The sequence below is a fragment of the Vanellus vanellus genome (genome assembly GCF_965231255.1).
Source record: "Vanellus vanellus genome assembly, chromosome: 2".
NCBI classification, from domain to species: Eukaryota; Metazoa; Chordata; class Aves; order Charadriiformes; family Charadriidae; genus Vanellus; species Vanellus vanellus.
Window position 1 is genome coordinate 26,338,124 of NC_138906.1, and position 512,408 is coordinate 26,850,531.

Sequence of the window (512,408 nt, forward strand, 5' to 3'; positions counted from 1 at the left end):
AAGTTTGTTCTCCTGTGCTTGTGGAAGGCATCTGAGTTCTGGGGCTTTTCATGGCATGTCTCCTGCTGCTATAAAATGAAAAACATGATATCCTGCTTTTTGCTTCATGAAGCAATATCAGAATCTTCAAACCATTCTGGAGTTAGCTCTTTACTGGAAAGATGAACTATTCCTTGAGAGGTGGCAACTGCATTCTCCACTGTCTGCAAGGAGTGTCTTGGTTGAACGAACGACTCTTCTTCCCCATAAAATGCCTTTAATATGCTGCATAGCCCACTACTTAAATGGCATGTATCACCAATTAGCAGGAACCATGCAACATCAGCGTGGCTACTTACCTTGCCCATCTTGCCCGGGAATGCATATCTCAGGAAATCTGAGTATCTCTGTATCCTTGCTGGGAAGAGAGGCCAGGTGTTCCCAGCATGGCCTTCAGACCGTTTGCTTGTTGTTGTTTTGCTTCCACATGCATCCCTTTTCCTCCTCATTCAGGCACTACAGCCGTTTTGAACTGCAGCCACCGTGGGCTCCAGCCAGATTTCCTCAGCGGAATACCGTCTATGGGGTACAAAGCCGGGGAATGAAGCAGCAGCAAATGGAGCAGCTTTGCCATGTTCTCCCCCACCACTCCCACCTGCACCCAAGCCCATCACTTTAGCTGCTACCAAAGCCTGCCAGCTCTGGATGCAGGGGACCCAGCATTTGGACTGTAGTACAGGTCTCCCATATAAAATGCCACTGCCAAGCTTCTGGGCCAGCTTTAGGAATGTGTTTTTAATATTCATTGTTCACTCTGTCTGTTACAGATGTGCACAGTCCAATTATTATAATGCTTTGCACATGTGGTGTTATGAAATGTGTGCCTTTAAAGTCATGCCAATTTTTTTTCCTGTAACCCAAATATATTATTTCTACCTATGTTCCAGTTACTTAGTTTGCCACACATTTAAAAAAAACAAAAAAAAACAAAAAAAAAACTTTATTATAAAGATTAAACTAACAACTATGTAAGCAATGCAACCAAAAGAGAACAGACCCATTTTCTTCATAAAAGAACAGGTTTTTTTCATTTGCATGCTTGGATTTTTTTTCTTGTGCTCCAACTCCTCAACACAGACACAGGCGCTCACAGAAACATCTATCCACATAAAAAATACATGCACATAAGTACAATTTGTATTGTATGAAAGGAAATCATGCCCTAGGTGGGAAGCCATGCCCTATCCCAACATCCTCAGCTCCAGCAAAGGATGCCCTTACATTAATCACCTTCAAGCTTAACCATTTCAGCTCATTATACCCAATAACCTGCTCTGAAAATTCAGCTCTCACAGAACATGGCAGACAGTCATCAGAGAGACACCGTATTTATTGTGCCTTAGCAGTCCATTTTGGTTCCTCACTTACCATGGGGTTCAGTTAAAGTAGAAGGTATCCAGATCCCATTTGTGACCTTAGTGGCTCTCAGGACTCCCGTATGGGATCTTCTGGGATAACAACACCTTCCTGAAGAAATTAAGTGGTGGATACATGGGAGAAAGCATGGGAAGCATGAGAGCAGGACACAGATCTTACATTAGAGTGAAGCAAAGCCCCACTGAAGCAGAAACTGATTGCTGCAGGTCTCATTGGATTCAGAACCACGAACAAAACTCATCTTTTTAATCTATCTCTTCTGCAATTTGTTTTCTACTTGACCACCCAACAACCACTCTCCCTTTGCCTCCATTTCCATTCAAACACCACAGCCAGCCAGAAAGCAAAGCCAGTTATTTCTTCAGCAAACTGAGAATAACGTGCATGTGAGTATTACTGGGTAACAATTTGGGAATTAATCAGACACTAGAATAGTACGATCTTCATAAAGTGGTGGACAGAAAACTGACACAAATGTGGGTTTGATTTTCCAACTTATTTTGTAGTCTCCTGAAGATGGATCAAGTTATTTAAAATCTACTAGATATAATACTAATAATATAGGCAAAGATTTCATTTTAGGTATGTAAATTCACCTAATAAAGTTCCTTAAACATTATTTAATATCTCAATCTAAAATCCAGACAAACTGAATGATATTTCTAATAACGTTTTGAAGAGCTGTCAAAACAAGAGACAGTACTGAGGTTTTATCCACTTTTCAAGATTATAATGTGCCATGGTTGTCCCTCTCTTTAAATATGAGCACAATATCTGACAGTTTTTGGTCATGCCTGCTAGCCTATTCCCCAGCAAGTCCTCGACATGGCTCATGGGTGGATGCGGGCCAAGGACCATTCCCCATAGGCAGTTTGAATGCAGCCACCAGGGTTTGGAGGACAGGAGAGTTCAGTCCTATGGGCATGAGCCATGCCCTTTCAGTTGACCAAAGGAGAGCCGGGATGCACTTTATCTCCTGGTACACATGTAACCACTGATGTCTTTGGCATGGGAACCAGTGAACACCGCAGGTCTTTGCTTACAAACAGGAAAATGCCATATATCTAAAATATATAAAATTATATTTGGGTTAAACGGCAAGACATGGTGAACCTCAATTTGTTTGAAGTTGTGGTTTCATTCAGTCAATTGTCTGAAACTTCAACTATTTTTCTGAATCACATCCAGGCTTCTTTGCTCTGGAAATCTCAGAGGATCAATATCCCTGAGGAGATTTTCAGTACGCCCTCATTCAGGCTGGGCAGGCTTGTCTTTCATGCTGTGTTTTGATATTTCCACATCTTCTTCTGGCTGAACACAAGAAGTAGGAAAGCTGCTTAGAACTTAATTTAAAAGGTAAACTGAGCTCTTTTGAATTTCAAAAAGTCTCAGGATGGATCTTCTTTTATCAGAACTGGCTTATCCATCCCTAATTCGGAGAGAAAGGTAGGGGTCCAGATCAAAACTTTTTGATCTGGCTTCAGATGTTCCAAAGTTCAGGGGTATGTAGATCTCAGGTTTTGGTGTGGGCCCATCTGTGACCTCCAATGCCCTTGTCTCACCTCTTAGCTGCCTATTCTCTGACACGTACATTTCTTCTTTCCAGCTTCCCTGCCCCTCCATTGCTCTTCCAAGATTAAAGCTTTCTTATTATTATTATAAACATAATTCCTATAAGAGATAAGAAGCTCCCCAGTGTATCTTTATTAATCCTAGTTAAGATAACATTTTGAAAGCAGACAGGGGAAGAGATTTATAAAGAGCAAGAGAAGACAGTTGCAGATCAGCACAGCAGGGCCAGAATTTCCTACACTCTCTGAATCTGTTTACAAAGAAGCATGAGTTAAAAATTGCCCTGCATGTGAAGTCCCACACTAGTGTACATGGAACCACTTTGCTGAGTCTGAGACAAGATTATATCTTCTGCTATGGCCAATATTATAATCTTGCTGAGCCTAGGAATGGCCACCATTGTATTTTGTCTTGTGTGCAGACCCTTGTCCAGACAAAGCTATTTGTGGCATATAGGTCCTGTTATTAAAGCATGAGTGTCACTGGTGAAGAGCTGAAGTGTAGCTGAAGAGAGGTTTTACTTCAGGATGGGAAACTCATGCACATCCATCAGTAAGACAGAATGTGTGCCGCTGTTTGCTGGTTTTTGGGTAGCACCAATATTAATTTCTAAACTCTACAGTGCTATCACAACACTCTGAGGTTAGAAAAACAGGTTGTTATGGGCAGAAGGAATACACCATATACGCAAAGTCAGTAATTTATTATCTAATTTCAGTCTTAACAGCCCTATCAAGGAGCCATTGTGACTGCAGTTACAGTGATTCTACACAGTTCAAATTGCATATCACAGTTAAAATGATGTATGCACAAAGTTAAAAGTACTTTCTCTCTTCTCTGGTCTTACGCTCACCTTCCCACTGCCCCTCGGTGTCCTAAGGCTGATGGTGTCCATTCATGCAAGGCACAGGGAGGATTACCATGAGTCTCCAGTATCCCAAGCCCTTTGTTAGTAGGAGCATGATGTTGGTGTTGAGGGTGTCTTCCTCCTCCTCTGGGATTTGCTAGGGGGCAATTTTATGTTGCTGACATGCTGTGCACTTTGCTGTTTCATCATCAGTCTGCAGGTCCATGTCGTATCTCCACGTACTCTATGTACACTGCGTTTTACATACATTGGGTACTTCTTGGTTCTCATTGGTACCCCGGAGACTGGTTTACACAGTGCCCAGGGTTGGATTTGTTTGCTGACCAGTAACTGACTCTGATTTGTAGCCCTTGGGTCTCCTGTATCTGCCTTTGCTTGTACTTCCAAGGCCTCTGCCCTCCTCCTATGCCCTCTCTGCTGCATTTTAGTCTAGGGTCTAGGGTCTATTTCTTCTTTTCACTATTGCTCGGTGAGAAAACTCTCTCTAATAACAGGTGTTACACCTCAGAGTTGTTCCAAGCTAAGCAAAAGCTAAAACCAAGTAGGTAATGACCCCCCCAGTCAATATGTAACTGCTGTTACAAGCTGAAGTGAATCTCCAGGTGGGCCAAGACACAAGGCCTGTACTGGTAGCCTAGTGCAAAGCCGTGCCTGTCACAAGCAATAGAAACACCACATTTACTGAGAAAAAAGCTACAGAGATTTTCTTCTCTCTGCCTGGGCTCTAGCACTTGGGACTTTGGCTTCCCATGGTATCCTGGACAGGTTTCTTTGTCCTTCTGAAACCGTAAAATGGAAATAAAATATACTGTCACCTTAATACAGTAGAATGAGAGGAAAGTGATGGAAATTAATTAATCATTGTTACTTGTTGAAATGAGAATCTCTGGTTTGGTAAAACCAAACAAGTCAAATCTGAGGAATGACATTTTTCTGGGAAAGATCCTAAGAGACTTAGGAAAACCTGATCTGAAATCCTTTTGAAAATCAAGTAAAGGAAATATTTGTTCTCTATCCAGAGAGAAGCACCGGCATGGTGGAATATCTTAAGTGATTCATCCTATTCTATATTCAATTTTTCTTAAAACATAATAATCTACTCAAAATGGGAGGATCACCTTTTAGATACATAAACAGATAAAAAAACTAATTTCATTATTAAAATACTGAGAAAATTAAGTCATTCTCAGAGGCTAGATGAACACTGATAAAGCCTACTTATTCTGGACTAATCTTGTGGGGCAAAATACTCTCTAATGTGCACCAGAAGCAAAGATTATGGAGAGCATAACGTATTGAAATCTAAATTAATCCTGCTTATTGACTGATAATATGCCCCGATCCTGCGGGAATATGCCTAATTTATTACTTTTTAATTTATTTGGATTCCTTTAGGATGAGTAACTCCCCTTTCTTTTTTTTCATTGGCTAACTGCATTGGGAAAGAAGTCATTAAATATGAATGGGGATTATTTTGTTTTGAAAAAGTATTACAAAAAATTCACATGCAGCCAGTGCTGTTTAGATTGTATGCTTTTTCACACTGCAAGGAAGACAGAATATTTGCAGCACAGACTCTAAAAAGTAAGAAATTAAAATAAGATGCATTGTGTATTTTCATTGTCCTCTGCGTTTTCCTCTGTTTCTGAAGCCACTGTCCCCAGAACACATGCAGTACAGACCAGAAGAGTGGTGCTGGTACAAGGAGGGGGAATCTGTCCCCAACTCCTGTTATATTCACAACAATGAGGAAAAATAGAAAATATTTTACTATTAAGTCTTGAAGGGCAACTCAGCCAAGGGGTATTATGTGATATAACCCTTGAGAGGCTGATGTACTTTTTAGCAAGGACTCTTGGCCCTGACTGTAGATTGGCCATGTTTACATTGTGCTCGTAATGCAGTCTAAGAAAGACAGTTAGTTACCTAAAAAAAAAAAAAAAAACAAACCAACCCCCCAAAAAAACTTTAATAAAAGAATAATACAATAAATGAAGAAAATGCAGTCCCTGACCTAGACAATCTTTATGCAAAGGTGTTGTTTCTATCTGAACTCACCTTTTCTGCTATTCCCTTTGTGCGTTTCACTTTCACAGAATCTGGAAGCCCCTACTGAGTCCATCTGCCACAAGGTACCATCTCCCTGCTTAACTGATGTGTTCATCATATTTGTGTTGAACTGGATTCTATTGGGTCTTTAAAGGGATGAGCATGCAAAAGGTGCAAACAGTTTGTGCTGTGCATAAAAGAGCAGTCTGCATTATGGTTTGCACTTCATTCTTGTTTCTTCTCCAATCAGTAAAGCTGTGCTCTCAGACCTATATGAGGGATTAAAGTGTCCAGCAGCCTCTTGTTTTCTACTAAGTCCAATTTTTTATTTACCTAATAGAATTATGATCTTCTACCTTTGTTACAAACCATTACTTAAATGAACAGTAAGGCGGCATTAGACAACTGCTTTGTATCTTTATTTGGTCTTTGATAAAACTTTTATGGAAATCCTGTGAAATTTAATGATCTTTTATATCACCTGCCTTGAGACTGCCCTAGGAAGGAACAAAGGCTTCTCTCTGGACATGCTTATTGTTCCCTACTACTGTTTGCAAAAAATGTTATTAACTATTCGAGTCATCATGAACCTAGGGATGATAAGGGAAAAGCTTTGGCTGAATTTAGCCTGATGGCCCACTCCAAAACAAAATTCATTGCCTTTCGCAGAGTCTTTGCACAATGCACAAGGTGCTCGTCCATGGGGTGTATTTATGCTTGGAATGAACCAACACTTTGTCTCCATTAAAAAGAAGAAAACAGACCTGGTCATACAACCTTTTCTCCTCGTACTCTGTCCACAAGTGGAACAAGCTATGGGGTCCAAACTAACCTACGTGTGGCAGGTGAACCTTTAGATAAGGACGAGGTCTGGTTAGTTTGATTTTTTGAAGCCGTTGGAGTTTCTTGCCTGGGGAGATGTGATCACTGTCCGGGTGATAACATTAGCTCCAGAGCTTGTGGCTGCTCTGGCAGACAGTTCTGTACCAGGGCTTAACTGCTTCCCTGACAAATGATGGCCAGCTCAGGGCACAGATCTGGGAGCACTGCATGAAGAAGGAGCAACTTGCATCCTGAAGATTAACAGATCACTGTTGTCTTTAGTTCCAAGCCAGGATTCACTTCTGCATCTTTTTGGGACGGAAGACCAGAGGTTTGAAAGTGCTTAGGTACCTACCACCTAAACCCTAGAAGAGTGCTGATGCGATGAAAGGATATTCTACATATCTTTTTTCTGCAAGAAGCTCTACGATGCCTGTTAGTTAATTGAGAAGTACTTAAATTACATCACTTGCAAGGGAAATATGAAGAAAGGTGAATGCAGTGGCAAAGAACTCAATGCATCCTGTGCCTTACTGGCAGATCCATGGCCTATATAGAATCATAGAATTGTTTGGGCTGGAAGGGACCTTTAAAGGCCGTCTAGTCCGACCCCCCTTCAATGAGCAGGGACATCTTCAACTAGATCAGATTGCTCAGAGCCACATCCAACCTGACCTTAAATGTTTCTGGGGATGGGGCATTGACCACCTCTCTGGGCATATCTGCTACGTCTCTGCACATCTCTGACTATAGTCAAAGATGCAGATGCTATCTGCATTTTCTACTACTAGAGTAGAAAAATGGGCCCAGCATACAGGAATCCTTCTCTAAGTGTGTCCTTCCAGCTTCTGGCAATGTGCAGTTCAGGGAATTTCTCAGCCAGAGTTCATATCCACATGTTCCTGGTGATGGATTTTTTTCCTTCCATTAATTTGACTCCTTACTTTCCTGAACACATCAATGCCCTGGCACCCTGCAGTAATGAGTTCCATGGGTTAATTATAGATTGGGTACAATGATAAGGGCATGAAAATTTCTGGAATCAAAGGCCATGGCTATGGCAGAGGTAAAGAAAGATCTGTTTTTTGCTTGACAGTTTGTCATATTATGTATTAATGTAATTGATTACATTTTATTCACACAGGCCTTTATTGCCTAATACAAAAGATAACAAAAAATACTGTTGTAAAGGCAACAGAAATTGCAAATGTTTCAGAAAGACTTGTGCTTTCTTGTTTTATTTAGCAAAGTTGCATAAAGATCATTTTCTTTCTTCCAAAAAATGCATTTTCTTTTGAAGCACAAAAGTTTGGGAGGTCTTGATACTGAATAACCAGCTTCTGTTTATGTTAAACTTTCTGCAAGACAAGGAAATACGCATTGGGTTTGCAATTGTTCATCAATTTGATTTTGATTTTGTAAAATCCAAACTGGCTATTTCAAATTCTGCCTTTATATTTCCTGCACAGAGTGTTTTTGTCTTTGACCTATTTAAAATAAAAAACTCCCATATAAGCTTTCAAGCTGCTGTTGACTACCTCCAAACTTTACACAAAATCTAGCCACACTATATTAAAGACTCACTGCTAAGATGTTCAGGCATCGTAAAGTGATTATAATAAAAGCTGTTGAGGTTTGGGGTCAAGGTTCCCCAGTGTTCTTGTTTTGACAAATGATCTTTGCTGCACTTACATATCATAAACTATGTTTAAAATTAAATACTCCAATTAAATCAGCAACTTGAATTTGCCCTCTGGGGTCATAAACAGCCAAAAAGAGATTATTTTTTTCTCTGTCCACAGCAAGAGGGTTAGAAAGAGAGAGGGACCAACAATAAAGACTGTTGAAAGGCCTTTCTGATAAAAGCCCTAGTTTCAGTTTTATTCTGATTTGCAGCTTTGTGGTCTTTCTTACCAATTATTGGAAGCATTGCCAACAAAACAGAGGTTGCACAAGAACTCTTCCCACACTCATTTCTACCATTCTGGTTCAGAGAACCTCATTCTTAATTTCCTAGCTCGGTTGTGTCATGGAGCTGTGTTTTTACCACCCTCAAGGCAATTTCAAGATTTTCCCAGAGATTAAAGCATTTAGAAGCTTATTGTTTACTGAAGACCCACACTACAGAGCGCAGCAGAAAGGAGGATAACCCTAGCAGAAGGAATATAGTCTGCTTCCAGAACAGCCTGACTGGTCCACCTACTGTCCTCACTGATTATTATAGCGCAAAGATACTTTTATTAAACATAATGATATTAAATGGACCTGATGCGATTTAACACATTTATGAGAGTCTTTCATGTCTCGCTGTAGGAGGTTGATATTTAAACCCTAGTCCTCACTGAACCTGAAAGCATTAATAATCCCCTTCTCTTTGGCCCATATGCAGGCTCATTACAGTTGCTCTTTATAGTTATCTATTTTCTCTTAGGCCCTTATGCAGAAAAGAATCCCTATAGAGGAAAAAGCTTAAGCACTTGATTAACTTTAAACACACTGAAGTCAGTGCTCAAAGTTAAGCAGGTGCTTAATGCTTTCCTGGATCAGGGCCTCACAGCGTAGTGTTTCTGTCTCCGTATTGGTGCGGAAAATAATGATCTAGGATTTGATTCTGCTCTCAACTTCCTTGATACAAATCAGGAGAACTCCATTTAGATTAAAGAGCTGTGTTCATCTTTGCCTCGTATCTTATATAGCCATCTAGAAAAATGGGTGTCAAACATTACCAGTGGGGAACAGCAGAGTTTAAATAAACTTTGCATTCGCTTTTACCACAGTAATAGAAGACACCCGGTGCAAGGAAACTGCAACTCTGAGCTGGTTGTGGAGCACCGGCATAAAATGAGAGAGCAGGATCAGGCTGAAGAGACTCCTCTTGGTCTGACTGCATGAATTGATTCCAGACCATCGTAATGAGGTGGGTAGAAGGGAGCTGAGTAAGGGCAGCAGAATGTGTAGGCAGTGACAAGTGCCATGAGCAGGACATGGATGTACTCCATGGATATCTCGATAGTTACATCTCACTGCTGGCCAGTGTGCATATGAAAGGAGGCATGTGAAGACCACCTTCCCTATCCTCCTCCCCTCTGGTTACTGTGCTCCTCTCCCTCAAGAACGAGGAGGGCCTTTATGCTTCAGGGACACGATACATAAAATCCTGCCTAGGTCTGGTTCCTTTCCCCATGTATGTGATCTATAAACCCCAGGTAGAACTCATCTCAACAGCTTCTTAAATCTGCTTTCATGAGGGACAACAAATGTTCTTGCATATCCTAACTTGTCTGGATTTTCCCAGTTTCTGAAAAAAAATAAAATAAAATTCAAGTGCCCTTGCTTTTTGCTCATAGAATTATGATGTCAGCCTGGTCTCCATGACACTCTGGGATAAAAGGTCAATTGGGAGTCATCTGTGTTTCCTCAGACACTACATTTAATCTGCAACTCCAGTAACAGCTGTTCTATCAGTGATCTACGGCCATTGATAAACTGGAGACTTCTCAGGTTCTCTAGATCAAGCCTACATCCATGAAATGGTATCTGACCTTGCTGGGCAAGACCTGAACTCCTGGACCATAATCATGTACCTGTTAACAGTGATGTTTGCTTCATCCATGATTTTGGATACGTACTCCAGAGTTTCAGGTGCCCTTATACCGTCAACCTTCATAGCTGAATTTTAGTGTACGATGTGAAAAGGTTTTCAGGCACATTTCATGTGTTTAATGGGTAGCTGCGTAGTAGCAAGGGCAAATTCACAGCCTCAGCTCTTAATCTTCAGGAATGCCTCTGGGTTTTGATTCAGGACAAATCAGCTGAATATTCACCAAGTGCACATTAATCCACAGTATGGATGGACTGAACTCATGGGGCCAGCTCCTTAACCACCATCAAACACTATTTCACAGCATCAGCCAGGGGCCCCAATTAGAAGCTGGCATCAGGATTTATGAGCATTGACTTGTAGACTAAATACAAAGGCAATGAGAGCAGACTGGAGTGAGGTTTTGGGGATTATCCTAAGAGTCAGATTATTCCCAGGACCACAGGACCAGCCGGGTACAGCATAGGTACTGCCTGTAGAGTCACGGGTTCCATGTAGATGTAGTCCCTGGGAGCAGAGAATATGTCATAGAAAATGCAGAGCTACCATTATCACTGCCTATGCACAGCACATGCATCTCTTACAGCTAGAAATAGTTAACAGACATAGAATGAGCACATGCAGAGCTGGTAGATATGCCCAATTGAATGAATCAGTTTATATATTTTAATCCTTCTTAAACAGGTTTATCCTCCAAAGAGTTTCTCATTTCTTCTTCTTTTCCATGATTTAGCAGCCAGGAATCTTACAGCCCTACTGTGCTTAGAAGGGGGCTCCAATTTTTTATTTCTAACAAGGTTTCCAGCAGATTTTGAATGTCATACAAGTATTCTATTTGCACATTAACTTCTTTCAGACTGAATACATCCAGAGCTAAATTATTATTCTTGAGAGCCATAAAGGCAAAAGAGCCATCCCTCCCTGTTCTGTGGAACACAGCATCGTTCCTGGGCAGGGTTTAACAGACAATTTTCTGCTGAACACCTGCATTTGAGAAATATTTAAATATTTAATTCTCTTATTCCCTGCCAAGAAGACTTCCAGACACTTGCCATTGGGTGGAAGACCTATAGCCACATGTACGGGAATAATCCAAAACTTTAAGCGTGCGTGGTTTAGGCAGCTAAACTGAAAGCAGATGAGCTTGGACTCTCAAGTCTATAAATTTGGCTACTTTGAAAACCTAGGACTCTATAAGAACAAAGCTGATCTGAGAATGGCTGTGAAATTCAAACGCTCTGCCAGGCAACAAGGTTTGTTGTCGAGCATTTTGAACTGAAAAGGAACAGTATCACAGCTGTCAGAAATATCAGGACTAGATACCTTAATAATTCTCAATAACTCATGGAAGACATGAGACTACTGCAATCCTGAGAAATAAATTAAATAATTATCCTTTGACCATGGTTCGTGCGAAACCACTGTTAATGTGAAATTCTGTATCTGGTAAAGTTCTATATGCAAGCTGATTCAGTTTTCTGCATAGACATACAGCATGCTACTGAAGAAGCAGCAAATGCCAACAAAGATTATTTTAATCTGCAACTGGAAGCAAGGGTGTAATCTGCCCCACTGCATGATGAGCTTATCATACTGAGGGAAATGGACACCATACAACGCTGCCTTGTAAAAGCTTTTGATGGCACTTTCATCCAAGAATAACAGAAAAAATTTGGCATGATTTCTATCATACATAACATCATCATCAGTCATTTAGCTCAAACATCAAGATAACCATTAGATAACTGCATATCCAATGACAGACATACACAGAAAGATACAAACCATATGCTGATTGGAAATTATTATATACTAAAATCTGATACTTATTTATACTGACCTTTGCCATTTTCTTGCAAAAACAGCAGTTATCCTTCCAACAGAGAGATATGTCTGGTGTGATATGTGTCCATGAGAACTCAGTACATTTCATGAAATAATCTTGTAATAATATTAAACAAGTTTCATGTACTTGGCAATATGTTGGATGATATAAATCAGCCAAGACAATCATCAGCACAAGTTTTGAGGCACCACAGGGATCATCCTGGTACCAAAATATTACAACTGACATCCTCAGCCATCTGATGAGACACACAAAATTCTATAATACAAGTGACCCCACAGTGATACTTATTGCAAACCTCCAACAAAGTCTTTTTGGGAAAAAAAAAAAAGCAACAACAAAATCCAAAACACAACAAACCCAAAATAAAAGCACTCACTTCGAGAACCGAGGGGAAAAAAAAAAGAAAAGAAGAAAGAGTTAGAACTTAATTCGAAAGTTATCTAAGTATTATAAAAAAATTGAAAATCACTGTAGTAACACTGATGGTAAAACAATCTCAGCTGGAAAAAATAATTCTGAGAGGACAAAAAGAAGATAGGGAATAAGAATACTTTCAGCTCCCTTGAATCAAAATTCTGGTCAGATCTGTGTTTGTTAGCAGTAGCTGTAATAGCCAATCCCATGGCACAGGGGATGTATATGAACTAGAAGACATTTGATGAACCAAAAAGCAATTATGAAACAGCTGTGTTGCAAGATGCAGCTGTGTAATTCCTGAGCTTCTCATCTTCATCATCATGTCCATACAGCTCTCCGTTCTCTCAATTTGGATTTGATCTGTTAAGTGCCAGTGGCCTGCAGAGAAGAGAAATCCTCATAGAACACTTATAGAACTTACAGATCCACAACTCTTCTGTAGAGTTTTCCAGTTTAATCATTCAAGTCTCTAACTAAATGAAATTTAGGTATCTGATGAGTCATTCTGCATAGTTTAATTACTTGACTCCCCAAAGACGTGACAGGAATGATAAATTTCTCTGAGGACATGAAGGTGAAAACCCTGTTAGATTAGGTTAGGCACTTCCCTCTTTCCATTGACTGCATGAGAACCAGGGAGCCTCCAGACATTGATCCAGTCCCATTAATTTAGAATTTTACTTAGTATAGGAAATAGAAAAGATTGAATACCTCTCTCTGCTCCGTTCACACACACAGTTTCAGATTTCATTAGACCTGAAGAGGAAAAAAACTCTACTTCATTAGGGTCTGCCTTTCACCGAGTAATTAGTTAGAACACTTACACAGCAAATGTCAGCTAAACTGTTCTCAGCCTCACTAAGTCCACATTTCTTTGTCCCAGAAGATTTCTCTCCTTGCCAGGCCATGGGAATTTAGATGCTCCATACTGCCTCCTAAAGCAGAGCCACCAGCAGATAGGATTGCGATAGTTGCAAGACCAGAAGCAGAGGTGCTACCATGTACCCTGGCTGATGCTGTTGAGACTTCAGCACAGTGAAGACGTTAATCCCTTTTCATGGAACAGTTTTTATTTTTGTAACCAAAGACTGCGACAAAATACAGAATAGAAATACTCTATATGGAGTATCTCTATATATGCTATATGGAGTAGAATAATTCTCCCTTTTCAGACTACAGCTGAAATAAATCTGAATTCAGTTAATTCCCTATTCTTTGCTGGAAAGTCCAAGAATACATCTTTGAAATTATCCCACCATCATCACTCTGACCTTGACATGGTGGATGGTGTTGCCCTTCTCTTCAAAATGCAAAAAATCTCAAACAAGGGATTGTGAAGCTTTAAGCATGAGACAGCTACTTTGTACCAAGATTCAGGTGTGTTGCAAACAGGAAATTGAAGTCAATGATGTTCTTTTGTGTTGATGGAAAATGGAAACTTCACTGAGAAAGAGGAGACTTTTTAATGTAAATCTTTTTTTCCAAAGGAAAAAAACACTTTGACAAAAATAATTTGCTTCTCCTATATCAGATATTTCACTTTATACTCTGTATGTGTTATAAAAGCAACAGAAAAGAGGGAGATCGCTTAGTTTTCACCTATTCCAGGGAAATCTGGACAATTTAATGAGAACATTTACTACCAAGGGTACAGAAGGAATTTATCAAAACTTTTGAACTGTCAGAACTTTGGGTTCCCATATTTCGGGTTCTTCCAGAATTAACTGTGAAAGTTGCATCCCATGCTAAAAGTAAAAATTATCCGTTTCCTGCCCACTCTTGTTGTGAAAAAACAGAAGTTACACCTATAACACTTGTAGGTATTGAAAAGGTGACTCTCTTATGTTTTTTGCTTTTACCAGCCATGTTTTAGGATGACAGTGGAATTGTATATTTGGCAAGGGTAAGGAATGCAACAGGGTATTTTTTAATTAGGGCTCAAACTGCTTTAGTGTTAGAAATTTTGGAATAAATTCTTGCAACTTGGATATTGTATTCAGATAAGCTTTTGGTTTTACTCTTATTTTATTTCTATCTTTGTATAGGTGAGATAGTCCAGGAAGGTCTTGAGGACATACTTGAAAAGTCATAAATTAATATTACTATTTGACATTTGTCTAAAACAGTGACTCCGTAACAGCAGATTTGGAAGTGTGTTAGCACGATGCTGGTTTCCACGCCAACGGAAAGGTCTGTGTCTGAGACCAGGCAAGGTCACAGAGGTTAGAGGAAGCATCGCCTGCGATGGCCACAAAGCATTCAGCTACTAAGGATGAAGAGCAGCTCCCTGTCCAGATTTATAACATCCCCTGCTGTTTCAACAGTTCAACACTGGCATATGCTGCAAAGGGAAATGGTCTCCACATCTCTGGCTGAAGGAGGAAAAAAGTGATGTAACGGGAAAAAAGCAGCAAGAAAGAGCCTGACACTGAGCACAAGAAAATGTTTTCACAAAGTGAACATGTTTGAACACAAAGGTTAGCTATACATGTTGATACAGTGTAGTCACAGTTGGATGAATTAACAAAATGTCGGCAGTGGTTTAGCTGTGTAGAAAAGGGGAAATGCTAGTGGAAGCAGCATGCTCCACGTCCATCATTTGAAACCTTGGCTACAAGGTTTCCTTAAGAGGCACTGGTATTTTTGTAACACTGATAACATCACGCATTGTATATGGCTACTGGTACAGATTTATTTTTTTTTCCCCTCTGTGCCATTGTAAACTGGCGAGCTGGCAAGCAAAACAAATACACAGGCCTGAATCACAGTCACTGGGTGGACAAAACTTCGGGAAAACAGGATTCCAGTTCTCCTTAAAGTTTGGTGAGCATGGGACATCCTCTCCTCCAATGTCTGACTGCAATTTTTTGCATACTCTCAGTTTCAAAAGAAGAGATACCAGCTTCGGTTCCCTCTGCTTTTAACCGAGGATCCAGCTGGAGTCATCCATCATTCAAATGGGCCAAAAGCACCAGACTACTAGGAGCTCTGTGCTACAGGAGTGAAGAAATAATTCTGACATGGTCATCCTTTTCTTTCCTAGGAGCTGATGTATTGGGGAAATTTTCATATTGTGTAAATTCTGCCCCAGAAAGGCAAAAGTTATTGGCACGCATAAGAATTAAGTTCTGAAATGTACAGTTTTCAGTCTTATTTCATGAGAGCTGGAGAAATAACTTGCATTCCCTCTGTATTTCCTTTCTTTCCTCTGTAGTACTCAAGTTCTTTATAAGCAGAGGAATCATTTAAATGTAGCACAGGAACTGTTCTAATCCTCATGTATTAGTAAAGTTAACACAGCTCACTCCATACTGCTGTTTGCACAGCTGGATGTGTCAGATGGAATAAGTTCATCCTTTCTAAGATGAGCTTAAATCCACCGGCTACCAGCGTCTTTCTTATTTACACCAACCACTGTTTCACATTGTTCCCGTAAGGAAGGTTAGTTTTAGTGAAGTCATGTTCTTCGTACAACTCTACGGGTGCATAAATATTGATAAATTGCCTCAGCACGCTCTCAGATCTGAGTGTTCATCTTCAAGCCACAGAATGTGTCTAATTGTAAGTAAAAAGTCAATGGGATTTGTATTATGAGACCTACAGCTAATGAGTCATTGATGGTACCTTACACTCCCCTGGTCAGAATGAGTGCCACCTTCCATGACAAAAGATATCAATTTACAGGAATAGTCATAGAAGTGTGGAATTAGGAACACAGGCATTGCTTGCGCAAAAGAGACAAAGTTGCCTCCAGAAGGTTCCTAAAGGTTTGTTCTTTGAAACAAAAATAAAAGCCAAGGAAAGTCACATTCACTGTCATTGAGACTGCCCACTCAATCATTCTTCCTAGCCCAGGGCGAGATGGGATGGATGCTGAAGAAGAGAACGCTGCTATGCTTTACAGAGCACCATGCAGATACCATGGGTGGGACTTAGGTCACACTTTAAGACAAAAAAAAAAAAAATGTCTGCAGGTAGCTGTCTATATGTCAGCTGGTGTCCAAGCTCTCACTGCATTCAGTGGACATCTGGTCAGGACAGTCAACTGCACCTCAAGAGCGCCTCAGCTGACGAGCCACTGCAGCAGGAATCTGTACCAGAACACAGGTACATGGTACCGGCTGGGATGCCTGGGGTTTTCCAGGACCCCTGTGTGGGGGTAGCATACATTACACACCACATGATGATGCTGCATTGGAAGCTGAGGCCCAGCTATCTTTATTTTGGGACACCTTTTACAACATTAAACACCTCTATCTAAGTGAATTCCTCATTCTTCAGGTGGTGTCTATTTTAGGATGAATTGAATCATTCTTTAGGCTGCACTGACTGTCTTGACTTGATCTCCGTCAGCTCTCATGAGAGTTTAGAAACACAGTGCACATATTGAATCCCATCTACAGACGTTAAACGTTGATGTCACAGTCAGCAAGCTGAATCGTGTCCTAAGGCGCTATGCTGCAGGCATGCCATAACTGTGTATTTTTACGTTTCCATTATTCATGGGCAGATCATCTGGTTTGTCAATGAGTTGCTTTACAGGTGAAGACATACACAAGCAGCCTCTGTTTGGAGAAAGCTGTGGTCCATCAGTGTATTACTTTGATTTCAACCCCACAGAAGGTGGGACTGTATTTCTCTAGGATCTGAGCTGCACGTTTGTTCACTGCTGTACCCAAGAAAATAAAGCCCCTGCAGAACCAAAGAAGATGGGGAACATGGTTCAGAGACAGCAAAGGTGGGTCTCATCTCACTTAAACTAGTTATTGGAGAGAAACAGAATCCTAAATGTACCACCAACGTCAGATATTAGCTGCACTGAGCTCTCCATCATCATTTAGTCATTATGAAATGACCGACCATTTAGTCATTATGCAAGTCCTTATGTCCTAAGAATTTCCTTCAAAATTGAAATTCTCTTCCCAGCTCAAGCAAAAAGCCTGTTTTCTCTGTTTTCTTCCCCTGGCTTGATCCTCAACTCCGCAGCTTCCTCTGCTTTCTTCTGTAGTTTTCACATTAGTCCTCTCAACACTTCTACTACTATATGCATCTCTTCCCTGTTCTGATGTCACTTTTACTCTGGCCTTTTAGGTCTGAGGTTCCCAAAATGGCCACACAAACTTCCAAAAGGACTGTGGCTACGCTGCAGGACATTGGGCTGCATGGCATTAGGTAATCAACTTTGACTCCTAACTCTACCTTGGTAGAATTTTTTCACTTAAGTTGGTTTGACATAGATTTTTATCTCAGCGATTGTCCACAACCATTTCAAAATCAGTTTCAGACAAGGAATGTTTTTAAATTAGCTATATTATTCAATATAAAGTAAATCTTAAAAAACTGAGCTTGGACACAAAAGTTCCCCAGGACAAAGGAAAAATAAGAGTTTGGTGGCAGTCTCTGTCTCAGAGCCATATAAGGTTTTTCATATTTAATTTAGAAAGAGTCATTCTTTTAACTTCAATCTACAGTATTTGCATAGCCAGGATGAATGCAGTAGATGATAAGTGGATAAGTAGACTTTTTTAGAGCAGGAGAAAAAAAAATCTCTTGGAGTGACCTTTTGAAGTATTTCATGTTCAGATTTGATTCATAATCAGGGATAAACATGAAGTACTCTCATATTCTTTATCACATCATTTAACAGGAAACATATCAAATGCCAACTAATTGCATGCGTGCCAAAAGGTAATTTTATATTCCTTGTTGAGTGAGAAAGAATAATAATTTGTCTGTTCTCTCCAAAAGAAATTTGATGACAGAGCAGGAATCAACGAACAAATCAATATACGACCATCTTCACTAACAGTTTAAGAGGAACTTCTGGCAGTCCTTACACAAACAACAGTACACTTTACCTGGCAAAAAAGTTAAAAAGCAAACTTACTTGTGAATCATCAATTTGAAAAAGTCTCTGGGTGTCTCAAAGGAAACTTGAGGAAGTCCAATAGTGTATGATCAGCAGAGACGGGTAACTGAGAGGGGAGAGAAAACGGAGCTTCCACCACAATGGAAATAAATTGTTAGCCACCTACTGTGGCCTGTGAAGCTGGCAAAAGCTAAGAGAGATTATCAAAAACGTGATCAAGTGAGACGCTTCTCTGCCCGCATATATAGAGCGATGCCCACTGCAATATCACTTTATGATTTTAAAGAGAGAAAAGAGTATAAACAAAATGTAGCAGAGATACTGAGTATTTGGCTGTGATGTACAGTACTTTGCACAGCCTTACCTCAAACACAAAATCAAACCGGCCGGGGTAGGAGCATTGCTTAGTGCGGGTGAAGTGTCTGAATGCTGAATAGTGATGGCTAGTGACATTACAGCTTGGTACTTACTTGGGCGATGGCACAAGATGTGTCGTATCAATAAATTCACAGTCAGCAGTGAAGGAGGAGGATAAGGACAAAAAATAATATAGCTTCAGGGATTCAAATGTGGGTAGAAAATAATAAATTAATGCTCAACTGAAACTATTTCTAAAAGAATGTATGAGGACGCTGAAAGGTCACTTTAACAGATAATCTGCCCTGTACAGAGACCTTGTTTTCTTAGGTGTTTGTATTAAGTGGAGAAAAATGCAATCTTAATCCTGAACTGAAGTTAACTGTGACAGCAAAAATATTATTAATGACAGCAACCTTGATTCAGGAGGAGAAATAAAGTTGAAGGATAGTAAAAATCCCCAACTGGTCATGTCATGAGTAGCAAATCCATAAATATGTGATCTGAATAGTGTTCATCTGAAGGAAGGGAATTGGGAAACTTGGGCAAACATAATTAAAGAATAATTAAACCCTACCTATAAGATAGGTAGATAAAACCATTGTAATAAAAAAAAAAAAACCCTCACTGTTTTACATTTCCTCTCTTAGAGGAATTATGTCAATCTATTATACCAATTTTAATGCTTTTACTTCACCGGTGGTTAAAAAATGCTCAAGCAGCCAGGTGAAAATTACCGCCAGGTGAAAATTACCGCCAGGTGAAAAAAGTTACCGCCAGGTGAAAGACTGGGGAGCTGGCAGAGAGCTCCCCCCATCCCGGGGGGCATTGCCGGGGCGGCAGGAGGGAGGCAGTGCGGAGGAGAAGTATCACCAGCCTCTGCTTTCTTGTGAGCCATGCAGGAGGGTGCAGGTCAGAGCAAGTCTCGCTTTCGGCCTTGCATACCTCAAATCCTGCATGCCAGGAATCTCAGTCAGGCAACAGAGTGTAAGTCAGGGGCCGAATGCCAGAGCAGACTGTTTGTGACAGATCCTTCTAGTTTATCATTTTGGCGTTATTTTAAACACAGCTGGCAAGGGAATGCTGCAGAACCCTCGTTGTGCTAATTTTTCTACTAGGGCGATCCCCATTTATAAAATATGGTTTCCATAATAACCCAGTGAATACCCTCTGGAAAAAAAAAAAAAATGAAAGCACATCCCTCTCATGCATGAGAATAACCCATCAAAGCAGGAGGTGAAGTTTGATGAAGTCAACCTGCAAAGCATAATGAGTCTAACACTGCATCAGCAAGGTTTCCTCGAGGAGATAACTATGGTTAGAAAATCATTATACCAGCCGCTGTTAATGAGAGGGAGGAAGAATGATTCACAAACAAATTGTGTAACTTGCCTACAAGAGCACCGCGGGGAGGAGTCCTGTTACTCATTACGCTGTGTGTCAACCCCAACGAGGCCAGAAGCATAGCAGAACAATGCCCGTGACGTCTTGGGTGGCCAAAGGTTTCTTACATTGTTTTCACATTCATTGCGCACTTGAAATTTTCTCAGGAAAGAAAGGAAGCCTTTGGGCCTGCCTGTAAGAGGCTTACTCCACGTATAAATTATATGACATGCACTTCAATTACACACAAAAGTATATATACACCTTGACCACCCCACAGAACACAGGAGAAAGCATCCGTTTTCAGCAGTCTTCCGGCTTATCGTTCAGAAGAGGGGTGGGAAGATGCTTAGGCTTATGCCACGGTTGTCCCCTATTCCTCTTATTTGTATTTAATTTTGCAGGGACAAGGTTCATTTTGTGCACAGTCCCAAAAAGGAAAATTCTTTTATTCGGCAGTTTATTATTATAAATGCATGTGGAGTATGTCGTATGGTTTTTCAGGCTGCATGGAATGAAGTGAAAAGGAGTTTTCAATCTTTTAATACTCCATGCTTGTGGAAGAGGCATAAGAAAATGGTCCATGGGGATCCTATATTATTATTTGAGGGATTTTTATTTTTCAGGTCTGGTCAGGTTTTATGACTGGCACGTTTCTGAGAATGCACCTCTCAAGCACTGTGGTTTATAATGATTTCTCCTTACGCTATTTATCTCACTTTTCCAGTTGCAGTGCATTTATCCTTGCACAGACCGAAGCATGACAGGAGAGGAGACGTCAAAGAGATTCTGCCAGAGGAATATGGATTTCCCACTCCCCTCCCCGAAGGATATTTTCAAGAAGATGCAAGGTTTTGCAATGCACAAATATATTAGCAGTGCAAAGCAAACAGGAAAGGCTGTGACATTTGCTGAAGTTCTACTAAACTAGCTCAGGTGGTCTATAGAAGGAGGGAAGGATTTGGGGCCTGGCAGTTTGCCCTAAAATGCACACATTTTACAGGCTGTCCTCTGTGCTTCCCCAGTAACTTCTCTTCCATCTACTGCAGCCCAGAAAATAATTTGCTCTCAATCAAAAAGTGAAAACACAACACAGTCAATGCTCATCCGATTTTTGCAAAATCTAAACTTGCTGGATGATTTGCTCCCTCCATTTTTCTTTAGCTACATACCACAACAGTTATTTTCGGCATCTCTCTGCTGTAACACTGGCTGGGTAAATGATAGAAATATTTATCAGCAATCCCAACTCCTTGCTTAAATATTCATACAGCAGATTTTTGAACACAGCATTTGGGGAGGCAACACTGTTGTTTATGCGAGAACGTATTCATTCTGAAACAAGATATAGGACTTAACAAAAGTTATTACACAATGTGATGGCAGCAAAAGGCAGTTAAACAGAGTCTGCTGAATAGACAAGTATTGGGTTTTACTTGCTTGTTTCCAAGTCAGAAAAAAACACAGATATTTTTAAATTTTAGATGCACCTTTATGAACAGGTATGATCCTCAATGGGGAATAAGGAAGACAGTATTTTCTACAAAAAAAAAAAAAAAAGTTAAGAAAATATTTCCAAATGGATTTTCAAAAGTACCGAAGCAGTTAGGTGCTCAGATCTTATGGATTGGCATAAGTAGATCCTGTAAGCCTCTTCCCAAATCACAGGTGTAATGTCCGTAAAAGAAGGACTGTTTTGCAGCCAAAGCACTTAACTGGGACTCGGTAGATCCGAGATTCATGCCTGGCTCTGACTTTGCAAGCCCTCTCTCTGCCTCAGTTTCTCGTTCTGTGAAACAGTACTGAGGTGTTCCTCAGCTGCACAGAGCAGGGCTAAGGATGCAGTCATCGTAACACTGGGGGGACGCACGAGTCATTTTCCACAACTAGAAGTAAGAAGCGGGATTGTACCTAAGACTTAGTATGTGTGCACAGAAGAAAATTCATAATGTTAATTACTCAGGAGAAAAAGAAATCAAGCAGGACTTACTGCTTCCCTGGTAAAAATATGACATAGAAGATACTTCCTCAGAATTTTAAATAAGGCAAATATCTCCTCCTAAACAGGAAAAACTTAGTAACTATTATGTTGTAATAGCTTCACTCTGTGAAGTAACATCTAACCTCATTAAAAAGAGGCCAGAACACAGACAAAATGGGAACGTGCATGATGTCAAACAGTATTACCACAGTGTGAGACTGGTCACAGAAGCAACACCTGGCTGCATGCTATCACCGTCAGCAGCGCTGAGCAAGCTCACCACGCCAATAAAGTCACTGAAATTGGAGACAGACTCATCTGTAGACTAAGCTAAACATCAACTGGGACTTCAGGTCTCTTAATTTTGCTGTCATGCCAAGCTTTTGGCTTCAAAAGCCTAAAAGATGCAGATCTGCCTGACAGTGGGTGCTTCAGGTGGAAGTGAGGATGACAGCTCAGCTGCCTCCTGGGTCTCCCAGTGAACACATGCTGAGGAGCCAGCGTTCGGGCCCTCTGCACAAGATTGCACTCACCCTACCAATGGCCAACCCAACTCATGTACTCACCGAGACTGTCATGTCTGTCCCTCTCCCTCCATCCCTACAGGGAGACTAGTGCTGGGGCTGACATGCAGTGAGGAATACTTTCTAAACCTACACACTATTCATGAAGGAAAGCAAAGAGGCTTCCTTTTGCCCTCGTTAGTCCTGGCTGCTAACGCACTTTGGTGCTCTAGTTTTCTTCAGGCAGACCCTGGGCTCTGCTTTCAAGGCTGCTCGGTAGCAGGACTGAGAAGGCAGTGCAGAAGCGCCTCTGCTTTCCCTGCTAGTCACAAAAGGGTCATTACTTGCTACAGTGCCACTGAGGCTACAGATTTCCTGGTACCTTCAATAGATATTTCCCTGGATTCTTCAGAGGAAAATGCGTAGAGAGCCATTTAAGAGAAATGCTGCAGAAAAGTAGCCCACAGGAGCAATCCCCTGGGAAAGCAAAGGCAAAACCAGTGCAGAAAAATTTTTAAAACACTCGAGGTTTCCTCATGCCTCTGCTGCTCCATTAGTCTCCTTTACTTGAGTCGGTTACATCCCAACACAATGGAAAGTTCTCCTAAAATTTCTCTTGACATACCCGTCACACAGCTCATAGACTCTTCATTTTTTCAGTCTTCTGGACTACATTAAAATAACTCGGTTCCACTAGGGACATCTCTGATTACTCACTTTAACTTTAGTTCCTAATTTGTCTTCAGAGAGGAAAGGGGTTCCAACTCGAAATCTGAATCTTAGGGGAGTATTCAGACGTGGGACTTCAATTGCCTGCTTAAGTAAACGGTCCTGTAACCCCAGCCCTTTCTCCAGAGGAGAAACGGGGCTCACCATGGTTATGGCTTACTGTCAGCGATCTGCCCTGGTGCCCAGCTCTGACTCAACACCATGGCCCTGAAATTACATCTGAGCCGAAACATAAACAAAAGGGAAATCATGCCAGTTTGTGCTGTCTCCATATTAACCTTGATTTTAAATATCTTTGTTTCTGCAAGGGATATAAGTCATTCCTCCAGATCCCTCTTTAAGTGCAGTGTGTTATATTTCAAAGGCACGTTAGGCTTTCTTCCTGTCTCTGGTGTCCAAATGGGATGAATCTGCATAAAAGGATGTCCACAAATGAGAAAATAGGACCAGGTTCACTGATACCTTCAGACTGTGCACAAGGAAGCTGAGGGAGCAGTTCACTTGCAGTTTCCTTGTATTTGGGCCAACTGTAAATGTTGGCAGTAGTCCCAGCATAGATGAAAACAGTTTGGGTATTAGCAAGGTATAGCTGGAGCCGAAAGCACAAGAACTGCAAAAGACACCCTATATTCCCTGGATGTTTTTCCATCTCAGCTGGAGAAATCAGATCCAAGTCTCACCCCTTTACTCCACTGAAGTGGTTCAAACTGGAATGGAGCATGCAAAAAAAAAGCAAAGCAAAACAAACAAAAAAATCCCATAAGACCATAGCCTGTAAAGATAAACAGTTATCAGGATTACCAAAACAAAGCACTGAAAGGTAGTGGGTAACTTTGGATCAGATCAATTCACTGGAAGCTCTAAATGTTTTTTTGGACATGCTCAGGAATGGGAACCAGTGGGCCTGAGTATCCTGAAAAAACAGTATAACCATTACAGACTCCACTGACTGGGCTGCAGTTCCTTCACCGCCGCCATTCATTCATCCGGCCACAGGAGCGCTGTCAGACCGTAACTCGCAGAAGACACCTGGCTGGAGCTCCTGTGAAGGTCCATTTGCACACTCACCTCATTCACGTGGACAGCTCTGATGTGTGTGTGGACCTATGCATTATTCAGGGTATTAATTGGGTGAATGCCCAGCTGGTCATCTGTACCTACAAACACCTCATATGTGTACATGGTGCTGGATATCAGTAAAAATTTCTTCACCAAAAGATTTACCAAACATTGGAGCAGGCTGCCCAGGGCGGTGGTTGAGTCACCATCCCTGGAGGTATTTAAAAGACAGGTAGATGTGATGCTGAGGGACGTGGTTTAGTGGTGGTTTTGGCAGTGTGACATTGGTGGTTGGACCTGTTGATCTTAAAGGTCCCTTCCAACCTAAATGATTCTATGATTCTATGATTTTATGTGACATATAAGGTCATAACTCTCTGTCTTTGATATGTGGGCTTCCATTTTGAAATACTGTTCCCAAATAATTCATAAATGACTGGCAGAAATAGATTACTATAAAACACGTGGATAAAATAAATGATGCGAAGTTAATCACAACGCAGAAGTACCCATGCCATCCTCCAGGCCTGGTAGAAGGGTGATGGAGCTGGTGAGCCCGTGAGACAGAGGGTTGCTTTGTGTGTACATTTGGAGGTCTCCACCTTGGGGTGTCCTGGTAGACTCCAGTGAGGCACTCCTGCAGCAGGAATACCTTTTTACCTCTCCTGCCCCCTTTAGAAAAAGACAGGTTGATCTCCGTGTATTTACAGCAGCCTTTACTAGCTGCATTGAAACAGATCACCTTGAGATTTGGTTCAAACACAGCAAGTCCCCTGAGTTTTTTCCCCAGCTGTTAGGGAAGAAAAAAATTGTTTAAACACTCACTTCAGGGAAGCTGCAGACAAAGGCATTACCTCTTCCCAGATGTGGATTCTGCCTGACTTTGAAGTGAATCTTTTGAGCCATCCTTGAGACTGTTCTGCATGTTCTGCTGTTATGTTAAACCGTTAATTGTCCTAGTTTCCAACATAACGTGCATTGCAGTCATTAAGATCCACGGCTGTGGCAGGTTTTCTGTCTATTTATTCAGTCTACTTTAAAAAAACAATGTATTATTTGAGTCTCTGACATCTTGAGTATTTTCACCTGTCCCGTGGAAATTTGTCATTGAGTCTAATGGAAGCAAGAATCAGACTTAAAAGGTTCCCCTGGCATGAAGAAGGATTCACAGATGAAAAGCCTGAAATGATGAGGTATACATAAATATTTTAATCTCTTAGATTTAAGTGAACATGCTTGCTTTTCTGGGAAGTTGCAGTTTAAGTTTACTGTCTATGCTTTAAAATGTTACAGTGTGCTTTAGGTGGCCAAGTCCATACTGACAGGCCGATTAATGTCTGGGGTAAACAGAAGCGTTCATTCAAAGGTTGAAGGCTGTAGATCACCATTGGGTTTACTTTGTTTCCTCTGGAGTAGTAGCCCTTTTCCAAAACACTCTTGGTTTGTTCAAACCCTCCCAGTTTTAATACAGCACGGGCCACTAGTAGGGATACTGAACACCACTGACAGGGATTTCAGAGATGCTGAAATAAATCTCCAGCACCTTCCGCAACTGAGATTGGAATCTACACCTAAATTTACAGCTCAATATTCCAGTTTTGTTTTCTCTTTTTTAACCAGAAGGTCTGTTATGTCCCCACAATTCTCCTGGCTGGTTCACAACTGGAGAAATACATAAGAGGTCAGAAAATTTATTTCACTGCTCCAACAAGAAATTAATAGAATTGATTAGCCACAGTATCTCAAGGCTTAGATCCATGCTTTGCAGAAGAAATTCATAATATCCTGAAAGTTGAAATCCTGAAATGTCATTTTACTGCTGTGAATAAGACCAAATCAGCTATTCGCTGCACTCAGTAAAGATAGAGTATAGTGAACAGAATGATAAGCCTAGCTCACTGTTAGCACTGTAGCGAAAGGAGCAAACCATGACAAGGTTAATCCCTGCCATTAAGAGTGTCTATAACACACCTTATTGATATTAATAAGGTCTTTGAGCTTTATTTTATAAAAGGCTTAATAAGTCATAGTGTGAAGTTGACCCAAATGCTGCTGATGCTTTTCTGTCGTCGTATGATATGCCTACTTTGCAACTGGTAGAGTAGGATGCTCTGTAGACCCCGTTTCTTAATCAGAGATTAAAGCAGCTATCATGGTTGTAGATATGGAAAACTCTAAGAAACACTGTGCCTCTTACAGAGTTTTATAGCGTCATTCAAGACCTATTCTGAGACCCACAGCAGAGTCTATGGGACTCACAATCCTGATTCTAGCCCCCGTGCCCCTTCTTTCCTGCGTTTCATTTCTCTGCTACAAAAATGAAATACTGTCAGCATTACACTTTTACTTAATCCATCTCTTCATTGCTAATAAGCAGGCAGGATCTTTAATGGCTACTCCATTGAAATCCAGTAAGATTAAAACCTCTAACAGAGAAAAATACGTGCTTGAGCAGTCACCCAAGAAGTGTGCACGATCACAGCTCTTACCAAACTGCAACTGTGGAAATTTTTAAGCATAAAATTTAAAGATAAAATGCAAACATTTCCTAGAAAATTGTGCTTTCAGTGCTTTTAGGGTTTAGGGTTGGTTTTGACTACTCCCTGAAGTCTTATTAGGTGTCCTGTCTGTCCAAAACTGTTCCACAAGCAATTCATGCAAATAGTCTGCAGATTGCACAGAAGCCATCTACTGGATGTGTCAACAAACCGGTAGCTGAGCTCTGTTGACTAGTTTTAATGGGATGCATTAGACACGTTATATTCTATTGGTTTTTTCCTACGGTTAAATCACTGGTATAGATATTCATATCTATCAGTTTTAAGGTACAGAGCAAAGATATTACTGATTTGCAAAGCAGCCCTGTAAGAGAGAGCTTCCAGCAAAAAACTGTGAAGCCAAGATGTCATCCTTAATCAGACTTCTCCAAAAAGTCATCACTTCAGGACAATACTCTAAGTAATAAAGTAAAATGTAGTTATGTGTAGGTACTGAGAAGTACAGCAGCAAGAAATTGGTGCTATGCTACCCAACTCCTTGCTGCACTCTTATCCTGGCTTACTTGGATCTCATGAACTTGTTTTTTCCTTACCTATTCAACTGTGAGATCTCTGGAGCTACGTTGTGTTTGACATACTGCTTCATGCAATAGGGCTCAACTTGGAAGCGTGCAAATGTTAAATTTATTGCCAGGTTAAATGCCCACCAACACTCACGAGTATTTGCTGTGAAGATGAACACAAAAAGGAGGATGCCAAGAGTTGAGAAGAAATCTTGTTTATTTGTTTGTTTTTAGGCAAGCAACTTTCTTGGCAGCAGAAAGCAGAAAAGTTTAAACTTCTTGGTTGACAAATTAGAAGCAAAGCTAGGACACAAGGGTAACTAGATGACCTCAGGCATGATAACATTTTCTCACCTACTGCTATTGTACATTTGCATGCTCTTGCCATTGGTGCATCGCTCTTGCTTTCTCCTCTCCCCAGCCAAATGTGAAAAGCTCCTTTCTGATTTTTTTTTGGCTACTATCTCATCAATCCTGCTCTTAGGTAAGTAGGTCATAATTATGTTGTAGAATAGACAAGAGAAATAGCTGCGAAGTGTATTTTTAAGAAGTTTCTGATGGTTATGTGGTAAATCTTTGTCTCCAGGACAGCCCACTTCAGCCCCACCTCACAGTGCCATTAACATATAAGCCAAACAGCCCATTTCTTGGGATACACAGGGAATACAAAATCAAGGAATACATATAGCAGATGGGTAATGGCAGCTTCACTGTCCTTTGCTTCACTGGTTTGTTGCTAGCAGTCTTTGATTCTGCATATGCGAAAAACTGAGTGCAAAATGCCACAGATTATTGCTGAAATATTTATGAACACAAAAATGTAATGATAAGGTTTCGGATGCTGTTATCATCATGAGTAACGCTATGTACGCGACCTTCTCAGCGCAGCTCACTAAGTGCCACTGGAATTTCTGTTCAAAAATTATTCATCCCAGCAGAAGGTCATGCCATCTCGCTGGGTTAAGTCACAAATTTCCCAGACAGTGTGTCAGCACGTGTTTGGATTTAAGGAAACAACCCCCTCCCAAAAGTTAATGATGGAGGTTGTTACAAGGTCTAAGCAAAGCAATTATTTTAAACTAGAAGCCAACAAAACATTCCCTTTGTTTGTTTTTTCTCCGGGTTGTCCTTGACTTTCAGAGCTGGAAGACAGCTGCAGGCAGGAGGGCAGCCAAGCTAGCCAAGGAGGAGTTGCAATTAGTTTCAAAAACCCCTCTGAGCAGTACAGGGAGGCGCACGAACAGCCCTCCTGAGGCTTCGGTGGGGAATGAGGCACCCGTATATATTTTTTAAACATGATCTGCCCCTAAGTTCACCTGCTAAATCAAAGGCAAGTCCTGGTGGAAAACAAGCAGGAAATGAAGCAATGCCAAAGATAAGGTTATAAAGGAAACTTTGGAGGGAACAACATGAGCAGCCAATAACTGGGGACCACATCTGCCTGACGGAAATCCAGCAAGCAAGATTTACCTTTCCCAGGCAGAGCCCAAGAACAAAGGGAAAACTGAAATGCTTAGAGATATGCAGGAACTGGGAACATGGGTTTTCAGCACGTGCACAGAGGCACCCAGCGAAAAAGAGAAGGCTGCTTCCCGTAACCAGAAGTGGGAGCAGGGGGAGAGAAACGTGCTATTGTGTGAACCCTTTGCTGTGCATAGCAGTAATACTTTGTTGGAAATAAACTGTTTATTCATAGATGCTTTACACGGATGTCAAACACTGGGTTCGTCATGCTAACCCAGGCAACAAAAAAGCAGAAATTACCCCAAAAATCCACCCTGAGAAGGTTCAAACTAATCAGAGTCGCTCTGGGTGAAATACAGACTGCTTCACCACCCTGACAGATTCATCAGGTGAGCTCCTGGTCTTGCTACTGGTCCTGCACCAGCCTTCCCATCGGGTGAAATGGGTACAGAGGTGTTCAAGGGCAGCTTGAGAGCTCTTTGTCCCCGTCCGTGGGTTCTGACTGTTTCTCAGAGGAATCGTTGGTTCAGCGTATGAAATGGATGTACTTTGTTTGCTTCTCCTGCCGCTCCTAGTACTGGATTTCCCCCCACTCCCAGCGCTGCTAGAGCAAGGAGGCTGGCACACTGAGGAAGACCCCATGGCTGCTCGTGGCAGCACATCTCCTCAAGTCCAATGTCAGGCTTGTGGCAGTGAGACAGAAATACAGAAAAGAGAGGACAACTGGTGGAAAAGGAAATCCAGGAAGAAATAAACAACATTGGTGGAAAACAAAGGAGGAGAGGGGAGAGCAGAGAAAGCTGTGTGAAAGGGGACAAAGAATAAAAAAGAGAGCATTCCACTTTACATTTTAACCTTCCTCTTTATATCCTGCCTGGTTCTTCACAAATGTTGCACAGTTTCTGTGACAGAATACCCAATATAATACCCTTATTCCTTTACACCCTTAGACATAACACCTGAGACCCGTATGGTTTGTTTATCCTCAAAGAACAACTGAAAATATGAACGGTATGACAAAAGAAGTAGGATGGGATTGGTATTTTGGTGCAATAGTCTTGGAAAATGCCTAAGGCTTCCAGATTGTCTTGCCGAAACCTGGAGTGTCCCATTGGCTCTTCTGGCATTTCACACTGACTAAATGCTATATAGCCCTTCTCCTGGCCAGAAAACATTTTGTAATAACTCATAATCCTTTTTCTTTTTTTTTTCTTCTCCAAGGTTTCTGATATGCATAGAGAGAAAATGGTCTAATTCAGAAGAAATAAATGTATGCTGCATTGGGGACACCGAGGTACCATACAAGGTAGTACATACACACGCATGCAGAACACAATGTTGATATTGGGTCACTCTGCCTCAGTGTCACAGTCAAATGCTTCTCAGTGCCCCGTTTCAAATTAGATGACTAAGCAGTCAAAAGTCTGATTTTATTTATTTTGATGTAAATCTAGCAAATTTTGCTGTGGTGCATATAGTTACTCCAAATATGAATGTAGACAACAGGTAGGAATTTCCTCAAGATTTCACGCAGAAATATTTCCAGCCTAGATGAACAAAATGCAGTCTAAAAAGTTGACTGCAATGTTGTGATGCCCATAAAAATAATTTTTAATTAATTTCTCTGATCTTCAAAGTCAATTTGTCATTGGAGTATCTCAGGTTTTGTGTTCTCTTCCCAGTATGGATTACATAATTAACTTCCAATAGATTAAAAGGTTTATTCTTGCTAATCTATTTTCTGCAGGTTTAATGGATTTGGGCATAACAAATTCAAAGATGGCCTTTATTCTCAGACTCCAAAATATGTACTTAGAAGTATATAAAGCATTTTAATCACACTGCTTCAAAATTCCTATTTAAAAATCTATTTTTCCATGATGTGAAAACGGAACAGTTTCATATCACCATTGATATAAAATTAATCTTACCCCTGCAAACTTAGCAGAGATCTAAATAATGAGATATGTAAATTGATCAGAAAACTGATGAAAAGTGGTAAAGTTGAGCACTTTATTATAATTTGGCAATATTGGCCATGCAAATCCAAGTCATTCGTTAAAGGTGAAGTCAGAGAAAAGCTCCTGATGATAAAAACTGCTGCTATATAAACTGATGTAAAGCAAGCATAGTAAAGTTGTTGCTATGTGTTCCTTAAACAAAGCAGGTCATATCTCAGAAGCAGAGATTTACTATAATCTTACTGAAAGATTTGTAGCTGTAAACTGATAGGACGTGTAGCCTTCAATTCTCTAAGCATTGTATGCCTGAGGGAGGTTTTGTTGACTTGAATAGATTTACTCCCAACTGGTACCAGCCTAAGTGAAAGAATCAATCTCTGTATGTAGACATTCTGCTGGTTAACTAAAAACCTGAGGGAAAATTGGATGATGGCATTCCTCATATTTTCTCCACCCCTAAGATGTTGCAAGATATGATCAAATGCAATGCAAGATGCTTAATCTTATTTGCATATTTTTCCATCATTTTATGCAAGAGGCTGGAAAAAAGTTGCATAAAGCAAGTATCGCTTTGCCTGGATAATAAATGTAAACTATTTTAAGGTGTGTTCAAGGACAGTTCTGCTCATTTCAGACTTCCTTTGGTGGTTCAGGTTTTGCAGTTTATTCAACCACAGTTGTTACGCAGGAGACTGAATGTTATTGAAAATTCCATAACATTTGTACTTGAAAAACACAAGAGGGTAGCAGTACAAGTTTGATTACTTTGGTTTAAAGTATATTAATGCTACAGATATTTTTTTTTAAATGTAATTCATTTCTGGCTTACTTGTGGTGACTTGCAGAGTGGTTAATTACTGCTTGGAGGCAAAAATTGTGGCTCAGAGGTCATTAAAAAAAGAAAGATTTAGGGAGTGCAAAAAAAGCCAGCTTTTTTAGAACTGGTTAATTTGTCCAGAAGGGGATACATTTTTATAGCATGCATAAAGCAGAAATATTTATCTTGAAGCAAAACCACAGTATTTTCCTTTCTGTTTTTAGAACCAACCATTTGGTTGTTCTATAATGTTGTTAGACAGATCTTTCATTGTTACTAGTTTCTATTACAATACTTTCCCTGCCATTGAATTTGGAAATTTTCAGGTTATTTGGCATAATAATATAAATACTTCCTGGCTCTCCCTCAAATTGTGTTGATCATACGTGAAGAAAATATCCCAAAGAAAATGTGGTGAATCTGTCAGAAAAAGAAAAAAAAAATCCTAAATATTTTTTAGGTTTTAATTACATTAACTTCATGCTGTATGCAAATAATCTTCAATTTGACACCTGCCATTGTCATTCAGGACATTTCTCCTCGTCAACATCATGCCCAAAGTTGACCGCCTCCTGTTTCCCATAGGTTTTATCGAAAGCTGGTAGAAACACGAGACCCTTGCAAAAAATGATCCAACAAAGTGAGTCAGGTTCTTAGGTGAGCACCTCAGCCTAACCACAAACCAAGCAAACAAATGGCCTATCTCAGAGAACTGATTAGAAATAGGAATTGCTTTTGCTGTTGGAAGGTGAGAGACTGCTTCTCTGAAAGCTGGTAAAACACAGGGGCAGAGAACAGGAGTCTGTTACATCAACTGACTTAATGGAAACCAAGGAAAAAGCATTGTCTCAAATGTATGGGAGCCCAAACAGCTTATTTTTTAATGGGAAACATAAATACTTGTGTTTCTGGGAGTAAAATAGAGGTGTTGAATTTTGAGAATTTAACAAGAAAAATGTGTGTTCCTGGTTTAAATGCTCAGACTCCTACCCAGAAAAAGAAACTTGTAGTGGATATATATCACTCCAGCTGGATTGCATGCAATTAACAGTCTACTTTTTTTTTTTCTTCCCTGCACACAAAAAGGCACTTTTCTCCATCTTTTTCTACTTAATCCAAAGCTTAAATCAAGATGGTTGGTAATGGCAGAGAGCCCTGCCCTCATCCCAGAGCACCTATTTGTTTGCCAGGATTCCACCAATAAGTCACTTTTCAGTGTGCTAGGCCGTAGTCTGTCCTCAGAAAATTGAAGCAAAAATTAAGCCATTGGAGATTTACCACAGTACCTGGCTTCTTGATATCTCGGAGTAATATTTTTTTAATTAATTTGACTAATTCAAGGCTCAGACCTTTATGAAGAACTGGGTTCTAACAGGCTCTGAAATAGATTGTGCTTTAATTAGGTACTTACCTCTCCCTTGAAAACAGATATGCATTCACAGGTGCACACACACACACTTTCTACGTTGCTGGGATCTTTACCACTACCGGCACAGGTTCCTCAGTTGCAAGTCTGGTTTGTGTGTGTGCTGGACGAGCTGTATATATTATGATTTCTTATTTTGGTTTGAGGTCTTTTCTCTGGGTATATTTTATATATATCTTAATATAACCCAGGAATAGCCATACCAGGTCATATCAAAGCTCCAGTAGTGCATTCTCCTCCGTGACTGTAGCCAAAAGCAGATGTAAGGAGAGCATGGAGCGTTACTTCCCCATTATATGCTCTCAGTTTCCAATGTTCTGTGACTCGGAGAAGTCAGCATAACTTAGGAAATACAGATACACGTGCATAGAGGACTTTCAGTCATCAAATTTGGTTTACTCTCCATATATTTTGGAGTTTGATGACTTGCAAGGATAAAAAGAAAAATAGCTCTCTGCTGCCTCTATGGGAGAAAGGGGAAAAGCTAATCTGGGGTTTATTTATTCAAACTAAATTCAGCCCGATGTGATTTTGAAAAGGATATTAAATGGTACGTGAGAATGTATTTCTTAAAGGGAGACTGAAACTCTAAAGCATGGTCAGTGTGCACTCTGTCCCCCTGTAGCGCCCCAAAGCTGTGCTCCTGTGTACCCAAGCAGTCGTAGGCAAGTGGGAAAAATACTGCTAATATGTTCCGTAAGATTTTCTCTGTTAAGTTTCTACTGCCTTGAAGTTAAAAAGATCAGGGTGAAAAACTGATTTCCACAATCTTCATCTTTATCCCAATCTAGTTCTTTGCCCATGTTGGCAAAAGTATTAGACCCAGGTTGCTTTGTAGATTAAACTGAATTTCCTTGAATTGACTTATGTGTTCTGGCCTTGTTCGTGGACTCTGACTCCCCCATATTTTGATTTCTGCCTCCAGAGCTCCTCATTCAAACATGTAATTTTAATCAAATTGTTTTTCTCTTTTTAGCGTCAATACCTCCCGTTGGCTGCCAAGAACATCCATTACCAAATATAGTTCATACCAAACATAGTTCAGAATCTCAGAAGTACGTGAGTTATCGCGTTACCCACACGCATACATCTTTCCCTCCCTTTCCCATCTTTCCACATACCTTTCTTTTCTCTCCTTCTCTCTTTCTCCTCCATGCAACTCTGAGGGGACCAACTCCATCATTAACACATCAGGCAGGTCGCACATGGAGGCAAGAGAGTGCAGAGCACTAGTATAATGTATAGTATAATGTATAATGTCGAAGCGTGTGTGCAGCCCCAAGAAGCCCGTACTCAGCTGAGCAGATGGCTTCACACCAGGGCTATCAGCCAGGAACTAAAGACTTATGTTTGACAGAAAATAAAAAGTAAAAAAATGTGGAACTATGCTTTCTGCATTTAATTCAGTATATCTGGGTTAAGCCAAGGGCTTTAAACAGCTGTCCAGATGCCGAGAACATTAATGTATATACTGATGTAGAATTTTGAAAAACAAACCCAACAACAAATGAAAGGTTTCATTTCAGGACGTTTGCTGGACTTCCTCAAGTTTTCCTTTTCCTCTTCTTGCTTTGGCCGAGAAGCACAGGTCTGGAATTCAGAGCCTGCAGCCCCAGCCCCCACCCCTGGGTAAGACAGCTGGGTGCCATTCAATTCTGGTGTGTCCTGGTTTAACCCCAGCTGGCAACTAAGACCATGCAGCGCCTGCTCCCTCCCCCAACCCCCCCTCCAGTAGGGTAGGGAGAAGAGGGAGAAAAGGAGGGGAAAGGAAAAAAAACCTCTTGGGTTAAGATAAAGAAAGTTTAATAGAACAGTAACGGAAGAGGACAATAATAATAATAACAACAACAACAACAATAAAAGTAAAAAGAATATACAAAATAAAGTTATACAACACAAGTTGGTCTCACCACCCCATGATCAGTTGCCCAGCCTGTCCCGAGCAGCAATCATGGATTCCTGCCCCCTGGCCAACCCCCATTTATATACTAAGCATGACCCCTATGGTATGGAATATCCCTTTGGACAGCCTGTCCTGTCTATGCTCCCTCTCAGCTTCTATGGGAAGCTGAAAAAGTCCTTGACTAACATAAACATTACTTAGCAACCACTAAAACAAAATGTGCTATCAACACTCTTCAACATTCTTCTCATATTAAATCCAAAACACAGCAGCTACTAGGAAGAAAATTAACTCTATCTCAGATGAAACCAGGGCACCTTTTAAAAGACGAAGACCCATTAACGTTGGTCACCCTTGAGAAACAAGGCCAAGCTTATTTTGTAGAAACAAGGCCAAGCTTATTTTGTTTCCTTGGCGTGGAATTTACATCTATGAGTAAATGATAATTTTTGTTTATCATACGTGGAAAGACTACAGATACTCTAAAGCAGAATATGTATGCCTGTAAATTCTTTAGGGATTACAGGGCCTAACGCAGGGGGTCTGGCAGGAGCCTTTAAACTCTGTTATTATTAAAATAATTTCATAGGCCCGGGTATCCAGCTGCCCACTCTCATGATTTTATCAAGAATCTCCCTGTAGCGGACAAGACGGTCTCTTCTGGCATCTGGAGATTACATGACAATTTCCACTTTCATTTATAATGAGAACAGCTCCTAAGTTCACAAAGAAGATCTTGAAACCAGGAACAAAATATAAGCAGCAAATAAAAAGGCCACATTTTTTTAAAACTGATTCTGAAGTCCGCCTCACCAGAGTCTGAAGGCCTCCCTTATGATTTCCAGCTGGTGATTACTGCAAGCAGTTAAGGCTTAGCTCTGAGGCTGGCTCTGACCCCTGCAAATTTGTACAGAGCTGGGATTTAGGATCTTGGCTCCTGCTCTGACTAATCTATAAGCTACCAAGGCAATAAAAGACGTGTAATAGGGAAGAAAGTACTCCTTGGGAAGCAAGATGTCTAGCACCCAATGAGAGGCAGAGCCAAAAAGAATAATCTGGGTCTGACGGACGAGCCCCCAGCAGAGACAGAAACGGTATCAGTATCTTGGTTCCGGTACACCTGGCTGTGGTCCTCACCAGCCATAAATCGCTTTGGGATTCTTCAAGATAAAAAGAGTGTCCTGAGTACCAGTTATCATTACTGTGCCATGCAGATCTGTTTTCACAGCTGGATGCCCCGATGCCCATAGCTAGTGCTGCTTGAAGCAGTGCTCATTCAAACCACCTGCCAATGCAACTCCATAGAACAGCCAAATGCCAGGATTGCGAACATTTCTATACCTTAAAATTAGTTTCTTTGCAATTTAAATTGGACACATCAGCTTGGTTTTTGATGTCCTTAGTGACAGTTTGAAGGCCATCTCAAAAATAGCAAACCCTGGCCAGACAACCCTGGCACTGACAATAAATCTCCCCACCTTTTATTTTGTAATATGAGAAAAAAATATCAGAACTTTAGCAAAGGTAATTAATTTCTACACTGATAAGAATCTCTTTTGTAGAACAGGAAAACAGCATTCACTCTTCCCAGACTTACACTGTTATCTACTGTTCTGAAAGAGCTTATCTCAAAACCCCTCTCCCCATTTCATTAAGTGCCAAGATTTAATCAGGCTGAGTCAGGTGGAGACCAAGGGGCAGCAAGGCCCTTTACAAAGGAGACAGGTAAAAATTCATCCTTCCCATTAGCTACTTTGAAGTAGAGGGGAGCTGGCTGGCTTCTACCCTTCCTTTGGTAATTTAAGCATTTGCATTGGAGTGTTTAGGACTTACCTCTTTCCTCCTTTATGGGTAGCTCTGGAGGATGCTGCTTTGGGGGATCAGGAAGGAATTTTTCCAGCTGGGCCTATATAGACCCTCAGTTTATCCCATCTTCCTCTTAGCCCCACAAAGGCACAGTTAGGGCAACAGATTTCGAAGTGTGACACTCCCGTTGCAGCACTTCGCAGAGACATTCAGCTCAGCACAGCTTGCCGTCGCTGTCTGAGGAGAGTCAACAGTGAAAGCCGAGGAGTTCAGTGCCCACACCACTACGAGGTTTGGAGACGCAGAGGGGTCCTGCACGTAGTCCTGTCTGTGCTACCACACTGGTGGGAACTCAGTGAACTCAGGGCCTGGAACAACTTGGAAAATAGCTGGTGCATCAAGTTAATAAACTCGCAGCTTATGTTGTCCTCTGTTGTCTACGTGTCTGGATCAATGGCTTACTGTTCAATCCATTTCTAACGTGTTACTGGAAACTGCGCTTACACTCTTCCTGGTTTGGAAACGCAGCTACGTACATACTGCTTACCACTCAGCACTTTTTCTCTATAGATTTCAAAGCACTTTAAAAAGCAGAGACATTTACGGAAAGCAGAAAGTGAATACCAGGTAGAGTTACCCACATGTGTGCAGCCGATCACGGGCAGAGCAACCCAGAGCCCCTGAATCCTCATCCATTTCCAAGGCACTGGAGTACCATTTGCCCTTGTCCAGTTTGAAAAGTAACAGAGCTTTTATTCAGTGAGTGGCAGACTCGTTGGCTGTCGGTCACCAAATGGACATGATAAACTTCTTTTTAACAAAAAAAAGTTCTGAAAAGAGAATTTAAATGAATGGAGTACCTTGGTTTTGGACACTGAAACTGTCAGCTGGGACTGGACCAGTAGCTGAGTTTTTATATAGTGCCTCAAATGGCTCTTTGAGGGGAGAATCCCATTTCTAGTGATTACTGTAGGAACGAGACACCATCTATCCACAGTGTCTGGGGATGTGGGGGAAGCTGTGCCTGCTAGGACAAGGCTGATCCCTTCCAGCCGAGGCACACACATCCCTTCAAGAAGGCAGGTGATATTTTTGCCATAGTCTGTCCGACAAGGGAAGCTTTAGTTTCCAGGATAGTCTCTACTGGTCTGCCTTCACTAGTTTGGCCTCTGTGGCCAGGTTAACTTGCTTTTGATCCATTGCTTTTACTCACCTCAGGAAAAAATCTCCTTTATAGGTCATGTTCCAGGGAATACTGGGTGAGCATTCAACAGCAGAGTCCTGTCACTCCCCATCACAGTGCACGGGCAGAGAGCGTGGCCAGGACACAAGTCCCAAGCAAGATCATCTAATTATCTCATGGTCATTCAGAAGTGGCGCTAGAGCCAAACACAGGAGCTACTCCTGCAACCACTGCCACAGATACTTTGCTCAATCTTATAAAGGATCCGGTTTCATTCCCAAAGGCTTCCAGGACTCAGCTTCTCAGCCTGCCTATCACCCGCTATGCATATGTTGACAACTGTTTTTTCCTCATCCATATATTCAAAGCAGAAACTAAGAATGCAAAGGTTATTCACTTCCAAAACCCTCTCTCCATGGACAGGTCTACGATGTCTCTGATGATGAATAGCACCATGCTGGCATGCAAATTTGCTAAATGTAACCAAGGAAACAGGGGCCTTACTAATACCATACACTTCTCAGAGCATTTGCTGGAGGCAGAATAGCATCTCTGGTATCTGTATGCTGTCACTCACCTCTGGGAATGCAATGTAAAAATAATTACATATGTATAATGAGGAATAGGAAAAAAACATGTTGCATATAAATATAGCCAGACAATCCTCTCAATGAATGGACTGATTTGATCAGGAAAGCTGATGGAGCAGAATAGTAGTACTGATTTGGTTTTGATTCCCAGTGGAAAACAGAGTAGATATACAGCAAAAATATGCTCAAGCCATCTTGGCACAAATCTGTTATTAACATAAATCTGGCCATGTGAGTGGGTTTAACATGCTGTGGGCTGGATCATGGAGGTATAACCGTAGCACAGCAGAAAATTTAGAGCAAGTTTGTGCCACGTGTGGGCATCGGCACTATCTTAAAAAAAACAAGCAAGCAAACAAAAAACGTCAAACCCAAACAAACAAACAGCACAAAAACTTGAAGCCTTGAGGCAGTCTGAATAGCAGAGGGGTTCATTAGAAGAATTGTGAGTTAACCAGGAGAAGGCTTGAGGATGCCCTGGTGTGCCAGTCATCCCTAATATACCCAGACCAGTGCTTGCTGAAGGTGATTGTCTGGGACACAAACCAAAGAAGACAACCTGTGGAGGAACTCAAAAAGGAATGAAACTTAAACGTGGGTTTGGGTGATGCTCATGGGCTCTGTGGACGCAGCATACCTCTCACAGGTTGCTCTTCCTTGTGTCTTCCACCATGCCCATCCCGTCACCAGGCCTCATGCAGCAGTCCTCTTCCAGCATAACTACTTCTAGCAAAGCCATACAAGGAGAGAAGGGCAAAGGGTGCATACCAACCTGTGAGAAGAGCAGAATTCATTCCTTTTCGGGAAATCTGTACCGCAGACATGATGTCAGTGTGAGCTGAGCTAACAAATGAACCTCTGAGAGCAGTCGGAGTGGCACAAGGCAGAGGTGGGAAACCACTTGGCAGGAGAGCTGTGAAGATACAGGGTAATGTCCATATCAATGCACAGGTCTGGGGTGGAAATGGGACAGGGTGAGGGGACCATGACAGAGCCAGATAACCTAGAGAAGGGGAGAAGGGGACCTGATTTTTCTGATTGTGTGTTGTAGACTCCTGGGAGATAGCCAGGCCTTTCCAGGATGAGTAATTTTTTAATTAGAAAAACTGATCAGTTAAACTAATAGCCAGGATCTCCTTCTCTTCTCTCAATCCCTGACATTTTTCTCCTGTCTCTCTGGCTTCTTCATTAGGTTCTTTAGGCTCAGAGCCCAGGACTCCACTGTGCTAAGCCTACACCCAATTGATCAAAAATCTTTTAGACAGCAGAAAACTTATAGCTTCCTACCACTTACTCAATAGAACATAATATCATAGAATACCAAGTTGGAAAAGACCTCAAGGCTCGTCTTATCCAAATAGAAATAATCTGAATCTATATCTATGAACAGGACATGAGTAAGCGAAGGAACAAAGATGTCACAGTATCGTTGACAGTGAATGGAAGGAAACATTTTAGCTGCTGCAAGTGAACTGCAAAAAAGTTTGGCAATTCAGTACATTTTGAAGGAGAACTGCAAAACCTGGACATCCACCCAAAGCTGCTGGAAATTTATCAAAAGCATCCCAGAATGCTAATGGTAGGAAATGTCAAGAAAAAAATGTCTTTCTATGGTTTCCAGTATTTCCTGACATCCTTTAGACCAGCAGTACCCAAAAAATTCCTGTGGTATTTTGGTAATTCCACTTCTGCTCCCACAGATTCCAAGAAGTGCCAACATGTGAGAAAATGTAAAATTAAACACTGTTCCTAACCTCAAAAAATTTTCATATTTGTCTTATTTGTGCTTCAGGGAAGGGCTCAAGTGAAATGGCATTTTCCATGAAGTGTCTTGTTCATCTTTGTTTATGACTCTTTAACAACTTTTGCAACTATTCCAATGCTCTTTGTACCAACTGAACTTCTAGCATTGGTATTTTTCACTGTTTGGATAAACACGTTATGTTTTCTCAATTCATTTTCTAAAAAGGATGGTATACGGAACAAAGCTACCTTTCTTATGTAGGTGGTGACTTAAACTTGGTGATGCCCATCAGGTCCCTATCCATGTCTCAAGCCTAACAACTGCAAAGATCTAGATGACTCAAAGGTCTAGTAATAGACATTAAATAATTTTTATTATAGAGGATACTGAGTGAAACCCAGCACAGCCCAAAAACTAGTTATGTGTAAGTAAGTGCCATGTGTTTATTAGGAGGCTTGTGAAATCAATTTGGGCTCCAAGTTCTGCACATTCATGACAAAAAAGCCTCATATGGCATCCTGATGTCATCAAATACCACCAAGACTGGGTAAAGACTTGCTGAATGTGGAGCAATAGGAAAATCTCTTCCATGAGGTAGCATTGATGCCAGGATAGGTGGCACATTAGCCATTAGTGATCTATGGGTTTAGGTTATTCTGTGACAGTATAAGAAGTACAGTAGTGAACCATTTGACAGACACTGACACAAAAAAAATCAATAGTTTTATATTAAATTATAACCCAAACATCATTGTCACTAAAAAAAATCTTTGAAATACTAGGCAGGTAGACACTTTAGAAGCTTAAAGAGACAAGGAGTATTTACTTAAGAAAAGTAAGACAAACATATATAACATATTGAATGACAGCAGCAATGCCAAATGGGCTCTCTTATTTACTCTTCTTTCTCATTTACCTTGGGCCATAGTGCAAGAACAAAAAAGTAACCAAGAAAATGTTAAAAGGTAAAAAAATGAACACAGATAAAAGCAAATACTTTTTATAAAAAAGTTTGCGTACCTCTAGCACCTTCCCTTGAGTGATTTCAAATCACTTTAGTTAAGTTAGGCCTCAGATTTACATTTGAGAAGACTAAAACACAAGTAGGTGATCTGTGAAGATCATACAGCAAGTTTGTATGGCAGCTGAGAGAACCTATTTTCTTTTGTTTTCACTGACTCCAGATAATTTACAGTGGAACTACAAAGCTGCTACAGGACGTTGTTGAAATAAGTGACATAGAAGTTTTCTGTATCTATTAAGAACTTTATATGAATAGTAATTCAGAAGATAAGACTCAATATATGTCCTTGTGCTAACATGTACATGATTTTAATCACAGGAACACCATAGAAAGAGAGGTAGGAAATCCCCTAAGGAAAGAAATCTAAAGGGACCAGTCCTACAGGATTAAGTACTTCACAATAGTGGCCATAAATAAAAGCTGTGTGATTCATTCACAAAAAAAAACCATGCACTAGGCATTTCTGGAACTGTCAATAAATACAATATGCACAGACTAGAACACTGTGGCTGAGTGAGGCTGAAAAAAATCCATCAGGAATCCTCTGAGTTGAAGGCAAAAGAACTCACTTGCTTCTTTTTTCCCAAATGCTAAAAAAAAAAAAAAAAAAAAAAAAAAGATTGTTATCTTGTGGAAGCAAAAAAACAATTCAGTCTGGAAATAATTTAAGCTTTGGTGACACAACATGTGTTTCAAACCCAATTTAGAACTGGTGCTGTTCTTACTGGTACAGAAGCTACTAAGGAAGAAATTAAAGTGTGTAATTAATGTTACAACATTACATTAACACATAAATAATTTCTTTGGCAGGTCATACAATTCACATGCATATTTTATTTAACTGTAAGAAATAATTTTCTGGGTGACCCTGATCTTCCTGCATGCTTTGAAGTTTGAAAGCCAGCAGTATAGCCTATAAGTTTAAAGAAATTTAGAAAGAATTGTGAAGTTAAAAGGTACTTTTGATGTTTGTTCTTTCTCTTCTATCACAAGGGCATTCAATACAGAAGAAGTAGAAAACATTAATGCCTAAGAAATTTCCATGGCAATCGTGCTCATTTAACTCTTTCTAATCACTTAATATAAAAGGCTGGAGAGAGCTATTCGTTTAGAAGGAGTGTAAAGATGGCGCTGGGAATTTGCTACTCTATTGCCCCCAGTGTCTTCTCTTGCAGTCCTTGCGCACAGGGCTGCGAGTTACCCCTTGCCCTGAGAATAGGTACCTACAGCTGTCAAATAACACAGCAATTTTTCACGTCTCTCGAGGCTGGAACTAGAGAACACCCTTTTGCCCTGAAAGCATTACTGGTATCTCTGATCACGCACAAAAAAAAAGCATCAGGTTGCCAGATAACCTCCACTTCTTTGCCCTAACCACTTCCTTACCCTCATCATCCAAACGACTGCATCCACAAACGTGTGGGCTGCAATGGGACACGTCTGCGTGGCTAACGGTGACATGTGGTGGCCAGTCAGATTTTTAGTTTCTTTCTCCCAAAGTAACTTGAAAGTTGAAATATGGCTGATAAACGGGGCCAGGCTGGCTGTGCTATGAATACCTTCCCTTTGTCTCACACATTCCCATCATTCCTCAAGTCTCACTGGAGCCGAGTCCATTTTCTGGCACATAACTGAGGAAAAATTGTAATTAAGCAGTGCTGCTGAGGTTCAGGGGAATTTCCCAAAGGACAGACATTCATTTTACAACTAGTAAATCCGTATCCATTCAGAACATTTCTGACCAGCAGCACCAGCAGGTGAAAAGATACCATGGAGCAAACACCGTGGTGGAAATATTTCATCTTCAAGTGTGGCAATGCCAAAGCGTCGTAGCTAACTATACACTTGATGGTCTTGGTGGCTATTCTTGGAAGCATCCTAAATTTTGAGCTGAGAAGGCAAATGCAGCTAGTGAAGAAAAAATGTTTCAAGGCGGGATTTCAGAGAACAAAAAGTTGGAAAAGGAAATCAAAAATGCCTCAGCAAAGGTTATAAACCCAGCTCTACCCTGTCTCCTCAGCACAAATGTTTCAGGCAGTCCCACCCACCTTGGATAATTAAGTGCAATTGCCCATTAAAATCGCAGAATCAGAACTTAAAGGGGTCGTGAGTTAGTCCTCTCTACCCGGAACTCTAGATAGAACTTAACGACAGCAAGAAACACACCCACAGGCAGGCGAAATAATCCCTACGTGTACGCCATGTGAAATACCACGAGATTGTGAAAAGCACATTTAAATCAATTACTCATAATAATAATTTCATAAAGCAGATTTCTCAGAAGTATTGACTTAAATTCCTTCTAAACTGTTAAATAAAATTACCTGGCCACCAAAGATGAGGCTTTAAATCTCCCAGTTGGTGCAACAGTCTCTGTTTGCCAGCTGTATTGTAATAACCGAAAAGTTAACATCTCTGACTTTATAATTATTTGAATTTTAATGAAGAAGATGAATTAAATCTTTCAGCTTAGCTGCTTACGCTGTGAACCAGCCTGAGTTCCTGAAAGATAAGGAATAGATTGTGCTTATTCAACAGCTTTTCTGTGTGGAGACGGAGGGAGGAAAAGAAGCCAGGTTTCTGTGGAATTTAAACTCATTATTAAAAAAAAGATGATAATGGTAATTACGAATATGAGTTGTAGAATTAATTAGTGAGTTTGAGAACAGCTCGGAAATGAGAACACGGGTCTTTTACCACGTCCAGGGACAGTGTGCTTTGTTAAAGGGTGGCCTGCCCAGATGTCCCAGCACATGCATATATATATATGCATCAGAATATAATTCCCTTGTAATCACACTGGCCCAAAAATACAGTTGAAAGAGCATGAAAGAACGCATAATTTCTGCCAGCTTTCATTATTCTCTCCTTGTTGCTGAAGCTTTTATCGCCCTCGCTGGTATCTACATTTCACACAAAAAATATTGAACGTCTTTTAAGTTTTTTCCATTTCCCTCGGAATGAAAGGGATGGCGGTATGTTGCTGCAATTTGCCAATAACACTAACAAACTAAATAGGAGAGAGGTAGATGGTGAAGTTGGCTCATTTCCAGGCTGTAAATTCATTGCCAGCATGGCAGATCTCTTAGCCAAATGTATCAGATCTTCTGCAAACAACAAAATAGAGAAGGAGATGAATATTTCTATGAATCCATTTTCATTTTTAAAGTTTGCGTTCTGCAATTAAAGCAGACACAGGTGTATCATATACATATATACATACATACATGCAAAAACATGTGCAAAGACTGACTGTCTTCATCCACATGAATACTGGAAATTTACAGCTCTAAGAGGGGGATTAGCAACTGCTTAGGGATTTAACCTCATTTCTATGCAAAAATTCCAATCAGAGCTTAACTAAGCAGTTATTGATGAGCTGGATACACTTGCAGATGTTTTTATCCAATACTGCTCTTCTCTTCCTGCATCTTGCTTTTTCATGTCAAACAACAGGAGCAATGTTTTAAACAATAGGAAGTGTAAGTCTCTACAATTATGTTTCTTTAGACAAAGCGCACTGAAATCTTTTGAGGGAGGTTTACTACCTTTTTACGTGGCCTTTTTTCCTATCGCATATTTTTTCTCCCGGTGAGATTTTTTGCGTGCTAAACACTGCAAAATGCCCTCATTCTCTAGAATTAGAAAATAGTCTTGGAAGGGTAAAAAAGCCTCTCTGTCACATACCTTTAAGTTCGAATATTTTGATTTCCTGTGTAATTTCAATTTCTCTGTGAATCAGAACCATCTACAGTAAACAGAAAGCGGAACTGGAGTTTGCTGATATTACAGTCTGCCAGGAACGGGAGCTGTTATTGCAAGTCTGAAGAATTTTATACCTCTCTGATAGCTTGTATACCATCTGAATCTTATTAAACTCCTTGTGCCTGACCTGGAGCCTGGAGCTTAAGTCTTTATATGCGGGGAACCTTAATGCTAATAACAAAATATGCTTTAATGAACCACAGCTTCAAAAAGAAATAATATCTAACTTGAATGACTGCTTGGAAAGGATTTTGCTATCAGCATTGATTAACAAAATAAATAATATGCCAGCAAACCAACTGCGGTCTGCTACATTTGTTTGTTTCAGCCTCTATTTTGGCTGCCTGACCAGTCTTTGAGCTTCTTTATCCCAAAATGTGTGCCACAGCCTGATGCCAAGAGTAACATCCCCGTTCAGCTCACTGTGTGAAATACAGTAGGAGGTCGGCACTGGTGCTACCTGGCAGAACTGATTTCTTACATACAGTAAAATTATCAAAAATATGCAGGTCAATATACGAGAGAAAACCGAGCTGTGAAACACGGTGTTACGTGGCAGAACTACAGATAAAGAATTGTTCCTTCCCCTACTGTAGAAAAGGTTCAGCCACTCCTTTGTTAAGGTGACACTAAAACTGTAATTTGCACTCTGATTAATGTCAGTGTAGAATTCTGATCTTTCCCAAAAGACACGGAATTATATAAACAGCAAAAAGAGAAGGCTCAGGAGACTTCCTAGCCCATAACTCTTTTTCAAAACTGGATCTACTATCCCTAATATATTTCAGGTAGAACGGTTGTCAAATATTTTAAAGAGTTAATGCGAGAAAGAATATATTTGTAAAGCTAAAGAAGATCAATCAAACAGCTTCTGACTAGCAGACCATTAAATAATCAACTTGATTTAAAATCTTGACATTTATCTGTCATGGTTTTACCTTCTTTTGTTCACAAACTACTTGCTATTTACTCCCTGGAGGTTTCCATAATTCATACTCCCGTAGTACTTAAAGAAGACAGGCAACAATTTTTCAGAGTCATTATTAATGATGATAGACAACACAGAAGTTCTGATTTTTCAGGCTGGTCGGGGTTCTAGACATTGATATCAATGAAATCATAAACCAGCTTGGGTGATCTTTTGCTGAGATCGAAAGGGGAATGGTCACTGATGTTATGGGAGGCTGCAGCAGACTCTGTGCGTGTGTGTGCATGTGCACAAACGCACGGATACATCCTGCATACAGGCACACGTACGCGGGTTACTGTTGGTGCGCTGATATCGAGAAAGAACATAATGAATTTCACAGCTGCCATGTAAGTGTGATACCCCTTAGCCTCAAGAACTACTCACCAGATTATTTAAAACCGGCAAGGGAACTGGACAGGAGGGGCATCGTTTTGGGGCTCTGCAGTTCCACCTGCCATGGTGCCCTGAGTCTTAGACACCGGGGGGACATGACGGCAGCAGGAACCAGCAGAGGACTTCAGGCAGTGTCTGTGCAATCTCCCATCCGCATCTTCAGACAGTCTCTCTCTGCTCTATGTATAGAAAGAACAAGGAGAAAAGACTATGCATAAAAGCTAGCAGGGCTGAAATAATTTTGACCTGAGAGCAGTAGGCTCCCAGCATGCCAGTGTTACAAATGGTCAGCTACAATGTTTTTAGACTTTCAAATTGAAAAAAAAAAAAAAAAATCTTTTCTGTCTGACAGTTTCCATGCCCTTGAGCACTTTATTTTTTAATGATTGTAAGTGTTTGAAAATAAAGACTTTGAATGTGTTCTCACCTGTAGTTTATATTGCTGCTATTATGATGCTATAGCAAAATAATAACACAGACTTGATTTTTAATCATTTCTCAGTTTTGCCTTTGTGTGAAGTGCAGATATAAATTATTTTGTAGTCCTGACATTTTGTGGGGATATGATACATCCCTTCCGCACCTTCTAAATAGAATCTGTTCCCTTTACGAGCCCAAATATTATTGTTACCGTTCCTCCTGCTGTAACAACACCCACCCCACATCCCCCCCCACACCCCCCGGCATCAGAAAAGCAAGCTGTGCTTCTGCCTCCCGCACCCCCAGCATCAGCGGGGGGGGGGATTAAGCCGCCCTCCCGGGGCCGGGATCTGCGGGCAGCAGCCGCCGCAGCAGCCGAGGCGCAGGCGGGAGCGGCGGCGGCGGGGGCGGGCGGGGGGGGGGGGGGGGGGCAGAGGCGCCGGGAGGTGGGGAAGGGGGAAAGGGGGGGACACCAGCCGGGGTCCCGGGGCTCAGCTGCCTCCCTTGGCTGAGGCATCAAGGGCTCAGGAGCTGGGGAAGACGAGATGGCATCCCGCGGGGAGAGGGGGGAGGGAGGGATGCACTGGGCAGACTGGGTGGGGAGGGGCAGGAAAGGAGCGTTTTGGAGCACCCGGTAATTTCGGTAAAACCGGGCACCGGTTTGAGCCTTAATCCGTTCCTGATCATAAGCAGTGAAAACAGAGACGTGCTGGTGACAGGGATGAGAGGAAAACAAAACCCCGACACGGGCAGCTTTCTGTTAGATAATAAACATCCTGTAATCACGACTTAATTGACAGTCCGACCAGCAACACTGGAGTCAGAATTCAGCTACCGCGCTACAACTTTGGAGCTTTTGCTTTGCTTTCCACACCAAACCCATATTTTTGTCAGTGAAGCAAGCAGATCGGACTCAGATGCGTGACAGGATTATGTTATTGAGAAAGAAGGTACAATTTTTACATAGTTATTTCCAGCCACAGTTCATTTTCTCCATGCATTGCTGCAATTTGATTATCGAAATGTCTCAGGAGGCAACATAGAAGCCATTGGATACTCAAAGTTTTTGATAAAGAACATTTCATTTTCAATGTGAATTTTCAGTTTAAAGAGATAGGAATAAACTGTGTGGCCCAGAAAATGGCTAGCAGGGACTCGGTGAGTCTTGATAGGCAGACTTAGTCCCATTTTCAAAGTGGCTTATGGAGAACTTCTGACTATTCCTTCCCAGACACTTACACACAATTACAAAAATCCTAAACCATCGTCTTCTGTCAGAGGCTTTCATGACTCTCTACTTTTGTACTTCATTGAGGAAGTGAGGATTAAAACCCCCGCCTGGTAAGAGCAGTATAATCCTGATTTACATGCTATTTGTTCTCTTTAATATTTTTTTTTCCAAATGTGATCCTTTTTGAAATGTTGTTTCCAGTGCCAGTTATACCTTCTAGCAAAGACGAAATGCCCTGGAGTGTTTAGGTGAAGTGTGCCACGACGCTGCACACCAGCGCTGGGCTGCACGGAGCCGGCTGATACAACCTTCTGCCATTTGTGGGCGTTTGCTGAATTATGCGACCACCCACAGAATCGCAAGATGCTTTTGAACAAGAAAAAGCACCTCTCCCTGCTACATACCTTTAGATTTGGATTTCCTGTGTAATTACGATTTAGCTGTGAATCAAAACCATCATCAGAAAACAGAAAGCAGACCTGGAGTTTCTGATCTGTTATGTCGTGCCAGGACTGAGAGCTCTTCTTGCATGTCTGAAGAGCGCTGCAGCCCTGCAACTTCACATATGCATCTTGTTAAGTTGCTTGTGACCAAGTGGAGAACCAAAGCTGATTTTCATGCAAAGCCTCCGACACGAACCGTAAGACAGTGTCTTCGGCAGCAAGCGTAGGGGCTCTGTTGTGGTACCCAGTGCTGGGGCTCTCACTAAGGCCTTCAAAGTACCTTCTTTACATTACCCGGTAACTAAACAATTCCTGAGAAAATTCACCTTAGCTATAGCTCAGCAGGGAAGCACTTAGCCGGGAGCCTTCATTTTTCACTATTGGCCAAAAAGCACCCAGTGACAGTTTGTGTCAGCCATTTAGTGTGTTAGAACGTTGTATTTGAGACACCCTGCCCTCATCCCAGAGCTTCATTATTTATTAAACCAGCAGAGGAACGAAGCTCCCCTTGGCTTGCTTCCCTGCTTCCCACCTTAGCTGGGGGGCAACTTACCTTCCTGCTTCAACTGCTCCACAAACATGGTAAAAAGGTCCCTTAGACCCTACGGCTCCGATCTGACTCGTGCCTGTAGCACTCTCCCCTTGGGGAGCAAGGTATTTGCTACCTTTAGTTTTTGCAGATGCAGCAAGGTGATGTCCCAGTGCTGCGGACCCCAACAACCTATGTGAGAAAGCTGGAAAACAAGTATACTTCTTTCTTCTTCTATGATACATGCTGCTTTTCAGATTCCTCTTTTCTTCCAGAAGCACAATTCAGCTAGAACCCAGTTTTCCACAACACTTCCCAATGCCAGGGGACTGATGCCAATTCACCGATTCCTAGTAAATAACTTCCTCCTGACAGCTTGCCAGACATGTTTCCCTCTGAAAACCTCCAGCCGCCCAGATGTACAAATTTCACACGGGGAGGTCTCGATAAGCTCAGAAGGAGGAGATAAAGATGAAAGGTTCCCTATTCTGTAGGTATCTGGCCCTTTCCTTCATGAAAAAAAGGTGCGTCTGCAGGGAATCCAGCGGGAGACCTTACATCCAAAACATGCCATCACCTTTCTTCCATTCCATTCTGGGCAAGTCACTCCATATCTCTGTCTTAAGAAGGTTATTACACTTTCTTGCCCCAGCTTCACAGTAGTGTTGCGTTACGGCACTGATTCTGCAATACCAGAGCAACTTTTCAGTGAAACTCCACGAGAAGAAAAGCCAAATAAGCGTGACAATATTAATCGGGGCATCTTTTGCCTAGGAATACTGAAAGAGTTAATAACCAACAAGGAACCCTACACTAAGCTTCATATATAGTCCCTTTTCTCTGGTGTTCTGGAACGCACCTAGGATTGATATGAAATCCGGATGAATCAGTTTCTCTTCTTGCTGCAAGGTGGGTGGATGTTGATGAACAGTTAACCTGGGCCTCTTTGCACAAAGGTTTGCCAACAAATCGTGTTACAATATAGACTGAGTGACACCAATTTATTTTTTTTTTCCCTGGCAATCATTTCTGAACCCATCTGGCCACAATGAAGTACCATGAAGGAACAGAAATTTCTCTTTTCATTTTTTTTTTTTAATAATTATTTCTGCATCAATCTGAGTAGATTATAACATCTGAAGATGTATTGCTAGCATAACATGCACTTTCACAGCGGCATTTCTTTGTTCTGTGTTACACAGTTGGAAATAAATTATAAGTCTCTTGTATGGATTACCAAAACCAACTATTTTATCAGCTTCACAGATCTTATAACACACAAGGCACACTTAACACCTCTGCAGAATGCCACCTTATAAATGTTTTTCACTTAAAAAGTTGTGCCAACCCTTTTCTGCCATTGGGATACATCAAAGATATTTCTTTCCTCCCTTTTGTTTAGAATCAGAAATGATACTACGACATCCAAACGTAAAGGTGCAGAGGCTGAGGATGCCCAGCACAGAAGCCGGGAATGTGACTCGCCGTATAAGATGTGTCAATGTTTCTGGGGTCCCTCTCGCTTTTCAGAAGAGATGGCTGTATCCTATATACAGGTGATATCTGTCGCTTATTGACTGTCAGTTCGGTGAGAGTCCCAGTATATGTGAGACATGATTTAGGCAAACCAAAATGGTCTTGCAGACTAGTTATCGCTGAATTATTAGCATAGATTATGAGGTTGTACAAAGTACGTGTGACAAAGACCATACTCTTGGAAACATACGCTTGATCTTTGCAATACCAGCAAATGTACTGTATAGGACAGTAACATTTGCATGTTTGCTCCGGTGCTGAAAGCCGGTTTACCTCTAGGTCTGGGTGGACCCGTGACGATGAAGAAATAGAGACACTTTTACTTTGGCATGAATTAAAAAAATACATCCGCCAATCTGGATTAAAATGGAAAATTTGGTCTTGAAAATTAAATACAAATATGGAAATGAGTGTTTCTTTGGCCCAAGACTTGTTTTCAGACATAACTCACAATATTGAGATAGCGGTCACCTGTAAGAAATGGAACGTCCAAAATTAATTTTCACTGCAAATGTTCACCTGGAATTCTGACAATTGTGTTTTATTAAATTTTTATTTATGTTTTATTTAATTTTTTTTCTAATATCTACTCGTATATGTGTCCGTGCTTCAAAAAAACATACATTTCTTGAAAAAAATTGTGTGGTTATAGGTGTCCCACGAATCAGACCCACCAGAATTGCTATACATCAGGTGAGCACTCCTCTTTTCTGTACTATATCGTAATTCTCATTCACAACAATTCTTACTGGATAGGAAATATCACGTTTTCCAAACTTTGCCTAGCAGTTCCTGTTAACTGACCAAACTACTGTTGTTGTTAACTTCAGGGTTGCATATTAGATCATAATGAGTCTTGTGAAAGGTCGCAGATTCCTTTTAAAACATGCAAATGCTGTAGATAATGGACTGCCTCTGCTAAACTGGTTTTTAACCTGCTCTGAAAGTGAATCAACTTCCAAATGCTTTTATGTGTAAAAGGTTTCTTCTTTTTATTTTATTTGAAATTTCCTTTTTTTATTGATTATTTGGAAAAAAAAAAAAACAAACTGTAGGGGACGGAGCCATAAAAATGCATGCAAAAAATGTGGGAGTCCAAATTGAATCTACAGTGAAAGCTGACAGCATGTGCCTAGCTCAGCCTGCGGTGCCTCTGCACTGCAGAGATCTCTCAGCAAATAATGTCTGCAGCAATGCCAAGACACAGAAGGCGAGGTACGGATGGTTATCGCAGCTTCCTCTGTGAACTCACTTCCATTATCACCAAAATTAAAATGAAAAAAATCTCTTTGGTCAGCCTGTCTGTCCTCCCATTGCAGGACTATCACCCAGTTCTTCTTTTGTCCTTCACGTTAGGACAAGGAGAATCAGAGAATCCCAGCTTATGATTTCTTAAATTCATGTTATGAAGATGCTGGAGACATTTCTATCTGGTGTTTATATAAACTAACCATCAGCAGGCTTTATTCCTCCTTTGGGATATTCTTAGCCTTAAATTAGCACACTTCCATTCAGACGCTGCCTCAAGGGCACAGGAGTCCCTACATCAAGTCTTCAACCCCTTCTCTTGGCAATTGCATGAGGAACATAAATGGTACTGGATCAGACCTAGGACTACCTAACCCAAAGTCCCACTTCTGATGCTGCCAATACCAAAAGCTTCTAATAAAGATTCAGAAACAGGAAATTTGCAAAGCAGCCTATCTCTCATTTAAAGTTCATAGAAAACAGCTGGCCTAAATCTTTGGACACAAGACATATGACCTCCCAGGCTCAGCTGAGTTCAGTGGTTGATGAACACATTTAAATGTGACGTTCATAAGATTCATAGTTTCAGTCCTCTACAGTTGTGATTTTTCTTTTTTTTCCTGTAAATATTTTCTTTTTTAGTACTTTTCTATTTTCTTAGCATCAGCTACACCCAGCAACACATATTTCTATAGGTCATTTGCTTCTTAGTGCAAAGTATTTCTTTTAAAGCTTTTATGCATCCTATATTTCTACTTTATTCAGTATCTTTGCTCCTGTACTTTCAGCCCTTAATATAAATTCTGTATGTCATCTGTTTTAGAGTATCTTTATATATAATTATTCTATTTGCTACAGTCAGTCTAATTATTTCTTACTAAATAATTTTTTTTCCTTAGTTATTTCTACTGGACTGCTCTTATTTAAGTGGGACCTTCTGTGTTTCTAATAGCTCTTTTTCTCTACACATAAAATGTTTCCATCTTCTGTCTACCTATGTCCCTTCTGATTTCTTTTCTAATGAGAAATGAATACAACTTGCTACAGGAGGACCTTTTTCAACACACAGAAACTTTTAGTGATCTCTTAGTGCAGACTCCAAGAGTTCTTTTAAAAGATGAGGCTACAATGAAGAGCCCAGCCATATGCACAAGAACTCACAAATATTCTTTTCAGTCTGTGCGATCTTGCTGTTTGCCATATGGTACTGTCTGCTATAGTACTGCCAATTTAGTTATGTTCTGAGTTTTTCAAAGTCTTCCATAATCCTGCCAAATTAAGCAATTTTGTGCCATATAAAAAGTTTCCCAGGTTTCCATTTACTTTTCCAAATGATTGAAAAATGGTTTTAATGAAGACAATCCCATTACAGGCAAAATGCATGGGTTCATATCCTTGAAAATGGACCGTGTTTCCCAACTATTTTTCTCATTTTAGCCAGGATCTAAGATATCACAAAACTATGTTTCTCATTTTATGATTAATTTTATTTTCCTAGCAATTTATGAGTGATACTATCAAAAAACTGTGAAAGTCCACATAAAATTCATTCACCGGTTTTCTTTTATCCTACTCAAGGAGTTGTAGCACATAATTGCACACAGCAAACAGTGTTGAGCTTGCCATACTTATGCTGGAAATTTACATATTTTGATATCTTCTTAGTGATTTATAACTATGCCCTCTAATTTATTTGGTAACTATTTGGGCCTCCTGCAATAAATTTTATGATCTCACCAACCATGGTTGGTGAAACCAATACAAGTGCAAACTTCTGCATGCACCTGGAGAAGAAAAACCCCATGTGCCGGTACAGACTCGGGGCTAGAAAGCAGCTTTGCAGAAAAGGACCTAGATGTCCTGGTAGACACCAGGTTAAACATGAGCCACCAAGCACCGTTGCAGCAAAGAAGACGAAACCACATAATGGGCTGTTATTAGAAGGATTTGAGCCAGCAGGTCAAGGGGAGTGATTATTGCCCAGTGGTAAGCACTGATAAGACCACATCTGGAATACTGTTTCCAGTTTTGGGGTCCCCAGTACAAGAAAGACATTGACAAACTGGAGTGAGCCTAGTGGGTGGCCGCCCAGATAACCGGAGACCTGGAGTTCAAGGCCCGAGAAGAGAGCCTGAGAGTGCAGGGTTTGGTTCTTCATTAAAAAGAGATGTTTAAAGGAGATTTTATTGCTGTCTTCAGCTACGTAGTGGGAGGGCATAGAAGGCATAGAGTACATAGCGAAGACAGGGTCATGCTTTTCCCAGTGAAAGGATAAGGTGCAAGGGACGAAATTTGCAGCAAAGGAAATTCTCATTAAATATGAGATGTCACCTGATGTTACCTGATGCTACGGGGACAGGCAAGTTCTTTTAACGATCCTCGGTAGAATGAGAACTGACCACAGCGTTGTATTATACTTAGAGCTTTATCACTATAGACAGATTTTAGCAATCAGCGTAGCTTATCATTACACAAAATTTCTAGCAATTAACGTAGCATTCCTACTACCTAAAATTTCAGTTATCTAGCATTTTCAGTCACCTGAACCATCTGAAGACCAGGTCAAATTCTTAATAATTAGCGTGCGACACAAGCATCACAATCTAGACTTCACCTTTAAAAAGTATATGAGTCACTCCGTTCTTGGAGGAAGAAGAATGGACCTCGTGTCACCAGTACTCTAGCAGTACTCTAGCCAATGGTAATGGTGCTCCCCCTTCCCCCTCCATCATGATTTGGGCATCCCTTGTATCACAACAGGAAGCACCAAGGCCTTAGCAGTCTGACTGCGGGGGGGTCCACTTCAAAAACTTTTTGGATAAGCTGATGTATTTATGCCTCTCAGTTTGGGAGTTTGGTCTTTACCATTTCCATGAGTTAGTGGATTCTGAAGAGGCGGCCAGACAATCAATATGCAAGAATTTCAGCTGCAGGGGACAGCAAGCTGCAGGTGGTAATGGCTGCTTAATGATCTTTATCTCTTCCCCTCCATTGTCTCCTGACTACTTGTTCCTCTCACTTTGACCTAATGGTGCTGCTCCCGGCATACATCAGGCCTTAGCATGAGCTGCATGTTAGCCAAAATCTGAGCAAGAGCTGAGTGAACAGTGACAGGAGGCATGCCTGACCACTGAGCGATCACAGATTTTGCCATTCAGAATATCTCACATGATGTCACACTTCTCTGGTCCGTGCTGCATCAGATGTCAGGAGCAGGGGATACCACGAGGGGAAGAAAACCACTGTGAGCAGCAAGTTGTCTGGAGATGCTGTGCCATCTCCCTTCTTGGAAGACACATGGACATGGTCCTTAGCAACCCAGTCTAATTTCAGAATTGCCCTTTTAACTGAAAGGTTGGACGAGAAGTCCCTCCCTACTGAGGTTATTCCATTATTTTCCAGTTCCATTTCAATTTTTATTTAATTGTAATGAATTTCTAACTTCAGTGCTATGGCAGCTATAGCTTTATGGAATCAACGTGTCTTAAATGCCTGAGAAGATGGTGGCTCCCACATTGTTTTTGCTGATAAGGAAGGCAGCAAGAGTGATTTGGCTGCTTTGATAAAAGTTCACAGACTTCCTGCCTTTGATAAAAAAATTATTTCCTGTTACTTGTTTTCTCCTGTCAAACTTGTTTGCATCTTTCTTGTTTTCCAGAACACGCTGTTCTCTCTCACCAGTCATGCCCCCTCCTATGGACTGCTATTCCACCTTCTGAAGCTACCTGAATAATCAGCACTGCTATTTGGTCATGGAAGGGGTCAGGTTTTTTTCCTCTTGCTTTCTTCTTTGTTTACGGACAAATATTTCTTCTGCTATTCCAACATATTCTACTTAGAGCATCTAAGGCCTGTTCTGGAAACTTAGATTTACCCACTATTCATTGTAGAAAATTTATAATAATTTATTATTTTTCCCTTATTCCCCCATGCTACTTTTCAACGTCGATCTAACACATACATAGCATACGTTTGCATTCTTTAATTCGGTTTTGGTTTTGCGCAGGATTATGCACATCCTACAGCAAGACCCTATTCCCAATACAATGCTGCAAAATGTCACAAAATTCCATTCCAATTTTGGGGTGTTTTTTTTTTTTTTCCTTTGACATTACTGCTCCTTCTGTCTCTAGGACTGAGCTTTTAAGAGTATAACCACTCTCCTTGAACAGATGTACCTTAAATACAGACTCTTTGCCTCTCTCTCTCATACCACATCGATTCTTTGTATGATCCATGACAGTCGTTCCTATCATTTATATCCATTTGTTGTCCAGTGTCAGAAGTAAAGCATGTCACCTTGACCCAGGTGCAATCATTCCCCTCGCCACTCTAGCCCAAAATGGTTCTTTACATTGCATTTTCCTGCTACACCTCCAACAGCAACGGGAAAAGAAGCCTTGTCCCAGGAAAGGGATGACTCTCTGCTACCAATTGCCAGGGTACTACGGTGGTAAGACAAAAGCAAGAACACACAGTTGCACCGTCTCCTTTGCATTAGATTATGTCTGTCCTCGAATCACTTCTCCCTCCATTTTTCTTCATTCTGGAAGCTGAATCATTAGTCTAATTTTCTCAGAGTTCCCAGGAGATGAAGGCTGTAGTGCTTGCCAGGGTCCCCAGTGTTGGGGGGTATGTGTCATGTATGAGTTGTTATAACACGTTTACTGTGGACTGAACCTTCAAATGAAAGGCAAAGAATCTCTGTGCAGCAGAAAGAGCTACTGCTTTTGGTCTCTGGTAACCTACAGAACAGACATAAATAAATCCATTTCTTAAAACTCTTTTGAAGACTTTCATCATTTTTCTTTTGCCTTCCTCTTGATTCATTTAAAGATTTCTCCTTTTTCAAATCTGAATAGTGGTATCAGTTGGTTTAGTGAAAGACACTGGCTCTGTCTATGAAACCTACATAGGTATAACAATACAACTCTACTCATGTAGCAGAAAAACATAACATATATAAACAGCTGGAGACGGCCCAAGATTACAAAATTCACATCCAGAATGGAATTTGTCCTGAATTTGGGGGGTTTCATACAGGATTTTTTGTCTAGTATTTGGGGCAAAGGGTTTCTCACCCGGAGGGCTTATCAAATTCAGCAGTTGTGTAAGATATTTTTTTTTTTCTTCAGACTAATGTCTGTCAGCAAACAATCCATCATAATCAATTTGTTTGGAAAAATTACCCTTTCATTTTCCTCCACAGAGAGGTTATTTAGATTGTCTTAGACAGGAATATGTTTGCTAAATGCAACTGCTCAACAAATAGGATTGCAAGTACTTTAACAGAAGACCTAACTTAATATTAAAATTGTTTCTAAACGTGTTTCAGATAACTTTGTTCCGTCCCAAACTAGCAGCATTTTGTTAATGATTTTCAATTATGAACCTCAAATTGCATTCCTTAAACACTTTTTCTCCCATTCTCTTTATATGTAATCCTTGGCTTTCAAGAAAATGTACAACACTTAAGAAACAAAGTCCCGTTTAAATAGATGGAATGGTCAAAAATTAATGTTCGCTTCATTCACTTAGCTTTACTGCATAGCAGAAGAACCCTGAGGAGTTTTGCAATAAGACAAATACTTTCATTTCTTCTTTAGACTTCATCTCACATTTGGCATCACATCAGTGCTTTTTAAAAGAACGACTATTACGGTCAAAATGTCTTCTCACTGGAGAAAAATGTTTTCTCAGAAAAATCCCAAAGAGGATAAGAAAGGTCATTTACTGGGTGTAAATATCGGTAAGAGATAAAAATATCTTTTCTTTTTTTTTTTTTTAAAGCTGGAGCATTTCAGAAAAAAACATGCATTTTCCACAAAGTGTGTGCTTTAATTCACCAAGTGTGGTGTGGAAATGCTGAAACCCCATGTTAGTCCTGACTGATGATGTCTGAACAGAGGAAAAGACATCATCTGTCAAAGTCGAATCTATCATGCCTTTTACTATATTTTATAGCTGGCTCTTATTCAACAAATAATCCAAAACATGCACAAAGAAAAGCTGGGAGCCAGCATCATGAAATGTGATCTATTTTCAAGAAATGTTTTAGAATACCATTTTCAGTTATCCCGTGTCAATGATTGATTGCTTGTTATTGCCTATGTGTCTAATGATAAGCATGATGAGTTGACACAAAATTTCACACTACTTACAGCTTGCATTGCTTGTTTTGTCACTCAGAAATATCCCTGCTTATTGTACCACTCACACAATAATTTATTTGCAGCACATAATAGTAGACTTAAAAGCAGACATTCCAGACAATCATTCTTTTTAGTGATAAGTCAAGGTTATTTCACTTGATCCAAAATAAAGAGTTTCCTTGCTCAGAAATGATATATATTTGACCTGACCTAGAGCATACCAAGTCAGACAGCTGAATGATGCAAAGCAGACAATGGAGCCTACACAGGCATTTGTATAGAAAAAACTATACTAAGACGAAAATAATGAAAGCCAAATATGTTTAAGATGTAGGTTCCCATTTCTTAAATTGCTGCACTGCTTTACATGATTAATGTAACAGAAAGTGTCCTTCACGGAGTTTTCCAAGTGAGCAAATGGCATAAAATGCACTTGACTCCAATATATATCTATATACTTATATATTACCTCAAAAAAGCTCATACTTAAAGCAATTGATACTTAAATGCTGTATAAGTATTAATAAAAGTGTCACATGCAAGATGTAGGTGGTAATTATTTCAGCTGGAGCTGGTAAAACCACAACTACAGTATAGGATCCTACTGAGGAACTGTACTTTAAGAAAAAATTAGACAAATAAGACACATCCAGGGGAAGAATAAAAATAAGGTATTTAGAAAGTATGACTTTTGTGGGATGATTAAACAAAATTGCCTTATTAGTCTGAGAAACAGAGGACTACAAGAGGCACAAGAACAGTCTTCCAAGAAGATAACTGCTCTCTGAGGGCAGAAGGGGCAGGACCAGGACAAAACAGTTTATTTTGCTGTAAGGAAGATAAAAGTCAAATAAGATAGAAAACTTTCTAAATGACAAAAGCAGGCAATCACTGCAAGAGAAAAACCAGGAAGGTGAGACTGTCTGCTTTCTGGAGGTTCTTTGAGGGAAAATAATAAAAAAAAATGCAGGTTATTCAGGGATAAACCATAAATATCTTGACTCTGCAGAGCAGGTTGGAGTAGATCATCTCAGTCAGCGGTGTTAAAGCTAACATGGTATGTTTCAGTATGGCCAGGGAGCGGAAAAAAGTTGCAAGCACAAGCACTTAAACTGCCAGTGCACTCATTGGAGATGTCCAGAAGGAGCATCAGTGTCAGCCCAGCTCAAGTCAGTAAGACCGGAGTGGCTGTGCCTGGCCAGACCTGAAACCTACCCTCCAATACGTCCTCCCACCAGATGCAGTCAACCGCGACACCTGGACAGACATACAAGAGCCAGATGAACTGCCTGTGTCCTCAGGGCAGCAACAGGCCTGAATTTCCCTGCCCAGATCCCAGGGTCTCCCTCACCCTGCCCATGGCCCAGGACCCCGTGTCAGTCTCTGCCCCAGTGATGCTGCAGGAAGGTGGTCTCCAGCTCCACACAGCCTTGCCCTGACCAGCCATGGGAGCCACTGAGTTCCCCACCTGTGGGACCCCCTGGTCCACACAGACGGTGCCCTGACACAAGCATGCAACGGTGGCACTTCCCCAGATCAGTTCTTCAGCTTCCAAGTATTTTGTGTTTCAAAGACTTTTTCTGAGCAGTCGTGGAGTCATAGAGCTGGGAACAAAGAACAGAGGTTGTACTTGGAGGGCATGAGACCTTTGGGAGGCGGCGGCTTAATACTTGTAAGTTATGATTGATTACAGGCTAAACATGAGGCCTCTGTACAATGCCGCATCCAAAGGGCTCTTTGAGCTCTGGATAAAGAAAAAAGAAGAAAGCTGGGAGTGAGGAAATCATTCTGTCTTTATGGGCAGCTCTGGCAAGATCAGTTCTGGAATATCAAGTTCATTTCTGGTATCTACATTAGAAAAAGGGTGTTGGAACTTGGAGATGTTACAAAGAGAAGCCACAAAAATAACTTGAGACTTTAAACAAGTACCTTACTGAGAATGGTTTTAAAAAGTCCATCTCTCCGGCTTGTCAAAAGGAAGATGCAGGAGTTACCTGACATTATTCTGTAAGTACTTCCCAGATGTTAATAATGTGCTCCTTAGCCTACCGAAGAAAAATGGATCAAAGACCATCGGTAGAAACAGAACTAGGAAGAGGAAACCTATTTTAATAGCTATGGGTTTTTTCCTGGAAAAAGCTGCATAGAAAAATGAAGGTTTCTCCATTTCTTGGTGTCTGAAAATCAGAAAGGAAAGCCTTTCTATAAGACAAACTCAGGTAGACACAGATACTTGCTGAAGGTCTAAATGGGTGGAATTGTCTTTTAATTATACAGTCTTTCAAAATATGAATTTATTTTACCTTAATTGTGCATTTCTCAATAGGAAGCAGTACACAAAGAATAATGTTCAATTCCTTTATTTATATTTCAACTGCAAAAACCCTCTTGATCAGATTTAAAGACATGATAGAAACAGCTATTAAAGGAACAAAAAACCCCTTAAATCTACCCATTAAACACATGTTTCTATACCAGGATTGCCACTAGTTATCAAATGCAAATTTCCTGTATTTTTGGCTCACATCAAATGACCAAGTTTTCAGCTTAGCAAAAAGTGATAACAATTTGTCCCATACATAATTTGTAATTCTGAACCCCCCTAATTGACATCTGTGTAGAAAAAAAGTCTCTACAGATATATCAGGGAGACATAACAGATAATCTCCGCCTCTCTGGCTGTGTTTCCCCTAAGGCAGCTAAAGCCAGTCCGGATGGAGGGCTGGAGGCTCTTCACTTTTTTGATTGAGCAACCTTTCTATCCCTTTGATATAGCTTGTCATATCGTGATGAATGCAATGGCAGCCTTCTCTGAAGTAAGTCACTAGCAGACACCCAGGGTCAGCAGAAAAAGCTCAGCCACACATTTCATTCACTAGATGTAAGAATTTCACCATTTCTACAGGCAGCTGGGAAAAACTGGTAGTTCCTGAATTTAGTTTACCTTCTCATGGTCATTTGACTACTAAGTGTACGTTATTAGCAAAGTGAATAAATAGCTGGGTGATACTGGGCAGGGTCAGGCAGTCTGTAACAGACCCCTCCACAGCATCAGCAGTGTTATCCACCCCTCTGATCTTGACCCAAAGAATGTGCGCAGACACTTCTCTGCTCTCACACTGGAGCTCTGTGCAGGAAAAGAGCTCCTTTATATGGAGCAAAAATTTCCCTCCTCTTCCCTGCCTAGCCTTTACAAACATCCAGCACTCATCCATGACAGTGACACCTTGCTACACACACCCCAGCCGTAGGACTTTGAACTTTCCAAAATGTCCAATGGAACGGAGGTGTGATAATAAACATTGGCATCATTTACCATTTAATTTTTTCCTAAGTAGAAGAGAAGACACTCTCCGGAACCATAAAGGCTTTTTGTTTATCTTGAAAGCACATGTAAACAAAAATAGAATAACAGTACAGTTACACTGAAGTGCAAACTGTGTATCTATTTTTCTGCAGCCTCCTTATGAGCTGAACGTAAAATAGCAGTGATCCCAAGCAGCAAAGTGTGTTAATTCAGTGCACATAAAGCTCTGTTATATGATTAATCAGGCTGAGAAAATAATGCAATATCCTTATTAAATTATAACATTTATTTTATATTTAATTCTAAGGAAAACGTCAAATTTCATTTACATTAATATTATTAATTATAATCTAATCCGTATATGTCCAACAAGTGAATTCATTTTCTGGCTCTACAGTGTGTAGGCAGCAAAGGTTAAATACCTTTGAAGATACAGTAGAGAAGTAGCAATATATAAAGTGACTGCATTTCCAAGATATTGATAAAGTGCGCGCACACACACGCACTGCTAATCTCAAACGTTTTCGCAAAAGAAATGGAGTTGTTAATGAAAAACTTTACCCAGATTCTTTGTTGTCTTCTTTCCCCATGTTAATCTCATCCTGAATATTTATTGTTCATTGAATGAAAGAAGAGAGAAGGGACAAAGAAAATTAAAGTATTTGCAATGTAAAAGTTAAAGTTTTATTTTTGGTAGGGATTCCTCCAAAATTTAAAACAGGTTATAAATACCTGAGGACCATGAAAAGTCTGGTGATGTCATTAATCTTTCAAAAATGTTCAGAACAGTGGTGCAATTCTAAAAAAATTTGTCTGTTTGGTGTATGAATGAAGACCACTTCCGAGGATCCAAATACAGCTAGTAATTTCTGATTTTTCCCATTATTGTTTCAATCTTCAGGAGTCCCTGACAGTCATTCTCCTGTTATGTTTAACCTTAGTAAGCGCTAATCATGCAGTTATTTTTGCTCCCTGTTGGGTTCATTCTTACCAACATTTTTATGTGACATTTTGTAGTCCAACATGACTTTTTCACTCCCCCAATTCCTTCTTTCCTTAAGGGGATTTCACTGAAAAAGCGCATAAAGCACCAGAACTGTAGCTTTGCACACCACAGCCCACCTTCCATCCATCCCCTCCCTCCCACCCACAAAGAGTGGTATAGACAGAGGTTGAAATTATGCAAACAAAAAGCTAGTGGATTCTGTGTGCTATGAAGAGTCTTAAAAACACTGGTTTACCCTCTAGTCCCAGAAACCCCATGAGCATGCTTCAGATGTGGGTCCTCATGTCTTAAAACTAAGAGATCACCGATGGAGTGAGTGGCAATGGGAATAAACTAAGCAGTTCGCATTTCTAGCCAAGGGTTAAATTCTTTACTGGTGTAACTCCATTAGTTGTTCCTTTACAAAAATCAAGACAGCTAAATGAATTGCAGATTTCGTAAAAGTGATGTTCATTGTGAGTTGATAAATAAGTTAAATTTTTAATTACAGAAATGGTTTGCTGTGAGAGTTGTTCTTGCTCAGCTGTACAATTCCCAGTCAGTACCTCACACGTATATTAAAATCCTTAGCAATTTTAGAATTCAAAATGATTTACGTCAATTTTATTTTGGGTGGCAACAAATTATGACTTCACTCAGCGAGAAAGCATTTCCTGCTGCTATCTCTTAAAGACTGCCTGCAGTGTTTAACTATCAACTGCTAGCATCACACAGGCTGGAAGGTGACCAATGGAATGTGCAAGGAGAGATTAGAATGAAATTTTGACGTGTGTTCTCATTTCATAAACTCTAGTCTCTGCAGCCGCAAGTTTGTCATTTGTTATGTGTTTTCTTTCAAAGGCAGTTTTGCCTTATCTGATGTTGAAACTCTTCCACGAAGCTTTGAACGCTGAGGCATAAGAAAGAGAAATCAGTTGGAAATTTGTTCATATCTACCTCTGTGCTTGACATTTCTCCACTGATAAGGTACAGCTAAATATTGACTTTCTAGTTAAGTTCAGATTAGCTGTCTGGTCCGTGAGTATTGATTGTAAACCATTATCTTTTCTCCATTTGCGGGCTTTAACACAAAAAAGACACAAAGAGGAAAAAAGAAAGACAGGAAACAGAAAATGGAATGGAAGGGAAAATGTGTAATTGGCTGTAAAGCTGTCGTTAAATTTTGCTGGGAAAAAAATGTAATGCTATTGATGTTTACCTTGAAAAAGCTGTCCTTTTCTCGTTCTAACAGTCATCCTGTTCAACTCATTCTTCACCCATTCAAGGAAAATGTCAAGCCAAGATTGTCACCAGGACACAAAGCTGGGAAAGATATAAAAGATTCTTCTATCACTAATTAAGTAAATACAAAACCTGGCATTAAACAAGCACTGTTAAAGGTATTGCTCTATAGGGGCTCAGGGGTACGGCCATTTCCAATTCATTATGCCAGCCCCGCATCCCAGCCCAGGAGAATCGTTTGTGTATGTCAAAATAAGAGCAGATAAGAGAGTAAGATGATGGAACTATTTTAATTTTTGAACAGCCTTTGACAAAGTCCCTCCCAAGAGGCTGTAGAGGAAACTAACAGATCATGCAGTAAAAGGCAAAGTATGCTTATAGATAAGAAATTGGCTAGGAGAAAGAAAACAAATGGGAGGAATGGGTAGGAAAATTTCATCTTGGCTAAACTTGACCAGTGGGGAGCCCTGCGATTCAGCTCTGGAGAGGTGGCACAGAGGGGACATGGCAAGAGAGCTTAATTCAGCTGCCTAGGGATGACCCTTTGGATGTCGCAGCCAGCTGGAAGAGATTAGGGGAGCCCACAGGGTTCATGCTCACATGGATTTATTCTGAAGCAGCTATTGCACACTCACTTCACACCATTCAGTTAATCCCATCTAATTTCCAAGAGTAGACAAATATTTAACTTCACTAGGGCCGAAACTGGTACAGCATTGGTACCCTGGCTGCCCTGAGCAGGTGAGATTCCTGCTACCCTCAGGTGCCAGGAGGAGGGGAGGGAAAGGGTGAGAGCAAGAGATATGGGTCAGGGAGGCAGTTAGCATTAATGTTGACAAAAGCTGCGTCTGTTCCTCCAAGACTATAACCAGGTCTGACCTAAGCTCATAGTGTCAACTAGTTAAAGCATACACACATAAAGGAGACTATCACCGTAGAGGAAAAGAAGCTGCCTTCAGAGGGCAGAACTGGCTGATGGCTGGACCAAATGTAAAGGGAAAAGAGCTCCTCTGACGCTCAGCAGACACCATGGATTTAATAGTAAATTTCAGGATCCTTTCTGCTGTGAACTACGCCAGCAGTGCCCGGTCTTGAATCAGCAGCTCTGGGTATTATCCTGTGTTCCTCTTCTTCTCTGTGCCTGGGTACACAGCTCACGTTTCAAATCCTATGCCTGTGGATACATTGAAACAATGATAGTTTAGTTATACGAATTCAACTAAATTAAATATTTTAACTCTATGTGGCTTATTTGTAATTTCAAATACTAGCGCCTGCTAAATACTCATCCAGAGGCATTATTTTCTCTTGCGAGTTTTGATTCAGAGCAGTAAAGGCAAGGGAACCTCAGAATTACATCATTATAGGCTTCATCAGGTCATTTGGTAGAGTAAAGAATAGTGGAGCCACTAGTACTTGAACCTTAAGCATAATGAAAATGCGTCATGGGAATATACAGCTTGGATATGGTGCAGCAAGTGTTGTTAAAAATACCTGGTGCGACTTAACATGCAAACATGATGAAAATATGAAAACCAGGTGTATGTCTTTGCATTTTATTTAAGGACTCTGTTATTTAGATTTTCTTAATTGACAACACACCACATCTTCCACAGAAAGAGCTTGCAATATTTCTGTTTTAATGACTGCCTTTTCTATTATTATAGCATGAATGTCAGCAAAAATTCCCAAAACTTGAAAAATAACTGATTTCCTTAACTCCTTTCTCCCCTTTAAAACCAAATGTTGCACCTATGCCAAGCTTCCGATTGATGCATATTTAAAAACTAAATTATAAATCCTCAGAAGGATATTCACAACAGCAATGCTGATAGGCCCTGAACTTGCACCTACAGTCACAGTAATGAATGGTGTGATCTCATCACATACCACTGGTCCAGCTGGGTTTGAGCTAAGTCAATCTGTGGGTGGGAAACCTCAGCGGAGTTTTAGGAAGTAGTATTAATAATTTAGAGTCTATTTACCCTGCAAATTTTGCTAAAGGTTGCAGTACAGTTCATTACTTTCAGAAAGCAGGAATAAGATTTTAACATCGCTCCTGAAAAACGATGCAGGAGAACTGTCAGCCTCTAAATACAATTCTTCTGTGCAATTAGAAATAAGTAGCATAATTAGAACAACCTAGAGACTTCTTATCGCAATCGGAACCTGTAAAAAGATGTGTTGACGCTGAAAGACAGTCTTCGTTTTGCTCTGACGACCAACATTATGCTAAGCCTTTTTGAAGTAGCTGGTCCTCCCTGGTACTCAGTTCATGCTCACATATGGCTGGGAATTGAGCCACAGCAAGTGACTTTACACTCCAGAAAGCCTCTACAAGTTCGCCCCAAATGATGGATTGTGATGGGACTTGTCAAGTCTTCTGAGCATAAAGAGGGAGATTTGTGGAAAAGGATGGCAGAATTAATAGTATGCAAGTGACTCAGCCAGCGTCCTGCTTGGAAGACAATGAACTGAATGAATGTTCATCCTCTTATCGCTGTCCCTGGCTGGGTCAGTAATCCTGAAATTACAGCATCACCAAAGTCAGGTGAGCAAACGTTGTGCGTAGATAAGATTTAAAATCAAAGTGGAGTTCAAATTAACTCCACAGAGATGATCTGTGGAAGTCAAAAAGCATAGATTCTTCTGTGCATGAAAATTAAGTAACAGTGTGAAGAGGATGTACACAAAAAAGCTGCAAAATACACTTTCTCTTTAATAAAATTGGTGTCTAATATTTTTACAGTGCCAGTTAGAAAAAGACGATTGGTTCCTCACTGGAATCATTTTAAAAACCACCATTGTGATGCACAGTCCCTCTTTCCCACCTGCTGAACCTGCTTTAGAGGGAAATTGATGGGTCTTCTGATATCTCAGATGAAAGTGCACATGACCATATTCAGCTTGGCTGTCATTCACTTAGCTAACATTAACCGTCTTCAAAAGACAAGTGTTTGGTGTAAGCTGGTTAGCTAGACTCCCTCTGTACACAGAGAGAAAGAACATTCTGAGAGCAACTCAATTCTTCGTAGGACAGATATCAACATAAATTAGAACAATTTTCCTTTGAAAGCATTTAAATCCATACCTTATTTATAAAAGGAGCCTATATGATTACCTTGACTAGAAATCTAAACTTTATGTATCTAAAATTAGATGAAACAAATCCCATGCTGGGTGGTTGTTCTGGACATTGTAATTGCTCTTCTATGTTGACTGTATAGGATGCCAAATTGTCTCGGAAAGTGCTCTAATTGCAAACTCTGTGCCTATAGCAGTAAAGCTGCTAAAGATTTTCCTTTAAAACTTTATTTTTCTTAAACTTATTCCTTTAGGAAGGAAAGAAGAAGGGATGGAAAGAGGGAGAGAAGAAAGAAAAAGAAAAGAAGGAGAGAAGTAAGGAAGAAAGAGTCTGATGGAATAATTTAATGTCAAATATTTCCCCTTTTTCAGGGTGAATAGAAGTCTTGACTGTTCTAGGTCTCTCCTTCTTCCCCTTCTCCTTTTATTTTCCTTTTGGTCCAGAAAGAAAAGGCCAGAAAATGTGGCCTGAACCTGGAATGAAATAAAATTATATTACTTAACTTCATATTTTAAATAGCTGTATTCTTGCACAAATCTGAATGCAACAAACTTTTAGCTGTATTTTTAAAAATCCATGAAAAAATTACCATTTTTCAAGCACCTTATTAGTTGACTGATGTTCTCAATTACCTTTCCTCTATGACCACTAAAAGCTCAGTCAAGGGCTTGCCGATGCTAACAGACATCTTTCAGGTTGTCACAAAAAGGCTTTTCAACCAAACCCTAAAGGCATTATTTTTATCAGTATTTGCCAAGTTCAGCTCAAAATATTAAAATTAAATGAGAGAACTCCAGGTCTTCAAGGCACTAACTTGAATAAATACCAGAAAATTAAACCAAATTCAGTCATGTCTCCAGCAATTCCACTCAAGCCAGTGGCATTTCAAAGGTTTCAGATAAAGAGAGAATTTGTCCCAGTCACTGTTTTGCAGTCAATTTACGCTCAGAGTTCATTGACTTCAGTGGAAATTCCACCACGATAACCATGACAGAGCTGGGAATGATTATGTACAGTTAAGATATAAAGAGCTAATGAAGCATGCATGAATCAGTTCAATATGTTGAATATTCTCTCAGGACTGCTGGTTAGATAATAGCTTAAGTAGATTAAGAGTTATAAAAAGGATTCTTCTTTGTCTCTATCTTCTAATTAAATAATGACTAACCTACACTAGGAACGTAGTGATCTACAAAGTTAATCAAAAGACAATTTAAAGAATAAATAAAATTCTAGAGATGTTTTCCCACCAAAAGCTCTTGCCCTTTTGTCCTGCATTTTTTCAGTCTTAACTATAGCAATCTTGTTCAGAAATATGTGGAGCAGCCAACCATATATTTACTGTCACTTCTCATTTATTGATGGACAATATACTGATGTAGGCATTTCAGATTTGTCAGCAATTACCAGAGATAATTCACATTACATATATACACACAAAATGAATACGGTATTGAGCAAACTTTATTTTTTTCCCCCCACTCCTTTGAAGACAAAAAATCACTGTCTGATTTTTGAAGCACAAGAAACAGCATGGAAAATATTGTAAGGGACTGCTACGCAGTGTCTCAGCACGAGGCTCCAGACAGTTCTTTGGCAGCTGGGGAATTATTCTTAATTAAGTCCTGGCCACTTCACCCCATTCTGCCACGTAATAGCCCTTGACTTACATAAGAACCCGGAGCATCATATCTAACCGGGTTATTATCAGTTACATTAATGGAAATGAATCACCTCTGGTAGAGCTGCATCAGTGCAAACTGATGCAGAATGTTATTCAGGATTTAAGATATTGTCTTATACGCCCAGAAGGACAAGGTGCTGGACAACATTCAGGAGATGGATGGTAGATGTTTTCCTGTTTCCAGGCAGTCACAAAGAGCCTAGCAGCTCTTTCATGTGCTAATCTCGCAGGCAGTCCTAACACAGAATTTCCGAAGACTTGCCATCACAGTGAGATGTGGAATGATTATGCAGTTATCTAAATGGAGTGCCATCAAATGCAGGGACATTCAGAGAATTGGAAAACAGCCACTGTAAGGAGCAAAACAAAATTATTGAAACAGAAAAAGCCACCGAATGCAGAAATAACTCAGTTGTAATAATATGTTATCTAATAATATTGAGGCTGATGGTAGTAAATGCAGTCATAAGAACTGGGGTGACATTCAGCCCATCACAGGATTTCAAACAAATTGCCAGGAAGAAGCAAGAATCATGACAGAAAAGGAACAGAACAAACAGAACAAAGTATTGCTAATCCTTGTTAGCGTTAAAAAAAAAACAAACCAGCCTTTTATGATCCCACTGCCAGACACTGCTTTCAAGGAAAATTACATGTTTTATACCTGATTTTTTTCCATATTTTGTGGGACCAGTATTACAACCTTTCAATCTCTGCCTTCTCCACTACCTGCCTTCTGTTTATGTGACAAATAAGGATGATCTAAGGAGCAAAGACTTCCAGTGTGGCAGTCCCAGATCACGAACTGGAAGATTTTAACACCAGTCATCCAAAAAGTAAAATTGCTCTCGTGCTTGTTCAGTATGCTGCAGGCTGTAGACGGCCCACGGCAGAACTCGGTGCATAACCTGTGTTGAGAAGAGAGTGTAGACTGGAGTCAGAGCTTAAACTTACCTGGAAATTTCAACCAAGTTGCATACAATGAAAGGAAAAGAAAGGGGAGGCATGCATGGCGTCACCAGTCGAACCTTCTGTGTTTGTGGCCCTTTACCACATTATCACCGTTTTCCATTCCCACATCATTTCATGTAATTGCTCAAGACTGTGAATTGTAATCACCATGACCACATTTTACCCTCCCTCAGGACAGATGGGCTGCTGAGTCCCGCAGCACTCTAACGACTGCTATAACCTGGGAAATACTTAGAGACCTAAGTTGTGCTTGCAGAGAAAAAAATCCCCATTGTGTAGAAGTGTTCTACAGCTTGAATGAGCTGCAGGCAGAAAGCTCAGCATCAATGTGAGCCATTTGAAAGGCCATTTGAAGAACTACATAGATCTAGAGGTTTTACCTCTGCTGGTTTTGGGAACAGCTCTGAAAGATGCCCTAATCTGCTTTCAGCTCTACTGCTCCAAAGAACTGCAATGACAGATAGGAATAGCAAGAGAAGAGGTGGTGTAGCAGGGATGACTGAAATCTCTCATCCATAGTGTCAGCTTCAATCAGATTTTTTTTAAAAAATAAAGAAAGCAAGTTGCATTTTGCAACAATCCCGTGAACTCTCAGAAGACAATCGGTTGGTGAATTTCTTACTAAACCCACATATTTTTGAAAAGTAAAAGAAAATGTGTAGGTTCATGAAAGTACAAGTGTTGTGTGTACCTTGCTTTCACACTTGCTCAGCAGTATCTTCTTCCTGTCTTTCCAAAGACCTCTCAATGTGTACCCATCCCAATTTGTGTATAAACATTTGCTGTATCAAAAATTGCTAGTTAAATTGAAAATAAGTTTATGTTACCAAGTAGGGATTTCTGGTTACAACTTCTTGTTTTGTACCAGTGGCTACTTTAAAGAAAACCTGGCATGTTTCTGAGCTTAAAAATCCTTACTTTCTTTCCTGGAATGAAACCAAAGGTAAAGCTCTAATCCTTGTTATTTAACTGACTATCATTTTGGACAAATACAAATAACTTTTTTTGAAAAGCCGGTCCCTCACATAGGCATGTCAACTGTTCATGCAAAGCCCCTTTATCTCCTGCAGTTTGTGTTTCGTGGCAGCCTCCCATCTCTCAAAACCAAAAACATGTTGTATTTGGCATTATTCAAAACTTTCAAGGCTGAACATTTCCCTTTCTTTTTTCACTTGCAATTAACCAGCTAAGCAGTTGTTTTGTAATTGTCACATGAAAGTAAAGCTATTTTACTGCAGCCTTTTCACTATTAATTAGGATTTTAAATATTTTAATAACTGGGTTTTACATGAAAAAATTCTGAAGAGGCCACTTGTGAGAGAATCATGGGTGTTTGCTGGTCTTTATCTGGGACAAATTCACTTTCAGAGTAAGTTCACAGAACAGTGATAGTGGCACTGCACCCAGTGACACACTTTGTCCTCTAAGTTCAGTTCCTTGTTCTCCATGTATTTCTTTAGAGATTTGCCCTTGAAAATTAAAAAAAAAAAAGAACTGTCACTGCAAAACTTTGTTGAAAGAATTAGTTAAACATTGGGCAATTAAGTATTAACAATAAATGTTAACTAAAAGAACCCTTTTTTCCAGTTGTATGGTGCCATGGAACAGTTACAGCAGGATATTTCTGCCTTGTTCTCTGTTCCTCCCAAATGACTTCAGAGTTGATTTTTCCATGGTTATGCTTTTTCTATTCTTCATTACTAGTTTTCAAATGAGGGTCTTATCCCTTTCTCTGTTTTACGAATGCAAAAGGGAAAAATATGTATTTTCCTTTAAAAACATTTGTCTCATTTTTAATGCAAATTATAGCAAAAAGACCTTTATTAACACTCCATTATCTGAACTGAATGAGGTCCAGGATACCATGGGTAATGGAAAAACCTAGGAAACGTAAGCGCTGCTTAACCACAGATCCAGCATAAGTGTAACTTGGCCAGTGCTGACACAGAGCTCATAAGCTTGTCCTGAACAAGTTGAGAGCTCATAAACCCAGGTAAAAAATGCCCCTGCATCGTGTCTTGCTGGGACTAGGTCCATAAAGTATCTGTAGGTTTGCATGGAGAAATAGTTGTCAGAAAACATCACACCAACAATAGGAAAAGCATGCACTGAGAAGGTAAAGCATGGAAACCTACTGAGAACTGGAAGTCTGAGAGTCCTGCTGAATACCCAATGTGGTCCCTGTTCCAAGAGGAGCTGAGGCACAGCACTTGGTCTACGCTGGCACAGTGTCCTCACTTAGTGCTGCGTAGGAAGCCACAATTCCCCCTCACGGTGTGAGGAGGTGTAAGGAGGTGTGGAAGCAGGTCGGTAATGGCCAGTGTGAGGTTCAGAAGGTCTGAAGGGAAAGTACCAAACGGCTACGTCTCTGCTTCATGTTTCCAGATCCTTGATTCTGCACAAAGCCACCCCAGATCTACTGGGAGGAAAAGTCCAGTCCGTGCTGGGTGCAGAAGCAAAAGTACTGTCCCAACACCTAATTTGGGCATGGGAGAGGTACATCCTTGTCCACATAGCTCTGTTCCTGAGCTAAATACCAAAATAAGATACTACTTTCAAAAGGCCTAGGCAGCGGGCAAAAGAAATTTGTTTTATAAGCTAGTAGGCATTTAAAGGATGTGTCAGTGCTACATGCTTTGCTAAGTGCATCAAAAGTCGCCATGTATTTTTATTAATTCATTATGGTTGATCTAGTTATATAAACAGAATATGGCAATAGATTAGCTCCTGGAGAGTGTTTCATACGGGATTACGTTTAATGCTGAAATTCCCATCAAACTCTTAACTTTTAAAATACCGATTACACAGTACATACTGTGCACTTTTTTGAACACTTGAGCAATGCATTCCCAGCAACACACTCAGAGCCCTAATAATCAAGATTGCATTCAGAGAAGCTTAATTTTCATGCTATTAATCTCTCCAGTGGTAAGAGTAATTATTCAGTATTCACCAAGAAGCAATCCCATAACATGCACAGGGTGCCAGTATGTTAGCATGGTTTGAATGACCACATAGTGAGAAGAAATATTTCTCTCTCACCAGCAAATTATTATGCAGGTCTTTAAAAAGACTGTGAATTGTATTTGCTGGATATAAAATTCCCTCTGCTATAAGGCTCATGTCATTTCTCTTTACCCCAAATGACCTCCAAAGCTTCCTGTCTTCTTTAGTATCATCTTTAAGGTCTCCCTTCCAAGACTACCTTTCCTTTCATGACTCTATTTCTTTTTTTCACCATGCACCTTTGTCCAGCACTACATTCTGCTAAGGACTTTTACCATTATAACTCTTCCTTATTTCCCTTATCTTATCTGTAGCCTTTTTAAACAACTCCTCCTGTGTGTTGTGCAGCTCTCTTTAGGTGGGTAAGGCAGAAAGGCAGTGTGTGGAGAAGGCAGGAACCACTAAATGGTAACTAATGACTTGTCTTTTTGTTGAAGCCAGTTCAATTTCCAGGCTGGGAAGATACCTTTTTTTACTCTCACTTTTCTTTGAAGATGTGTCTTCTAACCAATTAATACCTTCCATTGAAGAAGATGCAAAACAGTGAAACATTAAAATAGTCTTTTAGATGAAATGCCCTATGTAATGACTAAACCTACAACCTAAAGTTTGTACATGTCTACTTTATTGATCGTGTATCTCACTGTCTCTTGTGTTTGTTTCCTTCTGCAGTCTCTTGTCATATATTTTGACTCTCCTGAAGATAAAAAACATCTATTTTTACTCTATCCTGTACAACCTGAGTCATGATTGAGGCTTGTAGAAAACTCTGTAATACGTTTCATAAAATAATAATAAGCAAAATAAGTACTAGATTTGGAAAATACTGCAACATGAGAATGGTCTATGTTGTTTTTGAGAAATTGTCCTCTGCACCTGATAGACTAATGCCTGGATACTCTGACTTGGATGTTTGTTCAGCCACTGTAAATTTGAGAAGTCAGCTAACACATGAAGCTTAGATACCATAACTGCAGCTACTCAGTGCTTACTGCCACAGGGATCTTTTCTCTCCTTCTGCCACGTAACTTCAATAGGCAGCCATGGTGCCTGCCCTGACTGCAGAAGCTATCTGATTGCTGTTCCTTGCTCACTTGCTTAATCCTTCTAAATCTTCTTATTTCTAATTATTATTCCATCATTTATCTCAGTCTGTCCTCCAGCTGGTGCACCTCTCTCCATATAAAATTTGACTATTCCTAATTCTTCTTCCCCATGTACACTTTCAACTGCTTCTTCTCCAGCTCCTTCAATTCCAAGTTTATCAGAAAAGTCAAGTTCTATAGGCCAGGCAAACATATTTCCTCATCAAACAGGAATGAAGTCGTGTATGCAGTGTACCTGGACTCCTCTTGACTTTTTAAGGGGTACAACATAATGAATAAGCCTATGAATCACATTTGGGAGATGCCAAATTCCTGCTGTACGAGCATTCTTGAGGGCCTGAGGGTACTATTATATTTGCTTCAGGGTTTATGAAGATGGTGGGAAGCCAGGTTTCGAAAGAGGAATTATTAGCTGCAATAAGCCTGCCACCTCTGAGATGAATGTGAGTGATCCTGTAGGAGTCAGTACTGCATGCACATTTTCTGGCTTCCCGGCATCCTCCAAAGGGAGCCAGACTCAGTGTCTCCCTTGCCGAACAATGCAGTCTAGGATAATATAGTGTGAAAGGAAGGCTCATGGCATGCTCTGAGGAACCAAACCACCACAGCTGTAAATATTATCTTTGAGTCATGCAAGCACACATCATGCTCAGTGTAGGTGTGTTCTCTGGCTCTGAAGGCTGCACTGTCCTCAGAGAGTGCTCAGAGTGATGCTAATTCCTTGTACGACGGCTATTACTAAGAAATATTTGTCTGTTTAAAAAAGATATTGTATGAGCTGGAATTACTTATTTTGATCTCCAGGAAAGAAAATTGTTGCTGTTGTTGCATCTTTATGCTGTGAATTTCTCTCCACTGCTGATGGGAAACACAAGTCTCCTTGGACACATAGTGCCTCAGGCTGTGCGCCGACCAGAGGAGCTGTCGGAGAAGATGACTGCTGTCAGTAGTTCTCTCCATACTTCGCACCAGTTTACCATATGAGGACGATGGCTCCTGGTAATCTGTATCTCAGTGAAGTTATAGGAAAACCTCTTGACACAGTTTCCATTTGCAGAAGACAGTTGCCTCCTCTGTCCCCCAGGCTGGCCTGGCTACCATCCTGCTTTCTCTTGAAACCCCCCAAGATTAACCCTTTATTGTCCAGCATTCCGTCATTTCTCTCACTACATCCCTCATCAGCCTGCATCTTTCAGCTCTCTCCACATAAATTTTGACTCTTCCTTAGACCTCAGATTCATTAGGCTTTTGCAGAGTGTGTATGCAGCTGTGTTCATGGTCAGATCCAAGCTCTGCCCGACAGCCAGTAAGGCCTGGGTGAACGTTAATGTGTAAGCAATGAGGAAACCATTGAGTGTGACCTTGAATCCTAAGCTAACATGACAGTATAAACACAGTCCCAGTTATTGCTCATATGCTCTCTGCCTGTCTGAACAATCTCTCTCTTTTTCTCTCAGGCTCCCCCATTCCCCCTCACCAAACTTTCATTGCTTCCTCCACCATTCCTCACTCTCACTGTGTGATTGGAGACCTTTTAAGCAAGTTGAATAGAGGTATTCAAACAGTACAGAAAGGCCACTAAAAAGCACCTGGTCCTGAATGGCTTCACATACATCCATGCCATAATGAAGTTCAGAGCCTGTATTTGGATACCCAGAGGCCTCTGAAATTTTTAAATTAATCAGTCAGTGATTCCTTAAAATCATTTCAGTACAGTCCTCAGTACTCACCTGTGTAAGAGAATTGTGAATTCCTGTCTCCGGTGTCATGATACTGCCCAGGCGTTCTTCTATGTGAATAACCAACAGATTAATCAGCACCGGTTCCCAAAAATATCGGCACAGGTGACCTTTGCACCCTCACCCATGGCAGAGACAGAATTAGAACCCAGAAGATGCCTTAAATCCTGCTTCACTTACTCATGGGGAGTAGAAGAAAGCACTATTATACTAAATAGTTCTTAATTAAGTAGTAAGGCTTTTGTATCCTGCTTTGCCTTCATAAAGGGTTACCAAATTTCAGCATATTCCCCAACCATTGCCGTCACTCTTCATTCTGATAATTGTTTTACAGGCAGGAAATCCCATGATTTATTAAATTACTTTTTAATGAACATATAATAGCAACTAACAATAAATGAAACTAGAGAAGACAAGAAGGAACCATAATCACAGCCATCAACTCAGTCTAAAAGTGCCAATCCTGATGCTAATTTAATTTGAGATTTAAGAAGATTACAGAAACTGTATTATATTAATTTCCATTTCCACTGCCTCAGCAGTCAGTTAGCATTGGATAGATGGCATCATAACGAAAACATTTTTCTTGCCCCTTATGTGTACTTCCTCCGGTAATTTACTTTAGCATGCCATGGCACGTCTGAAGAAAACAAAAATCAAAATGTCTATTAGGATTATAGAAGACTGGTCTCAATTAGGCTGATATATAGCCATATAAATTTCTTTCCCTATGGTTTTTCAAAGAAATAACTTTTCAATATCTAGTTCTCAACAAAAACTTTAAGCCTTTCATCATTGTCCCCCAATAGCCCTCATAAGCCTAGTTTTCATGATGGACTACATGTCCTACTTGATGGATCAGCAAGAGATGGCATGCCACGGAATAAATAAACTGGGCAAGAGAAAATGACAGACAAAAAAGAAACCCAACTAGAAATTGTATCAAATGCCTAAATCCATATTTGAATTTGGATTTTCAGACCATTTTTGTGCTGAGAGTAAAAACTTCTGGTTTTCCCCTTTTACCCAAATGTTGGTATTTTCCAGTCAGCCCTAGTCACATCTTGATACTCTGACTCTTGTTACAAACGCCTTGTCTAGACTGCATGATTTCTTTCTATTTTCAACTTTCATTAATTATGTAAGAAATGTTGTAATGTTTCTAGACACTCAACCATTCTGTGACCAACATACAGGGATTATACTAGATGCTCTTTTTGAAGTGCAATAATTTTAATAGGCTTACAATTCTTTTTCCTCTCCTTTTACAAACCTGGCCACCTGTGAAAAGAGGACCAGCCATTCAAAATACAGTATGTTTTAGCATTTAGACTGGGGTAATGTGCCGCCCTTTTTATAAGCTACTGAATACAGCAAAAACATGTTCTAACTATACTGTGGTTTAGTGGGCACACAAAAGAACCAAAACTAATCCTAGTTCTGGTGAAGTCCAAGAATATCAGGGACAACAACCTAATGTAGTATTCGCCAAGGTAGGTGGCCCACTGGATCAACTGGTACAAGTGAATTCTTTATTGAGAAGGAAAAGGAAAGGCAAGAAAACATAATCAGCATTCAGGAATGTATCTGGAGAAGAAGCAAGACACTTGGCATTTTAGAGCATACAATGGAAGGAATAAAAAAGTGGGCAGGAAAGAAGACTAGGATGAGGAGACAGGCAGAGATTTATAAAATGGCAGATCGCTAAAGTTTATGCAAGTGATTCTCAGGTTTCATTTGCTAGAAAACCATGTCTGCAGCAAACGTTTCCCAAGAGTCTGCAAAGTCAAGCGGTATGGAAACAGGTACATAACTTCAGAACAGCACTGAGTCAGAGCAAAGACTCTGTCAGCACAGTATCCTGCATCTGACAGTAATTAATACCAGATCCTTAGAGAAAAAGCAGAAGAAAGACAACAGGTACAAAGTGACCTCTACCTACCACGTACTTCCTGCAAATAGCTGCTTGGGAGGAAAGCCTTCCTGAGACAGAGGAAAGTCAGCAGTCGTGAACAGACCTCTATCTCATTCCCTTGTTAAATAGACTGTATTTGCCTATCCATAACAACAATTTAATATTTTCATTCTGAGTTGCAAGGGAATACATACCGGTTTAAATTTTATAACCTTCTGTCTGAAAATTTCAGGGGGAGCAACCTCTGCGCTTCATGAATATCAACTTTTTAGTCCTTCTTACCATAAGGAGCAGATTTTCTAAAAATCACAGTTCAGATGGAGACTTCTAGAGCAATTCCACCGTATGAAGGGTCGAATATGGTACCCTTACTGTGCCTAATGACACAGAACTTCAAGTCTGGCCATGTTACCTTCTCCTACTCTGGATTTATGTCTGGCTCACTTCTCCACCTAAAGGAGCTCAAAATCTTCCGGAGCATGCTCACACTCGCCAACTCCCTCTTCTGTCCCTATGTGACAGATAAAATGGCCAAGTGACTGGAAGTTCATGCAGAGCTATGGAGAGGCAAGTGCTGCATCAAGGAAGGAAATGAACACATAGTTTTATCTCTTTAACAAGTCATCCCTGCTGTAGAAATAGCTAAAGTGAGTCCAGAATGGCAGCATGCAGAGAGATAACAATCTCTTATGATTATACTTTTCCTGGAGGAACTGTCAATTTAACTTGTGAATCTATATATGCACACTACAGTACACTATGGCATACCTGGAATAAGAATGTCCCAAACCCTTCAGTCTTTACTACCACCCTTACAAACAAAGGGCTTGGAAAGATATGGTGCCTGGATGACTTCAGCATCCCTCCACTGCCGCCAGCAGAGCACATGTTGTGCTCAGTACAACTCTAAAAAGTCAGCTTCGACTCCCAAACACTTGGCTGGGTGAAAAGCAAAGTGAAGAGTCAAGTAAAACTGAATCACAAGCACCAAGTTAATCACCGTTTCCTGCTAAGTCACCTCTACTGCCAGTCTGCTGCAGAACACCAGAGACCTGCGCATATTAGCTGGTCATTCAAAGACAATGATTGAAGAAACAGCAAAAATAGAAATAGCAATATAAAAATAATAGAAATCATCCTAAACCCATATTTTTTCTCCCAAATTAGGTGGTTTTTTCCATACTTTCAGCCATTGATTTTAAAGTGCCAGCAAGCCTGACTCTATGCGAGCAGGCTTAATCACCTCCTTCAATCAGTGCTTGTAAAACATCATCGCTCACCTCAGATTGTCTACTGCAATTTCTAGATAGGCTGATTTACAATAGCTTCAAAAAGGCAATCTAAGCAGCATGTTCCTCTCTTTAATTTTTTACCACTCCACTGAAAAATTTGTCCTTTTTTTTCCTGCACTGAGCTCGAGGCTGTTAGACCGCTGAATGCTACGCCAACCAGCATGACTTCCAACACCTCATAGTGAGTCATTTACCTCTGAGTGACTGTTTCAAAGCAAACAGTGCTGTGAGTGAGTGGTGCCCAGACTCCCCGCACCGGCAGGCCACAGGACGTAACTCACCGTTTCTGCAGGCACACACACAGCACACACAGCAAAGCCCACCTGTCTGAAAAGAGCCATATTAATGGCACATACCCCTATCAGCTATGTTGGACACACAAAATATGAGCCTTTTCCCTGCCATACGTGGAGCATTTCGCCTTGTCACGACTTGCTCCTGACTGATGTCATTGTGAAGGCACCTCCATATGAACAGGGAATCACTATGGACCCAATGAATAGCACTGGCACAGTGGTCCCCATCACTACACTTCTGAGGCCCCCAGCCTCTCCTGCTCCCCATTCATGTGGCTTAACACCCATCTGCAGACACCTTTTGCCATAACTACAATAAGTATCTCCACTCTCACCAGCATGAGAATTGGGATTACTGATAGAAAAAGAAAGATCATGTTCTTGTAGAATTAGCTTTTTGAGCACAGATGTACTCTCCCACTTTACTGAGATCTATCATATCCCAGTTAGCAAAAGACCTGCAAATCTGAAGCCTGCCTTCCCATCAAGAGCTAGGAATGCCTAGTCAATGCTAGTAGTCAACATTAACAGCAACCAGAGCAGACAGAGGTCTTGCACCTTGATCCCGACCACCTGCAAGCCCCATAGACTACAAATCTCATTTCTCATTTATCCTTAGAATTTTGACTTTACCATGTGTCTGTAGATAATTAAACACTCCTGATTTCAAATACCACAGTATAATAACGGTTAGCCCATGCTAGATTCCTTTTATAGCAACCACCCTCAGATTTGGATAGCATTCTGAGAAATTGTAAGCTAAACAGTTTCAGCTATCTTTACAAATATAGTGAGAGGAAAAATGAAATGCCATTTACAAGCAAGAGAGAATTTCCTTTTCAATAATTCCAGGAAAGGCTATTCTTATGGCAGGGATTATAATAGGAATAGGAAATGGTATAGACTTAACCCATTTTCATTACAGCCTTAAGACTGCAATTTTGTGGTTGTAATCTAATGTCATGCCTTTGCTATTAGTAGATTTTCTCCAGAGTCCAGACAGAAGTAGACGTGTTCAGAAAGACCTCAGGAATATCCTGTTTTTCTGGCACCAATTTAAAACATAATTCTCATTAGATTGGTGCCTCTTTTTTATTCGTGTGGGTTTTTTTTTTTTTTCTAGAATTGCTTTACCTTCAAAAGAAATGCCGTTACCTTTGTTTTAAATGACACAGAAGTCAAGATCCTGCTGCCAGAACCAACATTCTGTCATTCATATCTCAAAGTTTACTTTGCGATATGGTGATCATCTACCTACAAGTCTGATTTTCAAATTTAACAGAGAGGAAAGGATTGCTGCTCCTGGAGCACCTTCATATCCACCCTGTTCTTCATATCCAAAGTCAGCAGCCAGGAGCCCTGTGATTTCAGTGGGTCAAGACTGGGTCATCAGAACATCAGCAGTCAGGCACTGGGAACAGGTCTTTGTAGTCTGAATTATGCCAAACACAATAGTTGTGCCAAATAAACGCTGAACACTAACAGCAATGAGGAAATCACACACAACTGTTGTGGCTTTCATTTGGTATGTTGAATAAAACAATATCTTTCCACAGATTTAAGGCTGCTTCCAAAACAACTCAAAATGAGGAGGCAGCTCCATGTCAGAGGGAGCACTGGAAGATTATCCTGCTTTAAGAAAGCATGATGACTCTAAGACAGCCCCTGTATGTGGAGGAGTACACTGGCTTCTCCCAGTCATTACAGAGTGCCGACTGCTTTCCCTTCCATACCTATCCCTCTGTGGCATGGAACCAAAGGGATGTCCCCACTCTCTGACTCCTCACTTTGTCCCCAGCGGGGCAATGGAAAGGGAGCGAGACTGGAACAAAACCTGCACCTCATACATATACAGCCTGATATTCCTCAAACTCCCAAGCAGATTCTCAAATAAGGTGGGAGAGCAGCGTATCTGTTCAGTGCCAGGCAGAATTTTGCCCCTTGCTGATGTATTTCTGGGTAGGATCTTTTGTTGGGTTTGCTTTTTTCTTTTTAAGCCAGTAGCAGAAGGCTCACCAGTCTGATTTCATCTGGCAATTCCTCTGCTCCTGTATTGCCTTCACAGACCACTCCATAGCCACAGTATGGGGCAGTTTCTGAGCTTTCTGATGCATAATTGTCACAGCTATTCAGAATCATAAAGTGAGATACTGACAACAGCAAGTTATTTAAAGTTCTGGGCTTATTTCTATCCAAGGTTTTCTTCTACATTCAATTTCTTCCTAAGCTGCAAACCATTCAAACTTCACTTTTCATATAGCTGAAAGCAGATTTGATTAATATGATTTCTTTGTGAAAATCTGAGAAGATTAAGGAGCAGTGATGTAGAGAACATATGCCCTTTCTCAACATGACATTCTCTAACATTATACAGGGGTCTGCAGATCCTTCCAGTCATTATATTGTTCCCACTAGCAGTATCTAAATAGAGAAAAATCTATCATCAGGGAAGAATTTCATTTTTTTCATATTATAGTTTCAATCTCATGCGCAGGTCAACAAATCTGCAGCTGTGTATCGATTTCGTTCTGTAACTAGGCAGGAAAGGCCACATTTCAAGGGAGCATTTGCAGATTGTTTTTCCTTTGTGTTACAGGGTCTTTTTGTGATGGTCCCTTAGAAAAAAATTAAGATTGGCCAGATGACTTCTATGCTCACTGAAGCAAAATGCCAAATAAATATGTTTACAGGCACATCAGTTAACTGTTCTTTCTCTGTGTATCCCAGAGTGTTACTAACCATGGAAACACTTTCCAAAATCAGTGGGGGGAAAAAAATCAGTCCAATATTGATTGAATATGGTTTCTCATCTGTCTCATGACCTTTTCCATCATATGTAATTAGAAATTGAAAGGTCTTAGCTGCATGCTTGCAGTACTCTCCAGAATACAGATACAAGGTTTGATTCAATGCTGTGATAAAACAAAGGCACATGGTCCACAGATTCTAGGGTACAGCAGTGCCATTATTTGGTCCTCAAAATAGGAAATGCAGCCCATGCCAGCACTTTCAAGCTGATGCAATACAGTATCAGTAGGTCTCAACTGTTTCGGTGCAATATCTCGGCTTGGACTGTACATTGTAGAGGATGTGTATGGTTTACAACCACAAAGAGCAGAGGAACACATCAAACCTGTCAATTGTATGATACGATTTTTGTTACTTGCTGCTGCAAGGATGTTTCTGTGTCAACCAGTCAACATGATCTGCTAACCAGTGTTTAAGTATATGATTATTCTGCCTGTTTCTAAAAGCATTTATGTGAGTCCCTTGTGGTGAGTCAAGATGCTGTTTCTGAAAGCCTAAAACTTTGTGCAGCCATACTGACCACAGGCTCTGTGCAAGCTTAGTGTAATAGCATTTCTGATTTTGACACCTACACTTCCTTGCTTTTGGCTGGATTTAGAAGGTTTGCCTGAATGCCATTGTGAACTGATCCTGACCCCATATATAAATAAGAAATTATACCACAGAAGCACGCCTTTCCCAATGTGAAAAGAAGAGATGTTGGTTGTGGGAAAACCCTAGAAAAGTTAAATATATTTCACTTTCAGATGCAGCTCTATTTCCGCTTTGATGTGAAAATATTCTAGCGAGGCACCAGAAAAGTTGTTATTGAACATCAGTGCTTCAGGATGGGTACTTCTTTCCAGTATGGCATAGGCTTGTAGCTCCGCAGAATGTGTTTGTTTGCTCGTGATTTGTAGCTCCTGTGCAAAATTGCTTAAGAATCTGATTAAGGACAGGCAAAATAGATCTTCAGCATTTAGGATGCTGGATTAGTTCAGATGATAAGCAGCTGTCACCCTCTTATGGTTACTTGCTGGTGTCTGTGTGGTTTCCAGTGGACAGCTGCCCATACCGCATCAGACACAACTAAAATTGGCAGAGACCCAGATGAGAAGCTACTGCAGAGTCCACACGATAAGTGGCTGAAGAGACTGATCCAATCTTTGAGACTGTCATCCCCTTTAGAAATCTTTTCCCATAATCTGTGTGAGGCCATGGACCAGAGGAGCATGACATCTGATGGATAGCCCTGTGCCTCCCAAAAATCATACACACATTTTTTAAAACAGCTGACATTCCTTCCTGATTTCAGATACCTGCTCAAACCTCTGAGGACTCTGATGGGCTGGTTAAGTATCTTGCAACTTTCTCTAATCTTTCTTAAGAAGAAGAATAGTATATGCATTTCAGTAGTTTGTAAAATGTAAATCTCTCCCACTCATTCACAGACCATTTCAACTCCCTGCTTTGGTTTCTGGCTTTTAAGCAGGCCCTGTTTCTGTTCTAAGAGAACAGCTTTATTGAATCACCATAAATAAGAGATTTGTTCCTTTAATGGTATGCAATTGCCTTGGTTGTGAATCAATGCAGTATAATTTCTTTTGGCATCATTATAAATTATTTCAAACATAGTTGTGAACTGAAGTAACTTTTCACAACAGAGTATATATACAGGTAGTATTCTAGATAAAGTTCTTCAATTTTTTTTGACCTGAAATATATCTGGATAGTAAAACAGTAATATAAGTTATCAGTCTTGTGGCAAAGTTAGAGTACACAGAGAGAACGCTTTTTCAGTGTGGATGAAACATGTATGAATGATGATTCATTACATCCATAAAAACAAACACCCCTCCCCCCAAAAAAATCAACCCAACCCCCCAAAAAATCTGGGTTAGTGTTGTTTGTAAAGCCCCAGTCTTCTCATAAAGAAAAAGAAAAAGATGGTTTGCCTGCAAAAGACATGATACAATGCCACCTTCTGGTTAAACCGTGAAGACAAAGATACCAGCTTTGTATTGAACATTTTTATCTATTCTCACACACATTTTGTGCATGATTTCACAAAAACCATACAGTGGATTGCTTGGACTGGTTTCTTTGGCACCTCACAGTGTCTCCAGTACTGAACTTCCTGGAGCAGTCCAGCCCAGACCTAAGGCACAGTCTTTGCTACTCAACAGTTAAAGTTGTGTGCAGGTTTGCATCTTAAGATGAGAATCTCTCTACACTTCACATGCTAGCAATGTGTTTTGGCCTCCAGTTTTAACACACTCAGTTTTCATAGACTATCTGATTTTTTTTATAATGTTTCCTTGTTCAAAGATTTAATAACTTTGGCAGCAAAAATGTTTTAAAATTAGGCCTTATTGAATTTTCTCTTGAGACCCTCATGTGTTATCGGAGTCATATAGCTACAAACTCTTAACTCTGCAACATGCAGAGACATTTTCATAACAGCTTGGAGATAAGAAAGATTTAAATATTTTCCAGTTTAACCAAAATAAGAATCATTTGCCACTAGGGAAGCCAGCAGCTCTTTTAAGATACGTTCAGTACCTCACTCCTCCAGTCCTTTTGAACTGCCAAGCACTTTAAAATAGTGACAGGATCAAGGTAAAGATAGTACTACTGCTTATTAAAGTTAATAGTTGGAAGGGACCCTGGACACACATACACACACACACACATCCCCATATTAAATTCCTCCAATACTCTTCAAGCTAGGGGCAGAGTTTGGCCATTCCCTTCCACTTTTGAAGAAACTCTAGGCCTAACAGCAAGATATTGAAGTTCTCCCTAAAACCTTCAGCTATTCCAGGATCATTTATAAGGAGGGCACACCCCTTGTGTATCACTTTAGTGTTCCCATTCCCTCACTCCCAGGCTGCATGGTCCCATAGCACACCATGGTCTCCAGAAATCATAGAATCATAGAATCATAGAATGGTTTAGGTTGGAAAGGACCTTGGAGATCATCGAGTTCCAACACCCCTGCTATAGACAGGGACACCTCCCACTAGACCAGGTTGCCCAAGACCACATCCAGCCTGGCCTTGAACACCTCCAGCGATGGGGCCTCAACTGCCTCTCTGGGCAACCTGGTCAAGTGCCTTACCACCCTCAAAGTGAAAAATTTCTTCCTAATGTTCAATCTGAACCTGCCCTCTTCCAGTTTAAAGCCATTCGCCCTCATCCTATCACTACATGCCCTAGTAAAAAGTCCTTCCCCAGCTCTCCTGTAGGCCACCTTTAGGTACTGGAAGGCCGCAATAAGATCTCCCCTGAGCCTTCTCTTCTCCAGGCTGAACAGCCCCAACTCTTTCAGCCTCTCCTCATAGGAGAGGTGCTCCAGCCCTCGGATCATCCTCGTGGTTCTCCTCTGGACACGCTCCAGCAGGTCCATCTCCTTCTTATGTTGGGGATTCCAGAGCTGGATGCAATACTCCAGGTGGGGTCTCATGAGAGTGGAGTAGAGGGGCAGAATCACTTCCTTTGACCTGCTGGCCACACTTCTTTTGATGCAGCCCAGGATACTGTTGGCCTTCTGGGCTACGATCGCACATTGCTGGCTCATGTTGAGCTTCTCTATGGAGACAAGCAAAGGGAGAAGCCCAAAGGGGACTTGAACATGACAAGTAGGATTGGTGGCATTTCCCAATTCTGATTCACCAGCTCATTTCAGAATCCCATTTGCCTTATCCATGTTCTCTGTAGGCACCATGTGAAGGGGAGAGTGGGAGAGGTGTGCAGGGAGAAGCAACTGCCACTGCTCCAGAGGAGTAGCACAGGGAACTCCACGAATGCACCAGTGTGGCTCAGCCCACAGTTAAAGCAACATATTTCTATAGCTTTAGACTTACAGATACCAGAATTGCCCCTGACAGGCAGTAAATTCCTGAACAAGAATCTGAGCTCTTTATATGATATGAGAATAAAGCTGATCAATGGAGAGAATTATTGTATTGTAAAACTACAGCAATGAGGGCACTGTGACAATTACTGGATATTTATTAAACTGATTTTCCTCGAGGAATTTTAATGAGGATTTCACACTCCATAACCACATGCTTTAGATTCTGTCAGTAAAAATGTGAAATGCTTCTGTTAAAGAAATGTGACACTGCTTTTACTGTGCTACTCCTTGCAAGGGAATGATGTTTTAGTGAGATGAGAGCATGACCACCTTTTTCCAGACATTCTGGGAATGTTTTCAATTACTTTATCTTGTGGCTGAATCCCTCAGTACGCCACTAAACCCAGAGTAAAATGACAATGCCAGCCCTGTAGTGGAACAGTTGTGGAAACTCCTTCAGCCTTCCATGTATGTTTCCCTGTGCTCTCCATGTAGCTGGCAATAACAACCTGCGTAATGCAAAAGGAATGCTTATGGTGGGATTAAAAGTGGCAAAATCCACCAATTTTATACAGAAAGTTCCAAAGTTAAATTAATTTATTTGCAATTATGGCCACCACATGTTATTGATTGTTACTATTAGAGAAAAATGAGGCTTTTTGTTCCCAATGCTTAAATTTAACTTCATTACAATGGCAGTGGGATCCAAATAAGAAGAGATCACTTAAGAGTTTGGAAACTCAGTTTATGTTTTGGACTCAGCCACTGATCTACACTGTGATCTTCAAGGGCTTCATTTTTCTATGTCTCTCATCCACCCTTGTCTTGCAGATTTTGAGTAATGTTTTCAGAAAAGATTGTCTCTCATTATGTGCTTCTGCTATGCCTTGCTTAATGAGGTGCCAAATTCACTGAAGCCTCTAAGCTTAACTATACTATACATAATAACATAATAACCCATAATGCACAGAAATCATTCTTCACAAACTGAAAATTAGAGTTCGTTATGCCAGATTGCCATTACTTTCCTATCCTTCTGACATGGGCTGCTCTGCAGTTGTTCACGGACATGTCCCAGAACTTTCAGACAACATGGCAGTGTTTAAAATGCAAAATGTGAAAATATCCTTCAGGTAATCTGCACTAAATCATTCGTTGCTGTGGTCATTTAAGTATTTCCATGTATATGGCATGGTATGCTTTTTCTGCTTGGAAGTTTAAGGTAAATAATCACAAAAAAGTAAGTAGAGCTGTATGACCTCCTTGAACACAACAATATACATTTAGTTTTAAGCAATTAATGTTTCCATAGATGCTTATGCCAGACCACTGCAATTTATAGGTCTGTGAAGCAGAACTGAAATTTCAAGTTGGGGCTGTACATTCTTTCTTGGTGTAATTCTACTACATTTTATGAGATTACACCAAAAATTAATATAGCCCAGCAACAGAAAATTACTATACGTCACTTTGGGTTTGGAAATGTGTACTGAAAGGAAAATATCTTTCATATTGCAGACTTTAATGTCTCTCAGTCATACTAACTAAAGCCTTGCTCCCGCAGATATTTCATGTGGATGGCTTTTCCTTACTCAGTCAGTTCCACTGATACCAACTAGATAACTGGCTAAAGACAACTCAAGGGAATAAAACCTGCAAGATTTTTCCACTCCATCAATACCCTTTTAAAAAGGCTATCAGGGAAGCATCACAAATTCAAATAGGTGTGAGTGTTTGGTTGAAGAGAATCCTCACCCCTGAAAAGGGGAGGAAAAAAAAAGTGAAAATTCTGAACTTTAGGAAGGGCTGAAAGGGAAAACACAATGACCAACAGTGAAGCAATTAAAAATGCAAAGATTATAAAGAGCAAGAAGTGTCAAAGTAGATGATGACTAAATATGGCAATATGTATTGTATATGTAATATATATGTATAAGTCCAAAACTAAGAGTAAACTTCCTGGTGTAAACTATCATGGTGATTCAGAAGCCTTACATGAAACCCAGCTCTCCAAATCTCTCTCTAAAAGCTGTGCTGCCTTTACAGGGGCCCTCAGCACCCTGATGGAGGTTAATAAGCTCTAAAGCTAGATCTGAGTGAAGACGGAATGTAAATATAGACTACACACATCACAGAAAGCAGTATAGGATTGGGGCCTTTTAATTATAAACTGCTTAGGACAGATATAGATTGTGTCTGCTTTCCTTTCAGGAGGTAACTGGCACTCAGTTGGCACGATAAAATGGCAAATAGTAATAGAAGTGGGTTTAGGTATTGGTTTTCTCCTGCCTGGTTTTCTGTTGTGGCTTCTAACCTGCTGTCAGTCCGCGTTGGGTAGAAATGCAGATCTGGGCAAATACCTCCAGCATTTACGACAAGGAAAATAGGTGTTGCTGCATTCCTATGCATGGCATAGCAGAGGCCAAGGGACCAGCCTCCTCTGGGGCTCTAACCCCAGCCACTGCATCCGTGTGTGTAAATGAACAGGCCATGGGATGGAGCACTGCCCTGCCTGCAGAGGGTGCAAAACACCTTCCTGGCCTGGGCACAACCCGAGGGATAGTGGGCTGGAGACTGGATGGTAGGAGCGAAGCCCCCCTGTTTTGAGTGGGAAGACAGTGGGTTCAATGCATGCAATGCCATTTGGTCTTGAGGTGAAAAGATGGGGGTTGGCCCATTTTATGCACTCGCCAAGGGGGTTTCTGTGAGTGAATCTTTATTATCTTTAATTAGCAATTGCAACATACCAGTAGTAAAGCAGTGCAGTATCCAGCTTACAGCAGTGACTGACATCTGCTGCTCCAGAGGAAGGTGGAAAAGGGGACTCGGCTCATCCACAAGTGCCATGCACTGCACAGGGGAGAGAAAGTCCTTGCTAATAATGTCTGCAGGGACTGACGCACTCCTCGGGCTTACGCCACCTCACATACCTCCCAGGTGTCTAGCTAGGAGAAACAGGATGACAGCTTTGACTCATGAGGATTCACTCTCTCACAGGGGAGCTGCCTTCCCTCACAGCTCTCCCTCAAATCAACTTGCAAATAAGCATGTGGGGAGCTCACTCCTCTGCATGGCCAAGTGAGATTAGAGACAGCATTTCGTTTGTGCGGTGCTTTTGGCAAGCACCCACTGAAGTGAATGATTACACAGAAAGACAGTTATTCTTCTGTTAAAATAAACTGCCTTTTTTAAAAAGGAATCAACAAAGCAAATGTTCCATAAAAAAAGTCATTAAACAAATTTTAGTTTAAAAGCATTTATCAGCACTGAAAGACTCAAAGAAAGAGAAGAATTAGGGAAGCCATAGCCAGTCAAAAAAGAAGAAAAAGGATGGGGGAGGGCGGGGAAGAGAAACTGATTTCTTCTGAATGTTTTCCTTAAGCTGAGGAAGTCAAAACGATCATGAAGAAGAAAGGGAAAATGTGGCATCTGCATTAATCGGCATTAAGCACTTAAAACAAGAATCTTCAATAACTGTGCAAATTTAAATTTTTTAACTTCTCCTTTCTATCCTTCCTCATTGATATTCATGGGGCAGTTACCATTATTTACAAACAAAGATTAAAAACAGTGTTTACTCTTGCTGGAAAATGCAGCTATAATTTATTATGAATTACTTTAATTTAGTGTGAACCACTTTGTAAAACTTCCATAATATAACCCAAAACAGAACTAGACAAACAAGTAATTTTTTTTTGCTTTAGTCACTAGAGAAAAAGGAAAAGAAAATGTAATCAGTTGAGTTTTAATCAAAAGGGACATTTTATGGTTTTGAAAAAATAAGAGGGTTTTTTTAAGGATCAAGCTAATCTGTAGTCATTTTTGCTTTTATTTTAAAATCTTTTCTTTGGTCTTTATTAAACACTAAAAAAAATGTATTTTGCAAATGTCAAAAGTAAAAAGTAAATTTCTGGTTTTCTTCATAAATTCAGGAATTAAATGCTTCTTTTTTATATAATATCTGTTTTACTCTTTATTTAGCTGAATTTATCTGCAGATGATTTGTATTCGCTAATGATTTCTGTCCCTTAAAGAAATTCTGTTTTGTACTATTCACCCAAAACATTTAACACAATTTCAGTAAAAAACAGGAGCTACTTTCCATTTGTTTGGAGTTCTATTCTGCACCTGAAGACTCAGGACATATTTTGAAAACGACTGTTTATTTGCTTGGCTTGGCTTGACTTTACTCGGTTGAGTAAAACCAGGCCAAGTTCCAGTAGATCCTGGAGTGACTTATATGTTTGGCTGGAAACTCCTGAATGCCCTTCCGACAGGTTTCATGCTGAGTGCTAAAATCTCTCAGCAGGTGAGAACGACTCTACTGGTCAGGTCTACTGGCTCTAAAAGGCCCCAAACACAGGACAAGTTCATCCAGAGCTTCTCATACTACAGGCAAAACAGAAATGCACCTCCCCAAATTTCAGGATTCAGGGCTGGGCTACACCCATCAGAGGCAGCCTGATGAGAAGTCAGCCCTTATGGCTACTAGTAGAGTGGGAAAAACATGGGAAAGACTGCTGCTGGGAATGGACGTCCTCCCTCTGTCCCCAACACTAACAACTGCTCCAGACCCCTCCGCACAAGTAAACATGAGTTTCCAAGCTATGGCAGTGGGAGAGCAGGCATGGAGACATAAGGATGATCACAAGTCTCAGACCAAAGGACCATTTGGTTCAGCATTCTGCCTCTAGCAGTGGCCAGGAGAGGCTGGGGAAGCAGGCAAATCACGATAAACATGCAGTAATGCTCCCCTGGCTTCTGGCACTCTATGAGCTTCAAGATTTTCTGAGCCAGAAATGGCATCTTTGTGTTTTACTGCCTGTAATGGATTATACTTCTTTGGATTTATCTAAACCCTTTTAAAGTCGTGTAAACTTCTAGCTTCCTCAGAATCCTGTGCTAATGCCATCAACAATTTAACTACCCTTTCTGCGAAAAAAACCTGTTTTTGTTTGTCAAACCTGCTACTCCATGCCCCTGCTTGTGCTACCTCCCTTGTGCTACTCACTATTTCTAGATTTCTCTTCCCTCCTCCCTCAGGTGTCTCTCTTCCTACTCAGCATACCAAGTTCACGTAGTCAATCCTCATCTGGAAGCTATTTCATAACTTTGAGCATCCTGTCACCCTTTTCTACTTCTGCTTTATCCTTTTTGAGATGTAGGGGGCATGACTGCATACAGTCTTCAAGATATGACAGACCTATGCAGTGTTATATTGATTATTTCGGGTTTGTTTTCCATCTTTCTCTTAATAATTCCAACTGTCAATTCCATCGTCAACCCTAGGTGCATCAGTTTACATCTTTCAACACTGAATTATATCTGCCATTTTATTACCCCATCAGCACCTTAAGATCCCTCCAGAACTACCCAGAATTGCTAGTTCTGTTTAAAAAAAAAATGCACCATCTCATTTTGTTGACTACCTTAACCAGACCTATATATGTTTGAAAGCACAGAGGTCAGCAACAGTCTCTGTGGGTTTCTACTGGTGCATCAATCAGGAAAGCCAACCGGTTCCCCTTTTGGTTTCTTTTGTACCTCCAGACTTGCTATTTAAACATGCTAGGACCCTTCATTTTGTGCCACAGCACTTAATTGCCTTAAGAGTATTTGATGAATACCTCCCCAAAGTCCTTCTGGAAAACCCAGTAGAACGTATCAACAGATTTTTCCCATCCAATGCTGATTGATTCCTTCAAAGAAGTCCACATTGCTAAGAATAATTCCCTATGTAAACACAAAGCTTGTGTCCTGCTCATTAAAACATATATTAACTATGTTCATTGGTTCTATTCTTCATTATAACTGCTACCAATTTGCTAAATGCAGATGTCGGATTTACTAAGATTTATATATCTTCAACTCCTCCATTGAGTCTTTTTTTTCCAAATTGTGTCATCTTCTTTTCGCAAGCAAGGGGGAAATGTTAGATGACTGTACACCACAATTAATCGTTCACTCATTTCATAGCTAATTTCCTATATAACTCTTAAGTGAGCACCATATGCTCTGGCTGATACGTCATATTTCCACTAAAAAAAAAAAATCCAAAACAAACTATTACTAGCAATCATTATCCATTTTCTTCAAAAACCTCTTTTACCAACACTTCAGTTTATAACAGGTCTTCTGAGATGTCTGATTTAAAAATACTCTAGAGCGAGAATCCACCCAGCCTCCCACCGTGAATATAGCTTTAAACAACTAATTTATTTTTCCTGCTTTTATAGCTGGATCACCTATTAGTCCCGGCACACTGTCTCATGTGTTTGAAAAAGCATTTTTAAACTCTTTAGCAAAAAGTGCAAGGATGACCACCCCATTGACCAAATCAGCTTTGGTACTTTCCTGTCTTCATTACTGTCTTGTATTAAAACAGGAAAAAAAGGGATGTAATAAAATCTTACTCAAAAATAATTATTTATTTCTTAATGTCTAATGACAATTGTGATTACGGTAATTCACAGCATTTATTTCCATCACATCACAGCAATTTACATGCAGCCACCACAGAGAGTGTGAGGACAGGCCAACCTGCAGTGGAATATCCAGGGAGGATTTGTGGAGCACACACCCAGTGCACTCTCATCATTACCTTCTCCTCTTCCTCCTTTGGGGGGATTACTGACAACCGCTGTCTTTGCTACTCAGGCAAAACTCTTCTTTTTATCTTCTTCACCTTCCCCAAATCTGTGAACTCTGAACCACAATCTGGCCCCTTTCGTTTTATTTACAAAAAATGACAAGTCTGTATAAACATTCCCATCCCAAGCAAGCTCAGTTTATGATTTAAATGGGGTAGAAGTATAGATTAGATACTGCTGAACCTAACTTTGATGTTGCCGTGTTTAAGTTAAACATTAGTGAAATCAGAATCCTTTGTTTGAAGCAGGGATTGATAAATAAAGCAAAAAGCAGTAACAAAAAGCAGATTCAAATACGCGATGTCTACACATATTTGGTAAGACCAGAGTGCTTCCCGCCACTTAGAGTCAAAAGCATTTCCCTCCTCATTGAGGTTTTCACAGGAAAGAAACCTGGCTGTACAAGCTAGAATGATGCACTTCCTAATCTAAATTTTGGGGAGCGAGTCTAAGGTAGTCAGAGCCTACTTGCCATTTAGAGGCCAGACAGTGACAGGTACTGGCATTATGTCTGAGAGCAATAGGTTCTATGTAGCTTAGCCACAGAAATAACTAATCATGCCTTCCCTCAAAAGCAAAACTAATCTATACTGGTGTAGGAAAAACATAGTTGTCAACACGTGGCTGTGCGACTTACCTTCCACTCACACACAAATGAGTAGCTTCTCTGTAAGAGGATAACAGCTTAACGGTGGAGGAATGTGTTTTCCATTGTAGGTCAAAGGCAATTTCAATTCTGTCATTTATTTTAAGGTTTGAATTTTGGCTAAAAGAAAAGAGCAAGCAAAAATACTTCTAGCATAAAATCTTTCAATGGAAAATGTTGAACTATCTATAGAATTGTAAGTTGCAGTGATTTTCCTTTTTAAATAAAACCTTAGAAGAACATTTTGAAACTGTCAAAACACCTTTTGGCATTTTTTTCAATATATTTTTTCATTTCAAAATTGGAGTTCGTTTACAGTTAAAGTATTAAAAAAAACCAACCATAAAATCTGTAAGGTCAGATTTGAAAGAAAACATGGTGAATCTATCACAACATTTCAGCTAGTGCACTCTGACTACCTATTGAGCTATTGTTTCTGTTGGAAAAAATGCATTTTGATTTTCCACTCTGCTTTTAGACAGGAAGACTCTTTGGAATAGTGGACATTTTCACAGAACAGGCAAACTGATCCTCCTCCCAACTCCAGCTAAAACCTTAGTTCAGGATTGTCCATTGCCCTGTGATATCTTTCACCACAGATTAACGTATGTAAAGCAGAGCACATTTTTATATTTGCAGTATTTTGAGGGGTAGAAAACACAGACACCCTTAGAAAAGAATCTTGAAGCTGCATCATGAAGCTAAATTTTGAAGTGATATATACAGAAGTGCAGGATTTCCAGCAAACTGGTCTCTAACTTTGTATTTAGAGGCTGAAGTGGCTCCTAACTGAATGGAAATTTTGCTGGAAGGTTCAGTGGGACCTTGACTCGGCCTCAAATTTCTACATAGAAGTAGCATTGGTTTGAGGGCTTGCATCAGCTACACGTTTTCATCAAAGCATCCTGTCTCACCTTCATCCCACTGCTGCTGCCCCTGCTGTTACCATGGTGCCCCCTTATTCACGCCATGATATTGGTTTCCTCTGAAATTGAGATTTGAGTTCAGGATTTTACCGATAACTTTCAAGGTTCTTCAAGCCTTGACCCCTCTGTTCTTGCATAACCTGGTCCACATTTTTGTTCCCTTTCGTAACCTACTTTCTGTTTCTCATTTATCTCTGCTCCCTGTCACTTTTCAAGTTGACTGTGTCAAAATACGGTGCTTTTGCACAGCTGACCCCAGTGTGGTGGAACTCAGTTCCTCTTGATATCTACAGATTTGGGAGATAAATTCCCTCCCTCTACCTCTCCAAGATTTCGATGGCCTGTCTCATAGGGTACAAAGTGTGGTCAGGCCATGTGATACGGCTTTCATTCTCCCCAGACCTCTTCCCTCTCCAATTTTTTAAAGTTAAGGGCAGGCTGTGTAAAAGAATCAGAGCTCACAGCAGAATAATTGGAGTCATCTGAGACTCACACAAAGGTCATGTAGGTTAGTGCTTTTGAGGAATCTGTGACAAGGAAGTGGCTGAGAGGGATTTGTGATCCAAGGCAATATCGCTGCTTAGTGTAATTTATGGGAGAATTTTAAACTAATTCATATTAGGAGCAAACCCCCTTTATGTTGTGCTCCTTATCTCAAAGTTTATGAGTGCTGTGTGCAATATTGGACATGCAAAGTTCCTGTCCTCTTGTTTTCCTGAAAAGTATTTGTAGGTGTTGTTACAGCCTAACTCTGCCACTGAGAGCTTTCTTCCCACGTAAAATAACACTGAAGATACCTCAAGTATGTTTAGGAATTAATTCCTTCTTGAACACGCTGTCTTTTAAAAGAGCATGCTTTGATTTTGAAAGAAATATGAATTAACTGGGAAAATGTTAGCTTCAACACTGTATTAATTTAGCTTAGAAAAATAACTTTTTTTACTTATATAATTTTGTCCTTCAGAAAACCCTGGAAACAGTTGCACTGCTCACAGCTTTCTCAAACTACGAGAGGAAAAAATGTCCTTTCATATTTTTCTTATACACCATCATTTTTTCATTACTGTTCCAGGTTAGTTTCATCCTGATTATGAATTTTATGACCACAACACCTAACCACAGCAGCCAGTCATAAGAAGCACAATGCCCTTACAAAGCTGTTTCTTATTGTAAATCATTGTTCACATTACAGCAGATTCTTGACCCAGGACTCCAGTATGGTTAGCGCTGAAGAAGGATTGAACAAGGTGCCTTCTCTGGGATTCTTTTGTAACTAACTTCATTACTCACTTCTGTTAAGCCAAGACTTAAAAATTAATATGAGAACCAATTTCTAAGTATATCTTGAATGTGCTATTACTGCCCTTACCAAAGCACACAGTTTCCTGTATTTTTGACCGAACTCCATAGAGAGAAGCTTCTAATCTAGGTCAGGAATGAAACGTATACCTTGTGGGGCTAAATTTTCTCTGGGCAGGAAATGGAGACCCTGGTGTGGCTGAAGAACTTGACCAGACTGTCTTGGGGTTTTGTAAAAACAAACAAACAAAAAAAGAATATATTTGTGCTCTGAGCTTAACTTCCCTTAGAAATAACAGTGTGTTTCTCTTTCTGTCAGCGAACACTTCTCACCTGATGCCAGCTTGTCATCATATAAATCACCTTGAGAAGTCATGCAGTAGACAGAGAAAACTTTACCTCTTGCATTTAGATTTCTGGTAACTCTGAAATTAATATAAAGCAACCAATAGTAATCTCTATTTTGCAAAAACAGAATTCAAACCTCTGTTTCAGCAGTTTCTGGAACTCAAGCAAAGTAATGCTTTCAAGGGTATATTTGGAAAATCAGCACTCTTTCATTCTATTTACAGTTCACCTTTCCAGCTGTGCAGTGCCCTGACTTGTGTGCACCATTTCAGGGCAGTCAAACGTCCACAGTGATGCAACAAAGCCCAAACTTGCATTGAACCTTATCAACTTGTAAAGTTTCACAGGATCAGGTGATTTGGGCCTTTCAAGGAACAGTTCAGTGAAGCCCTGCCTTGGCAAGAACAAAGACTTCATAAATGTTTATCTCTTCATACCACACTTCCCTCCTAAATTGACTGCCATGTCATCAAAAATGAGAAGGAATCCAAATGGGTGGAATTCAGAATAGTGACTATATCTAAAACATGTGGGGTGTTTGCTAAAGAGAATGATTTTTCAGCAGTCCCTCACAGTAGGCCTTTACTTTATAGGCACAATTAAGCACTGCTTCCAAAATTTGCTTTCTGCATACTTTACAGACCTTTTCAGTGATGCAGGCTTGTTGGGTTTGCTAACCAGCAAATATATGAGTTGTAAACATTCCTCAGGAGCACAGCATCCCACAGCATGTAGAGCAGCTCCAGGAATTCTTTTTCCCCACTCTTTTCCAGATCTTCTGATGTGTAACAGATGGTCATTATTATTTCTCTTTTTGGTTTCTATTCCTTTTATCTTCACCCAAAGTATTTCACCACCGCATATTTGTACTGTCAAATTGCACCATGGTGGTATTATGTACACTTCTGGAATGTAGGATCATCTCTTCAGTTCTTCACCCTTCCTACCACTTCCAGATAAATCCTCACTTTTGCTGACATTCCACTTCTGAGAATCATCTTACAAATGCCATAATTTCTCATTCTCCCTAATTCACAATTTTCATGGTTTAGAATAATTTTCAGTTCTACTGTTATTTTTTCCTTACTTCTCATTTATAGTAGAACATCTGAATACAAAAATACTTATAATAAACTATGTCCTTTACCATAAATTTGGAACCAGAAAGCACCTCAATCTGGACAAAAGGTATGATCCCACAGGACTTCCAGTGCTCATGTCACCACTGGGTTTGTCATTGGTTTGGTACCTTGTTTTCTTCCTCCAGACATAATCCTGCAGCACTGAAAAGTTTTCAGACACATTGTTCAGATTTGCATTTCTCTTTTTATGGGATCATGACTTTCTCCAAGGGAAACTATCCCATCCTTCATTTTCATAAGGGCTCTTCAAACAATAGAAGATGCCTTTCAATTTTTATGATATAGTCGGATATAGATTTTAAAATTAATAGTACTATGGAAAAAATTAATGAAATCTGAGATCTATTCCTAACTCCTGTAACAAAAGCATCAACTGGCACTCAATTATTTAAATAATTGGTCTCCATTTACACTACTCCACTATAGTGACACACAATTTATTGTTGGACTCATTTGTTCGGTCTGGCTATGATTAATTTCACAAATTTCATCATTACTCAAACAGATCCTCCAGTGTAGACACATTTTATATTGTAGTCTTATCACAACTGTTAAATAATGTGCTAATTTCAGCACAAATGTTCTCTATCATTTGCAATTACACTACAAGTCCATTGATTCTGAGCAATAAAACAAGAAATATTTTATTCAGATCTTTCATTCTTCTGAAGATAAACATATTTATCAAAATTCTTGTTATGGTTTGTGTTTGTGGATGAGGTTAAAGAAGTGACAAATTCACTTTGGAAAATATATTTCTTCAGAATGTTTTACCTCACTTGCGGTCCCAAGAGCTATGCTTTCTATGTGCTTGAAAAGATTTCTATATTGGCAACAGGAGCGTGAGTTTTAATTTGAACAAAATAGGCATTATAGAAGAAGCTGCATATGAAAGCAGCAAGAAGCCTTTGAGGTTCAAGAGGCCTTTATTATCTTCCTAAGGGGCCTGTTTAGTTCTGGCACAAAAAGTGATTTATACACATCTAGTTGTCTTTATTTTCATAGGAATAATTATTTCTCCCTGTTACAGTTTTCCTTCTTTTCCCGCTTTCTCCCTAGTGCAGTTTAACCTCTTTGTAATATATAGTTACAAAACATTGCTTGCAACATTAATTTCAAAAAGGCATCTCAACCTTCTTTGAAGGTGGCTTTAGTTCAGTATATGCAGTATTTCTCCTGCATTAAGATTTTTTCCAATTTTTTTCCAAATTTATTAGCTATTTTTAGCAAAGATGAGCAGAATTGCTGACGGTATAAGAAGTGAAAAGACAGGGTCTCACAAATGTAAATAGGAACAGTTGACAGACGACAGTATGAGTCATGGATAAGTTGTATACACTCCTGTTAGAAGTTGTATCTCTATCTAATATGCATCGGGACATACTTACTACTCTATCTTTACTTATACAGTTCAAATGTCAATCAAACTAGCACAATAAGGGGCCAAGGTGGCAGGTAAAAAAAAACATTGAGAAAGGGTCTTATATCAAAGAATTGATGTGAAACTTAGATTAAAAAACCCTACACTTTTGTCAGAGATGGCTGGATCCATTTGTGTATGTGATTAATCTCTCAGTTGAAGCTGGGAAGCTGAGAGCGGAATGTAGTAAGTGGCAATTCTTACACTGAATGACCTCCTAACCAACTCATACAGGGCCATATAACTATAGGAAAGGAGAATATTAATTTTCCAAAGTTGTCAGCCTTCTTTTCTCAGCTCGGGTTTGCAAAAATAATCTAGGCATCTTCTCTGTCTTACACTTTCTTCAGTAACACACAATGCTTCTGTAATTTAAATTCTCTCATTACTTCAATACTGATTGAAGTAGAATACGATCTATTTTCCTTTTTCTCTAGAAAGCTGTTTTAGATCTGCTGCACAGAAAACAAACCATAAAAATGTGGTTTTGTCAGTTTTATGCAAGTAGACAGGACTTAAAAGACATGTGGGGTTAAAGGTTGAAACACTTTCAATTCATCGTCCAGCTCTACATCTCAAGTGTTTGACTGTTCAATTTTGCAATCACAAGGCAGCAATTATATGTGGAAATTGAGAAATTAGAACTCTTATAAAGCCCAAGTACTTGTATAAGGGCACAATTGCAAAAAAAAAAGACAAAAAAAAAATCCAGATTCAAGGTGTGTAAAGGGACATACAAGGACAGGAAAATGATTTGAAATTGTACCTGCCAAAGATAGAATCTGTTAAATGTTTGCTGACCAGAACCCCTATACGTGTATGTGGGAGGCAGTGGTTCTAAAAAGTGCCTTTAAAATAGATAAGAATTTTTCTATATCTTTATGGGTAACTGACTTTCTTTCTTTGAATATGCAGTACCTCTAAGAATTTCCAAGAATTATTATTATGCAGCTCTATAGTGCTATAAAGCGAGTGAAAAGCACCCAGTTGAACATTCCACAAACATATATAATGAGTATTTAAACTGTGAAAATTGTGTCCTCTGCCAACAAATGCTAAGTTTTACTAAATTTAAAATCATAATTTTGATATGGGGTTTGATTTTCAGAAGGACAATCACATTTTTGTACTTATAAGAAACTGCTGCAATTTTCCAAGGGAAAATATGCACAAGACTCTTATTCCAGGACTGATCCTCCTTCCAAAAACCAAAAGTGAAAGAAGGGCTCACCTGTTAATCAGGAGCTTGAAACTATTCTTTTTTATTTCCATTTCTTCTTTCAGAGTCATCTTTCTTAATCTCCCCTTGATCCATAGGTCAAACTAACTTGAGAAGGTTAGTTAGGTTAACTCCTCAGTTATTATGAGTGACCACCACCACAAATGAATGAGCCACAGGTTACAGCTCATGCAGGTTTAAAGCCAATAGACCTGCTAACCAGGGGCTCTCTGCATCCCCAGTTCACCAAAGACTCAATTCTGCTCAAAAAAAATGCAGTGAAATCAGGACAAGACCTTACAAATTCATCTAGCAATGTTTGTGGAAACCTGACAAGCCCTTTCTAAAGACAAATAGCCAGGTAGATATTTATAATCTAATTGGTTTTGTGCTAATCTTCAAAACACATGCCAAGGCCATGTGGAACACAAGACTATGGCAATCCTTTTAATAGGACCTGCAAAACCCCAGTCTTCTGATTCATTTTGCCCAACTGAAAGACTTCCCTTTGGATCAGAGAATTTTCTGTGGGTTGAGAATTTTAAGATCCGACTCTTAGCTCTCTGGAAGGTTACCTTATGCATGAAAAATCTGCTAAGTTTGCTTGCAGTGATAAGAAACCTGTGTCCATATTCTGTCTCATATACTGCCTGTGCAACCCAGAAATCATAGGTGTTGCCCTCTGCTTTCTTCTTCACTGCATATACCACTCTCTTGAAAAAGAAAGGATGAAAAACGTTGCTACAGTGATTTGAGGACAGGATAGTGAACTAAGTAGAAATAATTACATTAAATCTATTTACAAAGTGGCTGTGCACAGCTGGCTAGCAAGAGCTGGCATTGGCCATCAGAAAGAATTTAAAGTAAATTCCACAAAGAAGTCTTGTGCATGCCTTTGAGGTTTACAAAACTACATTATTCTTTATTTGAAATATGTTTATACATTAGAAATGGTATTCACTTAGGAGTGGGACTATGCCCCACTTCTGTATCAGCAGAAAGTCCCAATGCAGCAGTAGTCCTACAAGCAAAAAACCCTCTGTCTTCTTTCATTCAGGGCATCTGCCTAAGGAATACCATCAAAAGAAGACATCTGCCAATATTAACTGCAACTCCATTATACAAATTATTCCAGCAAAACCTTTTTCATTTCCTAGACTCCTGAAGAATGACAGAGGAAGGATTTCCCTAGAAAGGAAAACGAGCCAAGTATTTGTCAAGTATCCAACCATGCTGCAATGAAGAATGGGACAATTTTCTGCCTTCAGAGAAGGGGTGGATTAGGCTGCTTTTAGCCTCTTATCAAAAAGTTTCTACTGACCGTTCTGCTACAGAGCATGTCCCCAGCCACATGTACCCCAAAATGTACATTCAGGGGCAAACACAGAATTCTACAAAAGGAAATACAATTCCAGTGTGATTTTGAATTAAGCAAAATTCAAGTAGTGATACTACTCGATTAGAAGAGTAGTAACTGGAACATCAGTGAAAACTTAAGAGCAGTTTGGATACTCGTCCTCCTAGACTCCTTTGAAGTAACTTGCTGAGGAGATAGCATTTTGTTCTAAAAGCAATGAGTCTGGTAAAAAGAAGGGGGGAAAAAAGCCTTTTAGCTTCTTCCCATGTTTTCTCAGCTTCATATTTCATTATTGATAACCAAGGTACAGTGAAAGCAAAATCATAGACAAGGTGAAAAAAATTCAGGCACTAAAATAATATTTATTTTTATCATCTTGATTAGCCTTAGTTGTTATTATGTAAAGCAACTTTTATTCTATCTATGGAATATAACACCTCTATAGGCCAGCTTTGCAAAATGTCCCTCAACTCAGCGTATAGTTATGAGAAGCAAAATCTCTAGCACGTGCCCTTTTTCATGTTAGTGGTTGAGAGCAAAAGTGATGGAAATGGCATTAACATCATTCAGCCTATATAAAAAAAATAAAAAATAAAAGCGGGCACAACCAGAGCACAGGAGTTCTGGGTTTAACAGTTATTATTTGCTAACACAAAAGGCAGCTGAGAGAAGAGCATGTGCAAAGTGACTTAGGCATCTATGAATGGAGATCACACTAGGTCTCTGAAAATTTGACCTTCATTAAATTTTCGATACTTCTTTCTTATCTGAACAGTGTTATAATTGTTTCATTGCAACTAGCTTATATATTTTTATCTTTCAGAGCTCTATATTCAGGGCAAAGTCAATGCTGTGGATCCTTTAGCTGTACTGGAATTCTCCAGTGAATATTCTCCCCTCATTACACACAGTGAACTTTCATTAATATCAATACTGGTTTGGTGCATAGAATACACAATACAGATCTATACTGCAGCTCATGAAACACAATTTTGCTTCCTGTGTTAAACTTCAGCTCTTCTATTGATTCTTTTGCTACCCACTCTCCTCAAGGATAAGACTAAATTGCTTGCAGACTTCATTATAAAATTATAAATTGAGGACCAAACAAAAATCAATGTTGGAGACCTGTAGTGATTAGTATGTCACTAACAAGTAAACTTTCCCAATTTCCCCATGTGTTATTTGCTCTTTTTGTAAGAGAAACAGAAAATAGCTATAAAAATATAAAAGTGAAATATAGTCCTTTATTTCTGGGGAAGAGAATCTACAAATTTATATCATTAAACTATAATTATACTCTGAACATTGGAAGGATTTGCAGTAAAAATATCAGGTTGAGATTAAGTCAATAAAATTAATCACTCGTGCCCCTGAAGGAGCAAAAGGGTTGAAAAATGCTACAAAATTGAAAGCTACCATGAGCAAAGGGACTTGGGGAATTCATTTTAATTCACCACAGCCAAGTTCAAATACAAGCTGTTCTTTGTTATTCAACCTGAGGTATTATTTTTCATACAGACGCTCACATCTGACCAAGCCATAATCACATACTGTAGAGTTTTCTTTATCTGATTGTAGAAGTTTCCTGTTTTAGCTATATATTAACAATGAACTGCATATGGATGGGGTGGTGTCACAGAGTGGACTATATTCTGCTCACCTAACCACATCTATCACTGTATTAAGAGCCTCAAAGCTGGGACTTGAGCAATGGGTAGTAAAGTTGGCCTTAAGTCACTACTCTCTTCCTCACACGGGCCTGACAGACATTTTATATTGTGAATTCTTTGCTTTTCCAGCAGATCAGACAGCTCTCCTGCAGCTGCCTAAGAGAAGGTTATGAATTGCAATAACCCCTTCTCTCTCATCTGTGTTTAATGATTGACTGTGCTGTCTAAAATAGTACTTCTCAACCCCCAAGGTGCGTTCTACCCATGAGAAACTGCAAACAGCAAATGCAACCATCTCCCCTCCAAGGATCCACATACTATGATGATGGGCAGAGACTCGGTAGAAATTACCTAAGAAATGAGGTGTGAATTTAAAGGGTTGAGAAGGAAGTAGGAAAGGTTGTGTAAAGGACACATGATCAGCCACCTAAGAACTAATTCGTAATTCAAATAGAACACAGTGGTGCTTTTGGATCTGCTCTGAAAATCAAGTGGGACTGTGCACTATGGGTGAATTTTAATTTGGCTGCAGAGATTTAGGTTCTTCCTCTAGCCCTGAGAAAATTAAAACCAATTAATAAGGTGTCTTTTTGCTTCAGCATAGTATATTAGACATCTGATTTTACAGCTATGAAAGGGGGGACAGCTGTATTTGAAGACTTTGAAGTAATGGAGAGAATTGCTTAATACATGATGTAAAGTAACACTTCCAAGTGAAACCAACCAAAGTTCAAAGATTTTTTTCAAGGTGTGCTTTGAAAGAATACCAACTCAGGAACTATTTATGTTACCAGAAATAGTGAAGTAGGGGGTGCATGAAAAAGTATATGTGCCATTGCCCATTCATACGCAAAATCAAAGATCACATCCAGTACTTGCAGCCAAAAAGTTTCAGTGAGAACATAATCTATGATAGCACAGCTCCATGTTATTGGCCTGACATGGCTTTCTTTCCAGAATATTTGCAAGAATTAGCTGAAACCTTTGTTTATTTATAAGATTTCCACTGAAGCTAGTTTAAATAGACAGATTTTTAAAAAACATTTCCAGAAACCTATAGCAGCCATCTGCAGGCAAGTTTATTCCTTAAAAGACATTTATGAATTTACATCCAACATAAATAAAGAGCTGTTAGGCAATTAAGCTGGAAAACGTGCATTTTTCAGACAGAAAATAAACATTTGTTTCTTGCCAGTTGATGTACAAGTACCACGATTTAAAATTTGAAAACATAACTTTCTGTGCACAATGTTGAGACTGAATTTCTGCTTGAAAAATAGATTGAGTAAGTGTTCCTCACTATGGGATTCTTTTGCTTCTCCTCAACACAGAAGGTGCTAATCTTCCACATGATTTGAAAGGTAATCTTCACTCACATCTCCCTCTTATTCTTACCCTATACAAAAGACCTTCTTAATGAGCTGTACCCTGACATCCTTTTCCAGGCAAATGGCCATTTCAAGTCAAAGGGAATTTTGCTTGACAAGCCTTGAGGAAGGATTTCAGCAGTAAGCGTAATTCCTGGAACGAATTTCTTATCACCTAGGGATATAGGTGGAAATTGAACTTTATTTTAGCCTGCCAATTCTTAGGTGGAGAGCACTGAAGAGTACTATACCTTTGCTTCAGTCACTCTATGGAAAAGGCAGAGTTTTCTTTCCAAGCCCCTGTTTTAAGCACTTTCCTCAGCTATTACCTTTGGCCTGAAATATTTTGCCCTTGTTTCTATCCTCACTGACATTTCCCATCTTTTATACTCTTCATGTTTGAAGAACATCCAGCTATTCCTTTAGATATACAAGACCTAAAACAGTGTAAGCATATTTATTTAGCTGAAGATCTGTTAAGATATCCTTGGAAAAGGTTATGCGGAAACTATTTGGCTTTAAAATATCAGATGTAGCATCTGTGCAGCTCCCTGTGAGAAAAATGATAAATTTTTTTGATAGCAAAGTTGTGAAAGAAAAGAATGAGGTAGTTACAAGCCATACTGTTTTCTAAGGTCTTTGTCCAACATGTAGTTAGAAGATGACTTTCCACATCTATGTGAAACCCCACCAGCATTATTAATAGCAAAATGCATTGATGTTGATGTTATAATTATAATTACACAGGTTCGTGTACTCTTCTGGGAATATAAAATGAGTGACCAATGAGGAATGTGACACAAGGATGTTAATTCTGTAGTCTGTCTGAACTAAAACTGCATTTCTTATGCACAGGAAAAATGAGATGTGACATGTAGCCCTGCCGAGAAGGACTAGGGGGTACTGGTGGATGAAAAGCTGGACATGAGCCAGCAACGTGTGCCCACAGCCCAGAAGGCCAATCATATCCTGGGCTGCATCAAAAGAAGCTTGGCCAGCAGGTTGAGGGATGTGATTCTGCCCCTCTACTTTGTTCTCATGGGACCCCACCTGGAGTACTGCATCCAGCTCTGGAGCCCTCAGCACAGGAAAGACATGGACCTGTTGGAGCAGGTCCAGAGGAGGGCCACAAAAATGATCAGAGGGATGGAGCACCTCTACTACGAGCACAGGCTGAGACAGCGGGGGTTGTTCAGCCTGGAGAAGAGAAGGCTCCGGGGAGACCTTATTGCAGCCTTTCAGTACTTAAAGGGGGATTATAAGAAAGATGGGGACAAACTTTTTAGCAGGGCCTATTGCAACAGGACAAGGGGTAATAGTTTTAAACTAAAAGAGAGTAGATTTGGACTAGATATAAGAAGGAAATTTTTTACAGTGAGGGTGGTGAAACACTGGAACAGGCTGCCCAGAGAGGTGGTAGATGCTCCATCCCTGGAAACATTCCAGGTCAGGTTGGACAGGGCTCTGAGCAGCCTGTTCTAGTTGAAGATGTCCCTGCTCATTGCAGGGGGGTGTGCTAGATGACCTTTAAAGGTCCCTTGCAACCCAAAATATTCTATGATTCTATGATGCTGTGATTCTATGATTCTCTGAATGCTGGGCTTGCTAAAGCAAAGGAAAGATAATATAGTTCTTTTGAATATGATTTTATTTGAACTAATACCTATAGATTGCTGCTGTGCTCAAAGCCACAAAAGCTTAAAAGAATAAAACCATTATTTTTTTCCTTTTAACAGTAGAGTTTTGGTGTGGTTCCCCAACCTGCTCATGGAATAAAAATATGTTTTGAAGGAGTTAGCTAATGGTTTCTGAGCTGTGCTGTACCACTCCCTAAAATCTCTAACAGCACTAGCAGCTAGTCCACATTATTCCACTCTCTATAGTATTAACTTTCTCCCACACTAATATTTATATCATCTATGGTATTTACCTAGTTTTAATTTTCAGTTTGTTTTAGACAAAGAATTGGATGCAGGGGGGTAGGTCCATTAGTGTCTGTTACATACAATGATCTAGATGCATTCTGTGGCTATACAAGTCCCAACGCTGCTGAGCGCCAGAATCCAGGAAGGCAAATCAGAATAAACATCTTGCTACTCTTGCCCAGTATCTTACATATTTACCCTAAATAGTCAAAATTGTCCACCATCAGAAGGAGGAGTCTGCGCTAGCCAGGTCTGGTTTGATGTGGTACAGACATTTTCATATTCTTAATGTTATCTGCATTTTCATAGTACTCTTCACAGTCTCAGCTAAGGGTCAGGACCCCCTGTGCTAGATACTACACAAATACAGCATAGAGTACCTGTCCCAAAGGAGTTAGTAAGGCAAAAAATGGAACAGACACACTTTGTCAGAATGAGAGGGGCACAGAGATACCAAAACAGTAAGAGGCTATTTGTTCTCTAGATAGAGAATGAAATCAGCAAATCTATTTCAGCGTTGTCTAACTTCTGCTCCCCACCCCCTGCAACATATTCAGAGACATGCAAGTAACCCTCATGTTGCATTTGATATGCACTGTGGATTGAATCTGCACCCCTTGTCTCTGGTTAACAAGACACAGTTCTCTGCACCATGGAAACCATAAGCTATGTATGTCCATTTGGAAAAGAACGGTAACTGCTGTAATAATAGGTGGAATCCAAACTCCTGTCCTAAACCACATATGCTGTGACACAAATGCTTCCTGCTATAGAAACACACCCAGAGAGGCCCAAGAGTGTTCACACACAGTCCTACCGCCTGAGAGGTCTGCAAATAAAGATGATAGAGGCACCCAGAGGCCCAACCAGGAGGCTCAACCCAGAGTCTGAGGACTGTGTGCTACCTGTGAATTATAGTAGTACACCCCAACCTCCAGTCCTCACTTCATTCTCCTTAAAAAACAATTTTCTCCATCTCTGTGCAAGCATTAAACTCACACATACACATAGCTCTTCTTTCCCTTTAAATTATGTTCCTTATGACAGGCAGGGTGACTTTTAACCTGTGTGTCTAAAGACTTCTGTGGGAGCTCAGAAACACAATTATGTGCAGAAATGCCAGTTTCAAGGTGCAGCAAGTCCACGTAAGAACTTGAATATCCAGCCCTCAAGTATCTAAATCCTCACTGTAAACCATAGTAAAGTCAAGCTAAGAATAGTCCCCTGATGCTCCAGTGTTCCTCATAATTGATTCTCTATACAGATTGCAGAAAAAGGTTTCTCAGAGTCAGCTTGTGAAAAGGACTAGTCTCCATGGGTTATTTCCTCATTAAATAAGATTTGAAGTACTACTAGCTTCTGAATGTATACAAAATGAGACAAAACTTTCCACATATTGAAGAGTGATTTTTAAAAAATATCTGGAAAGTTGACTGTGAACAAATAAAAAATAAAAGAAAAAGGGAGAAAAAAAGGAAAAGGAAAAGCAACAGTAGAAAAAGTAGAAAAGAGGAAAAGGAAAAGGAAAAGGAAAAGGAAAAGGAAAAGGAAAAGGAAGAAAGAAAAAGGAAAAAGGAAGAAAGAAAAAAGGAAAAGGAAAAAGAAAAAGAAAAAAGAAAGTGGAAAAATAATAATAAAAAAAAGGAACTCCATATTTTAAGGCTTAAATTTTGTGTTCCTTAAGAATCCTGCTTATTTAAAGCAGACTTTGGAAACCTTGCTGTAGTTTCAGACTGTAAAGCAACAATTTGCAATGCTAAAGATATTTCCTTTTGGAGTACTAATCCAGAATCTCCTTTTTTTTTCTTGATTTAAGAATATTTTAATTGGAAAGATTATAATTTTTTTAGTTCACTTAAGCAAGCAGTTTTCTTCTAAGCCATCTAGCTTTCTGTTAGCACTGCTAACTACTTCATCTTCCTTCCTATGCACACACACGTCATGTCTGGAGCAGAGCGAAATAAGAACCACATGTTTCATATAAACAGTTAGACGCTTTGCATATAGATGGTGCTTAGCTGGAACAACTATAAAGGAATAAAACAGAAGGAAACAGTAGGTGGAAGACTCAGCATTTTAGTAAGAAAGCAGGAACAGAAGCAATTAATCATTAATATGGAAAAAAGTGGACAGCTAAAGGAGGAGGAAAGTAGTTACTACAAGAGAGGAAAAGATTTCGTTAAGCTTTCATTTGAGGTGAGCCTCACCCAACCACATTTTAAGTCTTGTTTAAAATGCACATCCAAGGCCACATTTTGCCTTGACAGAACTAGTGTCAAATCCTAAACATTAATTTTCCATAGATATAAGTAAGAAAAGAATTTGTCTTTTCATCATTCCATAAGTTTGCTGAATTCATGGTTTACATTTCAACTGTTCAAAATGAAAGACAACGCTACAACTCAAGACAGGATTTTGATCTTAATTACATCTGGTAAAATGCAGAGTAACTCGACTAAAATAAAATCTGATGCTTAATTTTGTTAAGTAAACTTCAGTAGAGTTAGATAGATTTATCATGGTGTAACTCAGATCAAAAGCTAATTCAGTCAAAGGCAGTATCGGAGTGCATAATGCCAGACTTGTCAAGCCTCATACTTCACACAAAAGACATTCATCTGGCTCCATCTCGTTCTCCTCAGTGTGGTGCTTCAGTCTCAGGCGACCACACAACAGCTCCTCAGCTCCCCTCCAGCTCCGGGATCCAACATCAGATACATGTGTTTAGACTGCCGACAAATTGTGTTTGGCAGATGGGGTCCTGGATGGGGAGGGAGGGTGGAGCACACTCTGCAGCCAGGAGCGGTTGCTTTCCAAGGAGATCCCACCCTCTGAGTCCTGCAGGTAGGCAGCAGCTCCCCAGCTGCAGCCTCACACCACTGCCTCTTCTCCACGTGGTCCCAAGCCCCATGTTCCCTCTAAAAGCAGAGCAGTCCTGTAAGAGCAAATCTGAGCTCTTAACTTCAATGATAAAAATATTCAAAGGAAATTACTTCAATGATTCTCATTATGATGAAACGTTTGTTAAACAGAACCACAGGTTGACAGGTAAGGTGTCACCACAGTAAGAAATTTTGCATTTTCTTAACATTTTGTAGAACATGATAGTTGATAACTGTTGAGTTTTCCATGGTGATCACCATGGCAATGCACTATAAATTCAGTGGATAGTCTCTGTAAAATCTGTTTTCCTCCAAAAAAGAAAAGAAAACTAAGCACTGGACACTGCTAAATGGTTAATGCATATTCTTTTTCATCTAGGCTAGCAGTTGCGCCCAGGCCAAAAAATGAGAAGCAAACGAAAACCAAAAGGTTCTGAGAAGAGCAATCTCAGTACGGTACATAAATGTATATAGCAACTCTTTCAGTACTTCTTATACTGATGCATAAAAAAAAAGATTGCTGCTTTCTGAAAAGTTTTTGCAATATCTATCTGATTAGTGAATTGTTGATTAAATTACTAAACAAAGTATTGCTTTATAGCTAAACCAAATTAGCTAATAATAGTAGTCTCTAGTTACAGTCATACTTTTCATTTTCATTTGCAGAGATAGACTTGCTGCTTTGAGATTATTGCCTACAAATGGAAAAAAAGACAAAGAGATTAAGGATTTGTCTTGCTCCGGGCTACAGAAAGGTTAAGAGCCAGATTCTGTCTCCACTTTGCCAGGCCTGGGAAGAGTGGGGGCTGGGAGACAGGGGAGGGGGTCAAAGCACAGTGAACTTTAGTTACTCTTTTATGTTCCTCTGCTTCATCCATTATCTTCATCACCACTAGTGAAATTGTCTTTTAAGGATAATTAGGAAGCAGTTAAGTTTAGAGCAGCCCTGTGGCTGTCCTAAAACAAATGGCTGGAAGAAGAATGATAGAAAATAGCCTAATTTTTTTCCTACATGGAAGCACATGGGATTTAATGAAAAATATACAGAATTAAAACCAGAGAAAGCTCAAGATTTCCTTGCTCCTAGTTCTGTCTGAAACCCCTTATTCCTCATACAGACATAGAGGTACTTCAGAGCTTCATTTAAACTAAAATCTCTAATGGGAATCTCGACCAGATAAGGGTATAGGTTCTGAGACTACAAATTAGGAGGTAAAAATCACTGAAAATCAGCAATGATCAACTTTCCAGTTCACTGTTAATAACGTAAAATAGACTGAAAAAATTGTTTGAAGCTAAATCACAATAAGCCTTTCTCAATTTTTCCTGTAAAAAAATAAATATAACTTTTTTTGGGAAAATACTTTGTTCAACTTTTTTTTCATTTCAGGGTTCTTCCCACTCTTAAAGAAAAAAAAAAAAGCTTAAAGATGATGAAAAGATACATATCATGCAGTCTGCATCTTACTGATGCTAACCTAATTCATCAACAGCCTGGGAAATATGTGCCTTGACAAAAGGAAGCAGATGTGCTCTTAATCCTCCTAAAGTGAACTATGGGATGGGTATCCTCAATCATCCAGGACGGTTTCTCTGGTGCCCTTATGTCTCTTGGTAAAGGCTGAACAGAGTATTTGTCATGGAATCAGACCTTCACTTGGGATTTGTGTACTTTTTAGTCCTTTGATCATATGTCTCATATTTTACCTTAACTGAACCTTCATGGACTTTTGAAGATAATCATTGCTTTCCATTTTTCATCAGAGAGAGCTACTGGCATGAGCAATCCTCCCTCTCTGCAAGCACTCCTCTTGAAATGTAGGAAGCCCCTTGCCCAGCCTACTTAGAGGCAAATAAGATGCAGTAGGTGCCAGATTTAGGCTTTTTTCAAATAACAGTTGTTAAATCTTTGCTATTTCTTGCTGATTGAAGGCTTGATTAATCTTTCACTGTTCAGATCCAAGAGAGGTGAGGAAAGACCTTTAATGCCAAAACCGGATACAAGTAGTGTTTATTATACCTTGTTTATGACCAAGATACCATGGCTTGTGTCACACAGAGGCTGTGCAGAGGGCAGTCACTGAGCTCTGCCTGTCCCTGTCTCCAGCACTGTGTATACGACAGGCTAGGGCGATATCAGCCCATTTTTGTGACAGGAAAGCTGCCTTTACCAGTTTTCAGTGAAATTAGTTTCCTGCTTCATCAGCATGTAGAGGAGAAAGAGCCGTTCTTTGTTAATGAATCTAGATGTCCCACCTGAATGTCTGAAGGTACCAGAAGAGAATACACCTTGTGGTTAAACCCAGACTGACATTTAACTACTGCTCTAAACTCCACCAAAGCCAGGACACAGTCAGTCAGAAATTCAGAGGTCTAGAAATGGTTCGTTTTCTTGGTACACTTAGTGCCCTTGGCAAAACAGTATGTGTCGCATTCAGTATAGCAACCCTCTTACCTTGCCTAAGCAGCAGGGTAGCATTTGTTTGAATATAACCTCCTTTGCAAGGTATTTAGAAGTGTGGTATACTGGATTGATCACAGGACAAAGCACTGTGCACCATCACACATAAGCCTTTTGCTCCCAGGAATAAAAAGACACAGGGCAAGAAATTACTCATTAACATCACAGAAGACAGACAGAGCTCTGACTGAAATACAGGTCTCTTGCCACCCGGATCCATGCATAAATCACTAGGCCACAGTTCCTACACTCAATTTACTTAACCTTTTCATGCCTCATTCTCCCCAAAAGTAAAACAATATGCTATAATACTCTTTCAGCCATTACATTGACATAACTGGAGTGCTGATATGGTGTATGAACATTCATAGCACACTTTGGAAATGTAAGGTACTATGTAAGAAAGCAGAAAAAATGTTAATGGTTTACTGCTTGGTTATATAGCAAGATCAAAAACATGGAGTAAACCTGCTACAGGCATCTTCCACAGAGTAGGTACCATAGGACTCTTCCAAAGCCCAGCCCAGCTCAATATAAACAACATGATAAACCAGTTCTGTGGCACTCTGCAACTCCACAACTTTTCTCAAGTGGACCCTAGTGAAGTAGTATAGATGTTTACCACGGTTTGACAATGTTATTTATGCAGCTAAAATGTTCACTGACAAAAGACAGTACTTTATTGTGCTAACTAGAGAAAATGGATGGTTTTGTACAAAATTGGCCTGTGATTCAGGAGATGTGGATTCAGCTGCCAGCTCTACCACAGATTCCCGCAGGACCTTGAGCTAGTCAAGTGCTCTTTCCATTCCTCAGCTCCTCATATGTAGCTAGTTCAGCAGCAAAATTTCTAGGATGGACAAAGGAATTACTTGATAAATTTCTACACTAAGTACTGTAGATTGTATACGATTATCAGGGCATAAGTGGTATAAAATCTATGGCTCTGTATCTTCTAGATATAAAGTCTATGCATTTGTTTAGTTTTGCAAAGTTAAAAATTACAGCTGGATCTATTTAACATTTTTTTAAGCATCCAACTTTTTCTTTCCCTTAGCTGCCAATTAGATTAGAAATATGATTAGAAAACATTTTATTCTCAAAGCCTTGCCATGCTTTCATTGCCATGTTTTTATAAACTAAGTGACAGAGGAGATAAAGGAGGGCTCAGCTGTCCATGGTTTAAGAAAAAATAAAAATGCAGTTAAAATCTTCTTAACAATTGGGTACAAAACCAGCAAGACACGTGATTTTCTAGTGGTTATTTTCATGAAGTGGTCTTGAAGGATAAATATTTAAGGAAAAAGAAAAAAAATGTTCTCTTTTCCTTCAACTGGTTCATTTGTTTTATGAAATAGCAATGCTCCCTTCTTCCCATCCCCTTCAAATTCCATATATAACCCTCCAAGTCAATTACGTAGGAACAGACAATACCTAGGAAACACAAGCTGACAGTTTAGGTATAAGACACGATGAATATGAAGACTGCAGAGAAGTCATAAAATCATTTAATAGTGACAAAAAAAAAAATGTTGCCTCATGTTTACTGAATTGCTAGGAATTACAGTATAACATGTTTTTGACTAAACAACATTTCTGTGTACCTATATATTAAATATACTGTTGGACTTTTAAATTAGCTACTCACTGTATTTTGTAATTCAGCACTGATGTTCAGACTGAATTTTAGTGTTGCACTCACCCCATCTAGCTGCAAACAGCAGAAAGGCCAGCTAGACAAAGATTAAGAACTATCATTATGAAAAGGAGTGCAAATTTGATTTAATCAAAAGATAGAAATTTATTTTTTACAGAATAACGTTTAAGGCAGTTTGAGTTGTGATCTTTCAGCATCAATTAATAACCCACAGAGAGTATATTCCATTGTATTTCACTCATACAGCTAAGGCACTTCTACACTTTACAGAAAAAGTTGTCAGAAAAGCATTCTTAAAGGTGCACAGTCAAACACTGAGAAGTTGAGAAATGTAGAAACTAAAATTCTTCGGGGAACCTAATTCAGCCCTTTAGTATGCAAGCACTGTGTTTCAAACCTTTATCAGTACAATCATATGCTATCTTCCCCTATGGAAAAACAAACCAAACACAGATCAACAACCCGTTCATCTCAATTCTCATCTGCTTACACAGCAGCACTCCCTATGTCCTGTGTCTATCTCAGTGTCCTTGAGAATCACATAGTCCTTGCCCCTAGCACACAGAGGAAGGTTCCTCTGCTCATTCTAGTAAGACATTTATTTCAAGAAAATGCTTCTTGCTAAGAAAGAATTCAACAGAGCTGCCCTTTCCTTTCCCTTCTCCCGTTTGTTCTCACTGCCGTGCAAAGGGAATGAATTAATACAGAGCAGGGGAGAAACGAACACAGAGCACACCAGAAGACTCGAGAATGCTCACGGTTAGGATGCCTGCAGGAATAGGTCTTGACATGTACAAGGGGCTCAGGAGTAATGGGCATGCTGGCAGTAAGTTGGGGTACAAAACAACTGTGCTTGTAAAAACTGGTTATATATTTATTTTTGCCTAGTAAAAGGTCATAAATAGCTTGCTGTGCTTTTGTAGCCCTTTATTGGTCATTTATAGATGATATAAAGAATAACTCATCCACAGTGAAACAAAATACTAAGGGGGAAAAAAAGACCTGTACAAGTGTGTTGACATTTCTCTAGCAGAGATGTTCTCTTGTTTATTTCGAAATTGTGAGGGGAACATGAGATGTCCCAGTAACACCAGACAGAATTAATAGTTTAGAAATTATCCCAGACAGTCATACAGGGCATGAACCAATCAATAATAATTTGACAATCTATTGAGCAAATTACAAAGTTTGCAACCAGCTTTGACCAAGTTCTTTCATAACTGTCTAATCCAATCATACATGGTACTTGTTACTGTCAAAGACAGGATGTGGGCTGGCTCTATTCTAGAAAAACCTACACTCTTAAATTAGAGGAAAATCCAAGTTTCATTGCACAGTTACATATTGGAACCAGAACCCAGAGCTTCACTAAGCTATTCACATCAAAATACAGAAATTAAAATATAGTAAAGGCAAAAAGGTTCCTTTTAATTCTTTCATCTTTTCAATCTATCTTGTGTCATGATGGTGGAAAGCTTCCTTAGAATCCACAAGGGAAGTCTAAGGAATCTGCTTCAATAACCTTCTAAATTACTACAGTTCTGAAGTCTCTCTTTCACTGTTTAGTCATCAGCCTAAGACAACTCAATAGTGCACCACCATCTTGTCACATCAGCATCATTCAAATATAGCAGAAGAAATTAGAAAGACCTGGTTTCTACAGGATTTCAGGTAAAAACCTGTAAATATATCATTTCAAATCAGAATTTATTAAATAACCAGTAATCCTAAAAGTTTGGGGGGTTTGGAATTAAAAGTTTCCCTTTGTGAAAGAATAGAGGTAACTTAATGGGCTGTTGCAATCAGAAACCACTGAAAACTTTTTAAAATTTTTTTCTTATAAAGAGAGGCCTAAATTTAAGATGGACCCAGAAGTTAATCAGGAGCTATCGTGACATCGTATTTTCTAGAACACAACCAATCAGGAAGGAAGCTGAGTTTAGGGAATCCATTCAGAAACTCATTGGCAGAAGAAAGAGGTTGCTGACAGTGAGAAAAAGCAGAGACAAACTGTAGAAACCACATCTCAAGAAATTCCCTTAAATGTGATAGTGGGTGTAGTCTGTTGTTCTGTACATGTGAGGGAGAGCAAAGAAGCAAGAAGTCAGGGAAAAAGATTAAAACTATAAACCCGTAACCTGCAATGAGTTCTATATAAAGTCTAGAGAGTAAATAAAACACCCACTGCTGTTCTCATAGCTTTGGGAAAGTTTCACCTATAAGGAGATTAAAGAGCTGATAATTTTTATTATTCATTATAATTAAAAAAAAAAAATAATCTGCAATTAGTTTCTTTGTTAATAATGGCAGCTGCAATACTGAGCCACATTGGCTTACTTATACATACTGTGCCATGAAAGTCTGCTGAGCTGCTCCAACCTGTATCAGGAGTGAATTTGTACTATTGCTAATGAGTCTGTAATTGCCTCATTTCCCCTCAGGTGTGAAAATCTCACAAGACACTACTCTCACAACACTGGTGACTTCTGTTTCCTTCTTCTACATGCCCTGTGCTAAACGAATCAATAGTGCACCCCGTATTTTCTCTTTTAAATGTGGATTTCAGGATTTTAGGATTCCTTAAGAGGAAAATGGAGCTCAACAGGAACCACATCTTTTATCACTAATAACGGTATTAGTTCCTCTTCCTATTGTTTGTTTCCATAACATACTGAGTCACACCAAGTCAACTCAGGTTGTAAATTCTTCGGGACAGGGGTCCCATTTTTATGAAATACCTGCCCTGTTTTAGGAAGCTATATTAAAAACTAGAATCAGCATGAGTCTATCTAACAAAGCGCATACCCAATCCTCTCAGCTAAAGGTGCCACCCCTCCCTGGGAAGTCATGCAGACCTACACAACTTGATTAAATTTGTCAGCAGTGAGCTCCAAGAAGGTAACATAATAGTTTGCAGCTTCTTGCACAGCTATAATGGAATTCCAGCTGGTGGCAATTCTCCTCCTGTTCCGGGTTTCTTCCAAGTGAAACAACATTTTTAAAACAAATAATTTTAAGGAAGCATATGGCATATACAAAAATAAATGTCTAGGGCATCAAAAGCCTAAAGCACTTTTTATTTTGACTGCCAAAGAAAGTTTTAAAATTTATTTTTGGCTTTGCATACAAAAGAACCATTGTGAGGCTTTTAGCAGCACCTTCTCTGTCCCCCTTCATCTCAGAAAACTAGCATTAATAATTAAAAGTCTTTAAAAAATACTATAAACACAGGATTTGCGTGCCAATGTTTCAGCTCTATTAACATGAAACTTTTGGAATTCCTTTTGCCCTCAGACTTTTAGTCATCCATGGCAGGAGACACTGAATAGAGCCTTTTGCTTCTTTTGCCCTGTCTGCCAGTATCTCAGCTAATCTAGAACCTTTTTAACCCATTCCTTTGGACAGCAATTTGCAGGCAGGCTCCTTAGGGGAAGTGAGATCTGGATCTCTCCTGCTGCTCTTTCAAGAACCTCTCTCAGATAAGGAAGTTCTATCTTATCTTAAACGAGGGTCTTACTCTTTTCTAAGACTTATTTACAAGTAATAAGTTTTCAGTTGGCACACTGTATTTGGATCTCTTCTTAAATTTTCTTTTTCTGATTTCAGACTGTGTCAGGGAGAAGCTGATTGTGCATTTATTTGACTGGAAATCCAGGACATATTGCTTTTTATAAGGATTCTACTCTGAACATCTTACAGCCATGGCTATCTGCTCAGCAAATCTATTATTTGGTGAAATGGAGGCGTATTGCCAAACTGACAAACCAACAAACTACCACATCGGGTTTTATTTATCTTATTATTACTCTGTCTAATGCAGGGAGAGGGAAGAAAAATTAAATGAAATTACCATTTCCCTTCTGAGGGAATCATTTAAACGTCACTTATGCCTCTCAACAGCAAAATGGATCCTTCTGAATGGCTAAACCTATGTCCAGGATCTTTTGGTAGCAGAGGGGATTTGTACTCCTGTAGCTCCTCTCTGCACGCTTCCTACATATGAATACCACACTGAAGGCCTGAATGGACACACGGACTGAATCACTCTGTTCATCACACCTCCTTGTTCGATTAGATGTTTCCTTCTGTCCTTCATCTGAAAACATTGGTACAGCATTGACTAGAATAGGGCCTGTTCAGTACTTTGTCTCTATGTTCATAAAGAGCAGACTTTCAACTAACAGGTTTCTCTGATCTTGGATAGTTTTACTAATCATATTCACCTGTGGACAGTGCCTCTAGCATAATTTACTGGCATCATCTACTAAGAAAACCACTTACTATGAAGAACATGCTCTCTACTGAGAGTATCTGCAGCTGGAAAACAATTGTATAGTACCTATTTGTGATCAGTTCAGACATGACCTCCCACTATGCAGTATAATGAAGCCAATTCATTGACATTGTCATCAGATAGATTGTCTTTTTAATTACCTCTGTTACTGGACTCCAGAGCACCAGGAATATAAGAGGCTTAGCAAATACTGAAACATCTACAAACAGGAATAAGTCCCAAGACAAGCCCAGGTCAATGTCTAAAGTATACCAAAAGTTAGGACATCCAGTTAACAGAAGCAACCAAACTATAACAAGTATTTCTGTCTTCAGCGGAGTTCCACAAAACACATAAAACTCTGGTAGGATATTGAGGTCACCCTCACCTCGAAATTTATCAACATGTTTATAATCTCTATATTCTATCACAGAGGAAAAAGCAGGATTTTTATTTGTGTTGAGATAAATTTATTTGTAAGGAAACTTCTAAAAATTCATCCAGACTACAAATTCTAACGCAATTACCACTTTGGGAGCTCTGTGCCAACTCTTGTCTTTCTCTCAATTCCAGCATCGAAAGTTTTTTTCAGTGAAAGACACAATGGCTGATCTAGACCAGATGGGTACCTTATAAGTTAGGTCTTTTTCCAAGAACGATGTGGTTCATCATATTTCAACATATTCATATTCTGTATATAATTCTTGAAAAACCCATCCACTAGGCCACTTATGTTCTATACGACTTGGGTAATTTTCTTTATCTCATCTTTTCTTTAAGATCTGGAGATATCTTTTCTGCAACACCATCTTTTACCAATAAATAACAACGGTTTTTTCTTTATTTAGAAGTTGCATATATCCACAAGGAGTATTAAGATGCATGAGAAAGTTGACAGAACCTCCTCAGGGGTATTCAGTCAAACACAGCTGCAAAAGAGCATCTCCTGTATTTTTTAGCTTTTGGCTCAACAGGCTGGGAAGAACTGTATTTTTATTGACAACTTCTATATAGACTTTATATAGAAGGACCCTCAAACTTCCAACATCTCTGCTAGTAAAGGTCTAGAACATGTCAAGCAGTTTGGCAACTGTTACATTCTAGTAAGAATTTCCATCTTGCAAGCCAATTATGCCACAGTTCTCCCTAGAGAGTATTTGGTTACTTATCTTTCACAGTAAGAAACACCTCTGTCAAATAGTACATGGAGCTGACAAAAGTTTGGCTGATGAACTTCCTTCACAACTCCAGAAAAAATCAGTGCTATACCCAACTCTTTTTCAAGCTGTTTTCTATAAGAAAGGAATTATTTTTAAAAGTATATAATGTGTAGATGAAACATAGCACTTTCCCATCATGTGTAGGCTTTTGCTTTGAATTATCTCAGAGTCCAGATGTTTTCTTCAAATCCCTTTGCTTCAGAAGCCATGATAGAAAATAATTTCCCTCCTGAAATTTATTCTTAGTAGGAAAAGGAACAATGCCACTTACTAGCTCTGCCTGGCTGGTTTTGGCCTTCCTGGCTGTAATATAGGCAAAGTATTATGCAAAAAAAGAAGAGGACTTTTACTGTATTTTAATCCTTCTCCACGATTCTGAGACAAAGTGAACTTAACAGTCTAGGCCTACATAGATCCTTCTCATGATGTATGTTGTGGTCTCTTTAACAACCATACAATTCTTACTCTGCCATCACTTTCTCCCATATCACAGCATTTTTTCTCAGCTGTGCCAGCGACATAATGGCAATCTTTGTTCCAGTCCTTAAAATAGCTGTCACCCTAGTCATACTGAAGAGTTTATATCTGTGCTGTCTATACTCACATAGGGTAGAGAAGAGAGTAGGAAAGATGCTTGCTTTTCAGAATTTTTTATTCTTCAGAGGAGGTGGATTTTTTCCACTGAGAAAGTTCTATAATCATAAAATATAGTAGAAGAGAAACCATCTGGGAGGTAGTATCCACCATTTACTACCCCTGAGGGATACTTAAGAAGACTTTACTAGAAAGAAGAACTGAAAAGCTTTACTAGTAAGATTCCTATCAATTTTGCAGGGAAAGATAAGAATCAAAAATAGGAACACTGAAAACATAATTCCACTTTTCTGAAGATTTACAGCACGCTAATTTCAAAGTGAGATCAAGTTGCACAGGGCGCTTCCTAGTCAGATACTGAAAATGTGCAAGGGTGGTAATATCACAGACCCTCTGGGCAGTCTGTTGCAGTGCTTAGCCATTCTTATTCATCATATCTAATCAGAAATTCTCCTGTTGGCTTCTGTCCTTTTGCTGTGTACCTCAGAGGAAGAGTCTGCCTCCATCTTCCTGTGTCCCCTGTTTAGGGAGTAGAAGACTGCTATTAGTTAGGTTCCCCACCATTCTGCCTTTCCTTCTCCAGGCTAAACGAATGCAATTCCCTCAGTGTGTCCTCACTTGTCTGGTGCTCCAGATCCTTGAACATCTCAGTGGTCCAACAATGAACTCTCCATTTTATCAGCATCTCGACTTCATTCACAGCCAGTCTCAAAACACAGTCATATTAACAGGATGGTTTGAACAGCATTCAGATGACAAAATGAGGCAGGATATCTGAGCATCCACAGAGAGATGTACTTTGACTTTATAATCAAAAGCATCTAATGGGTGATCTTTTCTTACCAAGAAAGGTCAAGAGTGCTTTGAAACATACTGTGAACTTCATATTTCATATGTACAGTAATTAGTTGGAATATAATATCACATTAGTTATTTCCCAAATGATTCCACACTCTAATCTGCTGCTAACCTTCAAATACAATGAGCTTTACCCTTTCTAGTAACCAATGGTCAGTCATTTTTTCCATTTCAGAGCTACTATTGTTGTATATTGCCTTCATAAAAGCTCTGCTTTCACACATGGACTAATAAAAAAGAAGTTAGGATTTTTTGGTTTTTCCTCTTTATTACTTAAATAGGAAGAAAATACATATTCCTTAATGGAAATTTTGGGGTGGGGTGAATTATAGACAAACTTGTAATTATTTGTAATTTATCATTTAATCAAATTATAACTTCTAATAACTAAGCCATCTTTCAAGCATACCTCCAATTATTGTCTTAATGATTTATTATATTAATTCTCTCCCATTGGTAAAAAGGGAGTAATTGCTGTTCTGCTTTGGCATGTTTCATTCCAATTTTTACTCCCTATAAATGTCTTACCGTTCTTCTGTTGGCAGTCAGAGAAACTCTGTATAAAAGCAGCATTTACTGCAGTTTCTCTCAGAGCCAAGGAATACATATGCAGCTTGACATTTTGGGGTATCTGTTTTCAAGCATTGATCACAGTAGTTATTAGAGCTATTGCTCTTACTATCTTACACTGTCTTAAAAGTGCATCTTATGCTAACTTTTCTTGGTAACTGTTACATGTTCACCATAAAGAAAAAAAAATGGCATTGCATAAAAGTAAATGTTGAAATGAACAAAAAGTCTTCACGCAGTCACTGTGGATCTCTAGGATCTCCACTTTTTTATTTACTGGAAAATAACACTAAGAGAAATAAAACCAGTCTCTTCAAACTACTGGAGGGCATTTATTAATTATGCACCAACTGCAAATATAGATTATCTTAGATTTTAAAAACAGGTAATTTCATTCATTATTGAGGGATGTGCATCCATTTTCTCTTCTATCACCTGATCCTTTAAATAGTGACATCTAGACAATAAAAAATCCTATTTTTGCACTCTGATTTCCTGCTGTAAAGAAGGGCCAACCTTCCAACCATAACAGCTTTTGAACTAAAGTTAAGATAAAAATGAAACTAAAGTTCTTGCTAAAAGACAAATACAACCTGCCTCAACATTTTGCCTTTAGAGCAGTAAGTATTAAGCCTTCCTGGCACCCCCCACCTCCCCCCAACCCAGGCATTCCTAACAAGAGGAAATAGTAAGAAAAACACAACTGTGGAAGAAAGCTAACAAAGAACAATGTCTTTCTTGTTAACTAGAAATTAAAATTACGTCTAGACAGACTAAATATTCAATAACAAAAGTAAATTGAAAAACCTGCATGCACACAAGTTACTGGAATAGATTTTGCCTAGATTTCTAACCAAAGATAGGTGGTCTTAGACTACACACTGTAGGCTAAAAAGGAGAAGGAAATAAAGGAATAGAAACTTACTTTTACCGAGACTAAGCAAAAAGATCAGTTGTGTGATCATATGTATTTGAAGATCTTGTAATTTAGCGGTAGGAAAAAATGAATCTGAAAAACACAATTAGCCTTTTTTTAATACTTTGGGGCACCCCGTTACATTTTTGTTTGTGACAGGCACCTTCTTAAAATATTTAATGAATTGGTCTTATCTCCCACGAAGACTCCTGCAGCATTTAATGAAACTGCCCCCAAGACACTGAGTCAACAGACCGACCTTTCTTATATCTCTTTCAGTCATTTGTTACAGTCTATGCCATCTCTGATTCCATTCAAATCCTCAAAAGAAGTGCACCAATACTTCTCTAGAGGTCTGCTACCTTCATATTTGACAGATCAAGCATCAGAACATTCTCATGGCCACTGCAGAGAATTCCAGTACTAACACCAGAACATTTGCTTACAGCTGTTTATTTAGGGAAAAAAATAATTTAAAACTTTTTCAAAGCCATATAGAAAAGCCCCTATTAATGATTTTTTTTTAATTGCAAAATCTGGTAATGGAATTCTAACACAATAGGTTCTCTACTCATGAGTAATAGCTGTATCTGATTGTCCTGGTTTCAGCTGGGATAGAGCTAATTTTCTTCCTAGTAGCTGCTGTGTTTTGGATTTAGTATGAGAATAATGTTGATAATACATATCATTTTAGTTGTTGCTAAGTAATGCTTATATTAAGTCAAGGACTTTTTCAGCTTCCCATAGAAGCTGAGAGGGACGATAGACAGGACAAGCTGGCCTAAGGGATATTCCATACCATAGACATCATGCTTAGTTGGCCAAGAGGCAGGAATCCATGATCGCTGCTTGGGATGGGATGGGCAACTGATCAGCAATTGTATTACATCACAACTTTGTACATTTGTCTACCTTTATTGTTATTATTATTTTATCTTCTGTTACTGTTCTATTTAACTGTCTTTATCTCAACCAATTAGGTGTTTTTTTCCTTCTTTCTCCCTCTTCTCCCTACCCTACTGGAGGGCGAGGGGGGAGTGAGCGAACGGCTGCGTGGTCCTAGACGCTGGCTAGGGTACCACAACACTGATTATTAACACGTTCTCAGTTTAGCTTCAAATATCCTTTTAATTAGAGAAAGATTGCAATTTCTATAAGTTTCAGTAATAATCAAGCTTTTCCACTTCTTTGCTCCAGCTACTTAATGCAATTGTACACAGAATAAGATCCTGTTATATGTTTAATGTAGTTTTCTGACTGTGCGATACGAAATATTTTATCATTGAAGTTTCTGAATGAAAGAAAAAGAACTTGCAAATAGTCGAGAATGTCTATTCACCTCTCTTTCAATACTATCAAAAGAAGGCTGCTTCTCCTTGCTACCTGTAAGATTTCTTTCAATGTGGTCATTAGACAAGTTTAAAATATCAGCCACACAACAAGGGAGAAGAGTCAACAGCTCTTAGTTGTTCTCTTGAAAAATATCTAGAGAAACTCAGTTCTAGCTGTCACTTACTTTCTGCTCCATAGGAGGACTAAGACATTTCTAGAAATTGTATTCTTTAAAAAGCTATTTGCTTTTCACTGTGTACAGGTGATATCATGAAGAAGGTATGTCATCTACCAGTTCTACTCTGCTTGAAAATAATTGTTGTGCTCCGTTCAACTTGTCACAAAGATTTTTAGACAGCAAAAACCAATAATCTTTTTTCTTCACATTGTTATTACTACCAGAATGAAGAAAGGATTCTAGGAAACTTTCCAGAGTCTTTTTAATTTTCATATCACCCATGATAACATCTTTCCCAATGTTTTTCAAGAAATTCATACAATGACCCATGGTTAATGTTAAATGATGACAGTAATAAGCAGATTGCCAGCTCCTTCGGTATTCAGGAATTGCTTCAGACTCTGCTTGTGATCAATCTCCTAAGGATACCTAATGGCTGTTGTCTTACCCTTTTGACACCCACTCTAACATGTCAGGTTGCTCTTCATGTGATTCTGTACCACCACTACTCCATTCTCTTCTTTCCGAAGCCAGAGAAGGCACCAGTCTGAATATAGCCCTCACTGAAAGTCTAATAGCTAGAAATATGACTTGAATATTGTGCTAAACTTTCCTGATTCTGGATGACCTTAGAGTTTCAGAACACTCAATTTCATGCAGACAGTCCAGAGAACCAGTATAAATTATGGCAACTAAAATGCCATCTAGCATTGCCCATAAATGTTTTCCCTCCAACAGTCCCCAGCTATGCCTTATATATGCTTTCTAAATAAGAGTTCAAGAAGGAGTCCTGGAAGGACAGTATCTAGCTGTTTTTCCACAGCAATCTCATTCCAAAGGAGTTTTTGTTAGTAAAAGAGGGATATCACACAACCTGATTCTGGTTCACAACACCTTTGCTTCATGGTTACAAAGAAATAGTATATTTTATTTTGTAAAGATTAACTATTCTACAAAATCTTATCACAGTAATAAGTTAAAAAAATCCTGAGCTGTAAAAAGCACACCTTTTCAGAGTTACTCTGCACTGGTTTTAAGTATTTTTTAATGTAGAATTTACTATTTGAGTTTCAGCATAATGTGTCATTTCTTGGGCTTTTAAAGAAAGTTGGTTGTTTAAAAATCCTAGTTTTCTGAATTTTCCAGCATGGTCACACAACTCAGGAAATGACGTCACTCTCCTAGTGCCAAAAAACAGGTTGGAAGTCCTAAATCTCAGCACACTCTCTCAGCCAGTGACGCAAGCAGCCTGCTGAAGTGAATGAAACCTTTGTCCTATTCACTGAAACTGGGATTTTTCACACTTTTTTAAGAACTCCACAAAACCCAGCTGCTGAATATGCTCACAAGGTAAGCTTCAAAAGATAAAAATCTCAAAAGCGACAGAATAGGTTTCAGAATAGGAGAATGGGATTCAGAGCTCTCAGAATTAACTGCTGGCAACACTCTTGCGTTTTAAAAAGCAACTTATTTTTACTTAAAAAAAAGCACAACTTTAAATCTGATCCTTTTTTTCCTTTTTTTTTTTTTAATAATTAACAGAAAACATGCAGATTCTGAGCAGCAATGTAGGCACTGCAGTAAGTGACACCAACAGAAACACTGAGGGGCCACTTCTTTCTTTCCACAAGTGTCATATCAGCAATTTAGGGAAAACTAACTCACGATCAACACACCACAGTACAGTAATCTACTTTAGAGTAAGCTGATTCACTCTCCAGTCTCTGTTAACTCTATTGAAAGTTACTCATGTAGCATGAGATGAGGAGAAGCCAGAAGCTATGCTCTCACTAAAGCAATACCCAAGACTGTAAAAAAACAACCAACCAAGACTTCTTTCGTTTCTCCCATAAGTCTTTTCTTTCCAAATGGCATCAAGCCAGGTTCAACTCAAACAGCTACAAATAATGCTCATGACACTGAATCTTCACATTGTTAAGCCAGATAAGTAAATTCAGACTAAAAAGCCTTAACAGCCCACTGATTACCCCTCAAGTGCATGGAAAAAACGTGTTAATTTTCTTCAAGTAACAGGCTCACACATACATCAGTCCTTGTCTATCCACTACTAAAGATAAAATCAATTAATTCACAACAGCCAGAGCATATTACATAGATCGCTGATGAAAGTCACCACAGTTTTTTAATCAATGAGTGCAATGCCAGGTCTACTCGTGTTTGTAAGTTCTCAGCATCTTTCAGTGAATTTCCCCAGCACTCCAATGTCAGTAACAGACCTAAATTTGGATGTTGCATGAACACAAAGTACCACACATCATCTCCACAACAAATGAAGAGACTGTGGGGACCACATCAGACCTTAGATGTTGTTGCCATTTCCTGAAACATACAACAAAGAACACAAGGTCCTCGATCAATATGATTGAGGCTACTCCTTCAGCAAATATAATTCAGGTTCTGGCACTGTTTTGTTCTCTCCCTTCACCCCTAAAGTCCTGCATGCACGTTTACTAGTTAACCAATATTGCTTAGTTCTCTATATCAGGAATCCTTCTTTCTATCTACACATCTGAGGTACAATCCCTGTTCGTGACAACCGTGCTAAACATCATCCTTCCTTCTACAGAATTGTTGCAGCTTATGCCTCCAAATGTCAAATATAATGAGCAGAAAAGCACTCACAAGCCTTTCATCGGCGCCAGTGAAAGAAGCAGTGCCCTGAGCAACTGGCTGCCTTTCTCTTTCCCTAAAGTAAGCTTCCCAGGCTGTGACTTTACCTGTGTCAGTGGTCTGGTAAGTGCTTTGCTTTGCTTACACTGAGCTATACCCCAAACACAGGGGAAAACGACACAGATTGGCCATTTCCAGCACTGCTCTGACACAGAGGGTCGCAGCAGCCGGATCGCAGTCCTCTTCACCTCTATCACAAAAATTCCCACCAACAGGCCCATGTCAACTAAGGAGAGAAGCTAGGACACAACATATAGAATTACAAGGATAAATATTTATTCACATGCATGAGGTGTCCTAGCCAAATTGGGGCACCCCAAATGTGGTTTTACACATTCTTATACTCTTCAAACATTCAGGTACAACACAATTTGACTAATCACTAACACCCACACTATTGATTACTAATCATAGTAAAACTTTGCAAAGCAACTGTATTCTTACAGCATTCTTGCTGCTTGTCTATCGGTCCAAATGTCCCTGGAGTCAGTCTTGCTATAATTACTTATCTCTGATGCCAGACAATGCTGGGAGGGTTTCAAATACATGTCAGAGGGGCCAGGATGCTGGCCTTATCTTGGTTGTCCAGGGGTAGCCTTTATCCCTCATGGACAGCTTCCAAGCTTCCAAGAGGCAAAGTCCTTATTTCTAGGGATGGGCTGTCCCTCAGTTTTACTTATGCACGAACAATACTAAAGTCTCCAGTAAAATTCCACTACCTCATCACGTTACAATGTGTAACACGAACTGATATATTAACAAAGTTAATACACTTTCATACTATAAAGACTGATGGATACAATAGTTAGGGAAGGGAATTTCCCTAACACCTCCCTGACGTGCTGCAGGCAGGCCGCAGGAAGGCAGGCGGGCTCGCTGCCGTCCTCACTACAGAGGCAACAACAAAGAATTCTCCAGTTTCTCTGTCTTCCTTGTGCCAGCACAGAAGACGGGCCCCGTTTGTAACCATTTTGCCAGCTTAAACTGTGCTGCAGAAACAGCCCACGCCTTTACACCAGCCTGCGTCGAAGCCCACACAGGACCTATTTTCAACTCACCGACTACAAGCCACATGCACTGACCAGCAATCACAGGGCTGGGGTTTCACCTTGCTCTTTACAGCCTCTAAATTTAGAGTAAAATGCGGGTGCCCGACACCCTCGGTGTGACGAGCCGGTTGGGGAAACCGGCCCTTCCCCTGGCGCCGCCCCGGGCAAGAGGCCGCCATGAGGCGCGGCCGGGTTTGTCGCCAGTGCTGCGGCCTTGCCCAGCCGTTCTCCTCAGCGTTTGGTTTGTAATTGAGCCACTTGCCAGGAGGTGGCAACATAAGATAAAATATCCCTGAATTTTGGTCCCAGCTGTTACCCAGCAAATCGGCGTCCCCCGCATGGCCAGCCGGGGAAGCCTTTTTAATTTCTCCATTTACAGAAGAAGTGGTGGGCTACAAACCTCCTTTTACTTAACTTAGTTTTTAATCTGCTGGTTTTATAGCAGCAGGTAGAACTTCCCAATTTCCTTTAAAGAGTGTGTTGAAGTCTGGTGACAACAAAAGGCGGAGTCACAGCCAGGGAGCACAAGCCAGGAACACCGGCCGGCCACCGCCAGCACTTGGTCCTCGGGCCGGGCACCAGCCCATCCTGCCTTCACAGAAGTGCAAACAAGAAAGTTCTGTGGGTAGAGTGGGAAGAACAAGTGGCCCAGGGGGAAGGCGGCCATGCTGCGTTCCCTCCACCTGGCGCACTGGCCTGGTGGATTTGCCCTGTCCCTGTTTGCAGTGCAAACTGTTTGCAGCGTGTTTTCGTAGCAGTTCAGTAATAAATCCTTTTGCCAGGGTGTTAGTGAGGAACACAGTCTTTGGAAGTCCTACATGCTTCTCCCAGCTCCACTGTGTCTGGGACAGTCTTTATTTAAGGGGGCAGAACAAGGCTTCCCTGTAAGTATTGAAGTTAGGCCTTAGGAAATTTGTTGTACTTACCAGTTCTTACGGGATTACCTGGCATGCCAGCTCTTTTTTCCCCATAAATAATACTAAAAAAGGGATGTGCCCCAGCATGATACAACGATTTAGGAGTAATTCTTATTATGAAAGTAATTACATTTTTAATATTTTTGAGACTTGCTAAAATACGAATAACACAAGTCGTCTCCCTTTCAGCACTCAAATATATTAAAATAGTTAGAATTTTAGGAAGCTATATCTTACTCAGATTTTGTAATCATGCTGCCAGTTCTGATGCCTGAAGCACTTCATCTCAGATACCATTGAAAATTCTGGAATATCTAAGTAACACTGGGCATGCTGATCTCTCAGGTGAACGGTCTGGATAAAATTGAAAAGAAACTGGTATTCCCACTAGTAAATTGGTATTGTGCTGAAACACGTGGACGTTCAGTTAAATTTGTAAATTCTTCCATGTTCTAAATGGAGCTTCATGTCTAACACTTGACTATATAAATACCAGAACAGTAGGAAAATAACTAGCTTTTATGCCTTCATAGGCAATAGCCATAAGGGAATCATATTCTCAACCTTTATGTAAACTTGTACAATTGTGACCACTTACAAACAAATGTATACTCTAATAGCTCTACTTATACCTGATATAAATAACTGATTTGTGGTAGAAATTAATCTTTTGTGTATACCTCAAATATCAAATACTAATTTGATGCTTCTGGGTCACTTACCTAATTAGTTGTATTAGCTGAAAGCTTACTTAAATTACCTTCCTTGGTATACTATGCCTGCAGAATAAATTATTTATCTCGCAAAACTTCTTAGCTAAAGAGCCTTGCCTCTTCCTAGCGACAGTATTTACATCAAAGCAGCAACCAAATACCACAGTATTTGTCTTAATTAATTAATTGCTAAGGAATAGACTTAAATATGCCTAAAAAAAGATACGTGGAGCTTACAATTTGTCAAACTATAAGTTGTACAACTCCGGGATTCAGAAAACAAAGACACACATCTCCAGGAGGTATGTGTTGTTGTAATATCACAGGAGGTCTGTGCTTTACAACTTTTGTATGAGTTATTTTACTGTCTTTTTAGCAGAAGAAAAATGTTTGGGTTTGGAAACAAGAAAAACACTTTTGTGTGTTGGACTTGATTGTGTGTGACTGAAGCATGTTAGCAAAGCCCACTTTTATTTGTATTAAGTGAATGCCTTTATCACATATGTGTGTGGAATGTTTTAGTGTCTGATTTCTTCTGTCACCTGTTATAACCAAACTCACTAAAACTTACTTTAATTCAGGAAAACAAATGCATGCTGAGTAGTGACAAAACGCAGATGTTTGGTGGGACACTGGTTGCAATGGTTAATATAAATTTGCCTAACTTCACAGCTGCAGATGTGGGTTAAAAATTGCATTTTTTGGGTAACTGTTTCTCCTTATGTTGGAACATATTTTCATCCTCAATGCCCGTGCTGTTTCATAGGCTTTGATACTGTTTTTCATTAAAAAATACATACAAGACAACAGAAATTTGAGAAGTTATATGGGACTTTGATTCTATATCTATTCATCAGCCGCCCCATTTAATAATTTTTCACACAACCATGCTTCTCCAGTGAACCTCAAAAGGAAAAAAAAAAAAAACACACCAAAGTTTTTAAGTGATGTTTTCCTTACATCTCTAGCTCACCTACTTGTTAAGCACCAAGCCTCACTGTTTATTCTGTAATGGCATTTGTTGTGCCTTGCTTTGAAGGAGAGAACACTTGCCTGTTTCTAAAACACAGTTCAAGGTAGTCCTAACATAAATAACATATCTCAAAAATCCCTAAGGTGAAAGTGACCAAGGTCTTAAAAAATGTTTTTATACCATGTAGTCAGACTACCTAAATACAGTAGGCCAAGTTCTACCTGAAACTTGAGTTGACTTGCACTTGCTAACAGCAAATTAAGATGATTTTGTAATCCTCCCTCAGCAGTACCTACAATGGTCTCTGAAATTGTGAACTTTACACATTTTCTCTAAATCACCTGCCTGCTGCAACCATGCCAACAAAGCAGCACTCTGCGAAACCACAGTGCAAGGCGATGCTCAGTGCAGCTGCAGAGCAGATGGTAGGGGACAGCGCTGGCACAGCAGAGTGTGGCAAAGGCAGAGGTAAGCATTAAGTCAACCACATATTCTTTGTGCAAGCTCACACTGAGGTGTAGGCAAGTCATTTTGGTTTATACACACTATGACAGGTGAGCACTGAGGCCCTGCCTTACTATCAGTACAATCAGCTGTAGAACTCCCACTAGGGTGAACGAAAGCAGGTGCATGTCCTGATCAAATAAAACCTTTGGTATGGTCACCTCTCACATGCTGGTGTCTCTTATTTTCACATTTGATCTGTTTAATATTCACTATAATTGAATGTGTTATCCTGTCAGGTAAGTTTTGTACAGCAAATGTAAGTGGAACAACAGAACTGCTGGACATACATGTCAGAGGTTGCATATCCATTAGCAGGAGGATTGCTCTTTTACCGCATTATATAGACCAAATACAGACATTTATAATTAAACACTCTTAAGCTCTCTTAAGAAACATGAAGTAGCATGTTTCAGTCATTGTACTGGTGCTACGAAAACATCAGCATGGTCGTCGTATTGGTGCTAGGAAGACATCAGTCAGATAACATTTTGTTTTTACAAGCTCCTTCAGGGAACCTTACATGGTTCATGTAGGATTCTTCCGTTCGTATATGTATTTTTTGTCAGAGGAAATAAATTAGAGTTGGATAGTCTCATTATTAAGTGGTGTTGCTGGTAATTGTGACATCTGAGAACACATAATATCTGAGCTCCTTAGTTGTTAGAAGAGGTTGTATCATCAGTTTAGGCCTGTGATATTTTGTAATTTTTGCATCTCGTTTACACACGTAATTTACCAGCAGCATGTTATGATCTGACAGCCCTCTGATCCTGGCTTCAGTGGACTACAGCAGAACTTGAATTTCCTAACTAGAACTTTGTGACTCTATCACACAAGGTCTTTAGGCTTCATCTTTTGGCTTCACAGTCCACTAAACTGCCATGATGAGACTCACCAGGTGTATCTTCACTGAACAGTGAATAAAGGAAACAGAAGGGGTAGGAAGAAGGTGGAGTTTCATTGTTAGAGAAAATGCCGTAGGTGAAGAGGCCTTTGTCCTTATTTACAGGTAAACACGACTGAAAACAAGATCTCATATTTGAAGCTGGTTCAGTGCAGTTTTTAATGAACATTTCCAATAATCAGTATATTTCCAGATAAAAATAAGGCCGGGCCAAACCACCAGTCATTCCTATTTTGGAGAATTATTATATTTTTTACCATGTAAATCTGGTTCACTTCACATATGCTACTGTTGAAAGCAGTTTACACATGTTTAACTTATGTGAATTCAATGAGGATTAGAAAGTTAATCAATCTTTAAAGCAGTTATTAGCCTGACTCTTGGGCACTATCTTATGTTCCTAGGAAGTGAATGTTATTGGTCAATTCTGAGAATTAAGCAAGCAAGATTAATGCCTTTCTGTAACTGAAAATTTAATTGGCTACCCGAGTTGTGAATTCCAGTCAGCTCACCCTGCCTAAATGATAAAATAGGAGTTTAAGTAGCTGAAGTAGGAAATCATACTGCATAGGTTTTTATTTTTTTTCCCAGGAAAGAAAGTCCTGTTCTTCTTCTAATGTTGAGAGAATATGGAAATATTATTCCCTAGGATATTTCATCCAGTAGTAATTTCCACAGTACTCTATTATAGTTTGTCAGTCTGATTTTCATGACTTTCATTGTCATGAATGAGGTGTTTAACTAAAATCCATTAGAATTACATGGATATAAGTCTGTAAGTGAGAGGAAAATTAGGTCCATCAATTCTTAGCATTAACTCAAGAACCCATTCAATTATGGGATTTAGGAAGTTTGTAATTATCTTCTAAATGGGATATTTACTTATTAAGAAATTACTGTCACAGTGTCATGCATGTGTGAAATTTTACTGACATTTAACAGCTAGTTCTGTGACAGTGGCCTCCATCAGCCAAGAAGGATGTCATTGGCACAGAAAAGGTGATTTATTTTTCCCTTGGAGGCCTCTGGGTCTTTGTAATTGCTGGGAAAAACTTCCATTGGTACAGGCTTTGTGTAAATCACTTTCTTTTACTGACTTGAGAACATATTTTTAAGGAATGAACTCAAATAAATTTGTATTTCTAAAAAATATTTCCTCTTTAATTAATTCTTAATTTCATTTTCATTTGCTGTTTTTCTCTATAACATGCTTTTCCTCTTGTGAAATAGCAAAGTCTGCGAACTTTAACTGAAACATCTGCTTACTTCCAATATGGAACAATGTGTAATGTGGACATTTGTCATTCCTGACCATGGATGGTGTTTTCTTCTTTTGACTTAAATGGTATTAATTTCCTTTTTGAGTGATGGTTGAGCACGTTGTTTTGTAAATACAGGAATGCACATTACATGCACTGATCAACAAATAATTTCAGACTTTTCTATGAAAGGTAATGCCTTTTGAGAGGAGTGGAAAATCCTTAAAAATTTCAGATTATAGATTTAGTTTACTTTGACAGTAATATGGGTGTGGAAGTCAGCTGCTAGGAGTCCTAATGTTTTTTGTCTTGGTCCTGGTCAGTAACACTGTGCAAATAATGTTTTCTTTTGGCATTTCTTCTGTTTTGGGCGGATCTCGTCTTTGCTGGAAAATTCAAGCGAGGAAAGAATGTATTGAATTGCGTTAAAAAGAATGTTGAGTCTCTAAGAATTGCGTTTAAAAGAGTGTTGAGTCTCTAAGAGATCTAAATTAATTCAGAAAGATTTTACATTTATGCAGCTGTTCCACACTGATGAAAAGAGGCTTGCCAGGAATGTGTAAGCCTGTGCCATCCATCGCGCTGCCACAAATGGAACCAACTTCAGGGGTGACTGAAAGGAAAAGCAGAAAATTAGCCTTGCAAGGCACAGATTGAGTAGGCGATACTAAGCAATCCCAGAATATTGCTTTGTATTGAATGCTGAAGTATAGAAATTGTATTAGCATTTAATTGCCACGTGCCGTATTGTGATTTTTAACACACCCATTTCAACTCCTCTGGCATGTCGAGTGCATATTAATTTAAACGGGGGGGGGGGGGTACACATCCTTTGTTGTCATCTTTAGACCGCCTGCGACACACGCGCGAAAACCTCGTTGCGGTAGTCCCAAGCTTTGGATGCATGCGATCCATAGGCAGCGTGCCTTTTAGCAAGAGCGAGAAAACCCTCGGAAAAAAAATTAAAACCTGTCAAATATGAGCGTGGCCGCCGGAGCGGCTGGGTTCGCGAGGCGGCAGGAGGCGGCGGTCCCCCGCAACTCGGGGACGCTCTGCTCAGACCTTCCCACCAAAGCCGCAGCAAACTGCGGGCGTCTTCCCGCTGCGGTTCTTTTGTGGGAAGACCGACCCCCCCGATCCCCCCCTCCCCTCCGCCTTCCCGCCCTCAGGAGCCAGAAGGGGTGTGGAGAGGGGTATGTCCCCGCCGCTGCCTCCCTCCTCCTCACACACCCCCCCCGCCGGCGGCGGCTGCGGCCCTGCCCGCGGCTGGCTGTCACTCGGCTCCCGCCGCCGGTGCGTGCTCCCCGCTCGGCCTCGGGGGGTCGGGGGGTGCAAACCCGCTTCTCCGGGGCGTTTCCGGCGGGACGCCCCGCTGCCGGGCAGGCGTCGGAAGGGGGGTGTGGTGGGGTGGGAGCGGCCGGGGCCCGGTGGGGAGGAGGGGCCCGCGGCAGGAGGAGGAGGAGGAGCGGGCGGCCCTCACGTCACTTTCCCCGGCCGCGTGTTTACGTGGAGATGAAGATGGCGGCGCCGGTGGCTCCGCCACGGCAGCTGTCGTCGCTGTGAGGCGGGACGGGACGGGACAGGACGGGACAAGACAGCGATCGTGTGGGCCCCGGCTGAGGGGAAGGGGCGGGGTGGGCCCCGCCTCCTGTCGCCGGTGGTAACGCTCTGCTCTCCCGCACAGACGCCATGGAGGACGAGGAGCGGCTGAAGAAGCTGGAGGCTGGGAAAGCCAAGGTACGAGGAGGAGGAGGAGGCGGCGGCGTGGCGGCCGAGGGGAGCGCGGTGGGGCCGGGGGAGGGTAGTCAGCGGGGCCGGACCGAGGGGCGGTGGCGGCGGAGCGTGGCGGCGGCAGGGGGGCCTCGGCTCGGGGCCCCGCCGCGAACAAAGCGCTTTGTGCTGTTCTCCCTGCGCGCCCCGGCCTCCCCCCGCCGGCCTCGGGGCGGCGCGGGGCCGAGCGGCGCTCCCCGGCCGGGCCTGGGGAGGGGACGGGGGTGTGTGGGGTGCGAGCGACCGGGTGACAGCGGGCCCCGCGCGGCGTGGCGAGCGCCACAGGTGCCCGTCGCAGGGTCGGGCGGTGACAACGCGGGCCGCCCCCTTCCCGCTGCGGGGCCCGCTCCGCTGGCGGCGCCGGCTGGAGGAAGAGGCGAGGAGGAGGAGGCGAGCTAACCTCCTTACCGCTTCGCACCCGGGGCACGAATTCCCTTTGCCTCTTAAGCCAAGGAAACTCCCTGTAAACCTTTAAGGAAGTTTATAAACCCGACAGCTGTTCCTCAGTGTGGTGCTAATACCGTGGGAGCGCCCGAGGAGGAGGCAGAGGCAGAGGATTAAAGATGCCCGCAGTGATGCGGAGAGGAGCGTTCACCGGTTGTCTGAAAACGGTGCGGGAGTCGCCTGTAGGACCTCGCCGGTAGTGGCAGCCCTCGGTGCCCGGACACCCGCCTTCGGCCCTGCCCGCCTCAGGGGCCGTCAGGCGGCGCAGACAGTGCCCAGCGGGCTTATCGAAGTGTTGTTAATCGGGGAGCTTATCATTTTACTCTTTAAGCATGGCTTAGTACACCCCGGCTGCAAAGCACTTCGCCTTCTGGGCAACAGACCGGTGTTACCTCTAGGAGGTCCTCTGATTTAGTTCCAAGAAAGCTTTGGTGTGGTCAATGAGATAAGATAATTAATGGCATTTGTAGGAAAATAAGATAAAACTAGTGTTTTGACACTATGTATCACTTGTTCCTTCCAGCAGTCATTGCTAAATGATAAGAGTTTAGAAGTTTCAATCATTCATGCTAATGATACACATGTAACTTGGCTGGAGCTGATAGTATAGGCAACAAGAAGACAACCTAAAGATGAAACTGCAAAACATCATCAGTGTCTTGTTTATGTGTTCTATGGAAAAGAGAACGTCGTTTGGCTGTGAGCTATTGAATAGGTATTTTGCTGTATTAGACAAAAGCTTTGTAACTTACTCTGTATGTTTCTTTTGAAGAGCGTTCAAAAGGTATGTTGGGAAACTCTCCTAGATGGAGCTGTATGTTTATATAGGAAAAAGTGCTCTTAAATGCTTAGAGCAAGAATGGTGTTTGCAGAGTGTTATGCAGTACAGCATAACATGCAACAAGGCACTGAGACCAATCAGGTATTGATGACAGTACATTCTGTCACACCCAGGTTGGCCAACTCTTTTGCAGAAAATTAGAAAGTGGTTTGCAAAGAAAATGGTTGAAGTAAATTTGCCAATATTATACACCATTATGAAAAAATGTTAAGAAAATTTATATTTTTCTGTCCATGTTGGCCTGCAATTAACACAGAAAAGTAATGACAATTACTGAAAAGTGAAACAAAAGCCAGGACTCCAGCAAAAATTTAGTGGCTTCCTTCTTACTTTGAGAAAAGACATGTACACGCTTTGCTAATTTATTTTGTGTCTTAGGAACACTGTCATAACTCTCACCCTTCTTCTAGTCTTTTCTTACTAAAACCTAATGATGTTCTTGTAAGTAAATATTCACCTGAAGACTTTCATATTCTATGCTTTTAAACATCCCTTGTGGTTTGAGTCATTATAACTCTTTAAAGCTACATGTGATGTATGCGGGAAGGGACTGTAAAAGCAGTGTTAGTTTTTCAGATTTTACATTGGTGTTCTGCATACTGTTTACCCCTTCTTGTACATGTGAATGATGTAATTAAATGTGGTGTACTGTGGGGACTAGGTCATGGTCTTCCAGTGACAAGTGTCACTGGTAAAGGCGGAAAAGAAATTGTGTTAGCAGAGAATGGAAGCAGGGGTTGCTCCTGCATCTGTTTGTCTCTTTTTCAAGGGTACAAATACATACACAGCAGCACGATCAGTACGTCCCCTAAAATTGCTTGGCTCCAATGTGTATTTTCTGCAAACCACAGCACCAAACATCCAAAAACCCTTTGAGCCTAACCACTGAATGTTGTTTAAATAAAATAACTGGAGAAGTGTAAAGTATGTGGTGTTACTGTGCAAAAAGCACAGGTATTGCTGTACTTTTGATACCTTGATGAATCTGCCTGAAATGATAAGTTTTAAATATAAATAAGATGTTACATAAACTGCAGGATGAATGTTGGCAATTGGGAGGCCAGTAAAAGAGTCGAGTAGGTGCCATGGAGGTGGCTGGTACATTGCTAACAGTGGAGTTATTTGAAATTGAGACTTAGATTCTTGTTGGTTTTGTTGTGGTTTTTTTTGTTTTTTTTTTTTTTTTTCTTGAAAAGTAGGTAGCTAACTACTGCCAAATCTCAATATGTGCACTTTAAGCAATATGAACTTTCTGTAAAGCAATCATTTGGTTATTTTCTGATCGTAATGTCCAGTGGGTAAGCTGTGGAGTTTGGCTTTGAGTGAATTTATCTGAAATGGAACTTTGTTTTTCTTTACTCTTGATGTCTTCTTAAGACATGGTCTCCCCACATAGATCTTTTACAGAGAAGTGTATTACAAACGGATTTTCTGCAACGGAAGTTTCTTTTGAGTCCTCCTTTATTATTACTGGAAATGAGAAGCTGCATTGTGAATCCTCCGTTGATTGAAAGGTGCCAAGCATACTCAAACCTGAAAGAAGGGGTCTCAGTGCGAACACACAGCCTTTGCCAGTGCATAACTTGAAAAATGGAATAAAATACTCTTGATAGAAGCTCACCAACATTCAAGTGTACCTGCTGTCTTTTGGAGACTACACCAAGTCTTTATTATGAAGCGGTTGCACCATATGTTGCTGTTATGTCTGTTAAAAACCTACAAAGGCAAGGGAGGAACAAGGTTAAACCTAGTAAATTACATGCTCCTTTTGCCAGACGTATAGTCATTCATTTTCCTTTGCCACAAGGTAAATGTGCTGGATATTAACCCAGTCTCTATAAATGTTTGTCTCGCCCATTAAAATGATGTCTCTGTGCCTTTACAGAACTCCCTTCTCCCCAGACAAGCGATTTCTTGGTCTTAGATCCTGACCTGACTGTGGTGGAGCAAGAAAAATGTCAAAAAGGCTAAGGGAAATGGGGTTGACTGTGCTGGAAAGTAGAAAGGACATAATGTGTGCCAGCATCAGAAATACAGATGCATGTGTTGTTAAGTTGATCAGTGCCCCAAAACACAGTGAACTTAGAAATCAATCAGATATGTTATGTGCCTTTCTGAAGAGATTCTAGAATATTGTTGATAGCCTGAGATAGTGTAGATATACCTGGTGTTACAAAAGTCTACAGAGGATGGTGATTGAAGGTCTTAGTGTGATATTTATATACACACATACTATGTGTGCATGTCTCTGTGCATCAGTTTGCTTGGAAATCTCATCTAACATTACAGTAGATACTATTTATAGTAGCTGGGTATGTTAATTTTATGTATTTATTGAACAGCTTAGTAGATAGCTTTTCTTAATCAGGATGTTGCACTATTTTGATCAACTTTCAAAATGATACAGAGTAGTTTGCTAGCTTCAGAATAAAAAGATTGGGTATTCAGATTCCCTTGTGTGAAAATGGCTGAGAGTATTTTGGTAAAGCTTTTGAAATTAAAAAAAATATTTTGATTTAATTTATACACACACATATACATGAAATGCACAGCTATTATAACCAGTAAAATTAAGAGATATGAAAATATCAATAGCAAGTTTTATAGAATAGTCCATTTTACAGTACTGAAACTATTCGCAAAGTATTTAAATATGTGTGTTGCTCGCGTTTAAATTTTTGTTCAGGAAAGGGCATGCTCCCTAACTGTATGTATTTATTTATTTATTTTGGTGTGGGAGGGGTGGGTGAGGGAAAGACAATGATTTACTTTGTAAATTCTCTTAGGATTTCAGGTCTAATATTAGAAATGCATAACTTAATGTCCTGATTTTCAAACTTTCTGTGTATATTTGTAATATGTTCTTGTTGAGGTGTCTGAAGAAATCATGTAATTGTTGAAGAACCTTAAGAAATTAGGGAACTGGTTTAGTTAAACACTTGAGCACAGATTGCTCAAGTCATGGTGTGACTGCTTTGATCTATACCAGAGAATCGCTGAGCAGACAGAACAGTAAAGTTGCTTTGGGAAGTTCTCATGGCACTCAGTGGACACGTATTACAGGTTGTATAACTAATTTGACAAGTTATCTTCACAAATTGAATAGTAAAAAGAAATAATTGACTATTTTGTCTTCTAGTCATGCATTTAAATATTGCAGGTGGCTGAAAATGAAAATGGTACGTATTATTAAAGTAGCATTGTCTAATAGTCTGAGAATGCTGTTTGAATCCTTATGGCTTGCTCTTTTGAGGAGAGAAAAAGATTTTACTTCCTCAACTCTGGCCTCTTTGGACTTGGAAGTTTTGGATTTCTCAAGTAAGGCCGTTGATCAGTTGTTTTGTTTTTGTTTGTTTTTTTTTTTTAAATAAGAATCAAGTGAAGCATGGAATAATTATGTGCCACAGTGATTAAAGCTCTAATTTAAAACCCCCAGAAGAATTCAACATATAGACTGTGTTTGTAAAACACAGTCCTTTTAAATTTCCTTTACTTTACCCAAAGAGGAAAAAAGCAGTATTTCAGTGGTTAAGAGTTTTTCATCACAGAAGACAAATTAAATACATTTAAACCTTATTTTTCATTAAAATGCTGTCCTACTAACACACCTTTTACTTTCAGGTGTAGACTGTTCATTTTGTTTATCTTCTGTCTGCCTCAAACAACTTGAAGAAAAATAATTAAAGAGAACACTGGAAGCAAGAATTTCCTTTTCAGTCTGCATTTTCTTACTCTGCTTTTCTCTTAAAATAAGGAGTCATATTCGGCCATATCACAAAGTGCTAATTTCATAGTAAAGCCCTAGTCATTGCTGTCACTCTTAAAAAGCATAGAGAAGAGCAAATTTATGCACTAAAAGTTCACAGAACGTGAATGATTCTGGGCTATGTCTATATCTGAAGATGCTGTGTGCACATTAATGGACAAGAGAGGAAGTGACTGGAGGAGAGTCTAGGCTAACTCTCAGGAGTCTCCTGGAAAGAATCATAGAATCGTAGAATAGTTTGGGTTGGAAGGGATGTTTAAAGGTAATCTAGTCCAACCCACCTGCCATGGGCAGGGACATCTTCAACCAGATCAGGCTGCTCAGGGCCCCATCCAACCTGACCGGGAATGTTTCCAGTGATGGGGCATCTACCACCTCTCTGGGCAACCTGTTCCAGTGTTTCACCACCTTCATTGTAAAAAAAATTTCCTCCTTTTATGTAGTCTAAACCTACCCTTTTTTAGTTTAAAACCATTCCCCTTTGTCCTATTGCAACAGGTCCTGCTAAAAAGTTAGTCCTTGTCTTTCTTATACGCCCCCTTTAAGTACTGAAAGGCCACAATGAGGTCTTCCTGGAGCCTTTTCTTCTCCAGACTGAACAACCCCAACTGTCTCAGCCTGTGGTCATAGTAGAGGTGCTCCATCCCTCTGATCATTTTTGTGGCCCTCCTCTGGACCTGCTCCAACAGGTCCACATCCTTCTTGTGCTGAGGGCTCCAGAGCTGAATGCAGTACTCCAGATGGGGTCTCGCCAGAGTGGAGTAGAGGGGCAGAATCACCTCCCTTGACCTGCTGGCATAGGTGAGCTTTGGCTCAACAGATGTGAATGGAAACTGCCCAATATCTTTGTTTATGATGAAGCAGGAGAGTGCAGTGGAACTATGAAAAAAATACTATAATGAAGAAATGGGCTTTAACACAACTTACATGAGTGGGCCCTTTTTCTTGCATGTGAAGATCCTCATAAACCTGCACCTAGTTCCTGGGCCACCTTCTATTCTGTTGCTAAGCTGTTTCTTTTCCCAGGCCCTTCTGAAATTTTGGGGGGTTTGGCTCCTCTTCTTCTTTTATGGGGTTCTGTCCACTCCCTCTCCTTTGCATCTCTCTCAATTCGAAATGCAAATAGTAGGAGGTATGGGGAATTGCCTAATTATGAACATGAGTAAGCTTACGAACTGAGTATTGTCTTGCAGAGAAAATCACAGATACAAGGACTGAATGCAACCCTGGAAAGAAAACGTGTGGTTTTAAAACTTTTTGAGTAAAAGCAGATGGGGCAGAAATTGAGTAGAGATGAGAGAGAAACAAAAAGTGAGGTGTTCACCTCACTGTGCATGCTTTTATTTTTGTTCAAAACAGTTCTCTGCATTTTATCAAAGAAATAAGATTTACTTACAACTCAACTGTATATATATTTTATCTACATAGTTTATTGCTACTGGGATGATACATAAGCTTGGATGAGAGATCAAACAGAAAGGTAATCTGTGAAACCATTTGCAAGACATGTTCTATTTCTAATAGCAGAAAAAATGGAATGACTAGCTTAAATGTTGAGTTTTTTAGTAGAACTTAATTGTTCTGTTGAGCATAATACTACCACCCACTCTTTACATTTTTCTCAGTGTTCTTTTTTCCATTAAAAAAAAAAGGTTATTTTTTTCCCATTGTATTACAGCTTCTTCTGGACTTTATTGGGTCCTTATAAAAAAAAAATAGTACTTGATTTGAAATCTGGGATTTTAACTCTCCTTTCAATTGGCACTACTATAGCTCTTCCTATTTCTAAGTGTGTTTTCCATTTTTCTTCTATTTCCTGGTTTTGGTCTCCATTTGCTTCATTCCAGAGATCTAGTCTTGCTTTCAATACAGGGCTTGGTTATTTGTTTTAAATATTACTGTCAATATACTCTTTTATTCAAAGCTCTAAAGTAGCTGTCTACCTTACAGTAGTGATGCAAGGTAGAATGAGCTTAAACTAACACTTGCTTTCTTCTGAGGATACAGATAAATATCACTTCAAAATAACCTTTGTGCTGTAGGCAGTTCAGAGAAAATTGATCTTTAATTCAAGATGCCCAGTGAATTTCACAAAAATGGAGAAATAAGACACCACAATATTGTTATTAGCTCTACAAAAGCAAGAAATCGCATTGTAAAACCTCACTATAAAATGTTCTCTTGCTGCTCGGTGCGTGAAGAGAAAGAATTACAGAAAAGAAAGCACAAAGTTGCTCTTTGCCTACATTCAAGACTTTCTTCATTTTAGCACTAGTCTCTCCCTCATTTCTGTGGTCTGCTTTCCAACTGCTTATTTTCTTCACATGGGTGTTGCAAAACAGAGCTGACTGCAACATTTGTTTCCCTCAGTTATAACAGTATCTAGACAAGATTGTTTGTTTATACTGATTTGGAAATAAGCATGGTCACCACCACAAATTCTTTCTAAAGTACTTTCAGTAAGAGTATCTCATACTCCAGGGAAAGTAGATTGGACCTTCTGGCATATGTAGGTGTTACCAGAAAATCCTGTATTTTTTACCCACAGGAAATAACCAAAGAAGTAAGGTGCTTTTAAATATAGATGTACAGAGAAGTTGGCTGCAGAATAATATATGGTTACTGTAGCATCTTACTGTTTGGAATAGTGAAAAATCTAATGAAAATGAGGACAAAAGGAAAAAAGGCTGCTGAAGTAGGTCCAACTTTGTTTTCTTACTTTATAATGCAATAAAAGATTATGTACTAATAACACAGTGGTTGGGAATTCTAATTTAGGGCCTGAAAGCTCTGTCTTAAATATCTGCCCCATAGCTAGAGATTTCAGTGTATTGCTATGTATTTGTTTCAAAATCATACTAGTACCAGCTAATGTAACACTTTGAATTTGCAAAGACACGTTGATAAATGTACCTCAGTTCAGTAAAATGCATCTGATAATTGCAGTCTTTCTGACTGCTAGGCTGAAAGGTGAATAGATCTTGAAATTTACAGTGAGACACTTGTATGCTGACTACAAGGTGCTGGCATGCCATATTGTGTTGACAGTTCTGGTGTTCCTGTCTCTTTAAAGAAACCTTAATCTGCATTTTCATATGATTTCTTGAGAAGCCAACTTTTATATTGTAATTTATACCTTTCCTACAACCAGTGGAGAAAAGACAGAATAATGAATAAAAATGTTAAGATTTCTTAGAATCCTTAGCTTCTTGGAAGTATGGAGTCAGGCTTCCCGATTCCCTCCTCTTCTGAAAAGGAACCCCAACAAGCTTCCAGATAGAACAAATTCAGTAGCTGTCAGCTGTGCAAAAGAATGTGAGACTCTGGAAACCATACACTAAGCTTAGGAAAGTGAGGGAGTGATCAAATCACAGGTGTAACAACCCTAAGTTGTAGCATCATCACAAAACAGAGAAGAGGTGGTCTCTTGGACCATGCTTCTAAGTTTCAAAACATGAAGAAATTTTAAGACTCTTCACAGTTGGTGATAATAATTTCACAAATCATGTATACCATTTTGGTGATATTTCCAGGGGAAAGCATAGATTTGAAGAAAACTGTACTGCCATGGCAAAATTACAGCGTATATCTAAAACTATGATCCTGAGCTGTAGAGCCAAGAAAATCAGTGGAGTTGAAGAGGTGGAGTAGACGGGATTCTGTGACTGAGTATGTTTCTGTGCAAATATTGATAAAATAGGTGTTACAGAGAATAAGCAGAGTAAGTTGCATAAGAGCTTATTCAAATCTGACTTCACTGGTAAACTGTGATTTAGCAGAAGTGGTTATCCCCTAATCCTGGTTTTGTTTTCTGAAGATTTTACTTGTCCTTAAACTCTTACTTCTCTGTGAAGAAACCTCCTATGTCCAACCACAAAACAAGGGGAAAATATTTAAATGTTCCTAAATCCACTTATAATGTGTAAATGAGGTAGCTCATTTAACATTAGTACCAAACATTGAGAATATATATTTTCAGTTAAAAGGTATATAGGAGAAATATCTTACTATTACAGCTAATGCTCCATAACAATGATAAGAAAACCCTAACTTGGTATGTTTAGTAGTACATTGTGCCAGCTGGCATGGTTTGCTGTGTTTAAAGAGATAATGGAAAACCTGATACCAGACTCCTCAAAGGAGTGTGTTTCCTAGATTTTCTTCATTATTTGGAATATATTCCAGAAATTTGATTTTGCCTCTTTTTTCTTTTTTTTTTTTTTTTTTTTTTTAGACTGAAATCCACAGATAAGTCTGGAATTTTGTAAGCAATATCAGTGTCTTTGAGCTTGCTTTTCTCTCATGATTCAGCAGCATGTAAAAAAATAATAGAAGCCTGTCAAAATAGTACAAGCCTGTCAAGTCTTGCACACTGAGCATGAAATTCATGCAGTTGGTTCTTTCCTTATGTCTGCTCGGCTCCTCACAGAGCTGTCTCTCACAAACCTGCTGAGTTTGGGGACTTTATTCTCACTCTGTCCGTTCAGTGCCAGACATGCCACATGGTATGAATGCATTTAAAAATAATATAAACAAGGTGGGAAAATGGTGAAGCACAACTGAGTTTGACTTGCTTTAAATTATTTTTACAATTTGTTAAAAGAAAAAAACACAAAACTTTTTTTTAAATGAAAATTTAAAGTTTTGTTAAATTTCTACACAGCGTTGAAGCACAGAGGTGGCCAGAATGCCCATGAATAATCCCCTAAAAATATACCTCAATTCGCCAGACTACTTTGAAAATCTTAACATCAACGTTTGTCGAAACATTGTCTTTGAAAACTGGGTGGAAGTCATCATACCACTTGTCTTTATTAACAAGGAGTAGCTATTAGTCCCTGCTTACCTTGAGCAGAATTTAAACTGTTGATCTGTATCTGAAATGCTGATTGTCCTGTTGCCAAAGATGTAACCTCTCAAATTCTGTATCAATTCCATGGCACACATCAATTTGAAAAACCCGATAATCTTGTGTTGGTTATTAATAAAGTCTTATTTAGACAAAGTCTGTTCATTCTAAAGGTGCCTTATTCTTTTGGACTTCTTAGTTAATGAGAAATTAAATATAACCAAAACTGTTCAGATCTTGCTGTGCTTTATTCCATTCCCTTATATAATTTCTTTACCTTTTGAAGTTTTTTTTTTCTCAATTTTTGGTCTTTAAATGTCTCTGACATAGACACATTTTTATGAAAGAGGACACAGTGTGAAGCGGAGGAGGAAAAAACCTTAGATGTATTCTACGTAAATAAAACTAAAATGGTTTACAGCAGAGTAAAGGTTTTGCTACTATAAATTCTTTTTTCTTTGTTCTTAGGAGGAATAAGTTAAATTTACATGAATTGGGGTAATATAAGCAGTACCTAGAGACTCAAAGTAAACGGATAGTTGATGCTTTTTCTAACATCCACAACAGCTTTTTCAAAATAGCTTCAGCTTTTTCAGCCAACTTCTAATAAACTCTTCTTCCTCATTTAGTAAATAGACTAAATGTTACAGTGCAGGAGGAAGGAAAAATATGCATTGTTGTGAAGTGTAGGAGTCCTGCTGATCAGGAAAAATATGCAGTGGGCTGCAGCCCCTTTCTTGCGGCATCAACGCAAACCAGAAATGGCAAATACTTCTGTGATTTGTGTTTTCTTGCATTACCTACATAGTCTAGACAAAGCCTTTTCAGGTACAGATTCTCTCCATGCATTTCGTTAGGTGTCTCAATATTGCTGCCATCTTTAAAGCCCTGTACCCTAGAAATGGTAGTCTTTTAAGTTAATTAATTAGAATTTGCAGTTGAGCATTTGCAGCGTGTTGTGGAAGAACAAACTGTGTGAGCTCGAATGGAGTATTGATTAGGATCCCACAGGAAGCAACAATTGCCTGACTACAGTTTTCATTACACGTGTCAGGATTTTTTCTTATAGGATTCTAATCAGTATTCATGATTTTTGAGACACAGTTGATTACCCCGAACCCTGGCCGCCTGGAAGCTACACTGATACTTGATAAATACATCATAACCAAGGCTGCAGTCATCAGTAAGACTTTGCTTATACTCATTAGGGAGTCTCAAAGGACTGACAAAAGACTGCTCTTTAAAGGAAACAGGCTTGCCTAAATGAATTGTCAACATTAAGGTCCTTGGGGACCTTAATAGGAGAGTGTCTTTAGGTAACTAGGGCTGATTCAGACAGAACTTCTTGGTGAAAGTCAATGTGGTGCTAAGATTTTTGACACTGTTTGAAATGGTCTCTAAGCAAACTAAAGACAGTATAGGCACAGTCATCATTTGGTGGTTACAACTGAATGAAAAGTTGTTTTTAGCCGTATTTTTGTTTTAATGGCTTACTCAAAGTAGGTGGTCTTTCAGGGGCCTCTGTCACTGAGTATTTTGATTATTAGCAGTGGAAAGAGTGTATAGTTATATGTAGACGGTACTAAACTGAAGTGTATGGCAAACACAGTGAAAAGGCTTAGGATTCAAAACGATCTTGACAAATGTTCTAGTACAAAAGGACATGGAAGCAATACTTGAGGCTCTCCTAGCCTCTTTATGATAAGGACTGTCCTTGGGCTTCCTCGGTCCCTGAGTCTAATGGTAGAATGGGAGAGAGTGAAGCACTATCCACAGTACAGAAGGTCAAGCTGGGGACCACTTAAGCAAATTTGACGTACACAAATTTATGGGACTAAGTGCGATGTATCCAAGCATCCTGCAGGAGATGGCTGCTATCGTTACAAGGCTATTGCCTTGTTTGTCTTTGAAAAGGCATTGTGATTAGGAGATTCCAAATGAGCAGGGAGAAAAAGCAAACATCAGACCCATCTTCAAGAAAGAGGATCTGGGAATCTACAGGAAGGTCAGCCTTGCTGTGGTCTCTGGGAAGATCGTGAAACAGATCCTCCTGGAAGCCATGTTCAGGCACATGAAGGGCAAGAGCACAATTGGAATTTATCAAGGGCAAATTAATTGTCCTCTGTGATGAGCTGAGTGTCTCAGTAGATGGGGAGAGAACGGTGGATGTTGTTTAGCTTTAGGAAGGCATTTGATGTGATCTATTAGAGGCTAGAGATAGGTGGTTTGGATAGGTGGACTGAAAGGTGGGTAGAAAATTATCTGGATTGCTGTGCTTAGAATGCTGATATGAAGTCCAGCTGGTGGCCAGTAGTGTCCCTCAGGTGTTGAAACTGCAGCTGGTACTGTTTGATGTTTTTATTAATGACGTGGAGAATAGGAGGGAGCGTGCCTTCAGCAAGTTCATGGATGATACCAAGTTAGGGAGAGCAGTTAATGAATTGAAGCATAGTGCTTCTTTTCAGAGAGACCTGGTGTCATGGTTTAACCCCAGCCAGCAACTAGAACCACGCAGCTGTTGCTCACCCTCCTCTTCCCCCTCCCCCCCCCACCCCCGCCCCCTCCTTTTTTTTTTGGGGGGGGGGGGGGGGGGGGGGAGGAAGCAAGGGAAAGGGAGGGGAAAAAAAAAACAGTTGTGGGTTGAGGTACAGACAGTTTAATAGAAACTTCTGTGATTTGTGTTTTCTTGCATTACCTACGTAGTCTAGAGATAGCAAATGCACAGAGTTTTTGTATGCAGTGTTCTGCTTTCTTCAACGTAAGATCATCATTTGTATTCCTGCAGCACTCTGTCTTGTTTTCTACACACCTTCCAATTTAGAGTGAGTGAGAAGGTAATTTTACAAATGACAGTATCTCAGTACAGTCTGGGTGCTGATTAAGGCCAATCCTATGGGGAAAAAATAAAAAGATTGTGCATAATGCCTACATACTCTGCATAAGGGGAAAACTGTTTTCTACTTGCAATGCCAATTTTGGAATATTTTTGTTTTTCGTGAGTTCTTTAAATTAAACTGGACTGTGCTTTTCTAACGTGGTCAGCTTGCGTAGGTAATATTCATGGGTTTTACTTGAAACAAGAGTAACTTGAGGTACAGAATTATATTATCTGATAGCATGATAGCTGTTATCCCAGGTGATGATAGGCTGATGCGGTCAAATCTGTTCACACTGTCCAAAATAAGTCTGTATTTTTGGGTATTGTCTTCATCTACTGAGGGCGGGAAAGAACACCTTTTTGATTTGGGCTGTGTGTGGAAAATCGATTTCAAGTATTTTTTTAGGAACCCGCTCAAATTAACGTAAGGAATGCCATAAAACTGGTGAAAGTAAATTTATTCTGGTTATCTTTCCCCAGCTGAAAACATAAACATAGTAGTGTTCTACTTATGGTTATTTCATACATAAATGGATCTAAACCAGAATATAAGTCAGTCTGGTAATACTCAAAATCAAATCTAGTGCAAGTAATTTGTATTTAGAATCCTGTTGTTAGAAACATGAGAATCGGTACTTTCCTTCTTGAAGCTTTATATTTTCTGGTTTTATAATTTGTTAATGTTAAAAGATCAACCTTTGTAAAAATGTTAAATGTCAACCTTAACTTTTAAATACATGAGACAATAGGTGGAAGAAAGTGTCTGTGTTACAAATATAAACTTGCAGGTTGCCAGTAATTTGATTGACAGGCACTGTGTGGCGATATTGGCAACTGTTGCTTTTGCATACTTTGGTGTTTTTATAGTTGGCTTCTAACTGGCAAGCACAGATGGCCATGGATTATGGGTTTTGTATGTTTCTGAAGTAGAGAAAACTTTTATATGATATTTTAAATGGCATTGTCTAAATTTTGTATTAAGTACTCTATACGGGTTTTGATTTTAATTGCTAAGCTATAGCGTGGGAGTTTGGTCACCAAATATTTTACTATTTTGTTAATAATATGAAAAGTTTCTGTGCCCAGCTTTTGAGTAATTGGAATATTGTTCTCAAGTAATTTCTTGTTAAGTGATCAATGTTATTTTGTGGTAGTAGCAACCTTTGAAAGTTTTTCCTGAAAAAAAAAAAAATTAATCAAATTTGATACTATCGGGCCTTTCTTTTGCTGATAATGAAGAATGTTCTACCACAAAGTCAGAATTTATTGTTTCAATGGTACTTCATAAAGCATTTGTGACTTCACTAACTCAGAGTTTAAAAGGATTTTAGAGAAACCCCGTGGACTGCTCTTTGAAGGATCAGACTTGTTCTGCCCATTCCGGGAAGTTCAGTGTATTATGTAACTCCTATACTGTATAAGTCATCTCAGAATCCTAGCAAAAATGAGGATTAAACTCCATTTTCTGGGATGGGAATTCATAGCTTTTATTGCTGTCTAACTTTGGTAGTCTGCTAGAAGCTTACAGAGGGGCTAGGAGAATTGAACGGCAATAAGAATTTGAAGATAGTCTATAGGAACTTTCTTGTAGTAGTATATTTAGCTAATTTATGTGAAGTCAGTGTACTGTTTCTCTCTGAAGTTAACTATACAACATATTGTGACTTTAGGGGTCCCATAAAATAAAAACAGCTCCTGCTTTGTTACATGAAACTAGCGCTCTCATGGATAAATTGCAATTATGTGTGGTTAATAAGGTGAAAAATGGTAATTGAGGAGAAAAATTACTAAATATTAGACATGAAAATAAATTTTTCTTTTATGAGAAGGAAACTTTGCTCTTTCCATCTATTATTACAGAAATTTAGATTGAAGTTTTAGCCTTACTTTGGGCTCAGGGGAAAGATAGACTTACTTTTTTGCTGCCTTGTGGTCTTAGGAATGTTTTCCTAAGCTTATTTTTTGTGGAAGAAGGGCAGCGTGTAAAGAAAATTACTGAACAAGACAGAGATTTATTAACTTTTTGGGTGCATGTAGTATTTAATGACATGGTTTCTTTGCATTTTAGACTATTCCTATTCTGGAAGACATTTCTTTTGACTTGAGTATTTTTTTAAAGACCTAAATATAGTGAAATAAACATGCTTAATGCTTAACTCTGTTACTGTATTGCAGTTGTTTTCTGAAAATAAATTGTTATCCTGAAAGAACTCCATGGGATTAATTAAATGAGTCTCCAGCTGTTGATTTAACTATATATAGTTAAATAGCTGATATAACTATATGCTTGTTAAAGAACAGGTGCTAAACCAGTTGCTTTAAGAAGAAATAAAGTGAAGTAACTACCTAAGCAATGCTCAGATTGTTAGTAAATCTTTTTTAGTGCTAGAGAAGATAACATACTTACTGACACGTGTCTGATGACTGCTGCTTTCCAAAAATTCAAGTTCTGAATAGGTGAATGATTTAATGCCTATATTTGACCATTAAGCTGCTACTATGCCGTAAAAGTTTTCTTTTGAAGCACAGCTGAAGCTTGTTATCTATGAATGTCCATTATTTCTTTCTTATGGTGTACAGTATTCACCCTTATGCTTTGTTTAAATACTTCATTATGAACTGTTCATGAAGTATGATTCTGTAGGTAAGAATGAGTAAAATTGATCCATGTTGTAATTCACTTGACTGCAGTGGGTTTATAGGAATCAACTCCAGTAAATTTAAAGCCTAGCATTAGAAATTTGTTGAATCAAACACAATATTGAAAGAAAAAGCGGATATAAAATTGGAAGCTAGTGCATCATTTTAATGCTTAAGTAGCACGGGGAGTCTCTCTCATTTGCTTTCTGTTCAGAAGGGCTGTATCTGCCGTTTGCTTCCAGAAGACAACTTGTTTCACGAGGTTGATTTAATCAAGAGTTGAGTGGGGAAAAGGGACTTAAAATCCTAACCAAATTTGTAATTGTACAACCTTACAAAAAATGTCAATGCTGAAGCTTGCTGAAGAGTTCATCTTTACGAAATATTGTACTAATTATTGCTTTTGGTCTAATAAGTTTTCTGCCAAGTGTATTTGTTGCAAGTCCCAGGCTTTTTGTTTGTTTGTTTTACCTTCATCTTCATGAGATGGAAATTATTGAACACAAGCTTTGTCTTGATTGCTTTGTATCTCCTAGGCCAGTAGGGGACACAGCAAACTAGTTTCCATTGAGTTGGTGTCGTGTAGCCTACCTAATTTTGTCTACTACATGACACCAGTGGCTTAGTTTTGTTAGTTATTCTTAAGTTCTAACAAAATAGCCATCACCTTTTGGAGCTCAAAAATGTTATTTATTCTTTTGTCTGTCATAGCTTCTACCATTTACTGTTCAGCTGCTAAGTGTTACTAAGATATAATCATTTTATATCTTGATTTAAATCACCAAAGATCAAATTGTCTGTTCGCTTCCTAGAGTATTCCTAGAGTGTGTCAACAAAACCTATCACATCCTGTGCTTTCATTCAGTAGGAAAGTGATACTAAAATCACATTGTGGGGTCTTATGTACGCTTTTAAAACAGCAACTGTTTTAGTTAATAGAACCTTGTCTACATTTACATCTCATTTAGGCTCCTGCACTTTAGTGAGCTTACTGTCCTTACGTGGATATCAGAGCTGAAGTCACCCATTGCCTTATGTGGATACCAAAACACCCCAGAGAACTGGGTCCAGCTGGGAAGTAACTTACAAGCAGTTAGTACATATTAAATTGCTGAAGTCTAGTGGATTTGCATGTAGACATAAACAGGATGGCATGTAGGAAATCTTTGCAATGTTGTAGCCTAGTGGCTGAATTTTATGACTGTCATGAAAATTACGACAACACTGGAGGATGGTTAGTCCCTGAGGATAAATATTGATATTTTTGTTTCTAAAGGGCTGTGAAATAACAAGTTCATCCAGTCCAATGATCAGTACTGTAACTGTATGTAAAGCAGCTAATGCTTTCAGAGTATCTAGATCTTCATATTAGGATTCAGTTTCAAGAATGAATTAATATACAAACCCATCTGCTGGGTGCCTATTTTCAAAACACTTTGATGAGATGTGAGGAGCAGCATGGCAAAGCAGTGAAGTTTTCTAGTTCAAAAAGTTGGTGAAGAAAATCATATGACCTGTTAAAAACTAGCAGTTTAGCAAATTAAGTAGTAAAACTTTTCTTTTTCCCTCATTCTTTTATAAGGATAAAATATAACTGAAAAATTTCTGTCTCCTTTGTCAAAATTTATTTGACCAAATTTTAACTCTGGCCTGGAATTTCCTGGCTTTGGCAAGCTGGATAATTTTAGAAAGGCTAAGGGAGGAGAGGGAGCAACATTTCTCCTTGCTAGGGGCTGAAGGATTTTCTTAAACACATTCGTTAATCCATTTGTTAACATTGTGATAACTCCTCCTCCTTCCCCACCTCCCCTCCAAAAGATTGTTTCAAAAGGCAGTAGGGCATTGAAAGCTGACTTTGTGCCATTGGTTTTTTTTTTTCCAGCCTAGCTGAAGAAAGCTTCAGGATCCAGTTTTTAATTAACGCTGGTGTTACACGTTAACCTAGTGGAACAGGAGTGCGTTTCTGTAGATAACTCTTTTGCCTTCCCATTATTACCAAGCCTTTGAAAATCTGGGCAAAAGCAAAGGATAGACTGTGCCTTTTGAGACAGCACCTGACTGGTGATCTCCCTCACTTAACGCAGAGTAAAAGAGGCTCCGTTTTATGTCAGCTGCCTGGGCCTTGATGTGACAAAGACTTCGTAATGTTTCAGGCTTCAAGCGTGGATGATCTGTGCTTTTTTGCAGAGCAGCATGAAACAAGCTTTCTATTGCCCTCTCATTTTTGTCACTGACAGCTTGGCCCAATCCACTTACTTCCTCTTCGCTTTGTGGAAATATGGTACCAATTCCTGTCGGATGCTCTTTTCACCCTCTATATCAGCAGAGGCAGTTATACAGCATTCAGTGTGAGAAGGACAAAGTTAAAAAGTAGATAGGAGCAATATATAAATGATGTGTGTAGAAGTAGGTTAGTTAAGAGACCAACCGGGCAATTTTTTTAGTAGTTAATTTGAGGCATTGCTTTTTCTGAAGCAGTTCAGCATTGAAATGTGCTTAGTGTACTTGTGCCTGTCATTGCAACCCGACTTGAGAGAATTTTCACACACTTAACTTCCATTCCTTGTCCAGAAAATAACCCAGTTGTAATGAACTTAGCTGTTCCTAGGTCTGTTCCTGTTTAAATTCATGGGACATGGAAGAGCAGACCAGATCAGAACCACACTAATTCTGAGGCTTTCCAGCTCACAGTGCCATCTGGAGGGGTTCATTCAAGTTCAGTGCCCTTGGTTATTAGCACTGACAACAGTACTTTAACTCGATACAGACTGCTAAAAAGAATTACCCAAATGTTCCGTTCCTCTCACTGTCCTGTGTTGTCCGTCATGGTACTTCACTTATGACTGTAAATTGTGGTGATCCCATTGGTTTTCTTCTGAGTACTGCAAAGGAACGGCTGTCTCAAGCTGACAGACTCTCAAGCTTGGATTTAGGTAGAGACTATAGCATTTCTTCTTTGGAAATATTCATAGCCTTATTGGCATCCTCTCATACTGGTGAGTCACTTAAGTCTCCACAAGGGGAGACATCCTAAGGTCTTGCTCACATTATTTGGGAAAATACGACTGTGAGTGCAACATAAAAATGCATAGATTGGAAATACCTCATTCCTGGATGATTATTTTCTTGTTCATTCAGCCTAATGTTTCCCATTTAGTAAATTCAGCATCTGTTGAATGGAACAAATAAACTAAAGCTCCATTTGCCTCACCAGATAAGCAGATTGAAACTTGTAAAGAACATCAATTCTTTACTTACAGTTGGGATTTTCAGCTATGCAAATATGTTGAACATATTTGCAGGTTTCTTGCTCAGTTATCTTCTTTCTGTAGGTTTTTATCTCAGGATTTGGAAAGAGATGTGATACTCTCCTATTTGTGGATTAGCAGAATGGAATAATAGAATAGAATCAATAGACTTCACCAGAAAGATGTCTATTTGTCTTCTGTATTTGATAATTTTCCATTCACCTTGCTCTCAGTTACCCTTTTCTTAGTATAGTCATCAGGAACCTAGAAGATGCAGGCAGCACGGTAAATGTGCCTACACTCTGGGAGGTAGTGCTTTGGCAACACACCCCTCAGTGCTTAGACCTTTTGGGAATATAGCAAAAAATGACAAAGTGCCAGTTTCTCCTGTAATACAGTTAACCAGCTGGCCTGTTCAACACCTCTTTAGGGGGCAGACTGTCAAGCTTTTATAAAACTTGGTGGCCTAACAACAAATGAGTTTTAAACAGCCCAGGCTTTACTGCCTAAAGCTCAGTGTTGCAGTCTCCCAGACTCTCTTCCTTGTCCTCTTTGAGGGCCTCTTACGTGCTACTGTGGAACATAAAAATGTTACTGCATATTGGAATCGTAAAACCAGGTCACAGGTGAGGGAGAGATTACAGCAGCTATTTTTTTCAGTTATCCAGGGGAAGGTGGAATAGACAAACTGAGACTTAAACCACAGCAGATCTCCAGCTTCTGAATGATGTCAAAATTTCAAATTCAGGTTGGCCTTTTTGGTTTGTCCCTATTGGCTTGTAAGACACCCAAATCTTGCAAGTAATGGGACGTATCTGTGCTTTATAGATGATCAAAACAAATCCCACACCAGGGTTCTGCTTTTTGTCCTTAGTAGTGATAATTGCTTACCTGTGGTCAAGGGGAGTAGTGACGTATCCTTACTAGGGCAGGTGAATCTTAAATTAATCTTTCACCCTTTAAGACAAATTATCAGTCTGTTTCAGTCTAAATATTTTGGTTTTGCTTTCACCCCTAGTAATCATTCAGAAATTATACCTTGTTATGATTTAGTGGTGAGGATGAGGAGCATTATAATTGGAAAAGCCTGAGCCTTCCTATCACAGGACTTTATAAGATCTTCTGTGATTTTCATGATGCACCTGAGTGTCATCCTGCACTTGCAGGCAGAGTCTGTCTGATTCTGGGATATATCCTAGTTATAACTTGTACAATGCAGTTTGCTACAATGCATGTTATACGTTCAGCTGCAGCTTAGAGCAGACTCTTCAGCATTCACTCTACACGCAAAATAAATACCCCTTTCTCAGGCAAATTTGTGACTTCTGTGTTGGTGGCAAATCTCAAGTGACACTTGACAAAGAATCCTATTTCACTTTTGCCTACCCTCCATGTGCTTAGTTGCAGATACTGCTCCTGTAGAGAATTTCAGTCTGCTGGATTGAAAGTTTAAGATATGATTTCTGCTGTTAAATGCAACATTTACATTGAAGCACTTAAGCTAGGAGTTGTTTGTTAGGCTCACTGGGTGTATTGGGTTTGCGTGGCAAGATTTTGGTAGCAGGAGGGCTACAGGGGTGGCTTCTGTGAGCAGCAGCTAGAAGCTTCCCCTACATCCTATAGAGCCAATGCCACCCGGCTCCAAGATGGACCTGCCACTGGCCAAGGCTGAGCCCATCAGCACTGGTGATAGCACCTCTGGGATAACAGATTTAAGAAGGGGGGGGGAACTGTGCAGGGGAAGCTAGTCAGAGAGAGGAGTGAGAGGTCAAGAATGTGAGGAGTCCTTCCCTTGAGGAGGAAGCAGTGGCAGAGACAATGTGTGATGAACTGACCACAACACCCATTCCCTATCCCCCTGCACTGCTCAGGGGGAGGAGGAGGTATAGGAATCGGGAGTCAAGCCTGGGAAGATGGGAGGGGTGGAGGGAAGGTGCTTTAAGATTTGGTTTTTTTTCTCGTTACCCTACTCTGATTTGATTGGTAATGAACTAATTTCCCCAAGTGAAGTCTGTTTTGCCTATGACAGAAATTGGTGAATGATCTCTCCCTGCACTTATCTCAACTGACGAGCCTCTGACTAGCCTTTCGTTATATTGTCTTTCCTCTATTCAGCCAAGGAGGGGAGTGATAGAGCAGCTTGGGTGGGCACCTGGTGTCTATCCAGTGTCAACTCATCACACTGGGCCTCTTTTCACTGTATTGTAAGACCAAATTCTCAAATAACAAGTGGCATTATTGCTATCAAATTTTGTTTTACAAAAGAGGATTACATAGGGTCATTTCAGTCATGCAATACGTAGTTAATCACAAAACTGGTGTACAGATAGTTGGATTCATATCTTAGTCGTTTACTACGGTAGGCATTGAGAGTCATTTCAAAGAGGTTTCTCATGGTTTCTCTTCATTGCTGCCAGGGCATGCTCCTTGCTCAAGTTCAGCTTGCTATCCACCAGGACTCTCGGGTCCTATTCAGCAGAGCTACACGTCAGTCCCCAGCTGTTACTGCTGTGTGGGATAATTCCATCCCAGGTGTTGATGTTTATCTTTGTTAAATCTCATGCAATTCTTGTTGACTTATGTCTTCAAACATGTTGTGGTCTCTCTGTATGGTGGTTCTTCCTTCTGGTGTATCTGGCTTTCCTCCAGTTTGGTGTCATCTATGAACTTGGTTATGGTGCATTCAATTTCATCATCCAGATTATCTATAAAGGTACTGAATATTATAGGACTGCCAATTTGACTTTGAGCCATCAACCACCGCTCTGAGCTATAGACAAGAAGATTCAGATGTCCTTGTCTTCTTACATTGACTGAATGATCTAAAGATGAACCTGGTCTAGCACAGAACATTTCTCACTGGATACCAGACAGTTTGAGAACGTCTGACAAAGAGCAAGTCCCCTTCAGCTGAATGTGTCCTACTGACAGAAGTTTAAGCCGTATCTGGAACATCTTTTGAAATGATAATAGTTGAGAAACGCAAGACCATGATGTAGGTCTCCATTCATGCTTTTACTGTACAGCATGGAAATGAAAAAGAATAATTACTTGCCTGTAGAGCTTCTCTGAGATTCCTTTTTGTTGTCAGTCTGTAAGTTCACAACTCATCCTTCTATGCCAGTTCTTTAACTGCGAGTTAAAAAAATAAAGAGATTTTGTAATTAAGAGGAACTGTGAGAGACGAACAGACCCTGTTCTGTTTCTAAGAGGTGCCTATGGAGCACTGAATTTGAGATGTAAGCATGTGATGTTAGTAAGTTAAAATTTGAAGGTAATAATGTTTGTGTACAGGGACATGAAGTATAGCTGCACAACTGTACTTGTACAGGATATGCTAACTATAAACTTCTTGTCTTAGCAGTTAGAACTTGTTTTTTAAACAATAAGTACAGCAAATGCTGTTTATCTTATAATAGCCTTTTTCAGAGGCACTGAGCAATTTCAGTTCCTGTTTACTGTAGTACCTCTGAAAATTAGACTATCCAGATCTATCTCAGACATTGTCTGAGAATGTTAAGGAATAATAAACAATCATAAAGCAGCATCCAGTTTTAAATGGGGCTTAATGTGTTTCAATTTTAAAGTCTTTTATGCATGTGAAATACAAATATAGCTATTAATGCTTTATAAATGTAACTTTTTAAATTTTCCTGGATTTTTTCAGTATTTTATGGTGCTGATATATGGACAGTGATTAAATGTTGTGTCTGTTGTTTAGATATTTTACATATTTTTTAAATGCTTAAGAAGAGATTAAGTTTTGCATTCTGTTGGAGCCAAACTTTATTTTCATATACAATTCTACTCTAGAAATAGTTCAGTCAGACCATATTTGAAATTAATTGATAGACAGTGTATCCCAGCAATCTAGATTGCTGGCACAATTGCCAAGGTTCAAAATGTGCTGAAGACAGCTGAATAAATAAATAATGCTGCTGCTGTAATTAGAGTAGTACACAAACTATCATAATTGACATGGTTTACACAAGTAATCTCCACCACTCTGCAAGTTAGTTCCCTTCTGTCTCAAGACTCTTTAGTTTCTAATAGCAGTTGATTCTCCTCCACTTTTCTGACCTGCCAGTTGGAGGATATCAGCCTTTAAAAGCTAAGGTAATGATATACCAGGTGTCTGAAATTTTGCTGCAGTCTGTGATGTGGGATTGGTGCTAGTATGTTGTTTCAGGATTCATAAGTAGAAAGAAGTTATAATTAGAACTAGATAAATAAATATATCCTCTAAATATCTATGTTCTTCTATTCAATTGTTATTTTCCTGTGGGAAATTATTTTGAAAAGCATACTCATTACTTATCTGCATGCTGCTCTGTTGTAGTCTCGTGATTTTCAGTAAGTGTTTTTCTGTTTATAAGAGGCAGCACATCTTGTGCATCCACAGAATTTAGTGCTAACATCCAATCGCTTCCCATTTTTCAAACGAATGGAAAGCTGAGCAGCTGTTGTAAGTGGCACTTCTGGAAATATGAAAATAAATGTAATTCTTCTTGGACAATTTTATTGTAGGTTGTTATGCATTAAAAGGAATGAAACAGTTTCAGTCTTAGAGTTTAGGTTAAAACTTCAATTTATTTATTACAATTAAGAATTTAATTGTACACTGGATATTTGATAGAAATAATTCGGAAAATAAACATGGACTCCATAACACAATGTCTGTTTCCAAGAGGGTTGCTTTTTTGCCTAGAAGCAGGACTTGAAAAACCTATGAACCAGAAATTGCAAGTTGGTCGTTATTTTAGATGCAAAAGCTGAGAGTAAAGGATAAGGAGCAAAATCAGCTGTTCCCCACTACTGGAAAACACTGATGGAATTTTTAACAGGATTCAGTACTCTTTGGAAGATCCGAGGTCTTACCAGCATGATGGGAAAAGCTGGAGGCAATGTGCTGATAGATAGGCAGGTAGGGAAAGAAGACTTGCTCTAGGTCGCTTTTCAGATGTGGCAAAACATAGTGAAGTTGCATCATGGCTGACTGCATACCTGATGCCTTCCCAGGGTAAGGTATTCCTTCTCTATCGCTCCTTGGAGGCAGATCAATGCAGAGAGCCTGTTCTGAGTGTCCTTCAGCTTCTGGTTTTGGATACTTTCTCCTCCATGAGTAGTTCCTGTGTTTTTACGCCTTTTGCTCTTGCTTGCAACTTTTGTAACTCATCAGAGACTCGACATTGAATTGTTTCAAAACTGCCGATTCAGAACTGACAGAAGCAGTGTTCAGTTCTCCACAGACTTAGTTTTGGCATTATCAAGCTGATATGCCTGGAAGAGAGGGTAAAGGAATGTGTAGTTGTATCAGTTTGTGTTTGTTTCACACTTTGTTCACACTGGAAAAGCTGTTTTTCTAGAAACGCAAAATCTGGAAGTATTTTTCAGTTTTAGTTAAAGTTCTAATTCTACAAAATTTATTTTCCTTAGTTCCCATGACTGCTGGTGGACTTTTTCCTGCTTGTCATTGAACTGTAGATAAAGCCTCAACTCTAGTTCCTGAGTCCCATTTTCTGAAGGAATTTGGTATTTGAAACTCCCCTGTCTTGATGTGAGCATCACAGAGTGTATTTGTTCAGCAGTAGCTTTTTGTTATGCTGCTTATCTCGTTTCTAGTTTTTCAAATTTGATTAAAAATGTGAATTTGAAGCTATGTTGCATTAGTAGCTGGACAGTTTTGTGTATCCGTGAATGTGCGGAGTAAATAGTGCTATGATTTGTGCATGCATCCATCACTAATAGTGTAGTTATTTCGAAATATTAAATGCTTATACCGAAATTGTCAGTTGAGACCTTTTGTAATACAAAAAAATAACAGTTTAGTTTGCATATGCGTTTAGCTTCCGTATGTGCCCATCTTCAGCAATGTTTAAACAGAAAAAAATAAGGTCTGTTTCTAACTGAGTTTAATCTGTTAATTCTGAAGAAGTGAAAGTCGACGACTTAATTTTGAAAGGAGAGAAATCTGGCATACCCAGATGCCTTATCTAAAATATGCAAAATACTTGAGGAGAGACATGGAGTAATTCACTTGTCCTTGAGCTACACGTCTAATTTTGTAGACAAATAAAGACTGTAAAGCTGCTTTAAAAAAGCCAACTTAACTTTCCATTACACAAGGTTTCAATCAAGTTGGAGAAGAGTGTTCTTGACCAGTGGCACTACATGTCATTCATTATTTAAAAATAAAAAGTAAAAAAAGCAAGATCGCTTAGTAGTTACACTTGAAATCAGGTTGTCTGCTTTATGTCATTGTGGCATTTGGACAAATTCTGCCTGCCTTTTGGATAAATTGCAAACTGTTTTGTTGAGGTAAATTTACAGTTTTAGGAGAATGCAGTAATGTTGTAAGGAGATAACTGGAACCTTTGCCCTTCCCATTTTTGAGAAGCTAAATTTATGCTGCCTTTTTTTTTTTCCTTTAACTTTGAAGTTAGGAGGAGACTATCCTTTCTTTTCCTGTTCAGAACCTGTGGAGTTTATAAACTTTTAATAGATTTTTGGTGAAATAAGGAAAGTTGCCTATTTAAAAAAATGGGAAAAAAATCATGAAGTTGAACTAATTAGCGATGTAGGAGGCAGGAGGAAAGTATTAAATACGTAGGTGAGCGTATTTGGCTCAGCAAATCTTCAGGTCCTCTCCTCCTGTAAATGGAGCAGGAGCTATAAGACAAGCCGTCAGTCGTCCTAAGAGTGAGAGGAGGCTGAAGAAGCCCACTAAGAAATACAGATAAAGGGACAAAAATGTAAACTAGCCAGAAGTCAGAACTGATCTGTCAATGATGCACTTATTTAGACTGGGGCTTCTGAGCTATCTTGGGGCCAGATGAGAGCAAGCAGCACTTCAAGTGCCGGCTGGCACTCTAACCGAGCAGTGGCTGGGCAAGGGGATCCCTGTGTCCTGCTTGGTTTGGGTGTCGCTGAAGAGGTTGGATGGAAGCCTGGCTTTCTCGATTGGTGAATATCATGAGCAGACATGCTATCTTTTCTATAAGTTTTTCTTAAAATTGCAGTAGATTTATAAAAAAATACATGATATTTGGGTATTAGTTGATGTAAAAAGTATTTAAAGCTTTAGGGTCCTTATTTGCATGTTTTATATTTATGTTGGAGCTACCTTTATAAAACATATTGTAGCACTTAATTAACGTTGGACTCTTCAGTTGGAAAAGAATGATTTTTGTTTCCAGATTTTATTGGTAGGATCTGTTTAATTTTGAATTGGTAAAACCTGCCGTGCTTGTTTTTCCTATTTGAACAGAAATTCTGTTCTTGTTAAGCAAAAACATATTTTAAATGGATTTTCTTTTGTAAACCACCGTAAAGTGATTAAAAGTGATAAGCTCTTCAAAAGGCAGTGTCTTACAGTATTTGAATAGCTTACATACTAATTGGTTTTTCAACTGTGTGCCTGACTCACCTGTGACTTTTTGTTCATCAGCATGTTTTGCTACAAGGTAGTGTATCTGGTAATTTGCTCACTGTTTGTTATTAGACTATTCCCTCATTTTGTGTTTTGCTACTTCTTTATGATGTTTTCAGTAACTTGATCTGTGTTCTGTGTTGTAACATAAACTTTTTAGAAAACTTTATATGACACTCCGTGGAAGAATGGCTTGCTTTTATCTGTTTCTGGTATAAAAATTAAAAGTAATTTCTGTAAATCAATTTTGAGACATTTGTTACTATAAAATTGAAAAATAAGATCAGAGGTTATCTCATTGCATTTGTCCTTTATAATTACATTTGTGCCTTTACCTTTGAATGTTTTGATTTCTAGGTATCAATCTGTGGAACAGTAACTTGCTAGTATGAAGCTGAATAATTAATTAATAGATCATTGGTTTACATTTAAGAACTTTTTTAAAGCTAACTATGTAAACAGAAGAATAATCTGAATGTGTCTCGGATATGCAGCATTAAATTCCAACTTGTTTTCAGTAGTGAGTAGTTTGAATCTTATGTAGAACAGCTGGTAAGCCTTTATAGAGGATGTCATTAGTAATAAAGAGGAAAACTTTCACCTTTAACAAGATTTTGTCTTCTATACAGCTTGCCCAGTTTAGGCAGCGGAAGGCGCAAACTGATGGTCAGAATGGATCAAAGAAGCAGAAAAAGAAGAAGAAAACAGCAAACATCAAAGATGAAGAATCAATACAAGATGGGATTGATACTGATCGATCTCGGGGTGATGAAACATCCACGTGCAGCAGCAGGAGAGGAGCAGCTGCTACTGATGACTTTGCTATTATCAGGACTTTGCATAGTGGAGAAATTATCAAACACAACCAGACTTACACCGTTGAGGTAAGTTCATCTCAGGCAACCAGTTACTTTGAGGGGGGGCCCAAAATAGTCCATTAATTTGGAGAGTGGGAATAAAGGAATTATATGAGATTTTTTATGTTATTTCCTTGCCTCCTCTGTCTGTCTTTAATATGCCCAGAGAAGGCACTTTATACCTGCCCGCTGGCATCATGTTTTCTGTGGTAATCAGTGTACTGTAGATTATGGAAAGTTTTTTGGTATTGCTGTACTCCCTAAATGGGCAAAAATTGGTTTTGTTTTATTGCTTCATTTTGTGCATTTGGTTTTATTAAAAGTTTACAAGTTGCAGTGGATTTTTATCATTGTAGCTATGGCTAGGTAGCTATGCAAAAATACAAAACTTAACATCTTTCTTGTATCTATAATGTAATATGAGCCTTTCTGGTTAATGAGGACGAGGAATGAATTTAGCAAACACTACTTAGAGCTGGATGACTTAAGATACTGATAAACAGATACTCTACTTTTACTACTTAATGAAATATAATCCTGATTGCTAGTGGCTGAAAGTACATGCTCCGGGAAGTCTGTAAGATGCCCTGCATGATATACACTGGCAGTCCAGTCCAGTTCAGGTCTGAGTGGACATGAAGTCACGTAACGTAATATGTTACGAGAGATGTTGATGTTATTTACAGAAGAGCTTATTCCATTCGTGTAAGCAGTGCCTCTAAAAGGACGAGTGGCATTCTTAAGCAGCAGTTCAACACAGATTCCCAGCTCTGTGCACGTGAACGCAGTCTTTTCTGAGAGATGTAGTACAGATGAATGCTCTGCATTTCGACTTGTCAGTCCTGTGCTAGGATAGACCATTTGTAACTATTTTGGCTCCATTATCTCATTTCCAGCAGCCGAGAAGCAATAGAGAAATGAAACTTTTCGAAAATTTATTGCATTTGTGTTAAAAAACAAAACAAAAAAACAAACAAACAAAAAAAAAAAACAAAACCAAAAAAGAGGTTACCCTGCTGAAGAGGCAGACAGACTAAATCATATGTGCAAATAAAAACTTGTTAAGTAATTGATCCATTTATTTTACAATTTTAAGCCCACAGTATATCAATACACTAGATATTTTGAACTCTATAGATACATGCCTTTAATGTGTAGCTTGTCATACTTAGAAAGCTTATGTTAGGGCTCCAAAACTACTTGTAGTAACTCAATAAAACTGTTCAACTCATGGCTTTTCTTGGAGGAGGTGATATTTTTTTAAAGAGTATTTAACACCAGAATGACTGTTTTCATAGGTGATGATGAGACTTTTTTGCCTTCTAGGAAAAGAGAAAGGCATACTTTATGAAATGCAGCAGGGTGTCTACAGCTAAGGAGAGAGGACTGCCAGGGCAGAGTGCTGTTTAGAGGGAATCGCTTAAACTGTTGTTTTAACAGTATTATAGTCTACATAAATATGATAACTGTATGAAGAACCTTTCTTAACCAAATATATTTTGAAGTACATCATGACTGCATGTTACAGATGGACTCTGCTGATGTACTTGCTCTCAGTCAGGATAAATATCTCTACTACGATTAGAGAAACAGGGTAAAGTACAGAATCATAGAATAATTTAGGTTGGAAGGGACCTTTGAGGTCATCTAGTCCAATCCTGTGCTCAAAGCAGGTCTAATTAGATCAGGTTGGTCCCAGTAGCCTATGTTGGCCTCTGAATGCTAAAAGTACAAGGCACAGATGATTTTAAAAATGGAGAAATATCCACACTGCAGTTGCTAAAGATTGCACACACAGATATATTCTTAAGATTGGGTATGATTTTTCTGAGGTCTGCTTTATTCCCAAAGCAACTTATCTTATTTTTAAATAAATAAATAGAGATGCAAGGGGGGTGGGGGTGGGGGTGTGGTTTGGTGTTTTTTTGTTGTTGTTGTTGGTTTGGTTTGGTTTTTTTAAGGTAGCTTTAAAAGAATAAGCATGGTGATCAGTGTTTATTTGTAATTTGACTCTGCTGAATTACAGGTCTCAGTGACTTCTAAAACAGTATTCACTTCCACAAAAAAAAAAAGCTGCTGCCAGTTGGGAGAGCATTTTTTTTTTTTGTTATATGCTGTCTGTGGCCTGCTTAGTCATGTTAAAAAAGTAATTGATATTTTGGAATTGGAAGATGATTGCTAAAGTCTCTATCTGTGCAGTAATAATAGAAGAGGAAAAATTCTGAAATAGTTCAAGGAATCTCATAACTTACTGTTTTTAGTCTTGTAAGTGTAGTGATTTGGACAGAGAGCCTGTATTACAGTAATTGGATTAGAGTTTGCTTAGAGTTAGAGTTGAAGTGGCAGCCAATGTAATAGGCAGTTTCAGGCTAATCGCGGCAATGGAGAATTACAGACAGCTTCTTTGAGCTGTTTGCTTTTTCACCCAGCATTAAATCTTTATAGGCTGCTGTGTCAGGAGAGTAAGGCAAGATTACTGGAGGCATTATGCCAGATTATTTTCTAGCTAAATTTTGATTCCACTTAATTATTTCATCTTTTACTGGAATTCATATTTAGAATTGTTCTTTCTGTGCCACAAAATAGACTCAGAATATCTGACTATACTGCCTATCTATCTAAAAATCCTCATTGGTCTCTTTTGTGGTAGTTCTGTGGATAGAAGTTTATGTCCTTGCAGTTTTTGTAGTATGATTTTTTTAGTCCCCAGTGGAATTACCATGCCCAAATACAGAGTGTTCTCTTACTCAATATGAATAACAGAAAGTGAAATGGAGATAATGCTCTAGGAGCTTATTACCCGTCTGAAGTTAGTGGAGTTCCTTTTCAGAGAGGGCAAAAGTCCATTTAGAAAATTCAAAGTTTTTTGTAGTCATCCCTTTCCCAATTTTTTTTTTTCTCTGTCTTCCTAAGTGTGGGTTCCTTCATCCCCCTGTAATCCCCCAAGTTACTGAAACTAATTGGAAGACCTTTGGAAGAACTATCATTGCTTTGTACTGTACTTATCCATTCCATTTTACCTTCTGTCTGAACTTACTTGTAATTTCTATGAGGTTTTCCATTCTCTGTCAGAGGAACAGATTATTTAAAAGATTTATTAGAAAAATGCCAGTCGGTATTTCTTGGTTAAAGTCTCTGGGACTTAACTTGTTTCATATTAAATGCTTTTTGTCTTGGCCTCACAAAGAGAATAATATGTTGAGTTTCTAGTTGCTTTTGCTTTTTTTCTTTATTCTGTTGCACCCTGCTATCTTTTGGTCTTGACATCCACAGTGTCCTTTTCCATCAGAAGTAAAAATAATCTAGAAGAGACAGCCAGGAAAATAAATTGGATCAATGAAACTCTTGGGTTTAGGATTGCTTCTTTTTTGTGGCTTCCTGCAATCAAAAATGGAAAAAAGCAAAGGCCACTTCCAGGGTAAATAATTGCGGAGATCACCTTCTCCGAGAACTCTTGAAACAATACATCAGAGAAGACTGCTTTGCAAGAATGTACGAATGCCAGGAAAGCAAAAGAAATTAACTTGTGGCACAGTGAAATTGTCCTTGAGTCACCTGGGTAGTAAAAGCTATTATACAAAGCTGCTTAGAAAAGAAAAGTTCAAAGTTCTGTGATGAAGAATACCTGCTAATAGACTAAGGTTGGATTAGTAACTCGTCTTTTGTTTTTCACAGGACAAATCCATTTGGTAATAGTTCTAGAATAGCTTAACTATTTACTCAAGTAGGTGATAAAGTTTATAGCTCCATGTACGTTATTTGATTTCTATAACATACTCCAGTTGTTAGTGTCCCAGACTTGGGCAAGGAACAGAAACAGAGTATGAAGGAGACAATTGATAGGATTCTTAAGAGCTAAGGAAGCAAAGTTACGGAAATATGGAAACATAAGCAATATGGAGAAACAGAGAAGATGCCTCAGTGAGAAAAGGTGTAGGTGGTAAACGTGGGTAACGCATTCCTATGATAGAAGTGGGAAAGCAAAGAGCTACCAAAGGCTTTGACTAGAGAAGATATATTCTGGGATGTACAATAAGATAGAGGATTTGAAAAAAAGGATGGATAAATAAAATGTAGAAAAAAATAGCCCAGTCACTTCAGATAATCTAGCATCCCTTGAAAAAAATGTTTTGAAATTGGAGAATGAAGATAAACAAATATTTGGAAATGGTCTGTTCGACATAAAGTCAGTGCCACGAGATAAGATAATAGATTCTCAGCAGCATATGATTCTGAGTGAAGCCAGCCATCTTCCCATCCACTGGCTGGCCAGAAGATTGCTGGGATATCTTGCTGATTTTCTGTGATGCATAAGACAACCTCTGGTGTGATGCCTTCCTTGCTCCCTGTAAACACTGGTATACAATAGATTTACTGGCATGGAAATGATCTGTATTGAAGAACGGTCTTTGCAGACCTTTGATAGGGCCATGTTACCAAAGAATAGAAACCTAAGGAAATGCTTAGGTTATCTCTCTGTTGACGATGTTTTCTGGTACAGGAAATTTATACACTGAGGAGTGGGGTACCTCGCTGCAGATTATATTCAGATTTGGCAATGGTTTATCTCCATTAAGATGTACGCTATTTAAATCGGAATGTAATCAATTGGTTTGGGTTATAAATTACCAGGGAATACATTCCTTTGAATTGAATGGTTTTCAGATTAGGAACTAAGAAAGGCGTGATAAGGCAGTATGTAAGAAGAGCGCTTCATATTCAGAATGTTCTACAAATATTAAAGACCCATACAGTTCAGGATGACCTAACGAGAGGGTTTCATGACTGGGATTTTTAGTTCACATTCTCTTTGCCTCCTTTCCTAGTTGTGGTCCTCTTAATTAGTCATGCTCAGGTTGTGATCATCTACGGATCACTAGTGACCTATGTGAAACTCACTAAGCTAAAATAAACTTGGTTTCACTTCTGCTGCTGGCTAATTCATGTTCCAGAATGAATCCAGAATTTTGTAATTACATTTTTGTGACAGCTTACACTGAGATCATAAAAAGGTCAATAATTTACTTCAGGTAGAATTGTGTTCCATGAACACATGTTCTTGGTTCTCTCCCTTTAACACTCTCGTCCGTTGCAATTAGAGTAGTTTAGTACTGGATGTCCGTTCTTGCAAAACATTTTATTGTCACCTATGAAAGTTTTCTAAAGAAACAAAAAAATAACTTTTCAGTTTTTCTAGCCAGTTTCATATGGATTTAGATTGGGTGTTAGGAATAATTTCTTTACTGAAAAGGTCATCAGGCATTGGAACACATTACCCAGGGCAGTTGGTGGAGTCCCCATCCCTGGAGATATTTAAGGGTCCTGTAGATATAGTGCTCAGGGACATGGTTTAGTGGTGGGCTTATCAGTGTTAGGTTAATGATTGGACTAGATGATCTTACAGGTCTTTTCCAATCTGGGAGATTCTGTGATTCTGTATATGAGTTCTCCTGTGAATCCTGTGATAAAATTGAGTGTCCAGTGCCAAAGAACGTGACTTCTGTCCAATGCTTAATAGCGTACAGAAACAAGCTACTCTGAAAGGGACCTCCTATTTTCCTTAGGCTGATTGCTCCCTTTTTTATATCATCTTGAAGTATTTCCTCTGTAGAATGTATACAGATGAAAGTGGTTTTAATTTTCTGAATACTTAAGTGTTATCATTAAAGGTACTACTTACAGAGCTGATGGAGATAGTTGCCTATAAAAAAATCTTTGAGATGACTGTTCAGAGTATTTTGACTATCAACCACATTGTCAGTGAATAAAATATTAACTAAAACATTAAAACACTTTCCAGAAGAGAACAGCTGTTTCTAGCACGAAAATGTTGTGGGGCATGGGTGGTAGAATACATGCAAACTAACAGCCTGAGGTCAGAATGTAACAGAAACCTATTTTAAATTCCATAAAGTGTTGTGAGAACCGGTGAATAGCTTTGTTGGTATTGTCCTGTCAAAAGATACTGTGTTGTTAACAGTGTGTGTATATATGAAGTATTTCCTCTTAAACTGCACCCCAGTGGTCGAGACAGTTGAGCTGTGTAAAACCTAATTACTTCTGTTGACGAAAGAAGAAATGAAGCGTGCAGAATGGATGGCTTAATAATGGAAGGAACTGGATTTTGAAATAAGGTTGGTCAGGTCTTAGGAGCAAAAAATAGCTGCTTGGAGGGCAGGATGAATGCCCGTAAAACGTTGCCTACTTGTTATTGATTCTGACAGCAAAAGAATAGTATTAAGCCTTACAGTGTTGGAGGCTAATGTGTGAGCTCATAGGATTTAAGTCTTTTTAACTGATTTTTAGCAGGGTTTGGATGAATCCTTTAGCACAGAAGACAGTTCCATTTAACTTGCATTTGTTTGGCCATCTTTCTGCACTTATCTTCAATAAATCCCTTGGCAAAAATACTTGGTCTTAACAGCCAAAAAACTATCCAGGTGCAGGATCGAAGGAGGTATTTTAGAAAGATTATTTATGCTGCTAACAGATATTGCACACCTAAACTGATGGGGCATTGTATGGGTTTTAATATATTTTTTTTTAATTTAGGCGGTTTTTACTTTACTTTGGTATTCAGAAAGGACCAGCAATATATTCATTTTTAAAAAAAACCTTGTGTCTGGCCAAATTACCATAAAAAATTAGAGAATTATTTTCAGTAATCACCTTCTTTGAGAATTCATATTTTCTCATTGTAGCCGTACATTTCTTATCTCTATTGTGAAAATAAATAACAATGTAGTCTTCCTTGATTTTATTCCTTCCAGAAGACTTTGTCCTAGACAAAAGACATAGACTACAAAAAATATGTAAAGTGTGTGTGTATATGCATTTATATACACAAATATACATATAAGTATATATAATATGAGTGAAAAAATATATATTTAAAAAATTAATATAGTTAAGCACTAATTGTGTATTCCACAGCAGGAACACTTTTGTCACCCTATAGTTTTAAAACATAATTTTGTTTCAGTTTGTGGCTTATTTTTAAGGTGTGTATGCACTGTGTGAATTTTAGCTTCCGCATTCATATTTTAAGTTAGTTTTGTATACTCTGTACCTAAAATAATACCTTTTTTTTAGGTTAGTTACATTGTGGAGCTACATATTGGATTAAAAATATGTAGAATCGATGATGCTGGGACTGTAAAAACTGCAGAGGTCCAGTAGGTCTGAGTGGCAGATTTCTTTAAAAAAAAAAAAAAAAAAAAAACAAAAAAAAAAAAAAAAAAACAAACAACCCAAAACGAAACACAGTTGACAGTTCCAAATTTTACTTATGCCTACTGATGAAAAACTGACTATGTTCATTTGCAAATAAGTCTGTCAGAACTCAATATAAAATGGAGACTGATTTAATGTGAATTTTGAAAAAGCCCTGTTATGTACACTTCATTTTCGGTAAAGTAGTTTTAACTCAAAATTACACTTTTCAAGTTTGAAAGGGTACTTATTTATTGCCCAGTAGTGCACCTCATATAGATAATTTGCATATTTTGCATACTTTCTTACTAACATGATTCTCAAACCTGACACAGTATATATAGCTCATCAGAAGACTCTGTGTTTAAATCAAGCGTCTTCCATGGCGTGTTCATGCTCAGTTTGTTAAGGCTTTGTTCCTTTAATTGCTCAAATTCATTAGATCACAAGATTTCAGTCTTTGTCCGTGTTCTTCTTGATCACTTTTACCTTTCCTTGGTTTCCATGGAAGCTGAAGGAGACTAAGAGAATTTGTTTTAAAATTCTAGTCAACATCAAAAGTCTTGCATGTATGAAAATGACATTCTATGTATGATTGTGTTCTCAAGCCAGCAAAGTTCCTAGTTAGATAAAATTGATCTATCAGAGAAAAGTCCTTTTCTTGGTACTCCGTATTACATAAAAAAACCAAACAAACCCAACCACAAAACAACCAGCAAACAAACAAAAAAAAAAAACAACAAAAGATTATTAGTTACATTTCAAAAATATTATTTTGTACCCATAGGCTGTATTTTCATTAGAAGACTTTGTCATGTAATTATAATGCTTCTGTGATCATAGTTGAATAGCAAAGTAACTTTTTCTTTTTTAAAGCTGGGATTTCAAGGAAGTGAAAGTGGCTTTCGCTATATATATATATTCTAATCAAATTCATGTATACCTGAATATTTTCGAATATTGCCTACATTCTCAGAAACAGATGGAAAATGTCTTGTTTAATATTTTTTGAGTGCCATCATTGTAAATATTTTAATATTTTATTTTAGCCGGAAAGTGAAATTTCCACCACAGTAGAAGATTACAGTTCTGAGGTAAGACTGAAGTAATGCTTTTCCTAACTGTTCTTTCAACTTTTTCTTTTACATGCTTACTGCAATGCTGTGCATTGTTTTTCAAAAAGAGAAGGAAAGAGCGAGCAGACGTGATATTATAGACAAAGCTGTTGCATATTATTACCGGTATGATGAATGTCGCATTAAAGCCAGCATTGTGTCAACTACATGATGGGATGGCTACGATAATCAATAACGCAGTATATGTATGACCTGTTGTAACAATGTCATCATTACGGTTGTATTAGTGCTTCATGTTGCCAGTGGAGTTGTGGCTGTGCATAATTTCTACTAATTTTCTGTGGGAAACTATTTAAGAAGTTGATTACGTTTTAATGAGTTCCAAAGCAGCCGTTGCTCAGCGACGGGCTGGGCGTCACTCTGCTGGCGGAAGGCGGTGAGTGATTGCCTTTGCATTGCTTGTTGTTTGGGAGTTTTGTTTTGTTTTCTTTCACTTATTAAGCTGTCTTTACCTCAACCCATGAATTTTTCTTGCTTTTGCCCTTCCGATTCTCTCCTCTGTGCCGCTGGTGGGGGAGGGAGGGAGTGACTGGAGGGGGGGCTTAGGTGCCGGCCGGGCTCAGCCCAGCACTCATTGGCATGGACTACTCATCTCTGTCACATCGAAGGGTATTAGCATATATGGAACTTTGGTCTTGCCAAATAAAACAGTTCGTTATGTTTGTAAGGAGTAAACTATCTCACGCATCAACATGGGTCAAGAACATGCTCGCAAGAAATAGCCATGGAATATCTGAGTGCAGTAAATATTGTTTCTGGTTAAAAAAATTAATTTTTCATCTCTCAGTCGCTTTCTGTAGTGACAATCTGGGTTTTGTTTTGCAGATCTCTGTGCTAAATGCTGCTGCAAAACACACCCCAGAATCTTAAGCTTGGCAACAAGTGAGAGGGGATGAAGTAATCAAATGAGTCTCTGTTGCTCAAGTAAATTTGGTGTAGAATACTTTGTTCCTCTCTTGATTTAGCCTTTAGAGAAGGTGACTACGCCTTAGAATAACTGTTTGTTCCATACTAGTATTATATCTGCGTCTTGTGAAGCCTAAGGGAATATACACACCAGACAATGTGTCCCTGACCTGTCGCACTGCATGGTGCAAAATTATTACCGCAGTGGTCAGTCTAGACATGCCCTGGAAACTGGAATGACTTTTCTTTCCCAACTTAAATGCTCAGTCTTCACTTACTCCTTCTCCCAGCCAATTCTCTTGACCAACTCTGTGTCTGTTTTCTATCGCCTAGAATTTGTAAATTCTTCCCTTCTCTGCAGTAGCTCCTGTCAAGCTTTTCACCTTCCCTTGACTATCCCCTTTTTCCCTTTGCTTGCTTTCTTAGCTCAGTCTTAGGCTTTTCAGCCTGTTGCTAGTCTTCCTTTCCTTTCCTCAGTCATTCCAAAGCCCAGTTTCTTTCCCAGCCTTTCCGACTTTATCCAAACATTGTTTTTCCTTTATTCTTCTTTTAATATTTTTTTTCCCTCTTCCTTGAAAACCTCTTTTCCTTTATTCCCTCTTCTTATGTGGGGGTCCTCCTAATGTTCAGCCCAACTTGTCCTAGATGAAAGCAGTAGTTTTTCTATCCAACATGTCTCATCAAATCCCAGCTACAGTTTCTTCCATTGATTTGGTCTCAGCCTTTTTATTTGAATTCTGTCCCTTTCTTTCCCAGTTTAACTCTTTCACTCCCACTTTTTCCTTCTGTCCTTGTTCATAAGTGCCCTCACTTTCTTCTGGTGTGTTGGGAGAAGGCACTTGGGACTATAGGAGAAATGGTCCCTCACATTCATTATTGGCTACTTTCAAATACAGAATACTGAACCATACGGACCCTTGGTCTGGTCAGTTGTGATCGTTCTTATGGCATGTTTTTTGTGATGCAATTGTAAAAAAAAAAAATATCTGGGACCGGCACTTTTGGAATTGGAGATCCAGTCCAGCTGCTGGGGAGTGCTGTAAATGGAAGAAAAAAGATTTTTATGGAGGGATAGGTGCAAGGAGTTGAACTCTACCTGGGGAAAAAAAATCAGTTTAAAAATTTAAAGTATTTTTCATAGATAAAACGTAGTTTATTTCATCTAAGGAATTAAATTAGCAAAGAACAAAAAGAATCCGCGTTTGCTTTATGTATGGTAAGGTGATAGGGCAGAGCATGCCCACAGTTTGCCATCGAGAGTGTAGCAAATATACTTTTGAACAACTGCTGTGACCTTACTGCCCCTTTTTAGAATATACATCACCAGGGTATGTGATTACTATTAAATGGAATATAAAGTATGTGAAGAATGAACCCTTGAAAACAGTTGACAATGGTATTGATGTTCATGTATTTTTACAAATGAGAGGTATTGCATATATAATGAAATATGACTAAGAAATTTCGATCACTTCTGAGATTGTAGGAAGCAGTGTTGGAGACTGATTGCAAAAACTCCAGAAAACACTTCTTCGCACAAGGAAACAGAATACAGAAGAGATCTGGCATAATACCTCATGATAATTGTGGATATGTGCTGATTTTTAGTGTTTTGTTGTTAGTATCAGTTGAATTCAAAGCTCTCATTGTAAAATGCATTTTCACATCTAAACACTTAACTTTATCCCGCTTCATACAGAGTGTATTAGGGAGCAAGTTTTGAGATACTAAAGACAATAGAATTACAGCCAAACTGCCTTCTGAATGCGCCTTTTAAAAAATTGCAGATTTCCTCAAAAACATGATGACAGATGCATTTCTGGGCACTTTTTGTTCTCATTCCTGCAAAACTACTTTTTACGTCCGTGAGAGTTATTTTCTAAGACATAGGTAGGCAACACAAAACTTGTGAATAATAACACAGTACTTGATCTGGTGAAGAATAAAATCAGTAGTGAGAGTTGCTATCTTAATAAACTTTTTTAAATTCCAGTTCATTACGATTGGTTGGTATCTGCAATGAGGAAACAACACGTTTAGAAATGCCTATATTTTAATAACTAAATTTTCAGTATGTGTCATGTCATGTGTCATGTGTAATGTTACTTTTATTATTAGAAGCTCTACTTACATTCATGGCCATCCTGTAAATAAAGTGATCTGAAGCCTTTTCAGTTGAAGAAGATAAGTTAAATTTTGTCCGTAACAGCTTAATTATGAAGTTCCATGAAATCTTGAGCTTACCTTTTTTCAGATACGTGACCTCCTTTTCGGAATGCTAAGAAACCATACATTTGTAGAAACATATGCCTGTTGATCCATCTTTTCCCTCATTGTTTAGAACATCTGTATTCTTTCTAGTGGTTTGGTTTGGTTTTTTTTTTTGTCAGAAATTATGTTGAAATTGAGGCTGTCATGCTTCAAAGTGATATACATCACTTTGAAGGTCATACATCATTTGTTTCGTTGTAGTTGGTAAAATGTCAGATGTTTTTAATACTTCAGCCCATTCTCTTGAGAAATTGGATAAAGTTCAGTGATAAGTATTTCCCTCTTTAGGGGACTTACCAGACACACAATTATAAGCCAATACAGTTGTCTAAGCAAAGTTGAAGGAATCAGTGAATGTTTATATAAGAATTCTTGTCTTGAAGGCATTTTATTGTAAATACAGCCTATTGTTCGGTTTTGTTCTGCTGCCTCTCTAAATACCAACACTATCAAAGGCAATAGCCAAACTGAAGACTGATTAATCCTTCATATGACCACCTTGCCTTTTCTAACAAATTATTCAGAGACCTGTCTGCATAGTCTTAAATTAAATTATAATGGTGATTAGCTATTTAAGTTTATGGTCTAAACTCAAAACTAAGGGAAGTTAGGCTTTTTCCAACGGTTAAAATTTTTCTGTTTTTTATAACTGTGTAAGGTAAAGTTGCCCCCATATATTTTCCATATGCCTCAGTTTTATGGTATAACTGAAAGACTGTTCCACTTGGGTTTTTTTTTCTCTTGTTGACTCTCTTCCCAATTTGCAAAGTGTACCTCTGAAAAGATGGTTAATATGAAGTCTACAAAGTTGTTTGGGTTTTGTTTTGAGTTTTTTTGTTTGTTTTGGATTTTTTTTTTTTTTTGTAGAAATGTTAATGAATTCTATACCTCAACCTTAACCACTACATAAAGAAATCTTCTGTTGCGTGTTTTTAAGATAAAGAAAAATATATCAAGCCACGATATTTTAAAAAGCTATCAATTGTTATACTTCAGAAGTTATTAATCTTAGTTATATTATATGATTTTAATTATTTTTGTCATGAATTGAAAATAGTTTTCGTTTATGGAGTAAAAAAACCCGCACAACTGAAATCCATTTTCCCAAGTTGCCCTAATTGCTAATTTTAGCTAAGTTTCATATAGTCAATTGTGACATAACTAGACAATGGAGGAGAAGCTAAGAACATCGACAAACGGTGTTGGAGGTCTAAGTATTAATTTTTGGAAGGAATCAGATGTCCAAAATGTAAAAGAAAAGGTGGGAAAAATGAAGACATGAGGTAAAATTGTTAATCCGTGCCAGATACTTCTGTATGTTTCTACTACCAAATCAAATTGCTTTTTTAATCATAAGTCTGCTTGCCAGTCTGTAATAGGTAATATTATTTTCAGGCATTAAGGTATTTTCTATGTTTTTCGGTGGTTGAACAGTATGTATGGAATTATGCTGAGCACGAATTTGCTATTTAAAAAGGGAAATCTCTGTAGTACTGGCATTAATGTTATAAGTAGTTACACATTATATATAATTACTGCTATTTCTGAGGTACAATTTCAGGTCTTCCAAGGTCTAAGGAACATTAAAAGGGGTACAGTGATTTCATAAATTTAATCCTGACCTCTGGTGGCAATTATCATGAATTGCTGCCTTAATACAGTGGTGAAAGTTGATTTTCCTTGTGTTTCTCTGGAAGATGATTCCTTTTGTTTGTCTTAAGCATATGTATTTACTGATGCAATATAAATTATGCCTTTATTTTTAGGCAGTAGGCTACAAATTGCATTTTACTTTATATTAGTAAATACTATTTTTGTGAATCATTTTGAAAATACAATCAAGGAAGAAAAATCAGACAGAACGTCCTTTGAGGGACTTCCATAACCTTCCCTTTTTTCGTGTATTTTGTTCACTAAGATAGTTGCTCCTGGGTAGCTAATGTGTTCTAAAGTCTAGGGTTTTCCTACTTTGTGGTTGTTTGTTTATGCAATTATATCCAGAGGTTCCATTATCTTAAAATGTTATGCAGTTTGATTGTTTCTTTGAATGTTTAATTGTTTGCTGGGGTGTGTAACTAAGCACATGATAAAGCATTAAGGCATAAGGACATTTCAGCATTAAAGGTGAACTGCAAAGCTTTAAAAGAAGAAATTATAAGAGTCTTCATCAATAGTATTTATGGGCTTGCAGAAGATCTCTGTACCATGAGACAAACCACAGAAGTCCAATAGACCTTGTGTAGACATCTATTAACACCGAAGTTGGTGTCTGGACTACAGTCTTCATATATTGCAGATGAGTGAAAAATTAATTTTAAATTAAGATATTTTGAAGCTAATAACTCAGCCCCAACTGTCTGTCTGCGCTGCTGCGGCAGAACCTCTGTCGTGCCAGAGGCTGCCGGGCTGCCCGCGAGGCTCCCGTCAGCACAGCGCCTGGGCTGCCTCCTCCGTAGGTGACAGTGCGGTCTGGTGTCTTGTCACCTTTCAACTTGCACTTTATCAGAAAGCATGAGGCGTTTGTAAGGAGGAGGTATCAGATGAGGAACAGTACGGACTACCATGTTGCTGAGGTTCATTTCTGTGGCATCTAAGAGCTAAGCTCCTGTGAAATGAGGCGGGATTTCCAGAGTTCCGGGCAGTTGTTTTGAGTGTGTATGGCAAAATCCCTTTTATAAGTAAAAGGCCTTTTGTCGAAATTTCAGCTGCTAAGGAGTCTGGAACATCTAATGAGATAAGGCTTTTGTGTCTTTCCTAGTAGCTCTTGTTATAAAGCATCGCAGAGCCTTTGATTGTTGCACACAGAAACGATTCACAGGAAGAGAAGCGTGTCCACTGTGGTAGATTACGAGAATGGTACACTACATCTTTATCAATTAAGCCTAAATAAAATGGGAGTTAAAAAAGGAAAAGAAGCATTTGTAATAGAGTTTCTATTAAACTACTAGTGTTATTAAACTGGGACGTGCACCAAAATCTGAATAAAGGCATTGGTGCCAGGCGCTGTGTGGACACTTGTATGTCTGAATATAGAGGGAGCATCTGCCAATACACAAACGATGTGCAGTGCCTCTGTAAATTGCCTGGACTGCTGTTTGCTGCAATTTTCTTTATTCTTTCTCAAATAAGGTAGTAATCTCTCTGTGGTGTCTTTGTTTTTACTGAGGAAGTCAGGAATTGAAAGGGCACTGTGTCAGCTCTGCAAACTCTTGTGTGATGCAGGTATATTCATTCTCTTAATGCAAACTCGATGACTATATTGATCCCATTTATAACAGTGTACTTCCATATCGGGTAACTTATTGATTTCCTCAGGCATCATAGTCCTTTGTAAATAAGCCCTGATCCAGACTATGGCAGATGCCTGAGCAGTATAGCTTCTTTTTTTGATGTAAGCATAGTATTTGGGTCTGAAATGCTATGATGCCTTTCCATCTCTAGTACCATTATTTTTGTTTCAGGCTCTGATGTAATAAACAGCTCTGAGGGGAAATACAGCTGTTCTTGCTTTCTCATTTTAAAACATTGGTCTGGTGTTTTAAAAGCCTGCCTGTCTGTTATGGTTACTCACAAGTATAGAGCATATTCTTTTTATTTGGATTTTTTTTTTTTTTTATAACCTATAACTGCTACTTTGGCTTATGCGTGCCTTTTGGAGATTCGTCATTATTGGTTTGCACCGTCTGTAGAACCAAAATTCTCATAGAAGCTGAAAGGGGTTGCAGTGTTAGGTGAGTGAAAGAGCATTTTTTTTCAAATGTCTTATGTTAAATTTCTGCTCTTTTTCAGTCTTAAGAAATTTCTTCAAATTTAGGATGAGAGTCTGTGTTACTGCCTTTCATCCACTATAAAGAGATTGGTGACTTTCAGAAATAGTAAATGTTGGGTTGTATAAATATATTTTAGAACTATGTTTAGTAATATATAGAAATATTAACCATATAATTTAAAATGCAGTAGTATTGCATTTGAATTATGTAAAGTATAAAGCTTTGCATTGACCTTTAAATCTGAATTCCTTTGTTTTCTCTAGATATGTAAATTCATAATATGGTTTTTGGTTTTAGACAGTAGTATCTATTTCTGCAGTTTTGGGTGTTTTACCTGTTATCTAGGCTTACTTTGATGCAATTTACATAAAGCTATTTTGTATTTCAAATGAAATCATTTTTGTAGCATAAAAATTCCCGTGGGTCTGCAGGAATCATCACATAAGATTCAAATGAATGGAAAATAGAAATCAAGCTTTATTTCAAATAATAATGTATTTAGAAATTGTCTTTGTACAGGTAAATGGTTGCAGTTTTCTGACAAGAACAGCTATCCCTGCAGACTTAATCAGGGTACAGTATTACAAATTGAATGGTAATACTAATGGTGAATACTAAAAACCTCGAGCAGTTTGTTTTGAACAAAAACTATGTTGCTGACTAATACTTTATTTTGCATGCTGTCCTCTGCATCTGCGTTGTTTGTTATATATTAATATAGTGTATCATTAAACTTGAAATGCAAAACAACTTACTGTTTCTATTAAGGCTAAGATTGTAAAGCAGAACTTGCAGATACGCTTTATGTCAGTGCTTTTGAGGTGTGAATTATACTAACAAAGGAGGTTACCATGGCAATAAGATCTTCGATGCTGTGTTGTATGTTAATGTACTAAGGTGGCATTTGATACAGAGTTTGATATTTGAGTTTACTTACTGTGATAAAGCATAAAAAAATGGCATGTTAAGGAACTTGGATTGATTTAGGAAGAAGAATTTGGAGTTGGAGAGATTTGTTCTGAGCATGGAATGCAGCACTCTCACACGCAGCTAGAGGTGATGGAGAATGAATTGGCTGGGAAACAGCAAGAGATTGAAGAGCTAAACAGAGAGCTAGAAGAAATGAGGGCTGCATATGGTACAGAAGGATTGCAACAGGTATAATTACCTTATGTTGCGTTCTGCTTGCTACTCGGTTACGTGCAAAAATGCGGAGCATCACCTGAAAGAGTTCACACTCGATGGCAGCTGTTCAGAATGCAGTCAGTGTGTGGTATAGAATTACACGTAATTTCTTTCAGTCACATACCATGCGCTCTATTTCTTTGAATGGCATTTCCATTGCGTGTCCTTTTTCTCTGTGTTTTGTGACTAAAATTCCAGTCTTCTTCACAGTGACTTTCTTCAGATCAGGAATAGAAAGACGATTTTCTTCAAGAAAAGCCCTAATTCTTCACTAGTTGTGCAAAGGCTGCATTTCTTTAATGCTTTCCTGTTCCTCCAAGATGAAAAAACCTCAGGTTTTACTTCCTAAGGAATGATATAACTGAGTTGATCCTTGAACCAAAATGGTATTTGTATGTCAGACTTCACGGTCTGAAATACAAGGCAACTGTTTTAACAAACACCTAATAACTTGGTATTACAGGGAAGTAATTACAGGTATTTCTTATTCCCGAAATACCACTGGAATTTAAAGTTAGGTTTTAAAATAAAGATTATTAAATACTTAGTCTTCCAGTTTAAGCAACTGGTGCAATGCACTGAAGTCAGTGCTTGTCACGCTTCATGTCTTACTTATCTCTCTCTTGTAATTTGGATTCAGGTCACATCGTTGTATTTTTCTATTTTTTGCGAAGTACTGCAGAATACCGAAATTGTTCTAATACTCAGTCGTTTTCACCTTCATTGTTGTTGCACAATTATAGTTTTTTCTGCTTTCATTTGTATTTTACCTGTGAAAATGGATGTCATGTTTTCCACCATACTAGAGTGATCATTAAGTGGTTGCCTTGGAGGAGGTGGTTTATCATTCCTTTGTCTGTTGGTGAATCTCTGGTGTTGCATTTTAAGTCAAACTTAGCTTCTAATTAATGTATCTTGTATGTGTTGTGCTAAACATAATAGTCATAATTATAGCATAATAAAGAATGTAAGCGTAATTTTAAGTTTCTCACAATTGTGACCGTTGTTAGTTTTTCATCAAAAAGATGAAAGTGAAAATGTTTGCATTTTTAAATGGCTATGTTTACTATTTTTAAAGTAAATTAAAAATATATTAAACCAAAACAGGCTGTGGTACAATAATACTTTAATAGTTGCAGCGTATTTTTGTATGATAGCAGTACAGTGCATAATATGTCAGTTGAGAAACACATATGGTTTATTTGTCAGAAGAGACAACAGAATTCTAAAAGGGGAGTGTGGAAGATAGTGTTGCGTGCTTTAGTTCTGCCTGTTTGTTGAAGAAAAAGATCGAATAAAAAAAGTTGAAAATTATCACGTAACAATGTGTGGATCAGAACAGATAAATTTAGTTACTCAGTTTCATTGAACAGATGCAGCAGGAAAGATATGACACACTTAAGTTTCTGGTCTGTTCCCAATTTTCTCTATTGTAACAAACATCTAGTAGTTCCACTAGATCCGTGCTTTTAAAGTAGGAGTTCACTGTAGTGTTCTGAAAAGAACTTTGAAAGAATGTCCTCAAATTCTTTGCATAATTTGGCTTGTTTAAGGGACTTCTGCGTTTTATGTCCCACTGAATAATGTCCCTATTCTCTAAATCAGTAATGTTTATCTGCAAGTAGTATAATTTTACTTCAAGACTCATCTTATAACCTGGAGAAGCTTCTTTTGGGGAGCACTGTAAACAAAACAGTTACAGAAGGTGACTGATGATTTAAGAAATTTGCAATACGTAGTGTGAAGGGTCCACTAGCTTTGAATGAGTTCAAATTGAAAAAGTGACTTTAAAGTAACATATCTATTTATATAATTGCACATGAAAATAATCCCAATTAGTATTGTAGAATTTCTGGCTGTCTGAGTATAATCCTACAAAAAATAATACACCTTGCACAGGATTTTTTCTGTACTTCGATCATTTCTTCATCATTACAAATTACAAAAGATTCATCTATTAAATACACTATCATTTTTACAGCTTGAGCTGATTTTCTCATGCAGTTATGAATAATTTCTCTGGATTCGCTATGTAGGATACTGCATGGTATCTATTACATGCTTTTAGTATGATGAATGCAATTTATTGCACTTTCAATGAGAGATGATATAACTTGCATTTATTGTGAGAAAAGTGTGTGGACATGAGTAGTTGTACAAAAGTGCAGAAACGCTATAAATAGATACTCTGGCTTCCTTTACGATGGTTTGTTTATGTGGCTGTGCTTTTTAGTTTAAAAGCAGTTTATATCTTTAACTAATTAACCTTCTTAAAGGTTCAGGTTTTGTTCCTTGATAAATATATTTTATAGAGGGGCCATATATAGTTAAATTAGGGGGGGGGGAAATCTTTTTCTGAAGTATTTACAAATAGTTTGTGAAAACATAAATGCTCCACTATGTCTATGTGACATCTTTTAAATGGAGAGGTTAGGGATGATGTATTCCTACTTAACTAGAATAAGCTTTTTTTTTTTTTTCTGTGGCTTTGATGTGCACTAATAGATTAAATTTTATCTTTCGTAGTTGCAAGAATTTGAAGCTGCTATCAAAAAAAGAGATGACATTATCACTCAGCTCACTACTAACCTACAGCAGGCACGGAAAGAAAAGGATGAAACTATGCGGGAGTTCTTAGAGCTCACTGAGCAAAGTCAAAAACTACAAATCCAGTTTCAGCATGTAAGTTACAGCGCTACCAATATTTATTTGGGTTTGGAAATCGGTCTTACTTTGCAGGGTCCATCAATGCTTACTTCCTGCAGAAACACAGAAATTTTTGCACATTTTTGAAGAATTGGTCTCTTAGTATAGGTCAGCAGTCACTTTACTAGTCCTACAGTTATCATTATAGTACCTGGTTTATTTTACTAATTCACTATAAAATAATAAAGATTAGTCTGTTTTCTTCCCTAGTATGTGAATGGTAGCTTCTGATAAATACTGAATGATGGCAGTTGTCTTAGGGAAAAACACTTGTGTAGTTAGTTCTCAGAGCTTTGGACTGAAATCCAACCTGTTCCTTTGAAATCAGAACAGCCAGCCATCAGCTTTAACGGGCCACCATTTCATGCTCCAGTCCTTCTTATATTTTTGGGTAGAACCTGCCTCTTCTGGTGTTATTAGAAGGCAATTTAAATAACAAATATTAATTTTCAGAGAAGCATTTGTTCAAAAAAACACTGGTGATTTTGGTGCCACGGTCACTGTTAATCCACGTGGCTACAGTTTATAGTGTTGCAGTTGGATATTGGAGTATTTTGTGCTGTTTAAGTACTTTGTATAGCTTTTTTGAACTTCAGATGGATTATATTCGGAAGCCTGAAGCTTTTTTATTAAAAATCTGATTTGGGGAACAGCAATTGCAACTAGTTCATTTTACTACTTAGAAATGTTTCTGACACACTGCTGTCCTGTGCTTGCTCACCATAAAACAGTTTAATATTAAATATTTTTTATTGGTTGGCCATCCCAAAAGAATAAGGATATTTCATTTCCTCCTAAAAGAATTTACAAAATTTTGTGATAGTCTTTGGGCTTGTGATGTGGAAGAAGAAAGTAAAGATCACTTTCTGTAGTGCAAGCTGTTTCTGAAAAACTTGATATATTTTAGGGTTTATTTTTTTAACATTCAAGTTGCAGGCAAGTGAAGCCCTAAGGAACACCAGCCATAGTTGCACAGCTGCTGATTTATTGCAAGCCAAGCAACAGATACTTTCACATCAGCAACAGCTAGAAGAACAAGAATGTCTGCTGAAGAATTATCAAAGAAAGAATGAAGAATTCGAAGTGCAGATTACACGTCTTCAAGACAAAATCACAACATATGAAATGGTATGTTCCTTGCGAGAAACGTATCTCTTCCTAATCTCTTTTTTCTTTTCAGGATTTTGTGGTTCCTTTGAAATTTAAGGGCTAAAGCACAGATTATGAGTGTGCTGCAATGCATACAAAGATTTTAAGTTTTTAAGACTGCTTCTGTTAACTAACACATAACACGTCTAATTTAAAAGTGAAATGTTTATGTCAGTGTTAGTGTCATGATTGTTAAAACTACAGAAATATTTTCGACAAATTATGAAACTATACTGTATGTTAGAATGCCTTCATTAAGCAACATTATTTTGTTAGGGAAAAATATATTAAAATAACCTGCTTGAACAGCCTTTTCTGTCTTAAGGAAAGAATGAATTCTTTTCTTCATGTACATTTTTTTTTATTATCCTTCATGGAAAACATCTTAAAAGTACCTAAAAAAATTAAATGTAATTTAAAGTGACAAGAGACAAAGTTTTCAGTAGACTGCACCAAATTTTTTTTTTTTTTTTGAAGTATCAGAGCACAACTGGAAAAATGGAAGTGATTTGGGGGGGGCTGGTGATGTGGGGAAGGGGATAGGGATTGTCACTTATTCCAAAGGTACAGATAACCTCCAAATGAGGTCAACAAATAATTTATATTTAGTGTTTATAAATGCTCATCAGCCTTCTAAAGAAAGCCGTTGTGTTTAAATAGCTAAGCATATAGATGTTCCTACATCTTCCGATAATGAACTAAAAATAACATGGTTTTGCTCATTTTTTAAAGGAAAAACAGAAAAATGAGGGAGAAGATTTGAGTAAACTACAAGAAAAAGAAGCATTAGTTGAAGAGCTGGAAGCAAAACTTGGAGAAGAAGAAAAAAATTCATTTCAGCTTAAGGAAAAATTATCAGATGTCAGTAAATTACTTGAAGAATTGAAAGAACAGATTTCACTAAAGAACCAGGAGATAAGTAATATGAGAGTTGAACTTAACACCTACAAACAGAAAGAAAGACAATGTTCTGATGAAATAAAACAATTAATGGGAACTGTGGAAGAATTGCAGAAACGATGTTATAAAGACAGCCAGTCTGAAGCTGACATTGTGCAAAGAATGGAATTAGAAACACAAAGGAGACTGGCACAACTTCAGGCTGAATTAGATGAAATGCACGGCCAGCAGATTGTACAAATGAAGCAAGAATTAATTAAGCAACATGCAATGGAAATAGAACAGCGTCTTTTGCAACAAAAAGTAGAATTGGAGAAAACTTCAAGTCTAAGTTTGGATGAGAATGTTAAGAAAGATCAAATGCATTTAATGAATATTAAAATTAATGAATTGAATGTGAAATTGCAAGATGCTGATAATGAAAGGGAAAAAATAAAGCAAGAATTGTCAAAACAGATGGAAGCAATTTCAGCGGAGAAGTCTCTTCAGCAAAGTAAAATGGAAGATCTTTTCCAAGAACTGAATTTTTCAAGAGAGCAGTTTCAAAGAGCCAAACAAACCATAGTAGATATGGAAGGTAGATTAAATGAAGCTGAAAAATACCAGTTTGTGATTGAAGATTTAAAAACTCAGCTGGCTTCTGCCTCTGAATTTAGGAAGGAATTGGAATTAAAACATGAGGCAGAAGTCACAAATTACAAAATAAAACTCGAAATGCTAGAAAGGGAGAAGGATGCAGTTTTGGACAGGATGGCAGAATCTCAAGAAGCAGAATTGGAGAGACTGAGAACAAAGCTTCTGTTTAGTCACGAAGAGGAACTTTCTAGACTTAAAGAAAACTTACAAAAAGAGCACATGGTGAACATGGAAAGCCTTAAAGATAACTTGAATATGCACCATAAACAGCAGTTAGATGAGGTACAAAATGCAATGAGCCAAAAGATAGAAGCCATGCAATTTGAAAAGGACAACTTAATCACAAACCAAAATCAGTTGATGTTAGAGATTTCAAACCTAAAAGATTTGCAGCAGTCCATTGTAAATTCTAAATCTGAAGAAATGACACTTCAAATCCATGAGCTGCAGAAGGAGGTTGAAGTGCTTAGGAAAGAGGAAAAAGAAAAAGGTACCCTTGAACAAGAAATTCAAGAGCTGCAGCTTAAAACTGAGTCGATGCAGAAACAAATGAGGGAGAGAGAAGATAGCCTTCAAAAAAAATGTTCAGAACTTGAAACACAAAATAACCTTCTTAAGGGGGAAAACAAAATTCTGGAAGAGAAATTAAAAAATATGTTAGTAAGCTCTGAAGAAAATGTCATTTTTACCAACAGTGTTAGCTCTAAGTCAGAAATTTTGGACTTGCAAAAACAAATAGAAAAGCTGATTACTGAAAATGAGCAGCTTAAAAACCAAAATGGTCAACTCCGAGAGGATTCTGAAAGGCAGAAGAGTGCCTTTTCATTCACTGAGAAAAAACTTGAAGCTAATTATAAAGAGCTGCAGAAAGAATGTGCAAGTCTTCTGAAGGCAAAAACTGAATTAGAGGAGAACAAGAATAAGCAGGAAGCTGAATATAAAAGCAAACTCAAAGCTTTGAATGAAAAACTTCACCACTTACAAAGCAATAGACCAGTTTTATTTAAAACTAAAACTTCTGGTTTTGAAGGGAGTAAAGAAATCAAGGTGTCCAGGGCAGACACCTTTGAGACTGGAGAAGTTGTTGAGAAAGATGCAACAGAACTTATGGAAAAGCTTGAGGTTACCCAGCGTGAGAAACTGGAATTATCCCTGAGACTTTCTGATCTCTCTGAACAGTTGAAGTCAAAGCATAGTGAAATTTGTCATTTAAACGAAAAAGTTAAATCCCTAAAAGATGAGAAAGAACAAGTTCTAGCAAAATGTAAAGAACTAGAAGTCATAATTAGCCATGCTCAGAGACGAAATAGTAGTAGTAATGACCCTAAGACAAAATGCTCTAAAGGAAAAGCTCGAAAGACTGCTGCTCCAGCATCTGAAAGTAGAAATAAAACCCCTGGTCCAAGGAATAAAGTTGATGAAGGAATAAGTGGAAGAGGAGATCTAGGTTCAGGTAAAGATACCAGTCGTGAGGTAGCAAAAAGAAAGGAAGTTCAACAAACGCTGAAACCAGAACAGCAGTCGCTTGTAGAACATTTGCATGACATGTCAGACAGGCTGACAGATGAAACATCATTAGCAGCCATTACACAGAGTGAAAACAATAATCTTCAGCAGCAAGTGGATGCCTTAAAATCAGAACAGGTACGTTACATAAAGCAGTATGGAAAATAATTTACCTATGAAAATTTGTAGGAGTTTGCACTTGGAAATTTGCATCATATTTTTCCTATTAGCTACTTTGAAGTCCAGGTGTGTGGTCATGTATGTATGGCAGTGTGGCCAATGGTTGAAAGTGGTTACGTGAATGACCAGAATGATAACCACAGTCAATGTGTAAGAGTACGATATTTTTCAGTGAAAGAAATACTCTTCCCTTACATTTAATTAAATCAACAACAAGAACAAAAGGTTAGGAGAAGACCTCGAGAGCACTTCACACTTTTAGATAACATTTAACTAACTAACTTGGGGTGAAAACTTAGGACGTATTTTTTTAATCTGTGATTAGCTTTTCAGTTCTCTAAGTACTCATTCAAACAATATAAAGAGATACTGAAACTCTTGACTTCTTCAGTCATCTTTTATCAAACTTGTGAAATACTGATCTTCCATTATAAAAATTTTTGTGTGTGTGCGGTTATCACTTCTTAAGAAATGTATCTGGATGGGAGCGTGAGAAGAGAAAGGTGCGAAGATACAGAAGTTATGTATGTTGTGTGATTCTAACCTTCTCTTATGTTAGAGAACATAACATCTGTTATGTTTTGCTGGAAAAATTTTCCTTGGAATTTTTTCATATTGTAAATGAATTGCAGGTAGTATGGAAAGGATTGTAATTTGCCAATAAAATAGCTAAGTATTGAATTACCACTATTTAATAGGTGCTGGAATTGTAAATCTGGCTTTAAATTTACATACAGTTATGAAGTTGAACAGCATGCTGCAAGGAGTATGCAACTAAGTTTTCTGTAGAAATAGATGTTAACCAGTCTTCTATGATTTTTTTAGATAGGTGGATTTTTAGAACATGAAAAAAAACGAACAGTAAACTATTACCACCACTGCCTAATTTTATGTTGTGTTGTTCATTCATTCCCTATGAAATAAATTCAGAAGCAAAGCCACATTGGAAACAGTTGTGAGATTATAGAAAAAAGCTACAGCAGTGTAATGTATTTTATTTTTTTTATGACGATGTGGTAAGGATCTTGCAATTTCCTGCCATAGAACTAAAAAATCATTATGGTCCAGAGGTGTCTAAAAACCTAAAACTTGGACTCCAAATAGTTCATTATTGGCATATCCTAAGCATATTTTTGCTGTAACAATAACATTCCCAAAAGAGCAGACTAGAACTACAAGTCTTGGAAATCAGTGTTTTTGAGGTCTGCTAATAATACAGTCTTTTTTCTGTATTTGAAGTGAACTTTCTTAACTTTCTCTGTTGATAGTAATATCACCCTCACTTCATCAGGGTAAAATTTGTTGGGTTTTTATTTCTGCAAAATAAGAATTGAAGCATACTGAGTTTTGTTGATTTTAGTTCGATTTTTATTTTAAGTTGAAGAAGCATCCTACTATTTTGTTACAATTCCGTTTTCCGAACTGTGCATATTTAAATTTACCTAATGCGTACCATATATGCAGCGTTCCATTCAGCACATTATTAATTTCAGAAATTTGCAAAGAAGAAACTTTTTTGTTTTCTTGTTTCTCACTCTTTGTAAAACATATCTTTTTATTCAAAGACTGATTTACAGCTACAGATGGAAGCACAGCGCATTTGCCTATCCCTGGTTTATTCAGCTCAAGTAGACCATGTTCGTGAGTACCTGAAAGCGGAAAAAGAGAGCGCACTTTGCAGTCTTAAAGAGGAGCTTGTACGTAGTCATCTACAAGAGATGAATGATCTTAAAAAAATGTATCAGCTGGAGCTCCAGACCTTGAAAATTCAACAAGCAGGTAACTTAACCAGAATTATGGGAGTGAAGCTCTTGATATGAAAAGCAGTGTCTTTAAAAGAAAACAAGCACAAGAGTTTGTGCATGTAGCTGTCCAATAAATTGTTTTTATAGTATATTTTGAAGTGGTTTTGTACCAAATTATTTACCCTTTACAAGTCGTCTAATACTCAGGGTACTTAAAAAAAAAAAAAAAAAAAAAAACAGAAAAAAAAATAATAATATTAAAAAAAAGGAGTAGGAAGTATTACATTGCATTTTTTGCTATTTGTATTAGGTCAATTAACTGTAAAGATCTATATAATAGATTCACCTGTAAGGTTGTATTCCTTACTGAAATAATAAGCAAATGCATCAGCAAAATATCTTTGGGCTTGTTTCATTCTCTGTTCTTTGAATTCTTGCATTGGCTCCCTGCCTACAAGTAAGTAAGTTTCTTTGCTACTACTTCTTGCCTCAGTGAGCTTTTATGTTATCATGCTGGTTTTGTATCCTTACTTTTTCTGTCATCTCATGATTTGCCCTTCTGTAATTTTTTGGCGTAAGTTCTTTGCCCTCCAGTATGTCTCTGTAAAGTTTGATCTTTCTAGAGCCCCCTAACACACAAAGCCATTTCTTATCACCTACTCCTCTTGAATGTGCAGTTCTACCATAATAATTGAATCTGTCTGTGTGATGGAACAAGAAAGAGGGGAAGAAAAAACCCATGCCCTTCTAAGAACTGAAGAGGCAACCTCACCAAGGCAGGAAATTAGGCCTTTGAAAAGTTATTGTGCGTCTAGTGTTTAAAAATAATATGAATAATTTGTGTTTATAGATGATGAAGTCAAATCTACACAAAGACTTATAGAAAAGCTGAATGAAGCTGTAACTGAGGAATGTTCTAGGCTTGCTCAGGTAAGAAAAAAAAAGTCTTAAAATGTAAATTTTGAAAACGAAAAATGATGTGTACAGTGAGTCATCATATTTTTTTACATAATTTTTAACATATTTTATTTGCAGCTTTTCTCTTTGCATAGATCTCAAAATAGAGACCGCTAAACCTGATCTTCCAAAATAACATTATGAGGGGGTTTGTTTTGTTTTGTTTTTTCCTAAACTCTTTTATGTCTTTGTCCAGACAATTATTCCATCTTATACCTACTCTTCATCTTCTATATAATGTTTGTCTTACATTTACTAGTTTGTAAGTATTTTTATTTCTTTCTCTATGTCTCTGGCTATAAGTTGTTAATTTAACAGTGGTCTGATATCATGCACATATTGACACAAAGGACATCACTCTCTCATATCTGCAATAAGATAGTAATTCCTTTCTTAGCTGTGGCATAACTTTCAAAGACTTAAAAGTGCCTAAGAATCTACCACAATTGCTGCCTCTATTGTTTTCAGTAACTAAATATTATAGTCAAAAATTGAAGCTTATTTATCGTCTGTATTCTAGTATCAGCCACCAATAATATTGTTTTGCCATACCTTTTTTTGTAGACTGCTAGGAGTCAATGACCCTTACAGGTACTTCCTGCCCAGAAATCAAGTTACTTATTAAATGTATTCCTGAATAAATTAAGCTACTTTCATCATTCATTATAAGACATGGTTTTCTAGTCTTAAATACTTCAAATGGTTGGTTTTGGTGGTGTGTTTTTTTTTTTTCCTGTCTTTGCCGGACTTTTTTCACCACCTTTTTGGGGAAAGTGGATAGCAGAACTTTTATACTTGAGAGTCAACATAGGAGAGATTAAGCAGGACTCCATGATAGCTCACAGAAAGTAGCAACTGAGTGAGAGTCTTTGATATTAGTTGTTTCATAGCTGTGAAGGATACGTATGATTCTATCTGTATGATTCCACGTTGAGCTTTTGGAGATGATATGATTTCACTTTTGTAAGTTGAATTTGGTGTCTATCGAGTTCAAAATCTTTAAATAAAGAATCGCACTGTGTGCTCTGAGCAGGCCATTTCTTTTCAAGTATCATTTATCTTCAGACACCATATGGATAAATCTTCTGTTTGCCTACTCATTGTAAATATGGCAGCTATTCTGCTGGTGACATAACACCAACAAACATGAGGCATTCTGCTTATGATTTGCTTGAGTTTTCTTATGCCATCCCCTTTTATCCTATTTGTTCAATACTTAAAAACGAGATTAACTGTAATCTCTAAAAAGATATAAATTTCTGCCACAGGGAATCCTTCTTCCAAGTAAAATTGCAGTTTATGAGAATGAGACGTTTACAATGTAAATATGCTTTCAGCATTAATAAAGGAGGCCTTTCTCTGTAAGGTTTTACTCCTTGGCAGTTCCAAATTAAATAACAATTCCAAAATATATGTATTTATGTTTTAGCTGAAAATCTTTCCATACCTGTTTCTTTTATCAGGAGTTTTAAAGATTGTCTAGGTTCTTATGACTCAACAGAACATCTATGTAATCATTTCCATAGAATGGAATCACAAAATATTACTTTCCTGCCACCATTTTTCTTGTTTTCTTTGTGAATTGTGTTTGATAGATTAATAAACAATCCTTCCCTTTTTTTCTTTGTTTTATTTGTTGTGCAGGTTTTGTGTGACAATCAGAATGAACATTCTTCAGCTGCTGTAGAGGTTGATGATACAGAACAGGATGTTTTCCGTAGGCCTGCTGCTGTGCAAGAAAAACTGAGTGTAGAATTACCAATACACAAAGGTCAAGCTCAAGGTAATGGCATTGTACTGTCATGCTGGTTAAAAAAACACCTGATTTCAAGTATTTTAGACTGGCAATTGTGCTATTCATTGTTTGGGTGCTAATTAATGTGCCTAAATAGCTGCTTTAGAGGTTACCTCACTATTCTGAAGCACTTTCATTTTTATTATGAGTATTTTCTTGTGCTGTCTTCATTATAGTGGAAAATGGTGAAAAAAAGGTGTTTTGTTTTTGGTTTTTTCCCCTTCTCCTTTTGTAGAAGCAGCTAGCAGCTTGACCAAAAAATAAATATATGCATCCAAAGTTTAGTAGAAACCTCACTTGTTTCAATAATTATGTAATGTTTATCAGATAATTCCTCAGTGAAGAAATTGTGAACAATTCACTGTATTAAAATTTCTGGTAAAATGTCTGCTTTTATTTTTTTTTTTCAAGTCCCTGGTTATCTGTGTAATTTAGCTGTACAAGAACGTATGGATGCACTTCTACACAAGATAATGGAAGAATACAGTAGGCTGAAAGCACTTCAAACACAGCTGATGAAGGATTGTAAACAGGTAAACTTTTTATAGCAAATGAGTATATGAGCATTTGAATTTTCCCTGTTGCATGAATTCCCTCTGGATGAGCGAAAAATGTGTTTGAAATTGTGTTTATGTATCCTGGTTGAGTGGAGAGCAAGGCAGTGATTTGATAAAATGGAGAAAGCTGCTACCCACGTCACAGAATCATGAGATAGCTGAGGTAGGAAGGCACCTCTGGGTTCATCTAATCCAACCCCTTGCACAAAGCAGGGTCAGCTGGAGGAGGTTGCCCAGGGCTGTGTCCAGCCAGATTTTGAATACTTCGAAGGATGGAGACCACAGAAGCCCGGTAGGCACCCTTGTCTTCTTCAGGTTATGCATTCCCAGCTCTCTCAGCCTCTCTTTGTAAGACAAATGCTCCAAGCCCCCTATCTCTTTGTTGAACCTCTGCTGCACTCAAGCCGATATGTCCATTTCTCTCTTATACTCAGAGTGCAGCACTTAACCCAGCACTCCAGATATGTCTCACCAGTGCTGAGTAGAGAGGAAGGGTCACCTCCCTTGACCTGATAGCAAACAGTCTTCCTAATGTATCCCAAGAGGCTGTTGGACTTCTTTCATAATAGCATGCCTTCCAGCATGTCAGCCACCACTCCCAGTTTTGTGTCATCAGCAAACTTGCTGATGGTACACTCAATCCCTTCATCCAGGTCATTGATGACTATATTGAACAGGACTGGTCAGTTCTCTGCATGTACTGGTGTACAGGGCTGTTCCTCTCTATGTTGCACAACTTGACATTTGCCTTTGTTGAACTTCATGAGCTCCTCTCAGCCCGTTTATCTGGCCTGTTGAGCTCTCTTGAAACAGCAGCACAACCATCTGGTGTATCAACCACTCCTCCCAGTTTTGTACTGTCTGCAAACCTGCTGAGGGTGCACTTTTGTCCCATCATCCAGGACATTAATGAAAAGGTTAAAAAGTATTGGCTCTGGTGTTGACCCATTATGTATACCACTAGTTGTTGGCTTCCAACTGGACTTGGTGCCACTGATTTCAACCTTTTGAGCTCAGCATTTCAGCCAGTTTTCAGTCGGTCTCACCATCCCCAGTGTTCATCAGTTTGTCTACAGACACATAATGGGAGGTGGTGTCCAAAGGTTGGTCAGGTATGATTTTCCCATCGTAAATCCATACTGACTACTCCCAAATGGAGTATCTTCTAGGCATCGTGTGTTTGGAAACGGTTTCCAAAATTATTTCCTCAGTCACCTTCCCAGACATCAAAGTGAGGTTGACTTGCCTGTAATTCCTCTGTAGTTCCTCAGATCTTCCTTCTTTCTCTTCCTGAAGGTAGGAGTGCTTTTATCTAGTCCTTAGGAACCTCCGTCAATCACTGAGACCTTTGAAAGATAATTGAGAATGGCCTCACAATATCTTAGACCAGTTGCCGCAGCACTCCTTGGTGTATCCCACCAGGCTACACCAAATTGTTCATGTCCAGTTTGTTCCCTAACCTGATGCTCCTCCACCAAGCTTGTCTTCCTTGCTCCAAACTTCTACACTCATCTCGGGGACATGGGATCCTAAAGACAAATTTTATCAGTAAATTTGGAGTTAAGTACTTCCATGTATTAAATAGAGTACGCTAACCAATTATGTTTAGAGATGGTTGCAGGTCACTTGTATTACTGGATATACATGTGCAAAAAATGTTTATATGTGAAAACTGCATCTTGGGACTGAGGAGAGTATTAGTGTCTTCCTCTCCTTCTTGGAGAGGAAGTATAGTGCTCCTGGAGTTAGAGGAATTATGACTTAACAGTTTATATCCAGAAAGAGGAGTTTGAGATTTACAGTGGACATTCTGCACAGGCTGACCAACTAGCAATTAATGTATGCTTGGTCATTTAGGCTGTTAAATGAAACACATCGTTACACTGGTTACACTGTCTTATGCGTTGGCCACCAGCCTTTCTTACATGTTTATAATTATAGTTAATATTTTTGCATTATTGCTAGGCAAATTGTTGTCATTTGTATTTACTGTATTGATTTTTAGGTCAAAGAGCCATGGCTGTCTTCTTTAGAAAGGAGGAAAGAAGAGGAACGTAGCCATCTGGAAACAAGAAAGGAATGTCTCCAGACCCCTTCACAGGGTCTAATGGGTAAAAACACGCATATGCTGTTTTTATTGTACGTATATTCAGAGAGAGAGAGAAGACAATGACTTTAAATTTTAATTGTTTCATAGCTTACTGCAACTAAAAGCACGCAAGAGATTTTTGCAGATTTTGCAGTATGATACTCTTGATATTCTTAAATCTCTAAAATATTTTGGAATTATATTCTGTGAAAATTTTGGTTTAGTCTTTTTCAGTTTTCCACAGTTAAAGTTCTGTTACGCATATCAAATACAGTTTTGCAAAATGGAAGATTAAGTTATACTTATTCCTTATGGAAAAGTAATTGATATGCTATCAGAATAAATTTTTTAATACAGTAATTATTCAGTCAATCACTGCTTATGACGTGGGAGAGAATTAGAGTTAATTTATACTAATGTAATTTATTCCCCCCCCTTCCAATACCCTACATATAGATCCTAAGATTCAAGAATACTGTTTGAAGGAGATAGGGAACCTTAAAACACAACTTGAAAAACAGCATGCTCAAGAACTGGAACACCTCCGGTCCTATTTCCAACAGCAGCTGAAAGAAAGTGAAGAGAGGTACACTACAGAGATTGTTCATCTGCAGGATGAGCTTCAGAGTGCTGGGGTATCCTCTGACCACGCAAGGTATTAATTTGTTCTTTAATGCTTATAGCTTTGTACTGTGTATAAAAAGAAGTGTTTCAAATAACCATCCATGTAAACCTACACGTTTCACTTCAAAATTTGAGAAATTATTTATAAATACATTACTCTTATGTTGTTTTGTTCCTTCAAGAGTTTTTGAGGGTATTATGAAGAAATGACATTAGCATCGCAAACTAAGTAGTGCAGCATCTAGAATTTATTACATTTTTGTAGTTAATACAGGAAGATTTGATAATTGGAATAAAGCATAAATGTCATTTCATATATATCAGCTTTTTAGCAGTAATTTAAAAACTACCAACTCAACAGGCACCTTTTAACTCTTGAAGCTCCAGGCAATGTTCTTTACATCTAAAGATACCTCATGTAGCATAGTTGCATGAAACCGATGATTTTCTAGAATGCTGTGTAACAATATAGCTCATGGCAGAGTTGAGGTCCACTTAACATGTTCTGGCTTTCACCAAGTCATGAACCATGGGACATACTCATCAGCTTCCTCCTGGCCCTGACCGTTGTGGCCATTCAAACCTGGAAGAGGTGCAATTGTCTTGGGGGCCGTCCACCCTTGGAGGGTGGAGCCTCCTTCCATTTCCTGATCATTCACTGTCTCCTTGAATTTGTTCCAGGAGTGGCGGGTGCTTTTGATTGCGCTGTATTCAGGGTCATCTCTGGTTTCCTGTTCTTCTGTTTTTGACCCTCATATTCCTTTCTTTTGTTTCATTTGTTATACTACAAATCCACTCAGTTTCTCTGCGTTTTTCCTTTATCTGAATCTCCCTTCTGTGAGAGAGAACTATGAGGGTTTGTTAGTCAGACCAGTGCCCAGCTCTAAAAGGGTGTCCTGGTTTGAGCAACACGGAACTAATTTCTCTTCTCGTGCTTGGGAAAACTGCACTTTTAGAACTAGTGTCTGAATTTGTGAAAATACTTACCTTATAGCCAGCTGTGGTATGTGGGTTTTAAGGTCTCAGTGGTTTTGAGTTAGCCAGGGGCAGGGATGAGGAGGAGCGAGACCTAGGCACTTGATCCAAGCTGGCCAACAGAAATGTTTCATATCATGAATTTCACATTTAATATATAAATTAGAAAGTTTGCTGTGAAGTGGCTGTGATCTTGAGAACTTCTTGCCCCGGTGCTGGACCCCTGAGGTGTTCCCTTCCTCCCAAAGCCATCGCGCTCTCAGTGTCCAACATTTCACGGAATCACGGAGTTTCAGAGTTGGAAGGGACCTCTAGAAATCAACTAGTCCAACTCCCCTGCTAAAGCAGGATTGCCCAGAGCACATTACTCAGGACTGCATCCAGGCGGGTCTTGAAAATCTCCAGAGAAGGGGACTCCACCACCTCCCTGGGCAGCCTGTGCCAGTGCTCTGTCACCCTCACCGTAAAGCAGTTTTTCCATGTATTTGAATGGAATTTCCTATGTTCCAACTTGTTCCCATTGCCCCTCATCCTGTCACTGGGAACCACTGACATTTTAAAATATTTTTAAAGTATTTTAAAATATTTTTCCTTTCATTCCTTAAAATATGTTTCTAGTCTTGGAAGTGGCAAGTAAAATAACCAATTTTTTTCCTCATATAAATTAATACTTGTATATACTTGTTTTGAGGTGAGAAGAGGTCCAAGTTCTGCAGACGTTTATCATCTGTAAGACTGACACCATAGTTTTATATCACTGTTTTCCACTGTCTGCCTCGTAGAATCAGTACGCATTTATTAGCCTGAGCTCAGTTTTAAGGGACTGTATGGCTTCTTAATCAATTACTTTTTAATCCTCAAAGAAATCTCAACAAGTTATGAGCATTTTCAAAATGCATTTTGTGAAACTGTATACTGCTGTATGTGTGTTGGTCAGGACAAGTTATAAGTATTCATATACGATTTATAAATTATTTTTAAATGAGCAATTAGTGTTCTGATTTTGTCTGTGATAACTATTCACCTAAAATACTCAAAACTTATTTTACATCTGTTTCATGAGCATTTAGAGCTACTATCAGTATTTATAAGCTAACAAAGCAAAGAAAAAAAAAATCCCATGAAGATTTGCATTGTCTTAGCTTTCATTCCTGAAATTCAGGTTTTAAACATTAAAATTAAACTGGAGTTTTACATGAAAAGTTCCTAGATCAGTACATAAATTGGTTTGTAATAACCTAGTATGAAGGTCTGTCCCATTACGTCTCAAGCCTGAAGAGGAGTGTCTTTTAATGGTGTAGTCAGCAACCTGTTGAATGATGTGTTATATATTCAGTCTTCATACCTTTTAAACTAACATCTGAGTAGGAGTATAGCTGTGGCCAAGCCTAGAATTTTTTGGGGGACATTGTTGAGGCCCCATCCCTGGAGGTCTTTAAGGCCAGGCTGGATGTGGCCTTGGGCAACCTGGTCTAGTGGGAGGTGTCCCTGCCCATGGCAGGGGGGTTGGAACTAGGTGATCTTCAAGGACCCTTCCAACCTAAACCATTCTGACTCTATGATTTTCATCTGATTGTACATCATATTGCAACATCAGAAAAGACAAAAAAAAGAAATCAGTTGCTACTGTTCATTAATCACATTAAATGTGAATGCCAAAAATAATGGGTTACTTTTTGTAGTTAAAAATGCCACAAGCTTTATAAAATTACCATTCTGGATTCCTTTTCAGGATTATCTAAACCAGCTCTCGGATTTGAGCAAAAGAAAAGCTTCATGGTCTCTGTAAAACCCTGGTCTAGTTAGGTTTGTAAGTCTCACAGACAATAAACTTAGCTTCTAACTTAATCTACACTGTCTTGCAGCAAGGGATTCAACTCTTTGTGGTAGCAGATCACAAATACTAGAGGAGATTATTTTTTTTAAAGGTAGTTTGATACTGTATCTTATCCTTTCGACAGTGTATTTCTCTTAAGTCTTTTTCAATGTGTATCAAAAGGGCAGCTAGAGTTCTGGTGGGTTGTGGTGGTGTTTCGGTTTTTACTGATTTATAGCACTCTGAATATATAGAGCAGTTCTGTTGAAAAAGACAGTCTCTGAAACATATTTCAGCATGTTGTTACCTAAATATAAAATGAATCACCTTGGATTTCTAACCGTTTTCATGTGTACGCCTCCTCTATATAACACAAGAAAGAAGATGGTGTGTCTGTTGATAAGCATCAATTTAAAAGAATCGGAATAAATATAACCATTTTCTGGGTGGTTTTATGGCTTCTTACACATAGCCATTCTGGTTTGTCTCATGTCCTTATGATTCAAACAGGGGCTTTTGTCTTCATTTTAACTGTGTAGAGTTCCTAAGCATAAAATATTCTCAGGTTGCTTTAAAAGTAAGTTGTTTGTGAGGTCCTTGGCAAAATTGATGTTAAGATGTGTTACGTTGAGAGGAAGAGCTAGCATTTGGAAGGCAGATGAATTATAAAGTCAAGTATATGAAATTAATGGCATGGGAAGATGTGTGTTCTGAAGAAAATATTTGCAGTTATTGGTCTTTAAATATGTATGATGTATGTGTGTATTCATGTAATGCATGTTTGAATAGAGCAAAAATAAGATATATTGAAATGTTGATTTTTTTAATTTTGTTTTTTTTTAATTTCCCCCCTCTTCTTCTTTTATGTTTTTAGTGTATCCACAGATTCACAAAGAAAGCTAAAAGAAGTCTTCAGGGAAGTGAAGTGCAATGAAAATCTTCATCAGCAAAGAACAGATGAAGCATTGGAGGTATTCTATAACTCAGTTGACAGCTAATATACACATGTTCAATATAATTTAGATGCTTTGGGTTCTAAGATGAAATTGAAATACGGACTAGTATTCAGTAGCAGTAAAGTAATTATCATGTTAATACTATGCTATACTATTAGATGGTTCATGTTAGAAGAAAAAGATTTAAATTTTGCTGAAAAACATTTCTGGAAATTATCAGCAACAAAGCTTGCTTTATAGGTCCTGGAGTTTATCGTTTTAAATTTTTTTTTATTCATTTATTTATTCTCTGAAACAACACATTTGGTTTAGGCTTCTTCTTGACTGAAATGGAAAAAAAAAAATTAGTATTCAAATTCTGGGGTTTCTTCAGGAGTCTTTAAAATATTGTGACTTTTCTTTAAACATTAGTTATGGAAGAATAGTGACTTAAGTGAAATCCTAGTACTTCTAAAGTACAGACTGCACAGTTTAGAAGAAATTTTGAAATAATAATCCCAAAGATCTTAGACACCAAATGCAAATGGAAAAGACTCCATACATTCCTCTCCTAGTACTACTGGAAACCTGGCTCAACAGTTCTGCATTTTGAAAAATAGTGATGCTGTTTTGTAATGTGATCCTATGCTTTCTTACCTGTTTTCTCTGTATTTGACAATTCAAATCGTGCTGGAAGAACAGTTGTTCCAAACTCAACGTTTAAAATTCATTTTGAAGGGGAAACGAGGCAAAGTCCTTTACCCAGTTCTTTTATGTTGTGGTACAAAATGTGATTTGCATGAAATGAAGATAACCGAATTGAGGAAAAAAAAAAATCTGTCAGATTGAAAATTTTAAAATTAATGAAAAATGGTTTCCTTACAGCTTACTAGTGAACTTGAAATGCAGAATGATCTGGATGTTGTTCAGTTGCTAGAAAAACAGTATCAAGAAAGATTAGAAGAAGAAATAGCAAAGGTATTACTTTTAATTTTGTTACTTTAAAATATGTTTAAAAAATGCTGTCTCTTTCATTTCCCATTTTTGACAATTCAGAAAGTTGCAATGGCGTATGTTAGCTTTTGTTTGATTTATTGACAAGGAATTGTTTAATCCTGATTCTGAAAGGGGAAAGTCTTAAAAGAAACAAAATCTGAAACATTTTGGGTTTTTTTAGTTGCGTCTCCTATTCCTAATATAAATTCTATTCATGATGGGGATAACGTGCAACCATACTTGACACTAGAATTTATTTAGAAAATCCGGAGGCTTAGAGAGTGGATTTCTTGCAACTTTAGGCTTAACAGCTGGTCAGTTCAAAAGATTTTGCACTTAACAGTTTCACACTATTTTCTGATCATATTTATTGTGCATTTTGATGTATTGTGTGAAAATGCCTAGTTTTTATTTGGATCTGGTGACTTTAAAACATGAGAAGTAAAATTAAAATTGTATAGGTACAGTATATTAAATTCTTTGTGGATTTACTTACTTTTTGACTTCCAAAAATTTTTTCACTTCTTTGCAAAATGAAAAATTATCTCTGCTTTCATTATATCATGGCATAAATAAAAATCAAATTAACGTAAATTAAAAATTGGAAAGAAATAAAGGAGTACTTCTTAAAAAGGTTTACAATCAGAGTTAAGAAGAATGTTGCATCCAGCACCGGGTGATGACGTTACTTTAAGTAATCGATGTTTCTGGAGTAAAAGTTCTATTTCTCTCATCTGCTGCCAAGAAAACCCTTCTTTATGGGAAAGCAAAGTACATGATTGGCTAGCATTTTGTTAAGGTCAGTTTAAGTTCAAAAGACAAACTCACTTTTTCTGGAAAGGAAGAGTTAGGTGTTTTCAAGTGTAACACTTCTGTATTTATTATACTATTTTTTCACACATTTTGTAGCTTGTACTATAAATGGTTGTATTCTAAATCTAGAAAGGAACTGCTCACGATTGGAAAATGGGTTTATTTGTGTTAGAAGGAGATACTTAGCAATACAAAGTTACCGGCCTGTTGTAACTGGAACTGCAGCTATTTAATGTCAGTAGAAGTTTATTTCTAGTCAAGTAAAACTCCTGTGCTGAGTGTCAAGCACATGACACTGCTGTCTTTATACAGCCCAAAATTCCATGTCAGTGAAACATTTACAAAGGATGCTTGGTTAGAGGAAGCTTAGCACAGCTGTACTTGTGTCAATATGACAGGAGTCATATTGAAAATATAGACTATTTTTTAAAAAGTACTAGACAATTCTGTGCTAAATAATATACTTTAATTGAAAATAGCTTCATAGTTTAATAAACTACCTTAAATACAGTATGTCTGTGTCTTAAGATGTGACTGTTGATGAGATCGGCAAGATGTCGATGTTCTTTTACCTTTCTATTTTCCTCTGGAAAAAAAAACCAAACCATAGTTCAGAACTTCTAGTACTTTTATTTATGTTATTGAAGGTCAACAATGAGATTTCTTCAGCAATAGGAGATGCTGTGAAGCATAAACTAATACAGATTTTTCTTATTTATTCAGGTAATTGTGTCAATGAGTGTAGCATTTGCCAAACAGACTGAATTGTCAAGAATTGCTAGGCAGAAGGAAGAAGCAGCACAAACACAGACTGTACATCAACAGAGAATGGATTTTGAAATTAGAAAGCAATGTAGTGAAGAAGAGGTTGATGGCCCTCTTAGAAAAGCAACAGAAAAAGGCAATAAGCATGAAGAAGAATGGAAGTCACTTTGCAAGGAACTCAGGGAAGAGTCTGGTGAGATCAACTTACTTGGAGAACAGCTTCGTTCTAATAAAAAGCCTGACTGTGTATTAGGACAGACCATGCATGAATCGGTGATTTCTGAAGAACTTTTTTCCCATGTCAAAGGGCTTACAGCGGAAGAAACACCGGTAAGTGTAAAAAGAAAAATTGGCAACGTGTAACACCACATCCAAATAATCTTTCCAATGGATTTACAGTTCATTTCAATGAGAAAACTGCGAAGATATAAATTAAGATGAAAATTCCAATTAAATGCTGCCCTTTCCCTTTCAAAGGGGTGACAACCTAAATTATCTACCCTCCTTTCCTATGTCCTACCTGACTATCACAGCATTATGCTGTTATGCACATTATGCAGTTAATGCTGTTATCACAGCATTATGCAGTGTTATGCTTATCACAGCATAACACTGGTTACAGGAAAACAGATTATTCCATATCATGGATAAAAGTGTATTGCAGGCAATAGATTCTATAAAGACTTTTTGTAAGCTAGGTTATAGTCCAGCGTTTATACAGGGAACAGATTAAAAATAGTGTTTAAAGAGTTTGAGTCCCTTGTGATAAACAATATCAGCTGAACACAAAAGTTGTAATATGTAAAATATATATTTAGCGTTTCACAAACATGGGGTGGAGGTAAGCTGTGGAGTAAATACTGTTAAAAGCAGTCATAACTTTTGACTCAACGATTTCATCCTAAGTTTATTTTTTTAATTAAATTTTGCACTAGTCGAAGCAAAAATAACACTTTCAAAGTTGTGTAACAGTTAACTATTCTGATCTTGTATTATCTTGATAGGGGAATTAACTGCAGTATTCCTATTTTGTATCATACTGCCCTCTCAAACTTTTGATGTTGTTCACACACACACTCGCATGCATGTGTGTCTGCCACTGCATCTTCTGTTGAGATCCCTGCTAGCTAAAAAACATAAGAGTTAACACTGTTCACAGTTATTTTAAAAAACTTGTCTATTAAATGGAGAATAATTCTAAGCCTGGACCTTCCAAGAAGCAGTCAACAAGATAATGCTTTCATGATAGCGACTTTAATTGTGAAAGTATTTTCTAAAATTTATGTAGGTGTTTACTAGAAACTGTCATTGAATATAAAATGCTAAAATAGTTCCAATATTTCAGCACTACAGTGAGATGACAGCATCAGACACAGAAACATCAAGTCAGCTGTTGTTATATGAGGAACGTTTGGAAGACATGAGACAGGAGCTAGTACGGCAATATCAGGAACACCAGCAGGCAACGGAGTTATTGAGACAAGGGCACATGCAGCAAATGGAACGTCAAAAAGAAAATCAAGAGCAACTCTTAGCAGAGCTTGAGAGCCTTAAAGTGCAATTAGCTGAGGTAATATGGGGTTTGAGTCAATGAGTTAACATGGGTTAACAAAGAGACATCGCCGGGCAGATTTATATTTATTTATACTTGTATCTCTCTATATATATTGAAAGACACACACATATTTACTATATGCATGCATACGCACACACGCACGCACATATTTGCCTATTTGTGTGTATGTATATATACGAACGCATATATGTATAAAGGGAATATTTCTTTAATCAAAGCTCAGTCAGTGGTGGGCGAATTTAGACTTCTGTAAACGTGGAGAAAGCCTGCAGTGCTGCACAGAAGCTGAAGAGTGAGTGAGTGAGTGCAGGTGCAATGTAAACCATACCACCTTCCAGATACACAGCCCGGTGCATGATTCAGGCTAGTATCCATTTACGTCAATGAAGCCACCAGCCATGGCTAGAAATACTAAAGAATTCTTCATTTTTTTCTCATCCCCACTTGAGGTCCAAATTTGAACTTCAAGTGGCTTCCTGCAACGTGTTTTGGCCTTTTCTTTTTTTAATTAAGGGAGGTGAATTCCTTACTGATTGTTAGAATGAAACAAAATCTATGGGGTTTGGTGGGAAACACCACTGTTTCTTTGCCTTTTTAAACTTAATTTGTTGCTCTGCATCTGTTCAAAGCCTAGTATGTATGCTAATGAAACTCATTAATTTATCTTAATTATTAAGTCTTCAAAAATAATGTCATTTGTAGACTTGTCTTCAAGGATTCCTTCACTTGAAAGACAAAGTACACAGAATCCAGAAGAATTTGTCTTGCTCTGATTTAATTTCAACAATGTAACATTACAGAAATGCACACAGAAAGAGTAATTGGTGAATTCTAAAATTCTTTGATTTCACTGTGGAGCGGAGCTTTAGGTCCCTTCAGACCTTATCCAAACCTGGTTCTGTTCTGTTTAAGTTTGGGCTCAAGGAGCTGGGGAACCTAGGGAGCTAGTCACTTGTATGCTAGGTGTCTTTTCCAGCAATGTCACGTGTCTGTTTCTCCTAGCTGCTTTGTCGGTGTCTTTCTATCATTTATCCTGATAATATTTCCTTTCAATATATACATCCGTTCTCCTTGTACCTCTTCGTCAATATGCAACTACATCTTTCATCAGGGGTTCAAATTCCTGAAACTGATGAAAAACATTAAGTAGAACTTACGCTGCTGGCTTTTCTCCAGTTTTTAATGCCAAGGATGTTTATCCATAAGAACCACATAGGAACATGTGTTGCATTTAAGCCATGACCACTTCCAGCTCTTCTAGAATAGAGCATGTGTAGGCTTTTTATAAGAAGAACTTATTTTCATCTTTTTTCTTGTGCAAAACATGTACTATAACATGTAATATTTAGAAATTAACCTTCCAGTTGGCATTGTGACCACTGTGTTTCATAAAAAGCACACAAATTGTATGAAAATGAAGGTGTAAGATACCAAAAGTATTTATTAGCTGTGTTCCATTCTAGAAAGCTTTCAATGTCTTTGTAACACTTAAAGAAGTGGACTGAAATGTCACTGTGCAAAATATGTAAAAAATTGGAAGTGACAGGATTCACATACTCAGAAGCTTAAAAATTTGTGTGTGCCTCTATAACACTTCTTTCTTAGCGTGTCTCAATGGAGAATGACAGCCTGGTTGCAGAGAGAGAGAGAATGCTTTTAGAGGAACTGGAATCATTAAAACAACATTCCGTACCCGGAAAAGAGAGGCTGTTTTGTGAGCTACAAAACAACAGCACACAAACAGAGGTAAATATGGACTTTGACTTTCTTGGCAGCTGTGGCATGTAAAAACAGTAAGATTCCTTCTCGGTGCTACTCTTTATGTAGTATATTTTCCTAAAAGATGTTGGGTATTGATTGAACAGAGCAGGTTTAAGAATCAAGAGGTGATACTGCTAGACAGTTTTTTACTTCAGGTAAGCGAAAGCCAGTTTAATAGCTTGAGGGCGGAGATTATTACTATAGCTATTTGCTCAGGTAAACTCACATTTTCATATTGCTATAGCAACACCAACAGAAAGTACGAGAACTGTTTAATCAGCATAACAAAGTTCTTTCTAATAGGCCCTGCCCTGGATTTCCTGTTTTGTTTTTATTTATGTTTTAGTTAGTTTTTCCACGTAAGAAGAGTTTCTTGATTTGTATTTTAGTGCAGTTTTATTAACAAAACACAACTAATTTAGGTTTTAGATTTCATATTCTACTGCGTATAAGAAGAGTATGTTGATTCTGGCATGACAGGATTTCTGTCGTTTTTGTCTTCTCTCCCTCTGCAAAAACTTATTCAGAATGAAAATGAAAACCAAAACGATGTGAGAGAGCAGATCTTTGAGGATGAAGATGGAGGAAGAAAGCCTGATGAAACATCTTCAGCTCTTCTTTCTAAAGAAAGGTGCTTAGAACTGTTAAGAAAACATTATTTTTTAAAAAAAATGTTGAATTGTGTTCTTGTTGTTAAATGAATAATATTTATAAGCTTTATTCTGATTATAATGGCATTTTTTATTCTAGGTAATCATATTTCTAAGTTTACATACTTTAGATTAAGCAACGTCTTATTTTTTATAAAGCCTAACAATGTAATAGTGTAGAGGATGAGACAAATCTTAGCCTATTTTACCATCTTTCATGTTACACACATATAGAATCATATACATCATTTATACATGTGTATTTGTATACACGTTGTATGTACATATATGAAACAAGTTTACAGGAATGTAATTGTTGTATTTAATGCTACCTTTTGACTATCTGTAACGGTTTTGATCTTTATAGAGGAACAATCTCTTTAACTGTCACTTTGAGGAAAGAGTGAGTTTATAATGAATACCAGGCAAATGTAGACCTCTGTTTTAAAAGAGCTAGATAAAATACCAAGATAAAAGTACAAATATTGATAAATAGTTTGACTTTTTACATATTTTGTGAAAAGAATAACTTTTAACGCAAATCTGCTTTTAATATTTAAGTTTATATGTGAACTTTTATAGTTGTATATAGCGTTGTATGTATTAATACTTATATACGTTAATATGTATTACACGATCTGAGGTTTAGTCTTGAAAAAGAAATCTTAATTTTACTGCTTCAACTGCACATCTTTCCTGCTTGCAAGGGTGTATAAGGGATAAAAACCACTTTGAAAGCAGGGGAAAAATCAAAGGGCTGATCAATTTCTGTCCTGCAGGCATGTTTTTCAGAAGGCTAATGAGAAACTCATGAAGGTTCTTTTGGAAGTTGTGAAGACAACTGTGGCCATGGAGGAGACAATTGGTCGCCATGTTCTCGGGTTACTGGACCGGGCTGGGAAAGTCCAGCCTTCCAAACCAGCTGGATGGGACACAGAAACAGAGGAGTCAGTAAAACCCTGTATCCGTGTGGGATATGAAAAAGGTACTGCTTGTATGGTTTTCTATTTCATAACAAGTAGCGTTTGCATACTTTTATTGTATATTTAAATAAACTTCGTTTTGAAGTTTTTAATTAAAAATAAACTTTTTTTAAAAAAATCTATTTGTCACTTGAATACTCGTGACATCTCTGCTTAAGAGACAACATTTCAGGAGTTGTCTGGGTCATGCCCCAAGCCAGTTCCCAGTCATATCTAGGATCCTGTTGTAAAGCCTGCAACAGAATGGGAAAACGATTGAGAAATACAAACCCAAATGTATTACTGTGGAAGGAGACAAAGAGAATGAAACGTAGCTCCTTGGCATCTTCCACCGACTTTACACCTTCCTCTGTATGTATGGGGAATGGGAAATGGTGTCAAAGGCTGTATCTCTACTGGTGGTGCCTAGGGATGTTACTGGTCACTGTGCCCAGCTGGCATGGGACAGCCTGTATATATATGCTTGTGGACTTCCTTAGCCTTCTAAAGAGGGTGGTTGCATGCAAATAGCCTTTTGGAAACAGTTCCAGGAACTTTCTAACTGCCAAGACTTGCCCATCAGCTGTTTGGAGGAGTGCTAGTTGGCACAAGCCTAAAGGAGCATTTTAACATTGCAGTTAATTGCTTACCAGTGTCTAAGAACTCTCCCAGGCTTTGTTTAATTTCTTCTGGTTGTACTAGGATAGCTTCTGTCCGTTTCTCTTTTGGGCAAGAATAGGCACTCTATTATATTGCCATTTAGGTGCCATTAAGGTTGTGTATATTCATCCTGAATCTTACGGGGAGTCAACGTACAACAGATCAGTTCAGCCTGAAACACATTATACATCTGGATTTGCCTGGAATTTTAACTACAGTGAATGAGAAAAAAAAACTGGAAGTCAAATGCTACATTTCAGTATTAAGAAAGCATCTACTACAGAGTAATAATACGAATGGTAAACGAAGATGAACTTTACCTCTTTCATTCAAAATGTAGATTATTAAATATTATTGATTCTCTCTGGCTTTAAATATAGGTCACAATTAGCCTTGGGCAAATTAAGAAAGGATGTATGACTTTGTAGCACAGTGACATCTCTCTCATTTGATTACTCAAAAAGTTATCTGTGGTGAAATGTGTACAGCTGCAGTCTAGGAATTCTTGAATTTTTCAGCTTAACAGCACTTTTACGCTCGTACTGCTGTTTCATTAAAAAACCTCCTAACTTGTTTTCTGTGCATTTCACTGTATTTAATTGTGAGGAAAGTTATTTTTTGAAAACTCAGGCTTTTGAGGCTTTGCCTTTTCCCCTGAATTTTTAAGTTGGATAACTGAAATTCTGGCCTTAATTTTTGATAGTTGTTCAGGATACGTTAAAGATTGAGAACATCTGCTGCTCTAATTGAAGGAATCACTTCTTTCAAAATGAAATATTCTTGCACTATACTTTGGGGTGGGAAATGAATAGAGTTTGTGTATGTTAAAGCATTTAAAAGCATCTTCAACCACTGGCAACTATTTTCCACACAGCCTCCTAGCCAAATGTTAAAAGGAGCAGTGACTAGGCTCAAAATTTACCACCACCTCCTTTTGTACTCTGAGGTAGTCTTAAATTTTATGTAAACTGTATTTTAAATAAGTTTTCTATATTAAAACCAGCACTTTATAAATATTTTTTTATATTCTTTGTGTTCGCATCATATAGTTTGAGGTGTGTAAAAAGCATTTTCACAACGTACATTGCCCGAAGAAATAAAAACCTGTTCTGGTTCCGAAGGCAGTGATCGCAGGTTGTCAGTGTTACATGTGTTGTGGTATTACCTCGTGCGTTCACCGCACCTAGTTCGCAGTTATGCCATGCCTACTCAGAGAACACACACTGTTGCTTTTCTCCCTCGTTCTCATTTGCTGAGAATGTCTCTCCCTTTTCTCAGATAATAAATACAGAACAACATGTAAAAAGCGTTAATACGTGGTTGTTGCCCTTCATTGCTCTTATGCGCTTGCTTCGCACAGGCATGTGCAACGTACAACACGTGCCTTTGCTTTCTGCCCGCTCCCGCACAGCAATGCGTGTACTTGTATTTGTCACTAATTATTGTCATGAACAATTCTTAATATGGACTACTTGTGTTACATATATGTAGAAAGACACAGTTTATAAAGTACCTTTATTTAGTATTTTGGGTGGGTGCAATATAGAGTCATGCCTGGCTGTCGTAATACTACTGCCTAAATGCACAACGGGCCCTGTAATTGGAATTAATTGTTAATTTCTTGTGAAGCCTTCTGATGAAAGAATACTCTCTTAAATAGAAGGAAACTCTATTCCATTCTGCTAGTGATGAAGGTTGACTGTTTCAACTCTTGTTTTTGCTGTTAGTGTGTTTTGAAGAGGCATGTAAGGCTTCACTATTCTGTAACAAATCAATGTGTCTGTTATTGTAATGCCCCTCTTTGATACGGAGCGGTATTTGAGCTGTCCTCATACCAGTTCTTTATTCCAGTATTCTTTTTTTGCATGTTTCCCTACATTCAGAAATAATTATGAAAGGAGGAGAAACCAAAGAAAAGAGTGAGGATTAAAGACGACCCAGGCTTACAGTGGCTATAATGGATGAACATATAGTTTGTAATGTATCTCTGAGGCTGTATTCACAGTTCTCTTTTTTTTTTTTTTTTTTTTTCCTTTCCAAGTGATACAACAGCATCTTTGCTGCGTACATAGTTCTGCCACTGGGGTCAGCCAGCCATAGTAGCAGTCATGCTGTTCCATCAGCTGAAGTATTTGATCCTTCTTCAAGTGGAATTAGATGAGAAATCCTATTAGTGTTTTCAGCAACAGGACTATTACTCCTTTCCTATACTTCCACTGAACGGCCTGAGAGGTCATAAGCTTTTAAATTTTTTTCCCCCATTGTTTTCTGGAAATAAGAAATAGGGAGACACTACTTCTATATTTTAACCTGCGCATGTTATTGCGTTTTGTAATACCTAGCCAAACAGATAGAAATAAATTTGTACCAATCTAATAAGAAGATAGAAAAAATAATGTGTTTAACAAAGTGAATTCTCTCTGAGCTTCTGAACATAATCCATATTTATTGACAAGCAAAACTCAGCTTACATTTTTTTGCTGAGTTTCAGCATTTTAAAAAGCTGAATCATTAAGGTCACATACTTATAACCACAACCTGATTTATAGAGCCTATAGAGGTTTATCTGGGACCCTGCCGAGGTTATTAGCTAACGCAGGACTTTATTTCTAGCAGAGCGAGTAAAGTTCAAATTTCAGTCATAAAGCGTATCGTTGGAAGTGAACAGCATTTGTCCAAAGTAATCCTGTGAGTTAATTACTTCTGGAGATTTGGGCCGGGAATCACTGTGACAGAGCCAGCAGGCCTTGCTGTTCTCCTCCCTCAGATGTTGTACCTTGGGTAGAGGGACTGCAGTAATGCAGGGGGCTCTGGAGAAGCCTATGTGGTTATGGTATTCCTTGAACGGTAAACCCTATTACCTACTTTCTGAGCTACTTGTTTCCAAATGGTGTACAAGGAACAAGGTAGTGAATAGCTTTATACACGGAACCGCCATTAAATGGATTTTTTTGTTTTCAGCTTGTAACCCCTAACCTTAATTCCTCAGTGGAATCCCAGGAGTAAACCAAGATACTATCTCTACATGGTGCAAAATATGTATTGCTTCATAAATGTCAGTTGGTAGCTCATAAACAACTTATCTATCTGAAACTTCTGAGTAAGGACTGTATAATTAAGCACTTTTCTTAAGATTTAGTGGGCCATGACAGCTGACGTGCTGAACTGGAAGCTTCATGGCAAAGGAAACAATACGAACCTTTGTTGGTTTGTTTGGGTTTGTTTTTGGTTGTTTTTTTTTTTTTTGTTACAAGGAGAGAGTTAACACAAGGAGAAGACATTTTTACTTGGGCCAGTTATATTCTATTTATTATTTTTTGTTGACTGAAAAATAAAATTGTGGGACAGAGAATGTGGTTTTAGTTCTACTGGGGTGAGAGGTTGAACAGCATTATCAGGATTAGTAAAATGGGAGTTAGGCATTCAACTGCCAGGAGTGGTTAATAAGACTTGACAACATTTCTGTTTCTTGCTTCTGCTACTGAAAATCTTCTGGAAAGATGCTGTACTAATATCCTGTGTACTAAGACCATTTTCAGGGGAAAAGGATGCGGAGATTTTCACTTTGCAGTTAGGAAGACATTTAATGTGAACTTCTGTTCTTAAGTGCCCTTTTGTAGAAATTGTAACATGGGCTTCTACTTTTATCATTTAGAATCATAGAATCATAGAATCAGTGAGGTTGGAAGGGACCTTTAAGATCATCAAGTCCAACCATTTGTATTTGCATTTTTTATAGTTATATTTCAGGTAAATTATGTTTTGTTTTGTTCTGAGATTTTTCATATATATATAAATTCTATTTTAACATTGATTTATTTTGTATTTATCCAGAAGAAATGGAAGCAAGTTACAAAAGAACTGACATAAGGAAAATAGGAGTTTAAAGTCCTGTCATGAGTTCTTGGAGGCCAAATTTTACTGTTCTGGTCACTGGCAAGAAGTAATATTAGTGATATTATTAACGTAAGAGGCATATTCCGGAGCTGGCTTTTAAAAATTACATTCTGAGCAGGCATCGAGGTTTTTAAGTTTTTCTCTAAAAGTTTCCCGACAGCCAGAAGTTCAGATGATTTTTGCAACAGACTGCATATTTATGCAGTTATTTTGTGTAATATTTATGTTTGTATTTGACATACACTCATCATTGCACAATTCAACTGTACCTCTCAAGTAAATTATTTAACTAAAACGTAAGGGTTATAGAACATGAGTTATGGGTTAAGCCTGAGAAGGAAAACAGGAACATTACGTAGATGATTTGTACTCCATCAAGAAAGAATTAGATTGTGCAATAACTAATATGTCATTGTTTTATCTTGTTTATAGCTGTGCTTCTGTACTGTGGGCTTTTATTTTGTGAGATCTCTGAAGCTAAGCAGGGTCTTACCTGGTCAGTACTTAAGATGGGTGGCCTCCAAAGAGCATCAGGTGCTGCAGTAAGTGTGTCGGTGGCTCCGTAGGGAATATGTTTTCCTTCGACTCAGTCTTCAACCAATACTTTGGCACAGCATTTGAAAATATTTATGCTGCTGGATGTCCATCTTAAATGAAGGTCCTTTCTACTCTGAGGATATTAAAGCTTCTGCATCACTTTTGATATTTTGAGACACCCAGAGCCAACCCGAATTTGGGTGGTGAGAAATCAGAATGCTATTGAATAAAAAATATGAAATTGTTCATTTTGCAGCCCGCCTTACACTGCAGGGGGGTGGATTATTAGGATGTTACGGGAAAGCCTTTATGCTAGGCAAACCCATTGCAAATATTTAGTGTGCTGGCAGAAGAGAACTGCCAGCCACTGCTAGGGTGACTCCACAACAGTAGTTTGTGACTGAAGTTCCGAAGTGCAATACTCGAAAGTGCTTTGAAATCCTGTGTAGATGAAAGGTGCCATGTGAATGTATATTCTATTCATCTGGTTATTCATTCCATTCATGCATATAGTGTGCTTCTGTTTTTTCCCTTTGGAGTGTGAAAAGAGTTTGTAACATTATGTCCCACATATCTAAAAGGAGATATGAAACAGTGATGTTATATAACTAGAAAAAAAGAATCACTAAATACATCTCTATTTAAAAAATCTTAGCAAGTATAAGATAAAAGTAAACAAAGCAAACCCATTCTAAATTAAAATTGCTGTAGGTTAGTTTGTTGTATATGGGTCATGTGTACAGCTGCATCCATAACGAAATAAATGCGTAGATATTATTATCAGAATGTTTGCAGGTATACAAGTTTAGTAAGTAAACCAGGTGGTTAATCATGTTTCAGCTTGTTAGAAAAAAAAGACAAAATAAAAACAAACCTGAAAACTAGAATCTGACTTTCTTGCTAGCTTCAAACAACATCAACAAGAGGACTCATATTTCCAATGTTATTTGCATACCTAGTTAAGAGGCAAGAGCAAGTATAAGGAAATTGTATTCAACAAGAGTACTAACTGCATTTTTAAGGGCAATTTGTAAAATTGACCTATTATAATTTCATTTCAATTTCTGTAACTGAACAAACTGTTCCAGTTCAGCAATCACAATTCATGGAGTAACCAGGAAGTTAAATTCAAAGATAACCCAGTATTGCAACTTTATTGCTAAACAGGTATTGACTATCCTTAGCTCATTTAGTCATACTGCTATTTCCCCGAAATAAGGTATTCTTTGAGAAAACCTTAAGCAAAACCAATATCTAGTTGTTTTAAAAATAACCACACACCCCAAAACTTATTATTTTAAATCTTATTTCAGAAATATGCTTCATTAAAATAAACTTTCATTTTACAAAACTTTCCACAATAGCATTTATTTCTGACATTTCAAATCTAACAGCCTAATGACATAACACTTCTTGTTTTAAAACACGGTATCAACAATCCGTTGTGACGTGCTACTGCATTGTTATTTCATACTGAAAGTATGACTTTAAAACATCTCAGGAGTTCGCTTTCACTTGTCTTGCTTAAATACAGCCCTGAATTCTAAATATGGCAAATTTAGTGTTTTCTAGCTGAATTGCTATCGGTTTAATACCATAGGCAAATTTTGTGTCTCCTGCTTTTCAGACAGAATGGATAATGCCCTTAAACTGAATCAGACCTCAGGGCGATGGAGAAGTCGGCGGGTGCCAGGTGGCCCGTCTGTAGGGACAGTTGCAGTCCCCCTGCAGTGTACTTGATTTGTTCAGCTACCCATTTTAATCAATTTTCAGTTCATTAATAATAATGCTGAATGTTGATGTTCTGTATTCTAGTCTTTGTCCTGAGAAGTTGTCTGAATTACGTGCGTGTCTTTCCCTTTACTCGCTTGAGTCTGCGCTTTTGAATCACTAACTTGAACAGTTTTGTGTTAATCAGAGTGACATAGCTGGGAATAGCTGACTGAAATAGCTGGTGAAACAGGGACTGACAGTCTGGGTTTTTTTTTACCCAGTCGTATTTTAAAGGCGATCTTGCAAGTTATTCAAAGTAGTAAGGGTTACTGATAGTAACAAAGGTTTGAAGGTGAGCATCAGAGCCCAAAAGCATCCTGAAAGGACGTCTGAAATATTTATTCTCTGTTAGTATCTCCTTTTCTGTTTCCCTTCTGCTTGTTTTTAGTTAATACATTGTGGATCTTGTTTGTGTAAATTTTAGTTTGCAATATTTCCCTTTCTGTCTTTGTGACCAATACAAATATTTTAATCCGTTTGTGACTTGTCTTTCTAATCGTAACTCAGATGTAGAGTTTTTCATGTTTTGAAGTGCTAAGAATCTGTGTGAAAAGGTAACTCTTTGTTTTTCCAGAGTCCTGTTCCTCATATCATGGTGGTAGCATGGGAGGTGATGAAATTAACATGTGGGCAGGAGCAACGGATGAAGGACTGCTGAGCCAACATCTTGCAGAAAGTGGAGTGGAAATAGATCCTGAAAATGAAGAACTCATTCTGAATATTAGTTCTCGACTACAGGCAGCTGTTGAAAAGCTTCTGGAAGCTATCAATGAAACTTCGAATCAGGTAGGGTGATCTCATAGTGAAGCATTTTGAATTTTGTGTCTCGATTTTTTTATTTTTATTTTTTCTTTATTTTTCTCATGAATGTGTTTCTATAAGCCTAAAACCTATAGGCTCATTTTGAAAGCTGAAACAATATTTCAGGTACCTACGCCTCAAAAAGTCTGCTCCGGCATGACTTCACTGAAGAATTTAGATACATGTTAGAAATCTGCTTTGGACTGCAGAGGAAGCCTGAATTTGGGCACGTTTGTTAATCTAGGGCACTCTTTCATTGCTCATACGGGTCATCTGCATTCTACTGCGATCCAGCGATGAGACAAGAGGTGTCAGGGCACATTGAGCTGGCCCTTGTGAAGAGGGAGGATTAAGGGGAACTGTGCCCAGTTCTCTTGACAACCATTACAGTCAGTTGACTGGCCAAAAAGGTGGAGCTCTCATTCAACTCAGATTTAAACATGGCCAGTTAAGCACATATCCACGTATCAGAAAAGGAGTCTGCACTCCAGCTCTTCAGTATTTACATGAGGTATGCCATTCATGAATAGCCTCCAAAAAAGAGGCAGCGTCTGGGTACACTGCTTTCTGTTTGCTGTCAGGGTACTTTGCGTGGTGGGATGACAGTTGCTTTCTGGAGTGCTTCCCTGCTAATTGAAACGGGAGCTAGGTACTATTTGAACTGAACTCAGTCAGTTCAAATCACACTGCTTATATCATGTGCTTTGCTTCTAGATTACGTACATCTCAATTTGAAGGTACAAAGTAAGTACTCCGTGGCTCACTGTAACTTTTTAAGCTCTCTTGAAGAACTCAGTCTTTAGAGTCAGGTCTTTAGTCTGTTTGAGACTAGAATTCAAAGGACACTGTGTTTTATGCTACAGACCCATCTATTAGTTAACTTAGTAATGATATTACTTAAAAAGTCATTGCTTTCTTGTCTCTAGGTGTAAAATGTGTAAATCATAACTACTGGAAATAAAGGAGAAAAAAATCTGTGATGATAAAAGTAACATGAAAATTCAGCTGTCAGTACTTTAAAATTTTTAAACACTTGAGTATTTGTTGCTTTTGAAAAATACTTCAAAATTTAAGCTATACTCTTTTCTTCTTTTTAAAAAAAGAAAAATCTAGAAGATGAATTTGTGACTAAACTAAAGTTAAAAGTAATTTAAATACGAATTCAGCGAACCCCACTCTGGCTCACTAAAGCAAATGATCTGGTGTAAATCAGTTTCTGCATTGTGTTTATTCACAAACTCATCCTGCAACAGCTCTCTTCTGTTTGAGCATGAGTTCAATTAAAAAGAGATGTTTGGCTTTTTGAGGTCTTTTTTCAGCTTAAGGCCTCGCATTACATAATAACGAAAAAGGATACACAGATACTCCAATACATGGAATTCTTAAAAAAAAAAAAAAAAAAAAAAAGTAGTTGGGCATTTAGAGGAAATCTTGCATTTAAAGAGCAGATGATACAGACAAAGAAAAACAACTTCAAAGTTTTTCAGTAATTAAGAATTCGTGCTATGGTTATAAAAGTATTGTCGATTACTTATTCCACTTGGTGTTCTTTTTTTCTAAAGATTTCACTGCGGATTTTTAAATGCAGTAGTTTTATACGTGGCCCTAAATTACTTTATTTTTGTGACTGATATTTTTGCAGTAACTATTTACTTTTCATAATACCGATGAAAGTACTCAGTGTGTTCTAAGCAGCTTATTTTTATTTATTGCCAATTGATCAAGAAAGTTTATTCTCCGTTCATAGCTTTGTAGCTGAGACCTTGCCAATACCAGCAACAGAGTTAGGCTTTGGCTCAAACGCATACACACACATATTTTTTCATTAATACGGATTATACAAATATGAATTTATCCCTGATGGTCATATCTGGTTTGTTTGTTTGTTTTTTAAGTTAATAAAATGTTAATCTGTTTATACATTTTCTCACAGTATTAAGTGTAAATATTGACATCTTTTCTGGCTGTTCTGTAGAGGCACTTTGCAAGTGTTCAAGCTTGTCTGCTTTGCGATGTCTGTTGTGTGCTTAGTGGATTATATACAGTTCCTGCATATACCAAGGGTTTGCAGGTGACCTGACAACTATTTTTAAATATTCAGAAACTGGATATTTTTTCTACCCTGCAGTATTTTATAACCTAAAACTAGTTACAGGCAGAAAAGATTTTAACCTTTCCTCTTAATAAGTTGTGTTGTGCATACAGACATGTACCCATCTCTTAAAATAAACTTAAAAGAGAGAGAAACCTGGCGAAATCTTCAAAGTAACTATCTGAGACCTGTCTGAACACACACTTTCAGACCTGAAGTGCAGTTTGAATCTTTTCAGGCAAGGCATATAGTGGGTGTATTAATTCAAATTCCACCTGCTGGTGTTATGTATAGGTAAATAAATCAGGCCACTCCCCTGAACTCTTTCGGTTGGGACATACTAACAGGAAACCTTTAAACTAGCAGAGTTTGAGAAAGTTCTTCCTGTTGAATTAACTCCAAGAACAAGAATGAAGGCAAATAATGACATACCTGTATTTCTCTTTCATTTGCCGTAGCGGAGATGGAAAAGCATTTTTAGTTTCTGTTCTGCTAGCTTGCTTGTCTGCTGCAGCGCGCCTGCGCAGCTAAAACAAAATTACGCTTCCTTGTCTTGGAAGTTACCTGCCAGCTGCGAGCGGAAGACTTCTGTTGCTTTTTCACGTGAAACTTCTGTAAGAAGGATTTTTAGGAGTCACCATACAAAGTTTTCACGCTCCTCTCTGTTTTGGATTAATCCACTCCTGAATTACTCTGCTTGAGAATGGGATCTGAGGCTTTCTGCTGATTCTGAGTAGGTTTGTCACCAGCAGTACTGACATGTGTCTTCAGACTGTTAAATGTACGTGTTCTGTTACAAATTCCTGTTAGAAATTTCCTGTTTGCACCAGCCTAGCTAGTGCAAAACACCCATGTGACGGTTGAGAAGACAGCAGCAGCGGTATTTTTTTGGAATGGATTCTTACCGCACCTACTGGGCATCTAATCTGTTTAATGCTTTGTGGACTGAAGGCCAAGAAGAAGATACATACGAGGTTGAGTCTCGCGTGCCTTTACCATATCCTTTTCCTTTCACTGAACACTTGGATGAGAATAATTCTGTAGTTGTAAATACATCAATTTTTCACTTCAGCCACAAAAGAAATGGGCACATTTTAAAAGTTGTCTCTAAAATCTCCTTGCCTACACCTCCCTATTCAGTAAGTATAAAAGTTTTTACAAGAAATTGTATTTTAAACCAGCTTAAATAGAAGAGTATGCAGTGAAAAATGATATAAACTTGTCTCTCTTGTTAAAGTTATTATGTACTGCTGACAGGCTTTTTTCCTAGACAGTTTTTAATGGGCACTAAAAGAGCTTTAATTACACAGTTCTCTCTCTTCCTTCCTAACAAAAGAAATTTAACAGACACAGAAATATGTTGAATTACAGAGATTTGAGATCTCTTTTTAAAGCACTACATTACATTTTTCTCACTGTGAATAATTTACATTGGGGTGGGGGGGGGGCTGCAGTCAGTTAAAATTGTTCCTTTAAAGCTTTCATGCACTGACTAGCAACATTAACTAGCACCAGCTTGCTAATGGCTTCCAGTGATCACATGAAGAAATTTTTCTTCTTGAAAAATCACGTTCGTGTTTGTGCTTCTTTTTGGTTTTGCCCTGTGATATTTTTAATAATACCTTGGGTTGTTATTACTGAAAAAAGCAGGAGAATAATTTTTATTCTTAGTTTTAGCTGGAGCATTTGATGCATTTGAGTAAGCCATTTTTATGGTTTTCTATGTACAGTAAACCTATCATGCTTCCCTTTTATCTGAGATGGGTCTTTCATTAAGCACTTCTAAATATAAGAATAAAGTAAGAATACTCTGTGATTTTTAAATATCTCAAATCAGTGCAGGTATTAATCTGCAGTATTTCTACCTTTCTTTAACTCCCTTCAGAATAAATAGTTCACATTAATCATGTCCATCTACAAATGAACGCTGTAGAAAAGAAATCAAGTATTTAAATTCAGTAATTATAAAATAGAATGTATTGATTATTCAGCCATTCTTTTTAAAGTGTAGTTTTATTTATAAGTGGATAATTTTGTGTGCAATGTTCTATGAAATGTTCCTAACCCGTTTTTCTCAGATTTTAAAGCAAGCTAATCATACTCTTGAACTTAGTGAGATGGTGATAAAGCTTTTGTTTTTAAAGAAATTGAGAGAAAGAACATGTTTATAGAAACTGTAGCAAAGCCACAGATGTTACTATCGTACAAATATCTGCCAATATCCATAATACTAAAGTGGAAAAGAAAAATAAAAAAAAAGAGGAGAGGAGCAGGAAATATGTTACTTCCTTTTCTGACATTGTTCTTATTCAAAATAAGTTGTCTTATTTTGAATGCAAGCCACACAAAGAACTTATGCCTGGTTCAGCTCTGACAATTTATATTCGTGTTCCTCAAAGACACGGGTGTAATCTGTAAATGTGCACGGTTGAGAAATGGAGATCTTGGTAATTGACTCCAGTTTGCTGTTATCTTAGATGAACATTTTGTGTTATCAAAACTTCCAACATTAGAGTAATGTTCCTTCTTTACTATTTTGCTTTTGTAATTCTAACTTTAATTCTTGTTGAAATGATCACTTTGGGTATGTCTAAACTGGTCAGTAAGTATACAATTTTACGCATTTCAGTCCTGGTTTTCCAGCAGTTTATGTTAGTGACATAATGAGATTGCGCTACATCTGTGGTAGTACACATTAAATATTAACCCATCAGACAAGCAGAGAGGAATTAAAAAATTCCTTAATAATTCTGTTAGGTGGACACAGTTGGAAGAAGCATTGCTTTACTGCCTTGTTGGTTGAAAAGTGTGGTGTATGCAAAGTTCACGTTGTCCTGATGTTCTCATTTATGTTCATCTTAGGGAGAAAAAGATATGAAGCACCACTTGTGTCGATTTATATCAAAACTTCTGCCAGTTTTATGCAATGCTTTTTAGCCATTCTAAGTGTATGGTGGGTCATAGCTTACTCATATTTAGTACAAAACTCATATGTCAATGAAGGTGAACCTAGTGTAAACTCATAAACCAGGAATTACCGGAACAAAGACACGGATTTAGGCAGGTGGCTCGCTGAGTTCACTATACTGACAAAGCCTGTTTGCTCAGACTTTTGTACTGAGTTGATCTTCCTATTGTAGTCTGCGAATGTGTGTTCAGTAAAGATCTTATCGAATGTTCAGTGATGTGATACTTCTCATCACACTGTAAAGCAACTGTTAATTAAATAGGAATGATAGAATAGTTATTTATCAGAAAACCTTGGTTTATCTAACTTCTCTAATTTTTTCCTGTGATAGCTTGAACATGCTAAAATTACTCAGACAGAGCTCATGCGAGAGTCCTTCAAAAAGCAACAAGAGGCCACAGAATTTATCAAGTATCAGGAAGAACTACAAGAACGTCTTAATGAAGAAAGCAAAGCCAGAGAGCAGTTGGCTTTGGAGCTTAGTAAAGCTGAAGGTGAGTAGCTTTTTTGATGAGTTGTTGAACTTTGCACTCACTTGCCTATTAATTGGGTAAATAAATTGCAAATTAGATCAATGTCTTCATAAATTTTAGAATGTTATCAGCCTTCTGGTTACTTATGGACCAGATGACCTTCGGAGGTCCTATCCAACATCAACCACTCTGTGATTCTGTTTCCCAACTTTGTCTCACTTATTATTGTCTGACTTATATGTGTTGTTATCCTCAAAATTAATTTATTTTGTCATAACATGTCTGTGCAGACAAGCTTAGATATTAACAACTTAGAGTCATAGAATCCTAAATAGTTGAGGCTGGAAGGCACCTCTGGAGATCATCTGTTCCAACCCCTTCCTGAAATCAGGGTCAGGTAGAGCAGGTTGCCCAGGACTGTGTTCAGTCAAGTTTTGAATGTCCACAACCTCTTTGGGCAGCCTCTTCCAGTGTTTGACCACCATCAAAGAGAGGAAAGAAAAAATTATATATATATATTTTTTTTTATGTTGAAATGCAGTTTCCAGTATTTCAGTTTGTGCCTGCTGCTTCTTGACCTCGACTTAGTTCCACACAAGTATGGATACAAACATAGAACTTTCACTCTGCATTTGATGATATGGTGGTGATACATTTCAATTTGCACTCTTTTTGAAGTGATCTTTTTAAGTGTATTTGCAACTGCATTAAGGAAGCAATTAAAAATTGTAGGGTGGTACAACAGGGGAAATCTAATAGTCTTTTTTGACATCAGGAAAATATGTTCAAATCTGACAGATGCTTAATTTGTTTTTTAAAAGTAGCTGTATTGTTTCAATAGCTGAATGTTTTGTTTCCACCCAACATTTCTCCCATTATCTGTTTGTAATTAGCATCTGGAAAAGATGCAAAAAAACACCTCTACCTTATAGGTAGGATCTCTGTAGTAGTAAGCAGAAAGATATTTTGGTTGGTTCTGAAGCTCAGAAGACTTCTCCTGTTTCAAAGTGGGAGCATAGAGTTAGTTTCATAGCCAAATGTTATTCCCGGAGAATGCTACCCTGCCAGCCGCCGCCTTCTTTTTACAGAGACAGCTGATTAATAGTTCATGTGCTATTAATAGCTGGGACACACATAACCTGAAAAGAAGTGCAGGTTTTGAAGCCCTGTTTCTAAAACATGGTGCGAGGGACAGTTGGTCACCTGTCAGTTCACACAGCTTAAATGTTGTGTGCCATCAGCACCACGACTGGCTGCAGCATTTCAATAGCTTTAGCAAAACTAGAAAGGAGGAAAATTGATTCCAGAGGGAATAGATTCAAATCTGAAAGCGGCATTATTACTTTTTTTAAATATTAAGAGTAAAAAAAAATCTTGTATGGAACACATCTTAACATGTAAAAAAGATGAAGTCTTCCACCAAAATATAAATCCCTGAAGAATTTATATTTTTGCACAGATTAAGTTGCAAAACTGTTTAGTATTTATGATTTTCAGAACGTAGGCGACTTTTACATCTGTTGCTGCTCTCCTTGGAAGATAATATCTTTGTCTTGATAGAAGTTTTATTCACAAATCTTCAATAATAAAGTAAAATAGACTAATACATTAGGACAAAACAGGGAGTTCAGTATTTAGTTTTATTTAAAGGTAGGAATCTGTTATCTGTCAGAGCTGTCTGCATAGGTTTAATCCTACAAGTAGCATTTAAAAAAAATAATACTAGAGACTAATTTTATTTATTAAAAAAAAATATTGTGAACTTATCTCTGTTGCTTTGCCTTTTGGGTCTGTTTTTTTTTGGCTTAGTCAGGTTCCCCACTAAGAAGAACTATGAGCTTGCCTTTTCATTTACAATAAATACATTTCCATTTGTGCAGGACTGTATTGCAGAGAGTATGCATAACTGTATTTTAAAATTATATCCCACGAGACCTGCTTATTATTCATTTCTTATTTTCATATTTTTATTTTTATTATTATTCTATTACCACCAGACAAGCAAAAAATCTAAAATTAACTGGCTGCTTCTCTTGAGCAATGCACTTCTGTTATAAAATTAGCTTATGCAGACAAACTAATAGCAGCAGAGAATCTGCAAACTCTTGCTAGATACCAGTTTGTAGATAATGGGGTTGCCCATATGTAAATGAAGGCAAAATTTACTTGTAAAATTTTATTAAATGCTTGAAGTATTCTACCAGAGCCTGGTTTGGAGATATAACTGATGAATCAAGTATGTATTTTTTGCTAGAAAAAAATGAAGCTATGTTTTGCCCTCTCCGGATTTTATCTGATAATGTTTTTTTTGGGGAAAAAAAAAACAAACTTGGAAGCATCTAAAGTGGAAACAATCTTCAAAAAATTTTAACTGGAATTTAATTTTAATCAGAGCAGTAGCAGTGTCAGTTTATAAGAGCTGACAGACTGGGTGTGTTGATTTGGTTCACGAACCGTTCTGGAATATGAGAGACAGAATTTGATGTTAGTTTCAGCCCTTGACAGATATATTGCACAGTTGAGCTTTTAAGTTTGGTGCAGATTTATGTCACATGTGGAGATTTAATTCTTCAGTCTTTTGCAGGAATTCAGCTAATTTGTCCCTCTTACTGCTTTAATACTTTATAACTCGAATTAATTAAATCCTTTTTCACCCTTTTTTTTTTTTCTATGAACTCCTGAAATTAATGCACTTCTAAATGACAGGCACCTCTTTTTTTGGTGTTGGTATAACAAAACAAAAATGCTGTAGAACTCTTTACTTAATTTCTTCTGCTCACTGAACTGAGTTGTGAGCACACTCTGACAAAGCCAAACTACATTCTCTTATCAAATTCCTTAGATAGGTATGCAGAACAATGTCTTAGTTCATTATACAACTGATGGTACTCTGTCTTCTCTTGAGATAAAATGTGTCATTTTTGATCATTTCTTTCTTATCACAAAAACTGCTGCGGCTGAGACATTTTCAAACCTCTAGTGTTTTTGCGGTGTCAGATAGGACTTACCTAACGTGATAGAAAAGCTAATGCCAATTTGTTCACTGAACTCTGACAAATTTCATTACATCTTTTAAAAAAAAAAAAAAAAAAAGGCAGGAGTAAATACTGCAACACATGATCTTAACAGACGTCTTCATTGTTCATACCTTTTTGATGGGTCTGTGCACTCCATTTAATCTGGGAATGTCCTCCCAACTTCCAGTCTGTTAAGTACTTGTGAACAGCATCTGATACAGTGGGAATAACTACTAGAATTTGTTAGAATTTGTATTGTCTCAAATTTTTGAAATGCTGTTGATGATGTTTCTAGTTCGGCATTTTTTGTTTTAATAGCCAGTTCCTCTATGTGGCTGTGTTCTCTGTGGAAAGTCATTAATCAAAAAATTGGTCAGCAGCACGTGATTGATGTCTATGAGGGACCAGACTTCTGCTTCTCAGACTGTATATGCAAAGACCACTACTACTTAATTTCCTTCTTGATAGTTTTCCTCTGATATGGAACTAAGTGCTCACAGAGGTTTTACTTTGTCTGCATTGATAACAAATGGAAATATCTTTAGTTTTCCTATATTCTCAAGCCAGAGTAAAATCCGTTTCAATACTGCCTCAAGACTATAAGTTTGTATTGGTAAAGTACTTTCATATTGAAAATTCTGTCGCTTTAGTAAGAAGAAACATGTGAGATGGGGGGGGGGGGGGGAGGTGTCCAACAGAAAGTTTAGACATAGTATGACTGATGTCCTGTCTGTCTTCTGGAACCATTGCTATCAGACATGAGAGAACACACCTTAGCTCTGGGATACCTGTTTAGTACCTTCTGTCACTCAGTAAACACACACGTCTTTTGTGTTCTGTGGTCAGACATTTCTGAAAGGACTGATGTGAATCTGCTGAAGCCAATACCGTTACAGGATCTTAGTTTGTACAGCCCTCAAGGAAATTCACTGTTTTTTCCTAAGTCTTTGGCCTTGTGCTCACTCTGCGTCATTCCAAGATGGTGCCATTTCTTACAGCCGTAATATCATTCATAAAGCTAAAATAGAGCTCCCCCTCTGATCCCTAGGTAAACTACCTCACTGTGAGGCAATTTTTAAAAGCATACAAGGCATATTCTCAAGGTAGTGTCCGAAATTCTCTGTTAAAATGATCATTAATTGTTCTGTGCTGCTTTAAAAATTGTTTATTAATAGTAAAGAAATTAAATTGTTTCTTATATGTCAGCAGTTACAGGGCTTTGGGGAGTGATTCAGGTGCTAAACATGGACACTGTAAACATGGCCAGTTTTGGTGCCTTATGATGTTGGAGGGGTCTATTTGATACCTGACCTACAGGAGGCCCATGATCTTAAACAAACTGTGGTTTGAGGTCAGACAAATATCTTGAGGCACCTAAAATGGCACCTGGCACCGGAATTTATTTGAAATTTCTTATTTCTCAAGTGTTTATTACACACTTATTTTTCCTTGGTTTTGGCGTTCCTGTTTGCTCCAGAAGTCTTGAGCTGAGGAAAAAAAAATCAAGAGCTATATTTGGTTCTTGTGCTGTCCTTCCTATGATTTGTTCATCATGAAAGAATATCCTGGACAGGAGTAGAAGTTGTCAGGTGCTGAGTACCAAACATGCATGTGCATGCACGTGAGAATACTGTGGTGACTTCATGCTAAAAATGCAAATTGTTCTTTATTGTCTGTTAAATCTGCCCCAAAATCGGTGTTCTACAGGCCTCGTTGATGGTTACGCAGATGAAAAAGCATTTCTGGAAAAACAACTCCAGGAAAAAATAGATGTAATTGACCATCTTGAGCAAGAACTACTGTGTACAGGTAACAAATTGCAGGAGTTAGAGGCTGAACAGCAGCAGATCCAGGAAGAAAAGGAGTTACTCTCCAGACAGAAGGACGCCATGAGAGCAGATGCGGGGCCAGTAGAGCAGCGTATGTATTCCTCACAATCTTTCTATGAGATTTTCTTATACTTTCAAATAAAATAATAAGTAATCTTGGTGAAGGTTTCTTCCCCCCCTCTCTGTAATCATTAATAAAAATGTGATAATCATTAGTAAAAATGTGATGTTTTGATACCTGATGCCTAATGTTAGCACGATAACTTTTCTTGATACCTAAGCAAAAAATGACTGAATTTTTGGAAGTGTTGAGCAATCACAATTGTTCTTTAAACCAGCAAAAGTTTGATACCTCTGAGAATCTGCTGGAGATGGAATATCTTGAAATTAGCACCTGTGGATAAAAATACTGGTCTAAATACTTTCCAAACTGAGTTTTAGAGGGACTGGCAAGCATACCTACCAGAACATGATTGAACTGCACACAATGGCCATACTTATGTTAGCTTCAGAAGATAGACTTTTCTAAAAAAATTCGTCTTTTGGGGAAGAATGCCACAAAAGTCGCATGATAAGGAAAGCCTGTTACCTACCTGTAGTGAAAGCTTTCAGCACTGATGGTGAATTCCAGATAAATACCATGTCAATGTACTCTAACATTGCTTACTCAAAAAAAAGTATTTACCTTCATGAAGTAAATACACCTTTTAATTCTTCCTTAAACTAATAAATTAATATTTTATGTTTGAGAGGGGAAGAAAATTAGAACTGGTGTTTAAGAAGGACTGAACTTTCAACGATTGCAGTGCTTACGTTGTAAATAGCAGGATGAAATTGGTATTTTATTTAACTTCTAAAAGTTTATGGCATTTTATAATGTTGCTGTTTTTATAAGTTACACATCTCAGTATTTGCAATTTCCTGCGTCCATTTTGTGTAACAATGAAATTTTAAGAACAACCTGTTGTTTCCTACTTTATAGTAAAGACGATCCTTGTCTATGACTCCAGTTTAGTTATTTGTCATATGTCTTAGGTTTCTAAATATTTTTTAAGTTATTTTCATGTGTAACAACTGCGTGTAGGTACTTATATCATGCATACCAGAATAACTTACCACGTTCCCTAAGTTATCTCAACAACTTTGTCATTAAATGCCACATCTATCTTTGGCTTCATTTTCTCTTACATTGTTGCACCACAAGAAAACTATAGCTGGCATGTGAATTACTTTGCTTCTTTTTTTGTTTTCTCTCTCTCTATTCTCCTAGGCCTAGTAGATGCTGCAGTCGATGCAGCTTCCCAAGCAGGTGTGTTTGTATGTTGCATGGCCAATCTGTAATTGGGTGGAAGACTTACACGTACTGACATTGTTAATCAGGATTATTGGGCTTTTGGCTTACTGACATTACTTGTAATTCTTACTGGCCTGCAGCTTTGATGTTGTATTTCATGCTCAGTTTTACATTTCGCTAACGACATTTCTTAAATTTCTAAGCATAATAAGCAAATTCATGAATAACCATCATCTTATTCACCTATGAATTACAGATACTTAGATGGTATTGGAGGGATATTTTTGTAGCCTTTTTTTTTTCTTTTTATTTCCAAATACAGTTGAGTCATTCATTCTGATAACTAAACTCTGTATTATATTGCTATATAATGGTTACCTAGAAATGAGAATTGGTTAAATACGATGTAAGATGATGGTGCCTTAAGGATCTTTCTTCTATAGTGAAAGTAAATTGTATTGTTTCTGTCTAAATATCAATCATGTTTTAAAGATTCTTCAAATGAAATTGCGCTTTACAGTTTGGATTTTACCTCAAGGGATCCGTACGGTTAGTTAATATGTACTTCAATGGGCTGTGGCTTGAGTCTTAATAGAGTGGTTTGGGGCTTTACTATATATGCTTGCCAGCCTTTTCACGAGGACTCAAAATTGGGCATCCATGCAGACACTGTTTTTACAAAGCTCCAGTTACAGGTCAGTAATTTCCCTCTCTGTCTGCCCGGCAACCTCACTAAATCTTTCAATATTTCTTTCAAATTGTTTATATGTATCACATTAAATGCTGAAGACTGGGAGTGGATTGATTTTACTGACACTGGGGATGAGAAGAGGGTTGGGTTTTCTGTACTTCGTTAACCTCAGGGTTAGGTTGACCTGCTGACTCTAGCTGTAGTTTGAACACATGCATTTTCTTCACTTTTCAATTATACAAAGACCTTTAAACTTATATGAACCTTAAGCAGAGAAGTGATTTGGTACAACTTCACTCAGAGTCCTCTGAAGACTCACTAAAGGATAGTGATTTTATATGAATTTGCTTTAGTCGTAATCTTGATTATTTCTCGGAAGAAAATACATTTTCAAAAAAGAAAAATAGTAAAAACCCAAACCAGTTCACATCCTTCTGCAGGGTACAGCATGGATACCTTGGGGAGTGGTTTTGCTTCATAACATTACTAACTATTCATATCTAAAAGTAGTGTGTGATGCTTTTATTATAACCAGAATTGCTGGAGGAAACAGAAAAGCTAATGAAAGAAAAAATTGAAGTACAGCGTCAAGCTGAAAAAGAGTATCATGACCTTCAAAAGCAAGTGAAAGTCTTGGAAATAGACTTGGAAGAACAAGTCAATCGTTTCATAGAGCTAGAGCAAGAGAAAAATGCAGAACTAATGGACTTAAGGCAGCAAAACCAGGCTTTGGAGAAGCAACTTGAAAAAACAAGAAAATTTCTGGATGTAAGTATGGTAAAAGGCTGGTTTCGTGGGTGGGCACCTGTACTGAGGTTTGGTTCAGTGGGAAATACTGTTTTTTTCAGATTTTGAGCAAACATAAAAAAATCACACAATAGTAATACTGTTATAGGTTCCAGCCCAAGAATTTAATCAGCATTTTAAAAGTTGAAAATTCGTTTCAGATGCTTAAGACTGCCCTGTATTTCTAAGTATAACTTAATAGGCTTCTTAAATGTTTAAGATAATGGGAAACTTCCAAAATTAATGAGGAAACATACATTTTTGTGATCTTTGTTTTTAGCAGTTTGTGGAATTTCCATGTTTTTTCAATAAAGTCTGCGGGAATTAAGTAGACAGCTTTATTTGTACTTGGCAATTGAAAGCATAATTTCTCTAAGTTTCTTTTATAGACTTCCTTCATAGTATCCAAAAAATCTACCTCCAGATATTAAGCTACTCCTTCCAGTCAGTTATATGTGTATTTATCCCCATGCACAGTGGCAGCTGCCTCTATTGTACCCAACCTCGTCCTGCCTCAGGCTCTCTCTGCAATTTTGTTTTAGGTTCTACCCCATTTTCAGCAAACACTATCTTCCGCGCCGCCTTCTTTTTCTGTTTTATTCCTAATAAGTGTCCTGTGCTGCTGTTGGAAGAAAACTATTATTTCTGTGCCTTCTCAATTAACTCTCTAGCTGACAGCAGTAGGGTGGAATAATTTTTTACATAATAAATATAACACCCTGTGGCACCTTCTCTGCATAATCTATTACAACGCAGTATTAAAGGAGAGATCTTTCAAGATACTTCTTGGCACAAATGGATTTGCTTTATTTCATATTCTACAGTTACAAGAATATTTTTCTCACTGAAACTAGTGTGTCATTATAGGACAAGGTTCAGGTAATTCCTATTACAAGTCCCATAGTCATAAAATAAATGCATTATGGTTTGGGTTTATCAGTAGCATGAACTGGAGAGTACTGGGATGAGTAGCTGTTTGTAATAGCAGCATTAGAATTCTGCTGTTTCCTTGAAACAGCAGGTGAGTTTCTAAAATGTGCAACTTGTAAATGTTGATGTTTTATTCTGGCTTCCTGAATTTCTGCAAAATATTTTGTTGATAGAGGCATTCCTCTTTGTATCAGATACTTCAGCTAGTGTATTTTAATGCATCTGATTAGGTTTGTCTGTTTAACAAAGTGGCATTTAAAAGTGGTGCTTCACTGGATGCTACCGGTTGCACGTTATTTCTGATATAAAACTGTATTGCCCGACTGTCGGACTGGGATATAACGACTGAAACTGGTCAAAAGTGAAACTGAAATGCAAAATTTGTAATTTTTTTTTTCTGTTGGCCCCACATCAATATTAATACAAAGTTAATTTCTGTTCTTAATTTCTGTTTATGCTACATATATCAAAGTCAAACATTAGGAAAGAAAATCATAAAGTATTGGCTTATTACCATTTGCGTGGTGTACCTGGAACAGAAGAAACTAAACTGTCATTTTTGTGAAATAATACTGGACTGAAGAGGCTGTCCTCTTTTTTTAATTAAAAAATGATAAATTTGTTGCCCCAAATGATGAAAGAAGTTTTTGTTAATGGTAATTGCAAGAGGTTCTGCTACCTTAAAAATACGGACATGCTGTTACCAGCCTCACATTAAAAGGAATAAGTAGTAGTAATATACTTAATTTAAATAGTTTTTACATCAAATGGTGCATTCATGTAATTTCTTAACTTTCAGGAGCAAGCAATTGACCGAGAGCACGAGAGAGACGTTTTTCAGCAGGAGATACAGAAGCTGGAACAACAGCTTAAGATTCCACAAAGGATTCAGCCTGTCAATGAACATCAAACCAGAGAGGTAACACATTTTATTACTTATACTCGATGAATATAAATGACAAGTTGACGGCCGTTAAGATATTGTAATGAAGCTATTTTATGGTGTACCTAACCCGCATCCATTTACAAGCCAGGAAAGTAAGTAAATCCACCTAGGTAAAAGTTAAGGTGTTGGGGGAAAGTGGTGAAATTGTGTGTTGAGGCGTTTTTTAGGCTGGTGGTTTGTTTGGTTTTAGTAGTAGACATACGGAGACTTCGTAACTTTCAAAGAAGGCTCTTTCATATAACTGAATTTAGAAAATCCACTCTTTTCAAAAGCCTGTGGCAATATTCAGGACTTCTTTAGCAATTTCACACGTTCTTACATTGGTTTGTGACATCCCTTTTATAGTACGGGTACACACAACTGCAGGAATTGAGTTCACCAAGGTTTAGCATCTGAGATGTAGTAGCGCTCTCTGCGTACACCTGTACCTCCCCAGTGAAAGTCTGTCGCCACTGCAACAAATCTAGTGACCGTAGAACAGCAGCTCAAGGAAGTCACAGAAAACTCGTAGGCCCAGCAAAATCACGAAAAGTGGCAGCAGTGCAAATGCTATATATTATGAAGCTTTTGCATGTTTTGTTTGATGACCTGTTAGTCAATTAAATTGCATTTTATTTTTGGTGGGGTTTCTTGTGTCGTGGATTTTGAGCAAGGCTGATATTTTTGCGTGATTATCTTGCCTCATTTTCAGTATTCAGGTTCTTATTAGGTTGCACTGCAGTTTTCAAATGAAAGTTCTTACTGAGGCAGTCCAGTTGCTGTAATTCAGTTCTTAAATATTAGCAATATTTAGTATTCTATATTATATAGTTTAGGACCATAGACAGGAAAAGGACATAAATTGATCTATGTGAAATGTAAGTTGCCAAAATATTTATTTACTTGTAATTCTCAGATTTAGAGGTGTATTTAATGGGCTTTTAAAATATATTTTCATAACAAGGTTTGTAAGGCGTCTTACAGTCAAAGTATTCAGTCAGTGCTATGTGAGGCGGCTGTCATCAGCCTCTGTGAACAATGAATCTTTTGCAGTTAGCTGGGTGTGTGCTGACCAACGCATATGGACCAATTCTGCATCTGTCTCCTTTTATTGCAGAGTGTGTGCGCACTCCTCTCCTCTCCTCTCGGCACATTCCACAGATGGGGGAGACTTTTTAGCATGATTAGTTTTCCTGAATCCAGCATGTTCATTTTGAGTTCATTTTGTTATGTGTCTGTTTATAATTTGAGGCATGGGTAGCGTGTGAATTCTTAGATCAAAATCTCACAGTTAAAAAAAAAAAAAATCGTATTAGAAGATTTTCAATTAGAATTTTACAGTAGGTAGAAAGATAATGTCTACAAGCACTGCAGGTGTAGCAGCTATTTTAGAGCTGAGTGGTATTGAATGTTATACATTTATAGACAGAATTTTCAGTATTGTACTAGATTTACGTTTAATTTTTATCAAATAAGGCACATAGTCTTACTATATAGTATATTTTGATGTCACAATATTACTTGGAATATTTCATAAATATACATTTTATGATTATTTCTCATGCTTTTCTGAGACAGCTGCTTTACTTTTTCATAGTTGCACGGTTTTTTAAATGCTCTGCTGCTTTGCCTGAATGCCGTCAACATTTTCTGTTGATAACTTCATTTCTTGTTTTACTGTTGTTTCAATTTACTCTGTCAACTTATTCCAGGGAGGGTTGTCGTAAAGGGGCTGCTCTAGACTTGATTTTTCTTTTTCCATTTCTCTCTCAGGACTTTTCTGTGGTCACTTCAGGCTTTGATGTTACTCATGGATGGATAACGTCAATAATACCATCCTGTCAGCTTTATGTTCTGGTCCTCTTCTCTCCTATCTATTGAAATGCTTTGAGTCTTCTACCTTTTGGCTACATCGTAACTTCCTAATTGTAAATACTGAAATCAGTTTCTTGAGTGGGACAAACATTACTTTTCATGTCTCTTGCTCGATTGCTTAGTGTAACGCAGGTCTTAACTCTGTGCCTCAGGCCTAATACGATGGATTTGTTACACGTTCTTCTTATCTGTAATTGTGATTAATCATTTCTGAAATACTGTGAGAACTGGGATCATTCCGATCTCACTATTTCAGTTACTCTTTTAATATGTTGTTTCTGAGCCACAAAATTCTAAACTACTGAGATTCAGAATGCTTTATTTTGGATACTTTGTCCCCTGTAGAACGTGAAATTAGATCATCTATCACTTCTGTTTGGTCCCGTTTAACAAACCCAGCAAGAAAACAAAACTTCCTGTTTCTCGAGATTGAAGTATAGCGATTCTCTTCAATGTTAACGACCCAGCGAGTTTTAGGATGTGTCTGTATGTCACTAATCAACTGCTTATTTTGAATAATTTTGTCACAGATTTTTAGAACTCTGATATTCCGCAAAGGCGCTAATAGCATCTTGACCTTTGGGCCAAGACATTCCATCCATAGATGTTAAAGGTATCTTTTTAGTAGGCTGCATAGGGATGCCATGCTGCTTGCTTTCAACTGTCTAGAAAGTCTGAAGGCTTCAGAAGGACAAGGTTAGTTCTAGAGAGTAGGTGATATAGCACAGAACATATCACTTCTTTAAAAATGCTGTTTTTATTTGTTGGATGTAGCACTACAATATTCTAACCTTACGTTCTGTTTTACCTGAAGAGTAGGAGTTTCATTATGAGAAAAAGAAGAGGGATATTTTTTCTCTGTCAAAAATAAGTGCTGTTGCTATTGCTAGCAAACTCTGCCAGTCTAGTACAATATACTTATCTTCTTGCCGTCTTGTCACCAGGTTGAGCAGTTAACAAATAATCTAAAAGAAAAAACAGACAAATGCAGTGAGCTTTTGCTCTCTAAGGAGCAGCTTCAGAGAGATATACAAGAACGAAATGAAGAAATTGAGAAACTAGAATGCAGGATAAGAGAACTGGAACAAGCCTTAATCATCAGTGCAGACAACTTGCAAAAGGTATTGCCTGGTCTAAAATTTTAGCATATTTACTCCTTTCTTATTTTCTTGAGAATAAAACAGTATATCTTTTTTATGTCTTTATTATTAAGCAAATAAAGTAACTAATTTATAATGTACATTTAAAGGTGGAGGAAAGGAAACAGTTTGGCACCATCATAGTGAAGGGAGAATTACCTCTTGAAATACAACTGCAAGCTGAACGAGAAGCTGTGGACAGAAAGGAAAAGGAGGTAAAATACCTTTGACATTTTCCATGTTTCCGCTTATATTTTGCTTTGTCTGTTTTTGCTTTCTGTTAAGTTTCATGAACTATACAGATGAAATTTTTTAACAGATCAGAGAGACAGCAGTCCAAATCCCTTTGAAATTCTCTCGTGAGCTAAGATAATTGTTGTTATTGTCTATGCTAATGCATATGACTTACAACAGTGTTTCTGGAATCAAAATTCAGTCAATTAAGAAAAACTTAATAGTGATTTCAGCTGATTTTTAGTGAGATTTAAAATTCCATTCAGTTTAAGGACTCAGAATGTCGCTGAGTACACATTCTTTTGTTTGTGCATACCAAACCAGTTTACTGTAGACATTGCACTTGAAAATTATGACATTTAATTTTTGGTATGACTGTCTAATCCTTTTCCACCATTTGTTTTGGAAACATAGGTCACAAACCTAGAGGAACAACTGGAGCAGTTTCGAGAAGAGCTAGAAAATAAAAATGAAGAAGTTCAGCAATTGCACATGCAACTGGAAATTCAGCGAAAGGAGTCCACTACACACTTGCAAGAACTTGAACAAGAAAACAAATTATTTAAGGTAATTATGTAACAGAGAAGCCTAGAGCTTTATTATCACTCCTCCACAGAAATAAATTCTTCAAAAGAGCCAAGATGCCAGATTCTTTCTCTTTCTCGTTCTCAAGCTTTCCATAGTTCAACTTGCAAAATACTGAAAAGCTTATATAATTACTTCTCATTCCATGCAAATTGTTTATTTTAATTCCTATGCCTTAAATACTCATAAAAGAATATGCAGAAAATGTTGTGTACAACTGTAACATGGTTTGGGGTTTTTTTTTTGGTAGGATGAAATGGAAATACTGGGACTAGCTATCCAGAAATCTGAAGATGCCACTGTAAAGGACCATCATTTAGTGGCTGGGAGGCTCGCTCACATCATGCAAGAAAAGGAGCAGGAAATAGATCATCTTCATGAACAAATAGCAAAACTGCAGCAGCAACTTGAAGTCACAACTGACAACAAAGTACATACTTTTGAAATCTTTTCCAAGTCCTACTTTGTGTTGCTAGCTGTTTAAAGAAAAAAAAAAACCCTCCACCAGTTACATTATCTTCTATTGCTACCTTAATTTAAAAATGCAAATGCTTCAGTCTGAAGCAATGTTTTTACCCTAATCTGTTTTTCCTCTTTTGTCTCTCTCTTTTTTTTTTTTTAAACTAAGGATATTTTTTGGTTGCATTCTTTTTATTATTCTTTTTATTATACCCTTATTTCCACTTGAGTTTTTGTCTTAAATTCTTATTCATTCCTTAGTCTTCTAATACTTCTGAACATTTAATGGCATGTAAGTCGCTGAATTCAATCTCAACATTTATTCTACCATCTTCCCTACAATGACTTATTTTCAGTGTTATGTTTCAGTGACACCTGCTGGATCATGTTGGATTTTATAGGGTTTTTTAGCAGTTAAACTTTTGTGCTCCGTGTAAATAATTTGTCATCATACCAGTGTTGACAACATCTTTAATCCAGTTTGAAGCATGGTGGATGTGCAAACAAAATGCTGTGTTTTATTAGAAACGTAGGGCAAGAAAGAAACAAGCAGATTCATCTTTCTCTTATTCACTGAGATTTAACACCTGTAGCTTTCTGTTATTTTTCAGTTGTGTGTATTTATGATAATGAGCTTCATCTTCTTCTGGCTTACTTCCATTTTATACAGATATAATGCATTTGATTTCAACAGAGATACTACTTATTTTGCATTGGTATAAGTGCCAGAAGAAACAGGCCACAGGTCTCACATATTTTTATAGGAAGAAAATTGGACCTTTTCAATGGATGAATTTTTCATTCTGAACACTTTAAACATGAAAACTTATTAGCCATAAGCTTTGTCCCCAAAACAAATAGTATTCATTAGGGTAAGACTAGTTCTCTTTACCCCTCAGTAACTGATTGACTATTTAGGGTAATATTCTACTAGGACGTATTGAATCCACTGAAACAGAGCTCTGACCAAGCTGGATAATTTCACTGAGTTTTTATATGTGACATTTACTTATAATGCACCTCAGTGAGTAATGACAAAACTTTGCGTTGGATTTAGGAAATTGAATTTAGGAAATATCATACTTCAAGAATTCAGAACAGTCCTGCTTTATACAATGACCACAGTAATAGGGTTACATTACTTGCCTTGAGAAAAATACCCGGTATTCAGGTATAATTCATTTTAATGATTGGTTCTTCTCCTGTTATATGAAGTTTCATTTTCTTAATTTCATCCTCTTACTCAGTTATATTTTTCAGGACATTAAATAATTACTCTGGTTGGTTGATTATGAGATCAGTATTAAATATGAATAGATTGTTCTTAGGTTAATCCCTTTCCTAATCCCGTCGACATCTTCATCCCACTAAGTGCTTTTCTTTTAATTGCTGTATTTGCCTTTTGTGATCCTTTGCTCCATTATGTTATGAAGAACAGAAGCTGTTATGCTGACTTGATAGCAATCACCAGGATCACTGTTCTTTTCTTCTGAAAATCAATGACTTGTTCACGTTTTCTTTAGCATTTTTACGCTGCCTCTGGTCTCTGTGGATTTTTAAAAATAAGTTCTTGGTTCAGCCCTTCTAATTCATATGGTCACACATTTCATTTATTCTTGTACATGTTATAATTATTACAAAGTCATCTTAATATTCTGTTTATCTGTCTAAACCTATTGAAGTTTTGAGAGGTAAAGGGAAAAGCACAGCTATTTTAGTAATAAATTTAGTCATCTTCCTTCTCTTCCTTAGTTCTCTTCAACAACACCAGTCATTCCATTTTTAGTGTCTACTCATTTATTTCTTGTTAGAAGTTGGTAGAAGATGGCTTTTCTTTTTTCTGCGTCCTAAAGTGATCACCCTCATATTTGCTTAGTTACATACTTTTATGAATTTCTTGCAATTTTGAGCCCATTACACAGCCTGTAATTTTAAGTGGCTTTAGAACTAATCAAGGAAAGTATTACTCTCACTCTCTTGATGTCTTCACCAATCTCTCTTTGAATTTTGTTTGGGTAGTCATATACATTTTAAAATAAATACTTCTATCACTTTGTCTCTCTTTACTTTCATTTAAACCATAGCACAAATGAAAAATTGTGCTATGGGTACTGTTTGCCCTGTGTGGTTTTGTGTACAACTGCATATGTGTATGCACACACACTTACGCAGGCAAACACGTATTTAGGTTTGTGATAGGAAATGTCAGAGTCGACTGATAGGTGTTTTCTGTGGTCTCAGACTAAAAAGCATGTTATAATGGTATTTTTCAACACATTTAATAAAGGTCTGTTTGTATTTAAAATGCATATCCATCTTACTTGGCTGTGTAGTATATAAATCTGTTTGGCCATCGGGATGAATGATGCTTTTGCATGAAGAGCACAGTATCTGTCTTATCTAACTGAATGTGTCTGGCCTGTATATGGTAAGCTTGAGAATCCAGTGCCTTTTTTTAAAAAAACAAACAAACAAACAAACAACCCCCCAAAGAAACCAGCACAGACACGAGCACTCCGCTTGTTTTCATTTTAATTTTTAATAAGAGGGACAATACAGAGCTTTAGACCAAACTGTTGGGAAAAAGTATTGTGAACACTTAAACTCCAGTGTTTCATATCTCTGTGAATATTATGAATACTTTCACTTCATTTGATACTTGCCTATTTTGTAGTTCATTAAGTTCACAGGCTACTTTGTCAGTCCTATGTGAAGATATCACGATTCTCAAAAATTTACAAAAGACATTCCATTAAGGAGTTCACTGAGGATGTACTTTCTTTTACGAGACGTTTCAATGTGTGATTAGACTGTTGCTGCGAAGTCCAGGAGAAAAATTGTCTGAGGGTTTAATTGTTACCCATTGTGAAGTTGTTTTGTTCTATTTTTTTTCAGGTTATTGAAGAGCAAAATGAGCATATACGGGAGCTTGAAGCCCAGGTAGAATGTCTGAAAAGTGATCAAGAACGTGTGAAGAAAAAAAATTATGAGGAAGTAGAGCAGTTGAATGAAGTAATTGATAAGCTTCAGCAGGAACTAGCAAATATTGAACAAAAAGTACCTGCAGATGTTGCCGTTTTTCAAGAAGATGCTGACAGTCTGAAACACACACTTGAAACAGTTCTGGCAGAAAAAGAAGCTTTGGAGAAGCAAGTAGAAAACATGAATGTAGAGGCATCTCGAACAAAGAATGAGCTTGAGGGAATGAACTTAAAAATGAACCAGCTAAAGCAAGAAATAAGTATGTTGAAAAAAGAGCATGAAAGAATGACAGAGAAGTACAAGTGTGCACTGATGAAAGGTGATAGGGAAAAAACAGAAGACGGGAGCAATGAGAAAACTGAAAAAGTGGAAGAAGGCTCATGTGAGAAGGTAGAGTTGCTAGATCAAACCCAGCATAGGTCTTCAGATGAAAATACCAGAGTCACCATTAGCAAGATGGAGGTGCAACTGCAGCAACTTCACGCATGCATTAAGGAAAAAGATTCAGAACTGTGCCGGTCCTACAATGAAATAAAAGACCTGAAAGAGCAAGGCAAAGCTGAAAGAGAAACGCTTAAAAAGAAGATACTAGAACTGGAAAAGGCGCTAGTGGAAAAAGTCGCTGCTGCTCTTGTGAGTCAGGTTCAGCTAAATGCAGTGCAAGAGCAAAGGAAATTCATGCAGGAAATTCAGGAAGCTTCGAGTTGTGTGGAGGAAGTCAGCAAGAATGCCCAAAGAGAGGGTTTGAGTAATAGAACTGAAAATGAGATGGAATCAAAACTATCACTCTTAAGAAAGAGGCTTAGTGAGATGGAGGACCAACTGGCAACGGTAAATCGTAACTTGGAGTTAGAAAAAGAAAACGTAACAATTGCACAAAAGGAAGCTAATGTGAAAGAAGAGAGACTCTTAGAACTTCAGCAATTGCTAGAAGAGGTTCAAGAAAAACACAAAGGAGAGATTCAGAAATACATTAAGCAAGAAGAAATGCAAACATATCAGGTAATTGGATGCCATTTACTTTTGGGTTGTTTTCACTAAAAATAGTTGTTTTATGTAAACTATAATGAATTAAACACTTCTTAATGAGACTAATCATAGGAATATTGTTCTGTGTGGGGTAGATCTTCATTTCTCTATTGTTTCTGGAGTTACAAAGAAGAGAAGGATGTTATTTTAGGTGAACTCCACAATCTATTTCCATTTTTCATTAAAAACACCTTGCCTTTTCATGAACATAGGGTGATTTTGAGTTTTGAACATATACTTTCTTATTGTTACTTTGAACTGACATAGAATGGACAATTTTACATGGCATAGTGGTAGAAAAATAAAAATTAAAATGATAAAAATTACCTAAGAGAGGGTTCAGAATTATAAGGGAGCGATAGCAGTTTGTCTGTACAGTTGGGGGGGGGGGAGGTGTTGATGTTTGTTCATGCATGCTTTGATTTTGGTTTACTTTTGCTTGCTTTCCTGCCTTGATTCTAAAGATAGTTCCCATCAGTAGTTTTTACCATTATATTTTTGTCCTGATTTCCATACACCACTGGATATGTTGAATCTGAGAGAATCTTCAAAGTGCTTCATAGCCCAAACATGGACTTGATTGCTGAAATTCTTAAGTTCAGAGACATCATGGAACCCAGTGCTGGACCAGAAAATGTTCTAAGACCTTTTGTCCAAATGCAAATCGAATTAATGTCGTAAATATCTCACCAATTCAGTAATATTATCCGACTTCATTTCCTACTCTCTTTTGACCTTCCTCCCTGTGCTTTTTGCATGGTGTAGCCAATTTCTGCTTGGAGTTCGGTAAACTGTAAGAAGACAGTCTTTCTTCCCACGCTTATCCAGCTTGTGGGAGTTAATCTAGGAAAACGGTCCTTCGGTCTTAATATTTGGAGGCTATGTTAATCCAAATTACACACGTTTGTTGTCCCCTGTAGTCTTTTCATTTGTGGCTTTAGTAAATTGGTGTTAAAGTGATCAGTGCTGTTAATACTTGAGTCTTCATCAGATTCTTCACTGTTTTCCATATCTTGTGTTGCCATGTAGGTAGGAGCACAACTCACGGAAAGTCAAAAAGGAAATGTGCTTATTAATGAACTTGAACTAGAGAAAGTTAAAGAAGAGGCAGCTGCTGCTAAGGAAGAACTGAGCAGTTACAGAGAAAAGGCAGAAAAACTTCAGCAAGAACTAGCAGTAAGAACCAGATTGTTCCATAATGTATTTAAAGCAAATGATTATACAGGACATACTGTGCAAATATGCATGCTATAGGTTTTTTTAAATCTTGTACTGAGAATGCCACTAAGAAAAATAGTCACTCGGTATCTATTGTCAGTGGAATACAGCTGATGCTGTATACCACATCTTCATTTGTCGCCAAAGTACATAGTTTTACAGTCCGCTGTAGAGCTGTATTTCTTAGGAGATAATATTTGTTACTATGTGTCATAACTGCTTTAAAAGAGGGCTAACTGAGCTGTAATGGTATAGAGGGTTGTTTGGGGTTTAGATTTTTTTTTTTTTAAGTATTTGGAAGGACCGCGATTCAGATTCTCCATATTTACAGGTAAAAGAAGCAAGTCTGGTACATCTTCAGGAGGACCTGAGCAAACTCAAAGAGAACCTAGTTCAAGCAGAAGAGAGGCTTGCAAGCTACGTGAGAAAGGACAAGGAAATGTCAAAAACCGAAAACAAAAAGGATGCGGAAATATTGTGTGATTTGTTGACCAGTGAGTCTGCTCTGATTAGAAAAAGCTCATCATCACAAACAGACAAGACTATGGAAGTCAACAGCTGTATCCAAACTTCACCAGTTCTAGTTAAAAATGCAGAAATCCAAATTGATTTGCAAAATGGATGTTCTTCAGAAGAGATTGCAGAGATCGTAAGAGAATTCACTGAAAAAATTGACCAAATGCAAGAACTCCACGCTGCTGAAATCATGGACATGGAGACAAGGCATATCTCTGAATCTGAAGCATTAAAGAGAGAGAAGTTTGTTGCAGTGCAAGTATTGACTGAAGAATGTAATGCTTTAAAGGAAGCCATAGAAACTCTACGAGCTAAAGAGGTACGTATCCTATTTTATAGTCATTGAACTGCTTCGGTTTGTACTTTTGCTCCTGCTACAGAAATTCCCATTCGAAGTCTGTTAAGTGTGAACCACCATATGTTCAGTATAAAGCTTTTAAGTGTTCTGATGTTTCCACGGCCTAGGGAGAGATTGCGAACCCCTTCCTCAGCAAGTAAAGTTTGGGAGTGTGCTCAACTATGAGATGCTTCCTTGTGCTACTGCTTTGGACCCGTCCTGCTCTGTGAAGTGGGGACAAGTGTAGATCACCCTGTTGAACACCATCTTTGTCATCTCCGTTTTGATTACTTTGATTGCAGGGAAAACTAAACAGAGAGGCTCATGTTGTTTCCTGCTCCTCAGAATTAGCTCCCTTAATGTGAGTGGCTGCGGGGTGATTAAAGATTTGATTGTTCTCTTTTCTAAATATAGGGAATTCCAGTTTCTGGATTAGCCCGTTCTCCACCATATCAAGCTAGAGATGGAGGTTCTAGTGGTAAGATACTTATTTTTATAGATTTCAAACAGCATTATAAATTAAATCTGCTTTTTTTAATATTAAGTTTAGCATTAAAGAGTTTGAGTACTAAGAAATAAAAACAACTACTCCCCAGATCAAAGCGTAAACCTGTTGCACTAAGAAAAGGTGCTGAGTGTGCCATGTCTATTCATTTGCTATGGAAGGAAAATGACTAGAGTGGAGATGGGTTGAGTTGAGGCATCAGATGCTAATTTTTTTCTTTTCACTGGAGTTCATGTACTCTTCTCACATTATCTCTTCACCGTAGCTTCATCATCTCTTGATAGAATTTAAAGCTACAGCTCCCCAGCAGTGGGAGATGATGACAGGTACTGACTTCTACAAGAGCAAAAAAAATTAATAATATGATCATTTTCATAGGCAAAGGCTAAGCATATTAAGCAGGGGTCATTTGGCAGAAGTGTTTGTACAGGTAGTTCTTTCTCTTTTAGAACTAAACTGGAATTTTTAAGTTTGAAGTTTTGGACAGTTTTTTTAGTTTTGTTTTGCTGTTACTGCTTTGAAACTGAACAAGAAAAACTATAAAACGGGTGGTCTCCAGGCTTAGAATCAACTCTGGTGACATGCAACCACCTGTTACAACAACAGACAAAAATATTTTTTTGATGCCTGTTCTTCAAAGTTTCACAGTCATCCAGCTTTCATGTTTTTCTCTCCTTTTATTTTAGACTCCAGTTCAGACTGGAGTCAAGGCATGTATCTTGCTCAGACCCAGGGATCTGACACAATATCTGAAGGAATAGATGAAGGTGAAACTTCAACAGATTTACTTCCAAAAAAAATTAAGGTAAAATAGAACTGATCATTTTAATTTTGGAACAAGAGTGATACTACCAAAAGCTTTGATTAGCTGCTCCTTGATTAGTGAAGAGAGAGCTGTTTAGATAAGCTTTAGTGTCGGCTATTTTAATACATTTTAAAATACTTTTGATGTGCATTTTTGCATGTTAAAATTAGGTTAAATATGAGTTTTTTAACTAGGCTTGTTCTAAATTATGATTATGAGAAATATCACTGTTGTTAATTATAATTTATTGTAGTTCTCGTGTATTAATGATAACGTAATGATCATATATTACACAATTTCAAAGATTCTGTTGTTATAAGTGTAGAATAATATCTGTATTATGAACGTAAACAGATGTATTTATTGTAAACAGTAAGGGTATCGTGCTTTTAATTACATTATAAAAAACAAAGGCACATCTTTTGCAACGAAGCCTTAGCTTAACAGTAATTTCAGAAAGTGAATTGCAAAGCTCACCTGGAAGCTTCCCAGGACTTTGTTTTTAAAATGCCAGTTTCCATCAACAACCAGATTTGAGTATTGATTGGACAGATGAACTTTGGGAATTTTCATTTGAAACTGAGGAAAAACCCACCTATTTAATAAAGTCTCCTGTTTGGCAGGTATATAGAACTGGGTGACGCTTCTGTCTTTGATATGGGGAAACATAAATAGTTTCCTTATGCTGATCAATTTAGAAATACCAGTATTCCAATATGTGTGAAGTAAGATTATTGTTATTGTTGTTGTTGTTATTAGGACTGGCATTACTGATTTCTTTTTGTATTTATTGTAGGGTTTGCTGAGAGCAGTCCATCATGAAGGCATACAGGTGCTGTCTCTCACTGAATTTCCATATGGTGAAAGAGAGATGCCACCTCTAAAGCAAGATCCGGAATCTTGGCTTGAGGAAAGGAAAGCTTTTATAAGCACCATTTCATCTTTGAAAGAATTAATTGCAAAACTGCAACTTCATAGAGAAGCTGAGGTATAAATAAGATGATAAGATTCTATCCAAATAAAAAAATAATTTATGATAACCTTATAAGGCACATTCACAACTCAGGTTTAAATGCTCTAAATATTCTGGGAAAAGATTTCAAAAATATGCAATAAAATTGCACGTTGCACTGGTAATAAAATATAACTTAAATTACAGCTTGCATTTGTTCTTCTATGCATTGATAGCTTTTGACAGTATAGATCCACCTTGTAAAAGTAATTCTATTTTGAAAGCATGTTTCCAGTATCTGTTACAGTAGATTTTTTTAATATTGTTATTTGTTGGTATAGTAGAACTTGGATGCTATTAAAAAGATACTGTAGTGAGCAAAATTGTTTTTAAAAAAATGTTTAAAATATAACACAGTATTAATCATTAATCTGTTAAAATTTATTAGGACTTGCCTGTCTAATTACCCCAATTAGACTTTTGGATGTACATAGCTTCTATTACTTCTGCGTTCACTTCAGCATATGAAATGGGGGGACTAAGTTTCTATCGTTATAAAATAAATCTTCATACACAGTATCTGCACACTACCGCATAGCTCTGTGAGAGTCGAGGAACATACATGTAACATCATAAAAATTAAAAGGATAGTGTGGTACAGTAACAAATAATAACTACATGGAGCTAAGTTTTCAGTTATAAAAAGCTAAATTGCTTCCACCTAAAAGCATTTGTGCACAAAGAAGAAATTATAAAGTGTACAATAAATGCATCCATTTGTATGAATGAGAGTTATATAGCTATTGAGTAAGAAAAGTTCGACGTTCCAGTGAAAACACACAGTGAAAATGATAATGACCATTCTTGATGTAATATTGGAATTCTGCTGTTCAAATTGGTTTTTATACCACTGTAGAATTATGCAAGTACTGAATCTCCTGAAGGCGTCGCAGACTGGCGAGGAGAACTTCTGCGTGCTATTCAACAGCTTTTTGTGAGAGAACAAAATGTTCTTCTTGCTGCGTTTCAAACTGAACTTGCAGAACTGGGCATGAGAGATGCAGTGACACTGATGAATCAGTTAGAGCACAGACTACAAGAGCAGGTAATATACAACATACTTTAGTCAAAGTGTGTTTGTCTGCATTAGATTTTAATTTTGATGTATAAATCCATTTAAAAATAGATGTATTAATAGTAGTTTTGACAGTGTAAGAGTGAAAACAAAGACTTGCAGGAAGAAGAGGTGTCTTTAAAAAGGAAAACTGATGTGTCACAGGAAAGAGATTTTTGGGTGCACAAGCTGTGTAAAAAATACAGCCTTCAGAGATGAATTTGAATTATACATAGTTGTCCTGAGCTTGACGTCATTAAGTTAATTAGAATGATGTTACACTGTCTAAGGCAAAAGGTAGCTTGTATATATGAAGCAAGTTGTAAGAAGAGGAAGTGATAAGGCTGCTATGGGACAGAGAGAGGTCGGTTATCTCCTCTGGAGCATGGAAGGATTAGTGAGGAAAATTACAATATGCCTTAAAACTGATAGCTCTTTTGATTCTCTAATTTTGATGCCTAGTAGAGAAATAAAAAAAAAATAATAAGCAGTTCTTCCCAATATTACAGTATTGACTTAATTAAGACTTAATTGAAAGTGTTTTGAATATATATGCACTGCGAATATATAAGTAAATGTAATATCCACACCATAGATATTCTAATAAAATCTGGAGGTTTACTTTTAAATATGTTTCTAACGCTAATAGGCTACTAACCAGAGAGCAGCAATGGACTGTCTTCAGAGTGCAGACAGAAGAAGTTTGCTGATGGAGATTCAAGTATTACATGCTCAGATGAACAGTAAGAAAAATAATCCAAAGAGAGAACAAGAGATTGATTCAAAAAGCCAAGGTGACTTCTGTGGTAATATACGTCTCTTTCCAAATGCTTTCTTGGCAGTGCTCATAACGTTGTAGGTGAAAAAATACTGACTGACTTTGCTCTCTGATTTTTTGATGCATACTTTTAGCCTTTTTCAATCTCCTTGGGCTAATTTTGCAAAAATTAAGATGTAGCCTGTGTTCTTATGACTTGTGTCGAATTGAAAGTGATACAAAGTTACTCCAATTGCTATAAAAATTGGGCTTGTATGTTAAGGTTATTTACCATGTTTTAGGTCCAACCGCTTTGAAATTATCTAAGTTGGATAGTCAGTCAGAATGAGTAAACTAAGAAGCAATTAGAATGAACAACAGAAAGTTCAGAGAACAGGTATACTTTAAAATTAGGTAAATTCTTACTCTCAGTGTTTTGGCACAAGTATACATACATGCCTAACTTCAATTATGTTAGTCGTAATCGCCTAACTTCAGTTACGTTAGTCATAATCCAAATGATACATACTGATATGGTTGCGCACACAGCCCTTTAAAGAAGTTTGAGATTTGAAGTGATTTATTGGAAAGTATGAAAGGTATTCCCGTATGAAATATATGGGTTTGCTTTCAGTCCTCTGTTGAAAGAATATATTATTTTAAAGTATCATTCTTAGTGATAGCTTTGTGGTCATTCTCTGTGCTAGGGGAGACTTTATCCAAATAGACAATATTGTTTGTTTACGAAGTAATTTCCATATTAATGGTTCTTTCATTAGAAATGCTGGAGTATAATATGCAGCAGAAGCAGTCACAGATACTGGAGATGCAAGTGGAGCTCCGGAGTATGAAAGACAGAGCAGCTGAGCTTCAGGAACAGCTGAATTCAGAGAGAATGATGGGTGCTGAGCTGAAGAATGAGCTTGCACAAGCCAAACTAGAGCTTGAAACAACCCTTAAAGCACAGCACAAGCACTTCAAGGACCTAGAAACCATCAGGTGCGGCTTTCAGTGCCAACCTTTCTGTGTTGACAGTGAAGATGATCTTTTCTGTGTTGTCTCAAATCATAATACTGATTTTATTAAGGAAGTTGATCTCATGAAATGTAAATGCTGCTTCTCAGTGTTTCTGTAAAACATCTGACAAAAAATAGACTTCTGTTCTGTTTGACAGAAAATGTAATTCTATAGATTAGGAAGATCTGATTCACAGTTTGATTTAATGGTTTATTAATAACAAGCTTCTCTTTAAATTTTGACACGTTAGACTACTGTATACAAGCTAATAGGTATACCATATTTATTAAAGGTTTTTCTGTTTCTAAAACTGAACATGGAGAAAAAAGTTGCAGAGTTAAGATGACTTTGCAAGTGCTTCCATATAAAATTCTGTAACTTCTAAGTGTTGTTTTGGCATGGTCAACAGCAGAGGTACTGGCCCAAATATTTGGCACCCGAGAAAGCCATTATTATTTATGACTTTACCAGATGGATGTGCCCATGTACAGTACCTTAATGTGCACCTCAGAGATAACAAATTAAGACAGAGTTCAAGTTGGTATTACTTTATAGATCACCCTATAGCCTTTATGTATCTATCAGGACAAAGATTCTTTTGCAAACTGATAGAAAATTGATTTGCAAGAACATGAAAATTCAGGGCATAGACTTATTTACTTTTTTTTTTTAATTATTCTTTTTTTTTTTTTTTTCCTTTGAGACACATGGCAGCAAGATACATTTCTCCTGCATTCTTTCAAATTTTGGCCAGTGACTGGATTAAGTTGAACACTAGCTGCCTCTGAGCCACAAATTAATGAAAAATGGCAGCTACAAAGTTAGCAAGATGGACACACCTTCTGTCATTTTTGAGCCATGCAACTCTTTTATTTTTGAGTTAGGCTTGTTTATTTATAAATAGGCTTTTCAGTGTTACTGCACTACACGAGCAGTGCGCAAGATGGAATAAATATCAAGTAACTTGATATTACTGTGATAGGATTAGAGTCATTGTCCAATTTAAAGGTTTCCCATTTCTCTTTTAGGACTGAAGTTAAAGAAAAAGCAGCTGAGCTAGATATTCTCAAGGATACAATGGCCAGTGAACAGAAGAAATCAAGAGAGCTACAGTGGGCTTTGGAAAAGGAAAAAGCTAAAATGGAACGCAGTGAAGAAAGAGGAAGAGAAGAGCTTGAGGTATGCCATAATCCCAAATGGCCTGGAACGTCAAGGAGCACACTGATATTCTTTGGGTTAACATTTCATCTCAGTTTACATTTTTGTCCCATGTGCGCTCCATGTTCGGTCTTCAACAGCAGCATTATATCATCTAGAGCTGAAGAAAGATGTGTAGAACCTGCGTGGCAAAGAGAGAAAAAGGCCTGATGCAAATTCCACTTAAATCAATAGGAATTTTACAACTGCGCTTGTCAGGTCCAAGATGAAAAGATTCTGTTCTGTATGATAGCCCTCAGATATTTAAGGGGACAGGACACTGCTAACATGGCTACACCCAACCTCCACCACAACATAACTCATAAAAGATAGTATGTAAGAATATTACTTAAGGAGTTATATTGTTTGTCTCTATTTTAAAAGTCAGCAGTTTCACCTCATGAAAACCAAACTAGGGAATTTAGGCAAAAATGCACTAGCAGCTTCCATGGTACCTCTGCAGCATCTGATACAGCGAAGGAGAGAGCAGGTGTCCTACTACAAGTAGTAAGACAAAAAACCAATCACTTTAACAGTATAGATCTGTTTCCATCTTGAAATCTTAACTTGCAAAATCACTATCACGGTTTTAGAAAGTAAAAGCAACTAGTTATCTTCAACTTCCGAACTACGGCTCTTGGTATGTTAAAAAAGTGTGTTAAAAATATTCTTCTTTTATGAGATGATCTGATTTTAGAATAAAGACACCTGTAATATATTTTAATATAAGATGTGTCTGCAGCATTCCGAGTATTGTCACATTAATTGTGAATCGTAAAACCTGTTAAAAGCAACATGTGTAGAGGCAGTATATTTGCAATTTGTAGAAGATAATGGAAAGTATACATAAATGGCTTTAATCAATCTTTTCTTCTGTTTTCTTATGGAAGGATTTAAAATTTTCACTTGAAGATCAAAAGCAAAAGAACTTACAGTTAACTAAACTTTTGGAGCAAGAGAAACAGCTGTCAACTGATCTGCAACAGAAAATTGAATCTCAAGAAGCACTCAGTGCTGCCCAGCTGTCACGTGAGCGAGGCCGTAATTCTGAGTTGCAGGTGCTTCTTGAATCAGAGAAGGTTCGAGCTCTCGAAATAAGCAGTGCCCTAGAAAGGGAAAAAGAGCTATGTGCTCAGCTTCAAAGTGCTGAAGATAAGGGGCAAGCTGGAACACCTAATCCATCTGAGGAATTGCTTAAAGAGCTACAGAAACAAATGGATGAAAAACATGACCGTGTAGTGGAGTTAGTAAGTGAGATGGAGAAGTATAAACTGGAAGCTGTGCAAGTGAGACAGCAAATGGAAAAAGAAAGGCAGATCCAGAGGAAAGCATTGCAAGCAGAACAAGATGCTAACATAATAGCACAGAAGAAACTCCATGAACTGGAGTCCAAAGTAGAAGACCTTCAGTGGCAACTTGGAGAAAAGAAGCAAGAAGTTCATAAATTAGGGAATGAAACAAAGAAATTGCAGGAAATAATCCAAGACCTACAGAAAAAAGAGCATGAGCAGGAAGGAAGAAAGGAAGCCGAAAGGACACCAAGCCGCAATCCAAATGAGGTACAGTAGGACTGAGAACAATGTGTAATACTGCACTGTGCAATTTTTCAGTTAGCGTCGTGTGTCACTGTGCCTTTACTCAATCTGTAAAATAGCCTACAGTTTACAAAATACAGGCACCAGAGAAAGGGAAGGGGAAAGCGTTACAGTTTTGTTACCTAAAACTATTCACGCACATCTGAGAATGAAGCTGTAGAGATGTGCAAGGAGGAGCGCGAGCAGGGGAAATGCATCTGAATGTATACGCGCGCTTTGTGTCTCAGTATAGGAGAAGAATATTCCCTGCAGCCAGTCACAGGAATGAGCTATTCCTACGCAGGAATGCTCCAGGTCAGTGCTCTTAATCTTTAGTTCATAAATTGTAAGTGGTCTTTGAAACGTTTAAAAGTGATCTCCCAACAACTTCAATAATTAAATGAGTGAGTAATCAAACAAGCATATGCATGATGTGTATCTGTTAGCAAACAAAATAGAAGGAAGAAATCAAGGTAAAAAATTTATTTCATAATTTAACCTAATTTTTAGATGAATGACAGTTGGAACCACCGTTGCCTGTAAATTTTTCCCTCTCAGAAGAAAGGTTTGGAAAGCTTTTAAACTATTTGTAAATGACTTTTGAAACTCTTTAGAAACTTCCCTGTAAGAGGTAGGTGTTGCTGAGTGGGTGATTTGTGGATAGCCCCAGAGAGGGTTGACGGGGGACTTGTCTCCTTGTTGACTGTGTTTTTCCCCGTTCTGCCATCATTCCATATTTTCTGGCAGCTGTCTGTGTGTGGCGCCAGGAAAGAAATTGTTCTTTTCATCTAATTTGGCTACTGTTTTTAATCTTCTGAAGTGTTGGAAACTACCCACAGCTGGAGGCAGGATGTTGAGCGTATTGATAACTGCGACAGCACCAGCCTTCGGGCCACGCTCAGTTTGTGCACCTTGCTCTTCTGCTCAGAGGTAACTGCCACCACTGTGGTCAACAAAGAGTCTTTCCTGGCATCAGGTTGGCAGTTACTGTTGGAGCTTTTTCCCCTCCTCAGCAGCAGACAGTATGATCTGCTTCCCAGGATCTGCCTGGAGTTTCAAATAAGGAATCGCCTGCTGCTTGATGGGACGTTTGCAACACCCTGCTTTTTTGCACTGGTACCACACCATGGTCAGATGTCCAAAGGCACAGCTGTAGACTCAGGTTTTCTTGGGAGGGCTAGCGGTTCTTCCATGGCCAGTTTCAGGTTAGTGAGGGTGAGGAACACGTGGTCAGTGGACCACTTCACTTGTGGCAGCATCGGTGGTTTGGTTGCCTGTGACTGGGGACTGACTGCCATGACCATGGTGCGCTCTTCCAGTCCTGTTCCTCTGACTGTGAACTGGTCACTGAAACACATGGGCACAGTTGCCCAAATTCCATGCACAACTGGTAAAGGAGCTGCTGGCAGAAGAAACAGAAAGGCTGTGTGGCTTCCTGGCAGCTGAGTTTGTTGGATGGATTCACAGTCGCTGTATGATTGCTAGATCTCAGTCGAGAGAGGCACCACACCATACCATTCACAAATAATACTTTAGTGGTACTCTACAACAGTAGTGTCGTCACACTGTACTCCTTTCTGTGTCAGAATTGTTTATGTTCTTCCATTTCTGAGTGTGTTTCAGAATCAAAGGTTTTCGTTCTAAAGCGTGCATTATATATATATAAAACACATATTTTTATACAGACTACCTGGGACACACCCAATGAGAGAACAAGAAATTGGGTTCTCCAGCAAAAAATGGAGGGAGCCGAGACAAATGAATCAACCTACCCCACGCTGACGGGAGGAGGGGATCTCTCCGCTGCTACTGAAATTCTGGAAAACATCAGACAGAAGCTGCAAAACACATCTCCAAAGCTGAAGCAGTTGGCTCGGAAAGCTGCTAGCAGGTTAGGCCAGTCTTCAGATACTTGATTTTGTTAATAGCAATCAGCAAGCTAATAATGTATTGGGGTTTAAGCATAGTTAGCAGACCACGGGCCTAACTGATTTTGGAGCTGTTCTAGTTATAGTATATGCCATTACTTGAGATATGCTGATGTAAGACAGGATCGCAGAGTATCAACTGCTGCTTTAAATCTTACGTGTTTAATATGGTCCTTTGTAAGTTACAGCAAAACTGTCTTTTTTTTCTCTGAAAAGTGTTAAGATTTATTGGGGTATGGTGTAGGTAGATCATTTTAAAACAATTCAGTAATGAATTAATTACTAGTGTAAGGGGACAAATATAGGGATTATTCCCTACAAATTAATATTTTATGGTCAAGTGAAATTGATCTTGATTCTTATTTTCTTGGGTTACTACCTCCTTAAGAAAAAAAAAATAGCATGGTACCAGATCCGTGGGAGATTTGAATCTGTTTTTATTTTGCTGTGATGATGATTTAATATTAAACATTTCTTCTGAAACATTTGGGCAAAGCGGAATGCATTATCTCTTGAAAATACCCTAAGATTTCCCTCTCACAGATTGAACAAGTTTGTGGGAAGCAGAACCACATTTTTAAATGTGCTTCGTGTAGAACATCCTTTTCTCAAAATCAGTGGAAACTGTTCCATGCAAATTCTTTTGAAAACCGAGCCAATTTAATGTAGAGTCACTGAGTAGTCTTGAAAATGTTGCCACGTCTCCAGTAACTATGCTGAAGAGATTTGCTGAAGTCCCAGTGCGTATGGACCGATGGAGAGTGCTGTCAGTCTGGCTGGTGGTGTCAGACTGTACCTGCTGTTGAAACTGTCGCTTGTGTTTCAGATTACAGTTTGAAACAGCAGATGATCAAGACTTCACGGCAATACAAAATACCATCGAAGAAGTTATTTCAGAGCTGCAAAAACTGCCTGGATTGTCCTATCTGGAAGAGGTGAGAGTGCAATATTGTAACTGTGGTGGGAGAGTTTGCATGATGAGCTGCGAGCAGAAACCAGCAAGGAGTTGTGAGGTCTGTACTTATCCAGCTCCGTACTTTATAGAGGAGTACACTGCTCCAGTGAGTGTGCTGACTTGGAGTTAGTGAAGCGTAAAAAACCCTTTTCCTTTTATTTTATTTTCAATTTGAATTACCTTAAAAGTGAATTTTCACCTTTGGAATTAAAACTTTTCCAGTTTAAATTTTTTAACCTCCTGGCTTTTTCTTTAAGAAAAGATATTTTCCTTTCAGCAGTATTTCTGTAATTGAGGAAACTTTGCTCACTACTTCCCGATACTAAAATCAACATTTAATATTTACTATTTCGTGTTGATACAACACATTTACTTGAACTGCTCTGTATTTACCAAAGGAAAGGCAGTTGAAGATTGAGTAGTGTGCACCTGTGTAAAAAAAATTAAATGAGGTAATCTCTTACAAAGACTTCAGCAATACTTGGTTATAACTGAGCTTGGCTAGGTCCGCGCCTGCATTTTAAGCAAGTGTTTTCAACGTGACTTGAGGAAGCTTTGGGGCTTTTCTTTTCCTCTAAGGTAGATAAATCTAAACATAGTAGAAAAGCTTTGCAAATTGTTACAGCTGGTACAACTCACCTTGCGTGAAAATATGCTGCTGTGTTATACAGGATAAGCATAGACGAGAAAGTCACATTAATTTATAGTTTACATGTACACGCATGTTTTCTTTGTATAAGTTATTGCAAAGTTATTGTCATTATCTACAGAAGTTTTTCCCTGTAAGCCAAGTATTTTCAATTTGGCAACTTGGATCTAGTACAAGCTGTGTTTGGCTTGCTTTCTTCCTTCTAGCTGAAGCTGGTGCTGCCAGCGGGGACTCCATCTAGCTCGTTGACTGAGAGGCTGCTGAGACAAAACGCTGAGCTGACGGGCTTTGTCAGCAGATTGAGTGAAGAAAAGAATAATTTGAGGAACGCTGTTATGAAACTGGAGGAAGAACTGAGAAGATACCAGCACAGACAACCTTCTGGAGATTACGTATGTCTTCAGTGGCGCTGATAATAATGATGTGTATATATAGGCATAAAAGCATCGTGCTGTGAAATAACCCTAACCCTCTTTGGGCTGGTCACCTAAGTGGGAGCGATCGAGCTGTCTGTCTTTCTTGGCTTCCCTCCTGCAGACTAAATGGGTGTGAGTTACTCTTGTCATGTGGTCAAGATATCTTGACTCACTTTGTTTATTGGAAACTTTGCGATTTTACCCAGCATTCTTTTGTTAACTACTCTTTTAAATTCCATGTGCTTCTCTTTTTGATCTATATCTCGTCACCGTGATGAGTAGCAAATAGATCCAGATAGCTTCAAGATCATGAAACTGGTATGATCCAACAAGGGGGATTTATTTTTTTTTGAGAAGCTATATTTTTCTAGGATATTGATCAAGCTCCTTAACTCACTACCAAGGTTTTAGGATGCAAGGGTAGCCTCAAATCCAATCAGTGGGTAGTTTTTTTTTCTCAATAATTTTGAGCTCTCCACCAAACCAATGACTAGAATGACACAGCTCAAGCTTTTCCAAACTGTGTGGTTCAAATTCAGTTTCTTTTGTCTTCAGTCTTCTAGACATTCATCGGATGTTGGAGTTAATATCGATACTCTTGTTGCCTCTGAGAAGGAAATTTGGAACAGAGAAAAGCTGTCACTGCAGAAATCTTTGAAGCAAGCTGATGCAGAACTCTCCAAGCTGAGAGCAGAGCTCAGGAGTGAAGCTTTCTTCAGAGAACTGGGATCAGATTCTGAAAATGCTGTTTTAAGGGTAGGAAGACTTTGTTGCCTCCACACTAGCTACAGCTGCTTTTTTCATTTTGATTTGGGGCTCTTTTTCATTGTGTTCGCTCTGCTTATTCTAAGTAAATATATATTAATTTGGTTTAAAAATGCTCATCCTCAGATACCTGACTCTTGGTTTTTCTCCCCAAGAATGATATGTAAGCACCTACGTTATCCTTCTGTGTGTGATCTATTTCTTGCTCTCAGGTCATCCTCAAATTATGAAGCAACGTTTAACAAGTGTGTGCAGTAGTGCAGTCTTCTCCATGATAGCAAGAAATGAAAAATCACAGAAATGCTGTAGGAGTAATGATGTCAAAAGTCTTAAAACTGTAATAATTCTTGGAGCTTATGGGGCCTTTTTTTTTTTATCTTGTAGAGAATTTATGGCAAATACCTACGAGCAGAGAGCTTTCGGAAAGCTCTCATATATCAGAAAAAATATTTGCTGCTGCTACTAGGCGGATTCCAGGAGTGTGAAGAAGCCACGCTGGCCCTCATTGCACGAATGGGTGGACAGCCTTCCTACACGGACCTTGAAATCATCACCCAGCATTCAAAGGGCTTTACGAGATTTCGCTCTGCAGTCAGAGTGTCCATCGCAATTTCAAGGTAAACCAGAGGAAGTTAGATTTCACACAGATGACTGCAGTGTAATATATACTTTTCTAGCTCTCTAGTGGAATCTAGAAGTTGTCATGTTCTGTCCTGTTTAAATTATACACTTTCGGTAGTTATGAATATAGTAGATACTGTGTAGGGTGACAAGTTGAGCAGAGCATAGGTAAAATCTGTAATAGCGATAAGCTGTCTGATTGTAGTTGAAAGTGGCTCTGTATTTGATAATCAATCAACGATGGAGTGTATTGGAGAAAGTCATTATATTAGAAAAAAAGCTATTAGCAATGCTAGTCTATGCCCTTAGTTACAAAGGTATTTTCTGCAATTTAATTTTCTTTAAAGGTTAAATTCTGACGTGTAAGCATAATACAGATTTATGAACTAATTTTATCCATCTGCGTAGTCCTTTGAATTCACGAGACCTTAGGTCTCAGACTGAGGATGAATAGGAATAGAGGAGGAAGAACAAGGGAAGGTTGTTACTGCGTAGTACGGCCATGTTGCTAGCAAACCTTCTTTACAAAGGTCTGATTCCCCAGGCGCTTCTGCTCGCTACTCATCTGTGCCTCCTGGGTAGCATAAATTCAAGGAACTATTCATATGCCTGTTGTAAGTGGGGCTTTTACTCATAGCGCTCTGCGGTTACAGTTTTGGGGATGCGACAGGACAAAAAGCCTCTTTAGTATGATTTTTAAAAGCTGATGCCCTCTTGTTTAGGTGCTTCAGGCATTTGCTGTCCAGTTGGACTTACGCATCGCCTATGGCAGGGGGGTTGGAACTTGATGATCTTCAAGGTCCTTTCCAACCTAAACCATTCTACGATTCTATGATCACCTCTGGAATCACTGCAATTGCAGAGGTGAAGCTGAAGGCAGATTTGGACAAAAGGTGTTTTCCTTAGGGATGTGTATAAGGATGTTTTCACTCGATCTTCAGGTTTTAGACGCCCATCCATTAATTTTGCTTGGTGTTCAAGAAATTCTCATGCCTTCTCGAATACAACAGGCAGATTATTTTTAGCAAACTATTTCATTTATCCTGAAGTATTTATTTATTTATTTTTATTTGAAATGCAGAATGAAGTTTCTGGTTCGTCGATGGCACAGAGTTACGGGTTCTGGTGTACTAAGTATCAATAGGGATGTCCTTAGCCAGAACACAGGTAAATCGTAGTCCAGTCATGACTGAAAAAATTGTATTCACATATCACACCGCTGCTTTGTTGGAGATGGTTTTTAATTTGTATTTGCTTCATGTGGAATGAATGGGGTGTATTGACTGAAAAAATCAGTATTCACAAGTCTCACCACTGCTTATTTGAGATGTTTTTTAATTTGTATTCTCCTCATGTGGAATGAATGAGGTGCTCTTCCCCCTTCCTTTTGCTATGATCACTTGGATTAACCTATTTCTCAGGATTCTGAGAGTTTCCGCGCTCAGCACAGACACCAATCTATTTGCTTTCTCTTCAATCTTGTTTTGCTTTGTCTGTCATTCTTTTGTTATAGCTTAAAGTTTGGGAGATCTGGTTTTCTGTTTGCTTTTTGCTAGGAGCCAAAGGAGAATCAGAAGGTTCTCTATTAATTCCTGGCTCTCTAGGTCTGCACTAAAGCCCTGTCCTGCTCAGGCTCTGAGAGTTCTCCGATTAACACCGCTGAGGCCGAGATTTCACCTCTGGTGTTCTCTGATGCAGTCTGAAACACCATTAACCTATTTCTCAGGATTCTGAGAGTTTCCGCGCTCAGCACAGACACCAATCTATTTGCTTTCTCTTCAATCTTGTTTTGCTTTGTCACGGGTGAGATTTACAAAAATATGGCAACTTTCCCTATGGAGTGTGCTTGTAAAAACAATTTTAGCTGTGTCACTGCGTTTCTCATAACTCATCCGCACCCCCAGCTCTGAGAGGGGATGCTGAGGACAGGGATGGACAGAGTGGACAGAGGAATCGTAGCAGCTACGGTGTCCCTGCCGTGGTGACAGAGCCCGTTGCCCAGCCCTCCCTGGCCTTTTCCTCAGAACGAAAGTCTGTCATTCTTTTGTTATAGCTTAAAGTTTGGGAGATCTGGTTTTCTGTTTGCTTTTTGCTAGGAGCCAAAGGAGAATCAGAAGGTTCTCTATTAATTCCTGGTTCTCTAGGTCTGCACTAAAGCCCTGTCCTGCTCAGGCTCCGAGAGTTCTCCGATTAACACCGCTGAGGCCGGGATTTCACCTCTGGTGTTCTCTGATGCAGTCTGAAACACCATTAACCTCCTTAAACACCATTTTTGTGATACACAAACAGAAAACTCGCATTTGAGATTCTCATTAAAATGCGAAAGGTGTTATTCTTTTTTTTTTTTTTTTTTCCTTCAAAATACTGCTTTTTTTATTTCTAGGTAATGAATTACGGCCCGATTCATTCTCTGGTGGCGTGGATCTTTATGGAGAACAAAGGCATTCCTATAGATCCAGGTCAGACATGGGGTCTCCTGTAAACTTTGAACATGTTGTATTTTAGATTATTCTCTGTCAGAAGACTGTGTAACTAAATGAACGGGTCAGAGCTCACTGTGAAGGTTTGTAATCTTTGATGCTGTAGAATTTTTCACTTTTTTTGTAAGGATACATAACAAATTACATCTCAGGCCTTCAGCGTGCATCTACTCATCACCTGATGAAGGCCAAAGCCTGCAGACTTCTGCTGTCTGATTTAGGGCGTGTTCTTGGAACTGGTGGTAGGTGACGGGATGGAGCTACATTTACCAACCTCCGTAAAGCGTAGGCATCGTCACCAAGCACACCACCGCTGCCTGGCCGCCTTCCTGGTTGGCAGCAGGCTGCGGCGCAGGGAGGAGCTGCCTCAGGTGCCCTCAGCTGAAGGAAGGGAAAAGCAGAGCCGTGGAGAAGCAGAGCCGCTCACTGTGGCTGCGGAGGGTCATCTGGTCACTGTGGGCTGGGAAGAATTACCGCAGCCTCATGGCCAGAGCGCGGGTGGAAGCTGCTCGGTAGCTCCACGGCTTGTTCTTGATTAAACCCTTCTAGTTCGCTCTGCTGAGCTGCAATACCAGAGGTATCAGTGAATCAGATGCCAGTGAAAACAGGTATTTTTCACCAAAGACACGGTTTTTAGGAGTGCCATCAGCCTTTGATTACTTCATATGGAGTTGTGGGCTCTGAGTTTTACTGAATATCAGATTGTTGCCGGTTTAGATCTTAATTTTTATATAAACCACCTCAACATTTGTAATCTTAGTTTGTGGCAACCGTAGCAGTTTACATGGAAAAAATGTTTAATTATTTTAGCCACTTTTGACTTTCACTTAGAGAAAGTAATGAAGAGAGACAGAGTCCTGTAAAGACGGCAGTATCCTTGTTCACACGAGCTTCTTAATACAAAAGCAAACGAATCTAGGACGGCTTCTGCTGCAGTCTCAGTAGGAATTTGCTGGTCAGTCTTTGTCCCAGAGAAATGCAGCAACAAATCAGGTGCAACAGAAGGAAAGGCAACAGGGAAAAGTGGTTTCTCTGGGAGAACGATGGCTTGGGCAATAAATGGCAGGGAGGTTATGTGGGTGTGATGTGCTGGGGACCACAGGGGTAAGGTAAGGGACGTGCAGTCAGTAAGGTCGTCCCCACTTTATGGTATTTTGCTATGTCTGCTGATACTTTTATTTGAATTTTTGCTTTTTTAAAACCACCTGTGTTGTTCTGCCCCTAGGTTCCACAGCATGCACGCTGATTTAAACCCAGTGTCTTTCGCCTGTTCTCAACTGCAGAACTACGATCCTGAAAGAGCTCTGACAGATTACATCAATCGGCTGGAGGCGCTGCAACGGCGACTGGGCAGCGTGCAGTCGGGTGAGGGCTCGGGCCGTCCGCCCAGTGACTCCCACGTAGCACAGGGCACAGTGCCAAGTTAGGAAGTCTGTTCTGGTTCTCTGAGATACATTAGAAGCATCTTTGATTTTAGACATTTTTCAGCCTTAAACAAGAGGCTATTCTGAGCTGTAGCCAAAAGCTCGTTAAAAAGAAAATTGTAAAATTCTTTGAAGGGAGACAGACAAGTGTGCTTTAATTACAGATTTTGAGTTTATTGGTAACACTTTAACTTTGCCTGATCTCTAATAAGTATGCAGCAAGGGTTCAGTTGGCATCTTATGAAGATTTTAAGCTAGACAGAGAAAAATGTACCCAAAAGATTGAGGAGTGGGAGCATATGGGGAAATTCTTCTCCTACCACTTTGATTACAGAAGTTACAGCCTTTTTGTCCCATAGATGATGATAATTTTTGTACTGTAAAAGGAATACATCAAGAAAATTATCAAATCAATGGGATGTAATTTATCAAAGGATTTTTGCAGTTACTGTGTTAAAGTCTTACTTCAGCATAAAACCCATCATTTGAGGAAGTTTTTTTCTTAAAAGATTTCCCCAGTAAAATCTTTCATGCTTCTTTATCTAAATAACATGTTGGTGAGTCATCATCTAATTATTCCAAGTAATCTTGATGAAAATCTTTCTCCCTCTTACAGGTTCGACTTCATACACTCAGTTGCACGCTGGTATGAGGAGATAATAATACCCTTCCACCATCTCCATCACGGGCAGTGATGTTAATGGATTGCCTTCTGTAAATCTGTGCTCTTTCTGTGCTTTTGTATAATGTGTATATTGTGGGACCAATATGAACACAGCTGGACAGTATACAGTTCCATCCTGGCACACCCACCCACACTGGGGTTTATGTATATAGACATTTTGTGTTCATGGGAAAAAAAAAAAAAAAACACACACCCAAATCCTCTTCCTCAAACCCCTCCCCCCTTAAATTACATGTATATTTGTGGAATGCTAATTTAAATGATTAACTTATGAAGTGTGTATTTATCAAAAGGGTGTGAAGATGAAACTTGTGTATTCATGAAATTGAGCTACATTCAGCAAAGTTTACTTGCACTTTTTCTGGCAAGGCTACTGAAGTTACATGACTCTCATAATATTTGCTACTGGCAGTGCAGACAGAATATCACTTGTAGAGACCTATTTTTGTAATGGTAGAAGTTTTGAATTTTATGGGTATTTTGTCAAAGTACTGAAATAAAGATGACTTCATGCTTTTAACTGTGTTCAAGAACCACTCCCTTATTCACACTGCGTTCCTCCTACCGGTGGTGGCCACTGCAGCTTTACGTTTTACAGATTCCAAACTGCTGCTACTGAGGAGATGAGAGGAGAGGCTTGGTTTCTGAAGACCCTGGTCACATCTTACGGGGCTGGAAGGGAAGATACTGCACTCCCTCAGTTGCTGTGACTGGTACAAACACACCTGAATTTAGAACAGGAAAGATGGGGCAAAGCCCTTGCTCTAGTGAGCACTGATAAAGCAGGGGAGAGCTCTTTGCATTATATTTTCATACTTACAAGAAAGTAAGTTAGTTTATTACAAATTTACTGTAAAAAGCTTTTCGGAATTGCCAGGGATGAGCACAGAAAACATCCACAAGAGGTTTGTTTATAAATTTAATTCAAAGTTCCTGTGAGCTGGAACTCATTACCCTTTATCATCACCACTCTTGAACCAAACACCAGTTAACAATCTTGCAGGAGTCAGTACAAAAAGGGACAACATTCAGCTATTCCACTTAGTTTGTGACCGGTTTATACACGAACATGTTATTTACAAAATTAACATTGTTTGTATCATCATATTGTTACTTTCACACTTACACCAAGCTTTGAAATCACTACTTTCAGAAATTTTTAGAAAATTACTTGTTCCTTTCTGAACCTACGCAGTTGTGAAACGCTTCAAGTTAGACATTTAAATCGTTTATTCTCAGAAAAGACTTCTCCATTAATATTTCAGAGTAACTGCTCAGCTGTACAGTAACTTTTTAAAAATAAATTCCAAGAATCGGCTAAGACCATACCTAATTCTCTTGGAACAGAATCACAGATATCAGAAGTAGGGCACCACCATGTAGGTTCCCCCTCAGTGCCTGTTCCCTGAGGGATTTACTGTAGTTGGATACAGAGGTCAGGTACAGAGTCTTACCTGTTACCTGGGGAAAAGTAATCAATTATTTTTCAAAAGCAAAGAGTTCTGTTTGTAGAAAGGACTTATTTCTTCATCTTAAAGAGCCAGCATGCACCTTAAACATGTTACACCAACAGAAGAGACACTTTTTCTGTAAAAATCCAATGAGAAATTTGTAGAACAAGGAATTATGCACAGCAGCATTAAATAGTGCAGGCAAACAAACAAAACAGATGCGAAGACTTTGCATTTGGTAGATTATCCTTGCTTTCCTAACAGCGGATGCAATGGTTTCCACTTGCCACTCATTTTGTCACAATTTTATTCAAAAGTCTGTTAGTTTACACAACTTAAATAAGTAAGGTTTTAGCTCCAAAATTTACAGTGACCTCCTCTTGTATCTGATAATGGGGTTATTAGGTGTGTGTATCATTGTTGTATAATTTATAGTTGGAAAATAGTCATTGATGAGATCAAATTCATACAAACGAAGCAAAGTAGACCAAATAGTCTTAATCTGAACATAAGCAAAGTTTTCTCCAATGCAGCGATGACGGCCTAGAAGGAAAGCCATAAAAAGCAGTTAGAATACTTAGTTACTAGTTCACCTTTGACAAGCTAACTTTAAAAATTTTATGTGGACAGTAATTAGAATCATAGAATGGTTTAGGTTGGAAGGGGCCTTAAAGATCATCGAGTTCCAACCCCCCTGCCAGGGGCAGGGACAATTGCTTCTTTGTTTTCTAAATGAGGTGAAGTTCCGATGCTGCATCTACACTGTTACTAATGCCACCAAAGTCTTGTTTTTATAGGCTGTCACTGCATAAAACAGACCAAGTAATTTGAAGGAGATTGCGTTGTTCTGTCTTCACCAGAAAGCGTTAATTTGTGAATCACCAAAGTGTTTACAACACTGAGAAGAGATACCAATTGTAACCATATTGTGGTGGTGATATTTTCAAACTGTTTTGGCAGCTATGACTCTATGCAGATTTTTGCAGTGCTTTAATCTGACTTTGTATTCCCAGGTTTTTACTTTGCCTTGAAGAGACTTGAGTCAAACATCACATGTGCTAACTGAAAGATTTGTTTTGATTGCTACTCCGCATGATGTACAGCTCCTACTAATGCAAAACTATCAACTTCATTCTTTTAACAGCACTTTCACACTAAGAAAACTTTCAGGAAGCAATAGAAAGAAAAAAATACATCCTTGGACCCCGTGGTGTGGGGAGGTGCTGTTCAAGGCAACCACTATGAGCCACTTCAGTACACAATTGCTCAGGAAGGGGCTGTGTTATCTAACTCACCAGCACCAAATGGAACATAGGCAAATTTCTCTCCAGCTGCTGGGTTATCTTGGAGATACCGGTCAGGCTTGAATTCTAGAGCATCTTTCCAGGAGTCCCTGAGTCTGTGGTTAACAGTGGGAGACACACAGACCTGATGGCCGGGGGGAATATTATATCCAGCAACAGTCTACAAGAGAAGAGACAAGACCCGCACACGTCACAAAATTTTTCTTTTTAAAGTGTTACCTGAAGTGCTACATCATGAGCTGTGAATTTCACAAGAGATTTTGGCTAAGCTCATTTAAAATTAATGCAGCCCAATAGTTTATTGTTTTACTTGCACAGGACACAATGTTCAAGTAGTTGCAGGAGCCTTTCAGCCACTTTAACAAGGCTGGCAATTCTACAGAAAGAGTTTTTTAAAAAAAAAAAAATGAATGAACTTAAAATTTACTGAAAGCATTTGTCAAGGGAGAGACATTTGTTTAAAAAAATTGACTTATCTGACTTTCTATCTTATTTGTACAAACAGCAAGTTTTCTTTCAGCTTTACCTAGCCTATATTAAGTGCAAGCCAAATTTTTCCAAGATAGCTATTAAAAAACAAAAAATATCATTAAACGGTAGCACCAAACTAAGCTCAAGTGGGAGTGATAGCTAAAAGAAAGGGTTGGTTTTGCTGAATAAGATGGCAAGTGGCTGTTACTATGTCCCTGTGGGGACTGAGGCAAAAAAAGGGTTAAGTGTGGTAGAACTAATAGGGAGGAATAAGCAGCTGCAGCACTGCTTTGGCAGACCATGAAGTTGTGTGAAGCTACTCCCTAGATAAGGAGGTGCTGCTCACATAGAAGAGAGATTCCCTTTTCGGTGGGAACATGATCTTCTAGAATACGCGATGGTGTAAACAAGTAAAGTAGAAAATTACTGGCCTTGGTAGAAAAGTATATAAAGAGCACGCTTGCTTAATAAAGCTGATTTGGATTTCGATTTCGATCCTGCATATTGGAGTCCGTGCATTTCAACCACCACATGTCCCATCAGAGCCTGCCCTTCTCCAGGCTGAACAACCCCTGTTCCCTCAATCCTCTCCTCACAGGAAAAGTGCTACAACCCCCAACCATCTTGGTAGCCCTCCGCTTGCTTCATTTCATCAACATCTTGATTGCTGGGGCCAGAAGGGTCAAAAACTGGACACAAATAACTCCAGATGAAGGTAACAAATACCAAGTTCAAGGTGTTAATTGCTTTCCTCAGTCAACATCGGCTGCACTCCCACTGATATAACCCAGGCTGCCATCAGCTGTCATCCCTGCCAGCAAACACTGCTCGCTCGTGTTCTTCCTTCTGCCCACCAGGACACCCCCCTCACCTGGCCTCTTCCAGCCCTGTTCTGTTGAAGTGAAGTCAGCTCCAACAAGTGTACTCACTTGGGGAGTTCTGGCCATTCTCATCATGGTCATTATAGGGGGTCTAAGCCTTAAAGTTTCTTTTAGACAGCGGTCCAGCAAACTGAGATCCTTGAGCTGAAAATACAGAGAAAATGATATATCAAAATATAGCCAAGTTTATTCAACACAAACAAAGTGGTATATCATTTAAAAACAAATTTAAAAAAAAAAAAACGAGTAAGCAGCTCATATTTACAGTAGCTACCCTGATATTTTTTTTTCCATTTGACTGAATTAAGAAGGAAAAAATCTCTGACCAGTGCAATCAAATACAACTAGTTTCTTACAGATCAGTCACATGAGTGTTTTCTGATGCCTAATTAAAGAACAAGGTCATGCTGCTTGGTCATCCCTTTCCTCAGTGGGAATATGAGGATCTTCCTCCTCTACATTCATTTCATGCATACATTAAGAAACTATCATTTCTTAAACAGACATTGTAGGAACTGTAATTTCCTTTATCAGAACTGATTAAAAAAAAACAGTAACAAGCTGAAAATTTACTTGTAGAGGAGGAGATGGAGGAGATTATTGGCAAACAGTGTAATCACAGAGTGACCATGCTAGATTATGATCTTAACACAAAGCGTATGACTATATTTCACATTAGTTTGTTAGTGGGTTGGGTTTTTTTAAATATGCATCTAAAAGTATAAATATACACAGAAGGAATAGTGTAACATACAAACCTGGTCATAAGTTAATGGCGGCAAGTCATCCCCACAAACTGCTTTTTGTTCTGCGTAGCACTGTTCCTGTATTGATTTGTCCCTGGCTATGAAGAAGCCGAGCCAGGCACTGGTGGTGGAGGACGTGTGCTGCCCTGCCAGCAGCAGCCCTATCAGCATGCCTGCTATTTCATCATCTGTCAGCGGACGGCCATCCCTAGGTTGAAGGGTGTTATGTTACAGCTTCATTTGATCAAGTTTCCAGTTACAGTAGCATTTACAATTTCTCCTAATGTACTTTTTCTCCTCCTTCTCTTTTGTTGCCTACCCTAAATGGGGCAGCAAAAGACCTAGGGGTAGGGAGAAGGGAGAACAGAGGGAGAGACACTCTCTAGGAGCCTTAAAGAAAATCATTACCTAACAGCCAGCAAAGAGAAAAGAAGCAACCTCATAACTGCTGACGAAAAACTCAGAAATCTGACTAACCGTTTACAAATAAATTTTTTAAGCTGTTTTTAAGAATACAGCTAGGACCAATTGCTTGCAACAAAACAATTCAGAACCCAGGGGAATATTTCTTATTTTTTGGTAGATAGTTTTAACTGAAGAGCTAAAGTAAAGCATCTATAAACAACAAGTCTCCAAACCCTTGGCTTACTTGTATGAAGCATCAAGTAGAGTTTGGAGCATGTCATCCTCCTTTTCCTCAGACTTTCGACGTTTCTGGATAACCTTGTAGAAAATATTCTTTATTTCTTTGTGAGCTCGATCTCGACGTCTGCAAGTCAAAACACTTCTATTAGCAACTTTAAACAAAGTAACACATAAAATGCTTATGAGGATTTATTGGAATGTCTAGAATAGCTTACAAACAAGAAATAGGGGGGAAAGAAAACCCCAAACAACAAACACATTTACATAAAATACTTAAGTTGCTTCATCTGTTATTTCTGGTACCTGAAGCTAGGCAGAGGTAGCCAACCTGGCAGAAGCCAGGCGGCATGAGTAAAACCCCCATCCAAATCGGCATACAGCTGAGCCACCTTCTCATTCAGCAAGCTTCTTATTTCCTTCCCATGCAAGCAATGACTAGCTGTCAAAATTATAAGTTCTGAAAGGGCTTCAAACAGGTCTGAGGAAAGATTTGAAAAATGTTACTGAAGATGCATTTCATGTTATGTTTTACAGGTTAGTCTCTATTTTTATTTTGTAGGAGAGAAAAATAAGTAACTGGACACAGATGAATAATTTTAAATAGAGTTTTAGACTGTTTTACTAAGACAACGAAGCATCTAATTTTAAATTTCTGTGTGTCTATCAGGTCTCTCTTCAAACAACTTTTTAATTAGATCACCAATTTCAACAACTTTTTTCTAAGGTATTTCCTTCTAGAATTTTTTCTAGGAGAGCTAGTAACCCTTCCAAAGTAAGCCATGCAGCACAAGCTCAATCCTTAATAAATATCAAAGAAGTCATAACAAAACTTAACCTCAAAATCCAAATCCATGGGAAACCAATTAGGTTTGCTGCTCACTGAGCTATTTTTAAATAATAATATTTATACATTTAATATGATAATAGATAATTTCATTTTTAGCTATATTATATATTGTATAAATATATATTTATAAGTTATATGCTTATAAATAATAATTATAAATTGTGTTAAAATATATAATTATTATATTGTCATGGTTTTAGCTGGGACTGAGTTGACTTTCTTACTAGCAGCTGGTGTAGGGCTATGTTTTGGGTTTGGGATGAGAAATTGTTGATAGCACACTGGTGGTTTTGGTTGTCAGTAGCACTCAAGGCCTTTTCTGTTCCTTGCACCATCCCAACAGCGAGTGGGCTGGGAGATGGCACAAGAATTTGGGAGGGGACACAGCTGGGACAGCTGACCCCAACTGAGCAAAGGGATATCCTATACCATATGACATAATGCTCAGCATATAAAGCTGGGGGAAGAAGAAGGAAGGGGGGGCATGTTCGGAGTGATGGCGCTTTGTCTGCCCAATTAACTGTTAGGCGTGATGGAGACCTGCTTTCCTGGAGATGGCTCAACACCTGCCTATCGATGGGAAGTAGTGAATGAATTCCTCGTTCTTCTTTGCTTGCACATGCAGCTTTTGCTTTACTTTTTAAACTGTCTTTCTCTCAACCCACAGGTTTTCTCACTTTAATTCTCTCCTCCATCCCACCGAGGGCAAAGTAAGTGAGCAGCTGTGTGGTACTAGTTGCTGGCTGGGGTTAAACCACGACATATACGAGTATTACGTATTTATATAATATATATTATAAATACATATGTTTAAATAACTAATATTTCTAACACTGTTATGCCAATGTGGGCTTGCAACAATAATAACACTATGTCTAACAGGCTAGTTGTGAAATACAGATAAGAAACAAAAGAATTCCACTTAGATCATTAACTTAACCCTACCAGCCTCATGGATGCAGTTCTTCGGTGTAGAAGATCCCTGAGCTAAGATCTCTGACAGACTCTGGGAAGTCAGAGCAGTATCTTTTCCTAGGGACTAAGAGGTGGTTACACTGAGCTGACTCATATCATACAAAATGAGCATGATTCAGCCAGGCAACAGGTACACTCTCTATTAGCCACCTAAGAAAGCAAAAGTAAGACAGCCCTTTACTCTTGTCAATGATCTTCTAAGCAGATTTATTCTCCGATAGCCTTAAATTTGATTAAACAAAATCTATTCTGCACGTGTCTTCTGATGTTCTGTACAGTTTTATCTATGTCATTTTTAATTTCTTTAATACTGCAGTAAATAATTTACAAAACCATAGTGCATTGGCCTTAATTACTTCCCAGAAAATCTGAGAAAAAATGCATCTGATTTTGCTTACTTTTTTCTCCACTCTCTCCCCATGCTTTGAAATACTCTTTTGTTTCTTCTTCAATCACAGATACATGCTGTTTGAACTGGGCAATATTTAGCCCAGTTTTGAGCATCTTCTTCTGTTCCAAAAATACCTAGAGGAACCAAGACACCAAAAGCCATCAGTGCAAGGATTGTCATATTGATGTAATTAACAACTTATTATCATTTGTACTATAAGAACATATAGAAGCAAAAAGAAATTATGGTTAGGATTGTAGAGTACAACAGATATAGCCAAATTTAAATAATAGATAATACTCCATTTTCGCCTTCTTTGTTTTTCAAGCAAAAGTTCAGTAACATCCAAAATAAAGTATTAGCTCAAGGGAGCTACAATTCTCTCTTTTACAGTACCAAAACTGAAAAGAATTTTATTATCTTTGTTAAACTTCATCCCTGAAGATACAAGAAGCACTAAAGACTGAAATATGGAACACACTTTAAATACATAATCACAAACGTAATGAGATCTGTCCTTGCAAAGTCTGGATTCAGTCTATGTTCCTTGTTATGTGGCCTCCTTGCTTTCTCTCCCCTAAAATGCGTCTTCTCTCATGTAGTAATACCTTATCTCTAGTCTAGAGATGCACCTTTCTTTTACAAGGCCCTCTGATCACTGCCCAGGAAGCAAACTGCTTCCTAGGAAAATGGTGAGCTTCACGTCCTTCTCACCTCTTTCTCTTTTTCTTTGTATAGACTCATAGCTAACAAAACTACTGGTAAAAAGCCCATTATTAGATGAGAACCATTCAACAGATTGACAGGTCATCTACTCAGAAAAGCATTCAATGAACTTTTAAGCCCTAATCATGAATTAGGGCGTCTGCTCTACAGCTCTACAGATCTGCACTATACCATGAGCAATACACAAAAAGTATATATAGTGTACTATAAAGTTATTCACAAAACAAAAGGCGTAACAAGAAAGGTTACTTCCTAGAAACTTCTGTTTTCAGAATGCAGTGGGGACTCCAGCAGTCTACCAGAAGGTACACATGCCAGAGAGAAGAGAGAGAAGCACATTTTCCCTTGCAACATGCTCACCCATCTCCAGCTTGATTGAGACAGGAAAGGCACACAGGAATGAAAACACCCTCTGCCATTTCAGCTCCTCTCAATGCAAAACTACCTGCAAAAGGCTTGAGGGGCAGAGACAGAGTGAATATGAGTTGATATATAGACTGTGCATATTAACAAACCATTACCAGAATTACTGGTAAATAAGTAACTTCTTCCTTTTAAAGACGCGTCAGTTTTACATTCTAACAAGTAGTCAACTGTAAGGGCTGGGTCTTCTAAACACACGAATGAAAACCGCTGTCAGACGAAGAGATAGAGACTCAGCAGCTTTAGCAGGGAGAAGGGAGCCTCAAAAGAAGTTCTGGATGATCCATCAACAGTAAAATGCCAATGAAAGTTTGAACAGCTCTCTAAATGCCTTCCCAGTAGATGTCTGAAATGAAGTTGTGGTGATAGCACTATGCAAAAAGAACAGCTCACCTCTAGCAGAATACATTCTCGCCTCAACCAGACATACTACCTCACTAGCGTCATAAGGGGAAAACACACAGCTAGAGGTAATCAGTGCATGCCAATAACAAAATGCCTGCATCTCCTATCTGCAGAAAAAAAGGAGGCCAGATGATTTTCTGAGGAACCCAAATCTGCAGATAAAAAGGAAGAAGTCCTTCTAGTATAAAAGGTATGAACGAAGTAGACATCCACAGACACCCAAAGGCTGAGTGATACGAAAAGATTAACCTCTTGACTAAAGCAGCACTCAAACTAGGGTAATTCTAGCAAAAGACGTTATTTCAGAAAAAAAGCTGTATATGGCAGACCAGCAAGGTAGGCCTTAATGGGTAAGAAATGCCCATTTCCAAGGAGTTTATAGAAAGTTCTGTAAAACTCCTGAAGGACAAGATTAGATCCCATAGAAGAAGTAGCTCTTGAATTAAGACAGCCATTCAAATCCATCCATGAACTGTAGAGTGTGAAAGCAGAATTCAAGACAGCTGTAACAACAATGGATATCTTTCACAGAATTAAGAGACAAACCAGCACCTTTCAGCTCCAAGCAGACATCCCACTGCAGTCAGAATCCAAGGAACAAGCACAATACAGTGAAAACCTGACCAACTTTGCAGTCTTTGTCTGATTCAAAGACACTTTTCTGAAATTAGTATACACCAGAGAAGAACATGAAAGATGTATTGCAGAGAATCATGTACTCTCTCCACCCTAGCAGCTCCAAAACACATCCCCGACTCCATCCCTGACTTTTTGAGGAAGACCTCTGACTGTCGGAACTGGTAGAAACAAGTCTGTTGGAATCACCCCACTTGTGGAAGGGGTCTCCTAGGACTCAAGAAATGATCTCCTACTTGTTATCCAGGCTGCAGTCCTGCTGGTTTCATTCATAAAGGGATGGAGGAGCTATGCAAATCCGTCAAGTGCAAAAAAAAACCACCACCCAAACAATCCTCCCCCCAAACTTTGTGACACTGTCTATCTACAATTTAACTCTTCCTGAAAAAGCAGGAGACAACTAAGTTCTGCTTAACTTATTTCCAAAGTGCCAAGTTGTTGGTAGTCAGTTGTATATGAAATTTCCAAAAGAATGGGGTAAGAACACCACACATAATTTGTGGGTCACAGCAAAATGCTGGTGTGGAGGAAAAGAGACTAGTGACTACTGCCCCTAAGTCACATAATTAAGAGAGCAACAATCACTGCAAGTACCTTTGGCAGGGGAGGATGAAGAGGCATGCTAAGGAGGAAAAGTCTTGACAGCCACAGAAACTATTACTGGTCAAATGACTGGCATCTATACAAACAAAATTAAGCCAAAGCTGAAAATCCAAAAATAAAGTCTATCACAATGCTGTTTGTGCCACTAGACTACTCTGTTGTACACGAGACTGTCGATGTCAACATACACTGAATACAGAGTCCCAGCGGAGCAAGTCTGTCCACCGAAAACCTGGCTTCTGCAGTTTAAGAGCCTGTCATGCCAGACAATACGCACAAACAAGAAAGGAACCGACACTTAGCTCAGAAACAATGCCACATGACACACCCACTGTGCTTCCAGACCCAGGCAGACTGTATTCTGCAAACATACACAGACTGATTTTTGCCTGTGCAAGACAAACGTTGTGGTGCAAACTGTCAATTTAATACTCCTGTATCTAGATTTGGCATGGCACAAATGAAAAATTATCTCTCTTAAAGCTCTCTCAGAAGGAAGAACTAATTGTGTTGTACTTGCTAACAAACTATTGTTTCTGCTTTCCTCTGCAAAGTAAAAGGAAGCGTGATAAAGAGTAGGTTGTTATTCTTGCCAGTACCATGAAGGCGAGCGCTGTAACGTCGATGGTGATGCTCATATCTGAGCAAGAGGAAGGCCAGGCTGGATGTGGTCTTGGGCAACTTGGACTAGTGGGAGGTGTCCCTGCCTATGACAGGGGGGTTGGAACTTGATGATCTTCAAGGTCCTTTCCAACCTAAACCATTCTATGGTTCTAAAGTTTCTTGTGAGGGGAAAAACTGCAGTCAGTGGCATGCTATAAGGGAAGGAAAAAAGAGACTCGCTTATTAGTTTTTCCTCTATGGTTGGATTAGATAGTTTCAAGAACAAAAAATAGCATCCAGACTGACAAATGGCCAGGTGGTAAGTAAAGCAACTTAAACCTGTTCAGTCTTGATTATCCAACTGAGACAATTTACCTCAACATGCCAGAATTGTGTATGAACACACAACCCCATCATACAGAGCCAAGAGCTCTGGGCTGCCTATTCAGAATTTAAATCTCTACTTCTCTACTGATCTTAAATTTAAAATACATACCATATTAGGGACATCATAAGCAACTCCCTTGCCAAAAACTGGTGTAGTTAACCGAGAGTATACATCCTCTGCATTCAAATCTTCATTTTTACTATTGAAGAGTAGAGCAGCAGCATCACTACCCAGTAAGTATGTGAATGTCTTGCCAACCATAGTGAAACTGAACACAGGTCCATACTAAGAGAGAAAAAAACAAACCAGTTTATTTTAAGTAAGAACACAAATAATTAAATCTGTATCTCTCTATGTACATGCTTTCCTAAATCACTTACTCTCCTAAGAAGTGTCTGGAGATTTTAATAAAGATATAAATATTTTAAACCACATTTAAATTCTGTTCTCAATATACTTACTAGTGACATCTAACATTGTAATGAACACACATGATCTTGCACATTTTAAAACCATTTAGTTTAAAATGTAAATAAAAGATCAATTATGCTACAAAAACTAGCAGAGAGATTACAGCACATATAGCCTCCAGTAATCTACAAACACTGTCTCAAAAAATTCTGGATTTGGAGTTATGCATAGGTAATTAAGAGCAAATACAATTTTAAAGTTTAAAGGTCATCTCCGGCTGATCTTCACATGCTCAATTTGGCTTTCTCTAAGTTAACCAAGGTAAGATTTAAGCTTAAGTTTTAGACAATGTGAAACAGATCATTAAATCTTCTTTCATTGGAATTAAGGCCCTACTGCCTTAGTCCATTTCTTTTGGGCTGTTATACTATGAAACCTACTAAGGTTTTATACACCAGCCCTTTCTGACATTGGAGAGGGCCTTAAAAGTCATCAAATTGCCTACACAGGTGGTCAGCTACATTCCAACCTGGTCACAAGTTGGTAAAAAGTTAAATTATAAATCCACAAGTAAGGCAAGAAATAACATAATGAAAACGACTTTTTAATTAACTTGTGATTCAGCGATGAGCATTAGCCAAATACACAGACATATTTTTTAAATCTGAAGCACATGAAAGATCCCAGAAAACACTATTTATCTAACAACGATGTACATAAAGAGACCTGAGGAAACCAGAGCCTACTCTGCATGTTACATTCCATATTCAAGGCAGTAAACGAGAACGAACTGATTTTAAACAGGTTCCAGAGAGAGAACTTAATAGATACGCAAAAATATTTTAGCATATCCTCAGCCAGTCATGTGGGAAAACATACCTTGTCATAAGCATTTTCCAAAAACTCAATGGGACTTTTTCCAAACGCGATTGCGTGTCCAAGGAAAGGGATGCTTGATGAAATGTAAGGTGGGTATTTCTGAGAAAGAAAGAGAAAAGCAAATATTGAATTTTCTCCAGAGAATAATAAAATCATATGAATTTACATAAAAACTAAACACAGAGGAGGCTTTATACATGTTTTGTTTAAACTCTTTTATGAAAATGCCAACCTTGGACAACTGGTAATTTTTTTTTACTAAGAGTAACAGCGAGCCATATTTAAAAGCAGCAGAGGTTAAAATAAAATGAATACGATTAAGATTCTTGCCAACCTGCCTCTGAAAGCAAAGCAAAAAAATACCGCAGTTGGAAAGACAGCAGTCAGACGCAAAACAGCGTTGACGATTTGCTAAACAGTTCCCCAAAGGCATCGACCTCAGTTCAGCAACGAGTTTCAGACATAGGTGGGAGCCTTCTTTTAAGCTGGCTGCGAGACAGGAGCGGGCAGGGCCTTGGCCTCTACCAAACCCAAGCACCTCAGCTTCATGCGGTACCCCCCAGCTGGGCGAAGGCACCAGCCGCTGCTGCCGCCTTCCCGTCGGAAACCGTCCCTGGGGAGGCTGCGGGGAACGCTCCTCGCTGGCCACAGCCCGCTCCCCCGCACGCTTGGATTTTACCCCTCATTTCTCTGCGCTGCCCACGAAGGGCTGTCCGGAGGTGTGCGCACCGCCGCTCCCCCGTCCGTCCGCAGCCTGACGGGAGACGGCCCGGCTCCCCCCGACCCTCTCCCTCTCCCCTGCGTTCGCCCCGCGGTGACCACCCCTCCGTGGGAGGGTAGCGGAGGCCTCTGGCTGCCCTGCCCCGGCCCCTCGCCTTCCCCCGGCCCCGTCGCCGGCGGCCTGAGGCACCGCGCCTCCCCAAGCGCCTACCCTCTGGTCGGACCCGACGTGACGCCGGTAGCCCAGCTGAAACAGGTAGCCGAGGCTCAGCGCGAAGGCGGAGGCGGCCAGCACCAGAGAGAGGGGGTTGCCGACGGCCACCCGCTCCAGCAGGGACCCGCCAACCTCCATCAGGCTCAGCATCGCCTCAGCACCCGCCAGGCTGCGGCCAGCCGCGCGCCACCGCCCCCTGCGCGCCGCGCCGGTGAGGGGGGAAAGGGGTGGGGCCGACCGCCGCCGCCACGCCCCTCCGCGCTGGGCTGATCTCTGCTCATGTGACGAATCCCGGCACCTGAGCCAACCGGCGGCCGCGCTCTGCGGGGTGACGGCGTCTGCCGGGCTGCGAGGGGCGCCATTGGGCGGGCGGGGGGGCGGGGGGCGGTGGTTGGCGGCCGGCTGGGGCTTCGCGCGCTTGGGCGGGGGCGGGGGCTGTGCTGAGGGCGAGGCCCGTGGCGGTGTCGCCCCGGAGCCCCAGCCGCCCAGCGCGGCCTCTGAGGGGGGAGCGGGGTCCCGGCGGCCTCCTCCCGCTCCCGAGGGGCTGCCTGCCGGAGCGGCCGCGCCCGAAGCCGCCCCGGAGCTCCTGATCTCGAGGCTTCTCGGTCTGCCCCTGACCGGGCCGAGCACTGCTGCCGGCCTCCCTCGGCCTCCCTCAGCCTCCGGCGCTGACCGGCTCGGTGGCCTCTGCCACACAGCCCCCTGGGGCTGCACAGGTTCCTGGTGCCACGGCCCCCGGGTAGCAGCGCGATGAGGAGGATCACGTGTGTGCGTTGAACTCTCGCGGGTAGGGGTGTGATACACGTGGGTATAAGCTCGTGTGGGGATCACAAGTGTTAACCCCACCTGGGTTCACACCCATACCTGCAGTGATGCAGGCTGGGGGAAGAGTGGCTGGAAAGCTGCCCTGAGGAAAAGCACCTGGGGGTGTTGGTCGACAGGAGGCTGAATATGAGCCAGCAGTGTGCCCAGGTGGCCAAGAAGGCCAGTAGCATCCTGGCCTGTGTCAGAAACAGTGTAGCCAGGGCTAGGGAAGTGATTGTCCCCCTGTACTGGGCACTGGTGAGGCCTCACCTCGAGTACTGTGTGCAGCTTTGGGCCCCTCACTACAAGAAAGACATTGAGGTGCTGGAGCGTGTCCAGAGAAGGGCAATGAAGCTGGTGAGGGGCCTGGAGCACAAGTCTTTTGAGGAGCAGCTGAGGGAACTGGGGTTGTTTAGCCTGGAGGAAAGAAAGGAGGCTGAGGGGAGACCTTATTGCTCTCTACAACTACCTGAAAGGAGGTTGTAGTGAGGTGGAGGTCGTTCTCCCAAGTAACAAGCAATAGGACAAGATGTAACAGCAAGTTGCTCCAGAGGAGGTGTAGATGGGATATTAGGAAAAATTTCTTCCCTGAAAGGGTTGTCAAGCAGGCTGTCAGGCTGCCCAGGGAAGTGGTTGAGTTGCCATCCGTGGAGGTATTTAAAAGATGTGTAAATGTATGCTTAGGGACATGGTTTAGTGGTGGTTTTGGCAGTGTTAGGTTAATGGTTGGACTCGATGATCTTAAAGGTCTTTTCCAACCAAAACTATTCTGTGATTCTATGTGTTTATCCCATGCATGGTCACCCCTTGCGAGTCCATACCCATGTGAAGATGACACACATAGGTATGAACTTCCATGGGGAGAAACATGCATGGGTATGAACTCACAAGGAAAGGCCATGCATGGGTTGAACTTGCATGGGTGTGAATGGATGTGGACCCGTGTGGCTATGAACTCACATGGGAGAACCATGAGTAGGTATGAATTCACGGGGAGGTAAGTCACGTGGACAAGTGATGTATGGGATCAACTGGCCTGTGGAGAAGCATGAGTAGGTATGCGCTCACATGGGGATAAACACAAGAAACATGCATGGGTATTAATTTGCATGGTGAGAAAGTCGCATGGGGTGTTGTGAGTGTAAAACACACATACAGAGAAATGTGTGTGGGGACACCCGTGGGAGGATCATGTGTAGGGCCTGGCTGGGAAAACCCACATCAGGTAATCCACCTGGATGACTCACACTGGCTAACTGACCTGCACAAGACAACCCACCCTGGATAATTTACACTGGATAACCCACCTGGAAGAACCCATGCAGGATGACCCACCCATGATAACCCATGCGAGTTAACCCATCTTGGATAATCCACACCAGAGAATCCATTCAGCACAACCCACCCTGGATAACCCACCCATGGTAATCCACACCATATAACTACCCTGGACAACAGGCTGTATTACACCAGCAGTGTTACTCAGACAACTGAGCATGCAGACACATGCTCATTGCAGCAGAAAAAGGTCAGTCTTGAAAAGTGCAGGACCCTGCCCAGCTCATGCTGTAGTGATCCATGCTTTGTGCACATCAGGCCTTTATTTGCCTGATGATCACACTTGCACAAATCACGCCACTTAAAAAAAATTCATAAATGGGACCTTTACAAAAGCTGTATTAAAAGTATTAAATTTAAGAGTGGATGCTTGGTTAGAAGCCATGGCAGATTACAACAGTGTACATTAAAAACTGGAAAGCTGTCTTTTTCTCAGTTGTTGCTTCATCACCCTCTTATCTTGTGATTATACTCCTCGGGGCATACTTCAATGCTTACATTTTACTAATGGATCGAATGCCAGATACCACTCGGGTCAAGCTGCTGTAGATTTCTTAGTGATGTAATATTGGGGGGAGCTGGCCGGTACCATTATTATTTGCAATTAAATGGACCAAATACTCCAGTTCCCCTATGCTGTCTGGAATTTCCTTTAATGCATTGTGAGATATGTCCAGTTCCTTGAGGCAAACTAGTTTAGATAGATCCTTTGGATTTTTAGTTAACTGATAAAGAAATAAAACAATTCATTTATTTAGCTAGAACTTATCTTCTGCAAAAAGTTTAAAAGGTAACTTTCCCACAAGCAAAATAACATTCCATAATTTACTTCCAACAATAAAAGCTTCTGACCTTTGATTCTAGTGGAAGCCGATTTAATATTTTCCAGTAAAGATATGGATGCTGAGCACAGCAATTTGCAGGGAAGATTTTGGACATGATGATAGAAAGGCAATAAAAACCACGCAGTAGAATAGTACCTCTGTAGCTGGAGCTTTAGAAGTTCTTTTGGTCCTTGTTATCATTAATGAAAAATTTTACCCTCTCAGAACACTGTTTCTGCCGCCACAAGGAACTAAAACATGCAATTTTCTTCTTTTTGGTTCTGTTCTTACTTTGGTCTAACTTTTATTTTCTGCCTTGGAACTTCAAATTGTTCAATTATTGTGGAAACTAGAGCTACAGCTTTCTGATAAATGGACATAAGATCACATTTTGCTCCTGAAGAAAGCCAGCGCTTGGAAAGGATCATAACCACATTTGAAATCATATAAAGAAATATCAGCCTTTTCTGAAATCAGGTGTGAAATACTGATTTTGCAAATTCTGGTGAAAAGAGATATTTAAATGCCTAACTCATCAGGATATTCTTTTGCTCTGTTCTTTAGTATTAAAAAAAAAAAAACCTTTGAATTTTAGAAATGTGAAGCGATTTTCTTTGCCATAAGAAATCAGGGATCGAATACAGCTTTTCTTGTTTGAATTAGTGAAACTTTAATGGCCAACTAATTTTAAGAAGTGTGACACAAGTTGGAAGGATTTGTTCATTTCACAGAGAGGAATCTTGGAGGCAGGCTCATCTACCAAATTCCAGCTAGTCGTTTTGTCTCTTGATATCCATTGGGATGGAAAATACTTACATTCCTACTAGTACTAGTATTTACAAGCTTTGACAATTCTTTAGGAAGACATGATAACTGGTTGTGACTGACATTCAGTACTGTCAGTTGATGAAGTAATAATATTTCTGGTGGCAACAGTGTCAGTCTGTTTCTTTCAAGTAACAGGATTTCTAGATTAGTCAGATTACCTGTGTTTGAATGCAGTGTTTTTATTTCATTGTTGTCTAAGAGAAAATATTTTAAATTTTTGTTTTCAAAAGCAAGCAGAAACATGTTCCCTGAGTCCTTTATGATTTGGTCTAAGTTTGAAATTCTCATCTTTTTCTTCAGGTAACATAGGTGTTGATTCATTTTCATCGCTTTCAGGATTCACTGCTAACGGTAATATGTCTGGTCTGGCACCTCCGTTGACAGCTTCTGAAAGGATTTGGTTTAGTTCTCCGGTATCCTTTTTGGCTGATGCAAGTAGCGTGTGTTTTCTCACACCTGTTTCAGACACCTCAAGGCATTGTGGCAGCATTTATCTCAGCTGAGAATTCACATTCGTACCTTTTTTCCAGGTAAATCACTTCTTGATCTATTTTCAGTCATTTTACCGCTCTCCTCATTGCCCGCTGCTTTAGGAACTTCATGTGAAATACCACTCAAACTTTTCATAGTTAGGTCGGCTACTTTAGGACTCTCTGATGAATGTAATGGGTCTTTCCTGGCATCATTAATTAGAGTCTCATGAAAGCTTTTGTTTAGTCTTTTTGTATTTAGATGACTTGGAATTTCATCTTTTTTCTCCAGAGACAATGTTCCTTTTTCTGGGTTGTGAATTGATTCTTACCAGTATTTTTTAAGAACTCAAACTATAAGTGTGAAACCTACATGGAATAATGCCTTTTAACATTAATAGCCTGAGCTAGCATTTGTAAGACATCTTGATAAAAATCTAGACTTCTTCCGCATTTGTGAACTCTCCCACTTCTCTGTTCACCCCAAAAAAGGGATTTTACTGCAGTGCTTGCCACTTTAGTACCTTGTTTTTTGAGACAATAGACTACAGATCACAAAACATACATCAGAAATGTGTGATCTGTTGCTTGACAACAGACACTGCTCAGCTTACCTGACATTCCGCAGTTCTCCAGCGCTCTGTTTTGTATGTTCTTCCTGCTTTAAACTTTAATTTACCACGTTAAATTTTTGTTCTCCTGCTACTAGCAATGTATCATCATCAACAGCATTATCCCAACTTCACTTGTTTGCCAGTTGACAAACCAAAGGTATTAGCTGGTCTCTTCCTCTCCCTTATAGGCAGATTTATACAATCTCACTTATAAGTCTTCAAACATGAGTCCCTCAAATAGATCTACATTGTTTCATGGGTCCTTTCATATAAGCCTTTCTGCTGATGGGGTAAAGTTGTACAAAATTATTATAATATTCTTACTTCATACAATAAAAAAGCTTAAAGGTCAAGCGGGACCTTTCCAAACCACGTGCATTGTTTCTGTTGAGCCTGTACCTGCATTTTTTCAGTAACAGCCCATTTTCTGAAGCATATCTGGCTGCAAGCTAACAACGGTAGGGAAACCCCTGCCTTTCTACAGTAACTTTTCCCTGTCCTCCTGCTGCTGCTTTGGTGACACCTGGGCTGCATGAGGGGTTCTCTCAGGACCAAGGCCTTCCTCCCAGACAAGCCGCTGCCTTCCCCATGCCAAAGACGGAAGCAGCCCCTGAACTCAAACAGCTCCCGGCCAGGATGGGAAAGGAGGCTGGTACCACATCTCGGCACCAAATGCTGGTGCTGGCGGCGTGGTCGCTAACCTCAAATACGTAGGTTTGCTTCATCATGGCAAAAGGCACCCAATACTAGGTGGGTCCACTCTTCACCCGAGGCAAGGCCCGCACTTAGAGGTAAACAGTCCTCTCAGGTCAGCATGCTAGTCTCATGATTAATTAATCCACTTGATAAAATCGTGCCTTTTTCACAGTTTTAAGTTTTCAGTTGCTGTTTTGCTTTATGCTGCCTAGCTGGCCTAGTTGAGAGCTAGCTGCTCTTAAATCTTTGCTTCATCAGCTACACAGTTACTCACTTTTTTAAAAAGTGCTTGTTATATAAGCTTTAAGAGTTGAGCTGAGTATCTCTTGCTTACAAAGGCATAATTTTCAGACTTGAAGCTTGTTTTCCTTTTTTTTTTTGTGTTTGGTACAGATAGGAGGGTCCGTCTCTACAGTGTGGGATTTCTGTCTGTTTTTCATTTCCCCACTTTTAGATGAAAGGATTGTACGCACCTTCCTTGTCACAGCAGCACAGTGGGAACTCTGACATACCCAGGTGCCAGAAGCCTGTTAGGACTGCGTAGCCAGGCTCTCACTACTTAACAACTCCACTGACACACGTCTGCAAACTTCTGGTTTGCCATGACTAACAGTTTCCAGTTTTCCTGATCAATTTCTGAGTGGTTTCTGAGATTCACTACCTTAATTTGTAGTCACCATGGGACCCTCCCTATGATCCTCTCTGATGATCTTCCTACATACCTTGCAAAGATGAGCCTGTTACAAAATACTGCTTTTTGGAAATAACACCTGCTTGGCAAGACATCTGATGGCACTTTCATGCTGGCTGCAGTAATAAAAACAACAAACATGACTAGTTGCAAACAATTTATTAGGTAGTAATAAATAAAGAGTTTAGCAAAAAGAACTATACAGCAATAAGGCATATTAATACTATTGTTAAATATGCAACTGACACACATTTTAACATTTTTCCTCTAGTTTTCTAACAAAGTGCTATGTAGAGAAGTGTATTTCTGATACCAGTGCCAAATGATAGCAAGGATGCGCTATGAAGGACCTGACTGTTGCATTACTTACCTTAAAATATAACAATCCATGAAAATTTACTGTTATTTATGCCAGAGAAGTTTAAGTAGAAAAGTATAGCTCGCTAAGATTACAAAATACAAAAGTCTCCTGTTCACTTTTTTTAACTGCTTGCTAGTTTAATTTCTTAAACTGCACTTACTAGTAGTAAGGCATGAGTGAAGTTACTACACAACAGCAGTTCCTAACATTCATTTCCTCTTTTATTTGAAAACTTAGAGGCAAGTGCTAATTTTTTTTTAAAACTTTTTTACAAAATATTGCACACTGTTTTAGCATGCAGTTTACACGGAAGAAAGAGTCAAGTGCACTTAAAACCCTGAAATACAACCAGAAATTTCAAAGATTTGTGTTATGGATACTATTTTAACATACAAGGATATGTTTCAGACTGCATAGGGTCCCACCTTACATTTGGAACCCAACTTGTTGAGACCCAATCCTGACTCTGCAAAGAGCAGGCAGAATGCTTATAAACCGTATCTGGCTTCCTTACATTATAAATCTTCATTCCTGCATCCTGCACTACTCGTAGCCTCAAGAAACCGAAGTAAGTAATGAGCAGGAAAATTAGTTTAACAGAAATAACTTAGTACCTCCTCTATGAGTTTTCATTATTGCAGATGTGTTGCAATCCAGGGTAAGATTTATTAAACTTTCTGAAGTCCTCTGAGTAAGGTTCACTTGTAAATCTGTATCTCCCTCTCCTCCATATACATGTTTTATATTGCACAGCAAAAGTAAAAATCCATTTTTTTAAAAAACAAGCATGCTAAACATTTAATATGGCTTCTGAATGACTTAAAAGTATTTCCCTTTTGACATCCTCATGCAATATTTTAGAATAAATATGAATACATAGTATGAGAAGGTTAAGAGTAAAAATAAAGCCAGCTACAACATTTGTCAGAAAACGAGTTTATCAAAAGTAGTTGCTCAAAGGTCTAACTGGTCTTTTAAGCATACTTATCAACAGTATCTTAAAAATAAAGTGTATCTACAAAATACTGTAACATATACAACCTCCTTGATGTTCCACAGAATGACATGAAAGGTAAATAGGTTAACTGAGACTTGCTTAATGGCATTGGTAGTCCCATAGTCCTCTGGGAACAAAAGCCTTACTTGATTCATGCTCGTCCAACTCAGTAAACCATTTACATTTCATTAGCTTTATTGGTTAAGCTTAAGCCCTACAATAGCTTATATATGAAACACGAAAGTATTTATAAAAATAAGAGATATATCATGTAGTTTTTTTAAAAAAATAAACCATGCAGCTTCTGTACAAAGGTAAAAAACTATACAAATTGACTTTTCTATTGTGTAAAATTCACATACATGGAAGTCTTCTGTTACTATGAGAAATAAGTTGGTTTTTGCTTAGCCGTAAGATGCTGTTTTGTTACTATTGTTCTTTTCCATCATTCATTTCTTTCACTTGGCATTAACTGGCCATTTAATTTCATCAGAAGTTTTACAACGAGACCTGCCTATATAAAGGTATACAATTAAATTCTATCAGCATTTCAGAACTACGGCACAATTAAGTATATGACAAATGCAAGTAGATAAAACCAATAAGTTAGTGCATCATTGTAGAAATACGGAAAATAAAACCTAGATTTTTCTCAGATATCAGAAAGTGTTTTTCAAAATATTCAAACACTTACCCTATAACCACCTTAATATATAAGAATCAAAAGCAACTACTGACAAAGTATGCAAGATACTCAAACCTGTAATTTTTTCTCAACACATTTTAATGTGGCATATTACCACTGATGCAGACTACGGGTAAAACAAGCATTTTCCATCAGACATCCACAAACACTACCAAAAGTTGTTGGTAGCAACTGCAGTGGAGTTGCTTTATAACACTGCCTTTACAGATCCTCAATTTTATCCAATCTCAAACTTCGCTTTGCTTTGACAGTAAAGTTACCAGCTCCAACCCTATGATTCTCATCATATTTGGAATTACCTTTAGAGTCTGAGGGACTGAGCACATACAACAAATTAATTTTTTTCAATTAAAAAAAAAGTTTACCCTAATGATTACAGATGCATTTTATGTATTTTGAACCCTAAAGGTTTCACATGCCAGGAGAACAAGCAAACATTCTGAAATATTAAAAAGGAAGTTTTAAGACCATTTGTGTGGGGGCTTGGCTTTGACTTCTTTTACACTGTACAAGGTTGCTCAATCTCAAGACAGAAGAGGCATCTATCTAGTCTAGAAGAAAATAACTGAACATTAAGGATGAAAAATGACAATGCTTACCTGTTTAGTATGCACAATAAAGCTCATTTTGTTTTCCAGACTGTGGATTTGAAAACATGTATCTCCATCTCCCAACTGCCACATAAAACAACCATATTTTAGGCTGAGGAGTAAAGCCTACAATGAAATGTAGGAAACTGTCATTCAGAAAATATTCTCCATACTTACAAATTGAACTTTCCTTAGTTCACTTAGACAGGACTCTGACTTAAAACAGTATGTTCCACAATCTAGTTGTAGCTTATAAAGTAGTCATGTGGAAAAATACAGGGCTTTCTATTAATAGCGCCTTATAAAGATCTTACAAAATCTTGGAAATCTTCACAGTCAAGTTTAACCAAAGAGTCAGATGTGAAATGACTACTAGCACAAAGAATCTAAGAGAACAGAATTAAGCTTAGCAGTTTATCATTGGCAGTTCACTTAAGCTGACCTTTGTTTCCATGTTGAGGAGGTGCAGCCCTTTTACATTTACTCCTACATACACTTTAATGACTTTATGGCTACTTGAACTTGCTTTGGTGAATATCTGTCCTGTGAAAAAAGCTGCTCCATAAGTAGGAATTTCCCAGCAATTCTGCAAGAACATGCGCTGAAGATGATGCATCTCTTTACTTACACCTTCACTGGTGCTGAGATTCTAGAAATAAAGAACAGTGGCAATCAACAAGTCTTCCCAAATAGTTGTGGTTATTTGAAGAAAATCCATTATTTAGTGGAGTTCCCACTAAAGGAATGTTCCCAAAGTGCTTTCACAGCAACCATTTTGTACATCTAAATTAAACTCTAGAGCCACAGAAAGGCTCAGATGCCAAAAGAGACTGAGGTAGGAAGCAGGTGTACATATGAGCCTCAAATCTGAGCCACAGACACCTAACCTCTCTCTGCAGGGCCCCACAATTTTGCCTCTCAGAAGTACATCAGACTCATCACGGATAAGCAGCTATGCACCCATCTGACACTAAATGCAACACAATCCTTAAAACTAAGCATTCCTCCTTTAAGGGGTCCAATCCAGTCAGGCACGGTAAGATGAACAAGTACCCCCCCAAAAAAATTGAATTTTTTTTCTTTTCTAAGCAAAATAGCGGTGAGGATTTCTTTTCTTTAGTGGAGCCTTCATTCAGAATGAGACAGGCTTCTGTTTCTCCTCTTCAGTAGAGTGAAACAGTCACAACAAAGGATCGCTAGAGCGCTCCCGCCTCAAAACAGACTGATGTAAAGTACCCTAATGAAGAAAAAACTTGGCTGGGCCACACACGAGATGAGAAGGCACAGGCACGAGAGAGAACACAAGTTAGGGGGTCATGACTGTGGGCGTGGTGGATGGGACCAACCTCTTTGGATTCACGCTCTGCTTTACAGCTTATCTGAATTCTACACTGACATTTTTAAAATGTAAAATACATGATTATCTTTGGAACAAGAGATTGCAACTCCTTTCCCCTTCCCTCATACCCTGAAATGATGGCCTAAGAGCAGAAGTCAAGAAAGATATGCTCATTCTTACATATTATCTGATGCAAGAAAGAGTAGAGACTACTTTGTTATGCCCTCTGTTATACCATAGTCTTAGAAAGACCACCATCATCCCCTACTTCAACTGTCTTACAAAGAATAGGAATGATCTGCTGGTTTCTGACAAAAAAAAGGTGTAGGCACCAAGAGAAAGTTTATGATTGAATAACCTCATCTCAAAAGAGGGGCAAGGCCTGAAAACATTCCCTGGGTGCCTCCGCAGTGTTTCCTGGCAGCTACCTTTAATGATGCCTGTCAGTTGGTATAGTTCTCCCTCTGACACACCTCACTTTTTCCATTTTTTGAGGTTCACAAATTTAATCTTCAGGTGCCTCTGACCCTGTTTGGAATCCACAGCCCCAAGTTAGTTGTCTTTTGCAGAAGCAGCTCAAGTCCACATTTAAATTTTTTGCTCAATTGACTACTCTAGTCAAACAAGTTTGCGTGTGCACACACGCACACATCAGCAGTGCTATCAGATCCCTAACATAGAAGTTGCAGTGGCAAAAAGGACTTTGTGGATCTATCGCTACAAGCAGATGTGAAAATATAAGCCAGAGTAGATGTTTTAACATGTATGCCTGAATTAGCAGTATCCTCAATACACAGTTAACACTGAAGATAAATGAACAGATGAGTTATATTTACTTCTAGCAAACAGATCAATTGTAACTGTACAAGAAAAACAGCATTCCACCAACCCATCCCAAAAATTCAGAACATACACATTTCTGGCTTTCTATACCAGTATTTTTGTTAATTAACTGAGAACCAGAGTAAAAAAAAAATTAAGACAGGATTTTCTATTATTCTATTATTTATCTCACCTTGTATTCATGAAGTATCCTGTTTGTCCAATGAGGAGCTTTACTTTTTAGTTTAGTGATTGGTACTATAGATTTAAGATTTTCTTCACTAAGAGAAAAACAAAGCAGAAAAAAAAGTTTGTCTTTGCTAAACAAAGTAAGGAGAAAGAACAATGTCTGCCAATTTGTATCTTCAAGTCACATAATGAGCTAACTCTATCTTGTCTCATCAATGATAAGCTTTCCTGAAATGTAAGCTAAGGCTTCCTAAGATATAGGGTAATTCTCAGTTAATGGAGATCCAGCTTTGTGTTAAACACTGTGTCATGCATCGCGGACACAGCGGGGAGAGGAAATGCTAGCAGCAGAGCACACAACTCTTACTTGATTACAGACCAGTATGGCGAATTCCAATTTGGAAACCAAAATTATATATGAACAGCCATTTACACCAGAATGTCACATACTCAGGAAAGATGACACCTTATAGATAATCTTACCTTCACTGCTGTATTCAGCACCACCAAGGACTTGGCCCAATTAACTTCCACATGAAACTTATACATTACATGACATGGAAGTGAAGCTATTTATATAAAGTACCTTTTAAAAAAAACCCCAAAACAGAAAACAAAAAACACTAAAAGGAAGCCTTTGCTAGTTTGCTTTTATGCACAATTATGACAGTCTCAAAAACCTAGTGATGCAATCTATTTAGTAATTTTTAAACTGTATTTGTCAGTATCTGCACGTATCACCTACTAAGCAAAAACCCTACACAGGACAATGCATTCAGATCTTTAAGGTCAAGGAAACTCTCATACAAACAATAGCCTGGATATATTTTTGAAGTGATCAGTCTTTTAATAAACATTTGTGTCAACCACAAAAAAAAAAATCAGAATATACATCTCTTGGTCTGTCTGAAGAAGAACAAGTGAAGATATTTTCCAATATCTTCATTTGAATATGGATGGAAAGCATGCCCAAATGCCCACGAGGCTCTTTATCTGGCCTAAACTGTCCTTCCAAGTAGTCCTGCCTACAGCCAAACACTTCCATTGAGCAGGATCAACTCATAACCACATTGCTGATTTGCCTTAGCGTGGAAAGGAACACCACCGCGCAGCTGCTGGGATTCAGCAGGGGCTAGTTTCGTATTACACCCAGCTGTGTTTAACTGCACACTCCTGCAGGCAGGCAGTCTCACTTAAACCCAGTTCTCCTCATGCTCGATCTGTGTAACTGGAGGCCAAGATGGGTTAACAGCTGAACCTACTGAACAGCCCACCGAAAAGTTTTCCAGTCAGTGAGCTCTTTCACCTAGCTTACTCTGTGATGGTACAGTCTCTGCACCTAACAGAAGGAAGAGAAATGAATGAACAATTGCAGTCAGTACAGCCAGCCCTTTCAGAGGCAGCCCACACTTACATCAGCGTTAAGTGTAGCAGAAAATGCACCCCGATTTACTGATGGTGGAGAATACAACCAAAAAAAGCAAGCCAAGACAGCTCAGTTAATGATGTGAATGAGAGGAGATAAGAAGTATAGTAGCATTCCAGAATAGCACAGCTGCTGTGACATGAATGAATTGAGGTGAAGATCATAGGGGGTGGAGCGAAGGTGCACACGCAGTAGAGAACTGGAATCCTGATGTGCTCAGATACTGCTGTAGAAATGCACATGGGAGGAAAAAGCCATAACCCAGAACAGCTCAGCTACTATTGTACTGGCAAGCAGAGAGAAGGGAAGAGAAAAGCACCATCTGGCAGAGCCCTACTGGTGCTCTGTTTCTGACCAATTTAGTATAGCAGTTCACATACAAATGAGAGAACAGAAATACTATCTCTGCATTGTCTGTCCCTTTCAAGGAGGGAGGATAGCCAATGCCAGAAGTTGGTCTAACTGGACATAGTAAGAGGTTTCTTCAGCATTGTCCAAAGTCTCAGTCAAACCCCTTCATTCACATGAATACTGTTACTCATTTTGGTATTAATCTCAGTATAGACTTACAGAATACAGAACCTCCATCTCTCTGCCTGGGACTGCAATAATTAAGATTAATATATTTTTCAGACTCCATGTCCAGCTTCTTTTAATGCTATGAGGGTTATGCGATTACTCTGAACTAGAGCTCAGTGGTGGATAAAAATAATAAATATGTCATACTTAAAATTTGAGAGTTCTATAGTAAGTGGTATCTAAAAATACATAGCCTAAAGCCATAATTTTTAGTTTTAAAACACACATACTTACTTTAGAAAGCCCTGTTTATGTTTCTTGCTCTCATAATTTCCATAGACTATCTGTAGAAGCAGACTTGCCAGTGTGATCAGCTTGGCATCAGGTGATGTATAGAAACCTTTCAGTAAATTATATCTGGCTTCATCAAAAAGAATAAGAATAGCCAATGGATCCTCAATCTGTTGAAAAGATTTAAATAATATGATTTCTTTGTAAAAGAAAATCACATTAGAAACTATAAATACAATTTCTCACCCATTCAGAGACAGAAGACAAAGGTGTGATCCTGACTGAAGTGTACATTTTAGTAATGCTTTGTAATAGAAAAAATGACATATTTTCATTTACTTAATTCAACACTTCACTGATCTAACACATTTACAAATTAAAGGTGACTAGCATACCATGCCCAATCAAAAGGTTCACAGAAATACTGACATCTGTGGGTTTTTTTTTACCCGTGAATCCATTTTGAATAATATGTTTGAATAATCCCATTGAAATTGACCACTTAAATATCTGAAAAATCACAGCAGAAGGAAGAGAAAGAAAATGGGGCAGGTCGGTTTTAGCTGTATGACATTCAGATAGAGACTGAGGCACACAGACTTACAATAAACCAGACAGCTGGGAAGCTGAGAAAGAAAGAGAGAAGAGAGAGAGGGAAGGTAGGCAAGAGGGAAGGAGGAACCTGAAGACTTAAACTATTACAGAAAAGGAGAGGAGTGGTCTGCTTTAAATAAGTTTGGAAATTACTACAGTCATTAAACACACTGAGCGTTGATGGTCAAAGTGTTCTAACTCTGACCATGATTTCATGCTGTCACTTCCAAGTGCAGACCTTTTTTTCGATTTCCAGTGGAAGTCTCACATCTCTTCTCAGGAAAAGCTGTGAAGTTTCCCTTTGAGGATCCAAGTTTGTCAGTTCAGTGAATATTTCAGGCCAATCTCGAATATGTTGCAAAGGCTTATGATATGGCTTCAGCTGGAGGCCTGAAAAAAAACAGTTGGTTTTTTTTATAAATAAACAAACAGAATAACCCAGCACGCGCACACACACACGTTTATGATTAGATGCTTCATCAAAACGAGAGTATGAAACTGATTCATTAACAAACATTTTTCCCTGTTTTCTAAACTGCTATATATAAAAGGTTTTGAAAATATGGATTTATTGACAAAACTCTCAGCAATATTCACTAAATGCACTAGTAATGAACCTTTGTTATTTTCAGCTTCTCAAGAGTGAAGTGGTATTTAAAAATTTAATAGAATACCAAGACAGACCTTAAAACCACAGTAATAAAACATTACAGACTGTTGTCTCAAATACTATGGGAGAAATAAAAAGTCAAATAATCTTATTTCTGAGAGAAAAACACCCATATAGCTTATAAGTGTATTTGCCATTTTTGTATATATATAAACCATAATCTTTTCAGAACAGACATTATTTTTTTAATCTGTAAAACGTCTTGATTCTTAACAGGCTAAAGTCACATTCTCCTGTTTATGTGAGAGCTGAGACATTAATACAGAGCTTTCAACTACGGCCCTACTATGTACTAGAGTCCATACCTTCAGTTATGCTCATTCATTACCCTTCATGCCCTCGTGATTATTGCTTGGCTGTTTTCTAGTAGGGAGGAACAAGAAGGCTGTTATCTGCCTCGTCCTCGCTGCTCTGGCTTTTACGTTGTGACATTTCATGTTATATGAAAAACTTCAAAGGACATGTTACAGTGTAACATCTTTTCACTGAGAATAATCTGTTCACTCAACTTACCCACCTTACATTCAAACACAGAAAAACTACAAACAAGAAAACTATGGTCTTTACAGTTGTACACAAACTGCAAGAAATGCATTTTATAATGAAACTTGTCCATTGGTTGTTTGAAGCCATAAATCAGAAGCTGACTCATTTTCACACTTAGGCTAAATATCTATAGAATTACGTGTTTTTAAAAAACAACCTATCAGTGAGCTCTTCCCCTCAAACTCAAGGGTAATATTTCAATTATTTGAGTAAAACATGACGTACATATTTAGAAAAGGCACAAGCAGCAAGAATCCAACACTCAAACACTTCTTTTTCTTCCAGACATTAACATTTACGTTTAACTGAGGGTTACAGTAGTCACGCGGCAAATGGCATGACACTGAGAGAAAAAGATTAAAAAGATTAAAAAAGAATGAAGAAAATATTTCCTGCAATATTTATAGATAATAAAAAAAAAGTGACAATGCCACTCTAGTGGATGATTGAAAATAGCAAATAAAATTTTAAGTGCAAGGCTTCTGTGTTAATGGTACTATCAACACAGTATCGTACCAGACCTGAACTGCGCTTTGTAAATCCATTATAATGTGTCCCATAGTTATCTTGTTGCAGCAGTAGTTTAGCGTGTTTTCTGACAAACGCAATCACAATCATTGACTCTTTTGTAGTTCTATTTATCTTTTGCTACGTATCTCAAACTACAATGACAATATATTTTTTATTTAGATCAGAAATACCAAAAAATACAGCAAATGTAATAATGACATTTTGCATCAGAATTCCCTCCCACTAAATATATCTGAAAACTTGTTTATCAAAAGTAATTTTGGTGCAAAATACATGAAAGTTCATATGATTAGAGGACCTCATAAAAAAACATTAATCTGCTTTACTTTAATTAGCAGTTTTAAACAGATTAAACATTGGTAAAAAGAACTACATGCATCCAATTTCAGATACTCTGGGAATCAAAATACCACTAAAATCAGATAAGTTTGCAGTAAGGACTATGACAGTAAAGGTACCCTGTAAGAGAAAGGCCACCTGGACTAGCCTCATCTTGCTAGATGAAATACATTCTAGATGCCACGGCGATACAGGGTCAGACCTACTGGGGGTATCAAAATGATAGCGTAAGTAGAGAAGCTCTCTGTATCTCTGAAAGCAAAGTTTGGAGACATCAGACCGTAAAGGGTGGGAGTTGATTTATTGGAGGAAAGCTTAAGCAGAGGCAACAGAAAAAATTGAAAAACAGAAAAATGGTTTCACTCCCTATACATAAGATATAAAGAATGAGACCTACAGGGATTACACAGTCTCTGGCCGGGGCAAAGTGTATTAACAGACAGTCCAGATACAAATTAATTCCTAAAGGATGGGTTTTACAAGCTGATAGAAATACGTTAATATAGAACTGTTAGAAAGCATATTTCCTGTTTTCCTAAGAAAATGCTATTTTTTTCTAAAGACAAGCAGAAATAAAAAAAAACCACTATGATGAACTCTCAAGTATAACGAACTTCCTTGTTACTTACTGAGGTTTTCAGAACAGATCCAGATAGTGAAGTACTGCTGCGTTTCTTGAGACAATCGCATCCCCTCCATTATCTGCTGTACAGTAGTATTGTTTCCATGTTTCAACTCAACAGAGCGATATGACCCATCCATACGATAAATTCGTGCCTTTTCATACTACATAAAAATTTAAACATATTAAACAAAGAACTTGTTAAAATTGTTTCTGTTGGTACTTCTGAAGAGGAAAGCAATTTTACCATAATTCAGCAACATCCATAGTGTTGAGAAAAAGAACATTGCACAACTCCCGCATATTTACCATTTATCTACTACTCTATTATTCTCATACTATTTAGGTCCTATGCAAGTTCTTATACTGTGCTTCATACCACAATAACTCCACGAAAGATCTTACTGATATTTTGAGGACTTCTATTGAACTCAAAGGCAAGCAGGCATTTAAAAGTTTTCTGAGGGATTTGGGCTCAACTGCCTATGGGTACGTTAAAATGTCCACCTCACTATTACTGGCAGGTTATGAATTATTCTGTTCATTAATCTATTAAAAAAAAAAATACCTATTTTTCAGAGGGAAGCACCACCCTTTACACAGACCCAAGTACAATATGAATATAATCTCACTAAGATCTTGTAGCACTTCTATATTACTAAAAATAAATCATTTTCCCCTTCAGAACTCCCATAGCTTTCACTGAATTGCACATGGGCCCAGAGTATGCCTCATGAAAGACGTACTTAAATGTAAATCAGGTGCTTAAAGCATATATGCACAAGTCATAAATCAATTAAACTTCTTGTTTTTATCTAACAGGTTAAATGTTTCAGCTGCTTAAATAAAAAGTTGCAGGAATTTGTTATTTCCCTTCTTTAAATCTACTTAGTCGTCAAGAAGTGAGACATCAATCCTAAAAAATTCTGAAAAATAAAAATGAATGCCTTGGAAAAATGACAAATGACTGAAAATGAGGCTAGAATGGAAGACATCAGTCTATTTTTGCTGCAGTAGTCACTGTGACTCCTATTGCAGTAACTTCTATAATTTTTTTTTAATTTTAATGTATTAATTCAGTGGTAATAAGCAACAACATAGTATCACCTATTACGCTGTGAAATCTACTTAAAATGTGTGCATTAGTCTTTTAGAGCCATTAGACGCACATGTGCCATTTGATCAACTGCATAATAGTATCACTAAAATAAAGGAGGTCAATTCATTAATTATTTTGGAAGATTCATTCATATAGGGTGAAATGAACATAATTTAAAACATCTTGAAAAACTGACAGGTTTAATGCCACCTACCTACAGAGATACAAATTGCAACTGAAGTCAAAGAAAAGAAACAAGTGGTTTTATTTCATTTGGCTAATTTTAAATCTACTTCACAATGACAGGAATTGCATCGTAAATTTTGTTTACTATCTTGGCTAGATCTCCACTGACTGCTAAGGAAGCCTTCACTGATGTAAAGCCTATTTTGTAGAAGCCTACATTTAGCCAGCTGAATGCTCCTCTTTATCCACATATAAGATGACAATGCATAAAGCAAGTAGACATGAAATGGGTAGCTGATAGGATGCTCCTACAAGTAAATCAAAACATCATTTGACATCTGACATGTATTTCTTGAGCAATAAATATAGACAGAAACATTTAGAGACAAAATGTCAGTTTGTCGATATTTACACCAAGAATTTCAGTATAGTGCACATTTCCAATGACAGCTATAAGTGAGCCTAGCTCTTCTACAAATTTATGTGTAAATTAAATATAAACTTTAAACTACTTAGAAAATAAACTCGTACAGGTTTATTTATGGCTTCCTTCAGCAGTTTTGCAGCTTCTTCCCACTCATTTTGTTTGTTCTCTTCACAGACATTCAGTGGAGATCTTCCTTGTTGATCAGTAATGTGCTACAAACATAAACAGGAACACTGATAATACATTGTTTTCACTGGAGACAGGTAAACATTTATGCATTTTTTGAGATAATTAAAATCCTTGATCCTAGGGTTCAAACATTTAATTGATACATATAACAGGAAAAGTAGAGGTAATGAAAACTATTTAACCATTTTTAGTAATCTCTCAACAGGATCATTGCGTTTACACATTATGATCTGGACACAAAATATTTCACACACACAAAATAGAAACTGTTGCTAAAATTGTTATTTCTATACACAAATAGAACTTACTCTGTCAATTTCTGGATGACTTAGTAGAATTTGTACTATTTCAGCATGCCCACCTCCAGCAGCAAAATGAAGAGGAGAGCTGAGTTGGCCATTCAAAAGATTTGGATTGCATTTCCCTTTCTCCAATAGCATTCGAGTGGCTTCAACTTTTCCATACCTGCAGACCAGTTTAAAGCAGAACAGACATAGCAAATGTAAAATAAAATCTTTTTTCAGATAGTCCTAAATATGGAAAAGTGTATTTCCATGCTTAAAGAGTTTTTAGCTTTGAAATGACACCAAAGACAATGGAGTATTAATAAGTTTGTAGAAATTAGTATCAGTTCAGCACTTCTTTGGTGTAGTAAACATTTGTTGGATTAATTATAGACAAACTGAATCCTGCTTTAAACTAGCTAATTTTGGGTAGCTGTAGCAATTCAGTCATGGCAAAACAGAGTTCAGCCTTGTCTGAAAAAAAAAAAAAAAATCTGTGTGAGAATCAAAGTAAAGCTTCTGATTGTCATGCAGATGGATTCCAAGTACTCGCGCTCATAACTAGTAAATCTTGTGTATACTGTTTATGCAAACTTTCTGACAAACAGATCAGATTTTTTTTTAATATCTAAATTTGATTTTCATGTTATTCATATCATCAAACACTACTATATATACAGAAGTCTAACTTGCATAAAGAGAAAACAAAAGCATTTTTAAGACAACTGAGGAAAGCTCTCAAGCACTTACAGATTAAATCATAACAATGTTATAGTCAGACAAGTTGACCTCTATAGATCACTTAGTCCAGCTTCCCACTCAAAGCTTGACTATCACCAAAACATGCTCAGGTCAGGTATTACTGTGCTGTAGAACTACTTACAGCCTTTAACCAACAAAGACGGTAAAAGTTACCACACTAAACTAGACCCAGTGTCTCCAACAGGAATTAGAACAGACACTTCAGGACAGATACAAGAGGCAATAGATAAGTGTTTGATGATACGATCTCCACACCTGGTCTCCTCTGAAACCATTCAGATTGAAATTATCTCAAAACCTGAAACAATCTTTATCTTCAGAAGGTTAACACTAACATATATTAGAGTCAAAGTATAAAAAGTCTAGAGGTTTTTTATTTCTCATTTTTGAGTCTATATGATAAATTACAGAAATTATTAGCGCTAAAGAATCATGATAGCAAGAACGCATTTGATTGGCAAAACTATTTTCATCTGACTCACCAGCATGCATAATGGATAGGTGCCCAGTGGTCACTATCTAACTGATTAACAGAAAACTTTTTATCCAGAAGGTGGCTTAGTAAATCAGAGTCGCCTTCGCAAGCACTGCGGTGAAGAGGGAAATCATCTACCCACTGGTGTTCCCTATGAATTAAAAGAGGAAACAGGAGGAAAACACAATTCATAAATATTTCAATAGTTGAGAACATCAACTTTTTCTTAAATTACTAACCTAGCACTAACTGTAAATCTACGGGAAGAATAAAAATGAAGCTCATGCATCTAAAATATGCCAGTATTCACAGAACTAGTATTTTCATCGTGCAGTAGCCAAGCCACAACTGTATTCGTTATGCTAAGAAATACATCCCTAATGTTTATAATTTAAACCTTTCTTGATCTGTCCCTTACTGTGTTTCAGTACTTATAGATTTCAAATAGAGGTTTTTTAAAATACGTATTTATACATCAAAGTCCTAAAGTTCATACGAATCTCATTCTGACCAAGTCTACCAAGTACTACTGTAATATAACAAAACAAAATTAACCGTTAACGAAAAAGGAATGTAACATAATACTTGTCCTCTGTGACACTGCTCATGCTACGTTGCCACTTTTCTCTTTTAGGAATCTGAATCTTTGAGTAGTCTGGAGCTCCAAGGCCAAAGTACGGATTTATTACCACTTTGTCAACCTGTGAAGACATAATTTAAACACAACTGAAAACATATCTTACTGAGATATGGCTAAACAATCCGCCATCCAGGCTGGGTATTCTCTTAAGTTATGACAGTAACATTTTATAACTAAAGACAATAGTGTTCAAATGTGAGGATTTGAAAATCATTTAGCAGTAAGCGTGCAATAAAGAAATCAGATTATATTAAACATAAAGCACACACTCTTATCAAATAATTGAATGAATTGTAAAATGAAAATGTATGTGGGTTCCACAAATATAAAATGAAAGTATAGTTCTTACCCTATTGGTATACTGAAGGTCAGATCCAAACAAAGGATTATAGATACACATATCTGCTTTCTCCAATGCCAGCATTTTACTCTTTATTTCCAGGGCAGTATAACCCATATGTAATGAGCTCTCTGTTTGGCCAGGTTCTATAGCATAGGCAGGGTTTATTACATTTGTTTTAATTCTCTCAAGAGGAGATGGTCTAAATAAAGCTGGGATGGAGTGAGACTGGGTGTGCCGTTCATCCAACCACCTGCAGGAGACAATGGGCAAGTAATTAATTTTCAGGTAGAAAAGGACTATTTTGGTTGTGCCTGTCCATTACTCTGTTTGATTAACGGTTGCATGTATGATCATCACACATTTTAATTAAAAAAAAAAACTTAATTATCGGTACAGCCAATGTTATAGCACTAAATTGATCCCCAAACGTGAAATTTTTTCACCAAATATAGTTAAGCCAATGTATTTGCTCAAACACATTTCCTGCGGATGCAAACTCTCAAAGTAAAGGAAATTATAAGCTAAGGTAAGAGTAACGTTGGTTATAACCAAAACACTTAACCACACCAACACGTTACTATTTTGTTTACTTTCAGTTTATCAGTATTACTACTCTCAACATACAAATTTTGAAACTTAAAGCAGTTTTTTAAGGTTGAGTCTCAATATCTGTGCTGACTTAAGACTTCTAACTCATGTGTTTCATTAGGGAGAGATGGGAAAAGGAAGAAGAACCCAGAAGGTCTAGTTTCCAAACTGCTAAGTCTCTTTCACATAGGCCACCGCCTGCCTTTTCACAAAGTTGTGCTGAAGGTTATTCTCTTCTAAGTGCACTCGTACTGACAGTACAGAAGGGCTTTAGAGCCCTGTTACTCTGAGCTACTGGGGAAAGACAGCACTGTACACCTGCTGCATTTTTTCCTGCCACATATGCAATATAACACAGGGCTCAGGACAAGTTATTAATTTCAATTTTTGGATAAATATATTTTCACTGAATTGCTAAATTATGTTAGTATTACGTAGAACGGGGCACATTTTAACTAAGGGTCTAAAGCCAGGTTTGCATTTAGATTTCTGCGTGTACTTTCTCACAAGCTTGAGATAAACATGTACTTTACTGGAATACAATAAATTCCATTCAGTGATTTAGCCTGGAAATATATGAGACAGAGAAGGACATGCTTTGGAAAGCTAGATCCACCGATAGACCACTTGGATCTTGTCTGTCCCAGAACCATGTGTAGGATGGCAGAACATGGATTTTTAAGTCACAGATCCAAGCTGTCATGTGCTGCAAAAGCTGTATATTCCCTTCACTTATTCATGGACCTGCTGGGAAGGATGACTGTAAAATTGTGGTCATTGTGCTATAAATACCCTCTTTCCTCTCTGAGGTATTTTCAGGCATTTTGCCTAAGCAGCTGGTAGATAAATTAGTTATGGTAGTTTGAATCTTTGAGAAGTATTGTTTTGGATTACATACATAATCAATATAAACTATTTTCTATTATACTTCAAAGGCTTCTCTTACAACTGTAAGGCTTGTAACATATTTTAAGCAGAGCTCAGAGTCTGGGGGCATTCATTAAGCAGCAAATAACATGACATATGGAAATATCACGACTCTACAAATAAACCGTAAAAATCCTACACACAGAACCTTTTTAGGCAATAGCCTGTAACTTACAATTTTTCACGTTAGCCAAGAGTTTCAGCTAACTTTATGAATGCAAATAAGTCCATAACATAAGTACATCTGGTATTTCCTTGTTAAGGGTAGAAAAGACCAAAAAACTGCTTGTGTATTCAATTTTCAAACTACTATAAATCTGGCTAAACAACTAATCAACTTTCTGAAAGTTTATTCCCCACTGCAAATAAGTTTGTGTGGTTGGGGAAGATGCACTGCCTTTCTAAAGGGAAGTTTAATTTAAATGCAAATCTTAATGGCATACAATTAACAGGATATTTTTACTACACTGGCAAATACTCTGAACGATAGCACTTATGTCACTTGTAGATTAATCATTAGTATCTTATATGATTTTGCAAAATGTTCACTGTGAGCAAGAACTTCCAAAAAGCCACTTGATTTAGATAAGCACACCATTTTTGAGTTTACAAAAAGATCTTTAGAAAGACTGAGAAATCTGTTTTCAATGTTTCAGTATCTGATAAACATGAAGAAAGTAACACGGTATCACAATGATTTTCTTTGTTTTTATAGCATTCTTGTGATTAAGATGTGCTACATCTACAAATCATCTTGCTTAACTTCTATTTTAATGTATTTTTACTGATGGTATTTCTTACTTATCCAAGGCAATTAACATTCTTGCAGTAAGCGTAGCAAAATGGGTGCTGGATTCACTGCAGACTCTCATGATGTCTTGTAAACAGTAGAACACAGGGCATCCAGGACTGTATGCATATTTTGTATTATCTAAAAAGGAAACATACTCTGAAGTTTCCCCAAAAGCACACAGACATTTACTTCAGGCGTTTTTAAAAAATACTTTCCTGACAAGCAATTTACTTTGCCTTCTAAAGACTTTTTTCAGCATTCCTTATTCAAACAAAACTGTTTACAGACTTCAATAAGCATTCTTCTCAAAGAACACTGAACTGAATAGGATGTCTTACTTACACTTGCATTCAGTGAATACTATAGAAGTTAATGCATATGTTTTGAAATATAATCGAGTGAACAAATACAGCTTAAACCAAAAATGTGCTATCATTACAGAAACAAAGGCAATACATTAAACCCAAGATTTTTTCCTTAATTTTAAGTAACTTTTTCAAGTTCTAAAGTATTCAGAGGTTTCCACCTGAATGCACTTTTTAATGTTTAAATACAGAAAAAGCCATATAGTATATTCATAAATTTTTTTAATAAACTCTCAACTGAACTTCTGCTAAAATGAGTGCAACTTCAGAAATTATACTCAACGTTACCTTTCACAACAGTTGGAACAATGTAAAGTGATGCCTCCTGGCCTGCCTTCTCTCCATCAAGAGGAAACTTCTTCATTAACACTACACGCTTTCCTAGCACAGTATTAAAAAAAAAAAAAACAAACAACAATTAATTAACCATCAAAACAAAAAAATCAGTCTAGAGTTGGCTATCTGAAAGCTTATTGGACTCAATCTTCCTAATTTCTAGGAAGAAAAAATGATCATTATTCTGAGCTATAATCTGAGCAAGCTAAGAAAATCTGACTACATATGAAAAAATAAAGAACATAAATATGTATATACCCATTAACACGAAAAATGACATGACTGTACCCCTTTTTTCATAGCAACTTTCCTATATCCCTGATTTTTGTAGCATTCACGCCCAAACGTTAAGTTAAACAAGATTCTTTTTGAAACGGGAAAGCGTAGCTGCATGCTATATTCCATGTAAGGGTGAACACTTTTTTCATGTAGTTGTATGACAGTATTTTCCATATTATCCTCCCTTCCACCCTTACAGAATTTAGCATTTTGTTTGCTTTTCTGACCTCAGCTGCATATTTTAGCAGTGGCCGCACTAAGCTATGCACATTAATGCTTGGGTCCTCTGTGAGTCAATTTAAAACTCTCTGAACTGCATAAGAAGCAGACAGGTTTCACTTTCACTAGGCATTCCTCAGTATGTACTAATGCTATTATGTTATTTTATGTTTGCTGCTCAGCTAGATTTGTTAAATCCACCCAACTCCAGTTATTGCCACCCTCAACATTCTACCATGCACCAAGCTATTCCTTTTCTAAGTTATTAGCACCGCATTGTCTTGTCTGCACTGACAACCTTCCCAGTATAACCTTACTTACAAAGCAGAGATGAGGTACACAGCAAAAAAAAAGTGCTTTAGTCAGTATAGTTCACACCGATCTGAAAATGAAATATGCTGGCTGAACAAATTTTTGTCAGCACAAGTGTGAGGTTGTTTGCTAGATCAACTATGCAACAACAATGGAAAAGAAAATGTACTAATCAAATTACATCTGTAAGAAATAGTTATGCCAGAAATATTTTCATGTAGATACTGTCTACTGAACAATGATGACTCTAAAACAGACTTTAGAAGCAATCAATTCACAAGTTCAAGTCAAGTTTTAGCTGAAATTAAGGATAAAAAAGCCACTTCAATCTGGTTTACCAGAAGTTTAGCTATAAATCTCAATTTGAGGTGAAGTAGTAGACAGGCAAAGTTTCACTTAATAAAGTGCTTTTAGTAAGCATTTAATACAGTTGGAAGGTAAAGGGAAACAAAGGTAAATTAAAGGTTTTAGCTGTACACTTGGCTTGGTTTTTTTTTTTTATGAGCCTCAAAACATACCTTCTTTTTTTAAACTAATTTCACACTTCTGTACAACCCTTCCATGCCCATTTAATTTAAAACATATTTTTACAGAGCTATCAATAAATCAGATTAAAATCTTTTTACCTTTAATACCCTGATTGGCTGGTGAAATTGGTTTGGTGGCCTCTAATACATAATCCAAGATGCCCTGGGTTATCTCGGTGCCTCCCTGCAGTTTAGTTTCCAGCAAAACTTTCTTTCTTTTTTTCTTTTGGCCTTCAATGGGAACTTCAAGCAACAAAATCTTTCAAACAATAATGAAACCAAAGGAGTTTAATCACAACTGAAACAAGCGTGGAACTTTTCTTTTTTTTTTGGTATTTATTGTACCACTGTAAAAGCAGTAACAAAATTCATGAAGCATTGAATGTGGAGGAGCAGCAGGATGGCGAAGTCAGAATGATCTCCATAACAGTAAGGTTAAAGAGAAAAAGACAAGGCTGCACAAGACAAAGCAGCCCACAGGGCAAAAGGCCCTGAAATGAAATGAAACAGAAAGATATTACAAAACCATAAAGTGTTCAAATACCACAAGGATGGGGCAATGCATAGCAAGTACATGACATACATAGACATTATTTAAGCAACCATATTGTCAGATTTTCTCTTCTGCTGTGTTATTATATATTTATGATAACTTATTTTTCTAAATAAATAAATAAATAAAAGAAATAGTTTTACTTCATAGGATTTAGCTCGATACTCCCGAGAATTCAGGCTAGCAGTATTTTTTGGACGAATCACAGCAACATATGCATCTCCAATGTTTTCTGGGTTTCCCATCTCTCCTCCTTATTTTATCACTGGAAACAATGAATAAACAGGAAATAAAGGTTCCGTTAAAAAAAAGAAAAAAACAATCCAACAGCATGCTAAACTTCAGGATGCAGTAATTACATCCAGTGATTCTTTGCATTATTCATTTACTGTTCTTCAGCTAGAGAAGTACCAATGGCTGATATAATTCTGCTTCCTTTTCATGAAAGGGGAAAATCCTCCATCACATAGACTTAATACTCTTGTAGATTTAATAAACTTGTTCTCTAACCCACTTTTAAAATAAAAATAACGCATATTTTTTTCCACTTTGCAACTATCTTCCCCATTTTGTAAGCCAGACAAAAGGCCAAAGAATTCTAGGACTCTGAAAAATATATAAAATTAAAAAAGAAAAGCACTCTGAAGTGACAAGCACTGTAATTCATAAAACGTGCTATGACAAAGTACTACATTTCTATGAGTTCCACAGGGATTTCAAGAAAATACCTGATTTTCCTTCCCCTGTGCCTGGAAGTAGAACACAGTCTTGCCTACAGCCCAAGTAACAAAGCTCATAAAAATAAACTATAACATGGATTCATTTACTTAGTTTCACTCCGATGGGGCTGCAAACTGGTGTATAATTCCCTCAAACACAGAGCTTCTGAAAGGAATACGTCTTCAGTTTTTGCAAAAAGTGGAGAGAGATTTTTAGATTTAAAAGTTTGATTACCCTTCTGTTTAACCCGAAGTGACAATTCCTATAATCACAACATTTTATGAAAATTATAGGGAAAACCTCCTAAGGCTAAATCACTTCAGATATCAGATTTGAGAAAGGTGGTAACGTCTGGCCATTAGCACCTTCTAGATGATCGTTTTCTTCATCTGCAAATGAACCCCCTTTCATTCTATACCATCAGTAAGCACATGCTTTTTACAGATTAATCCCTCCACAAAGATTTTTAGCATTACTGTTTCTAGCTTCTTCACCTCTTCTAGGAGAAATGGAGGTCTTCAGATTCCCATGCCCTTAATCCAGTATTTTTCCTGGGATCAGACTACCTGAAAACATATTAAAAAAACCCCACAACATAAATAACAGCATGCATATTTTCACCTTCAGTTAAGATAAATACATTCGGTAGATGATTTAATGGTGGTACTTCAACAGTAATATCCGAATAGAAATATCTATTGATTTGCATTACAGTAGCACTGAGAAACATTAGATAAGCAACATGCTGACTTGTGAGAATTCTTACGTTGGGATGTTCTGAAAGAAACAAGAAGCAACCATCCCTCATGGGCAGTTGGGAAAGGCATGCTGCTCCCTGGCTTTCCAGGGATGTACTGAGGTGTACTGGGTTTGGGTCACAGGCTTGTGTGGAGGGAACCTGCACCGGCAGGGCTGGGCCACCTGGGTGGCAGGTGATGGGGCAGGTGAATAAGCAGCAGGTGAACTCCCTCTGCCAGTGCTCTGTGCTAAATCTAGGGTGGGGGGAGTACGTCTGGGACACAGACAGCCCCCAGAACTGCGACGTGACTCCAGAAAACACTAACAGAGAAGGAAGAAGGGTGGGGTTGTGAGAATGGGATAATAAAGACGACCAGCTTCAGAAGGCACCACCAGCGAACCGACCCTGACCAAATCCAGGCGCCAACAACCCGTCCTCGTCCCAACGGACGCAGGTCAAGAGAAGGTGCCTCAGACGGGCTTCTCCCAGCGCCGCCAGCCCCCACCGCCGCCCGCACCCCCGCCCGACAGCACCCTCAGCAGCCCGGGACCCGCCGGGAGGAGGCAGAGGCGGCTCCCACCATCCCCGTGGGGCCACAGGGCCACGCCACCCCCCGGGGGGTGGCCGCCGCGCCCGCCCCGCCGAGCGCAGGCCCCGCACAGGGAGCCGCGGCGGCCTCGGCCTCCCCCGCCGCGCTACCTCGCCTCGGCACGGCACGGCGAGACCGCCGCCCCGGAGGGAGCCGGCCGCCGGCAGAGGAGCACGACGGGCAGGAAGCGGCCCCGCGCTTCCACTACCCTCCGCTCCGGCGGCAGCCACCCCGCCGCTCCGCGCCTCACGGCCAGGAAACGGCCCCCGAAGTTTTCCCGGTCGCGCCCTGGAGCCGGCCAGGCACAGGGCCCCCGGAACGGGGTTCACGCCGCAGCCCCGCGGAGCGGGAACGGCTCTCGCGTCCTCAGGAGCGCCCTTGCCTTCCTCGGTGGTGCTGGCCGCCGCCTCCCCCGCCGCATCCTCCCGGCGCCCAGGCCCCGCGCCCGAGACGCGTCCCGTCCCGCTCCGCCCCGTCCCCGCCCCCGCCCCGCTCCCTCCCCCGGCTTCGGCGGATCCGCTTCCCGTCGGAGCCCCGCGGGCCTCGGCTGCCGATTAGTTTCCGGGTCGGCGGCCTGAACTTCTGCCGCTGCCGGTTGTTGACCGGGGGCGGAGAAAGAGGGAGACAGACCGGGCTGCGGGCCAGGCCGGGAGCATGAGGCGCTGCCGGCAGGCAGGGAGGCGCTGAGGTGAAGCGGCTGCCCGGCCCCGCGGAGCGCCGCGGGCAGCTGTCAGCGCCGTCAGGAGCCGCCGCCGAACAAAGGGGGCAACGAGGCGGCGGCAGCCACAACGCCCTGCCTGCGCGGAGGGAGCCTCGCCGCCGGACGGGCACTCCCCACCGCTTCAGCCGCCGAGTGACGGCCCTGGCTGCCCGCGGGCCGGAGCTCCGGCGGAGCGGGCACTGCAGAGGGCGCCGTATCCGGAGCGGAGCGGGGGAGAGGAGCGACCGCTGAGCAAATGGAGGCGCTGGGCGGCGGGCGCGGAGGCGCCGGGAAGGGCCAGGGAGAGCCCCTGTGAGGAGCCGGTGAGTGCCCCGCGGCGCTGGCAGCCATCCCCGGCGCCGCCTGGGGAGGCTCGGGCGGGGTCCGCGGGGCTGCGAGGGGGCGAGGCGAGGCGAGACGAGATGAGACGAGTCCGGCCGCGGGCGCAGCCGGGAGACTTTGCACATCTGGGCGTCGGCAGCCCGTCGCATCGCGGCTGGGGCGGGCCGGGGGGCGGCTCCGGGGGCGCCTCAGCTCCTCGGCGCCGTCGGCAAGCGAGGGGAGCGGAGCGGCGGAGGCGGCGAGTAGTGCCGGCGTGCGGAGGTAAACAAGCCGCAGGTGATCGAGGCTGGCCGTCCCCCGCAGCGCTGCCGGGGTGGGGACGGTCCCCGGCGACGCTGGCTCCGGTGGGCAGGGGGCTGTGGGGAAGCGTAATGGCGGGAGGGAGGCGGCGGGCCGGGTTGCTTATGGGGGGGGGGGGGGGGGGAAGAGAGGCCGCCTCCGGCCCAGGCTCTCGCCGGGCGCCGCACCCCGCGGTGGCGGAGGGCAGGAGGGTAACCGGCCGGATGGGGGGCTCAGCAGCAGTTGCAGCCCCGCGGCGGTGGAGCTTCCTCGGCCGGGAGCGTCGGAAAGTTTGGAGCTGCCCGATGGCCTGGCTTGGGCCAGCTGCCGCTGTTGAGCCCCTGCTCACCCTGTTCGTAGGCTGGCAATCCTGCCTCGAAGGCAGAAGGGGGGGGGGGGGGGGGGGGGGGGGGAAACGCGAGTGGCCGGAGCGGGAGCATGAGCTGCTGGGTGAGCTGCGGCAGCGTAACCTGCCTTCCTTCCAGGCTGGGTAACGCCGTCCCCAGCAGTCTCCTGAATGAAATTGAACGCTCATGATCTCGTGGTTTGGTTGTCTTTTGTTTGGTTTTTTGTTGGTTTTGTTTTTTTTTTTTCCCCCCTCGGAGAAAAATTTGAGTCTTGATACTGTAACAGTTTTATGTAAGTAGCAATACGGCTCTCCCAGGCGTGTCTAAACACATGCTGGAGATCGACCGACTTCAGAAAATGAAGAAGAACCTGAGTAATTCATGATTGTTCAGGCTGTCTTCTATTTACAGTTCAAATAGCGTGCAGAGGAAACGTGGAGTCACAAAAACACGTTCTGCAGAGTAAAGCGCTAAAACCGTAGCTTAAATTGTTTGCATGGAGCCCTCCATCGTTACTAACCATTGTTGATTTTGCTTTCTTTGAGTGCATTTCTGTGCTTACTAGTTCCAGAAATGGAGTTTTAGTTGTAGACATAACATCAGTAGGTGTACTGTGATTTAAGTGCATTCCCTACAGAGAGAGACCACTTTTGAGAGAATTATTAGCTGTAGAGGTCAGCAGGGAGAAGAGACTGTGTCTTGCTTACACATATGAGTGTTTTAACCTTGCTTTCATCTCTTTGATTTTTAAATACGAAGTGTGGTGGATTAATTTCTCTTTAATCTCTCTTGGGTGCAGGGGGAAAAATATTCTTCTTCCTTGAGGAAAAAAAAAAAAAAAAAAGACTTTAGTCATATGGAAAGCAGCAGTGTTTTTCAACTTCTAAGAACATGTGGCTTATTTAGTTGAGGTGTCTACACAGAAGTGAAGTGGTGGAATTTATAGCAACTTTTTTTAAAGTTGATTTTTTTTCTCCTGGACATCAAAAGAGTAAATGGCTGTCCTTACAAATAAGAAACCAAATTACAGAAGAGACTTCTGGACACTTTAATTCCAAGACTTTTTGTGATCCTATACTCAAGCAATTCCTTTTTTAACAAATTCTAGTTTAGTTCTTAAACAAAAGAATAAAATATTTTAATAATACAATATATTATTCCTGAATAAAAATATTACTAGAAATCTAAAAAACTAAACAACGTTGGTTGTGCCCTGTCTTCACATATATACATCAGAAGAATATTATGAATGAAAATTAATTATATAAAATAAGAAAAACCAAAAAAAGAACAACAGTGGAACAATAATAATAATAGTCTCAGTAGCCAAAAGACAAAAATTAAGCAAGTAAGTTTGATGCAGTCCTAATTTTTATTTGTGCTGTGCACATCTAGATAGGAGTAGATAAGTACACGATCAGGCTTATTGAAAAAACATGGCGTTTCTTAGACATAGTTATATATTGTGTGTAAGTTTACACATGAACTTTTGTTCAAGGGAACAACTATAAAAAAAGGTTTTAGAAAATGTCTTTGTTCACTATATCAGACCTTGTTAACACTATGGCGCATTTAGTCTGTCCTGAGCTATCTCGCCCACTGGTCTGTGACATCTCTGCTGTGGCTGATTAGCACATTGCTTTTTGTTTCAGTAATAGAGCTTTGTTTATTAATTGTTAACTAATTTGGCTAGCAGGGTTTGTGTTGATTTGTGGTTTGGGGTTTTTTTTTGTGTATGTGTGGCTTTGATTTTTTTTTTTTAATGTTGTTTGGGTGTTTTTGTTTTAGCTTTGCTGTTTAGATGTCATGTAGTTACTGTTACCTGACTAGTTAATGAACTTCACCCTGGAATCTGAAAACTTGAAGTTGCTCTCTGCAGTTCTCTGCAGTTGTTACTGTTTAAGTTTTGTCACCCTTGCTAAGGTGACTCATGCCAGTAAGAATGAAAATTGAGAAGCTGGAGGTTACAAATACATGGGCTGAACGAGTTATGTTTCTAATCACATTACCATATTTGCATGATTGATAATGATACACAGCAAAGAGAGGTCCATTTTGCTTGAAGAGCAGCCGCATAGAAATTCTGAAATGTTCAAAATGACAAAGTTGTGTTTTCAACACCATCATCATCAGACGAGACTTTCACTGCTTTCCCTCCTTCCTCCCAAAATACATGCCACATACTTTTCCATGGAGTGTTATTGAAATCACACATATGTGTGACAACATTGTCTGTAGAGTTACACTTGTATTTTTTTCTTGTTCGATTCTGTACTGACAAGGAAGAGGAGGGGCCAAAACAAATAGTCCAAAAGTAACTTTTATGTTGGTGTGCAAACTTGCACCTAGAAATCAATGTTTGCACACAGCCTGCAGTATGGTAACATTATTCTTTGACAGTAAGTTTGTGTAGTTTAAATATTACATCATGACAACTGAGGCAGCATATTATTAATTACATATAAAATAGTACTTATGTGCAGGCATCTATGTTGGAGAAAACTTTATTAAGTCTCTTGGGGATTTTCCCTACTTAAGGGAGTTTCCCAGTGGCTTGTGCTTACCGTTTTGACATACCTGAAGAATTTGCAGTATGCGTGATACGGAGGATTCCCTGTCCTCTCCACCTGGCTGAACACAGCGACTTAAGGGATAAGGGACAATAGCAACAGGTTCCTGTCTGGCACAGCAGGCGCGTCTCTCTGTGACTACCCCACCTTGCATAATAGGTATGAGGCTCTGCAAGTGGATCTGAACCACAACGAGGACAATGGTTCATCTAGCTTGGAGGTGTCACTGAGGTTAAGTAGGCGTACGCCCTGCGTCAAAACCGCTCCCATGAAGAGAAAAAGATGGGTCATCGTCATAGGAGACTCCCTTCTGAAGGGAACAGGAAGGCCCAGTATGCAGATCAGATCCAATTAGTGAAGTTGCTGCCTGCCTGGGGCTTGGGGTTTAACCCAGAGAAGCTTCCTACCTGGTACAGCCCTCAGATTATTATCCATTATTGATTTTTCAAGTAGGCAGTGATGAAGTTGCAACAAGAAGTCTAACGGCAGTCAAGAGAGACTTCAGGGCCTTGGGATGACTGGTTAAGAGATCAGGAGCACCTCTATCCTTTCAGTTGCAGGGAATGATGAGGGAAGAAAGAGGAGGACCCAACAGATCAATACCTGGCTCCAAGCCTGGTGTCACTGTTAGAATTTTGGGGTTTTTGATCATGGGTGAGTTTACGTGACATCAGGCCTGCTGGCAACAAATGTGGTACACCTGTCTCAACGCGGGAAAAGGATTCATTGCACAGGAGTTAGCAGGACTCATTGAAAGAGCTTTAAACTAGATTTGAAGGGGGAAAGGGATAAAACCAGGCTTGTTAGAGCTAGCCTGGGGGTGGCACGCCAATGTTTGAGGGATGGTGTGCTAGCGAGGTCCTTTGGTCTGCCCTCTCAGTGGAGATAGGGGATGGAGATCCATGCAGCAGCAAAGACATAAGGGTTATTGATGTGTTAGAAACCACAGAAGTGCCTGAGAATGGTCATGTAGGAATTAGGGCTTTCCCCCTCAGAAAGGCGGCGGGATCAATAGCCCGACTAAAGTGCATCTACATTAATGCATGCAGCATGGGCAACAAAGAGGAGGAGCTGGAAGCCATTGTGCAGCAGGAAAACTATGATATAGTTGCCATCACAGAAACATGGTGGGATGACTTGCACAACTGGAGAGCTGCAATGGATAGCTATAAACTCTTCAGAAGGGATAGGCCACGAAGGAGAGGTGGTGGGGTAGCCCTGTATGTCTAAGGAGTGTTTTGATTGTCTAGAGCTTAGTGATGGTGATGATTGAGTGTTTATGGGTATGAATCAGGGGGAAGGTCAACAAGACAGATATCACAGTGGAAGTCTGTTATAGACTGCGCAACCAGGATCGAGGCAGATGAAATATTCTATAAGCAGCTGGGAGAATTCCCACAGTTGCTAGCCCTTGTTCTTGTGGGGGACTTCAACTTACCAGATGTCTTCTGGAAATACAATACAGCAGAAAGAAAACAGTCTAGGAGGTTTCTGGAGTGTGTGGAAGATAACTTCCTGACACAGCTGGTGAGGGAGCCAACTAGGGAAGGTGCCCACTTGGACCTGTTGTTTGTGAACAGAGAAGGACTCATGGGTGATGTGATGGTTGGAGGCCATCTTGGACATAGTGATCATGAAATGAGAGTTTTCAATTCTCAGAGAAGTAAGGAGGAGGGTCAGCAGAACTGCTGTTTTGGACTTTGGAGAGCAGACTTTGGCCTTTTTAAGAGACTGGTTGACAGAGTCCCTTGGGGGGGCAGTCCTGAAGGGTGAAGGAGTCCAGGAAGGCTGGACATTCTTCAAGAAGGAAATCCTAAAAGCACAGGAGCAGGTTGTCCCCACATGCTGAAAGATGACCTGGGGAAGAAGGCCAGCCTGGCTGAACAGAGAGTTTTGGCTGGAACTCAGGGAAATAAAGAGAGTTTATGACCTTTTGAAGAAGAGGCCAGCAGCTCAGGAGGACTGCAAGGATGTCATGAGGTTATGCAGGGAGAAAATCAGAAGGGCCAAAGCCCAACTAGAACACAGTCAGGCTACTGCCATAAAAAACAATAAAAAGACGTTTCTATAAATACATTAGCAACAAAAGGAGGGCTAAGGATGAGGAAAAGGCTGAGGTACTTAATGCCTTCTTTGCCTCAGTCTTTAATAGTAAGACCAGTTGTTCTCTGGGTATCTAACCTTCTGAGCTGGAAGACAGGGAAGGGGAGCAGAATGAAGCCCCCCCAATCCAAGGGGAAATGGTTAGTGAGTTGCTACACCACTTGGACACGCACAAGTCTATGGGACCAGATGGGATCCACCCAAGGGTACTGAGGGAGCTGGCGGAAGTGCTCACCAAGCCACTTTCCGTCACTTATTTGCAGTCCTATCTAAGCGGGGAGGTCACAGTTGACTGGAAGTTAGCAAATGTGATGCCCATCTACAAGAAGGGCTGGAAGGAAGATCTGGGGAACTACAGGCCTGTCAGTCTGCCTCGGTGCCAGGAAAGGTTGTGGAGCAGATCATCTTGAGTGCTATCACACAGCACGTACAGGACAACCAGGTGATCAGGCACAGTCTACATGGGTTCATGAAAGGCAGGTCCTGCTTGACCAACCTGATCTCCTTCTGTGACAGGATGACCTGCATAGTGGATGAGGGAAAGGCTCATAGGATATTGTCTACCTGGACTTTACTAAAGCCTTTGACACCATTTCCTATGGCATTCTCCTGGAGAAACTGGCTGCTCATGGTTTGGACAGGTATGCTCTTCACTGGGTGAAAAACTGGCTGGGTGGCTGGGCCCAAAGAGTGGTGGTGAACAGTTAAACCCATTTGGTGACCTGTCACAAGTGGTGTTCCCCAGGGCTCCGTATTGGGGCCAGTTCTTTTTAGTATCTTTATCAGTGATCTGGACTAGGGGATCAAGTACACCCTCAGAAAGTTTGCAGATGGCACTAAGTTGGGTGAGAGTGTTGATCTGCTGGAGGGTTAGAAGGCTCTACAGAGGGATCTGGACAGTCTGGATCGATGGGCTGAGGCCAACTGTTTGAGGTTCAACAAGTGCTGGGTCCTGCACATGGGTCATAACAACCCCATGCAGCGCTACAGGCTTGGGGAAGAGTGGCTGAAAAGCTGCCCGGTGGAAAATGACCTGGGGGCATTGGTCAAGAACCAGCTGAATATGATCCAGCAGTGTGCCCAGGTGGCCAAGAAGGCCAATGGCATTCTAGTGTGTGTCAGGAATAGTGTGGTGAGCAGGACTAGGGAAGTGATCATCTCCCTGTACTGGGCACTGGTGAGGCCCCACCTCGAGTACTGTGTGTGGTTTTGGGCCCCTCACTACAAGAAAGACATTGAGGTGCTGGAGAGTGTCCAGAGAAGGGCAATAAAGCTGGTGAAGGGTCTGGAGCACAAGTCTTACGAGGGGCAGCTGAGGGAACTGGGGTTGTTTAGCCTGTAGAAAAAGAGGCTGAGAGAAGACCTTATTGCTCTCTACAACTACCTGAAAGAAGATTGTAGCAAGGTGGAGATTGGTCTTTTCTCCCAAGTAACAAGCAACAGGATGAGAGGAAATAGCCTCAAGTTGCGCTGGGGAGGTTTAGATGAGATTATTAGGAAAAATTTCTTCCCTGAAAGGGTTGTCAAGCAGGCTGACAGGCTGCCCAGGGAAGTGGTTGAGTTACCATGCCTGAAGGTATTTAAAAGATGTGTAGATGTGGTGCTTAGGGACATGGTTTAGCGGTGGACTTAGCAAATGTTAGGTTAATGGTTGGACTTGATATTAAAGGTCTCTTGCAACCCAAACGATTCAATGATTCTATGATTCTAACTTCTGTGGTGTAGTCTGTGATGCGGTATAACGTTCTGGGAAGCGGAAACTTAGTTATTGGCTACTACTTCTCTATATCTCTTTGCTACATTTAGGTTTTCCTTTTCAACAAAAATAATGATGACAAAAAATAGTTATTCAATTCTGACATATGCTTTTCTTGTGAAAATAGTACCCCAGAATCATACAAGTCAATAAACAAAAAAAACCTTTAGGAAATACTGCAGTCATCAATTTCCATGGAATAAGGATTGTCATGTGGTAGCCAAATGGTGTATATTCATTTTAAAGGAGTATTTTTAAACTGCTGTGAACCACTTAGTCCTTGCTTTATAATAAAGGCTGTAGTCAAAAATACAGTTTAGACGTTTCCAAGTCACTGTGTTATTTTGAGTGAATCCTTGAGTTTGCTGGAATCATCTGAACTATTCCATTTATATTTACAGTTGACAGTCTATAAGGCATAGGCATAACCCCCTCTCACTTTAGCATTCTGAAACAAAGTAGTGTTTAGAGGAAAAGATCAAGAATGATTGGTTTCTGGACCATCTGCAAGATTGTATACAATAGAAGTAGGTTTAAGAACCTTGACTTCTAGTAACTGGACAGTAGACTTTGAAAACCAAAAGAACCTGAAGAGAGTTGTTTTGCTATTGAAGAGACCAATTGGTTGTAGATTATTCTCTCTATTAAACAAAAAAGTAAATCACCACTTACATACCTCTCATGTATAACTTTAAGAAATGTTTGTAATTTTGGACCATTTTTCTGTAATGTGGAGTAAGTTCTTATATTTAAGCATGTGGGTTTTTTTTCCAGGATGATAATAAATGCTTATTAAAGAAAAGGTCCATTGCTTGTTTTCAAATTCTGGATTAACTTAAGGTACTAAAATACATTTCATGGAGGCAGAGGCAGATTTTTTCTTCTTCTTGTAGTATCTTCACGTCTGATGCATTTAAATCCTTTTCCATTTATGGAGCTCAGTAAAAGTATAACTTATTGATTAGAGGTTTGTTTATATCCTTGAACCATGATGGCTACTACTGTTGAGATTTGTGTTATTTCTCTTCTATACAGTGTCTCTGCCCTATCTTGTAATAGCTGTTCTATCTTAGTGTTGTGTTGGTGTTTCCTCTGTATTTATTTATATGGTATTCCAGCTTCTGAATACTTGTTCTTATTTTTCTTGCTTTTCTTCTTTCTGTCATTTCCCCCTTATTTTTCTGATTGTTGTTTTGTGTTTCATTGTTGTCTTGCACCTCTTGAAGCAAAGGTTTGTTTCTTCTGTTGACAACATGAACGGCTTGTAGCTCTGATCTGCTCTCGCAGAACATTTTTATTGAGTCAGGGTTGTCTTCAGCATTATCTGCTGTGACAGTGGCTGGTACATTGTGTTATACTTACCTGATGCCTTTGTCTCATGAAGTTAATTGGGTGGTTGACACCTTTTTAAACACGCTGTGGTGTTGGGTGTGATTTTTTTTTTTTTTTTTTTTTTTTTTTACCACTGTCAATGATTTGGCACTTCTGTGTAAGTAGAAATTCAGCATAGGCTGTGAAGCAAAGCACTAAAAGCAGTAAGGTAAACTATGGGAAAATTAGGTCAAGTGGACAAGTTTTTATGTGAATACCAACCTGAATTAAAATTAAGCTGTAATTTGCATAGCATTAAAGGTTATAGAGAAGAAAACATAATTTTGGTTTGACTTGGACTCTGATAGATGATGCCAGCTAGAGGTAACCTGTGACATAACTTAGTTGAAAAGTGGTAGAAGGATGATTGTGGCTAATTGTGAGAATTCTTACGCAGTTTAATTCTGTGGTGGTTGTTTTACACAGTTAAAATACTGACTTGAAAAATGTGCTGTAGGAGTGCTGGTGATCTCTCTCTTCCCCTGCCCCCCTTGTTGTGTGTTGTATTTGGTGGGGGTTTTTTTGGTGTGGTTTTTTTAATGAAAGATGACTTGAGAAAAGATACAGCTTTAGAGGTTTCAAAGCTATTTCTGGAAAAAATGCATTTAAAGTTAACATATATGATACTAATTATGTGTATACTAATGGCATATTTCTTGTCTGTTTTATATACTCTGTATTCAATTGCAGTTAAGTGTAAACATAAGTTGGAAATTGATTCTCTGCCCCACCTACTTCACCTGATACTTGCTCTTCTTGGAATTTAGCATAGAAAAGAATTAGATTTTTCTAATTTATAAATATAATTCTGCTTTAAAAACAGGCCCTGCTCATTCTTACAGCAGGTACTTGAAGTGACTGTAGGAACATCACATCCTGTTTGCGTGCAGCTGGTTTTGGTTGTGATTGTAAATTACTACAAATGAAATAACTTAGTGGAGAAAATTGTATTTGTTATATTTAGTAGTTTGAGTTGTGTTTACAGTCCACTTAAGATCTCTTCTTCAAGGAGCTTTCACAGATGTTAATTGGGGTAACAATCCCTCCCCCCTTTTATTTCAAATGGATTTCTAATAGGAATTTTGAAGGCAAAGTTAAAAAAGGTATATTTCTGTCAAAGCTGTTGTGTATAAACTCAAAATCTTACTGTATTTAAAAGCAAGAGTGTATTTTTTAGGACGCACAGATGAAGCACTAATGATAATTGAAATATTTCCTCTTATGAACCAGCCTTTGGAGAAATAGCTGAAAAATTATGAGAAAAGATCATTATATATACTTGCTTATGTTTTTGCACTATCATTATATTGAATACTGGTTCTATTAAAATTTGTCATAGACTTAAGAATAGGAATTTCAGGGCTGTTGTAATTTACTAATGAATTATTCTCTATACTAAGGGTTTGATTGGTCCTGTACTGCTGTGGTATGCAGTTGTGTATTTTTCTCTGTATTTTTATTAGCTACTATGTGTGTAAGATATAAAAATAATATATGCAAGGCTGGATGCACATCAGGACTAATTTACAGCAGTAGCAACCTGTAAATGCTGTTGCAAGAGAATTTTCCTTGTAAACATTCTTTTTCTTATTACCTTGCTGGTGCAAATTTACTTGTAGAGTTGTTACTTTTTTTAGGATTTTTTTTTTTTTTTAAATCCAGGTCACTCTGCTGTGTTCTAGATCTCTAAACAGCCAGGAGACAAGCAAATGTATTAATCTCCAGTTAACTCTCTATTTTATGTTGAAAAACTACAATTAGACACTTAGAAATGACCTGGCAGAGTAGAGCCCAGAAAATTTCCTGTTAGTCTATCAAAATGTTGAATTTTGTCAGTGTCTTGGAGAAACTGCAAAAGTGTGTAGCTACTAAACTATGAAGACCAATGTTCCAGCTGTGCTAATACTGCAGGTTATATGTTTTAACATTTTAAGGAACTTATTGAATCATGCAGTTTCATTCAGAAACTCGGGTCTTGACACAGCTATATAGCAGACCGTGGTTCTTCAGCAATGATTGGACACATTTATTCTGTAGAAATAGTTCTACTACAAAATTGTAATACCAAATAATCCTAGGCCTATGCAGCATTGTATGTTATATACAATTCTAAGATAAAGCATTTGTTCTTTACGAAGGAACTCCACTTACTTGTGTTCTCTGAAAGCTTGTATATGGAGGTACACAGCCTGCAGTACTGAGGCATTACTAACAGCTCTGTAGCTTATTGCAGTACAAATATACAATGACTCTTAATTTAGGCACTCTTTCCTGACTCCTGAGAGTCACTGACACGGATGCTGTATGTATTTAGTTCTCCATATTTAGAAGGATGTGTTGAAGAGAAAACTTTCATTGGAACTATTCCAGTGAGTCACCAAGTGCAAACTGCCCATTAAAAAAAAAAAAAAAAATACGGAAGAGGCTTTATATGGTGGCTTGTGTATTGATATGCAAGTTCTTTGTAACGTCCCATTTACCAACCTGTTAATTAGTTAAAATTAAACTACTTGGAAGTCCTTTATCCTTTTCAGGACATGATAATTAGTATTCAGTAAGATTAAATAGCGCAGTTTTGCATTTATAATCTTCATTAACTACTTGAATGAGACAATGGAATGCACCATCAGCAAGCCTGTTTATGACACCTGGTTGTGTGTGCTGGAGGGCAGGGCTGCTCTTCTGAGGGACTTCAGCAGGCTGAAATGGGCTGACAAGAACCTGGTGCCATTCAACAAAAGAGTCTGAAAATTGAAACAGAATAACCCTAAACAGTAGTACAGGCTGGGAACCAATGGCTAGAAAGCAAATGACATCACTTTCCTGGTGGACACCAAGTTGAACGTGAGTCAGCAATGTGCCTTTACTTAGCAAGAATGAAGCCAGTAGCTGAGAGAAGAGAGTATTTCTGTCATCTTGGCATTTGTGTGACTGCATCTGAAAGAGTGTCTGGTTTTGTGTTCCCCAGTATAGGAGAGACGCTAACATACTGGAGCAGGTCTAGAGGAAGACTGCCAAAATAATTACGGGCGGAAGCACATAATGTAAAAAGAGAAGCTGATGGAGCTGGGAGTCCTCAGTGTTCAAAGAAGACTAGGGGGAGGATCTTGTTTTCAATTCATGGGAGGATACAGAGAAGTCAGAACCAGACTCTTCTTAGAGCAGCTGGGTGACAGGGCTAGAGGCAAGGAAAAAGTTCCAGCAAGGGATGTTTCAGTTAGACATTCGGGAAAGATTTACACTATAAGGGTGGTCAAATGCTGGGACAAGTTGCCCAAAAGGCTTTGGGTTCTCAATCCTTGGAGATACTCTGAACTTAATTGAGAATGGCCTTGAACAGCCTTTGAAGCTTTGAAGATTGCCCTGGGTAGAGGATTGAAGCAGTTGACCTCCAGAGGTTCTTTCCAATCTAAATTAAGTGCTTGCTTCATATCAGATGATTTGATTGCACAACCAACCATTTTTCCCTCCTCTGCATACAACTGGTTCTGGCCCAGCTGAAGTGTGTGGTCCAGAGGGCTGTGGAACTTTGTAGAAGAGAACAATATGATTATCTTATGTAAATTGTACTAAACAGCTCAAATGCTGTTTTTTAACCTGACTTCTGCATAGTCAAAGATTTGAAGTGATTAGTTTAGTGCTTTGAATTATCACATGTATCTGTAATGAAATAGACAAATCCTGAATAAGGTTATCTTTTTTCCAGAGTGTTGTATTTTTAAATAACATTTATTTTGGTTTTGTTTGTTTGTTTTTTTTTAATACAACTTTAAAATTTTTTCCTGCTATGCAGAAGTAGCCTGATTCCTTGTGCATCCTTTCAGGCAACAAAATAAATGTATAATTGTAATTGGAATACAGACTTATTCTGTTTTTATTTGTTTGTTGAGGTTGGTTTTTTGGTTTGGGTTTGTTGTTTTTTTTTTTTTTTCAGATTCATAAATCCAGACTTTCTCATAAGCAAGTTGCCTGAGGTTTATACTTATTTACTTAATAAAGCAATGGAAATTCGTTTGTCTGGAATGGGAGATAGGTAGCATGCTCTAGTATAAAATACTTTGTTGTAATGTTTAACTAAAAAGAGGAAATTTGGAGGTTTTAGTCTCTGTTATCCTGGATGTTATTACAATGTAAAATAAGCAATCCTGAATAAAGCAGTCACATAATTTTACTGTAAAGGTGATGTAAAGTGCCTATTGATTTGGTCTTTATTTCATAGAAATACCCTAAGATCAGTCTTGCTGAGCTCAATTTGGAAATCCTATTCATTTTTTTCTGCATGCATTCCTATTATAGATACAATGAATGAGGAATCAGTATGGAGAACCAGAGTTTTAAAATCAGTCTTTAGGAAGGTGATCAGTTAATTTTGTTGTTTTGTTGTTTTTTTTTTTTTTTTTTCCCTGACACTTTTTGTATTTGTCTTTCTAAGAAGAGAATGAGTAAAATTTCTCCTAAATTAGTCATAAGCTTTAAAAGTATGTTGAATTAACTTCAGTTTTGTAGGTTGTGGTATCAGGGTAGCCATGAGGAGTTGCTAATAACCATGAGCTTCATTATTTTGCAAATAGACAAAGGTTCTCAATTTTAGCATCTACTCATGAATACGAAGGAAGAAATCCTAAACCCCAAAATCATATGTTCCCTGGGAATAACTTCTGTGTGAATTATACAATTTCTAGTAAAACCAGACAGTATTTTCTGGGTGTCTTCAGCATGTTTTAGCTCCTTCAAAGTAATGATGACACGCAGATCAAAGCAGGCTGGGTTAGTGCCAAATGAAATTGTTCAAAAAAGTTTCTTTTTGAAAGTTAAACCTCAGTATGAACTTTCAACAAAAATATATTCCCAAACCAGTCTACCCACAGCTGACTGAAAATAAATCCTTTCACATTCCTAAAGCCAGGCAGTCCACCCTAATCATGCCTTGCTTTTGCTGTTGTATAACTTTATTTTCCCCAGGACTGCCTGGATCTGCTTACTCTAACTTTCTTGATTCCTGTTGTCCTTTCCAAACTGCCCACCCAGCTGCTGTATCCAAACAGCTATAACCAGGGGCACCCAAGAAATGTTCTGATGCAATAATTGTATGTTGTGGATGCAGTTTCTTACAATTGGGGATGCTTCTGATAAAGAATCGTTTCTCTCTCTATTTATATGTGTTGCATTCTTAAAAATGGAAGTGTCTGTAAAATTTGCCCATGTAGAATTGAAGACCTGAGAGCAGTATTCTGTTTTCAAAATGGATTCAATGTGACATGAGGCTGTAAAATTATGAAGCTGCTTTTTTTAATACAGTTTGCTGTTCTAATTGATTAAGGAAATAAGATTTCCATGTTACACAGACACTTGATCCTGAAAATGAGCAAGCTATTGCATAGGGGGATTATGTGCCTTTTAGAGTAGGTGGTTCCAGCATCACCAATTCCTGGAACATTCCAGCCTCATGCCCTTCTGCTGCAATACGATATGTTTTCATACAAACCACCATTTGAAAAGGGAGTCTTTCATATTTATTTCACTTCTTTATAGAGGTATATTTTTTGTTACTGTATATTGTTAATCATGGCTTTTATTTAAGCTGTTAGGTGCTTCAGAGATTCTTCTTACTTACTGTTCCATTTCTCTCACTTCTTGTCTATTTTTTTTTTTTTCCTTCTAAATCTTCTGGAGAGTAGTTTAATGCAATTAAAACATGATTCTTGCTATGCAGGATGTTATATGAGTACATAGGGTAGATTTCTAAAGCTATTTGTGCCTGTTGAAATTTTCAGAAGACCTTAAGGCTTAAAGCCTCTAATGAATACCTTGATGCTATTGGTAAAATATTGTTGTTTCTACATATCAACCAGCAGTTGGAAATCTGGTCCAAGTTTTAAGTCTATTACAAAATATGATGCAACAGGGTACATGATATAGGAAGGAAGGAAGGGATGAGACTCCATTATTAAACATCACCCTTTCCCAAAGTGCAAGTTGATAGGGACTACATTAGACATATTTCTCACTACCCCTCTCCCCTTCAAGGCTGTGTTTGTTAAAAAAGCTTTGTGCCAAGTTAGTAGAGTTTGTTCTCACCAGAGTCCTGCTGGGCCTCCTGCAGCTAAACCAAACACCTTTCACCAGTACCTTGTTGCCCCGCTCCTGCTTTTTGACTGCTGCGGTAGCAGACCTTGGATGTCTTTGCCCTCTAGTAAATGCAAGTTCACCTGTGTGCTTTCACTGCCTGTTGGGCAGTGATTTTAGTTGTCTTTCCACCGAGGTTTTGCCTGCCTAGCATCGGGCACTGGAATAGCAGCAGCAGATGAAACAGATGATCTCTTTTTTTTTGCATAATGAGGTTAAAACTGGACCCAGACACAGGTACCAGTTCTGCAGGCATTTTTGGAAAGGGCTAGGGTGAAGTTGCTGTATCAGTTATTTGTTGCGAGTTTGCATCCTGGTGTAGTTTGTGCATGGCTCAGTGTGGGTACTTGCAAGCTTGGGTGCAGTTTACAGCAGCTGGTGCTGCCTCTGGTGCTGTGATGCCTGCTCTGTACCTGCAGTCCCCCACTCCACCCAGCTACACCATCCAGCCCACACTCCATCCATCATCCCCTTCTGAATGCACTGCCACTGTCAGAGTCATAGCTAATGAAATAATGCTGGGTTGCAGGATAAATTTCCTGAAAACTGTTTTGACTTTAGCTAAAGCAGTGGTGCCGGTGTACTCCTGCCTTGCCTCCAGCACCCAAACAACTTTGGGCTTTGCACAGTTTGCACGTTGCTCGTGTTCCTGCGTCTGTCTGTACTTCAGTTGGAACAAACACTGTTTTGAAAGTATTTCCACTCTTTACAGTATGCACTGATACAAAGAATCCTGCCTCCCTGTCACTGCTGCCATGTTCAGGCTGTTTGGACTGTTAATATCCAGGAAGAAAACCCAAAAGAGGGAACTGATCTGAGTTACATCTATTCTGCTTCTCTGTGCAGTCACAAAGGCACAAAACAAGGGAAAGTGCGGGAATATGGATGAACAGAAGGGGTGGATCAGAAAGAGAAAGGGCAGGATCAGCTCTGGTGTCAATTAAAACCACTTTAGAAACTACAATCTAAGTTTCTCAAACAACATTAGCATCATAAAAAGATAATGGAGGCAGATTTCCAGCTTGCTAAGTGCATGCTTCGTAATAACTATAAAAATAACTTTGTAATTTCTGAAGCTTTGAAGGAAGTCTGGTAGAGGTCACAGACTGATCTGGGTAGCAATTACAAGGAACTGGACTTGGGGGAGAACAACCCAAGACAGGGACAAAAGGTGTAGAGGGAAAAGAAATACACTGGGGTTTTTGGGGTGGTCTCTTGTGGTGCCTTTTACTTTACAAGCAGGAAGAACTACTCTTAAATAAGTGCCTGTATGTTACATCGGCACTGGAGCAGGTGTTTCAAGAAGTGATCACCAAAGGATTCCTGAGCATCACAACTCTGTGAGCTGCTGAAACTAATACAGCTGGTTCCCCCAGCTTATGTCTCATCTGCCCCTGCTTGCTTTTGCTCCCACAGATGTGCGCAATGAAACTGGCAGTGGGAGTCTTCTTCTAACAAACTCTGTATTCATGGACCTTACCCCAGTGGATTTCTGTCTCACTTTCAGGCAGCCAAATACAAGTTCTACCAGTACCTCGCATTGAACTTTACCTAGTGATAGGTCAGGCTGCTTAAGAACAGCTTTACCAGTCATGGTAGAGGAAGGTGAATGGGCTTGTCAAGCTGAAGGAGAGACATGACGACTTGACTGATGGCACTAAGCCTGCTCTTTTATGTAAACTGGCTGGATTGTGTAGCCTCAGGTGGCCATGCGCCATCTTTGGCTGGCTGCTGTCACTGCTTTCAGCCAGGCTTGGTAAACATCAAAATAAAAGTCTTCCCTTATGTGGGAAGGCATGCCTAGCTATGGAGGTTGCAGGAAGGGAACCCGTGTCCTAGTCACAGCAGCACCACCACAGTGGGGAAAGCCCATGTGCAGATGTCATCTGTGACTTTGTGAGCAGCGTTCAGAAATAGCAGTGGCTAAGAACCTCCTGTGCAGTGTCACTGACACCTCCCGAGTCAGGAGGATGACCTGGATCTTTCTGTTCTGCAGGACCTCTCTGTCTGATGTAGCACGAAATAAGAGACACAGAGGTCCTAGAAGTCACCTTACCTAACCGGAAGTACTGGATCCACTGGTGAGCTAGCTATGTTTGCAGCATGGTCAGTCATTCTTTTCTTATGACTCTGAGAACTGTATGGAGCAGATGCGGAAGAAACAGACAGTGATGAACACAGCCTACGCTGCGTTAACTCCACATTATATGTTTTGAGAGCAAGCAGTATTAGGAACAAAGGGTAGGTAGGTCTAGTAAATGCTGCGTTTCAGAACACGTGCTTCCTGGCACAGTAACTGGCTGTAAAAAGAGGTAAGGCAGCAGCTTTCAATCCAAAAAACCCCCACCCTGTCCTGCAAAAACTTGGGCAGTACACAAAGGTGAATTAGTGGACAAGGCACGAGAGGATCTTGGCTACTGTATAGCAAGCCGAAGGCTTTTGCTGAGGAGGGGGTAACATTACTCTATGACCATTAGCAGTCTGATATTGAACAGGCTTAAATCTAGTACCTCATGGTCTGGTTCTACAGCAAACCAGTTTAACTGTCAAATTACAATCTAAATCTTTTTATAAGGATTCCCTTTTTTAGACTGCAGTGTTCTGATTTAAAGCATAAAAAGTAAAGTATTTCCTGACCAATACATTACATTGTATAATTAGTGTTGAATGCTTAAATATTTCTGGACAGAGGAATTTTCTCCTTCATATTGGGAAGTCCAGTGAAATTTTTCAAGTATGCTTTGGCTATTCAAGTGTTTTCTATGAGGAGGTGTCTCCTTGTTCTTCCCCAGCAAACATGAAGTGGAGAAGAACAGCAATGAGAGTGACAAGGTTTACAGACTGCAGGAGAGCATGGGAACAGGGGAATTGTGGGGAGCGGGGCACAAGTTTCCTTTTACTTGTTGCTATGAAATAGAGAGGAATGAGAAGCAAGGTCTGCATGTGTGACACTGTGACCATTATCAGAGTAGGAGAAAAAACACACAAGACTGCTTATACTTTCCTCTCTCTTTTGTAGAATCTGGCTACAGTCTTTCCTTGATAATTCAGCATCTTTCAGTGAGAGAGGTCTTTCATGAGAAAATGGGGAGGGAAGTCTAAAATAATACAACGTTCTTAAAAGACAGAATATCTCTCCTCCATCTTAAAGTAAAAAATACTCTAGATGTGCTTTATGGATTTCCTGCATCCTGGCTAAATCAAGCAAGATAAAAGGAGATTAGTATAGACACCATCCCTTTATCAAGTATCGTTTGCCAAAGTGAGATGTACGTACTTGGTGATGAGAGCCAGGGTCTAATTTTGTAGGTCTGATCTCAGAACTGTCAATCTGTGTGAATCTTGTGGAAAAGCTGTGGAGACTCTGTTTCAGGTTATTTTTCTCAGTGCAATTATGGTTTTCTTTAGTACACTTTTTGATAATTGAAATTGTGCAAAAAACCTGTATTTTGTCATGTTTAACATCTCTCTTAGGAACTAACTTGGTGCAGGATTACTGGAGGTGAGTTAACGTGATGCATTTTTTAAAAGATTCCAAGACAGGCTTGTGGAATAGCAGATGTGTAAGCCTGGTGCCTGTTCCTGGAATATTAGTAGAAATGATGTATTAGTGGACCAAATTAGCAGACACGTAGATAAATGTGATGTCCCAAGGAACAGTCAACATAGCATTGTAAGGGAAAGTCTGGTCTCACAAACTTACTGAAATTCTTTGAAGAAGTTAGCAGGGAAAATGTGTTTGATATAATCTCCTTAGATTTTCAAAGGACATTTCACACAATCCCTTGCTTAGAAGTCTTAAAGAGTCTCTTTGGGAAAAAGATAGGGTCCATTGCATGCAGAAGTTGCTGGTTAAAAGATAGGAAATGTGTAGGAATAGAGAGACAGTTTTTGCAGTGGTTGAAGGTTACTGATAGAGTCCCAAATAGATGAGTGCTAGGACCTCTGCTGTTTAGTGTGAAGATAAATGATCCAGAAAGGATGGTAAGTAGTGAGATGATAGTCTCTAAACAGTACTGCACAGTGTGAACTGCAAGAGAATTTTATGAGACACAATGGTAAATAGCATATGAAACTCTGTATAGCTAAAGGTGATTCACATGGTTGGGGGCAGGGGGAAGGGTCCTAAATTTATATAGATTATTGTTATCTTAATTATTACCACTCAGGAATAAGTTCTTGAGGTCATAATAAAAACTCTGAAAAAAATTAACTTAGTGCTTAGTACCAGTCCAAAAAGTAAATAAAATGTTGAAAGAATAGAGACCATGCCACCACTGTGTAAATCCGTGCATTTTGCATGTTGTACACAGCTCCCCGTCTCTTCACTCAAAAAGGTATTAGTGGCATTGGAAATAGATCAGAAAAAGCAGAAAGGATCCTAAAAGTTGCACAGAATCCATTCCTTAAGAATTAGGGTTAATGAGTCTGTAAAAGAGCAAAAGATTGGTATGACAGAAGGGTGATGACCTTTAAAAGGTGATATGATAGAAATCTCTAAAATCACAAGTGGAATGCAGAGAGTAAATAGGAAAAGTATTTTGCTGTCTACCTCAGTTCTTGTAGACAGTGAAAATGAAATTTAAGAAGGGGTAGGTTAAAAACAGATGTTTCTTCATAACGAATAATTAAGCTGCGAAATTTCAGGATGCTGTGGCTGTTAAAATTTTGCACAAATTCAGGGAGGTTTTGAACAAATTCATGGAAGAAAAATGCATCACAGACTATTAATATAAAACCATCAAATCTGGCTCAAGAATTCATCCAGTGGTAAAGTGCTGAAGACTAAGAGAGTATTATGGAAAAGTATCAGTTCGCACTTGCCCAGTTGTACTTTTCATTGGTATACTCTGCTGACAACTCTCTGGACAATGTATTAGATGAGAAGTATGATTCAGTATGGCCATTATCGTAACTATGTTAGTAATCTTTGGAAACAAAATGGGAAAGAAAAATGCATATATTAGTAACAGCAAACTTCTAAAAGAACTAAAGTTACATATCATCTGATTGATTTCATATTTATAAAGTCTAAAACCAATGGAAATTTTGCTGCAATCCAGATATAATGCTGTTTCATGAAAGCACACAATAAATTGTGTTAATCAATAAAACGTTGACATGTAAACAGTAGAAGTGGTAAATGAGATTGTTTACCATGAAATCGAAGAAGTAATCTAGTTGTCATTAATAACATTTAGGTATGTATAATGAAAATAATCTTGAGCTTGCTTTAAGCTAATGTCTTGAAATACAATTTCTGTTAGGCATAGAATTCTTTCAAGGTAGGAATAAACTAGGGTTTCTCCTATTTAGAATTTTGGATATTTATTCCTAAGGAAAGGTTGCCTTTATTTTTGAGGAGCAACACTTTTTTCCCCCAGTCTGAAATAACTTCCAAAACAGCAAAGGACTCTAACCAGTCTTTGTTAGACTTAAAGCAATTTTTCATTTATACTATAACCCTTCCAAATCTACAGAGCTGAAAAAAACCTGTGGGTTTTGCTTTAATTTTTTTTAAAGGCTTGTCTAATATTTTTGTAATTCCCCTCTTTTTAGCTTGGTAATGCAGCTACAAAAAGCTTGTTAAAGTTTTTACTTCCTTAGTCTGCTGTAGAAGCCAGGTAATTTTTCAGGTTTCTAAATTGAATGTCAATTGAACCCATTATCTCAAGAACACATAGGCTCCAAGAATCTATTATAATTTTTGGAGTATTGGTCACTGTGGATGCAAGCAATTTGAATGCTCATTAGTAGATATGAATGATGAATAATTTTGATTTCAGGAGAAGGTCAATCACTTAGTTGCTGGACTAAAGAAATTTCTTCCTTTAGCAGATTGTTCATTGTCTAACTAAGCTTTTTGCAGCTCTTTCTGTAATATATAGGACTGGCTGCTAGCAGGAAAGATAATGGATTATAACAATTTCTGAGGTCGCAATCCAGGAAAACAGTTTTTCCGTAGCATGCAGAAGAAGGTAAATAAAACTGACGAATGCAACTCCTGCAGGTCTTCAACGTCTTTTAAACTCATTCGGGTATTACATCCACACACTTCCCCTGGAGAAGTTATCTGAGGTTCTGCCAGAAATTCAGCACCATCATGATCCTTCCTTATTACTTAAATCTTGATCTTGGAAAGCACAGGGATAGGAGGCTTTACTGTCATCCAGGATCCTTCATTTCTCAGTACCCAAAAGCCTGCTCTTTTTGGAGAGCAAGAGTTGGACTTGAGTTGGCAAGAGTTGGAGTCCAGAGTTGGACCAGATGATCTCCAGACATTCCTTCCAACCCCCACCATTCTGTTATTCTACTGCGAAAAATCATGGAATCTTTCATAGAATGGTTTAGGTTGGAAGGGACCTTAAAGATCATCTAGTTCCAACCCCCCTGCCATGGGCAGGGACACCTCCCACTAGACCAAGTTGCTCAAAGCCCCATCCAACCTGGCCTTGAATTGGGGCTGTGTTTTTCATCCATAAACTGTTTCTCTACATCTTCGTCTTTTGCTGTATCAGGTAGCCATTTACCTAGGTCACACTTTTCTTTGATATAATATTTCAGATCATCGAATTTGGTGGAGATTGTGTCTTGCCCCAGATACCTTTGAACAGCCTTCTTGTCTGCCTTCTCCTAGCTTTTAGCACAACTGTAGGATGATGTCCAAAGCGATGTCTTGATGTTGTTTAATTCAAACTCATGGAAGTTGCTGGTAAATTTCTGCATTGGGGATGCCGAAAATTTTTAAAAGACTTTGTCTGCAGGAAGAATAATTTGATTATATAGACGGGCTAGTGAAATGTGATACGATGTAGCCTATGTGCTAAACCAATAAAACAAAACCATTCCTGGCTTTCTACAACAGTATTGCAATATTTTAAAATTAAAACCTACTGCAAACTAGTTAGCCTTAATCAGTACAAATGCTATTGGATTTGTTGGAGCACAGATGCTCTTTTATTGTTATGACACATTTCTGCATGAACAGAAAGTTTTTTTGTTTTCAGGCGTAATAAAAAACGGGATGCAATAGTGAAATGTTCCATCAGACACAAGATGTTAGAATCTGGTGACCTGAATGCTGTGGTTTAGAATACAAAGAATGGGGTTTATATCAAAGTTTTGCTGTGTAAGAAAGATGGTATCAGACAAATGTAACAGGACTTTTAAAAGAACGGTTGAAAAAAAAACACAGTAGGTCTGTGTTCACTAACATTCTTTGGTCATGTGAGCTGAAGTGTATGCCAGGCAGGACTGAGCAGAAAACTCCCTGGCTGACACTCCCAAACTTCTCAGCAATATTAGTTGTGAAAAGAACATAGAAAAAGTGAAATTTAAAATTATTTTATTTCTATCATAGAATATCTGCTTTCTTTACTTATGGCTCAGATTTTTAATATAGATACTAATTTTAAAGCACATTGTAACACACATTTTTCTTAAGCTTGGATGTCAGGAAGGGTAGTAGTATTAATTGTTTGTTTATGTTTCTCTTTGTTTCTGAATGAAGCTATATTGTCCTGACTGGAGCATTGTATTGACAAGTGGCACAGGTACATACTACTTGAGAAAGTTTCGACAAAAGAAAAATCATTGTAGGAAACTTACACAGCCTCAGTCATTTCCTAGAAATAAAAAATGCCAGAATATGTTTGTTCAGGACAACCACAATTCATGTTCTTGTGTAGGCCCTTTATTAATATGTCCTGTAGTTTAAATGAACACCCACTATTTTTGCCTTATTTAGCTTGCATGACAATAGCCCATGATGAAGGTTTTGTAGTGTCCTTTATCCTTTCTGTTTTCCCTTTCCACCCACTGACTACAGCAAACTGTTTTCTCGTTTCCTGCGTTTTTCTTGCTCCTGGCAATCCAGCCAGGCTTGTAACTCCTGCTGCTCTTTTTCCACTGCCTTATCTGGTTACCAGCAGGAATAGTGACAGCATAGGAGAAATGGCATAACTGCTGTTACTGTCTTCTCTGTCTAGCTTCAGCATGTCCCCTGGATGTGATCATGGAGAAGGTTCCACTGACCATCAAGCACCGTTAGCTTTTTTATGATTCCAGTGTCTGTACAGTTGCTTCTTGTGGAAGCTTCAGGTAAATAGCTGAAGATCTTCTCAATTAAAGTCATAAAGATTTTATTACTTGGGTAAAATGGAATACTTTTTTTTAGAATGGTTCTTGAAAATCTTTGTAACGTTAAGCCTGCATACTCTTTTCCATTTCATGCAATTTGATGCCAAATGGATCAGATTTTGCAAAGTAAGGGAGTCTGGTAACTTACATTTCTCTTTACTCCATTCCTTGCCTTACATAGGAAAGGTCAGTAATAGTATTCTACAAACAATGACAGTCATTGTATTGTGTTAGTGTCTACATTAGTCACTACATATGTTGATTATGTTAACAGGAGAATTGGTAGGAGAACTGTGTGGCCAGCGGGTTGAGGGAGGTGATTCTCCCCCTCTGCTCTGCTCTCCTCTCCTCTCACAAGACCCCACCTGGAGCACTGTGTCCAGCTCTGTGGACCCCAGTACAAGAAAGACGTGGACCTTTTAGAGCAGGTGCAGAGGAGGGCCGTGAAAATGGTCAGAGGGCCAGAACAGCTCTCCTATGAAGAAAGGCTGAGAGAGTTGAGGTTGTTCAGCCTGGAAAAGAGAAGGCTCTAGGGAGACCTTGTTGTGACCTTGCCATATTTAAAGAGGGCTTTACAAGAAAGACAGAGAGAGACTTTTAACCAAGGCCTGTAGTTACAAGACAAGGGGCAATGGTTTTAAACTGAAAGAGGGTAGGTTTGGATTGAACGTAAGGAGGAAATTTTTTATGATGAGGGTGGTCAGATACTGCAACAGGTTGCTCCGAGAAGTTGTGGAAGCCCCACCGCTGGAAGTGTTCAAGGTCAGGTTGGACAGGGCTCTGAGCAACCTCATCTACTGAAAGATGTCCCTGCCCATGGTAGGAAGGTTGGACATGATGATCTTTAAAGGTCCCTTCCAACCCAAGCCATTCTGTGGTTCTATGATTCAATCTCGGGTTGTTTAGGATTTTTTTAATAAGCTTTATTCTCTCTGTCTTTCTCTATTTTCTTTGGCTTGATATTTATCTTAAAGCGAGAAGTCATTATCATGCAACAAGGTTGTGTTTCATTGCAATTACACTAGAGTCAAGAATAATCTTCATAAATACAAACTGGAAGTGACATACTATAATTAATTTTTGTTATCCACAGCCTTTATGTAAATGATTAAACAGCTTGTACACAGTGGGGAAAACAGCCCAATATTTCAGCAGAGGTGTTCTCGCAGAAGTTAAAAATATTTCTTCAAGTTATGTGTTTGTGTGAATTAATGTTAGATTAGATCCAGTATATCTTTTGCCGTTTCCCTGCCAGAGTCAGAATTTTGCCAGTGGGTATATTAAATATTTTATCAGAAGTGCAGCAGTTGCAGTTCTGCTAATTTTCTGGCATATGTAAGGTGCAAGTGATGATCCTTGTCACTGCAGTTACCTGAACGGCTCGTTCTTAGCAATGATGACTCTTGAGATTCTGGGAACTTAGCACAGTAATAAGCAGGATGCGTACCTCATGGGCTAGCAAGAGTTAAATAGTTCCTAAAGTTGTCTCTCAGAAATGTCGTAAATAGTGTGTAGAAAATGTATTTTGTTGTGGGAATCCATCTTATTTTAGACATGGAATGATCTCCTGGATTCAGTGTTTAGACCTTAAACCTCAAACCAGGACAATGTGTTGCTTTGAAGGAGTGCTGAGCAGTTAAATTACCTCTTTGTTAAAAGGAAATTGATTTGTTCATTCATCTGAAAAAAATCAAGATCTCTTTGAAAGATCAGTGGGGTCCTATTGTCTTTTAGCTTTACAGAGAGCAAAACCTGCATGTAAGAATGCTTCCAGGAAACAATAAAAGTGTCTGCATGTGTGTTTCTAGTCGGTACATTTGTGAATATTGTTCATCGTCTTTCTCTGACAGTTGAATGTGCTTTCCTCACCTCCCACTTGATAGCATAGAAACTGATACTTTGTTAATATAAGTAGAGTATATTTTACAAAATTTCACCCCACAGATATTTATGAAATAATTATAATGCACCAAATAGAGATGTACTCTGACAGTCTTCAAAGCATAGCTTGCTTAAGTGAAAATAGGGGACTCTGCATACATTGCATATTCCTTGAAATGGTGTGTAATAGTCTTTTCAGTGCTTTCAGTTATTTGGATAATAATAGAGAAATTACAGTAAGTGCTGCTTTGTTTATTCAGAACGTGCAATCTGCGAACTATCAGCACTCTACAGACAGAGCACTGGTCCTCTCTATAGTGTAGTTATTGGTCAGGAGTCAGTGGTGGGATACTGTGATTGTTGCTTTCCTCTGACAATTTGAAATACAGCATGATATTTTGGGAGATTCTACATTGAAAAAAATAGATTTATTTATTTGCTCACCATTTTATTTTTACTTTATTAAAAATACATTGCTGTTTATAAAACAAGTAGGTTTTGTGTATAAATGCTCTGACTTCAGATATTAATTATTTCTAAATGCAACTATATGCTTTTAGAAAGTGGTGGAACAATGCTTACTATGTGCAGTCTGACTGTAGTTGGCTGACCTTGTGTACTAGCTATCCTTACTTTTTAAGGTCCACCGTGTAGGCCTCTTGCATATGTACAAGATCTAGCAACAGCGTGACCCTACCAACTTTCCTATGAAAAAGCCTCAAGCTGTGAGACTTCTGCTTCAGGAACACGTGAAGGTTTCTAAATGTATAAGGGATTTTCAGACTTTGCCATGGAGGAGTGTGCTTGTGAGCAGCCCTGTTTTGCCATCCTCTTTATTTTTGCTTTCTGTGGATATGCCTTGGCAGCCAAAAAGTTTTGTTTTCAATTGTAGCAGTTTAATGCCACTGAAAATGAAGTTGACATTAAAGCTTTTGTCTGGCCAGATTGTACCAGAGGCTCTTCAGAGGGCTGCTTTTAGGCTGCAGTACAGTTTCAAACTTGTTTACCTGAATCTTAACACGGGTTTTACTTGAAAAATGCGTCAGTCAAGTCCAGGGTCAAGGCACATTGCACCTCGTTTAGATTGATTGGTCAGTCAAGCTCCCCTGTGGGGTTTTCCCGCATGCTTCATGTCCTAGCAGTGTGTGAGGGTAAGGAGAAACCAGTCAGAGAAGCATTACACTACCTGAACAGGGTTCTCGTACTGCCAACATGAGAGACGTTGCGCTGGTTGAGAACACTAGCAGTCTCTGGTTCATATTCTTTAGGTTATCACTGATGCTGACTGTCCTGTGAGTCATCAGCTGCTGGTACTTCTTTATATAGGGGCTAGGTGATACTTGTTCACTTTTGCTTGATGAAAAATTTGAGCTATTAGCATTGACCTATGGTGGCGAAGTTACTTTAATAGGCATTTATTGAACTAACAGTGTTTTATGCACTGTATGAAAAGTGTATTGAGTTACTTTAGTCAGTGGAACAGTCTATAGTGAGCTTTTTATACTAAAACAAGCAGTGTGCTTGAGGTTAAAATGCCAGAACTATCAAGGATGTCTGTCTTTAGTTTGACTTAATCTAATAAAGTGGCAAACATTTCTTTTTGTGCTTCTTTACCTTTTGATCTACATATAGGACGTCTTCGGATGGTAGTGTCAGTATTACACTAGGTACAGATATTTTATGTTATTTTAGATTTGATTAGTCTAGTTAACATGAGGAGTGACGAGCTAGCCCTAAAAGAATTCTGCTGTATTTTATGATTGGAGCCTAAAAAAAAAAAAAAAAAAACATTAAGAAGAATATCTGTCCTGTATGAGTAACTAAGCTACAGTGAATTAAATCAGATTATTACGGCCTTGACAGGCGGTTACATTGGGAAAAACTCCAAAGTGTTATCTGGACTTCAGAGAATTTTGAGGGGTTCGTTATTATTTTTAAAATAATTTTCTAAAGACAAGGTTCCCTGGAATGAATATGAATTGATCTGCTGTTACAGGTGAGACTATGGGATATGCCAGTGCATAATTATAGAATGACAACGCTTTTGTTCCATCTTACTGAGTTGCTGCTCCCTAAGGATAAAAAAAAAAAAGTGGATGCACCAAACCAGATGGTCCTTTTAACTTGTGCTGCTGAATTTTTTTCCCTGGACTATTTGCAAGGATGCCGTCTTCATCTAAGTATCACGGTACACCTTTGATTTGGCTGCACAGTATCTTGTCTCTCCTACCGTGTGTGTAACCCACAGTGGATTTACCACATTTCATTTAGATGATGAATGCAAGTACTGTAGACAACATCATCAAAATTAATGTAGCAATTATTTTAGCTACATCTGTGCAGAATTTTTCCTTAAAGTGATGACCGCTCCTAGTCTCTGTCGCAGCTGCCCCTGTTGCATCGTTGTAAGTGCATCAATTGAAAGAAAACCAAAGCCATGCTTAAAATCCTTTTTTCTCCACAAGCTGGAGTTGTGAAAGAAGTATGTCTGAAAGAAAATACTCAACCTGGATGAAAGTCTTTGTGCCTGAGTCAGTAAGCCAAAGTCTCAAATAACTGAGTTGAGCAACAACTGTAAGCCTTCTACTTGTGAGTACATATGCCAGTATAAAAAGATTGTAACATAAGTTGCTAGACTTTCTATCCCACAAACATATAAATGAGGAAATAACTAATTCTTTCACTACCCTACACTATCATAGAATCATGGAATGGTTTAGGTTGGAAAGGACCTTGAAGATCATCTAGTTCCAACCACCCTGCCATAGGCAGGGACACCTCCCACTAGACTAGGTTGCCCAAGGCCACGTCCAGCCTGGCCTTGAACACTTCCAGGGATGGGGCCTCAACAACCTCTCTGGGCAACCTGGTCCAGTGCCTTACCAACCTGAAAGTGAAAAACTTCTTCCTAATGTTTAATCTGAACCTGCCCTCTTCCAGTTTAAAGCCATTCCCCCTCGTCCTATTGCTACATGCCCTAGTAAAAAGTCCTTCCCCAGCTCTCCTGTAGGTCCCCTTTAGGTACTGGAAGGCCGCAATAAGATCTCCCCGGAGCCTTCTCTTCTCCAGGCTGAACAGCCCCAACTCTTTCAGCCTCTCCTCATAGGAGAGGTGCTCCAGCCCTCGGATCATCCTCATGGCTCTCCTCTGGACATGCTCCAGCAGGTCCATGTCCTTCTTATGTTGGGGATTCCAGAGCTGGATGCAGTACTCCAGGTGGGGTCTCACGAGAGTGGAGCAGAGGGGCAGAATCACCTCCTTTGACGTGCTGGCCACAGTCCTTCTGATGCAGCCCAGGATATGGTTGGCCTTCTGGGCTGCAGTTGCACATTGCTGGCTCATGTTGAGCTTCTCGTCAATCAGCACCCCCAGGTCCTTCTCCTCAGGGCTGCTCTCCAGCCATTCCCCACTGAGCCTGTATTTGTGCTTGGGATTGCCCTGACCCAGATGTAAGACCTTGCACTTGGCCTTGTTGAACTGCATGAGGTTGGCGTGGGCCAATCTCTGCAGCCTGTCCAGGTCCCTCTGGATGGCATTCCTCCCCTCCAGCGTGTCTGCCTCTCCAAAGAGCTTGATATCATTGGCAAACTTGCTGAGGGTGCACTCGACCCCACTGTCTATGTTACCAACAAAGATGTTGAACAGTACAGGTCCCAGTACCGATCCCTGAGGAATGCCACTCGTCACTGCTGTCCACTTGGACATCAAGCCGTTGACCACAACTCTTTGAGTGCGACCGTCCAGCCAATTCTTTATCCACCAAGTGGTCCATTTGTCGAATCCATGTCTCTTCAGTTTAGAGATCAGGATATTGTGTGGGACTATGTTTTATTCAAGTCAACTGTCAACATTATTGCCACTTTTCAACTTTGTTATTTAAAACACAGAGAACGTTATATGGGTTATCATGCTACAAAGGGTGAGATGTTGGCCTAGGAATTATTTCCAAATAATATCAAAACCAAATGAACCAAAACCAAACAAGCCCTTCCACCACCACTTTTCCATATCTTGATTCTCAAGCTTTGCTAGTGTGTTTCTTACTTAAAACTTCGCAGAAGTGTTCCTCTAGATGCAGGTAACCAGCAAGAGCAATTTTTCCCCATTAACTAAAATTTGGCAAATCTTAAATATTTACTGTAACCCTGCAAAAATTAGCTTAGCCTGACTTTTTCTGCTACATCTTAATTATAGACATCTGTGCCAGCTGTACATAAAGTAGGTATGCACATTTGAATGTTTTAGTTTTGTCCTCATGGTAAATAGAGCAATTTTTTGGCACTGTGGTACTCTTTGCTTTGTGGAGAGCAGAGGGTGCAAGCGAGGAAGAGGAGTCCTGTCAGGGCTTTTTCTGCTGTGTTTGGGAGAGAGCCTGGTATCCTGAGGGTTCTTGAACATAACTTTTGAGTTGTTTCATTTGTGTTAGTACATCCCAGTAGTGAGGATTAAAATTACTGACATCACAGTGTGAGACTCCTCCTAAGTATACCGGGTTACTAGGCTTCCCTCTAAACCACAAAGCTGTTCATGATTCCCTTCTACAAGAAATTATGATTTATAATGCAGGACAGACTTTGCAGTAAATATTTTAGAACCTCAGCTTTTAAAAATGAGCTGTTTAACTGCAGTATCCAAAGCAAATAAAATAGTTACCTTTTGAGCTAACTGTGCTTGAAACAGAAAATGCTTTTAGAATGCAATATAGTATTTTATACTTTCAGCAAAAGCCCTAGGTACTTTTAAATAACAAGTAGTCTTGATATCTTTTTTCTTCTTCCTTTTTGTGTAAGCAATTCATTATCACTTGTCTTCCCAAGGGTGTAGAAACCATGTAATGTACACTAATTTTAGTCAATAATGTATTTTATTTTAATAATATTAAGATTTAATTATGAGGGGCTATGTAAAGTCTTAGTTCTTTGAGCGTGGCTTACTTGGCTATTCTACAATAACATTCTTATAATTCACATGAAAAACTACTTTTATCAATAAGAAGTGCACATTTTAAAGCTCCAGATTGTATGCAAACTTTTTAGGTTTAAACAGTGGAAGTACACAGTGTTACATTGTAAAATAATGGTTGCAAATGATGAGTAGATCCATTGCTGATCTTTGCTTATTATATAAATAATAGATTTTTTTGGTGCAAGAAATACATAACATTTTCTTCTCATAGTTAAACCTGAGTATTTTCTTACTGATTGTGATAGATTTCCTAAGCAGTACAGTGTAGCATGGTATGTCTCCCTTCCTTTTCTTCATCTCTCAAGATATAGAATAACTGCTGTATGATCACGTGCTAGTGGTACATTCCGTGACAAATTCTACTTCACTATTAAAGCAATTCAAATGTAAATTGAGTTGTGAAAGATTCATGTGTTCAATACGTGGTTCCTAAATGAGTGTTAGAAGTAGGATGTTTCAAAAATGCTTAGCTGATCCCACTTGTACAAGATTTTATCAATCATTAGAAATTTCTAGCAAGCCTCATGGCAGTATTTCAAAGGAGGAAATACTAAAGTCCTGTTAAGCCATTACAATTGTCCTTCTTCAAACTCACTTCTATGTTGTTGTCCATGGAAAAGTCAATATTAATTGGGCAGCTGGTGCAACTGCTCTCAAAATCTCATTGTTACCTTACTCTACCCTTGTCTTTCTGTATCCATCCTTTTTTCATCTTGTACTCAGTCTTATAGCTCCTATAAGAATGGCTATCTCTTTGTTAAATATTTATACAGCTATGATACCACAGTGTTGCTTTTAGCAGTGTTGCTAATAAGCCTATGTAAGTTTTACAGTTCATTGCCAAAGAAGAGAAGTGTGATGCTAAGTTTATAAGAATCTTTCCTTCGACTTTAAGGTGGGTTGTGTAACCAGTATTTTGGGTTCTTTTTGTTTAAGCTGGAGCTTTTATTTGGCAATAGTAGAGTAGTAAGTACAGTTTCTAATTTTGAATGAGATGATTGATGTTTGGAATTCTGAAATAATTAGCAAACATTGCATTTAGTTTTTTCCTGCATTCTTTGGTGTAAAAGGTTATGGTGTTTGTGGTTATGATAAATGTTAGGAGGTTATGGTAAAGGCTATGATATAGCCTTTCTGTTAACACAGAACTTGAAAATTTAATGAATATGTCTGCCTACCAAACAAATATCTTGTCTTAGTCCTGTAAAATTCTATTCAAGTCTAATTTTCTTAAGATAAAATACTTGAAAATTTACATGTTCCTGTTGTCATTTTTGTTCCACTGTGGTGTTTTTGTAATATGGCACATTAAAAAATAGCCTAAGGATTTTAAATGCTGGCTTTATGCAAACAGCAATGCAAGACCAGTGACATTGACCATGCCATCCTGGGAGCTGCTGAAACAGCTTTAGCAACCTCTGTATTCAGACCACAGGACCTCTCCGGATCCCTGAAGCTGTGGACTGGCTGGATCTTCCAGACACCTTCCCTGCCACCCATTTCCCACATTTCAGGAGGAAATATATGTATTATGTGCCCTTCACCTTCAAAAACATGAGAGGTTGAAAGAGCGAACCAAGTTGCCTTTCTCTGAATTGCTGTCTGGTTCCAGTATTGACCTTCTTAGCTTGCTGTCCTCTGAGAACACATAGCAGGTTGGAAGCTCTTAATGGGAAAAAAAAAAAAAAAAACAACACAAAAAGAAGGCATTCTGGGCCCATTTCAGCCATTTTCAGATCCAGAAATGTGTTGCATCAGCTCACATTTTGTCCTTTTTCTCCTTCAGTTGAAGTAGAGGCTTCTTAGGTGGCCGATGTAGTTGGTCTGTTAGCTGAAGACTGCAAATGGGCAGGTCTTGAATATTTTACAGCAGGGCATTCATGAGCCACGGCAGCTTGAGAGAGGCAGCAGCTGTCACATCGTGGTTTCTTCTGGACTTCCAACCATGCTGGAAGCCAACTGTTACATCCAGGGTACAGAGGCAGCTTCTCCCTGTCTTTCTGTGTTTCTGCTGGTATGTTTAATGGGTAATTCAGAAAAGAAAACTACAGCGTGGCCCACCAAATTTCCAAAGCATAAAAGGCTAATGTCTGTTGTAGTGTTAAAGATGAAAGACCTTGTGGATACTGTGTGAGGGTGAAAGGCTTTAGTGCAGTTTATCATATTATGTATTTTAAGTAGGGAATTGTTTTCTGAGTTAGTTTTGACCCTGTCACTTTTCTCCTTGCGTTCCTCCAGAGGTTGGTTTCTTGCTATCACATCAAATATAAGCTGTTTGCCTTCACCTGAAGGGCTTTCATGGACTTATCCCCATTCTATCAACTTTCATTTTGTTTTGATAATATGATGATTATAGTTACATTAGCCATTTGCTAAATTTTCAATACCTCTATGCTGATTCTTGGTTTTGCAGGGCGTTTCACTTGTGTCTGTTCAAAGCCACATCATTGCCGTTTCATAATCCTTCTTCAAATTCTCTCTTTCCTTTGACTGAGAATCTTTTCATTTGGAGAGTGGTCGTATTATGCAGACAATTATTTTACTCTTTTTATTTTGTTCACCTTTCTATGTCATGTCTTTATCATGTATAACCCTTTATTGTGCGCATAGGCGATAAGCTTTTTCTATGGAAGCAGATGTCACTGTTGTGCTCAGTGACTTATGGAGTACATGCTGCATATTCCTAAAATACCCAGATGTTATGATAATGTACATAATAGTTCAAGCAATGTGCCAACATCTTTTATATTATTAGTTGTTGAAGACTGTGCTACCATCTAGTATATCCATACTCCGTAAAAAATAAATTTGTTCGGTGTGCAATAGAATTAATGGAATTTACAATTTTTGCCTTTTCTGCACTGCAATAACTTGAGCTTTTTACTTCTGTAGAGCCACCCTACACAGACCCTCAGTTCTTCCATGCATTTCCAGACCCCTGCCTAAGTCCATTCAGATCTCCTCCTCAACATCTCAACAGTACCACCCTGCCCCAGCTTTCTCTCAGACTGCTTGAGGGTACCATCTTACCTGCTTATACTCTCAACACCCTCTCTCATCCCTACGTTTGTTTAATGTTTCAGTTTGGGGCAAGAGGCAGCATATTCTGCAGCTGACGCAAGCTATACATGTGCTAATTTCCAGAAATAAGTGCATGGCAATTGGTGCTGTTACCTTCTAATTTCAAATGATGGAAGAAGGTGTTGTGCTTTTCTTCTTGTTATGAGCACTAGTGGGATCTTCATTATGGATTTTCATGAAAATTCTAGGAACTTGGTATCTTTCAGGCACTTGTTCTTGTCTAATTTAGTTTATAGTTTTGAGAGGTATTGGTGGTGGATAGGGATTGACACCGTTAACTAATCTCGTTAACAAACTTTAGTGAAAATCATTCTTTCAAGTTATTTTTGAGATCCCAGCTGTTGAAGGTAATATGAACTACTGGTTGATTGAAAAGAGTGTAGAATTCTTCTTGGTTTTGTAGTCTTTCATTAAAGCCTGAAACTATCCAATATTTAGAGTAATGCAGCTGTTTCTGCATCTGAAAACACATTAATCTGCAGCACTGAGAGCTGTGACATGGTAATGTGAACATGCAGTGGCTTTCTTGAAGAATATAAATATTATATCTGCATAGTATCTGCATGTTTATATTTTAAAATGTAGAGATGACAGAAAGATACAAAACGCTGCAGAATCCTTAGTGTAATTGAAGAATCTGGGCTTTGGTTTGTGTATATAACTAAACATATGAAGGGTGTGCATTTGCTTTTAGATGAGTGCCTACTTTATCATTATTAAGAGAAACTTTCAGCTGCTTAATACAGTTGCTTGTTAGGTACCTCTTGTCACAGAGGAGAACACGGGAAACATGTTTAGCATGTTGAGTCAGCTGATTCAGCAGTGTCATTGTTATCTCACACAATGACATCACAAGGTAGGACACAGCTACTCCAAAACAGGAGTTACCTCACCAAAGTTTTGTAAGAAAAGGGGGTGAAAGGGAGGCCACCAAGGCCACCACTCTCCTCAAACAGCCCTGACAGCACCGGTGAGATTAGGATGAAAGTGGTCTTTTCCCTCCTTTTCACGAAATGACCTCTCAGAGTGGTGAGGACTACTCTGGGAAACAACAATATCTCATTGCAGCTCTCCCCAGGTTTCCCAAAATCCTGTTCACATTAATTGCATCCACATCCTGATTCCCTTGGATTTTGTGCAGCTCTAGACCCCTTGGATTCCTCTATTTCTTCTGTCTGTAAGGCTGGCTGGACACCAGTAACTGTGTTGGAAAGCCAAGGTAGAAATAGTTTTGAGATAGTCTCAACAAGCTGAATATAAGGTACTGGGCATAAAACAACTCATGCCTGATTATATGTGCCCAACATAATAAATCTGTTTCCTAACCTGCTGTGCCTGGCATATTTGGATCCCAGTGTGTGCTTTGTGGGGTGAAAGGTCTGGCATGGAACAGTCTGAATGGGGTGACTCATACACAAAAGAGACCTCCTAGAAGGTTCACTGTGCTACCAGCTGCAGCCTGGTGCTGAGTCCCCTGTCTGTCCCTGTGACATAAACGAATGTGTGCTCTTTCTGACTGCATGACCTGATGAGTTTCTCTTGACCATCTCGTGAGCGGAGATGCTCTGTCTGCCCCGTCTTGATGCAACTCGATCTGCTGGTCCCCTCCATCAGATAAAGGTGAGAGGCTGTGGAGCGTAGCAGCTGGAAAGTACTTTGAAGTACTTGTAAGGTCTAGTTGGTTTGTGCCAGTATAATGCCTGGCATTGTATGGACCCATTCAGTGTTGATCTCCAAGTGTCATTTTAAAAATGGGGTTAGGTGTTTAAAAGAGTCTGCTGAGCAGAACTGTTAAGATGGGGCCATGGTAATTCCTGTGTTCCTTTGCATTCGTTTTGCTGGCACAGAAAGGTGCTGTTTACACCCACCTACACAAGCACAGGTGTTTCAAGCACATTTTTACATGCTCTTCTTTAAGTAAAAGTTAAATTGATGTCTGCTTTCTCACATGTTTTTGAAGAATTTTACCTCCTTGTTTAAGGATTTTGCTTCAGTTCTGCTGTGTTTTGAAACGATTTCTAATTTCTAATTCACTTCTCATTCGTGGAAATTTAGTGTTCATCCCTGTCTTCTGATAGAGGTGGATATTGGCCTTTTTTTTTTCTTTTCCATATGTTCAGAGAGTATAGATAGTGAAGATATTTGCACAGGGAGTAGCAGAATTTATCAGGGAAATAATCTATGAGGAATTGGCAATCTGTGTGTATTCACGTAGAAGGACTTCAGCAATTCGTGAGTAGAGTGTACAGGCCCTATGTACTTCTTCACATGCCTGCTTACAGTGCTGTATCTCTGGGTGAATTCATCTAGGACCAAGTGTTTTACAGAATAACTGAAATATTGTTTGTCTTTTTAGGCTGTGAAGCATGTTACAGAACCGTACAACAAGTGGATGAAGGGGAAAGGAAAAAGTGCCATTGATAGCTAGGATAGCAACATGGGAAATACAACCACCAAGTTCCGCAAAGCTCTTATAAACGGAGATGAAAACTTGGCATGCCAAATCTATGAGAGCAACCCTCAACTAAAAGAAACTCTTGACCCAAATACTTCTTATGGAGAAACGTACCAGCACAATACTCCGCTCCATTATGCTGCTAGGCATGGAATGAACCGTATACTAGGGTGAGTATCATTTGAAGTTATGCTTGGGTGCGAATAACTGACCTAAGAAATGCAAGAGCGTTGGCTCGATGTACCTTATGTATGTACACATATATGCACACATATATGTGCATATGTATGTGTGTGTTGCAGACACAGAATTTGTAATATGTTCACGTAGTAATAGAAAACATGCAAATTGGTCTGTAATCACAGACTGGCATAACAGGTTCTGATTTTATTTTTAGTATCTTTGTTCCATCCTTGTAACATTAGCCTTGGACAGTTTTAGCTTGCTTCCTGAAGACTCCCATACCACACGGTTCCTTGAAAATAGTGAGTGTTCCACCATTCTTGATGTATTTTCCTGTCTTAAAATAATCTCTTTGTAAAGCCGTACCAGTGGGTACCATACTGATTGTATCTACTTCCAGACGGCACAATATATGTTTATTCTTATGTTATTCAGGCAGCTTTTATTTTTCATTTTGAATAATAACTGAACATTAATATCATGATAATAAGTAAGTTTATTATTGCCGCAGTCAACATGTGCGGCAATCCCTAATGTTAGCTACTTCCATTCTTCTGTATTTTTGTCAGTGCTCTAAGATCAATTAAAGATTAACATCTTATCCATGTCCAGACATTGCAGGTACAAGCTGTTCTGGTCTAGTATTTCTTGAAGCTAGTACTGAGTAGACATTGCTAAACCTCGTCTTCAGTAGGTAGTGAGTTAGAGAGAATTTCATAAATATCCTCTTTCTAATATTAGGAAACACAATGGAAATATGTGCTAAACAGTATTATTGTTAATATTCTTTTCATCTCTGTGTTTATACCTACTGATGGGCCTGTGGTATTTGTAGGTTTGTTTTGTCCCTCATATGCTGTAACATTACTAGCTGTGTGGCCTCCTACCGTAAATTTTTCCTCAGTATTTTGGATTCCCTTAACAGTTTTTTATACTTTATAACTTCTCATTTATCTTGTTTTTTGCTAAATATTTTTCTCTTCTCTCACATGTATTCTATATTTCTATTTTTAATTGGTGTTTTCATTTCATCACTGAATCTTTTTGTTCCATCCCCAAACTTCCCCCATTCCCGATTCTTGAATTATAAATTTAACAAAACTTCATTTAAAATAGCATCCAGTTTTTATTTATGTTTTCTGTGTGTTTTTTTTCCTCTGAGATGTTCAGGTTATATCTCTCAAGACAATAACTCTTTAAGAAAATATAGTGTCATTGAAACAACAAGGGCATATTAAATTGTTTGCACATATGGGAAGAAATGGAGTCATAATTACCGACTTCTAAGCAGTCTATTAATTAATTCATATTGCACCATTATGACGAGATCTTAAATAATTGCTTTGTGTTAATAAAAAAAGGTAATTTAAAAATGACATTTTACTACTAGCTGCATGGGACCTTTAGTATCTAGGTCTCACAGGACAACTCAGTTTTATTTTGCACACTTTGCAAACAAACAATCAGAAAAATAATTCCTTTTTCTAGTTTGAGTCCAAGGTTTGCAATACATTTTTTGCCAGTAAACATAATTGAGGTGCTCTTCTTTGCTAGAGTCTGCTTCTGAAAACCTGGACTGTTAGAATTGTCGCTGTTGCTGGGAGTAATTTGCTGGGGTTTTTTTACTATTTATTTTTCTACTGCCTTTCTAAGACCTTTGTTCAGAACTCTTCTCTAAGACATGCTGCACAAAAATGTAGCCTTTTTATCTTAACAAAGTAGTAAGAGTGAATAAATATCAAACTTACAGTGTGCCTGTTTGCAAAGTTAATAGTAGAAAGGGCACAAGCGGTTTCCAGTTAAGTCTCTTCCTTTTGATACAGAAAGTCCTGGATATGACAGAGATTAAATAAATTGAATAGTAAAATGAATGCTTTGATTTACTGATGAAGGACAATAGCTAAAAATAAATGATTTTTTAGCTTTATATTTTGAGATATATTTACAATTACAAGATGTCCATAATACTATAATATTTTATATTTATCTCTTCATTAAATATTTTAAATATTTGGGAATCTATAGCTATACTACCTTGTAGTTCAAACTCTAGATGTTGCTTATATGTACACCATATCATTCAATTTTTCTTTATAGGCTGATATTTGTATTATTGTAGGTGGATATGAACTGATGTGTTTTACGATTCATTGTGTGAAATTTTCTCTAGAGTAGCGTGATGCAGTTGTCAGTACACCTTTTGCGTAACAGAATACATTGAGAGAGATATTCTGGGATGTTTAGAAATAACCTACCTGGCAATGTGGTTACCAAATTCTGAGGCAAAGGGACAAACTGCCTGTTACCAGATGTACAGCTGGTGGTGACTGTCTGAAGACGCAGTGGAAGCACAGGCATCGAGCTTGCAATGAAAGGGAGTTGGGAACATCCTGGTATAGCAATTTCAGAAGTGAAGAAACAAGAAACTGGAGAAGAGGTGAAAGGGTCATGAAGCAAAACTCCTCACCTGGACAAATTTTGTATAGTCCAGCATGAAGTCTACTGGCAGAAACATACGTCAACAAAACTTTCTCAACAGTTTTGAACTGCGCAGTTGTTTTACAGCAGGTGTCTGAGTCATACGCTGCTGCACCTTTCATCTAGCACTTACAGCCCAGAAACTGGATTTAGTATATAATCGAGCTGTAAAAATTTGAAAATTTGCTGTTGGTTTCTTTTCTTTTCATAAGATTCAGCAAGAGTGTGTTAAAATACTAGCATGTTTTCTATGATAATTTTTCATGAGTATCATGGAAAGCTTTGGTATATTACAAATGTTGAAATAAAAAGTGGAAAATAGTTAGACATTCCATTAATACATAACTTCTGTTTGGTCTGCAGCCCTAAATAATATTTACCTGACAGGTCAGTTTGTTTTAACAGAGCATTTAATGTTTAAAAAACAAAAATTGCTGATCACAGCTAATTAGCACAAACAGAAATTTTCAAAACACTGCTTGAATTGCCAGAAGTTATTACATAGCACTCAGCAGTTTCCCATAACTGACAGCTATCTCATTTTCTCTGTCCAGTTAGTGGGGCTATATAGTTAGAGTGTGGGTGAGGTTGTGTGATGGAGGGCTCATCCATCAGCACAGGAAAGACATAGACCTGTTGGAGCAGATCCAGAGGGGGGCCACAAAAATGATCAGAGGGATGGAACACCTCTCCTATGAAGAAAGGCTGAGAGAATTCAGGTTGTTCAGCCTGGAGAAAAGAAGGCTCTTGGGAGACCTTATTGCAGCCTTTCAGTACTTAAAGGGGGCTTATAAGAAAGATGGGGACAAACTTTTTAGCAAGGCCTGTTGTGATAGGACAAGGGGGAATGATTTTAAACTATAAGAGAACAGATTTGGACTAGATATAAGGAGGAAATTTTTTTACAATGAAGGTGGTGAAACACTGGAACAGGTTGCCCATAGAGGTGGTCAATGCCCCATCGCTGGAAACATTCCAGGGCAGGTTGGACGGGTCTCTGAGTAGCCTGATCTAGTTGAAGATGTCCCTGCTTACTGCAGGTTGGTTGGACTAGATGACCTTTAAAAGGTACCTTCCAACCCAGACTATTCTATGATTCTCTGATCCCCAGGAGCACAGGGGAGCCCAGAAGCAGAGTGGCAAGTGAATCCCAGTAAGCTCATCAGAGGGAGGAGCTCCCTGCTCCAGGGCTCTCAGAGGAGAGCTGTCCACCCCACCTCTCAGTTGTGACACCCATCAGGAGGCTACAGAAGGGGATTGTGCTGGGTTTATGTGGCAAAGTTTTGGTAGCAGGGGGCTGCAGGGGTGGCTTTTGTGAGAAGAGATCAGGAGCTGCCCCATGGCGGACACAACCGCCTCCAACCATCTCCAAAACTGAGCTTATCAGTGATGCTCGTGGCACGTCTGTGATAACATATTTAAGAAAGGGTAAAATTGCTGTGCAGCAGCTGTGAGAAAGGAGTGAAAAAAATGTGAGAGACAGGCCTGCAGACACCAAGGTCAGAGAAGGAGGGGAAGGAGATGCTCCAGGCAATGGAACAGAGACTCTACTGCAGCCGATGACCCTCATGACCATTGATAAGACAAGGAGGAATGGCTTCAAACTGGAAGAAGGTAGATTTAGACTAGATATTAGGAAGAAATTTTTCACTTTGAGGGTGGTAAGGCACTGAAACAGGTTGCTCAGAGAAGTTGTGGAAGCCCCATCCCTGGAGGTGTTTAAGGCCAGGCTGGATGAGGCTTTAAACAACCTGGTCTAGTGGGAGGTGTCCCTGCATGTGGCAAGGGGGTTGGAACTAGATGATCTTTAAGGTCCCTTCCAACCTAAACCATTCTACGATTCTATGACAGAAGGGTCTTTAAGCCTGGGGTGCCAGGAGCTGGAGAGACCAGTCTGCATACATGTCAGTACATATATCAATATATAATGGCCAGTGAATATCAGGCCGGACTACCCAGTGAGGATAAGTGGCCTGGGAGTCATGTTTCAAATCAGCCCTAAGTACCCAGGTCAGCCGGAAAGCCTGTTTGAGACAACTGGAGATGAGAGGATCCAGGGGCCAGGTACTGGTAGTGTCTAAGGCAAGTTACTGGGGATCTGCAGTATGTGTGTGTGCAAGGTAACTGGAAGGTCCAGGTCATCCAGCACCAGTTATGGGATAAACACTGTCCAAGGCCAGCTATTGTGAAGGGATCAACATTGTTTATATGTATATTTTTTCCCACTAGTGGACTTTCATCCTGCTTGCCTAGAGACAGGAACAGAATGAGGCTGCCCGTGTTGTTTGTGGTCATGTGAGCACTGAGTGTTTCTGTCCACATACATCCGTGTGGAACATCTGTATATATGTATTCCATGTGTATGTTTGTGTGTGTGTGTCTATTGGGAACACAGCCCAGCCTCACTACAGGCTGGACCTGAGGACATGGAGCAACAGCAGCCTTGCCTCCTGTGGACTACCTACCGTCTTTGCCAGCCCCTAACAGTCTGAGGCCTTTTGCTAAAAATAGAAAGGTACAAAGAGAAAATATATGCCTTGAAATCTCCCCAGAAAACACGAAAAAGTTACTTTCCATTTTGGAAGTAAAGAACTAAACGTTTCAAGTTTGCTTTATTGATTTATATTGTAAATACTGCAGGAACAATTTGAGTGTGATTTACTCAGTGACTTTCTGCTACAGCCTCTAGACATCTGTTGGTGGTGCTTAGATTCAGCACTAATGTTCAGAGAAGTTTGCCTTGGTTGTTAACAGCTCTAGTTCAGAAATGTCATCTCTCTGTTACAAAACTGTAATGATGTTGCTGTTCAGACTGTGTTCACTGCAAGCTAATAAATAGGTAGTCTCTAGCGGGTGATAAGTAAGACTTTTGGAAGTAAGAGAAAAAAGTTACATAGCACTTCAGAAACATCGAAAAATAAACATATGTATTACTCAGATGGATTTTGAGAGCTTTGTACAGCATACACATTGGTCTTATTCCACTAAAAACAATTATGACAATTCCCTGTGAATGAAGGTCTTGACAGAAGATTCCTGTTCAAGAGGATAGTTTAAATTTCATTCACTAAATGGGTGCAAAAATATCACAGAGAAGGAGCACACAGGAAGTTTGTTTTCTTTAGAAAATGCAGTCTTCAGATGATCAAGCACCTCCAACTACCCTCAGGTGTTTTTCACCCTAATCCTAAAGTACTTTTGAGACCATCTGACTGCTCAGTTGGAGAGAATTGCTGACTACATGGAAAGTTGCTCCCAAGGGTCTGGCTGTTGGTGAACCACTCCTGAAATGCAACAAGAGAATAGGCTTTTCCAGAGGGTGGCTGCAATGGAGTGGCTGGAAATCACGAGGACACACTACTTGTGCTTGAAAGGGAAAAAGACATCTTCGATAACCTGTCATTTTGCAATAATGTTGTGGCGTGACTTTTGGTGTTGTAGCTTTGCTGGGAAGCTTTTTGGATCAGTGACAGATTCTCCTCCTCGTGTGCTTCATACTGTTACGTCTGAGCACTTTGTGAGTATTCAAGCCAAAAGCGGACTGTTTGTAGCACTCGCTGCTGGTCCTGGGCTGAAGAGGGAGGAGTAGGAGGAGGTGATAGAAACGTGGGGCTGTGGGGAGGCAGGATGGGTTTGTGAAGCTGATTTTTTTTTCTAGAACAGGAAAAACAAAGGTTTCCAGTTACAGAAGATTCTGGAAATCGAGGTGAATGCTGAAGCTGAAAAAAAAAAATACCACGTTTTTTAAAACATTCTTGATGCCTGCCTAACAGTAATAATAGTAAAGAAACTCTGGCATTGAAGGCATAGCTAAGCTAGCCAGAGAGAAACATTGGTAAATGTGCTCAGGATCTGGCTATAGGAAGTATTTCTGGTTTCATTGCTATAATTTGGGAAGTATTTTTCACTGCAGTAGAATGACAGAAGAACAAAGTAGTGGTTGTTGTAGGCTACAGTCTTGTGTTGTCTTATCTTACTTAGTTTTTATGGCTGTTTAAGAGATTTCAGTAGGGGCTGGTCTAAGCAATTGTGATGCAATCAAAGAAAGTGTATTGAGATTCCTATAAGATGAATTTAACAGAAAATTTGTTGACGTCAGAGGGAATGTTGCATTGGTCACAACACTTCTCTCTTCCCATGTCAGGTTTTGCTGGGTTTTATTCCATTTGCAGTCATGTTGAAAATTTGTTTTGGATGTATTGGAGATATGTGCAAACTGTTTTTCAGAACATAACTTCTCTCAAGAGGGTATTAGGGCATTTTTGTGCTGCAAAAATATATGTCAAGGAGAAGCATTAGAGGAATCCCTATTTAACTTCTTTGCAGATCTTCTGGCTTTAGAGAGGTGCTGTAGTTGAGTATTTTCTGATAAGGTTGAAGCTGCTCTGAATTTCAGATTTTTTTTTTTTTTTTGAGATGTAAATAAAAAAGAGGCGACTTCAGGCTACTTCACTCTCCACTGTTTTGACTGAGACAGAAGTTCTGCAAATGTTTAAACTTTGAATTGATTGACGTAAATCGTTCATGCTGAACTGTTCAGGAAGGTGCTACAAAATATATTCTTTCTTCATCAAAGTTCTGAAAAATCTATTCAGTGCTTTGCCAGTAAGACTGGTGTTCCCTTTTAAATTACTCTCCTAACTGTACTTCTGATATAAATGTGAGCAAAAGAAAAATAAGAAGGTTAATAGCAGCTCTTTGTCTAATCAGGGCAAATAGGGAAAACATGGAGTGATAAACCAAAACAACAGGCTCCCAGTGTAGGGAATGTATAGATTGTATTGAATGTATAGATACTTTCAGTAAGTTCTTCAGAAACCCTGGAGGAGTCTTAATTTTTTTTTTTTTTGGTTCCTCATGGTAACTCTTTGAATGATTATATTTGTTTGGTCTTTTCCAGGCAATTTTACAGCTCATTTGGGAAGAAAATTATGAAGGTGTAATAGTTGCGTATGCTTCTTTCCTGAAAGTATTTTTTAAAACTTTTGTCTTCTGATTTTAGTATAAAGGATATCCACCTAACTATTTTCCCTTTCTCTAAGACAACAAAATAATTCTGTCCTGTTTTACAAGATATTATAATACTTCATCTGAATAATATATTAGAATGTCATTGTCTAGATTATTCACTTTAGAACAACAAAAAGCAAGCTTCTTTTTAATTATCAATGATTACACAGGTAAAATGAATATTTAGAATATAATTTTATTTAAGATTAATTTTATTCATAAAGGTAAGTATGTCTGCATTGGAATTATTCATGATAGACTCCCTTTATAGTCAGTGTTGACCTAGGTAATAGATCTAGTCAGAATAATTAATGGAGGTGACAGCACAATTAGTTTTATTCTGAAGTTGACCCTAAAATATTTTGAATTAATTGTGGGCCAGAAGTGCCTGTTTCTTTCCATTGATTATAAAGGGAATCTAAGAGGACTGCATCAACTGTAGTTGTCTGCATTGTAGATCACTAGAGCTGAAAAGATTAATCTCATCCTAGAATATGCTATCATGTAAAATTGAATAGTAAGCACCTACAAAGCCGTAAATTGAACATTTCACAGCTTTACAGTATCGGGCATGAATGCTACTTGTGGGAGATAACTGTTTGTGCTATAGTGTTAAATGTTTCACTTTTGTGGTCTGCTGTGAATGATCGGTGCAATGTTTGGATCCGTCCAAGCCTGAGCGCTGGTGTTTATCTGAATGTTTTGTTGTCGTTCCACTCAGCTGCTGAAAAATACCCAGGTTTTGGCTCTGTAAGACCCTTCTCAGATTAATTATTTTATATGGTTATGAGGCTTTGTCACCTACTAAGTGCTTATTCAATATGAAATATTGAAGGGAGTTTTTGATCTGATGTAGGAGAATAGTATATGAAGAACATGCTCTGACCAGGTTTTGTGGGAGTGTTTATAAAGAAGCAAGAGGGCTGTGAGTGAATTGAAATGCCCGTGACTTCAGTAGCAGAGCATGTGACTGGATGGTAGAAAATAGTCGTTTATAAGTTCATTTCATGATACCCAGTGTCAAGAGCAGTCAAGAGGATGGAGGAATGATAAAATTAGGAAGCCTTTAAAACTGAGTAATTTCTTACACTGAATCGTCACTGGAAAAAACTGCTAAAGACGTAAAACCGGGGGGGGGGGCAACTGCAGTCATGGAGCAGCAGCAGTAGTTTGCTGGGTTTCTCTAAGTCTCTCACCCAGTTGGGCACTGCCTTCTACAGTACAGCTAAGGCAGGCTGAAAAACTCAAACCCTTATCTGACTTACACCCTTGTTTTTTTTTTCCCTAAGGCTCAAATTCTCTTTTAAAAACAGTTGTCACTAACTAAATGTGTGGCTTCCCAAGGTGGCTTCCCTGGTGCTCCTCATGTCTTCCCCACAAAATACAAAACAGTGGGTAGGCTTTATCTTAATAGTAGTCTGACCTACAAAGTCTGACCTACAAGCAAAGCTCAAGTGCCAGTCAGCTGCTGTTTTCAGCTCTTAAAGCTGACCTTTTTCTCACTGCTTTCTGATTATTTTAACCTTAATAGGTTGAATATATGGGATACCTACGGAGTTCATTGGTCACAACACAGCCTTGCTCTCCAGTTACAGGTGCCATTGTTGGGTGTCTTAAGTTATTGCTTCTACTTGCTACTAGGTTTCCTGCACCCTTTAGAAAAGTGGGAACCTTTGGTTGCAGTGCTCTTCTCGGCACATGTCTAGACACTGTTGAAGTGCTCTTACTGAAATGATCATCTATTCCCCACTTTGTTCTTATTTTTCTTTCCTTGGAAATCAGATAACTGCAGAATAAGATCGCTTTGTTAGTGACTTTTAAAGATTTCTTATTCTGCGTTGTCTATTCTCCTTAGTAGAACCCTGTGATTGTTTTACTACAGGCAAAGTAAAATTATATTTGGGTTGTAGAGGAGTACAGCTTTGGTCCTTACCAGCCAGGATAACTGAATCTTTATTCCAACTGATTTTGTTACCAGGTAGAGTTCGTTACTCTGTCGAGTTGATTGGTAACTGCTGAATCATTGTGTCAAATGACATAACTTCACCCTGGGGTTAGAGGCTCACGTGGCTTCCTTACCGGAGAGATCTGTGGGCTTGGTAGTTACCGGAATAATGACTGAGAGACTTGCAGTTTCTCATAAACAGAAGTAAATTTATCAGAAATAATTCATTAACTTTTATAGCTAAATGCAATATCCAGCTGAAATATTTGGTGACATTGTATATGAACCCAGTTTTCCTTTTGGCCAAAATATAGACTGTGGATTATTTGATTTTTTTAAAATTTGTAATTTTTTTTCAATTTAGATGTAATAAAATTACTTCATTGAGACATTTAAGGAAAATAAAAATTAGTGTCATTAAAGATCAAGCAACATACAGATTGAAAGGATTTTTCTGGAGGGAGGGATAGGGAAAGATGAGACAATCTCCATAATACATTCATAGGTTTTAAGAAATAGAAAGAATAGAAATGATGCAGAGCCTGTTAGTATTTGCTGTGTAATTTCATCATTATTGCTATATAAATAATATCAACACTAGATGTCATACACTGCTAGGTGATTTACAAGCTGATATGCAGATAATGGGCCCTGCACAGGAATACAAAGCTGTGTGTTTAAATGGAGAAAGTGAACCCACTCATTAGTAGTTTCATGCTTATTATTTCATCAGACGTTTGAAACCAATCTAAACATAATAGTCTGACAGTTATCTGAGAAGAGAATTCAGTGTGGATAGCCTTTTTGAAAGAAACTGTGTTCAAATGAGGGATTTGGAGAGAAGGCTGGGAAGATGACACCTAAGTTCAAGAATTGGTTCTAGCAGTAAAGAAATGTATAGAAGAAAGGGACAGAGTTGAAAATCACACATATTTTGCATTACAGAAGACATTTAGTCACAAAAGCTGCTGGTAAGCAGCCAGCTCCTGTGGAAGCTGCTTCTAATTTGGCACTCGGCTCTTTTTCTTTTGAAACCTCACTCAGAATATTGAAATAAAAGCCAAAAGTGGCATGGGATTATGGAAACAGTATTACTGACTGTCCAAGGGAAGGCCAAGCACAAGTTGCTCGTAAATAAATATAATAGTTTTTTGGTTAAGGATAACTTAGGGGTGTTGTTGATGCTTCTTTCCATCAGGAATGGTTTAATTCTGTGGTTTGATGCTGCTGTTCCTCCTAGCAGGCATAGGAACCAAATATAAAGCATGATTTTTTTGGCTCACAGTATAACAAATGTAAGGATTAACCAAGTTTTGTGTTCCTCACTTTTAGTGTACTCTGTCTTTGGATCTGTGCTCCACGGTTCAATTGTATCCCTTTGCCACTCCTGCACATTGTCCATCTTGGATTTTTTTGTGTTGTACCAAGCCAAAGATTACTATCTATCTACAGAAGGTCATACTTAATCATATTAGCTGACACAAAACCATTAAAGAAAAGAAACTTTTCAACCTATTTGCATATTTTTAGTGAAGAGTATAGCAAGTTCTTTATTGATGTATATTTGCATAACAGCTTTCTTAGGTGTCTTTAGGTGATGGGCTACTATGTTAACATGAGTCAGCCCAGAACTGGAACTCAGACTCAGGTGCTGACCTACCTTTAATCACTTTAGTTGTCTTTTGGAAACGAACTATTTGGGGAAACCGTAGGTGAAGTGACAGCAATACAGTGAAAAAGATTGTAAGGCTTTTTAGAGCCAGTTTAGGAGAGAGTGAAGTCAGTGCTTGTGTTGTAGGCAGAATTTTTGTACTGAACATTACAATAAGTCCATCAGTGAAGTAGGCCCAGAAGACCATATGTTGTCAGAGTCAAAGATTTGCATTTGAGCCTTAGATTGCACTAAGTAAAAGACATGATTCATATGTGTCATCGTCTGGACTTCATTCTCAAAGCGGTGGTTTTCTCTGAAAATGCAGAAATTGTTTGAGTAGTCAGGAAATGGATTTAACCCATTTTGCCAGATGTGCTGTACTTAGTAGGAGTCATATGGATGGGAACAAATGGGAGGCATTTCAGTTTAGGAAAAATACAGCTTTGGAGGCCAGAGTGGAGTACTTGACGTAAGGGAGCTTGAAATGTCTGTGAAGCCTTCAAATTTTGGAAGGAAGAATTAGCTCTTCACAGACTTCCATCAGCAGTGGAGATGGTATCATGGATGACCTCTCACATGCTTCCTTTGCTGTTAGCCCAAATAATCACTGGTATAACCTCACTTCTCACTATAGCAGATTACTAGTATTTATGGGAGTTCTAGTAGTGTTAGTGACGGTTCTTAGGCAAGGAGGCAGATGAATTTAAGGCTTACAAAGTCAGGGTAATAGTTTGTATTTTTTCTTTGATAAATGGTTAATGATCTGTCAGCAGATTCTTTATCTTGGAATAGAAATAGTTGCTATCTTCTGCCCAGTTTTTTGCTGCATGCAGGAGATTCTTGGGCTGTAAGAGAAGCTTAAGAATCTTAGTGAAACAGAGAAGAAAGTGTAAGTACTAATAAAGAATTTTCTAGCACTATGTAATGAATAAAAATATCAATACTTACTTTTACTAGATGTGGCTTTCAACATGAGGTAGATAATATTACTTTTCACAAAATTATTTAAACCAGATCATACAGCTGTCAGTAACGACTAAAAATATTCCTTCCAGTGCTTGCTAGTACACTGCAGTTGTTTTGTTATAGTACATTTGGGGGAAAAAGGACTTTGAGTTAATGAAATAACCATGATTATGCAAGGTTTAATGCACCAGTATTGACCTACTGTGTTGGAAGCTGAATGATTCAATAATTGTATGAATTAATTCATTGCATATGAGTTTTAAATTACTGCGTAACAGGGCTTGGCTATTCTGTGTGTTGTGGTAACTCATGGCTTACCCATACTTCTCTTAATGCTCAGAAAGATATGAGCTTTAGGTTTATGCCTGCACTGGCGTTTGCAGTGTAACTTTTTTAATAGAAAGCTGGACTTAGAAGGGCTATCTAACCCAAGGACCAGAGGGGATGGTTTGAAAGGCAGCCCTGTGCAGATCAGTTTACCTTGTTGCTGCAGCTCACCTTTTTCTAGTACCTTACTTGTCTTACTTAACAGTACACTTTGCTGTGTCATTTCTATAGTACATGTAAGTGCTTTGCAGGCAAAAATCAGTAAGTTTCACTGTCTTTGAGCAGGTTCATACTTGCTTTAGTCTCCGGTTGTCAGAACTACCTTTATAATTTCATTTTACACTAGTTTTGACTTTTTTTTTATTTTTCTGTACTTAGGTACATTTTCATATGTTTTTTATATGCATACATGTGTGTACATATGTGTACCTATAAATATATAGCATTTGTTTAGAGAGGCAAAGAGACTGTAAATACGGCCATTTTCATGCTCCAAGCATGAAAGATTTTATTAAAACCTGAAGAAATGGTTGTGTTGATGTTAGTATCCCAGAATGAGGGAATGTGCCAGTTGTTTATTATTCAAGTTCACAAGCTTGTGATCTTGAGTCTCTTGCTGCTTTTCTGCAAATACAGATAGTAGTAGGTGTGAATGTTACAGCCCTTTCTTTTTTGTCACTTTTTTCAACACTTTTTTCATGCTTTTGTCACCTCAAGTTTGGATTCTGCAAAGAGCTACAGCTTGAAGCAAAATCTGGAAACTGCAAGTAGAGTAAAGTCTGGCTGCCTTGTGATTAAGTGCTTTTTCCCACAGGCAATGCATATTTTCATTCTAGCAGTACATTTCCAGGCAAAATATAGCTTTTTATACCTCTGAAGTGGAGCAAATTGCAGGGGTCTAGAGCATTGCTCTGTGAAAGTCTTACGCACCAAATACCACTGGTAAAAATGGAGCCCTGTCAAATAATGAATTTGTGGATGGAAAATGTATTCGTTTACCGTTTTTTTGGACATTAGTCATGTTCTCTGAACTTAAAAGTCATGGGTTCAGCTGGGCTTTTCAGTGTTGGCTTGATTTCCCCTTGGACTGAAGAGCTGATCCTTTGACTTTTGGAAGAGATTAAGGAGAGAAAAAGAGGGAATACTGTGGCACTTTGAAGCCCCTTTTTGTGTCCAGAGTGAGGTGCTGGTTGCCTTTGGCAGCTCTGGTGTTCATCACACCCGTTTATGAGGCACAGATGTTGAGTGACAAGCAAGGAGAACAAGCAATCAAAACTAATTTTTCCCCAAGCCCAACAGTGTTCTTTACAAATGCCACAAAATTCTTCTCGGAAATTTGCCTATGCTTCTTACTGAAGTTTTCAACATATTTAGAAATGGTTGGACAATTTTTTAGCAGATAACTTTGACAGAAGGGCAAATGTTGAGTTTAGGCAAGGGAATAGCCTTCTAGGGAAGGTTCTTGGATTTATCTCTTGGAAAAAAATAATCTGCTGATACTTCTTGCTGTGGGGGTTGAAAATCTGCCTTGCTGATAAACTTACTTGAGTAGGGATATTCTCTGTGCTATGAAGCGAGAGTAAAACAGTGCAATGACACTTTTAAAGATTTAAATCCTCCCTAGAGCTTTTCATCATTTGGTTAATACAGGAAAGTGCCTTTCTATTTGTTTAAGAGCAGAGAATCTGCAAGCAGGCAGGACGTAAGCACTACCGATTTTAGATTAGGATATACATAACTTCTTACAACAAGGGTTTTATTGTTTTTTTCCCAAGACCTTAATTTTATGGTGGAAAAAAAATTATACCAATAGTTACTTACTACTAAAGCTACCTTTTGAACTGTTTTTTAACCCTTTGGAGAGAAGTTTTGGGCTTAAAAAGGGATACTGGTTTGACAGCCTTCAAATTCTACTTTTATGCAAAGAGTTTCAGCCTAGGGCAGAAGCATCTCATCACCGAACTGTTAAGTATAAGATGAAATATCTACCTCGAGCTGAGAGAGAGAATTTGTATCCATTCAGCACTAGCATCTTCTACAAAGATTCTTTTATAAACCTACATTAATCTTAGTAATGGAAAACTAATAAGTTACAGCATATAGTCAGTCGAATAGGCATGAAATCCCTATATCTTGGGATTATTAAAGAAAATTTTGGCAGAGTTGTTGGGAAAAATATAGTAAGTTTTTTAAAAAAAATAAAGGGGGGGAGATGAATATAGGCAGGATGGTCTCTTTAACTGATGCAACTCAGTTAACCTTGCTGTTATGTTAGCAGAGATTATGAACATTTTTGTGTGTGTGTAGAATACTGTTTTGTATGAAGAAGTGTCTGATTTATGGCTTTTACGGGTCACCACAAAAATGTTGTGCTATTCTGAAATCAGATGCCCTGTAACCTGATTCAGGAGTGAATTATGTGCTTTAAAATACCACAGCATGGAATTCCAGTGATGATGAAGAGCTAAATATTGAAAACAGAAAGGTACATTATAATATTATCAAGCCTAGAAGATAATGATAAGATAGCTAAAGGTACTAGAGAAACTTCGTCTAGTTTGGGAGGAGACAATGAAGGTCTTGCAATTAAAACAACTCGAACCCTGGTCCGGTGTAATACAGAAACCAGAGGTAGTTCTTCACTGAATTTTAAAGTAACATTTCATTTTGAGTTAGAGAAGTAGCAGGAATCAGTATGTTCAATATAAAGCCATTCGAAGTGGGAGGAAAAGATGTGGTTAATGAATACTCTGAGGACTCTCCTGACATTCAAAATATGCAGGTCTAATTTGTTCAGCCGTCTAGCATGTTACATGGTCTAAGCGCAAACTTGGAAATAGCGTTCAGACACTTGATGTGAAAGACAAAGTCCACCCTCTTTGCAATACTGAATTGCTTCTGTTAACTTCATACTGTGAGCTTGGTGCTATGCCTTTGTGCCTTTTGAAGCCTCTAATCTCGATCCTTCCTCAGTGTTCAGGGATTCCTGCTGAACGCTTCTGCACAGAAACTGGTACTTTTGCCACCATACTGCAGTCCACTGTAGTGATTGCAGAAAGGCTCTGTCCCCTTCTTTACCACCCTTTCTTCTCTACTCATTCCACAGCTAATTTGAAGGTAGCAGATGTCTGCTACTTTCACAAACTTTATGTTACAGGCCAGGTAAAAATAGCCAGGCCTACTGACTCCAACATCAGTGTTAACCAGTTTTAAAAACTACTGGAAAAGGAGCCATGCATGATGTCTTTTGCAGTCTTTAGCCACTGCCTCTTTCTTCCTAGTGCTATGATCTCTGGTTTGTTTTTTTTTTTTTTCTTAAGGAAGATGCAAGAGTTTTGGGATGGAACATGAGGAGACACATGCATAGTAAATGCCATGGGTAGGAGGTAATAATAAAATTTAAAAAAAACCAACTTCTATTTAATCTTGACTTAAGGACTGTGAATTGAAAAATGAGCAACTTTATGTTTTTCCGTTCATACTACAGTTTACAAATGCATTGAAGGCTAAGTTGAGGTGGTCTTTACCTGAAGTAAAAATATAACAAAAGAAATTGTAAAAGGGAGCTAACAGAAGAAAAGATACTGTTGTATCATAAAACAGATTTTATTGTAAAAGTAGAGAAACTCAGATTTTAGTGACTCTCCAAAGTTAGATCTCACAAAGACCAAGATGACTTAGATTTAGCCTTGTATTTTCTATACGCAGATTTTGCTGTGGGTACTTGCAAAATCTCCTATGTAAGGCATCTAGCATTCTCATATCTAAGTGCCTCTATAGAACGCGTCTCCTTGTCCCTCAATAAGTTATATTTTTCTCCTTTCTCTCTTCCTCGCTCCCTTCCTCCCTCCCTCCCCTCTCTCTCCTCCCTCTCCTTCCCCTCCTTCTGTCTTTCTGTTCTTTCCCACCTTCCTTCCCCTCCTTTCTTTCTGTCTCTGGTTTCATACTATCTAAAGCTAACTCAAACAAGCAAATTCATTTTGGATAATGTTTGATACTTCAGTTAGTCTTATCATTTCATGTAACCGTCTGTGAAGCATTTTGCCTGGGTTGCTAAATCCCTTTCCTCACAAAAAAAAACCCAAACCAAACAACACAAAACCCAAGTAAACAAAATGTGCTAGAACTTTTTTGGCAACATCTTTAATCTCAAGTTTGGCATTATCATATTTCTTAACAAATGCATCTATCATGTCAGCTATCATGGACTGAGAGAGAGATTTCTCTAAGGAACATTTTTGCTGCCAAAATAGGGCAACATAGAGGAAACTGTTTTGGTTTTATCTTTTCCTCTGAATACTTTGTTGCCACTTCTTTAAAAGAACAGTATTTTAGTAATGTTTTTTTTCCAACTCAAACTGCTCAGAGATTTTTTAGAGGGAAGAAGGGACAAAAATACGGCTGACCAAATGGCTGTCATCAAGACATCCTTCCACCGCAGAACCAGATCAACTGTGGCTAAATTTTTATACTGAAATACTTGTCCAGTCTGTTTTCAATAATTTCCAAAAGGAAAATTCCACACCCACTCTGTAGAGCCTCTTTCTTTATTAATAAAAATAGTTTCAGGATTATTCTTTGCCCTGAAAAAAACATGGGTGAACTCCTGAGAGAGAGAGGAAGGACTTCGATGTAGCACCTGGTGGGATGTATTCAGGGACAAGGAAAAGGGGAAGTGACATTTAGACTTATAATGGTAACATAAGGCAATAACTGAGGGTAAATAATGCTTTCTTTTGTCAGTTTGATTACTGAGTTGTTCTGCTCTCCGCTGTTCACCAAGAGCAATGTGGTCTGATTTTGTATTTAGATAGTGCCTGCCTTCAGGGGGCTGAGCCGCCTGTTTCAAACTGAAAGTGATTGGAACTGTTTTTAATCAGTCCTAGGGGTGAGAGCAGGGAGCGTGGAAGCTGGTCCCTGTATTGACTTAATGAGGATTCCAGAATAACTGTTTTTTCATACCTGCAAACTTTTCAGAGTCAGGGAACAGCCTGGAGAGGGGATGAACAGCGAGTTCTGCTGGTTTTATGTGTGAGGGGGCTTATGAGAACAGTGCAACTGTTTCTGCAATGACTACTTGAACATATGTGCCATGCTTCTGATCTAACCTGGTATTACCTCTCCGGGAACTGTCCTTCCTACCTTCACATGGAGTTCTTTCACCATTGCTGTCTCTCTGACCCCAGTGCTACAACGAGACAGTCTTTCTTTTCTGCCATTTCCTACCATTCACCCTCCTGTAAGAAAAAAAAATATTGTTTTAGTGTACCTCAAAAGGCTAAAGCCTTTTATAGGATTCATAGGGTTTGTATGCTGTCTCAGTTATTCCATTTCAGCATTTGATTGTAACTTGTGTAATTCCTTGCTGACAAGAAGCAGCAGAAAGCTGTGTTTTCTCAGGAGCTGTCAGGAATTAAAGTTGTGATTCAGTTTGTTGTTTCCCTTTCATTCCTAAGCTGATCCTTTTTGCCGGTGTAGTTTATTACCCACGTTGAACTGCCTCTAAAACATTCAAGAGAAGACTTAAATTCTTGCCAGCCTCTGTCATCTGCATAGGTGAAGGTTTGCATTATGTTGCACTTCCATATATTCTGGAGTGAGAAAGCAAATAGAGTCTTTCCTCAATGCATGCAGTGCTAGCAGGAAAAGTATTTCATATTGCCTTGACACCTGACTAAAGATACGGGGAAGAAGAATGATTTTTTAGGAAGTTTGCTCTAGCATTATCTATTTGCAAGCTACCAAGTGTGCTACTATTCAGGACACAGAGTATAAAAAAGAAATTATCTATTTCATCATTCTTGTTGCTTAATAACATTTATTGCAATAAAATACAAAATCGTAGAACAAACTTTGCCAACTAAAATTTATGTCACACATTGACAAAGTAATTATATATGGGACTTAATGATATTTTAGTAATTCATCCTGATCTTGGCTATGACTCCTAAGAGAAATGGAGGAGAGCTGTCCAGTAGTAATTATCTGTTAAGAATATTTATCACTCACGTGGCTAATCAAAATGTTGGCAAGAAGAAAAGAGAGCTGTCATAACAGACCCTTCCCATTTCACAGTAATGAGTAATGAGTGGAATTGTGTGTTAATTATTTTTCTTCTTTTTTTTTTCCTCCTTGCAGAACTTTCCTTTTTGTTAGAGACGGTAACCCAAATAAACGGAATGTGCACAATGAGACATCTATGCACTTACTGTGTATGGGACCTCAGATCATGATCTCGGAAGGAGCTCTCCATCCTCGCCTGACACGACCCTCAGAAGATGACTGCAGAAGAGCAGATTGTCTGCAAATGATCCTGAAGTGGAAGGGAGCAAAGCTGGATGAAGGACAATATGAACGAGCAGCCATTGATGCTGTTGATAACAAAAAAAATACACCTTTGCACTATGCTGCTGCCTCAGGGATGAAAACCTGTGTCGAGGTAAAAGTTGATACGTAATCAGAAGTCTGTGTACTGGTATTAGTAAATGACATGCACAATGTTTCACAAAGCTGTTTCGGGGGAAAAGAATCTGATATAGAATATTGAATTAACCATTTAATTCTATTTTTCATTAATTGGAAAAATGACAAAGATAAACATACACTGTCTATAGAGAACACTGGAAAAATAGATTATATATACATTAACTTCCTGACATAAACTCAACACAAAGAAGACTCATAGGCTTATAAAAATTGGAAATAATTACAAGACTGTAACACCGGAGCAAAAGCTTTAAAGGTAGGCATAGGCATACCTGTATGTGTAAAGAGAAGTGAAAGAACTGCCTGAGAGAAAATTAGAGCTCTTTTTATTCTGCTCTTGCTGAGACTGAGAAACACTGTCCATGTTTTAAGAACAGGTTCGATGTCTTTAATTTACAGTGCCTGGCTTTTTTAGAGGATGCCATACATCTGTGCCAGCATTCTTCAATATAATTACCTTTTTGCACATGAAAAATTACTTTAATGCTTGTGAATGCAGCGGATAGTAATGAGTAATTGGGAATCATAATGACTTTGAAAGTCTCCCATCAAATTTATTTTTAAACTATACCAAGTAATGTGGACTAGTATTTAATTATGTTGGTAATTTAATTTAAAGAAAACAAGAACGTTTTCAAAAACAGCTAACATTTTCATAAGACTGTCTATTATAACATCAAGATTTATATTTTGAATGGTAATGATTAGTTCAGAGTTCAGCATTTATATGTAAAATTTAGGTTATTTTGCTACTGTGTATAACTTTATTGAGACTACACTTCACTCGTAAACTTAGTATTATCAGCAAAGTTTATGGCCTCATTAGTCACCTGCTTTTCTAGATAACTTCTGCATATCTTAAACAGTTAGGTTCCAGCACCTGTGGGACTTCTCTGGCAACCCCTCTCTGCAGTAAAAACTGATGCTCTCCCACTACTTTCCTGATTTTCTCTGGAGATATTTTTACTATTGGTATTACTTTTACCACCTTCTAATCTTGTACCATGACAGATTTAAGGAATACATTGCATATTGTAATAAATAGTTCAGAAATTTTATATTTGAGTTCCATTAGGACTCACAAATAAATAGCAACTGGTGCGGGGGGTATTTATATTAGTATTTGGTTTATTGGTTGTTCTCTTGTGCTGAGACACTAATTTGAAACAGACTTTCTTTTGTGTGCTTCATAAGGCATGTGTGGTACATCCACAAAGGGTCTGGATTCCAATGATTCATATCACTTTTCTGCTTTATGTTATTTGAGATTGCTTTTGCACTTTGGCCCATGACCGACTTTGCAAACACATTGATAGATTTACTGTGTGATGTTTTAAAATTATTTATTCTGAGTTGTTATGCACTTAGCATACTATTCAAAAAAAACATTCAGACCCTTCTTTATTGTGATTTTACATTTACCTTGTCCAGACTTTCTTCCTTACATTTTCTTCATCTGGAGACAACGTCAGCTTCTTATTTCCTGTACAATTCTGTCCCCTTGTTCTACCTACACAGATTCCTCTGCTGTTTCTAGATTTTTTTTTCCACTCTTTTATTTGGTACCACTTTTTGAAAGTAGGCAGTGGATTATTTGTCTTCTTTCTGCTTCTGCAAGAATAGGTAAGCTAAGTACATGTTGGAAATTGTTATTGAGTGGTTCTTTGATGGTAACATTTTGAATTAGGTCTTGTAGACTACTTTGGACAAAGTCAGGAGATGCTTTTCCACTCATGTTTGCTAACTAGTTTGTCTATTATTCAGTCACTTATGGAGTCTGAGATTTTAATTTAAGCATCATGTATTAGCATAGCGTTTTCTCAATACACCTGGGAGACACAGTGACTGAAGTTCCCTTTATTTTTGTGGTTTCTGCCCTTACAGCATTTCTGTTCTTGGTTGGCATGTCGCTTTTAGTGTTACAGTTTTGGTCAGATAGTCACCAAAGCTTTTTCTGTTAAGTCCTGAATTGTATTCCACTGGGTTTCTCTTGTATTTGTTGATAGAGTTAGTTTATTTATCTCTGGGTTTGGTGGAGGTTTTTTTAAGAAAAAGGTAAATAGCACCACACTTCCAATACTGTGAACTTCTCTGTGATTCTTACATAGTATGTTCTGTGGTATTACTTTGTTACACTGATTGTATTCTGTCAAGTTTCCAGATAAGTCTGAAAATTCTCATTTAAAATTTGTCATTTCAATTCTCCAGCCTTAGCTGTGCACCATCTTGAACTGGATGGTCTTCCTTATCATCTGGTTTTTCATCAGTCTGCTCTTTAAAAGCTCAAATAGTGTCTTTTAATTTCCAATAGCCAGCACTTTTTTCATTCTGTTAGTATAAAGATCATCTTTCCTAGTTTTCTGAGCTTCTGATGAATGGAAACTCAGTTCCTTATGCCATTTTCTTTGCTGTAACTTAAGCCTCTGTTTCTGTGGTCCCTTACTCAGTACTGAGAGGAGTTAAGAGGATGCTGCTGTTAGATGCTGATATTTAACCTCCAGTATCACAGCCTAAATCTTTCCCCTATACCTTCTCTCTTCTGTGCTCCATGCTAGCAGTTTGTCTTCAACGTGTCCCTGGAAATTATTTACACACTTAGTGATTTCCACCAGGAGAATCGGGCTTTAGCTCTTTGAACAAAATTGGTGAAAAACACTCACATAAAATGATTTGACATGAGAATGATTGCTTCTGGTAAATTGTAGGCAGAAGAAAAGTTTAGTAAAAGTTCAGTAATCAGTTTCCAACATATTTCAATTTCTGGTATTAACAAGCTTGCTTACTCACATTTGTGAAATATTGTCTGTTACCCTGGTTTGTAAAGTACTTACAGTTGGACCCGTATCAATATATACTGAAAAAAAAAAAAAAAGAACAATTACGTTATCCACAGAAAGTCTTATTTCTTTGTTTTCTGTCTCTCTACACTTGAGAACTCCAGGTGACTTAGACTTCAGATTTACAAGGGATTTGAGCAAGAAGTCTTCTGCCTCAGTCATTCTGCCTTCACGCCCCAAATGGGGCTATACAGTGCTATTAGAGGTAGACACAGTTGTTCAAAAGTTTCAGTTTCAAGACCATGAAGCAAATGGGCTCACACAGTAAAATCCAGGCAGACTATAATGTTGGAAAGAATCACAGTCGCTGCGGAGTGAACTGTGGTTCTGGAGCTGGGCTGCCGCTTTTAACTGCAGACTGTAAAATCAATTGGTTTTAAACTCACCAAGAAAGTTCATGGTTTGTGTTTCTTCACAAATTATCGTTCTATTTCTCACTGTCTGTGATATGATTCATTAGACGAATCCAGCTACTAGACTGCTGGTTCCCCATTTAATTATAAACTGGGTTATCTTATCATGACAATACATTCAGTTCAATTGACTAAATCATCTCAGACTCTTAATTTGCTTTCAGTTTGTCTTTGAAGAAGAATTTACAGTCTGATCCACATGGATTGCTATTTGCCAAAGTTTGGACACAGTTATGTAGTCTAACTAGTCATGGTTTCTACATTAGAAACGTAGAGTACACCCCCAAGTTCAAACTTCATCATGTGCCCTACCATAGGGTAGAAGACCTTGGATCCTAAGATTAGTATCTGAGATATTGGAAGTCCTCCAGTGTAGTCTGTAGTCCTTCTAACTCCTTCAACAGGAACAGGATTATGAACAGGAACACTACATTATGAAAAGCCCAAAAGGAATTTAATAATGATCTCTTTGTTCCTGGAAGTATTGGAGGATTAAAATTCTTAACAAAACAAAAAGAGATTAAAAACTGAATTGCCGAATCCTCAAGTCGTCTTCCCTCTCTCCAGTAAACTGAAGGTTACGTAGAACCCCAGGACCGCCTTTTGCCCAGTTTTGTGGTGGTTACTCTCACTTCAGAGCGGCATTCCTCTTTGTCTCCTTCTTTTTCCATAACTTTTCAGGAAAAACCCAGCCTTGTATCTTCCCCTGCCCCCACCGTAACCACATAAAGAAAGGAAAAAACATAGGCCCTTGTGGGTGAACCACCTACTAGGTGATTTGTTCAGAGCTGATAGTCAAATGTGCTGTCTTGATACTTCTCCGATACTTCTCCATTCACGTGTTAAATTTCTCGTCTGAGCAGAACAGCTGTGGAGCCCATTGCTAAAGATAGTTTGGGCAAAGTTAATGTATTTACCTCAAAGTACTGAATAGAAAAAAGACTTAACTTTCATGCTGAATAGATTTGATTTTATGCAGATATATTCCACTCTGTCACAGCACATTTGGCATATTAAATGGCATTTTTGTGATTGTTTAAATTATTAATGTGATTATTTAAATTATTAATGTCCTTTAAATTACTTAAGAGACACAAACTTTTTTAACAGTGCTTCCAGAGAAATATGGCATCATTATTAAAAACTTGATTTGCACATTCCTCATCTCGCAGATTAGATTTTGAGCTGCACAGGTCTATGGAGTGTTCTTTCAAGTATATTTATTATTTTTCTTCCTCAGAAGGTGTCTCAGTTGCCTCAGTTAAATTTCTGCTAGAGTTTAAAATACACACGCAGAATGTGAATCTCAAGTTAACTAAGTTTTGACAATGTTAAGTTTAAATAGAACAAGGTAGCTATAGGCTGGGTATCTTGATAGTTATCCTAGTATTATCTTTATTTCTGCCTGATACTCTGCTATGAAGATAAAATATGGTGTCATACTTAATGACACTAATATCTTCTTGACTCAATCTTATTATTACAGTGGTTTGTGGGGTGTTGGTGTTTGAATTTCTTTTTATTTTGGAGAATGTGGGAAAGGTTTCCAGAGAATCTACAAGAGTGATTCCAGGTTTGTAAAACACATTCTGTGTTTTACAGTGACAGGTGAAGGAAACACAGTCTGCTGAAGAGAAAAGTAAGAAGTGACAGATCATGGTCTAAAAGGTTTATATGAAGAACACAGCATTTTGAGAAATTCTTTTTTGGTTATTTTTTTTTTTTTCTAGAAGTGTAAAAATTAGAAGCTGAGTTTTTAAATATCCTGGCTAAAAACAGGTTAGTGTTGTTACAGCCATCATGGTCTGAAGACAAGATAATGTTAATTGGTTTTAGTTTTATTTAGAAATAAGATGAATCACTTTAGTAGTGAATGATTGTCCTGGGTGCCCCATCATTAGAAGTTAGCACGTGTTGCAAAAATGTCATAATAAATCAGCAAAATGGTCCACTGTTGGCCTTAAATATCTGTGGCATTTGTTGTCCTTGCTTATGTCAGATCAGTTTATAGCAGGAGGCAAGGCTGGCAAGGTAATGAGAGCAGCATAATCAGTGTTTATTAGCTGGAGACTGCATGTCTCGGTGGTTACTGGCAAGAGGCAAGGTTGGTGAAATGGCACAGTATTAGAGCGTATTAGAATTATTAGAATTTTAATTATTTCATTCCACTTTTCTCATGTCCTCAAAACTACAGTAGAGCTACCAGTAGTATTATGTGCTATCTGTGAATTGGTACCCTGTCTTTCCTCCTACCAAAGGAATCTCCCATTTTCTGTCACCACCGGGGTACCAGGGCTGTGAAGAATGGTGGAGTTATACCCATGTATAAAGAATATTTAAAGGTGTTTCTAGCTTCATCTGACCAGGTGCTTGAGGACCTCGGGCCCCTCATTTTCTATGGAGCGCTATCCATATCAGCAGAGCAGCATTTTAGTGTTTAAAACCCAACAGAGACGAATTGTACAGCATTGTCTTGTAACGTATTTCTGAGGTTTTGTGGTTCCATGGAGTTACGGTGGGTATAGGTATAATTATGTATGAAATGAAGCAGTAGTTTATTTAATAACAATAGAGAATCTTTGTTTCCCAAAGACGACTGGCATTATATTTGTCCCTTCTTTCTGTTTTTCTTGCTCATATTTTTTTTTGTTCTCTTCTTAACTGACATGTCTTTTCTTCAGGGTATTATTAGAGCTGGTAATTAATAACTGTTTACATTGCGTTTTACTTTTCAGCTTCTAGTAAAACATGGTGGAGATTTGTTTGCAGAAAATGAAAATAAAGATACCCCATGTGACTGTGCAGAGAAACAACACCACAAAGAGCTGGCTCTTAACCTGGAATCTCGAATGGTATTTTCACGTGATCCTGAAGCTGAAAGCATTGAAGCTGAATATGCTGCTTTAGACAAAAAAGAGGTCAGAGGATACTTTAAATTTGCGGTATTTTACACATTTATATTTGTAACAGTTACATTGTGACAAAATTCTGCAAAGTATTTCAGTAGGTACTGTACATTGTACTGTGTATTTGTAAGACATTTGATTTTAACACAGCTCTTTATAGCTTTCAAGTTAAGCCCAGAGAACATAATAAATACGTTGTCAAAACTAAAGAGAAATTTTATTCATATACTTAATTACATGGACTGTCTTGAAAGTGTTGAAGGCTGTGAGGCTGGAGGAAATACAGTGAGGCCAGTAAGCTTGGAAACAGTTTCTCTAAATATATTTTTATTTCTTAAGATGCCTTTCTGCCTGAAAATGAGGGCAGGAGAAATCCCGAAAAGGAGAAAATCTGTGGGATAGAATAGGGAAAACGTTCTGGTGGATCTTCCTAGACTAAGACTGGGTTGAATGTCACTAAAAACCAGCTGAGTAGTGCAGGATTTCAAAACAGTGCATTTACTTTCTTGTTTTATAACATGATGCCTGAAGCTACTGCATACCAGAACTTGTATGAAAAATGGGTAATAACAGGTATTGTTATTCTGAAGTTAATGTTTGAAAGAGAGAGACAATTCACTGACACAGATATGCTTGAATTCTGGTATGCCTTACAGAAGACTGTGATTTGATAAGGAGAATTTGACCAAAAAGATTCCGAGCAAAAGTTCCCTCCCCTATCCATTAACTAACAATTCTAAATAAGAATACATAGATAAATTACACGATTCAGTAAATATTACAAAGTAATTCTGTGTAAATTAAAGGACAACGGATTTCTGTATGGCTACTCCCTTCAGAAGTAGCATGGCCTTGCCTTGCCTTTTACTAGCTTAGCCCAATTATGACCTAATGACACTTAAAAGAAAATGAATTCAGATTTTTTTATGAGTAGGCTTAGATCAGATCAACTGTTTCCCTGAAAAATACCATGCATGGTCACTTTTATTTGAAAGTCAGAAAGTCTTTGTACAGCTTAATTAATTTTGTGACTAATTTTCTTGAATAAATTCAAATATAAGCAAGCATAATTAAATTTTCTATTCCTAGATGAGAGCTTTCGAGATGAGGTTTAATATACTTTAGTTGTACATTGAAATAACAAATGTAATTAACTTACTTTATTTTCTCTGAATATTCCCAGATACAGACACCTAAATTGTTGTAAGAGTATAGTTTGAAATTATATTTTCTCTGTTGGCAAAACCACTTTAAAAGACCGCTGCAGTTTCCTGCCATGATTACAGTTTGCCACTCCTTTGGTTGTACAAGTAGAACTATTTGGATGGTTATGCTGTCAACTGAATCATAGTGATGATTTGGCATAGAAGAAGAAAAAGTTTTAAAGCGTGGTAATGTGTAATTGTTTTATTTAACCTGAATAACTTTTATCATTATATTTATATCGTGGGTTTGCTGGCATATGCACCAGCACAGCTAAGAGAGTAATCAACTTACAAATATGGGCAGGGCAAATCAAGAACCACTTGAACAGGCTTTTCGGCAAGAGAAAGTAACGTCTCGTGACTGTTTAAGGCAGATGCGCGGAGCAAAATCAGCTTAAAGACTTGATAGTTACAAGGGACTCGTTTAAAAAGTAATCATGTTAATTTGGGGTCACTTCTCTGTGACTGTTAGAAGATACAGTTCCGTTCCTCATTTGGCTTGTTTTTAGCAGAGTTGTTGAGCGTGAGAACTGAAATGCAGGCAGGCCTGCAGACCGAGTTCCAGCTGACATACCAGGGCAGCTTTCCCACATGTTCTAATGATTCACAAGCCAAAAAATGTCAGCCTGGAATTAGGTACACTGATTGGTGGTCTTGGGCCTTCACATAGAGCAATTCTGCCTTCGTGTGCTCCCTTCCTCCTCCTCCCCCCTCCCCCCCTTTTTTTGTAGTTTTTCAGTGGTATAAGTTCTCTAACTTCTTGTGTAACTGTGCTAGCACAAGAGAGATGCCAAGAGCATGTAGTCAGGAGAAGTTCATTTTTCCATCTTAGCCCTCAGAGTGGCCAAAACCAGTTGAAAAAAAAAAAACAGCCTTAGAAAGACCAGCACTGAACTGCAATCCAAATGACGACATGTCCTCATCCTCCAGGTCTGTGGGCAAACGTCTGGGATGGGTAGTGACAGCCGCATTTACCACTGGCTGTGGTGATGCCTCCAGCTGTTATTTTAATGGGACATGAGAAGTGGTGCAAAAGCCTTACCTAGAACACATTCTTCACTAAAATTGGCCCTCAAAGATGTCCTCTATTTTTTTCTCTCAATTTCATTCTTAAAAAATATTAAATGCTGATGGAAGCAAGTGTGCAAAACGCTTGTTTAACATAGTATTTACATTGTAATTGTTTGGTGATGTCCTTTATCATCCTTCCAAAATAGAAAAAATTAATTCATAAAGAATTAAAAAACTTTGGATCACCAAGAAATGCATTTTTAAAGTCATTTCATCCCTTGAATGAAGGTTAGAGGAAAACATGAAACATTTGAAAATCATTAATAGGATTTCTTCCCAGGCAAAACAGCCAAACGGGCTAACTCTGGTGTTTATGATACGCGGAGTAGTATCTGGAATGATAGTACGCAGTACCTCCCCTTCCAGACCTGCCATGTTTACAGCAGAAAGTAACCCTCTTTTTCATACAGAGCACAAGATTTTTGTAGTGCTCTGTGCAGTGTCATTGAATTAAGTGTGTATACTCACAGTAAAAACAAAGCTTTGTTTCTGATGTTGAGAACCAGTTCGTGTTGTTCTTCACGTTGAAATATTACCAAGGAATTATGTGAGTGCTCCTGTTTAGAATTGAAACACTTACAATAGTGGAAAAAATAACTTGCACATACCTTTCTTTCATTACAGAGGCTCTCAAGCTGTTACGAAATACAGATTGCTGAGTAGAACCACATTTCAAGTTTGAGAGCCTGACAGCAAAGACTTTCCATCTTCCAGAGGTTCAGTTTACTCCTTCCACAAGGGTTTCTGAATAAAACCCATTTCTGTCATACGGTTACCCAGCCTTTTAAAATCTCATTTTACTACAGTGCTCCCTGAAGCGTATTTTTAAAGCAACATTTCTATTTACTTTGGGTTTAGTACACCTCAGACGTTTTTAGTGATCAGATTAGAGACTGCAGTTAAAGATGGGTAGCAAACAGGTCCTGTTAGTCTTGAAACACAAACAAGATTATTAAGTATGTTCCTACAAAATGCAGTTTGGAAAGAAAACAATTTACCAACACACACGTAATCTGTATTTCCCTATATAAAATGGAAGTGCTAAATATTTTAAGAATGGAGTATACAGTGTGACTCTCTTAACACTGTAGTTAGCTGTAGCAAAAGAAGATCAATCTATGATGTGTGGGCTGTGGAAAGGCTGTTAGAAAATAAGCCAGGAGAGTATTTCAGATGACCTCCTTTGTCTTCTTTTCTCTTACTTTGATGATGAACAATCTCAAAAAAAACCCAAACCCTTTGTTATATAAAATATAAGTTTATATTTATCTTTTAAATCTAATCGAAGTTACACTAAATAATATGACTGTAACGGATTGGTTTTTAAACTGCTTTTATAGATTTTGGTTGTTTTATTTGCACAGTCTTTTAATTTGCTGTTTATTCTAGGATGGGAGCATATATTGTCTTGGTGATGTATCCCTGGAAGATAACAGGCACCTTCATTTCAGTCACATCACGCAGCGTTTTAAACTTACATAAGAAACACCTGGGACTGAGCAGTTCTTCAGAGCAGATCTTCCAGAACAGTTTTGGCTCTCAGTCAGGCTCAGTGAAATACATGGTGCAATAGCAAAGTATATAATTTCTTAGTTCATTTTACATAAGTGCCACGGAATACTGTAGAAATACACTGCTAGTGAGTGTATCACAGATTTATTGAGTGTGTAGTAATTGGAATGGTTCTCTTCAGCTCCAGAATTGACATTATGTAAATATATATATATAATGCAAATATCATAAATACAAAGAGTTATTTAAAATGTACTTTATCTCTACAGATAGAGAATGGTTTAGTAAGTGAAAGGAGAGAAGGGGACTACAGGTAGTTAAGATATATATATATTTATATACACATAGTGCATATATTTGAATGAGATAAATGGAGTATAGATTTTTTTTAAATATATGACTCCTCCTCTAACTATAGAACTGTGTCCACCCATAAATGAGGAAATGAACTGTTAAAATAATCAGCTTACATATTAAAAGTACTTTCAGGAGAAAAACAATTATATAATCCATGATATCTAAACATTAGTGGTAAAAAATCAAGAAGAAAATAGTTAAAAAGAAGGGCTCTTGGGAATATAGAAGTGTTGAAATCTGTGGTGAGAAGCTCACCAATGCGTTAAAGTAGTAACTCAAATAGTATATTCCAAAATCACTATGTAGTTAAATGATGCTAATATTGAACAATGCCTTTTCCACAGCAAATATCAATAAAGAGCTCCTCCATAAATAAGTATTAAAGAAGGTCTCAGCATCAAAATCAAAATCCTTTAAAGTATATGGCAGTGCAGAGATAAGTCATCGATGTTTGAAGTAGTTAAAAGCAAACCTCTATGATATTACATAAAGGGTATACATCCTTATAACTAAAGACTCTGTCTTCACAAGTCTTTACAAGACTATGTCTTGTGCACGTTAACATTTTGAGGGTTCTCATTGTATAAAGCCTTTGCTTTGGAATTTCCAGATTAAGCTATTTAATAGCACCAGCCTAAAATTTCCTTTCTTTCAGCTTCTTCTGTGGGCAAATATATTATTTTACAAAATGAATGTCTGAAGTTTCTAACACATTCTTAAGAAATATTTCCCTCATTACTTAAAAAGATAAAATTGGGATTCTTAAAAACCACAGGATCCAAAAATCCCTGCTGGGTTGTGTGGAATGCTCCAGCTGAGATAATATAATAGTCTGTTACTCCAGGGAGATACTTGCCAGTGTTTGACATAGAACCAATCAGTTAAATATAATTTTGAGCGTACCTGCATTTCAGGATAAAATACTAGGACCCAAAATATGCATGTATGTTGCAGGTTTAACAGAGACATTTATTTTTATGATATATGTGGTCTTCAAGAATGGAGTACCGTTGTGCTGACAAAGCTACATGTTTTGCAATTGCAATTCAAAATGCAGTTCAGATTCAGTCAAGACGATTTACTCTTTGCTTCTATTTTTTTGGCAGTATTTTCGCGCAATTATAATCATTCAGGCACCCAGCTGTTTGTATCCTGTCTCTCTGACATGTTTTTATAAATGATCTCTTTTGTAAGAAATTAAGTAGGTCAGTCAAATTCCAGCATGCTATGAATCAAGTGGCCCAGATTTATTTCAGTGCAAGCCATTAACATTCAGATTGTCCTTTACTGAGTCATGCATGATCAGCAATGGAAGGACATACAGAAACTCCCTGAACTTGGGCAATCAAGATAAAGGTCAGGACGCTTACAGTCCATTTCTCTTCTGCTTTTCTTGCTTTCTCAAAAAGGACAAATACCCAATGCAGACCCGTGGCACCATTACTCTTGCCGATCACAAAGTTTCTAATACCAAGAAATTCCTGTTTGTTTTACTGACTAGCTACAGAAGAGGTCTTTGTGGGAGTCAGTTATATTTTTAGATGCATTTTATAGAGTTTATTATGATATCTAGAATGTAGGAAGCATGCTATGTTTTTAGAGTAGGTGTCTCAAAAGAACAAAATAATTTAGAAGCCCAGGGTATCCATTCTCCTATCTCTTCTGCCTTCTGCTTGTTATCCTCAAAGGATTATGCGCACAGTAGACTTTTGCTTAGATTGTAAACTTCCAAGGACAGAACCAGTCTTTTGCTTCATGCCTACGTACATATGCATGCATGCGTGTGCATAGTATCTAGCACTGGAGAGTCCGGGACTACGCTCTACATAAAAATATAGATAGTTAAGACTGCGCATCATTATTATTTACTGTGGTTATCTGTTACCGCTGCTGCTGTGTCCTTTCTCCTCCAAATTGGTGAAGACAGTTGCCATTGGTGGCCAGGTTCCTAATTAGTCCTCAGCACATGTCAGTTTTATGTCAAATGCTTTAAATCTTTTGTTAGTTGTCCTTTGTGTAAATAAAACCAGTGCACGTAGGAATAATTGTTTTACATAGCCTTTCTGTATCCTTTCTCTGTACATATCCTCCCACTTGTTTTTCTCTTTTTCCCTTTTGGGCATTTTTGCTGTGCAACACTAACAAATATATTACTTGCTGTCAGATTCTTCGTTTCTTAGTTTTACAAAGGAGTCTGCAAAACATGTGTATGCATCTCCACTATCTTGGTTGGACCTAATTCATAATCTGAAAATTATTGCCTTTTTGTTTTTCTAATTTGACTTTTTTAAACGCTGTAATAAGGGGATGGAGCTCCAGACCCAGAAGGCAGCTGGATGATCTGCTCTGGCTACATAGGGCTATCAGAGTTGGCCACTGTTTCTCAAAGAGAGCTTTGACATCTTTGTGTACAATGAATCCCCAACCTTGGAGATACTCAAAAGCCATTTCGACGCAATCCGGGGCAGCTGGCTCTAGGTGACCCTGCTTGAGCAGGAGGGTTGGATCAAATGACGTCTGCAGGTCCCTTCCAACCACAACCATTCTATATCTCTATATAACCTCTATATCTCTCATCTATCCTATTCATGACTGACTTCTACATTTCTGTGAGGGGTGATAGTGCCTTAAAAGACCTGTACCTGATTCTGTTCACAAATGTATCCCTTCTTACTATCTGTCTCAGTGTATCCTTCTCCAGACCGATTCAAAGTTAATAGGTCTGAATTCATGTATAAAGTTAGTGTCAGAGGATCTATATGCAACGTATATTAACCTGTCCTTTCTCTCGCTCTCCCTTGAAATCCTTGGTTCAAATGTAGTCATGCATTCTCATACCCATGCCACAATATTTAAGGTTTAATCACTTCAGAATTCAGCTGGATTCGGTTAAAATCTAGCTTTTCTGAGAGAGAGAGAGTCGATGTTGGGCTAGTTTGTCATTTGAACATGGCTTCCAACTATAATGGCGAACTCTAGAGATATTGTCTTTCAGATTTTGAAATGTACAAAGATCATACTAGAAATACTGTAAAATGGCAGTGGTTCTGTATAACTTTTGCATGGTCATTGTCACGTATTACCTCACAGTTGAGATGATGATCAGTAAAAGTGCTTTGAATGTTTTCATTTTAATGTGGAAATAGAGACTAACTGGAAAGTACCGCTGGACATAAATTGTCTTTCTTCTTCTTCTCAAAGCCATATGAGGGGCTAAGACTTCAGGACCTGCGAAGGCTTAAGGATATGCTGATCGTGGAATCTGCTGACATGCTCCAAGCCCCGCTTTTCACTGCAGAAGCTCTACTTCGGGCACATGGTAATCCAAAACCTTAAAGACGAGATAAACTGTTTTCAGAAGCATCAAAATTGCAGTTGTATGTTTACTTTTTATTTACAAGTAAAAGATAAGTAACAGTTAATCAAATACCAGGAAACAGTTCACACAGTACTTCAGAAAGAAGTGCAGCTGCAGTATGTCAAAAGCATTGAGGCAGACAGAGAAGCTGATAGGAAAGTGATTCAAACTAGGGATAATAATGGAAAACACTTTAACTTAGGCAGGGTGGAGAAACAGAGCTTTCCTGTTTTATTGAGAGACATGGAAGTAGAACTTCCATGGGTTTATATGTCAAAAAAGTCAAATTCCTTGTACCTATTTTTGTCAGACCATTGGTTTTCTGCCATTATATATTTGTGTATAATCTGGATCAATTTTTGTTGTTGTTGTTGCAATAAAAGCAGTCTGACCACTGTAATAAATGGTTAGAAATTGCCATGGGGTTTAAAGCATACAAGTGTATGTCCTTTGAAGGATTTTTATAGTTATTCTTTTAATACAGGGTATATTTTTCTGTATGTGTATCTGTAACTAATTTAATTTCACTGAAATCAGTCTGTGCTCTTGTCGTGTAATTTAAACTGGGGTTGTCAGAGTGGGAATATACTGAATTCAGTGTGTTCCCTCCAGACAAAAGTATGTCTGAAACTCAGTGGAAGCTTTAGGCTTTGATTCAGTGATTCAAAACTTACGCTTACTAGAGCGTTTGCATTGTTACTATATGCCAAAAGAACTACTCACGTAGTTAATGGTTTGCGTGCTCATCACCGTATTGCTGAATTAAGCTTTCATACCCTATTATTTTTGTGGGCTCCTCATGAAAATAAAAGGGAGAGGGAAAAGTGAAAAAGGAAAATATTGTTTTAAACTCTCAACATTTGGCAGACTTTCACAAGGAGGTATGGTACCTGGAACTCATCTCTTTTACATTATTTTCAGCGGTTGGTATTTGTGTTCCTTTTAACACTGAATTAAGTGAACGTGAACTTGTGCCAATCTTATGATGCGTGAGGCACAGTCTTTGCATATATATTTTTTAATGTTGATTATTTGTTTAATTCTTAAAATGTATTTATAGTATGTGCAATATTTGAATGCTATTTTGGATTCTCAAAGTACTCTCATTAAAGCTAAATATTACTAAATATTTGCCTAAGTGGGTAGGCAGATTCTGTAACCTGTGCAGATATTTTGAAGAAGAAAACGATGGCAGTACTGTTCAAACTTGCAGCATGGTCCTTAATAAGTCCTAAAGCAGTGAGGTTGATGTAAACTGTGCAGAAATGTCTGCCAGCATCTAGCAAGCAGGAATTGAAAGTTGAGAAGAAATCAGTCTGTGTTGGAAAGGTCATTCTACTGATGTTGCCGTAGTGATGTAGCGGTAACTTAATGCAATTGGCCAGTGCGGAGAAAGAAGCACAGACAATTTGCAAATCATGAGAAAGTCAACTATTTTGCCTGTAGCTGTAGTCATACACTGGAAATTATTCAAAAAGAATTTATTTTATTTGAAATGAAGACACAGCATTGGTTCCGCCTAGTAAAGGATATAACTGAGCTATTTACAAAGGCTTAGACAATTGGGAAGCATCAAATGCCAAATGGTAACATTTTTGCATTTAATCTTGAAACTCATAAAAGAATAATGTGAAATCTTAACATAATTCACACTTAATTTATGAAAAGCATGTTTTAAATTCCTGGAAACATCATTCTTATGTACTACTTTTAATACTTTGCAGACATAATATTTAATTTAATAAACTTTGCTTTCTTTTATCTTAAAACTGTATCAGTTTACTGACACAGACTGTAAGAGTGTATTTTTCTTTTTTATTTTTTAAATTAAGAGACAGAAGTATGTAGAATTAGAGCCAAGATAAAAAAATGTTATTATGGCAGTCATGAAAATAAATAACTTGACAGTTTTTCTACAAGTACTTTTTCAACGTTATTCCTGTTTCTCTTCTAGTTCACTATACAGCAGCTGATTTCAGGATAAAAGAGAGGCAATTCAGCAAATATAACTGCCTCATATTTTACTAAAACTCATAAGTTAGTAAACACACTGGAATCCATTCAGTAGCATGTCTTAACCCTGGGTAATTTTAAAGATACAGTAGAAACAAAGGAGCTCAAGAAAACTTAGCAAATTTTATCTGTATCTTAGCATCAGTCAGCTCCCCTCTGAAAGATTATAAGCTCAGGGTAATTTGAAAAATGCTAATAAAATTTATAATTTTTGAAGTGTAAATATGTTCAGGGTCCATGTCTTTAAATAAATGAAATTAAACTAACCCATGATATGTTTAAGCTTAGATAAGTAAGCACCTGATCAGTAAATCATCTCCAGCTCAAATATTTTTTTTTCATATTAGGTGGGAGCAGATTTTAGTATGACAGCAATCATTACTTGACGGGGGCAATATTTTTACTAAGTTCAGTGCTTAGAACACTCATCTTTTTTTGTCCAGTATTAATGCAGTATAGGGACACTATTTATCTTTTTCTGATAGAATCTAAAATCCAATAAAAATATCAGATCTTTTGGTTAATAACATTGAGTTTCCAGTAGGAGTACCTAACATTAAAAAAAAAAAAAAAAAAAAAACAAAACAAAACAACCAAACTTTAAAGCAATAGGAAAAAAATTGGGAAATTTCTCTACCCTTCTGAAATTCGATTTCATCTCATCTGTGCATAGTGCTGATGGTTTTAGATTCAAATCCATATAGGAATTTGATAAGATTTATATGTCAATGATAAATTCTAAGTATTTTTAATAGAAAAAAATCACTATTCTTAAGATATGTTTAGTATTACTCTTTGGAATAGGAAACAGAAAACATTTCAAACAATGATTAAAAAAGATTTGATTTAGTTTTAAGATCTTCATACATAATAAAATTTGTTTCACTAGTTTTTATTTATATAAATGGGCAATGTTAATTATGAATAAAAGTAGAGCATTCGGTAACACTTAAGTATATAATAAAAATGTAGTAAGAATTGTGAAATATTTTTTGCAATCGGGTGGGGTTTTTTTTCTTGTTGTCCCCCAGAAATATATCACTCTTATATGCATATATAAAGACTGGTAACTCATTAGGTCGCAAATCTTTTTGTAATCCAGTTGTGTCTTAGTCTTCTTCCTTCATTTGTAGCACTTGGCTTGATCATCTTAGAAAACCACAATAGATAGAAATGAATCCATCTTGAACAATTACTTTTCTCATAGAAAGGGAAAACATTGAAAATTCTGTGGTGCAAGGGTGTTATATTTTGATCTGTCTTCGCAAGTCACTGCAGTTCTTGTTTCTGATCGAGTCCGCTAGCTACTACAATTGCTGTAAATAAATAGTAAAAATAATTTTATTTAAGACTGATATTACAGGGAAAGGAGATGCTTGCAATACAATTATTTACATAAATACATTGCATTATGTGTTATCATGGAATGTGTTCTGTAAAATTTAATATCTAAAGTTCCGTTCACTTACACTTTATCATATTTATTTATTTCTAAATATTTTATCTTAGTGTTTATGTATTCTTTTGAGGCTGCAGTTACAAAACGTATTTTAAACATTGTCAGCTGCATAATTTCCTGTATCTGTATATTTATTGAAGACTGGGACAGGGAGAAGTTACTTGAAGCATGGATGTCTAATCCGGAGAACTGCTGCCAGCGTTCAGGGGTTCAGATGCCAACTCCCCCTCCAAGTGGATACAACGCTTGGGATACGCTCCCTTCTCCACGAACTCCACGCACGACTCGCTCTTCTGTAACTTCCCCTGATGAAATCAGCCCCTCACCAGGAGACCTTGAGACAGCTGTGGTAAGTTTATAAATAGATCTGAAGCTAAGGGGGCAAAAGAGCTTATTTCTAAATGTAGTACACCTACGTGGACGGGAGAGCTGCGTTGTCATCTCATTCTGAAAATACGTTTGTAAAGGTCTAAAGCAGTGAACAGAGAAGTCGTTGACACCTCCAACATTCTATATAATAACACAGTTGAGCATCTGGCTAACACAAAGCGCCCTGTTTTCACTTTGGCCGTCATTCACCGAGTAGCATTTTAACCAGCTACAGTCACATCGCTGCATTTGGCTCTTTTGAGCTTCTCTTCTCATACTTACCAAGATGTTCACTTTCATTGTATCCGTTTCCCTGAATGTACTCAATGCCGTGAACCCTGCCTTTTGAAAATTTTTTCTTTAGAAAACAAAATTCTCTTTGTCTGCATTTTGAAATGTCAGCCCACTAGTGTACTGTAAGCTTATAATTACTTTTACTATGTGTGGGCTGCTTCGAGCGGTTTACAAGGCTATTGCAAATTTGAAATATGAAAGTGCCTTTCATTAAAATTAGTGTGGTTCTTTTGGAAGACAGAGTTCTCTTTTTAATAATCTGCAGCTGCAGCATTATAAAACTTTTGCTCCATGACCTAAGCATTTTTCTAGAATATTATATACAGTCTTGCAAATGGATCATCCCTAGATCCCATATTAAAATTAAGATTTTGCATTCCTGCATAGAAATCTTTTATTTCTCTAATTGTAAAATGCTGAAAAAGAAGCTATGTAAAAGGAATAATGTTATCCCACATTTATTTACATTGGCAGTTAAATGTTGTCCAGGAGTATTTCCTAATTAAAATGTGTAATGAAAGATTACTTGTCTTCAGTTTTACATTGTGTGATTGTCATTGGTGGCCCTTAAGCCAGGAATGCAGGTTTGGATAGTGATAGCCATTCTAGATCTAGTGTCTCAAAATGCAAATCCAGAGTTATATATGTAGTATTCCTGTTCATTTAAAAATCTTATAAAGAGCTATAAAAATAATATTTTCAAAATGTTGTTTATGAAATAATATATATTTTTCTGAAGTCTCTCGTTTTGGCAGGAAAATGAAAACTAAAAGGAATAGATACAACAAACCCACAAGCTATAAAGCTCCTTTTCAGATTTTGCATTTACATCCTATCTTATGATTAAAACTGTGCCAGTAAATGTTTTGTACTTGATATTTTGAACTCAGGGCTTTATTTTAAAGTTACATTTTAAACAGAATTGAAAACTTGTATAAATTTAATAGTGAACATTTTTGATGCATTGTCAGCTTCTAAAATATTTAATTTTGACAAGACAATAAGCTCAAACGGCTGAAACAACAATAAGTGCCTTCATCGAATTTTACACTTTAAAGGCCGACTTTTTTGGTTTGATTGTGTTTTGGCTGTTAACACAAGTGCTTTTAAAAAGTGAAATACTATAAGCTAACTTTTTCAAAATGTCCTCTGTGTGTATAATATGTAATGGATTGGAAGTTGAAGTAAATTTTCATTGAATCTTTGTTCCAAAGGAAAGGAAAATCCATTTGTACTCCTTGAAGAACATGAATATTTATTTTCACACCTAACCACAAGCAATCAGTAGTTTCATCCCTGTGCTTTAAATGTTTTCAGAGTAAGGGTCTTAATACTCAATGTTATTTTTTCTATAGTACCTAGTTGTATAAAATTCAGCAGTGGTATCTTCTGTTGGAATATTTGTAGCTTAATTTATTCTTTATTTTGATTGAAAGCCTCAAAGTATTTTAAAAAAAATAGTATTAATGTAGATTATTACTTACAGTAGTTGTTGCTGTTGCACAACCGCATTGCTCTGCCTTGATTTGGACCTGATTGTGTGAGATGCTAAACATTTCGTGTAGCCTCTGTCATCTCCAAACTCCATTTCTGGCTGCCTGCGAAGCTAATGAAAAATTCAGGTTCCTTTTGTCCCCAGGACTCTAACTTCGAGGTCCCAGCATTCTGCAGGTCCTCTGCTGGAGGATGTGATGGAAGGCACCCCAAAATGCGCTGTTTGGATAGGGAGGTATAGAAACAGAAATACCTAATCTTTCCCATTTCTATTTTTGTAGCTTAAATAACCTTTTTCTGGTTACAGTTAGATTTTTTCCCCTACTGAGCACTTCTTTAAATTTTTGCTGAGATTTTCCAACATAATGTGTCCTGCTAACAATGTGAAAGGCTTCAGGGTATTTCTTAATCAGAAGTATTCTTTTCATCTACAGTGTGGCATTTGTATGTGTAATATTTCTATATTTGAAGACCCAGTGGATATGCCTTGTGGACATGACTTCTGCAGAGCGTGCTGGGAGGCGTGAGTATATGCACTTTTCTCTCTCTTGAGAAACGTTCATTCTTGCCATTTTGACAGAGACCATAAGCAGCTAATGTTAAAGTACTGTTTGGCTTTCAAAGGGTTTCTGGTTTGACCCTATCGAATATTTAAGTTGTCACTCAAAGTGGCCATCAACTGTTTTAGGCTTACATAATGTTTGTTTCAGTCCCGATTCAGCAAAACTCTTAAGCAAATATCTAAAGCCTGTGCGTAAATAGACGAGCCTACTCTTGGTTTGCTCACTGTATGTGTGGTGTTGGCAGCACTGGGGTTTACACTTTCTAAATTAAGCACATGCTTAATTCTGTCTCTTAGTTAAGCACACTAAACTTAGGAATCATAAATCCATTTCCAGTCAGAAAAGCAATTAAAATGCTTTCTTACGTTGAGGGCTGACAACTGAGGAGTAGATTTAGCTTAGAAGTTCTATTAGTGTAATGCTCTTGTTACTACTTTTTTTTTTTTCAAAGTCAGAATAGTCAGGCTAGTAAAACTCAGACATGGATAATTATGCTAGTATAAATATTAGTCATACTTCCCATGAATAATTGTATCTGTATGCGGTGCCTTTATATTCATCTTTTTCCCCATTCAGGAGATTGTACTACTTGAACTGTACCGCTACAGTGTCTTGTTATAGTGTCACAGCAGCACAGCTAGTTCTACTGCCGATCAGCCCACTTTATATGAACCTATTCAGCCTATGTTAAGGGAGAGCACTTTCTCTTCCGTATGAGCTTTTAGAAGGCAATTCTTTTCAGTGGCAAGGAAATGAATAGTTCTGTTGTCTTGTAAATTGTTATGCAGCGATGTAGAAGTTACCACGAGATCACTGGCTTGACGTGGTGCTTCTAATTTGGGTTCTGGACTATGTGTACTGCGATTTGTGCGTGCACTCAGAGCTACAGTTCAATGTCAAGCGAGTGTTTGCAGTGGCATGTCTAGGGTGGGACTTGTCTTTCTGAGCCAGTCATTTCTAAATCACTGGGAGCACAGCCAGGACTGAGTTATCCCATTCTGAGATATGAATCTAAGATGGAACAAATTGGCAAATCTCTCTACTTTAACTATCAAAGGGTCCCAGGTGATTGACTTAGAATAGCTGTCTGTCCTTTAGATGAGATGAGTATCATCCTTGATGTCGGATTAATAAGTAAGTTACAGCTTTGAAATTAAGCAACCCTGTGCGGTATTTAAGTTAAAGTCCAGCTTTCAGCAGATTTCTGAGCTCGTTGTGTCTTGCATTCTGGTGCTTAGGGACTATGAAGGTCTCCATTTAGAAACTTGTTTCCAACAGCAGACCTATTTTGACTAGCAGAGTTGTAAAAATTAATTGCACATCAAATTAATTATTTCCTAGATTAATTACACTTACATGCTCCGTTTCTAATTTAAATTAGAAGTAATGCTCAGTTTAATTAAACATTGCATAGCTCTCTCTGATAAATGGCAGGGATGGAAACCACAAACAGATAAGGCTAAGCTTAGTTGATGGCTCACCTTTGAGCCATGGCAGTGTTCGGTTTGTTGGTTTTTTTTTTAAATTATGCTGTTCATCAAATCTGTAGCCCTTTTGAGCAGAAAGGGATACTTCCTATTCTTTGTTTAAAAATTGATTAATGTGAATATATGTGAACCTAGTATAAAGTATTCAACAGCCTTTTAATTTTGACTTTTTATTCACAAATACTGACTGACAAAATTCTGGCAGATTTTTGAATCTGAAAATTCAGGAAGGTGAAGCTCACAACATTTTTTGCCCAGCATATGATTGTTTCCAGCTTGTGCCTGTAGACATCATAGAAAGTGTGGTTTCCAAGGAGATGGACAAAAGATACCTTCAATTTGACATTAAGGTAAATTATCATACTGTTCTTGTACTCTTGAACTGTATTTCATTTTATAAAAAATCACTTACAACTTCTATGTGAAATGCTGCCATATATCTGTAACTTTCCAAGTAGAAATTCATAAATTAATATGTACATTGAATTATTGGCTGTCTTATATGCCATAGTATTGATGTTTGATACATCACTGAGAAAAAAGAAAGAACATTATATTTATTCCTTAAGCACAAATGCAATACTTCCATAATGTGTAACCTAATGCAATATTAATAAAATGGTTTGATCAAACTAATGTTTGTAACAGGTGATATGAAGCTTTTAATCAGCCAGACTCGTTTGTGTTGGCAATCTAAAATTTTTAAGAGTTTTTGGATTGTTTTTATTACCAAGGGACTGTTTACATTCAGATATAGTACCTATTTCCATTTTAAAAATCTATTAGTACAAGTTAATTACTAGTTTTTTTTTCCATCCAGTGCTTGATATGATTGCTACACGTAAGAAGAGAAGTAGGAAAACCTTGATTTGGTTTTCCTCTTTGATTTTTAATGCGTTTATTTCCATCATTGCAGCTTGTTTTTAAGAGCAATCTTTTAATTCATCTTTTTTCTTTTATACTAGTGTAGCAATGAACTAGTCTTTGAGATAATGTGCTACTTTGTCAGTGGTGGCAGGGCAAAAGAAAGTAGGGAAATATTTTTTTGTTTACAGTACAATACTCTCTCTGTATGACAGGTCTCTAATACACAGTAACAGTGTCTTACACAGTGAGATGCAAATTAAATGACCAGATCTGATCAATCTTTTACATCTTCGTATTTCAAGTGGCATAGGTTTGAAGCAAAATAGCGAAAGTTCCTTTTTCTCCTCATTTTTAGATGTAAGTTTTACAAAAGAGGATGTGCTACATTAACCAAACAAGATTGGAGATAAATTCCTGAGTTAGTCTAGTTCTGATTTCAAGTTTATTGTGAGTGGGATGTATTGTGGGATTTTTGTTTTAATCAGTACGGTTTTAATTCTTTTCAACTACAAGAATCAGTTCTGTTAATGAGTGTATTGCCAGTGCCTATATAGTAGAAGTTTCCAGTAAGCCATATCACAAAGGAATTGACTTGCGCACATTGAACATATTGTTTGGGATGTAAGTAATTTGCATCTTAGCGTAAGTCTGGAGTACTGTTGTTATTTCAAAAAAAAAAAAAAAAACACAACCGAAAGCACCCAAAGATTTTTGAGGTTGAGATTAAATTATTCCCTTTTCATAACTATTTTTAAAAGTCTATCAAAGTAGCTACAAGGTTGACCTTATGCTTTTTGCCTTTGTTGCTTCAACGGAAGATTATGAATACAGATTGTATTATATCGTTGATGAAATCTGATCTTATGTGGTAAAATATTTTCCTTTTTCCCCCCCAGGCCTTTGTTGAAAATAATCCTGCTATTAAATGGTGTCCTATACCGGGCTGTGAAAGAGCAGTAAGGCTAACAAGACAAGGATCAAATTCAACAGGATCAGATACGCTTAGTTTCCCTATGCTAAAAGCTCCCGCTGTAGATTGTGGAAAAGGACATCTTTTCTGCTGGTTAGTACTAGAAAACTATCTACATCTACATAAACTCACAGTCACTGCTATTTCAGGGATTAATTTAAAAAGTCCCACTTAGAACCAGGCGTGCAACAAAATTTGCATGGGATGGATGGTATATGACTGTACTATCCCCGTATCCATTCACTAAATAACCTCAAGTGCACAAATATTTTAGTAATTTGGGGCACAGCAAAGGTGCATAACACTGTCTTACTCATTATTGGCTCTGTTAGATGCAAAACAGCGGTATGGACTGTTGTGATGTTCTGTTCTGAGGGGATGGAGGAGAAACGGGGTATTGGTGGAGGGATTTTTGTGTCTGCTCTGGATAGTTGTAGTATAATTGAAACGTGGCACGTTCTGAATTTTAGCACAGAAAATCAGCAATTTTTGGCTCTTTCTGAGTTTTGGTAGAATCACATCAAAGAATCTGGAGTTTAAACAGGACTATGGAGGGCCTTTTGCTTCATACATAGCTGGATCACCCCAATCATTGTTTCACTTTAGGATCAGCGCTTTTTCTTTATGTTATCTTCTGTTGAGTCTTAAGATGAATACAAGGTCAAGAAGGAGTAAAAAAACCATAAGATATTTAAAAAACATCTCTCAGATTGCCTATCTTCAGCACTTCCAAGGGAAGAACAACAACAGTATCAACAAAAGCAAAAAAGTGGTGAGATGTTTTTCTGAAGTGCAGAGCAAAGCCCTGTCCTAGTTCCCTTAGATTATCTGACTTACTATTTATGACTATTGCGGTGGGACATCCTTTTCGCTGCTGAAAATCAAAAAGGGTCAATCAAAGTATATACATTCAGACAAGCTGAATACTCCTTCTTTTCATTTTTCAATTGAAACGATGATGCAAGAAGAAGAGATCCTGAATAATCTGCTTAATTCCAAATATCGTAAGACTGTTCATGAAAAATGCTTCTGATTTTAGTTCTTTACCCATATGTATGGAAAGGAAGAAGGAACAAGAGGAAAGTAGACATAATGAAACAACCACAAAAGCCAGAAACCAGAAATTCTTGGAAAGGGGTTGTTCACAATGGATTGAGAACTCGGAAAGAAACAAATCCTGTGCAAACAAATCAGAAAATGTTTTTTACCAGTGAACATATAGCAAACCTTAGTACCGTTCCACAAGAAGGTACCATCCTCTCATCCTTGCTTCTGATTACAGTCAGAGAATCAATTTTCCCATTAACCTGAAGGACAGAGCTTGAGACCACTTCAGTGTAATACTGACATGGTCTTTCAGACGTTGGCAGCTTCTGCTTCCTTTGCATGGGCTGAATGTGCTAGCTCCCCAGAATGTCCTCTGAGTGTGAAAATGTCCTCATGAGTGCCTAATTTTTATGAGATATGTCTTTTTTATGTTTCCTGATAGTATTACTGAATGTTCTTTTTATGTTAATGCTTTGAGATACTGCACAAGCAAATACTGTTAAGGTCTTGAAAAAGACCTCATTTTAGCAGCAAAATGTCCAAGAAGGCCTTTCCAAGGCCTTTTTTTTCATCCCCACAAAAGTGAACAAAGAGTTTCAGCAATGGCAAGAAAGTTCTGCTAACAACCAAAGCAGTTGTTAGCAGTACTGTAGATCAGAACCATTTGCTGAGGACAACCATATTAGTTTTACTGTACAAAAACCCAGTGCATGGATGAGTTCCTCTGGAGAAAAAGAAAGTGTATTCTTCATTCAGAGGGTTTTCATCATTACTGTATTCTTAAAGGGAGCTTGCTTTATACCTTTAAAGTTCAATCAGCACATCCCACAGTTCCATACTTATGTCAGTTCTTCAAGTTTTACCCAGGTATTCTACGGCTTAGACATTGTAATAGCAATTGATACTACATTTAGTAAGGTATTCTTCAGAATTCACGTATTAGAAAACCCCAACTAACCCCTAGATAATCACTTGCTTTTTTAGGCTCTGTAGCCTCCCCTGCTAAATTCTGAGTCTATGAGCAATTTCCTTTTTTTTTTTTTTTTTTTAATGTGGAAGTAGGAATGTTCCTTTTAAATACCGTTCCTTAGAATTTAGTCATTTTTCATTACCCACCACTAACAGCGCCTTCAACAAACTGTAATCTGTTGTGACAAACACAAAATTCTATCCCCTTTCAGAAAAAGCATTCTGAGATATTTAAATGTAATACAAGCGAAAACTGTGCACCAATCCTACATCTGTGTATTATCAGAGACATTCAACATATTAGAACCTCTTCATGCTGTTTCAGAAGCACAAGGAATTGTAGTGAGCAAACACTTCTGGAAAATATTCATAGCGGGCAATACACACTTACTTTTGCACTATCAGTCCTCACTCCTTTCATCCTAGGTGGAGACAAGGGGCAGACTCTCGTTCTGTGGGACAGACATCTCTTCAAGTGCACTTGGGAAACCAATTTTAAGTTGCAACAGTATTCTGCTGGTTTGATTCAAAATTCATTATGTGGTATAAAAATTATCATGAGGGGAAAGAAAATCCAGAACTGATGCTTTCTTGGATGATGCTTTTAGCCCTTCCGTGAATTTTAATTTGTTGAAACTTGCTGCAATTTTATTAAGTATGTACTGCACCTTCAAATAAATTATCCTGCTGAGTATTGAGGAAGGCAGTCTGGGGAGGCTCGCGCTGTTAATTGTCACAGCTGTTTGACATTAGTTCCCTTGATTCAGTGCTGTCAGGGAGTCTATCCAAAGTACAATTTTGTTTCATAAAAAGTTTTGTAAGGGATAGGCTTAATGCTCTTACTCTAGTGAAATGACATCCCAGTATAAAAATCCTTGGGTTTGGGTGGGCTGCAGAAAGAACGTCTTCGATGACAAGCTGTTCTTTAAGACTCTGTTGTGACTATCATCTAGATCCAGATATAGATACATGATATGTATAAGATTGCATTTCATTAAAAATCCACAAATTTACGAATTTGAAAACATCAAAGACACAACCTTCTCCCCCCCAGTAAAAGATTGACTAATCAGCTTTTAACTTAGAACCGAGTTTTTTAAAGTTAATTTTTTCTAGTTTCAGTCCTTTCTGGGAACAAATAGTGTGTGAGAGGTCTCGGCTCTCTTGAAGTCAATGATTTAAGTGTACTACTGTCCTGCTGAAGTGAAAGGTGTCAGTTTTCAACCAGGGCTGAGATTGCCTTATTACAGACTAGTTACTCATTCCAGTACAATCTTTCCCGGCTGCAGATCTTACGTGTCTCCAAACCAGAGATCCTTGTGTAGTGAATTCAAGCTTGTTTGATAGCAGACTAACTAGTGGGGAAAAAGTTGAAAACTGTTGCTGTAATGTTTTCTTTGTTCCTGCGTTCCTGCTGAAGATGTGCACGAGAGTGATCAGAAGAGTATCGATGTAGCTTCTGAATCTGCACTGCAGAGAGCAGTTGACCATCGGATCTGCAGAAAACTTGTGTATGCTCTGATGCAGCTGGTGCCCGTCTGAAATATGCTCCCTCTGAATTGTTTTGTTTGATGTGGCAGACATCTGAGGCTGTTTGCTGCCATTTCAGTAAAAAAGGGAGTCATTACAAATCCAGAGTTCATATTGACACATCTACACCGAACCACCATCTGGAAGCCATATATCTGCCACTGTGTAGTAGTGATTGCCATCCTTAAAGCTAGTAGTAGTTAAGAGAAGCTCAAGGGACTCGTTTCTCCACTGTGTCCCTGTAACTGAGTTAAAGCCCCCATTTAAGAGACTGGTGGAAAGAGTAAACATACATAAATAGTTAATGCTGGTGTTGAAGGGCTTGGATCTTGTTCTAGATTAAAAGCTTGAATCTAGTTAAAGATTAATTATTACAATTGAATAGATGCGAGTAATTCTACATAAAATGCATTTCAGGTATAGCAAACTACCTAGTTTTGGATAATCTCTTTATTCTGGTTTACCTTTGTCACAGAAACTATACTAGCACTTTTTGTGTCACTGAAATAGTGCCCAGGCATAACTCAAACTGCAGACCAGCTGATTTATTTCAGATTGTAATTTTAAAAAGCTCTTTTCCTTTCCTGTCTCATTTAAATTCTTTATTAACCTTAATAATGGTCATCTGTGCTTGTGAGCAAATAGTCGAACGGTATTTTAAAATAATGTTAATTGGATGGCTTTTTATCTTCCTGACTTAATTAAAGTTTGAGCGTACCTTGATAAGTTTCCATGTTTTTTTAGCTTGAGCCAATTTTAACTTTAATTCTAAATCTCTAAATGATAAGTAATTGTGTATACACCTTCATTTTCAGGGAATGTCTTGGGGAAGCACATGAACCTTGTGACTGCCAAACCTGGAAGGACTGGCTACAGAAAGTATCTGAAATGAAACCAGAAGAACGTAAGAGTCATGCCAGGGGGGGATTTTTTTTTTTTTTCTGTTGTTATCTTTTGGTTTTAGAAGGAGTTTTCGGTTGCATTAAGTAAAAACTATACATTGGTTGAAAAACAGGGTAAAAGGGGAAGAAAATTAAACCCCTGAATGAGGGGCTGCTTCACACTTTCACTGCCTATTAGGCAGCATTATGGTAGACTCTTCTTCGTAAACCATTCCTCCTCATAAATCCACATGTGGTTCAGTCAGGGCATACAAAACTCTTTTCCCTTCCTCTTACAGCTTTGTTTCATTAATTAATTGATTTATTTCTTAATATAACTTCATTTGTCCTGGGCAATTTGAAATCTTTTAGCCCAGTCTGCGCTTCTGTTTGAGTTGTGTTCCACGCGGTTGTTTGTGTGCTTTAAAACTGATTCAAGCCAACAGGTGATGATGATAGTAAAGTTGAGAGTGAATTGCAAGGGCATTGTTGGGAATGGCTTAATGATAAAGAACTTTTACTGAAAAAACTAATAAAGGTGGGATTTACACAAGACAGACATTTTCTTGGTCAACATCAACAAAAACTTAAAGATTGACAGTAATTTGAATAAGTAATAATTTAACTTGGTTACCGCAGTGCAGAGTCTTTCCATAATATGTTATAAATATTCTGGAAAGCATAGAAAAGTGTCTAAAGAGGCAAAATACACCATACTTTGTCAAACTATGCCAATTTTTTCATATATGTATTTGCTCATTTATATATTAGAAATGTCACATATATAAATTTATGTAGAAATGTGTGTGGAAATATATAGAAATAATGTGTGCAATAATATTATATATAATATGTATAAATTAGAAAATGTATATATTTATACATGTGAGAAAGATATTTAGTGATTACGATATTCTGTCAAGAAACAGGTAAACATATATCTTTCCTACTCTGATTTTCACAAAAGATTACATAAGTAAAATTTCAACTTCTCTGTTTTTGCGTGCTCCATATCCTCCTGTCACCCTGAAAAAGTTGTGGGAGTAAGTGAGGCATATGAAGATGCTGCCAACTGCCTGTGGTTACTAACGAACTCCAAACCATGCGCCAACTGCAAATCTCCAATTCAGAAGAACGAGGGCTGCAACCACATGCAATGTGCAAAGGTAAGAAAGACCCTTCATAAAATTGGTTGTGAAACCATAATTCAGGTTGTGTATGTCATGTATATGCTTTAGGAGCACAGATGTCCAAAACCTCTAAAGTGTCGTGCCAGAGATCTAATGGAACCTGTTGCAAGAATTAGATAATTTGCAAATGGTGGGTTACGTGTATTTAGAAAATGTTTAATATTTACTGTAGTCTGTTTGGCTGCCAGGTGAACACTGTAATGATCTGAATTTCATAAACGCTTAAGAATTACTGGCAATACAGTATGAAACAGAAGTAATTGATAGTTTAATCATTAATAATGTAGAAGAGAAAAAACATTTTTATTTGGCAGAAGATGAAACATTTTAAGGAATGGTAAGCTCTAATGAAGGTTTTTGCCTTACTACATTTTTCTTTTGCAATATTTCTATAACACAGCAACAAAACGGAGAAGTTTTAATGGAAAACTGTAAACAGGAATTAATCAGTAGGAATGAAAAGACAGCAAGAGTGATTCCAAAAGAAACTTATTGGTGACAGCAGCCAAAAAATTAGTCATGAGTTTGCACTATGCTACTGAAATAGAAAAAATATTTTTTGCCATGAGTTCAGTATCATTTGAGAATGCTTTTTCTCTCAAATTAGTTAAAAGCAGCATATTTAGAATACTGTGTCTTTATGTCACAAATATCTTATATAACTACAGCTAATATCTCCTTGAGGAGCATCATTAAAAATCAGAAATTAGCATACACTTGACATAGTTGGCCTCCAATGAAAAGCTAAGAGATTTAGAAAGTAATTCCCTTTATTTTTCTGGAAATGTGTTAGTCTCTCTCCATTGCTATGCAGATCTCGTTTTCTTTATATTATCATCACATATTCTTTCTGTGATACGAATTGAAGGTTGGGGCTTTTTTTGGTGTTGTTTGTTTGGTTTTGTCTGTGGCAGCAGAGAACGGATTCTCCTCCACTTTGATTTATGCCAAGTTTGCTGTTTTGTTTTGTTTGTTTGTTTTTCTAAATGATTTTTAAAAGAGGTCATAAATTGCATAGTGCTAGAAACTGTAAAAGGTATGTTTGTTGCAGCTTTTGCCACTGGGCTTATCTCAGTTGAACAAAAGTATGGCATCAGGCTGGAGAAGACTTCGGCCATTAAATGTAGATAATTGTTGAATGTAGATAATTCAAATGAGTACGTTCTGAGGCACTGGCTGACAACCACAGTTCTCTTTTCTTCTTCGATGCTGTACTTTATAAACCGCTTAAAGCGTCCTTAAAACAGTCAGATTCCTTTTGTGGCCGAGAAATCTCTGCAAACAGAAGCTGCCTTCCCTCAGCCTAGTGAGGAAGGAAAGGAAGGGTATCCTGAAGCTCATTGTGGGGCTTGGCCATCAGGTATAGTGATCACCTCGCTTGCCTCTTTCTCCACTGAAGTAAGGATCTGTGGTGGACCTTCTGCCTTTGCTGCAGTAAGGTCTGCTCAAGCCTACTACATGATGAGTTACGACTGCCTCATAGCAGCTAGCACGTACCTTGGTGTAGAGGAGGATACTCTTTACTCATAAAATCACATTTCTGTACTTAAGCAGGCATCTTACTGTTTTATCAGCCCAGTTTCTAAGGAGACAAGGCTTAAGCAGTCCTGCTCTCTCACTCCCCTACCTGTAGTAGTTTTTAACCTTCTGGGTACTTTGAACCAGTTACGAAGGAACAGGAGGGGGTTCACGGATATTACATTACTGCAAGTTTCATGAAACTCGGTAGCTGTATGGTGCAGAGACTTAATTTGTACTGCCACCAAGAGAGAGGCTGAAATACCTGCTCAGCAGTTACCTGCTCAGACAGTGGCTGGGCAGCAGATGTGATTCGTTAAGCCTAGGCGGTGCTGCTGCGTGGCTACCTGATCATAAAGGCACATAAAACAGAGCTCAGGGGTTTGGGAGTTGTGTAGAGACAGATGATGTGGTTTTGAATGTTTAATGAAACTGAGATACTGGAGGAGGGTCTGGGAACACTGGGTGAATCTTGGGTTTTTAAGGAGGCTTTTGGAGGTGTGAGAGATGAGAAGATATATATGGTGGAGTGGTCATGGAGAGAGATAATTTGGGAGAGGTGAGATTATTGCAGTAGGGGCATAGACACATAAATAAATAGGAAGTCAAGCTTTATTAGTCCTGTTGCTTGTGAAACAACTTGTTTCATGCCATTTTTTAATATTTTGTAATGATTTTTTTCTTGTTTTTTTCAGCGATACTAGGAAAAAATTCACTCTTTCTCATGAACAGTTGCTGTGTCGCTTAAAAAATTGGACTGTCTTTTTTTTAAACAATAATAAAACCCCAGGCCTGATCAGCTGTATTTATCATTTAATTTATTTCATCCACCTAAAAATTCACTTGTAGATCCAATGCAATCTTGTGATCCAAAGAACAAAAATTATGACTGACATGGTTTGATAACCCAGATATTCTGTAGTAGGTAAAATAAGAAGGAGGATCCTCAAATTTTTTTTTGACCGTAAGCACACTCAGAACTACGTTAATTCAGTTGTTCATGGAGGAATAATAATGCATAACTGCAAATCTACAATGTATCAACTTCTTTTTTTTTTCCTCCTTATCCCTTTTTTTTCTGAAGTGCAAATATGACTTTTGCTGGATATGCTTAGAAGAATGGAAGAAGCACAGCTCTTCCACTGGAGGCTACTACAGATGCACTCGCTATGAGGTTATTCAACATGTAGAGGAACAGTCCAAGGAGATGACAGTAGAGGTAACAAATGAATGTGTGTGTTTGAAAAATAGCACTAAGGCTGCAGATTTCTATGTAGGATAAGTTCCATCAAAATTCTTCCAAAACCGAGTTCTAAATGGAAAAACACAACCTTAAAAATATCAAAGAGACAGAAAGAAAATGCTTATTTCTGGATAGAAACATAAGATTCGGTTCTGCTTTTGCCTTTGGTAGCAACCACTGGTGACTCTACCCAAGTCATTTTACTTCTCTGTGCCGTGGTTTGCTCTTGTGAAATGGGTGTGCTGGTACTGTACCTAGCTGCTGTGCGCATCAGAAGACATACCTTAATGTTGGCATTTGGGAAGTCTGCTTAAATAGCATGCACACACAGTGTATCAACTCTTGGGCTACAGTATTTGCAGACTTGTAAATTTCAAAAATTACATTTGTCTCTTTATTTACATGGCACTTATCAGCATTGTATACAATACTTTATGTGTAGTGGGAATAGAAACAGTTGGTTGTGTAATTATATCTAATGGTGATTGCTAAATTAAATCATAAGATTTATCTTAGTTTCTTTTGTTTCCCTATTATTTTCCAGGCTGAAAAGAAGCATAGAAGATTTCAAGAGCTTGACAGGTTTATGCACTACTACACAAGGTTTAAGAACCATGAACTTAGCTACCAGGTGTGGGTCAAGCCATTTTTACTGATTTTTGTTTCAATTTTATTAATCCAAAAATAATTATCTTATTTTATTCATTTTCTTTTTCTAGTTAGAACAGCGCCTTCTAAAAACAGCCAAAGAAAAGATGGAGCAATTGAGTAGAGCTCTCAGTGGAAGTAAGTATTTGCTGTGATCTATGAATTTGATTTGAAATCAAATCAACTCTGTTATGGCTAAACCTATCTATTCCAAAGACTATTCTGTGTTTACTTCTTTTTAGTAAGAACACTGTGTAGTCATTGAGAACCTGGTGCTGTTTACTTGCAAAATATTTAACTGACATGCACATAAATTTTATTTTGGAGGAGAACCCTTATGCTAAAACAAGTACTGACATCAGCAGGAAAATATTTTCACAATGCTTGTTTCATCTTACAGCTGAGGGAGGCTGTCCCGATACCACGTTCATTGAAGATGCAGTGCAAGAGCTTCTAAAAACTCGACGCATTCTTAAGTGTTCTTATCCATACGGATTCTTTTTGGAGCCTAAAAGCACAAAGAAAGAAATATTTGAACTTATGCAGGTAATACACGCATATATTTTGCTTTTCTAATGTTACTATTTTTTGGTAATATTAGTTACCAATGTCTTTTTGCCATTTTTGTAGTGTAAAACTGATATACCTGTTTTGTATTTGTGACCAAGTTTGGAAAATTAGTGCATTTTTATTACTGTGTGACACTATAGCTTTTAGTTCAATTTTAGAATGAATGCAAAACAACACTTTGCCGAAAAAGGAAAGGGTTAAAGACAGGTGGAAGGGGAAAGAAAGAAAATTATTTACTGTTAATCTCCATTCTGAGGATAGCATTTTAGCCTCAATCTTCCATCTCCTTCTCTAGCGCCTCTTTCCTGTCTTTCCCTACTGATGTGTCTGACAAGTGAGTGGGGGGTAAAACTGGGGGAGTACGTGGGTGGCGGTGGCCCCAGCGGCAGGGGCTGCTCCAAGCCAGAGGACAGCATTTAGGTCATTAAAACGGTAGGCTAGAAGGGCAGACATTTTCGGGTGTTTCAAATGGTATTTCCAGGAAAATGGATATCGTTCTGCTCGGTATTTGTGGTGTAGAGCTCTACCTGATTTTCATTTAATTGTAAAATTATTTTATTCTATATTTATTAACTATTGCAGACAGACCTAGAAATGGTCACCGAAGACCTTGCACAGAAAGTGAACAGGCCTTACCTTCGGACTCCTCGCCATAAAATCATCCGTGCAGCTTGCCTTGTGCAGCAGAAACGGCAGGAGTTCCTGGCCTCTGTGGCCCGTGGTGTTGCTCCTGCAGACTCGCCAGAAGCACCCAGGCGCAGGTAATCCAAACAAAATACTGTGCAGGTCCAAAAGGCTCAATGATCACTGCCGAAGTGGGCGAATCCGCTGTCATTCTTTGACAGTGAGGTAAAGTGGAGCTGACAAACGTGGTGGTTGTAGATCACCGGATAGTGACATTTTCTTGGACATCTAATCCTTGCGGAATTACATCTTTTCACTGAGGAAAAATGTATTTGAGAATCACTGCTTTGTATGCTGCAGCCTAATTGCTTCCCCGTTTGTGATATATTAATTATTAGATGTCTTGGCTTCCATTTCACTTCTTTCCTTCAAGATTGTCACTAAATATCTGGTACGCTCCAAAAATCTATAAGTATTTGCTAAAAATACCAAGCAGTTCTGGAATAGTTCAGTGTATGGTTTTCTAAATTAATTTTGAGCTAAGAATTAAAGCAGAAGACTTGTTAAGTTTAGAGAGTTACAACTGCACTACTTTTTAGATGTTGATAGGCTTTGAAGCTCTGGAGGTTGTTCATACTTGGTTCTACTTCAAAACTTTATGGTATATCTCTTAATTTTATAGCTTTGCTGGTGGAACATGGGATTGGGAATATTTAGGATTTGCATCGCCCGAGGTAAACTATTTCTTTTTATTTTATTTAACTTACTTCTGCATATTCTAGAAACACAGGTATGATTGCAATCTGCATGAAGAGCTTAATTATTTTGATTCAATGCACTTCAAGTTGATTTAAGCTTACCATTTTATTTATTTCACAATAGAAGGAAATATATCTGTAGCTGATTGTGCAATGACTCTAAATTGCCTCTAAATGACTCTAAATGCCTCTAACATGGCTATAGTTATTTAAGGTGGCATTAGACAAGGTATGTTGTATTAATGATTTGCCAAGTACATAACCAGTTTTAAAATTGTATATAAGCTGGTGTCTATGTGCTGGGTAACCTTAAAGTAATAAATATATGAAATTGTGTAGATTAATTTTGAATGCAAATCTGTTCAGCGGAATTTGACAAAAAGTCTGAGAAATTTCCATCCTTCTGTCACAATCTAACAAAAACATACATAAAAAATACCTAAATATTGTTAACTCTTTGAAATGGTTTTTATTTTTATGTATTGAAGCAGGATGGAAATATTAAATGAGTTAAACTTCTGCTACTTAACCAAGAATGAAAATTATAGTTTTTAAAATTGATATTCCACATATTTATATGGGAAAGAGTAAATAATTTTCGTGACTCTGCACTAAAATATGAGAAGCTTCCTATAAAGCTTTCCTTTATCATCTTAACTTTTATTTAATATTTTGAGAACATTAGATTAAAGCATTCAGTTAGGAAGGAAACTTCATTTCAACATTTCCTTGGTGCTGTTTTCTTTATAGCTAGACATTTTAAAGCATCCTGGAAAACTCCATATACTTTTCCTATATATTTCCTTTGCTATTGTTCTTGGTGAGCATCACGCTGTTGAGAAAATAGCTTGCTTCTCTACAAAATATCAACTTGATTCTCCTGTCTAGTTCCTTTAGTCCTTTATTTTGAAATAATTCCCCATTTGATAATATCAAACTCATTGGGCTGTTACTCATCAGTGGAACTGGTTATGAGAAAAAGCTGATAAGAAATATGTTGGTAAGCTGTTTAGCGGTAAGTGCCATTGCAGTCGTGCTTAGATGATTGCTTATGAGCTTTTATGATTTGCCTAAATGTGGCACTGTGTGATGCAAGTTGGTTTCTTTGCTACGTAGCTATCAAGGATACTTGCAACCACCTATGCTAAAGGAATTTCGTAGAATTAATAATGGTCATCTTTGTTTATTTTAGTGAATTTCACTAAAATTTTTTTTACATAGAGCTGTACTTTTACTGACAAGTAGTAGAATGACTGCGTATGCCAGATTATTACAGAAAACAAAATCTTCCTAGTTTTAAGCAAGGAACACTCCTTGCTGTAGACCATTGTGTGAAACCATGCTGTCTCTGCCCAACAACATTAAAGCTTCTTTTGCTCACATGTATAAAATTGTTCCAAGTAATCAGAAGTGAATTTTTATCAGTAGTAATTCAGATATCTTTCTAAAGGTGAAAAAGCAACTAAAAGGTAAATGGCTGTTGGTAAAATCTATTTCATTGCAAACAGATGAGAGATAAGATTTGATACAATTAATAAGTCTTAGTGTTCAGTGATCACTTCCCATTACTCCTTATCTGATCCATAGTGATATAATTATATATTTTTAAAATAATTCAGTTATATTTTTCCATATCAGGTTTTGAGTTTCTGTTGTTTGCGGGCACTGCCTTCCATTTAGGAAATCCCTGAGCTCCTTAGGACCTGGAAGAATACTTTAGAGAACAATCGCTTCATGTTTGCCCTGTTTTTTATGCTGTTCCATAGGCTAACAAGCATATACTACTAACCACTGTTGAAGACAGAATATTGGGCTAAATGGACCTTTTGTCTGGTCCAGGACAGCTATTTTTATGTTCTTACAATTTTCATGGATCTTCTTACATAGATAAAAATCTGCCCACGCTGATGATTTTGTGACTACTCTTTTTGGCTTGCATACTTCATTATGAATAAGAACTTGGTCTGAAACAGGGGGTTTTCCCATGTCTGAAACATGGGAAGACAACATACCATCATAATACTATCAAAATTAATAATGTCATTGTGTAAGAGAAATTCACTTCTGGATTTAAGTTTTAGATACTTTAGATGTTGAGATATTCTAGGATGAAGAATTAATGTAAGAAAGGAAAGCTAATAGTAATGTTATCTTTCCCAGTTCATTTGGCCAAATGAAGCCTTTGGATTACAGATTTCCCAACCTGGAGCTCAGGGAAATAAATAGCAGTGTTCTTTTCTGAAGAGAAGAGCTAGTATCTGTGTGTCTATTTTTATTGCCTTGTGTAAACGAATAACTGAAATTAACAAAAGATCTTAACCTACACGGTCAGGATCAGTGTCAGCTGTACTAACCAAAAAACATATCTGGAAATTTGCCTTCAAGCATAAAATCAGTCTCTTAATATTAGGAAAGGTATGGAAATCAAAACATTTATTTCCAAGTATTAAGATAATGAACCCTTGGGATGTTAGCTTGATGTGGTCAAAAATTAGTCTTTTCCATAAATGCTATATAAACTGTCTTTGGTAAATGCACACAACATGAGAAATTACAGGCTGCAGGAGTTCAAATCTGTATGGTATGGCTTGTTAGCAGCTCAAGTTAGGCAAAAATAGAGGAGATCTGTAATTCATGGAATAAAAATCGATCAAAGACTGTTCAGTAAAAGAGTATCAGCTGTGGCTTAAGAAGGTCCTGAGCCATAGTGTCCTGGAGGCTGGAGGAGTATAACAGTTCCTGGTGTGTGTCTGCCAGCTTTCTGTAGCCATCCAAAGGTTGTTTTCTACTGGCAATTTCAGGCAACAGAGACTCTGAGATAATCTGTTCATCTAATTTAAATTAATTGGTTTTATGTTCTAAAATCACTAGGTATATATTTATTAAAAAGTGTGTTGATGTATGTCTATATAAAGTTTGGTATCAAAGCTTTTAAACAAAAAACGTGTAGTTGGAATTCTTTAAAAAGGGAGATTGCAAGTATTAAAATGTCAGTAATATGTCAAGTATTTTTCTTTGCTAATTCATTATTTTATAGATTTAGGATTACCTTGGATATTTTTTTTCGTTATTTATGTTGAGCATTGCATGGTACAACTTGCAATTTATTTTTCTGGAAAAAAAAAAGGTGATTTTATAATAAACATATAAAATCACACATTTTTAATAAAAATGTGGTGCTTGTTACATCAGAAAAATATTACTGCATGCTGCCCTGTATTTTGTAACCTTTGGTTTATGCAGGAATATGCTGAATTTCAGTATCGGAGGAGGCACAGACAACGTCGACGTGGAGACATGCACAGTCTGCTGAGTAATACTCCAGATCCTGATGACCCCAGTGAGAGTACATTAGGTATGTTCCTGCCTGGGGGTGGGGTTTTGTTTCTCCTCCTGCTTCAGAACTTGCTAGTAGTGACCACAGTGTTTGTTCTTCTGTGGATACACTTTAAAAAGGTTTCAAATACATTGCTGTATTTTCCAGGATATGACATAAAGGCTTATTTTTGCATGTTTGTACATGATCTCAGAAGTGTGGCTGACTGTTGTGGCTGCTCCTCTTTTTAAAGAGAAATGCATCGATCTCTCCACTAACAACTCCTCAGCTATTTAGAGCAGGTTTGCTTTCCTGGAGAAATTTTGAAGGGCGCATACTTCATATGACAGTCTTATCTATATAGCAGCTCTTGTATGCCAATTAAAAGGATCAGTTGTGCCTAAAGAGTGTAGAAGAGGGTTCCCCTGCTACAGGCCTGCTGGAAGATAGCCCTACGGCTGTATTCCAAAACCCTGCTCAGAAACTCCTGTATTGGCAAAGACAGCCAGGAAACCAGTTGGCACGGGCTATGACTTCCAGCACGCTGCTCTTCTAAGCAGTGCCACGGCTGGGAGCACAGTCCCTTAAGGTCACTGTAACTTGGCTGTCTGGGCTGTATCCGTGCTGCCAGGAGCTTTTGCAAAGGTACAAAAATAGCTGGAATCCAAATCGTACTGTGACGCTGTTTCTTCAGAGCTGCCAGTTGCACGCTCGGTCTCTGAGCCACGCTGCACAAAATCTCATCGCAGTGTCTCATGAACTTAAGTCCTGTACATAGCTTGTCCTTTAAAAACAAAAGGGGAAGTCCTTTACTGAGCAGAAATAAACAAACACATTCTTTATTTTAGAAAAAGAAAAAGGAATTTTGGTGAGCTTTGGTCCTCCCTACTACAAGTAAAATGCAAAACCATCTTGTTAGTTTGAGGACTAGAATTTGACTGAACGCTTGGATATTCTAGTGATGACCAGTGCATACTGTTAAAGCATGCAAGAGAGAATTAGTTTATCTATCCTTATTTCATTTTGAGTTTTGAAGTGGAAAATTCCATTTTCCAAAATCAGGAGTTATATTTATTTTTATTACAGAGCAAATTTTCTGGAAATACCATTTTACTTCTATTTTTTTGTTGGCAGTTTTAAGAAAACAGTAATTTCAGTAATTGCTGAGGTATACACTAATGACTCTACTCTTAATTGTGCTGCATTGTTATGGTAAAAATTATTGTAATGTTAACACTACAGCTGAGTTGTTGTCTTTGGAAGAATGGAGAAATGGGCAAACGTTGGTTGTAATCCCCCTGTAAATGCATCCTGTATTGTGTCCATGTGCAGTATTTTTCAGGACGTTCCATAAATCATGTATGTGCCTTAGAAGCACTTTGCCCCTCCTGCCGACAGGCTCATGCTCCTGATGGCATATCCCATCCTTTCAAAGAGAAGAAGAAGGGTATTGAGAGTAGGAAGGCACAAATGAGCCAGGCAGTCACTCCTAAAACAGTGAGACTGGTGTTTTGCCACTGTGTAAGAGTTGGTGTAGGAGTGTTTTGGATTATTTCGTTCAGAGTGAGTAAAGGAGTAAAATTACACAGCTGGAATCCAAAAGGAAGGAAGAGATTCTGTCAGTAAATAACAGTGGAGAAGGCTTTCTCGCTCGTTCTTCAACCATTTTTGTTTCAATTGCCCAAACAGACACTCAGGAAGGTGGCAGTAGTAGAAGACATGGCACCTCCATGGTGAGTTCAGCTTCTATGGGTATTCTGCACAGCTCTTCGCTTCATGACTATACCCCTGTCAGTCGCTCTGAAAACCAGGATTCTCTTCAGGTATCTCGCCTAATCTCTTTTCCATTCTCTCTGCTTTGCCTGCCTTCCTCTGCTCTGCTTTTCTGGGTCATTTTGTCTCTCTGCAAATTTTCTTAATTCTTCGATAAGAAAGGGTAAATCTAGGACAACAAGTTACACATTCACACCGGTAAGAATTGCTAAACAATCACTAATATAACAATGCTCAATTTTTAAATTCTGTTGTCGACTGTGTCAGTAAAAATTGATTCTGATAAATGACATATAGGAATAAGGAATGAATTTCATATTTGAGCCCAAATTACTTTTAATCCAAAATATTTAACAAGATGAAAGTTTTATTCTGAAAGCACCTGTATGTATTTCCACAGGCTCTGAGTTCTTTGGATGAAGATGACCCAAACATCCTGCTAGCTATTCAGTTATCATTACAAGAATCTGGCTTGGCCATAGATGAAGAAACTAGAGACTTTCTAAATAACGAGGCATCTTTAGGAGCAATAGGTACCTCTTTGCCTACAAGACTGGACTCTGCTCCCATAAGTATAGATAATCCAAGAGGCGCTTTGAGCAGCTCGGAGCTGTTAGAACTTGGTGACAGTCTGATGAGACTAGGTGCAGGCAATGATCCCTTTTCAGCTGATCGTCTTCATTCGCACCCCTGCAGCGATACAAGAAGTGGATTATACTCAACATCTAGTGACGCTGATTCCAGCAGTCAAGATCCCAATACCAATGAAAATCTGCTTGGAAATATTATGGCCTGGTTTCATGACATGAACCCACAGAGTATTGCTCTGATCCCCTCAACAAGTACAGAAACGGATGAGGATTCACAGCAACCCAGTACTGAAGACGGGTCAGCAGGGCAACCAAATCTTATAGACACAGGGCTGGAGCCTCAGGAAGAGCACGCACTATTTGAGGATGCACTCAAAAACGAAGGCAGAGGAACCCAAACAGAGGAAAGCACTTCTGAAGAAAACATTATTGCAGGTGAAACGGTATCACAAAGCGGTGATAATAACAGGGAGGTAACAGGCACCCTGGATGCTTCAGGAGATACTTCAAGTCAGACTCCTCAAACCTCAAGTGAATGGATTGAACATGTGCATCTGGTATGAATAAAAACTAAATTTGGAGTAAGTAAATGGCAGTGACAGATGGTACAGTATGTGGAGTAAGCATTATGGAGGCTTTGATCCACATAATTACAGCTCAGTTGTAACCACTGACGTAACAACGGATATTTAGGAGTTCTCTTGAATTGTAGTTCTTTATAATAATGTGAACCTTTCAAGGAATATCCTTTGCATTTAATTAGGTAGTACTTGCCTTTTTGCTCTTAAGAAAAAGGAATAAGTAGGTTGTATTCCACATTCCTAATACAATGCAGCATCTGTTTAGCCTTAGGTTGATGATCCTTAACTTGAAAGTACGGATTAAAGGCTTACACTGATTATTTTGGTTGGTTTTCGTAAGAAATAGTTTATTCCATTTTTTAGAACTCATTCTTTCACCAAAATAACATTTAGCAATTCATTTGCATTTCGGTTTTGTTTTCCGTAATTTTTCCTTACTCATTTTTCATTTTTGTTAGCAGTGTGAACAGAGATATTTAATGCTTCTCTTTAATACTGCTCCAGGAACAAGTTTTAGGGGATATTCTTTCCCATTAAAATCAAAGATTTTTTCATGTCTATTTACAGTCCAAATGTGCCAAACTGTGAATAGTTAGCTGGCGGTAGCCTAACAAAACAGTGCAGTGTTACTCTATCAAACTAACCCCACAGTTCTTAGCAGTGAAAGAAACCACTGGGTAGCATTGCTTCTCTAAATTTAACTGGCATGTGTTGCCATGGTGACTGCATTTAATTAAATGTAGCCTGTATCTTAAGTTAATAAAACCTAATGCTGCTGTTAAACAGTTATTTTAAATATTAAAATACAGTGACTTAGCAACAGCTATGCTGTATTTTAAGAGACACTTTAATGGAAGTGCAATCATAGTTCTTTGTTTTCATAATTCTACAAAGCATTCTATGCACTAATAGTGCAATTACTTTTAATGATAACATTTTATAAAAATATAGGAATACCGAATTTTCATATATTAGCCAGTCCCACAATTAAAGTTCAGATAACACATTCTGCTCAACATGTTACGGTGCCTTTGCCTAACCCAACTGGATAGTTGCCACAGTTAAACAAGTAATTCAAATTCAGTGTCTGTTCTGGAGTAACTATGCTATTAATTGCAAAGACCTCCATAAAACCACCCATGGCCTTGCCTTTACAGTAAATAACTAAATGTTCAGTCAGTGTTTTTGCATAAACAAAACACTGCTAGGTATTTGTTCAATTGCACAATATTCATTTGCTGTGTGATTACTGTTTAGTGTAAAAAAAAAAAAAAAAAAAAAACAAAAAAACAAACCAACAAAACCCCCTTTTCCTAGTTGTTGTACCGTGAAAAAAAAATACTGGTTTTAGATTTGCTTAAAAGCATCAATCTACAGTTAGTGAGATACAATGGTACAGTATGTAATTACAACTAGAGTAAGTTGTTGAAATGGCTGTTTTAATTACATATAATCAAAACTTGTCATAATACGAGCAAATTACATACACTCCATTTTAAGTTTTGCTTAACTGTTACCAGAGATTTGTTGATATGATATAAAAGTTTATTACTACTGAGTGTGTATAGGCAAGTGTCATGATAGCAAAGTTTATGTATTGATTACTGTGAGTTCAAGTGAGTGTTTTGGTAACTAATTCATGCAAATGCAGCTTTTGAACCTTACAGTCACAAGGTTCGTATTAGTAAAAAATGAAATAAGAGTATTTGACCCTTACCCCATAAAAACCTTGTTCATTTTGCAAGCATCTTTAGAGAGAATGGAATGAATAGTCTCAAATCAGTTTTGATCAGTCTCAAATCAACTTTTCCTCTAGCCACACTACTCCTGACATCATCATGCACCTCTGGACATCTTTGAAAAATACCTATTTTAAATTGTTCTATGGTATAAAATCCTTCAACTGAAACAGTTCTTCATGTACTATCATCATGAATCGGTCTGAAAGTTAACTTGCATAGCTTCCTTGAATTGTAATTTCTGAATAGAAAGATTCTCAGAAAAGGATTGTGTATTGCATTGAGATGTCTTGCAAAGTTACAGTAAGATATGTAAGAGTGCTCTCTGTGAAGATAGTGAAGTTTGTGGGTTCTGGTTTTTTGTAATTTGGTTAGGTTGTGCAGTATATCCATTGTTTCCGTGTTACTCTTATGAGCATGAAATTAGCCTATTAAATTTGTATTTTCTTGGTACTTATTTTAACACCATAGTCATTGACTTTACAATTCAAAAATAAAGTTTGGCAAGACTATTTTGTAAACCTGTTAATTTTATAATGTAAAAAAATTACTCTAACCTTGAATTGTTATTTGCACTTTCATAGTCTATACTTGATACATTCCCACTTTATATACAAGTAGGATACTACAACCATGTAGATGTTTGGCCAAATGAATGCTGTTAATAATATGTAAAATTCTTTGATTAAACATTTATTACTTAAACTAATTCTGTTCCGTCTCATTACATCTTAGACTTACGGTAGCAGATTCTTAAGGCTGATGACAGACATTTTTAGGATGGGTTCAGTCCTGTGCTAGATTAGCTGGGGACCATATAGTAAGTTGAATGTTTTGATTGTTAAATATAAGGTACCTATATTCATTAAGCTTTGAAAACAAAATCTAAAATAGGCAATTTTGTCTTACTAGCTATAGCAGTATTGTGCACTTGTTTTTTGTAGAGTAATGCCTTGTCATTACAAATAGTGGTGCTAAAGAGAGTGGGAGGACTAATTTTTGAGGAAGATCCTGTTAATGAGTGTTACTTAAGTGCCACTTAATATCCAGTCTCCATTGTTACCACGAGATTCCAGACTGCCTCTGTTATGTTAACAGGCACTAAACTATTCTGCTCGTTGTTACAGTAATTTATTTAGCTTCCTCCAACAAGCATGCCAGGATGCTGGAGAGCTTCTAAAATCTAATGTACAAAGTTGGACTAGTCACTGCAAGGCACTTTCCATCACCTGCTGCTGTGGTGTCACTGCATATGCTGCAATTAGCAAGTACTGAGTTTTACTGAGATCGTGAGTATCACAAGAGAAATTTTGGGGTTTATGGTAGCTAGAACATACTAATAAATATACAAATTTAAAATACACTTTCTGAGGTGTTTAAAATCACAACACTGTGCTTCAAAATCAAACACCCCCACAGCCCAGTTTTGGAGATCTGTTTATCAAGGCCAATTTCACTATTACCTTCTCCTCCTCCTCTTCCCCTCTCCCAGCACACACACGGCATCCCGCTGTAATATTCACAGAGGCTGGTAAGAATGGAAGCCAAACATGGATATAATGATAGCTAGTTTCTTTACTAAAAATTGTGTAGACTATCTACTCAGAATTAGACAATATACTGATTATTATTGTCCTTAGTGCTCTTCTGTAGATCAGCCAGATACGGAAACTTGAAAGATGTAGAGAAGCCAATGATGATGCAAAACTGAGTGTCATTTTTATCATCTCATCCTTCTAACTGAAGAGTAAAGCACAAGATGTGCAATCAAAAGGAGGAGACTGATCCCCTGTAAATACTACACAAAGCTGTGTTTGCTGTCAGTCTTTGTATGAGGGCAAAGAAACAAATGGAAGCATGACTTTCTGCAATGAGATGCTTTCATTCCACTGCAAAAATAGGCAAGTATAGAATTTATACTATTCTCCAAATACATAACAGCATAAAATAATTTAAGTAGCTCATGCAAAATGACTAAAAATAGAATAAAGGAGTAAAGAAAAAATGTTTTCTAACTTAACTGCAAAGTCCTTTTTTTTCAACTCTTCATAGGCATTTAAGGTTACATCTCACCAACAAAATGTTAAAGCTAATTGTTAACAGGATGGTGTTATTTTAAAATTATGCAGGTCTTGATCTTTACAGAAATCCTTTCTGCAGTGAAATACAAACTTGAGAAGATGTTTTGCATATATTTTTTCTTTTTAGGTCATTTGTATGAATATCCAGATAAATGGAATATAAGCAAAAAAATATTTAATACATCCAGATAGATGTTCAGTACTGCAAAATACATAATCTTCAGGAGTCAGATTATAGTGGTATTTTCATCCAAGTGTGTCTTATCCACCACCAGATACTGGAAAAAAGATGGGGGATTTTATCTTAGGGTTTTTACATCAGAGTTGTTCACTACATAAGAATGATTTACCTTTACATAAATGGTTTTAAGGAGTATTTTATCAGTTTATGAATGCAAGTGTTTTTTCTATAAGCAAATTATTCATCAGTTATAGTTTGGCCGCTGCATCTTCTGCTCTGTCAGATCAATTTATAATAATCTATTTGAAAATAAATGTCTTACTCAGACACTAGCATTTTTACACTTCAAATGCCACAGTCCACCTTCCTGTCTACATGTTTTAGCATAGCAGTCCACGTAGCCAACATCATCATCTTTAGGGATGCAAACAAACAGCTATGTCGTATTAATTCGCCAGCCAAGATTCACTAATGCAATTGCAGAGAATACTAGAATTTATACGTTATAGCAGAAACCTTTACATTCTGCAAATTAAAATATATATATAAATCTTACTTTGAAATTGGTCTTTATTTTGCGTTCAGGCATCTGCATTTTGAGGCCCTCCTTCTGAACAACAACTTAAAATTCCCGTTCTGTTTTTTGGAGCATATACGGACAGTGTTATTGACCACAGCAATCCAAATTCTGATTGGCTGTAATTTAGCCATCTAACTCCATTCTCCATGATTTGAGATTAATTCTGTCTTGGAACGTAGAAGAAATTGGTAGACTCTTTGATGGTCTAAGTAAAAAACACATTTATTCTATTTGTACAAAGTAGCCACAATACACATAGCACAGAAAGAAACATAGGGATGGTGTATATAACGTTTATTCATTAGACAAGGAGATGTGCAAGGTATTTAGATGAAGTAACTTCCCCTTGATATGCAGCCAGTCTTGATGGATTTTTGCACTTCCTGCTACTGTATAGGTTTTCTCGAAAATAGTATTAGAGATTTAAATTATGTAAGTGGGGGAGATAACAACAGAGATGCACTTTGAATAGACTATCAAAATACTATGCTAAAGACTACTGTTTGAGATAGGGCATAACCTATTTGTAGCTACTGTTAAAAAAAACAAAGGACAAAATGTTTTTCAGAAATGTTCTCATTCTGCTCTGTAGACTCACATTGGCAATCTTTACACTGAAACACAATTGCAATTTGATATGCAAAGAAAATATATGATCTTATCGTTTCCTATTACATTGCTATTTTATCATACTAAGTGCACTGTAATCTCAAGGTGTCATTTACTGAGGTTCCATTGAAATGACAGTCATTAATGAAGCCACACTTTGACTTGTCAAGAAATACTGAATGAAAACTCTTTTCTACCAACATTACATAAATATGGTTGGCTAAACCCCACTGAATTAGCTTAAATTATCACCCCAAATTAGGTTTCATAAAGCTTGAGCATTTTTTTTTTTTAGTTCAAGTTATTATTTAAAAGCAGAAGAAAAAATTATAGTGGGTAGTTTATCAGAACAATATACAGTAGCATATTTAACTAAAATACACAGATACATGTAAAACAGATACATCCTACGTTTGTGGCAGAAGAAGAAAAGACTCTGCAGCATCATTTTGGAAAGACCAAAAGGGAAGAAGCTGGGAGTGGGGAAGATGGTAAAAAGTCTAGAGTAAAACTAGAGTTGAAGAACCCCAACTATTTCCAAATATACTTGTTATCCATAAACACTTTATCTTATCAAATTCACAGAATAAAAACCTTCTCAAAGTATTAGGTACTTACCCATGCAGAAATGGACACTATCACTCATTTCTACCCCATTTCTATGCAGACCAGTGATGCTGTGTGAATGTGAAAACGCTGAGAGGGCCCCAGCAGTGGAGGACTTCTGAGGGTGCTTGGAAACAAAAGCGGGCAGAAGCTGCAAGAAAAGTAGTGGGAAGAGTTTAAAGGCCTCTGTGAGATCACCAATCTGCAAGATAATCACATAAAACTACAGAGGGATGGATTAAAGAATCACAGAAAAAAATAACAACCCAAGAACTACGAACAGTTTGAAAGGAGATGAAGGTAAAATAGGATTTGAATCAAAACTAGGAAATAAATTTCACACCTAAGACAAGGAAGTCAAAGCTGGTATGAAAGAGAGGAGTGCAAGAGGTTAAGCGTAGCTGCCCATGAGTCAATACCAACCTAGGGAAGCCCTCCAGCCACTGCATGCTGCATGAGTGGAGCATCTGTAAACAGATCCCTTCAAATTATGTCTATTAATTATACAATTGTTACCATAATACCATTGAATGAAATAGCCTCTATTTTACATAAAGTAATAATTTGATTTTAGCAGGATAATTTTCCTCTATGTAAAAAATGTTATTAAAGAAGATGATTTGTTCTTTGTGTCCACTGAGAACAATGCAAAAGGAAATCAACTTAATTTGCACCAAAGAGGGTTTAAATGAAACCTAAGGATGAAGGCTAAGTATGGAAACTAAGAGGCTACAAATCCTCGTATGTGAGTGGGCATTCATAACATCAGACTAGAGGAACATCTACAAGAGATGGCTTGGGGCCATGTAAATGGCATCAGGGTGAGGAACCACTGTTAGATCTATGGTTCCAGCATTTCACTGGCAAAGCTTCATAAAGCCATGTGTTCGTTCCCTAGCCTTTTAAATTATTTGATATGTGACTAAAGGTCCATGCAAGAGGGGCAGTTGGCTTAATGAAGACCAAAGCTGGCATATGTTGAAGGTAAGATCCACAGTCACTATTCTCCTGAATCACAATGACTATTTGAGGCCATCTCTTGTCCTCAGATTTTCTGGTGAGTAAGAAGGATGATAGCTGTGTATCTTCAGATGATGGAGTCCGGCGTCCCCCTGCAAACGGGGAATGGAGCAGGTACTGGAGGCAGCTCCTGTGCTTTGCTACACCCGTCGGTTCTGCCCTTTTACTGCCTCTGGCTCTCGCTGGGATTGAAAGGACACTGCTTTCTCTGACAGTTTTTGCTGAGGTAAGAAACATGTCATCCGGAGGGACCCTGACAGGCTTCAGAGGTGGGCCCATGCCAACTTCTTGAAGTTCAACAAGGCCAAGGTCCTGCACCTGGGTGGAGACAAGCTCCAGCACAAATACAGGCTGGTTAGAGAATGGATTGAGAGCAGCCTTGAGGAGAAGGACTTTGGGTGGTGGTTGATGAGAAGCTCAACATAAGCCAGAAATGTGCACTCGCAGCCCAAAAAGCCAATGTTATTCTGGGCGGGACCAAAAGAAGCGTGGCCAGCAGGTCAAGGGAGGTGATCCTGCCCCTCTACTCTGCTCTCATGAGACCGCACCTAGGGTACTGCATCCGAGTCTGGAGTCCTCAGCACAAGAAGGATGCGGACCTGTTGGAGCAGGTCCAGAGTAGGGCCACAAAAATGATCAGGGGGCTGGAGCCCCTTTGCTGTGAGGACAGGCTGAGAGAGTTGGGGTTGTTCAGCCTGGAGAGAAGGTTCCTGGGAGAACCTATAACAGCCTTCCAGTATCTGAAGGGGGCCCTACAAGAAAGCTGGAGAGGGACTTTTTACAAGGGCACGTAGTGATAGGGCAGGGGGTGATGGCTTCAAACTGGAAGAGGACAGAATTAGGTTAGATATTAGGAAGAAATTTTTCACTGTGTGGGTGGTGAGACACTGGCACAGGTTGCCCAGAGAAATGGTGAAGGCCCCATCCCTGGAGGTGTTCAAGGCCAGGCTGGATGGGGCTTTGAGCAACCTGGTCTAGTGGGAGGTGTCCCTGTCCATGGCAGGGGGGTTGGAACTCGATGATCTTTAAGGTCCCTTCCAACATAAACCATTCTACGATTCTATGCCTTGCTTGGGACAGGGAGCCTTTCTCTTTGGAGACCGAGAACCAACGCCCGCCGACCACCATTTCTGAGAGAAACAGCCTTCGCTCTGCAGGACACGGCCCCACAGAGCTCCGCTCTGCCTCACAAAGCCTCGCCGGCCACCGGCGGTGCCCCCCCCTCCCCCCGCCGGGGGTCGGCACCGCTTCCCGTCGGCGGCCCCGCAGCCAGCAGAGGGCAGGGCCGGCCGCCCCGCTCCTCCCGCTGCAGCGACATCCGCCGCCGGCGGGAAGGGGCCGGCGCCGGCGCCGGGGCCGGTGTTGGCGCCGCGTCCCCCCCCACCCCCAACCTCCCCTCAACCCCCGTCTCGCTGCCAGGGGCCGCGGGCCCCGCCGCCGGCCGCAGGATGCCGCTGGGGCTGAAGCCCACCTGCAGCGTCTGCCGCAGCACGTCCTCTTCCATGTGGAAGAAGGGCGGCCAGGGCGAGATCCTGTGTAACAACTGCACGGCCCGCTCCGCGCCGCCCGGGCCCGCCGCCTTCGCCACTACCTCGGCCGCCGCCCAGCACAGCAACGGCGGAGGCGGCGGCGGGAAGCAGGTGAGCTCCGCCGGGTCTCGGCGGGGAGAGTAGGGAGACGCCGGGCCGGCCGTTCCCCCGCCCTTCCGTGTATTTATTCCATCCTTTCCTTTCCCCCCGTCCCCGCTAGAGTAAACAGGAGATCCACCGGCGGTCCGCGCGGCTGAGGAACACCAAGTACAAGTCGGCGCCCGCCGCCGAGAAGAAGGTTTCCACGAAGGGCAAGGGGAGGAGGCACATCTTTAAGTTAAAAAACGTAAGGTGGCGTGTGGCTTTTTGCGGCTGCGATGGGAAGCGGCGGCCTGCTGGGGCCCCGCGGGCTGGGGGAGCCCTGTGCCGGGTCCGGGCGAGGCCTGCAGCCCGGGCTCGTCCCCTCAAGAAGCGGCCGCGGGCCGGGCCGGGCCCCGTCAGGCTGACCGTGCCGGTGCGTGGGACCCCAGCGCGGGGTTTTGCAGCTCCTGTCGCAAAATCAGCCTTAAACCTGGATAAGGAGCGGCTGTAATCGCTGCGGGAGCGGGAGTGGCTCTGTTCCTCAGTAGTACGGGCATGCCTGCCTGTGTGATTCACTCCTCCGCACAGCATCCAGTCCTCCAGGCTGCTTTCTGGGGGAAGGAGTTCAGTGTAAATACAAACCAGTGGTGTGAATTTAGTACTCACTTCTCCACTTAAAAACCTGAGAATGAAAATGTTAACTTTATTGTTTTAAATTTTAAAGTTCAAATGATTGCACCAAATTTCTCGTGTTTACTAATTTTCTAAGAAGATATCGTATCAGTATATTGTCTAAAAGGAAAAAAAAAACCCAACCTTAAATAATATTATATGATTAGTTTTAATGCTATTGATTTTCCATTTCTCTGTTCTTTCCTTAGCCCATCAAGGCTCCCGAGTCTGTATCCACTATAATTACAGCAGAATCAATCTTTTATAAGGTATGGTTTGTGCAAGTTTGTTTGCAAAAAAGAGCTTGCTGTTTCTGTTTCCAATTTCAAAAATTGTCATCAATAGTGAAAGCACTAGGGATATATTCACCTAAACTGTTCTTCCTTGCCTAGCAGTTGTGTAGGCTTGTGCTCTGCTTTACGTCATTGCAGTTAAGTCTTGCAAGGCAGTTTACCACAGTAGTTTACATAGTTGTCATTGTCCCGTTTTTTTTTCTTCTAAGAAAAAAATGCATCTGGTTTCCTTAGTAATTACTGCAATCAAAGTTTTTAAACTTTTTAACTTTCACTGTGCAGAGGTCAAGCAAAAGCGACTATTTAAATTTGTGTGATGTTTCCTACCTTAGGCACAGAGAATATTGCCAGAAGAGGGGATGGGTTGTGCAGCCCTAATGTCTAAACTGGCTCCGGTTTCAGAGCTGGCTGCAAGCAGACTCGAACACCCTAGGAACAAGATCTGTTGACTATTGCAATGAAAGCAGAAGCCATCCTTCTCACTTTCATGCTTGAGAGCATTTTTACCAGCATGCCAAGGTGTTAGTGTTTTGAAGTTCTGAAGTTTTGCTTTTGTTTTCTGGTAGTACAAACAAACCATTTGAAATGTCTTTTCCCCCAGAGAAAAGGTCAGGATAGCCACTGGGAGACTGCACAGCCAGAGGAGAAGTGATAGCGTGAGCTTCTGTATACTCTCTAGAGACCTGGTGCATCATGTCGTGCATCCCAGATGAATCTCTGTTTGCTGTTGACTAGTTTGGAAGAGAATTGATGTTTTTTCTTGCGTGTTTTTTGTTTTGGGTTTTTTGTTGGGTTGGTTGTTTTTATTTCAGAAATTCCGAAGAATGATGTCGAAGTTTTATTCAACCTGATCTCTTTATGCAAAATGTTTCTATTTTGGTACTTCGCTGTGTTGTTGAGAAGGGGGTTGTTTGGGGTTTTTGAGGTCTTTTAAATCTGTTTTAAAAACAAAACCGTCCTGGATGATGCTTGGTAAACTCTGGTACTGATAGTGCAGGCGCTGCATTGTGCTGTGTGATGCTGTTATAACATGAAGTGAGCTGCCTTTGCTGCACAGCCTCACACGTTACAGAGCACCATGGAAGGTGGCCAGAGGTGGATCTGTTTTTTGTTACTCCTTTGCATTCAAGTGAGTGAACTTCTTCATAAACAGAAAGCTGCTTTCCCTGCACACACAGGGAAATTACTTCAGTTACTTTTTCTAGAAGGTGGTGTTGCACTCTCCTGCTTCTGACAGAACGAGACCATCGCCACTCTGCAGACAGGAAGTGTGGCAGTCCTGGAAGAAGGGAATGTAGAGCAGCTGAAAGAGCTGTGTCTTTGAAGACAGATGAGGCCAGGTTACTTCTGAGGCATTTGGCAGACAGAGACCATGTGGAATTGCCTGCCTAGTCTTAAAAGCAATTCTGGGACTGAACACAGACTCCTAGATGTTGAACTCAAACTCCTAGACGTTGTCTGATTGTGCCTAAGCAGTGCTGATGACTGCTTAGGTGAGAGAGCACTCTATCTTTTGCTGCGGTTCTTTTGCATGTGGCTGAATTAAGGCTGTCTTTCAAGATCAGGGCAATTTGAGATAATTTAAGATACTGATACATAAGGTACTCATGAATCAGAATCACAGAGTGAAGCTTCTAAAAGCAGATTGTTTGATTTAGTTACTATTTGTATGTCTTCTAGGGTGTATACTATCAAATTGGAGATGTGGTTTCAGTGGTTGATGAGCAGGATGGAAAAACATACTACGCTCAGATCCGTGGGTTTATTCAGGACCAATACTGTGAAAAGAGTGCTGCACTAACCTGGCTCATTCCTACGCAAGCCAGCCCCAAAGATTGTTTTGACCCAGCATCCTATATCATAGGTAATCTTTAAGCCTTTGTTTTATACGACTACTTGTATGTGCCTAGATTAATGCAGAGTTGTATTTTTTTAATGAACTTTTTAGCTTGTTGGGATTGTTTATGCAATTTCCACATTTTAGACCCTAATTCTGTAAGCATCTTGTTTACTTCAATAGCCTGTTTTTTGTTTATCTTACGTATATAATATGATTAGCACTACTGCGGTGAGTGGGATTATCTGAGTATTTGTGCTCACAGGCACAATTACAGTCTTGCAACTTTAAAGATCAAATTATTACTCCATAGATAGAATCAAAGTCATTACAGTATAAACCTCATACACCAGTCCAAGCTGTTTCTTTTAAAGTGACCTGAATTAGCTGATCTTCATCTTGGGTACTTAAATTACATAGCATGCAAGCACTGGCATACAGAGTGTTCTGCTACTGATTACAAAATTATTAATCATTCAGTAAAGTCCCTTTGACAGGAAGGTCACAAATAGTATCTATTTAAAGTACATTAACTAAAGTACATCACTCAGAGAACTGAATGCTTCAAATGGGGAAAAAGTGGAAAAACAAACAAAAAAAATCAGTCCAGCAAAAATAAAGGTAGAGGTTTCTTGCCTAGTATTTGAGACTGCTTTGCCAGGAAATCATTGATTGAAAAGGCACATTCTTTAAGGTATGTTGGCTGTTGTTGCATATTTTTAAGTCCTACATACTCCAGTTTTATGCCTTTAAGTTTTGTCTTTGAAGATTTTTTTATTTTTTTCCTAGGACCAGAAGAAGATCTTCCAAGGAAAATGGAATATTTAGAATTTGTTTGTCATGCACCTTCGGAATATTTCAAATCTCGATCATCTCCCTTCCCTACTGTTCCTACGAGACCAGAGAAGGGCTATATATGGACTCATGTGGGACCTACTCCTGCAATCTCCATTAAAGAAACTGTTACCAATAATTTATAATTTTTTAAAGAAATACTTTGGACGAGTTATTTTGGGTGTATTCTCAGGTCTGTGAACCCCATATGAGACGTTTAAAAAAAATTATAAAATGTTCATTTTACTTTGTGGATTATGGTATTTATTTATTTTAAATTATATCAGATCTTTAAAGTGGAAGTTTTCTTTCCATTTGATGCGTCATTTCTGTGCTCTGTTCTTCAAACATTATTGCTGATTTTGGGACAAAACCACAAGTTTCACATCGTCTTTGACTTGGGTGAGCAAATAATTGACTTCTGAAAGTTGCCATTGGTGTTCTTATTTTCTAACTTATTTTCCAGAATAGAACTTAAAAGACGTACTCTTGATCATCCAGCACTTTATATGCTTGTTTAATTTAGTTAACTGTGACAGCAGTTTTTATTTGCTATAATTTAAGACTAGCTTCAACTACTAAACTTGGTCAGTGATGCAATTAACAGTTTTCTGTTACATTGGAGAGGAGTGATCTACTTAGATTTCTTTTCTTCGGACCAAGACCTATCATCCACAAGGTGGTACTTTATTTTGAACAGTCACCTTTTAAGGGAATTTTGTTCTGCTGAATCTAAAACGTGGGATTATGTATGTAGCTTCCTGCTAAACTTTGCTTGTATAGAGGGATACATTTCTTGGAAAGCTGGAAACAGATTTAAAAATTAATGTTATTTGGCTTTTCCACCCTGGCATCCTCATAGCAGAAATGTATCTTAATTTCCTGAGCAAGTTAACATTAACGTATGATTTGAGTTTCGCATTGTTACTATTTGTGTGTGTGTTAGCTTGGTCTCTTAAAAGAATTCTTTTCTCAGTCTTTGCAGTTAATGATGGTAAAAAAAAATTCCTCAAGCAGTTCAAATGAAAAAAAACCCAAACATTTGCTAAGAGAAATAAAGACTATTTTAATATACTGACAGTCTCAGTATAGCAATGAAAATATTTAAATAGCATAATGGGGAGAAATGCCACATACTAAAATACCAATGTTAAAGTTTTCTGCACTAAACTTTTTACAAGCCAGTCAGCTCCAAACACAATGAGATGTGCTTGTATGGCCTGAGTTCCCTGGGGTTAGTTGTTCCTCCTGCCTGGGAAGCATAAGAGCTGTAAGTGGCCTTATAATTTACACTTACAGCTCTTTTCAGCTTTTTTTTTTTTTTTTTTTTTTTTTTTTGGACATATGTGACCATAGCACCCAGAAGCTCCAAATCAGCTTTAGTATATTGTATGAAGGTCTATAAAAGTTGCATGAGGCTTATGTTTTGCTTATGTTTTAACTTCCTGAAAAGCTTTGATTTATGATTAAATATATTTTGAAAGACTGAGGTATTGACAACTGTTAATACAGTGGGACCCATGATGGCAGGAACCTGATACATTTGTTTCAATCTGCAGCCACAGTTCTGCCCTCTTCAAATACAAGGAAGAATAGTCAACCTTAAGGGAGTAGGTGCTAAATTTAAGGGATACTGTCAATAGTTCAAAATGCTCAAAAATCTGCAGTATAATACTAATGCAGAGTTAAATCTTAAGTAACTTCAGTAGCTACATACACAAGATGTGTGCCTGTGTTCAGTGTGTTGCAGTAATTAATCCCAAGGTGACCTGGCTCCTGATCTTCCTCTCCTTTCTCTCCTTTCACTTCCTCTAGATTTCTTTTTTGCTGATTTATCTTTATTAAATTAACAACCATAAGAAAGTAAAAATAATGATGCTTAAAAGATATTTACAGGTATGGATAAGAATTAAGGGGAAGGCCAATAAGGCAGACATCGTGATGGGAGTTTGTTATAGACCTCCCAATCAGGATGTAGAAGCCGATGAAGTATTCTATAAGCAGCTGGCAGAGGTCTCACGATCATCTGCCCTTATTCTTGTGGGGGACTTCAACTTCCCAGACACCTGCTGAAAATACTACGCAGCAGAGAGGGAACAGTCATAGAGGTTCCTGGAGTGTGTGGAAGACAACTTCCTAACACAGCTGGTGAAGGAACCAACTAGGGGAAGTGCCCTACTGGACCTACTGTTTGTTAACAGAGAAGGTCTTGTGGGGGATGTAAAGGTTGGAGGTCGCCTTGGGCAGAGTGATCACAAAATGATAGAATTTTCAATTCTTGATCACGTAAGGCAGGGAGCCAGCAGAACTGCCACCTGGGATTTCCGAAGGGCAGACATTAGCCTGTTTAGGAGCATGGTTGAGAGTGTCCCTTGGGAGGCAGTTTTGAAGAGCAAAGGTGCCCAGGAAGGCTGGGCATACTTCAAGCAGGTGCTCTTAAAAGCACAGGAGAAGGCCATCCCCTTGTCTCGGAAAACAAGCAGACAGGGAAGACGACCAGCCTGGCTAAATAGAGAACTTTGGCTGGACCTCAGGAAAAAAAGGAAAGTTTACATTCTCTGGAAAAGGGGGTTGGCAACTTATGAGGACTATCAAGATATAACAAAGCTATGTAGGGGGAAAATGAGAAGGGCCAAAGCTCAATCAGAACTCAGCTTGGCCACTGCAGTTAAAGACAATAAGAAGAGATTCTTTGAGTATGCCAATAGAAAAAGGAAGACTAGGGAAAATGTAGGCCCACTGGTGAATGAGACAGGTGCCCTAGTGGTGGAAGACACAGAGAAGGCAGAGTTATTCGATGCCTTCTTTTCTTCGGTCTTCACTGCTAAAGCTGTCCCTCATGAATCCCATACTCTGAAGGCAAAGGGGAAGGTCTGGAGAGAGGAAGATTTTCCCTCAGTTGAGGAGGACCGTGTCAGAGACCACTTGGCCAAGCTGGACATTCACAAGTCCATGGGCCCTGATGGCATGCATCCGTGAGTGCTGAGAGAGCTGGCGGGTGTTATTGCTAGACCACTCTCCATCATCTTTGAACGGTCATGGAGAACAGGAGAGCTGCCTGAGGACTGGAGGAAGGCTGACATCACTCCGATCTTCAAAAAAGGCAAGAAGGAGGACCCAGGGAACTACAGACCAGTTAGTCTCACCTCTGTCCCTGGGAAGGTAATGGAGCGACTTATTCTGGATGTCATCTCCAAACACATTGAGGAACAGGAAGTTATTGGAAGTGGTTAACATGGATTTACCAAGGGTAAATCATGCTTGACCAATCTGATAGCTTTCTATGATGTTATAACTGGTTGGCTGGATGAGGGGAGGGTCGTGGATGTCATCTACCTTGACTTTGGCAAGGCTTTTGACACTGTCTCCCATGACATCCTCATTAGAAAGCTGAGTAAGTATGGGCTAGATGAGGGGACAGTGAGGTAGATTGAGAGTTGGCTGCGGGACAGAACTCAGAGGGTTGTGATCAGCGGCACAGAGTCTAGTTGGAGGTCTGTAACCAGTGGTGTCCCCCAGGGGTCAATACTTGGTCCTATTTTGTTTAATATATTCATCAATGACCTGGATGAGGGGACAGAGTGTATCCTCAGCAAGTTCGCTGATGATACCAAACTGGGTGGGATGGCTGACACCCCAGAGGGCCGTGCTGCCATCCAGCGTGACCTGGACAGGCTGGAGAGCTGGGCAGAGAAGAACCTAATGAGGTTCAACAAAAGCAAGTGCAAGGTCCTGCACCTGAGGAGGAAGAATGCTAGGCACCAGTACAGGTTAGGGGCGGACCTGCTGGGAAGTAGCTTGGAGGCGAAGGATCTGGGGGTTGTGGTAGACAGTAAATTATCCATGGCCCAGCAATGTGCCCTTGTTGCCAAAGAGACCAATGGAATCCTGGGCTGCATAGGGAAGAGTGTGGCCAGGAGGTCGAGGGAGGTCATTCTCCGCCTCTACTCTGCACTGGTGAGGCCACAACTGGAATACTGTGTCCAATTTTGGGCTCCCCAGTTCAAGAGGGACAGGGAGCTGCTGGAGCGAGTCCAGCGAAGGGCAACTAAGATGATTAAGGGCTTGGAGCATCTGCCTTATGAGGAAAGGCTGAGAGAGCTGGGACTCTTTAGCCTGGAGAAGAGAAGGCTGAGAGGAGACCTTATTACGGCGTACAAGTATCTAAAGGGTGGGTTGAAGGAGGATGGAGCCAGGCTCTTTTCAATGGTTCCAAGTTAGGACGAGGGGCAATGGGCACAAGTTAGAACACAGGAAGTTCCGTTCAAATACACGGAAAAACTTCTTTACGGTGAGGGTGACAGAGCACTGGCACAGGCTGCCCAGGGAGGTGGTGGAGTCCCCTTCCCTGGAGATTTTCACGACCCACCTGGATGCAGTCCTGAGTAATGTGCTCTGGGCAATCCTGCTTTAGCAGGGGAGTTGGACTAGATGATCTCTAGAGGTCCCTTCCAACTCTGAAAATTCTGTGATTCTGTAACCAGAGCAACTCCCTCCACTCAGATGTTTTCCTTCCTTCCTTTCTCTGCAGTCCACAAGATTTTCACTTTGGAATCACTGTAAAGTCCCTGGAACTTCTGTAAGAAAAAGCAAAGAACTGTGAGCGTTGCCACTGTGAAATGAAAGCCAGGATCAAAAAAAAAAAAAATGTCCTGCCTCACTGCATTTGAATCACTAGCAGCACTAAATTTAAGAAAGGTGTATTCTGATTAGATTAAAAAAAATGCAAAAAGAACAGCACAATAAAAACAAAATTATGAAATGATGTAGTAGGTAATGTAAAACAAATGTGAATCTGCATCAGTTCTGTTACTTAACTGTGATAGATAATTATTTGGTTTGAGAAGATGCAAGACTCATCACTTTTTCTTATGAGACAACCCACAGGAACTTTACATACCTTTTTAGCTGTCTGGTCTTGCCATTCATTAGGGAATGAAATAGGAAAAAATCACACAGGAAAAAAAAAAAACTTGTCAGCTGATGAAACATAAAACTTGTTTTCTAAATATTTTTGCCAGACTCCCTAATGCTGGAAAGGAGCTCTGCATTTGAACATTTTTATTTTGTTTGCTGCAGTGTGATATGAAGCTACTGGTACTACTCCTGACAGTGATTACAGGTACTGCATGGTATGGGCTAACTCATCTCAGTGTGTCTAATAAGTGCCCATCAAGTAAATCACTTAGATATGAATTTATAAGGATACAGACCATTGCCCTGATAATCAGTGGAGTGCCTGAGGTGTTTGACACCGTCATACTCGTCAGGGTTTCTTGAGGATACCAAGCACAGGGAGGCTGTCTAACTGCAGTTGTCCAACACATTTTGAACCCTCCAAAATTGTTGGTAGGGATGGTGATTAATAAACTAACATCAGTGGCATGCATAAAGATAAATCCTGAAATAACTGCAGCTGACTTAAGCTTTTGCTCCTTTTCCTTGTCTGTTAACAAGCTGAATAATTCCATAGAACAGATTTAATTGATTTCTAATTCTGTTTTTGTTAACTTCTTAAACTGACTTCCAGCTGCTGCTGCCTTCCTATTGGTACTCATCAGTGTTTCCGAGAGAGGGTCTAAGAAAGGAACCAATAGATGGTAGTATGTTCATGGGAAAATCCCATTTTGAAATACAATACATTCCATATTTACATGGTTTGACTTCTCTTGCCCTCAGTATAGCAAACCTGCGGACAGAAGCATGAAGCTGGGACAGAGATTTGTGGAAGAGCGGGATCAGTCCTGATAGTTCAACAGTTTCTGGCACAGACCACTCAATTTTATTCCAGGGATGGTGACTCAACCACTGCCCTGGGCAGCCTGCTCCAATGTTTGATAACCCTTTCAGAGAAGAAATTTTTCCTAATAGCCAATCCAAACTTCCCCTGGCATAACTTGAGGCCGTTTCTTCTTGTCCTATTGCTTGTTACTTGGGAGAAGAGACCGACCCCCACCCTGCTACAACCTCTTATCAGGTAGTTGTAGAGAGCGATAAGGTCTCCCCTCAGCCTCCTTTTCTCCAGTTTCCTCAGCCACTCCTCATAAGACTTGTGCTCCAGACCCCTCACCAGCTTCATTCTGGACACACCCCAGCACCTCTGTCTTTCTTGTAGTGAGGGGCCCAAAACTGAACACAGTATTCGAGGCGGGGCCTCACCAGTGCTGAGTACAGGGGGACAATCACACCCCTAGGCCTGCTGGCCACACTATTCCTGATACACACCAGGATGCCATTGGCCTCCTTGGCCACCTGGGCACACTGCAGGCTCATCATCAGCTGGCTGTCCACCACCCTCCCAGGTCCTTCTCTGCCAGGCAGCTTTCCAGCCACTCTTACCCACACCTGTAGCACTGCATGTGTCATTACATAATCCCTTAATAATGCTTACTTTTGTCTTCAGAGCGAATAAAAACAGTAACAGGGTTGAAAATGCAGTCATTCCTCCAACTTGCATTATAGTCATCGTACTGTGGGAACTACAGCATCAGAGGCAGCCTGTTTGCTCAACATGCTCGAGGAGAATGTAAGCCAGTGAAAGAAAAATGCTTAAAAGATTTAATCTAAAATAATTCCAAGTATTATACTTCCAACTATGGTCTAAAAAGAAAAAAAATATATGTATTTTTTAGAGAACTACGGAAAAACCTCCCTTAGTAAACACTAAGTATTTTTACTTTAATTTTTGGTTATACTGGGAAGCGCTAAAAAATAATCCGAATGGGCAAGGATTCTGCTGGTAAGGTCCCTAAAGAGAGTGGATCTGCAGGCAATGTCTGTTACTAAAGAATTATAACTTTATTTATAGGTATTTGAACTAATTGCGCTGTTCTGTTTTTTCATGTCCAGAACATCAACCAGTAACATGGGAAGAATGACTGACCCTCCAGACAGCTTCTTATGGATGTAGCTGAAAGAATGGGACCTCTGAGAGCAACGTTGCTGAAAAGTGCTAAGAGCTAAAATACACAGAGCATATACAATATACTAAGTAATACATAGAACATGCAGAGTGTGCCCTGATGCCTACAGTGCAGTTCCGCCTGCCTGCAGGAAGAAAATATCCTTTTTGTAGTTGTAGGAAATCAATATCATCCAAGAATATTTGCTTTGCAGAACAGGAAAGAGTTTCCATGACAGATATAATGCAGACATTTTTTAAAACTAATTTTTGACTGGGGAGAATTTTCACTTCTGTATCTATATAGGAGAAATAAAAAAACTTGGAAAGGAAAAATCATGGACTTAAGCAATGTACTTACGTCCGTTAAGGTATAAGAGGCACTCATTGAAATAATTTGGTTGGCAATAGGATAATAATGGCAATATTCATCCCAGTGAAAAAAAATAAGAAAAAAAAAGCAAACAAAACAATTTTAGTGACTGATAGCTTGACTAAATATAGCAAATAACAAGTAACAGCTTTAATTGCCGAAAGCAAAACTTCCAGATTTCATATACATAGACACTGTCCACTAAATATTCAATGATTTATTCAATATATTTTTATATTATTGAAATGGAGTCTTAGTTACACAAAGCCACACTGGTTGAAATAAAGAAACACATCATTTTAGATATATACTTGTAAGTCATGTAAATAAACAAACACTGTTTTTTGTCAGGTGTCTGTCACATATTCATAGGCACATCAAAAACACACTTTGGGTATATATGAAATGATTTTTTACCTCTAACTTGCCTCATTGAGTATCATTGAAGATTTGCAGATTTGTATTAGAAGGCTGGATCAAGAGGGAAAACACGAGAGCCGTGCTTTTCCAGAATTGAATTTCTTTAATTTTCCAGGTTTTAGTTTATGCCTAGGAGCTTTTTGATAAGCACTGTATTGGCATTCCCACGGGTTTTACATTCTAACAAAGGCTTTTTCCTTCTGCTGTTTTTTATGTCTCTCTGCATCTCCTTCCAACACCTTAAGATGATGAGCAGAGCTACGTGGGACAGCCTTGGATGGGCAGGAGCTGAGGTCACTACAGAGTAAAAGCCAGGCTTGGGACCCAGTTAACAGAGCCTTCGAACGAGCCAATTCTCTTTTCCCTCCCCTCCTCTCCCTGCCCAAGAGCCCCTAGCTGTTAGGTTTGCTTTCTTTTACGCTCAGCACCTCACCAAGTGCAGCAATGAGAGCTAACTGAACACGCAGAGCTCTGAACTTGCAGAGAAGCTAAAATGGTTGCAATTGGTGCAGTCAACCAGCATAGACCAGTTCAATTTGAAGCACTGGCTAAGGGACAATGAAAAACCTAACAATCAGTGAGTAGGATTGATGGGTTTCAGCACACAGGACTAGGTCTATATCCATTTACTACCCTCACATTGCAATTCCAGCCTTCAGTGAAGATGGAGCATGGAAGATATGGTAAGAAATGAGATTAATTTTCTTCTCATGCCATAATCCTACCGACCAAGAAAACCAAATGATGTAAGAGGAGAAGTAGCAAAATACCAACCTGATCCACCGTGATCAAGGTCCCAGCTGGCACTGTTAATAACCTCTCAGTTCATAACATTTAGCTGAACTAGCGGTTTGGTGCATCATTTCTGTGTATTTTCATAAGCGAAAGCCAGCAGTAGTTCTCCAGCTGCTATAATACCCTGGTCCTGAGGAACAAGAAAACAGTACTTACAACATTGTATGAGACTGCAAAATACACATTTCAGCGTGTCCATTGAGCACAACAGGATTGCCAGAGTGCCACTGAATGAAAGCGCCCCTCCTGCTTGTGCTCGGGGCTGTTTCCCTCAGCTTGCTTTGCATGCCCCTCAACCCCAGGTCTCTTTACATCTACCATTCCCAGAGGGCCAAGAACAGAGAGTGATGAATTGAAATGTCAAAGATGACTGATGAATAGTAACAGACAATAACAAAGCTAACAGTAACATTTTTATAGTGGTGATGGTATATAGGGTGATTTATGCTGCCTAGATTTCAAAAGTCTGTGCCTGTGATCATCTCTGATGCTTTCTGAAGCCTGCGTGCTGAAGATGAGAAGGTTTATGCAAACAGAGTGACCTTCCCTTCCTTCCACATTGAAAGCGGCCATTTAATAGATTTGGTGAGTAATCTTATTTCTCCTAAGCAAGTAGAAGGAAAAACAGCAATTGCCTGCTTAAGGTATACAGTCATTCTCTGCTTGTGTAACATCTCCACTAGCAAATACAGTCCGGCTGTCACACGACCCTGCAAAAGAACACAGCAACTTTCCCGGGAGCTGCTAATCTGCTGTGCCTGAGGTCAGGTAGTCATTGCAGCAGTCTGTATGGCTTAATGCATGCAAAGCAAGCAGACCGCAATTGCATTTCAGGTGTAAAGCAGCCTCTCTTATTTTCCCTTTTTTAACCTGGTAGCCTAATCTGCCAAGCAGATTGGAAAGCACTTGGAAATGAAAGTTAGTTTCCAAAATGACAGGAATCCACATACGGAATTTTCCTGTTACCTCTCCTCAAGGAGTCAGGACATGGCAGAGTGAAAATGTCATTTTGCTTGTTTACAGAGGAAGGGAGGTTTTTTACATCCTGCATACGAAGATAGAATGTCAGGAGATCTTCCCTCTTTGTTCTTTTGGTGAGCTGCTCTGCCTGCCAGGATCTTGCTGACTCCCATCCTTCCATTAGACTGATCTGCATTCTGCACTGGGTTGTTTTTTCCACATATTTCTCACCTTCCAAAATGTCACAAACCAATTAGTGACTATTAACTTCAAAACAAGAATTGAAGACAGCTTAATGACTGGCCAAGGGAAAGCTTTGTCAATATTTCCCAAGAAACAAGGCCTTTATCTGTGAGATCTTGGTGATCTCTGTGCACTTACCATTTCATGTATGAGCGAGCTATAAAATGTAAGTGCACAAAGTGCACAAAGTCGAAGTGCACAAAGTAGTCATGGTGTAACTGTTTAAAAATTAAATACACTTTCAACAAAACATCAGCAAAGGTTATAAGCAAATATCAGGTTGTAAAGCCTACTGAAAAACTCACCTTTGTTAACCTCTTACTTATAACTAAGGTTGGGGTGGTAGTATGGTGCGTAAGCCGAAACAAGCCTTTTGCCTTTCCATTTCCATTACATTATATTTTATCAGCCAAGTGCAGTCAGCAAGTTTTGTGAAGGTCTTCTGTATTGTTTTACCACCCACGTTTGTTTCTACAGGCCTGAAAAACTTCCTCATTAGAGGTTTTGTTGTTGTTGTTTCACTCTTCACTCCATGTCAAGGTCATTTATGAATATGTTAAACGCCACAGCCCATGGAAGAAGATCTTTGAAGGACTCATCAATGGCTTTCCACCACTTTCAGAATTAATCATTCACTCAAACTCTATTTTTTTTTCCATCTTTTAAATCCTTAATCATGTCAGGACTTTCCCCCTTATCCAATGCAAGCTTTATTTGCATAAGTCTTTGGTGAAGATCTTTCTTTTTTGGAAATCAAGCAAAATACAACAATCAGATTTCCTTTGTCCACAAGTCTGTTGAGACTTTCAAAAATGCCAGTGACTTTGTGAGGCAGAATTCCTCTTTCCAAAGGCTGTGCTAGCTCTCCCCTGATACACACTACTGTTAATGTGCCTCTCCTTTTGGTACTTTCTACTAATTTGTCCATGCAGACACTGAGCTTATGATCTGCAATACCCCAAGTCCTCTCTGGGAGAAACTGTGCTGGTTTTGGCTGGGATAGACTTAATTTTCTCCATGATAGCTAGTATGGGGCTATATTTTGGATTTGTGCTGAAACCAGTGTTGCTAATACAGGATGTTTTAGCTATTGCTGAGCAGTGCTTACACAGAGTCAGGGCCTTTTCTGTTCCTCAGACCGTCCCAACAGTGAGTGGGCTGGGGGAGCCCTAGAACTTGGGAGGAGACACAGCCGGGACAGCTGACCCCAACTGAGCAAATGAATAGCCCATACCATACAGAATCATGCTCAGCGTATAAAGCTGGGGGAAAAGAAGGAAGGGGGGGACATTCAGAGTGATATCTTCCCAAGTAACTGTTAGGCGTGATGGAGCCCTGCTTGCCTGGAGATGGCTGAACACCTGCCTGCCAATGGGAAGCAGTGAATGAATTCCTGGGTTTATTTTGTGTGCCTGTGGCTTTTGCTTTATCTATTCAGCTGTCTTTATCTCAACCCACAAGTTTTCTCACTTTTACCCTTCCAATCATCTGCCGCGGGAGAGAATCCCTCATCCCGGGGAGGAGCGAGCGAGCGGCTGCGTGGTGCTTTGTTTCCGGCTGGGGTTAAGCCATAACAGTAGCTTAATAAGTCAGCATCATCTTCTCTATGCTGCCACCCACCTGGCTTTAAGTGAGACATGGTATTATTACACTGGTAGGTTCCATCAGCACTGCTGACTGAATAATGTCATGTATTCAGGTAACTTACTACCGCTCGTTTTGCCTGTTTCTTCCATGATCTCTTTTAGCAGAGCCTGTGATGAATCCCTGTAAGGATACGTGGAGTGTGAGACTGTTTATTCATTCAAGTAAAATTGCCTGACCAAAGGTTTTGCAAAATCGGGTTGATGAGGAAACAGAGAACAAGCTTGTAGACAGAAATCCTGACGGGGCTGATGAGTACGCTTGTCCAGCTGAGCCCTGTGCCTGGTCACTGCAGGCTGTACTGTCACCTTATATCTTCTTATTAAATCTTTTATTGACTGTCTCTCTGCGTAATCTCCCTCTACTCTGTGTGGGTGGGTGCTGCACGGACTATGTGCCGGCTACTGGTGAGACCTGTGTGTGCAGCAGTGGAATCTAGTGACGGCTACTGGAGTCAGTAGCTGTCTGTCAGTACAGGAGCCAGTACTGTGGTGCTGGATGGTGGGGCCTGTGGGAGCCTTTAACTCCTAGCCACTGGGGAAGGAATGGCATTATTTCCCAAAACTAGCTACTGGGGGGAAGCATGAGGGGTGAATGTCATCTGTTTTGCTAGCAAGGACCGAGCTGGGCCAGCCGATGAGTCAGGGACTCGTGGGCAGCTAATGGGGCCCAGAACCTGGGCAGGGGTGTCAGGCAGGCAGAGAGGCCATGCTGGTACTCGAGGGATGTGCAAATGTCCGTGTGCTTGTGAACATGGAGAGTGTCATGTGTGTCTGCGCTGGTGGCCTGCTGTCTCTGCTGGCCCCAGAGGAGGAAAGGACTTGGCTGCCCGTGTCTATGTTTTGTGTGAGTCCTGCATCTAGGTGCCGTTGAAGGCAATGCCTTGCCTATGGCAGTGCATGTGACTGGTCACATCAGCATCCTGTCTCTGTGTGGGTCTGTGGGGGTGTCCGTTTGTCCGTGTGTCTCTGTGATCCGTGCTCAGATTTGATACTGGTCGAACCTGCAAACAGGATAGCAACTGCCACATCCCCCAGCCTGGGCAGAGGCCCTGTGTCCCCAGGCTAGGCTTCAGCCACCAGGCCAGAGAGGTCCTGGGCTGGAGCAGCTGGAGGAGGCAGCTGAGCTCCTTACATCGCTTTTGACACACCATCATGGGGGGGAACAAACTCAGTCTTTTAAATACAGGTCACAATTAAGCAAGGATGGTTGGAAATGCCCAAAGTGGGTGGAAATTCAACAATACTCCATTTAGAGAAAGGTGCTTTAAATGTTCTGGCATCTGACAGCTGAACCGCCGAGGTCTGGGGAAGTAGCAGCAAGGACTCAAAAAAGTGCCAAAAGCATTGAACACCAAGGACAAGTGGCAAGGAAAATCATGGCAGAAACATGAGAAGCATGTTTTGAGCATACTAAACAAGTTCTTGAAGTTGTAGAGAAGATGGATCTTAAAGTAAATGGTGTCAAAGCACAACCTGTTATACAGAAATGGAATAGCTACGTGCCAAGCTAGATCCTAGTTGGTGGGGAATTACCTTCACTGAGGAAATTATTCATGCATTTAACCCCTGCTAGCAATAGGAAAACTTTGCAGAGATTTTTAGGGTTTGGAGGTTTTGTAAGGAATTTATACCAGATTACAGTGCTATAGCACATCCCCTGCGAAATTTGCTGCAAAGATCAGGAAACTGGCAGTGGGGAAAGGAGGAGGCCAACACTTGGAATAAAATTATTATACCTACAAGGGTGTCGGAAGAATTAGGGAACACCATCAGCAGAGTCTACATGATATAAGAAATAGCCTTGGAGTATGCACATCATTGCTTTTTCAGTGTACAGCATGGTTGATGTGGCCAGAATTATTCACCACAAAGGGAATTAGTCACACCAAATAGATTAAATGACAAAACGGGACATTTTTGGCTCTTTATGGGTTGCTGGGAATACAAGCTTTTGGGGTGTGGAAGGTGAAAAAAATAGCAGATCCATCTGCACATGCAAATCACCTCCAAGTGGCAGTGGGGCTGTTAACAAAAGGAGGATTAACCTCTGGATAGGTATTGAAATCCACGGACATGTTGGTGGCAACTCTGGGAACTGAACCAATTAAAGTCACAAAAGAATTCATGCAGTCTGTCTGTATGGCCCTAGATAATATAACATGGGACGCTGCATGTACGCAAATACAATTAGCCCTTAATGAATATCTTTCATATATTGTACGATACATCACTCTGTATCTGTGGCCACTAGGAATGTGGGGGTCACAACTTGCTATGTGACAAAAAATCCCAACGGGCTTTTAGGAATACACAGAGGGAATTATGCACAAAGGGGATTTGCAAGTAAAGTGGGTGGGAAACCGGACATGGACAATTTTTACAACCGGAGTTGGGGGGGTAGTGCATATGGGATTGGGTAACACATGGAGAAATCTATACACCAAAGGGATCACAATTTGTAATAAAACCCCCACAGAATCAGGCTCGAGTAATCTGGGTAGGGATGGGAAATTTGTGGGAGGAGTAGCCCTTACAAACACCTGAACTTTCCTGTACCAAAACAGCTTGTACTGAAGAATGGTTTGCATTTGGGCAATGACTTTGTTGGGAGGGGAATGCTACCCTCCTCTAAGAAAACATGACTAATATGCAAACACAACTGATTGATAAATAAGTGCGTGGCTCCTTGGGCTCCTTCTAAAATGAGGCTAGGGCTCTCCTCCTGCTGCTGTGCCACGCCACAGGACAATCATCTCATTCATCCTGGCAAAGTCTGGATGCACACAAAACCCAGGAGCTCGCTCCTACCCTCTGGACTCAGCACAGGTACCCAGCCCTAGCCTTGCTTTGAGGTAATGCAGCCTTCAGCCTCAGGTAATGTACTCTTCAACTTTACGATGAATATTATACAAAAAGAAAATATCACATTTATATTGTATATTATGATTAATAAAGGCCTTAATGGCCTTACAGAACTGAGAACAAAAATATTAGTAGATGTAGTAATGTAGTTTCAACTGCTTTTTACAGTTATTGAATAAGAAAGATCAGACAAATAAATTATAGTTTTAATCTGTTACCACACAGATAGAATTGGTACATTCCTTAGCTAACAGAGTACAGCTCTCCCAAATTATGAAAGATGAACATGATGTCCCAAGCAGAAATACTTTTGCAACAGTTAATAGTTGTTAGTAGTTATTTTTGTATGCTCCCCACCACAGAATCTTGCAATTGCTGACAACAGAATTTTGTCTTTGGTGATTCTCTCTCTTTCACCCACACAATCATGTTTATTTTCAGGAAGATTACATTAATTTCTTGGTTCAACCTGTCTAGTTGGTGATTCTAATGCTGGCTCTTGGGGAGCATCTGCTTGCTGACCAACTCCTTCATTCTTCCATTTGCCTCACAATTTTTTTCTTTTCGATATCTTCAGTGGCTATAACAACTTCTTCATAGACAATATCTCCAGGTGGTTCAAACTTCTTGATGAAACGCTGAAGTACTTCAATGTCTGTTTAATGAAACAGAAGTATAATTGGAATCTAGCTGTGGAGAGAATGGTAGTTTTTACCTGAAAACATCAAGATTATACTGTGATGAGTGCTGCCACTCTAGCTGACTCAGAACAGGAAACCCAGACATCTGTTTGCTTACATGTGGCAATTTGGGCTCCTTGAAAACCTTTCATTTAGGGAAAACAGAGCAGGAGTGTTCCTCCTACCTCAGGAAGCAGTTTAGGTTTTCTTTAGGGGCAAAGCAACTTTCAGGAGTTCCTGCTGCCCTCCTACACAGTCTGTGTTCATGGTCCTTGTGTCCACTTCTTTCCTGAAGGTCATCACCTCTCTGCCTTTGTGAATGCGATGTGACTTGCTGTAAACCAGCTCTGTTAACTGATCTAGGTCCAAAACGCACACGTCTTTTTTTTAATTCACACAAATCTTTCTCTAGGGGGCATCACTAGGAACATTTACTTTTGTCTTCAGAAGTCTGATAACCCTTTTCAAGGTATGTAGTATCCTACTCAATCAATGATCCCCTTCTTTCTGATAGGATCACATTTGGATAAAAATCACACTGGAAGGCTGCTTGTGGCAATGAACCTGAAATACGAAAGCAGAACTTGGGAACTTTTTCTCTCCCAAGCCTGCATTTCAGTAGGCTATTAAGAATTAAAGCAAAGATACCCTGTTCTGTTAATCAGCATGCCTTCCTCGAGAGTATCAGTTTCACAAATTACAGGAATTTTCGTATGGAATTTTCCAGTTACCTCTCCTCAAGGAGTCAGAACATGGCAGAGTGAAAATGTCATTTTGCTTGTTTACAGAGGAACTTTTTTTTTTTTCATCCTGCATACGAAGGTAGAATGTCAGGAGATCTTCATTCTTGTGTTTTCTAAATCCATCTATTGGACTGATCTTTGTTCTGCGCCGGGTTGTTCTTTCCACATATTTCTCACCTTCCAAAATGTCACAAAACAATTAGTGACTATTAACTTCAAAACAAGAATTGATTGAAGACAGCATAATGACTGGCCAAAGGAAAGCTTTGTCAATAGTTCCCAAGGAACAAGGCCTTTAGCTGTGAGATCTTGGTGATCTCTGTGCACTTATCAGTTCAGTGCTGGAGGCGCAAGCTAGTTGTAAAGTCTGACTGCACAAAGTAGTCACAGCGTAAGTGTTTAAAAATTAAGTACACCATCAACAGAACATCATCAAAGATTATAAACCAATCTCAGCTTATAGAAAAACTTACCTGTGTTCATCTTTTGCAGACAACCAAAAGTGGGATGGTCGTACGGTGCGTGAGAAAGCAAGCCCTTTGTGTCAGGAGAATCACTGTTTTTTCACGGTGCTGAGCCTAATAACTTCTGTTTCAGTCTCCCTGCTTTCTTAGACCCTTATTTCTAAACCGCTTAGTAATAGAGCACTGCTAGGCAAGAAAAAGATTTGTCCCCTTTTCTTCTTCATGAGAAGCTGATCACAAACTATGGAGGAAATGAAAGTAGGTACTGAATTTATTGTTGACTGAAACAAAACCAAAAGCAACTGCTTCATATCTGCAGAGTTTGCAGATCCTGACTGTGGCATAATTGCCCACTTGGTGAGATAAGTGGAAATGATATGTTGAAATTTAACATATCCATATAAGCTATAAATACAAACAGATACTGTGGGATAATAAGAGGAATGCATATTGCGATGTACTTCCTCTGTAGGATTTCAAGTCAAGCTTAACCTGTTTGTAATGACCTACAGCTCACCCTGAATAAGTTGAGACCATCAGAAAAGGAACTGACAAGTTAACCTCAGCTTTCAGCGACCAACAATGTTTTTGACCAACTCATTGTAGTACTTTGAGGTCAAAAAGGTAATGATGTCTCTTATAGAAAATTAGTGTAACAAACCTCAGTGCAAGTTCTGGGGGAAATCTATTCAACAAATCTCTTAATTATTTGTTTTTACACGCTCATGTTAATGCCATAAAGGAATGGCAGGTATGATATGCTGGCTTGTTGCCATCCTCCTCTTGTAGAGTGCAGGACCCTCTGTTGCCTTGCCAGCGCACCAAACATCTGGGCTTGCCCCCCTCCTTGGTCTGACTGAGTAGGAGCACCGTCCATCGTTACTGGTGCAGACCGTGCCTGTCACTCTTGTTCTGCTCTTTCCACTGGTGCTGGCACACACACTGCCGTCCACGGCAACCCGCACTTTTCTGTTACAAATCTGTACATTCTCTCTTTTCCCAATGCTCAGAAGCAGTTTCAGATTAACATAAGAACAGAGGTACTGGGGCACACCTAAACTCTACATAGTAGCCCGACTCGGATAATGGCCAAATCCCAGCTTGTAATGCCTCAGGGAAGGATATTAAGACCCGGGCAATCACCATATTTCTTCCTGAAACACCCTTTTAGTTCAGAGGGGGGGTGTTTAGGACTCCTCAGTAGGCTGAACTGACTTGCCCAGTTCTGCTGTATCCTTTTTGATACAAAGGGACCTAAACTGCACATAACCTTCAACAGCGCACAGGCAGAAAAGCTCTGAATTTCTTTATAATGACAGAATACTTCCAGAAGTCTTTTCTATTTCTTCTCTAATAATTTCTAACATTCAAATTCCTCTTAAAGACAAACTTCTGTTTCATGGGGGATCATTACTGAAGAGTAATGATCATTAGACCCTACCATGGTGCTTTTCTTTTCCTCTTACCTGCAGTAAATTTCATCTGCCAAGTGCAGTCATCGAGTTTTCTCAAGGTCTTCTGTAGTGTTTTATTACCCACCTTTGTTTTTACAGACCTGAAAAGCTTATTCATCACATTTTTTTTTGCTGTTGATGCTGTTTCACTCTTCATTCCCTGTCGAGAGCAGATGAGTACATTAAACACCACAGGCCTCTCTACACAGTACTACACAGGACAAGAAAGACACGGATGTAATGGAACAAGTCCAGCAAAGGGCCCCAACAATGATTAAGGGTCTGGACCATCTGAAATACAAGGAGAGGGTGAGACCTGGGACTGTTCAGCCTGGAACAGCGAAGGCTCAGGGGGGATCTTAGCAGTGGGCAAGAGGGTGTAAAGAAGATGGAGCCAGGCTCTTCTGGGTATCCAGTGACAAGACAAGAGGCAACGGGCACACAAAGAGAGAAGGAAATTTTCTTTAAATGTAAGACCAAACTGTTTAGTAAAAACGAGTGATCAAACTCTGGAATGAGCTGCTGAGAGAAGTTTTGGAGTCTCCATCCTTGGAGACACTCAAAAGCCAACCAGATCCAGTCCTGGGCAACCTGCTCTGTCTGACCCTGCTCCACACCAGGGCATTGGACTATACAATCTCCAGAGGTGCCTTCTAGCCTCTAATATTCCATGATTCTGTGAGCTTTACAAAATTGTTGTAGAGCAGGTTATTTACCTTTATTTTATCAGCCTGAACAATGTAAGGTTGCCAAGTTTAAATGCTATGAAAAAACAGGTCAAAGGCCATGTTACTATCACGAGCACAAATTCCAAGTTTATTAGGGATCCACAGTGAGACAGTCCTCCTACTGAGCCTCTACAGCAGCAGTCTGTTAATTTTGCAATTCTAGTTTTCTCTCACCAAACCTAAATAATGGAGCACATGGTGAATTAAGTCTGCAAATACTTTAAAAAACCCCAAGAAACCAAAACAAAGCAAAAAAGTCCCCATACAACTGTCAAATAAGTATACATTAGAGACTTTCAAGGTTTTTTTATAGTTAATGTATGAAAACACTATCCAATGAATACAGGCACACAGAAATAATCTGAAAGGGAGCCCAGAAGCCAAAAATCTAAATGCTTTCTCAGAAAGTACTCACTTAGCATGCGTATAAGGAAGGTGTACAAAATGTTTGAGACGTATATGTTTAGAGAGATCTTATGAATATACAAAACCATTTTGCCAGCTACAAAAGTTTAGCAAAATTTGAGTATCACATGATTCAGTACTTTCAGTATTCTGATTAATATATACAGTCCATAATACATAGTAACACGCACAACCATTTTACCAATATTCTCAAAATTTCATAATTCAATAACTGTGCAAGTATATATTGAGACTCAGTGATTTTATTGACACGTAGCACACCTGAAATGGAGTAAAACCAAGTGCTGTGCTTAACAGGGGCTAATTCCACAATATCCAGGAGGTCCTTTTCCCTTAAAATTCAACTTTAGCAAGTCCACTTGCAAGATTATTAATGCCAGGTCACAGCAAAGTGAGAGTGTTATGCGAGATTGCAGCCAAAAATGCCAGTCATACACACCTTTAGTAAACATAAGCATTCTAAATCATATCAAGTCATTAAATGCATATACGCTTTTAATAAACAAGTACATTTTTTAGCTGGGAGGCATCTTCTCCTGATGTGTTGGAAGGTTTGCCTGAAGAATCTTTTTCTGGATTGCATAAAGCATCTGCAGTAGAAGATGTTTGGTTTGTGGCTGGTTCAGCAGCGTAACTGTGCAAAATTTGCTCAAGTCTCTGAATACCTGTAGAAAGGAAATACAGAGGAAAATACTGACTGGACATATGGAAAAAAAACCCACCACAAGAGTGATTAAACACTGAAACGGGTTCCTCAGGGAGGTTCTGTAACCTCCATCTTTAGACAGTCTCAAAACTTGACTGAACAAGGCCCTGAGCAACCTGCTCTCTGACTTGGAAACTGGCCCTGCCTTGAGCTGGAAGGTGACTAGATGACCCAAGAGTTCCCTTTCAATCTACATTTTTCTACAACTCTATATGCTCTATACGCTTCACAAACATCCACTTCGCCAACAATATAAAACATTAAGTATTTTACAGCATGAGGTGGATACATTTTTCATATCCAACACGAGCCATATAAAAATGAGGGATAGTGGGGAATTCCCATGTTATAAGGCATAACTTGAGAGACTAAAAATCCTTTCACATAAAATTTGGTTCCTTAGATAGAGTAAAAATAAATTTCAAAATTAAATTCTGAAAGCTTTAGAGGTTTAACCTAATCCAACGTAAGTGCTTTATAACCCATGCTCTGGGTCAATCTAATATTTCTCAGTTCATACAAACTCTAAGCAGGCTCCTCGCAAGCTGAGTGAGAATAATTAGGTTTAAATTCATTATTTATAATGTCTACATTTCTTAAAACTTGCATGCTACTACATGCTATATTAGAAGTAAACCCCACTTACACAAGTAAATCTTATCTACAGAATCGGAGAAAACCAGTCTAAACCATCCAGGTTCATAACAAAAAAATGCTTTTCCAGGACTAATCAGGAGTTTTTTATCAAGGAGCTTCTGCCATAATTCAAGTTCGGCTTCAAATGTCTGTGATTTTAAGAACTAAAAGAAGAAAATAAGTTTTTATTAAAGGCTGAACAACTGCGTAAATTCCTTGCAAGGATTTTCCAGGACTTGATAAAGTGTTTAATAACATGCACAAGTAATTTTTACACTTCGAAGTTTTACTTTCCCACCCCTTTTCAAACTTCCTACATACTTTTCTGAAGTCTGCCCACACATAAAGTCCTCCTGAACTTTTGAGCACCGGTATTCCAGCATGTGCAAGCCCATCCACAAGAACATTCTGTGCTTCTTTAAGTCGCTTTTTGTTGGTGGGAAAAAACACATTATCCAACCAATCTATCAAGGCAAGAAAAATATAAGTGTTTCATTTCCACCTGCAACGGAAAAATAAAAGAGTTCAATGGAAACACATCTAGTGTGGCTAACCTCTGTCCCTAAGGAATTGACTGAGAACGTGCTGAACAGGTCCAGGACAGCTATGGAAGACAGCCAGTTGATTCACAGCTTTCCGAATTTCATGGTTTCTGGTGTACAATACTCCAACTCTGATACCACTCATACCAAAATCCTTGGAGAAAAAAAAGAAAGAGAGCGAGGTGCAATTTTTACTTCATGTTTGTGGTTTGTCAGGCCACCATGTCTAGAGTCATTGCGCTGTATAGGAAAAAAACCCTTCTGGAGTAAAGTCTCAAAGTTGCCAAATGGAGACCCACGCGTGATAAAAACCAGACAGCAACTTCTAAACAACGCTGCAGCGGGAGGTCAGTGGCTTTAACAAGGTTGCCATACAGGCTGACAACTGGAAACACGCTTGGCTCATACTCTTGTCCTGTGCCTATCATACCCCACTATTGTTTCCAAGCAGTCGGCACTTTACTCTTCCCTCCAAGAGGAGAAAAGGCAAAATGCTACAGATCTGAATGTGCTTACACGTTTCAATGCCTTTAATACATACGCATTAACTGTTGCTGTTAAGTAGATCCCAAATTAAACTCTGAACTTTAACATTTTACAGTGCCAAAGAAGAAAACAAATTAATAAACAGAGACAAACTGAGTTTGGCCCCAATTACACAAATTATGTCAGCATAGCCCAACTAATTTTTGTGGAGAAATATCTTAATTTAAAACACAAACATAGCATTTTGACCTACCTTGCTGAAACCCCACATGAAATGTGTCCGTTCTGGATCTGGTAAACTGGATGAGAAAAGAAAAAGACAGAAACTGTTGCTATAGAAGAACAAGTTATGCAGGTCACAAAAACGTTTACATTTGTAAAACTGTAGTAGTTTTTTATTAAAATTGGTATATAACCCTTTAAAGTGGCATGACATTTTTTCAGAGATCTTTTAACAAAACATTATCCTATGACACTGATCTCCCAAGCGTGTGCTGAAGATTCCCAAGCTGTGTACTGATTCACACAAAAATAAAAAACAACCCCAGAAAGGATCTGCGCTAAGATGTGACGGTCCAGTTAAAATTCCCAGATTCCCACTCCACAGTTAGTGAGGAACCCGTACTGAAATAAAAGCAGTATTTCCATAAGTGATGTACAACTGCTCTTGTACTTGATGGAGAAGACTTGTTTGCTCAGCTATGCTGTGTTTCAGGCTAGGGAAGGGAGAAGTGAACATTTCAGGGCATGCATCTATACAGTGACGTGCAACTAAACAAAACACACCTCAGTGTACCACTGCAGATGATGTTTTTTTTTCTCTTTTGTGTAACTACATGTAAGTAGGGCCAAGGCTGGAGATTTCCTTCTTCAGCCTAATGGAGCTCGCTGAACTTTCACAACAACGAAAGTATTTTTTTTAGCCTTCATTTATGGCTAATCCTCTCATATGGGTGAGGCAAAACCCAGTCACTCACTGAGCTTGGTTGGACTTGGAAATTTCCCACTGGTACGAAATTTATGCAGTTATACAATCACATACTTTTGAGGAAAGAAGTTTTATTAGTCAGATACCAATAGGTTTAAATAATCTTGAAACATTTATTCTTTCCATCACCTGTTGCGGGAAACTAAGAGCCCAAGAGCGCACTAGTCAGGAAGGAGACTCATTATAGCAGGTAACTTGCACAACCTCTGGCAACTTCATTATCATTACAGCGACAACCTTGCACTCAGGCTGCGTAACAGGGAACAACACATAAAAGCAAAGTGGCAAAATGACCAGGGGCCCTGTCAATTTTTACTGTTATTACTGTACCATATACACATTAGCTGGAAGCAAGAGATCTGCCATTTAAAGAAGATCTCTTGCATTAACTAGTCTCACAGTCGCAAAGAGTTGGATACGAGTTCCTTCAAACTATACCAGTTACGCTAGCTAATCAGAAATTTGAAAAAAGATCACAAGGGTTCTGTTTAGGATTACATATCTTCTAATCCCTGCTGAGAAATCACACTTACCAATCTAAGCTAAGAACACTGGTGAAGGTGGCATCATCATAAACAGACAGCATGTATATTTCATCCATTATTACATGCAATTCATATCTACAAATACAAAAATACAAGCATATTAACATATTTAAAACACATTTCTTTGCACGTATATATGTGTGTATAACTTCAACTACTGCTGTAGCAAAGTATCTGTAAGGACTCCTATTTGCTACTATATTCCCCCTACAAATTTCACACAAAGAGGTCACAAGGTGTACTATGAGCACTTGTGCGCTACCAGCTTCTATTCATACGTATTCTGTATTTCGCAGAAGCAATAACGTTCCATATGACCTGAAACAAAATCCAACTGCGTGCTCAATCCAGTGGTTCTCTGGAATATGTATGGTCTCACCCAACTCTTACTTAAAATTTAACATTAACACGGAAATATATTACCAACTTCTTTACCCTGAAAGATTTCTTCAGAGAGACTTGAAGTCAAATGCAGATGTTTGTTAGATTTTAAAAAAGACTTGTCATGCACTTAAGATAACTTTCTAACACACTCTTGCTGTGAAAGCCACAGTAAACTGTAAGCCATGTTGTCATACTTGGTACCAACGAGCCATGCACTTATTTCTAAACACTGAAAAAACTGCAGAACAGTTTTAAACACCCAAATAGTGCAGGCGTCCTCTTCTAAGCAAACCTTGTTTAATTTGATCATTGAATTCTATAATTTTTTTTAAAAGGAAGCTTGATTTCTTAACAGTTTTTACATTAAAAATAAAACTCTTGTTTCTAATCCTTATCCTCCAACATTATTTTAGTACCAGCTTAAATTGGTTGCATCCTGAAATCCATAGGGCATGCTGAGAAAAGATAGCTCTGCCTTTTTAAAAACTTGGTAACTGGAAGTGGCGCATTGAATTCTACCAACCTCCTCTCCCGTTTCCATGAAAAGAAAATCATGCCCAAAATGCAGGAATGTTGTGTTATTCCATTCCAAATGTAAATAAACCAGCAGTAGTCTTTGGTAATTAATGAGCAATTTGTACCAACCTACTCTATTTAAGATTGTCAGAAACTAAGTATCGTTAGCATTCAAAGTGCGAACAGGATTTTGCAGTCATTCTTTGGCATCAGCTCACTGAAATAAGAAAGGAATGTATCTTTTCCTAAAAAAAAATATAGATGCTTTTCAAAAGGAAGTGTTTTTTCTCCACCAGGACCCAAGGGATTCAGGAAACTTAGAGCTTAGAACATGAACTCTGAGCTGGTTAAGGATAAACGAAGTGGAATGGGGATGAGATATTTCAGAGGTATCTTCCTTCAATGGAAAGTGATTTGCTGGCACATCTCAAGCTAAGTAATTATAAAAGATGCCACAAAACTTCAGACTGTTCACTTGCACCTTGCCAATTCAATCACTTCCCCCCAGTAGCAAATGTTAAAATTTTCTTATTTTGATAATGTTTCAAATGACGATGCTGGCCACGTTTACTACTACTGCTAAAGACTGATAATCACCTGCTGTCATTTTCTGAGCCATGCACCAAAGCAAGTTAATAAAGAAACAGTTAGGCAAGTAAAAAAGGTTTATAAGTTTACACCACACATAAAACAACAACAAAAAAATCCCAATAGCATTTTATCCAGAAAGACACTGTTAGATCCCAGGGTAGGCAATTTATTCTAGTGTTCCCAAAAAGGCCAAGGAAATAAGATCGTTACACAAGAAACATGATTCAGGACTCTGTCCACCACCCCTTCCAAACATGTACAAGAAAAAAACAGGCAATTACCCAAGATGATTTTTCATCACTGCTCTATTGCATTAACAGAAAGTGAAATACCAAATAATTAGCGCTAGGGCTCAAACCTGTGTGCAAACTCTAGACATTCTTTCAGTAACTGTGCTGGGTAAATGTCCCCTAATGGATTGTGGGGGTTGATCAGGATTAAGGCTCTGACTCGGATGCCCTGGAAAAAGAAAAACTGATAGTTGGAGACACCAACAAATCAAACCAGCAACTAGCGAGGATGCAGCAAGGAAGTTTGTTAACCCTTCAGTGAAAAGCAGCTTTTGAAAAATATTTAATTGCATAATATAGTTACTATACAGAACTATAAGGTTCCAGCTACTGACCTTGTTTCATCATTTATCCTGTACCACCCCAAAAAACATACTAAATAGTTTATTAGTAAATGAAAATCAGTTTAGCACTCATTTGAAACACCCATTGATATCAACAGGCAAGATTACGGTGTTGTAGAGGATAATACTGGTTCTACAGGCATACTTCCAAAATAATTTCCCAGGACTGAGCAAAGTTACTACAGATAAACATGGGAAAGCTGAACAGAAATCGGACTTTGACATCTAATAGCCTGCCAATTTTTCAGTGTTGTTTGTTTCTTTAAACAAGTAATAGAATCTGCAGAAGATATTGAAAATTTATTTACATGGTCTTCTATGAGATACGCAGAGGTCTCTTAAGCAAGTAATTACTTTTTAATCATATTTATCAACAGTGCAGAATTTCTGGGTTTTTTTTTATTCAACTATTTTAAGAGATTGTAAATATTCTATTGTGTAATAAGAAGAGTCCCACGTGATCAAAAATTAGATTACAAGTACAAACATAGCCAGTCTTTTTAACTCTACAGGTATTTTTCAGAAAATCATCTATTTCCTTTTTGCTAAAAAAATCCTTAACGTACATTAAGATAAACTATATGCAGCAAATAATACATTTTTATTGTACACAGTCAAACAGTGCAATGGCTACAGCAGTAGCTTTCAAGACTTTAAACATATCAACATAAGGAGTTACCTTATTACTTCATGTTTGGGATAAACTTGAAATTAAATCAGTATTTTTTGTTTCTGCAATTTTTAGAAAACCTCGCCCACTGCAAATTCTCACTCCACCCAAGCCTCCTCCCAAGGAGATTATTTGCAAAGACCGATATCAAAGAAAGCTCCAGGAAATCAAGTTCCGTGATTAGGAAGCCCTGATACTCGCTTTCCCTGCCACGTGCCATTTGCTTGAACACTAACGTGTGAGCAAGACCTTCGCGAGAAATGAACTTGCGGTGTATCGACTTTGAATCCGGCTACAAGAAGAAATTACCCGAAAGCAAGATAAGATGCAAATACTAAGCACAAACAGCTGCTCCACAGGTACTCCTTGCACAACAGGATATTTCGTGTATTTGTCATCTGATGTGTATTAAGCAGGAGATGCTGAGTGAGGCGTTATTGTTCATAGGAACAGCTGCTGTGGGACAGCAGTTTCTCAATTGCTGTCCTAGTCTACTTCTTCCAGCTATTTAGGATATTACACGTATCCAAAGCAGATGTTGAAAATATTATTCATGAGAACAGTTGCAGCTCTAGAAGGATGACAAACACAGTCTCTAAAGAGTTTATATCTGGTCTGTGACCCAGCACCTTGTCCAGCCAGTTCATGCCTGACAGCCTCAGCAATGCAGCAGGGATGCTCCCTGCCTCCCTCTGCTCCCATCAAGTGAGGAGCTTCTGAATGCTCCGGCTCACACAGGCTGGCAGAGGCACAGACAGATGACACAGACGTACAGATGGCATCTAAACATAGGCACCATGCTGATCAAGCAATTGGCTAACTAGGACAGCTTCAATGTGTCTATAAAAAAAGTGTTATGCACACATTTGTGTGTATCCAAAATAGCCACTTTTTTATACCTCACCTTACTCATAACTGACCTCTGTAAGTGACCTTCCTTGTAACTGTATGCTTTATCGATTCTTAGACCTCATTTTCTACCCTGGAGGAGGACACAAGAAGTCTGTCCCACTTAATGTTGCGAAACATCACTACCACCACCACATCATCTTTGGTATAATGTTTTACTATTCAGCCTGCGCTTCCTCTGCTGGATCTCTTCAAGGATGAGCAGAAACAGTTATGTTTAAGTGCATTTATAATTTTCCATCAAGTGAGTGGATTATGCATATCAAGACATATAGAATAGGAAACATTTTAGCCTGAAATACTGGTGAGCATTATTTTATGGACACTCACAAACCCAAACATTTCCACGGGGAAGAAAAGCAGTTCCAAAGACAGAGAGGAATGTAAAAAAAATTAAAACATTGTACCTGACAAGCAATATGACAAATAATATCCTCATTTACACAATTCTGATCAGAATAAAATCACTGAGCACTCTTAAGTATTTTGAACTAATGAAGTTTCCTAAACTCTGGAAAAACTACATTTGTACTTTTTTGTTTGCTAGCAATTCTTTGTTAGCTGGAACTCAGAAGAAGCATCTTCAAAATCAAATTAGACATGTTTCTTTAATTAACCGAGTGGATTGTTACAGTAGCATATTCTCTCTTCTGAGGGACAGAACAATAGCTTGTTTACAACGCTTCCAATTCAATTAAAATCTACAGAGAAAGAAACTTGCTTTTGAAACACAAGGTCTGTTCTTCACAAAACAGAGTCGGGGAGTTTCTCTGCATTTTGTTACAGTGCCCAGATTATAAAATAAATTCAACTCCTGTTGCTAGAGTTGGATCCGCCTCAGGCACAAGACTGAAAATCTGCACAGATGAAACTGTACAAATGGTTCAGTGCTGAGAACATATGCTGCTTACAAAATAACTAGGAAAACACCAAAACTGGAAACCAATGTTATCGATACCTGCTTTTTAGCTCTCTGTAACGCAGCTTCTAATTTTTCAACTGTTAACTGGAAAGGGCGGCTTTCTTCGTCAGTCACCTACAGAAAAAAAAAATCAACAAGAATAAAAAAGTATTAACAATATAAAAAAAATAAAAAAGAAAACAGTGAAGAAACACTCCCACCTAGTGAAAATACAGTTGCTACTGGCTTTTATAAAATAAAAAAATTAAACAAAAGAAATTTCTCATGGCACTAGTTCAAGGAGGGAAAACAGCAGTTCAACAGCAACACTATTATCACTTCAGATCTGAAACTGTCACGTCTTTTCTGTATAATTCAATTATTTTGTTTTTAATGTGGCCTTTATCCAAGACTACACTATCAGTGACTTAGAGAAGAACATGCGTACTTGAAAGACCACTTTTTTCCCCCTCTGACTGTATCATTTGTCCTTATGAAAGTCCCCTCCTTGACTTGCCTTACAGATTACTGAGCTTTCAAAGGGGGGACCGATGTTACACAACTTGCGTGGTAGATACATCTTTCAGTGCTTAAGGGGAAAAATTTTGCAAACCAAATTTACTCGTAGTAGGAGTGACAGACTTAGAGCTGACAAATTATAATTCAGCATGTCAGCGCAGAACAGTGCCTGCACGGAACGATCGTAATCCTCCACATCTGATGACAGCAGCCTCCCATCGTGCTGCAGCCTGAGAGAAAGACAGGCTGTCTCTAAAAGTGCCAGACTGTTCCCGTCCCGTCACTCGGACTCGGTTTGCATTTTCAGGCTTTTTTGATTGTTCCTTGTGAAATGTCTGTTAATGTATGTGAATAGCTGAAGCTTTACCTCACTGAACAAGGGCACATGAACAGGCTGCATCCCGCCATATAGCCATGTTTTTGGATTTATACCACCATAGTATGGAGCTGGAATAAGATAGCCATCTAGAAACATTAAAAAATGAAAGGAACATTTCTCATGAGCAGTTATTTCATTACAGTCTAATAGACTATGCTGACAAGCTAAGAATTTGACATCTGATTTAGTCTAAAAACCTTCACTATGGCCTAAAACAATATTTAAACAAAACTGAAAATTTCGCATATATCAATCAACCTGAATTCTTTCCCAGTTTTCTTCCTTAGCATTGGCAATAGCAGATTCGACAGTTGTATAAATTTTCAGTAAAAGGGAACGGACCTGATCAACTAGTTGTTTTATTTATTTGTTTGTTTGTTTTAATAACAATGACAAATTATGATCTCGCTCTCAATATTTTGCTAATGCTCTGTTACTATCACTTTTTCTTCTGAAATTGCTGCAAACCTCAACTACTTCTTTCTGGTGGCCAAAGTGCTATCTTGCAGCCAGGGAGCCTACAGCACGGCGGAACTTGTTTCCCTTCTCGTTATTTTTTGCTGTGACAGGGTGTCAGAGGGGACGGAGTGGGCTTCCTACGTTAACGAAAGAGGAGCCTGTCGGTGTTCCAGCAGAAGAGTTCCTGTTACAGCTGTCCAAATATAAGGAACTCTGAACATATTTAAATAGACACGGATACAAGTAGCCTGCAATAATCACTTAATGCGAAACAAAACTCATTGGTTTGTTTCACAGCACTTTTGCCACCGATATGCTGATGTCATTGACATCATTGTGCCACCATTGTGTCATCCTACTCACCTTCCTTCCCTGGCAGGTCTTCGTGGGTTTCCCCATTCTGTGCGGCACCGCAGGCCTGCGCTGATTTCCTCATTCCAAACCAGCGAGGTACCCATTTTCCCTTGCTGAGCTCTCTTCTTCCTCCTACTGTCTACTTCTGCTGTGAGCAGATTGTTTCCCGGGACTCCACTCCTTCTGCTTTGCATTCCCACCTCTGCTTCCTCCTCACCACCACCCTTGTTCGACCAGAGAATCCCTCTTTTGCTGCAGCTCCCTTCCCCTGTCCCAAATTCCTTCTACGTGTTACCTTCCACCAGTTACACAAATTTTCCCTGGGCCCCAGATTTCAACCCAGTACCCCTTCCTCCCTGTTTGCCTACTCCCTCCAGCCTCCCCCATGGTTCCCACCTCTTTTTCTCACAACTTTTCAAAATACACCGCATTCTCCTGAGACACTTCTCCTCTTCCTATAACGCTCTTAAAAGAACTATGGATTGCATTCCAGAAGGCGAGTGGGCCTGCTGATACCCCAAACGTTTTCCACCGTTCCAGAAACAGAGGCATTATTTCAAAGCCACTCTGCCAGTGATCAAGAGACACCACGCCTTGCTTCATTCAGGCAGTTAACAGCAGGCTGTCAGAAGGCACAATACGATTATACTCATCACTAATAAACATTTTTAAGTAAAATAATGAAGTTTTTACTCACCATCAGGGTCACATAATACAGTTGACAGAGTAGCAAAAACAGCACAACAGCCATTCATAACAGTTATCTGAAAGAAATAGCACAAACCCTCATCTAGCAATGAAGTATTTAGCAGAAATATCAGCACTTGTCTAGTTTAAATTACAAAAAAAAAAACAGAGTGAAAAAGGCACACTACTACATCTTATAGATTATACACCAAGTGCTTGAATGTTGCATGTTGCCCACTTTTTCAAATGGAAAATTAACCCTATTACGACTTCTGCAAATCTTGCATATATCCCTCTCCCGTAGTACCTTGCTGACATTTGTGTTCAGATTTATTCATGCTTATCAGTTTAAGAAAAATAAGATGCAAAGGTAAAGCACTTATCTTACATGTTCCGGATTCAGTGCTTTTGCAGCTCTGGCATAGTCAGTTAGAAATTTGGCAATTTCTTCTCTGAAGCTAAAATACAGAACTAAAGTCAAATATGCAGTCACGTATTTCTCAGGAAAAAAGAAAAGCACAAAATACACGCAGAAGAATGAAGCTTACCAAAACCAGAACAAACGCATAATTCATTCTGTTATGAAAGCCCTGAAGATTTTGACTACATAATATCGTTTCCTCAGATACCCACTGTGCTACATTTTGTGAGACAGAAGCACACAGAAGCCATCTGTTACCTTGAATAACAGTGGCTGTCACTCAGCTATCATTGCTGTACACTAGAAAAATGAGAAAATAAAGCATCTTTGAGCCCGAGTGGGATCCGTTTTTGGAGAAAGGACAAGAACTCGGGTACCAGAAACAGTGAAACCTGAGTCAGTGAGAATTCTTTAGATCAAGACAAGCTTTCAGCCTGAGTGAAGGCGATGGTGGAGTTCCTATCGATCTTCACGGAGCCGGTATTTCACCTCTGTTCTTTACAGCCCCCAGAGTTTCAGTTTATCCCTCACCGAGACTACAGTGAATCATTCCAGGAGCGATTCACAACATCAATACGATTCACCACATCAATCCATGCTCTCTCACTTGCCACCAAGCCCCTGGATCTTTGACCTTTGGCACTGTGGGTCTTTGGGGCACAATGAAGGTGGGGAGAAAACCAGAACAAGAATCCAGAAAAGTAAAACTCCTGCGCAGAACCCCAAAAGCCTGCCAGCGTGCAGGCGACAGTAACACATCTGTCCTTTGGGCTTATCAAAAAATGGAACCACCTCCAGCTTCACACGAGCCGTGACTAGCACTGACAAGCGATGCGATCCATGGGAAAACGCACTTACCTTCTTGTACCTTGTGGATCAGCATACTGGAAAAGATGAGGCTCCAGATAATTCACGTCAGGTCTTGTGAGCTAGTGACATGAAAGAGAGATACTGTGGAACACAGTGGTCTTGGGAGTTTCTGTTCCGCTGTTGCAGGGTAAAACTTGATTATTTTTAAAAAAAAGCAAACATTATTCAGTAACATTAAGGAAATGGAGACTATAAAAATTCATTAGTTACAATTATGTTTATACTCTGTACTTATCTTTTTTAATTTGAAGACATTACAAAATAACATTAAAACATCATCAAAATGAAGGAAGAAAATAATGAAAGGATTATTTGTTGGATTAGTCTGTCATATATTAAAACAACTCCTGAATAACACATCGCGGAAAAGCATCCCAGCTGTACTTAAGAGATTATGCAGCCACTTCTGAGATATATCAAAGCTCAAACAATGCTTGCAATATTTATGATATCAGCTTTTAATTCACATGTCAACTTTGATTAGCTTCTCAACCAACACAAGAAAAGTGACAGCAACGCTATCATCTGTTACAGAAGAAAACGGGCTGGATTATCAACTGTGGCTTTCTTGCTCTCAAAGCAGATGCCCAACCCCCCCAAAAAACCCCAACTGGCTCAGTCTTATATTCATTGTGGCATTGATTTTGGTTTACTCCTAAGAAAAAAAAAACACATCTGCACCTGCCAGCACTGCCACCTCGTCAGCTAACCAACCTGGACATTGAGTTTACGCCTGACCCTCCATCACAAGCGCTGCAAATTCAGCAGTGCAAATGGAACCTCATGGAAGTAGAAAGGAGAAGCAAGGGGGAATGGGGAAGCTGCAGAAGGTGGCCTGGCGACCAGATCTGAGCTTTGCTAACACACAGAGCAGAACACCAATACTTTCCTGATGAACTAGAGTTAACAACTCTGGGGAAAGTATTGCCTTTAAGGAACGTGCAATTTCCCCCTAGTTACCTTGCAGAGGCTGGCTCTTACTGTCGCGCACAGCAGCATAACGTTTAGGATGTAGCTTTAATTTTGCTCAAAGTCTGAATTTCGTGAGAGTTTTGGCTTTGCCATCAGGCAAGCGAGCGTCTTATCAGGCCAAAACCACACGTCTTCCCTCCAAAAACACACTTCTTCCTGACAGCCAGCATTCCAAAGCAACATCTGCTGCTGAAACGGGAACAGCCTCTCGTATCAGTTCGGTTTGGAGCATGTGCCCAATCACATGTGAATGAAGTTCAACCAAAATCAAAACTATTCTGGTTTTCAAGCAGGGTCAAGTTTTGAGTATAAATACTACTTGGCAAATTATTTCTGAGTGTTCCATCGGAGCAGTACGTATAAACATATAAAGAATGCTTCCTCGCGAAAGCTGTTAGTCCCAGCACCCTCAGCATCCCACCCTACGCGTCACTTTGCCTGTGCTGAATCGTTACCCAGACACGTCAAAATTGTCAAAGAGGAACTGGCGGTCAAATCCCAATCAGCCAGAAGACAGCAGCACTTACTCTCTCCTCTATTAAGTCAAAGCAAAGCTTGTTCTCGCTTGTGCCCAAATTCAGGATGCCCTGGAAGAGACGGCCGTTGTCAATGTCGCGGCTGCGGGAGGAGGACGGCACCCGCCAGGGTCCCGTTCCGCCCCCGCTGCACTGGCGGGATCCAGCGGGGCTTTGCGACCCCACCGGGGCAAACCCGCCGCCCCGGGGCTACCGCCAGCTGTCCGCGACGCATCCCCGGGCCCGGCCGCTCCCCCGCACCTGCGGATTGAGGTCCCGATCGAAAGGGTCGGCGACATAGAGGGCGAACCCCGCGTCCAGCAGCCCCGGGGCGCCGCCGGCGATGCGGGCGCCGCGCACCGAGAGGTGCGGGCCCCCCCCAGCAGGCAGGGAGCCGCCGCCGCCGCTCATCCTCCGCCCGCCCCGGGCTCGGCACGGCTCCGGCTGTCCCCCCCACCCCGGGTCCCCGCCACCCCGCCCGGCCGGGAGCGGGAAGGGCCTCCCCGTGTGCCGGGCGGAGGAGGGGCCGCTCGGGGAAGGAGCACGTAACCTGAGAGAAGGGAGAACGCGCAACAAACTTCGTTATTGGTCCTTTTTCACCGTCTGCATAATACTTAATAGCGGGCCTTGGGAAGGAGCCTCCACAGCCCGGCCGAGGTTTCGTGCACAACACCGGTATGGAAGGGGTTATCCACTATTTAGCTATAGGCTTTGCGCTACTGGACTTCGGTGCCTGTATAACGGACCTCAGCCGGGCTTCATTTGGATACTCCACTATCTTTTAAGATGAGATGTTAATATAATTCAGAATGTAGCCAAAGGTCACCTAACAGCACCTAGTTATTAATAGTGACCTACTTTCTTGGATCCAATGATATTACCCATGGCAATAGTCAAGGTTATCTATAAAGGGGCTGTGTGTGTATATATACACCCCCAGTTAGTTCAGCACACTGGTGAAATTCCATGCATGTAGAGAGGAAGAGCACAGATGCGGAAAGCAGAGTTGGAATCTCAGCTTCCTGGTTTTTAAGAGCATTTTCCACAACAGCACAGTATCTAATTTTGGTTGAGGAGTGACAGGAGCTCGACACACGGCCTAATGCGAGCTCGCTTTCCTTTTTAACTTTACAATATAAGACTTGGCACTGAAGCATAGTTTTCTAATTAAATGAATAAAAGTGTGAAGATAATTCCACAGATTATTGTGTTTTCTTTGTTTCAACTGATTGGCCTCCGACTGGTCCTTTCAGACTTAAGTGCCAGTGCATTATGAGATCATCATTACTAGGAAGGTTAAATCATTTCCATTTTTAACAAATCTGGTACATCCATTATCTAGACATAAGTTAAAGAACAGATGCCAATGGAATCCTGGGCTGCATAGGGACGAGTGTGGCCAGTAGGTCGAAGGAGGTCATTCTCCCCCTCTACTCTGCACTGGTGAGGCCACAACTGGAATACTGTGTCCAGTTTTGGGCTCCCCAGTTCAAGAGGGACAGGGAACTGCTGGAGCGAGTCCAGCGAAGGGCAACTAAGATGATTAAGGGCTTGGAGCATCTGCCTTATGAGGAAAGGCTGAGAGAGCTGGGACTCTTTAGTCTGGAGAAGGCCGAGGGGAGACCTTATTATGGCATACAAGTATCTAAAGGGTGGGTTGAAGGAGGATGGAGCCAGGCTCTTTTCAATGGTTCCAAGTGACAGGACGAGGGGCAATGGGCACAAGTTAGAACACAGGAAGTTCCATTCAAATACACGGAAATACTTCTTTACGGTGAGGGTGACAGAGCACTGGCACAGGCTGCCCAGGGAGGTTGTGGAGTCCCCTTCTCTGGAGATTTTCAAGACCCACCTGGATGCAGTCCTGAGTAATGTGCTCTGGGCAATCCTGCTTTAGCAGGGGAGTTGGACTAGATGATCTCTAGAGGTCCCTTCCAACTCTGAAAACTCCATGATTCCGTGGTACTACTAATTTGGGCTGATTTGGATGTTTTTGTAATAGTTGAAGGTTTCTTTACCAAATAAAAAAACAAAAGTAATAAACAGCAATGTACTTTCAAAAATTTTGGCAAGGAAAGAGCTAGAAGACCAAGAGCTAGAAGAGCACTTTCTTATAGGAGCATTAGTTGTAGAACAGAACCTTTGACTGAAAAGTCCTTAAATCAGTAGGTGGAAGAGTAAGTGAAAAGCTCCTAGAGCTAACTGAGAAACTGTAGGAACTAATCAATGAAATCAACTAGGCTAAACTTTCAAATGCAAGTATTTGAATAGAAGATAATATAACATTTCCTTCTGTTAGAGATGAAAACCATTTGGAATTTGAAGCTTGAGGAAGAGAGAAAAGTATTTTGAATGAGCTCAAAATGTCACTGGATGAATAATCATGGGAAAAAAGATGACAAGAAACTGATAAACAAATAAACTATATCCTGAAAGCCAGAAATGCCCAAAATAAATTACTGGACCTGGAAAATGAAATTTAAAAAAAACCCTAAATATAAAGGGTTTGAGTTCTGACACATAAACAAAGCAGAGTAACGAGTTACGGCTTGCCAGCTACTGCACTTCATTAACAATATCCATGTTTTTTCCCCCTCTTCCATTAAAAGATTAATTTCTTCAAAGTATCTTACATTTACCACAGTGTAAATGTGAGTTACCATGGAGCATCTGACAGGGTGACTTGCTCCTTTGCAGTAAATTGCTTACCTGTTCAACCCCTATTCATAGTCACCTCTACAGCCATTTAAAACAACAGGAACAAGGAAATAAATGACACTATTATACATGAAAGATGAACTCAAGGTTAGAAGTAAGCTAGGATATGGCTGTAATGCTAACTAAACAAACATATGTCCACTTTTAAAAAATAAGTATGATGTTAATGACATAGTGGTATTAGTAGAGCTTTGTAGTAATGCAATAAGGATTTTCAGTTTCAAAACCTACTGAAGCAAGAGTTAAGCATGAGTAAAAAGCAATAGCTCAGCATAAATGAGAAAATCAGAGGTATTAACTGCTACAAGCTAAGACTTGCAGCTACAAGCTAAGGCTTGTAGGGTATACAGGCTTCAGCTGTACCAGGCTGCAAGAATAAACACACAAATCATACATTCTTTGGGTTATTTGCTGGCACTGGGAATAGGAACTAGAAATAAACAGACAGCAGTCAACAGCACAATCATACTGTCAGTATGATGAGTTCTTCTAATTACTGACATAGCATGATACATTTCAATGAATGAAATAACAAATTGGAACATGTAGTGGGACCATATAATCAAACGTTGAGGATTGGCTTGAGGAAGGCTGCTGCTGCTTATGTACCTGAAGAAGTGATCACAGGGAGCCTTGACCCTTTCTGTGATCAGATAATGTCCAATGGCCCAAAGCAATACAGGTGTGAAAAGGCACATAATGGCTATGGAAGACCACCAAAAAAATAACTATCAATGCTTTCTAGTTACGTCAGGAAGGTGAACAGTAGGGAAGGAGGATTAGTGAAAAACCAACCGAGCGCAACCCCCCAGTATTGGCAAAATGTTGTGAAAGGGTGGTATAGACTCATGGGAAACATCTCTAGTTTTCTCCCTTTCCTGTCCCTTCCTTCTTTGCCCTTCTGTTAACTGTTAAGACCTGCTTATCAATGTATCAGCCAAGGAAGACAACTCTTGAACAATCTTCATACAAGACAGTAGTTGTGAATAATTTCAGGATGTAACATTAGAAGGCTTCCAAACATCAGACACATTTTTGAACAATCTCCAAGAAGCAAAGATGGGGATAAGAAGATACAACTGCTGTGAAATGCAGTTCTTCTGAATAATAAACAATGGCAGAAAACAAGATACAGTTGTCTTGGTTTGTCTTTTTTTTTTTTTTTTTTTTTTTGCTAGTTGTTCTAGAAATATTAGACTAGTTGCCTACCAATAAACATACAAAGTACCACTCTTTAACATGTCTCCAAAGGCCATTAGAGAATGGCTTTATGGCATTTTTTGAAAACCTTTCCACCATTAGATATTACAGTTTATTCAAACAGAATCTATTTGTTGTGAGGAAATAAACAGGGATAGGAAATAAACAGGGATAGGAAATAAACAGGGATAGGAAATAAACAGGGATAGGAAATAGTTGTTAGGTTTTGGCAAGTATATTGATAAAAAGCAAAATTTAAAATTTTAGGTGATAAACAACCGGACAGAACATAACCAATGTTCTCTCAAAAATTTAATATCAGTCTGAAGGAAGACAATTTTCTTCAAAATAAAATGTGACATAATTTTACAGCATGTAAGTTTAAAAGAAACTTATCTTCAACTGCTGCATTAATAAATCCATACGAATATAAATAATCTGATTTAATCACATTTGTCATTTCCAATTACAGTTTAGCAGTTACAAGCAAATACACAAGTTACTAAGCCAGAGTCATTTTTTGTCCTGGTCTGAATGTGGAGACAACTTGTCCTTTTCTTTTCTTGGGATTCTGAAAATTATCATACCTGAAAACAGAAGAAGATATTAGAAAATTCTTATGAAGTGTCTTTGTTTGCATATGACTCTTCAGATATACATTAATGCAACACAGAACTACAGATGCTTATGTATCTTTTCATGGAAATGAAGAGTGCATGTCTTCTCAGACCTACGGACCTGGCATTTTCATCCACAAACCTAACTCAGCAAGCTCTCTGCCCTGCTTTCTCTGTTTCTTTATTTTTTATTTTCACTTTTTGGGACCGGGGAGAGGGAAAATGGGATAAGGAACAGAAGTGGACAGGGTAGTACAGACTCCTGGGAAGCATCTCTTATTTTCCTCCTTTCCTGTCCTTCCTTCTCTCTTTCCACTGCTGTAAGACCTGTTTATCTACATATCAGCTGAGGAAGATAACTCCTAACACCATTCCTGTCAGAAGAACCTGCTGGTGAGATCACAGAACATCCCGATGCCAGTTTCCAGCTTTTTCACTCCAGTCTTTTCCAAGTCTAAGGAGACAAAGTCTCCTTTTCTGCAGATTATTGCCTCTTCTCAAAAAGAGCAGCTACAAAGACCCCTACGGAGAGTCAAACCCAGCAATTTGAAAATACGAGGGGCTACGACTTAGTGGGAGCAGGAAGGACTGAGCTCTGTCTCAGAGAATCAGTGCCTCTTTGTACTGGTATAGCTCTGAACATAATACAAGGGTTTTCTGGTCTGTGATTAGAATTTCTAGGTCCTACATTAATAAAAACGATAAAAGACGATGCACTGGTAAAATATTTTCTGTGTAATTTAATATTTCTGAAAAAAATTGCTGTCAGAAGCTATTAAATTCTGCCGTTCCCCACATTAAATAACTATTGTATTTCTGATGAATAGGAAATGTGAAAAGACCAAATCTCCACTGAATACACAATTAAAAAAAAAAAAAGAAAGTAATACTTACAGTTCAGTATAATTCTTCCAGTCATCTTGGTTAATGGATGGTCTTATACCCTCAAGTGCAGCCATCAGATGGGACTGGGTAATAATTAAAGTGTTCTTGGCAAGCACTGACTGATTAAGGGTGCTGTCCTCCTTGAAAACAGGGCCATAAACAGACAATGAAAAATTACCACAGAAGGCACAGTGCCATGAATATCAGTAACTCTGGGACTTCCTCATTATATGTACAGACAAATGATTTACAAATATAATCACAAGTCATGTGTCGCCCCCACCCCCCAGTATTAATAACGCAGAAATAACTGCTTAGTTATATGAATGCCAACATCTGACTTATTTCTGCTCAAACTAGGTATCATTTATCTTTGCTATTTTTGTTACATTATATTTAATATTATTGCAGAAGTTATTTATTGAAATACCAAGAAGTGTGGGAAGACAACAGAAAAGCATTAAGACTAAATAATTGAAAAAAATTGCCATACTCCATTCTTGCTTCTGTAATTGGGTTTGATAGCACTGATTTCTGTCCTCAGGTGCTCTATTTGCTGCTCCTGGTTATTTTCCAGGGAGTCTTCCTGAGAAGCTGTTCTAAGCACTGAAGGTTGTGATGATGCTGCGTCTCTCTGAGTCACGCTGATGAAATCATGAGTTATGGAGTTTGGTCCAGACAAACACAAAGAACTCTAAATTGACCACAAGGAGAAATACATTAACTCATTATGGATCCAAAAAAGCAGCTCCACCAAGATTTAGCCCACAATTCAGTGCAACCTTGCCCCCACTGGCAAAAAAAGTACTTTCTCTTAAAAATATATCACACGCATAACTTTTTGAACAGAAAGATTTAGGTTAATTTGCCAAGGTGTTTGGGGAAAAGTACATATTTGAAAATGAAGAGTTTCGCATTTGGAAAAAATCTAAGTATTTTTGCAATGGCCTATCTCAAAAAGAATAAAAGTCTACCAAGTCCATTGTTTTATTTACATATGAAAATCAGTGGTTCTGGAATCTGGGGCAAGCTTACGTAGCTCGCTTTGGAATGACTCATAATTTAAATATTGATCACCTCCAAATTCTCTGTGCACTTGATAAAACATGCAACTTTCAAGTTCAGCAACTTTAAGAGATCAAAGTCCTTGTAGCCTCGCTGAAGAACTTTCAGTCAGAAAAAATGAAGTCTCTAAAGATACATTAACTGAACACTAGCACTATAATACAAGATAAAACATACAAAAGCACGTCAGCAGCCAGTGATTTGTTCTCCAACATCAAAATGAGTTATTTTTGGCTTTAAGAATCAATGCAAGACAGTTTTGAAAACAAGAGTCTTAACAACTTTGGTAACTCCTTGTAATAACAGTTCTACTACGGATCTTGAAAACGAACATCCCATGCATCACAAGCCAACTCTGAAGTCATCTGTTCACCGCAAGGAGCTCAGAGGCAGCATGTTCTGTTTTGCGTACCTGGCAGCCAAGCGAGATGAGCTGGCCAGCTGATCACTATGCAGGTGCTGGGCAGCCAACCAGCACATCCCTACCTGCAAGCTAGCCAGAGAACGAGCCGCTTTCTTGCAATGTGATACCACAATAACAGGAATTCTGCTTCTTAAGAGCAAAAACGCTCTGAAGAAGCAACAAGCTAGGGTTTACTTCTGTTGTTTACACAATCCCATAGTCAGATTATTCCATTAATGCACACTCTACTGGAAACTGAAAAATGTTTGTTGATTCTTAAGATTACAACTTAATGCTTGAAAGCTGGATGGTCATTTAGTAATAAAACTAAGTTAAAAAAAAACAAAAACAAAAACACAACAAAACCCACCACCAAACAGTAAGAAACTGTTTTAGTATTAAACTTTGAAAGGCAACAAGCCATTAGACCAAACAGTAAGATCTAGTATGCATGCAGCTTGCTTGATTATAAGGTACTAAGCAGTATTTTGGGATTTTGATTTTAAAGTCCTGCAAAGTTGCAGAGAAGTCCATATTGTATTCTGTCAGATCACATATTTCCGTCTTCTTCCCCACCGTGGACCACAAGGTATAGGCTGAAGACAGTTTGAAGGACAAAGCAGAAAATTATATTTATAAAACCATACCATTTGTCTAATTCAGTTTTTCTCCTTCACAACTGATAAAATTTAGAAAATTCAAAATATTAAGCAAGTAATTTACCAGTTCTGAAGGAGTTCCGTTTCCCAGCTCTGACTCATAAGAGCTTCCAAAATAAAGACGATACATGTTGGACCTTGGATCTTCAGGAAGCAAGTCAGACATGTCTAAAGAAATAAGAGATTGCTCTAGCACTGCTTCTCCATCTATTGCTGAATCATCCGAGCCACTGCTGTGGTTTAGAAAAACCATGGAAGAGAGACTGAAGTCACTATCCGAACTAGAACCAAAATCCTGTGATAAAGAACAGAACATTAGAAGCGTTAACTCATAACTAATTGCAATCTGAAATGCATTTTAAAATTTCATATGCAGTGCACATGAAAGTATCGATTTGATTTTAGTAATCTGTCTGGGAGCATATTTACAAAAAATTTTGCTAAGAAAATCCAATGCCTTTAAGTAGAACTTTCTGTCTTCATGCTAGAAAAATAATTGAGGAGATAATCTTAAGGTTTTATTTGTTTGCTTTGAACTGTCTCACTCAGTAACAGCAAGCGTTGGGAAACTTCATGTACATTTTCCATCTGTATTCCTTCTGTCTCAACCATTCCCTCCAGGCAATTTAGTATCTTGTGCAAAGTGCTCTAGGAGATTGTGGTGAGTCTACTTTTACAGTGCCTAATTGCTGTACTCATCTATAGTCATAGTAAAGACATTTAAGTGCTGATATGGAAATCACAGTTGTTGCTTGAGACTGGTGTCTGCAAACCTTTTTGATTGTACACCCCTATCAGTAAAAAATTTCTGAGCACACTCCACCAAATATATGCATATTTATTTGTAATTTACATAGATGTACTGTCGAAGCTCTAGTATTTTATTCTTGCACCTCAAGGGATTGTTTTGTGCCCCCCCTGGGGTGGGTGCGCACCACTCCAGAGACCACTGCTTTAGGCAATGGCCTCCTCTAATGGCAGACAATCATCATGTATCCTTACAACTACTTACTTACTGATGCTACATGTGAAAAGATTGTTAGGGAAGACAGTATCGGAGGGATCTCCAGTATAAGAGTTGCATCCTCAGAGCCCCATTCCTTGGTAACAGCTGGGGCAAAAAGAACCCAAGAGGTCTCCTTGCTTTTGCAGCCCTGACCCAACCCCTCCCTTTGACCTTCAAATAGTGGAAGCCATGCCTGCCCCCTTCCAGCTAGAACCAGAAGACAGGCGTTAAAATTTGAGGCGAGGTGGCTGAACAGAGGCTTAAAGAGGAAAGGCCCTGTCAGTCACATAAGGGGTATAAACCAAGGGTGGGACCCTGTACCTTGGAAGTGCAAGTATTAGCTGGTGCGTGGAAGATGAGCCAGAGTAGGCCGCTTCAGGTATCACCATCCTCTCACCACTTCTCTCCTGACCTTAGATCAAACTCAGTCTGTTATTCCAACTCCACAAAACCCACCAATTTCTTGCTTCCTACATCGTCCAAAATGTGCCACCTCAAAACCGAATTTGCTAGCTGCTCCTCAGAACCTCAAAGCAGGATCCCTCCTATTGATCTGTCAGTCATTCCTCATAACAATAACGAAGAGATTTGGCTTACATAAATCTATTCAACATTAAACACCTATCATAAAATGAAAAAAACCTTGTGTTTAAGAAGTATTTAAACTAATTTGTTACATTATTCTTGCATTTTTCTGCAAACATAGTAAGATTTTAGTCCCCTGCATACAAATATAAGAAAACTAAATCTTATTAAACAGAATTTTTCTAAAAAAGCATGGATAAAATTAATCATTTCAAACATATTAATACCAAAATAAAAAGAGTAGAGACTTCTTTTAGACCATTTTTATTTACCTGTGTTAAACCTGAACCTAAATTAGTATGGATTGCCTCTAATTGGGCATTATACAATAAAGCTTTTAGGTCAGCCCCTGTGAACCGTTCTGTTTTTGCTGCCAAATCCTGTAAGTCCACATCGTTTGCCAAGGACAGGGAATGACTGAGAGCTTTTAAGATTTCATAGCGTGAATTCTGTAAAAAGGGAGGAAAAAAAAAAGGTCAGTAAAGCAACCTGTTATTTCCCTTGTCCTGATTGTTAGTGCTCTGGCCCCGTCACAAACAACTTCCTATCTGAGAGAGGAAGGATCTTTTTTAAAGATACTACCCTAATAATAGTACGTATAGGACACACTGTACAGTAATCAATCTTTAAAATATAGGCATACATTTTGTTAAATTTTCTTAAAGAATCTAAGAGAAACTGTACCAAACACAGTATACAGAGAAATAAATTTCTCTAAATATCCATTTAATATCTGGGATTTTTATATATGAAATATATAAAAACATGAAGATGAACTCTGCTACTCACATATCCTTTTGCAAAGAGAAGTATGGCAAAAGTGAAAAACTTCTGTTTACCTGAATGATCATATTCTAAATCAGAAGTTTACGAAAAAAAAAAGAAAAGGAAAAGAGAGTATAAAGAGAGTATGTGTGTTCTTGTGTATCTGTGCAGGATCATCTTTTTCATGTGTGTTTCAGAATGTGGTATTTGTTAAATACGCCAACTAATCTGAAAATGAACAGCCCTAATTTTTCCTCATAAAATGGGGAATCAAAGACACACATTGTACAGCCTCAACGGCCTGATCCAAACCCCACTAAAATGAATGGGAATCATTCCTTTCCTAACTAGTGACACATCTGACTTAAAAAGAGCTTGAATATTCCAAATTAAATGTGGGTAAAGAAGAGTGGGATCAACTGGATTCAGAATAAAACTGCTCTGAAAATGCCAGATAATTCAAGGTTGGGTTGGGAAAGGCTACGGTTCATCACTTCAAGCAAACGGCAAATCCACTGGACTCATAATTTGGAGAAAGACACAGAACATGATAAACACCACCCTGCATCCAATTTCCTTCTGCAGACTAGTTCCCGAGTTTTATGCCAATGCAGTGACACAAAAATCAGTGAATTTACACTGTTGTATAACTGCAGCTGGGCAATCAAGTCCACTTTGCCCAGGTTTGAAATACCACTAAATATCAAGAAAAGAAGAATAAAGCCCATTAGTTTGATTTTTTTTTACTTGCCTTTCATGCAAAATGTTTTGTTTCCTCACCTGATCAGGCGGTGGACAGTACAGGCACTTGTCCAGTCGACCTGGCCTTAACAAAGCAGGGTCAATCAAGTCTGGGCGACTGGTAGCAGCTAGCACATACACCCCTTAGGAAAGCGCAGAAAAATATAATTAACATCTGCCAAACTTTTGCATGAAAAGAAGCACACAAACGGATTATTACCTTGTAAGCCTTCCACACCATCTAACTGAGTCAGCAGTTGGTTAACCACTCGGTCTGTAACTCCTGTGTTGTCATGACCTCGGCGAGGAGCAATAGAATCAAACTCATCAAAAAAAATGATACAAGGCTTAGCTGCCTGAGCTCTAAAAGGAAAAAAAAAAAAGGCAATACTCAAAATTCTGTTTAAGTTTGGGTCACACGTAAAACTGGTTAGAAATGTTAAAGGTAATTGCTTTTTGCTTCAGAGAACATTTATCTTTAACAAGAGAAGATCTGTTTTCTGTAGAAATTAAGAGGTTCTGAAGAATTGGATTGCAATGGAATCACTGCTCATTTTTATGACCTACCTTGCACTCACTTTATAATTTCTAAAGTACTCAACTGTCGTGTTAATATACATGAAAGCTCTAAAATCCAAACACTGCAGATGAGGTCTTAGCTTATGTTCATCTAACACAAAGACTGACTACACTGTAAACTACACGAGAAGCAAAGGCTATGTATACATTATATGTTTACATTAGCGAGCACTGAGGGTCAGTATGGGCAGATTTGTAAAAACAAAACAACTTGCACCGAGGACCTCAATACCAAGTCCAGTATGATCCTATGTACCGAGTGTCCATTACTAGTTGGAGCACACTCAACTGTCTCCTGGAATCATCTGAAAGGAATTCAGCATGTGTTTTCCAAGACATTGGTTCACATCACAGAACCAGACTGTAAATGTTCAGCTTCAAAAGCGCTCTCCTGCTCCGAGCTGAAATGCTCAGTTCTTAAGTAATGAAAGTCAAGTTGAACTTGCCAAGATCTGAACATCTGGTTTGGCACAACTAATTATTTCAGATGCTTTTGTGATCTGATGCCATGTCTCTCCTAGAACAACAAAATTATTTCTTGGAGCTTCAACCAATACAAATAATTAATAACATCTCAAATCTTTACAAAGCCAACCTGCTAAAGATATCTCGAACTGCTTGCTCACTTGCTCCAATGTATTTGCTGAGCAGCTCTGGTCCCTAAAAAAAAAAAAATCAGAAAAGAATATTAATGATGTTTCTTAGTTTTAATGTGTAATTCAACACCAGCATAGATTTCATATACTAGAGTGAATTTTCTTGTAACCAAGAGAGTGGCATCTCTGAACAGAAGAGCCAAGGGGTCTAGATAAACCAAAAGAATCTTTTAAGCATTCCAACTTATTTTAAAGTAATAATTTCTATTTTTCTACTATAACAGAACATGTGTTACAGTATAACAAGGCAACAGCTTACACTGTGTTTTGAAAATATGTTTAAAATGCATTGCTCAGCTTCATTGTCCAGTGGAATAAAAATCCAGGATCTTTTTATAAAAAATGGGAAACTAAGAACATCTAATTAAGATTTATAATTCTGTCTAATGAATAATTATACAAAAAAATATATATTTCAGTAATAAAACTGTGACGTTCCAGAAGTCAGACGGTGGGATATCCAGAGACATACCAAGTTTTAAATGCGACTTTCTTACTTTGATATTTTGCCCTCACAAGCACATACTCGCAGGTATTATGTTAGGCTATTTCATTCAGTTAATAAAATGAATCAATTAATCTTCAAAATCTTGCTACCTTGATGCTGATGAAATTCATTCCACTCTCTCGAGCAACTACGCCTGCTAACAGTGTTTTTCCTGTTCCGGGTGCTCCGTACAGCAAGACTCCCGATCTCTGTCGGATAGGCAGGTTTGCAAATAATTCTGGATACTGGAAAGATTTTGAACAAGACATATTCTAAAATACGTAATTACTCTGCAGTGTACTGTAACATCACTGACTAGTGTTGACCAGTGTCTAAAAAGGATGTGACTAATTTCTTTTATGCACATTATTATCACAAGAGCTCATCTGGACTGTCGTTAGCTTACCTGGGGCTGAAGCGGATTCCTAGGCTTCACAGGTACATAAAATACAAACACGGGGCATCTTCTACCAAGGGGCAACAGGACAGAATAAGCATGCACTACAGCTTTATAGTGTATGTAGTGGTACTTCTAAATTCCTATTTTAATCACTGATTGATATGATTAAATTATGTAAGTATACAGTAAAAGATTCTGTCTGTTATACAGAAAATCGTTCAGTCATTTCTCTGAAGACTGAAATGGATGGCTCATCTCAACGCTGGAAGTGTTAAGCAAGGCAGAAAAGCCGAAGTAAAATAAAGGGGAACTGATGGATTGGCATTCTTCCAAAAGAGAGTACTCCTCTAGCAAAAGCACTGCAGAAGACAGCTGGAAAAGTTCATCTTTACTGAGCCTAATCACAAACCCTGCAACAGACAGTGTCGCAAAGACAATGTTAGCAATACTGCAATATTTTAGAGCAACACTTGATCTGCAGAAAAGCACAAGCCATTGCCTTTTGCATTTGGAAGACAGAAGGGGAAGGAGAAAGAGTTTTCCAGTAGCTGCAGACAGTTAAGACTGGGAAGCTACAAAAGTAGCTTAAAATCATACCTGTTGTCTTTCTGTCAAATACAGTGTCACACCTTAAAAATCATTCTTCCCCTACTAACATTATGTACAAAATTCAGGTAACTAATTTAAAAGAACTGGGTACCTTTGCAGGTAACATGATGGTATCCATGAGTATTTGCTTCACATCTTTTAAGCCACCAATCCTGTCCCAGCCAAGATCCTTAGGTTTATGGAGGCTGACATTTCTCAGAGCTAATGGAGTAAAATCTTTTAGAGCTTTCTGAAAATCCATAGTTGACAGATTCAATTCTGGTTAAAAAAAGAAAAGAAAAAAAAAACCTGAACAAAAAAAGAACACACAGCTCACCAGTAACAAATTCCTCACAATATGTAACAATTAAATAAATTTTAAACATAAAACATTTAAACTGGCTTTTTATTTCTGTATTACTCCACAGGTTCTGGATAACAGAAGTGAGACTATGGAATAAGAGATTTTGCTGTCAACATACCGCCATTTTGAAATACATTCTGGTTGGAAACACAGGCATGAATGGCACGATCAACCAGCATAGTAAAATCTCTAGCAACAAAACCTTCCGTTTCCTTTGCAATACATTGGAGGTCAAGATCAGAGAACTTCTTTGTATCAGAATTCAGTTTCTTTTTTATTATGGAACATAGCATTTCACATCTTTGCTTCTGAAACACAGAATTGTGCAGCAAGTGTATATTGAGTTTCAGAAATTCAAAAAGTAAATACACGAGTTACTAAAATTTCCTTACATATTTACATGTCACCAACCCTCAAATAACAAAATCTGAGCAGGCATGAATATAAACAAAAGTTAGTTCTTCAGGTGAATTTCAATAAATTCACCAGTTCTATAACTTTATATGTTTACCTTGCCACAGCTATCTTAAATTCAAAAATAATAATACAACCCTCCACCTCCCAGATTCTACTGTTTTACACCCATTTTTCCTGTCACAGGAAAAGGAATGTCTTTCATTTTGCTGATATGAGTAGAATATATTTGAGATTAAATATATCGCATTAGATAAACATACATCAGATAATTTGGTATCTTTTGCGATCCTGACTTTTTCCAGTGATGTCTCATCCTTATTCACGTATTAGTATTAAAAATTATAAAAGCAGACTTGCAGGAAGCGGGAGAAAGCTACGCTGTATCCAACACAGAATCCTCTCCTCAGTGGCTTTTAATTGCTAGCTTGGGACAGAAGACAAGCAGACAGGAACAACTCGTGCTAAATACAAATGAGCTGCCACGTCTGTGTCACGTCATTAGGGCGTGCACAGGTACCAAGAGTCTGCTGTCTCCTGCAATGAAGTTATACTGCTTATTCTTCCCTCTATCCTTTTTACTTTTCCAAATGGACTCTATTCAAAAGTAGAGGGATACAATTCATATAGAAAACCAACCCAAAACCTTCCCATAAAATTAACATTCAGTTTTAATAACATTTAAAAAATACATGTTCTAGGGACATACTTATTCCTCTGAGCAGTGAAAAAACACACTTAGGTTTAATCTCATTTATCTAATTGTAGCGACTTACATGTTTTTTCGAAGCTGCTCCTCTAGAATCCCCTTGCAGGTAAGAAGGAGACATCTATATCTCACCTATGTCAGACAACCGGACTTGTTTTACGTTGAACTGAAATGTTCTCAGAATACACCCTTCTCTTGCCACTGAAGATAAGGAGAGTGGGGCCAACTGGGAGTTTTCACAGGATTACTTTTATCTTTTTTTAAACTTTATAATGACAGATGTAAGTTCTGAGATATTTAAGTATCATGAAAGAACTTCTAAGATTTCCAGATTTTTTCTCATCTTCGGGTGTAACCTACTATTTTTGCAGCTGTTTCAGTGCTGTATTTGAGGCTGCAGGGAAGGCAAACAACGTTTTAACCATTTTACCTGAATTTACCTGATCTGGAGATCGGATACATTTGAAGCACTGAAATATGTGAGTTCCTTGAGCTGAAATCAGGGAAGGATGTAGGGAATGTTCAGACTGACTTGTGGCAATTAATGCGATCAAACTCCCCACGGAAATAACTTCTTTTATCAGATCTTTCAAAACTAAACACAGAAGACATTGCTCCATGAATTGCAAAGTAACAAGATTCTGCATTTCATAATAGACATTCCTACTGTAATAGAGGGTAGCATTAGGGCACACAAAATGTAACATGTTCTTATATATTAGTTTTATTACATGTTTATAGGGTTTTTTAATTAAAAAAAAAGTATAGTTATTTTTTCGAGGACAATACGTTCCATTAATAAAATGCCACCAGAAATACTCTTCAAAAGCTAAATTTGTAACATCGCTGATGACTTCTACCACAGGATATTAAATGTGGATTTTTTTTGTGCACTATGATCACTGGTCTAGGAATATTATTCCCTCAATGCAAACAGAAAACAGAAAGTTATAACAATAAAAATAGATGCTAAGCCTAGAAAATAAGCAATCTAGTCTTATCAAAGTCAAAGAGATTATGGATGCAAGGTAGATCTTCAAGGAATAATCTTTAAAACTCTAAACCTCTGTTGTATGTATTATACCTATAAATAAAGTAATAAGAAACATAATTCTGCAAGTTACTTAAGTGCACATTTTTAAAAAAGAAATGATAGCAAGATTCTCTGAACTTCAAAAGTAATTTAACAAAAAATTACGCTAACTCCCTCAAACTGAGCTAAGAAATGGAAGATATTTTTTGCTATGGCTTTGATTTTACATGAACAGAGTTGAATACAGCTGAAAAACCAAAGATATTAATCTTGATCATTTAAATTTAATTTTATTTTGCAACTTACCACTGCCTAGATTTTAGGGAATAAAAAGGAACCATTTACAGGATATCAAACTACAATTGATAACACTATTTTTAAAATCTGTGGATTATTACATTGTAAAGTAAAATAGAAGTTCTACAAAGTATATCAAGTAGGATGATAAAGAAGTTAGTACTCAGCTAAAATAAGTTGGTTCCAAACATCACTAAGTATCAAATTTATATATCTCCGTAATTATAAATAATACTTATCAAAACCAGGATCAATTTTAATGATATGTGTAATATATAGAATTTTTTATATATATGACGATATATAATTGACATATCAATTATAATATTGATCTTATCAATAATTATCAGTTAAAGATTCATTTCTCATTTGTAAGCAACGGCAATGTATTTTGAGTGCATGAAAATTATAAAAGGGAACTGAGAATTCTCTACCACTGGCAGTGGTACTGACAAAAGGCACTGCCATCAGCAGCGGTGGTGTATGTACCATTGGCAATGACTACTCCAACCTCCAGAGGGACTATTTCGATTCAGCTAGTGGTCCACAAATGGTCTACATACCATAATTTGTGAACCCCTGCCATGGAATACCACAGGGTCCTGAGGCAATAATGATACAGACAGAATTGTCCAGGTAGGACAATACAATTCAGGTGCAAGAAGTTCTAAGTTGCACTGTATTTTTATCCAGACACAGGTAGCACAGTATTACCATAAGCAAGTCTATTGCTTTGAACGGTTTCAGGGCTGTTCTCGTGCTCTGGTGTAGAAGGTACTCCAACAACATGATCAAGATCATCCATCAAAAGAATGGATGGTTGTCTCCATGCTGCCTCCAAAAAAGCTTCTTCCACAGTTTTCCTTATGTTTACTAATCTTTTTCCTAAAAGAGAAATACAATTTTAATGATGAAACATATCAGGAAAAAAATAATGAGACTGACTAAGTCTTGCTTACGTAATACTACAATGTTTTGATTTGTGTAGCTTAACTTTACTCCTATAAATCCAGGTACCAAGATTAAATCAGAGTCAACAGTCAGTAAAGAAGAGTCCACATCTTCTATCAAAAAAACACCAGAAGGATTCATCTCTCCTAAAATGAGATTAATCATCTTTCATTAACAACTACAGAAACTTACAGGGCTAATTTCTAGACAGTTAAAAACAGAGCAGTATGAGCAGCACTCTAAATTAGCTACTAAAGAGTGCTGGCAATTGGAAAAAAATTTCAGAGCAAAGGACCTAGCTTTTTATCAATCCTTCCCTTTTTCTCTGGAGCAAGGAGCTTAGCAGGGACTTAAGCAAAGAGTACAGCCATGCAATATAAGGGCTCTGTAACAAAACAGTTGAGTATTCTCTGCCTCTGTAACACCAAGACCATTTGAGAAAGCCAGTAAATGAAAGAGTAAAAAAAGCCTTTTTTGTCCTTTTCCATCTTTGGTGCAAAATACTTATTTTGAACTCACAAAACCTAAGGATTCATCTTATCATCATCTATAATCATAAGTGTTAGATGACTATTGCCAACATACACTAGGTGAGTAAATACGCCATCATAAATCAGCTTTCAGCTGGTTGTTCGACCCTTCTTTGGTGCCTGTGTCATCCTTTCACTGAGTAATACAGGTATCCTTTAACACTTATGATTTGTTAATGTAACATTTATTCCACCTAGGACAGCTGAAAAAAACCACACAGTTTAACTTGCAACTTCTTCCTATTTTGTAACAATCAGAAATATGCATGGCAAGCATGGTTCGAATCTGGTGGTTGTATGTGGGACAGAAACTGATAAAAGTGTGAAATAAGCTTACGGCAGCTATATTTTCATCAGATGCTCACCGCGGGGCATCAAATATCCTTGCAAAAGCAGTAATAATACTAGAAAAATTATTCAGACTAAATATAATAACTTCATAATTGTGCTTCATCATACAGCAAACATTTGAGATGTAAAAAAAAAATTATCATACCTCTTAAAGCTTTACAATCAATTACTTCTACATGAGCATCCAATCTATCGAATGCTTCTTTGCAGATGGCCTTTGCTAATGTCGACTTTCCACTTCCCTACAAAAATAAATGTGAGCTCATGTAAATCGACAGGACTACTTCCTTCTGTTTCAGTGGGGTTTTTGTCACGCTATACACTAGTTAACAAGCTACAAAAGCTGTATGCACACGAGTTTTGTTCCTCACCGAAAGAATATAAGCACTCTGTCCTTATATAACTTGGTAGAGTTTAAAGCCCTAGAGTGAAACAAGTATAAACAAATTCAGAGTGGACAGATCCACTATGGATGGTGTACTGATTCCACTGAGTTCAGTGTTAAGACACCTGTTAGTTTCAGTGGAATATGGTATTAAATGGATCATCATAAGAGGCAACAGGAAAATAAGAATATCAACTCCACTACCATTTTATGTTATAACACAACAGAAAATACTATATTCTTATTTTCATTCAAATATTTCAGAGACAAGAAGTGCAACTAAGATGATTAAGGGCTTGGAGCATCTCCCTTATGAGGAAAGGCTGAGAGAGCTGGGACTCTTTAGCCTGGAGAAGAGAAGGCCGAGGGGAGACCTTATTATGGCATACAAGTATCTAAAGGGTGGGTTGAAGGAGGATGGAGCCAGGCTCTTTTCAATGGTTCCCAGTGACAGGACGAGGGGCAATGGGCACAAGTTAGAACACAGGAAGTTCCATTCAAATACACGGAAACACTTCTTTACGGTGAGGGTGACAGAGCACTGGCACAGGCTGCCCAGGGAGGTTGTGGAGTCCCCTTCCCTGGAGATTTTCAAGACCCGCCTGGATGCAGTCCTGAGTAATGTGCTCTGGGCAATCCTGCTTTAGCAGGGGAGTTGGACTAGATGATCTCTAGGGGTCCCTTCGAACTCTAAAAACTCTGTGATTCCGTGAAGAAGTGTTTATTATACTATAAACACGAAGTAGATTAATCCCCCAAGGGAACAAACTGAAGTTGCATTGGTAGCAATCTTTAAAACTCATGTCACATATGTATTTTATATATATACATGAAATATTAATATATATTGATGAAGTGTGCATGTAATGTGTATACATATATATAATATAATGCTTTACTGAACTAACTCTGTTCAGTTAACTGCTCTTTTTTCAGCTTGTTCTTTAATTCTTTGGAATTCACATGGTATCAAAGAAAACTAAGGAAAACCATTTTGTAACTACAGAAAACGATCTGGGAGGGTTTGCAAGTAAAGAGTAGTAAAGTGTGTACCTTTCCTCCTGTGAGAAGTACCCCTCCACTTCGCAATCCCACGGCAATAGCAGCCAGCTTTTGAGATAAAGGACGTCCCAGAAGACTGTGGCTTATGTGTTCAAAGGAAGATGTTCCTAATTTGTCCACTCCTCTGCAGAGCAAATAAAGCATTAAATAGCCTACGGGTAGCATCAGTTCACAGGATGTAAATAATAATAGCTTGCGGTATGGTGAAGCTTCAACGCTGACACATTTCAACATACTTCACCTTTTCAAGAAAAAGCTAAAGGCAATCAATTTGGAGAGGCAGCACCTTTATTTTGCAGTGGTGGCACAGGGGACACAGACACACGTTGCAGAACACCCCAACAATGGAAGGATTATCCAGTCATTCTACACCACCCTAGCATGAGGTAGGTCTCAGAAGACAAGAGCTAACCATATTTTGGGGCTTCACCTATTTGAGTGTCTGAGTAACAACCCACTAAGGAATGTAACAAATTGGTTACATTGGTTACAAATTGGCCTTTTCAGAAATAAAGCAGCACATAGTGCACTTGAAGACACCCTTATCCTTCACCTGTCCTAAACCTCTGTGACTTTCAACACAATAGTGCTCTTTTCAGGTCCACAAACAGCAAGGCTATCAGTTTTGTATTTCAACTTTAAACAAAAACGTTGTTCCATATGAAACTGAATGAACAAATGAATCCTGGTTTCTAACAACCCCACCACTTCCCATCCCTACCACACTACCCCTTGATCAGTTCCCATTCCCTCTGCAATAATAATACGCTCAGTTGCCTTTCACAACACCTCACTAATATCCTCAGTTGCATTTCACAATGCCGACAGCATATTACCACAATACTCCAAGTCTCGTGTCCCCTCTGCCCAATCCTTGCTTCAGGTTTGCTACAAAGTACCACTGTCTTCCCTGATACTACTGACCACAGCTTTACATATTATTTATTTGCTGAGAAAGAGCCAGCATGTCCTATGGCTAGTTCCAGACGATACCACTGCCACTAGCCACCTAGCAGGTTAACCAAATAGCTGTTGAGCTTACGTTGCACTTTTTACCACTGGAGACACAACTCTGAATTTATCTCTTCAGCTGACAATTCTGACAAAACTTGTAGGAACTAAGTTTCTTTGAGATCCATACTATTAAACAAGTAAACAGGTTTAAGTTACTGTGGGAAGAGGACTGACAGACAGACTGCAACATATCCTAAGTTTTGCTTCATTGGAAACCCCAGCTAAAAACCCCTCCAACTACCCCAGCATCCCTTACTGCTACATAGAGGTCTGTTTCATACCACTGAGAAGCACTGCAAGAGTCACTGAACTATCAGTATTTCTACTGAAACGTACGCAGTTCTGAGACCCCACATCCTATTGTCAGACACAGTGACCTTTTCAGTACGTGTTTTCTGTTCGCTTCAGTAAGACTATTCAGAGGACAAAGTTAACCATCTACATACAGCAGGAGAAGGTCTGAGCCTGAAACAAGCCAGAAGAGGCAGAGCTTTTTTAGATCTGGCTTAGTTTACAAAAAATCTGCATTTCCACCAATATTCGTTTTCTTTTAATTTCCATTCCCTCCCATGTTTTCTACTATGAAAATGTCTCACCCTAAATCGTTTAGTTTGTGGTAAGGAAGGTTCCTGTCTGTATCACCCATAGGTGGCTGGCTGTCACCATCAGCTTTTCTAGTTATAGGATGTAAAAGAACCTACAACAAAGGAAAGAGTTAGTACTTTACATTAAATATACCTACAGAAGAAGGATCTAGAAATGACTAGCCGTTTTTGGAATTGTGTAAAGAAAATGTTGCATGTATGCTTTGCTGAAGCTTATTGCACTTGAAACAAAGATGCACTGGTAAAATGACATCAATATAACTATCTCCAAAACACAATCCAGTGTTTACAGTGATGTAACAACCTGTAATTAGATGTTAGGCCAAGTGCTATTTATAGCAGACTACATTATACCAGCCCATCACCTCTTTCCCTACCTGTAGCTACTTGTTCCTTCTCCCGTGGCCTCCCCTGTTGTGCTGGCAGGAGTACTTGTGAGGCAAGATAGCGAATCAGATCAGGAGTCTGATCTGGGTGAAAAGCAACCTGACAAAACACCTGGCTTTTTTCACCTGCATGAATTTTGCAGTCTAATTCATCAGGGAGCTGGTACGGAAAGCTGGGCAGGCAAACAAGGCTAACAGAGAGGTTCACAGATAAGAATAGGCTGGTGGAAGATACTGACGCTATTATTAAGAAATGCACTTTGCCCCTACATCTTAGTACCAGTCACCAGCACAATTTGAAAAAGCCTTCTTGTACTTCTCTACTACCAACAGAAATAAAGCTCTTGCTTTACTTTTTTTTTTTTTTTTTCCCTACAGGAATCCTAAATTTTGCAGAAAAAAACTCCATCCTAAACGGCTGAAACAGGACACCTTATTTGTCTGCTAAAATTTAACTGTATCAGTTTAAAAATGAAAAAATGTTATCCCACTCATAACCATAAACCTGGAGTCATGGGCACTGGTTCAACCAGAATTATTAATAGAAACAGTAATCCTAATATTAAACAGAAATATTTATTCTCTTGAGAAAGGAAAGACTGAAGAAACAGAATGCACAGAAACTATATAAAAGAGAAAGCAGTGTGAGCTTCGTAGGTTTGAATGGGGAATATGTCTCACCTTTGTCAGAACAAGCTACTGTTCCTGTCAGATAAACCAAGAAGTGATTTTACAGTGGTTTAGGTATTACGGGAAAGAACAACTAAGTATAAAGATGGTATGTTCAAACTTGGACGATACTGACTTTCCTCTGCTCTAATTGATTTTTCTGAGAATTTAATATAGACTATGAAACTCAGTAACTACTGTGGCATGCCTGGAATCTCACCATTGCTGAGGCTATAAAACAACACGTAAAGAATGAAGATATAATTTAATGAACAGACTGACATTATTTATTTAAAAAGAGAAAGCAAAATACATTCTATATAGGATATAATATATTTTTAACCAAATATAACAATTTAAATTACTTGATACCTGATACTATGTGATATTTACTTGTATATTGGTCTTTTGCAGCAAACTGGGACTCAGTATAAAAATATTCTCAGACTTATTTTCTTCAATGTGCGCAGGATGCACTACACTGAGAACAAACTCTTCAATTCCTGTGAAAACCCAGGGAACAACTATTAAAATTCCAAATAAATTCACTTTTTATTCCTCATAAGATGAAACACATTCATGTATTTTGAATTACTATCATATAATCCAAAATAAAAGAATAAAAAAAGTTAATCATTATTAAAGCATAATTCATGCTTACAGTTTCAGTGTAAAGGGATATCTGTTATGTTGAATGGTGTATACAGAGATTATTGCCTAAGTAAATTCCATAACGGACCGTTAAGGCAGCTACAGCACAGGACAGTATTATCCTTACCTTCTTTAACAGACAAATGTATACAGTCTGTGCTTGTCATTATCCATGGGTGATCATCAGCAGTGGAATCCTGCAGCCAAGAACTGAAAGCAGATTTAACATCATCTTCATGTATATCTTTATGCTAAATAGGAAAAAAAGAAAGAGGGAAATAAAACAAAACAAAGTGTTAGTAAGTAACGCTGTTTTCTTCCTATGCACGAGGCATTTGTTTCTCTTATGGTAGCAGAGAGACTGAAGAAGATATGAGAGTTTCATTTATTTAGAAAATAGCATTTTGCCAGCACCACTTCCATCAACTGCTCTATGGAAAGCACCTGTCTAGCCCTTGCGACAGCTACAGTTGAATCTTCCATCACCTCTAAAGATTTTATCTTTGGAATGCTGATGTGAGGGCAAGTAAAAGCTTTTATTCTTGTTTTACTTATCTATATTGCCAGATCCAAGAGCACTACTCAGCTCCTGGGTTTGAAGGAGCTCCCGAGGTATGCACTGATATTGACCTGTAACTTATTTTGGGTGCTCACTACACGCCTCTCTTCCTTGTATACCCCGCTTCCTATACAAAGAACCCTGGGCTCATCCAGGTCAGGGACACCAAACCCAAACTTCAGCAGGCAGGCAGAGACCAAACGACTTACCCCAGATCACCTAGCTAAATGGAACAGGAAAAGGAATTGAGTCTAGATCACACATCTCTTGGCTGAGTTCCTAATCAGGGAAGCATAATTCCTGTCTAAAAATGGGGAATCAACTGAGAACATGGAAGCAGCATTCAGAAAGGAAAATGAAAGTTACTGTCATATTTCTGTCTGCATTTGCCTGTTTTTTTCCAAGAACTAAAAAAAACTTCAACTGAATCAGAAAGGAAAGAGAAATCTGTATTTGAAACATACAAAAGCATACATAACTACTTTTTATGATGCAGAATACTTCTTTTAACTCCAATATAAAAAAAAATATGCAGTTCAACCATTTCTCCATAGGCGAGAAACCAAACTAGAATATGGGGGATAAAGAACAAACCTGCATAAGCCCCACTATGATGGGAAGTGGTGTATTTAAAGTTTTGAGGGGCAGCTGACGGGGGAAATAATCAGGCCAGTGTCACACAGAAACAAGCATACAGTACACTATAAAGAAACAAGTCAAACCAGAGCTACATCTGACAGACTGTGAGAACTGGTACTTGAGTATGTTCTTACTGTCACAGATGCTCACTCGAACACTGGATATGTCTCCCTTACAGGAAAACAGAGGGGTTCAATGATATAAGTCTAGAAAATCAAATCTTTAGCATGACAAGAAAAAACATTATACAGAAGTAAAGAACGAAACAGCACATAAAAACTATAATATTTTACTGCAATTGTCTTAGGAAATCCACTGGGCACTGCAATGTCTGAAAAGTATAAGCATGTCTTCACCCAGAAGACTTAAAATGGATATTTCCTCTTGAAGTCTATAATTCTTTTTCTTCTTTGTGTTTGTTTTTATAGGCTTAATCGTATACGCTTAAAATTTGCTAGGTTTGAACCAGTATTAATGTACTGCAGATGAGGGTCTGACAAAAAATTATTATGGATTATTGTTGCTATTTTGACAGCAATCGTTTATGTTTGAGAGCTAATTAAACAGAAAATGTAGCTTTTCCCTACCAATGCCGTTTCTCCTTCATGTCAACATCCTTTTTAATAGGAGAGACATCAGAAATTTTCACCATTTGAGAATAACGGAAGACCCTATGATTTAGAAGGTATTACACAACATCCTCTAATAGCTTCAGGAAACTAGGAGTCAAAATTCAAAGTCTTATTTCCTCCACCCTCTGACAGTTCCTTTAAATAGAAAATTGTTGCAGATAGCATGCCAAACTTTGAAATATTTACCAAACGCAAAACAATATTTAATGGCTTGATGTTTACAGTATCATTGATCAAAATACAAAACAGTATTAGATAAGCCTTGTTTAAGTAGATCACAGCATATTCTTAATCTAAACTTACATAGTAAAAAGGAATGAATCAAAAAAGAAATCCTTTTGGAATTATGGCAGATATGATAGACAACTTCCAAACTATCATCTAACAAATGGAAATAAAAAAATATTACAAAAAACCCGACCTGACCAGAGCAACATTATCAGTTTTTCAATATATAAACAAACACATGACCAAGAGTATCAACTCACTAAGTTCTGTTTGGGTTGCAGTGTAAGAGATACGGGAATTTTAGGAACAGATTCAACTGACTTAATTCGGACTGTTGAATGTATTTCAATACGTAGTTTTTTTCTCAGACCATCTGGAATCTGAAATATTTAAAATAAAAGCAAAGAAAAAGGAAATATCAGAAAGTAAAACAGGTATAACATTGCATATATAACACAACATCACTTTCTTCATCAATAACAGAATCTCTACATTCGATCACTGATCTGTTTATTGGTTGTAATTTGCATGAGAATGAAGAAGGAAACCATAAAATTGACGTTGGTATCCAAATCTTGTTCTCTCATGCATGCTTCTGATTGCCTTTTATCCTATTTGTGAAAGTGCTCACCATAGCTGACCATCTACTAACTTCTTTAAATAAAACCAAACAGGTTGAAAAGAAGAATTAGAAAGAAATCTTAGAAAGTTGTAAGAATGCTTTTAGTGTAGAAGAGCAACTCTACTTTCATTTGCTGATTAAAATTAATTTTACATGGGCATATAAATAGGACATTATACAGATCAGAACTAAGCACATCTGCAGCATAGAGAGAGAAAATCCAGTCTCCCTGAATTGTACTAGTCAGTTTGCCCTTTTAAAAACAAAATATTCTGTGTTATTTCAAACTATATTCAAACTGAAAACATCTCATAAATGTTTAAGTCTGAAAGACTTTATGGTTACTAATATTTGGAAAATTTTTACGTCTCTCAAAAGATTTAGTGGTAAGGACCACTGCAGGCTTTTGCTCTCATTCTCGACAAAAAAAAAAAAAAAAAAGTGAACAGTGAGAAATATATTATGTCAAAATAGTCAAATGGTGATTTGGAGTGCATTTTATCTATTTTTGTTGATCCCACATGTGCTTCCAGGAAAGAAAGAACATAAGCAGGCAGTAGTTCTATCAGAACAAGTTGAAATGTCTGTGTCTGCACACCGAGACTTGTGGTACTTTGCAAAATAGTATATAACAACTAAAATAGTTTAAAATATGTAAAAGCTAGTTATTGGATATTATTTTTTTAAGATGTATTTTAAAGAGTATATAAAAGCACTTGCAAACATCATGTAGCACTAGGATACGTGATCCCATTACTTTACAGTTTGATGACACCTAGAGTCCAAAGCATACTTGAAAGTGGTAGCTGTTGAAAAGTAATCTCATTATGTAGTACTGAATGTATATAAGTAGATACTTTCACATTCTCATGAATACAGTGGCTACCAACAGATTTCGAAGAAAGCATGCATTCCCTGCAGAAACACTGAAGAATTTTCCCCACTTGGTGCAAAAATGCTGAGGGTGCAGAAACCCCCAGTACACCGTATGTCTTGGGAGGATGATGGTAAGTAACGTAGTCCAGAATGAGATGGCTTAGCAAAGCACAGCTCTAGAGAATATTATTTGATTCTAGTATACTCTACTTAGGAGCATAACACAAAGTCTGTACCCCAAAACCGCATGTTAATTAGCCAGTTCCACAATTATCCAATAAAAAATACTATCCAATAAAAAGCCTAAAAGATGGTGTGCTCAGACTGACCCAAACTCTTCCAACGTGTAGGGCTTCGCCACTGTGGCCATACTCTATGACATTCTTTAGGTCTTCAAATCCGTTCCAAACGATTTGAACGACATATCCCTCACTGGATGCTTGACTGCTATTAGAATCAGAATGATTTTTGTCTTGCGTACTAGCCAAATGCTTTTGCTTTTCAGATGGCTGATTTTGTTTTGCTTCTTGGTGACGCTGTCTTGGGGAAAGCAGCTGATTAATTTTCCCATAAGATACTACAGGGTTTGGATCCAAATCAATAAATTCTAAATTCCACGGAAAAACATGAACAGCGTTGCATTTCAGAAATGAATGAGTGGCGGATGCATTCTGCACGCTGGGAGGCTGGGACTGACATACTCTAAAAATGGAATCCATGTGAATTAAGTTCAGCAGCTTGTCTTTGAAGGCGCTCATTTCATCTTTATCACACAAAGTCTTTTGTTTCTGCTCAGATGTATGAGAGAAAATGCTCCCTATGAAATTCCATATATTTGGGAGAACATTTGAGCCAAATGTCATGTTTGCATCGGCCTTACTCTGTTCGAGAACTCCTGGCTTTAAGTAAGGTTCTTTGGCAAAAGGATCCTTTATTGTTTCTTCTTGCTCTGTGTTATTTTTCACAAAACTTTTGAGCAAGATGTCACTTTCAGTGGAAGGTGTGCTGGTGATATTTTCCTCAAGTTCGCGTGCTTTGGGACATATCAGAAGCTCTGTGCACGGTTCTAATCTCCCATAGGGGGCTGCTGGCATAAGCGTACCTGAGTATGAACAGAACGGGACAATAAATGCACGCACTCTTGCCAAACAGCTCACTCAAGGTGCCACAAGAGCCTTCGCTGTTGCTTACCGATTTTGATGTAGATGTGAGTGTGCTGTTCAACCCATACAGGAAAGATGGCTTTTGGAAATACTATTCGAATCTGGTCAAGAAGATGTTTTTCAAGCGAGGAAGTGTGCAGTTCCTGGGAAAACGTGACATCATTATAAATTAAATACTGCATACATTTTTAACATTTATTTGAAGATAGAACTCTACGTCTCTTTCTAACACACCATTTGAAATATAAAATACAACGAAACCCCACCACATTTAGTGTTTTCTTAGGGGCTGAAAAGAATGGGGCATTGGGCAAATGACAGAGATTTTGACACAAGCAGTTATCTGTAAAAAAAGGACATGGACAGGGGAAAAGGTTTTATTACCAGAATTTCCCAATCATCTGTTGAGAGTGGTTCCACTTCTACCTGCTGACAGGAGGAGACGTGGGAACAGGGTTCAAGAAATACCTGGGAAAAGTAACACCATTTCAAAATATTAAACTTCTTATTTTGAAACACAGAAAAGCTCCATCTTTAATTCAACTAGAAAACTGACATCTCCATTATACATTTCCACTTCTTCGAACATACATCTTAATGACACTAGGGAATTCATAAGCAGGAGATGGATGATCAACGTATTAGAAATGGCGTGCGTTGGGCATGCCTGGGGACCTCAACACACTGTGAATGGAAGTGAATGTGGAAAGCATCAAGAGCTTTATCAGCTAAAACCCAATAAATTTTTAATGTGTATTGATCACATAATCATCTTTGCATTTCTAAATTTTTATTTTTAAATGTCCTGGACTTCAGAATGCTGAAAATTTCATTGAGTTATGCACAAATTTAGATAAGGCAGAAACATCTGAAGAAATGAGGAAAAAGTACAAAAGCAAAACCAGCTCCTTTATGAATGATGTCACGGAAACAGTCCCACTTCCACAGAACAGTTTTAAGGTCCTGTGTATCAGGAAGAATGACAAAAGCTATTGTGGCTTATGCTTTTCAGAAAGCATTAAATATGTATTTCAAAAGTTAATTTTTACCAAAGGTTCCATTTGACAGAAAGTAACAATTTTCAAACAACAATTTCATACATTTTAAAATAAAGTTCATTAATTTTTTCTTGATATAAAACTAGTCACCTGTCCTCTGAGAGAGATTTATTTCAAGTCAGCTTTTATAAAAGTAACGTGATTTTAAATTTCTCTAGGTCCTCAGTTTCAAGCAAAAGTTGAGCACAATAACTTTTCCCCAACGCGGTAAACAGAAGAGCATATTATTATGAAACACAGCAAACATGCAATTCCTGAATCAAAAAAAAATGGCAAAACTACCTAATTATTGATTTATTCCTTCGATTATATAGATGATTATTTCCAGCAACAGTTGGGTGAGGTTCTCTTAGGTTTCCTTTGTCAATTGTTTTTCCATTGAAGGCTATTAATTGCTAGATCAAAAATGGGTAGTCACCTGCTTTGAGCCACATTCTTTGATGTCTTCTATTATGCTGAATAAAGTTTTCCACATGAGAGAACAGGCATATATGAATATACTACCCGGTAGCATTGTGTAGAGTAACATTTTTCTATTCTTGTTTGTTTAAATTTCTACCTATTAATATAAAAAAACCCTTGTATGGGTTTTTAATGAGATTTTAATAGTCCCATGTCAGAAAGCTGTGTCTGCCTCTTGGGCAACTCTTCAACTTCTGTCCAATGAAAGAATCATTTACAAGAAGTTTAGCACAGTGTCCAGTAGTAAGAGGCCAATTTAAATACACATTCAAAGAGAGAAGACAGATGGGGACATATGGAGGGAAAGGGGGAAAAAACAGGATGAAAATTTAAACCCCAAATAAGTCAAACAAGAAGAAATATACAGTAAATCAATAATTACTTTAAAGTAACAGGGACTCCAGGCAAAATATTCTCATAACTCCCAAACTGTTTAATTGTAAAATTGTAAAATTAATGGCACTGCAGATAGTAGCTCCAACCCTGCAAAGACCTACTCACAAGCTTACCGTAATATTATTTAGGCAATTGTTAATGATTTAATGAGCAAGTCTTTTCATGTTTGAGATATTTCACAATGGTTAACTTTTCTCAAAGCCAGATATAAATGAAGCAACTGTCTAAATCCATGAAACAAGGTCATAGCTACCTTTTCAGGTATCTTGCAATATAGTCTTCTTTTAAATAAGAAAAAAATACTGCATTTCAAACCTGTTGTCCATCTGTAATGCCAAGTTTCTCTGCCAACTGTCTGTTAATCTCTGCAATATTTTCACCCTGGTGACCTCGATGCCTGATTTCCATCCAGCTCAAAAATACAGGCTGATGACCACAGGATACTTTCACAGCTTGGCCCTATGAGTTTCGAAGAAATAAAATAAATCAACATCAGACAAGCTAAGTAAGATGACTAGTAGCCAATCTAAACTGGATTTGATTAGAGAGATCAAAGGAATTAAAAATATTTTCTGCTTTTTACATGCCCTATTTTAATAATATCGCCCGACAATAACTTGCAGCATGTTTCTATTAGCAATGACAGATATTTTTTCTTTTTATTCTGGCAGACTGGCCAACTTCTTATTAACCAAAACCTTCTTTAAAATTCTTCTCTACATTACCTATTTGCACATAGAAGTGCATGTTGTTTTCAATTGTTAAAAAGTTTTTAATTATTATGGACTACTTTTAAGTATGGAAAAGAATTCCTCTTCCCTTCTCCTGATTATAGTCTATTAAACAAATATTTTACAGAAATGTATAACTATGCATTTCTATTTCCCAAATGAGGAAAACACATAAGCATATGCTTAAACTTCTCATGCACTGTAACATTTGCATGGACACCAAGAGTGCTTTCATGAGCTGGGGACCGTGTAAAATAAGTCACAAATCACAGAAATTCAGGCCAAAAAGATCTTATCAATCTGTTCCAGAACCACTCAGCTATTTTGATTCCAAACTGAAGAACCTTAATATGTTCAGTCAGTTTCCACATAAAGAGACTATATCCTACATTGTATCACTCAACTGGCATTTTCTGTATTTTTTTTTTCCCAAAATGACCACTTTAATGAAAATCAAGTAACCAAGACAATGTACACTGTGGATATACAACAGATTTACTTGTTAACATAATGATGTTTTCTGTTTTGTTCTCAACTATATCCTAATAATTTTAAATATTATTTGATTTTTTGGTAAACTCTGAAAATATTTTCAGAGAACTTCCACAATGGTTACAAGATCCTTTTACCAAACTTAATATTTAATTTACAGCTCTCCCCTGTATTCACACAGATAAAGCCTCTCCCTGAGTATCTTAATCTTCACACAATGTTGAGTTTCATAGACTATTTGATCACCCACTTAGCTAATACCTTCTGCAATTATATCCAGCTTTTGATTCCACTTAAGTTTTTATATGATTTACTCAGTACCATCTATTAACATAACTATTTATCCCCTTGTAAACATTTTTATTCATGAGTTTGCAACTAATATGCTATTGCTATCAAAATTTTGGAAATCATATAATTTCATTTTGTGGATCACGCTAAGCAAAAGCAGGAGCCTGCCATAACCGACTACGTACAGAATGCAAGACTTAAAAGCAATTACACTTTTTCCTCTCCCCAGCAAATTTGTAAAACAGCCGGTTTTACAAACTAGCGGAAATGAAGCTAACATTTATCAGAGAATGGTTTAGGTTGGAAAGGACCTTAAAGATCATCTAGTTCCAATCCCCCTGCCCCGGGCAGGGACACCTCCCACTAGACCAGGTTACTCTGGTACGCAGGTATACTGGATTTCCTGCAACCCCGCCGACCTCTTTCTACTACCCCAAGGAAAAGGAGCACATTTTTACAAGTCTAGACGATTTTGCTCTTATGAAATGTCCGTTTTGGCCTGGGGAAATTCGAAGGTTACCCAGGCTGGGTGAGGCCAGCCCGGCTGAGAGGAGCTTTGCCAGGACTGCGATCTTCATCTCCACTCCGGAGCTTCGCCCCCGTCTCCTTCTCTTTGCTCATTCTTGCTCATTCTTGCAATTTTTCATCCTGTCTGTTCTGCTAGCAGATCCTTCATTCTTGTGTTCGCCGCACAAGGGATGCTAGCAGGCTTTGCTCTCGTTTTCACGTGCGAGATGTTATTAAAAATCTAAGGTGCACTTCCTGCGCCTGATCCATGTACTTAATAGGACTTTGCACGACAGGAGCCCCTTTCTATACAGGAACACAGAGTGAAAGATTTCTGCGTACCAAGAACGATGACTCTGCTCAGATTTACCACCTTACCTCCTACATGAAAGATTAATTTACACATTATTCGGTTAATGCTACGAGTTACTGTGGGAGGAGGGAATATTCGTGTCACCATAGCAACGGGATGCCGGGCGGAGGGGGAAGACATGCTGCTCTCCCATCATCCTCTCCGCCCGAGGCGTCCCTCCGCCCAGGCCCCCAGCGGGGCCGACCCGGTACCTGCTGCAGGCGGAGGTGAGAGGCCAGCACAGGAGGCAAGTGCAGGAAGCAGTCCCGGACCCCGCTCAGGACGACGGTCACGGCGGCGCCTCCAGTCGCCCCTCCGCCGGGATTGCCGCTGCCCCACATGTCGGAGGCCGGGCCGGGCCGGGCTGGGCCGAGCCCCGCAGCCCGGCGCCGCTGCGCGCCCTCTCCGCCCTGGCAGGAGCTGCCTACTAGAGCCGGGCTTTCCCGAAATTCCTCCTTCTCCCCCCGCCACCCCCGAGACAATGGTATGACCCACTGCCGGCCAATGCGGGCGCGGCATACACACGTTCCCCGCCTCTGATTGGCTTCTCTATCGAGGGCTTCGGCTCTTTCTGCCTGGCTTAGCGTCAACGTCGATTTCCGCCTCAGTGGGAACCAATGAGATTTCTGCCCGTTTTCTGATTGGCTGTTTTCTCGGCGAGCAGCTAGAGCTGCCTATGTGGGGCGCAGTGGGCGATGGGAAAGATGGCGGCCGTCGGCAGCACCGGCAGCGGCGGGCTGGGTGATGCCTGCAAGCACCACGCGCAGCTGGGCGTCTGCGAATCGCGCGCCAAGTACCGGGAAGGGCGGAGGCCGCGCGCCGTGAAGGTGGGCGGGCGGGGCCCGGTTTGGGGCCGCTTCCGCCGTGAGGGCGGCCCGGTGCTGCTGCTGGCGGGGCCTCGGCTCGGCTCGGCTCGGCTCGACCCCGCCTGCCTCCGCTGAAGCGGGACCCCAGCGGGGCGGCCTCGGCGCTGGCAGGGGGTAGGGGGCCGGGGAGGAGCGCCGGCGTGGTTGGCAGGCGCCGGGGGTTGTCGGCTGCGGCTTCTCGGGGGTGGGAAGCTCCCCAGCCGGGCTGCCTGCTCTCCTCTGGCCGCAGCTGCGGCACCGGCTGGTCTCCGCTGTTAGTGCTCGTCCCGGTTGTGGGCGTTTTTCGGTCGCTCTCGCCTTGCCGCTGAGGTGCAGCGGGGCGCGGGCTCAGGCGAGCTTATCGCGCTACTGGTGTGAAGCAGCCATACCTTAATTGTCCTGGTTACAAAAATCAACTTGTCAGTGGGGAGGAATGGGCTCTTTCGGATTGCAAAATCAAAGTAGGAACTTGGGTTTATTCCTTGGAGGAGTTTATTTCCTTCTATTGAGGCGTTTCTTGTCCTTTAGTAGCTAAACCATCCTGATGGTTGTGTTGTAGTCCCCTTTGAGTGTCGTCAACTTCCACATCGTATTTTGTAACTTAATCGCTTAAAAATACACATAGCTCAATTAGTCTAGTTTTACGTGAAAAAAAAAAAAAACAAAAAAAAAACAAACACAAAGATTAAGAGCAGCGCAGGGGAAGTTAAGTAGCTCAGCACTGCCGTTATGGGCTCACAGGCAGTTGGGTACGGAACGCCACCGAGCCACCTCGGCAGGATGTGCGTGCAGCAGGCTGCTCCCACGCTCACGCTCTGGTGTCCCACGGCTGCTGGGGGGACGGGGGAAGGCCACCCGTCGCGGGCCCTGGCGCTGCGGAGCAGGCGTATCTCATTACAGCAGCAGAAACGCTGGATTTGTGTTTTGTGTGTGCAGTTAACACGTGGGCTGTGATAACGGCACCTTCCAAACCTGGCTTGAGAAAGCAAGCAGGCAGTAAGCTGCTATCACCAGAACAATTTATGTGACCTATTTGCAGGGAGTGTCTGTTACGATGGCAGTTTGACAGCTGGTTCCCTGAGTCGTTCCCCTCTTTGTCCTCCATTTGCTGTTTTTTGAGAAGGATGTGTAGCTCAGGCAATCTAAATGGTTTTAACAAAATCAGAATGAATTCCGTTTGATCTTATGGTTTAGCTACTTACTGTATGTTGTGAGCTGTCACAGAACTTCCCTTACAGTCCGTGTTATGTGTCACTCATTGCACAAAGCAGAAAATAGTGAGTTTTGGTTTTTTAACCTGCTGGGGGAAGTCCTTGCTTCTCTCGGCATCTTACTTGTATCTGTCTTAAAAACATGTTGTTTGATCACCGTAGCATGGAGGCAGCTTTGCACACACATGATCTGCCTCAAGGAATCCTGGTACTTTTTGTTGTGTGGGGTTTTTTGTTTTTTTCCTGCCTTCCCTGTGTTTTACCTGCAATGGCCCCTCTGCCTATGAACAAGACAGGTTTTACAGTGGTTTTTCCTTTACTTTGACAGCGCCTCATACTAACTGGTTGCTCGTCAGTGTTGTGAGGAAATTGGCCTCGGACTTACAGATTTTACGCAGTAAATGGCAGTACTCTGACCTGGTGGAGAAGAGTCAGCTCTTAATTTGTGTTCTACTTTGAGTAAGAAGATTGAGTTCAGTTCCTGCTCAGTAATGATGAGGTCCCAGATAACTGTGCGCTTACTGCCCCTGCAAGAGTCCAAAGTCAAAATAGAGTAAGAGGGATTTTAAGCATCCTGAGAGGATTTGAGGAACAACAGAAACCACAGAGAAAATTCCTTATATTTGCAGTAAAGCAACAATGTGAACACTATCTTTTTTTTCTTCCCAGGTTTACACTATCAACTTGGAGTCTCGTTATTTACTAATACAAGGAGTTCCTGCATTAGGTGTTATGAAGGAGTTAGTTGAACAATTTGCATTATATGGTGCCATCGAAGAGTATCATGCTCTAGATGAATATCCAGCAGAGCAATTTACTGAAGTTTATCTTATGAAATTCCAAAAACTGCAATGTGCCAGGTATTGGACAGGGCAGTATTTGCCTCCTGCTGTTTTTATGACTTCTATATTTACAATCTGTTAAGATTCTAGAGAGTTGAAGTAAATCCTCAGTTTTGGCAATACAATTTAATTCCTTTCAGGGTGGCCAAGAAAAAAATGGACGAAAGAAGTTTCTTTGGTAGTTTGCTGCATGTGTGCTATGCTCCAGAATTTGAAACAGTCCAGGAAACTAGGGAGAAGTTGCAAGACAGAAGAAAGTATATAGCAAAAGCAACAAATCAAAGAGGTTTGTAATTAAATTTCCTATAGAATCTTAACACCTCACTTAAGTGGTGGGTGGGGTTTTGGCTAAAGTGCCCATCGAAGATCATGCTTGGTATCGGGCTGTTTTAAAGATGCATTTTAAGTATGTTTGCAGCAGAGTGGAGACATCTTTCAGTATTTAGCAGGCTGTATCTTTTTCAAAGCAACTTTTCACTTTTGGTCAAGATGAAAATAAAGAAATGCTTAAGATTTAATAATGAAGTATTTCTTTTCCCTTTTGTTTTCTTTTCAAAATGTAATCAGAATTTTCAAGCACTGGCAGGAAATTTGGGATTGTCTTTTCACCCTTGGTCCAGCTTATTCAGGCACGCCCAAAGGGACAGTTTGTAAAGAAGGTGACTGTACCAGAGCCTTCAACAAAAAATTTCTCCAGCATACGTATTGGCAGTGGAGGAGTGCTAAGAATGGACTGGGTTTTCAAAGCCTACTGGACTGCAGAGTTCCCAGGCAGCACTGAAGGCTGGGCAAGCTGAGAAATAAGTAAATGGCCAAGCACAGACTTCCCCTTTCTTGTGCTTATGTACCTCATTGCATGAGGATATTAAAAAGGAGTAAAAATCACTGATTTTAACAACAAAATACCTGTTTTTTCAATGTTGTAAGACAGCATATTCTTGAAATCATAACTGGAAGTAAAAGTCATTCATTTGCAACGTTAAAAATATTTTCCTCATTTTCTCAAAACTGCTGAAATACTTCTGCTCAGGCATTCCTCACAAACCAGCACAGGGACTAGGCTGAAAAACTTTAGTTTGAAAGGTTTCACTGAGGAAAAAAGAATCACAGAAGGGTGGCTGGGAAAGAAATATCACTGATATTGCTTCTGTAATTGTATTAATTTTTTTTTATGTGTTAGAACTAATAATGACATAAAATAGTGAAACTACTTTTTTGTTGTTTTAAAGATTGCTTTGTGTTAAAGAAAGTAGAGGCCCCTAAGAAGACCATCTCAAAGGACTCCAAGCATGACTGTCCATGGAATACGTCAGGATCACGTGCAGCCAGTAACTGGGATCCATCCTGCTTTGCAAGTTCTTACGGGGTATCCCACAACATAGGGCATCCATCTGGGAATCATAATCAGAGCCTACTGACATTTCCCCATAATAATAACTGTGCTGAAACTTCTGGGTACTTTGGTCAAAGCATGTCCCTAACTCTAAGCGTACAGCCTGGGAGATGTACTCCTCCAACTCCTTTAATGCAGCAAAGAACAGTTCCGATTGATAATGGAGTTGATAGGTTTATGCCTCGTACAACTCACCTGCAAGAACGTAAGAGGAAGAGAGAAGAAGGTAACAAGTTTTCTCTCATTGGAACTGCGGACAATACTGAAGTCATTATTGGTCCACAGCTACCAGAAATGCCTAAAGTGGATATGGATGATGATTCTTTGAATACTTCAGCTACATTAATTCGAAATAAACTGAAAGAGGTATGGATTCTGAAAGTTCTGATATTTTCTTTTTCAAACAAATATATTATGTGCTTGTTATCCATAAAAATCTGGTAACTTAAGCTGAGGACCCTAAGGTAACTTAATTCAACATTTATTCAGTATTGTCAGTTTATCTGCCACTTAAGCTAGCGTTCTTGCTCCTTAACTCCTTCATAATGCAGAATATTGCAGGCCATTCTACTCCAACCTCTTACACTACACTTCAGAAAGTATAAATATCAGTGCGTGGTCCTAAATGATTTTTAGTAAACTACACTTTTTTTTCCACGTGGGGAGACATAACTTTGAAGGTAGTCCTGCTGACTCCAGTGTAGTGCTTGTATCTGATTTATGACTGAAAGGGAGTGAAAAATAATAAAGTTAGAGCTGAATGTAATTTTGCTCCAACACTACTTACTGCATTAGAAGATGGACAGAACCACAAACTCTATGCTGAGAAGCAGGTCTTAAGCTATATAACCTTTTATGGAGGATATTAATCAATTAGCAGGTCAAACACTCCTGATTGATAGAAATTTCCATTTAAATTAAGATGTGAAAAGCTCCCTTGACTACGACAAACTAGACTGATCTGAAAGAGCTTATCTCCAGTCAAATTGATAAATAAGCAGCCCTTACATTAAATCTTTTCTAAAATACTTGTCAAAGCACATGTTTCTCCTTTCCCTTCCCTTTTCTTCTTGGAATACCTGAGTCTAATAAGCACACCAAACCTTACTTTGAAAATACCTCTGGCAGGGAGAGGGGTGATAAGATATGTAATACTATCACTGAGTATCTGAAATCAGTTTGTGTGGTTAAAATACAAAAACGGTACTGCTAACACTTCTGTTGAAGTTTGACCTCTTGTGTTTAATGCTGCCTTTGGTGTTATTTTTTCCCCTTTTTCTGAAGGAAATTTGAATACCAGTGTGATTATAGTAATAATTCCTTCCCAATACTCAAATGTTGGACATACGGCCTTGGCTAAAACAAGTATAAAAAAGGAGTGGTTACAGTTCACTAAGACTTTTCTTTTTCCCTCCCAATTTAGGTAGCAGATTCCGTTTCAAGAACATCTGTGGAAAAGCCAGAGAGTAGCTCAGCCAAACCATTTGTAAAACAGAGAAGAAGAATATAGATACTGCGGGCAGCATCTTCCAACAGTCTTTTTTTTTTTTTTTTTTTAAGGATATAGTTTAAAATACTATTTTTTTTTAATGTTAAAAATAAAACTATTTTATACTGTATTTCCAAGCAATTCCCTGTTAAAAATTGTATCAATTTGTTTCTTGGAATGAACTATTATTGTAGCAATCTTGTCCTGTGTACCTCATAATAGAATGTATTTCATAACTCATTGAAGAACTGTATTTAGGTAGGGTGACAGAAGTAAATTTTATTTATTCAGTAGCTTTTACAGTAAAGGAATACTGAAACTTAGTAATATTTTCAAGTTACTCCTATTTTTACTATACCATTAAGAATGGTGAAGAAAAAAAAACTTTTACAACGGTATTCACTTGGAGTTACAGTTTACGAATTTCCCGGAAAGTTTTCTGTTCAAATGCCATGCTGCTCTGTTTAAAAAAAAAAAAAAAAAAAAAGTTCATTTTCAATAAACTAAAGGATTATTTACATTTTATGCCAAAAGATGCTAAACTGAAATGTATAAGCAGGGACAGTCCTTACATTTAAGCTACCTCTTGCTTTTTAGCTTAGAAAAGGTAAATTCCATAGCATTAACAATATCATCACCAAGAGACCAGTCATAACATTTGAAGTTATAACTAAAGAGGAAATTCAAATTGTAACTGCTCAGCAGCTGTGATGTATGACCAAGGAATGCTCTGGCATGGAGGGCAAGAAGGCCCAGCTGTGGAACGAGTTAAACTGGCCAGAAGCAGGCATGCCAGAGACTAGGATGACTTACTGTAAAGAAGCGAAATTTCCCTTGGTGATGAGATAAATATCCACAGTATTGTAACAATCCTGGAGTGGGAGCACTCAGGGGCCACCTTTGGGCAGCAGAACTGGTGCTGGGAGGATGAACCCAACACTGGGGTAAGGTGCCCCATGCTGATGCTTTCAGGATTGGTGCTGGTGCAAGCATATGTAAGGGATCAGCTCGTCACGCATCTTTACTAGAACCACTTACGGACTCTATCCAATACGTTGTTAATGACATTTAAAAAAAATATATTGAAGTACAAATGAGCAGTTAATTTGTGTCAAAGGATACAATTAAAATTGCCCATCATAACCTCACTGGGAAATCTAGTAAATTATGGGGTTTCTTCATGTAAAGCTCATAGCTAAAGTTTGTTTGTTGCTTTTAGGGCTTGAAAGGATAAGTAAATAGAGTTCTCTTTTAATAGTGAAACTAGAGACCTAGTAAAAAGGCAACAGTTGGGTAGGGTACAGAACAGAAGGCACAAACAGCGGAAGCAAGAAACAAGCTGTTTTCCACCTCTTGCCAACATTACCCTGAATTGTGTACCTGGTTTATCATCAACACTGACAGATAACAAGTCATTTTTGTATGCTGATTAGTGAATGTAATTTAGTTCAGAAACTTTTTAAAACCTTTTCTCTGGTGTAAAACCCAAGAGTACTTATCCAGGTTTTCCCAAACCCTTAAAAGTCTTCTGACAGCCTGCCAGGAGAAGTCTGGCATTTTGGGAACAGCTGCTTTGCAGCTGATCTAATATAATAGAGCCTGCAATCATGGATGCAAGACCCTTTCTTCCTGTCCTCCAGCTTACCAGGTAGGTGAGCTGGCAGGAAGCGTGGGTTTCCAGAAAACAAAAACTTGCCGTGTTCTCAGCAGCCTTGCACAACTTTCCTGTTTCTAGGAATCACTATTCGCAAAATCAGAATTTTGTTTTTCCATCTTTATGGAGGCACAACTTCCAGTATTTGCAAGTGACATGCAGTTCAAACAGAATAATGATTACTGGATTATGAAAAAAATACTCTTTACTATAGAGCAGAAATGCTCTTCCCAGTTGAACTTAACACTGAGGAAATGAACATGTTATAAATTACCATCTTATATCTGAATTAAATGAGATGTACTGCTAATAAATAAAGCCCAGTTAGATGTAATTTAAAAACAGTAGTGCCACATTCTGAGATGAGGAACACTCTCAAGGTATTTTTTTTTCAGAAAGTTACCAGCCCCTCCTAAAAGAGGCTGTAAGTGAGGTGACAGCAGTATTGCCAGTGGTACTGAAGGAAGAAAAATAAAAATTGTTTATCCGAAAGCTCTCCAGGAATACAATTCAAGAGAACCGTCTCATTTTCTTAGTCTGAGAGAGTGCTCATAATGGATCACTCATTATATTGCTGCCCCAGGACAACCGAACATTGAGTAACAGTGTGTTCTTATATTCTCTGGTACCAGTGTTTGGCTGCACAAGGAAACATTGGTGCTGTGAAAGGTAGATATGAACTCAGCACATACATATCCCACAACTGAAGCTTTTCTCAGTTGACTTCATCAGGCCCCATGTAATGACAATTAATATCATAATATGTACAGCTACTTACCAATAGTACAGGAAGTTATTTGCACATATTTTTTTAAACTCAAGGTTGATGTACCTTTATGTCTGGCAAACATGGTCCAAAGGCTTCTAAGAGAAGATTTTCATCTCTGACTGCTTTTTCAAAGTCCATAAAAGAAATCTTGCCGTCATGATCATAGTCCTACCAAAGGAAGGGAACTCTTCAGCAAATGATGATCACTTGTAGTAACTGTCTTTTTGTTCAACAAACATTTTATTCACATGGATACTATTTTTAGTTTGAGTGTATACAAAAATAATTTTCTTTGGGCCATCAGTCCTGCTCGGACAAGATCTGTATCATTTGGCTCTACCTAAGGCATAAAAGGTGGAGCAAACTCAACTCTCATATGGCTTCGTTAACAGAATTCCAGAGAAGGCAAAACTTTAACATGGGAAGAGGCCGAGCTGAGAATTGCATGGACAAATCTCAAGCACAGTTGCACTGAGATAAATTAGAAGTAGGTGACTTAGAAGTAGGAGAAAACGTTAGGATATATTCTGTATATGTATTTACATCATAAGTGTACCTACACCCTATTCATGAGACTGGAAACACTTTACCCTAGTGGTTTCTATAGCAGGCATATTTCTGCCCTGTCTTTTTCATGTACAGCACCCAGAAGCATATGGTAAGAGTATGCTGATGCCAGCCCACTTCTTTCGTACTGCAGAATCTCAGCATAACAGGATACTCCTCTGGGGGTGGAAAAAACATCTTTTTGTTTTTAGTATTTCTGCAATTTGAAAGCCTCCTGTTTCTACTGACATGGCAGCTTAAACCACCAACAAATGCTACGGTGAGCAGTAAGTGCTTCTTTAAACCATATAAAGGCTTTAAGTGAAGATATATGTGTGGATATGACTAGTGTTCAAGGCACAGAGCCAAATCAAAATTTTTGAAGATCAAGCTATGGAACCATCATAGCTGGTGAACATGCAGGGAGTACAGGCTCTAATGGCCAGAAAAGCAGAGGCAAGGAGATGTGTCGACAAAGAGATTCCTGAACAGGAAAGCCTGCCACTGGGTGCTTAAGAGAAGTGGCCAGGTGCTACAGGTAGAGTACCTTTTACACTCCTCAGCACAGGGGAGAGCAGGGCATGAGCATGTTCATTATAAATACTTTAAAGTATGAAAACGGTTCTCATGGGACTGGATGTAAGAGTACTCACAATGCAGTTGTACCTACAGGCAATTACCACGTCAAATAACTAATCCATCACTAAAAGAAAAAACTGTTCTTTGAGCAATGCAACAGGATTAGGTACAGGATTAGTTTATGTATGTTTTTACATATATGAAGATTTCATTATGTCTAGAGGATACTGCTTGTGCTTGGACTAGCATAGCCCATTTATCAACTGCCCAGACATGAGGGTATTTGTTCTGCATGCAACCTGCAGGTGCTCCAACAATTAACAAATTGCTGAGTCATAGCTTGTTTTCCACGTGAACTAGACTCAGCATTGTCAAGAACTAAAGGTAAGATGGACCTTTCACATGAGGGTGTGCCAAAAGGGTGGGTCTGAGAAATAGAAAACATGGGGTTAAATAAAAGCAGTTGGTATTCAAGGCCTGGTTTTAAGTGAGATTTTTGAGTAAGTACTTGCCATTTTCTTCAGTGCTATGTCTACCAAGTCCTTAATTCCCTCATCAGGATCTTCTTCTGATGGTTGTTTGATCAGGCTGTTTTTCAGCATTTGAAACATTTCCTCTCTTGAAATGTATCCATCACCATTCAGGTCGTAAACCTCAAAACAGTCTTTTTGAAAGATAAATCAATTTAAAGTTCATATAAACTATATCACACACTATTAAAGCTGTCACCTATAGGCAGAAAATGTGAATTATATCTCGTACAGCATAACTATTGAGCCAGATTTACTATGTATAATATTTATATATGAAATATGTGTCACATTTTGATATATATACTAGTCAATTATTGGCTATTTGCCCTTCACTATTCCTGCTCAAATAAATTAGCTTCAGTTCACAGAAACCATACTAACTTACAGATCTTAACTTCTCTAAAAGCGTCAATTTAGAATATAAATGAGGTTCTCGTTTAGAAGCCAAATTTACCATGGCAGGGACCAGCTGTCTACATCAGAAGGGCTTTCCACCTACAAAACACACCCTAGTTATTTCAGAAGCTGGGCTACAAAAGTAAAGGAGAAAGAAGAATAAGCTGTACTAGCAGGGAAAAGACAACTGAAGTGTCCTGTAATTCAAAGAGGAAATCTCTGTAATGGAGTATTTTGAGTATCTGCCTAATTTATCTTCTAAACATTTCTACCTCCCTGCAATCAGAAATCTACGACCGTAATAAACTTCACTATCCTTCACACAACTTATTTAAACAAACCAACCTCTTCAGTTTTGGAACACAAGAGGGTTTTTTTTTCCTGACAAAGACTAAGCCTACAGTGAAAAACTGCACTGCCATACACTTACGACAGACAACACTGTATACCACCAAGCACTACGCACTAGTATACCCTACTGTGCTTACAGCAGGGCTGCACATTTTACTGCTTGTAGTTGTACTGACATACTGAATTACATCCTGGGCATACATCCTAGTGCTGTGACATCCCAGGCTGCCTTCCAGATGGATTTACATAGTGCATTAGGGATGGCTGATGCTGCAACCGGGGAACTACGGAAACAACATGCTGTCGTTCTCCTTTTTCTATTACACATTTCACTACATCCCCTATTGTTTTTTTCTGCTTCTTAAAATTCTAGATTCTTGCTATTTTTTCTCCCCCGTCTTACTTCATCATTACTGTGGAGGTTCTCATGACTATTTTACAAACAGACTGTTTTTCCACGTATGTGTTCAGGCTGAAGAACTGCTGCAATTAATAAAACTGGTGCTGTGTCCCCATTGTGCCAGTAAATGAATGCTGGTGCAGGTCTTGGTTGACTCAACTGTGTTATTTAGCCAAAATAACCATTGAGCTACATCTGTTTCTAATTTTGTGTGTGAATACAAAAACATATATTCTGTCAAAACTGTATACTGTAGTACAAGCTTCAGTTCAAGCGCTAGTTTTTGTCAGCAACAAAATAAAGTGACAGCTATGACAATGGCTGTTTACACAGAAAAACTTCTGTCTTGAAGAAGCCACTTCAGAACTCAGTTTCATTGCATTAAACTATACAGAAGAAAACTCTTCATTTACCAAATACTTTATGAGTAACTAGCAAATTATACCAAAAGCAACATGTAATTTAATAGTAATGAATTCAATTATTACTACTAAATACTACCATACAGGTAAACCTTACACTTAATCCTTTCTTCCAATGTCCCCCGAAGAAATACTGATAAGCCTTCCACCCATTCCACCACACTGATGTAGCTATCGTTGTCTCTATCAAAACTGCGGAACACTGGGAAGTGTATTAGATACATTTAAAATTTATATAATATGGAAACACAAACAAAATAATATTTTCTTAAATTCAATGAAAATATAAACATGTTTTTTCTGAAGATATTTCTCTGTTTTCATCAAGGTATGATTACCCTTCTTGAATCTTTCTAAGCCATAACAATGAAGGGGATTTTGCCCCTCAGATTACTGATCTTCTACTCCAGAATCCTGATGGGATAAGACATTTTGTTTGATTTGTTGCTTTTTTGACTTAAACAACTATAGGAAGTATGCTTCCATGCAAACATAAACCAAATAAACCAGTATCCCTTACACTAAGGTATATTTGCACGTAGAAGAGAATTTTAACTACTAGGTTTTGTATCAGAAAATCTTGGAGAAAGTAATGCTAGAAACAATACATACAAAGAAACATATTCTCTTGTCTTTCATGTACCAAAACCTTTTTTTCCTTCGTCCTTCCCTGAAGAAACTTTCAATCTTGCAGCTTCACTATTCATACAGCCTGTAATACAGTACTTCAAATCCAAGATATAATTCAAAACATCAGCTAAGGTCTAGAATAATTCATATTTTAGAATGTTAATTAGTAAGTTTGCTACAGGAATGCCTTTACATGCAGAGCCAAGCAGTCTGGAATAGGAAAACAATAGGTTTCCTTTTGTAAACTGAAATCAGCCCCCTTGTATGTAAACATTAAAATGATTTTTAAGAAAGTGTCCATGTAAGGTATTTTCCAAGCCATGCTTGACTTGGTGCCATTTTATGCAACAAGTTCTTATTTTATGGCATTTAAATACCCCTCAGAACAGGAGGAAGTTGAACTAAGGCTTGGCTCTTGGCAGCCTGAGACTGAGAAGAACTGCAGACTCATGGCTCCTTCGCATCCTCCTCTAGACACCTGTACATTAGAGTTCATTCATGCAACTTTCACAGCAACTGCAAATGTGGCCCCCATGTTATAAAACCGTGAAATCACTGTATTTTCAAGGGGTCATTTGGCTCATTACTCTCATCTCCCTGTAGAGTCTGCCTAGTCCCTTCAGTGCTGTTAACAGCACCTCTATTCCAGAAGTTACCTACTCTAACAAAATGCCTTTCTGGGATCACCAAGCCTGAGACAGAGCTGTCCACCAGCAGCAGTGACTGCAGCTCCCGGTGGAACCACGGGAGAAGAGTGAAGTGACACCATGCTGCCCTCTTCTGTCACGACACTACAGTGACTGCGACAGAAAGCCACAGGACAGCGCTATAACTGCCTCTCTTGCCGGTCTCCCTCGTCCAAGAGCGTGAGCTATCTGAACTAAGCGAGCATAACTCTTCCTTTGCTGTCCTTTACAGGGATGAGACGGCACTACTTTGTCTCGGCATCCTCATCGGGTCAACAACATAAAACTAAAATCTTCCATCTTTTTTAGCCCGATCGGTCTCACCTCTGTCCATGAGCACGTCGTCCGTCATGCCAAACGCGCTGTGCAGAGTGTCTCTGAAGGTGTTACGGTCAAAGCCGACCGCAGCAAAGCGGTTGCTGGACTCATCCACCAGCGTGTTGAAGAGCTTGATGAGACATTCCACTTCGCTTTTATTAACTGCCCAGTCGAAACACAAGCGAACACATTTCATAACTTAACTTGGTAACAATACATGGCAGGCACAGTAAGGCCACAGGGCCCGGACACCTCAGGTGTTAACCGTTAAACCGACGCCCCCACACCCCTCCGACCCATACCCGCCGTTCCTGAGGGGGCGGCGGGAAGCGTCCCCTGGGGCGTGGGTGGTGAACAGGGCCCCAGGAAGAGCGCAGGGACAACGGGGGACGGACGGCAGCACCCACCGCCCCGCTGAGGCGGCCGGGCCGGGCCGGGGGAGAGACTCACAGTGCTTAGCGGATCGGCCCAGCGAGTCCACCAGCTGCTGCAGCTTCCTCCTGCTCATGGCGGCCACCGCGCCGCTCCCCGTCGCCGCTGCCCCGGCAACGCGGGCGGGCCTGGCCGGCGGTGCCGCTTGGTGACACTGGTGGCTCGTACATAAACACAGACATAGAGGCATAACAAAGGGAGTTTTTACCATGCATTAAAAAAAGAGCAATCGTAGAAAAGAAAGTAACAGAATATCAAACTTTTAAAAATGTTTCTGGAAAGAAGAGCTAAAAATTAAGTACTACTACTGTTTGTTCATCCACTGTCGTAAGAGAGAAATTTATTAAAATACTTTTATTCCTGCATTGCTCGGTTTTGGCTTTGTCCCACTGTCTAAACGTGGGTTTTGGCGTCTGCAGGTTGCCTGGTGCTGCCTGAATCCCCCATCGCCAGGATCTGGGCCTGCACACCCAGGGAAAATGCTGGTTGCTTCCCTCAGGAAAAAGAGGATGCAAGAAGAGAAGCAATGTATTTGTTCACCTATTGAAAACAGAAACATTTCACTGGGGGTATTAAAGCAGCTTTGCTGTGAACTGTCAAAGCCCGTAAGCACTCAGAGCAGCTAAACCACTTCCAAAGCACAACGGCAGCACGTGAAGCAGGCGGGTGACTTGCACAAATAGCTGTGTTCAGACAATTAAAATGACATACTGGCTTACGTATTTGGAAGACTGGGGCTTTCATTTCCATTTTTATTTCTTTCCATTGCAGGTAGTTGTGTAAAAATCAAACAAGGTATCACACAGGACAGAGCATTTATGCCATGGTTCATTACAAGTTCTTTTATCAAAACTGCAACACAACTTAAAAAGAAAATAATCCCAACAAAACCAAACACAAACCCCAAACCAAATCCCTAATGTTCACTGTATCTTGCCTTTATTTTAACCTCACTGACAAAACAGCATCTAGAATCGGCAACATCAAGCCCAACAGTAAGAATATTTTGATCAAATATTTTATTCTAAGAGGGATATTACTGCAACTCAGTGGTTGTTTCCCCCCCCCCAAAGAACTTAACTTGAAAAGTCAGTTTCTCTGCAGAATGGCAATATGAAATCATCTTTCTATCCCAGTTTTTAGTTATGGTTTGCAGACTAATAAGGTCTTAAAGGTCTTGAAATTCTTGGCAATACAATATTTGGAACATCAGTATGCAACAGAGGTAAGTTCTAAGTTAGCACCCATGCAATGAAAAAGGGGGTCGATCAAGAGTACAGTCTAGAGTTGTTGACCACTCAGGATGGACGAGCAGTTGTTAAAGGCTCACGGGAGGCCCAGCAATGGGTACTTAAATGGAAGATATAATGAGAATTTCACGTAAAAATTAAAATTGAACGGTTGCTTGTGTTTTCTTGTGTGCACATTTAATTTATAAAAGCTAAGCTTTTTTTCAATTTGTAAAGCAACTAATTTAAAGTAAAACAGCATTATGATTTAGGTCAACACTCTGTAGCCCTCAAGTACAAAAATATAAATACAAACTGTTTAAACAGTATCTTTAATGAGATTCTGGCAGTAGTTTTTTTTATCTAACAAGACACATCACGTAACAGGTCTGCCACTGAACTTGCTTAGAGTAAAATCAGCTTCAATATGAAGCTGTTAAGGTATCAAAACCCTGCTTTTTACATGCTAAATATCTTCAGCAAGTGTGCACTTAAACACAGCAATGAACTTAACTATAAGAATAACTAAATACATACATGAAACTCTGCATGTGGAACATAATTCATAGAACTGGTTACAACAAATGATTACCTGCATTTTGTTAATTTAAAAATGGTACAAATCATGCAAAACAATTCTAAAGGTAACACAAAGAAAGCTACCAGTGTTTGCAAGAAGTGTTCAACTAAACCAGAATTACATTAAATGAAATACGCGTATTTACTAGCAAAGATCTATCGCTATTTCAGAGGTAAAAATCTTCAGGTTTTGAATGTCAGTTATACTGCAAAATGTCATTGCTCTTGCTTAATGCAGAAGCACATGCTTAGAAGCCCAGAACTGCTTATTCAGAAAAAGCCTGTGGACAATAGTTCTGGCTTCCCTAGAATCAGAGATGCTGCACGGATTAAAAATAGCAGAGATTTGCAAGAATCAAAGGCAAAGGCACCCTGTTCAGTTAGCCAAAATGGTAGCATTCCCTTTCTCATAAGCATGAAGACGGTAATGGGGCAGATGATAAACATTTCTACAAAGGCAGCATTTTAAATGTTATCATTAATTTCCTATTTTGTAAATGCCATTAGCAGACATAAAATATTACAAGCTGGTGTATAATATCAACCTGCAGGATGCACTTGGGATTTTATTTGTCCTGATTTACAAATAAAGACTATTACTAATGCTTTAAAAGACTACCTTTACTATCTAAAAAGTTTAACTCTTACTTTCCAATATTTTACACCTCAGCTGGACTACCATCTCATATTGTTTCAAACATCTAACACTGCTTACTGGAATTTTATAAAAGTTGTACCTCATGTATTAAGCAGCAGGCAATAACAATGGTCTTTCCCAGCACAGCTGTATCTGGCTGGCTACTGAAAGGTTGGGAATATTTCTAAAACACAGGAAAACTCATGCAGTTTGGTAAAGGTTGCTGTCATTTCACAGTTTAAGTTTCCTTTAGTCATTGCACTTCTGTTGATAGTCTTGTGTTTTGTTTTGTTTTTTTTTTTTTTTTTTAAATATTATTCCGAATCTGAATTTGAACCAGCAATCTTCTTTTTCTTCTTTTTACCATGTTTCTTGTGCTTCTTCCTCTTTTTTGTTTTATCCTAAAAAAAAAAAAAAAAGATAAAATTAAATGGAAGTTATTGTATGAGAAGACTGCCATCTATTAAATTCTGCAAATGCAAAAATGAGAGCATGGAAAGGATATCTTTACAAAGACATTTCACAAGAGATTTCTATAAAAGCCTATTGAGAAATTACAAAAGGAAAATTCGTATTTTACCCAGTAATTTGCAATATTATAAGCAGTCTTCAATTTATCTCCCTCATGGTCTGGCTATTTCACACCTCTCATTGCTGTCACTATTACATTTCCTAAGCTTTTAAATGATTTTCAGTGCTCTATAGGTGTCTGAGAAAGTACTAAGGAAGTGCTTTGACAAGCAGTGACATCTTATTAGGTGGGAATAACTAGGATGTTTACAGATTTTAAAGTAAGCGTTTATATTTACTGTGCAAAATTAAATAGTTCAACTACACTTGGCTAGAATCTCCAGCGCTTGCACCTTGTTTAAAATAAAACAATTAGGATCTCAGTTGTTTATTAACTTTATTAACACTATTGGATTCAGTCCTGAAGTTATTATCCTGATCACTGTAATACAGAAGCTAAGAGATACAATCTTGTCTTTTTAAGAGCAAAATTCAAACTGGAATTCTTTAATAGGTGTAACATTATGTACACAAAACAATCTTAGTATAAAAGCTTTGTTTTATACATACTACGTATACACACAATTCTTCTAAGAAAAAACTCCACTATCAGTGACTAGAAATTTTATGGAAAATCGCTTATATGATTATGAAAAAGAAACAAGTTCCATGCAAAATGTGTATTGAGTATCACCGATACTCCTATGCTTGCATTTTTAGGTGACTAATCTAAGCCTTCCTTTTGCCCTAACTCATCTAGACAACTGAGATGACTAATCAGGAACACTTGCTGATAGAGGAGACAGAAAGATACACAGACATCTTGAGTGGGCACTTTGGATCTCAAAACCACTATGCTCCGAACAGAGGAGCCTCAGGTACCTGTGATGAATCTGGGTTCTATATAAATCACTGCTGAACCTTCCTCTCACTTTCACCAACAGAAATAAATCAACAACACTGAGAGAAGTAACAGGTTGCTGACAGCTTTTTATTTGGTTGGGGGGAAAAAAATATATTAGTATAGATGTTGCAGCAGTTATATCCCAAGGCCCTTTTCATGGTCTGGTAGAGGGGATTTACCAAGGAAGAATTATACACAACACTAACAAAGGAACAGCAATAATGTCTGTGTGGCAAACTGCGATCCTACCCAATACTATACAGGTGTTAGTAGTTCTAGTAGGTTGATACAGAGTAAAATACGTGCTACAATAAGCATTAAGCTTCTATAAATCTCAAATCATAGATATCTATATAGACAAAATAGTGACAAATTCTTCCTTTAAATTCAACAATTGAAAAAGTGACTTCAGAAGGTAAATAGTGAAATTGTTAATTTAGATTCACGTGACAGTAGACTTTTCATACAAAACGTGTATTACTGAAAAATTGGAAACTGGAAATTAACCAAGTACAGAGTATTGATATCCTAAAACTACAGTATGAGTAAAAAAGGATACTTGCTGTTTTCTCTTTTTCCTCATTGTTTTTCTTCTTTTTCGCTTGCACCTAAAAAAAAAAATAATTTAAATTGAATGTAATGGGAGAACAGCTGCGCAAGTGCTGTTTTAAATAAAAGTTTGAGCTTTTATTGCATATAAATGAATGATAGCACAACAGTGGTATCATGGGTATTGTTACTGAACAATAACCCATGAAGAAACACTGCTTATGTGTGTCATATTCTAGAATACACATTACCCTATAAATATCTGATTTGTGAACACACTTTAGTACAGCAGAACAAGAAACAGCAGAGATATAAAGGTAAAATTACTAAGCTAGTAATATGGTAAAAATTCTTAATGAAAAACGGCAACACAGTGGAACCTTCCCATATTTTGCAATCCTACAAGAGTACAAATCCTCAAATTAGATATACACAAGGATGAGGATAAGATTATTATGTACAAAGTTTTATAATTCACAGGAAAAGGGAGCAAAAAAGCTTTAGCCATCTTGAAATCTGCCAATCTATTCACAAACATCTCAGAGAAATCTTGTGAAGGATACCGCACCAATCACTTAGTCACTGAACTCTAATATATCCATAAAAAGTTGAAAATTTTCAAGAAAATTAATTCAAAGTGACTTGTAGGTGATAGGAGCTGTACTAAACAATTCTTACTGAAAGGTTTTATTAAAGAGAAAAATACAAACAACTTTGAATGTGCTGCACTTGACTGTACAACGCAGAACAGTTTCAACTATATATTAAGTCTAAGCTAGTTCATTCATTCACTCATGTGAATCAGTAAGCTAAAAGCATTATGAAATCTGAAATTGAGGTTTCACACTGACCTCCTCTGTCTGATCTGATTCTGATAAGGATTCTGATGATAAAGGTCCATCAGCACGACTGGCTTTCTTCCTTTTCCTGTGGTGATTTTTGCCTTCCTACACAAAGTAATATACTCATGAGTAAAGTCAGGCCTTTCAAATTTTATAAAACTTCTGCTTAAACTTAGATTGAAATATTATTTCTAAGTTGTGAAATATTTTTAAATATTGTTGACATTAAACTAATTACTCATAATCAACAAATTATCCTACCAACTGTTAAAATGCTTTAAGTGGAAACAATCTTTTTCTGTATATTCCTTTCTCGTTACCAAGATACAGCAACCAAGATACAGATACAGTGAGAAGAATAATACAACAGCGTAGTCTCTTATTTTAAATAATAACACATGGAGTAAGCATTTGAAAATAAAATGTTTCACCATTTTTAAATACTACTGAGTAAATGGAGATGTCTCAATATGCACATACAAGCACTGCAGCATCAGACTCTTGCTTTGTTGATGAAATTAAAAGAAAAAGCTCCCTCTATATTTGTGTCCAACCAGGACAAGCTGTCCCTGCCAGCTGCACTTCAACATTTCATATATAATCTCAGTATATGTAAAGGACAGGGTTTTTTTTTAATTACTTATTTTTTTAATTTCTGATGCTGCATGAGATTTCTCTGATGAACTGTTTCCCCCCACCCCACTCCCTCTGCTCTGGACCAGGCAAGGTGTTCCTAAGACAGAAGCTACTTTCTTCCATTCAATTTCTGAGGCCAGAAACTGAAAAAAAAAAATCTTGCTAATCATCTTTTTGCGAGGTGGGATCACACATCTCAACTGTCTATTATAGGTACCTCAAGCCTTTCCCAAAAGTACCTGTGAAAAGCACGCGTGATGCAGCCCACTTGAGAGATAGGGCATTTTCAGTCAGGGGAAGACCTCTAGTCCTCAAATGCCCTTTGCTTTCAGAAAATGTGTGGAAATAGCATCACAGCTTAACCAAGACTAAAGGGCTATGTAGGCATTTGGTCTTTGAAGAGAAGCTACTCAAAGGTAAAAGGAGTTGGTGGGAAATGGAAACTCTGAAATGGAAGCTGGACCAAGGGGGGGGGGAGGGGGGGAAATCAACACATTTGCCTTGCACAATGGAGAATTTGTACATCAAATTCAATGCTGTTGACTGGAGTAGTACAGGCCAATGTGGTAAAAAACGTAACTGGACAGAAAGACTAGGGTAGACTCTTCAAAGCATTGTTACTTTACACATCAGGTAAAAATAACTAAAATTTAAGTGAACCGGATTATTTGCATTAAACATAACGGAAGGAAGGAAGTCCTCAGATGCATGTACAAAATGGTGAGGTGGTGTGAAGGAGAGAGGGTTTTCATGCTCAGAGAAGAGACAGAATAAGGTAATTTTTTGTAAGCTAATACATTTTTCTCTGGAATTTTACAAAGCCATCATAAGTACAATATCTAGAATTATGACTACATTTAGATAAATATATCCTCTGCTTGTTGTTCTTTAATTTACAGCAACAAGCCAGTATCCTACCAGGCATGCCACTGAAATATCAGCAGACATACTTTTAGCTCAACGTGACTGCTCAAGATAAACCCCAGAATACTAGAATGCAGCTGATCTACTACAGCAAATTAGATACTTTTTTCATTTACCTTCATAACAAGAACAGATCCAGCAGTTTCCACTAACAACAATTACTAAAACAGACTAGACTGAAAGTCTACCTCAAATTGTGGGTACTGAGTACCTTCTGATTAATTTTGGACAGAAAATTTCTATAGATGTAAATAAAGGCATTCAGTATTTAAAAAAAAAAAAAAAGGACAAGAAAAAAAAAGAGAGGTCCATTATATATGTGAAATGCAGTTCTGATATAAGTATTTCAAGAGTAAGAATACCTTCTCTTTTTCATAATCTTCCTTTGACCTTTTCTTTTTTGTGCTGTCCTAAATAGAAAGAAAAAGATAAACCATGACAAAATTATTTCAGGAAAAAAGATAGAAATCCCCAAAGCTGTCTGACCCATTGTCTTTTTCTGTCTATTGAAGCTCGTTCTTCCAAGTTGTTCTTTCTACCTTGCAGTTAACAGGAAAAATATGAGAAAGCCATAATTTTGATGCAGCTGCTAATTTTCTGAACCAGCAGAGTGAAAAGGTCTGCTTGGAATCAGGTAACCACATACAACATATGTCTAACATCTAATAGTCTGGAGTCTTTATTCTCTATCCATGCCTGACTCCGCTGAACACGTAGGGGTTAAGCAGATATTTCCATGGAGTTTTGTGCCTTCCAGTTTCAGCAGTAAGGGTATCTCTCTGTCCCTTTATGTAGCAAATGTTTTCAAACTCCCATTAGCACAAATTCATAGGTGTACAGTGATTCATCACAATTTATAACATACTGAATTAGGTATTCCGGTGAAAGCCTGTGATAAAGTCTACAAAGAGAATCTTAACAACTCGCTGCATTATTAATGCTTAGACAAGAAGTACAGTTACTATCTGCTGTAACACAGAAAAATGCTAATGCAACAGAACAAAATGCCTCATGTATCTTCTCCACTTTTTTTTGTTCATTCAGTAAGCCTGTGTATGTACACTGCTCTACTTTCAGAAAAGGAAGAAAAGACACCCTCAATTTAATATGCATTTAGGAAAGGTTTAGTTCTCCAATGGGAAAATACTCAGTCCACAGATATTTAGAAAGGCAATATTCTCGCCACTGGTACCCGGCAATGTCTGTATTTTCACAGATGGTGTTCAATTAAATAGCATATTTACAAGAATTTCACAGAACATTTCATTTTTTTTTAACTGTTAATGTAGTATTAAAACTAAACATTTGAGCAGCAAAAAAGCTGCTTGTGCCTGAACTCAGAAAAATAGCTAGAAATTGCTGGAACAAAGCATGTTCATCTAAGGATCAAATTATTTCTGCCAGGTGTTGGGGCCAGTGGAGGTAGATGCATCTTCCAGATGCATCATCCAGGTGCATGGAGGTAGATGCATCTTCCAGATGCATCTGGAAGATAGCATCTGAGTGCAGCTCAGCTACAATAAGAATGCATGGCTTTAAACTGGGAAAATAAAATGATATCTATATACAAAAGTCAGAAATGTTTGTGTCTTTATAACACAGATCAAGAAGACTTGCCAAGGGTAACACATCTGCATATTTACCTTGCTGTCTGACTCTGATTCAGAAGTTGAGCTTGTTGAAGATCTCCGTGAGGAACGATACTTCTTTTTCCTTCTTTTCTTCCCTTGCTTTTTATCCTACCCAAAAATATTGTAGGAAAAAAGAAAAACACACCCTTGAATTTATTCTCACTAGAATGACTGACTTACATTAAATGTAAAGAATAGGGAATTCCTACATGTTATCATGTTCTCTTGAGGAATAACGTATACTAAAATTGATTCTTTTAGTGGAGGACCTTCATAACTCTCCTGCATTGAAAAAATGTAAACTGGTGAAAAATCCACGTTCTCTAGATTCTGTTTATTATTTAGATGTGTGCTGTAGAATCTGATTATCTGTAACAAAGATTTTTGCTAAAAAGTAAAAATGGTATGTCTGTATTTTCATCATTAGATAGGGGATTCTACTGAAAAAGCATGCAATTGAATGTTAAAACAGAAAAAGATCCTGTTTACAAGCCAGCCACTCAAAATTTATACTGTTCATAAAGAAATTCTTGAACAGATACATATCTAAAATCCACAACTTTATTACATGTACCAAATGCATAAGAATTAAATAGTTTTATGCAAACCAAGCTCTCAAACAATATTCTAAAATATATTACCAAAATTTTTGTTAAATAAGCCTCATGAACAAAACATGTTAGATTCCAGTAAGTTAGTTCTTACCTCATCTTCTGAATCAGATGAACTGCTGGAAGAATCAGAGCTTGATGAAGAAGAGGAAGATGAAGACAACTTGACCAAACACAACAAAAAGTGAAGCTTGTGAGATGCAGCATTTTGTCTGACAAATAGTCAAAAGTCCATCCAAACACTTCCTTTAAAATCTCTTCATTTGCAAAGTATTATCAATGAAATTTTACTTCCGAGAAGCTGGTCTTAGACTGATTTTCTTAAATAAAACTGTAAAAAGTGACTTCTAATATTTTTCATTTAATAATATATATTTAATGCTCTTTTCCTCCGCTTAAGCAGAAGTACAACTCTCCTTGCGCAGAATGTAAGCCCCCTCTCTCAAATAAAAATCAGTCAATTTAACAGCTAAATTCAAAGTTACAGCTATATTGTTTCCAAGACAACTTAAATGACAAATAGGAACAACCTCAAACCAAAAAAAAACCTCAGAAAAATGAAAATTTTGCTCACCCTATTAGATTTCTTCTTTTCTTTTTTCTTTTTCTTAAAAACAGAATAAAACAAATATTACTTTGGCATCATGTTCTTCTGTTGTGCATTTAGGTTTATGTACTTTGCTTTTAAAAGGTATTTACAACATTCTTTATTGGCAGCATTGATGATAAATCCAGTTCCAAACACAGATTGTATGAAATTGAAAATAACTTACCTCCTTCTTTTTGGAGGAACTCTCGTTTCCACCCAGTAATTTCTCCCTGTGTTTTTCCAGTTCTTTCCTCCAGTTCTGAAAACAAAACCAAACAGAAACAGTGACATCAGCATAATTTCCAAACATCTTTAAGAGACCTTTTTCAAAATCTTGTCCTCTACCTCACATTAATAGTTTTCACAAAACCCACAGAAAATAAACAACATATAATGTTAAACAAGGCTATAATGCATTTGATTTTACAGATGATTAATATTAAACGAAATATTACGTTAGCTCACATCTTAATGGTCAAGTCGTTTGGATCTAAGAGGCTGTCATTTAACTTGAAGGTCACCAATTATGATATTTCTGGTTTTGTATCACAGTGCCCTTGCTAGTGCACTTTAGAAAGCCAGGGCACCCTCCCAGAAAATTTGCTATTTTGGCATAGTTTTAAAATCACCTGAAGCAAAATTTCAAGACAAATTCTCCTGGCCCTTCTTCAGCCTAAACCACGACAGAGTGTCTCTAGTGTCTGTTCTGGGCCTTGTCGGTGTCAACAATGTATTAAATATTATAAACAACTTCATAGAAACGCTCTTGTTTTTGTTAGGCCAAGCACACTGCACAGATAAAAGTCTCCTCTCATTCCTCCTTTTCAGACCCTCACAAGCTTTCTAGGTCTACCTAAAATCCCCCCCTTCAAAAGCTCTGAAACATCCAACCCGCTCCCACCAGACTGAAAGGCTGCAAGCTTCAATCTGCGCTATTTCTGCTTCCTGTGCCAGACACATCATGTGATCCCTGCTTTATTAGTATTATTTGACCTTCCCTTTCCTCACATTGAAGCTGTATTGGTATTGTATCAGCAAAGCAATGATAACCCACCTATTGTGCTAAAGGGACAGAGATACCAGGAATTAAGTGAGATTATACCTGTGCAATGCAGTACGATACACAGATCCCTAAGTCAGCATACTGTAAATGAGCTGAACAGTGCTGCTGAGGGACATGGCAGATCAGGCAGGATACAGTGCTGTGCATAACGTGTTTCCATGGGCCAAGGAAGCATCTACGCAGTATTGCAGCGGGTTGTGTACTCTGATACACCAGCTACCTAGAGCTACCTGACAGGTCTCTAACAACAGCCTGTGCTTCATTAGGAAGGTGTTCTCTATAAATTATTTTAAGACCGTGCTAGTGTTATGTCTTACGCAAAAAAAGCACAACATCTGTCAGTAAAATAGGAAAGACAGCACCTCATTCAGAGACTTGTAATCTTTTCAACCATTCAGAGATTTGTTCTTAGGAGCTTTAGGAAGAACTCATGGCCATTTCATGATTCCCTGCATCCCTTCCTACCCTTTTGCCATAGTGAAAGGCTGTTATCTTCTACCCATGCCAGCTTCAATTACTTCATACTAAAGCAAAGACAAAAGCAGGAAAGGAACACCATAAAATACTAAACACAACTCACCAGGCTAAAACTCACAGAACAACAATCCTTTCAGAATAGCACCCCACAACTGTCCAAATACTGGTATAACTTCTTAGGCAAAAACGTACAGCAAGAGCAGAGGTACTGCGCCCTTCCAGTAACAGAGGAGGAGCATAATCTACTTCAACCAGAAACTCGTACACAATGATGAAGACTACTGCTTGGAGCTTATCCCAATATACCACAATGCAACAAGGAACAGTTAAATTAATCATATACTAATTTCTTCTTATGTATACAACAGGAGTTATGTGTGAAACTTGTACCATACTGATCTCCAGTAGGTACGGAATGCAAGCACCAGAACAGCTGCATTTATAGTAGGGAACCAGCACGGAACATAACCAGCTTGGAATGAGAAAGAAGTGCTTTATAGTCCTATTGGTATATCAAAGATCATTCTTTGTGCCTTCTCTTGTACCAATAGTAGATGTACATTCCTTGCCAAAGACGTTTGTTTCCAGTAATACACCGCTTTCAAATATATTTGGATTGTGTGACCTTAGACAAGTGAAGATTAGCACAACAGACTTTAGTTTATCATACTGGAAAATGCATGAGTTTCATTTATTAATATAAACATATGCATTTTTATAACTACATCTACATTTATGAAAAGTTCAAGTATTATTCAGCAGCAATTTTCAAAACTTTTTATATAGCGTAGCTCTTCATCGGTTACAAGGTAACCTTAACATCAAATACAAACGAAACAAAACATTTACTCACTAAAAGCTTGAGTGAAGTGAAATCTTATGGCTACTTGGTGCTGTTAATGATAACGGAAGAAAAGTAGCATATAAGATAAGAAGAATCAAGCATTAACATACTAATAACATTACCAACCTCGTTCATCTTTTCTTCAAACTCAGCCAAAGCCCTGGATCCTTTCTTTTTCTTTTCTAGTTGCTCTTTCACTTCTTCCCTACATAAAAAGGATGACAGATCACAATTTTTACAATTAAAAATACCTTCTTCAGCATCTAACTTTCTGCAGGGTTGTTTGAAGTTTAGCTTTGGCTGAACTTCCAACAGAAAGAAGAATGAAAGTATCTTAGATGTTATACATATGGTAACCTAACCCTAATAACTTAAGTATGGTAGCTAAATCCCTCTGAAAGATCTAAAGCTAACTTTGCAATTAGGTAAATTGTTCTCTAAAGTCTTATGAGAGGAGGCAAAATGGACTGAACGTGAAGTAAGTTGTTGATAATATCTCAAAGTGATGATTTTATTAGGTAGGGTAAACTGCGTTCTAAGAATATACCAGCAAAATGTTTTTCTAGAGATTACTTTGTTTAACAATTAAATAAATCTGCAGGCTTTAGGTATTAGGATTTGTGAAAGAAGTAACATGTCCAACATTTTCCTCTTCTGAGAAAGTTGCCAAAATATTTAAAGACAAATGAGAATTACGTATTTCAAAATGAAACCCTATTGTTTTAAAAAGATGAGACTGAATTCACAGAGACAAGGAATCTTTCAAAATGTGTTAATGGGTATTCTGAGGAGGAGGAAGGTAACAGTGCCATCTTAGTAAGAGGGAACAAATCTGTTACTCAGAAAGTTGGAAGGGCAGACAAGTGTTGCCACTTACCATGTTGGTCTTGGCCTGTTCAAGTAGTCTTGTATTGTTGGTCCTGAATTTTGGGCAGGACCTCGTGCTCTGGCCATAGCTATGGGATTCATATAAGCCTTAAATACGAAATAACAAAAAGAAATACAAAATTCATCAGTTGTGCATTGATACCAAAATCTGTCCTTTTTGTTCTTCACAGAAACCTTTTCTCAGTCACTGAAAGAAGAATTCTGACTTGTGTCTAAAAATATAAAATATTTAACTAAACCAAGTTGATTCAGTTTGGCAGAAAAACTCAGGTAAGTGCTTTCAATTTCAGTTATAGTGCGGCAGAAAGAACTCATCCACAAAGAGACTATGTTCCTTACAATAATTCCCCTCCCTGAGCAATGGTTTTTGCAAACTGAGTACAGTATCATGACTACTGAAATATTCTTCCTTGGGATATGGAAAATTTAATTAAATTTCAGTTCTTACTCTCTGGGACAACTGATCTTATGCCTTTAAAGTTGTGCTCAAAATTGATGATAGTAGATTCAACAAATTTTGCATAAAGTTTCTTGCTGTAACACCAAAACAAACAAGCAGTGGTGCTCTGCTACAATTATCCATGAAAATTCTGTGACTTAGGACTATTTTAAGGAGGAAAAAAAAATACCCCCCCCCAATGTTATGAGGTATTCCATCTGTCAAACCCATGCATCCTCTTCCTAGTCACTCTAAAAAGGCAATAGGTTATAAAAGGTGAATTTAAAACTTGGAATCCATAATCCACCTCAGCAATAAATGGAAAAACTCTCATCTAGCAAACAGTTACTCAATATATTTTTTATAGAATCGTAGAATGGTTTAGGTTGGAAAGGACCTTGAAGATCATCGAGTTCCAACCCCCCTGCCAGAGGCAGGGACACCTCCCGCTAGACCAGGTTGCCTAAGACCACGTCCAGCCTGGCCTTGAACAACTCCAGGGATGGAGCCTCAACAACCTCTCTGGGCAACCTGGTCCAGTGCCTTACCACCCTCAAAGTGCAAAATGTCTTCCTAATGTTTAATCTAAACCTGCCCTCTTCCAGTTTTAAGCCATTCCCCCTCGTCCTATCAGTACATGCCCTAGTAAAAAGTCCTTCCCCAGCTCTCCTGTAGGCCCCCTTTATGTACTGGAAGGCCGCAATAAGATCTCCCCAGAGCCTTCTCTTCTCCAGGCTAAACAGCCCCAATGAATTATGCCAATAGTATTTTGCTCATGTGAAAGGGAGGTATACATACCCCCTTACCTCATGGGCTTTTATCACTATGTCATCCCAACGCTTCACAATTTACTTTTGCAAAACATAACACACACTGTTCTTACTGTCCACAGTTTGGAAATGAGGAAAAAAACCAATCAAATAGTCAAAACAGTGACTAGCTGTTGGACTAGTTGCCAAATCTGAGATAGTTTTTTAAGAGAACAACATTTTGTAGATTCAAAGTAAAGATTCGAACATATGTGTAGCTCTTACATGTCTGACACTGCTTTTTATCAGGCCATAAAGTAAGCATTCCGAAACCACCATACAGAGCAAGTGACCATTTGTGAAAGCTGTCAGAATCAGCAGCTGCTGCCTCCTGTTCCCCCACCTCAGAAGCAGTGGCCACAGCAATGCTGGGTTTCTGGGCTGGACCGTGAGGAGGCTGGTGGCCTTCAGCTCTTGGGGCTACATCTAGTCCTGGAAGAGGGACTCTGGGTTCTGCCTGGGAATGGGCAGTGGGTCAGAGGGAAGCACTCTCCACACTGAATTTGGCTCACGGTCCATCAGCTGGACCACATTGAAACAACCAGAGGACTCTTTCAAGTGGACCATTTTTTGACTCAAGTTGACATTGGAACTCTAAGGGTGACATTTGCTGGCATTTCTTGGGGCTTTGTTTTGTTGATATTGTTAATTCACAAAAAAATGCTAACTAACATGGGCAATTAACATTGAGGTACACCGGTTTAAACTAGTTTAATCTCAGCTTGGCATCTTCTTCTGTAGCCAGGTGGATGTATGCACTCTAATAGTTATAGCACTTAAAGATATGTATTCACCTTATTAACCCTAGCATTTTGTTGTATTACAAATCTACAAAAAAAAAAAAAAAAAAGAGTAAAAACTCTGGATTTTAATTCAGCTTTGAGTGAAAAAGGAGCAACGCAAGAAGGCAGTATATGAACACTGTTTTCACTAAACAAAGGTAATTGAAACGTACTAGATCCACTACAGAAGACAACAGAAACATAATTCACGACCTGGCTTACTCCAGTGGACAAAGCAAATCAACTCTTTTTAGTTACCATTCAAGAATTTATATCTGAAAGCTCTAGCTTCTTACATAATTATTATTCCTAAAACCAAGGGTTTTTTGCTGCTCTTAAATTAGCTTTCTTACCTGAGCTAACCCAAAATGAACATCCCACCACCCCCCAACAAAACTCTCTATCTGCAGCAGAAGCTACAACTGTCAAGCGTTGTTTTCCACTTCCTCAAACTGACCCCACAAAACTAGCTAGGAAGCTTCTTCCCCTCAGTGGCTTTCTTTAAATTTCTGGCTGCAAGCACATAATGACTGAATACTGCTCTATATTCCACGATTAGGAAATTCATATCTTAAAACACATTCTTATAATTTCAAGCAGGTTTATTTATGAAGAATTACTTCACCAATAAACATTTCTTAGAAGTATTTACACTGCTTTGCCAAACTGCATGTCACTAGCCAGAGAGAGCACAGAAATACACTCTCAATAAAGGAAGTGCTTGTCTGCACATTCATTTTCTTCTTTTGGCAGTTTGCTCAAGCAGTTATTAGAAGGTATTTGTTGTATAGCTTTCATGCTCATGAAAAGCATAAGGCACTTTCAGTCAGCTAGGGTTCTCTGGGCAAGCAATACAAACTATTATTGCCTTGCAAGTATCCTGCAGATGTGAAAAAAAACCCAAATTTATTTTCCATCTCCAAATAGTCAAAATGATGGTGTATTTAAGAAGGGACACGGGAAAGAAGTAACAGGTGGAAAGCTCTACGATCACAGAAGAGATGCAAAGGGTCCTATATTATAACTTGTCTTTACTAGCTGCCATCATGGCATAATTAACCTTATATAGGAATCTAAAGATTTGCTGGCATTGGTAGGTGCATCCCAACTGTCCCATTAAAAGAAAATTAAGAATAAATAATGAGACACCCAAGTACACCCAAAAACATTACAAGAGGGCAATACATTTTAAGCATAGGCCGTGTCCTGTAGTCTAACATTGTCAACTCTTTCTCAGTAGACTCCATTATTTTGATGCAGTAATAAAGCAGTCAAAGATACTTAGCTATCTATTTGTATATGTCCTCATGTCTATTACATATTATTCCGCCAAGGTAAGCAAAGAGACTTCCCAGAAGGGCCCTGAGTACAAACTCATAGTATATATTAGAAAGAGACAAAAAAAGGAGAAAAAAAAAAAAGTCTTATGACTTGTCTTTAATCATAAAACTCATTAACTTTACAATGCCTAAATGAAACATAAGCGTAAGGTGAATGGCTACCTGGTATGAAAAAGTTTAAAGAAAAATACGAGGAGGGACAAAAGTGCTAACAGTGTAAAATTAGGCTCTTCAATCAGGTGTAGAAAAGCGCATTTTTGGCCTTCTGACTGCTGGCTCCCGAGGTCAGCAGAGCCCTGCGTAACGCTGAACTTCAAAAGGCCCAGGTGCAGCCGAAGGCCAAGTTTAAGGAAATACAGCTCTCGTGACGACCAGAGCGACTTCAGCGAACGCTGCAACTCCCACCGCGAGCATTTTATTTTTGTAAAGGACCAGGCCAGCATCTTAATCGCCTTCGCTCAGCAGATCGCAAAGCGGGCATCCCTCCCGGCAGCTGCCGGATTTGACAAGGCAATGCGAGGTACCGCCGGGCGGCCGCGGGCAGGTACCCGCCCTCCCTGAGGGACACCCGGGGCCCGCCGGCCGCCCAGGCCCCGTTCCCCCCGGGCCACCCACCCCGGCCGGGCTCGGCAGGGCACAGCCCTCCTTTGTTGTCTGGCGGCAGGGGACCCCGAGATCGGCCAGACACCGTCCCCCCTCGCTCCCGACGCCGTGTAACCCGCCGCCCCTCCAGTGCCTCCCGCCCGCCGCGCCGCAGGCCCCTCTTCTCCCTCGCTGAGGGGAGGTGGCCCCTGTCTGCCTGCCTGCCCGCCCGCCCGCCTCTCTCCCTCTCCCGCCTCTCCCCCCCTCCCTTCCCTCTTCGGCGGCCGAGCATGGGAGCGGGCCGGCCGGGCCGGCCTAGGCCGCCGCAGCAGTGCGGCTGCCTGGGCTAAGGCAGCGCCCAACTCCCCACGGCTTCCCCGGCGGGGCCCACCCGAAGGTGCCGCCACCGCGGCTGTGGCGGATCCCAGCACCGGCCTGTCCCCCCTCCCCGCCCCCGGCCGCTGCCTCCCCGCCGGGCTGCCCGCGTTACTCACCACCCGGTTGTCCCGCTTCCCCATGGCGCCGCCGAGACCCGGCGCCCGCCGCCTCCGCCTCGGCCCAACCCTTTCGCCGCGCTCGGGAAGCCGCGCCGCAGGCGCCCCGGCCCTGCTCGGCCCCGAGCAGCCGCCGAGCTGCGGGGAGCGGCGATGGCGGCAGCCGCGCAGCGCCGCCTACCGGGACCGAGGCGGCGCCACCACGGCCGGAGCAGCCCTTCGTCGCCAGCGGGTGGCGGCCGTTAGCGCCCCGCCTCAGCGCCGTTCCGCCGGGGACGGGGCGGTCGGAAGAGGAAGGGCGGGAAGGGACTATGGCAGCGGGGGAGCTTTAATGCAGGGCGTGGGTTGGGGTGGCGGCAATGGCAGGGAGCCGGCCCCGACCCCGACCCCAACCCCAACCCCGACCCCGACCCCGACCCCGGCCGGGCGAGTGTCGTCGTGCCGGCGGCGGCGGGGCCGGGCTTCGTGAGGCGGAGCTGAGGGAACGGAGCGGCGTTCCGACGGGAGAAATAAAATGCAAAGGTGCGCTCGTAGCCTGGGGCGCGGGGCCCGGGGCGCCCGTCTGGAATAAACATTCCAGGAGAGGACAGAATGCCATTATGAGGGGTTTTTTCTCCTCTTGATCTGTCTAGTGGTCAGTTACAGGTGGAACTGCAGTGTTCCTTCCTTCCCCTTTTTTCCCCTTTCTTCCTTCCCCTTCCTTCAGTAGATGCATAGACTAAGGTATTACGAAATAGCAGTCTGTCCTGGCATAGAATGCATTGAAATGGGGCTCTATTTGAAAAAAAATTTTAAAAAAGAGTGTGTATTCATCACTCATAACTATCTGCACTGCAAAGTAAGGAACAGTGTAGTATTGAAGAGGTTCATACAGCATTAGGGTAATAGAAAAGCTAAGAGAAGCCCAGGAGTTACCAGGATCTACTAACTCAATTTCAAATGTCCTTGTCTTAGTGTTACCATTAAACATTACTCCATCTTAGTTACAGCTTTGTAGAAATGAAGAAAAGTAATCACATGTTAATATGTTAAATCATACAAAGCACAGATGAGTTTTGTTTCTGAAACAGCATTGCTGTGTTCATTATACTTGGGGATTGCAGGAAAAATTGGTGAGGCCGTGGGAATTTGTGATACCAAGCTATTTAGCAAAACCAAGAGCAGGCTGTGAGGAACTTAATGAAAACTAAGGTGGTGACTACACCAGAATTGCAAGTAAAATATACTCAGTTGCAGATAAAATTTACTGTTGAAAGTTGCAAGATGGTCCATAGGAGAAGGGATAACTTTAGTTCCTCGGAAAATAGTTGGTAAGTTCTAGAGCAAGGATGGCTACTTCAGAAACACATCAGGTGAAGTTCTCGTGGAGCTGCCTGTGATGCTGGAGAAGTACACTGAAGACAGAAGAAACAAACTGCGTTAAAATATATAAAAATTAATTTAGTATTATTAAATGATACCCTTTTTGTGAAGCATGGTGTTGTCCTGGACACGTTTTCAGATGAGGGCCATTTTGGAGTACACCCACGCAATCCAGTTTTAGGTGACTAATGCCACCGCACTGCACCTGTGCAGGCTGTCTGTCCCTAGTGCTGCTGCAGCTCTTGGTGGCACAACGGTGGCCCCCAGGTGTGGGAGCACGGCCATCTGTCCATCCCCATGCTGACAGGGTGGTAGGATCCCATGGGCTTCAGGTCAGCTGCAGCAGCATAGGCAATACCTAAGCTGGATCAAGTACGCCAGGACAGAATTACTCTTCAAAAATGTTTTGCCCAAATTTGAACCAGGAGAGTTTATTCACCCAACGTGTTGCCCTGTGAGGCTCTGGTGGCTTTGAGCTGGTGCCTGGAAATGCGAAGACTTGCCTTGCAGGAAGCACTGTGCAGGCAGTGGGGAGGAGGTAGTCCTCCACTGGGCACGCCGGAGCATTTTAATTAGACTCCCATTAGCTTTTCTCCCCTGGCTGCGAAAGAGGCTTGGGAGTCCAGCCAGGCAATTCAGCCAGCTAAATCAGATGTCTAAAAACGGATGAAAATACTTAGAGAAAGGACTTCTGTGTGACAGGAGACTGAAAGATGACCTTGTTTATCGAAGGGCGAGGGGGAAGCAACACAACTGATGGGTGTAAAACAAGGAATGAAACCGATACTGTAAATCTTGCTTGCCATGTATCACTAAATGGCAGGCAAATGATAGACAAAGACAACGCATTTAAATCTTTTAAAATGAATATCTGTTTCTATGGTGCTAATAAGCATGTGACATCTAGTGTCATTAGATAATTTGGAAGTGAAGAGGATGAGAACGTTTATGTGAATAATGAGAAAAGTAACATTTGTGCTTATTTCTACAAGGTCCTTAATATTTTGCTTAATGGATTTTATTTTTTTAAAAAATAATTTTCTCTTCCATAATTGGGTTTTATGAACTTCATGCAGGGGGTAAGTCACCTTCTCACACATGAGGGATAGGAAGAAAATTCACGTATGAAGAATTTGTTCCATAGTTGTCCACAGACTGTTGGATTTTCTTCTGTGGTGTCTCGTCTGGACACTGGATAGTATCCAGCTCTGTGTGGTAGCTCTTATTTAATCTGTTAAATATTTCCATGTTTTTTTCCCTTTGTCACAGTGACAGCTATGGTGAATATGGGTATTTACAATGCTGACAGTTCTCAGCCACAGGCCTCACTGCTGTTGATTTTGTGCCTGTCCCCGGCTGGACTGCACTCGTAATCTTATAATATGCTTAAAGACTAATTTGGAACGTCACATAATGTAAAGGTAGCTGCTGTTTTTATTTAAAGCTGCGTCACACCTGCAGTGTATATAACTATGTTTTGTAAAGGACTTTCCTGGTTCCTTATAGTTTCTAGGGGCAGCACAAAGGTTTGGTTCTAAGTTATAAAATCCTTTGTGGCTTTGGGGTCTGGTTAGCTTTGCAGTCATTTCTGTCGAGAACTTTCATCCAGAAGCTGAAATCTGTTTGGATGCTTGAGCTAATAGTTTTTAGATTCCTATGTCTGGTGGCTCACTGGAGGCCTCATTAGTACAAACTACCTGTATCCTGCTCTGAAGGGCACTTACCCATCTTTACAAGAAGCTGAAGCTTTATTTGAGTGGTTTTGATGAGGATTTTTTGGTTGGTTAGGAGTGAAGACGGAAAATATGCATTTCAGAGTCTGATGTTGTGTCATTTTGTTGTTTGACTCCAAAACACTTTTGATGCACTTTTATCATTTCTATATACCCAGAAATGTTACTAGTCATATTTATAGCCAATCAAGAAAAAACAGTCAATGAAGTCAACACACAATAAAGTGTGCTCAGCTTCCTAAAAGATGGAAGATGAAAGCAGCAGAATCTTTAGGAATACACAAATTCCACGCGTGTTAGTGCAACAGTGGGATCAAGTAACATTTGGGGAAATTACTGCATTTCATGAATGACTGAGAGCCATTATGGCTGAATTAAAGCACAATTTGCCTAAACCAAAACAAAGAAGATTTCAGTAAAGACAAACTGACGCTGAACCATGTAGCACTCATAGCAATTGCAACAATATTATGCCTTCGAAAGAAAAAGCGATCACTCGAATTTTTAATTTTTTTTAAATGGAATTCATCCTAGGTAAGCAATAAAGTACTTCAGAAAAGAGAAGTCAGGACAAATGAGGTTAGATTTTTATAAAACTAAAGCTATATGGTAAGGTGCTTGAAAGGGTGTGCATGTGCTTATGTTTCTGTGTCTGGTTGTGTGTGTGTTTGTCAACTTTCTAGAATACCCAGGGTGTCGAGAAAAACACTTGCAAACATAAAAACTGGAAAACAATGTTGCTAATTTTCTGTATTTAATATACAATACTTACTGCATTTGTATCCATTTTACATTTTTAGATAAAAGAAAAATATAGCTAGAAAGGTGAAGTAAACCTCAGGAAAGCAGTTTTAAATACGAAACTAACTTTTTGCCTTTTTACTTTCCAATAATTTGGGAACAACTAAAAAGAACTTGACACCGTGAAAATTTTTATTATATTGATTTCCATACTGAACCCTCAGCACCCAACAATAAATACACAACTTAGCTTTTCTTGCACTGCCAGCAGCAAAACGTTCAGTTCCAAAGGACTGTAATTCTGGTATAATACAATATTGATAACCTTCTGTGTGCCTTAATTTAATTTCGCTGTATTGACACATGATTATTTTTGCAGTCAGCCATCTTTACAGACTTGTAAAAGCTGAAGGATATGTTATATGGTACGGTGCATGCTCCGATGAACTTCAATGCAGTCAACGTAAAGTAGCCCCAGCTGAGGGTGTTCTTAAAGCAGAAAGCCCCACAGGGTGAAATTTGGGACACAGAGCAGGCACGCGGTTAGATCAAAGGGCTTTGTTTGAAAGCTTGCAAAGGGAGCTCTAGAGTTTCCAAAGTGTCTGCAATATTTCCCAGCCATTCTGTACAGCAGAAACATATTTTTTTCCAATGCGTATATGGTAATCAGCAGCTGGGCAAGAAGAAGAGAGAGGCTGCAAGATTTCATGTACAGCACTGGTGCAATACTTTTATATACCACAGTTTGCATGTTGTAGGCCCTTGATGTCATATTGATGACTAAAAGGTAAACCAGTATATTTGAGTAACAAATCAAGAGGTCACTTACATTTTTCTGTACCTCTGTAGGCGATACTGTGTTTCACACATAGGTGATTTTAATGCTCAATGCAAAGAATGTAAAGAACGCTGAATAGTAACTATTAAGCACACAGAATAAAAAAAAAAAAAAAGATGCACCTTTAAAAGAAACAGTAACACACGCACCTTTTCATGTTTGTACCCTGATTAAAAGAACATAATGAATTTCAAGTATGAAGTGATACAGTGAAATCATGTCCTGTGAATAGGTATCAATGGTAGTCTAGGTAGTACAGTTTGCACCGTAGGTAACTTTCCACCTTGCAAAATGAAATCCTACTGCGTACGTAGGTAAAGTGACTCGAAACGCTAAAATTCGACGTGCCAGCTGTTTCGCTGGTAGAAACTGATACAATGCTGTAGAAGTCAACAGGAGTATGCTGATTTTCACCAGCTAAGTATATGCCCTCAGGTGAATGAAAAAAAAAATATTCGAAACTGCTTTGCATGTTTGCCTTGAATTATCAAATCCCGGACACCTCCAGAGCAAATGATATTTTATTACAAAAAAGGGGGAAGAAAAGAGAAAAAAAGTGCCAAATGGCATTAGAGGCTGTTTTAACTTTCTGAATGTTTCTCATGTTATTTTTTTTTAAATCATACTGAGAAATAAAGGTACCCAGACAGATTTTGATTTGCTAATGGCTGTTGGTCTGACGTAATATCAATTAATAGAGTTACTCTGGGTGTGTCTCAGAAGCTGTCCTGGCTGTTCATAGTATTCTATAAACCTGAAAATGCACAAGTTTTAATAATGCCTTTTGAGAACATAACTTATCTTGCAGATTCTGAAACCAGTATCCCGTGAGAGTTACAAACAAGCTTAACTTTATACATGGCTTCTGTTAACTTCAGTGGGATCTGTAAGGCGTAAGGACGGCACACACAGAGTGTTTGGAGCAGTAAGAACTGAATCTTATTTCTGATACATTTCTGTACCAGCATCATGCTTTTCTCCACATATCCCAATGCCACTAAGAAGTGCATTTCTGAGCTTTTGTATAAAGAAAAGTAATGAATAGAAATTTTGAGAGAAATAATGTTACTAGACTTAAGATTTTTATCACACATTACCATTTATATAGTATACTTGCTGATTTACTAAGCTTAAGTATCTTTAGATAGACCTGAGCTGCCTGACGCTGAAATTTGTAGACTTAACAAGGTCAAATTCTTGGCTTAATTTAACTGTAGTCAGTGGAGTTACAACAAGAGTAAATTATGCTAAATGATTTCAAATACTTTGCGACCCCAATCCTTTTTCACGCAAAAAATTACCTAAATTTGCTGTCTTCATGCTTTCGTTTAGCCAACAGTCTTTCTTAAAGCCCAGGTGGGCAACTTTAAAACTGCAAAAAACTTTCTTTAGTTACAAGATGCCACACAAACTTCGCCCCTGGCTTAAGCATCTGAAATCGACAGATACCTGCCGGACCTGCTACAAACAAAATAGAGCCAAAGGCAGCCTATGTAATGTTTTCTAATTTTAATTTTTCAGACATTTCCCCACTACGTGTAAAATTAGGTCTACAATAGCATTTCCAAGTAATCTGCTTATGCCTTTACATATTAAAACAAACAAAAATACCCTAAAGCATAAAAAAGGCTACCTCTGAACACACATACTACTCTAGTTGCAAAACTCAATGTACAATACGCAGCTCATTTATAATCTTTTTTTTTTTGACTGATCTAGCTTTCTGCCTCTCTATAAAACTAGCTTCACTTCAACAACCAAAATGTATACTAAATGCAAATAAACAATAAAGCAGCAAGACTTGACACATTTTTTGGCAACTACTCTTTCACAGGACTAGTGTGTTTTCATACGAAATAATATACTGAATTATAATAGCAATAATTTAGTTTAATGTCAAATAACTTGCAGATAAATGCGTCCACATCTTCAATAAACACTGACCCCATTGACTGGTATCCTGGTGCTGTTATTAACCATGTGTCCTCACAACGAGAGTCAATTACTAAAGGAAAGCCTTTTTCTGCAAATACTTTTTGTGAGTACCTATACTCACATGAGTAACCCCGCTCAGCTGTGTGGGACTGCTCAGGTGAGGTACAGTATTCGTGTTTGCATACTCGGGCCTTCAGACTGAAGAGCATCAAGCTAGTGAGGAAATACAAATACACACTGTTACACAGAAAGTAGAAGACAGACATACAGACCAAAGTACCCTGTGATGCTCTCGGGAGTTATAATATAAACATCAGTTCCAAAGTATACAGTTCAACTTCTAAGACATCATTTTGCGAGTATAATTTTTCTTTAACTAGAGCATTCGAAGACATTATACTTTTAAAGCTGTTCAAAGTAATCCAGCTAAATATTACATTAAAAATAAAACCCATACACGATTCAATGGCAGACAGAGACCACTTAAATGAATTGGAATAAAACGGACCATAAATACATTAATCTCAACGCTTGAAAAGAATTTACAAGGAAACTAAAGACTGAGAGGAAAGAATAAATGAGTGCCTGCAGGCTTGGTTTCAGTGCCAAAATCATACAGCTTTGTGTAGAAAACAGATTCTATCATAAAAATAAACATCATCTTTATATTTTCTCTATCTTAAGTATTTTAAAATGTGTTTCTTGCTTTAACAGAAGTGACTGGCTTGGTGTGAAAGGTGTCTGGCTAGGAATCCTCGGGACTCTTTCAGGCCCTGTTTCAATTGGAACCGACTCTCGTTCCTTACCAAAAAGCACCGCCATAATGTAAACTTCTTTTGCCCACATTGCTCTCACTCTAAGTGGGTTGTGGGAGGGGATTTCAGTCTCCAGGAAAAGAGATTTTGAACACTGCAGAGAACGACAGCAAGGTTATTTAACAGTGCTGAATGCAAGGAAGGTGTCACAGATATTGACTTCTATTTGTTGGAATCTAAACAGAGACAACCAATTCACTCAATATTGGCCACCAGAGAGTGATCAACATTTTTAGACAGTGCTGGGCTGCTCTGGTTTTAAGCTGGTAAAGTACAGTAACGCTTTTCTATTCAACTTACTATGCACAATAGGAAGGAGAATGGTGGTGGTGGAGGTGAAATAAAACAAATCAAAACAGAACAAAGCTGGAAAACAAGTGGGTTGCTAGACATCTAGGGAGAAAAAGGAAAGGATTTGCAGTCCCTTCAGCCTCTAATCTCCTGACGTTGCAGTTCTATCACGTTATGATAGGTGACTTCAGTTCAAAATATGTGTGGCAATCAATACTTTCAGATGAGCACATGCCCACCGAGTTTATATAAGCCACCTTGTACAGCCTCGCATCCACAAACTTCTTGCCAGCATCCCATCTCTGATGTACTTTTTGTTGTAGTTGCAGCCCATGGTTACAGCCACTTTTGTTACAAGGGACTCCAAGATAAAGTCCCTGCAAGAAATCATGATGGATTTTGGGTCTTGCTGGGAAAAGATTGAGAAGCACTTCTTATGTAACTAGCACTCTGCAGACCCAAGCTATATTTTCAACCCAGTTGTTTTTTTTTTTTTCTTTTTTTTTTTTTTCTATCACCAACTAAGGATGTTTGTTTGATACAACATCATCTACCTGGAATAACACACTTTGTCTTTCCCCACGATGTGTCCAGAATTCACAGTCATCCTTTTTGTGTAGTGAGAATGGTGTCTTACGGGAGATCTTACAACACTGCTTTTTAAAATGCAAAAAAGTCAACTGTCATAGAAACAGTAAGCATGCTGTCCCCTCTAGATCCTGGAAAGACTTTTCCTTGGGAGAATATATTGGGGGTTAAGGTCTGTCTGTGCCTAGTACTTGTGGCAGGGCTCTGTACTCAAAACTGCTATAGCAAAAAGCGAAGGAATGAGCTTGATTGCCTACATGCACCCAAGTCATTTTGAGAGTTGGGGACCTTCGTACAAGGAAGAACTGTTTCATAGTTGCTCTGCCTCACGCTGGGAGGGAGCCTCTCCCTGGGAATAGTGATCTCGGGGAAGGGTAAGCAGTAGGAGGCTGGCATTGCTAGTCTTGTTTGTTAAAAACTTCTGTATAACAGAAGCATCATTGGCTGCTTTTGTAAACGTGCACATCACGGACAGTTGTCCAGGGATCTTCTATACTTAGTAAATAATCTTCTAAATCAAAAATTGTTTTGGCTGATCAAACACATTATGTTCAATCTAATCTATTCTAGCTCATCTCTTTGCTTGAATCAAGGAGTGTAAAAGCAGCACACGCTTTGCCATAGTCTACTGTCATATTTCCCAGTTCCTAATGAGAAGCAAGGAAAAACTATAGTACAAATCATTGGCTGCCTGCAGAGGTGGGGGCTGCAGACTCACAAGGTAGTAATTTAGCTCACAGCTTCTTAAGTGGCCGTGGAAGTATCAGCAGGGTCAGATATGAGTGATAAGTAATTAAGTGTCACTGCAGTGAGAGGAAGCCGGGTGTTGAAAGACTGCCGAGGAGTAGACTCCCCAGGGCTTCTTTCACAGGGTCACAGTAGGATGATCCGGGATAAGTAAAGGACAGCATGAGTGGCCGGGTGATCTATCGCTATATGTATTTAACAAATGCCAGAGAGCTACTGTGTAGAATTAGAGGTTTTCCATCCCCGGAACTGTGAAATTTGTCTCTCTGCCAAGCCTAGTGGCTCACGCTTTAATGGAAGGACCAAAATTAGCCACTCTGTGCCAACACTTACCCAGCCACCCACACACACGGACTAAACACAACAAATGCTACACAGGCCTTATAGTCTGTATTTTTGGCGGTGGCATAACAATAGTTAACGGTAGCTCTCAGGTTGGCACAGCAGCTCAGAAAGCTCCATTCCTGCTGTACAACCTACGAAAAGACTTTTTTTCCCATGGCATATGGTTCTGCAGTATGTCGAGTATTACTTATACTGGGTGTCAGACAGACTTGCTAGGCTCTCAGACTCACTCCTGTATGATGGTGAACCACCTGGACTGATCCCACAAAACCTGCATGCGGATAATAATCTCATCAAAATCCAAGTGCTCAAAACCAGGCCATTCTGGATTGGCAAAGGATTTTCAATTTGCGGCAGGAGTCAGCTCGCAATGCACAACGATATTGCACACCAATGGACACTGTTACTGACTCTCCTGCATGAGAGCTGTACGTTCCCCATGTCTGCAGCTGAACTACGGGCAGTGTCCGTGTGACCAGCTTAATCTGCTCTCAAGCTGTCTCATAAGACTTTTTTTTTTTTTTATATCTACACAGAAAAAAACTTTAGCTTCTGCAAAATCTGATTTTAAAAATAAAGCTGTTGCTATGCTGAAAAGCTGCACTGGAACTCATGAGTTGGCGTAATAAGTATCTGGAACTAAAATCCTGTGCAAGAGTCTTGCTTTATCATCTTCACTTATGAAAGTGAATGACAGGAGAAAACAAAACAGGTGGAAAAAAAGTCTTCCCCCTACACTTATACACAACTTTTCCACATATTCAAATTCACTTGCCAAAATTGTCCTGAAGTCTCCTAATCTCTGCTCATTTTTCTTATCTTTGCAGCACTTCACAATTTTCCTCCCTCATCCAGCTACTCAAAATTCATCCTAACATTCAAGAACTTTTTTTTTTAAAAAAAGGCTGAGGATTTGCATAACATGACATACATATGAAACATGGAAGAAGAGGAAAGGCTGCATAATGTAGAACGTTAATTACAAACTCTTTAGGAGTAATTGCATGAAGGAAGCTGGCAGTCTGAAAATTCATTTTCCGTTCAGTGGCAGAGACAGTGCTCTTTGGCTGGTATTGACACGAGCATGTCAACAGGAGCAAGTATCCATGTCAACACTAGAAAATGTGGTTTCTTCTGGTAGATGGGTTTAAGGTGCAGAAAGCTAAATAGTGTGAATGCAAATTTAGCTTGCTCAAAAATGGACAGCAAGCTTGAGAGCTTTACAGCATATCCACGTAGACATCACCAAAGTAAATCACAAGTTAAACATTACCTGTTTTCCCTTCTCCTTTCAGTCAAATAGTATAGGTTGCTTTAGTGCGAATGAACATTAAAATCGTAGTTAGAACAAGTTCATACTTGGATTCTTTCCTCCATAAAATGCTACCAACTTTGCAAAGTCAGTGAAAAAGTATCAGTTTCAATGCATATTTAATACACGTTGTTTGTATTTGTTTTTCATGTTATAAATAGGCTCCTTTTCCCTTATCCCAACAATACTTTCCCAACAGTTTCTTAAAAACTCCTTTTTAATGTTTACTAAGTGTCAGTTGATTTTTTTTTTTTTTTTTTTTTTAAAAAGAAGGCAATCTCTTTTGTCTGATCTTTTTTGGAAACAAAAAAGATCTACTCCACCACAATCACCCAGTATCAAAATATCCATTGCAGAATATCTTCTTACTTTCTCTAGCCATGCAAAAGTCTCATTGACATTGGGCTGTATGAAGTCCACCAATATATTCTAACACAGATAAAACATTTAATCTGACAGAAAAAATGCCATATGGTTCGGGAGTTTTGGTTTCTCTTTGCTGTTTTGCACAGTCTTTCAATGAAGGCTGGAAATTTGAATATCGCAGAAGCTCTCAAATGCCTTTATTGAAGTCAGAGCAAATTTTCCATTAACTTGACTCACAGCAACCTTGGGCTTTTCAGCCCAGAAAGCAAAAGGCTCATGGTGCTGGCTAATTTCAGCTCCTGCTGAACCCGTAAAGAACTGACGGTATCTACTTGGCCTTGCAGAATAAATTTTGAGAACAAGTTCCTATTTGATTCAGTTCTGTTTGGGTGCCTATCACTGTCTGAATTAAAAACAGACGCATAATCTTTCAGGGATATTTTTTAACGGAAAAATATATCAGTTTCAAAATTATGAGTGTTACAGCTAAAAGAATTATTTTTAGCTGTTTTCTGCAAGAACCTAATAAGCCATTTTTGTATTTCACCTGTGCACACTACTCCTAAGTGGTTTTTATGGTTCTTATATTGTGTATATATTGCATATCAGTATGCAATACTTGCTAAGCTTCAAACCAAAGGGAAGAAATAACACTTCGCAAAAGTATATTTGTCAGTTCATATGTCCACATCTTCTTTTAATGGCCTAGTTCATTTAAATCGATGAGAAAGGTTTTTACTGTTTTACATAAATTACTGGGATTTGATGGTTACAGAGTCTGGTCCAGAAACTAGAATTATATTACAGCCATTGTCTAACAATTTGCAAACCAAAGAGATATAATAAAATAAATAGCTCACAAATAAAACTCCTATTTGAGTTGTACAGCCTGTTAGACTGTTAAAATTGTCATTGTGTTTTCACACACTCGAACTGTACTTGCACAAAAAACCTGGATATGAAAACGAAACTTGGAAGGTTAAACATATAAAATCCCATCTACTTTTCTAGAAGATGTTTCTGATTTTTTTTCTTCACGGAAAGTAATCTGTATAGTCCAATACTTAGTAATCAAAAAGAAGTAAAAGTGATAGCTTATTACTAGTCAGTTACTGAAGATTTCAGTATAGAACATGCTATTATATTCTGTGAAAGTAAAAATATATTTCTTAAATTTTCCTGCACAACTGCGGTTTGGAAAAATGATTTTTCTAATACATTAATTTTAAGAAAATCATTTACACATTAAGAGAAGTGTGAAATCCTGTCAACGTCAAAAGAGATCTTGATATTTAGAAGCAGTTTTGTAGCAATAAATATGTTAGGTTCCTAAGCTTGTGATCAATTCAAGCTTCAAGCAGAACAGAACAAAATCACTCTAATAGCCTAGTATCTTCTCGTTCACATTGTATATAAACATCAATCTATTCCTGAAACTACTGTATACGACAAATACTAGCAAAGTGGTTCTATAAAACAGAGTTCTTAGAATAAAGTTCCTCATTATTCAGCTGTGTCTTATACATGGAACATAATTAATTTACATGGCCTTTTAAACCAAACTGTGTGGTTTATGATTCATATACATATTTGACAACTGATGTGTTTTCAGTTGTGAGTCAGATAAGTGCTCCAAGTTTGTTGGCTAAAAGACCAAAACAGCATGTTTTCTCTTTATTTTCCATATTAAAGTTGGCCTAAGACCTAACATCAGAGAAAATTATATATATAACAAAACATGTTTCTCAAAGACAGTGAGTGAACCTCTGAAAAGTAGCATGGCACAGTATTTTCTTCTTATTCACCAAAACAACCACCGAGTGTAAAAACCTCACGAGAATTACGATGCTGGATACCACCCCCCACGCAGAAGATGCTCAAATGCTACAGCTTACCGATTCCTTTTATGTAAAAGGCTCTGTACACATAGCACCAAATTTTGATACTTTGCAAACACGATGTGCTCATTTTTTGGTGTGTTTTAGGACAGAAACAACAGAGAAAGGTACTCTAACATTTACCATTGTGGACTAATAGGCTGAAAAAAACCCTGGAGTGTGGGCACAGCCTACACAGAAACATGCAGAAACCTTATTTTTAGAATTTCACTTGGCACACAGAAGGCAACATAGGTGTATGCAAAACTAAGGGTAAGCGAGGAGGTGCACAAAGAGATTCTTTTTTCGTCGTTGGCTCTCGGCTGCTGAAATAAAAGAAGCACCACTTGGCAATAGGGATGTAAGGAAAACTGACAGTGTGCAGCTATTCAAAATTTGGAAGAGTCTCGTTGGAAATAGCACCTGTGAGTGTCACTGAAACCTGTTTCCATAGGGCAGCTCAAGGAGAAGAACCGGAGAGCTAGAGTGAGCGTGGAGACAGGGTGAAGAGAGAAAAGGGCTGCTGCAGGTGTATCGCTATAGCACTTAGCACTTCACTAGCTGGCTTTGGTGATTGTTTTTCCTCAGCTATTGGGTCTGTTTTTCCTGCAGAGTTACGTAGAGCGATAAAAAAAAAGGCTGGTGGGAGATAGAGATTGCTCCTTCCATTACTTAGAACACCCTGTTCTCTGCTGAGAAGAGCACATAGAGAAGAGCCCTGTTCTCTGCTGAGAAGTTGTGGGTGCTCTAGGAGCTAAACGTCTCTACCTATTTTTAATATATTTTTTGTTATTCAGTGGTTTTTAGCTGCTGTTGAACCGCTCCTATAGAACACATACAGGCATAGTTATCGCTAAGAAGAATTGCACTCTGAGGCCTTTTTTAATAGGTCTACGAAGAGTTTTCATCACAGTCTGGAACACGCATGTCACGGAGCGCTTTCTTTTTAACATACACAATTCCTACGTCCTACATATATGGCAGTAATTAGTAAAGGTACTCAATTACTAGAGCTATACCAGTAAAATAAAAAGAGCAAGGGCTCAAGCACAGTCCCACAGTTGCCTGTACTGTCTCATTATAAGCATGATTCCTGGCATGATTTTAGCCCATGCCAGTACTTTACCCAGCCAGAGAACAGGCTTTCTCAGTTTACTAGTGTAAGTGAAGCCCCACGGTTTGGCAGGGAAGACTGGAATAAGAGTAAGCCTACGGCATGTAAAATGGAATTTCTTCCTAAAGCGATTTTGAAAAGGAGGTCATTTGAAAAGTCATTGGTCCTTTGAATCTAGGCTCTTGCTACCACCAGGACCCATGAAATAAATCTTTTCCCTAAACACTGCCAAGACAGAACTTATATTTCTTTTTTTGTTCCTGCCATTCCCACAGGAGGGAT

General features: G+C 38.8%; 10 protein-coding genes across 11 annotated transcripts; 4 read left to right on the top strand and 6 right to left on the bottom strand.

The window, feature by feature from the left end:
* The first annotated feature begins 132,845 nt into the window (after window positions 1-132,845).
* AKAP9 (A-kinase anchoring protein 9) lies at window positions 132,846-254,042 on the top strand. Its single transcript, XM_082498872.1, has 50 exons — window positions 132,846-133,079; window positions 159,837-160,091; window positions 168,326-168,370; window positions 175,879-175,932; window positions 176,347-176,517; window positions 179,071-179,226; window positions 180,181-180,378; window positions 181,132-183,579; window positions 185,187-185,400; window positions 186,217-186,296; window positions 187,968-188,106; window positions 188,530-188,651; window positions 190,681-190,786; window positions 191,221-191,419; window positions 195,054-195,150; window positions 196,000-196,092; window positions 197,647-198,018; window positions 199,034-199,258; window positions 200,870-201,010; window positions 201,553-201,656; window positions 202,455-202,660; window positions 210,079-210,290; window positions 215,697-215,859; window positions 220,563-220,775; window positions 223,205-223,437; window positions 225,185-225,304; window positions 228,130-228,306; window positions 228,435-228,539; window positions 228,973-229,125; window positions 229,394-229,573; window positions 232,498-233,586; window positions 234,643-234,789; window positions 235,163-235,666; window positions 236,099-236,162; window positions 236,876-236,994; window positions 237,791-237,982; window positions 238,863-239,051; window positions 239,710-239,854; window positions 240,597-240,816; window positions 241,863-242,013; window positions 242,922-243,590; window positions 245,291-245,496; window positions 246,360-246,468; window positions 247,344-247,529; window positions 248,109-248,309; window positions 248,703-248,935; window positions 250,021-250,106; window positions 251,323-251,398; window positions 252,645-252,784; window positions 253,460-254,042. Exons 1-50 carry the CDS (start codon window positions 133,032-133,034, stop codon window positions 253,501-253,503), a joined length of 11,799 nt encoding a protein of 3,932 aa, XP_082354998.1. The 5' UTR covers window positions 132,846-133,031; the 3' UTR covers window positions 253,504-254,042.
* A 398-nt stretch (window positions 254,043-254,440) lies between these two features.
* Window positions 254,441-267,406, bottom strand: CYP51A1 (cytochrome P450 family 51 subfamily A member 1). Its single transcript, XM_082499608.1, has 10 exons — window positions 267,245-267,406; window positions 266,314-266,412; window positions 265,132-265,308; window positions 261,247-261,373; window positions 259,330-259,504; window positions 259,031-259,150; window positions 258,394-258,589; window positions 257,684-257,779; window positions 256,275-256,443; window positions 254,441-255,522 (listed from the first exon to the last, which is right to left on the bottom strand). The coding sequence occupies exons 1-10, from the start codon at window positions 267,395-267,397 to the stop codon at window positions 255,344-255,346; spliced, it is 1,491 nt and encodes a 496-aa protein (XP_082355734.1). The 5' UTR covers window positions 267,398-267,406; the 3' UTR covers window positions 254,441-255,343.
* Window positions 267,407-274,784: 7,378 nt separating this feature from the next.
* KRIT1 (KRIT1 ankyrin repeat containing) lies at window positions 274,785-294,673 on the bottom strand. The gene is made up of 17 exons (XM_082499007.1): window positions 294,573-294,673; window positions 293,502-293,623; window positions 292,905-293,064; window positions 291,421-291,513; window positions 290,776-290,905; window positions 288,466-288,709; window positions 288,062-288,177; window positions 287,484-287,627; window positions 286,264-286,420; window positions 285,871-285,978; window positions 284,062-284,218; window positions 281,585-281,736; window positions 280,756-280,922; window positions 278,521-278,608; window positions 276,609-276,815; window positions 276,176-276,292; window positions 274,785-275,384 (listed from the first exon to the last, which is right to left on the bottom strand). Exons 2-17 carry the CDS (start codon window positions 293,601-293,603, stop codon window positions 275,316-275,318), a joined length of 2,211 nt encoding a protein of 736 aa, XP_082355133.1. The 5' UTR covers window positions 293,604-293,623; window positions 294,573-294,673; the 3' UTR covers window positions 274,785-275,315.
* Window positions 294,674-295,913: 1,240 nt separating this feature from the next.
* ANKIB1 (ankyrin repeat and IBR domain containing 1) lies at window positions 295,914-393,427 on the top strand. The gene is made up of 20 exons (XM_082478995.1): window positions 295,914-296,429; window positions 331,423-331,691; window positions 350,223-350,523; window positions 356,556-356,738; window positions 364,073-364,190; window positions 367,842-368,050; window positions 370,293-370,381; window positions 372,114-372,258; window positions 373,672-373,838; window positions 378,107-378,195; window positions 379,208-379,338; window positions 381,965-382,099; window positions 382,668-382,754; window positions 382,843-382,909; window positions 383,172-383,317; window positions 383,924-384,102; window positions 384,648-384,699; window positions 387,967-388,078; window positions 389,729-389,862; window positions 390,213-393,427. Exons 2-20 carry the CDS (start codon window positions 331,504-331,506, stop codon window positions 390,963-390,965), a joined length of 3,285 nt encoding a protein of 1,094 aa, XP_082335121.1. The 5' UTR covers window positions 295,914-296,429; window positions 331,423-331,503; the 3' UTR covers window positions 390,966-393,427.
* Window positions 393,428-399,151: 5,724 nt separating this feature from the next.
* Window positions 399,152-403,347, top strand: GATAD1 (GATA zinc finger domain containing 1). The gene is made up of 5 exons (XM_082479692.1): window positions 399,152-399,439; window positions 399,549-399,674; window positions 400,291-400,350; window positions 402,055-402,238; window positions 403,001-403,347. Exons 1-5 carry the CDS (start codon window positions 399,248-399,250, stop codon window positions 403,189-403,191), a joined length of 753 nt encoding a protein of 250 aa, XP_082335818.1. The 5' UTR covers window positions 399,152-399,247; the 3' UTR covers window positions 403,192-403,347.
* Window positions 403,348-421,387: 18,040 nt separating this feature from the next.
* LOC309669092 (1-aminocyclopropane-1-carboxylate synthase-like protein 1) lies at window positions 421,388-435,835 on the bottom strand (the record flags this gene model as incomplete). The annotated part of the gene is made up of 14 exons (XM_082479688.1): window positions 421,388-422,405; window positions 423,093-423,246; window positions 423,404-423,546; window positions 423,637-423,778; window positions 424,364-424,409; window positions 425,632-425,718; window positions 427,493-427,593; window positions 430,306-430,383; window positions 431,135-431,232; window positions 432,657-432,723; window positions 433,035-433,104; window positions 433,926-433,996; window positions 435,437-435,496; window positions 435,686-435,835. The coding sequence occupies 14 exons, from the start codon at window positions 435,833-435,835 to the stop codon at window positions 422,236-422,238; spliced, it is 1,437 nt and encodes a 478-aa protein (XP_082335814.1). The 3' UTR covers window positions 421,388-422,235.
* A 3,806-nt stretch (window positions 435,836-439,641) lies between these two features.
* Window positions 439,642-465,242, bottom strand: PEX1 (peroxisomal biogenesis factor 1; the record flags this gene model as incomplete). Its single annotated transcript, XM_082479779.1, has 23 exons — window positions 439,642-439,929; window positions 440,854-440,984; window positions 441,338-441,538; window positions 443,036-443,266; window positions 444,835-445,011; window positions 446,108-446,211; window positions 446,289-446,431; window positions 447,243-447,307; window positions 447,901-448,035; window positions 448,891-449,057; window positions 449,261-449,450; window positions 450,706-450,860; window positions 452,310-452,480; window positions 453,573-453,669; window positions 454,866-454,998; window positions 456,485-456,585; window positions 457,942-458,051; window positions 458,327-458,450; window positions 460,518-460,637; window positions 462,085-462,857; window positions 462,947-463,061; window positions 463,303-463,386; window positions 465,150-465,242. The coding sequence occupies 23 exons, from the start codon at window positions 465,240-465,242 to the stop codon at window positions 439,845-439,847; spliced, it is 3,705 nt and encodes a 1,234-aa protein (XP_082335905.1). The 3' UTR covers window positions 439,642-439,844.
* Window positions 465,243-467,909: 2,667 nt separating this feature from the next.
* Window positions 467,910-473,194, top strand: RBM48 (RNA binding motif protein 48). The gene is made up of 5 exons (XM_082479624.1): window positions 467,910-468,034; window positions 469,933-470,123; window positions 470,246-470,391; window positions 471,335-471,864; window positions 472,922-473,194. Exons 1-5 carry the CDS (start codon window positions 467,912-467,914, stop codon window positions 473,006-473,008), a joined length of 1,077 nt encoding a protein of 358 aa, XP_082335750.1. The 5' UTR covers window positions 467,910-467,911; the 3' UTR covers window positions 473,009-473,194.
* A 202-nt stretch (window positions 473,195-473,396) lies between these two features.
* On the bottom strand, window positions 473,397-480,794 carry CLXN (calaxin; the record flags this gene model as incomplete). Its single annotated transcript, XM_082479625.1, has 6 exons — window positions 480,722-480,794; window positions 480,278-480,433; window positions 478,735-478,839; window positions 477,048-477,199; window positions 475,474-475,578; window positions 473,397-473,447 (listed from the first exon to the last, which is right to left on the bottom strand). Exons 1-6 carry the CDS (start codon window positions 480,777-480,779, stop codon window positions 473,397-473,399), a joined length of 627 nt encoding a protein of 208 aa, XP_082335751.1. The 5' UTR covers window positions 480,780-480,794.
* Window positions 480,795-481,513: 719 nt separating this feature from the next.
* On the bottom strand, window positions 481,514-498,211 carry FAM133B (family with sequence similarity 133 member B). 2 transcript variants are annotated; one of them, XM_082499004.1, is made up of 11 exons: window positions 498,063-498,211; window positions 493,606-493,703; window positions 492,855-492,933; window positions 490,529-490,603; window positions 490,330-490,362; window positions 489,850-489,918; window positions 489,157-489,252; window positions 487,876-487,923; window positions 485,963-486,058; window positions 485,126-485,170; window positions 481,514-483,549 (listed from the first exon to the last, which is right to left on the bottom strand). In XM_082499004.1, exons 1-11 carry the CDS (start codon window positions 498,084-498,086, stop codon window positions 483,463-483,465), a joined length of 750 nt encoding a protein of 249 aa, XP_082355130.1. In that variant the 5' UTR covers window positions 498,087-498,211; the 3' UTR covers window positions 481,514-483,462. The 2 variants fall into 2 exon arrangements, with proteins under 2 accessions (XP_082355130.1, XP_082355131.1); XM_082499005.1 differs by having other exon boundaries at window positions 483,430-483,549; window positions 485,122-485,170.
* Between the last annotated feature and the right edge of the window lie 14,197 nt (window positions 498,212-512,408).

Excerpts from the sequence above, each read along its gene's own strand:
- AKAP9 (XM_082498872.1), top strand. The coding sequence starts at position 133,032 with ATGGAGGACGAGGAGCGGCTGAAGAAGCTGGAGGCTGGGAAAGCCAAG. Across the intron at positions 220,776-223,204 it reads TGCGGGGCCAGTAGAGCAGC|AATTGCTGGAGGAAACAGAA; the intron begins GTATGTATTCCT and ends TATTATAACCAG. Across the intron at positions 240,817-241,862 it reads AAGGACCTAGAAACCATCAG|GACTGAAGTTAAAGAAAAAG; the intron begins GTGCGGCTTTCA and ends TTTCTCTTTTAG.
- RBM48 (XM_082479624.1), top strand. The coding sequence starts at position 467,912 with ATGGCGGCCGTCGGCAGCACCGGCAGCGGCGGGCTGGGTGATGCCTGC. Across the intron at positions 468,035-469,932 it reads GGAGGCCGCGCGCCGTGAAG|GTTTACACTATCAACTTGGA; the intron begins GTGGGCGGGCGG and ends TTTTCTTCCCAG. Across the intron at positions 470,392-471,334 it reads AAAAGCAACAAATCAAAGAG|ATTGCTTTGTGTTAAAGAAA; the intron begins GTTTGTAATTAA and ends GTTGTTTTAAAG.
- CYP51A1 (XM_082499608.1), bottom strand. The coding sequence starts at position 267,397 with ATGCTGAGCCTGATGGAGGTTGGCGGGTCCCTGCTGGAGCGGGTGGCC. Across the intron at positions 258,590-259,030 it reads CTACTTGATGCTTCATACAA|GGATGGCCGTCCGCTGACAG; the intron begins GTAAGCCAAGGG and ends CCTTCAACCTAG. Across the intron at positions 257,780-258,393 it reads CGCCATTAACTTATGACCAG|CTCAAGGATCTCAGTTTGCT; the intron begins GTTTGTATGTTA and ends CTGTATTTTCAG.
- ANKIB1 (XM_082478995.1), top strand. The coding sequence starts at position 331,504 with ATGGGAAATACAACCACCAAGTTCCGCAAAGCTCTTATAAACGGAGAT. Across the intron at positions 384,103-384,647 it reads CCAGAAGCACCCAGGCGCAG|CTTTGCTGGTGGAACATGGG; the intron begins GTAATCCAAACA and ends TTAATTTTATAG. Across the intron at positions 388,079-389,728 it reads CCCCAGTGAGAGTACATTAG|ACACTCAGGAAGGTGGCAGT; the intron begins GTATGTTCCTGC and ends TTGCCCAAACAG.
- GATAD1 (XM_082479692.1), top strand. The coding sequence starts at position 399,248 with ATGCCGCTGGGGCTGAAGCCCACCTGCAGCGTCTGCCGCAGCACGTCC. Across the intron at positions 399,440-399,548 it reads GAGGCGGCGGCGGGAAGCAG|AGTAAACAGGAGATCCACCG; the intron begins GTGAGCTCCGCC and ends CGTCCCCGCTAG. Across the intron at positions 399,675-400,290 it reads ACATCTTTAAGTTAAAAAAC|CCCATCAAGGCTCCCGAGTC; the intron begins GTAAGGTGGCGT and ends TTCTTTCCTTAG.
- KRIT1 (XM_082499007.1), bottom strand. The coding sequence starts at position 293,603 with ATGGGAAACCCAGAAAACATTGGAGATGCATATGTTGCTGTGATTCGT. Across the intron at positions 290,906-291,420 it reads TGTTCCAACTGTTGTGAAAG|ATAATACAAAATATGCATAC; the intron begins GTAACGTTGAGT and ends TTTCCTTTTTAG. Across the intron at positions 286,421-287,483 it reads CCTATCCATTATGCATGCTG|GTATGGAAAAGTTGAAGCCA; the intron begins GTGAGTCAGATG and ends ACTGGTCTGCAG.
- FAM133B (XM_082499004.1), bottom strand. The coding sequence starts at position 498,086 with ATGGGGAAGCGGGACAACCGGGTG. Across the intron at positions 493,704-498,062 it reads GGAAGCGGGACAACCGGGTG|GCTTATATGAATCCCATAGC; the intron begins GTGAGTAACGCG and ends TTCGTATTTAAG. Across the intron at positions 492,934-493,605 it reads AACAGGCCAAGACCAACATG|GGAAGAAGTGAAAGAGCAAC; the intron begins GTAAGTGGCAAC and ends CTTTTTATGTAG.